General features: G+C 39.7%; 8 protein-coding genes across 17 annotated transcripts; 2 read left to right on the plus strand and 6 right to left on the minus strand.

The window, feature by feature from the left end:
• Nucleotides 1–4,058: 4,058 nt before the first annotated feature.
• On the minus strand, nt 4,059–20,476 carry RBP3 (retinol binding protein 3). The gene is made up of 4 exons (XM_014875443.2): nt 17,351–20,476; nt 10,484–10,674; nt 7,538–7,680; nt 4,059–5,719 (listed from the first exon to the last, which is right to left on the minus strand). Exons 1-4 carry the CDS (start codon nt 20,396–20,398, stop codon nt 5,391–5,393), a joined length of 3,711 nt encoding a protein of 1,236 aa, XP_014730929.2. The 5' UTR covers nt 20,399–20,476; the 3' UTR covers nt 4,059–5,390.
• Nucleotides 20,477–28,089: 7,613 nt separating this feature from the next.
• Nucleotides 28,090–32,091, minus strand: GDF2 (growth differentiation factor 2). Its single transcript, XM_014875296.2, has 2 exons — nt 30,917–32,091; nt 28,090–29,275 (listed from the first exon to the last, which is right to left on the minus strand). The coding sequence occupies exons 1-2, from the start codon at nt 31,260–31,262 to the stop codon at nt 28,329–28,331; spliced, it is 1,293 nt and encodes a 430-aa protein (XP_014730782.1). The 5' UTR covers nt 31,263–32,091; the 3' UTR covers nt 28,090–28,328.
• A 133-nt stretch (nt 32,092–32,224) lies between these two features.
• Nucleotides 32,225–47,587, minus strand: GDF10 (growth differentiation factor 10). Its single transcript, XM_014875300.2, has 3 exons — nt 47,213–47,587; nt 41,354–42,261; nt 32,225–37,125 (listed from the first exon to the last, which is right to left on the minus strand). The coding sequence occupies exons 1-3, from the start codon at nt 47,508–47,510 to the stop codon at nt 36,934–36,936; spliced, it is 1,398 nt and encodes a 465-aa protein (XP_014730786.2). The 5' UTR covers nt 47,511–47,587; the 3' UTR covers nt 32,225–36,933.
• MAPK8 (mitogen-activated protein kinase 8) lies at nt 47,379–289,587 on the plus strand. 6 transcript variants are annotated; one of them, XM_088169083.1, is made up of 15 exons: nt 47,475–47,493; nt 113,485–113,616; nt 156,824–156,986; nt 162,332–162,486; nt 269,887–270,053; nt 272,583–272,712; nt 273,952–274,010; nt 274,139–274,277; nt 278,931–279,096; nt 283,160–283,231; nt 285,363–285,545; nt 286,324–286,448; nt 287,401–287,464; nt 288,169–288,246; nt 288,654–289,587. In XM_088169083.1, exons 5-15 carry the CDS (start codon nt 269,932–269,934, stop codon nt 288,797–288,799), a joined length of 1,284 nt encoding a protein of 427 aa, XP_088025209.1. In that variant the 5' UTR covers nt 47,475–47,493; nt 113,485–113,616; nt 156,824–156,986; nt 162,332–162,486; nt 269,887–269,931; the 3' UTR covers nt 288,800–289,587. The 6 variants fall into 6 exon arrangements, with proteins under 6 accessions (XP_088025208.1, XP_088025209.1, XP_088025210.1 ...); XM_088169082.1 differs by lacking the exon at nt 156,824–156,986 and having other exon boundaries at nt 47,379–47,493; XM_088169084.1 differs by lacking the exons at nt 47,475–47,493; nt 113,485–113,616; nt 156,824–156,986; nt 162,332–162,486 and adding an exon at nt 249,986–250,094 and having other exon boundaries at nt 288,649–289,587.
• Nucleotides 170,770–225,296, minus strand: FRMPD2 (FERM and PDZ domain containing 2). The gene is made up of 43 exons (XM_014875418.2): nt 225,148–225,296; nt 224,166–224,292; nt 222,284–222,415; nt 219,868–219,952; nt 216,227–216,377; nt 214,545–214,616; nt 213,704–213,878; nt 212,800–212,950; nt 212,565–212,703; nt 211,555–211,707; nt 210,028–210,213; nt 208,978–209,134; nt 206,243–206,453; nt 205,263–205,366; nt 204,190–204,288; nt 202,991–203,098; nt 202,753–202,869; nt 202,050–202,285; nt 201,388–201,492; nt 200,357–200,450; nt 199,821–199,906; nt 199,482–199,629; nt 198,270–198,484; nt 197,316–197,414; nt 195,784–196,148; nt 193,095–193,389; nt 192,056–192,214; nt 191,233–191,407; nt 189,939–190,149; nt 188,713–188,750; nt 186,170–186,256; nt 185,699–185,763; nt 184,122–184,283; nt 183,103–183,271; nt 181,778–181,854; nt 179,648–179,733; nt 178,985–179,097; nt 176,974–177,122; nt 175,176–175,266; nt 174,324–174,658; nt 172,656–172,871; nt 172,325–172,387; nt 170,770–171,494 (listed from the first exon to the last, which is right to left on the minus strand). Exons 1-43 carry the CDS (start codon nt 225,178–225,180, stop codon nt 171,423–171,425), a joined length of 6,111 nt encoding a protein of 2,036 aa, XP_014730904.2. The 5' UTR covers nt 225,181–225,296; the 3' UTR covers nt 170,770–171,422.
• Nucleotides 289,588–297,578: 7,991 nt separating the features above from the next.
• ARHGAP22 (Rho GTPase activating protein 22) lies at nt 297,579–421,633 on the minus strand. 5 transcript variants are annotated; one of them, XM_088169077.1, is made up of 10 exons: nt 421,084–421,633; nt 406,069–406,268; nt 402,014–402,101; nt 331,574–331,702; nt 314,396–314,603; nt 310,993–311,125; nt 306,072–306,145; nt 304,988–305,109; nt 302,000–302,903; nt 297,579–298,012 (listed from the first exon to the last, which is right to left on the minus strand). In XM_088169077.1, the coding sequence occupies exons 1-10, from the start codon at nt 421,115–421,117 to the stop codon at nt 297,784–297,786; spliced, it is 2,121 nt and encodes a 706-aa protein (XP_088025203.1). In that variant the 5' UTR covers nt 421,118–421,633; the 3' UTR covers nt 297,579–297,783. The 5 variants fall into 5 exon arrangements, with proteins under 5 accessions (XP_088025203.1, XP_088025202.1, XP_088025204.1 ...); XM_088169076.1 differs by having other exon boundaries at nt 331,526–331,702; nt 421,084–421,360; XM_088169078.1 differs by lacking the exons at nt 402,014–402,101; nt 406,069–406,268; nt 421,084–421,633 and adding an exon at nt 350,108–350,350 and having other exon boundaries at nt 331,526–331,702.
• Nucleotides 421,634–431,891: 10,258 nt separating this feature from the next.
• Nucleotides 431,892–559,399, plus strand: WDFY4 (WDFY family member 4). Its single transcript, XM_088169085.1, has 62 exons — nt 431,892–431,962; nt 441,761–442,022; nt 447,165–447,279; nt 447,866–447,969; nt 449,311–449,457; nt 449,824–450,013; nt 451,130–451,319; nt 453,192–453,352; nt 454,308–454,760; nt 455,135–455,239; nt 456,090–456,280; nt 458,776–459,386; nt 463,732–463,825; nt 468,394–468,608; nt 469,487–469,587; nt 470,547–470,754; nt 471,025–471,101; nt 471,793–472,011; nt 473,006–473,190; nt 476,115–476,346; nt 478,314–478,465; nt 479,002–479,113; nt 479,226–479,416; nt 480,951–481,103; nt 481,423–481,496; nt 482,318–482,479; nt 484,608–484,699; nt 485,588–485,687; nt 486,485–486,690; nt 487,269–487,438; nt 487,795–487,920; nt 488,375–488,536; nt 488,645–488,842; nt 489,850–489,967; nt 490,534–490,691; nt 491,146–491,384; nt 493,183–493,292; nt 494,257–494,448; nt 494,998–495,137; nt 506,031–506,108; nt 507,049–507,252; nt 508,119–508,170; nt 509,048–509,214; nt 513,250–513,398; nt 514,527–514,647; nt 517,030–517,115; nt 518,497–518,559; nt 531,183–531,225; nt 531,978–532,097; nt 532,565–532,682; nt 533,359–533,468; nt 538,606–538,759; nt 540,362–540,453; nt 544,945–545,157; nt 545,678–545,825; nt 546,268–546,425; nt 548,000–548,158; nt 551,554–551,733; nt 554,792–554,974; nt 555,592–555,679; nt 557,909–558,020; nt 558,990–559,399. Exons 2-62 carry the CDS (start codon nt 441,762–441,764, stop codon nt 559,054–559,056), a joined length of 9,579 nt encoding a protein of 3,192 aa, XP_088025211.1. The 5' UTR covers nt 431,892–431,962; nt 441,761; the 3' UTR covers nt 559,057–559,399.
• LRRC18 (leucine rich repeat containing 18) lies at nt 521,224–526,709 on the minus strand. Its single transcript, XM_014875364.2, has 2 exons — nt 526,389–526,709; nt 521,224–522,132 (listed from the first exon to the last, which is right to left on the minus strand). Exon 2 carries the CDS (start codon nt 522,100–522,102, stop codon nt 521,257–521,259), a length of 846 nt encoding a protein of 281 aa, XP_014730850.1. The 5' UTR covers nt 522,103–522,132; nt 526,389–526,709; the 3' UTR covers nt 521,224–521,256.
• Nucleotides 559,400–566,107: the final 6,708 nt, after the last annotated feature.

The raw sequence follows: 566,107 nt of genomic DNA on the forward strand, positions 1-566,107 counted from the left end.
TCTCTTGCCTACTTTGTTTTGAGCTTTGCTGAGTCTCAGCAGCAGATGAATTTCTACTGCTCAGTGTGGGAGGAAACACTGTCTATTGTTACTGTAGCCCATCTAATTAGCCTTTCGTTACTTTTAAAATCCATTCAGGCGCTTGCTTTTGATGGTTTATGACACTGTGTTTGTCATTTCTCCTGCTCTTGTATAGTATTTTTTCAGGTTGTCTGATGTTTTTCTGGCCTGTCTCTGAACTTCACTTGCCTCATCAAGGGCTATTATTCCCTTTCAGACAGAAAATGAACAGAAACCACTTATTTCCCAGCTGAGGGTAAAGAACATTTCAATATGCTCTATATGTTCCACCATACTGATGATATACTCCAGTGGTTTTTGTATACTGGACAGAATTTTGAGTTACCATGACAATACCTAGCCTGATAGTGCAGGTATCAGCAAGTAAACACATCTGAACAATAAAAGAGAGACTGACAGTCTTAGGCTGTCAGCTGGAACTAACATAACACACTCACTGTCACCTCTTGGGAAATTTCTGTAAATCAGGAGATTGTATTCTTCCCAATATATTGCTGTTGAACATTAATACATGGCTGTTTCTTATTAATAGAAACATTTTTCTTATTGCAGGCCAACCATTGGTTGTGCACCCCAGCCCTATTTTTGAAACCGAAAGTGATAAAACTTGTTACATTATGCCTTTGAGTTGAGGAGACAGTTCTGGTTGGATTGTAACACAGCTTTTCAAAGTCAGTGATGGAAGCTCTTCCACTTGAATCATTAATAACCGAAATGAACAACGACTTTAAAACATGGAGCACAGGGAGCAGCCTTGCATTGGGTAGGGGATGGTGTGGTTTCCTTGCAATCTTTCCATCTCTATTTTGTGTCCAATAACATTTACTGTATAAGGAATATATTTATGGCAAAGTTTAATGGGCCAAATTTCACTCCACCTGGGTGCCAGCCAGTTTACTGTGAAGTCAGTGTCCATAAAGTGTAATGAAGGACTCTGTGGTGTAACTGCATTCATATGTGGTCAGGGTTATATTTCCCATTAGTAGTTTAGGCCAGATTGTGATCTCATTTATTCCAGTGCAAATCCAGAATAATTCCATGTTGCTACTCCTGATTTATATTAATTACTTTAAGATCAGCCTGGCCCAGTATAAATAAGACTAAAGATTTTTTGGTACCATTACTGCAAAACATACTCTTCTGTACTTACTGAAAGATGCCATGTTTTCTTAACAGTTTTATGATTAGAAACCTAGCTTCAGATTTCTTCTGGAAAAAGACAGGACTAGCTGTATAATGCTCCTCAGTATTATTTTGGCACATCACTTTAACATTACCCTGCTCCAAATGCCTATTTTTCCAGTGCATTACACCTGGTGTATAATTTAGATCCGAATGAAATAGTACCAAATCTTACTGGTTACATGGTTTCACTGATTTTGTGTTGGACAAAGTGTAGAAAATCAACCACTGAAAAACAGATGCTAAGTCTCAAAACTCTTCAAATGGTGTGTTAGACCTACAGCCTGAGAGTTCTCACCAGTAATTAAACTTCTTCACTTTGCTTAAGGTATGAGGCCTCAGCAGGCAGCAAGCTTACAGGGAGAGATAGCTTCCCTTTATGTCATGGAGTTGTTTCCTTTGGGAAAAAAGAAGAGCTAAGAACTCTTACCCAGTTTCCTTGTGGGCATATCTCAGCCACAGTGATTTATATACTGTGATGCCAAGCAGTGTAGGAATGCTTTCTGTGCACAGAGAGAGAGAGTTATGAGGAGAAGCAGTTAGGAAAAGTGGCAGAGCTGATTCAAAATGCAAAAATGAGGAGAGGTTTTAATAAGCTTTATTTCTGGTACTTTCCTCACGTCCTTCAGCCTGGGGGCAGTGCGCCGTGGTCCTGGTCTGTGAAACTTGAGGATTTCCCTCTTGCACCATGGAAATCACACTGCAGCAGTGTGTGCAATGCTGTCCGTGTTATTTTGTAGGTGGCCATCAGCATAAAAATTGTGCTAACAAATTGCTTCTTATTCTGAGGTAAAAGGGTTTGTGAACTAAGACTTATTTAGACACACAGCAAACCATATAGCCAAAAGTATGACATCTTGTTGCCTGTTGCATCTGTGCTGGTATCAGTGCAAAACCACACAGATCAACAGCACCAGAATTTGATTCCCTGTGTGTAAAACCAGCTCTTGTGTAAAGCTCCTTGTGCAGGCACAGTGAAGGTCTTTTATATATCTCAGATTTAACTGAGTGTCTCATCTAAACTGGGTTACATAAACCAGGGGGCTTATCCAAAATTTTTGCAGATTTTATTTCTTTAAATGAAAATACTCATATTAAAGCTGAGTGAACCAAATATTGAACAGGCAGAAGGAAGCCTAACGAGAGAAAGAAAAACAAACTTCCTATAATTGAGTCATGCTGGAAGCTTATTTCCCCTTATGTCTAGAAGTCTGAAAATTTAAATTGGTGCAGATGAAATCCTGCTGGAAGGAAAGTATTCCACTAGAACTGGGGGTTCATGAAGGAATGAAGGACTGCATTCTGTCCCTGTGAAATACTGTGATTTTACAGCAGAGAGATCTGTCTTTTCTACAAGTAGAAATGCTAGAGAAGGGAGGAAAATAATTTTGTTTTTAAAACAAGAGGAGACAATTTGCAGTGAGCCGACTGGTTCTTTTCCTGTCTTTGTTAGCAACTAACTGTTCATTTTGATCAAACAACTGTTTCTCATGATGTGTTTCTGGATCAGTGAAAACAGGACACAAGACAGTGCTGTCAAGCTTAGCTGTGCAGGCTGTGTTTCTGCAATGGATAATGAGTTTACCGATAGGAAACGCCGGATTACAATATTTGTTCACTCACTGATCATTGATCTCTGAATATTTTCTGATGAAGATGTTTTTCCATCCAAATGACACTCAGATGTGCTTTTGAGAAATACATATTTCCTTGTTTTTTATGAGGTAATTTTTTACTGATCAAGGCAGTTGTGCACTTCTTTGAATCTGCAGGGCACAGTTTGCAAATCACTGGACTAAGGCAGCACAAAAGAAATAAAAGGTGGCTGTCATTTCTTGGTTAGAGTTCTATGAATGCTGGAAGGAGAAAGATGATACTGCTAGGTAGTCTGATACAATAACTCCTTTCTTCCTGCCTTTAAAAGGAACATGATTAGGATTAAAATTCAGGAAGTTATTCTAGGTGGGAGGATAAGAAAATGGTGCTATAAACTGTAGAATTTCCGTGTCAGCTCTGGAACCAGATGAGGAAAGGGAGGCAGTTTCATCATCTTTCCTGTTGTGTTCTGGAAGGGCACTTCTCAAATTGCTTGTCCCTCCCTAAAAACTTTCTAACTTTCTCATTTAAACCACAAACCATGGACTTTCCATAACTAATCTGCATTTGTGCTTTTGTGATTTTCAGACCTTTCAATGCTGTGTAATTTTCTACACAATTACTGACTGTAGTTCTGTGAGGTCTAAACTCATTGAGATGAGCATAACTTTGACATTAGCAGTTTGTGAAGACAGGAAAAATTGCTTTTAACACACTGGCCTTTGTTAAGCCTGGCAGTTTCAATATGAATTAGCCAGTACTATGAAATAGAAAATAATATTTTGTCAAGTAATAAAATTTCTCAAGGTTGCACAATAGTTTTCCACTGAAATTGATCACTTTAGTGAATTAACAGCATTATTGATTTAAAATGCATTCACCAGCAATTGCATCCTCACTGTTTTTCCAACTGAATTCCAACTTCTAGAGATATTTATTATACATATGTATTTCCCATATTATTCTGGGAATAATTTATTTGCTATTTGTGCCCTTATGGTATAGCTTTTTATCCTTGAATGGATGGCTAAAGTTTCTAAATATTTGGCTTAACAATTAATATTGTTTGCACATGACAGCACAACTGATTGTTTTTAGGAAAACAAAGCAGTTTATCTGGATCACTGAGATATTGAAGAGGCTTAAAAGACATTAGAAGAAATACATTAGTGTTGTTTACTCATTCATTGATGACTCAATTTTTTTTCCAAGTTAAGAATATTTAATATTCTTCATATGTATATCACTTTACATGAAATTCTGTATGGGTTTTAATTCATTAAAGTAATTTCCACAACACTGAGAAGTGTAACAACAAACTAGTGCATAAAAATCAGAACATGAAAAGGTCTCAAAAGAGTTCAGGTTAGCAATCACACTGAATGTAGTTGATAAGACAAATAATAAAAAAGATGGAAAATCTATTTAGTTCATAAAATTTTCTTCCTGTAAAAACTGGAAGTGTTTAACACAATTTATAAAAAAAAAAAAAAAAAAAGCAGGAACTTACAAATGAGCAAATGAACACCAACATGTAACTGCTAGACTCTAACTGAATTTTGGGGGACCATTTCCCTAATTTAATTACCTTACAGCTGGCCTTTTGTAGAGATGAGAAAATCTGAGCTCTAGATTAAAGTTACACATATTTCTAAATAATTACAAAGATATATGTTTAATAATTGTAGGAAAGACAAGGAATGTTGTGCATTAAGCTCATGTCAATATCTCTGTGAGTTATCCTGGAATACACTATCACTTCATATGTAGCTTAATAGCGGGGTGCAAAGGATATTTTTCAGCTTTCTTTTTTTTTTCTCCTGTCTTTGGGGCAGGACAGCAATCTAATTTTAGCCTTAAATAAAAACATATGATTCTTTTCCTTGAACCAGTTGATCTGGGCACGGGGTAAAAGAGTCAATGTTCTGCCTTTGTCTTGCTCATCCTCCCCTCTGACAGACACTGAGAGAAGCAGGCATGTTCCTTTCAAATACCAGGAGTCTCAGCAACCCTGACATGGTTATTTTTGATATGTCTAAATGGTGATTTGGAGAAGAGACTTAATTTAGCTCCTTGCAGTTTGGAAAACAGACTCTTCCAACTACTGTTAACTTTTAAAGATGTATAAATAGGAATGTACACAATTTCCAAAGAAGAGCCTTTTCTGTCTTTAAAGTTGTTCACATACTTTCAATACCAACAACTGGGATTTTCTGTGGGATGAAAGGAAATCTGTGATTGGTAGCTACACTTTAAAAAATTGATACACTGAACGTTTGTGTTTGATTACAGGAGAGGAATCAAGGAACCCCAGTGAATTATTGAAGTATTTCAACCGTGCACAGAAAGAACTGGGTTCCACAGGATGGGGAAAAATGCCAGGATGTTGGAAAGGAGTCACTTTGAGCTATGTACAGGGAGCCAATCACTGACCATAGAGATTGAAATGCAGCTCCCACTTCTTTCTAGGGTTTACATATGGGTTGCTATCTTTCTTTTCATAAGAACTAGGGATGGGTTCCTCCACTGGGTTATCTAGAGCTGTGTAGGTGAGCGTTGAGCATCTCCTTTGCTTTGATGAGTGCTGTTTCAGCTGGTGTTTCTATGTGAGGAGGGACTCCTTTCCCTTCCCAAGAGGTGCTGTCTGCAGAGATGACTGATCTGGAGGTGGGGATGATGATGTAGAAGTTGGTTTCATCTACCTGATAGGGCTGTGGGGAATGGCAGCCACCACTGGTCTGATCCCCAATGATGAGAGCTCTGCCCAGTCTCTTCATTATGTATACAAACTCTTCAGCAGCCCCAGCTGTCACAGCACTGGTAAGGATTACCAGCCCCTTCTGAGTGCCATACCTCTCCCCTGTAAGGTAGGAAAAAACCCATCAGAAATGAATCCATTTTCAGAGATTTATTTGTATAATAAAGCAAAGAGAAGGCAAGATAGAGGCTTTGCTCCCTACCTGCTGTTAACAACCCAAGAAGTCTGGAAATTTACTTTGTGCCTATGATAGTATTAAAGTACTTTTAACACTAGCCCAGACTATATGCTGTAAAAAAACGCTGTCTCCCTGTGTGGTGCTCTTGTGCCATCAGTTTCTGGCTATGAGCTCCATAAGGAGAGAAGCCAGCTCATGATTACTACTGTGAGCTCTTCTGTGGCTTTGACTTTTACAGAAGCTCCAGATCTCATCTCAGAGTAGAGGAATAGTCAGGTGAGAAAAATGACATTTTTCACCATTGCAGCAGGAGTCGTCAAAACTCATCCAGAAGCATCTTCAGTTTCACCCTCATCCCTGCTCTAGGAACATGGCTGTCATAGAGTTTGGCCTGCAACTGTGCAGGCATTATTTTATGAAATTAAAATTACAGTGGTTTCCCACAGCTTTTTTATAGTTTGTAAATTGATGCTATACATGGCCTTTGTCCCAAACCCTTCAACAAATACCCCTTTATTATCAACATCTGAGCCAAGTATCTAATTTTCTTACATTAAACAGCTGACAGGAATAAGAAGGGCTTTGACCCTTATTTTCAGTATATCTGAACGTGCTAGATACTTTTGGAGAGTTTAGTTTCTTTGAAAAAGTCACCAGCAGGTAATAACTAGGACTTGATAACTTGAAAACTAAACTGCTCTAAAAATGTCAATCTATAAGTAGGTAATAATATGACATACAATTCTCATGCTAAATTCTAAGAGAGGGGCCCAACAGCATGGTAATTAATTTTCACACCATCTTTGGTCTTCTCATTTCACTATAAACATAATAACCATTAGAAGACTCTTTTTACGGTAGATTCATATAATACAGGACCAGATCGAGCTCCTTTGAAGTTAATATGAGTCTGCCTGTTCTCTTTGATGGGAACTGGAATGTGTCCATAGAAATCATATCCCTAATCACGACCCACCTCTGACTGCCTGGGAAAATAGATGGACCCAGCAGACTGGGACAAAGTTTAACCATTTCAGCCTGATCCAGGCCAACACCATTAACTGTTTTGCTACTATCTCAGCTTAAGACAGGAAAATAATTAAACCCCATGTTTAAGGCTTCTTAGCACTCTGACTGCAGTTTATGAACACTGAAGAGCTCTGTTTCTGCATGTTGCAGCATCCTTTCAACTTCCACAGACTGGGGCAGGGTATGTGTGGGGAGTGTGTGACGTGTTGCCAAATGCTTCAAACTCACCTAGATGCACAAAATTTAGTGTTTTTCTTTCTCTTCTCTGGACAAACTGGGGCGTTTTCATCTACTGATGCAGAGGATTACACAGGTAGGTAGTAGGGAACAATGTATAAAACTATGGGAGTGTTGGAAGAGATGTTACTAGAGGTCTAGGCAACACTGGATTAGTTTTTAATTTTGGCAACTTTTAAAAGCAACAAGTTACAGCTGCTATACATAGTATTTGAATATTTGGCTAAACTTCTGGGGACCAATTTACAGACCTCTGTGCCTAGCATACCCCATTTCTGTGATAAACTGTTATTTGTAGGTGGCATTGAGTGACATGGCTGAAATGCATTTTTTTGTTTCTACGTTCTCTACACAGCTTGAGCTGATCATGGCAGGTGCTTTCACCAAATGAGTTACAGGATTTAATTACTCACTTTAAAATGACAAGGAGAGATATCTGAAATGAAAAGCTACTCTGAAAAGAAATTGTCGTTTACCTTTGAGCTGTGGCTGTGTCCATATCTCCTTTACTGAGTCACTGGGTCTGTCATAAACTTTGTCCAAGAGAACTGGGTGTCCTTCATCAAAGAAATATGAGCATAGGATTGCTATGGGTGTAGTGGAGCCTCCAATATTGTACCTTTTCAAAAATTTAAAATATTAAGGAAACAAGTGAAAATTTGTGTCAGACATTAAATCTCCCTTCTAAGTATTGTTCCTTAGTATCAGTCCTGAAAAGACTTATGGCTACATTTTGATGTATTTACATTCATTCTCCCCTATCAGCATTTGCACGTCTATCAGATAAACAAAGTCCTGTCTAAGAGTGTTGGACTGTTATTGCCCATAACTAACTTCAAAAGCAAACACGAAACTTAAAAGTCTATTTTTTTTCTTGATATTACCTAGAGAAAATCAGAAAGTAACCAAAGACTCTGAATCCACAGAGAAATATCAGATTCTTGTTATTCTCTGAGTAACTCATTCTATTCCTGACATAGCCAGTGAGGAGTAAATACCTAAACCCTAATACATAAAAGTAGATTCCAATTAAAGCAACATATATTTGTAGAACTGTTGTGTTCTTATTTTTTGCTACACAAAGTGAGAAGACTTAGTGGTTTAAATGAGGTAATTTTTTTGTGCTTAAAGGTCGTGTTAGTTGCTTCATTTAGCACAGTTGTAATTGAAAACTTTGGTTGCAGTTTAATTCCATAGCTGTCTCTGAAGATTAATTTTACTGAAGAGCCTGTCATTGGAGAACCCCTGCTATGAATTAACTACCAAAATATTTTTGTCTGTCTCTTTTCACTAATACTAGAGCACATAGAGCTCTAGAAATGTTTGTACTTTACTTACTCATAGTGTGGGTTCAGTTCTTTCCTGTAGTTGATTTTAGGAGTACCTAGCACAGGCATTCCAGCAGAAACCTGCTGGGAAATGATTTTATTCAGTACAATCTATAGCTAAGTTTCTTCACCTCCAGAAAAGGATCTGACAGTTCAGGAGGCCTCTGTTCTGAAGAGTGAAGCTACATCTTTATTCTTCAGGGTTTGGGAGCTGTTTGGTTGACACTGTGACTGGCTAGAAGTTAAATAACCATCTTCAGCGTGTCCCTGGTAGTGCTGTGCTGCCAGGAGGTGCTGCTGCTGCACAGCTCACAAGACAGCTCAGCCCAGCAGAGCCCAGGTTCCACAGGGGCCATCTCGGCTGGAGGTGGGGGCAGGCAGGGAAATGCTGGAATGCTCTTCCTGGGACTCCCTTGCAGGCAGTGAAACCGCAGTAACTTAGTCACTAATGATGACTGAGCAGTTGCCAGAATTTTAACTTAACTTCTGGATGCTAGTACTCCTTCTTATAGATGTCTTATGTGACCTTAGGGAGGCCTTTTAGTTTGTTAGTACCTCCTATCAATGCTGTGAGAGTTAAAAATATGAAGTTCATGAGTGGCACAGCTGTTCTATGAAGGAGAGCTATTAAGGTGAGAGACATCATGCATTATGGTTAATCCCATGCAAAATTGAAATTATCTAAATATGAAGTTCATGAGTGGCCCAGCTGTTTCAGGGAGGAAAACTGGTAAAATGAGAAACATTATTCATTACAGTTAATCCCATGCAAAATTTTAATCATCAGTCTTAAAATCATAAGATTGGCAAACAGAGAATTTCAGAAAGTTTGTTTGGGGTTCTCTTTTTTATGCCTTTAGAGAATGGCTCTTTTATGTGCAATTAAAGGACTGAAAATACATTAAATATTAAAAAAAATCCCAAAACCAAACAACACATGAAATGAGCTATAATGATACCATTTGGTACCATTTGGTACCCGAGACATGATTTCATCTTTGCTGTTTCAGTGCCCCCAGCCCTGAAATTTTTAGTTTGGGAGAAAACTGGGGCAAGAAAGAGGAAAGTCCCAATCCTATCTCAAGTCTACTGGAAGATGGTGGTGCTTTTGCTGAATTCAAGTTCAGTCATGGGTGTTTTATGTTGGTTGCTGCCTTGCCTCTCCTGTGCTCACATAGTGAGATCTGTCTCTTCTCTCATCGCTGTGCTCAACTTTTCCTCCCTATGCTGAAAATCCCACAAGAATATTAAGATTATCAAATATTAAGAGCCTCAAGATAACAATAGATGCAAGTCGTTCTGACATTAAAACCAAGTTCTTAAAAAGTCCTTCTTTTCATTTGTTTATATTTGTAATGTTCTGGGCTCACACACATTAGCTCTGGACCACAACAAAGGAATTCCTTCCGTAAATATTGTGTAGGAAATGTACATTTTTATATGAATCTGCTTTGATAGCTGGTGACAAATGGATGACATCTTATGGCTCATAGGATTTGAATCACTGTTGACACACTGGAGTGTCCAACAGAGTTCTAAGCAGAGAGCAGGCATTCAATGCTGCAGCTTGGAGCAGCAGGGTCCAGGAGAGGTACAATACCTCTAAGTACCTCTGTGCTCTGTCCACAAGGCCTGTTCTGTACAGACCTGATTGCCCAGAATAATTTAGCACTGCAGATATGGCAAATTAAATGTTGTAACACAGCCTTAAACGTGGTCTGTCTTTTTGACTGTAGAATCACTTGGCCACTACATGAAGTAAAAGATTTATATATATATATATATATGTGGCACATGGAGAGTTAGATTAGAAAGAAATTAGAAAAATAAAACACATGTAATGTCCAGAATTGCATTCTGCAAACTATTCCCTGAATTTGCCTATTTTGTTCTAAACATCTCAAGTGATGATACAATTTATCTTGAGATATACTTCCAGACTGTTACTATTTTTCTTGGCTGTTTTCCTTTTCTCATTTAATCCTAGCAATGTTAGCCTGTAAACAGGACAGCAAGCCATGTAAAGCTAATTCACTGTTACAAATAAAATGCTGTTTTGAAAGAGGTTTGGTTATTTGCCATTCAAAGGTTTACCTCATGTCTATGATTAATGCATCTGTGTGAACAATTTTCTTCCAAACATGCTCTATCATCAGGTCGGACACCTGGGTTAGAAGTTCACTGTCTCCAAACATATCAAATCTCAGATAGCCGATGTTGTTTTCAAATACATTTGTGTGGAATGAAAATTTTATCAAATCTTCAAATACTTCTGGTGGAGGGATCTGAAAGAGTATGGAAAAAGAAAACAAATCATTTGCTGTCACTGGTAGCTTGACACAAAATTATGTGGGTCATGTTTTAATCCAGGTGGGACACCTGTGTGGAATGTGACCAAGTTTGAAAAACATAATAATAAATTTTACAATACTTTTGCACACTAAACATAGGCTAGCATTGCCTGATGCATTTTTGTGCAGTGTAATGTGCATCAATAACACGCCCTATTTCCCAGAGCTCAGTTTATTTTTCAAAAATACAAGAATTTGAAGCAAAGAGGCTACAAGAACAATCCCAGCCTGCAGCATAGATCCCAGTCCAAGGCCTGCCACCCAACCCCACATGTTGCCTTTGTGAGTTGTTTCTAAACCTGGGACTATCATAATCTCTTGATTGGCCTCATTGGACAAACAGCTGCTGGCTGCAGGTGTGAGTGGCCCCAGCCCCTCTTAATGACCCAGTCCCTGTGACACTGAGGAACCTGATGTGTTGAGCATGTGCTAGGATACTCATGAAGTAGATATGCTAAATCTCTTATATGGTGGCCATGTGCCTGGAGCCTCACGTGTTAGGTTGTGATTTATTTAATTTTGCTTAGCTTATGTTATTAAACAGAAGACTTTTTTTACTAGCAACGTGTAGCCAAATAATAAAGTTATCTTAATAACTCCTGTATGCATTAAAACATAGCCAGCTCATATTGCCAAACTTCTGTTTTATATGCAGTATCTAAAAATGGAATTTTCAAATACTCCTTCAGCTTGAGATAAGAGTTTAGAATCCATACAACTTATATGACCTTCAGCCATTTGGTCTTTTCTCCTCAGGATTGTTGTGAAAATGGTATTATACTTTCTTTTTAATCAGTTCCCCTCTGCCGTAGCTCATCCCCAAACAATCCATGCTTTTACACTCAAAAGAACAAGGAGTCAGCAGTGAGCCATGTGCTAGAGGTGCTCTTCCAGTCTACAACATGCCACAGAATTGGGCAGGCACTTGGACTTTCTGCAGCTACAGAGAAGTCAAATAATCTCCTGACCTCTGTATAGTGCTCTGGCCTGGAGCTGTGGTCCTGCCACAGCAGGAAGAGTTTCTTCCAAGGTGTGTGAATGCAGCTGTGTTTGACACAGCTCGAGGTTACCTAGGGGAAAATTACCCACCATATGACGCTTCATTATTCAGTCCCTCATATATGCCAAAATTACCAAAATTGCAATCATTAATTCAAAATCCCTGTTGGCCAGTAGTTGTTGACTTGATGAAAAGAGCAAACTCTTTTTCTGCACCCTTCTTTATCACTCTGCCTTGTGAAAATAACCATTGTATCTGGACTGTGAACACATCAGTCCAGCACTGCTGAGCTTGTCATTTCCAATCTGCTTCCCAGTGACAGCAATGCTACTTGATATGCCCACTGTACTTTGATTTAAAAATCACAGTTTTGAGAAATATATCCAACATGCATTGATTGTTCTGACAGAACTTATATCTAATTCAGAAACACTGGGGGTCCCCCCAGGAGGAAAATAAAAACATCACTCATTAGTAACATCTACAAATAAAACTGATTTGTTACTCTCAGCCACTTACAAACAATATTTTAACTGAACACACAAATGTCTTATCTCTGTCTCCAGTGATAACTGCTAAATGCATACCCATAAGCATGTTAAGAATAATAACTATCTGATAAATATTTCTTGACCTGTTCTTTTACTGTGATGCTTTGCATTTTTGTTCCCTGTGGACTTCAGTTTTGATAACTCTTGAAAATCCATTATAAATTTCAAGGTAGGCAGGTTGCTCTTAAAGCCCCAGGTCTTACAAAGTGAAATAAATGTGCAAGGATCTAAATGAAAGGTCTTCATGGCTGCAGGAAAAGGTATGAAAATATATCTATTCTAAAAGTTCCAAGACTGGAAATCAGATGGAAAGCACTCAGAAAGTAATTCTGGGGTGCCAGGGAAAGTGTCTGAACCTTTCAGCAAAAGAGGTGAGGAGCCTGTGGCTGACATTAGAGAGTTAACTGCCCTGCAAAACTGCAGGTTCATGACACTGGCACATGGGCCATGTGCTGTGGGTACCTAAGCAGGTAAGTCAAGCTTCAGGAAACAACCACATGCTCTCCTTTGGAAGGCAGGGCTCTGCTGGCCAAGGACAAGCTGGGACAGGATGCAGCTGAAAGCAAGATCTGCTGCTCAGTCAGACAGTGTTTACATACAAATGACTTGTTGTTAAATATAAACCCTCAGGTGCACACTATAAGCAATGTGGCTACACCAAAAGACCTCCAAGCTAACTACACTTAAGCCAAGGAAAAATATTTTTTCATTAACTATATAGGGTCTGCAGTCCTGTTCTGCAGACTCTTTCCACAGGTGAGTGGCCTAAGTAACACACATCATGTCACACAACATAGGACCTTAGAATGCTGCCCTGGGACTTGTGCATGGAGTATGTTCCCTGATTCTGTTATTGACACAAACCCCAGCCATGGGCAAATGACTTTTCTAGATGTACCTCTCTTCCCTCTTTTCTCTCCTTTCATCTCTCCCTTAAATTGTTTTGTCTATTTAGATGGAATCTGTTTTTTCATAGCTATTTTTGTGCTGACAATTGTCTGATTTCCATTAAGGTTTACTAGTACTGTCAACTGCTGGCTGTTAAAATATTATCACCAATACCGTTGCAGTACCATTGCAAATCCTGAGATTAGTTTAAGAACCATGAGATCTTGAAGGCTGAGTGGCAAGGTTGCACTTTTCCTAGAACATTTGGCTTCCCTGTGTACTCTCATAGGCTGGAATGGAACTGTTTGTCCTAATAGGGCCCCCAGCTCAAGGACTGAGCAGGATCAGCCCTAGCCCTGACAGCTCATTCTCACTTGCTCTTAACAACACACATTTTACTGGGTGATTTCCAGGCAATCCACCCTAGTACGTCACCAGCCTTACTATTAGAAAGATGTTTTTAAGATCTAGTGTAAACAGTCAAAGTTCACTACTTTGTGCTGTTTAAGTGCATTACTTCTTGGCCTATTTACTATGGACATGGGAAGAGATTATTCTTTTCATATTTGAAACAGTCTCTTACGTATCTGAAGACTGTTTTCATGTCTCCTCTCAGTTTTCTTCTCTCTGGAATAAACAACTCAAATATTTTAAACTTTTGGAAGGCTACTTTTCAGTGTTCTCTTTACTCTTGTCTCTCTTTTCTGCTGTCTCCGTGCTTGAGCCACATCTTTCTAGAAAACCATTGCCCAAGGTTGTGCATATTATACTCTAGATGAATTTTCTTTAGAGCTAAATGTAGAAGATTTCATGTTTTCCTGATTATATTCTTCCTTATCCATTTCAGTTTGATGATGAGGAGTATTTACTGCAACAGCTTGACCCTAATGACTTGTGTTCAGCTTATGAACTCTAAAGAACTCATTTACATTTCTACAGGACTCCCCCTAAACAAGCTCCTTTCCTCCCAGAGTTGTGCAATGAACTATTATCACCCTAGAAACAAGAAAGCAAAGCTTGCAAAAGGTGAAGAGCCAATAAGAGTTAAAAATGGGACATTTTTCTCTTGCATAAACTTGCATAGTACCACTGACTTTACTGTGGTTATGTTGATATAACTCAACATCATATGGGCCTACAACAATTGTTTTTCCACCTGTTAGCAATAGATGTAGCAATTTGATTATTTATCTTGACACTTGGAGGCTGACCATTTTGATTTCACTCATTAATGAAGGGATACAAACAAACTGTACTTCTTTCTGGTGAAATATCTCTAACTATTGCCTTTACTCTCCTAAATATACACATTATTCATCAGGAAACAGAAGGACTTGAAATGCAGGAACAATCTCTCTTTATAAAGGATTAGTTTTTGCCTTTTATTCTGATCATAATTTTCAGCTGCTTATCTAAACCATCATTACAACAATTCTCTTAGGTGTAAAGACTGCATTAAAAATATTTGGTCATTAAGAAAGGGGCAAAATAATCACACAGGGAGACTCCTTGTCACTTAAAATGGACATAACACTTATGCCAAAATCAGGCAACAGTTCTTCCATAGGTAGACAGTCACAAACACAAATGTTTCAGTTCATAGAGGAAGTTTGACTGGAGAGGGAGAGAGAGACAGAAGAATAAGAATCAGAGATTATTAAACTGCAGGTTATTAAGCTTACAGAGCTCTGCCTTATAAGCAAAATGTTATTTTCTGGATCACAAAAAATATAGACAAAATTTGCCTCAAGGAAGTCTGACTTTGGAAAGTGGCATTTATGCAGCTGACAACTCTGACTAGCAGTGACCTTGCTGCTGCTTAGAGGAGACACATTAACTGCCCTGTACTATGCTTCAGCAGCTATCCTAGTGCAGCAGATGCAAAGCTCTGCACACACTTCACTTGTCCGTCTCCTATGTCCCATCCCATCCTTCCTGTAGTTATTCATCATCACTTTCAGTTAATTGTGTTGGATCTGCTTCATCATCAAGGTCATTAACAGTAAAATTCTACTGTCAAGGGAGAGGGTGGCTTGTAAGGTAGGTAGCACAAGAGACAAAGTAGCTCTTAGGTTTTTAAGGAATAAATGTGATATAGATCAAGAGAGCCACTATGTCCATGTATTGGGCTGCTGAATTTTTTTTTTTTTTTTTAATTTAAAAACGCAGATAGTGCCATCACATATGCTTCACTGTACTCTAAAGGTATTTACTCTCTGGGGTATACTGAAATGTTCCACAGAAAGCATCCCTCTTATGGGTACAAAAGCAAAAGAGGAGATGAAGGTACTCTTGCTGCCCAGGGTTCTGTGGAATGGGTGAATTTTCTTTTACCTCCATCTTAAGGAAAATCCTTTAATGAGTTCAGGGTCTTTGTTAACATCTTAATGCTCTCTTGTCTGTTTGACTCCTGATTTCCTCCAGCAATATGAGGGAACGCTTCTGCCTCTGGAAACCATTTTAGTCTCATGAGAGACGTGATTCTCTGCTCATCATACATTATTTCACCTTGGAGAAATCTCTCATTTGTCCTGATTTTCATCCACACTGATGTGATTTCCTTCTTATGGATGTATCTCTGACCTCTTCCAATGATTTTGCTTGACAAAGAAGTGTGGTAAAACAGGCATATAATGGCATTTCTTCACTAGGTCTATCAGGATCAAAATTTAATGTCATGTAACAAACAAGATACTTGTCTTCTATGTCCTGTTATTGATGTTTAAAGTCTGAATAAAGTAAGATCTGAACAAGTAAAAACCACCAGCAATATTCATTAACAGCCTTCAGTGAACACTGTGACTAATTTGCAAGACTTTTCTATTCTGTAGAATGGGGAGAAATTATGGTGTGTCATTAATGTTGATAATAATTGAGCACAGAACTCAGTAAAAAGCATTGAAATATCTTTAGAATTAAGTTTTCTGCACTCAATCAAGTTAGGAGGGAGAGCACTGGAATAGCACCTTTAATTAATGATTTCCATTTAATCTTAGAGGCGAGAATGGGGCCAGCATCTCTTGGTTAACAAACTTGAAAAAAAAATCCACCCCGGCAATGCTTAGACTTTGTCCTTGACCTTAGTATTTGTGGTAATACCACAAAGGTCATGGCCACTTTAAATCATGCATGCCAAAAATTTCAGAGTGTGGAAGTCCATGGATTTCCTCCCCCAGGAAACATTTAATAGTTACCTGACACTTGGTCTACTCTGGTTCATTGCAAAGGCAAATGCATTCTCTTCAAAAAGTAATTTTATGAGTCCCTGGAGAAAATACGTCTCTGATAGCCATGCTAGTGCAGTAGCCAGAAATCAGCTAACTCCATCCAAGAAATGGATCAGGTTATCCTAACCCTCTATTTAATTTGAAGATGGAATTTTAACAAGTGCTCCTGGGAGCTCCCTTCGGCACAACAATGAACAAGAAAGATTGCCAAGGCAGACCAGTGTATAAACACTCAGGCTCAGAACAAAGCACAGACTGTTATGCAAACCACACAGCAAGGGCAAAAGTAGATTATTAAAAATCAATTTCTCCCTGGGGTCACCTAACTTCCACCCAGATACTTCTTCCAAAGTATTTCTAGGTCACTGGGAAACTGTCTGATACTGAGCATGAGATACAATTAGAACAACTTTCCACTGCCACTACCAAAGGAGCTGCTGATTATTCTGGTGTAATAGATGTCAGCTGCTACAATTTTATATAGAAAAGTCCATCAAAGAGCACATGGCTGCATATTTAGTGAGTTGTATGCATTTACTCTAGTCCAACTAAACTTCCCTCGAATTACAACCTGGTTTGAAACTAGAGGGTTTCTGAATTAATTACAGCTGGAAAAGCTGCAGCATTGAAAGAAGAGGGATTACAGAAACAATGGTATATCTTCCCTTCTAACCCTGAAGCCCTGCATTTTTGCTTGTGGCATATGGCAACTGAGATTCACAGCCTGAAGGTTGTTTCCAAAATCTATGCATCCAGAAGTACCATCTAATTCCACAATCTACTACCCTAACTGTTAGAGACAGCTCAGGAAACCATTGGCTTCTCCTCTAGGTACAGGTAAATCTGGGTAGCTTTATAGTATGGGCTAGAAAAAAGATAAGGTATCTGACTTAATGCTCCCATTCCAGATGTCATCTCTATAGCTGGGTACAAGAGAACTGTACCTGTTTTGGCATGATCCCTGGGATGCTGTCCTTGGCATGTTCAGGGATGTAGAGTAATTTCAGGTGTTCATCACCAGAAAGAGCTTGTAAGACGGCAGTCACCTTCCCAGCAAGTTCTTCCTCTGTATGGATCCCTTTATAACTGTCTTTGTTGATGTTCTTTGTGAGGTTGGATGCTATAACAGTCCCAATGTCCACAAAGGCATAATTATCTCCCACAAGCTTGCCTACAGTTTGTAGTATCTGTGGCACCTGGGCACGCAGGTTGGCAATGTGCTGAGCTACAGCCATGGCTTCACTGGCCTGGATAGTGATGTGTGGCTCCACCCCAGACACACTCCATACTTTCCCAGTGATGGGACTGAGCACCACTTGGCTGGGGATGGAGGCATATAGGGAACTGTTACCAACACGATAAATGCCCACTGAGAGGGATCCACCGACTGTGGGCTCACCAATAACTGTGGCCCGGTGCAGATCCTTCATAGAGCGAGTGAAAGCTTCAGCTGCTGAGCCACTCATATGGCTTGTTAGGATGTAGATGTCCTTGAGGGAGCCGTATCTCTTGCCAGCGAGTTGGGGGAGAGTCCAAACCTCTGTGCTGCGGGAGGTACTACGATCAAAGACAGTGTAGAGGTGTTTCCGAGGCTCAGGCTCAAAGAAGTAGGAGCAAAGTATTGGGATGGCAGTGGAGTAGCCACCTGTGTTGTACCTCATGTCAATAATCATGGCATCCGTGTCCACCAGCTTGTTCCATACCATCTGCAACAGCTGTGGCCCAATGGCCTTCACTGTTTCTGCCTCAGCCATCATATCAAAGCGAAGGTAACCCAGGTTCCCTGGCAATACCTCAATTTTGAAGAGTGCCTCAATGATGTAGCTCAGCTCTTCAGGGCTGGGAATCACATTGGGAAGCTGCTCTTCTGGTGTTGGTTCCACATGGCTGTGGAAGATGTGAAGCCGATGGTCTCCAGAGGCCTCCTGCAAGTCACTGGTGAGTTGGGAAGCCAAAGTCTCAGAGTCTATAGCTGATCGATAACCTCCTTGGGCCCGTTTGGTGCGGAGCATGGCGCTGGCCTTACCAGCCACTTCTGGGATGGCATAGTGAGCCTCTAGGAGCTGCCCAGTACCCTCCAGAAGTACTCCCATGTTCTTGTGGAAGGCTAGCACTTCTTCAGCCTTCTCCAGTGCATCCTCAGCCAGCACTATGGCATCAGGAACAACTCCTCCACCCATCCAGCTTTCCCCATGGTTGTCAATGAAGGTGATAACAGGAACTGTGACAGTCAGGCCATGGGTTATTCCCGGCCCAGGCTGCAGCAGAGGGAAGGTACGGGTGTGTGAGAGGCTTCCTGCAGTGATCTCACCGATCAGCGTGGCACGGCCCAGGGACTGCATGAGGTAAGCAAACTCCTCAGCAGCTGTAGCAGTGTGGTGGCTGGTGAGCAGGTAGATGCCACGCTTAGCCCCATAGGACTGGGCCAGCAATTCTGCCTGGCTGTTGTGCTCCTGTGTATGGTTGGTACATCTGTCATAAGTTGTGAAGAGATGGACAGGACCAGCAGCAGGGTCTTGAAAATAGGAGAGTAGCACAGGCACAGCAGAGGAGGAAGGGCCTCCAGGGTTGTAACGTAGGTCCATGATCAAGTTCTCTGTATTTTGAAGGGGCTCCCACACTTTGTGTACAATGTAAGGGCCCAGCTTTACAAGCACAGAGGCATCTGCAAACTCATCAAAGCGCATGTAGCCAACATTGCCTGGCAACACTGACACCTTGAAGACAGTGTCCACCAAGGCATGCAGCAGCTGCTCATTGTCAGGTAAGTCAGCTGCCATTCCAACCGGTTTCTCAGCTGGGGGCTCAGCAGCTTCACCTGGCATCATGACTCGCACCATCAGGCGGGGGTCTTCAGATAAGGCCTGCAGCTCAGTGTTGAGTTTGGTGGCCAGGTCCTCAGATGACTGCACAGAAGAGAAGTCAGAGGTGGCAAGGTGCCGCAGTAGCGCAGGCACTCTCTCCACTAAGCTGTAATAGTCCTTTAATAGGTTTTTGAGGTGGCTGATGGTGCCGGGCACTGCTCTGCGCACTGCCAAGATGTCCAAGGATTTCTGCAAGGCTTGTTCTGCCTCAGTAGCCACACACGGTGTCACCCCACTCACCTCCCAGCTCTGTCCACCCCCACTCAAGGGGCTCACAGATCGTGACACAGGAACCATCATATAGAAATTGGAAGGACCGATACGCAGCTTCTGGATGTCCAGTGAGCCCCCAGCTGTCTTCTCTCCAACAGTGATAGCTCTGTTCATGTGCTTGAGGATGTAAGCCACATCTTCAGCCACTCCTGTGGTGTGATGGCTGATCAGAACAATGACATCCTTATCTTTGCTGTACCTCTCTCCCAACACCTTTGGCAGTGTCCATATCTCTGTGGTGGTGTTGGAGGGCCGATTGTATACAGTCTCAACATGGAGCCTCTTGTCTTGTTCATGCAAGTATGAGATGATGAAGGGGAGGCCAGAAATCTGTCCCCCAGTGCTGTGACGAAGATCTATCACCAGGGCAGATGTCTCTATCAGTGTCTTCCAGACCTTGTCCACCAGAAAAGCTCCAACTTTCTGCACAACATCCTCTCCTATGATATAATCAATCCTCAGGTAGCCAACATTGCCCTCCAGCTTGTCATACATGATCACATGCTCAATAAGACTCAGGAGTTGCTCGCGAGTAGGGGAACTCTCCGCCTCTTGTTTGGGAGCTGCATGTGGTAATGGCTCATAGGAAATCACCAGTCTTGGGTCATTCAGAGCACCCTGCACTCCAGCTGTCAAGACACTGGCCAGCATTTTTGGATCTGAGATGTCCAGGATCTCTCCACTCTTGATTGCTTGTTCAATGGCTTCTTGCATTCCCACTAGGTTTTCAGGATAGCAGTAATTCTCCAGAAGAACTTTAGCCATGTCCAGCACTAAAGTAGGCTGAAAGATTTCCTCAGCAGGTATGCTGCACATGATCAGTGCAGAAAACAGCAAGAAATGTGTCCTGATCATTTTGTATTTGTATGGAAAAGAAGTCAGAAGCTCTTATTGATCAGGATGAACATAGCTCCCCAATGACTCTGAATCGCACTGAAATCCCTGTGTTGAATCCAGGTGCACTGAACAGATCTTTTATCTGCACTAAACCTTTAATCTCATTAAAATGGAGTGCATCATCCAAAGTGCACCAATAGATGAAGCTCAGCTCCTTACTACTTCACAGGCCTCTTATGAAACAGTAATAAACTTCAATCATCAAGGAACATCTTTCTAGCAGTTAATTGTTTCCAAAAGGTAGTGCCTTGCCAAAAGGTAGTGCAAACTGGTCGTGGATTATTCTGAAAGTGGATTGCTTAAATGCAATACTGATTTTAACCACAGTTAGAATAGCAATCTTCCTGCATTTTAGCATTATTTATGAGGAGCTTATACCAGGAGATTCTTCAGTGACTAAATTGTATCAATATTTAATAATCTTTCAAAAGTTGTTGACAATACATTGTCTTTGGTGTTTTTTAGTTTGAGCTGCAAAGGACTGTTCTTACATTCTATGACTAAGGGCTCCAAACAAGGAACTCCAGACATTTAGCACAGCTCATAAAATCCAAGGTAATGACAGCCTTTTAATTTCTGTGCTGAGAATTGCCAGCATTTTAAACAGGACTTTGAAACACATTTGCCTCAACATAATACAGCTAAATCTGAGATGACTTTAATCTTCACAATTTGCACTCAATTAGGATTTACTTGTAATACCGTTGGGTAACATATGGTCATGTCTGATGACAGCTCCTAGCCAATAGACTTTAGGCTCAACATACCAAAATAGAATGTGAGGGGGTTGTTTTCTTCTGCTCACAATGTATTTGAGACCCTATTGTATTAAGAGTTTGAAAGAGGATCAGAATATGCAGGATGCAGACTGTACCCACTCTGAGCTCCACTATGACATGCCAAAGAACAGATTCCCAGCTTCAAATTTGAAATTAATTCCTTCCCCAGCCACTCTGTTTGCTGGAGGTAGCTACAAAAATAGACTCTGAAATCTGGGAAGAGCACGTTTTTGTACTCCTGTCAAAATGTTGCTCCATATGAATGCATGTGGAGGGAAGAGTCTAAAGCCTGTGTGGACACACTCTGTTGGGTGTTGTGTGAGTGTCCTGAATGAAGCCTGCCACTCATGACTTTCAACTTACTGTGCAAAGGGTGTTACAGATGTGATGTACAAGGTGGTAACAGTCACCTCATCTCACTCGGAATGTAACAGACATAGATGAATTGCCAGGAAGACAATAGTCAGAAAGGAGACCAGAACAGACAGAAACTGAGTATTTTTAATCAAAGTATGCCAGGTATCAGCTGTGCCTTCCGTACCTAAATGAGGTCTACCTATCACTGCTAAACTCTTTACATGACAATTTCTTCCATAGCGTTTAAGGAAGTATTTCCACAGATGAACAATATTCTTCTCCAGTGAGGCCTTATCTAGAGGTTAAAAATCACAAAATGGCACTTTGCTGCCTGCTATTGTTGTATAATAATAAGATTACAAAAAAACCTTTTCTGTATTTTCCTGACGATTATTTTTGCCTTTTATCAGAGTCTACAAAGGTTTTCATATCAGAAGTGCTGGAAACTGTAGCTGAGCTTCTTATGAAGCAAAGATACTGAAAAATATGTACGGGACTGTGACTAGATAAGGCAAAACCTTTTATTTATTTCTTGAGTTATGCACATTCATTCTCATGTACTTTATTGCTGCCACATAAAAACAAAACCTGCTTTACAATGTAAATGCAAAATAATGATTTTTTTCCAACACGCACAATTTAAATTGCTAGGACAGTGGAAAAAACTATTTTTCCTCATTGGATCTGTTCAGTAATCTATTTCTGTTGAAATTCAATATGAATGTTCAGTATGGATTTCTGAATTCAATATAACATGTAACATTCACTACTACTTTGATAATTCTTTATAGATGATGTTAGAAGGTAAGAATCTTTTCTGTGTGGTGTGAACTTCTTAAGATTTGGAGAATAACTATTTGCTTACTCATTTTGAGGCACATATAGCTTAAATTTTTATCAAATATGTTGTATAATGCAAGTCTGTTCACTGAACTCTGAATAACCAGATCCAAAATGTAACTCTACCATCTATTCTAATTTATAATACAACTCAAGCCAAATTCTTATTTTGATTTTAGTTTTGAGCAGAACTAAATAGCTAAGGCCTAGTTTTAGCTTTTATAACTCATAAAACTTTATGATCCTTTAAAATCTGTCCACAAGTATTTCATTTTCTGACTTCCTGTGGGTATGAACTTCCCACATACTCTGAAAAGAGGCATTTTTTTATCTGTCCCAGACTAGTCTGCATTCAGAGCCTGCCTTACTCAGATCACATACTAAAAAATCTTCCATAGGCACAAGATTAAATGTTTTGCTGTATATTATTTGCTTTCTACATTGTGCTCCGATGTTCCCCAGTTGTCCTGTGCAGCTGATCCCACCACTCCCTCATCAGACTCCCATGTAGATCTTGGTCGCTGACAAGCCGCAGTAGCGGGAGGCTCATCTGAAGGTGGCAGCAAGAGCGCCTTTTTCACTGGCACAGATGCCAACAGGATACAGGGGAAAGTTGGAATAAATTAATTTTGGTTTCAGTAAAGCCTTCTCATGCAGCCATATTTTAAATTATATGTATGAATTAGAATTAATTTAAAGGTGATATCTGGCTTCCAAATACTGAGAGGCAGAGTTTATTAGCTCAACCGAAGGACTATGCTAATGAAATATTTAATGCTTCCAGGATTTCAATAAGTATTTCTAGACAAACCTTCACTGCCTTTTATAGATGTACAAGTCTGGGTCAGTACTACTTCATGGCTGTCTGTGACAGGCTTGACTGGATTGCATAGGTTAAGACTGTCTATTCTGTTCTGTTCTTGTACTGTTTGGTACAAAGGAAACCTTGTTCCTGAGCAGGCTTTCTAGGCCCCTGAGAAATAAAAAGAATTAATAATATCACTCTTTGATTCCTTTCTAATTCCCATGCCAAAAGAAGTAACGTTAGATTTTTGTCCCAAGGTTTTTCAGTTCTTATGCTGTACAAACCGGTATAGATTAAAATTAAAGTTGGAAGTTTTCTTTCACATTATTTTAATATTGAAATCTTTCCATTTAATGAAAATAGAAATAGTATTCTGAGTTGCTTAATGATTACATTTATAATAAGAAAAACTTAAATCCAAAATGGGTTAGATTTTGGTTTTCTGTTAATATTCCCTTCCCTTTTTACACTGATCAAGAAAAACAAAAAAAAAGAATGAGAAGATGATTTATATTTTTAAGTAAGATTGAGTGAGGGTAGAAAAAGTGTATTCCCATTTTGAAATCTGTCTAATTTCAGCCAAGAGCAGGTGGAGAATCATCACAGTGTATGGAGCAGAGCCGTGATAAACTCACATTGACCAGCTCTGCTGAACAGATGAACTACTGTATTCTAGGTAAGCAGAAGATTCAGGAGGTCATCAAGAAAATGCATTTCAAATATGCAGCCTGACCTAGTTCAGAAACATACTTTTGAACGTGCATTCCTTGAAGAACTGGTGTATTATGTGTTTGCATTATATTATCTGTATTGTCTACATCCTAAATTTTGGATAGATTTACGTGTTTGTTCAGCATGGTACACCAAGCAGAGTCAGCCAATCATAAATACTGAATATGAAATACTCTGTCAGGCCCTGCTATCCCGGGGTTACATTTGAAACAGTGCGAGGTCCAGTCACCCACAGCAGGCTGTGTTTAGTGCCCATCACAGGTGGCTGCCACCAAACCGACCCGATTGCTGCCGGCGCTTCTGCTGAGAGCCCAATGCCTCAGTGACTGCCATTGCTGCCCGCCATGCTGACGTATGTATGGCCCCTTTAGCTGTGCTGCTGTAAAGGACAGGGCTTCTCCGTGGCTGCTGGATCACAGGCTCTGGTGGCCAGCCCAGCAGGAAGGGCCAGGCTGCCGGGGTGCTGCTCCTCCTCTCCTTTGGTGCGCTGGGCCAGTTCAAAGCTTTTGTGAGGGCAAATGGCCAAACCTGTGTGCCAGGCTCCGGCCAAACCAAACACCTCAGCAAGGGATGAACTCAGCAGTCCCCTTGCCAGGGCTACCCTGAAGCCATTCTCCCGTCAGGCTGAATTATGACTGATGGTCCAGCAGAAGCTTTAAGGAAGATGACATAGAAGAATCAGGTTAGAAGGACAGTATGTTTGTGAGGGTGCCAGGAGGCAGAAGCCAGGGAAGACAAGGCAGTGTCCTATGAGCTGTTCAGAGCAGCCAGAGAGGGTGTGGAGCAGTCCCACAGAGCAAAGACAGGGTCTGACCTTGCAGACATTGCTCACTTACTACGTTGGCTTTGCCAGCTTGATGTGTGTTTCTGCCTATACCTTGCAACTCTTTGTAACAAACCAATTCGGTGCTGCCTGTGAGGAATTACAGCAAGGTGCTGGTTTTTCCTGGAGATCACAGCGTGTGGCCATGTGGATCTCCATGGAGCATGGCCACACACCTGTGTGCATTACCTGTGTGATAAGGGCCAGGCTCTGAGGAGGCTGAAATCAGCTGTGCTGGGAGCAGTGTTACGTGTGTAGGGCACAGCTGTGTCTGAAATGACGGGTTTCCTTGAGAGCCAGTCTAAAACCTTTTATTCCGAACATCAGGAAATGTTAATTTAGCTTAACGTTTCTATATTGACAGGATCTTTACAGGATAAAGGCATCTGAGCAGATACTAGCCAAACACCTCCAGATTCCCATAAAGCTATTGCCTCTTCACCTGTAGCACAGAATAGTGAAAATAGAGACGTTTTTATCTTTCGTGACTGCTGGTTCTCCTCTGTGTTGGGACATGGCATGGAGGAGTGGGTGAGATCAGAGGCCATTGTGTCTGCTGTGTACACAGACAAGATGGGAAGCTATGTAAAAATAGCACCAGCTGTATCTTCTGACCAGCTTCCACCAGCTTCCCAAGTTTATCTATTCAGACTGAAGTGATATAGGTTAGCCTTAAAATTGGCTGTGGAGTCAGCTGGCGAGTCTGATGCTACAGGACTGTTGCACAGTTAGGCAGGCCTGAGGAGGAGGATATACATATGCATTGTGTTTATGTTAAACAAATAAGTTTTAATTTTACTGTGCATCTGCTGAACACTGCACAAGCCCCAACCTGCTCCTCAGTAACAGCAAGCTGCTGATCAACATTCACAATCCAGTGATCAGAGAAGGATTTCTCAGTGTCCAGCTTGAAACAAGGGCAAGATGCTTACCTGTTCTTCTTCACAGCCTGTGGACTCTAGAACCATCATGACCACTTGGCTGACTTGTTGCATCCCAAAGCATTTGAAACCTGAACGATCTCAAACAATTATTTAAAATTAAATGTGCAAAAGTACATAAATCAAGTTGCTAAATATAAAGCCAAACATCGATTTGAAATGCACTTCAGCCATGCTGAAGGTAGCAGCAGCTGTAGTCACTACTGGGTTCTCATTTCTTCTTGACCCTGTTCATTACCCTGTGGAAAGATTCATGTTTCATTTTACTACCATGCCAACCAAACGTTAAGCTAATAGGCATATGATTGCTAAAGCTGGCTGGAAGTTCAATTGATTTTTTCCATTAAAATATAAAAGCAACTTCTAGTCCAGTTTTGTGATGGGATCTGTAGGTCTTCTCTAGAATTATGATAGCATAGCTAGGAGATAAGGTTTTGAGCCAAAATGGTTTGGGGTATTTATTTTTGCTATCCAAATAAGGGAAATAAAAATCAATGTTTGACTTCAGAATGTAACACCCCCCACCTCTTCCCCCCCTCTGATTCTTAGGAGAATTTCTCTCTGTGTAGGTTTTTTCCCTTCCCCATTTTTTCATTTAATTATGGACAAAGTTCTGTATTCAGTGGAATGAAAATGTAACTAGGACCTTGTGTTTAGATGACTGGAGGGCACTTAGCTACAATTACATTGACACGAGGGTGAATAAGTCTCCTAATGTGATCACACCTAGTGCATGTTTGGTTCTCTCTGTCATTTAAAAGAAGTTTTGCAAAATGACAGGAGCTTAGGAGAAAGGAACAAAATAGGGAGAGAATACAGGGGGCTCTGGCAGGCAGAAGACATAACGATGACTGTAAGATGACAGAAGCCAGTGGTAAAATGATCACTGCTGTGGGAAGCTTAAGAGGTTAATGGCATGCAGCTAGGGATGTATAGAGTTTGCATGGACCCCGATCTCAGATCTCATACAACTGCAGACCAGTTCTAAAGAAAAAGACTATAAATCAGTTCAGGAATTCTAGTGAATCGTGCTTTGTGCTCATGGTTTGTGATCTAACCAGCAGTTTGTGATGGAATTATAACTGCCCTACTCACACTCACCTGCTATTTGCTCTGTATTAGGTTAACAATAGTAAATAAACTGTGTATTGGATTTCAAGTTGACCTGTTCATGCCAAATGAATTCGTCTTGCCCACAGGCTGTCCTAATTCAAAACATATGTATCGATTTAAATTCTGTTGCTTCCATAAATTAGGCTACTGTTTAGATTTTTGCCTCATCAATATTCTTCACCTTTATGAACCGATGCATAGTTTGTTAAGGATTTGGTTCAAAAGGGTTCTCAGGTGGATGTGTGTAAGGTGGTGAAGGAGTGGAAGTGAGGTGCACTATGGTGATGTACCAATGTATGACAATTTGTCCTTTTACAGGCACAACCTCCGTTTGCATCAAAGGAAGTTTACTTTAATTGCAGGAAGGATGGGGTTCTTGTTTAGTGAAAATACAACTGAAGTCAGCAGAATGATAGTATGATAGTATATTTCTCATACAGCAATGTAATAGGACACAGATAGAAGTTTTCCATTTTCCCCAGATTTCTAAGGGGTGAAAGAACTTTGTATATAAAATAAAATTTCTCCTAAGAAGAAATTTTTTAAAAATCAGAACCTCATGCCAGACTCTGAACAACAAATTTAGTCCTCTAAATAATCAGCTTGAGATTTTCAAAAGTGCTGAGCTCTGCCAACCCCCACTGCTCTTAGGATACAGCTTCTAAGGCTGGACATCATTTGCCTGCTTGTTCTTGCAAAGAAATACTAAGAATATGCAGTAGGTCAAAGTGGCTCCTTATCTTTGTGCAGCGATAAGGGCTGCTGCTCCTCCTAGGAAACAGTGTCTTGGAAGCGGAAGGCTGCACTTCTTATCGTTCAAGTATGTGCCATAAAGGGGTAAAAATAGGGACATTGAGGATAAGAAAGCTGAAACTAAGGCACCTGCTACCCACAGAAGGAAACTTGGGAATGAAATAAGTGAGAGTCTCTTCTGTTTTGAATACTGCAAATCTTCACTTACAGGAACAAATAATTTGCCTCTAAAAGCCTCTGAGATTACTGATATGAGAAAAGGCTTCCTGGATTTGGATTCCTGACTTTATCATGCAGACAACATTCCACTTACTGAGTTTTACCAAAGCTGAAAATGTCAGAGTTGACTGAGAGAATTAGATTTCAAGAGCTGTTAAACATTTGCAGGACATCCTAAACCCCATTGAAAATCCTCTAGTTTGTGACCTAAATACAGTTGATTAAACAGAAAGTTTGAAAATAAGGCATTGACATCGTATCACTGTCACCACATAATGCATAATTCATTCAATCTCACAATATTTTAATCCAGTATTCACTTTGCCATGATATATAATGCAGGTTATTTACAATGGTTGCCATTTTTAAATGCCAATTTTCCCTTAAAACAAACAGCAACAACAACCAGCCCCATACCGTGCTCCAAACCTTGTTTTTAATGGTCTTCATTTGCATCACTATCGTACAGATTTACACAGGACAGAAAAGGGAGATGTTCCTATTCTTAGAGATGCTGCCTTGTATACTACCTGCAGCCACATTCTGCCACTTTCATCCCTTCATAGTTATATATCAAAGTGGGCACACCAGCATCATCCTTATAAAGAATGGAGATTGAATCCAGTTTGGTTGGAACACAACAGGCCTTGGAGGCTTTTTTGGGATTTTGGAGATGTACCAGAGTTTGGACAATAGCATGTTTAGTTGGGGTGACGTTATCTGTCAGAGGGAAGAAGCAACCTCCTTTACACTCAAAAGCTTCATAATCTTTTGGTGCAATGATCCAGGAATCCCAGCCAATCTCTTCAAAGTTCACATGGAGGGAAGTTCTCCTGCAGTGGTTGGCTCCAACGCTTCGCTTGCTTCTGGAGGAATGTAAGTGGGATCCAGGGATGGCCTTTTGCTCTCCCTGCTGTTCCTCTTCAGATGAAGTGTTGTTCTTGTTCTTCCCTAGTTTCTTGAGCACACTTTCTTGTTCATGAACAATCATCTCACGGAGCTCCACTTTGGTCTCTTTTGTCCCATTGCTGCGGTCGTTTGAGAACACTATTAACAGGGGCAGATTTTTAGTGTCAGGAGTAACACTGACATCCAGCTTCCCACAAGTAAAACCACTCGGAGCTTTAGTCTCTATAACAACCTCCAGCTTATTTTTAGTCTCCAGTTTGCCTGCCCTGACCCATCTTTTCACAGCGCTGGACACTTCGAACATCTTCCAACCACATTCCTGGATATTGTGGGAGACAAGGGAAGATTTGGTACTTTCTGGGTTTTCCCAGTGGCCATCATCTAGAACATCATAAATTACCATGTTGCCTTCCAGCCTAGAGAGAGACCCAACTTCCCTGTGACAGGAGATATAAATTCTCAGTTCAGCTCTGGTGATTTCCTCATATTGTGGAATAGAGATGTTAAAGAACAAAATATGTTTCTGAAATGGATTTTCTTCTGGTGAATCTAAAGAAACAACATCTGCAATAGGAAATTAAAACATGTGGTTACAGCGCTTCTGACTGTCCAAGTAACTTGATTTTAAAAGACTTGGGATATATTTTGGGGATAAAATAAGAGCATGGTAACACAGCATTAAAAAAAAAATTCTGTCTTCTGGCCAAATTTCAAGGGTAGAGAGTAAAAAGAGGAAATGGAAGTCCCTGGTGCTGGTAGTATTTTACTCTGATTGCATAGCCAGGTGAGTGTGTGGAGGGAAGCATAAAGAGGCTGCCTAAACAAACTATGGATGATGCTGGGAAGTGTTAAGTACATAAAAAAGGCGTGTGCAGTTTTCTTTAGCAATCTACTAAAGATTTTTTTGCACAAAGAGTTTGTAAGAAAACCCAGTGATTTCCTACTCTTATGAACTGCTCTAATATACATATTCAAATGTCTATAAGAACTGGCTGTGCTGAGGCTTTTGTTGCTGTCTTCAGATAAGTTTGAAAGCAGCTTAGACTGGGAGTTTGGGGAAATAGAAATTTTTGAAAGTCCTGAATTGAAGCTCCAGTGTTTATTTGAACTGGGACTTGGTGATAAACAGCCTTTCATGCCCAGGTACCAGACTGTTCCAGGTTGGGCTCTCTGAGTTTGTGTGGATTTGTTCATGTTTGTTGTCTGCAGCTCTATGTGCAATACCAGCAACTCCACCTTGGGAGGGGCAGATATTTGGCTGGAAGATCAGATTGGTTGTGTTTAAAAGTCATGCCTGATGTCTATTTAATGCTCAGTGTAAACTAACTGCTTAATCATGACTGGGTTTTAGGGCAATTTTAATTGGCTATTGTTGCCATTTCTTCAGATCATTTTACCCTCAAAAGTAGTCAGAGGGGAGAGGGAGATATGGAAACTATAATCCAGGTCCTATTGTTGAGATTTCTTTCTATTTCAGGACTAGGGACACTAATTTGGGAATTTGGACTTCTCTGTAGTGCTGTTATCTGTGCATGTCTATTTCTCATACAAACAGAAACTTCATTTCTCCCCATTTCCTTTTTATAACAAGGATTGCACTTACTTCTTTGTACTGCCTGATGGATCTTTTAAAAGTCTATTTAGTGTTACATAGAGAGGGATCACATCTTGAGTTTTTCCTGTTGATATAAGCATGACTAATCATTTCCATACAACCATATCTTTGTCTAACTCAGAATTTTGGAGGAGCAGTGCTGTTCCTTGCTTGGATCCAGCAACAAATTTCTCAGTTGGTTGCTGTAGTTTTTAAACATGTACAGAGCCTAACTTAAAGAAAAACTCTCTAGCATCAGTCTCAATTATAAGTGATCAGAAGTTTGCATGCTAAAACCTCAGTTCCAAATATCTAGGATTGAGAAACATGCTTCATATAAACCTTGCTATTTGGTGCACCATCTTAGTTCAAGCATTTGAGAAGAGAATATTATACAGTGTACCAAAGAAGAAAACTAAAGGTAACGGCATTTTTTAAAGATTGAAAGAAACTATAAAGCAAGAATACAGTCCAAAATTTTAATGTTTCATTTCTAAAGAATCTGTGGAAGTTAGGAACTCAGTTTCTTCTGAATTTCAAAAGAATCAGGCTATTTACTATTCATGTTCTTTTTTAAAAATTGTAGTCCACATATTGAGGACTTTTCCTACCTTCAGTACTGAAGCTCCTTACAATATTTGATGCAGGGATGGAGGACTTGTCTGCAGCATATCTGTTGTATAAATCAATCATGAACTGTGGTGGTTCTTCTTTGGTCTTCACTTGTGAAGGGACTCTTGACAAGTTCAAACTCCTTAGTAAATCCATCTTCATATTCTCCAAGAAAGATTTAAAGTTGAAATGGGTCTCATCTTCTACTTCCCCAGGATCATGAAAGTGTGCATCAGACTTTCCCATAGCTGATAGCCTGTCCCAGTCTTGCAAAGGCTTGCCTCTTGTCAAACAAGCAATGATGTTGAAAACAGACAGTGCAGCTAATACTCCAAAACAATGCATTTCTTCTAGATTTACTTTCTGGTGGAGAGACAAGAGGACAAGGCTATTTTAGCTGATTGCCAGTCCTGTTTCAATACAGACAGAGGAAAGAAGATGTAAGGCAAACAACTGGAATGCCCTTTGCAAATCACTTTCTTGTGTTCTTTTTGCAGTCTGCTTCAAACCCCAGCCTCTTGTCAGTTGTCAAGCAGATTGGTCGTACACTTGTCCTTATCAGAGTCATTGATGCCATGCTTCAGCTTCTGTTATCTAGCAAAGCTCTTAGTTAATGAAGATTCTGTAAACATCTGACAAACACATGTGGCTGGTGGGAAGGACATTGTATATTGTAAAGAATCCACATTTCACTTTAGGGTCATCTTTGCTTAATTACATTCTTCTATCATTTCCTTGCCAACACAGAGAGAAGCTTTCTTAGGGACGCAGAAGTTTACATTGTTTTCAGCAAGACTAGAAAATACGGATCTAGAACAAAATCACTCTACTAGCTATTAGCAATAACATCTCACAAATCTTTTATACAATCCCTTCACATACAATCAGAAAATGCCCATTAATTTGATGGAGACCTGTGATTCTGCAAGACATGATCTCATGACATTGCAAACAACCTTAAAACTTCTTTCCGTTTATCAGCCAAGGGCTATTGTTTGTACACAGTGAAATATCTGTTTTGTGTCAAGTTTGCTTCATGTTGTTTGCAGGCTTGTCCATTTACAGTTTGATTCCTTTGGTGTATGGGAATTTAGGCTTGTTTTTATAGTATCTTATGTAATATATTTCATAGATTTATGATGGTCAATCCAGTCCAAGAACAACCAGTCATTTTTTCAGCAACCTCAAAATGAAGACAGAACTAGGCCTTCCAAGGCCACATGGAAAGTAAAAAGTCCTTTTGAAGATACAGAAGATTATCTCTGAAGATATTGTGTGCATGAGAAGAACAAGTCAAGGCAAATGAATTTCTCATGATGCAGAAAAAAAACTAGGTTTATTTATCTTAATGAATGTATTATGATTTAATCTAACGATACATAATTACTTTTTATGTACTATTAATGCTTTATTTTTTTCTAAGAACAACTCATTTCATACTGTAGATGTGCCAAAAAAAATGAAGAGTATTATGAGCTTTTACATTAACAAAAATCTCATTGCAGACATGTGGTCAAGATTTTGCCTTTTTTGGCCATTCCTCTTGTTTTTTAGCAGTGGATACACAGCACTTAAAGTGATCCGAGACTTCTGCAATGCTTGCTTATTGTCTGTTCAAGTGATAACTTGGATCTAAGATCCTGGTTAATTATGTTCCTATGACATGAAGGCAAAAAGGATTATTTGGCATTGATGCTGGTCTCCTGCATAGCAAGACTTATATTTACTCGGGGCCTTTGTGTTTCCTACCTACATGCAGAGTCCAATTCCTTGTGTTTGGCTAAACATAACTTTCAAGTGCCAACAGACTTTATCTGAATGTGTCAAAGAATCAAAAATTTCTTCAATTTTTGTAGCTAAAAGTTTATCACCTACAGCTAAAAAACCCTTCATGCCACATTCATTATTTCATTGTGACTGACTTTACCTTCTAGACAGGAATTCCTGTAACTTTCTGGCTACAGCACTCATATTTTCTCCCTGTCAAAGTGCTTGCACAGTGTAATGAAGTTACTTTTCAGTTTTCTTTCTGATAAAGAGATCGTTCTTTTTAGTAAAAAAAGGCATTTTGTCTCCCTGTTTTGGTCTCTCTTTTTTGTGTCTCTTTCAGAATTTGAATGTCTTCTTGAAAAGGTGAATCCTAGGGCTATACGTAGTTTTCTAGTGGCCGTCCACCAGTGCCACATACAGAAATAAAACATCCTTTCTTTATGTGGTTCACTGCTCCAATGTGTATCTTTCCAAGGCTTTCACTGGCTGCCATTACACAGCATCGTGCTGGATGCTTAAACTGCATCACAAATCCATGACAGCAACAAAATTTTTTAAGAGTTATGACTTTAAAGCATGCAGTCTTGGACTCAGTAGGAGCAGCTTCCCTTCCTTGTGCCTAGGTACCTGAAGTTCTGTAGCTACTTTAAAATTAATTTTAATTACATAAAGTGCAGCTAGATCAAGCTATCTATATAAATACCTCTCTCCTCCTGCAAATGCTGTGTGGGTTGCTATATACAGACTCTAAGTTCATACATAAAGTTGTCAAATACTGTCAGGCCAAGTGTCAGCTGTGCAGAAACTTTACAATGAACAGTTTAACTCTGTGGAAATTCCTTTTGAAAACTGTTCTTTGAGGTTTGGCAGTGAGACAGATTTTAATTAATGTAATATACAAACACATTAATATTGTCCAGTGGTTTATTTTAATTATTCAGCCTTGTGCAAGTGAACTAAATACTCCACAAAAACCTAGGTACATTGTAGCTGTTGCTGTTACCTCTGGCAATTAAGCAGGGGCCTGAAAGAATAAAATTGCAATTTTTTTGGAAAAAAAGGGTTTCAACACTTTGCTGGCTAGTATCAGCTGTTTTCATGTTATATCTTTCTTAACTCATACCATTTTCTTTTAGGATCAGTTCGTGAAATTACCTTGACCTGTGTTTATCACTAGTAACTTTCTCTAGAAACTCAAGCATTGAGCAGAATGGTTTATAGGATGTTCAAAGAAATAAAAAGATCTGTTGGAACCAAGACAGTGAGGGTATCAGTGTCCTCTGGCAACAGCTGTCTGCACTTGTGCCATTTCAAATGCAAAGTTTCTCTTTCTGGAGGAAGATTAGACATCCAAATTCCTAAGATACAGAAAGGAGTAATTTAAACTACTAAAAGTGGTTGAAAGCCTTTTTTGGGTTGGAGAATTGACCAGTACAGCTAAACTCCAAATGAAATATGATTTACTAATAAGAGATGTGTATTACTTGTGTAGCAAGGGTATGTTTTGAGAGCAATCACACTTAGAGGTATAATGTATATATAGTTTTGCCAACAGAACTTTAAACATAGTCTTAACTTCTTAGAGTTTTGTAGGTGTCCTTAGCAGTGGTATTTTTCCTTATGTCCTATAGACCTTAGATCACAGTGTGGTATTTCTTGCCACAATAGCTTGCATCAGCACATCTTGGAAAGAATTTTTTTATCTGAGGACTAATTCAAGAGAGAGCAAATATTCCTTAAGGAAAACAAAATGCTATAGAGGAGAATTTAAGAATATGAAGTTAATATGTCAGGCTGTTCAGATCTAGAGATAAATGGGAGGAAGAGTAGACCTACATAAAAAGGTAGATTTTCATAAAGAGCAGAAATAACATGGATTTAAGATACTTTGAAAAATGTTATGGTTATGATAGTTCTGTAGGAATGATGACTGACAACTTTAATTTTTTTTATTATACATTAGCATTACTCTGTCAATTGTAGCTGAGTTTCTCGTGATTTATAAAAAACACAAAATTGTAAATTTTTTAAGAGAGATCTCTTAAAGCAACACTATACAAAGGTTTTTCCTAATAGTTCTAGTGTAAACTATAGCAGTAATTTACAAAGTACAAAAATACTTTGGGAGAAGAACTGCAAACTTGATCAGCGATCTTTTTTCAGGCATAACTGGCAGTCACTACAGGGCACCATAGAACTATTTACTTCTTAGTCAGAGCTTTCTAGGAGCAATTAGCAAGAACTGCTGTGAGAGTAACATTGCAAAGCCTCCTAAGCATGCTGAATCTTGCTTTCATGTACTTTAGCAGGAAGTACCACATTTACACACCTCTGTTGTCTGAGAATCTGCACCACCTGAACATAGAAAATTGGTGGCAGAAGATACCTAGAACCTTACTAGGCTAGGAGCCTTACAGTTCTTTGTTCATCAGAGGAAGTGACTGTAGTATTCTTCCCTTAAACAAAGCAACTCTTAATAGGAGAAGGTAGTGCCTAAGGTTAGACTGTTTTTTGAGGAAGAAGCATTCCATATCTTTTAATCTGTGCTACCTTACAGACTTCAGATGTTTCTCCCACTCTTGGTCTCTTTATGCTATTGTACAGCAGGGGGGTGAAAATGAAGTATGTGGCAAGTGTGTCCCAGAACATGGGGACACTAAGAGGATTGACAGACACCATGATGGGAACATCAGCTCTTAAAAGAGTGCTGCAGTTAAAAGGCTACCATAAATGTAACAGGGGATTGTGTAGGAGTTAGAGGGATGCTGAGACTTTATTTCTATAAAGAATTCCAATGGAACCATTGCCAAATGCTTCCCATTTTGATGTTCATTGTTTGAAAAGAAAGTTAATGAAAGTTCTGGAAAGAGTTCAGAAGGGAGCTGTGAGAAATTGTTTTAAGGCTTAGAATAAGAAATCAAGCTATTTAAATCTTAGCCAAAATGTAACTTGACCCTACTCTCTATACTAAAAATACACAGTGAAAGTATTTTGGATAATAGATAAAAGGGATCTAATGAAATAGGTTACAGTAAGAGCCATTGAATTGAAGCTAAAGCTCATCAAATTCAGTCTAGGATTAAGCCACTGCATATGAACAGAGAGCAGTAACTTTTGGAACAACTACTTGTAGTCCAGTAGAGATATTCTATCACATGAAATCTTTAAAGACAAATTTATGCATGTTTTTCAAAGATATTCCCAAGCTTAAAACAGAAGTTTCATAATGCATGGTACAGAAACTGCTGAGCAAAGTTCTTTGATCTGTGCTATGCAGGAGGTCGGTCTGGATGATCATAGTATTTCCTTCTGTCTTTAATCTATTGAAGCCCATTATGACAAGCTTAACGTGTATTTACAAGTTTCCATCTAATTAACAGAATGTAGGAAAGTGCATTTATAGAAAGACAATCAATTATTTTTAGATACTACTGTACCTTTAATTTATTAGCTTTTGTTAAAAGCGTGTAACAATCTAGAGGATATAAAGCATAATTTACAAAAATATAAATCTTGGTTATTTTATTTTTAGTATTTCAACATATTACTATATTGTATGTGTTACTCAGAGAATATGTTTAACAACCTGAAATTATCCAGCAAACCAAAAATGTGGGATATTACATGTCTTTTGTAGAAGAAATTATATATTAAGGAAGGGTAACCAAAAATGACTATATTAACATGTTGTTTATATGGAAACTTATGCAATGAACTATACTTGCATCCTGAAGAAAATATACATTTTAAGCCCTTTATTACAGCATTTTTCAGTATAAATATACATATTAAGAGTATGAGTGTTTTAGGCAAAAAATTTTGATTTGTGTACAAAAGTGATATTCTAAAATAAGCCTGCCTTTGCAAGTTCACTTCCCATCTTCTTGGTTAACTGAAGAGATAAAATAGTCAGAAAATAACATATAAAAACATATTTTAGTCCTTTGATTATGGAAAACACTTAAATTTTTCGCTACACAGCAGGTGTCTTGGCTAGGTGGGTTAGGAAGGTATCTGTAGCAGTACTGAATTCCTGGAAGATGAATATGAAAGGCAAATGATGACAGTGTGACCTATCCTTTGAGGAGAGCACATGCGTTGTTTTAGTTCTCTCTGCATGCTTTCTGTAGAGGAATTGGAGACTTGCATTGGTTCATTAACACAAGTGGATCCATTTCTCCTTTACAACTTCCCAGAGCAGTCAGGCAGGATTTGTGGGCCTCGTTTAAGGTGTGTTTGTACAAACTTATCGGCAGGCACAAGTTTCAACTGACATATTGGGATATACCTTTAAAACAACATTTTTGTTCTCATCTAAGAACAGGACACTGAGTGAGCTCATTTTGTCAGGAACACAGCAGGGTTCTGGGATGCCAGGAATGATTCCTACTGCTTTTACGATGCTCTGAATTGTAGCATGATTTGATGGCCGGACAATCTAGAACAGAGAAGGAAACAGTTACAGCTTCATTTATGAGCAGTCACTTTCCTAGGTGGACTTGGAAAATAACAACAATTATGCAGTTTTTTGTTTCTCAATAAAGCAAATACATCACTATTTGGGTCACAGAGCCGTGCAGCACAGCCACACTTCCCTCACACCTCCAGCTTTCCTGAGCTAGATGTATCTAACAGATATTTTGTGCTCCTTAGGCTACCTTCATAAATACCAGAGGAGGGCACTGGTGGCACAGCCAGCAGTCAGAGGCCTGAAGAAAAATGTCCCCGAATGTACCTGCTACATGCTGGAGGCAGACAGGCAGGAGAAGCCTAAGCTGGGGCATAGTTCTCAGTTGCTAGATGCTGTATTTTGTTTTCTTAACCTTGTCTAACTTAGAAAATTTGCTTCTGTAAGTATTTTCAAAATAACTATCCCTGTGTTCCGTTAGAATTTTTCCTCATGTATGCTAACCTGGAATTAGTTACTTTTTCCTGGAGTAATTACTCTTTTAAAAGAGCAGAGTAGATCAGAAGTAGCATCCACAGGAGAGAGTTATTATAGAATAGTCAAACACCCTGAGAGAGCCTTTCTGATCATAACTGCATGACAAATAGTTCATATCTGTGATCTTTGCTTCCCTCTGCCTTCATCTCCAGGCTTTTTTGGCTTTTTTCTTTCCATGGGCTGGCCTCAAACAGGGAGAAGGAAAAAAAGGCTGGAAGGCTGGAAAAGGTATGAAGTGAGGTTCACAGCAGCTTTACATCTATAACATGTTCAGGGTACTGAGCCACAAAAACCATGGTTTTCCATTTCAACATGAAAAGTTATGCAGTCCATGGATATAACAAAGGAACTGTTTTTAGTATAATTCAGTTTTGAAACATTTGCATTAAGTGTAACATACCAGCAAATCAGATTCAAACCTTAACTGCCATTAAGGCTTTCAGATCTTCTTTAACTAAGCCATTATAAGGAGTAACTGTGAAATCTGCCCTTGACTCTTTAAGACAGCATCCCTATAGCCAAATCTCAACAAGTGACCAATCCTGCACAGTGCCTTTCTGTAATTAGCATTTGTTAGCATACTTAGCAACAGCTTGCTCTCTCTTGCCCACCTTCATCTTTAGATTTAAAAATTGTTCACAGACAAGCAGCAGTGAGGTGGTCTCAGCTGCTGTGTGAAGTAGTAATCAGCTTCTACCCATGCTGGTCATGTCAGCATATGTGGACAGCAAGAGACAGGAATTTTTGTATTGTTTAAGCAACTGCAGAGTATATAAATTCAAAGAATTAGAGCTTCTGGAATTAAGTTCTTAATTTAGCCTTTATGAAAAACCTCCTGAACTGATCCTAGCACCTGTGCTATTTCATGCTGTTATTTGAAACAGTCACAGATCACAATGTGCTACTGAAACAGCATTTATTGCCTCTATCATTGCCCTCAAGGCCAGTTACTGACTTACAGGATTCTTGGCTATGAACTGCAGAAGATCCTACAAGGATCTTCTCCCAAAAGGCATGTGAATAAAGTCTATTGGGACTGACCAGCTGCCTCCCAAGACAACACTAATTATGTTTCTAATGCCTGAAAATAGACATGCTATGCACAAGAGTGCTTAGAAAGGAAAATGCTTTTGATAGACTGGTACTCTGTATGGAATCTGGCTGCCTGAACCCTATATCCACAGCAGAGCCAGACAGCACACCCATCCCATGTCCAGCCAGGCTCTGAATTTTTCCAGCCCTTCTGGAAACCTGGCATCAGTGTTCAATGATCATGGGCTGGGCTTCACATTTGACTTTGTCTCAATGTGCCAAAGTAGAAAGCTTGAAATAATTAGCTGAATGCCCAGTAATAATGGCACTGAGGAAGTGCTAATGTATTAAATGTTGGCTGCTAAATTATATACAGCACACCAGGTTCTATGACATGCAGGACTGGAATTTATTTGGCAAATGCAGCAGTGCAGCCAGCCATACATATAATCTAGTCTTCCTCCTCAGAGTTCAGGGAAAAAGAAATTCAGCAGGAAGGTAAGTGAATTTACTATGGGAAGATTTGTATCTAAACTGTTGAGTATCTATCTAAATCAAGACTTGTAGTTATTAAAGTGGATGTGCAGAAGGATGTACTGATACTTAAGAAAAAAACCAAAAAACCTGCAATGTGATGATAATCAACATGCCAGGTATGTAACTCTACCTCCACACTTGGAAATAAGGTGTCTGTTGTCCATCTTAGGTTGACTGTGTAGACCAAGTCTTTATGAATATCTTTAATCTGGCCTTTGATACTTTCCTGACTTAGAGCATATGTGAAGGAAAGAATTTCTTCCTAAGTAATATTTAGCAGTTCTTATGCTCTGAACTGAATCTTCATTCATGCTGGTGTCCTCTCTCTCCTCCTTTTGAAACCATCACTAAAAAAAGTTACACTTTTGAATCTGCTTCTCTTTTTCCCTCTTAAAAAGACAAAGCTAACAAGTAGTAGACCTCTTCCACAGCAAACCAAATCAATGAATGTGTATCAAACCCAGAATTCCCAAATCTATGTATCGGTGATTTAGTTTCTCTGGGTTTTTTTGTTTTGTTTTGTTTAATCAGTTGGGTTTTTGTTTCCCTTATTTCGGTTTTTGAGCATCAAGATGCAAGTCAAAGGGAATCCTTATTATATATCAAGTATTTTCTTATATTTCTAGATAAGATATTAAGTAAGTGAGCAATATAAGCTTATGTAACTATCCAAGCTAGAAATGGATTCTCTCTCTTCTGGCCCTACCAGCTTTTGTGTAATGCTGTTTTGCTCACAACAAGTCAGATGTGTTAAATGCATCTTTTTTAAAGGGTGGGGTTGTTGTTTGGTTGGAGATTTCTTTTTTTTCTAGGTTTATGTTGTTGTGTGGGAATGGTGCATTAGACTGTGAGTCTATGGTAAAGGACCATATTCCCAGACTATCTTTTGTTTTGGACAAGTTAAATGGTGATTATGTTGCACGATCAATTTATATTAAAACAACAAAGTGAAGTTGTTGAAGTGCAAGATTTAATTTTTGCCAGACCATGTATCAGTTTATGTACACCTGGTTCAGCATTGGCAGCTACACAAGAACGTGGGGTCTGATCTGTACAGCCTACCATGAAGTCTGGATTTCCACTGTTCCTGGACTTAAAAATAGCCTACATATCTACTCTTCCTGAAATTATACTACTTGTTTCAACACAAACATACATCAGTCTTCCTGGATATAAAGTAGGGCAGATTCCTGCTTCAGAGCCTTGAAATTCTGTGCTGTTAAGCACTATGCTTTATTTATGTGCCAAATGACCACATACAAAAATGTCAGTCGAACAAATAATCAGGCCATTTGTAGGCAGAATTGCAAAATAATTACAGTTTCTAAATATGCAGGTTATGCAGTGCTTCAGATCCTCCCCTCTGCCATTACTTGAAAGCCTTTTAAAATTCTAAAAATTCTTGTCCAACACAGGATTACCAACCTTTCTAGTTCTTGCCATAGAGCAGAGTGGGAGTGAGAGAAATGTTTGTCTCTCCACTGACAAATTTCACACTGCTTCTATAGGAGGAATTCAGTGTACTTACTTTAGGGTGCTAGAGCCAGTTTTGTGGCATTTCTAGAGATATAAGGTAAATCAACTTTTTTGTTCCAGCAGAATTATCTAACATATTTAGAATTTAGATACACAAATATCATCTTAATCAGTATTACTCTTTTCAATAGTGACAAGCAGTTTCCTGAAGTTAAAAATACCTCAGTGTAACTACTCTTCATTTTTTCTTCTAAGGTATTACAAGTGGAATCCAGAAATATGGTGATAGAGTAGCTTGTTTTAATACTAGCATATAATACTTCATACTTCTGTCACTACAATAGAGTATTTGGATGATTTAGTATGTATAACCATATTTTCATAAGCCACAAAAGTCTTTATGTATGGTTTCAAGAGATAAGATGAGAAATTGTAAGATAAACCTGAGATATTTTTTCCTATTCTTCAGATTGCATTTGAAGAAAACTGGGAATCCTTTTGCACTCTGATGACTAAGTTGATGGAAACAATATTGTTTAAATTATTTAGGTCAAGGCAAAAAAAACACAATGAAAAAGGCAAAAACCTAAAGGGAATTCTAACTAAAGAAGTCGTTGGATAAGCAGAACAGTAGGCCTACTGTTTGCAAGCTGACAAGAATAAAAAGGCATACTACCTTGGGCATTGGAAATTCACATGCACCTGCACAGTAGTAGGCATCAAATGATTTGGGAGATATGATCCATTCATTCCAGCCAATATCAGCAAAGTCAACTTTCATGTATCTTCTTGAACAAATCCTTGGCTCATTCCATTGTTTTCGTCTTGCTTTCTTCATTGTTTTCTCATCAAAATTTAGCACCTGAGACTTTTTAAGTGTTTCTGTATTTTCCTGCCCTTTTCTCCTTCGATCTTTGCGTGAAGCTTTTGGTTTCAAGGATCTGTAGGCATTCTCCCATATGTCATGTTTGTTGTATTTATTGTTGTTATAATCTACTTCTGGCAACTCGTTGTTCTGAATGGAGCTAGCAACGTAAGTATCCCTCCTAACTCGAGTATCAGTAGAAGCATTAGGGGATAGATTTGGGTCCCCATCATTGGAAGGGAATGGATCATAACGTTGTAGGGTGCCTGCCACACTGTTAGGTTCAGAGATTGCAAGATCATTGGCATAAACCAGTATATAAGGGAAATGGCTGGCAACCTGTTCGGGGAAGCCCTGGTGTTTCTCCCCAGAATCAAGCTCAGCACAGAGAATGAGCTCTCCAGCTCGTTTTGACTCTTTTACAATGTGTGAAATGTCCTTTGCATGCCAAGCCCCTCGCCTTTGAAGAAGCACAGTGAAGTTCCCTTTCACTAGACCATAGGCAGAATTCTGGTGAATGCTTTGGAAAACTAGGTTGAGCCGTAGGACTGGAGGCAGGTGGAGAAGGCGGCAGGACGAGTTCTTAGAGCGTTTACAAAACACTTCCCGGTGCCGAGGGCGTTTGTCAGCGTAGAAGTGAAAAGTGGCAGCAAGGATCATTTCTGAATCTTGCATGGATGTCAGATTGAAACAGTACAAGGGTTTCTGGGCCAAGAATTCTGCAAGAGAACAAGGAAAACACGGATATATATCTGAAACCAAAAATGGTAGTCAAATCTTATTTCCATTTAAGTAAATTAACAAATTTTACTTTTCACTTACATCAAGTCATTTAGTATAGTAAGCTTGTCACTTCAGCTTAAAACTATGGTGAATAAGAGGAGGAAAAAGCCTTAACTATTTAATAGCAATATTACAGTACCATTGAGAGTGTGCAACATACTGGGCATCTTTTGTATACATGAGGGGTAAAATTCTTTCCAGAGATTTTTAGTTCCAGACTGCCTTTCATTCTAGGCAGGCAAGAAAAGCAATCCTTTATTGTATTTCATTTGTAACAATCAGGAGCAGAGAAGTTGTCAAATTTACCTGTGGCAGAACTCAAAGAAACACCTTGCTGAAACCAATACTAGCAGAAACCAGGTTTACAGTTAATATTCAAGATTGTCTAATCTAAAGCTGACTGCAGATTCCTGAAAGATGTCTGGGTGGTAACTTATGTGGGCAACAGCTCATCATCTGCGAGTAGTGCACACGAGACATTTCACAAGGGGGCTGACAGTAAGCAGTGTAACACATTTTGGGGATCATTACTCTGAGCAATCCTCCTTTCCAGTACACATCATGTAGGAGCTTTGTTTAAAGCACTGTAAAAACACACTTGGTTTCCACGGCTTGTGTTTAGATCTGTATGAAGTTAGTGACAAATGCTATTGAACAGGAGCTGACTCTTAAAATTCAAACTCCTTTTCAAACAGCTTCTTTTTAGCTAGTTGAACAGTTTGTGCTCAGCTTACATCTTCACCCTCCCTTTGAGGAAGATGAGCAATTTTACACTGCTTACACCAAGTTTATTTAAACAGTAGAAACCTCTCTTAGTGTGTTAAAATGTAATCCCATCCCAGCATAAAAAGACAATGCCTTAATAGTCTATCATTGTGAAAAGTTGCCTTTGTTTTTTTACTAGCTCAACAGTATATGGAAAGTGGTGGCAGAACCAAGAAGTGATTCCTGTTCTCCCAAGCTCCCACCGCTACTTAGAATGCATCAAAAGATTACAGTTGGTAAGTTTGCATCTTTAATTAACCCTAGGTGGACCAACCCTCTAGCAGCCCTGACACACCTGAAAATTCTCTGGCAGGAGGAGGTAAAAAACCACCCCAAACCAAACAAAACCCAAGAAATGCAACAGCCAGGCTTCTCAGAAACACTTAGGTGTGTTTTTCAGTACACTACAGATGACGAGCCACAGAAATTTTTGCACCAAGAGAAAGGCAGTACCGTTAACTGCCACGTGTTGGAACATTCCTCCTTTAAAGCACAGCTTCATTTGAAAGAGAGCTACACCTTACTAAATCGGTGGTTGCTATCTCCCGGTTAATGCATGGATAGAACCATGATTTGGACTAAAACAACAGCAGGTTAACATGATCATTAATCACACAGGCAGTCTCAGAGTACAAACGTTCAAGTATGCCCTTTCCATCTGCACCATCTGTATTTTGCTCCTGATACAGTGAAGTGGAACAACTTGCACTGATGTGATAAGAACCTGTTTCTGTCAGTTCAGGACAGGATTCTTATTAGTAAATTTTAATCAACAGTAGTCATATATATAGGCGCTCATATTATGAAAAAACTTAAGGGTTTAGATGTTATTCAAGTCTTTGAAGCACAGAAATTTCACAAGGCTACTTAGATGATTTCTCAGGCCAAGGAAGAGTAATTATAATACGTCCTTTAGAACACCAGGCTTTATTATTGCATGGTCATTTCAGAAAGCATATGTTTCTAAAAAGAAGTCTATCTACTGGTTCTCTCCACCCGAGCTGTGTACAGTTCAATTTTTAAATATTTCTTTTAGTAATAGAATGCTTCAAGCACCATCAGCTCTGTAGTTACTGCTTTGAGTACAAACATTGTTGGAATAAAGGTTTCAGAAGGGAAGGCAGCTTGTAATGATAGATCAGGGTAAGGAAGGCTGAATTAATCTAAAATAATTCTGCACTCTAGAATGAAACACACCCTCCAAAAGTAAAAATTCTTTGTAAAGCAGAGTAAGAATCTATAAATCTGCACCTATTGAAAAACCAGAAGCCAAGAAGCCAAGAAGCACAGTCTTCTTAGGAATTTAGAAGATGTTGGGTTTTGGATGGAGCATAGCTGTATTTCCATATTGCATAAGTTCACTCAGGCATTTACCAACTTGTCAGTCTTGATTTGGTTTTCTTGCACATATGCATTATGATACAGTCTTAATTAAATATCTTCTATTTTCTACTATTCATTAAGGTCTTTGCTTTGTTTAGCACAGAGGATGCATCATGTTCAGGGAATGAGTCTGAGCTGCAGGAGTCAATTTATGGGGAAGTTTCATGGTTAGGCAGCAAATTGCTACCATAAAGATTAAATCCCCTCAATCTGAGCAATTCAGGTGAAGTTGGACAATAACTTAATATTTCACATTTGAACGCAAACTAATTATGACTTGGCTAACTTCAGCCAGTTGGTGCTGTTTTCTAAAGCTACAACGTTCCCTGAAAACTGGAAAGAATCTAAAGAAATAAGAAACCTGAGAAATTAGTTCTTAGACCATGTCTCAGCTCCATAGGAAAAAAAAAAGAATCCCTGTGAACACATGTAGAGGTGAGCTGAGAGGAGGGGATCAGATGTTTGTGAAGTACTCTTTCTGAAGGGGCAAGTATGCTAGAGGAACAAAAAAGAAGTTGTATTTGGGCTACATGTAAACAGCACATGCATTTGTATTTCAAGTGCCTCACACTGAATATGGAAAAATATTAGACATTCCATAGCTCAGACAACACCACCTATACCCTCTAGGGAGCAGGTAGGCTGGCAATACAATTGGGTGGTTGAGGAGAACTCCATAACACATATGACAAAGGACGAATGTCTGGACCAACATTTTGTATCTCCAGAGCCCTCATCTTGACAACTGCAAGTAACCCTGATGCTTGAGTGTCACCTCACAAACAGCTTCAAACAGCACTGCAGGAACAGACTGTTACAGTTTTTCTGAAAGGTATGTGATAAAAGAAGTAAGTCCATTGCTTGGGATTATGAAAATTATTGTGTGTAGTCTGTTTTGCTTATTGCAATAGGACTGCAATTATTATCCGTGTTTTATAAAGAATTGATGTTCCGCACATCTTGTTAGAAAAACACGCCAATTTCCTCTTTCAGAAGGAAACTAGAATTTCTCAGAACAGATAAATGTGGTGGAAGATATGGTTCTTCTCTCCTCCCTCATCTTGCATCATTCTATGGTACATTTTATGGTGTTTATCACTAACTTGATGAAAACAGTTCAAAGCAACAGTGAAGAGGAGCTTCTGCTTTCATGCCACGTTATTTGGTAAAGATGGGATCCAGTAGAGGAAGTATATAGATAGGACACAGGAGACAGGAGTTCTGGACATAGACATACCTTATTTCCACTGCAGGGAAAGCCAAGACCTCTCTGCCTTGGTTGCATGATCAGAGAAACGAGTGAAATAATATTGATTTGAATTTGACGAGCACAATCTACCCTTGGGTAGAAAATGCTACTACTTTATTACAGAATTATAACTTAGACTACTTTGATGCAAGTAGTGTGTGCATCCGACTATTTGAAAAATTAAGAAAAAGAATGTAGTGTAATTCTTGCCTTATCCCCAAATCCCTGTAGTCCAGGGCCTTTTTTGGGTGACAGCCAGTATTAGCTGCTCAGTTCACAGAAAAATAAAGCGTTAACAGGAGGTCATGAAAAACCCTGCACAGTGGAAGTTCCTTCTTAACCCCTATTATAGCAACCGCTAGCAAACGATCTAGAGCATGACAATTCATTTTTCTCCCAAATGTCTGCAATTGCTTTACATCGTAACTCCTAGATTTTTAAACATTTTCATTAGCCACCTACTTTTCCATGGAGTTTGCCCCTCCTTGAATATGATTACTTTCTAGTATTACAATTGACATAGGATAGAAATTAAGTTGGGGTGCACAAGAGAATATGAATTATTGTGCAATATTACAGTAAGCATTCTCTAAAACACTGTATGCTGCATTGTACTGTATACATGAGACTTAAATGGAGGAGAAATAGATTAATGCAAAATTTGCTTTTGTGAGTTTCAATGCATTAGATTTGTCTAAATAGAATAATGAATATTTCTGACACGATAGTAACAACTAGATTCTGGAAGCTGATACAGTTCTTATTTTAAGAACTAAGATCTTAGTTACAGTCTGTAAGTGTTAACCAAAGAAGGAAGGTGTTTTCCAGAAAAGAGAGTTTGCGTTTCCTTGGCAAAAGATAACGAATGTATGGATTATTAACTAGGCAAACCTCCTTTTTATTATTTGACGTAATATTGGGATAATGAAAGTGTAGTTTTGACACAATACCTATATTTCTCCACCTTCATAATCAAGCCAAGTAAAACTGGGGAGAGGGAGGTCAGGTATGTGTCTTCTCAGGTTTAGGCAGTGCAAGGAATTTAAGACACCGAGCAGTTTTAGGCGGTCCTGTAGGCGGCACTCTTCCTAGCAGGAACTTCAGAGGCTGCGGGAACAGCCGAGGAGAGGACCAGTGTCTGGAGCACTCGCTGCTAGGCTTATGCTCCAAGTATTTCTAAAAAGATCTTTTGGCCCAGTGCGATGTGCGCTAGGAACGGCGCTTCTTTTGCCTCTGGTCTGCATTCACAGCAACGGAGACTTTCCCAAGGGAGATACTCTCCGGGAAGGGAAGGGAGCCAGGGAAGGTGGGAAGCCGTCCGCAAAGCGAGGGGCGACACCCTGTTCCTGTAGGTAGCAGGGGACCCCCCAGCATTCACCCAGAGTGACACCCCGCCCAGTCAATGACCACCTCGACGCAAACCCGTCACTTTAAAGCGAAAGAGGAGCGAGGGGGCTCCAGCGGTGCCCTCCGCGCCCGGCCCGTCTTACCCGGCCTGGCTTTGAAGCTGCGGACCGTGTTGCCGTCGCCGGGCCGGCTCCCTTCCCGGTTGTACTTCTCGTAGAGCTTAAGCATGTGGACAGCTACCATGTCCTGAGCGATGCCGCCCAGCCCAGGGGGCGGCGAAGAGCCGCCGCGGGGGTCGCGGCCGGGGGCGGACGAGTCCGGCTCGGCCGGCGGCTGGACGGGGCAGGCGGGCGCGCTGCCGGCGCCCTCCCCCGCGGGCGAGCGGCAGCCCCCATGGCCCAGGGCCCACAGCAGGAGGCAGCAGGTCAGGCGGGCGGCCATCGGGGGATGCTGCGGGCGGGCGGCCGGGCGCGGAGCGGCGGCGGCTGGGTCGCTGCCTGCGTCTGGGTCTCCCGGTTGGCCCTGCCGCACCGGGGCGAGGGGGCGGCGGGGCCAGGGAGGAGGAGGGAGGGTGGGGGCGGCCCCCCCCCCGCCGCTGATGCCGCCTCCGCCGGGCCAATCCCCGGGCCCGGGGGCGAGGAGCTGCGGGCCGGGGGCGGCGGAGCGGGGGCAGCTCCAGGGGTCCGGGTGCGGGGGGACTGCGGGAGGGAACGCTGCGTTTCTCCAGCGTGGGGCTTCCCCGCTCCTTAAAGCGTAACGGGAAAAGGGTCTAAATTCATCAGCGCCCAGCTGCTGATGAGAGACACATGTCACCGCCGCCGCTGCGGCATCCAGCGCTGCGGCAGGACGGCACCTTGGCTGCCTGCGCAAGCCGGGAGGCAGGGGGCTTGAAAATAATTCCTGAAAGATAGAAGCAATAGATACCAAGCAGGGCGGGCAGGAGGTGAGGGGACGGAAGGGTGAGTGGATGGCAGGGACAGCATGACAAGGGAAGGGTGCGCATGTACGTGCCGAAAGTGGAAGAGTCTTTGCTGTTTGGTCTTTGCTGTCTTGTAAAGGCAACGCTGTGAATAATGTTTATTTCAAGGACCCCGGAGAAAAGAGAAGTCCCCGTGGCTCCGTACTCTAGAAGAACCAGAGTGAGCTAGCCAGGAGTGCAACAAGGGTCACTGATAATTCCAAGCAGATACTTAAATGGTCGGGGTTAAAGGGGCTGTGCATTGGTACACTTTCGTCATTGGGCTATTTCTATGTGTGATTTGGAGGAGGAGAATAGTGGTGTGAATTTCTGAAGGATTTACATGGCTTAGGTCGGAGGGGGTTGATTTGAAAGTGAATGGTGCATGTTGCACTTATTCATCATGTGACACAGGTAGTTCTGAATCATAGTCATCCAGCGGGTATAAATGCTGGTGTAATGAATAGCAGTTTTAAAGACAACCTATAAGGAGAGAGGTATATATTAAGGGAATTTAAAAATTCTGCCTCCTTTTTTAAAAGCTTTTTCTCTGGTAGCCAAGGCAGTTACTTTTCTTGGAGAGTATACAATACAATAATTGAAAAATTGTTGGAAAAAGCTACTGTTGCTGTGTATAACACAACTCTTTTGTGCTTTTTTTTTAACCTTGGAGTGTCAAGTCTGAGCAGATACTATTGAAAGCATCTGAACCACAAGTTTGTCGTTTTTGGATCATGGCAAAGAAAGGTTTGATTCATTTTTAAAACTAGCACCAGGCCTCATTGCTCTGTGCCCTTTGAATGTGCGAACAAACAATTTGCAAATACAAATTTGCCCAAATGTACATTGCTAAAGTATCAAACCTCCTATTAATTAATCTTTGCTTATAAGTAAGCCAAACTACCCTTTGATGCTTTTTTTTTTTTTCTCCATGGTAGCATGCTCATGACCTCCACTGGGGGTGTGAGCGAACCTTTTGTTGTTTGTGGTTTTTGTCTGTACTGTTTCTATACAATCAAGGTCCTGTGAAAAGGAGGAAGAGGCAGCAGGAGGTAGAAACAAGCTGGGCTATTTTGGACCAATGTCCCATTAAAATGTTCTCCCTCTCCTTAACTCACTCCAAACTTCTATTCAGGCATACACTTTGTATCAGTCTTTAACCTGCACTAAAACCTGTAGGACACTGATACTTTGACATTGTTGGGAAAGAATTGAAGAATCAACCAGGGATGTCTAATATTTCTTGCCTTATTTTATTGCAGAACAGCAGGAATTCAAAGTCTTTAAAGCTGTGGTACTTTGACTCTTTTATGCAGCTGAGATGATGAAATAAAAATGTGTTTGGTAAAGGAATTCAAATTAGCACTGGGTCACATAATTCCCCTGTTCTGAATATGGCCAATCAATGGCATCTCTAAGGCATCTAGAGGCAAGAGCTATGCAATTTCTGCTCATGCAGAATAATATTCCTAGCGTGGAAATTTCTGCTAATTAAAGCTCTTGCCAAGTAGAGTCTTTTTTCTTTTTGTCTTCTTTTTTTTTTTTTTTTTTTTTTCTTTTTTTTTTTCCTTTTCTTTTCTTCTTCCCTTCTTCTTCTTAAATAGCTTAAGTCAAAGCTTTGCAAGCCAGGACTTGAAGAAAGTCTCCTTATAGTTAGAACAATGCATTCAAGATTTTAAACTGCAGAGTTAAGTTTCCTACTGAAATCATTGTGATCTAAATAGTGTTACATACTCTTAATAACAGTTTATATGTGAAAAAGAAACAAAATAATGTTTTCTTATGGAATTAGTGTGACTTGTGTTTTGTTGTAGGAAATATACGAAAGGGGATATAGTGCACCAGGAGTTGTATCTATTCTTTTTGTTCTATGATAAGATATATTATTAACTCCCTTTTGGATTATATTTATGTATATTAAAATAATTTTGCCTGGCTCTTTTATTTTTAATAATAAAGTCAGTAGCAGGGATAATAAAGCTTAAAACTCCAGGGAAGTTAATGAAACATAAATTATTATTAAATTTGGGCTTCAGTCCAAATTTTTGGTTACTACTTATTGTAGGGCAGCTCATTCATTTTTCACTCAGAAAAATACCTCACTATGTGTAATGCTACACAATTAGCTAAGACCATTCCTTAACTATATAACTTATTAATTAGAAGTTAACTGAGTGAAATGCAGTGGTCTGCAGGTTCTCATAGAATTTGGTGGCAGAACTCTACAAAGCCTTTTCACATTCTTTCCAAAATCACATGGTCTGACAAGGATTCTATATGGTCAATGATGTATGATCAGTAAAATAAACTTTTGTGTTCAGTTCAGTTTTCCTAAACAATAGTGAAATTATTTTAATACCCCAGAAAGAACAAAGACATAATGGTTATTAGTTACTAGAGGAAGCAGAACGCTCAGAGCTGATCCAGAGCTCTGGAAGGCTCTTAATGTTGAGAGGAGAGTTTGGTATATCAGGTGGGGAAAGCTTTTCCTCTTAAGGACCATCACTAATTCTTTCAGTTCATCCCATCAGCTCAAGAACAACCTCTCCCCTTGGATTTCCATTCTGAATCCATGATCTCATGTTCCAGTCTGTCACAAAAATAAACTTTCCCCCTGACAGGCTCCCCATCCTTCATCCTTAGTGACAAAAGTTTATATTTTCTATCTTACGAAGAAGCAAAAATTGCCTCTATTCACATCCTACCCCACTATCAATGATCATCATTACAGAAACTAAGGAATTAGGATGCACAGATGAAATGTAATTTGTCCCACTCTACTGCAGATGTCCAAAATTGTTCATATACTCTGTGGTCTAGTCGTGTCTGTGGCTTTTCATTGGCTACAAGAAATCTCTATCAACTGGCTAGATGTGCAGAAGAGGAACTTTGCTCCCTGAAGGTGGTTGTGTGAAGTGGAGAGCACTTTCCTGTTCCAGTTTCATTGGCAATGGTAGCATTATTCAGCCTCATGATTAGCATTTTGCAAGTCTGGGGTTAGTTTCACTTTCTCTTTACACAATTGGCATGTACCAAGCATTGGCATATTAATCACTTATCCCCATCAGTAATGAAAATGTATCTTTAGTTTTTCTGGGTTTTTTTTCTCCCTGACAGTTCAGGATTTTTTTCTTCCATATTGGAAGACTTTCAGAACATGTTTTTTTGTCAGGTCTCAAGGTCTCATGGGACAAAGATGCGTGTTTCTATCTTGAGGTCCACCATTTATCAGACAAGCATTTCCCATTTGGTTGCTACCCAGAAGTCACAAGCTCCTGTGGGAGGATTTTCTCCATGCATATGTTACCAAATGCAAAGATACCAGCTGGTATTTGCAGAAGTAGTAATTCTGTGTTGTTACTAGTACTGACCTGAGACAACGACCATGTTTTGGGGTGGGTTTTTTTTGTTTGTTTGGTTTGGTTTGGTTTGGTTTTTTTATTATTTTTTTTTTACAGCAGGCAGTTTCAACTTTTCAATGGCCCATGTACCACCATGTAGAGTCATTTAGGAAGAAATTTTTTTTTCCTATTAAGGGAAGAAACTTTTCCAGTGGAAATTCTAGTGGCAACTCATATCTGTTAAAAGCTGGTTCATCCAGGTTGGTTATTCTGCCTTCAAGTTCACCTGAACTGCAGTAGCCGTTGTTACTGTTTGAGATCTCCTCTTACTGTGAGAGGGTGCATCACAAGTGCCTGGCCACTGTGCTGCCTGGGATACCTTTCTTCCATGGGAGAGGGAAGCTACAGACCGTGCAGGAGAATGAGAGCAGAAGGTATTCAGACCATTCAGATTGTGTCTGAAGCAAAAGTAGACAACTTCAGGGAGGAAAAGGGGTGGTGGTTGTGGTGTTTAAATCCATTTTCGTGTTCAAAACCAATTTTAAGGAAATAATTCAAGCAGCTCTAGGCACTAGTCCTTAAGTTCCAGCCTGCAAACTGTAAGGCTTTGAATTCGCAGTCCTTTTAGCTAGTTTGTTTCCTAGGCAGCAAAGACTGTCACTGAAGTCAGTGTTCAATACACAATTCTGCTGATGCACTCTGGCAGGATCCATATCTGATGAGCCACTCTTATCACTGGTGCTTGTCAAGAGAACAAGCGGGAATGGGCTGTGGAATAGACAGACTTGGTGAGGCTGCAGCGTACCCCTGCAGCAGTGTATCCCCTGGCCAGCTGTGATCTGCATCTGCAGACTCCTATTTCCAAGTGGAATTTGAAGGCCGTGGAATGAGGGTGGGGGAAAGGCAGCAGCAGCTGGCAACCATTGATGACCACAGCTGGTTTTGCAAAGATCTTCCTGCAGACTGAGTTGGGATGTTTCCGGGATTTTCTGGGTCCGAGTACCGCCGCAGACGAGAGGAGGATGTGCTGTGCCGATGGCACGGGCGGTGCTCGGGCTGAGCCGGGTGCCGGGGCGGTGTCACGGACACGGTGACCAGCAGGGGACAGGCGTGTCCCGAAGGCGGTGCCGGCCCCTGGGACACTGCCCTGCCCTTGGGACCGTGGGACCAGTGCCGTGCTCCCAACCAGCTCTGCGGGGAGGCTTCCATGTCTCCAGCCTGAACAGTCACAAAACCTTCTCAGCCTTATGATAGCCTTGGCTGAGCTGCTGCCAGCGTGCGCTTATGGGAGAACCTGGCCCAGTGAGTTCTTGGTGCTCACAAGTCTCCCTGAGCTAAACCAGCTTATTAAGGATCCATGCTTTCTTAATTGAAAGTAATGAGAACTCACAAGAATTATATTTTCATTAACGATTCAGGTTTACATGTTATTTTTATGTCAAATTCGTTGCGTTTGGTTGCCCTGCAGCTTTAAATTCGGCTTCTTTTTTCTTTGAACCGCAGTATGGTTTCTTTGCAAGAATAAGTGATTTACATGCTCTTCCCATAAGGAGCAACATTGCAATAATAAAGAAAAGCAACTATGAGTGTAGTAAAGCCTGACTCAGATCAGTGGTGTCCCTTACACAGATGTAACTGAATATTGGTTTAGGTTTGCAAAGTATGAAGTACTGTGGGACAGAAGATGCTGCATATATTTATGTGCAGCTGATCCTGCCCAGAGGTAGTGTGAAGAATTAAATTATCTCCTGGAGAGCCCTAGTTCCTAAAAATTCTGTAGTTTTATTAATGGCAAGGATTCTACTAATAAAAAGGAATTTAATACTAAAAATGACAGGTACGTTATGACACTTCCCCCTTGTATAAACATATCAAGCATCTGTATTTGACCCAGATACTCTAAATCTATATTGAATTTTAAACTCTTCCCAGTCTATACGAGATGCCAAAACATTTTCTTGCCTAGTTCTACTTGTCTACAAGATCTTTATTCCACCATCAGACACATAAGAATGTGTGTTCTTGCTATTGCAGTTGGGTAGATCCATGCTGTGATTTCTCTCTCAACCCTCCAAATACTGTGAGATACATACTTTTGAGTATATTCTTTCCCTGGGCAGATGTTTGGAATGTGAAGATGTCTTCTTCAGGGCAGATGACTGGTAATTGAAAGGTTTTGACAGGTTTCCAAGTGTGTGGGTTTAAAAAAAAAAGAAACAACCAAAAAACTTCTGCAGGAAATACATAGTTCCAGGCAAAAGAGTAAATGCTGCACATGTTATTTTGACCATGATTCCAACAGTCCCCTTAGATTTTTTTTTTTTGTATATCAGGCTGTTTTTACAAGAGTACAAGGATACTTTTGTGGTTTTGCTCTGAGTGGCCATGATAGTTTGAATTAAGACAAGATCTGAGGTTAAAGGTAGTATTTTGTATTAGATAACTAGCATAGGCAGGCTGAAAGGTGTTTTTTTAAAAATAAATGTCACCCATTTTTATGGGTCTAATGAGAGCTATTTTCTCTGTCTGCCTTGCTTCTGAATCCATGAAGCCTCTTCACTTGTTTCCCTTGTAAGCAGTTACCTTCTTCTTCAGGTAATTCAACGACGCAGAAGAATTTATTTCTCCAGATATACACCTTTTTTTTCATATTTGCTTGATCTACCTGTCTCTCATTTTTTATATTCAGCATTTTTGAGGGGAGAGACCAACACCTCTCACCTTTTTCTGAGAAAACCCTTGCAGCCTCCAGAAGAAATGTTCATGTGTGAATGAGTTCAGAACACTACTTCTTGAGGATTGCACCATTAGCTGTCTCATTTGAAAGAGTTATTTAGGTTATCATCCCATATTATATTCAATATGCTTAAAAAACCCAACAACCAACACAGAAAGTATGCCAGAACCTAAAGTGGTGTTTTTATTCTGATTTCCATAGACAGAATTCTTGATGGTAAACAGAATTCACACATTGTGTGAAACTGACTCCACAGATCACTGCTGTGTAGTTTGGGTCCATGTGGGTATTTTGTTTGTTGTAAAAGAACACTAAGGAGATGTTTTCTGTTTTTCTGTTATACTAAGTTGTGGACCAAAATTTAATGTCACTATATTAACTTTGGAGTTGCATCCAAGATGAATTTGGCCCTGTCAGTTGTTAAATTCTTGCTATGATTGATCTCAGCTTGCTTAGAAAGGGAGCATGCCAGACTAGCAACCACAGAAATCATCAGTTGAAACTCCACCAAAATTCTTATTCCCCGTAAATTGAAAAATTAAGCTTTGAAATAAGATGCTTTGTTCATCAGTCTCACACTAACTTTTCATTAACATTATATAACTCTCATAAGTATTAGGAAGATGACAATTAGAACAGCTTGAAGTATCTGGGTGGAGAAAAATAGGAATATCATTCTAAGTAAGTTATTTTACTAGTTCTTGGCATTTTGTGGCATCTAATCTATGATATTGTCAATTGTAAATTTTATTGCCCTTCACCCCATTGATCATAGATGTATATAGATATAAAATAAAATAAGGACTGTTCTTGGCAGATTTCTTACATGAATCTTAAACTATCCTAGAATCAGAGGATGTTTTGGGTTGAACACACCTTTAAGACACTATTTGTATGAACGAAATAATAAGAACTCTTTCCCAGCTCTTCCTCCCAAATTCTATACAGAGGAATTTTTTTCCACAGAAAGAAGAAATATGAGAAATTCCATGAGACTCACTTGGAATTGATTTATAGCAAATTTATGAAAAGAGCTTGTAGATAAATATTGTAGCAGAAGAATCATGATGCTAACACTAGATTTTTCTTTCAGTACTGAAAGGTATAATTGTGTATGACTTCAATAAATTTCGACTCTGAAAAGTTACTCTTCTAATGTAACTTTTTAGATTATCAAGACAGCAGTGGGAAAAAAGGAACAGATACTTCAAAATCTGCCATCAATAATTAGTGGATGAGTCAGTATTGAATTAAAAGGACAGTGAGCTAATGGCATGCTAATTCATTTATTCATCCATATTGGCATTGTACATTCATGCTTCTTTACATGCTAATGATTTCCAAATCAAATATCTATTTCCACTTTGTATACCAGCAGCAGTAAATTTCTGTAAGCTAACAGTACTGCATTCCTGGTGGGGATGGGAAGGGCATACTTAACTCATGCTAATATGATATTAGTCATATCAATATGATTTTCAGATAGGCATAACCTCTCAATTCCTAACAAGTATAGGCATATAACCCATGATATATTTTTCATTTTTTAAATCTCTAATGTCCAAAAATCAGAAACGCAAGGAACAAGTTGTTTTACTTGAAATGGCTACTTTTTAGGAGGGGAAGCTAGAATGAAAATACCTCATGCATTAAAAGTGTTGAGCATTTTTTGGTGGTTTTTTAGTCCTGTATTCCAAATTTTATTACATTCACAAGAATATAATGCCTGTGAAATTTCATAAATACAGTGTTTGCAGGAGCAGCATGAAGTATCTGTGTCAAATCTGCTGATTTCCTGTCACTGAGAAGATTTAAGGAGCCTTTTGCCTGAACACCCTGAAGCACTTGAAGAGATGTGTGCTCTTAGAAGCTGGAGCTTTTCATGGACATGAAAGATAAACTTCTGTGATGAAGGGTGAGGTAGAATTGAGCCTTCTGTGGGACAGGAGCATGGAATTGATGACCTGGTGTTCTGCCCAGCCCTATTTCTTCTGTATCGTTTGAAAATGGAAAAAAATTACTCTTATCCAGCTTTGGATTTATACAGTGGAAGGGTGATACATACCAGTCTGGGTAGTGAACCTTGACAAAGCTGTTTGCAAAGAAGTGAATTTGCAAAGTAAATTCCCATTTCAGCATTTCTTACTGTAATAAGATAGCAGCAGTACCAAGTATAGACACTTCATGTGTGGTGTGATTGTGCCCAACACAATCGCATTAAGTACTTTGGAGATTCTAGACTTTCAGTAAGATTTGTATCTCCTGCTGCAGAGTTATCACTGTGTTACTTTAAGAAAGATGTCAGCAGCTCTGCTGATCAAATAAAATGTTAAATCTGATTTCAGATCTTCATCTGGCTTGATCTTTCATCATGAGCTTCTTCAGAAGGATTCTGAAGAACAAATTACTTGCATGAAAAGAAGGGATCTCAAAACTACTAAATTTATTAACAGTTCTAAAGTAAATTAAATACCTTGTTTAAAATATTATATAAGTAATTTTCTGATTGTGAGTGACAGTTTTATGGACCCTTTCCTCACACTTTCCCATCAGACAGGTATCAGATTTGCCTGGTTAGTTCAGAATCAGTTCCATAAAGTATTAGCTGCAGTTGTTCAGCAGCACATCACCTTCAGAGGATTTCAGGAGATGGAGGTTCCTTCAGTGCCATTTCCAACAGTAGAAAGGACTCTCTGCTTAACAAAGAGCTACTGAAGCCCTCATCAGCTTTTGCTAGATGCATTTTCAAGGGGTGGCACAATTTCTTTTATGAAAAGATCACATTTAGTGACTTGTTTTTTCTCTTAGTTTGTTTTATATAGAAATTGAAAACAAATAAGAAAGTTCCATACCCAGAAAAATAATTTAATTTCTTTATTAATATTTTTTTTAAATATTTTAAAGGCAAATGGAAGATGTACCTGAACTCTGTTGCTCAGTATACCCTTGTATGGCATTCTGGTCCTAAGGTGATACAGCACAACCTGCATAGGTTAGAAGATATATTCTAGACCTTTATTATGAGCATCTTAGTGTCTCCCAGAGCCCCCCTAGAGAAACAGACATTAGCTAATAAAGTATCAAGATGGGCAAAGGCAGCAATAGGCTTCCAGCTTCACCAAGGTCTAACCTCTGTGGTTCTGCTCAGCGAGACAGATGTGAAGCAATGAAGCAATGTATTCTGGAATTGGAAAGGGGGCAGCAGGTAGTAAATTTGGTAGTCAAAGCTCTAAGCTCCTACTTTGTGTTTTTGGTGGGTCAGGCTCCTTCCATAGGAGCTGAAAGCAGCCATGGTGCCACAATGTCCCAGAGCTGGGAGTCAGAGACCTAGTAAAGTGGCTCAGCAGGGTTGCTCTGGAGCAGAGGCAGCTTCCAGCAGCCTGTCTTTAGTGAGGAGTGTCAAGTTTTTATGAGCATTGTTACATTTTTATAGTTTAATGGGTTTTACTATTAAAGTATAACAAAGCACGTTAAAAATGTGCCATGGCTCATTTCCACAATCAGTAGCAAGTCCTTGCTATCTGCAGCATGGGCCCCTAGGAAATATTAAATAGCAAAGACTATCTTAATACATCTTTCTTATCCACTTTAATCATCTCGGCCTCTTTCTAGTTAAACACAGTCTTGATTTGAGACATGTTTTATTCAGCTTCAAAGCTCCCAGCACAGTGGCTGGGCTGGAATTGGCACTTATGGGTTGACTTCTCCAGGAAAAGAAGATGGTAATTTGTATAAATACTCCAGATGAGGAATCATTAGAAAATGTGCTTTGAATGACACTGTCATAGAAACTAAGGGGACCTGGATTAAATAGTAGGGTGAAGAATTTCAGTAAAGAAGCAGTAAAGAAGACAGTAAAAAAGCAACTATGACTAGTTGCTGACACTGAAAGTTTGACAGAATGGAGAATGGTGTATTAGGTTTAAAAGGCAGGGCTGGCATATTCAGTTATAAGAACACGAAGGTAGATCCAGGCTGCATCCAAAGGAAGTTTAGTGTGGCAGCAGAATTTGCTCTGTCTGCAGGCCATGAGATCTGCAAAACACTAAATCACCAGCTACTGTTAGATTGAGATGGGCAGTACTCCCAAGGATGGCAGTGCTGCAGGACACTGCACTATCCACAGCTGGCAGGAACTTCAACAATGAAACTAGACAGGGGAATAAGTACTTCAAGGACCATGGGAAATACGATCAAGAATATGGAAAGCAGTTCCTTAGGGTAGATGAGGGGCGGCACTGACATTTTCATGTTTGTGGATGTAAGATAAAGTGCTCTGTAAGGATGTTTGCTTGAATCTCTTTCTGCATGAAAAAAGCTCATAAGTATGGTAATTCAGTTAAAAATCTCATGTGGGAATTGAAAATGCCTTTTATTTCTATTAAACTGAAATCTGTAAGGCAACTTAAATTTAGTGGAACATCTATGTGCTTGTATTGTTTTCCAAAAAGGTATTTAGATAACTTAAGATGCAGATGCTCCTGTACCTAAAGGCATTTTATGGAAGAAAGTGGTATCTATATTAGGAATTTTAGGAAATCTTACTAGGTAGCAATCAAAATTGTTTCTTGCCTAAATATGATATAATTGGGTTCCTTGTGAGCTTTAGGATCAAATACCTTTGGAAAAGGAAAGTATTTTATTTTTATTTACTGCCTTCACCTAATTTGCTCATATGTTTTATAAGTTCTTGAAAGCTACTGCAGGGTTATGGCAGCATGACCCAGACCTGGAATAAATCCTCTGATGATGATGCATTCAGGAGGGATGTATTTACCACAAGGCATTCCAATGCTTATCAGTGGTTTCTTGTCCCCAAAGATGTTTTGTTACTACATTCATCTTCGTGCTAACAGTCTGCATTTAATATCACTCATACTCATGATTCAGAGAACACAAGTTTATCATGGGACTTTTTATCTTGCCAGAGAAACTCCACTCATTCTTTTCTCCTCTGTCCCAGAGAAGAAATAAGGATTCTAGAAAACTATTCTGAAGGGAACTGGTAAGTTTAGTGATTCTGCCTCATTACCCAAAGTTGCAGGAACTCTTAGAGCAGAAAAGAGTTATAATAAATATCACTGAAAATATATTGCAGATGACTGTTAAATAATCTCTGCTTTATTGCAGTGAAAAGTCGTTCAACAGTACAATGAGTGTAGAAAATTCTTCTAGTGACAGGACATGTGGCCTTTTTAAGGTCCTAGAATGGTAGTGGACCTTTCATGAGAAGGCACTTCATCACAAGTGACAAGGATGCCAGCTGGAAGATTTTAACAGATTCTACCCTAGGAAGAAAGGAGAAGGACCAATTATGCACCAGGTTTCTCAAAGGAAAGTGTCCCTGCTTGATGGGGAGAAGGAGAAAGCAGCCTGTTCTTTTATTTCAGAGCAAAGAGGAATAGGAGCTGCGATAAGGGGAGGTAGGAAGAAGTGAGGTAGAGAATGCCACGGGATTGAATGATGAAAGGGATGATACAATAAGATATTGGTGCAATTCAGGGAGAGAAGCTGCTCAGAATGCATATATTAATTTCATTTGTCCATGAAGGTTGGGAAAGTGTTTGTTTATGATGTCAGAAGTGAAGTGGAAGAAATGTTATGGTACTGGTGTTACAGACCTATTGGAACTGGTCACCTTAGTTGAGAGTGAATAGCTTGGAAGGACTGTTGGCTAACAGTAGCATTTTTATTGAACTTCCAACGTTCCTTCAGAAGATTTCAAAGTCCCATTAAAATACCTGAATTGTCTGAGTGAAGAGATTTGAAGTTCCACTGAGATCTAGTTCTCCACATTTCGTTCCAACTTTGATACCATTTATTCTCTCTAACTTTTTCCCCATATATTGTTTTCAACTTTTCTATCAGAATCTGTGTGGAGGCTTCAGTTAGATCTGGGTAAAGTTTTTTGTTGAGATGAATTAATCTAATGCTTCTGCTTATTTTTAGAATGAAAAGTATTTATCTTTTCCTTTCCTATAACTGGTATATAATTTTCCATGAAGGATAATTTACTGTTATGCCAATTAAATTAGTGCAGTTTACTTCGTATGCTTAACAACAAAGGACTGATGTGAGTAAGCATTCATTCCTCTTATTGTTACACTGTGCATGTCAAGGAATTATTTTAGTAAGACTGATTTCTGTGGAATCTGGTTGTGACTGCTGGTGACCCCCACAGATTAAAGCTACAGTTAACTGGAAGGATGAGGCATCTAGCTTCTACATGTCCAGCATTATGTGAGATGGATTCACAGATAACTAAGTTCGATGACTGAAACTGGATGCTGTGAATATCCTTAAGGATGGGAAAATACAGCTGCCTAAACTTAAATAGTTTAGTGCTAGTGACCATTCCACCTCGCTATTCACTGGCTGCATGGCAGCACTGAAGGTGAAATTGAAGCTGAATGTGAAGAAACTGTCATGCTAATAATGTCAGTACCACCAATGTGTCAGGTGTTGCCATCTTCCCATGACATGTAATGCATAACGTGATGGATGTGTTACATCCATCAGCTGCCTGCAGTCCACAATCCCATGCCAGGCAGCTTTCACATCCATAGATCTTACAGCCCCTGCACTCCATTAACACACCAACACTGAATTGCTGTGTTAGCACACAGTTACACAGAATTACTGAGGGTATTTCACTCGCTTGTAAAGCAAAACAGTGAATTATTTTCATCGACTATTTCTACTCCCCAGATAGGAAGTACTCTTTGTGCTGTCTGCATATATACAAAGTGATTCCCCATCTTTTCTGCATCAAAAACTAATTTAGGACAGAGAACATTCTTGTACACATACACAAACATACTTTCATACCTGTATCGCGTATTTTGCATAGCAGTGTTTGTTAAAAAAAAAAGTCTCTGTATGTCTTTCTTTTCATATTCACTTTAAAATGAAATGGAAAAAGCTGCCTTCGCAAGGAATTTTTATTGGCGAAGCATATCATTTATTTTGGCTCCATAAATCAACGTGTAGTCATGTTGCAAAATATGGGTAGCCCATTTAGAAATATTCCATCAGGAGGTATAGAGGTACAGTGTATTATACCTGCTGTTTCAAATAAATAGCATTCTCAATTCCTGTTCATCTGTATATAATATATTTTATTGCAATGTGGTGCTTTCCATCAAGTTAGTTAATTTTGTTTCTGCAATTCAAGATGTAATTGATCACTACAGTACTTGCCCTTGGGACAAAGTATCTTTTTATCCAGTGTGTTGTTTCAACTTTTTACCATTCTTCTAAAAATATACTATATGAAATATTGTACCCTGTGCAATATATTTTATAGATTTTTCTAAATTATTTTTTCTATCTTCAGCATATGTATGTAGTCCGTAATGTATACGACACATGTCCTTCTGTTCTCTACCTACACTTTCTCTGCAGAAAGATGCATTTCAACATAATTTGCATGAACTTTGTGGACTATTTCAGTTAGCTTAGATCATAAGGCACATTGCTTAATTTTGTGTTTAGTGTCTTGTTTTTCATAGAGCAACTCAAATAGAGAATAATGCAAAGCTGGGTTTTTTAATTTCAATAAATTATTTTATTTATAACATTTTTCTATTTGACTTTTTTTTTATACTATTGTAAATATTTTATACATTTGCAAATTTATATTGAGAACTCAGTACTTGACATTAGAGGGTATGCCTATAAAACACCAGGTGATATGCTGGGAAGATCTGAATGAGAGCAACTTATGTGGTTAGCTATGTTCTATGGACTTAAAATTCTACCTCTATCCATCTAAAATAGATTTTATAAGGAACTCCATTGAAATTTTATACAGGCATGAAAAAATAGAACAATGATGGGTTTTGTTACTTTTGAATTCTTATTTGGCCAACTGGTTGAAGTAAAATAATTGGAAAAAATATACTAATATGTGTTAAAATTTCCATGCACAATGCATTAAAATTTGGAGATAATCCAAATTTGTATTGCTGTACCAAACTAAAGACAAGGGCTTTCTCTTTATAGAGAAAATTTAAAAATATTTTAGTATTAAGATCATAAATTACTTCAGAAGTATGAGTTACCTAATCTTTCTAATGCGCTTATGTATCACTATTACAGCCAACAGGTAATGTTGGAAATTCCAGAAATTTTGTTTAGGTATTAAAATTTAGATTTCATTAAGGCATAACCCACGTGTTTTTGTGTTTGTCTTTTGTTAGGTTTTTTTCAGTTGAGCCATTGAAAAGAATATTCGTAAATCAAGAAGCTAGTGGCAAATAGTTGCATTGTGTGCAATCAGCTTCGAATTTTAAATGGATACCATTTATGATTTTTATATTTCTAGTGCCTGAAATCTGTGTTTTTAAGCAACTGGGACATAATTAGTGCAGTATGAATTGCAATTACACATCTTCAGTAAAAAGTGAAATCTATTGTTAATAGTAACGAAGACAACATTATATTACATTCTGAACAATTATATATCCAGTATACTTTCAAGGCTAAAGAAAAATGCCTATATAGTAGAAAAACTTGTATGCTTTAATAGTAGTATATGAGCAGGAAGAGTTTCTAAAAAATGTTCCAGAATAAACATAAGTGATTTCCCTTTTGAAAAACCCTTGCAGAATAACCTGAATGTTTCTTTAAATGTTACTGGTGCAGCTTAGCCAGTAACACTTTCTCCATTGAACAGCGTACTTAGCACTGGAAGTTTCTTGCCAGTGTAACTTTGCTGTCTGGCTATAAATTGTCCTGTGCTTTAATATGTGTGCATTGCATACATCCACATTTTTTTCTCTGAGGCTGATGAGTGGAAGAATCTGGAAAAGACTTGTTATCAGGTGACTACAAGTGAGTACTCAGAGCACTAAGCTCTAGGTCTGGCATAGTAAAACCAATGTTGATTTGTTATGTTCCTCTCTTAATAGTACTGAACTCTCAAACTAGCCCATGGAAGTGTATTCATTAAAGAGATATCATGGCACTTACCCAATACTTTAAGACTCTTTAGGATTATTTTAGTTTATTCTCAACAAATGCTGGGTTGGACCGTGTGCTTGCAGTCCTTGACAGCATTGGAGGTCATCACTCAGCTGTGTGTATGTGATGAGCTGGGGACTGTATTTGTGTGTTCTTACCTTGGCCTTTGATTTTGCTTTTGTAGGCAAGATTCATGGGCTACTCTGCTCTTACCTATTGTGGTTTCCTGTCTTTTCACTATGTTTGCAAGGCGAAACTGTAGTGGTCTCCTTGGATCTTTTCCTGATTTTTCTGGCTGTGACTGGAGAACTGAGGACTCCTTTTTTTTTTTTTTTGTCCATTTCTCATCAGGTGGTTCACAGTGTGCATCCTTACTTGTTAATTGATGTCACCATTTACCAGCAGCACATATATAATTTTCATTTTTCAAGCAAAATATGTTGTCAGCAAGAATTAAAGAATTTAAGATTTGGTAAATAATACTTAATTTTGTAACAGAATATTTCAGGAATATATCTTGATGTTAGGTGTCCTCTATTACTTCATAAAAATTCATTATTTTTTGAATATGCCATCATATAGTTAGGCTATTGCTTTTCACATACTTATTTGAGTCATTATTGTTTTTCTTTGCTTCTAAAACCAGACATTCTCTGTCTTTCATGTGCTACAGGAATCACCTGTTTATAATATGAAAGGTAGAAATCTACTTTTATGCTTATGTTCTTGACAGTTGTGTGTTGTTTTCACCATTAAACATTGCACATTGTAAGCATGTTTTGCACATTAACAATGAAGGTAGAAGTAATATGTCTTGGAAATTGTTTAATTATTTGGGGGAAAAGAGAGGAATAGATATTGTGGGCATGTAACTGAAGAATACCAAATGCAGAAGGAACTTGCATTTTCAGTTCTGGTGTTGATACTGATATTTCTCTTTGGAAAGAGAAGAGATGTAAGCTAGTGAAAACTGGAAATGGCTGGAGAATGAGTATGAAATCACAATAAAGGATTACTCAAGGTGCCTGAGAGACTGCAAAGGGAAGTCTGGAAAGATCAGGTGCTGGATAATTTGCATACATTTGCTATGCAGTCTTCCTAGAGCAGGTGCACTTTAAGCATTGAATTAGAAAACTATAGACGTGATTTTTGATTATCTCAGCATATATTTTTATACAGGCTAGAATTCAGGATGAGCAGGCAAACTGAATTGTAGTATTTTCACATATCTGCTCTTTGACTTGCTACTTTAATAATACTTCTGAAATTATTTTTCTGCATGTATCAAGGGCACATATCCATTCACATTTTGAACTTGGGGTATACACAGACTGGACAAATGGGCACATCGAAGGAAGGATATGCACATAGGCCCAGATGTACTCAAACTCAGGAGGGCATAGGGCTGTGCATACACGTGCACATCAGAAGCAAATTCACATACTCAAAATGGGAGCCACATGACCATGAACAGCATTGCATGAATACACACATAGATACCTACACACCACGGTTCCCTTCACAGCTGTATAGAATGACAGAAAGGCCTGGAGCTGTGCAAACACCATTAAAAGGCATCCACACAGCCATGACTGTCTCAGGCTGGAAAAAAGGGAATACTGAAAAATACTGTCTGGGAGAACAAAACAGGAGAGTCAACCCATCAAATGTCTGGAACTAAAATAATGCCAGAGAGTATACCCCAGCCAAAATCACTGCCAGCAACTAAGTTAGTCACACAGCAAGAGCAGTCATCCACACATACATATGCTGCAAGAAAAATATCCACCACCTGCCAGCTGGCTACTAACAACCATGACGTGTGTGTGTGTGTGGCCAGTGTGTTGGCACCAGTGTTGGAAGAGGAAGAGGGGTGGAAAGAAAGGAAACAGCAATAGGAAATCAGAAACAACAGAGGTAAAATGGAATCAGTGCTCCCAGTCAAAACATTTGTTTAATAGAAACAGAAGTCTGGAATGTGTACAATTTATGTTTTACACAGTGAAAGGTCCTGGTCAAGTGTGAAACTTCAACCTTCTGGAGTAGCAGGAGGTCCTATATGTGTGAGGCCCATTGCTTCACTTAGCACACATCTGATGTCTTGAAAATGCCAAACTATGAAACAGGTGGCTAATTGGCTTCCATCCTTTCAGTTTCTACAATAGGAAGAAATTTGGTCAAGTGGTGAGAAGAGGATGCTCAGTCAGCCCTCCTGGATGGTGTTCTAGACTTTCTCTGAATTGTTGTGTGATCGCAGATGACTCATTCATGGTTTTTGTGTATAAGTCTGCTATGTATAAAATAGGGATAATAAAGCCTATTTACCTTTTAGGGGTTCAGGAAGATCAGAAGAATGGATGTAAAACTCCTTAAGATTCAAGAAAGTAGAGGAAAAGAGACTAGCAAATGAAATTCCTGAAATCTGTCTGTGAGTTAGACACAGTGCTGCAAAGCAAATTTGAGTGAAAACAGTATTTCTTAGGAGTCAAATTCCATTTTCATGCTGGTTCTGTATCTTGTGTGCTTAGTTACTAAAATTTTCAGTACAATACTTTTTTCCCCCAGTTTCACACTATTCCTGTATGACATCTCCACTCCTAAACTTTACTTTGAAAAAAAACGAATTTCATCTTTTTAGTTTTGATGTTTTCATACTTGATCTGAATAGCTTGTAGTTGTTTTTGCTTTATCATTCTTACCTTCGCCTTCTTAACACCCTTCTTTAAAAGTAAATCCTCAAGGAAGATAATTTAGTTAACTGTTCATGTATTCCTCCCTCGGGGATTAGCTGTAACTGGAAACTCATTTAATCATATATTCTTATTTAGGATAGTATAGGTTTTTGTGTTAGCTTGATTTAATGCTGTGTTTCCTTCACTCTCAGCTCATAAGGAACTGTTACAAACCAACCACAGTGGGATTCCTTTTAGCCATGCCATGCTGCATGTCTTGGCTTCTCCTGTGTCATGAGATATAGCTTTAAGTTTGTCAAGTCACTTATCCACTCAGACACCATCTCAGACAAGTGTGGTTTTGGCCGGGAAGTCAATTCAAGATCTAAGAACACTGATAAATTTCTCTTGAAATAAATAAATTTTGTTTCCAAGACATTCCTGTATTTTTAACAGAATAAATTTCACCAAAAAGTTACAAACCAGCAGTATACTAGTTTTTTACCGTGGGAATTCACCTCATGGGCTAAATTTAGAGCTGCTTAGTATTTTTCCATGAAGTATTTTGTCATCCATCAGTGTCATTCCAGAAAGCGAATATATGCAGGTTGTTGTTTTGATAATATGCATTTAAGAACATAAAGAGGATGAAGCACTTTAGTGGTAATAAATGTTGTTTGGCAAAACAGAATTTTGGATTGAAATGTATTTTTTCTTGAATTGTTTTTCATCAAATGATATTTCATCATAATCCACTTGGAAACTACATGGGAATGATTCTTCTGAGGAGATGCTTTTCTGGCTGAATGAAGGCAGGTGTGCATCTGCTTTGCCCATTTTTTGAGCCCACCAAACAGGAGAAGTCCAATTCAGAAGCCATATGCTGGTGCTGAAAAGCAAGATATATTAGCTCAGGCTCAATGCCATGTTCATATGGTTACATGGCTTTTGGAGAGCTGGCTGCTGTCTGGGTTGTGTGAAGTATGGTAGAGTAAAAATCCCAACTGCCTGCATTTATTTGTCTGGACATACCCAACATCTGGATAGAGATGTTGGGTATATAAGCAAGCTGTAATTCACTGCTTAGTAAACTTGCTTCGTCATTCTTCAGCTTCACTTTTTACTCGTGTATTAGCAGGTTATCTTCAACTTTACAGTGTTTCTCTCATGCCTGTTATTAATGTACCCTGAAAATTTTATTTAGAAATAAAAATGGTAGAGCTGCTCAAGGTTCCTTCATTAAATTAATGTAATAAAAACTGACTTTACATCCAGTTGAGAATATTCAGGAAAAAAATGCGGGTTTGATTAGAAAAGAATTTAAGTGAAGAGTCATAAACCAAAAATTGTAACAAACCTCAAAATAATTCAGGAGGAATGTCTCTTTTCTGGAAAACTTTGATGTCCAGTTTAATTTTGTAGGTGTTTATATATTTATAAATATATGTATTTTTCTAATTGGATTTTCGGCAAAGTAAGCAAAATACCCAAAGGGGAAAAAATCCTTTAAATTGTTGCTGGTCAAAACCTGATCACTAAAAAAATTACATGAAACAGAAAATGCCTGGAGAAGTTGCAGATTACTATGAACTTTTAATTTTTTCCTTTCAATCAATTTATAATACTTGAATCCATTTAGGGAGAATGTGTTAAGCTGAGATAAAGTTGAAGACTGTAAATTGTTTTAAGTCAAGAGTCTCCACATGACTTTTAAGGTGTTTGAGCCTGAAGAAAATACTGGTTAACACTTTGATCTAGGTATACTTTATCAATTGTTGGCTTTTGTTCTAAGGTTAGAAACTTCTCAGTATATTCGTCAATTTTCCAAGCAAGCTAAGCAGGATGATCTGGGAACTTTATCATCCTGTTTAACACTCTGTTATGCTGATCCCACTGTCATGGTTTGTCCCAATGAAGTCAAAATATTTTCTTGTGGATAAAGGGGCCACCAAAAAGAACTATTTTCAGGAGGAGATTTCAGACTGCCTTTGAACACAAAATTCTTTCCTGAAGTTAAAGTCCAAGTGAAAGGAAAGTGGTGCTGGAAATGCAGTGTATAGGAACGAGGCTGTGTCACTAGTGACTAGTGGAGGCTGTAGCACATTACCAGACAAAACTGTGCTGCCGAGGAGCTAAAGGTAAGGCTTGAAGCTTATTTCCCAGAGGCTCCAGGTCCCTGAAGCTTGCCAGATGGGGAAGGCAATGCCAATCAGTCATCAAAGCTGCTTCCTGTAGAAAATACCGGAAATACTTGTGGAGTGCTGAGTGGAACTGGCAGACAGCAGGAGAGTTGCCAGTTCCACTTTGGAAGCAAATGCCTTGGGCTCAGTTCTGCTTCTGACTCTCCGACAAGGTTCCTTCCCAGCTGGAGACATTGCCCATCAATCATCTTGGCCTGAGTGTACATGATGACATTTTAAAAGGCTGGTTCAGTGCCTCATATCTTTCAGAGTGAGCATGGGGAGTTGGCTGGCAAGATGGGAGCTGGAAACGGAAATACAGTCAGTACCTAGAACAGGAGAGTCCCTGGGGCCCTTACACACTGCTACAGTACAAATAATAGCTGTCTTAATAGCAGCAGTACGTGTGTGGGAATTTCAACTGAGTTTGCAACAGTTCATCTTGAACCTCCTTCCCACTTCTTGGGATGATTGTGCTAAAGGCAGAATACTGATCTGGTAGCACATGGTGACAGAATGCTGACTTTCTTCTCTAAAAGAAGTCAGATCAGTTCTGCTTCATTCGAGTCCAAATATGACTTGCAGGCTGTTGAAACCATGATGATGGTGAATTTGGAAGGCAGAAAGGGCTAAGCATCCTCCTTGAAGTTTCACAGAGCTGTAGAAAGTTACCAGCTCGAGTCATTAATTCTATGATGTTACAGAATTACGGCTTTTCCTGTTCATAGTACAGATTCAGATGACTACTTGGTGATGGTTATGGTGGAAAGCCAGCAGTTTAGGATGAAATAGTCATTCCTTGGTAGCAAAAGCTGGTTTGTTGGCTCTGAACAGAATCCTAACTCCAAAAGTGTTCATGCTTATAAAGCATTGAGACAAGTGTATCATTTGTCTCTGCAAGGTAGTTTCAGTTGAGCATGTTTATTCCATGCTCTCCTTAAAACACAGACAATGTCTTCATGTTGGTGTCAGTAGTGTCTCTAAGACATGAGCAATTGAAGTTTGGATGATAAAGTCTGGCAAGACAGTACATAACATTCTAAGTCATGGCAGAAAGCCTGCCCTGAGGTTCTTATTTCAGTCCATTCTACCAACAAATCTAAGCTCTGGGAAACAGGTGTATATTCAGTGTGCAATTCCAGTTTCCTATGTCCTTTCCCAGAAGTGAATGCGAGATACAGAGCATTATTATTGTCTTGGTGAATTCAGCAGCTGAGGCACTGAGTCTGTGCAGGCTGGTAAGCAAACTAAAGCTGAAGTGATTATTTCTATTCCTTGAACTAATTGGAAAAATTGAAAGCATTCAGCTTAATTGACAACAGATTATTCTTCTTCACACCTTGGAAAAACACGTCATATGAAGACAGGAGTGAATGCAGTTTCAGGAGAAGGGCTGGTCAGTCACTTCCTTGTTCATGGTTTGCTGCATCCAGTCCAGATAAGGATGTAAGACAAGACTATATTGGTTTAAGTTATGTCATATACTCAGTGTGTAACTTTAGGGATGTAATTTAACTTCTTCATCCTTCTGTTCTCCAGGTGCTGAATCTTTTCTCACTGAGATTCCAAACTCTGGAGAGGGGCAATAGTTTCTATTTAATACCAAATATGCCATGAGTTTCTGGGTGCCAGAGTAGTAAAATTCTAATCTGTTCTTCTGAACAGCTTGTAGATGGACGATATTGTTTCATTTTATGCTCTAACCTAAGTAATCACTTTCTCTCTGCAGGCACTTTATTCTTTAATTGGTTATAGAGAGCCTGAGAATATGAGTCAACTAATTTAATCTGAATTTTGGCTTTGTTCTTACACATTCTGAAAAGTCAGTTGGACTCTGTATTCTACTCAGTGTTGCAAAGACTTGCAACTCTACCTATGTTCATTTTTGCTCACATGATCATTTCACTTATCAGTAACCACCCACCTCTGAATTTTCAAGGTGAATGATTGAATTGAATCTTGCTATAATATTTCCAGCACTGGACCACCCACTAATCCTGGATCCTTAAAAAAAACCAGACAAAACATCTAACTTTGTTCACCCTCAACTTTGCTGGTATTATTTTGCAAGCATAATCTTGTTTAATACCTGATAATTAATGGTAATAGCCTTTTGAATTTCTGCAGCTGTCAAAACCACACATCTCTAACAAAAGCATAAAGGATATTAGGTAGCCAGGCAGTAGGCTACATTATTCCTCCAGTTTGTCACAGCTAAGAAAAATATCTCCATGATGTAATTCACATAACTTTGGTTCTTGTTACTGATGAAATTCATGTGGGGTAGTTATTTTTTTTTAATTATCTCGGTCCTTTAAGTGTCTAACAAAGGCATCAAGGCAGACAGCTTCATAAAGGAAAAGGACACTTCTCTGCTTTATGCCATTTCTTTTAAAGAGGGTCCAAGGAGGGCATAGGAAACTATACAGCAGTCTCCACCAGAAACATGACACATAGACTTTAGTTTACTGTCCTGCTTGTCACATGCCATTACTCAGAATGTGGGATATTATAAAGATCTTGGAAACAAATTTCAAACCCTACAGCTATTGTACCATTTTAAATCTCTGCCCCCACAGCTGGACCCCAGATCATAATAGAACAAAAGACCTTTCCACATATTCATTATGTGTCTGCAACACAACTATGGTCGTGTTAATGAATTTGGAAGTGGCATTGTCGATGCTTTGTGCATTGGTGTGGGGATTCAGAGGCTTGGCATGGATGTTAGTCTCAGTTCTGTGGCTGGTGTATGGTATAACTTTAGCTGTTATTTGGCCTCCAGATGCTGGGGTTTGGCAGAGGATAGCATACCAAGAAAGCATGGATAAAGTCAGGATCTTTAAGATTTTAGACTGTCTGTCAAACATAATTCTATGATTCTGGAAAATAGAGGAATAATTTAAAAAATCTTATCTTAACAGCAAAGCAGTGATGACTCACCTATCATGAGACAAATTTGTGCCAGCCCAGGAAAACACAAGTTGCAGGAAAAACAGGTCTGTCCTTGTCCATGTTGACAGTTAGATCCATTTATATGCATTGTGTATGGACATGAAGCATGTTTAAAACAAATCTAATTGGAACTAGGCTTATTAGTGTTAGTGAAGCCTAAACTAAAGGAAAGTTAAAGTGGTTCAACATGGGATGTTAAACATGATTCTGTATCAAGTGTTTTCTAAGTACCTTGGCTGATTACTGTATATGGATGTGTTTCCTTCCCATGATAAAAGTTTATTAAAACTGGATTTTTCGTGAACAATTTTAAAGATAGAGAGACCACATTATGGCAAACCAAGTAGGCACCAAAAAGACTGAGCACCATTGTGTTTCTTAATTCAGTGTTCTAAGACATATAAAAGAAAGAGATTTTCTGTGACCAAAACCCACAGACCATCTCTGAAGGTGGTTCTGTTTTGTTTGCTTCCAGAAGAGTGGAGGTGGCACATGGTACTGTGTTGTGTAGCTCCTTGCTCTTGGATCAGGATTGGATGTTACAGGCAAAGGAATACTGAATTGGGGTTTCAATAACAGTGTTAAGCTGTGTGGCTCTTAATTTAGCCCTGACTTAACTTAGGCATCCATTTTCCTTTTTGCTGGGACATTTCTTGTATATGTTGCTTCATCCAGTTCAAAAGACTTTATGGACTGTGAAAGAGGCTGGATTGCCAGGCTTCCTTTAGAGAGGTAAACACATTTATCAGCAGTTCTGTTTGTAGATGAGACTTGATGAACTAAACTCCAGAAAATTTTCCACCTATTTCTAGTGCAATTCCAGCTAAGATATATGGTAGTGCCAGTTGTATCCATAGTTTAGATTTGATACTTCCTAGACAATTTTTAATTGCTCAGAACTGGAATGCCTACATTTTTTGGCATTCACACAAAGTAGTCATAGGAACACCATAGGAAGTTTTGATTGTTCCTGTGTCAAAGCATTTACTGATTCATCAGTCCAGAATTTAATCTGTCCAAGTAAGACGATTTCATGAATAGTCTTACTCTGAACCAAATAAATAGATAAATAAATCCGAACCAAAGAAACAAATAAATTTATGATGTCCTAATTTCCGTTTTTACTTAAGAGTGGTTGCCATTTTCAGACTCAGACAAAGAGTGATATCCCTTTACAGACCAGACATTAATTAATGCTTTCTGGTGTTGGTATGTGACATAAATTCTAACGTTTTGGGGCAAATATTACCAAAAAGTTATTAATGTATTGTTATCTGAGGATCTCAAAGCTTCTCACAAGTATTAACTGGGATTAACTTATCCTACTCCAGCTTGTGACATCAGGTATGAATGATAACTAAAGCAAATAAAGTATTATGAAATTGTATAAAGGAAGGCACAAATAATAAAAATTATCTCTGAGCTGTGACAAAAATGTATCTTATGAAAGATCTAGTAGAAAGTTGTCCTCGTTTCATATCTTGGTTTATGTCTAGCTACGCAGAGCCTTTAAAGGATATAAGTTAATTATCACAAAAATAACTTTACACAGAAAATCACTGCAGCAACCCCTTAATTCCTGGCACAGCACAGAATGACCATCAGATGGGAGTTCCCACTGGAACAAAATGTGTGAAGGCCACCCACAAGAGAGTGAAAGGCTAAAGTCTGACTCTCCCTACTGAAGTCTTGCATGTCAGTTTTGTAACTATGACTGAAACTCACAGGTTGGTATTGTCAGCTCTTTCAGGGACTACCCATGTTTTAGTGGCTTCAGAGTCTGACAGTGTTTCAACTGAATAGCAAGCAGATTAGTGCTTTGAAAAAAAACTTGCTTCAGATTCATCTCTCTACTCATATGTGAAGATACAATCCTGCTTTTAAAAAATGGATGTTCTTTTGAATTTTCTTGAAATGAAGTTTCAATTTTTCAGAATACAATTTATTTAAACTTTAGAGTATCCCTTAATTTTATTTTTAAACTGAAAAAGCAATTATCATCTCTCAAATCTAACTACAAAATCTTGATTTGGATTAAATTGACACTGTTGGGGTTGAAGTGGTGCTTTCTTCCAACTTTACTGATGAAAATGTTGGTTTGTAATTAACCTGAGTCTAATTTGTTGATATTTTAGAAGTGCCACCACCACCTAAATATTAGTACAGCCTTCATTCTCATCTCCTACCTTCTCCAGTGCACAGTAGCACATATTTTTCTATTTCAAATTAAAAAGTCTCTGATGTTCATCAGGTTTCACAATAGCCTTCAATTAGAAAAATGTGTTTTCCAGGAGCATAGAGAAAGCATGAAGCATGGAACATGAAAGCTTATTTGAAATGTCAAATTTCAAGTTCTGTGATTAAGAAATTGATTTTGAATCATTAAACTTTCGGGAAGTTTCCTATTTTGCATGGATGCTGGAAGTGCTTGCTCTAGTACCATACTAGAGCCTGTGTGTGCTGCAGCGAATTGGCGGCACATTATGAGGATTACATTTATGAAAAATTATTTTCCTCTAGTAGAAACTTTCTTAGGAAGTGATGTCCATTGCTGCCAATGCAAACATTCACCTAGTGTTTATGCCAGTGATAATTTTTTTTTCCCAGAAAAAACAAGACACGGAAACACATGTAAGGAGTGTGGTGTGTGGTGAAAATATGGACATGTATGCAAGCTCCAGTAACACTAGGAATTGGAAAAACTTGAAACTGGAAAAACTTGAAAAATTTCTTATCAAGGAGTGATATATGGTGAATTCTATTACATTGCAGCAATTTTAGAGAAATCTTCTTTAACAACAAAAACTGTTAAATTCATTACAGGAAACAGCCTTACCCCTCTTGAGTACCAACCGGCTAAAGAAGCAAACTAGAAGGCTGAGAGGCCTAAAAAACAAAGGAATTAACCCACTGTCATAAAGGAGACAGTTGCAGAGCTGATAATCATAATCCAGGGCACTGCATGGATCTCACTGAATTCAATGCATTTTTGCCATCAGATGATGAAGTGGTGAGAATTATCTGAGTCCTCTCCCTCCCTGTTGAGTGCCATACTCACAGTCACATACTTTTCTGACAAATTCCTAGCAATGGTTAATTCCTGTGAGTGACAATAGATAAATCTACCTTCTAGGAGAGTGGAGGCTTAGGGTACCAACAAAATGTTACAAACCCTCTCAGTGTAGACTGCTCTTTAGCCAGCTTGTCCCTGACTGGTATACATTGCTATAACTACTGAGAAAATGGTGATACGGACTTCTGAAAGAAACACTTTCCCACAAATACTTTAATGAAAAGTTAATTTATTTTTCACCGAAGCATACAGCTGCAAACGTTTTGATTTTAAAAGATGGTATTTTATGAAAGGTGTCATTAATCTACTGAATTCTGAATAAAGAAGCATCAGTTTCCAAATGTTTTAGTATCATCAATATTGACTTCCTACATGGTGATGCTGATAGGCCTGTCCAAGGGTGAGGCAGCTGGCTGCCCTGTTGTCCCTGTTTGTGTTTTTCTGAATGCATCTCTCAGTTGTTAGTTCATATTTTATCCCTTTCCAAGTTGAATCTTTTAGAAATTTTTCCTTTTTGCACATGAACTACTTCACGCTGAATACTAGCCAGCACTTTGTGTAGAATTCAATTTATGTAGTTCAATACCTGTCATTCTTCCCTCAGGAGCTGTATTAGTGAAGAAACTGGCAAAGCAGTGTCTGTAAAACAGCTTGTTTAGTAATAGGAACAATTCATTAGAGGGAAAGGATTTTAAAACTTCAAGCAGTTGGCACTCAAATTGCTGTACTTGCCTTTGTGCTGACACTTGTGCTTATGTGGCTGCAAAGGGAACTTAATCAAGGAACTGGATGAAAACTTCCCTTTGTAGAAGGAGCAGGTTGGTTTTTCAGTTGGATTCGTTCCCTGACCCAAATTATTGTACAACCACAGAAGCATCCATCTTAGTGGCAGCCCACACTTGGAGCAATTTAATTTGGTAATTTCACCTCAGTTTAAGTGGTTAGTGAACATTAGGAACAGCATTTTTCAGGTTAGCATTTCTGTACATTTGTATTTCTGGAAGATGTTGTTTCTTATTCTGTGTGAAGTTTGTGTGTCCATTCACGTGTGCCAGTGAAGAGTTTCTTGTCTTTGTTCAGCGTTCTGCTCTGGAGATCAATTAAGCCTGAGTACTTGTAATGGATTTTATGCACTGGGCAAGTGGTCATGTTTGAAATAGTTTTTAAAGTGTAAATTACTGAGGTAAATTCAGGACCTGGATAAGTAAACTGTGAACTGCTGATGGTTATGTAATTGCATCCTGCTGAACTTAAGCATCACTGCCAATCCAGCAGGCAAGGGAAGAAAACAGGTTTTGAGCAGAGGTGTTTTGAACACCTCTCTCCAGAGACCTATCAGGAGCATCTTCCCGTAGGCTGAAGTTTCTGTGTGTAAGTCATTAATAAGACAGAACTCTAGCAAGAGTGTAGATTCAGTCAAAATAAAAATCTCAGAATGTCTAGATATTGGTATTTCAGCTTGCACTTATACACTTAAATGGCAGGACATGGAGTTTCTATTCAGAATTGAACAGGGGTCTATTCCCACTTAGACTGTTAGAAAAAACTTTGCCCCTAGGTGCTTCCTAACTCAAGAGTGCTTTGACTTGTGAATAAATAGTATTATATAAAAGATCACTTCTTTTCATTGAATTGTAAATAGTTGGCGTTGCAGTGAAAAACTGCAAAGGCCCATGTTGCTGACATAGTATCACCATTTTTTTGCACTAGAGTTAGACAAAAATATTAGCTAGAAGAATGGCTTCACCAACCCAAATTCACCTGTACAATGCTTGATTAGGCTGCATTAGGTAGCCCTGCTGTGCAGACATGAGTGCAATGTACCTGCTCCTTTAGTGTTCACATGCATTAAAAACAATTCTTCCAAGGCAATTGTCATACAGCAAAATCCTACTAATATCAAGTTGGGATCTTTTTTGACCACATGCTTTATTTATACCAGCAATATGGTGCTGTGATGTTTTTTGGTGTGTTAAAGTCAAAATCAAGTTTGGGGCAAAAGAGAATACATAATGTATTGTTAGACAGTCTATGTCTTAACAGTCTGTACACCAGCTACATTAACATAATAAACTCTGCATGAAAATTGATACAGAAAAATAATATATATGAAAATGTATTGTTGAGTTTTTCCATAGAAGAAATAGACCTTCAAAAGTCATTCTCAACTGACAAGCATCAGTTCCTCTGATAAATGTTTCCCATTTCTGTCTATCTGTACACTTATCTCCTATAACTAAGATTCCTCCTTGTTCATACCCTACATTTTCAAGAGAGGAAAATACCAAGCACAGGCTGCAAACGTGGACACAAAATTCAAGACTTAAATTGAAATAATTTTTTTTTTCAAAATTTCATTGTCTGGGATATAGAGTCTAAGGCTTTCCATTATATCAGTTATTTTGGAACCTGTAGGACTATTTAATTTGAATTGTATTCAGATAAAGACCAATTAATTTAGTTCAGTAGATTTGTACTGAATAAGTGGGATTCAACCTCTGGATACTATAAAGGTCCAGGCTTTTGCAAAAAGTCACAAAATTCAGACTTGGTCACACGATCAGAATTACCCAGAGTTTGCATGTGTTGAAAATATAAGAAGATCTGATCATGTTTCTATTTGAGCTTAAACACACAGTCAGTTTCTCTACATGTTTTCTATTATAATTTCCATTTATTTCCTTAATAGAAAATAAAAGCATGACTCCCTTCTATCCTTAATTCCAGCTTGTCTCATCTCTAAAAATTGTAGAATCAAAAGATGTAAGCATTTGTGAAAACTAAAAGCCACTGGGAAAACATGTCTTTTCTATTGCCCATCACATTTTGTTAAAAATCTGAATTTTTGGATGAAAACATTTCTGGCTATAGCCGTACAATGACAGGCCACCAATATTTATTTAGAAGTGACATCAAAAAGACAAGGAAAATCAAATGTCACAGTGTATTTGTCACAGATAGCTTGAAACTGAAGTGAAATTTATTATTTTTCTCTTTCTCTGAAATGAATGCCTCTGAGGGCAAATAATAAAAAGACTTTTGTGAGAAAAGGAATCCAACTGCCACTAGTCAAAGTAACAAAGCCTAACAAATTAATTCGAGCTAGAGATTCAAATTTTCTCTTGTGAAATGGATTGTGCTGAGTTTTTTTCCTTTTATATCTTTTATATGCACTTACATAAATTACTGGGCTGAATAGATTTGTAGACACAAACTGGTTACAAATCACTTGATCTATGGTGATGTCTAATGGGAAGAGACATGGATTCTTAGAATAATTCTTTTGCTTAGTGTTAGTAGCATGTGAGCATGAAGGTGTTTGAAAGAATCTGAGCCTTTATGGGACAGGTTTTGAGTGATCAATTTAAGATCTTACCCAGTGGAGCAGCTCACAATTAAAGTGTTGCACTAATAGGGATGGGGACTGAGGAATTAGGACTAGCAGCATATATGGAAAATTTACAACCATTCTATGGCCCATATTGTCATTTAGCAGTTTTGAGCATGCTTCATGCTATAAAAGGGTTTTGAAAAGGGATTTGAAAATGCTACATATACTCCTCTGGAGCAAAGGAGCACATTCCTAGCTTACCTGCGTGTCACCTTTTATGCTCTGGTTTCCTGCATCCTATATATCAAGGCCATTCTTCTCTAAGGGTAATGATGGATACCCTAGGTTGTAGGTGCTCTTGAGAGGCTTACTATATTGACATGCATGCTATCAAAGTCATGCTTCATGAAACATGCTAGATGGATCTTAGATCTCATTACAAAAAATATTAATACAACTCAGTCTGCAGCCTAGAATCAAAATTCAAAATTCATTATATATTTTATTGGGTGTGATAGAGAGATTGACTTTTCATTTTCTGAGTATCTTAATAGTCATAGTGATCCATAAAAACACATTATGATTTATTTGAGCAGTATAAGACATTGCCACACATACCTGAATATGGGTCATGTTCTGATGTCCTCAGTCAGCTTTAGAAAACTTTCCTTTTAATGACTTATAGTAGAGCCCTTATGCAAATGGGGAGCAATGTGATAAAATGCTCAGGTGCCAAAAAAAGGCTCCAGGGAGGGGTCTTACCTGGTTCTGCTGAAGACACACTAGATAACCTTGAGGAAAATGTTTTTTGTCTTGTTTGAGACAAACATATATGTGTATGCAACTTATCTAGTTGGGCAAATAACTGTTATATTTCCTCAATCCTTAGGAAAAAAAAGTAGCTTGCAGTTGAGTTTCCCACTTAATGTCATATTTTAGCAGGAATATTTTCTCCATTCTGTTTCTATTATTCTTTTACTCTTATTTTTTTAAAGTCAGAAGCTAAAATACCCAAAATAATTACCTAGCAAAGAGTAGAATCAGATGCTCTACTCATGAACGGGAGGATTTTTATGATAGTAACAGACTTCTTTAGTTAGCAGATGTGGAAGCCAAAACTGAGAGCACAGAACTAAGTCACACATAAATATAAATACTTAATTTGGGTTTTGAAAGATCTTTGATCTTCTGAGGTGAAGAGTGTGACTACGAAATGGCATTTAGAAAAGTACAGTCTAGTTTGTCCAGAAATGACAGTCATCAAGTAGCAATCAGTGGTATGAATCTAGGGACTGTGTTATGCAGAGGGTCAGATGAGTTAAACAAGTGATCCTGTGTGCTTCTAAGAACCTAAGGTACATTTTTTGTGGTATTGGTGCTGTACAGATGTACAGAATAGGTAGTTTCTTCTGAAAAATGTAGTGTTTGATTAAGATATTCAAAAGTAAACAAGTAGGGAGTGATTCTTTCAATGTTTATTTTATATCATTATCAAATACACTACTTTTCTTTGAATGTTACAGTGACATGATTTATGTGATGAGATAAATGAAACTTTGTGAGTTTGAAAGGAACTTAGGAAATTTTCCACCTTAATTATATTTGCATAAGAAATGTGTTTTATCTGTATAAAATTACCAGAGCTATTACTGAGAGAATGGAGATGTCTCTTATGGAACATACCTTCAAATAGTTCCCCATAAAGCATATCCAAACTCACTGTCTCTGAGGAAAGTACTTGTGAAAGGATGCCTCTGCATATTTCTGACTTTTTATTTGCTGTGTAGATTGCACAGTATTGTGGTATAAACTCTGTCATTTCAGCTAATATGACAAAGAATTGTGCATAGTTCAAATCCTTTGTAGGCAGCAGGTTGTCTTGCATAATTCTTCTAATTGTTAAATTTCCCAAATGCCCTGACTCCAAATGCTCCTCTTTCTTTGACTGCCAGCAAATCGGGGGGCTATGTGGGGTGTGCATCCACTTTTCTGCCCAAGAGCTGAATAAGGGCTGCCCTCCTGCTTTAGTCCTGCCCTCTGGAGTGCTTCTCAGAGGTTGTGCTGGAGCTTCCAGGGTGCACCAGCCCCTCAGGATATGAGAAAGTAGTTGTGATGGGCAATACTTAGTGAAGGACTTGATCCAGAGAAGAAAATGGGCAAATGAGAACATGTCCAAAATGAGGCAACTACACTAAAGCATCTGCACCACTCTACATGTCCAAAACAAATAACTGCTATTTTGGCCTAATTACTTCTATTTGGATGTTTTTCTTCCCATAAAAGTGCAAATTCTATTTTTCTTTCACAAAGCAGCTGCTTTGGGGATTATCCTATGTTGCATAAAAAAAGCTTAGGTTTCTAAAAAAAAAAAATTAAATATTTATTTCCATTAGGAAACTTTTCTTGCAAATAAAAAATCAAATAAACAAGAAGGTATAGATGCAGTAATTAATGGTTTTATGTTAGGTAGAAAGTACAGGAGTACTACATCTGCCAAATTCTGAAATAAGCACTCTCTGACAAAATCAGTATAATTTCTTCTTTTCCAGCTGTTATAATTAAGCATTGAAAGTTACTTCTCTTGTTGTGAAACTGGATTCAGAATGGAGAAAAAGGTGAGGATTTATTATCCATGATAATAAACAAGTGACACTGGCTCCAAAAACACACAGCCAACAGTCAACAATCTGATGAGAAAATGAGATCTTAGTGAACAAATTTTTACTTAAAGAAAATCATCGTAAGTGGCTAGCAGGCAGGCTGCTTTGACAAAATAGATTTCCAGAGGAAGCATAGATGCTGCCAATAATTACTTATTACAGTCTAACTGATACAGGGCAATTGCTTCAAAAGACTTAACAAAACACCCCGATGAGCTGGCTGGTACAACCCTCGTGTTTCAGTCACTAGGCTGTCAGCTGGTGCAGAGCCTTGGAGCCATACATGCAAACAAGGCATTCATGCTGATTGTGGAAAAAATCGGCTCTATCTTAGTATATGGAAGATGAATTATGTATATATGTCCAGCTTAACATATGCACCTTCATAAACTAGATAGAAAACAGCATGACTCACAAGTATTCCATGCATTCAGTCATACTGGGGTACAGTGAAAAAAGTGATCTGAAGTGGTAAGTACCTGTGCATCTGGCCAGCAAACATCTGTATCTAATAACTCTAATCACCCTGTATGTAACTTCAATAGAGCTGCATTACCATGTGAATGAATTACCATTAAAATATGACCAGTCCATAATTCTACCATTGAAGAGGAGGGTTACCATGAAAAACCCTATTAATTCTTCATTGTTCAACAGAATATCTCAAATATAATAGCTAATATCTTCTGTTTTGTTTTCAAATGACTAGCAATCTTTCACTGCTTCCTAAGAGCATGTGTTGTTCTAGGTAAGGAAAATATTGTGTTGGGAGCCTTTGTAACCCACTAGCCTGAGACTCCATTCATGGGTAAATTGATAATAGTTTGTGGCTTTTACTAAAGTGGTGCCTGTCAAAAGGTGAGCAGGGATAAAACCTAGCTTAGTTGCTTAGTACATATGGCTTAGTACAAGGAAGCATCCTGCAGAGGAGTTATAGCTGCTTTAAAATCCCTCTGAAATATGTGTGCATTGCACTGGGTTTTGCAGACACTGAAACTCAAGCCAACTGTTTAGGAAAGCACATCTTTACAGATATGCACAACACCATCAGTCCCCCTGAAGTCAGTGAAAGCTCAAAGCAATCATTACCATCTATGAAAATGACATCAGTAAAACTTGAAAAATAATGTGGGTAACAAGATTTGAAGTGTACAGCTCCAGCTACAACCACACATGTACAGTCAGTGAGCAGCTAGGAGCAGGAATAAGCCTCAAAAGAAAGCTGTTTAGATAAATTCACATCATGATATGGGGAGCACTTGAATCATGCTCTGTTGAAACCTGTCTCCCCTTCTGGCTTTTCTAATACTGGTCTCAGATTATTTAATGTAAACAAAATGGCAAAGGCCCATTATCAAAGGGCATGGAATGGATCATGCCCACCCTGCTTTGCTCTCTTCCACTCAAAGCAAAGCATTCTTCTTTAAAGTATCAGCTGGAAACTGTCCCCAGTTTGAAGAATTTTCATACCATGCCCAGGCCTTGCTTCAGAGAGTGTCAGTTGACATAAGCCAAAATTATGCCAGGGAATGTACTAATAAATCAGCAGTAGGAGTGGTTGTATACCAGTGTATGCTTGAGCCTAAGCACTAACCATGAATAATTTGTTAGCACAGAGATAGTTTTTTTAATGTACATGTGTTAATCAGTTACATGTGTTCTAACAATATGGTAGGAATGTCCAAAGCATCTGTCTTATTTTTTACTCCTCTCTAAAACAGTATGTTCTCCAGCTGGCCACAAACATGAAGCAATGGACTTCAGTAAGTTCATGAAGGTGATAGATTAAAATAATAAATATTTGGAAGCTTTGTCAGAACCATAGTGGAAAGTGCTAGTAAAGTCTACTGCTTTGCTAGTGTTCAGCTATTAATTTGGATTTGCAAGGAATGTTTACTAATGCAATGATTCAAAAATATCAGTATATTCCAATAGCTGGGGAAGCTCCCAATCCAACCAGAGACTGATTTCTGTGCTCAGTTCACAGGATAACCACAAGCAAGTCACTTTGCTTCTCTGCTGATAGAATTGATGATATTTGCAAACTTTAAATTTTACCAGTGAGAAGCCTGTAAAGTGCTAACCAGCATTAGCTGTCTGAATGTCTGCAGAGAGAAGCAAATGTCCTTTGCTGCTGTAGTCACTGATTTGAGTTGCAAAAGGAGCTGGCTGCTGTGATACGAGCAGTACTGAGAAAGAGTCATTGCTGCTGCAGGCATTTGTAAAACATTAAGGGACACAATTTCAATGGATTGCAGAGGGCTTTTCACCACATAACTTCCTTTGGTTGCAATGGGAACTGACTACTTTTGAAGGCTCAGTTGTGTTGGCATAGCACAATGATGAGGTTTTCATCTCACAGTCATTTGCATGACAATGATCTGTTCCTTCCATCAAGTCTTTTAAATTATGCAAAAATTGAATAATAGAGTGCAATAAAAAATAGACCCAGGGACATAATACTTACTTTTTAGTAAGCAGGCATGAAAAAAAAGGCATGTGCAGTATCTTTGCAGACAAAAATTGCTTCCCAATAGTCCGACTCTCAAGGATGGGGACCTAATGAAATGTCATGTCATGGATGATGACTCTGTAAAACTTGCTGGTACGCTATATTTGAGAATAGTGGAATTCACCCCTAACTATTAGACTGCAGAGAATCTAGAATCAGTTGTATTTTCAGATCCATTTTTTTAGGCACAAACGTACTCTGTTTCTGATGCAGGGGGAGAGGAGTAAGAACACAGTAAGGTACTGTGGAATAGCTGGCATTTCAGAAGTTCAGTGAAAGAAAAAACCCAGGAACCACACCACCATATGTGTGCTCTTCAAAATGATGTTAGGAATGAAGGTTTGCTGCAGTACTGTAATGTCACTTGGTATAACTGAGCTCAGTTTCTTTGGATTTATAAGCAGTAGGTGCATACAGCAAAATACTTTATTAAAAATAAAAATAGGGTTTTGGTGAAAATGTAGATTTTAAGCAGCTAAAATTAGGATGCTGATGGTCAGTATGCCCTTACATAGAAAACCTCTCAGGTCTGCATCACTATTCCTGAAAGAGCACTTTGGCTTGGTTGTTTAAATCTTGCTCTGGGGTTGATGGGGTTTGGCTGCTGATTCCATTTATATTCCTGGATGCGTGGTCCAGTTAGTGCACAATTGTAATCAAATTACTTCCTTTCAGTTTTAATTTGAGCCTCTGATCATGTTTCTTTTGTTTGCCATGTCTTTAGATAATAATACCATGGGAGCAGAAACTTCTGCATATTTGTGCAGTGCTCTTCGATCAGAGCTTTCTGATTGAGGAACCTGAAGCCATAGAAACAAAGATAGACTCATGTTTTTAATACAGGCAAAGTTTCACTGCTACAGACTGGTAGGCTTAATGGAGAACCCAAAGAACAGTTTTATTCAAGAAATTCCAGCTTTTGGAGGGTTACTCAATAATGATACTGAGTGACATTGTCATCAGTTGTATATTTGAGGAAGACACAAGCTGGTAATAATAGATTCCTGAGAAAAAGTTATTATGGTCTTATTTACTGCTAACCAATTATTTTGGACTCTTCTGGTGGGTTTGGTACATCTGTTTCACAGGACTGGCATATCTTCCTATCACAACATGCACTAGTTATTATCTGCATTATTAAAGCAAAAAAGAAAAAAATTACTCTTGAAAGTGATAAAGTAGGAAGCTAGACCAAATTCAAAGAAAAACGATAAAATTAACATTCATTAAGAAACGTTCAGTCTTTTTCACATCTTCAAGTTCAGACCTTATTTATGTTTTTTGGTTTGAAGCGATTTTTTGTGTTTGTTTGTTTGTTTCTGTATTTACTTTTGGTTTTGCTTTTGTGTGAATATATTACTCGTGTTACATAAGCAATCATAGAATGTTTATGTAGCTTGCTGACTGAATGTCCCATGACATCCAGTGCATGGGAATAGCCCTTACAGAGTTCATTGCAGTGATTTTTTCTTTTTTCACTGTAATTGATTCCTTACAAATTTGTAACTTCTGCCTCAAACTGAAAGTTTCTTATTTTATTTGTAGCTATGTTTCACAATAGTTTATGTTGTGGCTCAGGATAACTGCTGGCAGTCATTTTCCCACTGGTCAGTTCCATCTTTATTATTTCAATACTTTAATCAGAATTCCTTTTACTGTATATTTTAATTTGCAACCAGTTCTAATATTATCAAATAGTACCTTTTAAAAAGAATATGTAATGTATTTACTCTCAGCTAAGTGGATTTTCAGCATGACTTCATTTTGGTGTGATTTTTAACTAGAGGTGGTATATAGAATCCACTGACATTATTAGTGACCTTGACAATGAACTCAGTGGAATATATCCCTGATCTTTGGACATTGTGTGAATTTTGCTAAAGTCAGTGTTATGCTGATTTTCATCAGCTAACCTGATGGATTTTTTTTCTTTTGGTGATGTGAAGTTGCTTTGTTATCACAATCAGGCTTGTAGCATATTTTAAAGCAGACTAAGGTCTTCAGGGTGGAATCTCTGGAATATGTGATTCTGTGGGAGTACCTCATGAATCTGATTGATGTACAAAGAGAAACTCATGTTTCTGTCTAGTGTATTTGCCTTTAAGAGACTTTTGTATGGACTCAACAGCATTGTTTACCCATAGACGATGTACAGCAAGGCAGTGAGAAAACTTTCTCCCACCATGGGCACACACTGCCTCTTCAGCCAACCCTCACTTCTACCAGTGTATTTGGCTGAGAAAGAATTCTGCCTGGAGGTCAGGTAGTAAGGAAGAAAAGATCAAGTGCCAGAAACTCCATGTTTTGCTCCTGCTTCTTAGTTTTGCATCTCTCATCTGTGCCAGTACTAGTCCTCTTCTATGTGGGACTCAGTGGTAAGGAAAGCTCTCCATTCCTAGTTATCACAAACCCCAAGTGCAACATAAGTAACTACAGACCACGAGCCCCTGACCATTAGACCTGACCTATTCCTGCCTATCTAGACATTGGGAAATCCATCTACTAATTCATGTCTATCATTGCTGATCCAAGCCCTCATTTTTAATCCAAAGACTATCAAATGACTGAAATCTGCTACCTAAAGTATTAAAAAAACTTTTCCCTGGCAGCAGTAGTATTCATTTTATCTTCTCAACCTTTCAAGTCCAGTGACTGCTTCTTTAGCCTTTGCTGTTCTTAACCCTAATTTAACCTCATCCCTAATCCTTTCTGAAAGGCTTTCAGAATAGCCCTAAAGCTCGTAGTCACTTCAAGAATAAAAACAAGTAATTTGTTTCACAGCTGCCAGCATGACAGTCTTTTTTCCTTAGCAATATGAGCAAAAGTTTGTTTGTTGCTGTGGTCTGAAATTGTAAGACTAATTCTAACTGTAACCTTAGACCAATGATGATGATGATCTCTTTGATGTTTAGTGACAAATTTGTTTTTGAAAATATTTTATCCATTGTAAACATTACTGTTAAGAGCTTGAATCTACATTCATACTAAACTTAGCTTCTGTGCCAATGAATAATCATTGCTTGTCTAAAAAGACCACAGGTGGTAAGGAACAGAGCTGAGAAAAGGAGGACAGAAGAAGCAGGACTAGAAACTGTCTCCTGTCATTCCTGCTCCTAGGCACAAACACAGAGCCCATCACTGCTCATCAGAACATAACTGTGGCTCAGGCTGAACAGCGTTTGGCAGAGTAATTGCTCTCTGGACCAGAGCAAGGCTTGGTAGAAAGGTTCACTATTCTTTTGGACAGTAACTAGCTAGAGCAACTCAAGACTGTTTCAAGGAATAGGTAGCTCCTTCTCAGAGGTGCATGCTGATCCTCAGAGAAAAGCAGTTTGACACCACGTCCCTCATCCCCGGTCATGTTCAGTCTTTTACAATTGGCTATGACCAAGACTCTCCTTCTTCGTCTGAAGTATTTACCATAGCCAAAGCTGAATGTGCACTGTGGGGCAACATGGGCCAGTGATCCCCTCTCTGAGGCCAAGTGCTGTTTCTAAAAGACAAGTGGCAGCAATGGCAGTGGGCAGGCTGTCAGCCTGTGCGTGGCTGTCCTGCTGTGGTGGTGCACTCGCCAGCCAGGGCACTGAAGTGTAAGTCAGTGTTGCAAGAATGCTGAGGTTTTGAAGTGAATATTTGGAAGGGCTGTTCCAAGACAAAATTTTACTAGATATTGACATCTGGAAGTTTCCAATCCACCAGTTAAACAAGAACAAAACAAAGCAAAATCAAAAGCCAGCCACTTTAGCTTGGAGGGAAGCATTCAAAGCAGAAATTAAAGTAACCACAAGACAAAGGACTGCCAGTATTCAAAAGAGAAAAAAGGGAGAGGGAAATGAGATACTGCACTAGCAAAAGAAAGTATCCAAGTCTTGTATTGCAGAGTTATTATTACTTTTCAATTCTTCAATTTTCAGAGTAAGATGGTCAGATCTAATGACTTGCTTTACCAAAGTTGAATTATTTGGATTCTAGTACTAAAACTAGTTATAGTTAGGAACTTCTGTACTATTGTGTAGCATACACAGTAGTAGAAATTAGGAAAATGGATTTGAACAGTTAGTACATATTATTTGTGGAAAGGTGCTGCATTAGGTGCTATGGCTGCTGTTCCTTTGAACTTCCAAAGGCTGCTAAAGGAGCACATGTGCTGTAGACTTCATCTCCATCATTTTTCATGTATTTCAGAGTATGCTGGTCTGTTATTCTATCTGACCATTAAGGCAAAGTTATGTTTCAATTAAAGTCAATGAGGGATATTCTTATGAATTCAGTATGTCATGGCTCTCAACAATGAGGCAACTGAAGACTTTTCTGGAATAGTTAAGTTTGTGCTATGAAGAAGGGGGCAGTTTCACACATCTGTCTGGTTTTGATGAATTCTCAGACAGACTCCTCATTCCAGGGTATCTTTTCAGAGTATATATCCAGCTGTGAAAGATAAGATCTTTTTAAAATGAAACCATAGGAAAACAACATGCCATAAAACTTGCTGTTATGTGGAATATGTTGTTGGCTCAGTCTGGTTTTGGTCTTCTCAATTGCCAGTGGTACAGTCTGCACCTACCTCAAACCTGTCTCTCCTCATGAAAGGCCAAGGCTTTTACAGGCAGCTATATGCACAATGCTAAAGTATTCCATAACTGCAGTCTTTGCAGCTTAAGTAACTCCAGGGTACCATGAGATCCTAGTCCCAGGATTAGTGGGACAAAATAATTCAGTTAAAGTGACTCCATATAAAGCCAGAGAGATGAGTGTCAATATATTGACTGAATGGAGAAAGAGTTGCTGAATTCCAGTTAAGACAGTCTTGACTTTTAATCAAAGGACTTCCCTTGCTAGTTTTTTGGTCTGGACGTTACTTTAAGCCTAAATTCTTTACAGTGGTCAGTTCTATAGATTGTGCTACTAGTAACTGTGATAATTTTATGTTTCTTGGACCTAACAATAAAAATAGAAGTGCCAATTAAAATGAAAGGATATGAAGAAACACAAATTAATTTCATACTTTCCTCTTTTTTTTTTTTTTTTTTTTAAAAAAAGCTTTGCAAGCTTTTCCCAAAACTAGAAGGGACTTTGCTGCTTCACACTTTATTATGGTGTTAGTGCTTTAGAAAAGCTGTGCTTTTTGCATTGCAGTAGCTCTTCAAAGCTGAAAACAGAGTGGAGACAATACCCTTCTGGTTTTAGTACAAGGTACTCATAAAAGTCAGGGTTTTCTTTGAAGGAGATAATGTTATTTTTTTTCCATGGTGCTTTTAGAGCAGATAGCTGATGATTATTAATCAACACTGCTTTTTATCACTGAATTCAGTAAAGGGAAGCCAAAACCACACTCATCCCTACTCAACACCCAGTGCAGCCAGAAACGAAGGAGAAAGCACAATTATTTCTACTATAAAATGGCAGAGGCACCATAATTCAACAATGAAAACCAAAAATTAGAGCTCAGGCAAACCATAGATAGCCAGTTTGGTTTTCTGCTCAGCTTTGCGTAACTTGGGTGTAGAACTGAATGTTCTTGTGGCTTAGTTGTCTATTCAAATACTTACGTGACTCCAGTTGCCTGCATCTGATTTATGTGTTTTCAATAAAACACACTCACTATGATTTAGATATTTCTTGATTTTAGAGATGTTGTTGGGAAGCAGAAACAGACAGGAATAAATTCTTTAAAGTAGCTGAGACTTTGGCTGCCTTCCTGGGTGGTTCTGATTAGAAATGTTTGTTAAGGGATTGATTTCCTAAGGATCAGTGCTAGGATCATGCTACCTCCTGAAAATCATATTTTAAGTGCTTCAAAATAACTTTCCCACTGAACTGAAGGATAGGTACTTCTGAAAATGTAGGCCTAAGCTAAGGTAACATGGAGTTTGCAGCAGCAGTAAACAAATGAGCTTCACAGGACCCCAGATCAAACTTGCCATCTTCTTCAAGTTGTAACACAGGATAATAATTCCTGCCCATGGGAGATCTCAAAACTCTAACAGTATGTCTTTGCACCCAAATCAGAAGGTCCTAAGGAACAGAAAAATGTTATTTTTTAAGCCCATGTGTGCAGGAGCAAGAACTTTGGCTTTAAGTTTAGATATAAATTTATTAAAAGGAGTGATTGCAAATTCCAACCAAAAAGAGTTGTGAAAACCAGGGTGTTACTATGAAAAGTGAAAAAGACACTTCTGTTACCAAACCCTGATAGAGTAGCATTCACAGCATTTTGGAAAATCTAGATTCCTTACCTGGCCACATGAAGCTTCATGGAGCTGAGCAATCTATAGTATGGAAGTTACAGAGAGTTGCTGGGAAGCACCATTGTCATACATTTGCAAATATTCCAGTAAGTGGTCTCTGTTTAAAATATACCTCACTAAAGGCTAATTTCATCAGCTTTAAACAATGCAAGAAATTAGTAACTGCTTTTGAAAAATATTTCAGACCTTCTTGCTTGAGAAATAGCCAGTAATACCTGAAAGAGACCCTAGCCTGTGATAAAATCTATAGAGTAACTCTAAGTAAGCAACAAATGGCTGATTAATTAATATAAATATTTCCACTGGTTTCAGAGTCCATTTTGATGAACTGAATTGGTTTTGCTTTCCTGTATTTCAGATGGCTAAGTGATTAAATTTATGAATGCATGGGTGATATTTGTTCCATATCATTTACTTTTTGAGGGCCTGTAAAAATCCATATTTCCCCCCTGCCTTTGTGACAAGAAGTGCCAGAAGAATAGCAAGTTCTGAAATGTCATCTGGGAAATTTTAACTGTAAACAATTGTGCATATTTTCTCCCAAACTGGAACAAAGTTAATATTGCTGTTTATATTTCATTTAGAATCTGTAGCCTTTTGTTATTGTTTTGTTTTAATAAACATTTCGAGGGAGGGTCCTGTCACATTTTTTTTATTTCATTCCCCCCAGAAGGCAAAGAACTGGGAAAAAAAATAAAGAAAGAAAGAAAAGAAAAGAAAGAAAAGAAGTGAGAATTTTTGTTAAGCCAACAAAATATTTTAAAACTTGGGGCATGGTTCTTCTACCTTCATTTTGACTGCAGTGAGTATTCCTTCACAATGCTCTGCCTAAGGATATGAGCTTGACAGGAACATCACATTCTCCCAGAAATGCTGAGCCTGAAATTATGAAGCCTTGTTGATGGTATATTGTTTAGGGAGCTTTCATTTGTTAATGTGCATTAAGTTAAATTTGTTTTGATGCACTGAAATGGAATGGGTGCCTGGTAAGTCTAGACAGTGACAGTGCAAGGCTTTTACAATAAAAAAACATCATTCCTTTTTCAGTGTGTGTGAAGGGCTTCGTGTGCTGATGTAGCTAATCCATGCATTGGGTTTTCAAAGGCTGCTGGGAACCATGTGCACCCTAACATGGCACAAGAAGAATCAACAAAGTTCTGTGACTGCAGCTTTTCTGTTGTTATTTGTTTATAAAGGGAAGAGCTTTAGTTGCATCCGGACAAGGCAGGGATGAGGCTGCAAAATTCCTGGATGGTGGGGAAAAAGCACAGAAAAGTCTCCACTGTGCACATTGAGTTGTGTATTGATTGAATAGAACTGGTGGAGAAGAGTGGCAAAATTCAGGAATAGAGTGGCAGAATGAGAGGAGAAATCATATGTGCCCTGACTGGGAGTGTGCTGCTGGACACACACCAGCAGGGAATGGATGGTTGCCTGTGTGCTTCATTGCCCTTCTCCTTGCACAGATTAGCCATATACCAAGTCCAGGCTCTTTAGATGGTATCAACTAAAGGAGACTTTCTTAGTTTTGAGTTGAAGCAATCAGCTTTCATCTTCTGTTCTGACTGTCTGTGCTTCAGTGGCAAGCTGTGTATCTTTCATCACTTTATGTTATTGGTTTGGGTGAAGTAGAGATGAATCCAGACCAAAACCAAAGGGGTAAAACCTCTACAGTGAAGTTGGAATCCAGAGTCCTGGCCCAGCTGCTGCTGTAGGCTCAGCCTCAATACCAGAACTGTGGTGAGACAGATACCTGGCCAACTCCAAATCCAGGGTTGTGGTTGTTGTGATGTATACAGAAAGAGAGGGAGATAGACAAATACTTGACTTTAAGTTGGTTGAGTAGGAAAGAGTTTGGTTTTTTTTACATGACATGACTATTTATGGAAATTTAACAATGAATATGGATTGGACAGTGATGGAGAGACCTTTGACTTTACTGGTTCATCATGTCAATTAATCTTTTCTTCCTCCAAAGAGGCAAGCAAACAATCCTCTGTTTATCAGAAAGAGTGTTAAAAAGTGTAACATAAATATGTTAACATCAGAAGGCCAAAACCCAGAGCAACACAGGGCTGTATGGTTTTATTTCAGCTACCCTTTTAAAGCAATAAATTCTTCTGAACTAGCTGATCTTAGTAGTGCACTCTCTGACCAGCATAGAATCTCTTGTGCTTTCATTCCCAGCAGCTGTGGAGGACAGAACAGTTATTATTATCTAAATTTTATTACTGATGAATCTGAGGCATAAAGTGAACTTATGCATATATGTGCATGCAGGAAAGCAAGGTACTTCCTAACACTTGATTAGCCATTGTTGTTTCTAGCAGCAGGAATACTTCATGACTTCATGAGCATGATGGTGTTTGGTGAAAGGCTGGGCTTCATGATCTTGGATGTCTTTTCCAGCCTTAATAATTCTATGATTCTGTGAGTGGCAGCAGGCACACAGCTGGGAGTGCTCAGCCTGGGTGATTAACCATCACCTGTAGCAGGAAGCCAGTGCATGCAGGTAGAAAGTAGAGATGGACACGTTAGAAAATGTCAAGAGGGTACTGCACTCTGGCACTGCCCTGTCTCATTGCCAGTCATCAAACAGAGCCAGCTTACCTTGGAACTGAAATGACAAAGAAGAGAACAATAATGTGGCAGCAAAGATACACATGAGGAAGCCTGGCAGAAGAGAGCCTAGTCCTTACATTTTAACAATTTTTATGATAAAAACTTTAGGATCAAAATGTCCCTTGGACACACGTGGCATTGCCTGCTCTCATAGGGAAGCTGTTGGATTTGACCTCAAGCTGCTCCAGCCTGCCAGTGCCAGTGCTCACTTCCAAAACAGAGACAGAAATTGGAAAATGGGAGAAATACTTCATTTGAGATAGTCCTGGGGAAGGGTACTGGACTGGATGCCAGGAGATAAGGCTTCTATTCCCAGCTCCACTGTTCACCATCCTGACTTCACATGGGCTTCTTTAGTAGAAGGATTCTTGTTATGTGTCTGTGCAATTCTTAGTATTGCTGGGCTTTCATATCATTTGGCAATACCATAAACTAAAACTTTTATTTCAACCAGACACTGATTCTTCTTGGACCAATTCCCACCTCTTTTTGTCGAAGTACCTTCCAGCTAAGAAATTAGAGAATAAAACTTAAACCAAAAAGTGATGTAGCTCCAAGAACAACTTACAAGATTTCATTAAAATGTTTATGCTCTAATCAAAATTCAAGTATCAAAGCAATCTTCTTGCTATCCCATATCACCAGAGCTTATAATAATAATAATAATAGTTTAGTCATTTTAAAAAGTAGCAAAAACCTTCTGGGCTTACATATTTCAGCTCTCTGCCAGAATGGAAACTACAGAATTGTATTAAAAAAGAGCAAACAAAAAGCCCAAATTCAACCAAACAAAAAACCTCAAACAACAGAAATCAACTACAATGATATCAAAACTTTCCCTGTTTTTTTTCATCTAGAGCCATGGAAAATTTGTGGAAAATTTACAGGATCATAATCTCCTATGGTCAACAATTTTTACGTGGTCACATATTATGGGATGTTTGAAATATCTTTTATGACTAAGTAGTCTGTTATTTTCCATTTGCTGTGCTGTTTGCTCATGCCAAACTGGGAGAGGAAGGGACTGTTGTAAAGCAGTGCAGCATCTCGTTATAGACACTTTTAGTGTCTATAGTTGAGCAGGACAAGGACCTATCTAACCAAATATTTCTGCCAGTTTTTAGAATTTTTTTTCTCCATTTCTGGCTCTTATTTCTCAAATCCTTGCTCAGGATTAAGTGCTAGCCCTACATAAGGAATTGGGTTATGACACAGATGCGGGGCACAATGATTTCACCATAATACTCCTCTGCAGAAGAGCAAAAGTATGACACATGGAAACATATTTTTATTTTCATCATTATAAAAAGATGGGTAAATATTCAAGACATTCTCAGAATATGCTGAGAAACTGCAATGAAAGTAGGCTGAAGCAAAATCAGGCAAAAAAATGACAGCTTGTAATTTGGCACCATCTAAATAATCACATAATGTTTCAGTTTCATCATTCCAATTATTTTAAACAGAAAACAGTGCCTTTGAACAGGTGTGACATCTAGTTAGATACCACTGGACTAGGACCATAAATGTCAATTTTGAAAATGAGAAATAGTGAGATAATTGTCTCAGATGTGCAGGTCTGGACTTGAAAAGCAAGAGGATCTCATATGCAGTAATGTCATGTCTGACATTGATTTCCAGTAGGCAAGTCATCTAATGGACAAATTATTCATCAGTTCAGTAGGCAAATAGCCATCAAATCAGACCATTTTGCCCCTGTTCCCCTATAATAAAAGACAGAAAATAGCTACTGACAAGGATTTTCTTGTAAAACTGTCAGAAACTGACCAGCATCCCAGAGCTCTGGTTTAAATACGATCTTTACCTACTTGAAATGACACAGTGACTGTTCCAATTCATGTTAGCAGAGAAACTGAGATCAAGATCTTTTATGCTAGCATAGTCTAAGGACATGTGGATTCTATTTGCCCAGCAATTGTGAATAATAAATAAACTAAGTCACAATTTGTTGGTAGAGCATTTATGGTCAAAAAAAGAAGACAGAGATTTGCCAAAACTATTATTCTCATAGTTTAAATCCATGGATAGTTTAGTTGCTATTTTCTAGCATTTCTATGATGCTTTAGGCCAGTAATTCCCAAACTGTGGTTTGTGGATGAGTAGTGGTCCATAAAACAATAATACATGAGTCTGTAGCTGGTTTCTCTAACTACATCACCTTTGTTGTCTTTCCAATGAAAACTTGGATGAGAAGGGTGGGGCAGAGAGGAATTCTGAGTTGACAGCGACAAAAGTTTTGGAGTCCACCATACCGAAATATATAAAGTAGCCTTTTACAAGATTGTGATATATTTATTTCAAAGGTCACATGTGCTGCAGGCAGCATTCACAATTCAAGTGTACTCTTAGCTGAGCCATTTCCCAGCCTCCACAGGTCCAGACTGGGCATTGTCTGAAGTGTCACGGTGGAATGTCTCCACTGCAGAAACCACACATTCTGGAGAAATCAGGTCCAGTGTCTCTGGCACTGAATAGTGCCCACCACTGGAGAAAAAAAGGGTTGACAATTAATGTAGAAGGCTAATTGTTCAGAACTTTATGAGGTAGGAGAGAGGGAAGGAGAAAGAATCCTATTTTGGCAAGTTATCTGGCAAGAATAGCCCACAGACAATTTATGCCCCGAGGCTTGGTCTGATTAGTGCAATCGTTATCTCTAACATGGCTAAAGATGTGAATGGTCATAAAATGATCCAAGCCTTTCATTAGTACCCAGCACTAGTTATTTTCACTTTGTGACCTTCTGGGGTGGTAAGTTTTAACAGGTCAGTTTAATGCTGTTCAGAAATCTTTCTATCTCTTGCTTTTAAAATTTTCTGCCCTATAGTGTCAACAACTTCCATCATGTCTGATATAAAAGGGAGGATCAGTCTTCTGGTAAGCATTGTTTTCAAAATGTGAACCACTAATATTTATGGGAGTACAAGTGATGATTCTCAGTGTTGCTGAAGATACACAACATCTTCCTTGCATTATTTGATAACAAAGCAGTACGTGATAGTAAAGCAAGATGCCCCTTGGCTCTAACAAATTTTTTTTCATCAAGCTGTGGAACTCTTCTGCTACTTGTTTTCTAGGTACTACACATTTCAGTTTATAAGACTGACAGTTTGTTCATAGAGTACACCAGTGTATGCTTCGAAGGTGACATACTATCTTCTTAGAGACTATATTTTCCCTTACTGTTTCTATGAATCTAAAGGGGCAAAAAGAGTACTGTGATATTGGCTATTCACTGTATTGTATCTATGTGTTCATCATAGACCAGGTCTTCATTATGTCAAGAGGAGTAAAACCACAAAAAAGGATAGTGTATCTTTCTTAAAATACATTGTTTAAAATTTGAAATAATAAGGAGCAAAACATGAAATAATTTCTGAATAAGATGTAAATTTAAAGTTCAGTAGATACTGCAGAAAAAAAATTTCATGTAGAATTCCTTTTTCTGAGTACAGATAAATAATTCATATAAATTTGATTGTGTGTTATCTGATGGTCGAGAAAAGGTCCCAGATATTTTCCCTTTCTCTGTCTTGCTGCTCACATTATTAAATCACAAATAGATCATGAAAGTTTTCTCTTTTTCCACTTGTTCAGTAGAGTAATTCTTTTAGTCATCTCATTTTACATAATTTTTTTTCAGTTGCCTAATGGCATGTCAGCTGTTGCAAATGCTCTGGCTTCACTTACAAAAAGCCCTAGATATTTCCATTTTCTCTGTAGAATAACTTCATAAATAAAAGGTTGCTGAACTCTGGCTGATCTAAGAATTTGATTTAAATTCATTCCATTTAATCCCTGGTACTTTCCTACGGCATTTATTTTCAAAGGCATTTAGACATCTGTTGGTACTTTTGGTAGTTTCCAGCTGTTAGATCCATATAAGAAGGTAGAAATTACATCGTTTTGCAATTGGATTATAGATTTGTGATAACCAATTTTTGTTTAATTTATGGATGACGTTTGTGCCTTGTCAAATTTTACTTTAATCTTTTAGATATTCATAGCCAGTGCTTTTTAACCATCTCTCTTCTTTTCTTCTCTCTTTGCTTCATTCCCTCTTCCCCTTACTAAAGAACCCAGGAAGCCTTTGACTCCAACAATCATTTGAAGTGGCTTTGGCTAGAAAAAGCTCAATATATTTTCAAAGTAGTATTTGTCAAATATCTCTAAAAGATCCCTGATTTTCTACACAGTCACAAGAATTAGTATGCATTCCTCACATTATTTGGTTTAAGGAAAGATGAAGAAAAGAATGTGAAGGCAATAACCAAAAATTATGAGAGCTTGCTGCATTGTACAGAGATGTAGGGAATCACAGGGAACAAATGAGAAGGTATTGTTCAGTAATTTAGGCTCTGGTCTTGGTATAGTAACAGGCTGAAGCTTTTGAAGAGATCCTTAAAAGCATCCTCAGATGATCCAACTGCAGAGTGTTAGCTAGTCATTCAGGCTAATGGTTCAAAGAAACTCTACCCTCAGATACCTCATTTCTTTATGCACCGTTGGTTAATGAAACTTTAATCCTGTTGTCTGATTAAATTTTCTCGGCTTTGAAAAAAGTTACGTGGTTCTGATCAAATCAGGTATATGAAAATGTTTGAAAATGTAATTGAACATTGTATTAATGTATTGTCTTTTGTGTAAAAACTGTAACTTTTGGCCACAGTTTAAAATTTCCCCAGATGTATGATGTCTTTAGAACTAAAGAGATACTACTATGTAGAATCAGAGAGAAAAGGCCATGGTTTAAATCCCAAGTCCACTTTAAGTTTTCCTTTTCAACTCTGAAGCAATTGCATCCCATTTAGCTTATTAAATTAGTCTCATTTTCAATGTAGGCTTGGAATGATGAGATTTTGATTGCAAGTCCTAACACGGGGTCAGCACATCAATACCTTTTCACTGGTGCAGTCTTATGCAAGTCTTTTTCAAGGTTTGAACCTTCCATTTAATATGGTGGCAGCTGCCATGACTTGTCTAGGTTTGTTACTATCTTTGAACTTCAGAGAAAATATTACCAGGGAACTAAGCACACATCTTTTACTCCAAAGAGGATGCTGTGAACACATCTCTGAAGACTGCAAGACAGGCCATTTACCATTCCTGTGTCTCAAAGTTCTAAGCCTAGATCCTAAAATCCTCGAAAAAAGCCTAGGAAGTGTAATGAAAGATTTAACAACATTTTTAAACTTAATTTCAGAGATCCAGGTCCTCAGTAGTATTAAAATGGGCAGTTTTATTAAAAGATCTTATCATGACCTTTGTGGGACTGTAGCATGACTCTCTTGGGGGAATCTGGGTTTCTGTACTAAAAAAGACTCCACAGCTTTTATTATGTGAAGTTTTGGAGGTGTAGAATAGAAAATGAATTTTACTATGTGTATATTTGCTGAAATTTTTGTGTTGTTAACTCCTTACTTCTGCTTCATATTCATGGATTTTCTTTCTTATTCTAAAAAAGAAAAAAACCAAAAAAAAGCCCCTCTCTTGTTTAAAAACATATGTTGTTTCAAATATATTGAACTGCCTGGCTTTCAGCACTTTCAGAAGATATTATTTTCCTCCTTCTCTTTTATTGCCTGAATTCAGTCCTTGTTAATATTAAAACAAATCTCTTGGCACCAAATGCAGTCTCCCTGATCCCTGTTTTTTGTTAGCCACTGTTTGAAAAACTTGTTAGCTTAGTGTCGGGCACTCATTAAACTTTCAACTTACACAAGCTGCCTCCCAGCTCTGACAGATTGTCAGGGCTGCAGTGTGTGCATGTGTGAGCACATGTTTGTGTGTGTGTGTTTGAGTGTGTGACTTACTGACCTGTGTGCAAGGCCAATAAAACCATAAAAGAAATGCATACCCCCCTTCACACCCCAAATCCAGGGTGTAATTTCTCCCTTCCATCTGTGGTGTACAGAATCCAGCAGTGATCCCATACAGGGCTCCATTCTGCTCTCAAACAATGGGCTGCTGTTCAGTCCATATTATCATGTATTACCTTAGCTGTGGAAACTTCTCATTACTAAGTTAATAAAATATTATTCTTCCTTAGCCCAAACTTTTTCACAACATGCATAACAAAAAGATGCATGTCTTTGCATTCAGAATGATCAATATCTCTGCTAATGTATGCAGGTAGTCACATGTTCTTTATTTTATTTTGTTGTGATTTTGTTTAGATTTTGTTTAGTTGTGTTTTTTTGTTGTTGTGATTTTGTTGGGGTTTTTTTTGTTTTTTTTTAAGGAGGGCTTGGGAAGCACTGAAGATGAGGGGGATTCTGTTTTTCCAAAGGTCAGGCTTGGATATGCCAATGGTTGCCTGGCTTGCATATGTGGAAAACCAGTACAGCAGCTCTTTATTTTTTAATCTCTGTGTGACATTTTAATGTTTTACTTCAATTACGTATCCCTTCTCCTAACACTTGTGTGCTGTTCTGGAAAAAAAAAAAAGAAAGAAAAAAAAAGGAAAAAGATTAGTCCTTAGAGAGGAATAAAACAAGTAGAGACACTTCTGTGCAATGCATCAGAACAAAAGGGAGAGCTTAAAATGCTTTTTTCTATCTCAGTCCTCCATGACCATGTAACCAAACAGATTGAATTTGAGCAAAAGAAACCATCTGGAGTTTGAAATATGTATATACAAGTCCTCCATTTCAGAGTAGATCAGCAGTGATTGGCACCAGGGAGGACAGTTGGTTGGTGAGGCTGTACTGGTGTCCACCTGCAGAGGAAACAAGCTGAGACATCTAGAGCATTAGCTCAGGCTTAGAGCACTGTTCTGGTGTATCTGTAAGAATGAATCCCATGAAATTAAGGGAGCTTGTAACAGTAAAGAGAGGTTTAAATCAGACCTCTTCAATGTCTACTAACTTGCTTGTCTTCTGAATTTTTTCCCCTGGCTATTCATCTCTCAATAGCTACTTGTACTGAAAAATATCAATATTTACATTGGGATATGTTGTCCAATGGTTGATTATTTTTTGTGGTTTCTGCTTGAGCTGAGGTTCAAGGTAATGAGGGCTTTTCCCTCACTCTTACTTACTCACCTCCTACTCATGGTGAGGAGGCTTAGGTGGTTTCAGCTAAAAAAAAAACCCAAACAAAAACAAAATCCTAACCAGCTTTTGATGAATAAGTTTTAGAAGATTTTGGCAATAGCTTATGAAATGCACAGTACTTGGTCTGTTCTTTCCAGAGTAACTCTGTCTCCAAAATAATCCTAGTTCTGACCTTCCAGAGAACATTCCACACCAGTGGCAGGAAGGTGTCAGATGAACAATCTCTGCCCAGCCTGGCCAGCCAGGCTGTGAGGTCTGAGCACCAAGGGGATGTCCTTTGACTGAGAACCACCTCAATACGTACAGCAGGCTGGGCACAGATCCACAGTGGAAGTGCAGGTCTCTGGGCTGTAGACCCTAAATGGCAATCCTTGATCGTTTGTAAAGGCTGGCTCAGGGCAGGCAGTTGAACAGAATTGCCATCCTGCTGGTTTGAGTCAGGAAACGCTTTGACCCCTGTCGTTCCATCAGCCTTTTTGATTTTCAGGCCTCTTATTTTTGTGCATCACCTTCCTTTTTCCCTCCATGTGCATCTCTTATTTGGAGATGGTAATTTCAAAAGAGCTCCTGCTTTGTTGTGGTCTGTATGTGCAGAGCACAGCACAGCAGAGCCCAAGCCTACTGAGGAGTTCCAAGTAGCAGCTTCATATTTCTGAGCAGTTCCAGGCAGCTGCTTTTCCCTGTGTCTCTGTGGGCATACCACCCAGACATGGCCCTTCCTGACCCCTAGGAGGTGTGGGAATCTCTTGGTTCAGACTGACTTAACTCTACATGGTGGACATGGTTCCCATGCCCATGCATCAATATCTTTTAAAACTAACCTTGTATTTGCCAGGATTAATCCACATGTATGGTGTTTTACCTGCTTGTTGAAATTGTATACTTAAATTCTTAGGTCACCTAAATTAACCTCTGTATCAAAGGATGGCAGATCAATAACAATACCATATTTAAATGTTATTTCATTATCTTGACTAAGCAGTCATTCCAGAGAAGCATTAATTATTTGAAATGAGGCCAGATGTTACATGAATGAATTTCTCTTTCCATTTGCTGGCTTGGCTGCATATTTAGCTATCACAATCTCTAAGAGACAGGCATTGAAATAGGTCAAATCTTAAATCCCCTAGTAAAAACAGTGGATGTGCACCCTATTTAAAGTAAAGAATGCCACACTATTTTCCTGAGGCATTGTTTTTGTCATTTTGAGCTTTTTTGTTTAACTAATAGAAAACAAAGGTAATACAGCTGATCTTGCACAGCTCACTGCTGGATGCATCCTATTTTTGTGGAATTGAATAGCTTCATTTTTTTTCCCCATATATGTCAAGGTGTCTTTCTTTAACTCCCACAATCATAAGAAATTTCATCTCTAGTTATTTTAAAAAACATCATGCATTTCTAGGTGTAAAAAACTCTTGAGCTCTGATAACTCAAAGTTCAAAACCAAATTAATAAATTATTTTTTTTAACTTAATCTCAGTTTTTAAGACTCACATAATACAGTTTTAGGCCTATAAATTCCTGACTCATGATTTTAGCATGTTTGATTTGCCAGCAATAAGGTTGGCTCTGAAAATGAATTTTAGTTCTGGGAAATAATTTTGAGTCCTCAGAAACTATTGTCCCAAAATAACAGAAAACTTTCAGAGATTGGGAATAAAGCTGTTTATAAAAATATTTTGACTAAATCAACAAGTTCTGAGAAAAAAATATTTATTGGGGTACTTCTGTTTGGTTTTACTTTGCAGTACTACTCTTTTCTTGAAATTCATGATTTTCTATCTGGAACATCAATCACTTTTGGAAATACCTCTTGTGTCTTCTTTATTAATCTTCCCACTTTTGCAAGATGTTGCTTCTTCTTTCTGCCAAGCTTACTATGTGTGGAGTAAAGAGGGTGTTACCTCACCACTGGTATCCACACTGCTGCCACAGAAACTCCAGGAGAGCATTGCCATTGATATTGATGATAAATAATTGTAAATGGGTACATTTGTTGTCCTCACTATCTGCTTGCTTCATTTGTTGTGCTAGCAGAAATTATTCCATTGCTTGTCGCCAGCAGGAAGGAATTAGTTTTTATAGATCTTTTCAAGCTAGACTTTTCCAAACAGGGTAGAGAAGGGAAAATGAGGTAAGAGGGAAAAATTGGGTGGGACAGGGATTTCCTCTTTCCTGTTTTAGCTGTGACAGAACAAAGCAGAATCCCTCATCAGTGCATCTCAGGTGCAAGTGTTTGTTGTTATGGGAGTGTAGGGGGTAGCACCTGTGACCTGAGCTGACCTAATGGCAGCACACTGAGTCACGGAATGAGACACACACATCAAACATGCCACTACTGCTGGAAGCTTGTTAACGAAAGAAACAAGCCACATGTTGCTTCAGAGAAAATAAGATGGAGCCTTTTGGAAGGTGTCTTTGCCGTGATGGTTTGTACACATGCAGATTGGGACTCCTGGTTTAGTCTTATTTTTATCTGTGTTGAGGAGATTACAGATTCTTTCTAACCCAAATGGAAAATGTTCTTGGTACTCTCAGCATGGATTTTATTGCCTTTTGTCCACACTGTGCCAAATTATTGCACGGTAATAAATAAGTATAGAAAAATACCACAGACATCCCAGCCAAAGAATTTCACAACTTGGAGACTATATCAGAGTTTTTTTAGTTCTATATTGGTATGTAGGCAAGGTGGACAACTCAGTAAGGTTTCTTATCTCAAATTTTTATTTTTTGTCCCGAGAAATCCTGTAATAATGCTGGAAGGTTTACCTCTTTCAGTCTTGGGCAAATTCTGTGTTGTATCTCTGTGTTTCAGAAAGCAACATTAAGGAGAAACCATTCTTGTGTGTCTCTGGTTTTTGTGTGACCTAAGATTAATTTAAAATGGTAAATTGACATCAGTACAAAAGTTGCAACATCAGTTTACAAAAAAAAGTCCAATTTTCTCTACATGTTTCTCTTTAATGTCACCCACACTGGTTTACCATCCTTTGTCTTTCGTCTTGGAAACTGAAGAGGTAAAAGTTAACTCAGTGTGGACTCTTCCCTGATTGCAGCAATTCTGTGGGTTTGTATCATGGGATTTAGCTTGAAGTTCTTGGTTGCATCTCTTTTCCTCATTCATGCTGGTTCAATATCCTGTCCATTTAAAAATAAAAAAAATAAATAAGCAAAAACCTAAGTTTCTTTTTGTAGCATGCAAGGCAGATGTTTTCGAGATTGAGGAGGGGATTTTTAATGGAATTTGAGTGGAGTAGGTTTTGTCATCCCTCACAGTGCTTAGTAAGGACAAAAACATAACCAGAACATTACAGTGGAGAAGGACCATGCATTTTTAGTCTTGCAACTTCCAGCAGCATTCCCCCAAACACTTCCTCAGCTTGTTCCATTTCTTCATATGCTGTTGTTTTAGCTGGTCCAGCAGGGCCACCTTCTGTAAGAGAACAAGCTGTTGGCTGTGGCAAGAGGAGAATGTAAGATATTGTTCCCTTGAATAGCACAACTAATTCCCCTCTTGTAGCCAGAAAACAAGGATAGAGGGGTCCAACCTCCTTTTGAAAGATGAGAATCTCCAGATGTGCACAGGAAAAAATCCACTGAGCTCTGTCAGTTCACGGACTGTCCTTGTCCTTAAGAAGGAGATACAGGAATAGGGGATATCCCCTTGCCTTTCTCATTTACCTCTTACTCTTGCCTTCTTCATCTTTCAAGCCTTTCTCACGTATTTTCAGGTGCACCTGCAGTGTTAATCTTCAGCTTCCAAGATATGTCTCAATTGTAACTTCTGTTGCTAGCAGTCACCTGAAAAAGACAAATTTATTTTATATGAGAACTTGAAGGTGAGAAAAATGCTTCCATTTAACTTTCAAATAGCTGACATTTGTATTCTCAAAAAAACCTAAACTAAGTAAAAATATGTTAGAGTGAAATTATTCCTGTTTCCTCTCCTTCAAAGAGAGAAATGTAAATGAGAAAAACAGAAAATATTAAATTAAGAGTCATGAATACAGCTTAAGTTCAGTGGAAGAAATGCATGTTCAATTGATGTAATGTTCCATCAGTGAAAATGTTGAAGCCAAATGCCTCAACTGGCCTTTACAGCACATTCCCCTTTCCAACAGTCATTGAACTGAGGGCAGTCATGATTGCACACTGTGGGGAGAGTGGGCATCAGCCATCTGCCTCAACCTGCAAAAGTATTTTTGAACAATATTTAATTATTAGAAGAGGTTCTTCTGAGTTCATTTGATGAAATCTGATGTCCTGTCTGACCTTCTCAGAGCATAGCACTTTGGTAGCTGCACTACTGGTTTGTTTTATTAAAGAAATTGTTATTTTTGTTTCACAAATATGTTATTATGTTGACCTTTCCATCTGCCACTCATATGATCCCTCCAGTGGTCTGCATTATGAATTGCATTCATTCACTCGGCCTGTTCAGTTTGTCTGAATATAATCTAGCTGGTATTTTGAAGCACCTTGATGCAAGTTAAACCTTTACTTTGAAAGGTTTTACTTTGAAATACTGAATGTTGAAGTTGTCTTTAGCTGAAAACCTGCTGGATAGAAACAGCAGGAATGAAGAGGGATGTCACCTTGCTTCACCACTGAATTGCTGTCTTGATTACATTTCACTTGTGGATTGGGTTAAATGACACTTCCCCACTACCACTGCACAACAAAGTGATATAATTTCTATAACTCTATCATTTGAGATTAAAACGGAGGTAAAATATTTACTTTTTAGAGATTAGTGCCAAATCTATTTAGAATCTGAATTTCTAGGCTTATAATCATAGGTTAATTACCAAATTATCAGCATGACAACTGTGAGGATATACTCTCATCTCCTTTAAAGCTGCAGTGGCAAGTAAGTCAACAAAGTCTGGAAATGCTCTTGGCTGATTTTCCTACAGGGGAAGACACAGAGGAACATTCCAGCTTTTATTGCCTTTTTTTTTTTTTTTCCAAACCCCAAAAAGTACTAAATCTTCACGGGCTGCTGACTGATGGACATGTCATAAGTATGTTCTTCTGGACATCTCTGACAAGTATCACATTTTGTCTTGCCTTTTCATGTTCTTTTGAATGCCATTTTAAGGGTCCAGTATGGGGAGAACCTTCTTCTCTCCCAAACATTCATGCCATTGCTGAATAATGTTTATAGTGATTTTTGTGAGTATGGTCCTATATTCTTCTGAATCAGCTGAATGACTGATTTTCCAGCTTCCACCAAGCTTTTCAGTTGTAGGAGGAATTCTGAAAGTTTCATTGTCTGAATTTGACTGTACACCATGTCCACTACAGGTGTCTCGACGAGGGGCACTAGCTGCTTGGTTTTCTCTAAATAACTGCAGAGAGATGACCACTGTTATCATTTGTACAGTAGTAGCATTCAGTGATTCATCATGAACCACTGTGCAGTGCTCTACAGAACAAAAAGCTCTTGGATCTTAACTCCAAACTTAAAACCTTGTCTGTCTGTAATTAAGACTGTGATTGCAACTTGTGTGTACACAGATAAATTTGCTTTCAGCTAGATAGTTTATTATCTGGGTAGCTCTTAATACAGTAGCTGAAACATAGGGACAGGAAGTGACATCTCCAAGATTATTTAAAGTCCTAAAGCATGGGAAAAGCCCCCAAACTTTGGAGTTCCTCTGTAATTCTCCACCTACCAGGCTGCACACATACTGTTTGTTAATTCTACTAGGATCCAGATGGTTCAGTGGTAAACGTATAAGCCCAACTGCATCTGAATTATACTGCAGCTTTTGAGAGAGGTATTTCTTCTATATGCTATCCAATAGAAAATACTATTAAGTGCACACAATTAGCACTGGGAAGCTTGTTGATCTGCAGCAACAGGCTTCTGGCATAATAACTTCCTGATAATTTGCCCATGTCTGAAAATGGCAAGGTACACTAACATTGACCAGAGCCAAAGGGAGTGATGTATATTGTGGATGTTCTATCAGTCAATAATATCCTCACTGCTTGATGTGTTAAAAGAAGACAAAGGCTTGGCTTTCCCTGGAGTTTCTCATGTGGCAGAGGGAAATGCCTGGCAGTTTTACATGGACTTAGTTATTCAGCAGTGGAAGCTGTGATCATGAGCTTACTTCATCTGGTTTCAATCACACACTTCTCTCTCTCACTCTCTCTGCTGAATGTTCCTATGTTCATGGAATATTTTTCCAACTGTGTTCCTTTGGCATTACCTTTCCAGCCCGCAGCAGCAGGATTGCAGGAATAAAAGACGTGCCTTCATCAAAGTAGCTACTGGAATCATTAAGTTGTTATCAACATTATAGTAGCTTTTTTGCTACCCTGGCAGCAAACTTGATCTTCTTTTCTTGCAAGGAAGTGCATCTTAACCTTTCCCAGCTCTAGCCTCAGTGAAATTTAAAACTATCTGATCAGTATCTTTAGAATCTTTAGCTAGCTAATATGATTCTGTCTTGCTGATGTGAAGTTAAAGGGTGTTTGAACAAAGAATGGAGTAGTGTTCTTTCAAGAGATCACATTATAACTTTGCTTTGGGGAAGACTTTTAAAAGCAAATAACAGTTATGGTGGAAAATAGTTTCTCCTTTATCCTTCTTATAATTGTGTCACCAAGAATTTAAGCAAATCTGTTCCTCATCCCATTGAGATAAAGTCACAAGCAGATTTCAGAATCACAGCATGTGTCAGTAATCAAACAATATAGAGACCAGGGGGCTGGTTTAACTTTAGCAGTTTTGTGCTGGGATTATTAAAATGCGTGGTGATGTGTTTCATGAATGAGAATATCAAAGCTCCTTGTTTTATGTGAAGGAAGCAATGGCACATGTGAGAACACTTTAACCAAAAACTGCATTTTAAATAGAAACATTTCCAATATAAAGGCAGTTTAATCTGTATGTGTCTGCTGCGCGTCCCTTCCTGACTCCAGAAATAAATGTTCAAAGTCTGTCATTTTTAACTTAGAAGCAGAAGGGGAAGATGAGGTTGATGTCTTCTGGAAGATCCAAAGTGCAACCCATGCTTATTTCAAGGAAATAAAATAAGAACCTGAGTATGCAAGTATGTGTACATCTGTTCCATTAGGTGAGAGTAGCTTCCATTCCTTGAAGAAGTGACATTCAGGAGCTGTTGCCTGTGGACTGATCAGTGGAGAGAGCCAAAGATTTCCATCATGTTAATGGGGTTCTGCCACAAAGATGCAAGGGACTTTTATTTGAATGGGCTAATTTTCCAGGATGGGCCACTTTATTGAGGAGGCTAAGAGCCTGAGGCAACAGCAGCTAAAGAATTCCAGTGCCTATCTCAGTGGTTTTAACAAAAGCTTTCTTGCTCTGGGTGGATGGTTTAGAGCAGCTTTACAAGTATCTTTCACTACTTATGCCAGCCATGATGCAGAATATTGTATCTTTAAAGTGTAAGCACCTCAGACCACCTGCTATTTTTTTGTGATACTTGGTCAAAAGGACACATACAACTGAAAAAAAATACTTGCAAATTTGAATATTGCAAGCTAGATCACATTAATCTCCAATGAAACTGCACACTGTCAAACTAAGAATCCCCAGATAAGAAGATCCTCATGGGTATCTACCTGTTCAGATCTCATCATCAGTATTGTAAATGATATAGCTAGAGTAATTTTCTGCTGAGAGGCCAAATCATAGCTTTTGTTCCAGGCCCTTAAATATAAAGTCTCCTAATGCTAAGTTAGAAAAAAAAAAACCAAACAAAAAAATGCAGTAGAAGATAGTGGGAATAAAATGAATTGGAAACTATGATGAGAGTTGAAAGTAGTATCCAGCTGCAAGTGCATCCAAATAATGTCTGACGAAGGTGTCTTCCTGACATCAGACAACTGCTCTCTCTCACAGAGGGCAGGACCATGTGGAGATCAGTGTCAAGTGGAATAAAACAGAACACCTTTTTTTTTCCTTAAAACAGAGCTGGTAAAAGCATCATGCAGAAATTGCTTAGCACAGGCCAAAAGCTGACTTTTTTCTATGGAACAGATATGTTTGCTTACTGAGGTTTTGTTGCAAAGACCTGTACAAATACTTGCACCAGCTGGAGTGTGTTATTGCTAGAGAGTTGGTTTGTATGATTAGCATCTCTTTTGCATCTCTAGCAGTGAGCAACAGCTTTTTTACAAAGCTGCACCCTAAAAATAGTTTCTTCTTTTGGTCCTTACTGTCTTGCTTCCACACTACATGCTGTGCTAGCAAATGTCTGGGGATGTCTCAGAGTTCTTGTGTGTGAGTCAGCTGAACGTGTGCATGATTCTTTCTGCTTGAGCCTGTCAGTTTTATGTGAGCAGGCTATAATTTACAGTAAGCATGCTCTTTGGTTCCTAGCCTATAACCTGGGGGAGCCAGCTATTCTAATTAGGAAACGTGATCAGTGCAAAAGAGAAGGTTTTAGAATGGTTTATAGTTAAGATTTAAGAATCGTGGATCACGTTAAAGAGAAGAAATGAGGAATACTGTGGATTTATACAAGACATAAGATGCACAGGAATGAAGTTATGTCTGCAGTACATTCCGGTCAGCTGGACTGTGGTGCAGGTCAGAGCTCAACAGCTCGACCAGTCCACCTGTCCACAGCACTTTGATGTGGAGTGCTTATGGCTCTGTGGGTTTACCAGAGTTCCCATGGGAGCCCAGACTGTGTGTAAATACTCACCTTTGTGAAAGACAGTTTTAAGAGTCCCTTAGAAATAATACTGAGACATTGTCTGCTCTCACTATCTGAACAATAAAAACAGTAAGAACAGGTCTAGAATAGACTTACCATGCCTGTTCTGGACTGTGGAGTGATCCCATGTGGGAGTTTGCAGTGAGGCAGTGTAAACCCAAATTCTCTTTGGAGGGTCCTCTTTAAGTCAGAAAGAATAGTGTGTCTTTATGATCCTTTCTTCCTATTTTTTTCTGTCTGGAAACATTTCGCGCAGAATGTTCCTTCTGTGATGTGAGCAAAGCTGAACATGAGGAGAAGTACGGTGCTTCCTGCTCCAAACACCCTGCCAGTCTGAGCTCTAGGCTACTTAGACCAATAAAGTCAGCCACGTTGATCCTGTAGATGGGCAGTTTTCTCCTCACATTTTAAAGCTGCCTGTAATTTCTGGATCTAAACAAAAAAAGCTTTCATTTTGGTGGGAGTTTATATCACATACTGCTCAGCTATAAGAGGGTGTTTGGTCACTTGTGTATCTTTGATAGCGGTTAAGTGTCAGCAGTAATCTGTTACCGTTAAAAGGTATCATTCCTCCTTTTTATTGGGTTCACGAATATCAGCTCAAGATCATATTCACTAGGGGCTTTTTAGGCAATAAGTGAATAGAAACCTTGTAAAATGCATCTAAGATTGCAGGGTTAATTTTTAACCTGCTCTAGAATAAAGCTGTATAAAATCAATTTGGCCCAAACCTGCTTAAGTGGGTAATTAAGGTCACAATTAACCAAAATGGTTTCTGAAACCATTGCAGCTATAGATCATTACACTTCTCTTCCAGCACAATGCAAGAAGACAGGCCCCAGCCAAAGCTTTCATCTGGCTATCAATCATCATTACACTGTAAACTGCCAGGGTGAGAGAGGGCAAAGCTTTGAATTCAGAGCTGATGGAAGTTCTATGACCTGAGGGCTTTCTTAAGTTAAAGGCTAATTAACCATAAAAGAGTCAAAGGTCTGCAAGTCTAACACATTAAACGATGTGCCTGCCTCCTTAGGTTCTATTGTATCAGCAAATGTTAATTCCGTTCAGTGTGAACGCATCTAATGCAATCATTGCCTTCTCCCACTCCTCCTTCTGCCTCCTTAATTTTGTATCTTGGGATTTTCGCCATCTATGGGAAGTTAGGTGGAGTTTGGGAAATGTGCTGCTGCTGGAGAAAGTTCTGAGCAATGTAGGCTACATCTGGAAGAGGAATTCCTGACATTCTTCTCTACGAACCAGCTTGGCCAAGTTAATCACATTAGCTTCAGAGAGTATATTTAGTTATCGTAGTCCAGAATAAACAAGCTCACAGTCTAAACAAGTAGACTGTGTGAGGCAGCTGTAAAACCACATGAATCTATATAATAGATCTATGGATAGCAGTATAAAATGTAAACAGAAATACAGATAAAAACTGAAATTTAAAGGTAGCAGTAGAATAATATGGAGCAATGAAAATAGTAGTGGTTAGACAGATCTATGTTTTGGAGAGTTTGAATGTTTTCTAATTTTTTTTTTTCTTTAACTAAATCTTTTAGCCAGAGAGGGATAAAATGGTTATCACACAATACCTGCTTTTGGGGCCTCATTCAAACTGAACTCGGAATTTATCCATGAATGCTCAGGAAATGTTTAATCAGATGAAATATGGTATCAAGCAAGATATTAAAACTCGGAAGATGTGTATTTGCCATTGCTGTAATTATGTTGCCCAAGTACCCACATGCTCCCTCCCCTTCATTCTAATGCTTCACTTACATTGCAATAGTTCATGGAGCCACTCTGCAGACCAGAACTGAAATAGGGTTAAAAGTTTTCAATTTCATCCAACACATTTCTGTGATGGAATGGGTAATACTGCAGGGAAAGAAAAAGAGCAGGTGCAGGGGAGGGCAGGAACTTCTTAGGTCAGCTTTGGCACCAGAGAAGGCGTTTATCTGAGAATATCCTGAGTCTCTCATTGATTTGCCATTAGCGTTTAGCAAGTTCAAGTTCCTGAGGCTGCAGTTCCATTTTACAAATCCTTTCACAGCTGAGTGTAAGGGGTTCCTTTTCCTGTCCCTGCCAAGCCTGCCTGCATCCGTCAGCTGCTTATTCTTGCCACCTGCTAGACACCACGGCCCTTTGGTCATACCAGTGAAATTTTCTGAATAACTGTGATCTAAAGCAATATAGGAAATGACCAGTTTAAAAGAGCACAAAATGGAAAATCTACGATCTTTCCCCCAAAAATGGGATAAGAGAACCTCGTATCACTCCAGGCATATTTGCTTTGCTGGATCTTCCCTTGTGAGAGTGAGAGGGGAAAATATTTAATGAATGTTACATAAAATAGGAACTTCACAATATGCATGTAAAACGTCCTTCTACCTCCTGCTTTGATCACTTTAGGGTATTTCAGCCCATAAAACCAGTTTTGTGATTAATACAGTGAATTTAAGAGTATTCTAAACAGCTAGCTTTAGATGGGGGTGAGTGTATTATAGGTGAAGCACATAATTTTGCCAACAATGCTGACTTTTTAAATTGCAGATTATAGTGAGTATATGCATTATCATAAATTTCAGCAGTATGCAATCTGACTACTACATAACTAATGAGACTGTAGTGATGAAGGCATAATGATACAACAGGCATAATTTTCAGAGAGAAATAATATCTTTAATTAGGTTCAGGGAGCTAAGAAAATGGACAAGTTCAGAATTCCATTTTCTTTATCAAACCTGTATACCAGCCATCATGCTATGTTATGACACAACAATCTCACAAAGTGTAAAGGGTGTTAGCACATGATTTGAGGTTTTGTTAGAGAGATCCTTCCTGTGCTAGAAAAAATTTTAATGCATTAGAAGCCAAAGTTTTATGGGCTTTGGGCTCCTATAGGTAAAGTTTCTGGAGGAGACCTAAAACTATATATTGACCATTTAGTGTCAATTAAAGATGCCTTAATACCATTTCAGGAATGTTAGTGGTTAGATTTTGCTACAGTTCCACAGTGGCTTACCACACTGTAGCTTTGGTCAAAAGAATTACTCCTTTTTTTCTATCTCCCAGAGTGACTCTATTATCTACCTCTTTCTGATGGGATTGTTGATCTATTTGGTATGAAGAGTGTTCTCATACAGCATGCTTGACTTTCTCCAAAGCTTTTGACTTAGTACTGATAGGATTTGGCTGCATTTCAGGGTAGGCATTTTTGTAATGTCCCATTACCTTGTCAAGTCCAGTCCTAACTTATGATGATCAAAAGAGAACACCCAGTTGAGTTCTTGGAAGGTCCCTTCCCAGTCATTTATCTCTCCTTCCACAAGACACAGAAGGAGACCAACCAGGTCTGAAGGGTCCTTTTGGACCCGTCAGTATTGTTTGAATTAAAAGGCTGTATCAAAAGTTGTATTACCAATAAATCTCATTTCTTTGTTAAGTCATGCTAGGAAGGATCTCCAGAGACTACTTCTTGCTCCAATATAATTTCCTATTTTCTTCAGCAAACAAAATAATAAAATAGGGTTTTGAATTATTGCTTTGTAATAAAGATTAATGAAATAATAAATAATGAAGAAAGCAAGATTCCATCATGGAGTGACTGTAATCATCTGAGCATGTTGTCTTCCAACAAACAGAGTTTAAAGGCTGCTGACTAAGAAGGTAAGGTATTCCCACATGCTGTGAGACTGTGTCTTGGAAATTCAGAGAAGTGAGATGTTGTAAATAACCATCCCAGCAAGAGCTCTTAGTGCCCCCATTTCCAAGAATATGTAAGAAAGGCATTACTGGGAGACAAGCTTAGATGTGAGGTTTGAGAGTTACAATGCTCAGACATGTAAGGAAAAATGCCATTTCCTCTGCCTGTTTGTTTTCAGACGCCCTAAGTAATATGAAATATCAGATTAGATGATCTAATAGGTTCTTAAGGACTCATGTCCTGTGAAACAGCTGCTTCTTCCCATTCACCATTTATAAATGCAATATTGGATAGCTGCATTCTAACTAGCATGATGGCACTGTGACCCAGTGGGCTTCAGAATAGGCACACTGGTGTCAGCCTGAAGTAATGCAGTTGTAGCTGCAGTTTGTACAGAATTTTTGGAATACCTCAGGATAAAAGGCGCTATACAAATGTAGGTCACTGTTATTAAATGCCTTGCAAATCGTTTATAATGCCTTTAAGTATCAGAACAGCCATACCACATCAATAATCCCTGCACATGTGTTTACTTTATTTTAGAGTTTGCCACAGTTCACTATAAATGGCTTAGATATATTCAGTAATTCAGTTATAATGAAATGTACAAGCCTTCAATGAACGTATGTGTTACAACTGGCCTCTGATGTAAATGCTTTGCCAATTATATGTACATTAGTGATGACTGTAGCAGGCTTGTAAATACTCTTTGTAATTCTTTGGCCTCTATTCTCCCATCCCTTACATAAGCTTTATAGTGGTGTGTAATTCTAGATTTGCAGATTTAAGGCCAGGAGGGACCATTAGGTCATCTGGCCTTTTGGAGTAACAGGCCAGAGAACCTCATCTGATTGCCTGAGCAATGAGTCCAAGAGCCTTTTTGTTTGACTAAAGCATATCTTCCACTCTGCATGTCTGCATGAAGACCTTCAGACATTAAAACTTAATTAGTTGGCCTCAGAGCTTTACTTCAGTTATTAACCATCCTCACAGTGTTGGCTTCTTCCCTTACTGTATCCTACATTACATCTTTGAACAGAGCTGAAGATCCAGTGAGGAGAGCATCACCTTAGTTTTGAGCCTCAGCTGAGATAGTTTCAGACTCTAACCTACATGAAGTTTTAGGGGGAAAATAAGCTTGAATTAATTCTTGCTAAACCTTTTTTTCAACAGACCTCCAGATGTTCTTTCCATTTTCTTTCCCATAATGGATAAATTCTTTTCAGAGAAGCTGTGTGAGAGCCATATGCCATTTCAAATTCATTTTCAGCCTTTGAGTACATTACTGGAAGAACTCCTCTCAGAATTTTAAGGCTTGTACATCCAGAAGAGATGCCAGATTTTCCAGGCTGGGCATCTCTTTAGGTATATAGATGAAATCAATACAGATTTGAAGAATCCAATTATGCATAAAGGTTGGTAAATAGGAGATGAAGAGCTTGAAAAATCTTCTCAATTTGTGTGGATGTATCTTTTGGAAAATACAACTTTATTCTGATTTATGTGGTTCTTGGCAATTCTTTGTAGTCACTAGATACCAGACTCACTGGAAAGTTGTAAATGTCCCCCTTTCCACCCACTGCCATACAAGTTTCTCACAATCATGATGTTTATATCTTTGGACACTTCACCTGATGGCTGGTACAAATCTTTTTACTCTTCTCTGGTCTATTAAGCACTGTCAGAAAGCCTGCAGTTTTCCACCAGTATGGTTTTATCATCTGCCAAATTCACAGATGCTATCATTACATGGGGTGAAGAAGGAAGATGGGGAGTCTGGATCTAAACGTGGTTTCATGTTTTGTAAAATCTTATTTTACTCAGATTGATTTTGCAGTCTGAGGAGAAGTAAAAATACAACCTATATGTGAGGGGCAGACAGAGAAGCAAGTGACAGGTAGAAGGCATTCAGGTGGTAGATGGTTCCTCGGAGTTTTGTGCCAGAACAAGGCACAGTAATGGGGAATTGCAGTCTGATAATTTAAGCAGAAACTGGTCATGACTGAGAGCCCATAATAATTATTATGTTAATGAAAGCAAAAGGCAGGAGAGGTCTCTATTCTCTTGACAGATAGGGATATGCTAATCAGGCCTATATCTACTATTGCAATTTCTTTAGAATAAAAATGCACAATTGAGACAATGTGCATTTTTGATTGCTCTATTAGCACAAAATAAAAATGCACCTAAATTTTAGTGTTTTTATTATTACACTTAGGAACGTTTACTCACTGAAGGTAAAGTGCTTTGAGAAGGAAAACATACTTCCTCACACGGGTTGCTTCCCATATTTGGAGTATGACTGTTTAAATTGTAGCTCAGCAGAAATATTTTGATTCTGTGGGGCACCAGCAGCTCAGCAACAGTGCTGCCTTTCACATCCAGTTCTTAAGTGTAACAGATCATTTAGACCCTGGGTTGGCTAGGCTCACATAAACCAGGTTTACAAAGAGTTATAAAAGCTTGGCTTTCCTCCTTCCTTCTCCCCCACATTCCAGATTTTCCCCTTATAATTTTACCACAAGGCAATGCAGTCAAGCTTTTCTTGGATCATATGAATGTAGATCAATAAATATCAGTTGCAGAATGGGAATCTACACACAGGCATGTGCTAGAAGGATGAAATAGTTATGTTAGTTTAAAGGCACTTCAAAGTTTGTTTTGTTTTATATTTTCAGGGCACAATGCCTATGTTATATAGGTACCAAGCAGAAGTTGGAGAGGAAGAGGAAATTTCTTTCTGAAAAAGCAGCAATGCTGGAATGTGCTGTGGAGACTCAGATTGTTTTTCAGCTCTAGAGACATGTATGGTAAGCAAAATGATGTTATCTCTGTCTGGATGAGGGTACTACACATTATGGAATAACCTACACTTCAGCTGTTATCACATAGTTATTGTCTGTAGATAGATGCGAAGCATTTATGGGAACAAGATGTCTGGTTCTATGACAGCATATCAAAATCATTATGGCAATTTTTTTCTGCCAGTGCTTTGACAATGAGTCAGCCTCCACCAGAGACCTTGTCCTCCCCCCACTCATACCCCTCTTGCAAGAGATAAATAACTTTGTCAGCTCTGAAGTGAGAATCAGAGTGATATTCAACCATTTGCAGAAGAACAGTAAACGATTAAGCAGTATTTAGCAGAACCAAATGGTCCCAACATTTATGCCAGCCATTTTCATCTTCCTACAGTATCTCAAACACAGGAGCTAGGTCAGTGAGTTTTAGATCAAGACTGTGCTCCATTATAGTGTATGGAGCAACTCAGCTAAAGTCACGATTCTGTCACTTAACTGACCATCACTGTATTCCAGGATAGAATTTCTAAAGAGTTACACTTTCTCAACAAAGGATTTGGATCTTTGCATGGAAATTCCTGTGGAAGGCCAGCATAGTTACTTGTCCTTTTGATTGTGTTATGATGGAAGAATTGCTGCAATGAGACCAAAGGCAGAGGCTGCAGGGCATTGCACCTTTGCAATTAGTTAGCTCCTATGAAGTGCAAAAGGTTGGACTGGCATTGTATAGAAGTATGCTGAATCAGCAATGATGATGGCAGCCTATGAAGCTTGGTAAATAGAGAAAATCAAGCATGTGGCTTGGGATGAGCTGTTGTAGAGGCAATTGTTTCCTGTACAAAAAACTGCTAATTTCATAATGGTTTGCTTTGAAAGAAACAAGATGCAAGATTTAGCAGATAAGAATCATAACAATGAGATTTCACTTAGCTACCTCCTGCAGGCCTGTTGCAAGAGTCTAAGCAATCACCTTCTTTCTTTGTGCTGCCATGTCTTAATTTATAAGCTGAGAAGTATGAACTCCCAGGGTGTTGTTTTTAATTTTTTTAAAGTTAGAAGCAATCACTGTATTCATCTTGCCCACCTTCCTACATAAAGCAACCATAGAATTCCAGCTACAAATTATCACTCTTACAAAGTACTGTGCAATCCCTGGCCAGCTGCAGCTGCATTCATGATGAACTGCACACTGATGCAGCTTCTTTTCATTCACATGGCAAGGAGCAACACAGCATCTTGCTTGGACAGAAAAGGCTGAGTAGTTTCTTTTGGAATTCCTGATATACCTCTCCCACAAAGTATGACACACAAAAGTAATTGTATGACTTTTCATATAGAAAGCAACATCTCTTTTATCAGGAATAACTTTTTGTGAAAAGGCTCTTTTCATTAATTACCAAGCTTTAGTCATATAAAAATGTTGTCAAAATATATTTTCTCCCTTCTTTATTAGCTTCACTGTGAGTAAAATTATTTTTGCTTGAACTTAAATAATTCATATATAGTCATGTAATATCTATATTTATATGCAGACATTCATGGCTTTCTAAGTGCACAATCTTATATATCTGTAAGTCAATCAGAGATAGTGTCTCTTGGTCTGTCACAAACACACACACACACACACACACACACACACACACACACGTTGAAAACCTGAAAATTTAGCACTGCACTGTAAACTCAGTGAGACAGACCTCATCCTAATGAAGGCCGAATTGGATCTTCAGAGCCCAGTCCTGATGATTTGCATGAGGCCTTCCATGAACAGAATGTGTTTGTGTGTAAATTAATGCTTAGAGTTAGCTGTGCAACCAGACTGGATGCTTTCAATAAAGCTGCTGATTCTGTGTAATGATTCACAGTAATAGTGACCCTTGGTGCATTAATATCAAGTTCCCCACATTCTATGGCACAGTACCTTGATGAAGCAGAATTGAGAAATCTGGCTTTCAGCTCCATAGGCATATGGCAATCTGTTGTTAATAGACAAAGTCAACATCTAGATATTGCTAAATGTCATTTTGGGGTACCTTGCTTTTTTATTAAGTCCAGAAGATGCCTTTGATTTGAAAAGCTTCCAACTGAGCATGATTTACAAAACAATTTAATTTTTGTTCTTCTGATATGTGAAAACATGACAGTTTGAATAAAGGATTTCAGAAGAAAGGGGTGCTTAAATTAATTTTAAAATAATATTAGATCCAACTCCTTTTTTCCTCTTTATGTTCTGCTTATGTCACAGAGCAGGTACACAGACCTTATTAGTGTTTTCAAGTCATGTGGGGAGGATAGGTCCAGTGCAAACCCTTCTGAACCTCATTTCTGTGGTCTGTAGAGAATGTAGCAACAGTGAGGGGCTCACACCCAGCACAGAGGAGTCTGAACAACAGACATTTTTTGGAGACTGGCAAATGCCTGTCCTAGCAGCTAGTAGGCTGGTTTGCCTTGAGTTTGGTCCAAATACAGGTTGGTAGGTTGCAGCTACACCCAGTTAGAAGCATCACATTTGCTTATAAACCAAGGACCTCAAAGAATTTTCCAAATGTTAGTCAGTTAAGCATTGTACCATGTGCCATACTTACCTCTAATGTAAGTAAATATCAATGGATATATTTTAAAATTGGGCAGATTTTAATTCCCTGAAAGTACTTTGTAAACCTAGGATCAAGCACTATCAGAGCTGAGGAGAAACCTTGGGATTTGTAACAATATGCTGCAGGTATTGGCTTTACATCTTTGCCAGAATCCAATAGCAGCAATATGAGAGGCACCACATCAACCTCTGAGGCAGTCTCTGAGTAATGCCTTTGTTTTTCTCTAGCTGCATCTGCAAAAAGCATATGCTTGTTCCCTCCATGAGATAAAAATAATAGAATGGGATTATTCTATTCCTCATCTCTGTCAGGCAATATAGTACTTGGTAAAAGACATGGAAAAAATAAAAAGGACACCATGAATAAGGAAAGCATGCTCAAGTCTGACAGCACAAGTCCCAGAATGCAAGGAAATTTGTGCAAAGTGTGTCGCTTATACAAGTTAGCAACTGGGAGAGCTGCCGTAGAGATTTGCAAGGAGCAGTTCTGACTCTGGGCAAAACAGATGTAGTTGCTTTGTCTTGTTCACATCTGACTTGAGATACAGTGTGTGAATTTTGTACTGAGATATACAAAATGCTCAGGAGCTTCTACCAGCTGAGATCAATGTAAGTAACTGGGGCAAAGATAATTTGAGAGAGCACAGACAGGTCAAAGGTTGAAAACTCACATTTTTGCCCTTTGTATTCCAGTACTGTTATTACTGACAGGACAGCAGCTGCTGCATAAAATGGCAGTAGCACAGATTGGGTGTCATCCATATTTTCAGAAGACAATCTTTAGAAATGTCATTACTCTATATCAGACTTCCCAGGTATTTTGTTGCAAGAGATGTGTCTATTTATACAAGCACACGTCTGCAATTCCTGAAGATATTTTGCTCGATAAAGTCCTCATTAATTATAAATTGACCTAGTTCCAATGACAAATTTATAGCATGTAAGGCTATATTATTTAAATTAAGATCTTTAAATTGAGATAATTTAATATAGAAATTAAGATTGATAAAAAAAAACCTTGATCCACCTGATCAAAATATGCCATTTCCAACAGTTTAGTGAATCATAGGTTTGGGAATTGCTGTGGACATCACTAAGCAAAATGCCTGGCTTGTGATACACATTTAAAGCTGTTGGTTTATATTTAGTGAAATACAAAAATTTGGCAAGTGCATTTAAGTCAGGAAACATAATCCAAATGGAGGCTTGGGTATTATTTACTCAGAATTTTCAATGAATATTCTTTCAGGAGTGTGAATTTCAGAGGTAAATACACGATCCGCAATTTCAGAAACAGGGATATAGCCACATTTTCATGTTTTAATTCGCTGAGTAGTACTTTCTGAGTCAATTATGCTGCATGTATTGTCATGAAATAAAACCAACAAATTTTAAGAATGTTGAATATGAAAACTGGATATAGGTAAGCTGGGACCCAGAAACAGAGCAATGACTTAATTTGAACGGTATGTCAGTTCACTGGCTGGCATCACAACAGTTCAGTGACGACACTGTTGGAATACTGTGGCTTTCTCTTTTCATCTTTTAATATGTCTGTATTTGTATGCCAATGTCATGCTATATTACAGCAGCACTGTAGGAGTCAGTTAAAACTCAGCTCCTAGTGATAAGAAGTATTTTAGAAAAAGAAAATAATGAGAGCAGTCAATGCTCTGCAGAGCTTGCTGTCTATAACCGCAGATGTACAGCCTGTGGTAACCTCCAACACTCCACTGACATCACTGGGAGAATTAAAAATGTGTTAGTTCTCATTGCAGTCCATCTTACCTAACCTCTTATGTAAGTAAAACAGAGAGGCCATGTATTTTGCTGAGTAGAGACAGCAGGCTGAATTGGGACCCCAGAGATGGTTACATGGATCAGTTGTTCAGGATTGTACCAAGCCCTTTTCCTGCCCCATCATGATCAAGTAACTTTCTTGTGGCAACCACAGTAATTCCCTGCAGGGGGGAGGGATATTAAGAAAGTATGTTTTGAGTCTCTTAATGTAATTTAGCAGCAGGAAACTAGGAAGGAGTGCCAGAACTATGTGAATAGCCAGTTCTTTGTGCAGCACTTGCAAATGCTCCACCTAGGCCACAGCAGGGCAATTGCTGATTCGTATAAATTTATTACCAAGAAGTGTTTGTCTACAAGTACGTTCCACACCTGATTTAAGGCTTTTCATTTAAATGTGACTTATGTAATAGTAAATTTACAGTTTAAATGTGGTTAATGAAAATTAGTATTTTATTCACTGGAAACAATTTCATGCCAAGAATGTTTCTCCCCCCAAGGCCAAGTAAATCTTTCAGGTGACAGTGTTGTCAGCACCTCTTAGCACTGAATGTAGTACATAGCACTTTTTTGCACCTGAGTACTGTGGAAGAGTCCTTGTTATAGTTCTGTGGTAATCCAGCCATGAAAACATTTCACTGTAATAAATATTCACTTAGGCCAAGTCTGTAAGGATTAAAAATAACTACTTAAGCATAGTGAAGAGATGGTATCTGTATTGAAGAACTTGTGTTAAGGGAATGATCTAGACTGATGATATCCAAAAGCACAGAGACCTCTATCAGGTCATGCCTCTATTCAGTGGCTGTTTCATTCCATAGTGAGAGTAAGTCAGCCATTTAATCATGTTGTTTCTTCCCTCTATCATATTGGTTACATGAATATATTAACAATACTTAGTCACAGAAGATTAATGAAGTAGTTTAGGTTGCAGATACCACATGATGCATGGTTAAGAAAAACCCTACCACCAAAACAACAACAAACCCCCCAGTCTTCACTTGTGTACTTAAAAAATAGTTAAAAATATCAAGATAAATTTACCCATCTGCTGCCCTCCAATAAAACACATCAGGGATGAATTTGGCCCCTTTTTATTCAATTTGTCCTCAATTTGCTAAGCTCATTAATTTTCTCTTGTTTTACTCTCTGTTAACTGAGAAGCAGCAGCCTCTTTGCAATAGGCATTAGAAGCAGGAAATCTCAGGGTATGTTTCTAATTGCCAGAGTTTCTTTCCCTTTTTCTGCTGTTTCTGTTCTTAAGGAAGTACAAGGGGATTCATGATGTGCCACTAGGGAAACAGTAAAGAGTATCAAGGTCAGGGTGAAAACCACACAAGAAGCAGGAAGAGATGCTTGCAGTTAGGTTCATGACCTTTGTATTTTTTTCTCATTGTCCAGGAGAGGGAGGAAGGGGGTTAGAGAAGGAGATATAGGAAGTTAACATTAGAGCAGATGTATACATAACCCCTGTTAGAAAACATCAGAGTTAGGGAGCTCATGCTGAAGCTGCTAAAAATTGTAGGGTTCTTACTGCTGAACATCTGGGAAAAACAGATGCATGTCTGGACTTTGTTTCCCAACAGCTAAGATAGTTCCAATAGGTAGATGTCAAAGCCCAGGTTTCAGAAAGAGAACTGAACAATAGAAAATAATTGAAGTATGTTTGATTATTAAAAAAGAATCACTTAAAGCAAAACAATACACTTTACAGCTAGAAAACTGAAGTTCTTACCAAATATAGTAATTTAAGATGTTCATAAAATCTGGCCTTAATGAGTCTTGAAATCTTCATTAAGATAGAATCATAGAATTATTTAGGTTGGAAAAGACATTTGAGACATCTCTTTTCCTGTCTTTCTCTTTGTGTTCTGACTTGGATGTAGTAATATACACGTTCTCCTCCACAAATACATGAAGGGAAAACTGTGACCATGTCAGAGTGCCAATCAATTTTGTCTGTGCTTGCTGAGGTCTCAAACATTTCAGTTTAGGCACATTTCTGAAGAACATAGGATCCTTCTTTCCAGTGCCTTGGGGAACAGTTTTAATGCATCACCACAAAGTGAGATGGTAAAAAATCTGATGCAAAAATCAAGCACAGTCTTTGCCTGTTTCATTTCATATGGAACTGCATAGCATTTTTTAGTACTCTTAAGACAAGACTATAAAACTCAGTGGCTCTGAGGCAGTGGGTAATGGATCACTGCAACCAAAAGATGCCTGTAGAATGAATATAAAACTTCTGATGGTTTTTTGTGAGGTTGGAAAGAATGAGAAGTCTTTTTGAGTGGTGCACCAGAAAAGTTGCTACACTAGGTGTGTAGGTGATCTCCACCTCCATATTAAAGCTGCCCATTACATGGTCACCTAAATTATACTCTGAGCCACACTTCCAATGATAGTAAAAAATGCCAAGAAGCTACAAAGACTTCAGCCAAGTACAAAACTAACACTGTGAATTGCAGCAACTTAACTTTTCCAACCACAATCAACAGAAGAATAATGTGTAAAATGATGAGTGGAAAGAATAGCTAAAATATTGGTGTTCTGACTGAGTAGCTGTTCATCTACCAGCTTATTCTATATGCAGTTAAGACACTCCAGAACTTAGATGTCTTTTGAAACTATGTATGATATTCTCTGGTGTTTTGCACGAACAAAAGTGTTTTAAATCTGTTTATAAGACTTTTAACGTTGTAATATCCAAGACAGTGACTCTTCTGTGTGTCAGGGATCTCGCAGTAGTCATCTATTGATAGAACAAACAGAGTCCCTGGGAATTCCAGTTTATGTCTGGATGGGATGCTGTTGGCATCACTGGGGAGTCAGACAATTAGACCAGGCTTTATTTGCCTTTCTTCTATATGACATTGAAGGGATATTAGTGAAAAATCAATTCAATTTCTTGTATACCAATGATAAGGCATAATTGTCTCTACTGGATGATCAGAAGCTGTGAGAATATCACCAAACGTGCCTGCAATTAGTACTTACCAAGACTATTTGAAGTTTGGTGTGATTGGATGCTGGAAACAGGAAAAATTGTTTTATTGAACAAAGAAAGAAAATACAATGCAGAAAAAACCCAGTAAGTTTTGTTTTTGTAAGCACTCTTGAGGGTAATGATTCTGTTTGAGGTATTGCTAAGCTTCCTGGGGCGAGCTGGTGTCAGGACATCTTTTCTAAACCAAGAAGATGATGTCCAGAGGTTTCTTGTTGACATCAGAGAAGCCAGAAGTCTGGCTGATGGATTTCTAGGAGTCAACAAAACAATAATAGCTTCATCTAGACTTTGGGAGCATGAAGCCCTTCCCAAAATAGGAGTTTGCCTGTATTCTGGGCTTTACCAGATCTGAATATCAGAACACGATCTGCAAGCAGAGAGGGATGGACCAATTGTAGTATATCATCACATTATATACTCATCTAGGGAATTGCCAAGATGGAAACAATTGCTTACTCATACTTACTCTCTGAGAAATTCCTTAAGATCTACAGATACAGGTGATCCATTATTGCTTCCTTTGCAAATTTATTCTTTGTCAGTTTCAGGCTTCCAGCAATGGTCTTTGTATATGCAGCTGCCTTAGTGCTTCAATTTTCTGTACACCTTTGAATATTTAAATTTTGTTCTAGTGCAGATATAAATGAATTTATAAAATACTGTAATTCATCCCAAAATAGGAGTTTTTTTCCCTCATTAAAGGTCTGCTTCTATGCTTCTTGTTCTAAATTGTTTTCAACTTGCATTCAAATGTCCCATCAATCTTAGTATAGATTCAGAGAAAATAAGTCTGTTGAAAAATTAATAACTGTATTTTTTGGTTGAGAGTATATTATTTTTTATTGATAAAATATAAATTTCTGTAAACAAAGATAAGTTACTTATGAGCACCTGCATAAAGCTAATTAGTCTTGAACCAAAGACATAAGGATTGGGATAAACACCTGGTTGTTTCTTTTAACTGTACCCTGAAAATTATTATATTCTTATGTCTTACAGAAATCTCTGTTAACAGTAAAGGGAACATGTTCAAATACTTGGGAGCCATGTCTACATCCGGAAAACTTTCAGACATTGCCATTTTTATCAGTGGTGGCTGAGCCCAGCAAAAATAGCAGTAAAAAGAGTCCCTGAAAGCTTCATCTACTCGTAAACATTGCCAGGAAGTGTTCCTCAGCATCAGAACTGTTCTCTGTGCTAGTGGCTTTTTAGAAAAGTTCTTGGCATAGTTTCACCTCCATCAGCTGGAGTTCTCCTACAGAGTTCATGAATGGTTTAAGAGTTAGCAGTTAGCAATGAAGGGTTCCAATGTGGCCCCCCTGTAACAGGAACATGGAACAGGACTGTTGAGAGTAGCACCAAAGAACGCATTCAGGTGTGTGTTAGCCCTCTTACACCAGCCACACACCGGCTGAATCTCAGTAGCAGCAAGTTTGCCTGAAGGGCAGTTTAGGGAGATTGTGCCTACAGTTCAAGAGACCAGGCTGGCAGAGCACCAAAGACCAGGGTCTGAGTCATTGAGAGGTATCCACCAACTTTCACTAACTTGCTACCTCACCTTGCCTATAGCCTTCAGAGCCTGCAGGATAATCTTATTGTGAAGAGCACACTGCTGAGATATTTTGGATCACTTTCTTAAGGGTGAAAGTTCTTGTTTACCCACGGAACACTCACAGTTTAGGAAATTGCCAGCATTTCCTCTGCAGAGCCTTGCCAGCATCACTTAAACTGGAATAACTGCTTCTAGAGTAATAAAGCCTAATGTAGTTTCCATGGCTGATTCACTGGCAGGCATCTTGATGGAGAACTATCAGTTATGCTACTTAAAATGATGATTTTTTTTTAGTCAGTTGGAATCTCTGCATCTGGTGCAGAAGTTAATATATTATGATAAGGCCACCTAGGTGAAGCCCCTGGTTCTTGCTTGTGTTCACCCTTAGTCTGCCCGGAGCTCTGTTCCATTGCTGGTCTTTTAAGTTGCTTGGTTGAGATTTAGCACTAAATGAAAGTTCATATCATAATTTCTGGCACTGTAACAAATGAGATCCTGAGGGAGAGAAGAGACAACATGTATCTCTCTTCTCCTATACTCACAAAGCTGATGGGTACTCCCACAGTGCTTGGGAGGTGGCTGAGTTACTCTCTGCCATCAGAAGCTTTGCACTGCAGAGGTGAAAGAAATTACAAGTTCTGACTTTCAAAATGTACAGTCAGAAATGTGTGGGCACAGAATTCAGAGAAGAAAGAGGGCGATGGTCAGCTGTGAACTACTTAAAGCCAAGAAGTTGCTGCTCTGTGGGGTTCCATTGGGAAGGCAGCACTGGAAGATAAGAAAAGTGCCAAATGGAAAGGAAAAGGGACAAAAATTTCACTTTGTAGGAGTCAGAGAGCAAACAAGCTTGCCAGAGAGGATAAAACAGGGAGATGACAGGGAATGGTGACTAATGGAATAACTAGAAATGGCAATTGCATGAATGACCCATATGATAGAGACCAGCAATGACGTGCTGTGTGTTTTCAGGAGCAGCTGTCAGTAGCACCCAGTAGAAAATGAAGCTAGACGAACTGTTAGCTTCATGCTAGTGACAAGTGCTCAGACTTCAGACCGCCTGGAACTTCTCTGGCAAAGGACACTGATTGGCTCCCAGGCTGCTGCTGAGGAGGCCAAGGACTGAATGCTCCTTTCCCTCTTGGGGTGGTCTTGCTGGTCTGAGGCAGCTGCGTGTGTGGCAGAGACCCTCTCCTTGCCATGGCTTGTCTTGTACCTATTCTGCAGACAGAAGGCCTCTGTCTGCAGACTTGTTAAACTGGCATCTTCTATCAGCAGTAGAGTCATTAAAAGAAACGTGTAGGAAGGGAGAGTTTATTTTGCCGATGCTCTTTATTTTGATCATACAAAGAAAATGACAATTTTTATATAGAAGCCATTAGGGATGCAGGAGGCATCGGTTCCTAGCTCTGGGGTTCTTTCTTTTAAACAGACTGTGGCAATGCAAATACAGCCCGTCATGATATTTATATCTTTAATTCTTGCATTCACCACATTACTAACACGCTGATGGGTCCCTTGTTCTTCATTTGTCTATTTCCTTAAACTTTCTGCCCTCTTTTTTATTATTATTATTTTTTCTGTCATGTGTGCAGTTCTTGAAGGTCAATCAGACGTCACGGATAGAGCCATTCTGTTCATGAGCTTGCAAGCAACTTGTTTATGAATGAAGAAGGCTTTGTGAACTTCCAGGGACATGCTGAGCTTTTTTATAAATCTACCAGTGGGACAAGGAGCTTGGGAAAGTAAGGCCTCTTACGGATACAGAAAACAGAGGCACTCTGCCAAAAAACCTAGGCCGACATTCCAGTTTGTCAGAATCTTGTCCAAGTAACAAGTTTCTAGAAAACAGATCAGGTATCTGCATATCCAGGGCTCAAGCTGACCATATGTGAGCACAGGGCAGTATGTATGCTAGGACACTGCCATAGCAAATGCTTAAAATGTGACCATAAACGTGTCATAACATAAGCAGGTCAGGAATACCAGAGCTCCATGGAATAGAAAGCAGGATAAACACACCTTAAAGAAAAAAAACCTAACCCTTGGGAGTGTACTAGTACTTTTTTAAAGGCAGAGCATGCAACCGATTCTTAGATATTTTAGCCATCAGTAGAACAATTAGAAGCAATTGGTTTGAATATCTTGGATTCTATTTGAATCTCAGATTCTGAGGCTTCTTACATGTATAGCATTCCTACTGCATGCAGCTGGAGAAAGAGGAGAGGAACCAGTAGACTCTTTTACCTGGCCTAAGTTTGCTTTTCTTTAATTTAAAATTTAGGTGCCAACACAGTTGAAGCCAGCTGCATCCTTTTTACTGGAATTTTCATTGTTGTGCTCATCCCAGTTCCTTCAGTGAAATACTGATCTCCTTCCTGAAAGCAGTTCTAGGAGCACACATCAAAGTAAGGCAGTGGTGGGCAAGCAGAGGTCTGAGCCAAACCTCAGCATCCTTCCATGACAGTTGGCTCTGCAGCCCTTGGAGACTACATGTAGTCTTCTTCCAAATGTCTTTGGAGATTTTTTTAAACAATGATAATAAGGACAAAACCTGAACAAAACAAGCCAGTAACGCCCAAAGCTCTATCCACCAAACAGCCAGAGTAGTTTGAGAATGCTTGCTGACATGAAAGGAACAGTGATTTGTGAAAAATTTGGTTACAGATACTTCTTGCTTGTTTATCACTCCAAGAGTCAGATTTGCTCTGACTTCCCTTTCCCATATCATCATCATCATTATTATCATCATTATCACATCATCATCACTTTTCTTCTCATGGTCCTCATTTCCTTGTCCACGTGCCCTTGTCTCTTGGGGTATTTCTAGTTCTATGCATGATTTTCTTTTTTTGTTTTAGTCAGGCTATTTTCATGTGTGGATGTGGCAGTTTAGGGACATGGTTTAGAGCTGGAATTGGCAGATTTAGGTTTATGATTGGACTTGCTGATCATTAAGGTCTTTTTCAACCAAAATGATTCTGTAGTTTTATAAGTCTGTGATTCTATGTCTCATGACATCTGGGCACAATTAAGCCCTGTAGATAAAAAGGGAATGTTTCCTTTAATCTCAGATTTGATGTTTTAGCCAGTAGAATAAACCAGCAATTTTGGCCAGCTCCTGAATCCCTTGTTTGAAATATGCTCACCACAGCTCCACCTCATTATTGTGTATAGGCAAACCTTCATTTTTGCCTCCAATGACTTTGGGTTTGGCCAACTTTTAATTGGTTTAGGGAGAAAGATAAGGCTCATCTCTGACATGAGAAACTCAGTGTATTTCAAATCTATTTTCAGCAGAACCTTCTGAAAAAAGAGTAGTAAGAATATATTTAACATGCACAAAGCAGTATCTCTCACTAATTTCATTGTTGGAAACATCTAATCTTTTGCAGCACAATGTGCAAAATAAAATAATAATTCTCTGGCAGACATTTAGCATGTGAAATTTATTTTCTAATAGCCAATTTTAGCATAGTCCTGTAAGTATGAAAAAAAAAGTTAGGTATTGATATGCCTAATGGCTGTAAGACATTTGGTACTGGTCACCTTGTACAGCTTAGAGTAAAAAAACTGCTTTGAAATACTGTCTTTGTTTTGATATTTCAGAATATTTTAGAAGTGCAAATTAAATCTCCCATGCTCCAGCTGTACTCAGAGCGGGTGTAGTTTTTCCTCTAGGTATCTAGCCTGTCCTATATCCAAAATATGAAGTTCATTTCAAGATGAGCTATTTCCTCAGCTGGGATTGAAGGCCTTGCCAAAGCTGGAGATAAAAAAAACGCCAATCAAAATCAGATAAAAGTTTAGAGGGGCTGAAGAATACCTGAGCTGTACTTTTAGAAGATCTATAGCTGTTTTCTTGAGAGCAAACAACCATACGACTGAGCAACTGAATCAGGAAGGAAGTTGTGTTCTGTATAGGCAGGAGGGTGGAAGAAAGAATAGGGACTATTATATATGTATTGTCTTGAATGTACTCCTCAGAATTAACAAACCTAAAATATTCTTGTAGAGACAATAAACACTGGAGGCCATTGAGTGCTACTTTCAAGATGGAAGAAAGTCAGTTGGAAATCAACTCAGAAGATCAAATCACCATGTGAATTACTGCATGTGTTTTGACTGACAAAGGAAGACTGATGCCAAATTAGTGACCCCTGCAAACTTACCTTGGAGGGCTGGGGGAGAAAATCCTGATCTATACAGTTACTGTACCAAGTGTAAACATTCACCTGCTTTCCATAAATTAAGCCTCACTGGTACCCACTTAGCAACTCCAGCTGGCCTTAAGGTGAGACCTGAATTGTGGAGTGACAATTTTGTATTTTGTGCCTTATCTGATACCAAAGTTTCTCTTGCTGCAAAGGCCCAGCCTTATGACTCTGATACTAAGAATTCCTTCTGCTCTGAAACTTCCCATATAAGGATTTAATAAAGAAAGAGGATTTTTGTTTATGCCAAAATCTGTTCTGCTGTTTGGAAGCCATTAGAAAACGTTACGGTCACTAATTCATTCAGTATTTTTTGACAAAATATTGGCATGGTTTAGACCTTGCTGGTTTTCATAGACAAAGTCAGCACCACAGTTTGTTTTCATTCGTTACAAAGGCTTTGCAGCACATGTGATAAAACCCCTTCTTCCTCTGCTTATCTCCTATGAGCTTAAAGTACAGATGGCCAAGTTTTCTTAGACACGTGCCTAGATTCAGAAGGGGCAGGCTCTAATAATCCTAATAATCACAAAAGCCTCTCCTTCCATTTCTGTCAGTTCCCACTCAATCCTGGCTTTAAAACTCCTTGACTGGTGAGCTGCCCAGTGCACTGCAATTGTCTCCCTGCCTTGTAAGGGGCAGAAGGACGTTCAGCCCATCTTGCAGCAGCCAGAGCAGGAAGTTCTCCTGCCAGCTATAATGCAACTAAAAGCCTTCAGTATGGTAGCTAGGAGACCTGAGCTTTCCCTAGCTGTAGACATAAGGAGACCCTGGAAGTTTTAGGGCCACCCACCTAGAGCAGCTGATGACAGTAGGAGTAATAAGGCTGGAGCAGTTCCTGTTACTGCAGGGTGAGCATGGCAGGGAGGCAGTGAGCCTCTACAAAAGCCTGTATTGTACTAGCCACAATAAACACCTCTGCCTATGATTAAGGTACAGGTCACCAAGCACTCACTCAATACCCTTTGCTGTAGGTGGGAGAACAGTGGTCTAGTCCTGAGGTCAGAGTCAAGCAGGACACTTAAGTGATGCCCATCTACAGAAAATGGCAGATGTCATGCAGAATGGTGTTCTGGTGCTGAGGGGAAGAAGTGCCCTGATGGGACGTTGCAGAAGACAAAAGAGAAAAAACATGAAAGGTTTCCTAAGCCTAATATTTCTCAATTCCAGCTCGGAAACAGGTATTCTTTAAATCCACAAATAGCTTCCACACTTGAGAAATATCAAGTTTCTGTCAGAATGGTCCCACTCAATTTATGTTCCCCAACGCACAAAACAGTCTCATCTTGGCACCCCAGTCCTGTTGCTTCCCTTCTTGTTCCTTGCTTTGCTCAAAGAACTTCTCCTCATCACTATTTTCCTGCCTGATGCTCCTAGAATTCTGTCTGTCTTTAATTACTTGTTCAGAGCTCTTTCTTCATTGCCATTTCTCAATCTCCCAGGTGTTTTTTGCACTTTTTTCTGGTACTAGACTGGTAAGGAACTTGCAGAAAGCTTTTTGGAAAACATGTCCTATTTTTTCTGATTATCTCTTGTCCACAGAGATTCATGCTTTATTTGCAAGTGCTGGAAATTTAAATATATTTTTGGAAATAATTATTCTTATAAGGCAGGAATTTTTATATATACTATATAGTAGTTATTATTCCAGTTCTGGTCTGAAGTGACCCACTGGCTGTAAATTAACTAAGGCCTTGGACACAGACTGACACATGATTGATTTTTGTCCGTGATTCATTTTTATTCTGACAGACCGTTCACACAAACCAGAAAAGGAACTTCTGCAAACTCAAGCTGAGCTACCAAAAACCAGCTTGGTGTAGCTGTGAGATTTCAGACTTGTAAACTTCAAGAGGCAATGAGCAAGGAAAGGCCTGGCAAAAGTTTAGCAAAGAAGTTAGTGAAAATATATTGGACACTTCTTTGAAAGCAGGGATCAAGAGTCAACACAGTAAAAATTACATAGCAGATGATTGATCTGAAATGCTCATTGGCACAGATGTTGTGGAGACTGAAAGTTTACTAGATTTTCAGAAACAGATGAATGTGAACATCCAGGGCAAATTATGAATACTAAATTCTTGTGCTTTGTAGAATAAGCCAACTGTAATAGCAAGTTCTCTTCAATTTACAACTGCCTTTTGCTGTCAAAGAAAAGCTGGTTACTTTCTGCTCTGATCATTCTTTCTTTTTGGCATACAGTACTTCAAGCACGACCAGAAGTACTGTGATTTCCGTGGAGCCCCAGATGAGACTTTAAGACAACTGTGACTTCTTGAAGAATGAAGCTATATGATCTTATCTGGAGAGTTTCATGTCAATACCATAATTTATATTATATACAACATATTCTTTTCCCCAGGATTGGGAAATGTTCCAGTATTTTTTTATACCAAACCAGTTTTCCACAAATCTCCACCATACAAGTAGTTGTTCCTTTTACATACTGGCAATTGAAAAAACAGTTAATTTTGCTCTTTAAACAAACAAAGAAACAAAACCAAAAACAAACAAAAAACCCAAACAACAACAACAAAAAACAAACAACAACAACAAAAAAAGTATGTGTATATATATATGGTAAAATTCCAGAATAGCAATCTTATTGCAATAGGAGAATTAATCAAATGGATCATGGCATCCTGCATTTTTGAGCTCTCTACTTTCACATTATTTGCATGAATTAAAAATAATCTTTTCTTTGGATATCTAATCATATGTACAAACTGCCATAAGGATCAGTCTTGAAGAAATTGGAGGCCTGTGGGGTAGCAGAAAGCCAGGACTTATTTCTCAAATTTTTTACCTATGTAAGTCTTCTGACACGGCATACATATTGTGCTCCTTGGATGCAACAGTGACATAGATTGTCCCTTCCTCTTGTAAAAAGGTGTGATTGAGCAGCTGCTGCTGCTGCAAGAGCACTGTGACTTAGCAATGTCCTGTTGAGCTACAAATAATATACTTAAAAATAAAAATTCCCAAAAGTCTTCAAAAAAGCCATTTGGAAATGAAGACAGGTTAGTTTCCACACTGAGATTTCAATGAAAGCATACTCAATCTATTTGAATGGAATATAAAGGACTCCTGCTTTTTTATTCCATATTTCCATCTCTGTATGAGTCAGAGGCCACATTTTCCCAGGTGGAAATGGCTTTTCCATACCAGCACCATATTACTGAGGCACAGGTGGTCTAGAAGCACAGATAGTACTGTTAACTTGGCTGCAGAAACTCTGTGATATTGATGGCACAATTTATACACTATATTAAAGTTTGCAGGAGACAATACTGATCATGTCTTACTGGAGATCTGAATCAGAACAAAGGATTTGCACACAATTCCTGAGAAATTCTCAAAAGCAGAGGTATTATTTCTGTAGCAGTAATATTTTTTAGATTTAGTGAGATTTTAACATGTAGGATAAGACATGTGGATAAAACAATGCCAAAGTCTTGGAAGTAACCATTTTCTAGATCTGAAGAATATATTAGATTAGTGGTTCCTATTAAACACTTAGGCAGCCACAACTGTTATTGAGCTGCCATTAAGTTAATGGGAGCTTCACTTAGTTTGAAAGATCTTATCTTGAACTGAGAGTTTGACCTATGAAAAACTGGGCTTGGTCCTACTCTTTGGGTTAAATAAAATAATTAAATAAAATAAATAATTAAATTAAAATTATTTTCATCTATAACATGTTGGGATTGTACAGCCTCAGAGCTCTGTTGTTACATTTTTCTTGAGTTTTTGTTCTTAAATTCTTAAATCCTTAAGTCAAGAATTGCTCCAGTCATTTGGATAATGTATGACGAAAACTGTCAGGACTCAGAAGGCTATTGGCAGAAACAGATGAAGGAAACATCAAGAAATCATTCTTAATTTTCCAACACCCAAAATCAGAGTTGGATGAAAAGTTCCCTTTTTATTGCCATAAGTAGTTTCTGTAATTGGCAAAATTGCCTGTTATTGTTTGAGTGTGTTTGAATCTCCTGTGGTAGGTTTTATGTGTTTGAGAATTGGCTGGAAAGAAAAGCAGTGGTTTCCCAAGTCACTGTTCCATTCACACAGACTGGGCTGGAGGTATGAGATTAACAGGGTCTGACATGAATGGAGCTCCTTCTCTCTCAGGCCTATTGGAAAACAAAACACACACCAGCATACATTTGAGGAACTGTGAGTTGACTTTGGAGAGCACTGGTATTTTTACACGATAACAGTCTATTGGATTCCCTCATAAGTCTTTCAGTTCTTCATTACATAAGGACTTTTCCTGAACTGCAGGGCAGAGAGCAGCATGTATGTAATCGCTGTTTCACACTAATGCATCACATGTGCTTTGGATTTCAAACATCAATATTTGTAGGAACATACAGTAGGGCTCTTTCTACGAGCGGGGACTGGATTCTCACACTTACCACCCTTCATGGACTCTTCATAATTCACTGAGCATGGGCTTTGCTTTTTCTTTATTTAAATTTTGTACTTAAAAGTGCTCCTTTATATTTAAGTACCATAGAACCCTTCAGTAATAATCCCAACATGACATTTACAAGAAGAGGCTTTCTTATACCTGGAAATTTCTGTACAATCTTTATTTCTGTCCTAAGATAATTGTTTTAATTGATCTTTCCAGACAGGTTTTCATCAGATGGGAATCTGCATGAATTTCAATAGTAACATTGATTTACAGCAGCCAAAGGTCTAGTCTAATCTGATTCTTATTATACCTTAGACAGAGAAATGTGTAGCAATATTTTTAGAAATGTCCCTTTATTATCTGATTGACTTGTTTGGAATAGTTCTTGTTGACTGATTCTGTAATATTACAGAGGAAAGTAATAACCAACCACAGACTATAGGAGATCAAGGCACAGAAAGAACTCACAGGTCTTGATTGAATCCACAATTTAATGTTAAGTGTGAAGGCTCCTGGTACCTGATGGGTCAGCATAGATGTTTTAGAATGGGAATCAAAACAACCAGTGCTAGGAGCTGGAAGCCACACAGTGTAACCAAGTGGAAGTGTTAAGCACAGAGCTCTCTGAAACAGAGGCTTATATTCTAGACAGCACCCAGGTTCTTCTGTCCATCCATCATCCATCCATCATCCATCCATCCATCCATCCATCCATCCATCCATCCATCCATCCATGCCGTGAATCAGGTCCTGAATATAGGCACCTATAAGTCTTTTTGCAGAGAACTGAGCAGGGCTTATTGTCCTGCAAGCAAAGCAGGACACACCACTTACATGAGAACAGAGTAGCTGGTAATTTCCCCCAGAAAGGAGGAGAGCTGAATTCAGTGCCTCCCCACACCATGCTGAAGCCTAAGGGAGTTCAGCACATCAGTTAATAAAAAAGCAACATGCTACTGTGAGGGGAACTCACTTTTGACCCCTGAAGAAACTTTCCAATTGCATTCAGACTTCACCAAACATCTAAATGTGATCAATTAAGCTATAAAAGGACTACATTCTTCCTTTAGTAACACCATGGCAAAACTAATCATATTATTACAATTGCACAACAGATGTTGGCCTTGTATGTCTCAATTATTTCACCTGCTTGGGTTGCAGGCTCCAAAGATCTCAACAGAAGAAAGCGTCCTGTTTCTAAATATGCTGCTTGTGTTTATCCACAATTAATCTGTAAAGAAATAATAAAAACCTAGAGAATAGCATTCAGAGAGAGAATTGCACTAGTTTTCTTTTGCATGCTCACAATGAAATGCTTCTTGAGTGCTCATAACAGCAGACGGCTTCTGTTTGCTGCCTTTCGCCTGCTGAGTTAAACAGAAAGAAAAATGTTAATGGTCAGAGCTTGTCAGCAGTACATTGCCATTCACGTTTAGTCACACTTCACTATCGTTTTGTGTAGTTGTTAGGTTACAGTTATTTTTAGGGTCAAAAGGGGAGTGGATTCATCCCTGTGGAAACTTCACTAAAGTTTCAACTCATGTAAGTCCTGCAATACCCACAAAAATCAGTTCAATGACTTCTCAAAAGTTGAATCAACAGAAAATGTGAGAAATGCTTACACCTTCTGAATAATCTGCATCTAGTGCTTTCTACCCCATTGATAAATCTGTGCTTCCACTATAGCATGAGGATATGTTTTTACTTTGCCAACGTTTTCATCAAGAGGTCTCAAATTGCTGTAGCTCAGATGCTGACTAATGTGAAGGAAAAGATTACAAATGGACAGACACAAATAAGCAGACAAAGCTCAGTCACAGGGTTAAATATATCTGAGTTTAATTCCGTTCTTTCAGTGACAGTAGGTGATTCACATGGTTTTCCTGTGCCTGCATGTAAAATTAAGTGAATACAGGTTTCCTCTGTGCATCTTGTGTATTTGTACTGCAGGAACTTGGAAGCAGAAAAAACCACTTGCTATGTCTTCATAAGATGAGATGGTAGAACTGGGTGCATTTTCTGATTTTTGTTATGGAGGCTATAGTGATGATTCAGAATTAAGTGAATACCATTCTGTAAGTCTAACTCTCAATCTACACTCTTTACATGAGGGCAAAATTTGCTATCTTCTATAAATCCAGTTTTTACTGTCAGCTTTACTGAAGAACTTACCTTCTTACCTTGTTGAGTTTCAAATGTGGCATGGATGGCCTGAAGGCAGTTGAGAATTTTACCGAATTTGAAATTATTTGAACAAGCTGTTTCAAAGTTGCAATATTTGGTGAGAGAGAGAAAAGGAGATTTTATGACATCTCTTCAGTGGCATTTTCCCCCCGCCCACTTTGCCCTGGCCTACCAATCAGTCTGAGCTAAGATGTCAGAGTCCTGTGTAAAATCTGGTAAACTCTACTACATGGCCTCTAACAGCCTATTGAAACAAACACAGTCCTCAGGCTGTTGGAAAGCATGTTTGGAAAGTGATTTAGCTATGAATTTTGGTATAGCAGGCCAGTCTCCAGCATATTCCTTGGGAAAGTAACCTATTCTGATGTTTTGTTGCAGTTCAATAAGCAGCTGGTTCAGCCACAGAGATTACAGAGCACAGTCAGGGGTAGAGCAGAGTGTATACAGTGGCAGGGAGGGTGAGGATGACCTCTCTAAGGCACACGGAGGTTCAGTAAGCAAAGGGGATCTTTACTTGAATTTACTTTCCATTTATTACTGAGACAATATATATAGTGTTGTCAAATCCCCAAATCAGAAATCAAACTGCACAAAATCATAAAATTGGCTTTTCACAATAACCAAAAGAACTACAGTGCTTTTGAACACAAGTTAGGCATTTATTTTCTTTGCATCTTAGTCTTCTGAAAATAATGAGTTTTCTCCTGCAAGAGTCACAAAGGCCCCTCAGATTTGTAAGTCCTGTATTAGATATACTTTTGCTGTTCTTGTTTTAAAGCCCAGTATGAAATGCAGCAATTGATGGCATCCACCTGAAATAGCAGTCTGCTTTTGAAGGCACCTTATGATATTATGACCACTTTGAAACAAAAAAGGCTTTTAGAGGTTAAATTGCTCCTAATGGTGAGCAGGTATAGAACAGAAGAAGAAATTAGCCAGCTTTCTCTTGCCATAACTGGGAGAGGTGAGGTTTGCATGGTGTAAGAGCTTAGCTCTAGTGTGGGTTCTGTGTCTTTTATAAGGTAAGAAAGAGACATAGAACGGAATTTTAGATCCAAATATTTCTGTGCCTAAATGTGGTATGAATGCAAATCCTAAAAAGATTTTGCATTAGCCTTTGCTCTACAATGGCTCATATTAAGGGAATGATAAAATGTAGCTTTTCCTATCTCAGAGTAATCAGTGCCTTAAATCACATTTTTCCTGTATATCTGAAACAAAAGCATTTCAATATATGTGAAATAAATTTAGTATAAGCAACAGTTGCTTGCTATTGAATCCTTTCAACTTCATAAAGACATTAAGTTGTAGGGGGTAAGATATCTTAATTAATTGTCTGGTTTTGAAATTTACCCATCAAATGTGGAATCAGTGAGCTGGTCCTTCATTGAGCTGCATTAATCTTAACTATAAGCTTAACAAAAGCCCATTTAATAAAGAGTGTGTGAGAACAGAAGCAGGGTGCCTCCATCTCCAGACAACTGTATACAAAGCCTCTGCACAGCACTGGGTATAGTGAGCTGCTTGGCACTGCTGCAGGTTTACCCTGGCCATCACACTCCCTGGCCTCTATTCTGCACCTCCTGCCCATAAGCCATTTCATAAGCCTCATGAAAAGGGCTTAAGTTTTCCTGTCAGCCTAGGGGTGAGTGAGCCATTGTGGGAATGATCAGATTCCTCTCCACTCTTTCTGGGAGAGATGTGGGCCCAGTGATTAAGTACAGGGTGACTTAGACAAAAAAGGGGCATTTGATTTTTAGAAAGAAACATAGAAAGGACATTTTTCTTAAGAAAACTTCTGAGTGGAAAGAGTTGTTTTAAACTTTCTGTTTGAATCCCTGCTTGCTGCCCAAATATAGTCACAGGAATGGCAAGTAGGATAAGGGTAGCTTATTGCTTCTGTTCTTCTGTATTACTACCTAATGAAACATTCACCAAAACACCTGGGGCTGATTGGCAAATAAGAATTCCAGTTTTTGATATAGATATTTCAAATTATTTTTTTGCTATGCAAATGAAACACTCCAAAATAGTCAATCAAAAAAACTTCTTCAAGGACTTGGGACACCCAAGTTCACATCACTGATATGGTTTTCCTAGAACAGAAACTTCAGTGTCATTTTCCTTTATGCATTGACTGACCCATTACAGACTGCTGCCTGTGCTAAAGGCTGCTTTTGCAGTTTGATCAGAAATTCCATCCTGGACCTGGACTTCCTGCTTGGTGTTTCACCTCAACCGCTGCACTGTGTGAGGGTGAATCAGTAAAACCCATCACAACACTTTTAGCTTTTCTTTTAGAAAAGAAAATAAATGTATTGAGCTCAAAGTGTGACTAGTTCTTGTGCTGATTTGTGGAATGCTATCTCTTTTTCTAGTCCTTTACAGTTTGAAAAGAATGATTGGAAATCTTAAGCACCTGCCTCAGATCAAAAGACTTTAAGAAGCTCAAAATATTAATCTTATTGAAGTTAAAACAAAACACCTACAAGAGGGAGAGATTTGTGTTTAATCTGTTGATAAAAAAAGATTTTAACAGTTTCAGGAACAGAATATAATTCCTTAATGCAATAATTTGCCAAAAGTATGCTGGATTCTCTGTCACTGACAAGTATTTGAAAAGACACCCATCATAACATTAAAGTAACACTACAGATTAACCATGTACTGTGAGGTTGTTGCGGGAATAACTGTGTTGTATAAATTATCATGGTGGTCTCATATGATTTTTAAGTTTTTCTATCTTTGAAACAAAATATGCTTCATATAATGCAAGATTATATATCCTTCAGGACTCTTTCTCCATATTTACCACACATCCTGGAATTTCCCTTAGAATTGTTGTTCATGAGATTAATTATTTAAGATTATTCCTGCCTGACATTTTTTTCCTGACAATTATACATACACTGGGGGTGTCATGTGAGAGTGCAGAAGGTGCCTTGCTACAGCTCTGGGTGCAGGTGATGGCAGATCTGCTGCTGGTTTGGATGTCATTGGCCTTGAATCACTTAAGAAACAGAAAGCTTAAAGATAGAATTTCTTCCACTATTAATATAACAGGACACTTGCTAAATATGGAGCCCCAGGCAGAATTTGCATTTAATGGCTCTAAAATTCAGGTGTGCTATGAAGAGGGTTTGGTATTCATTTCCTTAGGGGTCTTACCTCTCTTTCTTTGTTATATTTTTATGTGCTCTCTGTAATCTCTGATGTTTGAATGAGGTGGGTTTGCTGAGCACCTGGAATCTGGTTTATGATTTCTGATGCCTTGTATCCTTGTTAAGTGACAATCCACGGCCTTCAGCCCTTCTGGTACCATGTAGTTCTGCCAAGCCACATTAGCTCAGCCTCACATTTCCTGGCCCGTGCCTCCCCTGGGGCACAGAGCGACCTGTTCAGCTCCCAACACTGACAGATGAAGGTAAACATTTTGGGATAAGCAAATCTAATATTCCTTATTTGCACACCTAGGAAAAAATCAAAGTCAGCCATTCATCTCTCCTGTTTGATAAACACAGAAGCTAACCAGGCTGCACTGCATGTGGTTCCCCTGGGGATTGTTTTCATAAGACTTCATGTGAGGATTTTTGTTGCTGTTTTTGAAAACATTTTGAGGTTAGATTGCAAATGTGATGTCTTCATTTACAGCCTTTCCTGAACCATAAATCAAGGCATATGTAATTAAATGAAACAGATAGTCAAAACCTTGACTAAGCTGTTTATTGAGCCTGGAAGGGAAAGAGATGCTGTGGTTTTATGAAAATCAAATATAAAGATCCACTTATAAAATGTAGCTGTCGGGATTCAGGTACGGTGGCAGTGATGCATGATAGCAGGTAGCATTGTATACTGTCTGCTGAAGAAACCCATTTGCTAAGGAAAAAAAAACTGCACTGGAGGACACTTTGCAATAAGAAATGAGAGCTGTTCAACTTGACTTGCTTAGTCCTGTGAATTTTCTTTTGGGTGGGGGGTGTTTCCATGACACAAAGCCAAAATATTTCTTGCCTCCCCCTACCTCCAGCATTTTTCTAATATTAATTATAAAAGGTGGAGATATTTTTTAGAATTGAATTATGTGTCTAATCTCCTAGACTTCTTTAAACTTTACTTTTATGAAATAAAATTATCTTTCCAGAAGAGTGTTGTTTCTAGTTGAAAAAAGTTTGCATGGGAGGAGAATAAAAATGTCAATCTTCTTGCTGTAAATTTTTTTAAATAGATGGCTGTGAAATGTTTTCACCATGCATTTATATACATGCCTAGAGATATTTATATGTTTGTTATATTTATTATACATGCCAGTATATTCATACAAGTAAATAGGGCTTCCTGAGCTCATTCTTCCTTGAAGTACTTTTTAACTTTAACCAATCCAGCTTCTTCTAGTCTACATTGTGTTCTTTGCAGGTCCTTACAGTCCTATTTTGCAAATATACCATGAGAAAATCTCTCAAAATCGTGGCAGTGCATCCCAGATGGGCATCTTTCCCTTTCCTTGCTCTGCTTCTATTCTTGGACCAAGCACACCTCATTACTGTTTGTTGGAATCTGCATGTAAGCATTAGCATTAAGTCACTACCCTGTTCTTCACCACTGCCTTCTACTTACCTGGCAAATGAAAAAGGACCATTCATAGCAGCTGATGCATTCTGGATTGCCCCTGCTGTGGACATTTCCCCATGTCTTGGCCATCTGTGCTTGTCAACTGCAAACATTTGAAAAGTCAAGGTAACACTGGTGCTCTCTTCTGCATCCAAGGAAATCCACGCTTTTGTAGCTGCTGGTGCCACTGAGCCCATCTTTTTAAAAGCTGATCAAGCCTCTCTGTGGGTATGGATCTTCAGATGTCTTTAAGGTTGTGCAGAACTTTTGAGCAGCTGCAACTTTTACTAAGGTGACCAATCCAAAATCTTATATGGATCTTATAATCCAAAATCTTATATGGGAGTTGTTTAATAGGTTAGTTGGTTCAGTTGCAAGCATTTCCACATGCAAGATAGAATTTGAAATCTCAAAGTAATGGAGCTGATCTCTCAAGACCAGCTTTTCCAGAAACCACTGCAGAGGTGTAATTGGTGTTGGGGATAGAAAGATGGGAAGCACACACACAACGATTCCTCTTTCAAAGAGATGGCAGCAACAAAAGCCAACTTTTACTCAGTGTCTCTAGGAATGCCAGCAATCAACAGTTGCTACTATCAGTGAACTCAAGGTATGTTTGGAGAGGTTATATTTTATCATCAGGTCCTTCCTCAACAGTGATGTGTAGCTGGAGGATGATGAATGGAAGTTGTCATGATAAAGATTGTAAGGGAGGGTGTGGGACAGCTGGCGACTTAACTTGGAAGTGGTAAGTGAGTTGGAATGACACACTGTTCATTAATTTTTCCACTGGTGTTCATGTTATTTCAATCTGATTCTTAAATTTGCAATGGATTATAAATCATATGTTTAAAAAGAGACAGTGCTTAAACCCTCTTCTTAATAATCAATAGGATTTTATAAACTTTATCTGATTACTAATGAAAGTTACCAGTTTTCTCCCTTCAGAATTCCAGCCTGAAAATCATGTAAGAACCATAAAGTTAAAATTTCACACACAAAATTTGTCTAATTGGTAGTAAGCAGAATTATGCACGAGTTAAAACTTGGGGGAGAGGTGTTTTCTAAGTACTGTTTAAAGATGAGATACTGTCAGAATTTTTTTTTTTTCTAAAACAGAGTGCAGCAAAAAGTTCCCTCTCAGATGGAAATTTTGCAGTGATTCTACTCTGCTTATCTGTTGGTCTGTGATTAAGTAGGATCTAGTAGGCTACATGCTGCCTAAGAGAATGCACTATTATTGTACAGAATACAGATATTATTTGGTTTGATTAAAGGTTTTTTTATTAAGTTTAATTTCTTAGAGATTCAGGCTCAGGTATGAGATAATTAGATTAACAGAACCTGTGGGTCTTTATGGGAATTATACAAGCAAATTATTTCTTAGAAATGAAGGAAGTTAAATTTCATTCCCCCAGTGATGCAATTTTAAACAGGAAGGAAATTTCATATACACATTTTTTTTCCACATACAAGTGATGAAGGCTAATATAAAATCTGAGTGCTACACAGAAGAGTGGCTTGAGGCTTTTTCTTCCAGTTCCAGAAAAGTATATTAAATTTATTTTGTGTTCACTTTTCTAAAAGAAAAGTATGCTTGCGAATCAGGAGCATTACTTGCTCAAAAGCTCAAGGCTTTGCTAGGACAAAATATAATCTCAAGCTGTGCAGGGAGAGTTGAAACACCAGGAAGCCCCCAAGCCCTGTACTTCATCAGGTACCAGATATCAGACCATGCACCTCACAGATCTCCATGTCCACGTCTGGCCAGGAGTGAGTTGTTTCTCTTTATGCATTTACAATGTGTGTAAGTGCCAGAGGCTTTAATGCTCTTGCTGTGATGACAGGTAGGCAAAAGGGCAGCATTCACTGAGGCCATGCCTTGAGGCAGCTGAAAATCCAGCTAAGACTAAAATACTTAGAACTAAGCATATGTTGATGTGTTTTGCTGAACGAAGATTGATTTAAGTAATACGTATAAATGTGCTGTGAAATTTGAGCCTCTATTCCAGGCTGAAAATGATCAAAATAGCAATAACTTTAAAAAATATACCGAAAAGATGGCTTCAAAGAGGTGTGAATGGAATTGGCTAGTGATTTTTACCTATGAACAGTGTCTTAACAATGGGGGTAGCTGCAAAGAAACTGTGTGCAGCCTGCCCAGCTTTTCTGGTTTAGCTCACAGGAGAGGAGGTGTCTGGCTGCTCACAGCCACAAGTGCATCATTATACTTCACCAGCTATTTATGTGTAGTGTCCCTGAAGCAGGTTCTTGGACTCCACTGGGCTCCTTCCAGATCTACACTAAGATAGGAATCAGGATGTACAAGCCAGTAATTAGTCATTTCAGCTTGGGTCTGTCCTTTTTGCCCTAAGAGCTAAGCCAAGAAGCCATTAGAAAAATATGTGATCAACCAAATTTGTTTCTTATTAATTTTGTGGATGTGGGGGTTTCTGTAATTTACCATTTTGTAGGTGGCAACCAGCAGGAAGCACATGGAATTCTGGCACCATGTTCACATCTAGGAAGGGAAATGCCATACATGAAGGGAGGAGGTCAGGAAGGGTGGGGAGAGAAGCAAACCACATTCTGAACATCCATTGCCCAGAGGCCATGCAGTAAAGTGATCCAAATAATATTTGTTTGTTTGAAATATCTTAATTTTGCTGCGAGTATGGAACCCTTAAGGTAATTTTGAAAAATAATACTTTCAAAAGTGAAAAATAAGATTTTTCTTTTCAGTTAAATCTAAACTGTTTGAAATGTCTTTTTCCCCCTTCTATATCTATTTCAGATTAAACATATTGCTGAATTTAATTTAAATTGCCAGTTTTGTTCTAATGAACAGAAGTCTCTTCAGATCTCAATTCTTAGTATTTAATAGAACACCTGACATAAAATTTTCATGTGATTCCAGTTCATCACAAACCAGAGCATAACATCTTTGGACCCTCCTGACCTCAAAAAGAAAGCCATTAGATGAACTTTGGATTCATGGCTTACCTCTATTTTCCACTGCAAAGCCTAAACATTTTGACTGATAGCTATTATCCTCAGCTGGCAGTAAGTATCTTACTGATCCCTTGAAGACCAATGGCAGGGCCTTTAGGTGGGCCCATGTTGTACTAATATATAGCAAGAAGCCCCAGTGCAATGTGCTTTCATCTTTTTCCTCACTCTGAAAGAGGTAACTTGCTGTGTGTTGTTGATTCAGCTGGAGCTCCTGGGTGGCCCATGTGCAGTTGGTCACAGGTAGATGTATTGCAGCAGTGCAGACAAAATCCTGGATTATTGTGGTATGACTGGTTCCAGGAAAAGAGGTATATGCTACCAGCCAGCACATGATATATAGAAGGTATTCTTGGCCATTGGTACTACTTGGATGCCCAGAAATGGTAGAGGACATGACAAAGATGCAATGTGGCAATACTTGAACAAAGGAATGTCTCTCCAGCTGTTTTCCAAGTCTTTTTCTTTTTTGTTTCTATCCTGGCTAATCCCTCTGCATTTTATCTTAGAATTGATTTTTATCCATTGATGACATGACAATTTAATAGCATCAAATGTGCTACATATAAGCATAGTATCAGGATAGATCTATTACTGTTCTTAATGCACTGCTTCCAACAATATCCACTGGCCTCTGACTTCATGAATACAATGTATCCAAACGGTGGATTAAAATCACCACCTTTCAAGGCACATTATACACTTTGCTTTTCTTGTACCTTATCTACACTAGCTTAGCAAAGAATCCCCCATCACTATTGGCCTTTCATCACAGTACTATGTATACACCTGCAGAACCTGGTCTCATTGTGTGGCAGTCTCATTGTGAAGATGTTCCATCCCTTCGAGGTGATGAGCACCTCTAGGCTGATATTTGAAAGCTACTATGTAGCATATCAGGCCCTTAGATTTTATGGGATTCACTTGTAGGGTAGAGTACTCTAGACAAAAACCCCATAAAGGGTAGGGAGTCAATATTCAACAGAAATCAATGCTTAATTACTTTGGATACTACTAGTCCAGATAGTCTAGAACAATAGAATAATGCAGCTGTCTAAGGAAATAACTGAGGTACTTCATTCTGAAAATGCTCCTTGGTACCTACCAGGACAGGAATCCCCACCTGCTCTCTCTGCCTTAGCCGGTAAAATAGCTCCCTCTACTGCAGCCACGGCAGACGTCTTGTCTGGAACAACCTCTGCTTCTTTGCCCACAGTACATCTATGAGCTATTTTCAAAGAGCAAAATAGGTGTTTTCAAGCCCACTGAGATGTTGACCTGTACAGCTGAACAGATTTTGTTTTCCACTTGCACCTTATACCAATTTTTGACAGGGATCATTCTCTTATACAAGAAAATCTCTGTATCTCAATGCCTTGATGGCAATAGTTGCCAAAAAGCAGACAAGTGTTTTCATCTACATGCTGGAGATATATCTAAACTTTGTTTTTAAATGTGGGTAAAAGTGTGTGAGATAAGGAATTTGAAATATGAAAGCTGTTCAAAATAGAAAGGAAAGAATTATGAATTAAATCTGGCCTTGCATTCTAGACAACAGAAATTAAGTTTCTGACCACTGGCTGACTGCTTCGTGTCTCTGGGATGCGTTCAGTATTCCCTTGGAAAACAGGGGTAGTTTGAGAATAATTCCTAATGATTGTGGAAGGCTCAGAAGGATTAGAGAACGTGATGTTGAAAAGCAGGCCCACAACAACCTGATCTTGCCTCAGTGTCAAAATGCTGATAACAATTAGTGACTGGTCCATTAAAAAATTCAAACCCTATTGTTGCTTTAATACAATTGGATTTTCAAGAGCATTCCCTGAAAAAATATGCACACAAGAATTTACACTTTACTTAATGAGCATGCTAATTCTCTGCAACATAAAAATACATATCAGTTTTCAAACTGTCGTTAACCTATAATGTGAATCTCCTTGGTCAAATTGGTTTTCTTCTTCCTGATCTTATATGAAATACTTCGTTGACATTACACAGGCAATGGGATCTGGAACACAAGGGTATGTATAACCCTGTGGTGGCAGATAAATGCTTTGAGATGTTTTTGTTACACAAAATGAAATAGTCTGTACTTTTTGCAGAACAAACTCAGAAAGATGATTTTTAGAGATTTTCCAAAATACTGTTATGGAGTAGACCCTGCTTTAAGCTTCCTGGCTGGGTCTCAAGCAAGCAGAGAAGGCAGATCATTCTCTTCCTGCTCCCCTACCACAGCTGTGACCAGTTCTAATGCCCAACTCAAGGCTGAGACTTGAGCAGACTGGCAGCTGACCCAGGGGAACCTTCATCTGTGGATGTGCTGGACGGTGTTGAGAGAGCAGAGCCTTTGAAAAGGAGGGATGGAAAGCATTAGATGAAATTCTGATACTTCAATTGTTTGTGGGGTGGGAGAGGTTCATGATAAAAGAGAAATAAACAAAAACCATGTGGCTGCTTTGCTATGTCTTTCAGTCAGCAGAGGTTCTGTGGGGATGCAGAACCCCATGATGCCAGCTTCTTGTCAGTTCTGGAAGGAGCTGGAAGCAGACGTGTGTCTATGACACCTTGTGTTTCCTCACTTTTTAGTCTGTCTAAGTGAAATGTCTTGCATTCTGGGCCTCATTTACGAATAGTTCCAAATCAATTTTGCAGGAAATGGCCCCTCAAATGCAGAGTGTAGAGGCAGAAAGAGTGTAAGAAGGGAATAAATACATGTTCCTCTTCCATCCTGGCAACTGGTTATTAGACATCTCTTTCCATACACAAATTCTGAGGAAGAAATTGGATGCAGCAGCATCACTCCCTGTCACTCAAGCAGGATCACTGGGCCCAGAAAAGACCCAGATTAAGGAGAATGTTGTGGGAGGGGAAAACGGAAAAGGTGGTTGCAAGCCCAGGAAATGGAAAGACCAAATGTGACTGTCAGTGCTGAGCAGGAATAGGGAGATAAGAAAAGGGCTGTTGCTAAATAAGTTTAGGATATAAAACAGACAGTGAGAGGAGAAAGTCTTTAAGTGGAAGGAAGGAAACAGAGACAAGAAATAAAAGATTCTGCATGGGAAGAGAGTGAATAGGGAGTCTGAGAGGTTGAGAGAGATTAAAAAGAGGATTCCATGTAGAAAGAGCTGTGTAAATGTACAATGCAATTCACTGATTTTTTTCTCCAGCGCAGCTGAGTTTTCATACCAGTTTCAACTAGCTGACTAAATGCAAATTATGTGCAGCTAGCACACATGATCCCCTCTAGGATCTGCCTTATCAATCAAGGAGCCTCAGTTAGGGCTGTTAGCTTAAACTGATAACTCCACAATATTGCTGCACAGACACAAGTCCGGTGTGGGGCAGCTGTGAATAAAAGTCTGAGTTAAGTGTACAGTGAAGATTTAATATGTGCATTTACAGACCATTTATTGCAATGTGACTATGCTCTCAACTGGAGCTATGGGCTCCTAATGTATTACAGATAATATTTAAATGAGAAAAAATTATGTCAGATTGATATTGTAGAGGGAGGAGGACTGAAGGGATGTTTTTGTGGTCCTTACAGTAAATAAATGGGTAATAAGCCTTGCAGTTCTTGTACTACTGGTTTTGACATGAAGAGTGGCCAGTGAAGTCTTATTTTCTGCTTCAGTGCAAGGAACAGATTTGCTGCTGGACTTGCAGAAGGTCATACACTGATGTTAGTGATTCATAGTAGCAGGACAGTGGTCTCTTGAGAGCAGAAATGAAATCTGAATTTGCTAACTGGAAATAATGATATTGTGGTGGAAGGCTCTCATCTGTTGCCAAAGACTCTTAGTGGAAACTTGTTCCAAACCATGTTTACCACAGTTGTCTCTTTTCCTTTTGCTCACCACGATCCTTTCCTGGCACATAAAGATGAGAAGAATCATGCAGTTTGCCACTTTTCTTGTCCAAACAACAAAAATTTTGGAAATTCTGACTTTACCCAGAAGAGGATTTGGAAGAAACAAATTAGCTCTGCTCACCTCAGTAGTGATAAAATGTCAGTAAAACTTTTATTTATGTGAAATGAAACTTACTGACAGTTAGACCCATATTTAAATCTCTCCAACCTCTGCTTGAGTGCATGAGAATTAGAGTGAGTCTCAGTGCTCCTGCAGAGGCTGGGAGGTTGTGGAGACATTGTGATAGACCATGAGGACAGAACACAATTAGGGACTTGGAGGGCTTCTCTTCTATGCAGCCTTTACAAGATGTTTAGCCATTTTACGAGATTTACTTAAGCAGAATCAAATCCAGGATGCAAACCCTTCAAATGTTGTGAAATGGGAACTGCTCACAATGTCCCGTTTAGTTTGTTTTGATCATTGTTGAAACCTAGCAAGAGGTTGCTTACTCTGAAGTTCAAAGTGATTCAGAACACATAAATATACTCGGTAGTTGATAAATATTCCAAATGTTAAAAAAACCCTCCTTTTGTTTCTCTGGTGCTTAATAATGCTTGCCTTGGAAGCGCCTGCAAGCCTTACTCTGACATCTTTATGACAGTCCAGTTCTTCTAAAAAAAAAAATCCCTTGCTACATCTTATCTCCTTTAGCAGTTACATGGACTTTGAGTGATTTATTTGTGTTGTGGTGTGGGTTTTGGGGCAGCAGTATTTTTTGTGTTTGATTTGTTGGGTTTTCTGGTGTCTTTTCCTCATGAAAAATGAGAGAATAAAAAAGCTGGGTATTTTGTTTACTGGAGTGAAAAAGTGAAATCTAGAAAGTCGCTAGTCAAAATTAAAAAAATAAGTTTAATTTCTTGAAATGTTTTTTCAGTGGTTTAAAAACATTGCTTCACTTTGATCTTTTAAAACGTCTGCACTTTGTACACAGAAATTAAATTTTCAGAAAAAAAATTCACATTAAGAAGAAAAACGAAATTAGAAAAGCTTAGTCACACTTGCACATATTTTGAGGTTTTCCCCCTCCAAGTGTTGCTGTGTGCCAGCAAAGTTAACTTCATTAGGGAAGTCAGAACAATGTTTAGAACATGGTACCTGTTTTGTCCTCACGATTGGAAGAGGATGCCAAGGCTCATCACAGTGTATTCTCCTCCTTCTTTGTACACTAGTGTCTCCTTTTCAGCTATGGTCCTGGAAAATCTGACTGAAGCCTGCCTAAGGAGCCCGGGAGAAGGCTGTGTGCTGTAGAGGGTGTGTTAGTCTGCAGGGTTCAGAAAATAATCAGCTCACATCCTGAAATATGAAATTTGTTATCTGTGCCTGCTGCAGCAGTGAATGCTGCCCTCTGCCCGTGCATTGCATACAATAATCTCTCTTCAGATTGATGGCACAAGAGAGTCTCTCAGCTAAGTTTCAACTGGACCAAGGCACCACTGGTGTACTGGGCAATCTTTTTCCCTGCTATGATATTCCACCACACATGTTGGAGAATGCCTAAGTGGTGAATCCTACAATTGTGTCAGATTGTGCAACAGTACCATAACAACATTCACTTCAATGACACAAAAGCTGTATTATGCTGTTTGAAAAGCTTGTTCAAATTCTAATTCATACTTTCCATGTTATTTTACTAATTTCCTTACTTTTTTTTTTTTTTTTTCTTTTTTTTTTCAAGCATCACCTAGACAGGTTGTGGAGTCTTCTTGCCTGGAGATATTCAAAAGCCATTTAGACACAATTTTGAGTAAAGTGCTCTGGGAGACCCTGCTTGAGCAGGGAGGTTGGACTAGATAAACTCCAGCAATCCTTCCCAACCTTACCCGTTTTGTGAACCTGTGAAATATAGCTACATGCATTTGTTTTTAATTTTAGTCTTTTAGAAGTAGAAAAGACTTTGAAAGTTCTTGTAATACAATATACATATATGGATTGAGATTATTTAGGAGACTAATGAAAACATTTTAACTGAGTTAAAAAGTATCCATGATACAGGAATAGATCTGGTCAGTACTTTATGACTGGCAGACTAACATCTAGTCTGTACCACCTTTCTTTGTGGCTGCATTGCAGATTAAAAGATTAAGAGGAAGATTAGGCTTGGATTTCTCAAGGGGTACACATTAATACTCTTTAGCAGCATGAAAAAGAATGGTATTTACTCTTGCTGCAATGGAAGTTAAACATAAATGGACTGTGTTGCCCTTAGAAAAGACAGACATCATGTATCACTTCAGCATTGGTTCTGATCTATTGACTCAGCTTGCTCATGGTCTGCTTTTCTCCAATGCTCAGATTTCTGAAAACAACACAAAGGAAGAGGATGAGTATTATTTTTGAATGGATTGGCCCTCCTTGTTTTTTTAAACCATTTTAGGTGTTGATCACAGTATAATGTATATATACACGGAGGCATGGGGCAAGTTAGTAAATACTATAGTGATGATAGCTCTTTTTAAAATTTTTCTAGACATCCACAGCAGGTGAGTCCTGTCACTGCCCCCACAATATCTAAAGGGAGTTGCTTCTGAAGCAGATAAAAAAGAAGTCAGAACAAAAGGATCCTGAAAGAGAAGTCAGTTCCAGTTGGATGTCTGAGTTTGTTCTTATAAAATCAAAAGTAAAGTAGAGCTGTGGAGATGTAAACTGGATTATATACAGGCTGTGTGCTGTAGTGGGGCAGCATTGGCAAACTGTTCTCTCATCCTTTCCTCTCTTATGAACTTTATCACATGTAACTGTATTGCTTGGGAAAAGAAAGTCTCTTCACATTTCTATTTCACCAGAACAAGATTCTGGATTAGGTGCTGTGTGTGGGACAGTAAAAGCAGGCTTCAGCAGTAGCATGCATCTTATGATGAAGAGCAAACTTGGCTATGGTGTCATTCATCACGATCAGTAAACAAGAAATTTGTTGTTAAGAAACTGCTTACCAGAATCTAAGCAGCCCTGTAAATTTCAAGGCAATCTTTGGCCACATCAGCTTGACTTTTTCTAGGCTTTATGGGGTTAGGCTGCAAGCATGGAAACTCATGCACTGAGTATGCAATGGGAGAACTTTCCTATTGTTCCTGGAACACAGTGGAAAAGCATGCTGAGAACTGGAAGAACAACTTAGCAATAAAAAGGTGAATATGACTAGAGCTCCCAGGGCATGAGCTCTTAGGCAAGGCAAATGAATTCCTCACCCCATCTGATCTGCAAGCAGTGGGTGTACCTCTGAATAACCAGAGTTTGGTTAAGAATTCAACAGCTGGAATCTCCCAGCTATCTGTGTTCTATCTCCAAAATGCCTATCCTCTCAAAACCTGAGAAGCAGAAATCTCCTTAGAATATTATATTAGATTAATTCCTGGAAGTAGAAGTACAGCAATTACAAAAAAAAAAAAAAAAATATTAGCACCATCTGCTGCAGTCTTCAGGTTGTTTTGAACATTTCCTATAGCATGCTGAACAAGGTCATTATGATCTTTGCTCCTGAGGTTCAGTTAGACTCCATTCCAGCATGGAAGGCTGGCTTGAAACAGATATGACATTTAGACTTGAACCTGGAGTTACATCTCAGAATGCAGAAATTGTTGGCTGCAGAAGACAGAAGGGCTAAGCAAAAAGATCCTGGTATAAGCAAGTGAAAAATCAGTATTATTGCCTAGAATTACATTTATGAGTTAGCAGGCTGGAAAAGCCTGGCATTTCTGTGGGTATGTCTAAGTGGCATGTTTGCTGCAGATAACCCAAGCTACTACTGATTTGGCCAGAAAATGCCAGACTAGTGTTTTCCTTATATAAACTGTTCCTGAGCTTTTTCCCCAAAGTATTGGACATGCTTTTCATCAGTATAGGTTGGCATGACTTCTTTTTCCATCTACTTGGAGGAGGGGGGCAGGATGGAGTCAATATTTTAGTTTCTAAAAATAAGCATCCCAGTTCCACTGCCATAAAGTTGGAAACTTTCACTCGACAATAGTATTTAGAGTTTCCATTTGCTTTGGCTTCCTCCTCTAGCTGCTGGTGTTGTGGAAGGATATTACCTATATGAACAGTAGAGGTTTATGTGAATGAAAGCTTATCATGCCAATCCATCCAGCCAGCAGAGTGTGGCACCCCAAGAAGAAGACAGTGCAGGAGTTTAAAGAACTGAGTGTGATAGAAGAAGATGCTCTTCTTAAGGCATCAAAAATTCAAGGTGGAAAATTCAAAGAGAAGCAGTTTCCCAGGGCAGCCCCTGGAGGTGCCTGCTCATTGCTTGTGCTTGCTTTTTTCAAAGGCTGCTGCCCTGGCAAGTGCATGGATTGGATGATTGGTGGCACAATGACAATTGCAGTTGTGAGCACTATCATCTGCCATCAGCTGAACAGTAATTAATAAGGTCTGCCCTGAACAATTCCACTGACATGTGCAACAAATTCTAAAGGGCAGAGACACTCGGTCTGGGGTCCCACCCATCCATTCCCCTCCTCTCCTTCATCTTCTCACCCTATTTAGAAGCAATATTTTTTCTTTTCTTTTTCTTCTTTTTCTTCCTTCCCCTCCCCCCCAGCAAAGGTTGCAGTATATAAAAAAAGACTGAAAAATATTTTTCTCTTTGGTCTATGTTTCCAACAATGTTATAGACTTCCTTGGTGTGGTATAAAGCTCCATTAGGAATTTCCAGAAAAAAGGATTTGTTTATGTTGATGCTTTGCAGCTATAAGAGTTCTGTGTGTTGCTGGAAATCACTGGTTGCTTTACTTTGTAAATGCAGCTCTCTTTGCTCAGTGACAACCTTCTTGTATTTTGTTACTTAGTTTTCAAGTCTCATTTTACTACAGTCCAGGAGATTATGTACCAGAAATAAAGGAAAATATTTATTTACTTTAATCTGAGGGATTCCTTGTACTGCTTCTGGGTCAAAATATTCAGAGAGACACATTTTATGTTTAAGTAGCAATCCATTAAATTGTCACATTTTCAAGGTAACTTCAAGGTATGACAGTGCCAGATCTATATGCAGTATAATTAATGCTCATCACACAGAGGGCTAAATGAGGTGGAGAACCCTGGAGCTTGATATGGTTATCATTTTCAGAGAGCCTAAACTGATGTTCCCTACAAATAAACATGATGTTCAAATTCTGACTTCTGCTATAGTATGTATATCTAGACTAATTTAATAACTTATTATCATCTAATGTCCCAAGCAGACAAATAATTTTATATCTCTAGATGTGAAACTCAGAACAGCATTGTGTATTTCTCTCACACCCTTCTGTGCAGCTTTTCTATACCCAATGCTAGCAACATTTGAGCCAGCTTCAGGAAGCAATAAAGCCGTGGAAAAAGGCACTTAGTTAAAATAAAGTTAAAAGTGAGTGTGAATGGAATTAAATTTACAACTGTTCTTAATCAAGCTGTAGTCATTGTTTTGCATTGCTTTTATCAGATATATCAGGTGTAATTTTTTCAGATGAGTCCCATGAAATCGCAGATGGTGGGTTATTCCACGGCTGCTTTGTAGCATTTGGAAACAGGTGCTATTGACCCACTTCTATGGAATACAAAACTGAATGAGAAGGAAGAGACTACCCCCTTCTCCCCTCAGAAAATTTAGGCAGGAATTAATTGTCCTGAACTTGGCTACTTTGAGTAAAAGTGAGAAAGTACAAAGTATCAGTGAGAAAGTGCAGAATATATTTTATATGCATGCACACATACACGTATATGTGTGTGCATTTTCTTTTTTAGCAGTAGTGACTCATGACAACTGGAAACTTGGCGCCTTCCCTTATTCCAGGTCTGGCATTGTGCCCACTCTGTACATAGAAGGACTGAAAAGCTTTTCAATTTCTCCAATCCAATTCATAATGCAGCAGTTGCACAAGTTGCCACATGTGTGCTATTAGGAAGTCTCAGTGCAAGTGGAAATAGACCTTGTCATGAAATACAGGCATTTATCATTGGTGATGCCGAGCTTCCCCACTTGGAGAATGGTTAGCTGTCTTGAAGTTAATTTACAAACTGATAAAAGCTTTGAGATGGGGCTGACTGGCTAATCCTGTTTATTCCCTCATGCCATTTGAAATTAATTGGAGGAAGATCAAAAGATGAAGGTTGTTGACTACTATAGGTAATAAAAAGGCCTCCTACTCTGAGATTTGTAAATCCCCTTTTCAATAGAATAAATGAACACCTTTTACAGCTATTTTGGATTCTCATGGTGTATGGATTCAGCATAGCTAAAACCCCACCAAAACCTGAGGTTAAATAATATATGATCAGGCACTGCTCAGAGTAGCCACTGACTGTATAAAATGTGGAAAACCCTTAGAAGTTCATTATTTATTATGATATGTAGCATAGTACAAATGGCTGGACTGGTTTTTTGTTCCTCTTTCTGATCTGGATGGTGCTGGACACTTGGAACTTCATGTGAGTCCCCTGAAGTGCTAATGGAATATAAGCAAGGTTGTAATCTCTGGCTTGAATTTAAGAGGTTTGAGACTTAACTCGTTTAACTCACCTCTGAGGATTGGATTGCCATGCGAATTGGAAATTGACAAATTGACACCTTCAAAAAAAACCAACAAAAAAAACCCCCAAAAAAACCCCAAAAAAACCAACATCGGGAAGGGTTATGCTGAGCAAAGCCACCTCATCATATGAATATTTAATTCATATGAATTAAATCTTACTGGGCTTTTTCCTACATCTCTTTTGCTTTTGGTCATTCTTTGAATCAAAGAAAGTGGAAGATAATTTATAATAAACTTAATAAGTGTTTTGAGCAAGTATATTTGATATATTTAGTATTGGATATATCTCCAGAGCAAACATACATGAAATCTGATACCATGTTTTACAGATCAATTTTAGAAGGCAGGGACTGCACAGCACCCATTACAATGAAGTCAGTTCTGATGAAGACAATTTTCATAGTGAAATCAGGTAGTTTTTTGTGATAGCAGGCAGAATAATACATACAATAGAGATTCCAGAAATCTTGTTATGTTAAAAAGCTGTAAATGCCTTATTCTATATTGCTCTGAGCAATATTCCACCTGCCTACATTGTACCCAAATGGATATAGACTCATCTTTCCAGTTGTTCTACCTGAAACACTGACTGCTCAAATGGCTTCTGTAGCTCGTCTTGGCAGCTTGGAAAAGCTTTTTCCAGAGGGTCCCTGTTTTGTTAACAGTGATTCTTTTCATGGATGTCTCTATGGTCCCTAGTTCCAGCTGGAGTCTGAAACAAAAGTTTTGAGTAATGTTCTGCAGAACAGGCTGGGGTTTTCCAGCCCAGCCAGATGCTGGAAATCTTGGAAATCTTGCTAAAGAGCTTCCACATATCTGGCAGCTCAGTTGTTGCTTGGTTGTCTACAGCTGTGGAGGACTGGCTTTGATGGCCTGGATGCCCCCTACTAGGGCTCTGTTCACACATTTAGATTTAGATGGTTTGGTTAGGATGTAGAGAGAAAGATACGACTTTTTTAGATACTTCCCCAATTTTTACTCTACCCTCTCCAGTTAAGATTAGAACTGGCAGGTTGCAGTGTGTCATGAGAGTGGAATGGCACAAAGCTTTTAAGGCCAAGGCTGAAAACGGATTGTCACTTGAAGGGGAAACTCTGGCTCTGCTTCTTCTCTTTTACCCTGCAATTGTATTTAACTTTACCAACCGTTTTTTTCTGGATAGCTTTTTCTTGTGCCAGATCTTTTATGCTGGTCAATGCACTGAGAAAATAGAACTCGTCTTCTCCATGCACTTTTACTTTTCTACGGGGAGGGCTAATGATTACTGCATTGAGAGTGTAAGAAACTGTAAGTACTTCATTTTTCCCCACTGTTCCAAACAATTGCATAAATACTACACTGGATTGTGACATTATCTTGTTACAGAAAATTCTGCTCTTATTTCTTTATTCCAACATTTTTTGCATTTCCTATCCAGAAGTATGCCTAGTGTTAGGCTGCTGCTGCCTGCAAAGTTAGGAGTTAAGTGCTGATTTGTCATGCAACACCAGGGATAAGTGAATATGCACTAGCAGCCACAGATATCAGTAGCACTAAGTTCTGTGACATGCTAGGTGTACATCTTGGAGGAAAGATTAAATAAAGACAGAAAATATCTTTCCATAACCCAGGTCTAGATGAGTACAGGGAAAATTTTTTTGTGCCAACCCTTCTTCTCTCTGTCCACTTTCATCCCACAATTTTAGTACCAAACATAACCCAAACCTTTGGAGTGTCTAAATTATTGGAATAAGATGTTCTTTCATGTTTGGTTTCCATCTGGGTCTGGAGGCAGAAATGCCAGAACACCACAAGACAAGCCTCTTGCATGCTGTTTCTGATCATGGACAGAAATCTGGCCTGCCCCCCAGAAGGCCCTAGATATGTTAGAGCATTAGCAGGCATCCTCCAGAGCTCTGGGAAATAAAGCAGTGTAAGACCATCAGCTCTCTAGACTGTATTTTCTTGGCTACTAGGTTCATGCAGACTTTCCCATGTAAATGTAGGCAGCAATTGAGGATTTTCCGAACACAGCACTCTACCAGTTTGTGGCAACTTCTGCAAGCAGATCATGAAAAGTGTTGCCCAAAATGCCCAACAAAGGTGTGTAGATCTCAGCTGTTCTCAATTGTTGTTCAGCTTATAGCTCTCCTTCTATGCTGTTGTTAAAGCCAATAAATATATTTCTATATGCAAGAGAATCCTTCCGTGAGAATAAAAACAGCATTTCTGAAAACATGTGCAAATGAGTGCAAGTTTCATGGAGTATGGAGATAGTAAGTAAGAATGTATTGTGATGTTGGTTGCATTTGTTAGCTTAAGGGCATTCTTTGGGCTTCTGTGTGCAGCAGCAAAATCCCTCAGTCTATCTTCCCTTGCCCTGACAAAGTGCCCTCATTAAGGGATTAAAGATGTTATTGCAATACTATTCATAATGTATACACTTTGCAGCCCCTCACATCTATTTTCTGCACTATTTATCCAATCATCAAGACCCTTATTCATATTTGCCTTGGAGATAACAAGACAGGATACCAAAGGATTCCTGGGCTGAGAGGAAATGGCAGAGGATTGGTGTAATGGAGCAATTAAAGACTTCAAGCTCAGACTAGAGAAATCTAAAATGCTGTGGTGTGCAGAGAATCACAGGATACACAGAACTACCCCATTTTTAGTGACACGGGCATCATCAAAACCACCTGAACATTACATTCCAATAAACATGCCTCTGCCAGATCAACCAGCTTCTGATAAGTGGCTGATGTTCTCAGCCACACATTAAGATGTTCTCAGCCACCCATGAAGAGAGATAGCAGGTTTTAGTTTCACGTGAGGAATGATGAGGAATCCAGGCTGCTTATGAGAGCAGAGAGCTTGCTCTTGGTAAGGTACTGACAGGCCACATGTGAGTCTGTCAGACTTTGCTCTCTTCTTTCTGACCTCTCAGTTGTTTGACTCTCTTGGCTCAAACAGCTCTGATGGCAAGGTAAAATACAGTGTGAAAGTGAAGTCTGTGTTCCTTTCAGTGTGTACTTTTAGATAAAATGCCTTCCCATATCACTTCTACTGCTAATAAATGGAGCTGCAGAATACTCATATGCATGATTTATTATAGAAGTGAGCTAGACAGCCTACATCCCTGGGTATTACTTATGTTTCATTTAAAAAATTCCAAGAGAAAGAGAATTATACAAAATTTCACTGCAGAACAATAAACATACTTTATAAGACAAAACTTTAAATTATTTCACATCTGTTCACCCAGAGATGTGTATGTGCTGTATAAGATGGATGAACTTAATACAAATTTTCAACTCCAAACCTCATTAATTTAAAAGTTGGAATTATGAACTCAGATTTTCTGAGTACTTTTCAGGTGTTACTTTGTTGAAGTCAGTAGATAACAATGAAGCTTCCACTGGAAATTCTGCAAGTAGTTCTGTGTGACAGCTAGATATCACTTGTGAAGCATGAGTAAAATGGAACACCAGGAAAAATGTACAAGGTGAGAGGTAAAGAATATGTGTAGTAAAAGGAGTTATAAAGTGCTGGCTATTTCTGCGGCCAATGTGACAGGGAATTTGATAATAAAAAAATAAAAGCTTCTGAGCTGCCAGGCTTAATGAATGAGAGCCATATTCAGAAGGGATGGCTGTAGCAAACTCAGACTCTTTGTGGCCTGACAGTTGGATACTTAAAACAAGTGTGAGGATATTTCAGTTGTCTAAACATTACCCAGTGTTTTGTACAGATCGTTATGGAAGAGAGTTTTAAAGAGACATTTGAAGAATTTTAGGGTCACATGCTGTGCTTCTTCGTCTGGCTAATGTCACTAGTAAATCAGTTCTAAACAAATGACTGTTTAAGTGTATATTTAAAGAAATGATGAGACATGCCAAAACAAGAGATTCAAAGTTTAGAAAGTTGGAGAGTTGTAGCTTCAATCTGCAATAGTAGTTTACCAGCCTCCAGGCTACTGAAACTTCTCCCTGGCCATCCCTCAGCTGTGCAGACTAAATTATTTTGGCAGCCAAGTGCTTTCTCCTATTACAGACCAAAAGACAATTTTACAGAAGGGCATACAATGGGTCCCCTTGGCTCTCACATGCCTTAGCAGAGTATGGCTAATCTGAGCCTGGGTGTGCTTTCTGCATGAGCACAGCTCTCACACACTGCAGTGCTGCTGGCTCTGCTCCTCTGGGGGCTATCAGCCTCTGCTCACTCCATGGCCATGGTTGCAGTTGCCTGACAGCCTTTGTCTCCATAACATAATAATGCCGTGGAGCCTTTCTGCTTGGGAAGTTTCTGTCTCTGCTTTAGAGCAGCCAGAGCACAAATCCATTTTCTGTCACTGTATCAAAAGCTGAGTTTGGTTGTGAATTTAAGGAGTATGACCCCATAGTTCTCTGACTTGGAGACATACTAGAAGCAACTGGAACTGGCTATACCCTGAAGTTGGAAAATCCCTTTTGATTTTGCTCTGAAATTCTGCTTTCTTTTAATTTCTTCCCACACTGTATCTACTTCATTTGTAGAGGACGGACTCAAATGTTCCTATTTGAATTCTGCTGAACTAAGAGAAGTTTGATAGCACAGATGAGAGCAGATCTTCAGACAGATTCCTATTTTCTCACTTGGGCTCTAGGAAGTGTTTGTCTGACACTTTTCTCACAGAAGGTGAACCCCAGAATAGTGGCCTGATGACAATTACCTAACGGCCAGGGAATGGAATAAGCTTAGTTTAGCCAGAATTGGCTATTGTAGCAAACTATAAGAGCACTGATTCTAGTTTGATTTTGATTGTCACAAAAGGACAGTGATTTAGGATTTGTACAGTTTTCAGTGTGCTAAATGGTATGGCTAGTGGCTTAAAAACATGAATTCTGGGCCTGCATTTTTTTCCTGGCTTCTCAGGTGATTGTGAGAAAGTTTTGAATTTCCATTTTTTTCCCTTTCCTCACAGCTGAAATTTCACCAAGGACCTCCTTTGTAAAATACTTGAATCTCTGTGGATGAGAAGTATAAGACACTGGTTCAAATGTGTAGTATTATAGTGATATTAATATCAAAGATGTTGACGTTTGTATAGTCCCCTGTATCTAGACTGAATATTAGGACCTGATCAAAGATGTGATTAGTTGGGTTTTCACAACCTGGCTAAGGCTTTGTCCATCACTCCCTGGCGGACCTAAGGCATCACTGGTGGCCAGGAGGTTCCCTCCTTATGTGCTGTTACCCCTCAGTGATCTGAGGAGAGACAGTGGCCAGCATGAATGGCCATGATGAGCAGCACACCCTGCTGCCTGTCACAGTCACAGGTTAATCAGGGTACAGTAATTTGTGAGAACATTAATAAATACAAATCACTCTCTAGAGGGCTGCAATACATTATTTTACCTCTCAACAATAACAGACCTTATTATCTTTCAGGGAGAAGCTCCTGTCAGGGCAATCAGGGATGGACACTTTTAATGAAGACAAATGATCTCCTTCAAAGGAGCGGTGAGCCTTGATTTGGCTTAATGGCTCACTAGTACAAAGCATGGATTTAATCAGAGCTCCAGCTTCTGTCACGCATGGGCCTTGAAGTCAGGTAATTGGAGGCAGGTGCTAAGTACAATTTAAATGAAATGCCTAGTTAATAAGGACAGTTTGAAACATGCAATTTCCCCCAAGTCCTAGTCCTCTCAGGGACATGAAGGCAGCCAGCTGTGCTTGGGAACCAAATGACTTAATTTCTCAGCATTGCCTTTCACGCTCAAAATACTGTGCTGCTACTTTTAGCTTGCCAGATGCCCCAGTTGGAGTGACCTTCTTTCAGGCAAGATGGGCAACTGAGGGGCTGTTAGAGCTCATTATGCTTTGTTTTGTGCCAAAGAGGCAGCTGAACCAAAATCTGGACAGAGAAGAGGTCCATAAGATTCTGGCTCCTAAATATCTCAGAGTCCAGTGAGGGAATAAGAAGAACCAGAGTAGTTTCCTTAAATGTGTATTGTCCCTAATGTGGATCTGAATGTGGCTTTCCAGGCTGTACTGTGCATTTTAGATGGTCACAACTGCTTTGTTGATATGGAGTTTGTACAATAGCCAATGCCTCTCATATTGGAAACTGAGGAACCTTCTGGAGAACACCAAGGCTCCTTTCCTGCATGCCAACCTGATACATTTCCTTCCAGGAACATAATCACAGTTTGTGTGTATATTCATATCTTTTTTTCCTTTTTAGTGCTATTAGGGCATGAAGGAAAGCATATCCTCTGAACTTTTGGGTGCCAGCAAGAAATTTCCTACTACTTATGGCCTATGCAGTTTCATTTGGAACCGTGTAGGAATTGTCAGCATTGCTAAGTCCTGTGCTTTAAAGAGAAGTATTTTGCCTTTTTTTTTTTTTTTCCTTTTTCCCCCTTGCATATCTTGGTCATGGAGTCGTCTGCTTATGAAGTAAAATATGCTTGTGGCTGAGGAAGAAAATCTGAACATATAACTGAACAATTGGAACACTACTGAATAAAAAATAAATGCTCGTTTTTTAATGAATCTCCAATTTTTGAAGAATGGCCTCTCTTATTATCAGGCATTTGATGTCAGCAATACTAAACCTTCTGAGATAAGAGGAATTATAGAAAGTTCAGTGAATATCACTGATACATTTTTCATGCTTTAGGTTTGCAGACATGAATCAGCACAAATCTGGGTTTTAAATCCTAATTATCAGTTACTTAAAAGTAGAGTTTAGAAGGGAGAATCATAAGAACAATATTATAGGTACTGCAGGATCTCCTTTGTCCCCTTTAGGCCTTTCTGCTATCCCTTAAGACTAACATTAAGAGTAGAGAATTCATAACAAACCCAAGATTTTACTTCTGAGGGAGAAAGTAATTAGCCACTGGGTGTGGAACTATTTTCCATTAACAATTTTTTAAACCCAGACTGGAATGCAACTAAGCCTGAAGGGACTGCATGACTGAGAGAAACCACAAATCTTCACTACAAGGAGATTTCTATGGTCAACTGCTGTGAGACTCGTTTCTTTGTCAAGGAAGTACATACAGGCAAACAAGGACCATCAATGCAACTGAGGAGTTGGGTATTTCTGTGTGTGCTGTCTTGGGATGGCATGTGCTGTTCTGCTTTGCAGTAGGGCCAGGCAGCAGGTAGGGCTGCCTCCCTACAGCAGGACTAAAGTAACCAAACCTGAGCCATAGTAGGTAGGTGCACTTATTTCTGACAGCATGATATGATAGTGATACTGGAAATTGATTTCTCTCTATTAATGATTCATTACAGCACAACCATTCAAGGTAAGTTGACCTCTAAGGAAGTTTTTTTAACGAAGAATTAAATTAATCTCTGTCTCAACTTGCTTACTGAAGTGCTTGGAAACAGGAACTGTTTCTGGGGGCCTTTACAGTTTTGTCTAGATTTCAGGAAACCAAAGAAGTTTTGGCTTTTCAGATACATTTTGAAATTCATTGTTGCTTTTTTCCCCCATTCTTTTCCCTTCATCTGTTTTTTTTTTTTAATTGGGAAAATAATGATGAGTTATAATTAAGAGATGAGAAATAGAACAATATTGAGAAGCCAAATGGATCAAGAAGAGTCAGAAGTAAAATAGGGGCCTTTTAGATTTGAAGTTAGCGTTCAGCTGATCAGAGTCCTGCTAGCCTTCTACTTTATAGCTTGAACTCCTCACAATAGCATCAAAGGTGGACATTTTCCCATCAGTTACAAAACAAATAAAAAGCAAAATATTCAGTTGGCCTTTCAGGTTCATAGCAACATTGTGGTCTTGGATCTGACTGCAGATCAGGCTGCTGCAAAAGAGCTGCCCTCTACTACTGCCATCAGCTACTGTGGAGCTGCACTGGGTACCAGAAGTAGTGGACATTCAATAGCATGGGCTGCACCAAACTGAACGAGGCTGGCTGTTGTGGGAGCAAAGGCATTGTGTCAGTTGTGATCATGTCTGCCTGTAGGGAAGGAGAAAAGAGATTTTCTGTAAATGGCAGACGTTTGTTTTTCTAATTCCAGAGTCACGTGTGTGTAAGTAGAGTTTGTCATGACAATGGATGCTGATGCGAGGGAGAAAAGAAGCAATTTGATTCTGTACTAGATGACAATTACAATGTCTACCTTGCCTTTTAAATGTTGGCTGTTTCTGTGTACATGTCAAAGCGAGATGTTTATGGCAGGAAGATAAATTACTATTCTGTCAGAAAAGAAAGCATTGGAAATACAATGATACTGATTTTAGTCATTGTCCCAGGTGAGTAAAAAGTTCCCAGAAGAGGTGCTTGTGATAACTATATAGATCACTTTAATTGATGTGGGGAAAAAAAAGTGGGGAGAAAGCCCAGGCTGGAATTGTACTTCCCCTCTCCTTCCCAGGAATAAGAACTGGGACCATGTAATTATGAAGTGGTGAGTAGTTGGTGTGTGTTCAATCTGCAGTCATGAACTTCTCAAAAGACATACACATCTCTTAGAGTCAACTCACACCTTAAATGAGGATATTCCAGTTTAGACTGAAAGCTATTTTGATAGGCCAGGAAGAGAACACTGATAGCTGCAGTGGGGAGGACACGGGACTAACTAGGGTGAGCTGCTGAGTCACAGGAATAACACATGAGACTATCTCCTGAGCTGAATCACCCTGAGACTGTTGTCAGCTTGTCAGGGCACCAACAAGTCTGCTCAAACAGTGTTTGTTCTTCTGCATGCCCTTGGCTGCTATGTACTCTGTAGGGAGCTGTGTGCAATCTATTCCCAGCTACAAAGGACAGACAGGCTCTGCTATTCTTATGGACAATGATTGCTTCAGTACAATGTCATTTGTGAGAGCTAGTGCAAAAAAAAACCAGCTGCCAAGTTTCCTCATGTGCAAGGTTGCAGAAATAAGGCACTAGGGCAGAGTTCATTGATACTGATCAGGATTCACTTTCCCAGCTCTGGGATCTGTTCACTGTAAGGCCAAGTAATTTTGTCCTAATGTGTACTTCAGTGTCTGTAAAAAGCCCATAAATAATGCTCTCAGAAGAGAAATTATTTGAAGCCCTCCGTGAAAAGTTCCATCCAAGCCCAAGCTGCCATAGTCAAGCCAGCCCCAACAATACCTCATGAAATGTGTTCCTTTCATGTTTGTTCTGGGGCCATGGGAAACAATGTCCTTTCAGGACAATAAATGTCTGCAATTCATGGTGAATTTCCTTTCCTTCTCTCATTAAAATCCATTCATTTTCAGCTCAGCCTCTTCATTCTCAAAAATACATCTTGGATATTTGTCAACTTCTATTCATCTTACTTAGTCTGTGCATCTAATCTCTTTGAGTCTGAACATTTCCTCTGATGGCAGAGCCTTGAGAGTGCTATTCTGCCAATTGTGATGCATTGAGGAGAGGCTCTTGGCAAGCTGGCTCATTCTTGGGGAACAGACATATTTGAGTAGTGAGACCTCAGGCATTTATACTGTGCAGGACACCACAATGCTCAGCACTCAGTAAAACTCAGAAGAGAACCACTGCCTAGAAAAGCAAAATGCTTACTGGCAAATGTTTTTCAAAATGGGTATGGAAAGCTGGCTTCAGTGCCCAGTTTAGTTCAGTACTCCCTGTACAGTCTCAAGCAGACCATTTCATCTGAGTATGTGGACTGGAAGGCAGTAACACAAGCTTGCTTCTTGTGCATGTTATTGTATCTGCTTCCTGCCCTGACATGTGTTTCAGGTAGAGAAGAGCAGAACTCGTGTTATTCCCTAGTAGTAAGTGAAAAAAGATTGACTCCTTTCAGATAAAACTGTTCAACAGCAGTGAAATCATAACAACTTTGGCCCACTGGTAATTCAACAGTGTTTCATCTGCTGACAAGGAAAGACTGTCCTCAGCTCCTTACCCTGTTCTCTTGAAAAGGGAAAGACTCTGTACATGATTGGCACTCAAGCAAGAGGCTTCTGCTGCCCTAACTCCAGAGATCCTTGAGAGCTTGGTGACATCTGGTGGGAACTGGAAGGATCACAAGCCTTTTGTGATGACTGCAAAATAATTTATAAAAACAAATTTTAGAAACAGTTCCCCGAAACCAGCAACAAAAAAAATTATTGATTTCATGCTCGGAATCACAAGAGTACAGAATCGAAACATGATGTTATAATGATACATCTGAACGCTGTATAGTTCAGAGATCAAAGGGTTTGAAATGCTGGTGGGACATAATAGAGTTGAAATACAAGGAATACAAGGAATTTGTCACTGGATTTTTGCAGGAATGTAAATGCCATCTTTTTTATCGCTCTGGTCATATTCTCAGTATAAAACCCATATTATGCAGGTTGCAAGTGTTCATCATGCAGCTCTAGGCCCCCATGATATAATCAGTCTCCATCATGTTTAAATTTGCAAAAAGCACATATAGTACCTTAGCCTGGAATGTGGATTTGTTCAGTGACCCACTCGTGAGCAGTTAGATATGTGTTAGAGTTAGGATGAGGTGTGGGTCTGGCAGTGGGCACAAAAATTCAGTGAAAGGAAAGGTAGTGAAGTTAAAGTTATATTCAGGGTAATTCTTGTAAGGAAAGAGGAAGGGTATTGCACAAAGTTCACATTCATTATCCCATTTGATCTGCATGAATATGTAGCTGAATAGGTTTTCCCTTTTTTTCTGCATCTTTTAAATCCCATAAACGTGTTATTGCCTTTCCTCTCATTTTTGCAAGTGCACTTTTTGGCTCTAGCTGTGTACAGCATTTCTATAGCTTCCTTCACAAGATGGAGAAAATAATAACCAGCAAGATTTTATCCCAGTGTCTTAGATATTGGAACAGTATGTCCCCTGAAAAACAGATAATTCTCTGCATTTGCCAGAGGTTTTGTGAGGTCTTTGATAAAGAAAGTCTGAATCAATAGGTTATTAATCAATGTCCTTTTCTTCTTCCTCTCTTTTTAGGATTTCTAGTGGGAAAGAATGAATTTAGGAGCGTAAAATGATGGTCAAACTTTTCAGAAGCGATTATGAAGGCTACACCATAGGTCTAGGTGCAGCTGAGAGTCCAGAAAGTGGACACACGTTGAAGGATACTGAATGGGACCTTAAAGCCACTGGTAAGTTTAAACAATTGCAGCCTATTGCTGCAGCTTATTTATCTTTTCATTCTTTGGTAAGAAAGATTTAGGTTAGAGGACAAAGCAGGGAGGATTTTCAGACTATCAAGTCCAAAGCAGATGCCCTCTTAGCTACTTAGGAGAAAATTTTTTTTATTCTAAAGATTCCATTTGTGTGCCTTGAGCTGCTTAGACCTCTGCTTCCCTTCACGTGCCAGTTCATCTCTGCAGCAATGTCATGATGTGTAGTATCACTACTGATAACCTTTTTAGCAGAACCCATTGTCCGCAGACCTTCATATATGAGACTGTTTGCCATTGTATGAGCCCTGTCCCTATTGTTTCTGACAGCATGAGGTGACCTAATTCACTCCAGTGGGTCCATCACACATATTCTCACTGGGTGATTTCCCCCTCTGACAGGCCATTGTCAGCACCCATCCTGCCAGGACTCTGCAAGCCCTTGCCTTGTGTTCATGCAAGCACAGAACTGCACACAGATGGCCCTTGCTGAAAGCTGGTCTGGCGAGTGGGTGTTTGCACAGCCATAGTGAGCACAGGACACAAACCTAAAGTTAGCTGGGTAGACCTTAGGCCTTTAACATGGTAGACTAGATGAAATCTTTGGAGTTTAGTTTGACCATTATTTAGAGTAAAACCATTATTTTAGCTTCCCTGACCAGCGCTGGAGCTGGATGCAGAGTTCTGCTGATAATGAGGAGTTCATGGCACTATTATGACACAGTGGTAAGCTGTTAAGTCCATGCTCAGAAAGCCTTGTTCAACATTATGCTATACACATTTCATCTTTTGGATCAGAAAGATTCTCCTGACCAGATAGGAATGAAGGTAAAATCCAGACTTACAAAGTCTCTACTAGCTGTGAAAGGACACTTGATTGAATATTTTTGATTGTGTACTGTAGAAAGCAGTGTCACATACATGCATCCATATGCAAACACACATTTTACTGTGTCTTGAGGATTGAACTGATGTCAGATTTTAGTGTAGATTATTCTGTGATTTATCAGAAGATGAGAACAAAGAAAAAAAGAACATTACTACAAAAAGTTAAAGAAAGGTGGAAATTCTCCAGGCTATCCCCATTTACTGCATAATTTGTTAGCAATCTATATCCATTATTAGCCTGCTCCCATGGCAGGCAAAAGTGTCCACACTAATGCAGATGCCCTTCTCAGACTTGCCAGCTTTCTCACATACCAGTACACATCATGTTTGTGTTTGTGACATGAGATGAATTTGGAGACAGTATATTCTACCTCTTCCAGAAGTTAAGACAGTAGCAATATACAGGCCTGGTGCTCTCACCTGTTATAGAAGTAACTGAGAGTTAAAAGCAGATCACTCACATCCCAATCAGTGTTCAAGGAACAGCCAGACAGGAAGAGAAGTGCTGGCATTTTGGAGGGGAACTGTGAAGGGAATTGAACATGTGTAAACCCTCTGGCTGACAGCTGTAGAGAGGACATAGCTCCTCCATGGGGATATGGACCTGGGAGTAATGGGCACATTACCCCCATCTGTGCCTTGTAATGATTTTGAGGCAAGTTGGACTGAAGCTAAACAGAGCAGCAGCTTTGGTAGCAGCTCTTCTTTCCTGCCCAGCCCAAGGCTGTAATCCATTCAGCTGGCTACAGGCCATTGATCAGTGAAGTCCTGACCACCTGGAGGTAGACTAACTGCACTTTGAGCTCCTCAGAAACTTTACAAAAAACTGGGAGTCAAGGTGCACAACCAGAAGTGAGGTGTGTAAACCTTCTGCCCTATTAATGGAACTACTAAGAGGGGAGAACTGTTGACAAAGGAAAAGGAAAATGATGTTTTATTAATTGGATACTTTTAACCTACTTACTTGTTTGTGCTCCAAGTTTAATCTGTGTTTAATCTCAGAACTCCAAGGAAGTAACTGTGTTTCATCAGATGCTTTGATAGAGCTCAAAGAAGTGTTGTGTAAATCCCAAGAGGACTCCTGGGATAATTGAACCTTTTGGGTCACTGACAAAATCTAGCAGAAGAGCATAACCCAGCAGCCACCCAGCTCTTAGCAAGGAATCTAAATGAATGTTGATGAGAGGAGGAATAGGTGGAGAAATCTCTATGTCATTGAAAATCTCAGCAGGAGATTTTCTGGCATGGAGTGCTCTGGAAGGAGATGCTCTTGCCTAGAGCAATGTTGCTCTGAAGGAGTCTTGTATTTGTATTGAGCTGAGAGGTGTGGTCATCCCAGTGTTGATGGCATTCCAGGCTTTGTCTGGATTCTGTCTATGGGAACAGTTTTATGTCTTTTGATCTAAAATTGCTGTCAAGCAAAAGAAACGATGCTGAGTCCATGCTAAGTGACTCAAGTTAGGTGATACTAGCAGAATTTCTAGATGTGAAATACCACTTTGTTCCTACTCAGTTTTCCAGTAATATCTTAGCAGAATCCTGCTCTTTCCCTTAGTGAAATTTTTCCCTCAGTGAAATTTTTCCCTCAATGATTCAGTGCTAATTTCCAAATAATAGAGATAGTATATGCTACATGTGTCCTAACTCACACACAGAGATGAAGGGGAATGTGTGGTAACTGAAAAGTGCAAGCATGAAGACTATTTCATGTCTTGTATTGTCTTTTCCTTGAGGACTCACCCAACACTTCCCAAGCATTACCTGTGACACATGCATCTTCTTTAAGACAGCAAAGTAGTAGACAAAAAAAATGAGGCATGATACTGTTAAGGAACCTGTCTTAAAATGAATCATAGATATCATGAAAAGAGGAAACCAGAGTTCTGCAGGAATATGTGTAGTGCTATTACAAGTTAAATAAACTAATTTTTTGGTTCTTATATCAAGCAAAAGTCAAAATTCCCCAAGAGTTATTCAATTGTTTCAGCTTAGGATTTTTTAAAAAGTCAGAAAGCATCGTCTGTGTTCCTGTTGAATATTCAACTACAAGTTTTGCACACTTCCAGTGGATAAAAAAGGCTGAAAGCAGCATAGGTTAAGAGTGACCAAGGTTCAGTTTCTGCTTCTGGAACAATGGTAGCCTCCTGATCAGCATGAGAATGCCACCAGGATGGCTTCTTTGATGACATGGTGCTAAACCTGCAGTAAAATCTGGAGTAGTAAAATAAAGAACTGGGAGAAGTTTGGGATTTTCTTGTAAAGACTCAGATTTGGATCTGTTGTTTCACCCAACATTTCTGAAAGTGAGCTAGCTAAGTCTCTGTCTGCTATGGGGTGTTTTGCATGTGTCACCATTTGTGGCAAGACATGCTTTCTCCTGATGTTGTAGCCCAAGCTCCTGCTTTATCAGCACTTTTACAAATACAATAACAGCAGTTTCCTTGTGCTTATGGTGGGGATTTACTTTGTGAATACTTGTGTTGCTATAGCTACATTTCCCTAATGTTCATTATTTCTCATAGTGTCCTTGTCACTTATCCAAAGGTGCTGGCATTAAGCAAGCTCACAGCATGTTGTTTCTGCCTTGGGAACTATTGGTAGGTGTACGGAATGAGCCAAGAGGTACTGCAACTGGTGCTTTGCCTGGAATAAATCTGCTTCAGCCATGAAGGGAAGTGGTAATGGAAGTAGTTAGAAGCTTTTTACAGCAGTGTGATGGGAAAGGAAAGCCTACAGTCATTGGCATGTCTTTCCAAGAGTGTTGAACAGGAAGGAGAAGAAGGGATTGTCATCTCTCATGAGAACAAATGCAGGGAGGGGAGGGAGCACAGGCAACCTCAGTTAATTGCTAGGTTGTGTAATGAGCTGGGGTGCTGGACAGCTACTGTATAGTCTCCATTGTGTCTGTCGCCTGGCTGGGGGTGTACTGCTCTCAGGCATTTTAACTGCTTTTTGGGGTTTTGTTTTTGAATGGTTTAATGAGAACGCTAAATAGCTGTATAATTCAGAACAGGATTGCAAAAAGTTCACTGTCCCTCAGGCATGAATGTGTAACTGGTGCTGTGCAGAAAAGGCAGTGAATTCTGAATAGCCACCTACTTCATATGGGAGGACACTGAACAATTATGTTTAGGTAAAAAAGCAGAGGTGATCATTGGCAGATATTTCAGACTGCATCCGAGATATCCTCCATACCCTGTGTCTTTTCTTGATTTCCCTGTTGTTTTTCTCACTCCTTGATCAGTCCTTAAGTGGTATTCAAACAGCAACCATCATTTGTCAAAAGGCACCAAAAACTCTACTTCCTAATTTCAATAGGTTGTTGGATGGAATCTTATAATCTCTCTAAACCAGTATTTGCATATTAAGGCCACTGTGATGATTAAGAAATTGGAACTAAGAAATGTCTGTTGTTTAAGGAGAGGCTGAAAGAGTTTGTGCTGTTTAGCATGGAGAAGAGAATGCTCGAGGGATCTTATCAATAGGTACAAATTCCTAAATGGGAGGGAATAAAGAGGTAAAGAAGCAGAAATAGATTCCTCTTAGTGGTATCCAAAGATTGGACAACATGCTATGGGCACAAACTAAAATCCAGGAAATTTTCTTTAAACATCACAAAAAAACCTTTTACTCTGAAGAGGTGAAGATGGTCAAATAGCAGAACAGGCTGCCTAGACATGTCAAGGAGTGTCCATCCTGGAGATACTCAAAATCCATGTGAATAGAGTCCTGAGCTCAAGGTGACACTGCAGGGAGTTGGAGGGTTTAGACTGGATGGTTCCCAGAGCTTCCTTGCAATCTCAGCTATTCTGAGTTGTGGTTCTGGGATCCAGTGCTAGTTGTTCCATGCTGTTGGGACTGGAGAAGCAGGAATGAAATATGAGGTTCTGTTATTCCTGGTGTGCACAAAGTAAGTGACCAAGACAAATCTGATTGTAGCAGTATGGCAATACATAATACTTCTTTGGTTTCACAAGCTTAATTCTAACCCTACAAAGAAACCCCCATGCAAGATTATGTGCAAACCACACTTCAGTAATACACATATATTTATAAGTGCTGTGCCCTTCCACCACACACATTACTGGACATTTAAAAGATTCAGCTAATAGTGGACTCCTAACTCTCAGTCTGCTTAGCCTGCAAGGGCAAGCTCTCTTTTCTGCATAAAGAGCTCAACCGACTTCTGTTTTTTGTGGTATTATAATAATATTTAATCAGCTTTGCAAGCAGTAGGCAGGTAATCTTCATGTTGAGTCCAGCTTTCTGATTTAATAGCTGTGAGAAATACCATTGCCCTTCACTAGTAATGGAGTGTTTTGCAGCTGGAGTTACTGTTCTTATGTAATTCCAATAATTAAACCGTTCAGATTATGCAAAGTATCATTTAAAGTACTATTTATTACTGCTCACTGTAAATGATGAGAGAATAGTGTAGATAAACTTGCATTCCTTCAGATGTTGGGAACTTGACTTATGCAGCACCAAAAAAATATCCAGTGTGGATGCAACACACCGTGCAGACCCTGCCTGTGGAAGGAGTGCCCCATTTTGCTCATTTGAACGACTGCATTATTTTTTCAAAAGAAAATAATTCCACTCAGTATTTCTGTTATCCCATAGAAAGAATGTTCCTGTGAGAGCTTCTTGCCGCACCTGTAGGTGCATAATTTCAGTCAGTAAGTGTAATCTGCCCACAAGCCCTCTGTTCCGTTTGTCTGGCTGAGTTTATTCTGCAGCTAAGAGACACGGAGCGGCTCTGTGCCAAGGGCCCGAGGGACCGGTTGCGATCAGCCCTGTCGCGATTTGCCCCTAGATGGCAGCGACTGCTGCTCTTTCTCAGCACGGGCACTCTGCAGTGCTGTATTAGTTCTGTCACAGAGGGGCCTGTTGTTAAAGGAAACATGATTATATTAGGAAAGGTTGCTACTTTTTAAAGTCAATTATTTAAACCTGACAACGCTCTTGTATACAGTAACACCCATTTTGTCATGTGTGGATATTTTTAAGTATTTTTTCCGTTGCAGATGGGGTACTAGGGTACACAGAGACATCAGCATGAAGCAGTTCTGAGTCCATGGAACTCAATGAAGATGTTTACAGAAAAATGAGGACACCCGTTTCCCCCTGCACACATGATTTCATAACCTTACAGCTATGCAGTGGCTGTCCTTGATATACTTGCTTTTAAGTTGAGATAAAATGGTATCTATAGGAAAGCTTAACAGCAGTCTCAATGCTGGTAAAACAGTTACTTCTCCAAAATAAGATTACAAGTTTGGCTGCTCTGTGGACAGAGCTACTGTCTGATCACAGAGTATGACTTACAAGGTTTTATGCTACATGAATCTGAGGACTAGCATCTGTTTACTTGTTTGGTGAGCTTTTTATGGCAGGCACTGTTTTCAATAAATGGGTCCTTTTTGTTCACATTTGCACTGCATCTTGTCCTGATTGGCAACTAGACGGTCGAGCACAAAGGGTGATCTCAATACCATTTCTGAAGTAAGAAGAGTGACCATAGGCACAGACTGAGGTTCTCTACCATAACACACCTCTTGCATATTAGGATCTGTGCAAATTCCGCTCAGTGCACATTATATGCTAAATAATGTCTCATCAGAAATCATCCAGAGCAGTATGATCCTCTTTTCTGACTGAGGAAAGATAGTTTTGTGTGTAGACAAAGAATCAGAGATTTTATCATCTGTGCTTAGTTCCCAAGTTTTCCAAAACTCTGTAACCTTGGACAAATCACCAACCACTGCCTCACTTCCCTATGAATGAAATGGGACAGTAGATTTTCCTTTGTTTTCAGTTTATCCTGACTTGTCAAGTAGTGTGATCTCTTTAAAGAATGGCTTATCTTTTGTTCCAAATGAATGCGTATCAGTGAGCCTCGATCTCCAGCGAGTTTTGCATGAACAAAGAACACAGAAGTGGGAAATGCTTATCAACTGCTGGATGTGGCCAGATTCCACTACACATCATCACAAAATCTGTCTTTAGAGGAAGTTTAAAGATAAACCCCTATGAATAAAATATTTTCCCTAGAGCTTGTACTGGTTAATAGTTAGGTATTGCAGCTGCTTTTTTATAAAAAAGAAATTGAAATTAAGCAGATTGTTTTCAGGAATCTTTTTAATATTGCTGTAAAACAGGAAAAACTTATGTCAAACAGCAAACACATCTGTCAAACAGCTGCAAAGATGATTCACAAATAATGACCTTATGAGCATTGTCTTCTAAGTCCAGAATATTTCTGTTCTAAGCCACAGAAAACACACCTTTGCATAAAGTACAGAAATATTTTCACCAGGAAGCTTATTAAATTATTGTGGTACAAAAGATGAATTGTGCATTCATTACAGGGTAATGTATTGATTGCCTTGTAGTACATGTGCAGTAATTAAAGTCAAAGGCCAAATATCAAATGAAAGGTAACAAAGTTATGAAAAAAATTGGCTGTTGACATTTGACAAAATTGTGCGGACAATCCTTTGTGTGTAATGTAAAGATAATATGTGCAGAATGTATGGAGAGTAATGCTTCAAGGAAGGACCAAATTGAATGAATTTAAGACAAAACATTGAATTCTGTAAATGTTTATATCAATATAAATCCAGGGTTACTCCTGGATTTATTTAGCATTGCTCTGGAACTTTATTAATATGTTTGACATTAGCATCTGGCTCACGTAATTAATTGCATTTCTATATTTTCCTGCCTCCAGACTGTTGGAGGGCAGGACAAAAAATGGGCCTTGGCCTTAATTATAATTGTATTACAGTGTCTTTTTCTAAAAACCATACTTTAAATTTTTACTTAATACCCCATTCTTTCTGAATTATAAACTTCTAATTCGTAATAGGTAATAAAATAAATAGGTATTTTATTTTCATGCTTTAACTGCACTTTTATACGCAATGCCTCTTAAAATTTTCTCTTTTGCAGAAACCAAAAAAATTTAAAAATATGTACAATTTAGTTAGATCGTTTTAGTTTTTTATGTTTACAATTTACTCTTACAACACACTTCTAATCACTTCCATATGCCACTTTCTAGATAAGGACTTAGAAGTACTACCATGGAAACAAATACAGTCTTACACCTTGAACAGGAGATTTCTGCTCAAATCGACCCACACAAACAGAAACACTTTTTTTACAAGAAAAATAAACTGTACAGAGAGTTTTTTAATTTAAAGATGTCATTGAGCCCCTACTGAAATCAGCAGGACAGCCCATATTTCAGACCCTAGGTAAGAATGAGAAGATAGTTAATCTTCACCCGGCTTTGTATTGCATTCCTTTTTCTGTGGATGTAGAATGAAAACACTTGATGCTAGCTACATCTGTTCATACTGCTGGAAAAAATTAATATTCCATCCAATTATTAGAACACTTCCTTCGAAGAGAGCCAGGGTTTAAAGGCATCCTATTTTTTCTGTCAATTTCTTGATTTAAGATGTCTAGTGATAGTGGTATAAACTCATGGGCTGGAGTAATGACTGGAAATGGTTCTACATTGTTCAAGCAATCAGAGGTCACCAAATTGAGTCCTTCTATGCAAAAGCATAACTGCTGGAGTGAATACTGATCTGCAGTCCAGAAGCCAATAGTGCACAACAATAGATGAGGGACAACTAATCTTCCACCAATACCCACAGAATCTTACATCTTTATAGTTGCCCTCTGGATAGTGAAGCTAATTCCAAAGGCTGCTATATTCTTGCAACAAGTCCTAAAATTAATATGTTATTACACAGAATGCAAAAATTGTCCATAGCAATTTAATACAGCAGTGTTGCAGTGCTGGCTGGCTGTTTCTTCATACTTTGCACCAAGAAATAAATTACTTACACAGGACATGTTAAGCAAGGTTTTTAAATTACTTTGAAATCAAGGTAATCTGAAAAAAGTGTAGAATATAACATTTGCCTGTGCTGGCTTGACATCTCTTTAAAGTAGTTGCTGGGAGTCCAAGTGGAATAGCAGCAGGAAGAGTCATATTGTAGGAATCATATTCAGTAGGAATCCATTGCTCGGAGGATCTGAAGGACTTCCAGCACAACTTGATAACAGAATAAATACTCATCCTGTGTGTGGAGACAGCAGTGTGAAACACCTGGTTACATTCAACATAAATTCTAGACAAAGAAGGATGGACTAGCTGAAGTTATATGTTTATATGTTACATGTTTTAACATCAGCATCTTTGTCATATGGATACAGAACTTACATATTTGAGATAATCCTTGTTCTTTTTGTTCCATCACTGGCAAATGTACGGAATGCTGTAGTTTAAGCATGTGCTCAACTCTCATTTAGGACAGTGAAGGTTATATATTTGCTTAATTTTAGTCACATGCTCAATCATTACCCTGAAGAAAAATATATCAAAGCATGTGCTAAAATATTTGCCTGTAGGAAGAACTTATTTTAGTCTTCTGCTTTTATTCTCACCAACTGTTTCCTCTAAGGTAAGTGAGCTGCATCTTGTCTTTTTCTCAATGAAAAATCTTTTCAGGAGTAGGTTTAGCTCAGGAATAGAAGGGCCTTACTTTGTGATGATAACTCAGCAATAGCAAGAATTCAACTGAAGGGTGTAATTTTGCAGGGTAGGGTTTATAGTAAATCACTGTTTCTGTGACACTCGCTTTTCTTCTTGCTTTAGAAAAAGAAAGGGAGGTGTGTGGTATCTATCCTATATTGCTTATTGCTGCTTTGCTGTTATTTCACTTATTTAGTAAGGGACAGACTTTCATATTTAAAACTAGACACCACTTGCCTAGAAGGCTGTTACTTTCCTCAGATGAGAGTACTAAAATGATATTTTAAGCTCCTGATTTATCAAAGCATGGGGAGCTGTACCACTGATTGAGGCTTTAAAAAAAAACAATAACCTAGTTGCATATTTAGAACTTACCTTAGTTTGGATCATGCCAAAACGCTGATCTCGCAAATCTCTCACTATCTGCTTGATGTTGAACTGTCAGACGAGAACAGTTTTTATTTGGTTGACATGCAAATTAGAAAGAGAGATTTAAACAGATTCAGATGGGGAAGCTGTGACAGTTATTTTCGAAATAGTATATTTGTAGTTATTATCTTTATTGTTTAAAACAATGGGAGCTGGGTTTATTCTATGTTGTTAGGGTAAATTCTTACAGGATTTATTCTGTTCTAAGGTTCCCCCATCATGTTGTTGACATCCATACGGGTTTGTAATACTTAACAATGACCTGTTTGATACTTACACATAAATCTTTTTCTATATGGCTGAGAAGAATTTCAACACACAGCAAAACTCCACTTCTTCCAGTGCCAGTGCTGCAGTGAGCAATAATAGGTCCTGTCCTGTGAACTTTTCTCATGTAACAAATAAATTTTACAAGCTGCTCAGCCATTTTGGAAGTATTGTGGTCTGGCCAAGTGGTGAATTGCAAATGACTTATAATGCGCTTTTCTTCTGTCTGGAAGAGAGAGACCAGAAAGGTTTAAAATTATCAGTCTCAGAACCGATTTTCAAGGAAAATTTCCCTTAATTCTTAAAATTGTTTGTTTACTCTACAATTCTTTAGCTTTTCATACTTGACTCCATTAAAGTTTCTTTAGGTTTCAAGAAAAGCACTCTGAAGCACAGGCCTAGGAAATTTACTTCATGTGACTCTGATGAGACACTGAAGTTACTCTGTTGCCTTGAAAGAATGTAGTTATGTCATTTGTTGGTTAGAAAGAAAAAATAAAACATGTTTAAATTAGAACATTGCAGTGCTATTTGCTAAAGCTGTTTTTGTAGCTGAACTAAGCTTTACTAATAGAAGAGTAGTAATATGACAGCCACAATAGTGAAATTGTAAATATCTGATGGCTATCAGATATAAAAAAATAACTTGTGAATAGATACTCAATATGCAAGCCAACTAAAAAATGCTTACAAGAATGAATAAAATGTTGATAAAATAAAGAGTAATTAATTGAATTTTTCTGGATCAACACTTCTTGTTGCCAGTTCACAAAGCCATGTTAAAATCTGAATGCTAAATACCTGGATTTTTACTATCAGAAGAATTTGAATATAAGAATAGATTTCTGCTGAAGTAACTGTGACTTTCTGTAGTAGTTTGCTACTAGTTGAGTACAAACATAGCAAACTTATCATGTTCACTGAAACAATCACATATGGTGGTCCATCTTGCCATTTTAATAGTCTTTTGGGAAGACTTGTATCAAATGCTTTACAATGCTTCACACTCTGAGATAAGGTGAATTTCCTAGACAAATAGAGAAATTTTTATCTTGATGGAAAAGGCACCAAGTTTAGTCAGGTACAGGTTTTTTAATTATGCTACTAAAGAATTTGTCCTGCAGAAATTTTTGCAGAGCTTTGCTTAATATCGAGGCAAGACTGATGGACTTACACCTGCCCTGTTATCCATGTTCTTCCACCTGGATTCTGTATTTGCTAAGGTTCTAAGAAATTGCTGCTAGATTTGTAGTTTTATGTGTGTCTTTTCTTGGACAAAAAAATTATCATTTGTTCTAAATTCTAGGATGAAAGCCACCTTCTTCTCCTCTTTCCATCCAACCACAATTACAGAATATGAATCCACTCTGGTGTGGATGTGATTTGATGAGAAAAGTAAGAAATTCTGCAAAACACTGAACAGTTCTGTGACTATTAGAGGTCTCATTTTTGGAAGTTCTTGTCCAAATCTATGTAATATTGGACCCATTGTTTATGCAATGAGCAAAAAAAAAAGCACCTTATTAATCCTAATTGCATGCCTGTTATTGAGATTTTTACATCCCTAAAAAATACTGGGCACATATTATGGAAGAAGCATATTGTTATGCTAATTGTATTCACTCATGTAAACTACATAATCAATTTCATCATATATGAAAATATTAAGTCAACTTACCTGCTTGTTGATAATTTCTATTTTTCTAATTATGAAGTATTCCAGAAACTGGTAATTGTGTAGCCTGAGACAGAAATTAGCCAGGTCTTTAGAGTTATAGGGAGATTCAGGCCAGTATTGATGACATTTGATTTGCCCTAGCTCCACTTCTTTTGTCATCATGGCAATCACATCTGATTCACTCTCCCAGACCATTTGCCAGAAATCGTCCATAGTGGATGGCAGAGGCCCTTGGGTTATAATATAAAAATGTTCCTCTTCTCCAACATTCATTCTAATGTAACTTGCATTAATGTAGCCATTCTTTTCTCCCAGAGGAACTCGTGTCTTATCATCTGTACAGAAACAGAAAGATGCTATTTCAGCTGTGGATCTGAAACAGAGTTCTGCCATCTCCAGCATTCAGGATATAGGAAACCTCAGTCTCTCCAGAAAAGTATACCTCTGGATTTTAGAATATATTGGACTAGTAGCACTAATATTAATCATTGCAAGTAGGAATTCCCACAGATAAATTGTATGCTTCATTGCAGCTTTATTTCTCTTGAGGTACTTGTGTAACACCGTGAAAAGCCTTCTAATTACTATAGAATTGTTTGCCAGTGTTCCAAAATGGTGTACCCAATGCTGCTTTTCATGTATTGCATAGGAATGTTGTCACTGGATATTGGTGTTATAAACCAGGAAAACCTCTAAGAATATATATACTGCATCACTGATATATAGAGATGCTACAAATTTTTTCATATGTTGTCCTGTTGTTGTAGTTTAGAAAGACATCAAGGGTCCAGAAAGTTTTCTCGTGTTTCTCTGATGACTTTGTTCACCAAATGTATTTCTGTGCATACTTACATGGAAGGATATCTCGGTATCTGTTTTTATTCTGGTTTTCTGGTGCTTTGCCAATTCTGCAGTCATCTATTGGTTTCACATGTTCTAAAGCCTAGATCAAGAAGAAATAGTCAATCCATGTTGTTCACATCCTCAACAGACAACTTTTACAGTGCCAGTGTGAACAAACTTTACTGCTGTATTTAACCCAAGACTGGCAAATAGACTTCTTACAGAAGAGAATCAGTACATCATTCTCTAAACCTCTAGGCAAGGAATTCAATTTGATTTCTATTTTCTTTGCTCTGCAAAATATTTCTGCATTTTCAAGTGATATTTCCAACCCTCATCCTCAGACCCCATCATTCCAAGTCCCTGTAATATATTGCTCTATTATAGATGTTTGGAATATTGTCTTGGCCAAATGTCAGCATTTATGATTGATAACACAATGACTAAAGCACTAACTATTGTATTAATAACAATGCAATAATGACAGTGAATATTGTAAGTGATGGAGAAAGTGATAAATATAGGGAACAGCACCAATGATATTAAGTGCAAATCATACAGGCATTAAGAACTTCACAGCAAATTTAGGGGAATTGAATGCAGTATAGTCAGAAGCAGGAATGTGCAAGTTCATTTCATTTACATTTTTGTGTTACCTCGACTTCTTTTATTCTTCTGCCTATTTGCTATGCATTGCACAATGCTCAGCTATCACGTTCTGCCACTATACATTTAAATGAACAGAAGTATGTGTGACAGTTCTTGAGCACTTTCATCTGTTACTTAGGCTTTTACTCAGATAAAATATCCACTGGCTTTGGTAAGCAGCACTTTACTTATTAGATCTTTATGTTTTCTGTGCAGATGTGTGACTCAGCTCTTAGTAAGCTATACCTACATCAGTAATGGAATGTAATGAATGGAAATTAATACATGCTCTTGAGCCTTCAGGGAATGTCAGCAAATCCTATACACTTGAGCCTGTGGGATTTGGTGCCCAGAAAGTCAGAGCTATAAAGGCAAGTGTGAGAAACTGATAACATTGTAATTACTATGGAAAAGTGACAGCCATCCATTTCACTGGTAATGAGCATGTCTTTTAAAGGAAAATCCAGTACTATGTTGAAGAATTACAAAATAATCTGTTCTTTGGGAATTTGATGATAACTGCATACTCTGTTTATGTTCTGAAACAAGAGATTTTACAAGCCTTCCTAATTCTACATTTTCTTCATGATTTATAGGCAATCAGATGTAATTATATGTTTTCATTATCTGTGGAGGTACATTACTTTTTCTTGTAATTTCACTAAGTCCCTGACCATAACAGTATCTTGTGGCAATGAGTTCCGGGGATAACTGGACTGTTCCATTGTGTGGAGCATTTTCCTTTCAAGTGTTTCTACACTAGTGAATCCTTAGCAGCATGGATTTGTTGCTTAGGTGCAGGCCCTAGGATAGTTCTTAGGCAGATGTTCAGCAGAGCTGAGGGAGCAATAAGAAGTCAGTTTAGGAAAAAGTGATTCCTAATCTATGTTATGAATGTTACATTATTTGTTTTCATTCTACATGGCAGTATCTTTAATCAGAGAACAGTGTAAGGCTGATATGCATGGAAAGAGAGAGATGCAGATACTGTACTATCACCCAAAAGCAGAGTAGAAACCCCATTTTGGCAGGAATAATTGTCAGAGAAAAAGGATTCAGTAAAGATATGCAAGCTGAACTCCCATACAGTATGCAGAAGGGTATTAAAAGTCACTTTCTTAGCTGAACTGTTGGTTCTTAAAAAGTAATCACAATTTACCATAAACTCCTTTAGCACCTCTTGATTCTCAATCCGCAGCTGAAGGCCTTGAATAAGACCTGTTATACCAGTCCTTGGATCTACTCCACTCTGTGATGGTTTCAAGTTAATTAACTGAGTCAGTTCGTCTCCAGAAGCAAAGGTTCTGTCTATGTATCAACAACAACAACAAAAAAGAAAACAAAAAACCAAAACACAACAACAAAAACCAGTAAGTTTTTAATTATTATTGTTCATAGTGCAGAATCTTGGCTTTAAAAACAAAAACTAGAGAGCTGCAGTATATATACATATTTTACTGCTTATATTGTAGAAGTGAAATGTGAGAAAATGGAAGAAAATATTTGCAACTTACTTATGTTCACAGCAGAAAGAAGAATAAGTCAACATCATGGATACAAGCAGCACCACATTTCATGTTATTTGGAACAAATCCAACTATTGCAAGTTATTTCCTCACAGAGTTTCTAAATACAGTCTGTTCTAAATAAACTGTTCTTGCAGAATTGGAGACTTTAATGCTAGTTTATACTGATATAGGAGACTCTGGCCATATCTTCACAGAGAATCATCATGTTTCCAACGCTTCCATGACAATTAGTATTGCCACACTCGACTGCTAGGAATAATCACAGCAAATTCTTCCTTCCTAAAGTAAGCAAATATATTTTTATTTTCATCTTAACTCACATTGCCCTTCAAGAACAAGATATGAACTGTCTTTCATGTACCAAAGTCAGAATTCAGTTTTACTGCTTAGCTCATCCTGAAATATATGTTCTGATCCAATACTTGACAGATTAAGAAAATGGATAAACATTGCATCTCCAGAAATATCACTACTTTATTGGAGCTTTTGTTCCCATGGTGAATAAAAACAGTAGCTTGTTATGTGAAAAATAATGGTTTGAGGCATTTAGAGGAATTACAGAATTTGGGTTTTTTAGTCATAGGCTATTGTTTGCAAAGGATAACATACCAGCTGTCTCACAGAAAAGCTGATGATATGTTCCAGGGGTTTGTTGCAGGATGAAGACAAGAAGCAATGCTCAGATTTCCTCTTGTAAGGTATCGTTGCTACTCTTAACTAATTTCTGTTACAGTAGAGTTGTACCTGCTATGTTTTTATCCGGGCTACAACTTGGCTCTGCCTTGCCTGAGCTTCTAAGACACTTTCTGTTTGCATTCCACTCTCTAACCCTCAAAGAGGCTCCTACTACCTAGTTGAGAGTGCCAGTGAAGACAGATCCCCACTCCAGACAGAGCACATTATTTCCCACACAATTCTTCCAGATCAAGGGGAATTAAAGAACCCCAAACTCTGAGCAGGTAGTAAACAATAGATTGGTTATAATTTTCTGTATTCTGGCCAGCAAGGCTTGGCAGTGTGAGGATGTTACATGTGTTTTACTTCTAATAAAAGCCATCAGCAACTCATTTCTTCCACTGGGTGAGAAGAAGCAAGGAGAGAGAGTAATCTGTACTTCACAGAATCTGGGATATACTGCAAATCATTGTCATTTGGAACAGAAGGAGCTTAATTTTCATAAAGGAACAATTAGGCAGATTCTGTAAGTACTTCTGGTGTCAGAAGGGCTTTGACAGCTGGACTGTGAAAGTGCTTCAGTACATGCTGAAGAACATAAATTCTAGAGTTTTAAATGAAATTGTCATGGGGGGTGGATTTTAGTGATTCTGGGAACAAAGCCTTGAGAGAGAATTTGACCCTTCATTCTGCATTTTTAAGTGTTCAATTAACTTTTTTTGCAAAATCATATGGGAACAGCAAGGGGGAGAGGAAAGACCTCATGATGTATTTTAGAGTTACAAAAGTTTGGATGGCCTATTTATGCATCAGTGGTTAAAATTGTGTCTTGAGTGCCCTGGTCTTTCAGACTGAAAGAGCAAATCCTTAGCTTGTATAAAAGGCACTAGTATTGTTCTCAATGTACATATATGGAGGTGCTGGACTATATTGTTGAAGAAACAAGAGAAGTTTTCTCATGATTACTTCTAGGTAGAGCAGGAATCCTGTGGGGCATAACATCATCTTCCTTGTTCCAGCTGCCTGACTCAGACTGATTTTCTCTTCTGCAGCTTTCACATCCTGCACATTTCTGTGACCTGTAAAACAGCATCAGTTGAAGTGGCAGAAGCTTTGATAATACCTTTGATAATCTGAACCATACAAAGATTTTGTATTTAATCTATTTGTGCTCACTTTTAACTTTCTTGAGCAACTATTTTCAAGAATTATTCAGAACTTTGAAGATCATAAGTTCAAGGAGTTGTAGTAGCATTTTTCTGGACAATTGTTTGCAAATATAGCTACTGAAAAATACTAATTTTGGTATGTGATTGTTGTTGATTTTTTTCAGAGGTAAGAACATACTCTGAATAAAAAGCTACTCAAAAATGACTGGAAGTGACGTTTCTCAGAGCTAGAGACCATTTTCATGTATGACATTTTCCGATTGTTAGCCCTTACACCTGGAAGCTTCAATTCGCTTGTTTCAGTAGATGTGTGGAAGCTGTTTAGCAGCTCTTCCTGCAGGTGGAGCTGCATTCCAATAGACCCGTGTTTTGTTATTTCATACCATATTAGGACAGAAATATAAGAATAATTCATCCCTGCTATTTATTTGAATAGTTTTACTTCATTTGAAAGACTTACCTGTCCAAAATATTACTGATGATATCCTTATAGTCTTGTCCAGCCAGCTGAGCTTGCAGAGGAGATTTGTCTATTTTTTCTGCATCCTGCAGGTTTCAAATAAGAAAAAGCTGTGTAAAATCAGTACACAGAAACATCAAGAATATAGTTACTTTCATCAACACTCTTTCTTTTTTCTGACAGAAATGTCCTTTGCTGTCCTTTGCTTGAGAAGGAAAGGGAAAATATAATAGTTTCCACTCTCAGAAGAAAGTGTGTATTCAGTAACTAATTGGAGTAAAAAGCCTTATCAGCAGCATTTGTAAGTTTCTGAAGTATAGAACAATACAGTCTAGACACACTTCTACATGAAAAGTTTATTATATCCTCTCTGATCAGAAAGAAAATACAGTCTCAGCAATCATGAGTCACACTCTTCCCCTCCCAATTCTTAGCAGCAGGAAGCACCAGTGTCTGAGATGGAACTGTTGGTAATAATTTCCTTTTTTTTTAATCTTATAATGCCAATGGTAGAAGCAGGGTGAAGCTGCTCTGCTGAAGAAGCACTCACAGAAGAACTGACAGAGAAGGCAGACCCTTGATGACCCTCCACATGCAATGGAATCAATAGTGTTGGTGGCTGTTTTCCATCCTAAAGAGTAATAACTAAGTCTTGCATTTAAATAATGATGCAGGATATTTGCTGTTAGTATGTGAAAGTAGCTTTTTCTCAGCTGTAGCACTTGATAAATAATTATTTAAATTCTTAGTTCAAATTGGTGTTTCTTCTTTCACTACTTAAAATTTCAGATGCACTCAGAAAATACCCTGGCATACTGTATACTTCACATACTGAATGCCCTAGAGAATCTTAATGGCATCTCTCACTTGTACTTTATTTTCTTAATTTTGTGCATGTATCCCATTAGAATAGGGATGTCTATAGCTGCTGATTTAAGCCTGAATTCATCTACCCAGTTTCTGCACCCACTGATTACATAGATCAGACACTGCTGTATTGATTTTGTTTTCTATTTGCAAAGAAAATATCTTTCACTGCTTCATTTTTACTTTCATTATTTAGTAGCTTGTAATTTTCAAAGTTTATATCTCTGGAATAGATGGCAGCTGTGCTCTATAAAGTAAAGCAGAAAGTTTCTATTCATAGGAGACAACTAAAGGCAAGCTGGAAATAATGAAGAAGAGAGAGGTTAATGGAACCAATTCAGGGAAAACACTAAACACATGCTTGAATTTAGGCATGTACTTTGCTGAACTAGATAGAATACCCACGTTGCTAAAAAATAAATGTTTCCTTTAATACCTTGCTCACTGGGGGATCTGATAGGTAACCTGTAACCTTTACTACTATCTCTTACTTCTCATTGATATTATTTGTTGAATGTACTTCTGTGTCAGATCATAGATATGACCTTATTTTGATATTACATTTCGTCAGTCTCTAAAAGTTTATTTCCAGCACCCATTCCAACAGCATGCTTAAAATTCCACAAATTCCTCTTCAAGGTTTTCTCAGCTTGTTTATGTCAAGGATTCTTACAATTTTTATTTTTCTAGCTCAATTATATTACTTGAATCAGGGTTTCGGTTTTTAATTTGTTTTATGGAGGATAAGAAAACCTAATTTCTCACATTTACTGAGGAGTTTTACAGTTTTAAATTTAGAAATAATAGATGCTCTGAAATTTAATGTGGAATGTTGCAGGACTTACTAAGATTCAAAATCATAGCTGTGTTTGAAGAAATTTAGATGCATTTGAATTACGAATGCAGTGGAGATAGCTGAATAGAAATCTTTCAATGTATATAGTTTAGAAATACTGAAAGAATGGCAAAATTAATAAATTATTCATTTCAGTATTATAAAGAACTAGAACAAGACTTGCATATGCAACCTTTCTTCCCTCCACCCTTTTAGCATATGTACTATACTTATCATATGCTCTTATCTCAGTGGAATCCTGACTCACTCAAATGTTAGCAGCCCTAGTCATGGGAGCACACTTCCCTCACATTAAACTTTTTTTCATTAAGAAGGTGTGGCTCTTGCCCACATTGCAGCAAACCCATGTTGTAAACAAACAGATGAGTACATTGCCTGCTAACTTCTGAAAACTTCTCTGATTTTACCTTGTTGCACATTTGGTTGGAGCCTTCTTCCTTGAAACTGAAAACAGGCTGAGCTTGCAGGCTTTCCTCACCACTTGCTGAATACCAAAAAACAAAACCAAAATCAAATGCATGGAAATACAGGTTCATTTATTTTCTGCTGCTTAGACCAAAGGACTTGGACCTCAGATAGAGCACTGAGTGTCTTAAACTGGCATGGAGTCACCTTCTTGTGAATGCATGGGGGGGTTCATAGAGCACAAATGCTATATGTCACCAGCAACAAAGCCAGCATAATTCAGACTGCCAGAAAATACACTAAAGGAAAGCCCTGTATCAACAGCAGCTATAAAAAACCTGAAAAAGATTAAATCTGCCCTTCTAACCCAGCTCATTCCTTCACAGTGCTAAGGGGAAACTAACATAGATTAACTTTGCTGCCAGTACTTCTATAATACCGTTGTGTTTTGCAGGAAAACAGTTTAAACTTCCCAAAAACCATGTAATTCACAGATATCATGTAAGAAGAAAATGGTAATGGCAGTGTCTTCTTGACTAAGAATACTTGAAGCAAAGCCCCCAGTTTGTAACCAGCAGGCCAGAAGGAGGAATTCTATATCCTTCCCACTTAGGTTTCTCCATTACAGGAAATGTTTCAGTATTCAAGTTGAGAACTATAAATATGTAATCTACTGGTAATTTTATATCCTTGCTTCCTCTCTCAGCTTTAATTAGTATTTAATTTTTGAGTATTCAGTAGATCAGACCATAGAGCACAAAGCTCTTCCATAGAGTTACTCATGCCTAAAAGTACTGCCCTGTGCAAGATGGGTGTGCTCTCAAATGAATAACAATAGACCTGGGAGCAGAGGCTTTTGGATTTGAGCATGAACAAGCCCAGAAGAGAGAGGATCTGTCTGCCAGACAGAACAGGACTTGTAGTGCTTTCAGGAGATAAGTAGGAGTGATGGGATGTGAAGTTTGTGGGAGAAGTATTTTAGCAACTGAGCCAAAAATGGGCTGTGATTCCATCAGTGAGTTGCATAAAATGGGGTAAAATCAGACCAACATTCATGATTTAAAAACTTAGACTGAGTTAAAGCTTCTTTGAGGGTCTTGCAGCTTTGTTCCTAGACTTAAAAATCACACTTGGGCGTTCCTTCCCTGTGGTCCTATGTCTCGAGCAGTTTAGCCAGAGCTACAAATCAGGGTGAAGAATGTGTTTGTACCTACAGCTATGAAACAGGACTAACTGTAAAACTGACTTATTTTGTTAATACCAAAGTTGAATTCAGGTAACACATAATCCCACTTCTGTCATATAGTGGGTGGATGTAGCTGCTTACCAGGCTCTGCTTTTGTGTTTGGAGTGGAAGCTGTGTTGCTCTGGTTGCCTGAGTAAGCCCAGTGCAGAGCCAGGCTTCGGCAGACAGTGAGCTGAACAGTGCCTTGAGCCTTGCGCAGCAAATCTGTGACTGTTTGGCGTGGCAGACCAGACACAAAAGTCTCATTCACCTGAAAAACACAATGATGTGTATTCACAGATTCTTGTAACACAAAGCCTTTTTAAAATCACATATCCTAGCACTGGGAAATCTTTATATAACTTTTTTGTACTTCATGTGTCATCATTTTCTCCCATTTGTGGGAGAGAATTCTCATTCTCTCCCAACTCTCTTGATCCATCATCTCTATAGACAGCAGGACACCACAAAATTATCATCTGAGATAGTAAGTGGGCTTTCCCCCATTCTTCAGTGAGAAGATGAAGGAGAAAAAAAAATCAGAAAATGAAACAATTTTGAAACTCATGGAGGAAGAAGAAAAAATAATTAGGGGTAACCAAAAGGATGATTTATATTAAAAGGTAGCAGGGTGGCTAGGATAATAAGATTTTAAATAAAGACTCAAAAGCCCTAATTCCAGTGCTTTTTGTTTGTCTTGATAATATCTAACTGGCACCATGGCAGGTTCTTCCCAGGAGCCTCCTGGTTAGCTGTGACCTGCATGCTTGGCCAGTTAACTCTGCTTTCCCTGAACTTTCTCTCTAATCCTCACCAGGCACAATTACAGTCAGGAGTAGGTGCAGTTGGCTGCTTGCTCTGTGATTGTGGGTGCACCTCTGCTGGAGTGTCCAACCACCAGCTCTGGGGAGACCCAGTCCCAGGGGAGGTGAGCTCACAGGGGCTCCAGGACAACCCTGTGAGCACCAGGAGATGAGGGACAACACCTTTAGGTGTTACTGTGCAAAGCAGCAGCACATTTCCAATCTGCACCACCTTTATATTGAACTCATTGAGCTATTGAGCTCATTATAGAGTAAGTGGAGAAGCTGTAAGCCAAAGCAATGAACATCAAACATTACCTTGAGTAAGATGTCACCAACTTGAAGTCTCCCATCTATATCTGCACTGCTGTCCGGGCTGATGGCTTTTATTAGGATAGCCCTGCCATTTTTTCCACCAACCAGTGCAAATCCTAGGCTTCCATTTTCTGCTTTTTCCAGTTCAATCTTAATAATGAAGTCCTACAATAGACAAGGATGCAGTCTAAAGTGTATTTTATTCAGGGCTGTATATTGTTTGCATTTTTATTACCAAAGATTCCTATTATTCCCACAGTCCTCACTGTCTGATGTGGAATATGGGATATATCCCACTCTTGAATAGATCCTTAGAGCTTCCAGGGATCAAGAAAATAGCTGCATGTATGTATCAGAATGAAAACAGGACATACTTGTTTTCATACTCTTTTTAATAATTGGTGCTGGGGAAAATAACCCCTTAAGAGCAAAGAAACATGTACTTCTGTAATCCTTTTATAGTATATCAAATAAATCACCTTAATTGACAAATAAGGCATTCATATCTCCAGCATGACATTGATGCAGTACATAGTTTATTCTCTTATTTTTCTATAATTTAGATCTTAATCTTGTAAGCCCAACATTCCCATCTCTTTTACTTTAGCACTTCATTTGCTTTCAAAATCAGCTGCTTTTTAGGGTCAAGTACTGTGTCAGAAATAGCAGCAAGCTCGAAATGTTTGTGACTTGCAGCATGACTAGTTCCAATGCCACAAATATCGGCCTTGGAATTTGTTTTTGCAGGTTGAACAGATGAACTATCGTGGATTAAATCATGCAGAAGAAGCAGTAATGGTGATGACATAATCAAAAGCAAGAAAATTGTTCAAATTTTTTGCCAAATTGGAGGTCTAATTTTAACAAGAGACAGCTTTTTTTTTCTTTTTAAACCACAATCAAGAGAAAACAAGTTAATCTATTCACATGAAATATCAGTTCCAATTTTGGATAATTTCAATTAACGTTACTTTTCATGTGTTTGCACCAACAGAAGTGATGTTTGCACTTGTAAGAATTTTCAAGCATTTTATGCTGAGCATAGAAATATGCCCCAACATGTTTTTCCCCCAACAACAACATTCCTGTGTATTCAGGAATTAATAATAAATAATAAACAAATTTAAAAATGCAAAATTCTTGCCAAAATCAAACTGTATTGGTCTATATCAGTGCTGCATAATCCTGCAAAGATTTGGGCTAATTTTACTCTCTTTTCAAATGTCCGTCTGACAATTGCAGAATGAGACATATTAATCTGCTTTCAAAGATTGTTGTGGAAAGTGTTTCACAATTGCACATATTTTCCCCAGAATCCCATGCTGTGACATGTCTTTGCTACTTTCTTTCTAAGCATTGAAAAACAGCAAGGGAAGAGTCTGTCCTCAGGAATTGCCCAGTGCATTCTTCTGTGTGAATGCTGAATACAATTCAACACTTACAGGACACTTTCCAAGTGTATTATATTCACATTTTCAAAGAGGGGAAGAAAATACATTAAATATCGCTATTGAAAAAGCCTCACTCCTTATAGCTTACTTCACTTGATGAACCACCTCACACCTCAGAGTGTCACTTACTTTACATTCTGGAGAATCGGGAGTGTTCTGCTGAACATCACAGCTTGTTTCCTCCAAATGTCTCTCTGTGAAAAAGCAACAACAATTTTTAGATAGTTATCCTGATAAAATATTCTGCAGTATCATACTCAAAATCTCATTCAGAGGCATAATGAAACATTTTATATGTGAAATACAAAATAAATCCTATGGATTTATGCAGCCTAAAACTCCTGAAATGTGAACCGCACTGTGACCTTTTTACCTCCCTGTGAGCAGGTTCCAAAACAAGCTTTAAGAACTGTGTGCTTCAGAGACACCAGATGGACAACAGTAATGTATAAATGTTCTCTGAAACCCTGAGGGAGGTAGGCTTTTTATGAAGAGTTAATCTTTCCCAGTTGATGACATAATCACCTATAGACTTATTTGCTTTCAAAGAGAAGGCACACGGTTTTACTAACCCTAATTGAAAAATGCAAAGTTCCTTACCATGTTGATGCAGCAGATGCTGTTCCTGGGAGTTCAGGTTTTCATTTGACAAGGAAGTATTGGCTTTCTCTGTTTCAGCCAGTGGCCCTAAAAACATACACATATGTTTGTTCTGACAGGCCTCCTGCTAAACTTCATATACTCATGGAATGTAAACTCTGGGCTTAGGATATTAAACAAAGCATCAATATCCATTATTGATACTGTATGAAGCAGTGTGAGACCACTGCATGATTAAGTTTGCCAATTTGCACAGAGATATAAACATTTCAGTTGTTAATTGCAGAGCGACTGCATCTTATCCATTGCTACTTTAAAAATTGTAACAACAATCAGAGACCAGACTGAGTCACTTTAGACATGTGGCAATGATCAGGCAGATGAAGGAACACTCCCACCTCTACCCAGACCCCCCAGTTTTGTGGTTTTGCTTTATCATATTTTGGTGATCTTAACTGTCTTCCACAAAGTACTCTTAATGTGTAAATTATAGAAAATAATGAATGTCCCGTAGTTTAAAAAGAAGTTACCTATTGCAATTTTAGTATGTGTTCTTGTAACTAAACCTATAAAAATGAAGGCTTACTTTCTTAATAACAAATTATTACAGATTTCTCTATAAATCTATCAGTGATGATAGCAAATGGAACACCAAATACAAAATTACTATAGATTTTTCGAAGTGCCTGTAAAAGGGAAGAATCATAGTACATACAGCAGTTTGGGTTGGAAAGGACCTTAAATATCATCTAGTTCCCACCTCTGCCATGAGCAGGGACACCTTTCACTGGACCAGGCTGCTCAAAGCCCCATCCAGCCTGGAGCTGAAGATTTTCAAGGATGAGATGTCCACAGCTTCTCTGGGTAGCCTGTTCCAGTGTCACACCACCCTCACAGTAAAGAATTTCTCCCTACTATCTAATCTAAACCTGACTCTTTCAGTTTGATGCCATTCCCCTTGTCCTATCACTACATGCCTTTGCCAAAAGTCCCCCTCCAGAATCCCTTTAGGTACTGGAAGGTGCTGTAAGGTCTCCCCAGAGTTCTCTTGTCCAGGCTGAACAACTCTGTCTTCACAGGAGAGGAGCTCCAGCTCTCTGACCATCTTTATGATTTTCTCTTTAAATTGCTCCAACAGGTCCAAGTGCTTCTTATGCTGGGGACTGCAGAGCTGCATGCAGCACTCAGTGGGGTCTCACAGAATAGGGGGCAGAATCCCTTCCCTCAGCCTGGTGGCCACACTGCTTTTGGTACAGCCCAGGATATAATTTCTGGGCTGTGATTGCACATTGCTCAGTCATGTTCAGCTTCTCATCAGCCAACACCCTCAAGTCCTTCTCAGGGCTGGTCTCAATCCGTTCTCTGTCCAGCCTGTGTTTATGCCTGGGATTGGTCTGATCCATGAGCAGGACCTTACACATCTTGTTTTATAGGAGAGGGAAGTAACTGTGCCAGTATAGAGTTCATAGCTCTATCAGAGGTGGATCAGGTCTGGTTAACTATTTGTACATGTCTTGAGAAGTCGTGGAATCTGCAAAGCTCACACAAGGCTGTGTAAGCCAGGTCCTACCAGGACATACATTTGCTTTAGTTCTATCACGTTAACTGAGAGCACACATAACTTAATCTGTATCTTGTAGAAAATTGTTTCAGTTGATAGAAACAAACACATGGCTACCTGTGGTAAAGTAGGAAACCTGTAACTAACTTGATTTGGAATAAGTTCTTCAGGTAGCCATATGCCAGTATTCAGATGAGTGTAGGCATGTGAATAATTGTGGTCCAGGGTTACTTTTTGAGGTCATCTTTGCATGATTTTTTAAAAAAATTGAGATATCCAGTCAGGTAAATGACACTGGTGTTAGGCCTGACTTAATGCTGCAGCCAAGTGTGCATTGGAAAGTACTACTTGCATAACTAACACCCTTTGTATGTGCTGACCTAGATGTGATACCTCTCCTTCCACCTGAGGGTGCAGATACAGCCTGTGCTTGCTGAGACTCCTTCTGCTGCTAGAGCAATTCTGGTCAAGTCTTTGTAGATGATTACTGAAGTTTTGTAGCAGTTAGAGTACCAAATATCTCTCCTGAGAGGAATGCTTTTATATTAACTAACAGATATTAGTGCTGCCTGCTGATTTTATATAGTTTATTAATAACAGTTTTAAAAGGTGGTCTAGATGATGAAGTAGTGGCTCATATTAAATAGTGGCTCAAGAAGTGCTGGAAAACTCCTTAGAGAATAGTTTCAATCAAAACAGATGTTGAAATATCACCATATAAAATTCCTATTTAATAACAAACTTACAAAATAGAAACTGAATATGTAACAAATTACCTTTATTACAGAGAACTATACATTTTATTTCTGTCTTTAAACAGCTACCAAAATTTCTTCAGACCCTTAAAATGGCCATAACAGAAATACTGAATGCCAAGATACAAATTGGTATTAACTTTTCAATGCAATGAAAGACCTTCTGCTTACTTTCAAATTCAGAAGCTAGTTTTAAACTAAAACCCAAAAATATTAGCCTTACTTACTATTTTCCTGCTCTATGGGAACCACTGGATTGCCATTTCTGGGGGCAGAAAAAGTGAAATATGTGAGCCATTAAGTGCTGCATGCTTTGTAAAGCACATATGAAAATTATTTTTAGAAATTCAGTTTTCGAAATAGTAGCTGTCCATCTACGATTTTGTTAGTGGTGCTTTTCTAAAGAGAATTGACACCAGTATATGAAAATATTTTACTATAGTGAAACATTTTATTGAAATGTGTTGGGAAAAACATAAGCCTGTTAAATCACCTGGCCCAATACAAAACTGCTTTCTGGTCCATTTCGAATTCATCTTTGGTTACTCTCTATATAAAGTGGGAATGCTCTTTTGTAAGTTCCTTTAACATAATTCTGTTTACTCCTTGGTTTGTAAATTCTGACAATCAGGACAATCTGACAATCTGCCTACTAACTTGTTGTACAGCAAGATGTATAATGAGGCAGCAGTTTCTTCTTCTGTTAGATAAGCACAAGTTAATAAAACAGTGATAAAAGTTTGAACGACAAGTTCTTAAACGAAGTTTAAGACAGCTGTGACAGCTCTGTCACATGCTTTGGTTAGGTAACTCAGTTACTCACATGCTTTGGGTTAATATTTTAGTGTTCCTCTGAGATCTTTGGAAGCTATTTCTGCATCAATCCAGGACCTGAGCTGGTGTGGTATCAGACTGTGGAACACAATGAATCTAAAGTGCAGCCATGAAATGATGTGCAAAATCCTTTACAGCCAATTATTTTTCAGGCCTGGAAATACTTTCTGGTCATGCTGCAGGTTAAATGCTGCATTTCTAGTACCTTTCTAAAATGTTTGGCTGTTGGAATTATCTCAGAATTTCTGATCAGAGGTAGTTTCTTGTAGTTGTGAATCTGAGATTGTCAGAGGAAAGTTGACACTAGTGATGGAAATACAAAGATTTTCCCTAGAGAAAAAGATATATGAAAATGGTGCTCAGCCTCACAGTTAAAGGCTTCATATTTGGTTTTAGATGATGAAATTTGAAGAGTTCTCATTTGTGTTGTATGAGTCTACTTGTACTCACTGTGTTAGTTGTAATTACTAGGAGTTAAGATATCTTAATAATGTTATTTATCAGCTTGCAACTTTCAGACCTTTTTGATAAAGAATTTTTCTGTTTTTTGTTGTCTGACTTCTTGATGTAAAATTTAGAAACTTGCTTTAGCATTAGGATCAAATATGCTCAGATTTACCTTGTGGCTTTGATTCGAACATTCTGGGTGGCAGCTTCACACACTCTCACTGCATCATCCAGGCTAATGCCCTCAGTGCACAGTCCACAGATGTAAACAATCTGATCTCGTGGCTGCAAACTGCCTTCCACACTGGCAGGAGAGCCAGGCACTATCTCTAGCACATAAATACCTTGTAACTTGCTTCCAGCTCCTCCTGTCAGCTTCAAGCCTAGAATAATGCAGAGAAAGCATCTTTTGTGGCAGAGTGTTTTGAATTTAACTGTCAGTGACTTAAAGTGGAATAAATGTGAGTCATTGAAAGATAGGCTGAAGAAATCACTGACATTATAAATAACAGTCTTTCCCCAGTAATATGGGGTGTATAAGCTGGATTGAAAGAATGAAATGCCATTAGATGTGAAAAAAATATGGAAAAACTTAAATGGTGGTGTCCATCTCTGTTTCAGTGCTGCTGTAGTGCTTTATTTCACCTGATGTTCAGTAGTCATTGCAATAGGACACTGAGCTGCATAGCAGCAGCTCCCTCATTACCAGCACACTTAAATGCCTTGCAGTCTTTAGGGTGCCATTGGGAATGGAGGCCTGTGACAGCTGAGGAGGAACCTACACAGTGCAAACAACATTCAAGGGATCTCTGAACAAACTACTTCCTACCTGGAAACAGGATGTTGTACATGAGCAAATATAGCCATACTGTTTTCTGAGTCTACAGTTTTATCTGTGTGCAGTACTCATAACATGCTACAGAAATATCAAGATACTCACATTGTGAGGATTTCTTTTATCATTTGTATTGCACAATATAGATAAAGCCTTGTGTCTGTGATGAATCAAGGATTCAAGTGGAGATTTTTTTGAATAGCACACTGTAGTTTCAACCTGTGGCTCATCCTTCTTAAACTTTACCTTTTCTTCAATCTTTTCTTTCCCTCCAAAATAGATCTTTATGTGTCTCTGCAGGTAGTAGACATTATTATCCAACTACCCAAAACTTATGTACATCAGTAACATAAAAATATGAGACTGGTAATCTGCCAGAAACTTCAGTTAATAGGGTGATAATGCAAAGATCATTTTTCCAGCTATCTTCATTAGTCTAGTAAGATATATTAGTCTTCCCTCTTAGGTGTTGCCCAAAATAAAGCTCTCATTCCTTGGTCATGGGTGATCATGAAGAGCATAAAGGTGTCAAGGTCAGGTTGGATTATACTGATCCGAGACCACATTTGCTTATGATTATCTCAGGCTGTCATTCCTGTCCAAAATAGCAAATACAGCATTTACTACTCACCTAGCTGTCCATCAGCTCCCTTTGTGAGAGTAATTTCAGGAATCTCATCTGGCCTAATTGAGGAACGTGGGTCACTGTCAGCACGACCAACCACAAGGTGCAGATCTGGAGGAGAGCTTTGCAGTAAAGTCAGGACTTCATTGCAGGGTAAAGATGTAACATCAATTCCATTCACCTAAATGACAAACCAGTAAAATCATGTCAGATCTCATTAACCATCATTTACTTCCCCCTCTACTCTGAATTTTGCATATGAACTTAAATTAGGTTTTTACTTTCTTGTAATTGCTTTGCTGTGGTATTTAATGTCAATAAGTTAAACAGCTAAGATTGTAGTAATATTTCTTTTCTGAACTTTTATTTTTCTGAATGCAGAACTTTAATAAAAGGAGCTTTTTTTTCCCATTGAAACTCAGTATCTTGTTGCAAAAAACAAGGAAGAAGGTCTTATGCAAAAAAATTGAACATGAACCAGGCTGAAAAAAGGGTTTAGTCTTACATTACAAGGGACATAATTCCTGCATCCTTCATGAGTCACCTATCCCCTTATAACATTAATTCAGTGTATGTTCATTTAATTGGGAAGGCATTTAATGTCTCACTTGTCTAAAATTGCTCCTAGATTCATATTATTTACCTGGTCATACAATCTATTCAGTCTAAAATTTATCCAACTGAGGTCAGCAGAATTAGATTTATTATATTACTCATTTACATACCAAAAAACGTGATAAACGGGTGATACAAAATGAAGAATGCCAAAGCTAAATGACATTGATCTCAAATATTTTCTCCTCTGCATAAACACAAACAATTACTGTACCATAATGATTCTGTCTCCCCTTCTCAATCTTCCATCAGAAAGGGCAGGATCATTCAAGATTTCATCAACGTACAGGCAGGTGTCCATTTTGTTAAGAACTACAGAGAATCCATAACCATTGTTCTCTGATTTCGTCAAAGTCACAAAGATCTCCATTTCCTATTAAAAGAAGCACAGGGTATGTTTAATTTAGGCTTTTCTGTTGCTTCTGTAACATCTTCCATAACTGTTATATGCAGGTAGGCATCACATCCTCAGATGGTACAAGAGTATGCAAAAGGTGTTCTGCCATGTCCCAGAATTGAGGAGGTTCATGTTGGTTGATTTATAGGGCCTAATAAAGCAGAGAATACCACCAGGACCTGGGATTAGATATTTGGAATGTGTAAAGATAGGCTTGGAGTCCTCTGAGCTGATAAGTGTAGTGATAGCAGGGTGCAAAGATTACTGTTGTTACTGCTATTGCTGTCCCACTGAGGGAAATGCCTGCAGCTAAATTTTGTCCACAGTGCTCTCAAATTAGTAGGAATTCAGAGCTCATTAGTGCGGTAAGAATGCAAGATGTTGAGCATTTGGCAGGACTGAGCCTTATATTTTGAATAGTAATTAGCACAAGGATCATACTTCCTTATCAGGACATTACAGCACTATCACTGTAACAAAGTGATTTTCTGCATGGCCTTGAAACATGGCAGAAAAAACTCAAGTAGCTGACTCCAATTAATTTTAGAAGCTACTAGAGAGCTTTTGGGCCTTTGTACACTGAGAATAATAATTCAGAACTTTGGAAAGTTGAAGAAATAGTAAGATGTCAAGAAAAAAGAAATTGCCTTAAGGCAAATGGTTAATAATTCTGGAGAGCCGGGCATAGTGGAAGGTCTGTTTTATTTGAAGATCGTGGATATTCAGGGAAGTAAAAAAAAGAAAAATAGTAAGCAGAAATAGTATAGAAAATGAGTTACAGTTAATGTTTAAGACTGTAACATTCTTTCTTTTTCCTTGTATTCTACCTGTTGGTAATTTGGTGCCCATCACATACCTGAGTGCAGTCTTGATTTTCTTCCTTCTGTTCCTCTGGTTCCTCCAAGTCTTCCCATTCATTGTCACTGTCATGAGTCTCTCTGGCAGGCAGGGATGATGATGAGGGGCCACAGACTCGTGGCTGTGGGGTCGCAGTGGTTGCAGAGACTGTCTCGGAGCTTCCTCCTCGTGGAAGGGAGGTCACAGACATTGAGCTGGCAGTGAGATACTCTTCATCAATAGGGGTTAGAGAGAGAGTTTCAGGCATACATTTTGTGTTCTTTAGGTCATCATGACTCTTATTAAATACACGGCTGGAAAATAAAAAGATTGCAGTGCTGGGGGTTTCCTCCATGTGCTTTATTAGATGGCCACTGACAAGTCTACTGCTTATGCATTACCTTGTTTTCATTTTAACTGAATTACTAGTTACAGCAATGAAATGCTGTCTGAATCCTTCAATAGTAGTATAAAAACAAATAAGTAATCAATATTTTGCAAAGCTACTTGAAAGATTAGAAAGCTTTCATTATTCACCTTTACAAAATCTTCCAGTCTTTTAATTTTTTACGGCATTAATTAGTACTTTGGTTGCTTCTTGAAAAGAATAATTGGACAAAGCCCAGACCATTAATTATTTCATCTTCCATAAACAAATTAGTTAACTTTTCTGATAAGCAGTATGGACATTAAAATACCACTGCATTTTTTATATTAGAATTTTTCTGGAAAAAGGAATGTCAGCCACATTTCTGGTTTCTACAAGTCTTTCCTTGGTAACTGAGCACAGACCAGAAACATGAAATATGAAGTGGTTCCTGTTTCTTCATGAAAAGTAGAAATCCTTACTCTTCTTTGTAAGTTTTATGCTTGCCTTGAAGCATATGAGTTGTCTGAAAAGCATCAATGGACTTATTTAATTAATTGAATTAAAATTACTATTGATTCTGTTCTATTATATTGCAGACAAAGTATTCAGCACTTTTGATGTTCAAGCCCAAACTGTAATCATACATGCTGTGTTGAATAGTTTTGGTTGTTGTTCTTCATGAACCCTAGTAGAAACTGTTCCATTGTCTCCCAAAAATTGACCATTATAGCGCATTTAAATTCTGGAAACAATTTTGTTTTTTAAAGTATGTTTTCTTCATATCAATCCTTATTGAAATATTGCTAAACCTCATTCATCTTAAAAACACCTATAGTGGCATATTCATATCTCAGTCAGCTGGGATATTTTACTCTTTGATGGAAGTGAACTGTCCATCATCTCCCAAGCAAACATACAACTACAGTGAAAAAAAATTGCATGGCCTGCATGAAATCACAGAAGATGTCTGTAAAATTCATATCAGAAAATTTATGTATATTTGCATTAAATGTTCGGAGCAATCTGGAGAAATGTCTTCATTAATCAAAAGGAAGTCCTTTATTAATGCCTATTTCCTTCTGGGGATTTTCTGTGGTTTTAGCTGGAAGGATTTAAATTGAGGTTATGTTTAAAATATTGTTTAAAATGCATGGCATCCTAAACTTCCCTGGCTGCCTTTTAAAAATGCAAAAGCTGATACTAAATGATACTGAAAATATATCAAACAGAAACATTTATTTCAGAACTTCCTTTTTGGGACGAATCCAAAACTTTTCTTGGAATTCATATTTTCCCACAATAAACTTAGCTTTGTTGAATCTGTATTATCTCTTGCAAATATGTTTGGTGCAGACATTTCTGCTGGTTTTACTCTCAGAAGTAGAGAAGCAGATAATTTAGCAGGAGCTTCATTCATGAATCGAGTGAAGTTTCTCCACTGGACAAAGAGAAGCTAAAATTGTGAGCTGCCATTATGATCCCACTTGACTTGCAGTGTCAGGTAGGGCTGTCAGTCCCCACAGACTGGACTGTCTGGGGCTATGCTTGGTGAGTGTCAAAAGTAAAAAAATTATTTCAAGTGACTGTTCAGAGAAATAGAATAAAATTACTAAAGCTCTAAATTCAAGGCCTCTAGAAGACTTTCAATTCGTCTTTGCATCAATCCTTTCTGTTCTGATAATTTATACTTCTTTGCACTGGGAAAGATGATGAAAATGTAATGGATTGTCTTCTCTGTGACAGTGTCTGATATATCCAAAAGAGTGTAAAAGGAGACTGTGTCCATTTGCACTATATTTTATTGTATAATTCCTCTGGCTCAGGGGTTCTATTGGCTTCTGAGGACCAGAAAACAGAAAATAACCTTTTTTTCTCCTTGATCACAGTTTGTCTTCTGAGGTGTTTTTATATCCTATGAAAAAATTTGAAATTAAGAGATCACACAATAAGAAAAAATTTTGGTGCCTATTTAAGTCAACTGTGAAAAAAGTGAAAGTAAAAGATCATATAATCAATAAAAAAGTATTTGTTTCCTATTTAGGTCAACAGGAAGCTTTCCACTGGTTTCAAATGGCAACAACCTTCAGCTGAACAGCATAAATTATTACAGTGATGCAGAACTCTTACAAGTATCTCGCAATGCAGACTTATGCAAAATTCTAATAAGATGAGAGTAAATAAGGAAAGCAGATTAGGCGAGTCAGAATAAGATGATAAAATAAAATCTTCAGTAATCAGGAGTGATTAGAAGCAGAGAGAGCCTTAAACCTAAGCAATTAACTTTCAAAGTTCTAGGAGCCAAAGGAAAGGCTGCAGAACAGATTTCAGTATTCCCTACCTTTTGGCCTGTCCAAATTCACATGGTGAGTAGCAGTTCTGCTTCACTTCCTCCTCTAGGGAGTGGAAGACTTCAGAACTGGAAGCTTCTTGATGAATCTTCCAAAGATGCTTATAAAAACTCTCCCTGGAAGTTGGGAGTTTCTTTATGGGTTTCTCTTGAAACTCAGCTTCCTGTTCTTCGTAAGCTGAGCTGTCATCCTCAGGAGGCTCACTGAAATCTTCTCCCACTGGAGAATCAAGGCAGTCTTCGAGGTCTGGAGAGGTGCTGCCTCCATCACTGGTGGACTGATCCATACTGGTTCCTGCCTCTGTGCTGCCTGGCATCTCTGCCACCAAGTCCTTAATTGGAGATGCTGCTGGAGTCTATAAAAAAAACAGAAAGGTTAATGTAACTCGTTTTTAATCGTACATCTTTTTTCATTCAAGAGCAGAATATTTTGAAAAAGCAATATTAACAAGCTTCTGAATGGGAAAATAACAAATGGTATCTGGAAGGAAGCAAAAAAACATAGAAGCAGGTAGTCTCTTGCCAAGTAACTCTTTTGTCCTAATGCTTATTTCTCATGTTCTATAAGAGTTCCAATCAAAACTACTACATCAGATCACTTTCACCAATGAATTATTTGCTAGAGGTTCTTTTTTAATATTTCTGTTCATATCATGCCTCAGTGGTGTGTCTATATTCTCTTCATTCCATAGAAGTAGCTTCCAGACCTGACTCCTGTGCAACTGTCCACAGAAATCAGCCAAGGGCACACTGCAGCAGAGCAGCAGGAGTCAGGTTGTTATCTGGAGATGGTTCTGACTGATTTCTGCCTGCCTGTGGGTGGCTATAAACCTTATTGGCATGGAAACCATGAGTGGGCCATTCTGAATGGAGCAAGAGTAGTGCAAATGCATATTCCTTATAAGAGTATTTGTTATGTGTCCATGAGTTGTGTTCAAGAACCAGGAGTGATAATGCTAGCACATCTAATGGCAATGATTTAGTCTCTGCAGTGTCTATGGTTTGGGGGTACTTTTTTTTTGTTTGTGTTTTGTTTTTCCCTCTGCAGATTCTGCTATCAATAAGAACCTGAATAACCAGTTGAAACCATTATTTCATTTATTTAACTTCATTAAGAGATCGTCTGGATAGGAAAAGTTCTTTATTCTCACTTTGGGGAGTTAAAATAGCTGCATTTGAGAACATCTGCAGTTTCTGGCTGTGGATCTGGTAGAGCATTTTTAGAAGTACCACTAAAAGACCTGCTTGGGTATGTGCTGTTTTTCACTCCAATGATAGTACAACAACTCAGAAGTTGTTGGACTGGGATAAATATGTTTCATGTCTGCCACATTTGTAATATTTTGGCTACTAAGAAAATACCAGTTGAACTCTGCAGGTTGAGTTGGAACCAGGAAGGGAAAGAAATGGAATAGAGGGCCTTGGAGAAAAGGGAAAGTTGCCTTGTTCAAGACTGAATAGAAAATGTAGTAGTGTCTTTCCAGGTTTATAGAAGCAAGTTTCTGTCAGAAGCTTTGCCTTACCAGAGCAATCTGCTCTATTTCTGGAAGAACACCTTTTGGTGGTCTGCAAAGTAGCAGTGTAACTTCTCGAGGAGCTCCTCTTAACAAATGCAGGACATCCTAAACAGAAAGAAGGAATATTATATTTCTGATGGAACACAGTATATGGTACATGTCATTTTACCAACTGAGATGGAAAAAAATTTTATTGTGAATGCTACATTTCTGGAATTTGTGTCTCTCAGCAGTGTCTGAAGGCCAGTATTTACCACTGCAGGATTGTCATACAAATGGACCATAGTTTATATGTGAACATGTATCTAAAGTAAAGTCAGTTCTGTTTACAAACTTCTGTTTCACCATCAGGCACAGAGGTTTAGGTTAATTAATTTTCTTTTCTTGAAAAAAACAGGATTTTCAGGCAAATTAATTGAAACCACATGTGGCAGTAACCACTTCTGGTCAATTATTTCAGCATAGCTCCCCAAACTGCCATATTCAATTAAAAAAATAAATCCACATGTAGACCATTACCATTTAATTTCTTCATTGAATATAGAATTTCTCATTCCAGGTTAAAAGCTTACACAGGACTTATCACTCTTGGTAGAAATTGGATTCTGGGGCATTATATTTAGCATGACATTACAAAGCACAAATGACCACAGGGGGAAAATTGTTCCAATCATGCATAACAGCAACAAAGATTCCAACTAATTAACAACTGGTGTGCATCTAACAAAAGAATTCATACATTAGTGGTAGAAACTTAAAAATTAAATAGCAGAAGGCATTTGCTGTCAGAATTCATTTAGAAAGGAAATTCTATGTAGGAGTTCTAGAGAAGAATCCTACGTAGAAATCAGATTAATTATATGTAAATTCTGCCTCCTTCTAGTGATAATGAAGTTTAAATCCATTGTGGTTATTAACCTGTTACCCAGATGGAGCCCCAGTAATAATTCTTCCTGCTACCTGATACAGGAGTCCTTTGAGAGGTTTCCCATTCACAGCTAAAATGACGTCTCCAACTTCAATTTCTCCATTCTCTTCAGCTGGCTGCCCTGGAAAAAGTCTTTTGATCCTGACAAAGGCTCCTCCAAGGTGTTCACAAGCATCTCCTTCCATCTGCAGAACACTAAATCCAAGGCCTCCAGAATTCTTGGTTAATTTCACTTCAAATGTGTTATCTGCTCAAATCAGAGGTTAGAAAAAAGTAGGAACCATGGCATATGTACCTCCTGAGGAGCCAGTATAAACTATGCTCTCAAAATAATTTTTCCCTCTGTGCTGCAGAGGTAGATCTACTGATACTAAAGTCAAAAGAAAGTTTAGGTGTTTCTTTATCTTATGTAAGTCTTTGAAATCTCACAGTTAGAATAGGGAGAGCTGGCATCTATTCCACCATGTGTTCACAGTCTGGTACAAGCCCATAAAAGAAAAAGCTTTTTGTACCAACATAAAGAGATTTACATGCTATCTTTTTCTGACATTCTTCTCTAAGTGTTGCAGTAAGTAAATACATTTTACTATTCTGTAGCTGCCCGGTGTTTGTTTAGGTCTTGCACTAACGAGCATAAGCTAGAATTGGAGCTACTGCTCTTTCCAGTCAAGAATGAGGGATCAGGCCTTTCCCAAACACCATGCTTTAGCTGAATTCCAGTGTAGAGGAGTAACTGCTTAATGGAAAAGTATGGTTCAGACTTAGTGTCTATTGGACCACATTCCATAAAATATACAGCATTGATTTGTTGACTAAATTCTGTGTAAGTGGTCTCTAAATCTTCTGCTTTTAAGAAGTTAGGTGGTGGCAGTCTCCAGTTCACTCCAGCTTCATCCCTGTCACAGGATCAGCAGTTGTGAGGCTCTCCCTGGGTAACAGCCTGGTCACATCCACACAGCTGCACAGACTGGGGTGTCCCCTTGCCAGCCCAGTCTCACAAAGGCTGAGAGATACAGTATTTATGCCTAGGATAAATTCAGCTATATCTAGCCTCTATAATTCTATAATATAATGAACATCAGAAATATTTTGTTCCGAATTGATTTTTGATAATGTTGAATAGTGTCATTTTATTCAGTATACAATTTTCTTTCCAACCCACAGGAATTTCATAGAATTATTTTCATTCATTCCTTTCCTGCACATCGTAGGAAGTCACCCTGAGCTCCTTCTTTATCACTTACCATCTGTCAAAAAGCAGCAGTCCTTGGTACCATCTGTGAGGGATGTTGCCACAGAAACAACTGCACATTGGTCCTCCTTTCTGTCATTAGCAGTCAGACATGGCTCTGCCAATTGGTAGTTTCCCCTTTCTAGAACCAGTTTGGCAATCTAAAACAGTGATGAACAGGTTCCAGTTACACAGGACACAGTGAGCCCTAAGTCTTTTTTACTTTTCTGTTTAGAGGAATGGGGTTGGAGCAGAGGGGGGTGGTTCTTTTGGCCAAGCTTGGTTACTGTGCTTCATACTAAGTCCAGTTTAGTCTACTGGGTATCTTATTGATCTCTGCTGTTGTACGAACCTGGCCAGACTTCTTTAGGTGTTCCACAGCCTGTTTGTGGGTGATGCCACAGAGGCTGATGCCATCTACTTCCAGCAGACGATCACCTGAGGTAAAAAAAAAAACAAACACCCAGTTGCTTTGATGTTCGAGTTCAGAGGGTGAAAACCTTGAGGCTGCCCATGTTACAATAGATCTTCGTGCTTACATGTGTCAAATTAATACTAATTAATAGGAAAGCAATACTGTTTGCTGTACAGCACTCTGTAACTAGCAGCTAAAACATTCCAGGGTATTCTGTAAGTAAATGAAGTGATAGCATCTGGTTATCACAGTAGCAATGATCACAGTCACTAGCCTGATGGCAGCTACAGAGGGTAACAACGTTGGTGTGAGGCTTCTTTTTTTGCAGTGGGATCCCTACATGTAGGGACAGGCTGAGGAATGATGGACCATATATTGCATTTCCCAGCTGTAACACCTCCAATCCCAAATGTGTTTCATTGTCCACACTAACTGAGTTCTGCAGCCCAGGATTTTATTGCCAGACATGTTACCTATCTTTATTTGTCCGTCCTTATCTGCTGGTCCCCTGGGAATAATTGACTTCACATATATCCCACCATGACGCACACTGGTGTTAATTCCTCCCTGCAAAACATGCCCACAGGTTAAAGTCTTCATATATTCTTCCTGTGGTAAAAATCAAAGCAACTTACACATGCATTGGAAAGTAATTGCTTCAGGAATTACTTTCTTCTTTAAATAATGGAAAAAAGGGAAAGAGGATATTACTCCAAAACCCCATCTAGTTGTAATATAAATCCATAGGCAGTAGTAATCTTATTTTATTTTCTCAGGAAAATGCAATGTATTTCTATGTGACTATACGAAAATATTTACTAAACATTCATAAATTTTTCCCTATGCTCACATAAAGTGGTCTTGCATCTTTCAGTTATTCTCTAGCCCAGCTTCTAAGCTGTGCAATATCCATTCTTCAATTACTAATCTTTCAAACAAGATATCAAGCATGGACCTGAACTTGGGCACTCAGAGAAATTCCAGATTAACCTAAGAATCGTGATCTATCCATCTACATCCCCTGCCAAATTCAGATGGAAAAACAGCCCTTAATTTCTTCTGCCAGCAACAAAATGGCTGTTGCTTCACATTCCATTTCAGCAAAGACTGTAAATACATCTCAGCCTGGAAGGGTAAATTCAACTTAAACAGGAAGGACAAGGACTTGTTATCCAAATGTGGCAGACAATTTTCACTGCTGCCTTCACTAGTCCTCCCTGACCAAACTCTGCTTTCAGTGGTAGATCTTGATCTCAAATTGAGTAAGGACAGAAAGTGGTTGTGGTGCCACGTTCTTTATGCCAGGACACTTCTTTCACAGATGGTGTGGGTAAGAAGCAGGGAATGAGCAGAGACAGCACTTCATGCATTCTGTGTCAATCAGTTGGACACTTAGGTTTAAAATGTGCTGTGCTAACAGCTTCTGTTATCAGCCTATCTTCTGTCTTTGTTCTCTGTCAGGTAACAATTTGATAGATAAATAAAGATTAACAGTAACACTTGCAGTCACGCTGATTCCAAAAGTCCCATCTTCTTTAACAAGCTCCACCATGTAGATTTCCTTTGAGTTAGTTTCTAATAGAGATGGTAAGTGGGAAGAATCAGCTGCCTGTCTCAAAAATAAAAACTTTAATGAGATTACAGCGTCTCGCTTTAAAAAGAAAGGGGCGGAGGAATTTAAAAATAAAGGAAGAGAGCATTTCCAGAAGATATAAAAGGTTTTATCTTGCTGTCACTGTAAACCTGGAGCAATACCATTTATATCCCTGATATTATTGTAAGCTTAGGCTAATGCTACTCAAAATGCAATCTGTCTAAATGCACAAAACCTGAGTATATATAGGGAGGATGTCTGAATGTAAGAAATTAGACACTGCATGTTCTGTGCCTGGCTTGAAAACTTAAAAGATTGCAAGAAAATAATCAAAATTTTGTTCCTCCTCTGGAAAAGGAAAGAGATTTTAAAAAATATTTTATAGAACAGTTTCCCCATTTATTCACATATTCCAGACATGTCTGTCATTTTGACATTTCTGATGTAATTTATTTCAAGGTTTTTTATCTCCTTTCCTTCACAGTTACTTTCCCTTCTAGATATATCTGGTATGTTGTTATATGTTGTGTGCTGGGTGCAACATTACTGAGCAGCATCAAAATCTCAGTTACCTCTATATCCAGGCTATCAGCTGAAGGAACTGGAATCCTAGGGCCCAATTTTGATGCTAAATTCCAAGAGAGAGTCTTCTCAAGTTCATCAGTATTTGTGTTCTGTTCTTTGGGGAGAGCTGTATGACAATCTCGAATCTTTTTTCTCCCACTGTCTGCACAAGAGAGTTCAGATCCACTAGTGCTGTTTCCTCTTGATAGATTCTTTTCTTCATTTAATCCTTCTTCATACATGTCTGCAAAACCATACCAAAATAATACCTTGTTGAATGCAAATAGCAAGTAAACTTGAAGAAAAATATTGTTTTAATCCAGCACAAGAAAACAAAGGAACTTCCTATTTCAACTGATTGTGAAATCAAAACTATAAAATGAGTTAGTCAATGTAAAATGGAGCACTGCTATTTTAAGTGTTCAGAAATGTGTTTGCTTCCTCACTGCAGAGGACTGTGACTCTCTGTCAGAGAAAGAAATGCCAACATTTCTTTATTGTTCAGTAAGGCAGCCCATAATAGATTTTTTCACACTGGTGTAGCAGAGACATCACATGTTATCTACTAGAAGTCGACTTTTTTAGAGTATGGTTGTTGTAACTGGCAGTCAGTAGCAGGAATGTAGTACTACATCCCAGTGCCTAATAAATATGAGTGTCCTGAGTTAACTGTTAGCATCCCAGAGCCAGCAGAGCCATTTGCCTTCCTACCTTTGGGTTGAGAGATGATGAGCTCCACTTCCTCGGGACAGTTCTGTATGATTTTAACTGCAGTATTAAATGAAACTCCCTCAAGACTAATATTATTCACAGAGATGAGTCGTCCTCCTTAAAAAGAAAGAAAGATAAAAGTAAGAGAAAGCATGTCTAAATAAGGAAATAAATCCAGAGTAGCTAACTTTAAACTATGCAAGTATTTTAATTCTAATTAAAAACTACAGAAAATAACCTGGTTTCATATTTCCAGCTCTGTCTGCAGGTCCCCCAGGGATAATTGAAGCGATAAAGATACCAAGGTCTAATTTTCCTACATTTTCTCCTCCAATAATTACAAAACCTGCAAAAATGAGATAGCATGAGAATGCAAACATTGTCACTATTAAAAAAGATGAATCTTAGGAGCACAAAAGGCTTTTACTCCAATGGCATAAGTTTTGTACATGATCTGAAGGATGGGGAGCTTTGATTTACAGGGCATCAAGGTCCTGACTTGGGAGAGCTTTAAACTTACAATATAAATCAAGTATGCTAATGAGTTTGGCCACTATTTGGATATAATTTACCAATAACAAAGTTTTCCTGGCTTGGTACTTTTAAAGACTCTTAACTACTTTCTTGCATGAGTCATGAACTAGGTGGATCTGCAGCATTTAACACCTGCAGGAGGGAAATAGTATAAAAGCTCATTAGATAAATTTTAACATCTTTCTACATCATGCAACCGGGAAACATGAAGTGTTTCTGAATTCAACTTGAATGTAAACTTCTAATGTAAGAGAGCTAAGAAAATTAAATCTATTGTTCAGTAGTTCAGTTTCACTATCCAACTCTGATTATTGAAATATATTCTTCTCACTGCTATAATAGTTGGGTTTGGGATTAGGATATTACATACAGATGGGCACTATTCATAAATTTTATTTTTAATTGTATAATGGTAATTTGTGAAATCTGATGGTTTGAACTCATCCACAAGTACCTGATACAATGCGATTAAGTTATTAGATAACAAAAATATTATCCAAATAACAATCCAAAAGTTGGGAAACATTAATGTTAATGTGTAAACATTTTGCACCCCCACAGGCACCATCTGTAAGGTCTAAGAGAAATAAAATCAGTACACATGTATTTCAGATACAAACTAAAACCATGTTTCTTTCATTCTACTCTTAGCACCTGATTCCTTTGGTTTCTGCAGCCTTAGTTAATCCTCTGAAAATATAATGGTCTTGATTTATGTGCTTAGTCCTTTTCAGTCCTGGAAATTCTGAGTCCTTCACAAAGATTGGTACTCTTACTCTATAAGAAGAATAAATTGACTAAAGGAGTTTACAGTCTTGCCCAGCCTGAGTCAGAAAGCATCAGTGTTAGCACCAGGATCTGATAGTCCCAGTAACAAACATAACATTTATGTTCCTTACTTACCAAATCCATTCTTAGGGTCACGTTTTAGGCTGACACAAATGATTTCTCTTTCTAGACCACTTAGTAAAACTTCCTTTTGCATGGCTGGTGATCCAGGTGCTGCAGAAACAAAACAGCTAGAATAAATGTAGATTAATGCAGGGAGACAGTGTATTCATGTATTATGCAAAACTGGAGCTTCAAAAATTAATATATATTTTATCCTTGATTTCAACATTACTGTTACTTTTAAATCAAAATAATTCTGGAAGGAAGCTCAAACAAGTGTTCAGAAGTTTTCATTCTTTCGAAAAAACTTTGTACAGAGCTGTGCAAGCTCTTCCTACACTGTCCCTTTCCAGGAGAATATATATTTTTCTGCAATGTTTTTATTAAGATTAGAATATTTAGAGTCAGGCATGTAATATAGTGCCTATTGAACCTGAGGGTGATTTGGACACCAAATTCCAGTGGGCTCCAGCCTTAGGCCCTGTGGGCCCTTTTGGCTCCAAAGGAGCAGTCCAACCACCACTGATTGCAATGGTGACTGCTTAACATTGAGCAATTGCCACAGTATGTTTAAAGTACTGTTCTAATTTTTTATATAGACTAACCAGATAAGCATAGCTTCATATTCCATAGATTAGCTCCCCATGTGCATGCAGTCTGGCTTCTGATAGTAAATGAGATACCCATTCCTTATTCCAGAAAGTGTCATGGAAGTGCAAGAGCAGGGGAAGACCTGGAGCCTATGCATTGAGTTGTAGATCTCAGTTTTGAACCAAACAATGACCTCTGAGCACAAGGATATTGCCCCATGCAAGAGTCCCTGGGTGTACTGAACTCCATCTCTGTAGAGCATTAGGCATCATTATAGAATCATTTTATCAGGAAGTCCCTTACCAATGAACCTGATGCAAAGAGGGAGCTAAGGGGAAGAAAACAGCTGGTCTTGCTAAACTCTGGATTAATTTCCAGGACTAGAAGTACAAAAGGATAGTCTTTAATCTGTAAGTAAAATATATGTTGGTTTCCTTCTATTGAAACAATAAACATGGAAGAGTACTGTTTCTCTTTATGATTATTATACTCACCACTGATTGTGTTCTGAGTTGAATGGATAGAGAGGAAGTCATAACTCCTTTGCTTTCCATTCAAATTGATGTGCATTTCTGACTGGGATAGCCCTGATACAGATCTGCATGGCAGGAAAGGAAGACTGTGTTACAATAAAAAATCAGCAATGGTATTTAGCACTCTTCATTGTGGTTAGTCTGTCAGAGCCAGGTTTATAGCCTTTCAATGAGTATTCTGATTTCTGGGACATATTTCATTTTAAGGGAGAGGTAGTTTATCCTTGCCAGCATTTGCTTCCAAATAACAGCTGTAATTAGACTGCTCACATCATGACTGATTCCTTCTGTGTTTTGCTATGAGCTGATTGCAAGTATCAGAAAAACACAGCATAGCTTCGCCATGATTTTTTTAGCCCTGCTGTCCATTTAGACAAAACCATGTCTGAAAGTTTTTTCTGGTAGTTCATATTCTCCTTGACTCTATTCTAACTCTTAGTATTCTAAAAGGCACTAGAATTCATCAAAGGCCTTGAGGCTGTGCAGCTGCAGTAACCACCTACACAGGTGAATGCACCAAGACAAAGAGGGAGATGTTCTTGCACTGTTCCCTATGATTTGCACATTTGGACATGGAGGAATCAGCTAAGTAATGATCTCTGCATTCCTGATCAAAACCAGCTTCTGCTGGTTCTTCGTTTCACATACTGTAATTTCCAGTGAAGATACACAGACATTAAAGATTTTACATTTTTTCTCCCTCATTTTTATACTTCCCCATAACCCAGTTAGTTCTTTCTTCTTGAGTCTGGTACAAATTTAAATGTCACTCTTTTTCAAGTTCTTCTTTGTTATTCTATTAACTTCCTGCCTGCATTTGCACTACTGCTGGCACCATGGAGACCCAGGCCTTTTGGTGTGACCACAATAAGAACTTAAAAAAATAAAAGTTTATGCCTGAGTCTTCTTACACACGTTCAGAGAAAAAAAAGCAAACCTACCTGCCAAGATTGCTTTTGTCTCTAGTCCTGTTGTTGGTTTCCACACTGAGGTTATCACAGGACTTGCTCATCATCCCAGCAGAAAGGTTTTCCAGGTTTGCTCCATAGAGCACATTCTCTGAGCGAGACAGTCTCTGAATGAGGGCAAGGTGTTCACGCTGAGTTGCGTATGCAGAACTTGATTTGTCTATTTCCACGAATTTACTGTCCTCTGAATGAGAAACAAGAGGGGGAAGAAGCAAAGACAAATCCACTGGTATTATTGTACCTTTTGAAGCTCAAAGGAACTTTAAATGAAATCTTTTGAACATGCCAGAAAAAAATATTGACATTACAGATATATTTGTTCTTTTATCCTTGAGGATATCTAGGCCTTGGGGTGAGTAGAAGGAGTTTTCTTTTATAAAAAGTATATGCTGCATTTAGGTTTAATTTCTGTGAATTATACTGCAAATGCACTTTCCACAAAGACAGGTGAAATGTATAACTCCGTGTAATTTAAACCTGAATATTTCTGTGAAGTGTATTTTGTAAATGATTGGTGTATGAGAAATCTGTCTTTCAGAGTCTGAATTATCCAGGTTAGTAGTTGCTCATCCTTCACATGTGTTCCATTCCAGTATATTTATATCTGAGAAGACAGGAACTCTATGAACACGTACTCTCCAAAGTCCAGAGAGATACCAAGGAACTGAGTCATTTGCACAAGCAAAGTCAAATGGGGACCATCTTGGTGGCAAAACTTGCTCTCCAATTTTCTACCTTTCTGTGAAATCTACTGTTTGCTTAATGACACCTGGGCTCTGCTATATACTAATCTGTCATCTCAAAAGAGTTCATTTTTCTGAAACAAGGTGGTGCTGAAGGAGACATTAATTTTTTTAGGTTCTCAGTGGGTGGGCTGGAGAGGGGACTTGGAGGACGGAGATTCAGCAGGCAATTGGAGACACATTGCAGAGTAAAACAAAAACTTGGCTTGATACAGGCTAACATAAACATGAGCTAAACTTCTGCTTGTACCTGACAGCTGAACTCCCGTGTGTTTTCCTAACAAATGGTAGCCTGAATACAACTTTCTAGAACACTACTCTGCAGCATTAAATCTAGGTTCCCTCTTTCCTCAGTGCCTTTGATCAGAGGCATTTATTAAGGCATCAGAAGGCTTAACTGTCCAGGGTATTAGCAAGTCTGGAGTTGCCACGGTGATTCTGAAGTAGAGGGCTGCTTCAAGTTTTGAAGTGATGGTGACTTATACATCTGAACAGTGCATCAGAAGCAGAAGTATGCAGAAAGAGCCTCATAATCTCTTACAGCCTCACTGTGGGGGCAAAGGCAGAATTTTCAAGTACTGTGTGTCACTGCCTTATTAAGCTTTTTTTCTGGCACAGCAAGCACACACTGAACCCCAGAACCTGTGGTCACGTGGCTTGTGTAAGTCTGGCTTGTTTCAGTGATTTGGTACTTGTAATCAGCAGTTGGGTTATAATTTTCTCAGTTCTCCATAATTTTATTCTGTTATATATGGAATGTAGTCATTTTTTTAAGATAAATTACCACTAGCAAATGTTACACAGGAAACTGTAAGATGCATTATTAGCACTCATTTGAATGCAATAAAGCACAGTCCCACTAAATTATATTAAAGCTGGAGATGTCAACCAACAAACATTTAGGTTCAAGATGCCCTGAACCTAAATGCCATCCTTGGGCCTTCTTCCATGGTAAAAATTTTGTGCAAGAGCTTCACCTTTCATGAAATAATTTTAGTGGTAAGGAGGAAATATATCAATCATCCTGTCACATGACATGGTAGTATTTGTTGCCAACACTTTTATGGTTTTACTATAGAAAGGAGCATCCCAGAAGATAAGGCATGACACTTGATTCTCCTGCAGTGACTCACCAGGTCGAACACTCGGGGTTGTAAATGATCATGGTTCTCTTCAAGGCAGTGGATGAGCTAGTGAAAACTCATGTTGCTCTACTGAAGTCAAGAGTGATGACAGTTATCAGCTTAGGCTCTTATTTCTTATGTGCCTCCGTTTCCCCATAACAATCCTCACCCATCTTTACAGAACGTGCTGGGAACTGTGGGTGAGATGTGCTATGTACCTGCTCTGGATGGAGCAGAACCTTGTCATAGAAACTATGGAAGACCTGAAGCCTGAGGAGGTACTATTCATACCTTCCACAGACATGGCAAAATCTAAGATAAGAACTGCTAGCAGCTATACATTTAAGTGTGTATGACTCATGTGCCTTTAGTGGTTTAGTGGTTTTGTCTTGGGACTGAGTCATTGGGTTGCATCTCTGCCTTATGCAAAATAATTAACTTCAGCTCCAGCATGTCTGGGCACTATTAAACATTTTTCAGGTTACATTTTTGGGGTAGGTTTGATATATTTCTGCCGAATTCTCAGCAGCAGAATTCTCCTGAAGGGAAGTGAAATCATACTTACTTCTTTTTAAAATCTGAGTTTAATTACATAGTTGTTATCATCAGAGAACTCCTCTTCATCCTCTGCACATGCCTACTCACATGCACGTGTCAAATTAGACTTAATCAGACAAACGAGACTCTTCTAACTTTTAGTGTAGTAGGAGGCATTGTTTTCTGACTGAAGCAGAATGAAACTGAGGTGGCAGGTTCTAATTCTCAGATTTGAAGAATGTACCTTTCCTAAAACATAACTTTGTCCTATGGTCCCAGTAACAAAAGTGCATTTATACCTCACCTGATGAAGTTTGCCGGAGTTGTCTAGAATTCATCTGTGCATTGAATTTGTGCTGGGCAGAGCAGAGGTCCAGTAGGTATTTACATGTCTTTGCTGTATCAGTAATGAAGGTGTGTTTCTTACCACTGAAGCTGCTTTCAATCATGAATTTTTTTCTCTGAAGGAGAAAAAAGAGCACAGGTTGCTTCATATATCAGTCATTACACTGAGGCACTGAAAGTTCATTTATATAATTTTGTTGGTTTGTTCAGTTGTGTTTATGGCTGACTGCATCCCTTTTGTTTGCAGTAAATGCTTGTTGTAAATTCAGCACAAAAATTAAGCCAGTGGGATCATAACTCAACTACGTCAAAAGTCAAGAACCTTTGGATATTGAATGCATTGATATCAGGTTGCTAAAACTGCAACACTTGGCCTTACAGATGTTAAAATTATTAAACAAATTTAATATGAATAGGAACATATCTTCAAGGGGGAGAAGGACCATTTTTGGAGAGCAAACAAGCTGGGAAATCTGTGATCCAGTTTGACACCTAATCTGTACAACAGTACATTGATATACCTCTAATGTCAAAATCCCATTTAGAAATGGGTCATGATCTTGTCACCAATATTAGTTTGTTATCAGATATCAATATACTAATAGATGAAGATGGGAATAATGAGATCAGGAAAGTGGAAGACATGATCCCATGACCTGATGTAGGCAGAAAAATAGAAGAAAAGGACAGTAAAGACATGAGAGGAATGAATATGGAATATGACGTAGAGAGATTTGGCATAGTCTCTGTAATAGTCAGCACCAGATTAATCAGTTTTACAGTAATTTGTCTTTGGCCTCAGCATAAATATTACAGAACTATACCTCACAAAGAACCCAGTATCTTCATAGCCACATCTAGATCCAGCTTTGATTTTAAACTCTTTTCAGAAAGGACTTGCCCATACAGAGTGACTCTAATTCTCACTCTGAATGCAATAAATTTATCAAAGTGACAGGAAGAAAGGCAGTAAAGCAGTAGAGAAGAGATTCAGTTAGTTCCAACTCACATGAGCTGAAATTCTCTCTGTTTCACGCCACTGGAATCTTAAACTGGCAATTCTTGTGTGATTTTTGTTCTCATAGACGATGATGCCTTTGGCACAGATTCCCAGGATTATGTCCCCTTCTGTCCCTTTCTTCTCATGGGACACACGATAGAATAACACTCCATATTCTGGAAGTTGCTGAGTCACCTGGTAGAGAAAAAGTGCTTTTACCATGCCTTACTCAGAAAGGTTCATGGGAAGAAAAGTTAGGTAGATGGAGGAGAAAATGCTTCTGAGTGTCTGAGGAGCCAGCGTCTGCCCCTGCCATCCAGCCATGCAGGGGATATTCTGAGGAATTTGCCCAGAGGTTCTAGGTGTTCATGCTTGTCTTCCTACCTCCTGTGCTTGGCCACAAAAGTGTTAAAATGTGACTCAGACACTTCACAGAACTATGGAATATGACTAGGATTTACTGTCTGATCTGCAGACATATGAGTTTATCCTAAAACATTTTATTTTCTTTCTGGGAAGCTACTGTTGAATCCTCAAATGACTTTTCAATTGTGAACAGAGATTTTCAGTGACCAGAATGAAACACTTTAAGAAGATCTGTTTTTTCAGAAAGTCACTATAGTACAAATGTTCAGGTCCTTAAAACTGGGGCATCTATAATCACTAGCTGAATCTGGGTTTTAATTTTTAATCTCTTTCATATTTGGAATTTACATGTTCTTGCCATGGGGTCTGTCTTTCTCACTTTCTATGCTGTGTTGGCTCCTTCTACAGACTCATTCATTGAAACAGATACTAACAAAACTGCTTTTCTTCATTGGATTTGCCACACATGATGGGACTGTCATTAAGACTAAGCTTCAATCTATTTCTTCAATTGCACTGACAGTGTTAGATGAGAAACTAATATAATTAAATAGCAACTGGACTAAAATGATGCTATAAATAACAGCGTGTGGCACTGCAGCAAAATGACTACTGGTATTTATCCATTATCTAATCCCTGATATTTTCTGCTTTGATGGAAAGCAGAGGGGTTTGGGGAGAAGGAGAAATTAGCAGGAAAAAAGTTAAATCCCATATCATCATAACACTTTAAAGCCCTAGAGAAATAGTCAAGTGAGAAAATACTTCAGATAACTCCTTCCTCACTTCCAGGGTTCACAGATACTTTTAAACAAACAAACACTACATGTTTAGAAAGTGGCTGAACAGCTGCTATAATTTCAGAAATCAAAAAAAGTGCTTATTCTCATGTTTTATAATCTTCTGGAGCCCAGACATGTTGGTTACGTGCCAAAAATTTACATCAAACCTTAGAATGCTGCAAAGACACCAAAACATGCTATAAAAACTCTCAGTGATAAGTGACAGTGTCTATAGTAGAATGAAATTCTGAGGTTTTGTTGACTATTCAAATTTTTTCACCATACCTAAAATCCATTGTATCAGGCAAGAACAAAATAGACAATGGTAAATAGAGAGGGACTTTCTACCTGAAAATTAATAAATAATGTTTGGGGTATGGCAAATTACCTTTAAAAATTCCAGTTCAGCTTCATCCTCAAATAGGGAGTGATTCATACGATGTAATTTAGCAAGCTCTCGCTGTACATATGCCAGGGTCATTTTCTCTATTCGACTTGCTGGAACATAGTCTTCAACACGAAAATAGCTCTTTCCATGCATCTGTGGGGGGAAAAATTGAAAAAACAAAGAGACGGGAGCCTTTTGTTCTTTCTTGACTTTTCTTATTCATTGCATTTCATTTTCAGGGTGACCCATATGCAGAGGCCACCCTGCTGCCATTTGCAAAGGAATGTGAGAACAGCATGTAGTGTCCTGACAGCCAAATTGCCTGTTGCTCCTGTGCTCAGGCAGCTGCTCAAAGCACACACCATTTCTTTGGGCAGAGGGGAGAAAGGGGCTGGGCCTACAGGTGTGTCCTGCACTTAGAGCTGGCAGCTACAGCTGCATCAGTACAACCTACCCATGAATCAGACCACTCAGAGTTCAATTAACAGAGCTACACTGATTTACATGGCTGAAGATATGGAAGACAACATAAATGGGTGTTTTCTATACCCTTGAAAACTGGGACAGCTAGTTCAAATATACAGAGACCTCCCTGTCTTTGCAGCTTGTGGATCTGAGCCTACACATAAAATAGCTGTGAATTCTGAAGTGTTCATTTGCTTTTCTCTTCCCTACTTACTGATCTCTTTAAGCCCCTCCACACACCCAAGCTGGGCCTGTGTTGGAAATTTTCTACAGATATTCCAGAATTTCTAGTATATATTATCAATTATGAATGATCTAGACTCTCTCATCATTCTGCCACATTTCCTGGAAAAGTCACCTGGCTCTTTACTACTCCATAACCAGGAAAATTTTGTAATTTTTAAAATTAAGACTAAAGGATTTATTTGGAGGACTTAACCGAAGTTCTCTGCTATTCACATTTCTTCTTTAAACCCTGTGACAAACAAGAGCTGCAAAAGTTGTAGAGAGAGACCTCTGGGAAATATTGTGTTATTTCTCCACACCTCAGAAGCATAATTGCCAAGCTCTGCCTGTAAAGCCAAAGCGCCGAGTTTCAGGGCAGTCTCATCACTGCAATACAATCGCTCCTCCAAAATATCCTTACGAAGCTGCAGGTAAAACTGATGCCTTGTCAAGCTGTGCCTGAAATAGAAAAGGGTTTAGGAACTCAGGAGGAGCTTTGAATGGTATGCCTAAATGCTACTGGTTTTCCTTCAGTCAGCAGAATTGTGCACTTACTGAATAACATTAAAGTGGTTGACAAAGAATTTTATCCGTAGAAAGAGTGTGAAATTAATGATGGACATTTTCTTCTTGGGTTGGTCATTCCAGCCGTCTGGGGCCACTTTGTAGAGTTTGGTCTCCTCATCCAAAAAGAAGAATTCTTTACCTGAAATGAGAATTTTGGGTTCTGTAATAAACCTGGATATACTTCAGCAGCTTAAAATTCTGCTGTCTTCATAGAGTGCATCACTAGCAATAAAAAATAAAATGGATTTGAGATGTCAGCTGAGATTTACTTCTCTGAGTCATGATTTAAATTATTGCTCCTTTATTGGAGAATTTAGTATGCAATTTTGGATTACAGGTTAGATGATGGATTAGTATGGTATCTGAGAAATCACTCAAGGATTCATGGAGCTTGCATTCTTCTCACCATTCAGGTTCTGCACTCCTTTGTAATCCTCATGCCCTACACACAAGCTGTGCTCTTTCCCAGTGCCTCAGCTGTGCCTGCCATGAGAAGGGCACTAGGGAGATGTGGGCCTGGTAGATGACACAGCTGAACCTGTACTCTCACTTATACCTAGGAAAAAACACAGGCAGCCTTTCCCTGTGCAGTGTTTCCTGGAATTTCTGCTGGAGCTGCATGGCTCAGTTTTATTTGAGTGCAAGTCTGGGACACAGCCTTTTCTGCCTGGGAATATCAGACAGTAAATGTCATATGGCTGTGCTGATACAGTCCTAGGGCACACATGCTTCACATCAGTGCAGGGCAGTTTAAACCAACATGCCTTAATTTTGCACAAGCTTTGTATCTGCTTCTACCTAGGGATCTTAAAGATCTGACTGGAATTCATGATAAAGTGACTGCAGAGGCACTGAGGGACAGAGATGTCACTGTACTTAACTGTCTCATTACCTTTCAGGTAAGCCAAGCCAAAGTAGAAATGTTCCACCAAGTTTGCATACGCCACCACAGTGTTGAAAACATCTCTTGCCTTGGTCTTGATGTCACATTGCACCTCAAGGCACTGGCCATTGAGCAGAATCACATTGAGATCCCTTTGGGACAAATAGGATTTCCCTTTTTTAGTCTAAGGACACGCAAGAAAGAATGAAGAATGAGTGCCAAGTACGAGCAGTGCAAGTTCCACAGCATTTTATTACTGAGGCCCACTAGTAGCCTGTCCCTATACAACCTGATGGAATTAGTCACAACACCATGCTATTCTCTGCCTCCCTTGTCATGAATTAGCATCACAAACATTTCTATTTTTTTAAAAAACCTAGAGAATCAAAACAAAACGGCTGAGCATACTCAAATTCTCCAGTCACCAGGGTTATTCTAGATTTGGAGATAATTCCAAATTTGCTTTGCTCTCATTTTTACTGCTATCTGCTGTCAACTTTGTACCTTATCTTAATGAAAGTATGTGCTTGCAAGCTGGAGAAGTCCTATACATTGGAACTAGATGTCATATTGCAGATTTGCTGTACTTTGTCTCAAAAGTCTAGGGCTGAAGTGAGCATTCTTAGCTGAGAAGGATAAATTAAGCTTCTTTTTTGCACCAACGGAAATAACTAAATAGCACTAAGAACTAAAGCACATCATTTCAAGTCTCAATACCTCTGCAGGAACCCTAACTTGTTTTGAGAGGAGGACATGGAAAGAATTCTGGGTTGAGACTCAGGTGCTACTTGTAAAGAGCCTGACTAAATTGTCACTGGATTAGTTTTAAATTCTTAGTGTTTATACTTACCACAATTGATCCAGGCAGCTGTAAGGTCACTGGTGGTTCACTAGACAAAATAATAAATTCTGGACCTGAAAACTGCAAGGAGACAATTTAAAAATTTAGTAAGTCTTCTTAATGGAATGAAGATTCCAAACACAAGTGTCAATGAAACCCATTTCTATTGATCTGTATGCTGGACTTAATTGACTTCAGAGTCTAATAAGGTGCAAATGCTGACTGATGACCTCTCTGTTTGGGGTCTCTCCTGTGTAGACTCTTCAGTCTAAGTAGGAGTAGGGGTAAGCTCATGCTGAAGCCTTTTCTTCTGTAAAGGCACTTAATCAAGATCCATTTCCTTTGCAAAGTGCATATTTTTATGACACTTATAGAAACTTAATTTATTCGGAGTCCTTTACTCATTTGATTCCCAAATAACTCTAAGGACAGTCACATGTAAACACATACATACACACCACTGTGACTGAATGAGCCCAGCTTCCCTCGGTACCAGACTGAAATGCAGAGCTGCTTTCTTCCCCATAATAAAGGCTGACTGATGGTGCCTATTAGCAAACGTATTCTTTTAACTTCAAATAACTTCAGCATTTTTAAGGCTTTTTTTCTTGCTGAGCATCTACCTCAACAAATTTTATATATTGGGTTTTCATCAGATACATCTATGCTTTTAGATCTCTTCAGCAGACAGAAATAATTAAATGTCTTCAAGTAATAAGATGTGAATCCTTCCAACTATTCACCATGACTTAGTAACTTGACCCATTTAGATGCTTTTAAAAAAATTTTAATATTTATTTAATAATAATAGTATGGTCCTACCAACAGACAATGCAGTTTTGTATCACATTAAAGAGGGACTAGAACTGTGTTGTAACAGTTGCTGAACTTCTTCTGTGAAAGGCCATTATTATCCCCACAAAAATAATAATAATAATAAAATTTAAAACAAAATTTATATGAGGAAAGATAATTTTCCAGATTGTCATACTGAAGCTCTTGACCAAATACTTATCACTGGTCACTGTTGAGCTTCTGAACTGGGAAGAGGTAAAAAGGCTTATCAGCCTCAAACCTGTCCCTTCTTGTTCTACAACAGAAAACTCCATATGAAGGCTCATGGTGGAGTTTTCTGTGATTCAGTTATTTCTGAATTTTTGCAATCAAACTTTTAAAGAAGCATTATCCTTTCCATTTAACAGAGTCCTACCACAACTTAGCAACTAGAAATAGTCAGTTAGGAGAATTACTGTCTGGGCACATTCACTGCCAGCCTATGCTTTCTGTCCAGACTTGCACTGTGAAAAAAAATTATAAGTCCTTTGAGCACCATTGGCTGGCAAACATTGGGGTTAAGTGTCTCTGTTAATTTTTTTGCTGTTCTGAAGCTGATGATGTTAAAGTGGTTGGTGAAAACAGTCCATATGGTGTTTGATGCTTGTAGAAATCACATATGTAGGTCAGAGAGGGTTCAGTTATGAGCTTTTGCATAGTCCTTGTGGGCAATTGCTTCACTGCCTTCAGTTCTGACAAAAGAACTGCATCATGCCTAATTTGGAGTCTGTCAATTTAGAATACTTATCTAATAAGTAGCTAATGTGCACATCACTGTTGAACAAAAATTAGATGAGAGGCTTATCTTTAGTGATATTTACATTTTGAAATCAGCTTATATGTTTTTCATCATTCACCTTTTCCTTCCTGTGGAACAAACATTTCTGTGATGCAGCAGCTGCTGAGTAGTCCTTTGTAGACACAGAGAAGGTGGAGCCCAAGCTTAGCAGGTTCTGTTGGCTGTTCTTCTGAGTTCCACCTGGAATTTCTTCTACAGCACTCACCGACCTTCAAAGGGAATGTCATAGTCATAAAAATATATAACATGCAATCAACACAACACCAATCTGGGGACAGAGAGCTTCAGGTACAGTAACTACCAGAATACTATGAAGTCCAGGGAAATGTCTGTTATAAGTTCCTTAATGTTACTTTACAGAAAAAGAGAAATAAGTTAACAGGAGTAATATTACTGGTGCCCTTTATAAATAAATCTAAACTCTGCTTTGATTCAATAGAGTCAAGTTTGTTTCTTTTTTTCATTTGGTGAGCCAGATCCAGCTGATTTCAGTTTGGTGAAGCCAACAGGCAAAGAGTGTAGCCCCATTCCCTTCTGGGAATTTTACAGGAAGCAGCAAATTCCTCATTTATTATTTTCTCAAGAAAAGCTTCAGAAAGCCTTAACATTTGTTGCTACATTATTCAGAATTTTCAAGAATTCGGAATTAAGTTATTTGAATATTAATTCATTAGGATAAATTAATGTTCTAGAGAACCGAGGGAATTTTCAGTTTAAGAAAAAGGTGTGTGAAATCTCAGATCAGAAAGTTGTCTTTATACTGAAGTTTTAATGCAGAAAGTAATGGCGTTTTCCATGTGAGCACATGTATCCTTAGAATAAACTTCAAATATACTATGTTCTCAATGAACAAATAATGTTTGCTCAGAAGGAGGGGTTTCATTGAGATGGATTTTTGTTAATTACATTTTTTCAACAAATGCTGAAGACACATAGGAGCTTTTCCATTATCACAAAGTTTCATCCTTTTCTTTTGCATGTTGCAGGGAACTATTCAAGGAATTTCTAAAAAATTTTAACAAAATAACTGGAGTAGTTTCTCATCTCTTCTGTCTAGTATCCAGTAACAGGGCACATGGGAACGGTTCAAAGCTGCAATAGGTGGGGTTCAGAGAGGATGTTAGGAACCATTTTTTTACTTAGGAAGGGGCCAAACACTGGAACAGGCTTCCTAGAGAGATGGTCACTGGTCCAAGCCTGTCAGTTTTCAAGAGGCATTTGGAGATACCCTTAATAAACATGCTTTAACTTTGGTCAGGGCTGAAGTGGTCAGTCAGTTGGACTACATGATTATTGTGAATCATCTTCTTCTCCTCTCCCTCTCCCTCTCCCTCTCCCTCTCCCTCTCCCTCTCCCTCTCCCTCTCCCTCTCCCTCTCCCTCTCCCTCTCCTTCCCTTCCCTTCCCTTCCCTTCCCTTCCCTTCCCTTCCCTTCCCTTCCCTTCCCTTCCCTTCCCTTCCCTTCCCTTCCCTTCCCTTCCCTTCCCTTCCCTTCCCTTCCCTTCCCTTCCCTTCCCTTCCCTTCCCTTCCCTTCCCTTCCCTTCCCTCTCCAACTGTTTTTTTACATTCCTCTGTCTAAAACATATCTAGTTATTTTTGTTTCTATCCATGCAGCCTCATAAAGATCAACATTTACTTAAGAAATGTGCCTCAAAATTACCTGAAGAGACCTTTGTGAGCATAAATATTTCTAGCTCAAAATCCAAGATTCTTTATTAAGAAGGCTTTATTTTCCTGTGGAAAACACTTCCCGATATTACTCCTGTTAGGTGAGGGATGCCAGATTTGACATTTGTGTCTTCTTTTGATATAGACCAGAGCCTTGCTTACAAGCTTCACTTTATGAGATGTAAATTATATTAAATGGGCTGCCTACAGAATGAGCATGATGATATTAGTAAGCTTTATAGATAGAAAACCCATCAATAACAATTTTGTGTTGGTTGTACTCCTACATGGGAAACTGGTGATTTCTAAAGTAATTTCAGCTCCACTGATGTCATGGTACTTGTACTAGGATGGTGACTGTGGTAGAAATGCAGTTGCAGATGCTTACAACCAAGAGTGGGGTTGACAGTCCTTGGAATTCTATGGGAAACAGCTTGCTGGAAATTTGGGGAACAGAGTTTGTCTTTCAGCAGAGGAGGGGAGCTTATTCTTGGCAGCATGATTTTAGATCCAGCATATTAAGATAATATCCAGGTTGTCAGTCAGAGGCATGGCAATTGCTCTGAAGTACTCAGTAAATAAATCCTCTATTACTCATATAACTGCTAGATATATAATGAATATATAGATGTCTGTGAACACACATATAAATGTATGTGTGGGCAGTTAGACAAGTAGACAGAGACTTTTTTCTTAACAAAAGCAGCCACTATCCTGCAATCTGCTTGTAGATCTCTCTTGTTGCAGTTTTACAGGTGTACTGGGACATCTCATATTGCCCAGATTATCATGGTATATTTGTCAGGAAGTTCAAACTGTTTACTTGGGACACATTTAATTGGAAGTTGATCTAAATTGAGCATTTCCTGTGGGCCTGAATTACTTGTGTCATGGTTAAAAGAAGAAACTCCTGTTTAACTGGGTCAAGAACCCAGTTTAAATGGGATGTCTGTAGGGATTACATGGTGCTTAACTATGGGATTCTGGTCTTTGTGCTGCCTAGAGGCTGACAGTACTTACATCTCTTCTTTGTTTGGAAACACCCATGGTTATAGCTGCACTGTGCTAGCACATAGTCTAGAAAACTCTTGTTTGGCAGCAGTGGTGTTACCCTGGCTTTTGAAAAGGAGTTGGTATCAGTTGTACAATTCTCAGTTTTCTTTGCCAATGTCTACAGGGCTACTGTCCATGCCATGGCTGAAACGAGGCTAATCCTCATGACAGAGCAGAGGTCTTTACTGTTTGTGTCCCTGGATTACCTGTAACTCTCCAGTAAAGTGGCAGTGCAGGGCTGGATATGACTGACACAAGTGAGGAAAATCAATCTAAGCTGTGAGGTGGAAATGCAAATGAAAATTATGCATTATATACATGGTCTGACATAATCACTCCAGAACACTTAAGGTATGACAGCACTTTAATGTGACAAGGCAAGACCACATCCAAAATATGAATGTAGACAAATAAGGACTCTGACAGAATGCCTTGATGGGGAAAGCAATGACTATTCGTACCTTTTCAACAGATTTTCCCCTTCAAAAAGTTATATAATTATTAAAGTTAGAAAATATAATCAAATCCATCCTTTCACAGTCTCTGTGGAACAGATTCCAGTTGTTTCAGTCACAGAGGGCTAGTGCTGCTTCCCTGCCTGCTGGAGACACAGCTGGGGGCAGCTGTTCTGGGAGGCCTGTGGCATCTGGCAGGACACAGTGCTACAGAGTAAATGTGGAAATCCTGAATTTGCTTGATTTGTATGGATTGTTCAGGGCCCAAGTTGTATTTCACTAGAGCTTTTGGACTGTTCCACTTGGAACCTAACCAAGCCTATGTGAGCATTATTTATTTATTCTACATAATAGAATATTATGTATTTATTAAGTTATTTATTCTATATAAATAGTATCTATTACCAAAAAGGGCTCAGATGGCAATTCAGGCATTTTCTGATACTGGCATTGCCACACTAATTGCTGGCTTCACTTGGTTGTAAAACATCTTCCCTCTTGTAAAAATCTGAATCGAGCTTACCTGTTTATGAAGAGTTTGTAGCTACTTTGTGTCCTTGACCCACTAAGTGTGGTGTCGCATGATCTGTGTGTCTCTGGAACTCTTCCTGCAATAAATAAAGGAAATTTCAAAATTCAAGTGATAGTAGCAGCACTCAGCATCAGATGTTGGGACAATTATAACAGGGAAGAAATTTAGACTGGCAACTTCCTCTCTTGTGTCCTTGCTTGGACATGATAAATGGGTATTTAATAAGGTTAATGAATACTACACCAGCAGTATTCCCAGTTCCCTAGTTACTGTTACTTCCTTTTCATAACCCTTTATATGAATGTAATTTGGAAAACAGCTGTGTAGGTACAATGGCTGTCATTTCCATCTGTATGGGGGTCATTTGTGAAACAGCTTTTTCTCTTCAGAAAATATGCCAAATTTTTGTTCTTCTATTTTCAGGCATAAAATGGGTGGAAAAAAACCATGAAACTTCTCTGGCTTAATCAGAGTAGAATATAAAACCAATGAAATGAAAATGCTTGTATCTATTCCACTGGTTACTTACTATGTTAAATATATTGTGAATGTTTTTGCATCATAAAAACATGGTAGGAGTAGTGGATGGTTTGTGGGTCCTTAGCAAATAAGGATTGCATTGTTTGTCACCTGAAATCATCTTTGTTGCTACAGAGTGGACAGGTGTGCTTTGTCCAAATACAAGAAGGTTGAAATTTAGAGGCAGAACCAGGGAGGGTTATGCACATGGCAGCTCTATGAATGTTTCAGCAGAGATATCAGCAGAGATATTTGAAATCTTTAGGAAAAGGTGAGGTTAAATTTTTCTTCACTTGGATCATTTAATTGATCTTATTTGAAGAATTTAATATCAAACTATTACATAAGTAGGATGATAGAGGTGGTAAGATAAGCTGTGTGGAAGCAATCAATCATTTAGATAAAACATTCATGCACTACACCCTGAGACTTCACTCTGAAATCCAACATGAAAACGTGACACTGAATTCTAGTGTACCAACCAACCGACTGCAATTTTAAAACCTAGAAAATCTACAGTCGCATTGCTAAAATAAGCATAAACATGTGGGGATTTTTCAAGCTGCAGATGGTAGTGACAAAATGTGAGATTTGAGATAAGCTAGTTACCAAAGTTGAGATTCAAACCTGTGTTCTGAAACAACATGCTTTTTAATGAGAAAACCTCGCAAAATTCTCTGCTTGCACTGTGGTTTTCATATAATTGTATAAATATATTTTGACAAGCACAGAAAATTCCCCTTAACCTTTCTATATCAGCTGTTACAGCAGTGGGACAACTTGACTACTTTCAGTGGCCAGACTGCCATGCTTTGATCACAAATCCAACACACACCTGACATTAAATTAACATATATTCTTCAAAAAAGTTGATGATGTAGATTTACTATATATAATGTATAGTCTTGACAGAGATATTGATCTCCTGTGATGATGGTGCTCTACTAGATGGTAATGTTTCTTCTCAGAGAAGAATGCTTTTTTAACAAACATATTCTTTCATGAAAGAATGCCTGTGACAAACAAGTTCTCACATTCTCTGTTTACTCATGTATTTTTAGAATCCTGTCTTACAAAATCCTGAGTATGAACAGCTACTAGTGTTTCAGTGGAGACAGATATGCACGAAGTCACTGGGATGAGCCTTTGCCAAGTTTATGACCAAAATGTTTTTCAAACTGCTTACAAAATAGACTTCTGCTCTGAGTTTACCTTCACTGTGTGTGACTGTGTATGTGACTGACACAAAGTGTCACTCAGGGAGCAGCTGTAGTCTCACGTTTTTATTGCTGCTGGGTTTGGTTGCAATTCTGGAGCTTCAGAAAAGCCTTGCAGGAGGAGAGCATTAACACGAGTAACCTCACTTTCCTCATCCTTGGGCTGAGGGATTAAGGCTGAGGCTATGACATGATGGTTTTTTTTCCCAGGATGTGCTTAATTTCTCTCTGAATTATGTCCTCATAGAACACTTACTCTTAGGTTTTTTTTATAGATTCAGCTGATTTCAGAGCTGACATCTTGACATTGCCCACCATATGCATCTGTGGGGAAGTCCCACCTTTTCTGTGTCAAGACCCCATGTGCTAAAACCATAATGTCAGGCTTTGTGATTTGCTGCACAGGTCTACCTGGAAAAGGGGACATGAAGCAAGGAAGAGATGATGGGGCTACATGGCAGCCAGGGAATATACAGCTTTACTGTAGGACAAGTGAAAAAGAATCTAATAAAAAAGTATCTTCCTTCTCTACAACTTTGGACAAATATACCTCCCAAGTCACAAAATCACAAGTTGTATGGGAGTATCTATCACTTGGTACATCCCACACTTCAAGGGACAAAAGAGAGGAATACATAATTCACAAACTTAATATTTTATAAAAATCTTACCTCTCCTGTGTCCTCGGTTAGACAGTATCAAAGATGTACTTTCAGAAATACTATTAGAGTCACTATAATCCACAGAGAGTTGCCTGTAATCTTCTGTTGACTGACTATAGTTCATTAATCTGGGCCCTTTGTCTGGAAACAGAAAGGAAATGTGGTGAATCATAAACTTTGATTATAAGTAATTGTATTTGCATGTTAATGTAAATAATATTTGGGTCAGCTAATTTTTATATAGTCCTCATCCTTCTGTCTTCTAACCCTGACTCCAATTCCTTAGAAACTGAGGACAGCTTGGCAGCTTTATTCTATTACTTTCATAATCTTATTCTAAGCAAAATTGGTTTTCACAGTTCTCTACTATTCCATATAAAACAAATCCAATACATTAATTCTGCTCTACATGTTTAACTGAAAGGTTGCAAAGTGCAGATAACCTGCAAAGTTCTTATTCCTTGTACTCTGAGGTCCAAAACCTGGAGCGATAACTTCTTATTTCTGTGTGCAGCGTGGACAGTGCCCAGACAGAATCCACTACCAGAGTCAGATGCAGAAATTCCATTAAGGGTTCATCCTGATTCATTAGGATGTACATATTTTTGTTGCACACTGACTTTACTATGTTTAAATTCTCTTGTGCTTTTACAGATTCTCTGAAGTATAATTTTTAATTGAAAAAATCGGAAGAAAAGGAATGCTGTCTTGTAAAGTGTGGTTCACACATTTTCAATGCAATTGACACCCTAATTCATTGAAGTCCTTTGGGAAATGTAAGTCGGGTGACCTGAATCACTGGCAAACACAGAGATCACACCAGATACATAATCCCTAGAAAGAGTGTAAGGAAACTGGCAGGAATTTGTGGCTAATCTGGGATTGAAGATGGGGCCATCCCTTTTGGCAGGAGCAGAATTTCTACCTACTTTTGCAAGTGTGAATCTACAAGCTCAGTTCTTGAGTAAGTGAACCAATGTGGATTGAGGGGTAGTTTGTCTGTATGTTTCCCAAAGAATCCCCTTTTCTTATAAGAAATAATGCCAAATAGAAATGTTCCAGATGTATTTAAGTTTATTTAAGATGTATTTAATTCTAGCTGATTTCACGAAGCATGTGTGTGATTTGCTGAATAAGAAAGGTATTGCTCATATGCCTTATGTTGAGCATACCCAAAAAAGTAATGTATAGCTTAGGCCAGCTTTCCTCTTTCCCCAAAATCAGACATCTCTGTCAAAGTGAACACTACAGAGTAGACACCAGAAAAAAGATACAGTTACAGAATTACTCTGAGGGATAATAAATCTTGTTCTTAGTCAAATGAAATTTAAAATTGGTATATACTGGTTTATTTATATAGTGAGCAGGGTTTGGCTTTGTCTTGAAATCACTCCAGCAATTCATGTGTGAATTTATAAAACATCTGAATAGAAAATTAAAATCAAAAAAGAAACCACAAATCTTTGCTTGAGTAATCAAATAGGAAAGATTAATATATATTCCTTAATTGCAGGAGGATAACCTCACAGAATCCCACCTTCAAAAATATATGGAGTGCAAAAGGTACAAAAGCAGTTTTGAAAGTAGAGGAGTTTTATATGCACAGGTTTTATGCAAAGAGTCAAATCTGTGCAAGCTGATTTTTATCATTGCTTCAATGATAAGCCCTGAGACTACTGTCCTTTGTGGAAATACAGAAAAGAAACCTCACTTACTTGCCTCTGAGTCTTTCCATTACAAAGTAATTTATATGTAAAGCAATAACTGTTCTATCCAACACTACACGTAATCACTACAGCATGAAATTAAACAATCCATCTACCTTGGGAAAAACACAGAAAAGGCTGTCTGTATCCTTATTAGAGAGTTCAGATTATCAACCTTTCTTTACCTTGGTGAAAATTCATCTGGGATGACAGTGTTGAGGTGTCCGATGCCTTTTCGTGCAGTCTTTTCCTTATCACATGGCTTCTGTTCAGCTGAGAGGCTGTGCTGTCTTCAGTGAGCACCTGCTCTGTCTAGAAGGCAGAAATATTGAAAGTCACTGTCATATGATATGTGAACTTCAGACTCTCTTAGTGAAGTGATCCTTGCCCTCTGGCTGTCAGAGGCTGCTGATTTGCTTTGTAGTAGCAACTTCATTTTCTCAGATGAACACAAAGCAGGACTGAGTATGTTGGCTCTATGCTCTTATCCTAGCTAAGTTGAAGAGGGGGCACCCTCTGTTACAGTAGCAGAGTAAGAAAGAGTGCAAGGGGAAAATTATTCTCAGAATCTAAATGAATACTGGTTGAAAACAAAAAAATTCTGGTGTATTTTCTTCCGTTATCAGTCAGCTCATCAACAAAGATGGTTTTTAATATTTGAAATTTAGAAAAAACTTATGTGCTCATTTATTAAAGACCTCATGTGGTCAGGCTTGATTGCACAGCAAATATTCAGTTCCACTTAAGGACAATGATTTAATTTCCTAACATAATGTAAATGAGATTTCTTTGAATTTCATGAAGAAAGTCTGAAACCAGAATGGCAATGGAGAAATCTTTACTGTTATGTAAAGTCCTTTACTTTGGCCAATATGAGGTCTCTGTGAAGGTTATGACTGCTTCAGTACTAACTAAAAAATTAAGATACTGTAAGTACAAAAGCTCGATCACTTCAGGAGTGTAGAAGTGGTGTGTGAAACGGCTTCATTGCTTTATTTGCTTGTACACATGCCCAAGCAATTTCCTGCCTAGAAGTTTAGAACCCAATCTCACTTCCTTAATCCATACAAACATTAATTTTGGCGATCACTCACCTGTGTCCCGTGTTGCTGTGTACCTCTCTCACCACAGAAAAGGAGATGATTGGAGTATGAGAGCAGTACTTACCTCGCTGGCACTTCCCACTGCAAACTGAACCATTTTCTTTATGTAGAATTTTGCTGGTAAGGAAGCAGATTCCTTCTGATGTGCTTCACATGCTTCCAGAATGGATTCAGGAGGAAGTCTTCTATGTGGCAGGTCTTCACACAGTGTCAGCAAGAGTGTATGTAGTTGGTCACTCAGCTGGAGGGACTGAGTCAAAATAGAGCAGCTGTTAAATGACATCTCTCAGGGGACTGAAATCCTGTATAAACTGGGACCAGGAATTTCTGTAAGCCTTTCACTCTGGGTGAGAAACATGCACTGAATTCCTTTAGACTTTGGGAAAATTCCAGACAAGCAACATAACAGCACTGAATGAACCTCTAGTGACATCCAGGATAGCTTTGGAGGGAATTGACATCCCCAAGAATGCTCGTCAGCCCAATTAGGGGCTTCTTGGTGACAGACAGTTCAGTTTGCTCAAGAGTTTTGTTAATTAGACTGTGAATCAAAGATTCATGGAAGTAAGATATGTGGTAGCATTAGCTTCAAAAAGGTGAGGAGTTATACCAGCCAAAACTGTTGTCATAGAGACCAGATACTTATGTTTTAAGGCCATTTAGCTTATACAGCTTTTTCTCTTAGAATGTGAAAGGGAGGTTAAATCTACTAGAAGCCTGTGCTATCCAAATTGAGAACAAGCAACCAAAAGTACCAATATAGAAATGAAGCAAAAAGTATGTTACAAGTCTTTGAAAGGATTCTGGGTAAGCAAGAAATTTATAATTTCAGCTAGCAGAGATACTGATAAAATTTGCATAGAAATAAGGGAAGTTATTTAGTTTTATTCTTCCACCCCATTTTTGAAAAAGCACATAAATGTGCCCAGCACCACAATCATGCCAACATGATGTTTTTGTTTGAGTTCTGACTATCTTAAAATAATGGAATCATAGATTAATTTAGGTTGAAAAAAGACCTTTAATATCATTTGAGTACTATCATAAACCTAACACTGGCCAGTCCACCACTGGATCATGTCCCTAAGTGCCAGAACTACACATCTTTTAAATACCTCCAGGGATGGATTCAACCACTTCCCTGGGTATCTTGTTCCTAATTGTCTTGGCGTAAATAATCACTCTTAAAATCAAGGTACAATTCATCTTAATAAGAACAATTCTAGTTTTTGAAGAAAGGGAAAGGGAAAGGGAAAGGGAAAGGGAAAGGGAAAGGGAAAGGGAAAGGGAAAGGGAAAGGGAAAGGGAAAGGAAAGGAAAGGAAAGGAAAGGAAAGGAAAGGAAAGGAAAGGAAAGGAAAGGAAAGGAAAGGAAAGGAAAGGAAAGGAAAGGAAAGGAAAGGAAAGGAAAGGAAAGGAAAGGAAAGGAAAGGAAAGGAAAGGAAAGGAAAGGAAAGGAAAGGAAAGGAAAGGAAAGGAAAGGAAAGGAAAGGAAAGGAAAGGAAAGGAAAGGAAAGATGAGCTCCAACTAAATTCCCTGATTTGTGTGAACTGATATTTTGGTGAAGCTTAGACCTTGACACAAGCTCTTAAATTCTTTTGTAGTGGTCCAAAACACAAAGCCCCTCTCAGTGGTACTTCAGACTATGTCTCTCATTCTTTGAACCTCCCAGAATAAAAGAAAACAAAGATTTTTGTGTTACTGGCCTGGTTTGGAGGAACCTGGTAATCTGCTGACCAATAGAGGGTCATTCCTAAGGAATACACCAGCATCTGTCAAAACAGACAAGGAAACCCTGTGTGAAATCAATACTTAGTACAAAAAAGCCTCATACTAGACACACCATCTTTTCGTGTCTTTGGTCTCAAAATGGCAGAAGTCACACAGATTATTTTTTTAAAAAAGCTGGACTAAATGTATCTAAAAGTAAAATAGTGACTCTTAGCTTATGTACTAGGTTGCATGCAGTTAGTGATGCTTTTTCCTGGTCTTAAAAAAATTGAGAGCCAGACACAGTTAAGGGATAGGAGGTTTTACCTCGGTATTTAATAAGGATCCTCTGGTGCACCACTTCACCAAGGTGGGATGCACCACAATGCATAGACTCAATAGATCGTGTATATAATTTATAGACCTTAAAAATTAGTATATCTAACAAGGATGCCCCAATGGGAGGCCTGGATGAATAGTGTGATATTCCCCCATCCAAAGAACTCCCCTCTGGATGGGCCAAATCTCTAATTTACAGGATATGTTCTAGAGAGGATGTTGGTTTCCCGAGATAGCGTCAGGTTTTTCAGCCTCCTACTATGATGCCTTCAGGATGCTTGGCCTCCTGGCTAACAGAATAGGACTACACTAAGTTATCAGACTTAAGGAATTCCAAGTGTGCATGCTAAGAATACTGAGGATACATAAAAGTTATATAAAAGGTATATCAAAGAAAAGGCAAAAAATCGTCTTGGCAGTATTAGTACTGTTTGGCTTGAAGGGCTGAGCCAGGCTGCCCTAGGTTCAAGGATGCCAAGAGAAGGGAAAGAAATTTGAATTCCTTTCTTAATTTTGAATCTCTCCCACTGCTGATTAAAATTCTCCCCTACCTGTGGGACTGCCTAGCTGTTATATGCAGGAAAATAATTACTAGAATAAGGCTGCCTCTTCCACAGCTTCATTTTTCTGCCTAGTGTCTAACTGGTCAGTTATGTGGGAATCTGAAAATACTGTGTTCTGCCTAAGGGGAGGATGTGGTCTGAGTGGTATTTAAAACTTTTAGGTGCCTGAACATTGTATCTATTGTCTTTCCAGAGAGACTCATTTGTCAAAGAGAAGAAAAATAAATTGTTAACAAAGCTGAACATATTTCTGACTTCCTGGGACTGCTTCTACCCTCTGATTGTACAGATACTGCAGTCCTGCTGCTTCTGGGATTACAATTACAATATCTGCTTGAACACCATTTCATAGAAATATTCTTCCTTTCTGTGGGCCTTTACAAATAATGCATTTCTGCAGGCCTGTGGGACTGATGTTCAAAATTGATTTTTATGTTGACATGCATGCTAATCCAATGGCAAAAGCTGCAAGATACATGTAAATCTTCCTAACTATAGCCTAATTTGATTAGTTTAATGGATGTGACAGTGGGTGCCTGGTATGTTGCATTAAAACCCACAAGCCTGTCTTCGTGAGGTGCTGTCAAGATGCACTTTGCAATATACCTCACCTTTGTTAGTCCAAAGTGCTGGTTTTTACTTGGGCGATGGAGCAATTCTGGTGGACTGAAAGGGGCGGCTTCTGTCTGAGATGCATTATTTTGGAAGAACAAATTTCCTTCAGCAGACAGTAGTACTGACCATGGGCAAATCACACAGATGGCAGGGTCTGAAAAATGTTGAAGTAGATAGTGGAGATCTTAGTGTTGAATTCACTGCTCTCAGAAAATCATATTTCTGGCTTCTCAGCTGCTTACCCAAACTCTTCACTGGAGATGTACCCAGAATGACTTGCCTGACTGGGGATCTTATTGGTCCTGACCCACAGACTGACTTTCAGACTTGCCTTGTCACTGTGGCCTTGCCTGGTGATCACTGGGCTCTCTGACCATGGTTACCTTCACCTATCATTCTCTTTTGCTCCTTCTATGTTTTCTGTAGTGTTGTATGCAAATAAAAGTCACACATGCTGGGAAGCTTGTCTGTTTTAGCAGCAGCCAGCCAGCTTGTAGTGGAGAATACCTGGCCTTCTGTAGTGCTGGCCAGCCAACAAGTGGAATTCCTGCCTAACCTGGCAATGCCCCAGCACACCAGGAATATTTTATAGCAAGTGGTGCTGACCATCATGAGATCTGTTTATTGCACAGTTTATTGCATCATGCACAGCACAGCAAATATGGTAGTATTACCCTTGAAAAGATGGTGATTCCAGAAGCAATATAGCTGTAATTAAGAGATGTGGAGTCAGATATGCCTTACTCAACTAGGAGGATGCTATGCAGAGGCAGGTAACCTTCCCTGTGCTCCAAGAAACGGGAGCACTGTGGATTCAGCTTCAGAATGACCCCAGCTTGGCACCACTTCTGACCTGTGCTCTCTAAAGACAAGTTTTAGGAGCCTTACACTTAGTCTATAGTCCATCTTGGTTGTACATCCCTACTTCTTGGTTTAGTTTTCATGTTCTGATACCCTAAATTTATCTGGTGCAGCATAGGGAACATAGGCTGATAATATCTTTTTTTTTTTTTTGGTTAAGTCAGCAATCAGAAGAGCATAGTGTCAGTTTAGTGTCTGGCACAGAGTCAATAGATGGATCTGTGCTGAACCTATCCAGGTAGGTATCTCTGTGCTTCACTCCTTTGCACATTTCTGGTGCTTGTATTTCCTGGGCTATTCTGTCCCTTTGTTACACTAGTTAATAGAGAACTGAAGGTATAGTCAACCTTCTGTAGTGTTCCAGGCCATTAAAAACTAGCTGGTAATGAATTTTCACTCCTCCAGCTATAGTAGAAGTTACACATCACTTGTTTTCAGTATTCTGTATTTTGATTCTACATGCTCATGAGGTAAGAACACGTGTCATCCATTCTCCCCTCAAAAGGAATACCCATTCACATAAACAGTTCTCAAAATGTGACAGGCTGCTCAGCTATGCTCTCTTGTTCCTCAGTTGTGCTCTCTCAAGCTGGCCTGCTTGGCAAGCAATCATCATAATGATGAGTCACATTATTACCATCAAGGATAAAAGTCTCTTACTAGCTGAATGGAGAGCCATGTGCATTTGCCTGTCCTCTATCAGACCATGAAGGACATGAGCCTAGCTGGCACTGCACTTTCTCTGGGTGCATGTAATTCAGACTTTAAGGACTATTCTGTCTGCATGTAGTTGTACTTAGATTAATTACTACCTGATGGTTAATTTGAAAAAAAAAAAAGACAAAACTGTGTGAAAACCTTCTATGTAGGCAGAGCAATCTGCATGTAATCCCAGCAGCGCTGAAAGATTTCTTACTTTTGTTAGCAATATGTTAGTGTATATATTAGCTGTATAGTGTAATATATCAGCTGTTAGTGACATTAGGTTTTTTTGTCTCTACCCCACCCCCACAAACAAACAAACTCAAAAGAATTAAAATAACTCAAGAATTAATTTCCAACAGTAAGAATTCTAGAAAAAGATACTTTTCACCTCACCTTTGTGAAGATCCTCCAGAAGATGCATTGTGGACAGGTACAGGAGTGCCCATATTTCTTCTTCCTCCAGAGGGCTTCCTTTTGCCCACAGGACCTCGGCCAATGTCACACAGGAACTGCTCATGCCTGCTGCAGTAGATACTGGGTTTTGGACACACTAAAGTAGACTAAGTTTCTCAAGAGAAGCCCTACTGATTATAGCTGTACCCTTCTCTCACAGTAAGAAATACTTTGTGAACCATCCTGCTTTTTTTTTGTACAGTATAGGTAGGTATTGTTTATCCCTGTCTTAATCTAAGTAAATAAAGGGGACTGATCTAAGTGACTTCCTGTAATATTTTTGAGCCCTTTGACTCATCATTTGAAACCAGTCTTAGGATTCTGTGGAGCAAATAGTTTTTATTCAGGAGGTCCTTCATGAATATGTGCTGTTTAGATTTTGTGGGTGAGTATTTGAATGACAGGTGATTGATTTTGCTTCTTAATTGGATGTTCCTGTCTATAAAAACATGACAGGATTTATCTAAGAAAAAAAAGAAGACAATGCAAAAGATATGCTTTCTAACATGAAAATTTTATGAACAGTGCAACAGAGCAATTAAATTTCATTCATTGCTCAGCAGATTGATCAATGACTGGTGGACTTACTGAATTCACTGATGAGAGATATTCTTGCTCACATATCTGAGACTCAGTGCTTGCAGTTTGTCCCTTCCAATATACATATAAACCCGCTTCATTTCACCAAACCAAGTTAAAATATTACTCTTCTTTTGAACTGCTGAATAGCAATTTAGTGGCTCCCAGCACACTGTCCTACCTGACAGGTACATAAGACCTGGCCTACCACAGAAGAATTTGGGTCCACGCACCCTGTTTTCTCTCAGTTGCAACACAGCATCAGATTGTTTAGACAAAGGCACGCTACAGTAAATCATCATTTCATGTCTTGCCTACTGGAAAAGTATTTTCATAATCCCAGCCAACCAGAAACTGACTTGTGACTTGAAGCATCATGGCTGCTTTTCCTTCAAATCTTTTGTCATGCTAAGTATTCTCAGAGAAGTCTTTGCTCTTCATAAATGCGTCTGATCTTTCCATCCAATGAGTTTTACTTTTCTGTAATTTATTAATTTAGTCAGAGCTGCCCTAAGTCTACAACATCAGTAAGGAAAACCGAATGTGAGCTTCAAATTTCCTACAAAATTTTTCAACAGCTTTTGCTATTACTCTCCTGTATCAGCCCCACAGGTTCATTTGATGCTGTGTAAATAGGGGAATAGTGAGAAAAGTTAGAAGTGATCCATTTACTGATTTGAGCTTTGACATTGTCTGTAGACCAGCGAGGACACTATAGCCTGGGATGCTATTGTCTCTTATAGGATTGTAAACACCACTGTAAAATGAGTTCACTCACAGCCTGAGGGAACAGATCCTGCCCCTCCCAAACTTCTTCACTCTCTGTACACAGCCTGCTTACTGCCCCCATTTGCTCTCTGCCTGCAATAGAACTCTTTGTGTCTGATTGCTTTGCCAGCTTCCCATTCATTGTGGAGTCTTCAAGGGGTCACTGCAAGAGCATTACAGTGTCCTGTAGGACCAACTTGTTGTTGATTAATAGACTGCTCAGACTTTGCTTCGTGGGGTCTTGTCCTGGCTCACTAGCTTGCAAACAAGGAATCACAACATAGGAAGAATGAGCTCTTGTTGCAGCCACTACAGGATTACAGACCAACCTAGTGACATTTTAAACGGAACCAGAGTCCTAATTTTAGTCTATGTAGCTTCAAAGGGCAGTAAAGCTTCTTACAAACCTAACCTTAATTAGAAGAGACAGACAAATCTTCTTAATCTAAGCCATCACCGTTTCTCTTAATAATAAATTACTGTGATAGCATTTCACTTAACCCTGTGGTAGTGGGACAAAGCAATCAATTCACATCCCCAGAGCAGAATCTGTGTGGCTTCTCCATACAGGTAATCCACCAGATTGCATTTAGTGATGTTTTATTTGAGACTGTGCTGGGGGAAGGAGCAATGCATCCTCTGTTTTAGATAGGAATGCTTATGCCAAGTGATCTCAGTGCTGATATTTTTCACTATTTTAAGTTACTCAGTCAGCAACTACCCAAAGTACAAGTGTTACAGCTTTATAGAACCAAAGTGAAATCAGCAGAGATCCTTAACTTTTTTTGTGAATGTTTTTTTCTAAGAGTAAAAGTAATGTCTCAGATCAATACTAAATATGAATTAAATGAATTCTGCTATCAATTATGAGTAAACTTCTTTAAAAAATATTAGATTGTATGGCCATGGTAATCAAAGTCTCTTTAGCAAATTATTGCTTTAAAGCAATGTGGAGTTAAGCAATGTGATATTTTACAAGCAAATTGGCAACTGGTTTTTAAACACATTCAGAATTCCCTGTATCTTCAGGCTGTATTTTTGATTTTCAAGACCAACATGATGTGATATTTAACAAAAAATCTAACTGGGTGAGTGTTTGGGGAACAAACTATAGCCAGGCTACACTATGTGTATTATGAGTAAAAGTGATGGAAAATACTGTTATCATTGTAGCACAGGCCATGTTCATGTCCCTCAGTTTAGTAAAACCTGTGATCCAGAACCAAACAATTCAGGCCTTCAAGAAACCTACAACTCATAAGGCAGACAAATGAGGAGGCAAGAAGGAAAAATTGACAATATTTTGACATTATTATTGCAAATTGACATTTGCAACTTTGCAAATAGAGACTTTTTTTTTCAGTAACACTACATATCAAGAAATTATGCTGGATCTGATTGAGCCTGCAGGGGAAAATTAGAGCAGCAGAATGTAATCACCCACTTTGGAGTTTGGCCAGGATATAGAGGTTAAAGTTTTTGTGACTGGAAAAAGTAGCAGAGCTTCCAGTGCCAATTCGTGTTTTGAGGTCAAAGGCTGATTTTGCTGATGTCTATGGAAGAAGATAGTACCATACAAATTAGCCTAAAATATCCTCCCTGTTCTAATCTTTGCAACACATTTATTCATTATGTGGGCTCTCTAAAGTCAACAAATTTTTCACTGCTCTTCTTGCATAGATATGAAAGGTTGCATTGGGATGAGGATAAACCATTATTTTGCCAGCAATATCCACCTCTTTATCACATTTTTTTCTGAATAATTCAATTTTATTACTTTTTTATCATATGTGTAAATTTTCATCCACTGAAAACTGGAGTCAATGAAAGAAATTGAATTTATCATGAAAGTAAATGAACTGCAGTTTTACATCTGAACTTGACACTTAGCAAGAATTGTGCATTAATAGCTTCATATACCAAGGTCATTTTATTGGATTTGAGAGTCTTATTTAGTAAAATGTAAAGGAGCAACTTTGCTTTGGTCAGTCTTCATCTTTACTTTTGCTATTTTGTTTACTGTGTAAAGAAAGCAAAAGAGCTAAAAACTATTACTTTTGTAGGAAAACAGATCTTCCCTCATCAAACACAGTCAAGTATATTAAATATCCTCAAGAGGAATGGATCAGCTAGATTTCTGCCTACATGACAGCCCTTTCCATGCCTACTTATTAGAGGGAATTTACTGGGGAGTAGGTTCAGCTGTACAATAAGTTTCATGGCATGAAAGCCAATCCGTTATCTGGATGATGGTGAAAAAATATGAAAAGAGATCATAGGGCACACCAGTGAAGAAGAGGATGAGGAAGAAGAAATCACATTTAATTTTCAAAAATACGAAGTCAAGTTTGTTTCTGGTCTACTTGTAAAGGCATGAAGAAAGAACAGATTTGTCCCATCTGGATATCCTAAAGAACAACTGGAAATGAGAACTTTGGCAGAATAGTTTGTGTATAAACACAACAGTAATTACAATAACAACAAAGGATTGACCTTGGTAGGAATCAAGCATTCTGTGAACTGGAAACGCCTCTGTCAAATCAGAAAGGCCTTTCAATTTTTATTGCCTAGAAGCTGTTCATGCAGAGGTCTTGTCTTTTGTCTGACTGAACTTCCAGTTCTGCTTCATTGCTCTGTGTGTATATATTGCAAAATACCTATCTGTAAACTTAACCAACTCCTAATTAGCTGGAAGGTGTAAATAAATGCAAATTTTGTAAACAATTCTGTCTGGGAAGGCCTACTTATAGTTGGGACATATATGTCCATCACAGCCCCTCTATTAGATTGGTTTTGACAAGAGTGAGCCAGAGAGGGGCCACTTAAGTAATTGCTCTGGAAGACCTGGGAGGTTGCTAACACTGGCCACTAACCTCACTAAAAGACTGTACTGACAGAAAAGTGAGGAGGATTTGGGGTGTAACTTCTTCCATTTGCACCCCTATATCCAGGAAAAGTTCTCTGCTCATAACAGTGCATGGAAGCTGGCATAAACCCACTACACTAAAACATGTATGGAGTTGGCTAATACTGATTTTGCTTAATTTACCCACAATGCCTGAGTATCCATCAGTCATTTTCAAGGGCAAGTTTAAAGACATGGAATTGCTTCTGCTAGTGTGGCATTGAAGGACACACTGCTAAACTGCAGGCAAGTCTATAAAAGGATGGTCTTTAGGCATCTTTCTCTAGACACAGTATTTTCTTACTCTTCTATCCCTCTCATCTGTTATACTCTAATTTCTTAGCTATGTTAGCAGTCCCTTTTAGAACTCAGGTGCTACCTGATAGTCTAAAAGCACCTTCTGTAAAAAAATGACCAAACCCAAGGGAGCTCAATTTTCAGGATAGCCAAAGGCAGAATTTCTTGTATTAGTGGCAGCAAGATTCAGAAGGGAAAAGAAAACTTTCTGAAAGAAGGGAATTAGCCACAGGACCTCAGGTGCTGGTCAGCAAGACTTCAAGCAATCTGCTCTCAAGACCAGGAAGCACGGGAACTTGAAGTGACACTTTTCTAGCATGTTGGAGGGCTAATAAACTGATTTTAACTACTGAAAAGGGGTCCACAGAAACAGATTAACAAGAGAGATTGGCAAATTCTGAAAGATCTTTTAAAATGAAAAGTAAAAAGGAAAATGTGGTCTTAGTCAGCATCCTTTTACTTGACCTGAGTGCTGGACATTGGGTTAATTGTGCATCAAGTAATGTAATTTCTGACCAGACCCAGGTGAGGACCTTGACCAAGATAAATTTAGTCTGGCTATCTTATCTCTTGTTTTTTGTGATTCTCCCCATCAAAGATTAATAACTGACAGTAACACATTGCTTTGAAGTGCCTTATGTTTAAGGGCGGGGATAAATTTGTATCTTTACATTTTTATGACACAGAAGTTCAGAAACTTCATCAAAAGGGGCTAAAAATTCATGGAGGAAGAGATGTAAATCAAAACACAAATAATACCTCAGTAAGAGAAGAAAAATCATTGTTTAGTATCAGCTATTCCAAATACACTAAGAAAAGTTCTTGCAGCCTATCTCAAGACTGGCTTCATAATAAGTCAAATTTGGAATACAAAATTAGGTGAATTAAAAATAGGATAAAAATGTCTATAGTTTTGAAATAATCTGTGGTAATTTCAAAGCAAATTTACAGAATGTATGAACTACTGAGTCTTTCTTGTAGTCATCAATAGAGAAGGAATGATGCATCAATCTCACTGCCTCTGACTCCTCTGAGTCATGATGGCAGGTACAGCATTTGGCATGAACCTCCCTTCAGTAGGAGGTATCTCCAGGGAAGTACTTAACTGATTTCCTTTATGCCCTTAAAGATCATATAGTTATAAAAATGCATGTAGACAAATTTTGAAATTTAAAATTATCCCAGTGTGCATACAGATTAAATGTTTGATATAGATAATAATGGGAAGATATGACTTGCTTTTTATAAAGACTCAGGATTATTCCGTAGCACATATGTATTAAACTGATTCTGTGTCTCCACAGACTGCTTGGGATCAGTGAAATAATTTTGCCACAAAACAGTGTCTAAACGGAAATATTCTTGAATGAACAGTTTTCACATGAGGATCACAATTCTTTGTTGATCAAGGCTTCATGTTTTGCTTCTTAAAAAAACCCCAATCACTAAAAAAAACCAAACTCAAATCCTGTAAATTCGAATACTGTACTGAGATTTTGAGAGATGTTGGTCTCCCAGATATTTAGGACTAGGCAGTTAGAAGATTCTGGAGAATCAATGAAAGCTGTGACAGACTGCAAATTTCAACTCTAAATCTTTTTTGTGTTTCATCTGATTCATAACAACCCACAAAACTGTAACATGCAAGAGGAAAGAAGATGATCACATCAGCCTGTAATCTCGAGCTTTGAATAGGGTCTGATTACATCTATTATGTTGATGATTGTTCTGATTTAATACTTCAGGTTGTATTCTGTTCTTGAAGAACAGTGTTCTTCCATAAGGAAAATCGAAGTCATAAAAATATAGGAAAAATTTACTAAGAAATGACAACTAAATGTTTTGCTTTACAGGCAATATTCATCTAGAACATGTAAAATTGAAAACCCAAGTAAATTTTTAAAATATATTTAAATATTGTTCAAATTGAAATAAGGTAATTCAATTGGTTGTTGCTATCACCAAATTGTTACTGATAATTTTAGAGGAAATATAGAAAAAACTGTATTGAAAATAAATGTAATATCTTTAGTATCTCAATCATAAATGTATGCATATTTTAGAGAAATGAAAAGGGAAAGACTTTGGGAATAGAAGGTGCCTGCCTTGTGTACTTTAGACTTTCTTAAATGTCAACATTGAACTCTGAGAGCCTCTTCTGTGTATAATACATGTTGGGCCAAATCCAGTAACCCTTTGATATATTTAAAGGGTTCTGGATACATACTATCATTCATGATTTTATGATTTTTAGATGGATACATATGCATAGCAACTGGATAAAAAAGCTGAATATTTTCTAATTCCTTACTTAAATACAACCTACTGCTTGTCCATCAAATGACAACAAATTTTAATAATTTATAATTTGAATTTATATGAAAGGTTTGAAAAGACTGAAAAGAGCACTTTTTTTAAAATTATAGTTTAAAATTAATTTACATCATAACCTCATTTATTTGCATATATTCAAAATGCAATTTTTTTACTCTCACTGTAAACTTGTTGTAATTTTGGAGAGAATGCACTATATATTCTTCATACCAGAGAGATGAATCTCATTAAGTATGAAATTGAACTGTCTGAAATGTGTGGGTTTATAATTGGAATAAACACTTAAAATGCTGATAAAAACTTCTGTTCAAATGAAGTACAGGAAGAGCCAAATCTGCAAACAATGACAAGTCAATAAGGGAGTTGCCTTGTTGCTAAAGCATAACCTTTCCTTAGAAAGATTGTGTCCCAGAAATTGTAGCTGAAGTGAAACAGCCTTTGTTATAGGGTATTTTTGCACACTCTATTGTAAATTATTTTATTTCCTTTCTAGAAGCATGTGCTTAAATCAATAGGAGAATTAACCAGAGTGTTAAAATTTATTCAGCACAGTGGATAAAATTTCACTGCTACAGAGATTTCTTTTCTAGGAAATCATAAGCTTCATATGAGGTGGGCCAGTCTCTAGACAATCTAATCTTTGAAGGAGAGAGTTGAAATCTAGCTCCTGAATAGTGTAGTTATGTGCCTCTCTATAGGAAATTTCATGAGCTGGATGGTAAGGGTGCTAAAAGTTTGACTTTATTACAAGACCTATGGACATTGTTCCTTAGAGACACAAAATGTTATTGATACCAAAAGAAAATTTAGAAAAACCCAGCATCCTACAAAATCAGACTTAAAGGGTCAAATGCCTGTTTCCTCCCTACTTCAAAAGGAACCTACCAATGAATTTCAGAGGAAAATATTACACCGTCTGCAGTCAGTTTGCAAGTAGGTATTCTTTCAATAGAAGTGCCTTAAAACACATCACTGGATAACTGCAATCAAAAGAAAGTGGTGCTATGTTCGTTCTTGCAAAGTTTATATGTCCTCTGCCCTGGCTGATGCCAAATGCCAAGGACCTCATAGAATATCTATGATAGACAGCTACTACTTCTTACGTACTGCTGCTTTGTTTATTTTCATGCATCTTTCATAAAAGCTCGTTCTACATGAGAGTAGACCAGGCTGGTAGCCCAGAACTAAATCTAATTCTTCTAATACATTATCTACATTATTCTAGCACTTCAAAGATTGAAGCTTCAAAGCTATGCTCTCTGCTGCTGCAGTGCCAGAAATAGGACAGTAGAACTCAAGCACCATGGTAATGTTTCTCTTTTATATTTATTGATTTATGTCCTTTCTAAGGCATTATGTAATTCTCTGAAATGAAGTAGCCTTGTGCCAGACATAAGAACAGGAAATGAAGGGTCATATGATATGCTGATGCTGAGGTTAATAGGTAGCACCACAACTCAGGTAAAAGGACCTGAGCAGGCTGGATACCAGCTTCTTCAGCTATCAAAGAAAAATGCAGTCCTGAATGAAAGATGAAGAGCTAAGATTTTAGCTTATGTTGTCCATCCTTCCCGAAGTCTCTCCATAGCTTCTCACAGCTAATCCTATTGTAGTCAATGCTGCTGTGGTTTGCTTATTGTTAAAGCTAGTTCTTGAGCTCTGACAGTGCCACAGTTACACCTTTGCTTGCAGAGGAGAGATGAATATCTTTCTTCTAAGCTTCTAATCTTCATTCTGATGCTGCCTGGTTCTGTTACATGAGGACTCAGTCTCTTATTTTACCACATCATTGAGGATGATGCAGTTTCCCATTAATAATACACTTTAGATGTAAATAGTAAATTATCAGTATTTGTATACCTCTGGAATCTATATCTATAAATTTCTAGATCAGTAATGATTATGAAGCCTATGCCAAAACTTCCATAAAATGAGGTTGATTGCATTTTAGAAACTGCAAACTGTAATGTAGGGACTTGCTAAAAACATTGGAAAGCAGTAGAGAAGAAATTGGGAAAGCATTTTCTTAATTGAGAGTCTTTAGTCGCAGGTTGTAATCACTGGCAATCTTTCTGCTGTTTGGAGATCAGTGCTCTTTCCAAAATAATAGTACTTAGTACAAATCCATGAAAAAATAATGTACTCAAACATGTTTACCAAAATCATGTCAACTGTGTTATGCAAATGAAGATTTATCCCTGCCATAAGAGCAGGAATACTTTAGTGCCTTCTACTTCTTTGCTTTCAATAGAAAACAAGACTATGCTGAGATCCCCTGATTTTTTAACAGTGCAATTCTGTTGTAGGTCAATGTTTCTAACTCCCAAAGAAGGCAGGAGGGACTGAGCACGGACATTCTGGGTGACAATCCAGTCAGCTCTATATTATCATTTCTCATACAAACAAGCAGCTTTCTAATCAGAATTAGCTAATGATTTAAGAGAAACGAAATGAGGTTTAATGTAAAAACCTCAAACAACAGGGTAAATATTAGATACTGCTCTAAAAAGCCAAGAAGATGAGTGATTTAATACTTATTTAATTGATAATGAGATTAAGAGAAATACGTAAGAACCTACCTGTACAAGTTGGACAGATGCCGCATCCAGAATAGTCTGTAATCTTCTATATTTTTGCCCAATAATGATTGTTTAGACCATATTAGTTGTAAATATAATATTAAACATATTCAGGTCTTAACTGGACTTCTGTTTCTTGGTTTTTTCTCTCTTTCTTACCTTCTGTCTTCTCTCTTTCTTTCCCCCTTTCTTCCTTTCTTTCTATTGCTTTGTTTGTATCTTGTAACTAAGCACTGTGTGGTCTGGCAAGTGGCTAAGCAAGTAAACAGTGAGGTTCCTTCTCTTACTTGCAAGCCAAGACTAGCAGCTCCTGGTTTGAAGTTGAGGGCAACGTCATGTCTGCTAAGGCTGTTTACACTCCTTCCTTTTTTTTTTCTTTCTTTCTTTATTTCTTTTTTATTTTTTTTTCTGGTAGTTCACTTGCCAGGTAATGAGAGTCAGCTTTTAGGAAGTGGCTCAGTATAAATCTCTGGGTCCGTCGGCTTACAAGGACTCAATTGGATTACCTGACGCACACGGGAGCATTAGATCTAAACCCCCATAGACTGATGTCACTTTCAGCCCCCGGCCAATCCAGGGAGCAACAGCACAACCAAAGCAGACACTGATAGTCTGAGGGGTGAGTGTGTCTTTTATCAGCAGCAAAATCTTTCAGACTCAATAAACAATGCAGATAAGATTTTGATGGGTCTACCTGGCAGAAAAATAAACCAACCCAAAACAGAAGGAAGGAAATTTGATAATTTTTTAATATTGTCTAATTTGAATTTTTTTGTTAATTATAGCAGGGTGCAGCTATGCTCAGAGCAGGGCAGAGAGAGCTCTTGGGATGCTGCAGGGCAACTGTGAGCTGGCTGTAAGAAAGTGAAGGGAACAAAACCTTAGTAAAACAGAAGAGAGTTCTATTGGACTTACTCAGTAAACTCTACACTCTTAATCGTTCTCCCTATATTTTGTCCCTGAACAATGGGATTTGCAAATGCATTTCCATCTACAATCCTTATGGCAATATCTCACAGATGACTGTAGTGTAGATTTCTCTGTTCATGTTAAAATGAAAATCTTAGATTTCTTTCATCGTCTAACTTCATGTAACTAGTCATTTAAGTTCAACATGGAAAAAAAAGAACAAGCCAGCCTTATATTTCCTTTTTTCTTTCTTAGTCACTGTGAATATTACCACTGCTGTCCCTAGCCCACACTCTGGATTTCACATTCAGTTTGGTCAACCCTTGCAGTGTATGAATGTTGACGTGTGCTTTTGAGGAAAATATACAAGCTATAGTCTTCTTTATTTATCTTTAAAGAAAATTTATTCAGGTTTTCATCATCCCAATGGCTGTAAATCCCTCTGCTTTGACACTTGGAAGTGCAATATTGCCTTATCCAAAATGTCACAGAAAACATATATTTTGCTGAATTCTCCCACTGGATACATCACCCATCTTTTCATATCCTTCTCTGGTCCCTTTAGTTTGTAGCAGCAAAATAAAACTATTTTTTATAAATTCTGGCTTGGTCCAAAAGTCATAAATCTAATCTGACAGGCAGTCTGACAGGACTGCAGGCAGGAATAAAACTAGATAGAAAGGTCTCACATCTGAGATGTCCCAAACAGAACATGCTGGAGTTGGCAAACCAACATTTATTGAAAAACCTTACCAACTGTGCAGAAGAAACTATTTCTGTGATCATTAGACTGATACTGCTCTTCATTTTTTGAATTTGTGGATCCAGATACCAACAGATCAGCAAAAAGGCTATTAATGAAAAAAAATAAAATCTGAGCTTTGATGCAGCTCAGGAAACATTTTGGTTATTGTCCGATACAGCCACACTAGTGGAACAAAAGCAACACAGACGTTTGTGACTGCTCCTTGCCCAGGTAACGAGTGGGGAGGAGATAGGAAGTTATTTTTAGTGGTGCATTTGTAGCTACCAGATTTTATTTTAGTAGGTGTGTGTATAATGCCATTTGCAGAGTTAACAGGGTGTGTGGCTTGTTGAATAATTTTGCTAGAAATAATGTGTTGTGTGAACATGCTCCTGTTAAAGCAGGTAGAAATGCTGATTTGATTAACTAATCAAAGTTCCTAAAGTCTTTATGTTCTATTGCTTTAAGAAGAGACTTGATGATTCTTTTCGTGAAAACTTGCGATTGCAAACCTGTGGTTAGTTCTGTTGGTGTAAGCAGCTGGTCCAGACTGGTAAAATCAAATTCTCACCCATGGTTCCTTCATTATTTTAAACAGTCATTGAAAGCTGCCATTTTAGAAAATCTCTCACAACCTACTGATTTGAACCAAAGCAGTATTTCAGACTCATAAACTCAAAATATACAGTATGAGAGCTTCAGTTGAATTCCTTCTGTTCATCTACTGAATCCTCACTGTGTACAGGTGACATGGATGTAATTGCAGCAAAGTTTATGTAACTAGATCACAATGAAAGAAGGTTAACAAGATGAAAGACTATTTATCCCAGTGAAGGAACTGCTGCATGGAGGCTTAAAATCTCCCTTATGTCCCTTCCAGCTTTCTGAGAACCGGCAATGGCTAGAATCCAATTATTCTCTGACATTAATGCCTTTTTATCCCACAGAAGCTGAAGTGTGGGAAGCTCTTAAAGTTTACATAAAGGTGAAGATTACTATTTACTTCTCAGTTGATGGTGGTACAAGCAAGCTGTCAAAATTACAACCACAGCTCAGACCTGTGGTTTCTGTTAAACAGAGAAGACTTGCATTGCTTCTGTTAAATTTTAGCTAGTTTTAGTTTGGAGTCTCATGGAGCAGATCATAGCTTGAGCTTTCAGAAAAATCAGGAAATCACCCTTTTTGTTTTGGGTCTTTTCACGTCATACCACAGGACCTAACCACTTCTGATAGTGCATTTCCATGCATCATCCCTATGTCTACTAGATGTACAAATTAAAGTTTAATTTCCATCATAGTTTCTAAGCAGATTGGAATTTGTCCAGTCATCTATATTTAGCTTAGCAAAGTAATACAGGGAGGTGAGTCAATGCTCTTGTTCTGGTCTTTGCTGTCAGGGGTATTTCATAGCAGTATCTTTGGGGGATCACATCTGATTTGTGTAGCCCTAAGCTCAGTTTAAAAAAAAACAAAACCAAAACCAAAAAAACAAGAGGCCAGTATCTGAACAGCCTGTTTCCCTTTAAGAAATAATTCCTAAGGTAATTTTAAAAATACCACTAAACTGGGAGTGGAGCTGTATTGGAGTTTGTTTCTAAGTTTGTGTTTGAAGAGTGCAGGAAGGCAGCCTAACTCTTACTGCCACTCATGACAGTAACCAGTTTTTCTTAAGAAAATAGCTAGCAAAGTCTGGCTCAAACCTCTGGGAGTTTCTAAATCTTTAGAAAGTTCTATGAATGGATGAGACCCAATTAAATACCACTTTTAATTCAGTATGTTTAATTTGCTTTTACTTCTTACACTGCTTTTGAGATGTGATGTAAAAAACATTATTGAACCAGTAGCTCCCTCTTTGTGACACCTGATTATAGCTCTGCTGACCCCAGAAATAATTCAATGGGAGGCCAGTATTCCTATGATACATCCTCTAATTCATCCATCTAGGATACAAGAGAGGCTGTGAGGTGATTACTATTTAATGCCAAATGGTCTCAGAATGTAATGGAATCACTTTCTAAATTACAAAAGTTAGTTCAAGCCATTAATCTGAGGAAAGAAAGACTGAAGCTTTAAAGGTTTCTGGGATATGGGATGGAATTCCATGTAAAAACTCAATGCATAGTTTCATGAAAATAGCCATTTTACTCAGCAAGGACATGGACGCTGGTTGTAAGAGGGGAAAAAAAAAATCATCTTTTCTCTCTTTTGGAATAGAGATTTTCTATTTGTTATGCTTTTTGTCACCACAATGAAACCTGTGTACATTAACATATACTTGTATATATCAGATTAGTACTTATAGAGTGAAAATAATTTTTCTTCACAATAGCTGCAGTGATCAAAATACATCTTCATTTCAAAATCCTAGAATGAGTGTGCATAAGTCGTCACAGGGTACTATTCCATGAGGCAGAGATGTGTGCAGGCACCAAACTAGCATAAGGAGGTACCGTTTCACCCACAGGGGATCATTTTTTATTGAAGTTGTCCTCCTTATTCTGCCTAATGTGGTTCACTGAATGCTAAGTAAAGTTTTGTGCAGTACAGACTTAACACACACTATTAAGTATCTTCAAAATGGTTTGATAAAATCATAAGATTTACTAAGTTGAAAGAGATTAAGTTGTCTGTGTTCCTCCTCTACTTACCATTTAGTTCACTGCCACTTGTTTTTCAAAACTACTTTCTGAAGTTGTCAGGTTTTGTATGGGAATCATTATATGCAGTGCTAGATTCAACTAGCATTTAGACAGGATGTAAGATAATTAGTGTTGGCCAATTTCATTTTCCAGCTCTTTTCAGAGATAATGTACAATACGTTATCTAACCTAGAATGGGTGTTTGCATTTAGGAGATAAAATTTAAAGACTTTGACAAGAATTGGTGCACTCCTCGGAAATCTTTTTTTTTTTAACCAGAAGGGCAAGGTCAGGAATGAAGAACACTGAATGCTGGTTGGAGAGACCTTTACTGAAAGTTTGCCTTCAGTATCTCCTGTATTCAGTGCCAGTCATCCATGGTGTTGTTCTGTGTAAGGTCACTAAAATTTGGTCAACTTTAGGCGGTCTCATGTAGCAGAAACCATGATGAGAGGATAGTACAGGAGCTTTTCCAATTATGATCACTTTGTAATAACAAGGAAGAAAAAGCTGATACAAAATTCTCCATGGCCTTGTTATGAATCCTGAAAATGCCCTTTGCTCTGGAATTGTTCTTAAAAAGCCAAATTCTAAGTTTTCCTTGAAAAAGGTGCAGGAGTTGATGTCAGTATGTAATTTAGAAAGGTAATGCCAGACCCCAAGTGCTTTCCTTGAATGTGCCTATGAAAAATTTCTATTGAATAGTAGTATAAATAAAGAACACACTATGCTGTGTTAATATCAGTGTGTAGAAATATGAGGTATGTGACCCCATGAACACTGTTTTCTGTCAGCTAACCTACACATTCCTCCACCAACAATTGCCAGTTGGCTGAATATGTCTAACGATTGCACATACTTTGCTGCCTATTTACTCAGTGTAACAATTCATATAAATTGGCTGTACATGGAATTATGGCAGCTCAGGAAGAACTTTTCAGGAGCAACAAAGAAGGGGTTAATAGCATTAATGACATTTGAGAGAGCAAAGTTTCTTGATTAGATGTGCAGAAATGTCTGAGCTTCAGTATCAGCCTGAGCATGGCCCCACCTTCCTGTTCCCGTCTGTAACCTGTCGCAGGGTGCCCCATGGTGGCTGCTTGTCTCCTCATACACTTGCTCAAGCCAGCAAGTGCTCCATTCAGATTGGTTACTACTAAACAAAAATATCTGCTCCAGTTCATCATTATTTTCTAACAGTCAGAATTCAAGTGTATAACTGCATTTTGCAGCTACTGGCTGCTTCTAGTTCCACTTATAAAGAGGGAATGCAGGTGGCTGCTTGGAGTTGATTTCATAGTGCTTTGCAAGTCATAATTAATTTAAAAAATATAGCTGTTACAATGTTTCTTTCCCTAGATAAGTTTCATTATTAAAAGGAAACATTTTAGCCTCAGCTGTATTCATCAGCAATTAGTGATTTTTTTTGTACACCTTTCTAGGCTGTAATATGTATACTAATTTGGATTAGCAAATTTCCATTTCACTTTCTTATATGAAATACAGCTTCTTTGCCACAACCAATGGTGAAAAAAATATTTCAGAAAGATATTATTACCAAAAATGCTTTATTTATTTCTATTTGTATTACTTCCTGAATTTTCTAAAAACTTTCATAGTCGGTATTGTCTTTCCACATAAATCTATCTTCCTCTGCAAACAATATTTATCAATCTGTTTGCACAAGAGGATAAGGATGTTGATCCTGGCTGCGGCTTCTCAAGCCCTAGCTTGGAAAAGCTGGGCCCCGTGAGTACCCACAATTCATACTGATCTCTTCTTGATGAAATGGCTCTTTCAAATACCTTCCCTTTGACCTAGAGGACAGATGAAGAAACTTGCTTGTGCTCCAGAGTCCCTTAATACTGCTCCCAGGCCCTGTAATGCCTCTCCACACTGCTCAGACTGTTCCTAGCTCTACCAGAGATGCCCACATGAAAATCACAGCAGGTAACAGCCAGTGGGCAGTGCAAGGCAGTCTCCCAGTGACATTCCTGGGAATGTCACAGCCCTCTGGAGAGCATGTCAGGTCAGCAAAGGATTGCCTCCGTGCCTGCAGAAGAGTCCTGTCCTGCTGTCACCTGTCACTTTTCCTAGCACTGCCTGTTGCTCAGGGAGCAGATGGGGCTGCCTCACCCAGCACCTCTCCTGATGTGACAAAGTCTTTCCTCCTCAGTCTGCAGAGCACTGGAGCATTTCCACACGCCTAGGGTGTCTTGTTCCTATTTTCAGCTTGTCTAAAAGTGACTATTGACATAATCAGGCATTTACTTGCAAAATAGCTATTGTGGTTTAAGCCACCTTCTGTCTGCTCACAGTCCCACTCAGTTACTATGTGTATTATGCTAATCCATTTTTCTGCAAAAATAAATCACTGTTCTTTACTATGGATGCTTTGTGAACAAAAATGACTACTTCTATTCTCTGACCTGTTATTTTCTGTTATAGAAAAATCTCATTTGTTGACATTTTAATTTTTGTACATCAAAATTTGTGTCAGACATTCAGATCTATTTCCTTTTCTCCAAAGATTTCAGTCAGAATTTTTTGCTTTGCAGCTTATAAACATCAATATGCTAAAACTTTGTTTACTACCCCGAGTACGGTAATTGACAAGTTAATGAAAATATTAAAAAAACACAAAAATACATTTCGGATGTAATTTAATGACTGCTGAATCCAAACAATTTAATGTTCATAAACCTACTTGTATACCAGTGCAGGGGATGAGGAAGTTTGCAGTATTTTGACATAATTCAGATTTTACAGACACTTTTAAAATCTAAATATTTATTAAACACTCAACAACTTTATTTATAAAATAAACAACGTTTATTTTAAAGTAGCAGTCCAAATCCAAGACTACTGCTACATAAACACTGAAACTGAGGAGGTAAGAGAATGATTTACATGTCGACAGAGGTTGATTTTCATGCTCCAGATTGTTCACTGATTTAATTTTGGATTTTCTATTACTAAATAAACCTGTTCATCAGAGTCTTCTCATATATAAAATTTCATATTTATTTTTAAAAGGAAGATTCAAGTTCTTAGGTTGGTGATTCCCAGTATTTTTCAAAGTGACCCTTACCACCTTTCAGCTTTTCTCACTGTTTACTATGCACCTTGTCAAACCCATCACCAAAAATCCTGTCACGTTTATGTCGTTCTGGGGCCTCAGCAGGGCCAGTCCTTGCTGGAAAGACCTGGCCCCTGCAGGTAGCCACACTTCTTTCTACAGTCTTCTCTCTTTATATTGCTCTCCAAAACTTTTTCCCCTTTCTGATACTGATGTTCTATGCAGAAATATGAACCTATGGTTGTCTGTATGTTCTGCCCTAATGAATCCATACTCCTGCTCTCTACTGTATCCTTCTAATCTGATGAGAAGTCCAAAGAAAAATGGTGGCTCTGTTGCAGCCTGTTTCAAAATACCTGTTTACTTTCATGACTATCAGGAATTTAGTTTTGTATTTTCTTGGATATCAGTCAGGACAATCCAGAAAACAGTTTCCACCCAGACATATGTAATAGAGGAGTGTAGCCATAATGTTTATAAGAAAATACTACTTCAGTGCTTGAAAACAATACTATAGTGATGCTCAATGATATTCTCAAAGTTTCATTTTCTTATATAGGGACTTGTTTTGAAAATTGATTATACACACAATCAAAGGAACTTTTAGTTCTTACTTGAAGAGTTACTATTTCAATGTCTTGGAAATTTTGCATAATGTACAGGAACTTTATAGCTTATCTATAATATTATCTTTATTTTTAAAGCAATATACTGGAAAACAGCAAATTTATGGTATGAAATTCTTCCTTTCAGAGTTTTCCTTCATAATACCTTTACATTGTTTCCAGCCTCTATTATTATGCTTTACAACACCACCAATCTAATCTTTTTGTATAATTTCTGCATCGTTATTTCTGTTGCTTATCAGCTTTACATTCAAGATGGCAATAGATGTTGATTGTATACAAGGTTGTAAGGACTCGTTTTAAAAAGTGACTCGGAAATACATCTCTTTCTAAAAGCATTAACTTTACAAACTATAAAATCTTAAGGAGAATTTGATTATACCTTAAAGGAAAAAACAAATGTGACAAACTTGGATCCTCAGCAAAGCACCATATTATAATTTAAAGAGACTGTTGTCCTCCACTTGCAAATCTCAGTGCAACTTTACATCAGATGGGATGATCAGGAACAATGACTCTCCCAAAAACATTTGGAGTAACATCAGTTCTGTAAGGCCATAGGACTTGTTGCAGGTAACTGAACATGATGTCACCTCACCTGTTTCTTACTGTGCAGAGAGCAGAGGTTAACACAGGAAGTCCATGTGCCAGCACAACATCTGAAGGTGCCATGACCTCAATCAGCCCCAATCAGCAGGCTGTTTTAATTACCTGGCCAAGATGAATATGACCTATCCAGATAAGTTTTGCCTGCTGTGTAATTTGGGCATTTATATTGCCCCTTGTGCCTTCTGAGCTTTGCTGTTGACATATGTAAACATGGAAGGGAATGCAATATCTGTGTGTGATCTAACACATTGCAATAAGAAAAAGCCTCGGAGCTAAAAGCTGGTTCATTTTGTTTGGGGGCTGTCCCACGGAAATGAGCAGAGGTAACGTGGGAGATGTGTCTTAGAAACAGAGCCCAGGGGTACCTAAGGAGGACTCGTGGTGGAGTCTGACCAAGAGTTTTTGTTTTGTTGCGATTTTTTTTGTGTAGATATAAAGGAGGCATCATATATCTGTCTGTGGAAATCTGTAAAAGAACCACTTTAACATAAGGAAAGAAATTGCTTAAATTAAGTGAGAATTTTAAGGGCAGCATGCAGTGGTCTCACCAAAATGGGCATATGAGTAGTATGTGGACAGAATTACGGAGGTGAAACTTTTAACACCAAGATAGTGGGGAAAAATAGGAATATTCTAAAGCACTGCCTTTAGCATGTAAAAGTCTATGCTTATTAAAGAGGGATAAGAGCTGTTATCAACAAAAATCTTGATAGATTGGCATCTTCAAAAATGTGACACAGACCACATGTTAGACAGTGATTTAAATGTGAAATGTCCATTTTCACAGTACTCTGTGCCTAACTGGCAGATTTTATGTATTTTAAAATACTGCTCATAGGGCCTTTTTCGCAATAAAAATATACAAAGGCTTGCTGCAGCTTGCTGAGTGGCCTCCTTTTGTCTCTAAGCAGGGACCTTCCTGAAAAGAAAAAGAAAAAAAAAGAAAAAAGAAAAGGGAAAAAAACCCCACAATGTTATACCAAGGAAAATACTCAAAGTCTAACAAGAGAGTACTCAAGTCAGGTGCCAGGAACCAAAGGCAATGGTAATGAAAAACTCAAAGAGCTACTAAAGATTTAGAGGAAAAACATAATCAAAACAGACACAGAAGAAGAAAACGTTCAGATGCCCAATAATGAGATAAAGCCCTGCCATGCCAGGCATGCAGCGGGAAGCTGGAGCTGCCGAGGCCGTGAGAGATGTCTGCGAGCAGCACCGATGCCAGGTGCGAGGGAAGGTGCCAGCGAACTGGCACAGAGCGCCGGGGCAAAGGCCTGAAAACAGGCAAATATTTCATGAAAGCCCCAGCAGGAAGAGAGGTCTGGCTGCCGGGCGTAATCCAGGAAAGGAACGGCTCCAGGGGAAAGCGCGCGGAGGCGGCTGAGCGATGCTGGTTCCCAGCAGGGATGCGCGGGCCGGGGCAGCCGGGGCGCCAGAGCCCCCGCACGGACACGGTGGGAGCCGGGCGGGCCGGGGCGGCGGGGATCGGGACGGCGGAGATCGGGGCAGCGGGAACCGGGGCAGGAGGAACCGCGGGGGCCGGGCCCCGGAGCGGGGCAGCGCCGAGCCGGGCGGGGCGGGCCGAGCGCAGGGGGCGGCGCAGCCGCAGCCGCAGCCGCGGCGGGCGGAGCGCGGTGCGTGTGCGCGGCCCGGGCCCGGCTCATTACTCAGCGGCCGAGGCCGGAGGCGGTGGTCGGTGAGCGGTGCCGGGGCCGCAGCCCCCGGGAGCGGCGGAGGGCGGAGGGGAGCGGGGCGGCGGCGCGGTCCCGGGCGGGCGGGAGGGAGAGCGGCGGGGCCGGGGCCAGGGCCGGGCCGGGCAGTTTTGTTTACGTTTGCACGGGCGGGGAGGGAGCGCGGCCGGCCGTGCCCTTGCCCGGGGGCGGGCGGCGGTGCGGGGCGCTCCGGCCCGGTGACCTTCCGTGCCTGCTGGGGGGTCGGGCGCGGTGCGGTGGATAATGGCGGGGACCTCTTTGTTGGTGTGGCAGGAGGGGCAGGAGGCTCGGCTCGGCGTGGGGCTCCTCCTCCTCCTCCGCCCGGCAGCGGGGGCACCCGGGCAGGCCGGGCTGGCCGCTCCGGCTGCGGGAAGGAGCGTTCCATGGCGGGGTGGTGGGAATGCAGCCCTCCCTGGAAAACTGCCGTGACCTTGCTCTTAAAAATACCTATTAAAGCGAAAAGTACTTCTCTGGGATAATGTAGCTGCTCTAGATACACGGGCTGGGGGTGACCGGCAGTGTCTTTGATTCTTTTGCCTTTTAATTCTTAAATTTCTTTCAAACGGAGTGAGCTGTCTCTTTGCAGAATTTCTTTTGCTTTTGATTTCTGTGTCGTTACATCCAGCTTTCCTTCCAAAGACTGTTTCTTTATGCCTTTCTGCCTGGAGCAGTTCCGTCAGTGAAGTTTGACCTGAGCTCCTTTAATAACCTACAAAAACAAATTCCACTTGATTATTTGTTCCATTCTCCAGCTACAATGATGTTGGCACATACGGTGTGGTTTTGAATCTCACTGTTATACAGAACATGCTTGCTGGAGGCTTTCAGGCAATTGTCAAATCCTCTACACTTTGGCCTATCTGATAATCCAGACACGAATGGTGTTGTGCTTGTTCGGGGATGGAAACTATTACTTGCCCTAGGACATGTGCATGTAGAATTGTGCAAGCTTGCTCCTTGCAGCTGGGTTTTACTTACAGGTGTGGAGACTGAACCAGTGATGGTGTTGCAGGTCATGTGAGACCTGGTCTCAGTTCTGGAGGTGCCAACAAATGCACTTCCAGGGCAGAATAGCAACTGATGTGCTTCAGTATGTGTCTGTGGATATATCTGTGTATTAGACAATTTGGAAATGGTTTAAACTGTAACATGAAATGAATCTGGGCCAAACTTATTTAAGTATGCTGTCAAAATGATTTCACTGGCTTACCTGAGTGTTCCTCGTATATAATGAAGGGAAGTTCTTGATTCTTCAAATAGTAACTAATTAAAATGTTGAATTTCAAATAGTCCCCTGCTTTGATCTCAGTCTCTGGGCACAGCCATCTTCCCTTTTTGCCCCACTTGATCCAAAGATGTGTAACCCAGGCTAGTTTGACAGTAAGATGCATAACATGGGATGATGCCAGGGCAGGGACCAGACACATTGCAGGCTGCCTGCAGGTCTTGATGGTTTTCAAGGCCAGTCTGGCAAAAGTGTGATAGGAGAAGAGAGGGAGAAGTATCTGCTGAACCAAAACTAATTCAGAGTTGCAGAGAATGTACAAAGTTGTACTCTGAAACATGGAGATTTCCACTGCAAAAGCTCCCAAGGTTTTTGGACCACTAGCTTATATAAGCATTCTGAGTAATCTTGTAGGCTACCATATACTTCATGGAGAGACTTCTAAATCAGAAAAATTAGTAAGGTGATCTAAGAGGGTTCCAGGTCCTGTAGCTTTTGGACTGTGTGTGCTAGGCAGAAATAGAGTTGCCTTTTGTGTGTGGTTTTTATATTTTTACTTTTAACCCTGCTCTTTAAGGATCAAGGCTTTTGATGGCTTATTAGGCGTGCAGGTGTAACCTTCTTTGCAAATGCTTTCGGTAGAATTGTTATGCAAACATTAAGGAATAAATGTTTCAAGGTGGTAACAACTGAATTTATTTTCTGCCCGTTACTTACCTGAAATAGCTATTTACTGTATAAATGTTTTGGTTTCTTTTACATCCTTCCTGAGCTGCCTAGAGTATTTGGATGCTTATTGTTTAAAAGATGCATGGAAAGCACACATTTAGCTCCTCATTTCTGAAGGTTAATCCAACGTTCTGGACAAATACAAATGTCCTTCTTAATAGTGTCCTGAAAAGTATGGTATGCTATTTCTTAACCTTCATTTCCCAACCTCCCAATCCCTCCCCTTGGCAGAAGAAGTGCTCTGTATGTATAGAGTTTCACTATATTTGTTATTTGCAATATATATAGTGTTTCACTTTGGAAATTAGACCAATCTTGTTTTGAGCCTTTTTTTTTTTTTTTTTTTAAAGAAAGGCTAAATGTTTATTGCTGTAAATGCTTCCTTTAAAAAACCCCTTAGTCCTTAATTCAGAATCTGCAGAAGCAGGCTTCCTTTTATGTTAAGGAAAGATCTCTTGGCATTTGAAAGCTTTTTAAAAATACAGTTGAGGTTACTTATGTTGCTTGTCTGCTGTGAAAATCACCACAGTTTTGCCATGGAGTCTGAAATATTTTTCAAGGTATTCTTGTGTGTGAAGAGATAAGGATCTTGGTATACCAAGCTTATAATTAACGGCTACACATTTCTCCTTAACTTTAAATGATTTTTTCATTTAAGTTATTAAGGACTAAATCCTGATTCTTTTTCTGTTCAAACTGATTGCCTGTAAGCTTGATACTAAAATTGTTGTTGCCCATACTGTCATTTTTATTGTTGGATAAATGCTGCTTGATATGTGAACAGATGGGATGCTTATTAATCATTCTTAGTTGAATATTGCAGACTAATGGTAAAATGAGGACTGACAGAAAAATATACTTCAGCTCAATGGTCAGTTGTGTTGCAAACAAAGCAAATATTGTATATGACCTCATTTGTATGTACACTTAAAATAAACCAAAAAAGGCAAACATTGATTCTGCAGTGCTGCTGGACAGCCTGTTTGCTGTAATTACTGATTTTTGTGTATTAAAGAAATAAAAAGACAAGCACACAACTCTGACAACTTTTCATTACTTTATCGATGCTGTACCAAGTATTTTTTGATAATAATATATATATTGAAAGTGTGCAGGAAAACTTCTTAACCCAGTATTTAGTCTTCTAACTATGAACTATGGCGAAAGTGTCACATCACTGTAGTCTAGCCGTTCAAACATTTACCTGTCCCCTTATCTGCTGTACAAAAGTTGAAATGTCTCAAGTCTGGTGTTTCAATTTTTGTGAAATAAGAATGATGAACACTGAGTATCCTGTTTCCTCTCTGGAATCTCAAAAGCCATGGGAATGCCCATGTTTATAAAATGAAACTGATTCTTCAGCTGCTGGTTGCTGGCAGAAGAGGAGCTGGGGCTGCTGCTGAGCAGGAGTCAGCACTGTGCCCCTGTAGTCCTGAAGGGTAATTACTGCCTGACCAGCAGGTACAGCAGGGAGCTGTTCCACGGTGAAAGTGCCCTGCAGAGCTGCTGGGATCACACACACCTGCAGGGCTCCAGTACCTGAGGGTGCACAAAGGACTGGTTTTGCAACCTGAATAAGAGCAGGCAGAGGGAGAACATAATTGCTACATTTAACCAGCTTTAAGCAAGGGGTTATAGAGGTGATGCAGCCACTTGCCCCTCTGATTGAGTCAACGGCTGCAAGACATGAAAATGGGAATTTCAGTAGGTCATGAGGGAATGAATGTCTTGGTGTAGCAGTTATGGATCAAGAGCCCAGAAGGGCCATGGAATCTTCATCCGTAGAGACTTTTGACTCAACAAGGTCCAGAGCAGCCTGAGGGGAATAGAGATTTGAAGTTCTGCTTGTTTTGTAGATGATCTACAGAGGTTGCTTCCAAGCCTCATTGTAATTCTACTGTTTATAGGTTTTAGAACTTCTGTTTCCAAGTAGCTTGAGGAAGCTGGCAAAACAAAGGTATTTAGTTAAACCAGGTTGCTCAAAATTATGTTAGAAGTTGAGAAGGGAAAAGTAAGGAGATGTGATAAGCATCTTAGGTTCAAGTCTGCTGGTGGAAATATAGATTTTTTTGCCCTGCATTGAACTTTGTGGCTTCTAGGCTAGCATAAAGGCCAAAAAAAAAGGGTTATGGTACCTGTCATACCTGTGATCACTGTGATGAACATCTCCAAAGAAAACAGCTGGCAGTCAGCAGCCTGGTACCCAGCTGAAGTTAGTCCAGGTCATGTTTTCTGTATTGGAGGAACAAGTTGGCAGCTGCTGCTGCAGGGCTTTGATCTGCTGGGTGGGTGATGGTTCTTTATGCTTAGCTGGAGTTTGGTTATCCCAGCAAGCAGCTTCATGGAGCAAGCCAGCTCTGAGTTCCAGCTGGTCACAATGGCAGCCCATGACTGCAGAGGGGTGGCAGGACTAATGGCAGCTGGAAGAAAGGAAAAGGGCCGTGGTAGATCCATAAATCTCTCTTTAATGCTTGTGCTGCCATGAGAAGATGTGCTGCATCTCATTTGTTTCTATAAGTTCTTACATATTTGTCTATTTAGCAAAACCAGCCAGAGGTCCTAGTGAAAGTGGGGTGAGCAGTACAGACAGTTACAGCACAGATAAGTGTTCTGTATCTTAACAAAGCAGCTGTCCTGGTATGAACCTGTAGTATTTTAATATGTGAATATAGCTGCTCATGTGTGACTCTTGAGAGAATTATGTAAGAAATCTGGTGTTAGGGATGGCACATCCTTGAGAATCCTAGATGTATTTTTTAGTAGCTTTAACACCTAAGATGATCTTGGAGTAAGTACGAGTCACAATGCTTACTTGCAGTACCATGTAAAAATACATAATTTTGAAGATGTAATCCTAATGTTAAGTTTTTTCTATGGAAACAGTAAAAGTGAGTGCCGTGGCTGACATGCCAACCAGCATAAGTCTTGGTAAATTCTGGATTGTTCACTGTGTTTTGGATGGTAGCAAACATCCTGGTCACCTTCACAGGAGGAAGAGTATTAATATGATAACGTGGAAAGGTTTATTAGTGACATGTGGGCTAGGTTCACTTGTTTCATTTCATGCCAAGACGTGAATACTCGGGAGACACACAGTAACAGGAAGGTCCTTGTGCACGGCACTGGCTCGTTTAATGAGAGCGAAGCCTTCCAGCAGTGGGTGACTTTCATTTGCGCAGTTGTAGCGGTGCAAAACTCATCCTTGTTGAACAATAGACAGGGTTTCTTTTGCTGTTTTTTTTTTTTTTTTAAAGCATTACAAGGCTCTTGTGCCACTTAAGTGTCAAGATGGTGGAAGAAAAAAGACAGTTCAGTTTATAATAAGATTATATTGGACATAAAAAGGTTTTGTTAATGCTAGCATGGCACTGTGGGAAAATCAGAAAACCTTGATGTGATGAAAGCTACTTTATTCTCCCCCTATTTTAGTTTATTTGAAATTCTTTCTTAGTTTTTTTTCAGAAAATTTCTCATCACAACTCTGTAGACGTATCCACCAGTGCTAGTGTACAGTGCACAGCAGTGCTTCTGAAGGCTAATATTCTTATTTAAATAAAGGAAGAATTTGAGATTTTCCTATTTTGGGAACTTCTGTCATATGGTAAGGAATATTTCTTTTGAATTTGGATCAGCTGGCCTAGTTGTGTGCCCTCCCAGGATCTTGCCCACCCCCAGCACTTTGATGGGGGAATGTTGGAGAGCCAGCGCTGGCACTGCCAGCTCTGCTCAGTAACAGCCAAAACTCTGCTGTGTCACCAACCCCTTTGTAGCCCCCAGTGCAAAGCACAGCACTGAGGGCTGCTGTGGGAAAACGAGCTCCAGCTCAGCCAGGCCCAGTAGAAGCTGCTAGCACAGAGATGTTCCCATCATTCTGACTGGCCCAGCTTTGGCCAGCAGCATGTCCATCCTGGCACCAGCTGACACTGGCTCTGCTGGGCATGGAGGAAGCTTCTGGCAGCTTCTCACAGAAGCCACCCCTGTAGTCCCCCTGCTACCAAGACCTGGCCATATAAACCCCATACACTGGGGCAGAGCATGAAGTCTGAAGAGAAATCGGACAACAGAACAGACTATTGCTATTGGTAATTATTGGTGTAGTTTCCTACAAATTACCCAGAAAGTAGTTGCTTTATTTTGAAATGTGCTGCCTTCCTTCCCTCCTCACTCCCAAGAAATTATTGTGCAAAAGTACTGTATTGTGTTACAAGAGGCATCTCTGAAGGAATACTTAGTGCTGAAGTTGTCATGTGTTGGAGTTTTTTGTTCCGTTCTAAAGCTCTTATTATAGAGGTATTTTATGCCAAATACTTTAGACAGGATTTCATACCACATTAATCTGCTTGTATTTCACAGATAAATGCATGAATTAACAAAAGTAGCACATTCATAATTGGATTCTAAGTTTTCGTAGCTGGGATTAAAAGTTAAAATTACTGTAGTTTTAAAGCATTCTGAAATTTTTTTCCCAGCTGTTACCCAGATCCTTCCTTCCTCTAATGTTCTATAGCTATTGTCCTCTTGATCACTGATATTTAATTACTATTTTAGGTCACTTGTTATCTTTTGTTTGCTGTCGTCCTTTAAAACAATTAACCATTTAATTTGTTTTTATTGCTGAAGCATGTCTCTTTTAGATGCCTTTTTCCCCCTGCAAGCAGAGGTTAAAGAACAAGCATTTCCTGCTACCCCGAGAGTAATCCTGGATTTTGCTTATAAACTTGTGCAGTCTCGTTGGAGCACTCTGAGTTATATTCCCTGGCTTATTTTGCTGATGGTTTGCCTCTGTTTCTTTGCCAGTGGCCATTGGATGTGCAGAGAGTTACCATATGCAGGCAGGCCTTCGTGGAATAGTGGGAATTCGTGGGCCCTTAAGTAGTCAGCTGAAACAGTATTGTGGCCAGATTAGTAATTTATTCTGGTTTATTTCATGTTATGTATGGTTAAGCTTTTTGAAGTAGGTGAGGAAGATGAATGGGCCGTGACACATGATTCTGCCAGAAGGGAGCTGCATAAAGCAATATGGAATGGCATTCCCTAGAATGCAGTAGTTTCAGTCATGGTTCAGGCATGATTATGATTAAACGTGTTTTCTGGGTCCAGCAGCAGGCACTCAGATTGCACTTCTGACAGTTAAATTGGATGCTTAAAATAGCAGCTTGTTGAACTGGTGCTTTACTGAATTTTCACTGATTTCAGATTTTAAAAGCATTATTAAAAAAAAAAAAACAAACAAACCAAAAAACCCAAATTAAATTGACAAATACTGCCCTGCAATAGACCTGAATACTTTAAGGTCTTTTAAAAATGTGTACCTTGATTTTTCTCCCCATTTACCATTCTTTTTCTATAATCTTTTATTTGAAAAAGGATTAAGGAATTAGAAGATCCTTGTCTTATCCTATTATTTCTGAAAAGGAGAGTTTTTCTAAGAATAGTCTTTTAATCTATTGTCATAACAGCTTCTTTGCCAAAATGTAGATTTACATGAGTTTTCTTTTGTTGAAGCTATTGTGGTTTATGATTTCTGTGACAGCACTGGCCTGGAAGACACAGCGGGTGACTTAGTATATTGTGATAATAGAATTCATCATGGAACCAATCTGTAGTGAGCTTCATATGACATTATACTGAAGAAACTGCAGAGGTGCTCTCCTATGAAATGTATTCCAGCAAAGTTTGCAGAGTGATATTTTTTCTGTAGATATAGCACTACTCATTCTGATAATGCTTGTCCTAGAAAAATGCTACCTAATAAATTTCTTCATGGCTAATTAAAATCGCAGTTCAGGAGTCTGTTAAAAAAAATCAAGAGGAAAGGTAGGATGAGAATCTTCAGCATTAGAAATGCCAGTTTACAGGCTGATTAGTATTGCATGCTGCAGCCTGCCTGTCTCATTTACAGCCTCTTGGCATTTGAATCTAAAACCTATTTTAAAGGAAATGGAAGATACTTTTCTTAAAGAGTTTCCACTGATGTCTAATGACTTAATAAAACAAGAATATTTAAGAATAGAGGAACTCTGCAGTGTATTCCATTACAAATACATAATTTCACTGTACAACCTCTTTTGTTAAGCTTTGTGTCACATGTAGTCTTATCACAAAATACAACTGCCTGGAAAACATGTAATACAGAATACCATATTGCAGCAGAATGGCACTGTAGTAAACTAGGTTAGAAGTGATCTGTAACTTGGTAAGAATTAGTTAAGTGCTATTGGTCACAGCTGAGGGTTTTCCAGAGAGGATGCACTGGTATTCCAGAGCAGCTGTGTTGTAGGAGTTGACTGTGAGAAATGCTGGGAAGTTGTGTGTGTTGCTATCTTACTTGCTGCTGATTTGGAATACCAGGACTGTGTCTATCACCAAAATCAACTTGAAAGCCTCAGATAAAGTTTGGGTAAATCTTCAGCTTTGCAACTCTCAGTGCAGCTTTCAGGATTTAAGTGTTTGTTGATGTCTTTCTCTAGAGATGGCTTCATGTTTAGATTATGTACCATTAAAGTGATTATATTTCAGAAAACTGGAAATCTGGATAGCATGTGGTGTGTAATAATCACAGATGATTAAAAATGTTAGGTTTCATTTCCCTGTCACAAACTGGCAGACTGTCCTGCTTGCTTAGAGGAGATGGAGTTGACTGAAGGAATGGTAGATAAGCAAGCACAATTTTTCACCTTTTCATGGAGCTGATAGCATGCATTCACTTATACATCCTTCTTTCCTTGCCTTCAGCTACTGTGAGTCTCTGTATTTTGACTTACCTTTGCATTTTTTTTGTTTTATGAATCTTAATTTTGTTTAACTTCCCATGTGATGAACTTAAAGCTGCTGGTGGCTGTAATGTGTGTTTTACCTAATTGGCTGGCAAACCCTAAACCAAAAATCTGGATAATTTCTTCTATGACCAGCTGCTTTAGTCACAGTTGTAAAAGAGAGATAAAACTGAGTAGCTCAAAGTGCCAGAAGTGAATCAGTTACCTGACTGGTTTAGGTAATATGTGTGTGTAAGATAAGCAGAAACATACAGCCCATGTGGCTTTTTTCCTATGGTTTATAGCAGTCTCTTTAATTGTCCTGTACCATTAACAAGCAATGCTTCTACTTTTCATGAATGACTATTACATGCATTTTTTTTAGTATTTTTTATAGTAGAAGGGCTGTAATTTATAGCCTAATGGCATTATGAGACATTGTCTTAGAGTGTAGAGAAATGTAGGTGCAAAAGGAAGAAGGTGGATTAAGCGAAATCCTTTCAATAGGAAGTTTACTGATAAAAAGCAAAAAAATGTCTATTTTGAAAAGATAATCACTGCAAAACTTACATTGTTTGTAAGTAATTTACTGTGGGTTCATTTGTTACTTGGTTCTTCGTTATCCTTCTTGTGCAAGGTGTGTGATGTATTTTATCTGACTACAGAATTCAGTTCTTAGATGAATTGAACTTGATATTAAGCAAAGTTAATGTTTTAGTGGTACCAGAAATGATTGTCTTATTTTGGATGTTTTGCAAGAGATATTTCACAATATGAGAATTTGCTTTAGAAATGTTCGGTAATATTGATTTTTCTATAGAGGGTACTCAGAAGCTGTGAATGCAGGTTCAGCAGTTGAAGTTGATGCTGCTGACCCTTGTTCAGCAGACAGGATGAGAATATACTGGTATGTTGTACTTGGTTTGCATAAATGCTTGCTTTGAGTTTCTGAGGGCAATCTGATGTGGAGGTGAAATGTGATGTGACTCTGCCTGTGTTCCACGGGGAGCAGTGTGTGAAATCCCTGGTGGAGCTTTGGTGGTTCTGTGCATTCCAGCTGCCCCAGCAGTGCTGGGAAATGGCTCACCTGGAGCAGTGTTTAACAACAGGAGTTGTTTCTTGTGGCTTTCTGCGTGTTTGCATGTGATCCTACACTGCCTGTTTATAGACAGTATCAGTTTTCTGCTAGTTACAGTCTTAGTTTTATTGTTGCCAGTCCCAGGTCTTTCCTTACAGTTAAACAGCCTCTGAATCTTTAGTTACTTCTGACAGCGTATCAGACCGTTCCAAAGTACTTGAGACATGGAAGTGGAAAAGCTCATGTTCCAGTTGCCTAATACAAAAATCCCTGTCTCCAGCTTCAGGTTTCCCTAATTTCAGGTTCAGCTGTTATTATTTTGGCACTGGTGACTACACCTGTGAGTGATTGCTATTTCAGACTGACTAGTATTTGAATGTAATTCGATGCAAGGAGTTACAGCACTGGTGCAAAAACATAATGTTGAAAACTAGCTCTTTGAGCTAATTTCTGATTTTCTTATTAACCTTTCATTGTGGCTTTTGAAACCATTTGGGACGAGGTTCCCAAAATAGCACAGTCTTTAGTGGAAACATTTATTTTTGATGAGATGCTACTGTATTGATCAGGTAAGTCTGACAGGAGAGGTGCTAGAGATCATGCCAGCTTCAAGTTCCTGTCTGTATGACTAACTCTGCAGATATAATCCCTGGGGCATCCCTGCTTCAGTGACACTGCAGAACATGCCTGTCCTCAGTGTCAGTGAAATTGGCTTTTTCAACAGAGGCTGAGTAACAGCATGAAAAGGGAAAACTCAAGGGGCTGCATTTGCCAGCAGCTGCTACTGGAAGCTCTGCTTGAGAAATCTGTTCCTCTTTGCTGGAGAGATTCTTGCCTGGCTGCCAGTAATAATTCCCCTCTCCTGTCCCTCCCTTCAAAGCAAACAAGGAAGCTCCCAGTGTTAGTGGTGGCTGGAGATCAGGCTGCTTACCTGTGTTCTACCCAGGTGCTGTGGCTGCTGGCACAGCCCCTTCGTGGGCTAACTGAAGTGACTGAAAGAAGCAGCAGGTCAGTTTAATTAAGATGAAAAACAAAACATGCATTTTTTTGTATGGATAAAAAAGGATAGCTCCTTTTTTGCATGTATGTGTGTTTTCTTTTAATGACTTCTAGTCTGTCTTTCAGCTGGAAGCTGGCTTTCAGTAGATATGAAATGTTATGGATTCATTTTGCACCATTCCATTATAGTTTATAAAGTACATAAATATTAGGGTGGGGAAGATGTAAAATGCAGGAAAACTTGCTAAGTGTAACTTAGATAAAAAGGAAAAAGTTGCTGGTTGTTTTTTCCATGAAGAAGTTTTCTCCTTTCCTGCCCCTGGAATTCTACTACAATAGTATAAAAAGTAAAAGTTCACCTATTTTTGTAAGAGGAAAAAATAGAGGACTGAGCATGGAGTCTGTTGAAGAATTTTTGTTAAATTGAGTAGCATTTATCAGTAGCTGTGGTGTTTCCCTAGAATATCCTCAGTTCATCCTCAGGGCACTTGGATTCTAATCTCCTGCATCATCCTCATTGTGTGTTTAACAGATGGGGTTAAAAACCACACAGATATTCCTCTACTAATTCAGACTCTGCTTTGTTGTTATGTTTGTCTTCATGTTCTCCTTGGTAAATTTTAAATACTTATTTCTGTTTTGATTCAGGATCTGGAAAAACTCTTCAGTCACTACTAATCAGGGTGAAAACTCGTAAGACCTTGTGGGTCTTGAGGCCATTTATGTTTTTTATATACTTATATCTGGAGCTGAGCATGTCAAGAAAGCTCCCTCTAGGTAAGGTAATAGGATTACTTGTCTGTTCCAAACAGAGCTGGTACTTGGGGAAAGGCATCAGTTGTGAAGATTAAAATCACATTGTCACACACTGTGAACCTGTGCTATTTAAGTGGTAGGTACCTCCTTGTTATTAAAGTGCCTCCAGGTGACTTTTGAAATACATAATTAAGTTCAGTCCATTGCAATTGCCTTCAAATAGATGATCTTTTATGGAAATTGTAATAAGGTGACGACTTGCCAAGAAAAGACTGCTGGAGTGGAGAACGGGGTGGTTGATTTCCCTGTATATCTTTCTCTTCTAGTTGGCTCCTCAAATTACAGTAACTGTCTTAATAAGGTGAGATGGCAGATATATATGAAGAAAAAGAGATATATATGAAGAAAACTGTATCTAGCTTCCTAGATGAGTGGAAATAGTCATCATGTGATCCAGCTGGATCATGCTGTTAGTCACTGTGAACCTATAAACTGCAATGTTAAATTATGGCAGAGGTTGCATTCGTATTAATGGGTTTTGTTCATTGTTTATTAATTTAGGACTCTATGTAGTTGTTCCCTGTTAAATTGTACTGAGGGCAGAGTTAGATTAGCACATAGGGCTCTAACTCTTTTCAAGAGATTTATCAATCTGGCAACAATGTTTGCCAAATCAGTGAAGTAATTCCTTGGTTTAAACAGCCCATATTACATTTTCTTGTTTCATTTACTATTGTGTACTCAGGAATATTTTTCTTTACAGCCAAATTTATTTTTCTAATCCAAACCTGTCATCTTTTTTGAAATCACCATTTTTAATGGAGAAAGCCATCTGTTTATTGTTAAATCCTCAGCAGGTTCTGGGAAATCAAGTAATTGGCTTTGAATTCTCCATATAAAAATGGCTATAAAAATTCAACAGTCCTAAAGTTTAAAAAAAATTAAATGTGCCTTAAATTTCTTGTCTTTGAGCAAACTGTAGTGACACTACCCTTTTCTGTTTGAACTTGAAAGCAGTAGGCAAGTCATAACATAGCAATCTTAATGTGTCCTTATTGTGTTCATGCAGATTTCCCCAGCCTCAGTAATTTTTTTCTTGGTGAACACTGAGATCTAGTGTTCACCTTTACTGCATCTGTAACTAGTGAAGTTTGACTTCTTGGTGGACAAAAGATACATTAAAATGTAGTTATTTTGAGAAACGTACCTGTACTTTGCTTCAGATCTGAGCTATACCAGAGTCACTCCAGTATATTTACGGTTTTGTTTAATAGTTGCAAGTAGAAAATAGCTCCTGAGCTCAGACCTGTCGACTTTCAAATAGTGCTGTGCCACTTGTGCTGTGAGTGGTGTGAGCAGGGCAGAGCTGTGTGTGTGCAGGCAGTAGCTGAGGGGAGAGGCACTGCCATGGCCAGTGCCCGTCAGCTGGAGCCCCATTAAACACGCCTCAATACAGGAATAGTGCAGGCAGCCCTGTGGAGGTTGTTCGGCTTAAAACCATCTGATCTCTGAAAGCAGAATTTGAAAGCCGTGCAAATCCTAGAGTCACCAGTGAGAATATTCCATTTTAGAATAAGCTTCATGTTTTTAGACATCTTTGGCATTTGTAATGGTTTAGTAATACATCGCTGCAGTTTTCACCCAGCTAATGTTAACTTCTTTTTCCAAATGCTCTATCTGCATTAATATTTAACTGAACTGGAAGTATTGCAAAATACAACATTCAGTTTCGAAGGCAGCACGGACAAACAAAACATTAAAACCATAATTACTTCTGAGACTAACTGAATGAGCTATGAAGTTACCTTTTGAAACAATTATTTTGTTTTCTAAATTTGAGCCTTTGAAGCAAGCATGTATGAAAACTAGGCTGTGTTTACACTATCCATTTAGCAGGTGTCCAGAAACCTTTAAACATGACAGCTGAAAATTAGACAAGCGTTCAAAAACACATGATGCATACAAATCAGCTATGTGTGAACTGTATTTTCACAAAGAAATTAAATAAAATTCATTATTGCAAGAGCTTTATATACAGTCTCCGTTTGTTTTCTGTTCAGTAGTGAACTAGCATGTTCTTGAAGGACTGTTGGATTTTTCTAGGTCAACCACAGATTCTTTCAGAACATTCATTTTCATAGTGTTGGATGCCTTCTAATGGAGTTATTGAATCATCATTGCTAGGTAGCTTATGTTGTTATATTATGTCGAATATATTACTATTTAATGTGTTAATATATGTAATTGTTTTATTTTTAAATTGCCATCTTCCATTTCTGCATCACTTTGACTGTCATGGTCTTCATCTTTTGTCAGTCCTACTTCTGAGCAGCTCCTGTAGTAATCTTTCACTGTAGAACAGTTTTTCCAGCACATGTAGATGGATCACTGTTGGTGTTTGTGTTGTACCTCAGACATGCTTGTCCCAAAGACTGTTTGCTGGCTTAGCATCCTAAGTTTCTTCCACGACTATGCCCACTTGATGCTTGCTTGTTTTGGAGAGGATTGCTTTAGAAATCATGAACATGAAAACTAAGTCTGATTTAGTGCAAAACTTGTAGTTAATGATGCTTGTTCCCATCTGTGGTTTTTCTCATTTCTTATGTTTTATTGTATTTCAGGGTACTGGGTTATGAAAATATCTTATCAGCTGTACTTCTTCCTGCAGTAGAAATAAGCTGAATATGTTTAATTTCTTACATAAAAGGATACTCTTAGAGTAAGGGATTATGTATTATAGCGTAGGATGAATCCTGGATTTTCGTGTTGTGGTGTCTAATGAAGGTATAAACCAGCATTTAAGAGCAGTCTTAGAGACTGAGCTGTACAGAGCAAATGTTTCTTCACCCTTTAAGTTGGCAGTATTCTGACCTATTCTATTTCTGTGTCTCTAGTGGCAGAATTATTGGTGAGGTTCCATTTTTTTTGTCTGAAGAGAAGAGATGCCTCTCAAATGTATGGTTTTTTGTCAGTTTTGAATGCAATCTTTGAGGCTTTCCTGTTCATTGTCAGTATCTCTAGTGATTGGAAAGTGCAGAAGAGGTTGTAAAATACTTTGTGCTCCTTTTTAAAGCGAGAGAGGCTTTCTTTCACAAGATCTGTTCCATTTCTGTTCCTCTGTATGCCTGGAATGCATGCATTCAGGTCACTGCCTAGGTGAAGTAACCTTGCACATAATTGTGTGTTGTTTTCAAAGTGGTCTCCGATTTCAAAAGCCCTGTCTTGGTCTGTATTTGATATGAAGGCTAGCAGGTGTCACAGCCAAGAAAATACTGTTTCATGGTGGTGCTATGCAGAAGGCAAATACCAGATGCCTTGGGGAAAGCACAAGGTTTTCCAATTAATTTCTAATTGTGGATATATAAACTTGCTGTGTTTAATCAGGGACCCATGAGCTGAGCGAGTTTTTAATTACCTGCTGTTTCAGCTATACTTCTTGGACTTCTAGTGCAGATGAGCCTGGACTGAATTTTGAAAGGAAAATTTGAGATTGCCCAAGTGCAGCCAGAATGACACAGTGAGGACAGGCCTGGTAGCCATCTGTCCCATGAGCTCTGCACAGCTGGGAACCTCGATGGAGCCACGCTGGTGCCAGCTCTGGTCCAGACACGTTCTGTTCGCTGCGCTTTGGAGTGTGCTCTTCAGAGTTAAAGCTTTCCTACTCTGGAAGCCCCTTTAGAGCACTGAGCAGTGGTATTGTACGTGTAAAAAACATGGAATGAAACAGGGTCTGGAATGAGCATCAAGCCATCTCTCTCTGCCTTCCAAAGAAATCAACTTATGCACTCTGCAAAGACAAGTTTAGCAAATGTATTTTTATGTTTATGTAATTTTTCATTGCAAGTTTTTGTGTTTTGTTGGTTTTGTTTTTAATCTGGCCATTTCTAAGGTTTTTAACATACCTGCAGTAGGACTTTTAAGTTGAAAGCAGTATGAACAAAGAATTAGCTCCTCGCTTTCCCATGGTACCTTTCTATCCCAAACCCATCTGTTTCTCCCATGTATTTAGGCTGTACTGGCAAAAGAATTAACATATACTGTCCATACATTGTCCTGTTTCATGATTAATAAATTGAATGTTTTCTGTAGTAGAGCCAAAATTTGGTGTTGAAATACAGCATTATGCTGTCTTCCAAAGATCTTGAACTCAGTAATTTTATGAAGAACAGTCTTGTTGAGACATGCTAAAGGTACATGCCTTTCTTTAAGCAGAAGCAAATGGCAAATGTGTGCATATTTGGGTATGAACATGCTATACATGGTTTGTTTACTGTTTGAAATATGCTTATTTTAAAGTTGTGTAAAGACTTCTGGTCAAACTTTATTCTTAGTATTGTTCACTTGTGGAAGAGAAGGTGTCAGTGAAACAATTGATAAATGTCCATACTTTTTAAGGCTAGCCATAATACTTCCATAGATAAATGCTACGTGCATTTTCATGGAGCTCTATGTTCAATGCATCCATGTTTGTTTTTACAGCTGTATCAGGCTGTACAGGACTGAGGAGTGGAAGTTGTTGACCACCTGAAGTCTCCTGAGGAACTGTTGAACTGTAGTTGCTGTTAGTGAATTCAGAATAAAGCTTACACCCAGCCTTGCAGATCCCCTAGAGAATTTCACTCTGGATATAGTGTTGCTTTCAATTCCTATATTTTTGTTGTGCTTCCTTGGGTAAATAGTACTTATGGCAATATGAAGAAGTAGTAACCACACAGGAATATCTTAGAATTCAGTTTGAAATATCCTTATCTTGACTAACTTCAGGCTACCAGTAAAAGGTTGCCATGTAGTGTAGTTTGCTTAGGCACAGTATTTTCAGGGAAAGGCCAATAGTTGATGTGTGAAAGGAAATTGAAGTTTACTGTGGGATTCTTTCTGTGCTGACAGTTGACACTCTTCCAGCAAGTTGGCAGTTAATGGGAGAAATGTATTATTAGTTTCCTCATTAATAATAGAAATCTGGAGTCTCCATCCTCCCTCTCTTTCCATATGTGTGCTTCTGCAAAATTTCTAGAAAACAGAACAAAATGTCAAATTTCAGATAGGTGAATTTATCTGATATAGTTTAATCATATTTTAATGAAGGACACGGCACACATACATTGTGTAAGAATCTTAAAAGCCTGACAGTTTCTGAATTTAGACTTGCTTTAATATTTAAAGATAGGATTTTTGGTGTTGTGAATCTTTGAAGCTAGGCTTCATAAGACTAGTCACCAGTAAATTAACAGATGTGTGTGGGGGGGGAAGGTATTTAGCCTTCTTCTATGAGCTGTGTTCAAAGAGCTGGGCAGGACCAGGCATTTGTGAGGATGCTTCGTTGAGATGAGGAAAGGGGGGTTACAACGGGTTCTGAGCTGAGTGGGGGCAAAGCACTGAGTGGAAGTAAGCTTGGTTATAAAATGAGAGCCTGACACTCTCCATGGTTGGTGGACAGTATGTGAGACACTGAGGCAAGGGGTGCAGAGGAGATGGGTGTCAGGGCTGCTTCAGTGTGAGGAAGCTGAAATTAATGGCCAGAGAAAAGGCCAGAGGGTTGGAGGCAGGGGTAAGGCGTATGTAATTTCTAAGGCCTCTTTGCTGATCTGAGTGCATTACATCCAAGTGGCTTATTTACATCCCACACTCACCACACAAAATGTGCAAGAAAAAATGGTTCTTCTGAGAGTTGGCTCCATGTCTTCTGAAGCACTGAGTAAATCTGTTTTATGCTAGGAGAGCATGAATTCAAAGTGAAGAGAGAGACTGTACCTCTTGCTGTCAGAGTACAGACTGATAATTTTTGATGAAGGCCATGTAGGGTTGCAGAAAAGGAATGATAATTTAACAGCAAGTGGAGAGACTCCTTCCTCACTTTGAGATACCTCTCCCTCCTTCATATTATTAGTAAAAATGAACATTGAGTTCTTTTATATGCTGCTGTATACTAAAATACTGTTATGAATTATAAAATGGTTAGTAAATATAAGTTTCTTTGTATATATTGGCAAGCATATTTTACAGTTTTGAACGTGTCGCAAATAACAAGACTTCAAGGCAATAAAATTTACTTACTTGGTTATAATACTATGTATGGTATATATGTAAAATCTGTAACTATAAAGGAAGTATTTTCTCAGAGAATAGTATCTCTCAGGATCCTTTACCTAAACTATGCTTGCTTTGTTTCACTCTTTGATTCTATGAAGCTTACCTAAATGAAAGAAAATGCAATTAAACACTTGGCTTTGGGTATTCAAAATACTGACTCTTAATGGAAAGGTGTTCATTCACCTGGAAGCCTTGGAAGGAGGGGAGCAGTACTTCCTGCATTTGTTTCTGAGGAATTATCCAAAGTGAAGTATTAAGCTTTCATTGTCTTGATGCTGATACCAAACTGTAGAGCTCTGTCTGCTAAGCTGTTCCAGCTAATCCTGCATTATTCAATGGCACTAGATCTTAGAACAGTTTTAGTGGATAAACTCAAGGTGCTGGGATTTTTCTCAGCTGAAGATGAACAAATGTAAGATTACATTAATTAGTGCCTTCGTTCTTTGTTTTCTGATTTTCAAAAATGTGTTTGGCTGATTTCATGCTGTCCACAACAAATTTTCTCTTTTCTAATTCACAGGGGGTTTTATCATTATATGTTGTTGGGAATTTTTATTCCAAAACTATGTGCAAGTACATCTGTGAACAGAGTGTTGAGAAAGTGGCAGAATCCAAAGACATAGTGTTAAGATGGATAGCAGAAAAAGAGCTGGGGTTGGTCATATATTGCTAAGAAATTGGGCTTTTGGTCTCCCTCCAGTAAGCTGACCTGCACTCTACCAGGATGGTCTGGATACAGATTTTTCCTTGTGTTAAGGAACACTATTGTCCAGTTATTGCTCCTGTCAACTGGGGAAGGAAGCCTTTATCAAAACTGCCAAAATACTGAGAGAAGCTGTTTTGGTATTTAGTTAACTCTTTATAAAAGAGGTTTGGGTTTTTTGACAGCATTTTGGAAAAGGGGTCTTTAAATTGGCATTTCTTTTGACATAAATGCCAGTTAAGGTAGTGCATTTTTAATTAATAAAATATCAAAAGAGTTTAAAATGTCTCCTTTAAAGAACATCAGTGTGTTTTGATTATACTTCTAGCTGTGAAATGGATGCAGGTTGGCTCGTTAAAGTTGGAATACACAGATTCTTAAAAGAGTACTACTTGTGCAATATTTGTTATTTTTTGTGGAGGCAATATTTGCACTGTCTTTATTCTCAAAGCTTGCTTAAAATTTGACAAACGTATAGTCTTGTGGCATATGGAAGGCAAGAATCTCTTTGGACTGTTGAATAATTTGGAAAAATGTTCCTCAAGTTAATAACAATGAAAGACACATGCTGTCACTCGGAAGAAACAAAGATAATTCTGGTCAAGTACTTGCAGTACTAGGCATCTCTTACAGCTACACTCAAAACTTCTGTAAAGACAAAGTTAAAAGTGCACAGTTAGCATCAAAGAAATGAGAAATACTACTGTAAAAGCCACAATACAGTTTGATTTCTTCTCCCATGGACATCTACATTGAAGTGTTGCATTTGTTTTTTTAATACAAGAGGACTTTGGTGGAATATGCATCCTTTTCTCTTACTTTTGTTCTCTGTGATTATTACCTCTCTTCACAAAAGATGAGGAAGGCCAGTTTTCCTTTTCTGGCTTCAATGGACTGTATGTGTTTCCATATCAGTATCAGGTATTCCTGGTGGTTGTGACCAAGAGTATTTTAATGATTGCAATATTTGGAAGACTAGTTCATGTTCTGTCACTCTTTTATATATGGAATTATGCAACAATTCAGGTTGAAGGGCCTCTGGAGAGTGTCTGGCCCAAGCCCTGCTCCCTTGCTGCCTGTGTGTGTATGAAGGGATGTAGGACTCTTGGAGCTCTCTGGATGATGTGGAGCTTCCTGCCTGTTGATCTTCTGTCGTTTCCATCTAAGATTTTTGCTACCATCTGTTAACTTTTGGTTTTCTATTGTTTTTATTATTATTATTTTCTATTGTTTTTGACCTAGAATCTTACCTTAGGAACACTCCTAAAAATACAGCGTTTTAAACACATGCCATCTTATTCCTGCAGACATTAAAATTAACTTACATGTGCCCTTGGGACTTACTTGGGAAGTGTCTCATGTGTCTTAAAAGGAGTTTTGCCTTATGTCAGGTTATATATAGTTGTAAAATCTTACCTTTTCAAATTTTATTTTGTCATAGGCTAGAAGCAAAGTTTGGATGAAGTGAACTAACCAAGTTGCCGTCATGAGCAGGAGCAAGCGAGACAACAATTTCTACAGCGTCGAAATTGGAGACTCAACTTTCACCGTATTGAAACGGTATCAGAATTTGAAACCAATAGGATCAGGAGCACAAGGGATAGTATGGTAAGGCTTCTTTAAAGTTTAAATATATCTTTAGTTTTCCTTAACATAGTTTTTGAGGTGTTGTGTGTTACAGAGCAGGAGTGTGAAGAATTACCTTTTACAAGTAAAACAGCAGTGGTAACTGATGACCATTTTTCCTCAGCAAGGGTGATTGCTGTTGCTTTTTGACCTGCTCAGCTTTAGAACTGATGTCCTTCTGTTCAAATTCAGCTAGTTGTGCTGACTCCTATAAATTAATGGGGGAAAAAGAAATCGGATAAAGGAACTAATCTTAATCCTAAACCACACTGCTTGCAGTTAAACAAAAGCCAGAAATACTCTGTACAATATTTGCTGCCAGTAAACATTTGCACTTCTTGAAATGGTTTGCTGGGAGTTTGTTTCACTTAGTTTTATCATCTGAGTAGTCCTTGATGCCAGTGAGTGAGCATTTGGGATGCTGGCTATCATGTGTGAGTGCCTGATGCAGTTTGGGAAAGTATGACTTGGCAGTGTCATTCTTCGAGTAAGAGCTCTGCTGTGTGGACTGTAAAGTGTCCAGTTGATTTAAGTTGTTGACCACTAGCTGCTTGTTTCCTGTGCAGTGGCATTGCCTCAAAGAGAAATGTTGGTTTAACCTTCCTGGAAGCTTTTTTGAATGTTTGAGAAAGATGTAAATATCACAGGACCTTGCAGATTTTTCAGTTTATTGTAACTCTTAAGATGTTAACCAGGTACATAAAAATACAAAACATCAAGGAAGAGAAAGTTAGGGGAAAGCATAATCTCAATTCTGTCACCTCTATACCACCTTGATCTTGTCTTGATCAGTGTAAAGAGAATGTGCGGTATAGGTGGGTTTTTAATTCACGTTTGTGTTTTAGCAAGATTAATAAAACAGTGTAATAAGTGTAAATGGAAACTTGAAGAAAGAACTCTAGAAAGAGTTGGTTTTGAAATGGTAACTTCTGGCATTAAGGTTACTGGTACTAACTAGCAGCAACAAAAAAACTGATCTGAATTTTATTTGCATGTGTGTTAATATACTGAGGATGTAGACAGTTGCTTGGCTAGTTTGTTGCCATAGAAATGCCAATAAAAGCTTTAGATGTTATTACTGTCCTTCTAATGGCTAGTCATATGTTACTACTGCCTGTTTTCTGAATTTATTGCCCTTCCTAGAGCTGAGATCCCAAAACTGACCATGTAATTACTCTAGGACTATTCTGTAATTGCTGCTAGTGGTAATTGAAACCTTTTTAGTTAAATCGCAGCTTACCCAGATGAGGACTGTGGTTTAATCTTGCCCATGTATCTCCATACAGTGGATTGGAGTTTTTGTTGTCAGTGGTGATGGTTTGTATTTGTTGTTTTTTTGGGGTTTTTTTTGGTAACTGATCCAACTTGATTTGGAGGAATATTAAGTAGATGGTCTGATACTGGAACAGGCTCTAGTCTGCTCTTACGTACAGGGAATGCAGAAGTTTAAATATTAGAACAGGAGTCCCATGTTGGCAGCCTTTCCTAAAATAATCCTTATCTTTGGGGCAGGTGGGGGAATTCCAGATATAGTGGAAAATGTACATCAAAGAAAGTTACCAGTACATGTTGTTCCCATATTTTTTCTTTGGTAGTGTCTAGAGGTTTTGTTGATGATAAACTACAAATCATTCAAGCCTACATACTAAATAGAAAATTCATTTCTTAAAGTAGTGAGTTGGATTTAATAGATGCTACTGTTTACTGGCAGTTATTCTTCATTTGATTTGAGTACCATTCTTGAGAAGAGACAAGAAAATAATACTTTTCCTGCTGAGACTTTTTTAGTAACTGATAAATATTTCCTGAGTCTGCATGGCAGTCAGCTGTTGTATGAGCTCTTACAGGAAAAACAAGCCATGCCTTCCTGTCATGGAAATGTGATATGTAGGGGAGTTGTCTCCAATAACAGTCCTCATCAGTTAAACAGCCTGTGTCACTGAATCGTATGACAATCTTGGCATTAGTCTGCAAACAAAATATTATTTTTTTATCCCCAAGTTAAAGCCAGTGACATCTAGAGGCTAAAGCTTTCTTAATATTTTTTTTCTCTTGACTTTGATGCTGTCATTGTCATCAGGATATTAAACAACTACATAAGTGAAAGCATGTGACCTTTCTATAACCTACTTTTCCTGCCTTCTCCCATTTAGTGTGAAGATTTTATGTAAAATTGATGTGCTTTTTATGTTTGAAGTGTTTTGGATCTTTTTAGATGTTCTGTTCTTGAGTGCCAGTGAGTGGCAAGAACTCAGTATCTTTGGAAACAGAAATACTGCATTATGTTGTAGACATTGTCATGTGTTAGTGCTCTGAAGCTGGGAAATATTTTTAAATTTTCGATCACTCAGCATACAAGAGAACTTTGTTATATCACATTCCTGAAGGTGAATAACACTGGAAATTTGAGGTTTTTGCAGACATCATACAAATTAGCTGAAAATGTTTGCAACTACCACAGCTTAAAAGACCTTGACACTAAAGATGTAATAATGTTATTTTTAATTACAGTGCTGCTTATGATGCCATCCTCGAGCGGAATGTTGCAATCAAGAAGTTAAGCCGACCGTTTCAGAACCAAACCCACGCTAAAAGAGCCTACAGAGAGCTTGTTCTTATGAAGTGTGTTAATCACAAAAATGTGAGTGCACTGTCCTGCTTCAGATGTTAGAGAATTAGCTGGAAGGTTATCCTTTGTAAAAGTCTGGGAAATTACTTCAGAGGAGATTTCCATTGCATGGTTGTATCTCCATGATAAGTACAGAAGAGTCTTGCAGAAGAGCTGTTATTGGCTAGTTTTAACACCTGGCCAAGTTTTAAATACCCCCTTCAAATTCAGCAAGGGAGTCCTTATTACATTGCTAAAATTTGCAAGCAGCTGTCAAATAAGAGTACCATGACTGGTCAGTGCATCCTTCTGCTAAACACTCTGGAGGAAAAATAAATAGGCTGTAATATCTTTTTTCCCATGGTGCATGAATGAGTTTAGAATCATGTGTTGAGACAGCAGTAGCTGTCCAGAGTTTACAAAGCTGTGCAGTAAACAAGCTCACAGAAATGGGGAGCAAATAGGTGATAAATTTTTTGGAGTTGAACTGCGGAAGGCTGGAAGCCATTTTCTTCCTTCAGAGTCAGATGTGAGCAGTCTTCTTTACCTTCTCTTTTTTTAATCCCCCATCAGGAAGATAAAATCTATCCTGGGTGCTAGAGAGGGAGAGTGTCATAGGAAACTTACTCTCTCTTCTAGCTTTTTGGGAAAATTTTGTCATTTTTCTCAGATAGGGATGGTTTATGTGTGAATTCTCAGAAGGATTTTCCACCTAATAGCATAATTCGTATGATGATAAACTATTGCAAGCCTGCCTGATTCTTGATGAGTAGTAGTTGGGCCTTGTTCTGTACATCCCATCCATTCTTATTGCAAAATGTCCCAAAGCATCTGTAAGATTCCGTTTTTCTGTTTGGATGAAGTTACTTCTTCATCTCTTTCAGTGGCAAAGTTGTGTCTTTTAGGGAGTCTTTGTCAAGTTTTAGATTTAATATTCCTCATGTACAAAAAAAATCTTACCAGGTCTTCAAACTGAAAGTGGGAGGAAGGGGAAGAGTGACTGAGCTCCTTAGGTTTTAAGATTTGAATATCATCATGTTAACACACAGACGAGTGTCCTTAGATTATGTGATTTGTGGAGGAAAATACTCCTTCCAAAATCATTTATATCTGTTTGCATCATGTTAGACTTGGTTGAGCTACTGAGCATCTTGAGCTTCAGTGTATACCAGGAGGTTCATATCAGAATAATAGTTACCAGTTTTGAAATGTTGACTCTGCAACTTTGCTATTGCTGTGGTACAATTACCCTTCCTCTCCCCCTCCCTGCAGATAATCGGCCTACTGAATGTGTTCACACCACAAAAATCCCTGGAAGAATTTCAAGATGTGTAAGTCAGATTTGAGCTAAAGCTGAGAATTTATTTTTAAAGTATTCATATGAGAAGGTGAGCAAGAGAAAGAATACAGTAAAATAGCAATATTATTTGATTATTCTTTTTTTTTTTTTCTTCATAAGCTACATAGTAATGGAGCTCATGGATGCAAATCTCTGCCAAGTGATTCAGATGGAGTTAGACCATGAACGAATGTCCTATCTTCTCTATCAAATGCTGTGTGGTATCAAACATCTTCATTCAGCTGGGATTATTCATAGGGTAAGTGAACTAAACTGTATAATTTACATTGTACCTGGTTTTATCTTAAGTATTTAAAAGATAAAAGAAGGTAGAAATAGGAGCATGAAGGGTGTTTCATAGCCTGTCCCATAGGCAGGGAGAGAAAGCTGAAAGGAAATCATTGCACCTTTTTCCAGGGTAATTCTGGAATGAGCCTTTTGAATGTTTAAATGACTTGATAACAATCTGCACAGAGCAAACTGAAGATCTTTGCAGTGAGTTACATTACCTCCTCTAATTCTGTAAAATGTTCTACTTTAGTAGTCACGACAGGAAAGGATATCTGGAAGCATCTCTGCCTTTATTATTTTGGTAACCAAACCCGAAATCTCATCTTTTGAAAGAACTGCCCATTTTTTTTCTGCTCCTTTACTAGCAGAGTAATGAATAACTATCTGAAATCTCCAGATAAGAAGTTGATGATAAAGACTTGTAATTGGAACTTGGGTAGCACCTGTGTGTCACAGATCATTCACTCAGATGGTTAACAGGCAAAATCGACTACAGCTTTTTAAATGGCATGTGTTTGTTGCAATCTAGTCAAGAAATTTTGAATTTAAGGTTGCCTATTCAAGTTGGGCATCTCGTACGTATGGTGGTGTATGGATTAAAGATTGCTTAATATTGTCTGGTTGTAACTTTTCATGTATAATCTTGTTGGTTTGGGAAATGGCAAGCTTGTATTTTTGTAGTACTGCATTTTTCATTGTGAATTTTTTTAAGAGTTTGAGAAGTTTTCATTTCTGAAGAAATAGAAAAGATTTAATTTACCTTGGTGATGTGGAATGGTTTCAGTCCTTACTACACAGTCTTCCTTATGGTGTGCACAGGAAAGCAGATCACAAATGACAGTTCTGTGCACTACCACAGGAACTGCTGTGTTTGGATGCTTGTCCAGGTCAGTGGTCCACCACATTGTGACTGGGGTGTTGAATGGACTGCAACCTGAATCTGCAGTCTGACACTCCTGTTCAGTGTGTCATCTTTTCCCAGGGAAACGGAAAATTCTTTTAATAGAAAATACAGCTTGAATGGGCAAATGCTGCTTCCTTTTGCTCAGCTAGTTCTAGTACTCATCAGCTGCTTCATTGCAGTGAGGAGCTCAGAGAATGAAGGAGGAACCTTCCTTCTTGTATGCAATTTCTGTGAACTGCTGTGTTGGAAGAGATGGGCAAGGGAGAGAGAAGCATTGCATGTAACCAGGCATGTACCTGATGCTGCTTGGTCTTCTTATGGGCATTTGAGATAGGTCACTTGGGCTTTTTACATTGTTCTGGGAATGCTTGGCAAAACTAGGTTGTTTCACTTACTGCTGTGGTACTATATTGCCTATGACCGAAATTGTGCAGCCCATGGTGTTCTAATGTATGTGAATATCTGTGGGTCTGAAATAATGGTTTGTATGCAGTTTCACATTTCCTGTTCAGTACTTAGGGGTGCAAGTTTAATGCTGTGGATTTTCTAGGTATTTTTAGTTTTGGAAAACAGTATATTGTTTGGACATGCTAGAGTAGGTAAAGTAAGAATGTCTCTCTGGATCTTAGCACAAGCTTAAGGGAGCTTCTAAAAGTGTGCTTGTCTCAGGGTGGTTTGTACTACTCCAAAGTGGACATTAATCCTGTAGAAGTTGTGGATAAATTTAAACATTTTTACATTTTCAGAAAAAAAGTAACTACTTAGGTAGCTGGGCAAGAGTAAAGACAGTTTTGTGGACAGAATTCCTGCCTCTGTAAATATGGGTTCAGTCTTTGAAATGCTTCCTATCATACAGGGATGAACTAAATACAATTGCTATGTAAATAGCACCATATGTATGCATAAATGCTTTTAAAGGACATGTGCAGATGCTTTTGAAGGACATTTCACTTGCATGTCTTCCTGGCAGATTTTCAGCTGACAGCCCCTTCTTAACTTTGTTAGAAGACTGAGTATATTCAGGCATAGCGTTACCTGCTGTGTGCATTGTGCCTTTTTACTTCAAGGTGCAAAGTATCAAAGTTTTGTTTGTGAAGGAAGCTGAACAAAACCTTGGAGTACAAGGAAGATATCCTGCAAAGGGCAGTGTCACACAGACAGTGTGGCTGCAGTGGTAACTCTTTGTACCACTCTCCTGGACTCTCAGCACCAGTCCTTCATGTCCAAAGCTGATTACTTTATTGAAACTTCTTCAACATAGCCTGAACTACTGTGGCTGCCCAAGGAGCCTTCTGGCTATGAAGCTAATGTTCTACTTTAGTGATCTTTTAAGCTTTTTTTGGTAGGTTCACGTGTTTTTTGACTGAGTTCTTCAGCTTCTAATATAGCTGTGGTGATCTCAGCATCTTAGTAACTTTTTCAAAGCTTTTTGAATGACTGAAATCACAAAAATCGGTATATGTGCCTAAAAGCACTGGATACTACTTGCCATAGAAGTCAGTGTTTTTTTTAATAGCAAGCTAGAGGCAAGGAACAAAGCAGAGATCAAACACAAAAAGTTTCAGTCATTTCACCTTGAAGTTGCAGGAGCAAACTTAGTTGCCATATCATTGGTTAAAGATTTGACCATAACTTTGCACTGACTTTAACAGATGTTTGCAAATCAACATTCCTATGTTCCAAACATTTTGTAGAGATGCAATTTCCAGTCAATATAGGAGCACACACTCATTTCTATTTCATAATCTGAGGATGAATGAGCAGCATTGCGGAGTTGTGCCTCACTGACTTTCTGAGGGACACAGAGAGTCTCATTAGTCTCGCATGGAGGCTCTGAAACATTGAATTCTGCCCAATTTTGAGTACTTAACAAAGGGGACTAATTACAGAAGCCTTTCACAAATCTTCTGTTAGGAAGAAAAGAGCCCACAGAAGCCATGAATTACCCTCCAGAGATGTCCCTGTCTCCTTGTCTGGCTAATGGGGAGACGGCCATGCAAGAATCTATTTCTTAAGCACTGACATTTTACATTTTCATGGTTCAGTGAGAGATTTTCTGCTATAGGTTCTAGTTATATTTATTCATCCTAATTAATTTGATCACTCCCAAAGGAACTTTTGAGTTTCTGTTTATTTAACAGAAGCTGTATTTAACAGATGCAGGTTTTGCATCTCTGTATGAATTTGAATGTAGTGTAAGTCAATTCATCATTTTGATCCTAGGCTTCATGACAGCTACATGGTGTTCAGAAATAAGGATGGACAGCATTTGGTAAGCAAAGAGAAGCTCTCTTAACATTTTGAGCTTTAATCCTGCAGCTTTAGGAAGGATGAGTGTAGTTAATACCATGAGCACGCGCCTGGCATTCTGCAGTGAACATCCTGAAAATAATAGAAGTGTACAGAAATAAAGTTGATAATAAAAAGGACTGTATCAGAATCTGAAACATGCATATTAAATGGCCAGAAGACCTTATAGAACTTAAATTAATTTGTGGTGTTTGAGAATGCACACAGCTTTAACTTAAACGAGAGTCAGTCATTTGTGTGGAAATGCATATGTGAATATGTATATATGCAAGACTTTTAACTAGTCATTAAAATTCTGTTGTTCTGGAACTCTTTTTGTTGTTTCCTCTCTATCTTTAATGCAGTTTTCTTAGCATTATGAGGAGATTGCTGAAAGCCATCCAAGTACAACTGAAAGCTACATTAGTCTTGCAGATATCCACCTTTAAGTCTCTAAGAAACAATGGCAGATAGGGCTGCTTATCAAATGCTTGCAGCTCGAGTGCTGGAGTCCTCTGTCACATCTCAGGTTTTTCTCTCATTAATCTCAGTAGAGTGTGGGCAGGAAGTATCTTAGTCTTATCTGTGTTGTCCTGTGTGCTGTGAATGATTTTATGATTGCAAAGTTACTCTGAAGTATTATGTAATACTTACTTTGTGACATTCAAGTGTGTGTAAGATCCTGCTGAGGTGATGACAGAGAAACCCTATGTAGTGTTTGTATAAATAAATGTGGCAAAGCCACTATTGTCAATAGAGTTCAAGTACAGAGAATAGTTACCATGTGTTGCTAGCCAAAATGATCTGAAGCTATGTCAGCATTTTCCACTCGAATTTAATGGTTGTCTTAATTTTTGGCAGTTTTTCAAGGGTGGCTTTTTGGGTTTGGTTGCCAAACTTAGTATAAAACCAAGTCCTAAATGTGAACATGGAGATTTCCTTTCTGTTCAGAGAAATAAATTGGTTCAAAGGAGGTAATGTAACCTCAGCTAGCAAATAAACCTTTTGCATTCATTATAATTCTAGTAATTCTTGTATCAAGATGATTATTGAATGAAGTGATTGTCATGTTACTTGTGTTCTGCGTTGTAACAATAATTATTGTTCCAGTGAGCAGTTTCTAGACCTTTCCTCAGAGCTAACACTTCTTACTAACCTCAATTTATTTCAGACATTGCTAATATCTTGTAATGCTGGTTGTATTTTCCTTCTTTAATTGCTGTATAAATCTACAAGCACAATAAAGGAATTAATTCTGTAATCTGCTGAATGCACATAAATTAATGCAAGGGGAAAAAAGCTGCAGTTATAGCAATAACCTAGTTGTGTGCGTGGGATTTAATGTTAGCAATAATATCTTTTTAAAATGTGAACCACAGAGTACTTTGCGCTTGTCTTAGCAGTCATATATGATGTTTCTTTTTAAAGGATTTAAAGCCCAGTAATATAGTAGTAAAGTCAGACTGCACTTTGAAGATTCTTGACTTTGGACTGGCCAGAACTGCAGGAACTAGTTTTATGATGACGCCTTATGTAGTGACTCGTTACTACAGAGCACCAGAGGTCATCCTAGGGATGGGATACAAAGAAAACGGTCAGCAAATAGTCTTTCTTTGGCATAGCTTTATTTTTTTTGTTTGGCACACCACATTTTACATGTTAATGTTTTTTTCAAGCTGTAGAAATTTTATAAATTAATCTTGTGACCAAAATGCAGATTCTGGATACACCAATTTGTTTATTCAATTCAACCCATTAGAAAATGTTTGCATTTAATAGAAGAAGAAATTGAGGGCCTTGTTTGTTTAAAAATTTAAATAACTTCCTTGGTAGATTACATGACATCCAGGAAAAACTGGAAATATATCTTCTTAATATGTGGTATGTACTTTGATTTACCTTCATCTGACTTTATTCCTGGTGAAGACGTAAATTGTAATTCATCAGTAAATATGTGTAACAAATTCAATGCTAAATAACTGTATTGGGTATGGCCTTCAGGAAGTAGGGAGCATAACGTGTACTGAGCAACAAACAAGCTAAGATTACCTGCTGTGGCATTGCTTTTTGTTAAAAACAGCCTCCTTTAAGCCTTTTGCACTAAGTTCTTAATGCAGCTGAAGAAAAATTCAATAACACACGTGAGACAAGTACACAGAGAGTACTGTCATGGTGCATCATAGATTCTTTGAGGTCTGTGACAAATTCCAAGGGAATTTTACTTTGTGTACCCTTCCTCTCCACCATACTCTCTCTGTGACCAGTCTCAGTATCTTCTACAGAAAAATAATAAAACATCAGTCATTTGAGGGAAATGCATCCTCAAGTACATTGCATTTCAAGGAAACAGCTGGTGGTACCCATTAGGAGAACCAAGTGATGTGTGATTCCTGGCTCTCCATTGGAGCAGCCTGCTTCTGCTGCCGTGTCACTGCTGTGCTGTCCCTGTGCTCGGGCAGCTCACTGGTCTCACTTGCAGCACCTCAGGCTGGCGCTGCCCACAGGTCACCCTGTGTGTGTCAAACTCTGCTGGCCAGGCCTCCAGGGAGGCCCTGAGCTGTCTCCTGGGGATGTGAGCTGTGGCTCCTCGTCTCCTGACACAGCTGGGGCTTGCTCTGCCTTTAGCATTCCTAATACAGTCTGCAAAGCTGCCTGGCAACTGCACACCACTGCAGCAAATGACTTCAGGCTGTGTGTGAATGGTGCTAACGATGAAAGAAGCCAGCTCAAGGGAATGAGAGTGGATATTTATTGCAAGACTCTAATTTTTATTTGTTTGGATTGTTAGTGTGCATGAGGATGTAAATTTCTTCAAATGTCCTCAATGGCTGACTGTTCTTTCTGTAATTTAGGAGCCATGGGCTGAGTAGAGCAAGTTAGTTATTTCTTTTAATTCTTGAAGTTTTCTAGATTTGCAAATTTAAGTTTGTCTTTTTTTCCCCCAAGACTCTATATTGGCTATTTAACGGACATTAAAGAAAAGTACCTAAAGCTGTAGTAGTGAGTCATGCAGCTGCCTTACAGAAGGAATTGATAAAATGAAAGTCACAAGTTTTCTGACTCAGCTTGCCCAGTTTAAATTTTTCTCTTAAATTCGAAGTAATTTTGGGTTGCAAAAGTGTGAAACATTCTTTCCACTACTGGAGTTAGATGGTGTTCTGGAGTATCCTGTCAAGCTTGTGACAATCCTGTTCCTTATGGAAGCATGAGTTATGTTGTGCCTCGTAAGTAGTAATTGACTTTCATTTGAAAAGCTGTCATGTCTTCCCAAAGACAAATACATGGTCACTGAAATGAGAATGGCACTTCTGGAGAATGTAAATGTATGGAGTGACTCCAAAGACAATTGTATTTCCATACATACTGCTCTCATTAAAAGGCAGTTTACATGAGCTGTTAAGTCTTCTCAGCCAAGGAGTTTGTGGAGCTGCCATGACAGGGAGATGGGTATCAAGGATGCACTTACAGGAGAAAACATGGGCTGTCCTGGAACCTCACCTGTTAGTATTGATGCCTATTATAGCCCATTACACCCATAGTTAAATTAACTGTGAGCTTCTTTAATGTGGAGTTAAATATTGAAAATTGACAGTAAACTAATGGTTACAGGGTTGTCTGGCAGTTTCCTGCAGTTTATGCCCTGCTGAGTTTGTGGGAGTATTGCAATATCTGTTTTGATGACTGAGATAATATACTTCAGAGTAACTTTTTTTTGGAAGATACAAAATCTTCAATTGTTTAAAACAAACAAGAAGCCCAAACAAACACATAGAGTTAAGTTCTGCATAGGATTTGTTACCAAAGGATGTTTCTAGGGTGTCACAGAAACCTACTGAAGGACACCAGAACTGTTCATGCACATGCCCCTTAACAGGTTTATGCACTGTTATGTCCATGATTATGAGGAAGGAAATGCTGAAAAAAAAGGAAAGCCCTAAACACTCTGGAACAGCTACTTTTACATTTCCTACTAGGTAGATTTGGTTTAAACTTCATTTTCACATGGCATTTTTTCTCCTAGAGTTACAAAAGTCAGTAAGCTCACTTTAAGGGCTTGTTAAGAATAAAATGGACTCCTTATGATAGCAATAGATTTTTTTAAAGTATTTTTCAAATCTATAATGAGATTTTAGTCTTCTGTAAAAGTATTCACAGTAGTGTTAGTGTAGCTTGCTACAAAAGTTTGACAGGTTTTTGTTTCATGTAATGAAAGCAGAAAATCAAAACACCACAAAACATGTCAAGTTTGGTTTTGTAGGGAGTCTAGAAGAATGGTAACTTTATCATGTTGGACACAAGCTAATTACAAGAGATTTGGATATACTTTGGGTTATGATGGCAGCAGGTTGTTTAGCAGATAAAAAAGTCAACATTTAGAATTTTATTTAAGATGTCAAATGGAAAACTTGGCTTCTTTGGGTCTCTAAGCCAAAGAATATGTATTTAAGTATTTGAAAAAAGGTTTTTAAAGGAAAAAGAGCACTAAACTAAGGTGCTGACAATGTTTTTTTAAATGAGCAAGGCCCTTAATTTTGACCTATTAATATGCACAACCAGGATTTCCTATCATATTATCTAGATACTATTTTAGAGGAACTTATAAATAAAGGAGAAGGAATATTGAAAAATAAGAAGCAATATTATTTGCTTGACATTGAGCTCCTTCAGAACATTTACATATAGTTCTTACTATATGATTGTTGTCACTTAAATACCTCTCTTATCTGCATAATTGAAATTCCAGTGTCATATTTGACAAAAGTATTTGTAAAAATAAAGTGTCATTGTTATGACTTCTAGAAAACTTTTGCATATGGAATTAAAAATACCTCATAAAGTAACTGCAAAAGAAATTGGCTTACCTGTACAAAGTAAACTTGTGCATCTTTATGTCTACTGAGTGATTTATTTTAAGGTAATGTAGAAAATGCATATTTCATTTCTAAAAAATTGCTTTTGAGTTTTTCTTTTGTATAAAATGTTATTTCAGCATAACTGGAGAAATATTTTAAAACAAATTATTTGAACTGAAAATCTAGGAGCATACTAACATTGTCATTAACTGATCCTCTAAAATTCTAAGTGATCTTTTACTGATTCTGTTTGCTTTTTATTTAAAGCGAGAGAGAGATGCATGGTAATCTGACTTGTGGGAAATACTTGATGTCAAATTGTAATTCCTATGTAGTACCTAATTAATTCTCCTAAAAAGTGTGAACTGTTTAAATAGGCAATATTTTTACAGGTCAGTTTGCTTAGATACTTTTAGAATTATTCCTACAACTACAGTGGAATTATTTTCAAGGAATCAATCTGTGTTTGGTGCTTGAGTCTGTTCTCCTGGCAGAGGTAGCTTGAAGCCTCTGGCCTTGGAGAAGTGTTTTACTCTGCTTGATTCATGTCTCTCTCTCTCTCTGCTCAGGCTCTTGCTCTAGCACTATATTACACAAAGGATGTTTTTCTGCCTTGTATTTGAGACAGTTAAAAGCTAATCCTTACACATGGTGTATGTTAAACTGTTTTCATTGATTAATACAAAGACTTGCTCTTCTTCCTGTGCTGTCTCTGCAGTTTATAGGATGCAGTCATGTTATGCTTCTTTTAATTTTAAATGACCGTTTGCTTTGCTTTTCCTTCTTTTTGTGCTACAAACATAGTGGATTTATGGTCTGTGGGGTGCATTATGGGCGAAATGGTTTGCCACAAAATCCTCTTTCCAGGAAGGGACTGTATCCTTGTGCTGCTGCAGCAGGTTGAATTAGCTAGGAAGTGATTAACCTTTTTATTGATGTTGTGTCATGAAGATGCATATTGTACAATTTTTTTTTTTATTAAATGAACATGGATTTTTCTTGTGATACACTTAAAAAAAAAAAACATTTATATTCAGGCTGCACCTAGCAGTAGGACATAGTCTCTGCTGGTCTTGTAGTTAGCATACATTCACCTTCACTCATTTTCATTGCACATGCTTTTTATAGTCACTTCATGTATTTGTGTGTGTCTAGATATTTTAATTTATTTTATTTTAATAACTATCTTTTATGTTAATATCATTGCATTTTGTTTTCAGTTGACATTTGGTCAGTTGGGTGCATCATGGGAGAAATGATCAAAGGTGGTGTTTTATTTCCTGGTACAGATCGTATCCTTACCCTTGGCCTGGGATATAGTTTTAAAAGGTCAAAAGATACTGTAGTGATACAGTTCCAGATTAAGGTGGTTCTAATTCTTAAAATACTGGTTTTAAACTGCCTTTTCAAATTGCAATTTGCAAGTCCATTATATACCATTTGGACAAACAAGACTTATTTTTTCTTTTACCTTTTTTTCCCCCTCTTCTTTTCTTTTTCCAGTGTAATAGAGTCCCTATCCATTACTTTTGAATGTTGTCACACTTAAGACAGACTTCTTTTTGTTTAGGTGGTGTTTTCTTGGTTCACATGCATTGGGTTTTACTTTGGAGTTCATTTTTATGTAGTAATTTACTAATCTTGTTTAGTACCTGAGCATGTTAGTAGTTACTATTCTTTGCATTTTATAGAAAATGTTTACAAAAATTCCTAACCATCTTCATTAGTTACACTCTGGAGATTTATTTTTTGTACGCAGAAATGATCCTACAAGCAGCTTTCAGAAATATCTGGTATTTCTGTCTTTCTATTCCATGAATGGTTTGGTGGTGTCTGTATGGCCTGTCCTTTGAACAGTATTTTAGACAAAGAGTCTGCTCCAAACAAACAAAACTGAAACCTCTAGATCATTGCTAAAATTACTGAAAGTAACTGGACTTTGATATCCTGTTTGATTTACTATTACTTACAGAGTGGGTTTTTTTAAGATGCCATCAGAAATGTTTCCTGCTATTGCTACAGGGGTAAATTGATATAGTATCATTTAGGGGTGAAAATGGGGTGGAAATTTTTGAGCCATGGTAAGGAAATCCAGAGCATCCTTACTTTCACACAGCTCTGTCATTGCATGAGCTGCACCATGCTTTGCTTTATGCATCTGGTTTGCTGGCATGACTTTTCAATTTAGACTCAGTGCCATACAACCTAAATAGTTCCTTTTGTCAAAGCCTGTACTAAAGCTCAGCAGAGCTTCAGAATCCTTTTGAAGAGATCTGCTCTTAAGTTTTAACAATGTAAGAGAGGGTCTGCTTCAACCCACTGCAGATTTAGGTAGCCTGGTATCCAGTCTTTGATGGCAGCCAAAAAGAGAAAGTTAGGGAGAATGTGAGTTAGTATATTTAAAATTTTATCTGAGCTCTCCCTCAGAATTTAACCATCTGCAACTAGGAATTCCTGAGCCAAACAAGTCCCTGACAATATTGTCACTGACCTGTGTGTGCCAAGCCTTGGTCCTTGGTGTGCCCAGTGGTGCTCAGTGTTGCCCATTCTTGGTGAGAGGTTGCCCAGGACTGGGCCAAGGTACCACGATCAGAATGAAGGACAAAGCAGCCCCTTGGGGTCATTCTCAGGAGTGCCTTGGTGATGTGTAGTAGCTTGACTGCTGTGAATGTGTGTTCAGATCAGGGAGTGAGTTTTCCAGAACCCATATAAGGACTTAAGTTAAATTTGTTGTATTTAAATATTTTGTGAGTCTTCTAATCTTGTTTCTCAGAATGATATCCTTTTCTAGCCAGTAATGATTTTGTGTGAAATACATATTGCATGACTACACTATCATAGCCTTGCTTTGTTTCACTGTTTAAGAAAGTAGTCCTAAGTCATGATGATGAACTTGATACTTTATTACAATTTCCTGTGTTTTCTCTGTTGATTATTCCATGTGGTTTTAACATAACTTTCTAGCTGAAAACCAAACACAGTGTTTTTCTTAGCTGCATAATCTTAGATATTGATCAATGGAATAAAGTTATAGAGCAGCTGGGGACACCGTGCCCTGAATTTATGAAGAAACTACAGCCTACAGTCCGAACTTACGTGGAGAACAGACCCAAATATGCTGGGTATAGTTTTGAAAAACTCTTTCCAGATGTCCTTTTCCCAGCTGACTCCGAACACAATAAACTTAAAGGTAAGGTCTGTCTTCTGTGTGTTGTATGCTTTAAAAGTTTTTAAACTATGATATATTGGACAGAAATGTAGCTTGGTTTTGTTCGCTATAAAATCATCCTGCTAAGGTTCTAAATATTTATATCATGAGAGTGGATGAATGTGCTGACATGTGCTTGCCTCCACTTTCATATCTTCATGAGACAGCTCCTATTCTTGGAGCTGTCTTTATAAAGACAAGTCAATATCTATAATCTTCTCAATAACAGATGCCAACATAGTTTAGAGAAAAGTGGGGGGAGGTTGGAATAGAAGTTGTGTAGGCTGAGCAGAACTTTGTTCTCTAGGGATGAGAATAAGGGGTTTATGCTCATAATATATAGATACCCTGTAGTTACTTCAGTGACTTACTGGTTCTGAAGGCCACCTAATCAGTGGCATCACTCAACGGTGTTTTCTAGTTTTCTGACTAAAAGCATATGACAGAAAGGGGCAGTAGGTGCTTGCCTGCTGCAATTCGAGACAAGGCTGCACTGCCACCTGAGCTGTTTCACACCAAGGGACACTGTATGCTGAAAATGGATAGTGAAACATGTTTGTCCCCGTTCTTAACTGTGTCATTCTCTTCAGGGCTTTTTGCCATCAAATGGACCATTGTCCTAAACCTCATATTATGTGAGGGTTGCATAGATGTTTAATTAGAACTTGTTTACTCTGACCCTTCTTTTTAAAAGTTTGAAACACTATGTTACGTGTTCTATATATGGCAGTAATCTGAACAGAAAATTTTACTTTTGCAGCAAGTCAAGCAAGAGATTTGTTATCAAAAATGCTGGTTATAGATGCTTCTAAAAGAATCTCTGTGGATGAAGCCCTGCAGCACCCATACATCAATGTTTGGTACGATCCTTCAGAAGCAGAAGCTGTAAGTTCTTGTTTTAGGTCTCTGCTTAGCAAGTTACTGTATAAAGCCATCTTACTGTGATGCTTGATAGAAGATTGTTGCATATTTCATTAGAAGCTTAACTGAGCTATAATTGTTTTTATTGATGTTGATAGATGTGCTTATTAGAAATAGCATCAGGAACGGGCTGAGGTACCTGTCTCTGTGTTCGTGTATCGCTGTGTTGGTGTATAATTGCATATTATCTCCTGAACATGTAGCCATGCATCTGAAATCTTTTATATGGGGTTCTGATGTATCGAGCTTCAGTTGTTTCAGTGTGATTTGACTGCCCTTGATGGGGTTCTGAGGTATTTATTCCTGGAGAAGCAAAATACTTTCATTAGTTGTAGGAATTGATACTATTCTTCAACTAGAAATAAGCGTTTCAGCAAAATCTGAATATACAAGATCTTGAGCTTTCAGTGATTAAAACTAATGAACAAAGAGATTAATATAATTTTTTTCCTTTAAAAATTAGTTTGAGGATAATTTCAGCTTATAAGAAAAGTGTTATTTTTTAAAAAAGCAAAGTTTGATGATGGCCACTAAGAATAGAAAAGGCTACTTGATGTAAATGGAGTAATTGTAATTCTGTAATTGTAATTCTGCTGCTCTGTAATAGCTATATAGAAAATGTAGTAATTAACAGTAGCTAAAAAGTAGCTGCTTGTGCTGGAAACTACTGCACTTAGGAACTCTTCTACCAGACTGATCAGTTTCTCTGTTAATTATTACAGTAATGTAAGCAAATTTGTTAAGAACTTTAAAGACTGTGGCATCATCTAAAAACTAGGCTAAGTCCAAGTATGAACGGATATATAATAATGTAAATGTTTTTAAATCAAGTTCATGTTCTGAATGCTTAATTTTAATTTATACTGGTTTTGTATCCCTTTTGATTGCTCTATGATGAGTTAGTTTTGTTTTTCAGCCTCCACCAAAGATACCAGATAAGCAGTTAGATGAGAGGGAACACACGATAGAAGAGTGGAAAGGTAAGAAAGGCATTTAAAGTATAATAAGGCTTTTGGGAGTATGCTGGGCCCCAGCGATTATTGTTATTAAAGTTCTTCTGAGCAACTTAATAGTATTTACTTCATCTGCTTGGATGTGAGGGGAACAGACCAGTGCTTCACAGCCTCTCAGTTGTTGAGACACAAACTTTTCCTGCAAGGGAGATGAACCTTTAAAGTGAACTGAAGACCTGCTCATCTCAGTCACCTTTTGCAATCCATAGGAGAGCATTTTTAGTGAGGGTAACTCTTCTGGACAAACTGCTACAATTGGAAAAGATACAGGAGCTTGAGCAATGTTATGCTGAATTAGAAAGACAGGTCTTCGTGTTCCAAGCTCTTCCTTTGAAGACTGCTGATTGAGTTTGCCTTGCCAAAGAAGCCATTGATAAATACTGAGTGGGCCTTAAGACAGCTTAGCCTCAGGTCTCCCAGCCTGAATGAAATAATCTTAGAGCAATGCCAGTGTGTTCTCAAGAGTGCCAGGTCACTGTAGCTCCAACAGAAAAGAGTGTATGTTTTTTGTTTCACTTGCCAGTTATTGTGTAGCTGACCTGTTGTTCAAAATTAATTCTGAACAGCAATAAACCTATGAAATTTAAATGGACGTTTTAATGGGAGATGTATTATTGATCTAGTCTCCGGTTGCAAATTCATTTTTTGCCTTCCCTTCTGTGCATTTTCAGAGTTGATATACAAAGAAGTCATGGACCTGGAGGAGAGAACCAAGAACGGGGTTATACGTGGCCAACCAGCACCTTTAGGTTGGTTACAATAAAAGCACAGTTCCACTGAGTTACAGGTCAGGAGGGAATAAAGCTGATCAAGACGTCCAAAAGTGACCTAACTCAAAAATATGGCTCTTCAAATGCCTTAACCTCTTGAATTGAGACACTGTATATTTGAGTGGAATATACAGGGCTGATGTCTATTTACTGACCCTGTGTAATTGATACTTCATTCATTTCAGTTCTTGACACACCATCTGTTAAGCCCCCACATTAAAGACTTGTGTGTTTTATTTATTTTGACAGTGGATTGAGACACATCTCTTACAAACTTGCCAAAAGAGGGAAAATTAACAGCCATTAGGAAGAGACATACTAATGCAAGTACTGAACTGTGCAACTGTATCTGCAACTGATTTGCTGTTTTGTTTCTCATAGCACAGGTGCAGCAATGATCAATGGCTCTCAACACCCATCTTCATCGTCATCTGTCAACGATGTGTCTTCAATGTCAACAGATCCAACATTGGCCTCTGATACAGACAGCAGTCTAGAAACCTCAGCTGGACCTCTGGGTTGCTGTAGATGACTACTTGGTCTTTTGGGGGGTGGGAGGGGGGTCCTTTTAGTCATTAATAGGGCACTTTTAAAATTTGGTGGTATTTTTGAGTGTTTTTTCAAAAATGATCATGGAATTCATCATAAAGTGCTGTAATTTCAAACTGTAAGTTGTGTTATAAGCAGCCACTTTTTTGCTGTAATTAACTGTAAAATATTAAACCTGGTAATTTTTATTGTGGTTTTAAAATCTGCATATTTGCTTTACTATTATGCTGCTGATCTTTTTTTACTGAATTTGTAAGATTTGTTTTATGAAAGCACATATTAATGTTGTGGTCATTACCATATGATGAATTATTTAAGATTTTATAGGTTTTCAATTTTTTAATTAGAATTTATTCCAGATGTTTTGTTCATGATATCCTTAAAAGTTTTATGCTTGGTCATACATCTGTGTCCAGGTGGAGGGGGAGAGAATTCAGTGCAGCCATCTGTAGTTTCAGGCATACTACTTGCTGGGTAGTGAACAAAATCCTCTTTTATTTTGGCCACTTGCCTATAATAATTCAGCAAAAGCAACAATTAATGAGTTTTTTTAGAGAAAGAGAAAAAATCCTTTGCAAAGTTACATCGTCTAAATGGGTTTATGAACTTAAGAAAGCAAAGCATATCTTCAAAGCTGCAGAAATATCCAGCCTAGCAGAGTAATGTGATGTTTTCTGCAGAGTTGTGGCATGCCAAATCTTGTGATCACCATAAAACATGAGGATACTTCATGAATAATACATTGCAATGCCAATAAACTGTTTACTTCTAGCACGTAGCCTGTTTTTGTACACACAAAATGAGCTGTATCCAGGATGTTTAGACTGACAAGAGGGAAAATGAGTATGCTGTAGCTATACTTTCATGTGAGATGTAATTTTTGGGAGTTCTGGTTCTTAGTAGTTTTGTCTGCTAAGGCAAGTGCTTTTTAAGTGCTTTCTGGGTCAAAGAGGGAATAACATGAATGCAATAGGGGCAAAACTTCAGCTACTCTTTCTCCACCAAAAGTAACTGATTGCTAAAAACCATGAAGTGGTAGGAGAACCTCAGGATTTCTGTAGCTAATGCATTAATTGAGCAATATATGCCATCCAAAGGAGGGAGAAGTAGTGCTGTATAAATTAATATTTATCTCTTTCATTTCACCATGAGATCAGTGTAGCAGAAATCTTAGCAGTGGTTCATTTTAAGTCATAAATATTCAGTAGTTTTCATCAACGAAGCTCCAGGTTTCAATACACTTTTTAAACAAAAGATATATTGAGATATATAGAACAGTTACTAAATAGTCATGTAAGATGGTGCTGCTCCTCACAGAAGTATTTAAACTGTTTACATTTTGTATTTACAGAATGATTTATGTATAACTGACTTAAGTTTATGTATGAGTTAAACAATCATTGAGAATTTATTTCTTTGGAAAATGCAGATTTTTAGTGAAGCTAGGCTGTATAATTGATTGCCTTGTGTAGATGCATATTTTGTGTAGTGAATTAGAATGTGAAGAGGAATTTAAATTAGTAAAGCTCACAAAAACGGGCAGAAAAGATACAGAAGTCTTGCCAGGCGCTGAGCATAAGCAAATAATGTAACTGCCTGCAGAGGTCATCCAGGGGTGACTGGTGGTCTTCAGTGTGGTTCCTTCTGCTTATTGGGTTAAATAAGCATCTTTTTGAAGTTTTAACTGAAAGAGGAAACTTTGTCTTTGCAGTAAGTTTCAGAAAAACAGAAGTGATAGTATGTCAATATCTAACATGTCTTTTTAAAAAAACATGCAGGGTTTCAAGGAATAGTAATGTCTCAAAGATAACTCAATTGATAAGCTGCACAGTTGTTTTCCTGGCCTGGCTAGACTGCTGGTAAGTGCTGTGTGCGTGTAATTTTGCTTTCCTCACTTGTCTCTAATATTTCAATATTGCCTTCCTAAGCCACATTTGTTAAGGCAATTATTTTTGCAGGATCCTGCCAAATTGTATATTACCTCAGAACAGGCAGGACAAGTTTGGATTCATCTAGCACTGGAATGTAGAAAATGTTGAACAGAGACCAACAGAACAGTCTATTTTGTAATCTTTTTAACAAAGTTTAAGCTGTGAATTAAGCCAGAATTTTTGGTCGAATAACAGTACTCCTTTGTTATATAGGGTCAAATAAGTGTGGTCAGCACAGTGTGGTCACTGTATAATGAAGTTAAGACTGACAGAAGTAACTTCTGATGCCTCTCAGTGCTGTTAAAAACAAATTGGTAACTATAGTTCCTATTTAAATTTATTTTAGACCTCACTGGATTGCAGTGATGACTGAAATATTTTGAAACTTAAAAATATTTTTTGCTATCACTTTCCAGTGTCCTAAATAGATAGTAACTGAACTGAGCTCATAAGTGCTAAGGAGAATTGAGCTTTTCTTCTTTCAAGGCAAGGTTAGTGAATGTGTGGAACTGCCCACTGCAGCCTGTTGCAGTGTGAGCAAGCTGTGCTTAAAGGGATTGTTTCAGTAGGGTCAGAGCTTTGCCTGAGGAAACTGAGAGTTCACTTTTGGCATCATCTTCACAGGAGTGTTGCTTTTTCTTTTTCTTTTTTTCAGTTGCTTGCATTTTAGGAAAATTAAAGCAATGGCAAATTTCAAAGACAAAATCATATTCAGTAATCAAATTATCACAACAGCATCCTAGTCTTAACTTCCCTTTTTATTTGTTGAAATACAATTTTTTTCAGATAGGTGTACACTGTCACAGATAGCAAATGGGTAACTGGAATTCACTGTCTTTGTCTGTTGTTAGATTATATGCTATCCAATATGCTGTACAATTTTAAAGTATTGTTAAGTTTTATTTTAGACTTTGATTTGGAACCTTTTTGAGACAACAGGCTTCACTAAAATGCATGCAACTTTCTAAGGCCATTCCAATCCACTGGGAGTTAATATGGACTGAATTACCATGAGCTGTCTGATCTCTTACCTCAGCTGAGGTTCAAAGTTGGGCAGTAATAGCAAGATGAATTTCTACCTTCTCTGGCCAGAGCTGTGGCATGCAGCAAGGGTAAAGCAGCTCTCTCTTTTTGTAGAAGTAAGTTGTTCAAGAATTTGAAATAGAGATGGGGAGGGAATTTTTATCCCTAGGATGTACTGGGATGCTGTGCTGGGAAGTTTGTGCAAGACTGTGGGTCAGAGCTGATATTGTTTGTGTGTGTGACAGCTGTGCTGCCCAGGCACAACTCCTGGTGGAACATGCTTGGCCCTGGGTCACTGCTCAGCTGAGCAGGCGTGGCACTTTGCCCTGCCCAAGCTTGGGCTTTTAGCTTTGAAGCTTTCACTATGTGAGATGCAGTAGCATCTTCCTAGGCAGGAATTCCAGCTGGACACAGCATCAGCACCAGTGATGTGGTGGGGGTGTCCAGTGTCCCCAGCATGAGCTGTGACCCAGGGCTGCCTGGGGTTGGTGGGGATGGATGGATGGATGGATGGATGGATGGATGGATGGATGGTTGATGGATGGTTGGTTGGTTGGTTGGATGGATGGAGCATTCAGCTCAGCAGTGCATGAAGAAAAATGGCAAAAACCTCCTACAGGATGGTCCTACCCAGCCAATAATCCGAAGTGTATGACAGTAAATGTTTCTTGGTAAAGACTGTGGGCAGAAGGGGAGAAGGTTCAACTTATACTTGGTCTTACTCTTCCAAGTTGCTAAAGGGAGTGAATTACAGTTTCTAAATCTGTTTTTATTTGCTGTTGGCAGCAGCCTGTCCATGCTGTTACATTTTATTTTCCTGTCAGTGGTTTGGTGCAGTTTAAGGAGAGCCTGTCTGTATTTTTCAATAGGATTAGAAAGAGGTTTTTATTGAAGCAGTGTGATAAGACTATACTGCCTACCCAAATTTTCAATTAATTTAATTTATTCTTAGTTAAGGGCACTGGATAAAAGTAGTATTTTAAGTGGTCTCTCTCACTCCCTTCTCTTTGTACGTCTGTGTTACAGAAATGTGTTACAAATCAGATCACATTGTGTTTCTACTTCTGCAGTTCAAAATTTAAGCTAGGTTTTCTTGAACTACCTCACACAAACTTTCTACGTTTCTTAAGTAAGCAAAGCTAACCCTTGCTATTGGAACTACACTGAATGTGAATAGAAAATACACCTTTAGAAAAACAAACCTATTGGCCAATGTTGAGACAATATCAGTATGTTTCTTATCTATTTCACGTAAGATGTTCATGTGTAATATATAGCTTGTGTACAGTAATGTACATCTAGATTATTGTGTTAGCTGTAAATTGGTGATTTTATTATTGTAGTCTGGTTTTGTAGGGTAAAAATAGCTTACTAGTAATGTCAGCTCATCCTTTACATTTTACAAAAGGAATAATTCTTGGTAAGCTTTGCATACAGATGAATTACTTTTGTAGGCCCAATATCTAGTCTATTTTTGAGAGTTCTTTAACTTTTATTACTAAAGTTGAGAAAAAAAATCCCACCCCAGTTATTGTGATCATTCCTTCTGCCCTTTTTGAAGTATAGTCTTCATTTTATTATGTCCCAAGAACTATGAAGGGGAAGACACACCATTAAAAATACTGGGGAAAGCTAATTTTTTTTTCTTCCCCACATATGATACCTTTTCCTGTTTTTCCTTTATTCCCTCCAAATAAGCTGTTGGTGGGCATTACTGAGAACATTGTGGGTTTTTTTTAACTCATTCATGCCATAGGTCATTACATGTGCACCACTGGAATGTATACATTGTTATCTAGTATGTCAGTTGGTTATAATGATATTTTAAATAAAAAAGAAAAAAAAAAGTTCGACCACCATGCATTGTTTCTTCATTGCCAGGCTGTGATGGGTTTCATATGGACTGCATAATAGGGCTGTGCTTGAAATCTTACTAGTGAGAGTCCTTCCTGAGAATTCATCTATTTTTTAATGGTAGTGTCCTGTCTTGTTGTGAGCTCACTTGTGGGCCAAGTGACATGTTTTTTCCATTCCCACGAACTTTGGATGTGCCACAGACTCTTAACAGCCACACACATTCAGTGTCTTTGCAAACCAGTGGGAATCCATTCTTGCTTCCTTGCTGCCAGCTCCAGCCACCTTAATTCCTGGAAACACAGCTGCTGAGAGCCTGTGCTGCTGAAAGAGGTAAGCCACGGGCTGCCTAGTGTATGGGATAATCTCTCAAAACTGTGAGTTGGAGAAGCCTGAAGGATCTGACTTCTGGAGAGCTGACTTGGATGCCTGGATCACTCACTGCACTGGCACTTCTCCCACAGGTGAGTCCCAACATAATGCATTTGATTGCCTTCACTTCCAGCAGGGTTTCAGTGCTTCCTTAACAACTGCAGCTGCACTTGAGCTGTGCTGGTGGTGCCTTTGTGTCCAGTTTCAAGGGAAAGGGACTGTGACTGTGACAGTGCAGCCAGCTTTGTTTATCTGGGCCAGCAGTTTGTAGAATGCTCTTCTAGGAATGTGGTGAGGCTCAGAGATGCTCTTTATGTGCATAAAGTGTCAGCATAAAGTGCTGCTAATTTCGAGTGATACGTTATTACAGAGCAAGGCCAGAGAGAGTCGTATCCTCTGTGCCCAAGATTTGTCTGGTGGCTCAGGACTGGAACACTCCATAATACTGATGGCTTCAGTGGAACTGCCTTGTGAATGTAGATGAGTCATTAAGCTATCCCTGATCATTTTCCTTTTTGTGTTAGAAATGCCACGACCTAACAAAGTTTTCTTAGTTATTCTGAAGTGTTGCTGTTTTGCTTTATTTTAAAGCATATGCTTGCTTGCTTTGGTTTTTTTTCACGGCAAAGTTTTTACTGTTTTTTTTTTTATTGTTTGTTTCTTATTTTTTGCCTGCATAATACTGGAAGGGATATTTCAGGCTGGGAAGATGGCACAGGTAAAGCTGTGGTAAAAATTTATCTATTCCAGGAACCTTCTGTCACGTTTAATTAATAATAACCAAACCTGTATCTTGTAAACACTTGCTAAGAAAGCTGACATTTAAATCAGAGACTGTAACAAGTGAAAGGTCTGCAGAATAAGGAGTAGTCTCCAGTGCTTGGTGTGGGGAAATGCATTGGTGGGGAAGAGTGTGGAAGCAGGAGTTAAAGCTAGGAGAGGATGTATCACATTCCTCAGGTGAGGGCATAATGTTCTTTGAAGCTGTGTACAAGTAGGTCTCATTTCTTGCATAATTGCCCATATCAGGAATTTAGCATTATGGTCCTGTTGCTGCACTTGAGGTTAGCATCCCACTGTGGTGTATTTTAGTGTGAACTGGGTTGTTAGCAGCTTCTTGCCAGGTTTATCTACTGCAGTGGCTCATCTTCAGAAGCAGCTGAAATTTATTCCTCGTGAACAAGAGTCAGAGATGTTGCTGGAGCACAACAGCCACTCTGGAACTGGTTTGTTTCACTCCTCATTTTGAGTGGATAGAGTTTCTTTGTATGTTAAAAAGAATTTTATCTTGGATACCAGATTATGTACTGCTATAGATGTCATGATCCTATCCTGGATCTGCAAGTTTGGGATAGGTGGGTTTGTAAACAGTTACCTATGGTTAAATACTTTGGAGAGTTACCCAGCAGTCCTGTTCACTGCTCATCTGGCATAGTTGGTGTTTAGTCTTTCAGTCAGCAGGGCTCAGTGGTTGAGTGTGTAGTGTGAACTACAGGGAGCAGTCAGCAGGGCTCAGTGGTTGAGTGTGTAGTGTGAACTACAGGGAGCAGTCTGCACTCAATACATACAGGAGATAATGCAATATAAATAGAGTAAGGAAGGTGTGGGCTGTCAGGATGGATACAATGAAAGGTATCTATGTTTTGGGTAGAAATAAAAGCATTAAAATGCCCTGCTTGCTACTAGTAGTAGGATTTAATGTTGCTTTTTATCAGTCTTGGTGTTCTACTTACAACCTGGTTCAAACCACCCTCCAGTATTAAGGTATATTTTGTGATGACTTGTCACACTATGCTCTTCCAGCTCAGTCACTGTTAATGCTTCTCTCTCACATTATGCATCTGATGCTGCTGTTTTAATCCTTAAAGCATCACTTGTGACCATTCATAATGAATCCAAGGCAGAAGTGGAAAAAAAAGGTGGGGATGATGCTCATGCCTGCAGATGGCAGGCAGCTGCTGCTGAACATGCAGGTACCTGCCTCATGCCAGGGGCAGTCAGGAATCCAGGGCAGCTGGAGAGCCTGGGAAGTGGGGAAAAGGTTTTGAAATAACTGAATGAACCTATCTACATGGCTTACTGTACCACCTTGCTTGATGTTTCTTATCCTGGAAAGATTAGGTTAAAATTCTGCTTTTTGCTCACTTTAAATGGTTAACATTTTTTAATATTTCTATAGGAAGGAGAAGTGTTACAGTGCAGTAGAAATAAATTAACAGCCAGATGTTTTAAATATTGAAATACCTGAATATCTGTGAGATGACAGGAGAAAGAGTATCTTTCGGTATTGACTATCTCCTGGTATGTAAAAAATCCATTCTAAGTTTATTTCTGGACAGTGAGTTATAGTCTTCTCTAGTACAAAATGAGGTTCAGGGCACTTTTTCAAAATATTTAAAATAAAGCAATCTTCTTCATTACAGTCTATACTTCCCCTTTAGCCAGTTCATGTTGTTGTGGCACTTTTTTGTTAAAATTCTTTCTCCTTAGGCACTCCCAAGCTACCTCAGGATGTCAAAGACAGAGTGAACAGTGCTGGGCTCTCAGGTGAAATTCAAGCTGAATCTGGTGCAACAATTTTCAGTGTGCAGGCTCTGCATGGCTCAGGGTGTTACAAATGCTATGCAGAACTTCTTGAAATCACTTGGAAGGGAAGTCAGCCCTGGCAGCAAATTACCAGAACTTACAGCTTCATTCTAATTTTCTCCTTAGCAGAAGTAAGGAACTTGGGAAGATGGGTTGTTTGCAGTATTCTTTCCGTCCCCTCATCTCCCTGTAAGAACTAACAACAAAAATATCAGCTGGTATCATGAGAAATGTTACAAGGCAGGTAAGTGTACATTGTCCAGGAAAGGTTAAGGATAGATCCCCACCCTCCCCCCTTTACCACCCTGACACCCCCCACCCCAATTGCACTAATTCCTCTTACCATAAGTTTTGCTATTAAAGCATAGATGTGTTGTGATGATAAGAATCTTCCATCTTCTACCTTAATACATGTATCAACTCAGGAGAATTTTTTTCATGCAGCTAATACTGCTCTGTTTTTGGCTCAGAAAACCCTCAGATACCTAGGGCAAAATGTGCATGTTAAAAGTTCCACACAGTTTGTGTAGCCAATCTGATTATTAATCACAGTTTAATTTAAAGCTGCATTTTTATGAAACACTAAAATCAGTGGGTGGGTAAAGGACAATTTTAGTGAATTGTGAAGATTTTGATATCTTCAGCATGTTTGCAGACCTTGTTTTCACAGTATCTTCATAAAATAATACCACTCTAGGAATGAGAAATTTGAACAAACTTTATGGAGGGATGGGGCAAAAACCACCTCATTAAATCCTTCTGCCACACCTCCTGGCTGTGGTGACAGACTGGAACTGCCACCTTCCCTGCCACAAGTGCAGGAATCCCTCAGCTCCATGACCAACTTGTCTATTGGTTCTGGGCATCCACCCCCCCTGCACGACCTTGCACTGTCCTTGAGCCAGCAAAAGGATGGTGCAGTTGAGTCCAAAGATGGCAGCAGGACACTCTGGAGAAGAGTATCTTACATTCTGTGGATACAGAGAGCACCCACTCTTTCTTGGCAATCTGAGACTTTAATCAAGCTTTATGGTCAGCAGTCTTTCCCAGCTGGCCCAAATACTATAGCACATGTAAAGACAACAGGGCAATTGTCACTGAGAGCACAATCACTATAGAATTACTCATGATACATGAGTATACCAGAACAAAATACGTGTTTTCACTCATTTTGTCAGAAACAGGATTTTCTATACTTGTTCTACTTAGGGACTTGAGCACTTTGACTCCCAACAGTTAAACATCCTAATGTTGAAAAAAATTCTTCCATTTCCTTCTGCAGGAGGTAATTTCTCTTCTCAGCATCTTCACGAGCGCGTTCAGAATTCCTCAGCTTTATCTCCAGCATCGTGTACTTCTTTCGTTCTTGGTCCAGTTCTTCTTCTAACCTGACCACTTGGTTCCTCAGGTCTGCACTTGTTTCTTCAATTCTTAAAACCAAAAAGAGAGAGGAAAAGAAAAAGGCTTTTTAAAGTGGCTGGATAAATACAGCTGATAACTATTAAAACTCTAAGAGGAAAAACTTAAATTTAACATATTCTAAGAGGAAGTTTTAAAGGAGGGAACTAAATGCCATTTCATTACTGTTGAATTTAGGGGCAGAGATTCTTTGAAAGCTAGAGCTTCTTTTATTTGCATCTTGAGAAAAATGCTCAAATCTTAGAAAACAATGCTTACTTTCCAGCACCTGACTGCCTGGCTAAGGAGATGCATTAATTCCTCAGTTAGAGTTCAAGTATATAATTCCAAAATAATCTTTTAACCTCTGTTTTCATCCTGATACTCTATTGGTCTATATGGATATCCAGTACAAAGGAACATCCTTAGGGATCAGACAGGAATGAGGTCACAGTCCTTCCTCCTCCATTTGATGGTATTTTCTGTGAAGTTTATTACTGACATTGGGGTGGGGTACAAGGTTTTATGAAACCAAACCTTTCATATGAGGAAGAATCAGAAGAACAGCTCTTAAATGTAAATTCAGGGCTTTTCACTCAGGAGGTCAAAGAACAAGGTTCATGGTTTTGTGATTTCAAAGCAGCACAGCACTTGCTGTTCTCCCCCTTGTGTTTCCCAATCACAAGACCAAGTAGTGGTGTTAATACTGAGGAAGGAATATTTTCACATAGGAATTACTGATTACTGAAATGTGAATTTAAAAATTAGGCTTTTACAATGAAAAATGCCCCTTCTCTAATTATTTTTAAAGGTTGTATTATTTTAATTTCCAACACAAAGTCACCCTCACCTCTCCTTGGTCATTCCAATATCAACTTTGAAGCTGGGGTGCGGCATCCCAGTAGAACTGTGAATGGGTTATTTTTAGTCAGGGTAACTGATTATCAAGAAGGCTATGCTACTGCCTCCATAACAAACAAAAATTTTAAAAAAAGGGCGCCTTGGGCAGTCCCAGAAGGGTCTGAATTCTACTTTATGACCAAGAGGCAGTACAATGTGTCACCTTAAACTTTTCTTTTCATGCAGCTAAAGGTGGCAGTTTGAGTATTGTCACAGTTTTCACAATGAATCAAAGTCCTGTACCAAGTTCGGAAAAAAGCAGCCCCTGTGGAGGAAGTCAGACATTTATCTCCAGCCAGCTGGAATGTGACACTTCTGATGCTGGGATGCTTCCTCATACACACACGTACCAGCTCTGAGCTGCCAATTACTTTTTCTACCACTAAGTTTAGGGGTCAACTACAGCAGCCTGGACTGAATTATACAGGGTCACAGTACTTACAGCATTTCTACATTCGTAACAGTCCTCTCCAAGTACTTACACTTTCTTAAGAGTCCCAGGTGGTAAACATGAATTACTGAACTCTACAGAGAATGTCTGATAATTGTATTAACCTTGAGGGAGAAATGCTCTGGAACAGAGTGGTTACAGGAAGGCCATAAAACTTGCCTACCTCTGACTAAGAGGGAGAAAATGGGCAGTTGATGAGAAATAACAGCTTTTCCATCAGCAAGTGTTCCTTACCTCTGCCCCAGGCAGGTACTCACTCTGCTCACTCACTACTTTGCCTTCACTTACGTACGTGCCAACAAAAAAGCTCATATTCTTTCACTAAAACATGTCCTGCTAGATACACACAGTTCTGCAAACCACAAGCATATGTACACTTTTGGGGGACTAAATTATCTCCAATAAAATAAAGCTGGTGAGGCAGCCTAAATCTTTCATGCTAAGCAGCCTCCTTTCTTTGCTAGTTAGCTCCTGTCTTTCCGTAGTAGCAGTCTGAAAAGGAACATACTTTTGCACCCGTAAATTGCTGCAGATGTAGTAAAAACATTGTAAAATTTTTGAGAGCAGAAAAACTTGGCTTGAAATTCTTAGATTTGACAGTACAGTCCTCGAGGCTGTAACCCTGAACAGCTGGAGTCATCCTGTTTAATACAAAAAGGCAGAGATTGCATTGTGCCTGGTTTTATGAAACTCTAGTTCATTAGGCATTTTACTCTCAGCTACTTTGCCCTGTGAGACCTGGCCAATTTAGAGTCCTCCCCTCTAGCCACGGTGCTCTGTCCTGCCCAGCTGCAGGGGAAAGGCAGGTGTTGGTGCTGAAGCAGCTCAACAGCTGGAATGAAGAACAGGTCTTCCTGGATGCCCCTGATGTCAGCAGCTTAAGGCTCCATTGGAACAGTTTTACTGATAAGAGGTGGAAAATCATCTCTTCCCCCAGGCAGCAGGCAAGAATGTGCAGCTACATATTTCTAGGTTCTGCAGCCTGGTATTTCTGTTTATTAACCTGTATCCCTGCAATAAGGCTTGCCAGGGCAGCTCTGCACAATTAAATGTAAGGCGCATACCCTCACCTCCCTCACTTTCTGCATCAGTAGGGCATCTAAAAAAACAAACCATGTAAGCCATGAACTTCCACCCTCATTCACAGACCCTTCCCAACATCCCATGCTAGCAACTGCTGGTGTTTCATAAGCTCTTACATCTGGAACACAACTGGGTGGGGCTTTTCTCCCACTCAGGGATGTTAGGTGGGAACTGAAACTGCTGCACAGCCTGATTCTCCTTCCAGCTCCACACACCAAGGCAGTACAGGGCGAGAGGCAGAAACACAACAGAGGCTGGCAAGCCACCATCAGAGGAAATCATAAAATAAATCAGGAAGATAGCAAGAGGAGTTCCTACCTTAACTGGCCCATGGGAAGAGATCACAGTTCAGATAAATTTTTGAGAAACTACCTTTACAAGAAAAAAGTGCCAAAAAACGCAGCCTAAAGCTGTGCTACACAATCCCAACAGTCTTATGTGCTTCTGGTACCATGTCTGGGAGACTGGCACCATTTCATACCTCCATTTCCAATCTAAGTTTTAATAATTGAAGGAGTATAACAGTAACACTTTAAGAAAAAAACACCCCAAATCCCAAGAACTAAACTCTTTGTAAGAATTGGGACTACAGCCCTTCTTCAGTGCAGAGTACTGGTGCTGCATAGCAGCATGTATTATAATATGGTGTGCAATTTTGCTCATGGCTGTATATTAAAATATATCTAATTCCTTTAAGCATCAATATTTCATGTGCCTATTTCCCTGAATGCTTTCCTAAAAGTCTTTCTACAATCACATACACTCATAAAACCTAATATACTCACACAAATGAATGACTCCCTTGTTATTAATACTTTCTACTTCTTACAGCCCCAGCCCTAGACACAGCTCTCCTAAAAACAGAAAAGAATTTTTCTGAGCTCAGATGGAAAGTACAGCAGCAGCAGTTGTGCAAGGACACATCAGCTGGCAAATGACACAGTTGACACTGCTCCTCCAAGCTAGGCTGCCCATCAGCCAAGGACCACTCTCTACATCAGAAACCAAAAGTGAGGTTTCTAGAAGTTCAATACAAAAGGGCAGCTGAAAACATTACAGCTGAGATGCAGTCCCAATCCCACCACCCCAAAAAAAAAACTGTGGAAAATAGTCAAGCACAAATTCCTCAAGAATGTTGCTGTTGGGAAAAGAACAGGAAGCCCTCAGTTTAGGCTGATCTGGTACCAATATCAGCACTTGCACAGCTCATCCTTGTTGAGGCCTGATCATCCTGGGTCCCAATTCCTCCCTACACAATGTTTGCTTTGCTATTTTCTGAGGACACTAAGGGCAGACTTTGACATTACTTGTGCAGTTCTCATTTACAGTGAAAACACAGAATATGAAGTACTGGATTCCCCTGTGTCATAGAAATTCCCCTGTGTTTTCTTTTTGATGCTCTTTTAAATCAGAGAAAAAAAAGTTGAATTCAGAGAGTAGCAAGGAAAAAGCAGAACCAAATCTGCTGTCACCCAACCCCAAACTTCAGGGCTGAGAACCTGATCGTTTTGGTAGCCCACGCCCATGTTCAGACAGGGAGAATGTTGACAGATTACTTCCTTGTGCCCCCTGCAGATGACGTTACCTTTTGATACTAGTCTCATACTCAGTCCTCTGTTTGCTCAGTTCTGTCTTTAGCTCCACCACCAAGCTCTGTAAGGCCCTGGAGCACTGGGCAGAGTCTCGGGAAGCTGCAGCTGGGTCACTCTGTTCACTGCTGCTGCTGCTGCAGGCTTCAAACCTGTCCATGCTGTTCTCCAGATCTGCTGTCTTGACCTCGCTCTGGGACAGCGAGCCCTGAGTCACCCACTCGGTTTTTAGGGAGCTTAAAGTAGAAGAGTCACTGGCCCGGCAGGCTGGGCAGCTGCTCACCGAGTCCATCACAGAGATCTCACAGGATGATGTAGACCAGGTGGTGCTGGCCATGCTGTGTGTGCTGAGGGACAGGCTGGATGAAGGGACATTGTCATAAGTGGAGAGTCTCTGGGAGGAGCACGAGTCCTTCACTCGCTCCCCAGAGGCGGTCCGGCGATGGCCCCGGAGGGAGTACAGGCCGTTCATCAGCCAGTTCCCGCTGGACGAGAGGTTGGGGATATCTAAGGACGAGCTGCCCAGCTTTGGACTCACAGACCGTGCTCCCTGCTGGCGGAAGGAATATTTCCATGGAGGCAAAGTCTGCACTCTTTTACTGGGGCTCGTGGCAGGCTGAGTCGATTTGCCACTGTGCTCTGGAGGAGTGATTTTCACTGCAGGTCCTGGAGTGGCCTCGAGAGCCACAGCGCTGGCAGAAGGCAAATCAGCAGGGCTGGCAGCGCTGTTGTGTGACCTGCTGTCCTCGCCGTCCTCCTCGGAGATCCACTCGACAGTGCTGCGCTGGCGCATGGGCCTGATCTCCAGCTGGCTCCCCGGCACCTCGGCCTGGGGAACAGCGAAGATCCGCCCCTGCTCACTTATCAGCACCGTCATCAGGTGCTGAACCAGCGAGGTGCCTGTGGATGGAACACAAAGGCAAGCAGGTGAGCAGACATGCAGGACCTCTGCACTCACCCCAGCCTCTGTGCATGACTAGGTTGCACCCAGTTTCTTGGTCTGAACAGGCCCAGAGCTACTGCTTATAGAAAAACCACAAATTTCAGCTCAGGTCTTCTGCTGCACTCAGTGTTGAGAGAAACTTGCAGGAAGTATGACATCTGCATTATACATGCACTTGCAGAGGGTGTACAGCAAGTGGAGAAAATGCTCACAATTATTTAAATCCACAGAAATGTGCTGCCTCTGTTTTCCAGGAGTGGAGCAGACCATTATGAACTAATAGAGAACACCACTTACCAAACCTAATACAAAGCACTTCCTACAAAAGAGGAAAACCTTTAGAAGGGTGAATAAGCAATTCTATTTTTAAGTATTGCCTCAAATAGAGAATAAGGCAAACATACTCAGGGTCAAGGCAAGAGCCTTATTTTATTGATGAGTTTTTGACCTAATAGCAATATGTACTGAGCTCACCTACCCACTTCTATTTTGTGTCTGTGAATACAGAAAGAGAACTACATGTCTTGAAGATAAGGGCATTCCTAACAATTTAGCTGTCAAACATTGGTTATTTCTATTTGAAACGCCTGGTTTAAATTGAAGAGAGACACAATTAGAGTGCATTTTGTTAAGATCTCATTATCAGTTTATTTCAGAGATTCAAATTACCCTGAAGCTAAAAAAAATGGAGTCTTTTCACTTCTATGTTACTTTTATCTAACCAACCTCAACTAAGTTCTCAACTAAAATAAAGCATTGCCAATCCTGTTATGAGTAAAATGATTAAGTCTAAAAATCCAGCCTACATATCCCAATTTTTCTACACTTCAGATCTGTGGCAATATAGAATTCCAGGTCAGATCACTGTATTGTTTTTATACGATGATTAGGAGAGACCCAGCACCTGCATGTGTGCACCTATACACAGTACAGGCACCTCTGCCATCGGATGGGCAGCAGAATGAAATGCCTGAGGTGATCTGAACCCAGACTTGTCCCCTGTGCCAGCTGAGCAGAGGGCACGCCGCTGGCCCGGTGGCCACTAGGGGAAGTCCCAGCATCACACACAGGCTGATTTCAGCTGTCACCACCTCCAGCACTGAATAACAAGCACTGCTCCCACACTCCCTTCTCCTCCCCGATTTTTATACCTTCCACATCTCCAGGGGAAGGAATCAAATTTACCCTTAATAATATGGTCCACATCTCTGTGGTAGGCTTCGAGTCCCTGAACTGCTGTAATACCTCAGGTCATGCACTGAAGTTGTCCTGTTGCCTTACAGTGAGTTGCCATCGTGGGGGACACATCTGCACATCACCTGTGAAGAGCTAAAGGCACTGCTGCTGCTAAGGCATGACAATAGTGGCCTTCTGTGAAGGATTTGCATCACACAAAATGCCATGTCAGCTGTTCCCGACAGCTAGAGAGCAGAACCAGAGCTAGGTTCGTGCATCCTGGGCACAGCATCTCCATCTGTGCCTAATTAATTCATCAATTCTTTTTGCAGGCTTTCCAAAATCCTACAAAACTTTATGCAAAAACCTCACTAAAACTTGCACCACAGTAGTTGTGTTTCAATGCAATCTAGGAGACGAACCATATCCCAGCCCTAATGTCAGCCTGCTTGATTCATATGGAAGCAAATAATTTTAAAGCTTCAGATTTTTTACATCCAAAATTAACTGATTTTCAACTATTTTCTTTTTGATTCTGTGAAGTTTTGATCCATACAGTCTCCTTAGAAGACAACACTTCTAAGACACTTCTACTTATAGCCACTGTGGCATAGCCATAATTACAGTCCTCTCCTCATGGCCTGGATGTTCTCTACAGGGAGCTGTGTAACTGCTGAAATGCACCAACACTAAATGATTGCAGTTTGGTACTTAAGCACAGTCATGAAAAAACAGCTGAGCTTTCATTTTAGCAGTAGGTTCAAAAGGAGTTTCAAGGGCACGGAGGCGTCTCCCCAGGAATGTATGGCTTTCAATTAAAACACAAAACACAGCTGCTGTGCCATCCCCCCAGAACAGCACCTACCTTCCATCATGGTCACTGGATCCTCCATTTTGGGCCGCAGTATGTTTGGTCCAAATACTGTAGCCAGGTTCTGGACACTCATCTTGTTAATGCTGGAGTGAGCCTGAACTTCGTCAAGGAACCTTGAAAAGCCCCCCAGAAAAATGAAAGGATGAGGGAATTCATAAGTCACTTCTCAGACTATAAGCATTCAGTTTTGTCCTGTTTTCATACAACCCTGACACCTGAAATGATTTGAGGAATTACTGTAGTTTAGATATTCAGTATAACCCCAGATCCCTCCTCGTGGGTCTCCTATGAACCAGAGAAGGCAGGATGTTTTCTGCCAGAAGTACCCACCTAGCAGGGACCCAGTCATCTACTGGATCTGAAAGGACAGATTTTTGCATTTTTACAGGAATTCTCAAATTATATGGATTGACTTTGGTGAATTTTCACTTACATAACAGCAGTAATAAGTCATCCTTGTCCGAGAACTAGCAGCCTGTGGAAAGAGCTTTGTGGCTTGGCTTGAATCTAACAAAATACAGATCACAGAATCATAGAATGGTTGGAGTTGGAAGTAGCCTTTAAAATTCAACTCTTTCCAATCCCCAGATAGAGAGGGAGCCCAAAAACTGGGAAAATCAGCAGAGATGAAAGGAGACAAGACTGTGGGGTCCCTGGTAATCCAAGAGGAAGCCACTACTAACCCCACTTCCAAACCAGAGAAAATGCCAGACTGGCTATTCTGACTGCATCTGCTACTCAGGTTCTGTCATAAACCTTCCAAGTGTGCAGTATCTGGAAGAAGTGTCTATCTTTAGTGATGTGTAGGTGATTCTGAAATAAACAATATAATGTATTAGTATCATTCATGCCTGCTGCCAAGGCTGCAGGTGGCAGCAATTTGCTTGGCTGATCCTCCTGGATAAACCAAGAGTTTCCTTCAGGCAGGCTGCATTCACCTCTATGTTTTTTAGAGGAGTTGTAACTTATACTTAAGTGGTTTTTGAATATTCATACTTTCAGAGTATATTATTTACATATAAGACAGCCTCACAAAACTTAGAGACTTTTCCAAGTGTTAATTAATTTCACTTACTTGCATATGTATTTGAGGAGGTTGTAGTTGGCTTGGGGCAAATTCTTCACCTGTTTGACCAGCTCCTGAGTACCCTGAGGGACAGGAAAAACAAGAAGCAGAGCTATTAATGTAAATGCTACAAAGCAGACGTGACTTTCCTTCAGGACTACGAAGTCCTCTTTCCACAGCCAAATGCTGAACAACAGATGATAGATAACACAGAGGCTTTAGAAGAGGTGTCATCCAGTTATGCCTTACCAAATCCAATGTCCAGAACTTAATTCAATTCTCAGTGGAAATCCTCCTGTAAACTTTAATGGTTGATATAAAAGCCTTCATTTAGTGAGGCCTGCCAGCCTTTAAACTGCCCACTGGCATTAGTATCAGTGTACCAGCAGATGTGCCTTTGCCTGTTTGAACTTGGAGGCACTGAGTGTGAAGCCTTAAGTTTTAGCTTTCATATTTTCCAGTTTCTGTATTGCATTAATATGTAACTCTGAACTTCATATAAAGTGTTAGCAAAATCTCTTCACAGTTTAGTCAGACAAAACAATCCTTTTCCAGCCCGAGAACCAAGAACACCATTGCAGCCTCAGGCCCAGAAAGTTCAAACAGCAGCAAATTGAGGAGAGCAGTCTGGGAGGATGGGACTGCAGAACCTGGAGCTGTAATTGGACAATTAACCCCAATATGTAAATGGACCAAAACTTATAAAAGTGTGGAAACTTGTGAGCAGGTGTCCATCTTGGGCAGAGCCCCAGCCAGGCTCTTGTACTGCCCAAGGTGCATCCTTTGAAGGCCTTTTAATAAATACTTACTTTATTCCTTTAACTCTGTCTAGCCTCTGTTCTAAGTCAGCCTCTCAAGACATCAAGTGCAGTATAAATACATTGCAGTAATGCTCAGTTGAGCAGAGGAAAGCTTTTTCTTAAAAAAGCTAAATGAGTCCAAGTCAACTACCTCCTTTTTAATGACATTCTTTCATTTGCAGTCATTCTGACCTGGAACATACTTCCTGACAAAATTTCTGTCTTTACATTAAAATGTAAGATGACACATCAGCTGCAGGACTGACTTAAACCCCTGAAGCTACTTAAATCATCTAATGAAAACCTCTGACTCAGGAGGCTATTGTCCTGCCACAATCCCAAATACGGTTTAATTGCTCCTGTCAATGCTGCTGTTGCCCTGGAAATTTTCTTATTTCTGGAGACAACTAAACCTTTTGTGGAAAAACAGATACCAAAGCACCTTTTAGCTGCTAACTAACGATGGAGAAATTCCAGATGAAAATGATTCAAAAAAAGGGCAGCTGAACATTCATTTCAAACTCTCCTTGAATTTTTAAGGACTGTTAGGAAGGGAATCCTGTTGGCCAAACTCCTGCATCATAGTCCTGATTTCTCCAGTCCAGACAAGTCAGAAAGATCTGTAGAGCAGTACTTATTCCTGCTTTCCTCATTATTACTTAAATATACAGGAACTTTTTTATTCTGTACATCCCAGCACAAAAAAAAAAAAGCCCTCTAATAAAAACCCAGAATTTAAAATTCTTAAAAGTGGTAACCACTTCATAATTCCTTACCTTAAACACTATGCTGGTTTAATGGTGACAGCCATTAAAAGGCCGGTCTCTTCTGAAAATTCCAATCCTCTTTTTTAAACTTCTAAACATTTTTCCATCAAGGACAGCTGCTACTGATGTGAAGGCTAAGGTCAGTTGTTCAGGTCAACCAACTTTCAAGTGACAAGTTTGAACCAGAACTAGGTGACCTCACAGACCTAATTCCCTCTTGAATTTTGCTCTGTAACCCAATTTATTTCAAATAGGGAAATCAGGATGGTATTTGGATGTATTTCAAGTGCTCTGAATTAAAATGCCATTGGTTCCACTGGATGTAAGAGAAAACTTTGGAACAGAAACATGACCTAAAGGTGAAAGATGCTACCTGAAATAAGAAAGAGTTCTAAAAATTTATAATCCATGCTTTGTCACAAGGAATCTCAGGCACAGTATTACACAGAGAGTATCTTTATATTCATCGAAGTACAAAACACCTGATAGGTAAAAAAAAGCTCTCCCTCCTACTGCAGCATTTATCAGCTCTGCCAGATTTGTCCTTACCAAGGCCTGGCCAACAGAAGGCAGAGGCTCAGCCTAGGAACACCACAGAGGAAAACACCAGCTTGAAACCCCTGTAGTAACAAACAGCACTGATCATTCCCAGTGGCTGCAGCCCAGCAAGCAACAGAAGCACTGTACTGTTATTTATCATGGGATTTTGCAGAAATAACTCTTACCTCCTTGAAAATGCTGCTTTCCAATGAATGATCTCAAACCCAAGGATTTTGCAATGTATGTAACAGATCATCACCAATTCAGAGCTTCCAGTTTGGCTGGAAAACTAGCAACACTTTAGATGTTCATAAAAAATTCAGATGCCTCTTCAAAAAACACTTGAAGCTTTGTATTCAATCCACTGGACTGCTGTGTGCATCTTTAGAGTACAGGTAGCAATAAAGGCTAAAATATCACCATATCTAGGCACCTCAGACTCAAATGAGTTTTTAGGCTTTTGAAGATCTCTCTTGCTCTAAATTTTCAAACCCTCCTCCCACTCAGGTTGGGATCAGAATCAAATCTTTTATAATGCTGTAGTCCTGCTGAAATACCTAAGGCACCACCTAAAGTCTCTGTTATGACCCCATTTGCATTCAAACACCAAAGGTCAGCTGAGGGCAGAATGAAGATGAAAAGCAATTTGAATAAAAACTTAGGACAGTACTGGAGGTAGCCAGTTTAATAATCACCACAATAATTCCTATCCATGGTCACAGTGCAGCAATATGAGGTGCCAACATTTTTATCCAAAAGGCTATTTTGCTGTAAGCAATTCTGGTTTTTTGAGTGTGAGGTGAGGGTGGCCATACAAAATGAAAGTAACATTAAGAGTCCAGAAGTCCCATTCAAAACTTTCAAGTGAAAAATTAAAGGAAGATAGCACTTAAAATTAAACCAGTACAATTCCATTTTGTTTCAAAATACTGGTACATAACAAAACATTTGATTTTTAAATTCCCTGCTTACCATTACGTGTTAAAAATCATGGTTTCAATGAAACCACGTTTCTGAGCAGGGGGATTTTCCATGTGGGAGGCGAGTCAGGCCCCACAGGCTAGGTATGACTTTGTGCTGCATTCTGCTCCACGTGCTACTGTGCACGTACAGCCTCTCCACCCCTGCTGTGTGCACTCCACCTTGCTTTCTGGAGAGGTAAACAGCCCAGGTTGAGCTTCCAGGTTTCCCTGACAAAACCAAAGTTGCTTATGTTTACAACAGCACCTTAACAAAACAAATCTGTATTTTCTAAGTGTTCATTTTGGCTGCCTAGTGCTCCCCATTGCCTTCCTAATCTGCAAAGAATTCTGCTCTACAAGTCATTTGAGTCTGACCTTGCTCACACAGATGCTGCTTCCCAAACTGCTGCAGCCTGTGCAGACAAAATCAGGCAAACAACGTAGTTAATAAGCTGAGCAGTGATGTACAATTATGTTTGCCCAATTTGGCAGTGTCTCTACTCTTGTGCAATAGTGCTTAATGGATCCAAAACTTCCCAGTCTGCACATCTTATGACCAAAATCAAACCAGCTCCACTGCCTTAGAAATGCTGCTGTTTCTTGTGAAATAACTGCTGTGGTTTCTGTAACAGAGCACCCTGCAGAGATGCCCGAGTTCACTAAGGATAAGGCAGAAAATGAGGAAATTTTGGAGGGAACAGACACACACCTCTACCTACTAAAATACAAAATTAGTGCATGGGCACTCTGGTGTGGCTGTGTCCAGAATGCAAGTACATATCCACGTGTGGTAACATGCTGTGTCATGCAAGAAATTTGCTTTCTCACAGTTGACTAGAGGTTACATTATTTGAGTGTTATTTGCCTTTTAACCATAAAAAACTTATATTGCCACATATGATGCATTTGATGCATGCAAACAAGCATCTTCCTGTGGGCATCATCAAGGGCAATCTCCACAGACCCTTCTGCCACTTGACCTGAAAGTGAACCCCAGACCCGCAGTGAGGAAGAGTCTTTACAAATCCTGCCAGAAACAAAGACAAGACCACACACAGAAAAGGGACAGAACTGTGGACCACAACTTACAAGCCCTCAGGCCTTTGCTTCTTTAGCAAAGACACAAGTAACAGCCCTTGCACTTAAACTTCTGTTCTAGAAGGTGGCACCCACATCAGACCAGATCTAACGTGCCTTTGCAATCTGCAAAGGGCTAAAGGAGCACCACAATACGGATGAAACAGATCAATCAAACATATTGTAAATTATCCTGTTCCATGACTGCCACAGACTTGGCAGTTTTTTGTCAGCCCTTTTCCTTGCCTGGAAACCAAAGAGAAGAACATAATAAGAAGGTTCTGGCAAAGTATACATAGCATTATTTCCCCCCCATTCTGGGATAATATCATAGTCTGCCTTCTCATAGTGCCTTTCCTCTAAGAAAGACAAGGATCATTGCACTGATCAATGCCTTATCCACCAAAATCTTTGGGGAGGAGAATATACTGTTCTGAAAAAATAAATGGAAAACACAAAGGGAGTGACTCCATACAACTTATTAGTGAGTAAACAGCTGGAAAAGGAACCCAGGTTTCCTCCTACCTTGCATCTCTTGCCAATTATGCTACACAAGAGCTTTGCACAGAAGAAAGAAGCACCAGGCTACAAGACTGACTTTTTTTCTTTTTTAAAGCAAGAGCCTGTGATAACAGCACCCAATTCACAGCTTCAGGAAAATTCAGGGAAAGGTTCCCAAGGACTTCACTGATTTAAATCAATTTTGAAGAGATGAGGAAAAAACCTGTACTACATAGATTCTTGGGAACATTCTCTGAGGAGGCAGATTAGAAGGATCACTGACCTCTCCCTCATCTTTTGAGAGTAGCTGTCCACAAGAAAGAAAGTCTTCGTATTTGGCAAAGGGGATGACAGGCTCTGGCAGCTCTCGAAGGTAAAGCTTCAGGAGGGACGCCACAGTGTGAACATCTGTGTTGCTGCAACAGAGAAGAGGGAAGGAAATTTAGAAACCCACACTACCTCAAAGCTTGATGCCTTTTGTTGGGGGTGCATCAAGGTCCCTCTCAGGGACAGGGACAAAGCAGGCCCATGGAAAGAAGCTCTTCTGCCAGTCATTGGTACTAGGCAGGAAGGTCTGCTTGGGAACAAGAGAAATCTCCATTCTGTCAAGACAGAAATGCATCTCGGGTAACACAGGCAGTGGAAGGGATATGCCCATGATACTGCCTAAGGCACGGTGACACTGTGGTCCCTCTGCCTGTGTGGACCAGGAATGTGGGGAATAGTGCAGGCAAGTGCACAGTGATCACACAGCATTGACAGCAGAGCTCTGCATCCCTATTCCATGGCACATAACCTCTGAGCCTCTCACTGATCCTTCCTGATACTCTCCCCAGCCAGGACACACATACAGCTGATGGGCTGGGCTCCCACGTGCCCTGGTCACTCATTCAGAAAAAATAGAGGAAGCTGTATTTCCTCCAGGTCTTCTATTGCCCTTTGGTATGGCTGTCTGGCTTGTGGTATCTGGAATTTCCTAGCCCACCTGTTATGATAGGATATCAGTTTTTATTTTCTCTCCCAATCCAGGAACTTCTTTTTTCCTCTTCTTTCTCCTTTGCTTCAAAGCTGGGGTTGAGGTGTCAGATCTCATGATGAAGATGAACCCTTTCCAGTTACCCAGCTTCTGGTGCATGGTGATATCTCTCCCTCATTCCCATTTTCCAGTCATACAACATTGTTAATCATTGCAGATGACCTCCTCAAAGGTTTTGACTGTTGGAAGTCTAAAGAGATTCTGTCACTAGCTCCTCCCTACCCATTATTGCTCTGACAGTCTAAAGAATTCTGAGAAAAATGTATCAGTGAACATTGGCAAGAGAGTTTCAAATCCTCTCTTCTCTACAAAAGCTGAATCTCTTCTACTTAGTATGTTTCTTGTTTTGGAACACACAGCTAAAACAAAACTGGAAAAGCTACAACAGGAAACTGTCAGCAGATACCACTTTTTCCTAATCCTGCTAATGCTATTCCTATTAAACAGCTCTATCATATTTGAGAAAATCACAGTTTCACACAGTGGTTTTCTTCAGTTGATTATAGTGTTTTACAAATGAGATAAGTACCCTTATTCTTTTTCATCCTTTAGTGTGGAGTTTCAGGCATGGATGGTGGATCTGACTATCACTGAGAAGCAGAGCCCAGAACAGAGCTTCTAGGCCACTGGCTGCACAAACTGTTTCACCCACATGAAATACAGCCAGACTTTCAGTGGCATGAAACAGGAGCAGACTGCTATAGGTGCTTCCAAAACAGCAACACCTGGTCTTTCATTAAAACATTAGAAAAGAAAGCCTGTAAAAATAAGTATTTTAATTATCAGTCATCATAAAGGTTTGATACACCATGGGGCAGGCAGGCTATAAGCACCTGGGATATCACTGTAGTTACAAAAGATGTCTAAAAGCACTGACTGCAGCTGGGAAATAAGAAAGGATATTCCTTTCACTGCACCTGATTTGGAAAGAAACATAAGGATTTCACATTTCTGCTGCCAAGGTATCCCAGCCATTCAGAGATAAGTTGTAGTTACACATGGAGAAAATTATGGCTGCCAGGAGGAAAAGCATTTCATCTAGCCAGAGTGGAACTGCCTCTCCCTTACTGCTGTCTGTGACTATAAATACATAAGACTTCCAATCCAAACCATTATACAATTTGCTTTAAAAATGCTGGGTAGAGGTTTGTTTTATCTACATAATAATGAAGTTAGATAAAGCTAAAGTGAAACATGAAGTTGAAACTTTCACTCCTAATTCATTCCTTCCATAGATACTCCTGTTCCAGAGTATAAGCACTGAATTAAGAAAATTCTAATTCTGAACTAGAACACCCAGACATTCAATTAAAAATGCAAAATAAAAATTCAATTTTAAAAACCCAAATCTTTTGTTTAAGAAAAGATTAACTGAGACAATTTGATGATTTCAAACTTATTTTTTTCATGAAAATATTTCTAAATGTTTGACACTTCCATTTAGGGAGCAAATAGTGTTTGTGGTTAGGAATCAAAGGAAGGAGGATGGGTGGTCTGGGAAGCTGAGGGAAGGGAAGAATTAGAAGAATGTTCCAAATAAACTCTGAAGATACACTTCCCAAGATGAGACCAAACACTGTTTCTGCCCACGCAGGAGAGAGTGCTAGCTCTTCCCACAGTGGTGGGCAGGGAAGGTTTTGGCAATGTTGAGACTGGATGCAGGTCCAGGGGAAGCAATCCCCCAAGGTTACTGTCTTGGTAATACACCAGATGCCACCAGCACCACCTTGAAAAATGGGGCTAGTGAGTTCCAGCAAGAAATAGTGCCAGGCCTCCAAGACAAGATCCCAGATCTGATCTCATTTATGGACCTGTGACAGAGATCAGACCAGATCTACACAACGCCCTTGGATCCAAATATCCCTGAAGTTCAAGGCCCCTGTTAGGGTCAAGCCCTATTTCACAAAGGGCTATTAAGCTTTGCACAATGCTGACCTTCACTCCAGGCAGGATGTACATGTGACAGAGTGGATGAAATGCCAGTTACAGGGTAAGGACAGTGTTTGGCTGGAAGGGCCTTGACAGCATCCACTTTTCTGATCATCTGACTGCCTGAGGGCCAATGTAGAGACAGCACAGCTGAGAGCTGCCCTTTCCCTTGCTGCCCTTGGATGGAGTGCTCAGAGACAGGGCTGACACTCTTCCCATGGGAACCGATGTTAAGCTGAGAATCTACAAAACAGCTGCTGGCATAACAGCCAGGTAAAATACGTCAGATGGTGGTGACTATCCTGAAACCTGGTGACAAAAGAAGAGTCAAGATATTGCTCCAGGCAGATCTGCTGGGAGAATGCAACACCTGAAAGAAGTACATCACTTAGCTCACCTCTGTCATACCCATTTCTGTGATGGGATCCCACCAACTGCTCTGTTTGCTGCACCCAAATCTAGCAATGCTTTTCATTCAATATGTGCTTAACCTGAAACACTAGAGGAGCCCCACACAGACCAATGAGCTCTGCTCCTCCACTGAGCTGAATAAAGGCCTCCACACCCACCACCATGCAGAAGAAAGCTCCATCAGTGCTTTCAACAGAGAGAATGATGGTGTGGAAGGAACATGTAAGCTAGGATTACCACTGCATGGATGTTCCTGGCAGATTTTACATATCACACATACACCAGCCTGAATTTGGTGATGCCAACTCACCTGTCAAAAAGGGGTTTCTCTCCACAATCAAAAGAATCCTGCAGATCTTTGACAAGGTTGGCTTGTCCAGGCATCCGAAAGAGCCCCTCCTCTGTAAGGCCTCGCTCCCGAATGAAATCCACGCACTGTTCCACCAGCAGTGGGGCCAGGCGCTGGCCATACTTCCTCTCGTACTGCACTGTGTCCTCCAAGCGCTGTCCAAAGATCCCTGACAGCAGAGAGCAAGAGAGACATCTGGGTGTCAGCTTAAACTCTTCCTGAGCTGGTGCTCGGGGCACACAAGGAGAGAAGTTTTCACATGGAGGGGGGCAGCCTTTGTGAAGGTCCAGTTTCTAACAGACTCTGAAGAATAAAGCTATTTTAAAAAACAAGAATTACATGGTGATTTTTTTTTTTCTGCTTAACAGTGCTTCAAACTATCCTCTGCCCTAAGCTGGTTTATATCTCATACCCATGGAAGGTGGGCTTAAGGTTATGTTTATGGTTATCCACAACTGTGCTGGGTTTAGATTAAGTAATTATACTTCCATTGCATCTTCAGTCCCAAGAAGACCAAAACAAAGGCTACATTGACCTTATGGGACACATTTCCTTCCTGCATGCACCCACTGCTTAGGCTGTCACACAGCTGCCCTCCACTAGTTTGCAGCTGGCCAGCCCAAGAAGCAGCAATCCCACTAGGAGGGAACTGCTAACACAGCAGAGTACAGCTGTCAACATTAAAATTGGATATCTCACAATATCATTGGATATTGTGAGAATCTTCCACTATTATGGGAGACTCTTTCTATTTCTTTTCCTTTAATTGAACTTGCTGAATGAAAATTAAAAAGAAAACAACAAATAAAACCCAAAACAAACAACAACACAAAAAAACCCCCAAAGAAACTCCCAAAAAAACAGTAAAATTAATACAAAATCCATTGCCCTTCCTACTAAGAAGTGTATGCTGTTATTTCTTGCATTTTGAAAATATCAGAAGCACCATATTCTGTAAAATCAGACTGGCCTAGGTTAATTCCTTAGACAGATAGACTGTAGACATATACCATAAAGTCTGAAGCACTGTCTGTTTCTTTGGGGAGTATGGAGTTCCTGGCCAGTACCAGCTGCTGAATGCCACTTCTGGCATCAGATCTTTTGGCAACACAGAAGGGGCTCAGGCTGTAAGAGCCAGAGGTCTTAGTTTCATCCCTACCACTAGAGACTGCTCCATCTGAAAGGACTGCCACTGAGCTGACTTCTGAAACTTTAATTCTAGCACCCTACAATGTTTGGTGGAGTAAGGGAAGATAGTACCCAAGTTAATCACGTTTTTGCAATAAAAATTCAGTAAGTTAGGGAATCCCAGAATCTACACCCAGAATTTCAGAATCTACTCTCAGAATTTCAGATGACACCAGACCAGAGCAGGTAGGAAATTCTATTCAGAGATTTCTCAAAGCTACAATAAGATTTCTACAGATATCAAGGATCTTTAGATCATTCATTCAGCACTCAGTTAAACCTGCAGGTCTGAAAAAAGGACCAACATGCAATATTGGAGTGACACTGTTTCATACCCAAAAGCCAGAAGCAGTGTTTAATGCTTGCACATAGGTGCTCACACCAGGCCAGGGAATTTGTTCATTTCTGAAGGCTCTACTTACCTTCCCCCATTAGTGACTACATCTTCCTATTTTTTTTCCTTTTTAGTGCTACATTCATGAGAGGCTGATAAGTTCTGGTAGGACATTCCCTAATCACTGATCACTGTTCTTTATAACCATACCTGCTTTCTATATTCAGTTCAACCCTGCTGAATCCTCAGTGAAACAAAGATATCATTGTCAGTTTCAATTCATTAAACGAAAGCTACAAGAAGAATCCTGAAGTCCAGTTTCCTTTCCCTGCCTGTTATACATCAGAAAACAGAAACTTCCCTTACACCACAGCCTACACAACTGCATTACAGTATCAAAGCCGGAGGGCCATGGAAAGTCTCAAAGGAAATTCCCTCATCCTGGCAGGAGGACATGCCCTGGAGCATGGGAGTGACTTATCTTTATCACTGTATATATTGGGTTTATTGCAGAGTAAAGGTTTTACTAGTTCTTAATTCTCATCTCTTAATTTTCACTGAGTTTAGGTGCCTTTGAAGTCAGTTTCTAGGATAGGGAATCTCTTTCTGCTTTTGCATGGATTGCTTTTTAATCCCATCATGTAATCCCTGGTGTCATGATGGGGCATATCTATTTCCTTAAAATGATACATGTTGTCCACTTTTCTAGATGCAAAACATATAAATTCACAGAGGTCAGGTAGTGGCACGTGTCAGGGCAATAGCAGCCCTCTTCTATCAAACCCCTACTTGCTGAATCTGTTTTCTAATGGGTCTGTCTAGAGAAAACTCTGGGAAAGAGGTAAATGCTCTGCATTCCCCAGGCATAAAGCACATATACAATATTCTTCTATAAATTCTTGCTCAGATGTTCTACACTTAGATCAAGGACAAGGCAGTGTCAGACACACACATAAGCAAGCACACTCAGAACAACCAGATTCATAAACTCCACTGAAGAGAATCTACTTTTCCCCAGCCTTAACTGGTCTGTGCTCAGCAGCATTTCTAATACATTTCAGGTAATATCAGTCCTTGCCTTCACAGTCAACTTGGATCACAAGAGCAGTAGCTTTCTGTATCACTTTTCTGTACTACTTTCTGTACTTTCTTTTCACTACCTGTGAGTAACTTCCAGAGACAAGTGCATTACAGTCAAACAGAGACCACCAACACAGAGATTAAGAAATATGATGCTAAGGTAACAGAGATAGAAGGGTGATCTCATTTGAGACTCAGATGGAGCAGCAGATGGACCCTTCACAAACACAGCATCACCATTGCTGTGCATGGCTCCTGCACAGCCAGATGCTGGGGATCCCATCTTTCCTCCTCACACCTTGAGGTAAGTAACATTTTTCTCCTTGTTGAAAACAAGTCTTTGGAGGAAATAAAGGCACTGAAATATTCTTATACTGCAATATTCTTAACCTCCCTCCAGACCATCTCAAATAAGTAACAAGAAAAACCAGGCATGAAACCAAACATGACTGAGGAAGATGATGAACTACCTATGACAGGACGAGTGAAAGAAGCTGGCACAGGTGTGAGTTTCTTCTTGTGTGACGGCATCTGCTGAAGGGCTGTGCTAGTGAGATCACAAAGTCTGCACAAGTCATTTTTTGGTGGGAAGAGGACTCAAGCCATTGCAGGGTGAAAGGCTTCTCACAGCCCAGCTCTCTCAGCTGCCTCTCACCCTGGTTTGGCAGCCCTGCTCTGACCCAGCTCCAGTTGCAGATCTATGCCTTTTGCTCTCCCTTGAACTTGAACCCTAATTTCCCAGGGAAGCACTAGAAAGGATCACCAAACATTGTTCAGATAAAATATTTCACTCAAGCTAAGTCTTTTGCTAACTGCAACTTTCCCTTTGTTACATTTTCCAGGTACACTGCAGCTCCATGCTTTTTCTTTCTCTCTATCCTACCTTTTTTTTTGCTGAGCCATAGACAAGGGCCACCACAGATGCTGCTCAGAAGAAAGACTGCACCCAGGCCAAGCCTTTTGGCAAGAAGAGCATTGTGGTTGTTGTTAAGAGAGAAAAAGCACAGAGTTGCAGTTAGTGGGACTGGAAAGTTTGCCTTGGAGAAATTGTTCATCTGTGCAGTGGCTGCAGAACTTGTCCATGGCTTAGAAAAGGAAAAAAGTGTTAAGGTTCATAGAAAGAGCAGGCTAAGAGCTATTTGTGGAATGAGGCTGGAAAGGGACCCTCAAAGGGAAGTCTGAGATGCTGACAGTTCTAGGCTTGCAGAAATCTTTCATCTGGGCATCTGCTGGAGGACCTTGATGAAGTTCAGGAGAATTACCACTTGGGTCCCCTCAGTCACACTGGCAACAGACTTAGCAGATGTGGCTACTTCAGTCTCCCAGTGCCACATAGGGCAAACTGAGGAACCGGTGTCCTGTGGCTGTGTGTATGTGACTCTGCATCACTCATCTCATTTCTGTCAGGTCTCAGAGTTTGTAAAAGTGATGTAGTAAAATGTCCCTGAAACTCCCTGTACATGACGACATCTCTGGTTTGGACAGGGACTGCTGCCCCTGCCTGTCCAGGAGCAGCAATGTGGAGCCAGTCACACACAGCCTCATCTGCTGGCTCCTCAAGGCACAGGCCTGTTTTTAATCACTGCACCCTGCAGCTCAGACTGAACTTGGCAGAGCTTCACTCCATTTGATGATCCCGCTGGAAGACATTAAAGTCTTTTTCTTCATTCTAAAGAAGGGAAGCCAGTGACATCCAGTCACACTCCAGACAGAGTAAAGCTGGAAATAAAGCTAAAAGTTTACTAGCAACCTAAGGGTTAACTTTTCTTGTCATACCCTTATCTATAGCTAGGCCCTTTTGTTTGGTTTCAAAGCAGAAAAAAACTCCAGCATGCCTGGAACCACATCCTTAATCTCAGAAAGATTCAAGAGATACTAAAAAAATGAGCAAGCAGAGCTACAGAATTTCTTTCCTCTACTCCAACAAGCTGCCTCTGTTCTTTAAAGATTTAGGTGACTCTTTGTGGAAAAAGCAAGCCAGGAATGATGTACTGACTAAGACACAGACAGGCTCTCTGTCCTGGCCTGAACAGCTCACCCACCAGCTCCAGGCATACAAAGCCTATACATTCAGCTATGCTGTCCAGACATGCAATGGGCAGGAAAATATATGCTCTCTGCTACATTTTTCCTCATCAGAGGCTCTGCGTTCAACCAAAATAAACTAAAGGCAGAGATAAAGTCGGTTTTTGAGTAGGTTTTCTTCATACAGAGGACTAAGTACAACGCATCTGCTGAAAGTATGAAAAGTCCAGGCTCACCTACGTCAGCTGCATGTGCAGCTTATTCCACACACGTTAGAAGATGTGTGGGCAGATAATCAGGCTTACACCTGGATGCTGCTCCACAACAGCACATACACCCGCGCACGCATGCGGTGCCTCACAGACAGGCAGTTTATGGATATAAAGATTGTGTACGTGCTCACCTGCACAGGTAAGTGCCTGCTTTTACCTTCCCACTTTCATGCTTAAATTCCCATTTATCTGTCCCTCTCACACATGAAAGCACTGAGAAAAAATCACGGGCAGACATTCAGAAATGCATATGCTTCCACAGCACAAAACACACACAAATCTTTAACTTGTTTCCCCTCCCCTAGCCCACCCAAGCACAGAGTACGTGAATTACTGCAGCAGCAACAGAAAAGAGTTTCATGGTAGGAGCCATATGTACCTAAGAAAAGATAGTCCTGAACTATCTAAACAATCCAGGCAGCAAAAGAATGCAAGAATAGGGGGTAAAAAAGAAAGCCAAAGACAATTAGAAATCAGGAAAAATTGACAAGATAACTTGCTCAGAGTCACACAGATGGGTCTGCGGTACAACTTCTGACCCCATTCTCAGAAAGAACAATGTCCATATAGTAGAAGCTGTTTGCTCTCATCCACATACATCCATTTAAATATTTTGCATATATGCAAAGAGCAACACCTCTCCCCAGAACTATCTCCACATGCTAGCTTGGTATCCAGTAGTATTTTTACTCACAGACTGTGTTGTGTCCTTCCCACTCTTCCCCCTTTGTAAAGCCAGCTCTTATTTAAGATTCTTAGCCTCTGTCTAAGGCTACACTTAAATATCTGCTTTTCCTCTAGCAGAAGAAAACCACAACAAATCTAAACTCTGGAAAATCATCTCATACCTCTCGTTCTTGTGCAGCACTCCGCTACATGACAGGCGCTGAGCTTCAAGCAGAAACCAGGCAGAGTCAGACAGCAGGAGCGGCAGAGAAAGAAAGTCCTGACTTCAGGCATCAGACACATTCTGAGTCCCAGCACTGGCAGCTTTCCATGCACCCAGCGCCACAGAGCACAGAGCAGCCCATCTGCCCTGGGAGATAATCTCGGCAGCACATCTGGTCTTAGCTCCACAACTCGGCATTAATTATGACTTGTGCAGAAAGCATTTGAAATATCCAATGGGATGCAGAGCTCCCCGGCTGGCTGGAGCAGGGAAGGGGAGAGCAGAGACAGGCAGGTAGGGTCTTGCCCACCCTCGAAGCAGCCGCCAATGTAAACAGCAGCTAAGTATGGGTCACAAGTTTTAACAAAGGCATCCCCCATCGGCTCTGTAATATATTCATGCTCTAATTGCTTGTCAGATCTATTCTAGATAGCTGGAAAAGCTGAGCAACAGTTGCTGTCTGCATGCCACACTTTGGATCCTTCCTGATACAGGCAATATTACTGTGCTGCAGGCAACCTGGTGCCCTGGTCTGGCCTCCCATCTGCTTTCAAAGCACCAGAAGCAGAAACCTAGTTTTGGAAAGGAATATTTTCCCACAGTAGCCTTAGAATGCTCTGAGAGTACCTCCACAGCTCTGGGACATGTTGGAAAGTCTAACAAAGCTCAGGAAAAGTTACACTTCTTCACCTGTGCAGGCTTTTTGATGCTTACTGCCTCTGCTGTAGCTCTTTACAGAGAAGAAGCCTGAATTAAGAGCTCAGCTGAATAACTGGTAGAGGAAGGCACGACTTCTTACATGTGAACCAATACCCAGGCACTTCACTTGCAGGAAAGTATTCACCCCCCTCTGGTTCTGCTCTCAGGGTAAGAAGCATGTCATTAACAAAAACGCTTACCATGCAATGCCCTGTGCAGTTATACAGAGGTCAGGCCTCAACCCATTCACAAAATGCACTCATGTGACTGCAGATCTGCAGCAGTCACTATGCAAAACCCCTGCACCAGGCTTCTGAGTAATGTTATCACTAACAGTTAAGTTTTCTCCCTCTGAAGGAAAAAAAAAAACAAAAAAACCAACCTGTCTGCAGCTGCTCACCTACTTTGGCTGTTAAAATATCAGTGGTCATATATATAGCACATTCACCTGAACTTAGTGGCCACTCCTTGCTTAGCTACACTGTGGCCCAGTGTGAACACACCTGTGAAAGAAGACATTGATGCAGCAGACAAGTAATGAGATTCTAGCCAGTGAGACACTGTTGTCTCACAACAAACTTTTCTATATTATCTGTTTTGACCAAAAGCTCCTGAGCAAAAGAGTGTCTCTCACCATAAGTGAAGGCAGTACCAGGATCAACACCTTCAGTTCTTGAACACGGTGTGATTCTTGGAGCTGTCACATGCAGAGCCAGCAGCTGGGACTTTGATGATCCCTTCCAAATCAAAATATTCTACGACTGGCAAGATAGTAAGGTATTCCTTAGCTATTTAAGGTATGGTACTGCACAGCTAGACACCAAAAGCCCAGGCAATACACCAGACAGTATTTAAAGCATACTAAAGATTATTTAGAAAGTGATGGAAATCCTTAAACCAAAGGTACAACTGAGGTCCTGAGTATTCTTCACCCTTTTATTATCCTCTGTTCCCTTGTGGTGAGCACAGCAGGCTGCAGGCTGGGGAGAGCCTGCCCACAATGCTAACTAGGGAACAGGACAAATCTGCTTGTAAACGGCTGAGACACCACCAGAATTTCTGGCACTACTGGAATAATACCTCAAATTGTGTCACATCTGCTAATAACATCATGGAGCCTAGGACTCAGTGATTGGGATGGGAGCACAGGAGACAGCAAATGCAGACTTTTGTTCTTCCATTCACTTCTCCATTTATGTTTTCCATCTCTCAAAACACAGGAACAAGGAGGTATCCAAAGAAACAGTAAGTCATGATGTTTAATATGGATATTGTAATACCCAAAGTATAATTTACCTGTGAAATTCACAGCCTCTCTGTGCCCAAGAACACAGCGTAACTCAAAGCATGATCAGACTTCAGCAGAACTTACAATGCTATGAGATGATGAAGCTGAGGCAAACTCTTCTCTAAAGAGCAAACAGAGCCCTGGTGAGAGAATAAAGCTGAAGCACATGCATGTTCACATAAGAGCACATGCTTGTTCACATAAGCATCAGAACTAAAGCAGAAAATGGCAGCTGCTTCAGTGCTGCTCCCTGTACAAGGGAACTCTGCAGCTACAGGTGTCCTGTGACAGCAACACTGTGCTGCACACTCCACAAGTAGCACCTGTCTTCTTATATCAAATTCTCAGTCCTTTTAAAAACATGGTGTTAAAATTCATAACAGACTGGAATATGATGAGACTGGAATAAATATATATATATATAATTTTTCTTCTGTGTTTTGAATTTGCACACGTGGATCTTGCTTTCTCTGTTAACCACATTTGTCAAAAATGAAATCCAAGGTTCACACATAATCAGTGGATTGCAGGGGCTACAGACTCCAGAAGTATACTTGATACTGGAAGAATAGCAATAGAATGCAAATAATTTTCCACATTGCATATAAAATGTCATCGAAGTTTTCACCTGGAGATCTTCCTATACACATGTGCCAAGGAGAGAATGAGTAATGGAGACTGAACTGCCTCTTTCCCTGCTGGTATGAAGTTGTTTAAGTATAGAAAAGTTCAGCAGCTCTTATTTTCTAAAAAATAATTTAGGATTATAAAATTGTTCAAACATTACACCTCCTATGAACTTGCTGCTGGGGAGCTGGAGGCATTTTCTTTCCCAGTGTCATTACAGGGAGAGAGCCCCAGCTCTCATGAGCTAGCACCACTGCAGTTATTCTGTTGCAGGAACCAGAACAGGTAGAAAGCATCCTGCCCTTCCAGCCAGTCTGGAGGCTTGTAGTGAGGTGTAAAGTTCACTACAGCTCACACAACCTCTGAAAATCTAGGTATGTTTCAGGCTTGGCATCTAACTCAGGTGAAATTCAGTCTGGTTGCAACAGACAGGAATGGTGAACCTGCATGAACTCAGAGTATTTCTCCTCATCTCTGACTGTGAGCAAACTTGTTGGCTTGCACAGGTCTAGCAAGTGCCCATGGGGTGTGTGTATTTTTAGATGCTGGCTTAGAGGATTAGCTAATATACAGTTACACTCAAACAGGTCTGAGCTCTCTCAGATCTAGGAAATTGCTCTATTTGTACAAAAAGGGCCGAGTATCAAAGTTAGAACCATAGCTGGAGTTACCTATTTTTCAAGAAGGTTGAACCTTGTACAGACTAATTTTTTAACCCAGGTAAATCTGGATGCTTGAACATCTTTTATCTGCTCAAAGCTGGCTGTGAACTGGCTAGAGGTGATCAGTCACAGAGCTGAACCCAGCAGGAAAAACTTCAGCACTAATGTCTTCTGTACAGAAATTTCCCCCTTTTCTCCCTCTCCAATCACTTTGGTCAGATCCTACTCTGAACAAAATTATGTCCCTACACCCCTCACTTGCTCTGGGGTTGGGGTCTCAACCTTTACTGATGAAATTAAATCTTTTGAGGATAAACAAGCTTCTGTTTACTGACTGATAAAACAGTTCACTCTGGGTTAAAGATTTGCAAATAGCTATGCTCACCTTTCTACCACAGTAGATTCTTCTTAACCTGTGTGAGGTGTCTTCCCATCTCTCTAAAATATTCCAGTAAAGGAACTGACTAAGCAGCACTGTAAATTTCCCAGTGATGGACTGACCAGTTCCAAACTGAGATTGTAACTGTGCTCACAGAGAAAAGGTGATAAACGGACCTAAACATCACTTAAACACAGCATTCTGAATCCACAGCCATTCCCCTGTTTTTATTGCTCTATTTCTCCCTAAACAAAGGTAAGAGCATTTAGAGAACAAAACATCAAGAGCAGCAAAAAATGCCTTTTAGCAAGCAGTGATTGGGACCAATGTCCCCTGGACAACTTCTTTATCCCCACAACCTAAGATCATATTTTACAGAATTTTTTACTTATTGACTCTTGCATGTGTCTCTCTCTGTTTGAAAGACAGGTTTCATGCAATTGTCTAAAGCTATGTCTGTAGAAAGCATTCAATCAGCAGGTCACCTCTTTCCTGTGGTGCTGCTTGTTGATCCCCACCTGCACAGAAAAGCTTTACAAAAATTCTGGGTGTTGGTGAAAAGTAGTTCTGACACAGTGCAATTGTTGCTACCAGTGTCTTGTCACTAGAGGTGGATGAGAATTCCAGCTGTGGGTTCAAATGGAAGGAGTCTGAAACCTCTAGGATGGAATAAAATTATTCACTTGGATTTCTGGCCATCCAGAAACCTGGCAGGGACTGTGATCCAGACTCACAGCCAACATTTACTACATTAGGCACTTTTATCCATTCAGAAAGCCAACAAGCTTATGTCCTGAAGCTTTTCCATATCCAAGCCTTCCCATACCCCAGAATTGATAACCTAAGCACAATCATTCATTGAGATGCAGACAGGATCAACACCGAACACATGGATGTTTATCCAAATCAAACTTCATCATAAATACCTCTGTCAGTCTCTAACTTTCAATTGTAAAACTCACTACCAGGTCAATTGTATATGGTTTTATTTTGTTACATCCTCAAACTCCATCAATGATGAAAATCTGTTGCCTAATTCCCATTTATTTATCTTTATCCTCCACTGTCCATCTAAAATCCTCATCAACTTACAGCTTTACCACCCAAGCAATAATGTCATTGTCTAAGTTCCAGCAACAGCTGAACCTGACCAGCTATGCTTGGGAAAGGGGCAGCATTTAGCTCCTATTTGTAAAATAGGTAAAACACTTCAGTAAATTTGTGAGCCTTTAAAGAGCACTTCTAGAAGTGGCAAAGAGCTGAGTGTTCCCTTCTTTAACCTGCAACTGAGAAGACACGAAAGGGAAATTGCAAGTCCACTTACACACTGATGAAGTAGAAGAAAAAAGGAGCAGCTGTGGATGGGAGAAGGGAAACATTAGAAAGAACATAGGAAAAGAGAGACAAAGCGAATTTATTCCTTCTCAACTCCTAAATGGTTAAAATTGCAACTTGCAAGGAGCCAGCCACCATTCCCTTTCATTCAGTAATCACATATTCTCATAACATTCATCAAAGGACTAATACATAGAAATTAAAATACTTGCCTGCAAGCTGAGAAACACCACAGGAACACATTTGTCCCATTAATACACTGCCAGGACGTGCAGTGATAACCACCAGTGTTTAAAAGACTGTCAGCTCTCAAACATCAAACATGAATCTAATGATTACAGGAATAGTCTCACTGAGAAACAGTGTAGGGGGTGGTACTGGTCAGACTGTGTGCTACAGGCAGTAGCCACCTACAATATAACAAATGCACAGCCACTGTCAGCTCTCCATGGCACATCATAGCTGAAGAGGAGAGCAAACACAAACCCCATCACATTTTACCTAAAGGTGAACTGCTCTTTGTAAAATGGGCATACTAAGCTAGTGACTACCTCCAGAAATCTTTCTTTGACTGCCCAGGTAGACTTAACTTCTATGAATACATCTAATTTTATTTTTAATTCATTAATTCTTTTTATTTCTGCATCTTGTCACAATGAGCTTCACAATTCGATTGTGCACTGCATGAAACAATTTTCTCTTGGTATAAACCTCGTGACCGTGCAAATGTTTAAATTTTGCTCAGTTTCCTGCACAAGGAAGAGGGCTGTTCTTGAGACTGAAAGAAGTAATTCTTGAAAATGCACAAGATCTCCTGGTTCCCTCTTCTCTCCAGGATCACATCCCATGACATTCTTCCAAACATATGCCTGCAGTCAAGGCCCATGGGTGCCATCTTTCTATGTGCCTTGCAGAACGATGCTGTCAGAGTGGTTCTTTTACAGATGGTCATTGCCACTTCAGGCAAGTCATGTGATTGCTCAATATTTCAGATCCCTCCTTAACCAAAAATGAGGACAACTGCCTTTCCCTACCTCAAGGCTGTAACATGATTACAAAATATGTTGGTCATAAAACAATATATAAGCCCCAGTTATATCTGACAGATACACATTATAAAAAAAAAATAACTTAATCGGGTCTGAGAAACAGATCTCCGATCTAATTCTCTGTTGTAAACAGTTCTGGCAGCAAGATCCACTCCCAGCTTACTTTAGTTGCTGTATCTTAGTTTCCATATCTACAGGTGTACCATTTGTGACCCTTCTGCCTGGGGGAAAGGCTAACCCAGCACCTCCTCACATCTGAGATGGCTCAGGCATCCCCTAGTCCTGGGCAGAGACGTCACCTCATGACCCCCATCATCATCTTCCTCTTCCCCTGGCTGGGCCCATCTCCCAGCATTAGACAGCAGCAAGAGCAAACACTGATAAGCTGCAGCAGGCGCCAGTTATCTCAGAGCAGAGATAAGAGCAGGTATCAGGCACAACAAACACCCAGTGCCACTCCCCACTCACCTGGGGGAGCCTGCACAAGGGGAGCCCATCCTGACACCTCCTGAAGTGGCTCCTCCTGACCCAGTCAGGAATCCTACAGAGGCTGCCACTCTGCAGGAGCCCACAAACAAGAAACGGAGCAGAAACCACCTCTGTCTTCAGACCGGGCAAATAACAGAAGCCACCTCCCTTCTCCTCTTCATTACCTCTTCAGTGGAATTTTAGCATCTTAAATTCACTGACATGGCTCTAGGTTTATGCTGCTCTTACTGGAAAACTCCCATCTTACAGGTGGAAAAATTAAAACTCAAGACTCCCAAAACTTAATGTTGTATCCTAGCTCCTAAATAGTTTGGCATCCTGGTGGATATGCATCTAATATCAATAACTGACCCTTCAAAACAGTCATATTTGCTCTCATGCAGATGTTATCTCAAAGATATTTACTCATCTAAAGCAGGATCTCTAATTAGCCCTATGCAGGGCTAGTCTTCCATTACCCATAAGGACATTGAGCCAAGAATTAAATTACACCTCAGACACTCTGTCCCATATCTTTCAGTTCTCCCCTAATATAAGACATAATTTCACAGGGCCCTGTTTCCCAAAAAACCCATTCTCTGCACTGTTTGCTGGCAGAAGAATAAGAATCCACACATCATGGTTTATCTATGTGGGAAAGATGTCTGGAACTAATGACAGTAGAACAGCTTCCTCAGTGGACCTTTCCTCAGACTCCACCAGTTTAACAGTGACTATTCCTCCTGAGTAGAAAAACTATTCATGAAGCTCTGGCAACACAATTCTTTTGTCACAGGGTAAAGTTCTTCATGTTTGCCTAAGGGAAACACATCCCTTCCAACTGCTTCACCTCCCCTCCATCACAAGTAACTGATGAAAGCTTGGGATGAAGACGAGGAGAAATTAGGATAAAGTAATGGAGAAAGAAAGGGGCTGAGACATGTATTTCTGGCAGAGAAGTGAGGAACTGCTCATGGCAAGACAGAATATATAAACAGAAGAAAACAAACACAAACATAAATCAAGATTAACACAGAATGATTCTGTCCCCGTGCTGTGCTGGTTGTGTGCAGAGCTGTGAGAGAATTATGCCACCTGGCATTCAACTCGGGCACCAAAAAGCCCAGGTTTTGTATCTCATGGCTAAAAATTCACTCCTAGACTAACTCTGTTTTACAGCTGATGTAAGACAGGAATGAGGAAGGTGCGCAAAAAGGAACTTCTCACTCTCACCCAAGACCTTTGATTTAGCACTATGGCACTGCTACAAGCACTTCACATTAATGAGCAGCCACTGAACAGCACAACTGTTCACACACAGGACACACAGGAACTCTCCAGATAAGCTTTTAGTGGTGTAAATTTGGAGCAAAATTTGTCACAGAGGTAAGAAGGATCATAGAAAACAGTTTCAATCGCCCTTTGTCAGAGCATGCTCCAAAACTCACTTTCATCAAGTCACTGTGACAAACTTCTTTCTTAAGGAAAATCAAAATGTTTGGAATATTCTCAAATCTCATTTTAAAAAATCTTCTGCTCTAAATGAGATGTACTAGACTCAAGAATTCAGGAACATAAAATTCAAGGAAACTTGTTAGAGATTATTTTCCCTATAAACAAGATAGCTCGTCTTCAAAAGACTTAGGAAGTCTACATTTTTATTTTAAGGCCACATTTGAAGCATATTTCAAAGAACACATTCCATATGGCTTTTAAACCTGTGTCTTCTATCAGTAATTTGTGATCCTCAGCAGCTTTGGGGAGTTTTTGTTTTATTTTAAGAAGCCTTTGCTGTTCACCTTTAAGCACAGTTCATATGCCCACATCAACACATAAGAAGGTACCCTCAATCTTTTTTTATTTATGTTTCTTAAATACATCAGCAAAGATTAAAGTGTGGTTAAGGCTCCCCTTTTATCTTGGCATAATTCAATTTTACACCATATCAACCTTCTCCAGGGCTGGATATTTGCATATTAATAACAAAGCCTGCTTTTTAACTCCTCCCTTTAGCTTAATATATTAAAAAGTGTTGATAGATAAGACTTGGCTCCCAAATTAGTGGTGGTAGCAAAGCAGAGTTCAAATTATTCCATTAAAACAGAGACAGCTATGTTTATTGTCCTCCCACATTTGAGTTAACCTGGAATTTCACTCAGAGAAACTGTCCTGCTCTGATTATGACGGAGAAGGTGTAGGTATGATCATTTCCCCAAATTGGCAAAAAACATTTGGGAACAACGGTTTGAATATATTTACTGTTTATACATTCTTTCTGAAGTGCAAAGAAACTGAGGATGCAGCTCCATGGTTTCTTTAAGCCAGTTTATGTGTGGGCTGCAGTCAGAATGAAGAAGCCTGCCCCTCTCCATGCCATTATGCCCAGGCTGTGCTGGAATTTCTGGTGTTGCATGGTTAGCAGGGCCAAGGAATCAATCTACCTATAAACCAACCTTCCTCCCCTTTCAATTCCTGCCAGGTCGTTTCCTCCTGCACAGCTCATCACCACCAGCAGCAGAATGAAGTATGGTGGGACACATGGCTGCTGGGGGTAGAAGACCACTCCTGACAGTAGCTGGCACTTCACCAGCTCAGAGAAGTGGCCACAACGTAAGAATCTGCTCTTGCAGCTTGGACTACAAAGCAGGCATACTCAAACTAGCTTTAGGCTAATGCAGTTGAGTATTAGGGCAGAGAGCTCAGGCTACACTGACTGCCCAGCACGTACCCACATCCTCAGCCAGTTTTTATCCACACATAGAGAAAAAGCATTAATACACAACTGCAATTCTTTCCACCTCTGCAAACACCAGTGTCTCCCTTCTACAGTGCTTAAGCTCCTCTCACCAACAGCCAAAGCAGCCTTTGCTGACTCTGATCACTGAACCAGATCAAGTCTGCAGGATGTGAAAATAGCAACAAGCAGAAGCTGCTGTATTCCCCATTGCACCGCTCTTATCTCCCCATTCTCATTATTTCATTTTATGTTTTTTGATGCCTCACAAAGCTCCAGTTCCTGGAATCAATGTATGAGTATCTGCCTCGTCAAAAGAAAAGACCAAAATATTATCTGATCACTTTGCAGACAAATTCAAAGGTAAAAAAAATGTAGCTAATTAATTAGGACTATACTAGCCCCATAAAGAAGCAAACAAACAAACAAAAGAAGGGAATCCATCACCACCTTTATGCCATTCCCATGTTTCTGTTTTTAAAATATTAGGGTTTTTAATTATTTATTCTCTTAATACCTAAAGATGTTTGTTCTGAAATTGCTTCAAGAGACTGACAAAACACAAGCAAAACATGAAGCCAAATTTGCACTGATACCAGCAGTGCTGACAATATCATGCTCCAAAGATGGCTAAGAGTGCACCATTTATCATGACTGAATGCCTCCTTTTTCCTCACAGTATTTATTGAATGTACATTGTCAAGTTATAAAATAGACACCATAAAGTCTACTACAAATGGCTACAGAAATACCAGCTCTGAGATTCTGAGACTTCTGATGGTGGACCTGCACTGACCTCAGTCTAAAGGACTCTTCACTATGGACTGGAATTCAGAAGGGGAGCAAAAGAAGCATATACTCAAGTTTGAGGAGAAATTCTGGTGGAACAGTTTTCTACTAGCAAAGTAGGTGTTTTTTGCCCACAGCACAACAGCATCACATGTAACCTCAGATCAGACACAAGCTAACTTTTGTACCTACACCTTTTCTGCTAAGTGAAAAAAGGACCTTGGAAAGAATTGCATCAGTAGAGATTGTATCTCCTCCAGACAAACCAAGTGATGCTAGCCAGAGACTCCAAAGTTCAAGAGTCACTTGAAACAAACAAACAAAAAAAACAACAAACCAAAAAAACAAACAAAAAAAACTAAACACAGGACAAAAGTGACTAACAAATACTGGGCCTTGTACATCAAGGTCACTTTTTCCCCCCTAGATCTAGGAAAACTAGTAACTTCATTTCAGCAAGAGTAATTGTATTACCTAATCCTTATCTGGCACTTTTTAATCTCTACCTCTCAAGAGAGGTTGGCAGCACTATCTGCATACCATACCACTATTTGCATGAACTCCATCAGTAGCACCCAAGTCACTTCAAAGCACAGTGTCCTGTACTAGGCCAGTAGCTGCTATCACCAACACCAAACCCAGAAGAAAACATCTGTGAGTCCTTGTTCTATGCTAAACCAGAAAAACAACTCCTCTCTAATCTACTGACTTGAGAATTCAAAGGTTGTGGTATAATATCAACAGTGAAAGTCTGGATGTTGCTTTCATTTTAACTACAGGGTTTGTCAACAGCTGTATTACCCTACAGGTGTTCACTCAGCCTGACCCTGCTCTTCCTCAGGCTGCAGCCCCAGTGAAGCCAGGGGAAGCTTTGCCTTTTCAGCTGGGCCCTACATTAACTCAATTGCAGTTTTGCTGTCTCTGGCTGTATGGATGTTCAAGATGGGCATCTGCCCTTGAAGAAAACTGAGATAACTGGACAGAATCCTCCATTCCCATAAGCTCCACAGAATATTTTGCTGTCAAGAACTGAATACTGACAAGAGTGGTGTGTTTGTTAATACCACCTATTTTTGAGACAGTTATACACTGTGGATGGGCACTCCACTTTCATTCCTGTCCATCCCCTAGCAAAAAAACCTCCCAAAAAATAAATAAAAAAATCAACCCCAACCCTTGCTTCAAAACACTTCAGACAATCAAGAGCTTATCTAGACATCTCAGTGATTTCACAGTGTTACACATATCCTAGTATCACAAGAATATGTTTTACCTTGAGGCAAATGTTTTAATTTATGTGCATGTGAGCTATTTGCAATACCTCCACCAAATGGAGCCCATATAACCCGTCGGATGGCTTTCACCCAATCTTCCATTTCATTCTGGGAATTAGCCATGAGCAGGAAAGCCTCATGATTGACAGGCATCTTTTCCCGGTCCCCTGCACCACCTGAAAGACAGAATACAAATCTCTTTTAGCATCCAGTTCAGAAGAGAGCAACCAAAGTTTAATACCACCAAAAATCTCGGTCCAAATAATCAAACTATTATTTTAATTGAGCAGTTTTACAGACAATTCCTGCTGATGTGCTGCAGCACCTACAGAGCACAGACTGATAGAATATCAAAGCAGAAGTGCAAAACATGTATTTCCAGTGTGGGAAACCTGGAGATGTATCTGCTGTCTCAGCACTAACAAAAGTGAAAGCACAAGCCATAAGACTCTCTAGGAAAAGTAAGACATTAATTCCACATACTTGTACTTTGGTATTGAGAGATTTTTACCCAAAAAGAGGGACCAAGTGAAGTGTAAGACATTTTAAAATGCTTGAGATGTTGAAGTCCACTTTCCCCAAGTCTCTGGGATATTTATAATCTCTGCAGAGAAAGAGACCCATTCTGGTTTTGGATCCAATTCAGAAGAAAGTTAAGAGCTGGGGATATGATTCTGACTCTTCCACTTGATGTAAAAACTTCAGGAGCTATTAATGCTGGTGTGCAACATCTCAGAAAAGGACTGACCAGACTATTAAATTCACTCAAGCTGTCACAAAAAATTGTCCCTTGTGGATACTCCAATACTTGAAACATTTTGGCCCTGCTTTTCCTGTTTCATTTTTAGATCAGCACTCACTCCAACAATTTACATCTTCCCCTCATCCTTTATTTTATGTTCCAGAGCTGGATACAACTGAGTGAGTGCCACATAAACACATAAAAGCTTTATTAGAACAGCCTCTGTATAAAAAGGCTACTGATCCTGTCCAATTCAGCAGCTGCATCCCCAGTGGCCTGGAGCTTCTCCCTCACCATGGAAACTGCCTTTGGCTTTGCTGTGGAGATAACATCTGAGCTGTGTGTCACTGCCATTTCCACACTTGCATGGCTTTCAGCACCTACCAGCATGCTGAAGCTGCCAGCCTGTGCTGAGCAGCTGAGATTGCCTGCCCGTGGAATTCAGAGATAAGAGCAGGATGATGGTATGCTGTGGTTTCTGCAGAGCTGATTTAGCATACACAGAACATGTGCTTCTTAAATCCTTGCTAATCTGGGGAAAGAAGCAAGCTGGGAGCTGCCTGCAAGCCAAGGAAGTACTTTTTCTTGCTATTAATTGTTTTCTTGCCTTGACACACTCACGGAACATTTACTGGTTTGCAAAGCAGAAGTGGTAAGATGAGATGTGTTGGGAAGTATTTTGTGGTTCTCCGAGAAGCAATTCACTAAACTGGGAAACTGAGGCAGTCTTTCAGTAAAGAGGAGAAACAACAGCCACCAGGGACTAGTCGTGCAGCTTAAGAAACAAAAGCAATGATGCTTTTCCCCCACATGTGACCAAATCCTCTTGGACAGTCTCCCAGTTTTTAATTTACTGAATTATTCATATTCCTTAAGGTATATAAGAGAACAGCTCTCTAGCTCAAGGCTAGGATGCAGGCATCTGAACAGATCAATGTCCCACCATATTCCACTGCAAGCATGACATACTTCATCCTTTGCATACAAAATTGTCTGTGCAGGAAACTGCAGTCTGTGAAGTTCCTGTCACTGCCTAAATATTTTTTACCAACATACTCAGCCTCGTGGTGAAAGCAGAGGTTGTGAAGTCTAATTCTTGCACCCTCACCCAGCAGATCTACTGACAATCAAATATTTCATGGGAGATATGACTGAAAGAGGCTTTCCATAGCCCTCAATACACATCAGAAATTCATTTCAGGATGTGGCATTTGGTAGATGGATGGCCTGAGCTCAAGCTAGGTCAGCATTCTTCAAAGGAAGGAAACAGCCTCAAAAAGACATTTATTTTATGGGTCCCACCACCAGCAAACAACTGAGGTTGGTCAAGGTAAAAAAAAAAATCTTGTTCTTAAGCTGAAAGAGATCACCTGAGATTTTGCCCATCCAAGCCATGAAGGGCAAGAAGAGACCAGAAGTTTGTCTTAGGAGTTTGTCTTAATCACAAACTGTAAATGCAGTGGAATTAGCTGCACTAACCATACAAAGACTGCCACTAGAAGCACAATAAGCAGAGGATGAAGATGACTCACTGGACATCTGCAAAACTGGTGTCAGCATCTTCACAAGGAGTCACTGCACCACAGGGACCTGACTACAAGTCCCCTTCCCTAAGATGTCACTTTGGACCAGCTGCTTTCTAAACCTCCACAGATAGTTTTCATGTGAGTATTTAGGGGGAAAAAAAACCCATTTATACTTCTATTTGAGTCTGCAAAAAGCAAAAACTGGATGGGAAAAAAAGATTTCTGTACACACAAGACCTGAGATTCTGCCAAAGACTACATATATTTCCTCCATGTTTGGCTTCCTACTGAACCTTGAAATAGGAGCAAGGTCATGACCCTCCAATCTGCCTGTGGGAGAGTCAGTAGTGACTAGACATTTAAGTACAAGCAAATAAAGGCCATGAAGGCCAGTTTAGAAATAAGAATGCACTTCAGAATTGCTTCTTATGTTAGCATGATGTGACTGTGCACTGGTAGAGCATTGAGACCCACCTGTAAACATTTTTTCTTTTTTAATAATATATTACTCATATTTTTTTGGAACTTAGATGGTTCCTTCCACTACATCCTTAAGGCATCAAGCAGCAAAATTAGGGGCTACTAAAAGGCAGAGTTCAGACACATCTCTCTACATTGTTGTGACATTCAACAGCTTTTTCAGTCTTGGTAGGCACAAGAATGAGAAACAGCCAAATTTAAACACCTAGCTCTTCTTAAAAAATAACAAACAGAAAACCCAACAACCTCCACAAACAAACAGCCCGAGCAAACAATGTCACACGAAACTTCTTAGAAGTCTAGAATTTTACCTGAAATTCACAGATGTTTTCTTCTATAGGCTCAGGATCCTATCATGGATTTCAGGTTTGAATTGAAAACACAACACTATCAATTCAAACACACTAGGCTTTAAGAATAGTTTTAGGAAAATAATTTCAAGGCTTCCTGCCCAGAAACACTTGAAAACGGAATTTTAGTTTCACTTCTCACAGCAGGATGAACTTCATATTCAGCTACTGAATTCACACCTCTTCTCTGCCACTAAGGGAGCTCCAGCCCTTACTGTGGTTGATGTTAAACTCCAACCCTGAAGCTCTGCTTCTGTTGTGTGAATCAAACAGGGTGTCTGGCTACTCAAGCACCATGACAGGGAAGAACACTCTGTTAATGATTTTAAACACAGACAAGGGTTTTTCATACCCTTGAACATTTTTTCTCACTCATCTTTAATCAAGCTTCTATATAAACAAGACTGGGCCTCAGAGACAAACTCTGCATAGCTCAGGATTGCCATGGGCAGACATTCCAGTCCTTTTGCTCAAAAGCTACTTTCATCTCCAGACCAGAGACAAAATAAAACTGTCTGCACACGCAAACAGAGTGCAAGTGTCTCAAAAGATGTGGCAGGAACACGGGGCTTAACTTTGGGGATGAATAGCCCATCTGCTTTAGCATTTAGCCTGTGACCAGGGGATCCTGGATTCAGTTTTCTGCTGCAGACTTCCTGTGTAAGCTGGACAAAATGCACCGGATTTCACCCTTATCCATGAAGCAAGTTGGCAGCTCTATCTGCCTCTCATCCAGGCATACAGAAACTGAACAACTTGAAGAGTGGGAAAGGCGATGGCAACCATGTCACATATACAGCGAATATAAGAGCCCAGAAGGATTTAGAGATTGTTTGGTTATTGCTCCCCATCCAAAGGGCTGCTGGTCCCAGCTGACTTGGCTGCTTTGCTGCCCCAGTCCCAGGGCACCTTTGTCCAAGTGCTTTACATACCCTGGGAGGTGTCTTTGCCTGGGGGGAGCAGTTGAGCTCCAGGCCCCCAGCTGTAGAGCACAAATGCTCTCTCCCCAGGACCAGACTAGCTCAAGCTGGCAGAACTGTTCTCCTCTGCCTCCACCCATGGTTTCTTCATTTCATACAGCCTGGGAGCCATGACCTGCTAATGGCAGCAGTCACCTCAGAGTAATGTCCACCTCCCAATCTGTAGAAATGATCCTCCTTTCAGCTTTCCCCCCATGCCCCACAAAAGGGAAGGTCAAATGCAAAAACACTGGGGCTAAATCTTGCTAAAGGTGAGATGGGGTACTGTAACAACAGCAGGAGTCACAGTCTACTCTTCAAGGCCCTGTTTACTGAAAATTCTTTTTTTGACCATTCTTACACAGGTAAGCATTCAGTGGAATGTGCAGAACATAAGGTATCATTTTGTTACATTTACTTGTCCTGCCCAGGCTACATCTCTGCCTTTATACAAGCCCTTTCCAATGAGGAAAAGCTAGAATTTTTTGTTTGCCTTGAGCCTCATTCACTCAAGCTTAACCTTCTTTGGATCACTTGTGAAGCCATGCTTTTGATCCCCTTTGTCTGTACAGAATAGAAATTCAGGGGAACAGGACTGAATTTCTGCACCCGAGATGAGACTGCCTCATTGCATGTAAAAGGAGGAACTTTTATATTCTCAAACAAAGCTGCTGTTGGGTTCTGAAGCTGGCAGCTTCTTTCTTTGCTTAAGTAACTTTTACTTCCACCTCCCTTTCACCCATTTCTTACCTCATTCTCCTTACGGATGTGCTCGTGCATTGTCCTTACATGAGCCTCCTGAGGGGTTGCACCAGGACAGAGCTGTGTTTGTGTTTGTGTACACCCTGGCACGTCTGTTTGCCCTGCTTTGGTGTGGACAGAGCTGTGGTGTTGCAGCGAGAGGGAAGCGCAGGTGGCCGAGCGCGGCTCAGGGCTGGGGAAGGGAGGCTGGGGGCAAACCAAGGTCCAGCTGCCCTCGGTGCTACGGCAAGCAGTGACAGGAAGCCTCTGGCTGCAGACAAGCAGCAGCAAAGATCTTGACAAATGGTCAAAAACTAGCTCTCGCTGCTGGAAAGAACACTTGCAATGATTCATCTTCCCTGACCGGGGCTTTACGGTTGACTTTAAGGTGAGTATCAGAATTTGGGGCTCAAAGATCTCTCTGATAATGAAAGAGGGTGAAAAATGAGGAGATGAATTCTGTCAAGAATAAGGGCAGCTCTGCTAGAGGGAATCTTTCTTTGCACAGCAGGAAAAAAAAACCAAAACAAAGAAAACCAGTCTTGATCTTTGGATCAAGAGATGAAAGAAATATCAATGAATAAGCTAAAGTTCATTAAGAATGCTTTGAATAGACACTTGAAACCTAATTCCTTTTCTTCAGTCTTCTTACCTTTGATTCCAGCTGATGTTGAATCTCTACCCTGAGCACTTTCCACCTCAACCAAAGGTTTTCAGAGCCTGAATGTTGGAGATAGACCCTGTCTGTTACAGCTGAATCCTGGGTTAACCTGCCATCAGCATCAGTTTAAACTTCTCTGCCTTTTTTTTGCCTTTTTTTTTTCTGATTTTTTTTTAATAGGGAAATTTGCTGTGAATATGAAACTCATCTTTAAATGGTCCATTTAGGCTGCCTGAGAACAGAAAAAAAACAGCAAGCAAACTCTGAAGTACTCAAGGATTGAGATAAAAACAAGGAAAATTGGGGGTTTTCCAGCATGAGTATGACTTGAGAGGAATAAACAGTACAGTAAACAGTGATGTGTGCTTGCCATGATTTTTTTGTTTGTATCTGTCCATCTATCCCCACCCACCCGTCTATGTATATATGGAATATATGAGTTGGAAGTTTATTTGGAGCTGAGTAAATGCATGATCATATTTTAAAAGACATACAAAACTAAGAAAAAATAAGGGACAAGAATTTAGTATCATGTGGAGTGCAAATGAAAGAAACAAGCTTTGAATCAAAATACATTCACTGTGTCACAATTCCAATGGACAATATAATGGCATTTTTTCCTAAAGAAGCAGGCACCTTTGTAGGTGAAAGGTGTTTCATTTCCACAGTTTGGAAGGAGCTTAGGGGGATTTTAACATTCAGTGTTCATTTGGTTGTGGCAATGAGAAAAAGGAAATCTTAAATACCTTTTATTGTAATGAGGAAGTTCAGCTCAAACTGACACAGTTCACATTTTCCTAGGGCAGGATTTACAAGTATGCACTAAAATCTCATTGACTTCTCAGTCAAATATTAAATGCCTAATTTCCTTAAGCACTTTTTATTTCAGCAAGTTCCGTGGTAATTACAAGTATAACTTGATAAAATTTTCCAAGTCAAAATCACTGCAGAGGATTTTGATGAGTCCGTAAATGTTTTTTTGGTACCATATCTTAGACCTCATGGCAGAGAATAAAGCAAAAGCAGGCAAACACTCCAAAGCCACTGACATCTATTAAGCAATCCAAAAGCCCTGTGATCTCTTCTCCCCTCCCATGCCTTCTGTGGTTTCAGAAGCCATTAAACTGCTTTAAAAATGCACCAACAAAGAGATGAGACCTCAGAACTGTGGTTTCTTATGCAAAAACATCTGACAAGATTTAACATGAACAGAGTCACTAATAAAGCTTCTCTGTACTAGTACATGGACTACAGAAAACCCTTATAAACTTAAGGCTAGTGGTCTGTGTCAGTTGTCAGGATCAAGTGTAGGATTACTAAAACTATATGAAAGAAATGAAGATTGAACTAAATCTTTGGCCTGTTATACATAAAACCTGTGTCTGGCTAGCTTGACTCTCCTGCCTGGAGATGTCTTTCTTGATAATTCATGTGACATTACTCTAGACTTTTATCTATTAATTAAAGTAAAGAACTGTTTAAGACTACCACCCACTTCAAATAAAGCAATACCTTGTAAATAAACAAAATCCATCTTCCAGGTAGGCCAAATGCTAGTAAGTGATGTCACACTCCAGGAACCACAGCAAGCAGAAAAAAAAAGATGCAAGACAAGAGGAAGGGAGAAAAATATCTTCAAGTACTCCTCAAGATAAAGTAAGTAGAATTGCACACAAGATTGACCTTGAAATTCTGCTCGTAAAACCTGCTTACATGAGTTCAGAGCTGTGTAATGTTTGATCTAATTGAGCTGATTTTTCCTTAATATGCTTTATCTGCCCTTGTCTGAACTTCTCAAAGTTTCAGTAAAAAAGGCTCAGTCATTTTTAAGTTATACTTCTGGCAATAAAAACATATTTGTGGTACTAGTACACCCATGCTCTCCCATCTCCCTGTCTTCAGTTATTTGAAAAGAGACTACTTGAGAAGAGGCAGTTTTAGAGAAGAGACTCCTACTGTGCTGCCTGGGATGTGCTGCTCACTGTGGCCATGGAGTACAGCTTAGGTCGGCTGAAGTGACTTCACAATGGAGGAAAGGTCACTTCTACTGCAGCAATCCAATATTTAGAGTTCAGATGAGCTCAGACATAACATGCAACTAAGTACATTTTTTTTTCAAGGATGCAGCATCTCCCTTGTACCAGCACAGCTGAGGCACCAATCCCTCCACCTTCTGCCCACAATTACTTTGCTCCATAAAAGGAACAGACATTAACAATGATCACACTGCCTTCCCAAATACAGAGGTTTCAGGAGCTTGTGAAATTTACAACACTGTACAGTATCCCTATAAACAAACTGTATTTTAACTGCTTTGCTATCAGCTTCTACTAGCTAGCAGCAAGGGATGAAAACTTTCCACCATGGTCACAGCTGGCTCAGGAGGTCAGCAAGGAGGGTCACAAAGAGAAGTCAATCAACAATAATTAACATGAGGACAACTACTACACCAGCAATTTCTAGGAGCTGCACAACACCATCTTTGTTGCAACTTGCATGTTTCAACCCAAGTGTAAATTCCAGAGTACCAGTATTCTAATCATGTCCAAAGATGCCTCAGGAGTTAGACTACTCTAAACCCTTCTGGCTCTTGACTCAAAAATGTTTCCTGATAGGAGGTTACTGTGGAGATTGAGCACGTTCAATTCAGAGCCTGCATCATTAGAGGCAGAGGCTTCTTATGGGGAGCTCTCACTGTGCAATGGCACATTCACTGCCTCTGACAGCAGTATCTACTGACAAAGCAGACAAATTTAGGGAATAGTATTGCCTCTGCCAATGCTAATGCTGTTTTCCTTGCCAGAGCTCCTAATGAAAAAGAATCTGAAATTGTTGAGAGCCTAGGCATAATTGTAGTTCAGCTTCTTCCATTTACGCATACTTGTGCTCCAGAACTCACAAATCTTTCCTTTAGAATCTGACTTGTCACCAGCTCTCAGGGACCTGCTCACCTCATGGTATGTGTCTTAGAATACCAAAGGACAACTTCCACCCCTCTCTACAGGTGTGCTGGGGTGGAAAGGGGGGAAAGAAGTAATTTCATCTGCTCATGGAAGAAGACCTGGTGATGGCAAGTGGGAATGATGAGGGGGAGCAAGAAAATTTTTCCCCAGCACATTCCAGAGAGTCTTGTACCAACAGCAGGCTGCTTTCCCTTACCCTCCACTCTTCCACAATTTCCAGCAGAAAATTAACCCTTACTGTCTTTCCTCAGTGTATTTCAGGTCTAGAGTTGCAATGAGCCCAGTCCTTTATGCTGATGGTGTGGAACTGCCTGGACTATGTGCCTACAGTCATTGTGCTAACCTCTGATTTGAAAGGAGAGGAAATGATTTTTTTCTCAGGCCAGCAGAAGCCACACATTCACAAGGAAGCAATTTAAGCCAACTGGTAGGAGTTCTGTGTCTGTCCCTACAAGGCACGTTGCAGAAGGCATCTAAATTAAGGCAACTTAATTTGAGGGTACAGAAAAGAAGTTACAAATGTACGTATGAAAGACTCAGAAAATAGTAGCACAGCTATGCAAAACAGGCCATATGGTTCCACGTGGTTCTCCAAAGCAGCAAGTGCTCAACACTTCTGAAGAATGTATCAAATTATATATTCCAACTGTGGTTATGTTTACATGCTATTATAAGGGAGGAAATTCCTTCCTGACCAAAGATGATGGTACTTTATGCTTTGAAAAATCTGAATGAAAATGACTGGATAATTTTTATGCATTACCATGCAACCACAAGTAATTTTCTAATTCTCATAAATTTCTTCAAATCTCTCACATCAAAAACGAAAGTCGAGGAAAATTTTATATTCTGACAAGAAATTACTTACCACGACATCAGAGTAGTGAATTCTTATCTATTTTTCTTTAATAATTTCATATTGGAGAGATAATATCCAACTTCTGCACTCTTTCTGAACTATTGTGCTAACATTTTCCAGGTCTGCTCCATGACAGGAATGAAGTGGTTCATGCCTTCTGAACACATCTCTCTACAATCACCTTCTCCCTCTACCTTGCCCATCATAATCCCATTTTTTTTCTCTTGCACATAATCCACCATGAAACCAAAGACATCCTCACTGTATTTTTAAAAGACTACGTGAGTCCCATCTTAGCCACTGCTCTGAACCTTGAGCTAAAGAGAATGTAACAGAAGCCTTCCACTGGTGAAGCTCAGGCTGCAGATGCCAGAGCTTTTAGCTGAGCCTGTAAAGACTCTGATTCTCTCTAGACTGAATACAGAGTACTGCAGAAATTCAAGCCAACCAATTACCAACATTATTATCTTCTTTAGTAAAGTAACTGAAGCTTTACAAGCACAGATTTGGCAGCAGCAAATTAATGGACTATCATTAAGGACTCAACAGTTGCAGACTTTGTCTTTACAAAAAACGAAGCTATTTGTCACATTAACACAGAAAAAGGACTGAAATGTGAAAGCATATATACTGTAAGCCTTTGGCAAAACGTTGACAAATTTGAGGAAACCCTTGCCAATACTAATGATGAGACAATGCAGATGGAAGTGCTGCTGATCCACATCCAAACTTAAGAGCTCTGGGATATTCTGATCCAAGTCTGTAGCCTTGTTACAGTTTGCACAGACTAACAGGTTTACAGCAGTCTCCTCCTGTATCTGGCCCTGCATGGAGTGTGCAATAACTCTTCTAAACATGACTGTCAAACACACGGCATTCTTCACTGTCACAACAATTCTCCTTGGGAAAAATGGGAAGTACATAGTTGTCACTCGAGCCCAGCACTGCAGCCACTCAGAACACAACTGTGGATGGCTGAAGGACTCCAAGCTGGCAATGCAAAAAGCTGGGTCTCAATTATTTGTGCTTTAGGACAACTGCTACTAGAACAACGCTTAGAGACATCAATTCTAATTCTGTCCACTCACTGGCAATGAACAAACCCCTCCCAGTCAGCAGCATTATCAGAACGCCTACAGAAGTCGCTTTGAAGCGGTTAATTATTAGCTGATATAATCTCACTTTTCAGAAACATGCTGGTTTAGATCAGATTCAAACAAGAAATGAAAAACCTGATAGGCAAACAACAACTCATCCTGAGAAATGTCTTCAGCTGGTGGCCTTGCTCCCACTGAAGTTCAACGGAATGTTGCACGGAATGTTTCTGAATGGATTTCCCAGTGGAAGTTCTGTTTTGCCACATTCACTGCCAATATTCCATACAGATGTACCCTTCCACTGCATCCCATCCTGACAATTGTGTGTCTCCATCATAGGCAGTGTCTCATCTGACAAGCTGACACAGGCACCTTGGAATTACAGAGGCAGAGAGTAAAGCTCAGGTGCATAACCTTAGAGATCACAGTTCAGGCAGACTGCTCATACAAGCATAGTTCAGGGTTTGGGACTATTCACATTTTTATCCAGCACAGCAGAATTTCCTCAATCTCTGCTGTACAAGCTTCCACTCTCACAGTGGAGAAGGTTCACCAGCATCAATCAGCCATGGAGCTGTTGCTGCCCAGCCCCTCCAAACACCAGCTTCTGAGCTGGTACCACATTCCTACCTGGACATCTCAGTACTCGTGGGCTAGGGCAAAGCCAGTGAAGTGACATCCTTCCCACAGAAATCCTTGAACTTTCACTGGTCTTCCTAGATCTGCAAGGCTCTGTAGTCTACATGTTCTGTCCTGATAGTGTTCATGCAGAACAATTAGATGGCAAAAGGGAATCCTTGTATGTGAAAACCTGGGTCAGCAGCCTCCTCTCCACTCTACCAGCACTCACAGTCTCTTAGCAAAGCACACTGACACCTACTGAGGGCCACACTATGTTTCCAAAACATCCTCTAAACAATTCTATGTTTTACGAAAGTTTGCAGGTCTGTCATGTTTCAAGCAAAGGCGACTGATCAAAGCTAGGTCGCAGTCCTAGAAAGACAGAGTCTCTTTACTAACAAGGGAAATTCTTGTAGGAGCACAGAAAGGAGACAGGCTCAGGAGACATTACAACTCACAGGGACCTGCCTCAAAAGTCCTGGAGGCTAACACAGGGTGTACAGCAACCAAATGTAATAGAGCAACTTTCTCCTGGTGCCAGAGCATATTTGCTGCATGGATGACAACACTGGGCAGCCAAACTCTGTAACTGCACCCCAGTTATCTCTAGAGCAAGAAAAACATGGCACATGCAGTTTACACATGGCCATTTTAAGACCCACATATTCTAGGGGAACCCAGCCATCAGTGCATTTTATGATGCTCAAATACAAAAGATGAAGCTCTTATCCCAAAGAAGTAAAAAGCCTTGCTTAATGCTTGTTGTGATATACTACTTGAATGGAAATGCCAGCATTGCCATTTGAACTGATTCTGCCAGTGGTATGAACAATATAAATTAAATCTAATTACACAGATTTAGGCCACAGAGAACTAGAACTTGCATGAGACCAGTAGAATATCACCCTCACTATTTAGAATGCCCTCTATAGGCAATATATTTGTGTATTTTTATGCTTATAGAAACAGAAAGCCCATTCTGAAAATGCTGACATAAGCTGGGCTGCTGCACAGATTCACTGAGCCTGGCTGGTCCACTAAAAAAAATGCAAGGAGGAAACAGGGCACAAATATCTGCTTGTAAGGTTCCTCTCTTTCCTCACCATACTCCTTTCTTGAGAGCACAGAATTGTGTGCAGCCATTGCAGGCAGAATGAATTACAATAATTTGTCTTCGTAGTGGAAGGCAGAGTAACAGCCAGAAAGCAGAATATGCTCAGCCAATGACAGGGCATGTATTAAAAAGCCTTCTAGCTTCTGTTTCAAAACAAAGAAATCTTGATAAGCCTAAAGGCAGCAGCTGCTGCCAGCAGCAAGCTGCCTTCCTTACCTTGGGGACAGCTGCTGAGCTGCTGCCTGTTAAATATTACATTAAAACAGCAGCTTTCCAGATAATGAATTATGTATCTATAGTGAAGCTGTGGCACACAGGGGGCTGGGAGGACATGGTTCAGAAATCAAAGAACCGTTTGGGCTAATGGTCTGCAAGGCTAGAAAAAGAATTACTGATGGCTTCATGATTTGTCAGAGCCCCAGTCAGGTAACAGAGGGAATGAGGGGAGGATAGCAAGTGCCCCCTACTTTTCCCTTTTACATTTTTTCAGTTAAAGGCAATCAGATTAATTTGAAAGTCCCTAAAAGGGGACACAAATCTAAAACATAGGGGAAAACAAGAGGGCTATAAGCTTTTATGGCTTGTGACTACAGCCAGTTTCAGCGCTCTAGCATTAAAGACACAGAAGGTTCCATTATATCATGTTCTTTATTTAAACGGTTCATATGGTGAAAGCAGAAACCCAAGACAGCAGTAAACTATTGTCTTCAAAGTCTGGACTCTGCCACTTACCTCAAAGTGAAAACTCAATCCATGGTTTCTGAAGCAAATCTGCAAGCACTTGTCAAACAGACACAGCTCCTCCAGGCTTCCAGAGAGGTTTTAATTCTCTTGCCTGGTTTAATTTAAGATCACCAGTTAGGTGATCTGGATAACTAATCATGAAATCACTACATGCTTGTAATGATCATAATGAAGGAGCATATTTCTAAGTGCACAGTCAAGCACCTGTAAGCCTCACATGCTCCTGCTTGCAGATACTCTAATCCAGTCTGTGGGTCTAAATATGAGGAAGGCTGATTCTCAGGAAGCCAACAGTAAGAAGAACTCTTTATATCATACTCCTTATCCTCAGATCAGCTTCATCTAGTCCAGTTCTTTCACCGTTCTGTCCAATCAAAAACATCCAACACAGCTTGGATGGCCTTTTTCAAATATGGAATAGTCACACAACAGTAACTGCAAACAAATCTAATGACAAGTATATGAAAATAAAAGTTATTTCAGTGTATGCTGTAGCTATTAACAACGAAATTAAAAGAAGTTTTAAAAAAACCCTATTTTCCATTGTTGGAATATGCTTTTCACGTAGAATTAAATATTAGTGTTTTGGGAAAAAAGGCACAGAGACTGAAACTACAAGGTTATATTGTGCATCAGTAGAGAATTGCCTTCTCTGTATTTAACAAAAAAAACCCCAAAAAAATCCTTTGAATGCCACAATGAGAAATTCCTACACACCAGTGGAGAACTGAGATACAGAGACACGCAGTGATTTCCAGTATGATACTGGCTATCAGCTAGCAGAGTCAGAATGAAAAATACAAGTACCACAGCTGGGCAACCTGGATTAATCAAACATTGATTCTCACAAAGCAAGGAATACTGTTGAGAGGGTTGGGTGTGTGGAACTGCAAGGGCAGTGCCAGCCCTAGAAAGCAGAAAGTAAAGAATGAAAGAAAAAAAGCTGAACAGTATGAAGGCTGTTCTCCCAGCACAGGATGGGAGAGAAAAGGAGGCCATTTTCTCATCAAAGCAGTGCTCTCAAAACAGGAAAGCCACATCAGAAATTAGGAGTGTACTGTGTCTCACAAAGCTGTTCCTTCACTCAGCAGCTCCAGAGGTTGCCTGGCACCTCCTGTCATTGGAGAGGTTTAACTGGTGAGCTGAAGTCACCACTCTGCCAGCAGTGTGCACATGGGTCACTGAGAGGCAGCATGGTGTTGGCCAACTCTGCTCTAGAGCACTTGGCAGCACTGGCCTCTGCTGCTGAATCCCAGAGCCCTGTGGAGACAGATTCCACAAAAGCCTAGATACTGGTTGGATAAAGCCCCAACTCCACTCAGGTTTTAATACTGATGAGAGGGATTTGCACCAGAGCCACGTGGCTTTGCAAGTCCTTTACTGAACAACAGCCATGTCTCTGTGGTGTCCTGGCAGCTCCTCTCAGATCTCCCAGCCCATGGAGTCCAGCACACTGTTTCCTGGGGGCTCAACAACTCAGAACAGGCAAGTGTACAGTCAGGATCCAGACTGTCTGTGAACTCATCCTCTACTCCCAAGCACCTTGCTTTCATCTCAGACACCATGGGGTATCACCATTGCATGCTTGCACCTTGTTGCATCCTAAACCTATGGAATGAATTTATTTGTAGGGATCTTTAAGACTGATTTTTAGTCAGGGAAACAGTCCTAGTAAATAACACACCAGTTCAAGAAGTAAGAATTATCCAGACCCTTTTCTGCCTCATCATGAGGCTTTTGTTCTACTTTCTGAACTGGAGCATCCACCAGGTAAGTGCAATAAGGAGTTGAGTAAAACACAAAGGGTTAGGTTACATTGCTTAGGCTCCAGAGTGGAAAGAAAAGCCACACACAGTTTCCAGGTCCACCTAATGATGACTCTGTCTAGCTCCTTTTTTCTCTCCTCTAACCCTGCTGTATCAAACTGGAGATGTATAGCTGGGTTAACTGCACAAAGTATTAACAGAAGAGCAAAATAACAGTGGCCCCTTTTCAACACGACTGCCATAGATGCAGAGCATCCTCATTTCCAGTCCTGTACCACATTTCCCTCAAATCAGTGTTGCATGGATTGAATTTGAATGGCTTCCATTTGCCAGGACAGCCTTTCTCAACTTTCATAATGTGTATAAAACCATCCATCCTGTGAGCACATCAGAGGAAAACAGGCACAGACAAAATGAAGCAGAGGAGGTAACAGAGCTCAGGCTCAAATCCTGCCTTCTAGCATGACCAGCCTTGGAAGTCTCCAGAGAAAGAAACTTTAAGAATACTAAAAGCAAAGCAGAAAGTCTTGTAGGTCGACATCATGCAAAAACAACCTAGCTGTCAGCTATCAAATATCCTGAGGTTGCTGGGTGTGGGCTGCTCTTCTCAGGCAGCAGCCAGCAGACCAGCAGACCCTCTCCCAGGAGTGGCAGCCACATCACTTGCCTGCTGCACATGGCATTTTCCCCAGCAGTTCCATTTGCTGAACACAAAGGGTGAGCCCACAACATTAAAGAACACTCCCCTCCTTTGAAGTTTAGATTGTTTGGCTTGCCTGGCTACAAACTAAAACTGCACCTTAATCATCCAGCTTTGAAGTCCTGTAAATCTACAGCTGCAGAAAACTAAGGACCACTTGGCAATAAAACATTCATTATTAAATTCTTTTGAATTAAAGTGAAAAAGGCTTTCCTAAAGCTGAAAGTTTCTTTTTGCCCACTAGAAATGAAGACATAAGTGAAAAATTGACAATGACTTTCCAGATCAGAGACAATTATGACTATATGACATTTTATAGCCCAGCTTTGAATAGTACTGAGCCAGTGATCAGGGAATGGACAAAGAAAACAAAAATTTATTGGAAAAAATGAGAAAATCGAAGGTTTTAACAACAGGCTGCAGAGGTTAATAAATGGTTTCATTGTTTTGATGCCTTATTTAAGGTGTGTGTGTGTGGATGTAACTGATAGGAGTTTGATGGAGGCTAAAACTGATAATAGGAAAAAGAAAGGAATTTTAGAATCCCAAATCTGTCATTGCTGCATGTTTAACAAATGGTATGAGTAGGGAAAGGCTGTATCACCAAATGAGACGTACAAAAAGTCTCCATGTGCCCAGCAGTCTGTATAGCAAAGGACATACAGCAAGAGAGAACACTGTACTTCGGCTTGGTTGTTTCATTTCAGGCAAGTCTGGAAACTCCTGCAGCCTCCACAAAAACAAATAGAGAATTAATTCAAAACACAGCGAGGCCTGGCCTGGAATACTAGTGAGGAGATAAAATGGCACATTGTGAGAATAAATCTCACTTGGAAAGAAACAGGCTCCAGCTACAACCTGGTACAAAAGAGCTAAGACACAAAATCCTGCACTTGCTGAGATTTCGGGCTATAAGACTTTGGAGAATCAGTTTCCAGTTCCCATCTCTGCTGACCACTTCTCACATTAATCTGGGCAGGTTGCCTCTCAAGGCTGAACCAGGAGCATTTACCTGGGAGTTTTGTTTCCCATTCAACCAGTATTTCTGGCCATGAACTTGTCCATAGCCCAGCTTCTGTCCCTAGACCCTCTGGACCTGTGGGAAGAGACCACAGATCATACACTCATCTCACAGCTCCTGATGGTTTGCTCCTTCCCTCTTCAGAGACACAGAGGACAGCAAGGTCAGATCCACTGGAGCCTGTGGCTACTACAGTTTTTATGCAATCACATTTTTGATGCTATGCCCAGGGCACTCTAATCATCAAACACCTTTGAACAACCACATTTACTTACTGGGATGGATGTCTTTATTCAGATGGCAGTAAAACCCTCTGCAAATTAAGTGCTTTCTGAAAGGGAGTTAAAGGGGATTGCCTTAAGTAACTGGATGGGAAGTGGCTCAAAAGCTGTCAGGAGTCCAGCCTCTTCAAAGCAAGATTAGCAGCAGACTGATCCTGAACAGCTCATGGAGAAGCTCAGCTACCTCAGCATTTCCCACTCAGACCCTGCCTTAGCACTGCCCTTCCTACACTGTCCTGGCAGCAAGAAGAGAAAGGACACACAGAGCACACAGCACCAGAAGGAATCAGGATCCCTACCCCGTCCAGGTGTTCTGGACAGTCTGATGGATTTCACAGATCAGGAAGATTTTGGCAGAAACAGGCTCCAAGAGGAAACAGCCTCAGTTCAGTTGGCTGACAATTCTGTTGGTAGTGACTCACAAAGTACAACTGGCTGCTGCTCCCTGAACATCCCTCAGTTGTCTCTTAAAGGCTCAGCCTTTCCTCTCCTGGCTGCACCATCAGCCCCTCCCTGCAGTGCAGACACAGGTGAGGCAGGCACCTTTCTAGAAACAATTGCTACTATGGCACATACTATAAGGGAGCAAAGCACTGGACAGCTGGGTGCCCGAGGAGATGAGCAAAAATCATCCTATGCCCCCTTGTAAAGTGGAATTTATATGTACACATGTACAGCAAAACTCTAAAAAATATTTTAGCACAATCAAGTTAATAATCCAGTTATAATATTTTTCCTTCCTTCTAATAAAAGCTTTACAGAGGTGATTCTATCCTTAGGAATTTCTGAATTATTGTGTAAATTTGTGTAAGGTGTACACATTTCACTCAACAAAATACCAAATAGTTTGAACCAGCACCTACAAGTCAGCTTAGCTAAATTATCACATCTCAACAGCTAGTTCTTGTGCAATCCTATTTTAAAATAGGAACCCAGAAGAAAACACAAAGGTACTACAAATTGGTTTTCTTTAACTTTTTTCCTAAAACGTTTTCCTCAACTTTGCAGCAGTGATGAAAACCTATACAATTCCCATTTGCATGTATCCCTTAGAAAAAATTAATATTCAAACAAGGAATTAGAGAAATGCACATATTAAATAAACACATATATATATATTACTTGGCATTTATGTATGTAAAATTAGCCAGGTGAGCAAGTTAGATTCCTCAGATCCCCTGGCACAAATGCATGTCCCAGACACACGAAATCACTGCCATTCTCCTTTATGCAAACCCCACAGCTGGACTGCTGGCTAAACAACAAATATCACAATGAAGACACATGCAAAGAAAGCAAATAATTTACAATGTGTGTATTGGGAGTTTACTACACTGTCAATTTCGGCAATGCTAAAGGTAGATTGCTCTCATGAAGAATTTTGTGTGTACCTAGAGAAAAATCAGTATTTCCGGAAAAAGCCCACACAGCAATTCACCAAGTGAACCTACAACAGCAAGCTAAAATCTCTATGGAGTCATGCACTCAGGTACCCCTACACAGGAAAGATGCTAAGAGGAAATATGCTCTTCCTTCACTAGGTATCATTTCAGTGTAGATTGAAAATAAAATGCTCCTTTTGTACAAAAGAGACAAAAAATAATAGACCATTACTCAGCTGCCTACCCAAACTTATCTGTAAAAACAAACACACATATTCTCTGTTGCTGTTTTGCTCTGCATCAGGGATTCCATCTCTGTGCAAAACACATGCTCTATGTTTAAAGAGTTAAACATCCTCTCGCTTAGTCGGCTTTTCTGAATGTAAAATGCAAGATAATAACATACACTGTATCTCGAACCAAAACTGCACACAGCATAACAAAACCCCCAGTGCTAGACGACAGGCAGTATGAATAGATCCATTTCCACCGCTTGTTAATTCAAAATAAATCCTTTACTGTGATTTAAAGCAAAACAGACAACACTAAACACACCAAAAATATCATGACTTACCCTTTCGGAGACACTTGCTTTTCTTAAGATATTTGGCAGTAAAAAACGGCATGGCTGCAACACTAAGGTTCCAGCCAAAGCTGACCTTTTATTATCAAGTGTAAGAGCGAAATGAACAGACCAAAGAGAGAAAGCAAATTATTGTACCAGATCTTTAAAATGCTCAGAGATGAGCAAAGGGAATTCAGAGTGGGATAAAGTATGTCAAGTTGCACGGTGGGGATTGCAGATATCTTTCTGCTCATTAGCACTGCTGTTCGAGTTATTTAAAGTGTGCTCAGGGGAAATGAGGACAATTTCCATGACAATATGTACAGTATCATATAAGGAGGAAGCATTTTTTCAGGCAGAACTTCTGCATTACTCAGCTGCTACAGCAACATATGTTGAGAAGAAAAAAAACCACAACAGGTTTGGATAACGTAAAAAAACCTGATTCTATTAACCAGTTCTTGTCTTGAGTAGAAAATGTAGCACTGTAAATCTCCTGTCATGTTACTGGGTTATGTCTTCATTCTGTCCTTGGGCACTTCTGGCTATCTCCTCATTTCCACTTAGGCACAAGAAAACTTGCTTCAGGATGTTTTGATTCCAGACAGTCATCCTACTACCCCTTGCCTCAGTTTCCCTGTTTTCAAATGGGGCAACAGTGTGACGGTGCTTTTATCTTAAAAAAAAAAAAAAAAAAAAAAATCTTTGAGGCTCTTGGGCAGTAAGTAATAAGAGAAGAACCAGGGCTTAACCCCATTGCTTTTTCCTACAGCTGTTTATTTCCCTTTAGTCTACCATGCTGCCTTTAGGTCTCCTAAAAATCTTTGGCTTTTATTCAACCAAGATGACCTGATTTTGAAATTCAGTCATAGTCCTGTTGCTTCTGCTGCCTCTCTGGAGAGTTTAAGGCAGTTTGCTACTGACTTTGTATCTTTGTGAATTGCATCTAGGTGGGATAGTACATTTAACAGCAATGACATTTATCAGTGTTTGCCCCCTCCTAGTCACCTACCTCTGATTCAGTCAACCACAGCATATTGCTTGGGCAGGCAACACCTCATTCCTTGCAATATAAAGGACAATGCCAGAAATTTGACTACACAGCCTTGGGCAGACTAATGTTTCTATGCTTTAAGTCCTTCTATGTGTCATGACCCAACTCATGATGGAACTGACCCCTTTTAAAGGTTCATGGATTTATGGAAAATGCATAAACGCAAATAATCCATACTTCCAGCAGTGTTTTAGCTCTTGACTTTTACTGATTCCAGCCTTTGGGGTACTGCCAAGTCATCAGTGCACTAAGATACAAGAAAACAGTTATTTGCCAGCAGAAGAAAACATTTGTAATCTATAACAATTTACCCACTGACTGGATTTGAAGTCAGCTTTCTAGACTGGCAAAGGAAGTGATACGAAGAAAATCAGTAGTACTCTTATAAGGGAAAAGAATATACAATGCCATAATGAAGACATAATGCTGTAATGAAGCCCTGGTAAAAACCAGGGCTACACTTCACAAGACAGAAAGCTCATAGCTGTGCCTTTTCTTGAACCATTTGTTGACATCACAGAAATAAATGTGGAGTTTTTGGGAAAGACAAGTTTTATGGTCAAGAAAAATCCATTCAGTTTGCCATCTGAAAAACTTCAACACAGTTTAGAATTCATAAATCCCATGATATTCAATAGGCTCATTGTTCTTGTATCTGTACCATCATACAAAAAAAAACCCCTGAACCAAACAACCCAACAACTGTCTGCTCTTTCATTATATAGTTTTGAAATCAGCTGACAAGCTCTCAGGCATAAATAATTCTTCCATAGCACACCTCAAGCTAAGGTCAGGTTGACCTGATATTGTAAAATCCTATTTGGTTCTTAAGCATGTATTGAGCAGAGAGGAACAGTAGAAAGGAAAGAGATGAGGAAAGAGTCCCTATGAGTCAGTGATACTGGCAGCTGCCATCTGTGAACCACTGCAGGCTGTGGGCTGGACTTGGGGAATGTACAGTATCATATAAGGAGGAAGCATTTTTTTCAGGTGGAACTTCTGTATTACCCAGCTGCTACAGCAACACATCACCCTGGAATGGGAGCCCAAGCTTGCTACTGCTCTGCCTTGGAGATGGCCCAATCTACACCATATTTAATCTGGAAATACTGCCTGATCTTGTGTCATCAAAAAAACACCTCACATGTTCTCCCAGATTTAACATAATTTATGGTCTCACAAATCTTTCCATGGATATCTGGAAATATTTGGGGGTATGGGCCCTTTCCATCACTCCTAATTCCTTCCAGCAGACCCTAAAAAAAAAGGATTTGCTCTGGAATCTGGTTATTTTGAAGGAGAAGTTCAGCAGTCAGGATAAACTCTGAGTTCATCCCTGAACCTCATGACACTTCCTCATGCTATCATTGCGGGGTATATGGGAAAAGATGTCATGCCCAAACAGCCCTCAAAACATCCAGCTTCCTCTTTGCCAGCATGCCCCACACTCAGCAACACACCAGGCTGGAGTTCCTGATGAACTAAGTCTGCCTTTTTGCACTCAGTAAATTAAAAAAAATAAGAAAAGAAAAAAAAAAATAAATACCCAGTAAAAACCAAAAAACCACAGCACAACCACAAGGGAACTCCCTTCTCTGCCAGTTTAACACAGGGTCAAATACAGACTAATGCAGTAATCCTCCCAGCTGCCTAAGATTCTGGCCCTTTAATGACCTTGCACAAAACCCTAGTGCTTTTAACTCCAGTACCCTATATTCTGCCTCATTTCCAGCTCACTCTGCCCTTGGAGCTAAAAACAGAGGTTGCCCTCCTGTTAGACTTGCAATTTCCAGGGAGGACTTTGAGCTCAGGTAAACAAACATTTGTATCTCTCATCCAGGGCAATGAAACAGAGGATCTCTCTCTATCCCTCCCCACCTCCTACCACCACAGCCTACTTAGAGAAACCCTAAGACCTTGTATCTTCATGATGAGAGAAGTGTTTATTCTTTATCCTCTAGTATTAGCAACTCTTCTATTGCGCAGGCATAGCTTTCCTTAATCAGCTCTCCAAACAGACTGAAATCAGGTAAAAATTTCCATCTTGACAAAAATCTGCAGACACACAGAACAGAATGAATTGGACCCAAACCATCAAATGTTATCATTCACCCACTGTTAAGGCTGCTTCCTTTAGTAATGCTTTTAGAAAGGGCTAGATACATCTGGGACTGCAAGAAATCTAAATTTTTCTGTTATGTATCATCATACCAAAACCACATTAACATACAATTAATGGGTTTCTCCTGTTTTATATATCCTCCTTCCTCCAGCTTCAGATCCTGTGACTTGGGAGTGCACAGAACACAAACTTTACTATTAGCAGCAGGCTAAGCAGTGTGGAGAAAAGCACCCATGACTCTTCATTACTGCCTTTTCTTTAACAAATTTCAGTATCAGGTTTCAAAACACTTTACTGAAAGTCAGTATCATCTTCCCCATCTTACAGATGGAAACTGGAGAAAGGGATGGTGACTTCTGTATAACCACCACACAATTAAAAAAGGGAACATCAGGGAGATTTTTCTGATATGTGACCAGCACATAGCTTTTTGGTTCCTCTTCTCTCTCCTGTGGCCCAAGAGGATTTTACCATCTTAGACGAACAATGACATGACTGACAACAAACATGAAAACTCCTGATTTCTATTAAAGGTCATTAGCTGTTTGCACACGTTGAAATTTTCCACTGGATTACTGCCCCGGGGGATTTCCTGCTGTTATTTCCCACCTAGGCCCAGTTAGCATGAAACTCAGAGAGAAAGGCAGCAAGACACTGCCTTATTGTTCCAGGATGTGATCACAGACTGTGTGATGAGAGTGTGTGTGGCTCTCACAGCCCCGAATGCCAGCGAGGGGTGGGCAGGAGGGCTGGAGGTGCCCCCATCACACAGTAACACCATGCTCTACAGTGGCAGCTGACAGAGAAGCAGGTGCTCCCTCCCCAGCTCCAGCTCGGCGTCCAAGGCTCTGCAGCCCAGCACGGTAAATGAGCAGGCAGGTGGCTGTCAGAGGATGGCATCGTGGTGTGCCAGGCAAAAGCTGCTGTGCTATGCAAGCCCAGACACAGAAGTGATACCAGATGACTGCAATAATACTCACCTCAGCCTGCTTTCACACCCCCAACTCATATTTTATCAGATGAAAAGAGCATGCACTCAGGGTACCAATTTAAAAAGATTTCTCCCCCCTACAAAGTGACCAGGAGAGATTTCTATCTGTTGTTGATTGGGCTGATAAAAGCAGTCTTTTTTTTCCTTTCAGCAGTTTAGAGCTAAGCCTGCCCTAGAACAAGTAGGGTCATTTTATTCTGTGACCACATACATAAATTCTATCTGCAGAACAAAGGAATCTCAGGTCAATTAAAAAGATCCTGTGGCTATAATATTCTTCTGGGAAGATGCCATCTACATATGCTTATTACAGCCACATAAATCCCACCCCCTCATTTGCCTCAAGCAAAGTAATTGTCTTTAAAAGCAAGCTAAATAATTATTTTTCCAACATACTTGTCATCATTAATTATGGCCAGAATAGCCAAGTAGGAGCTCATGCCCAGGCTTTTAAATGCTTGTAGCTAGTTAGCATGGCTGCCTGTAACTTTTCAGCTTTTTCTGCAGTGTTAACATTAACATACTATGGCTTCATTAAATCAAGGCACCCACTGATGAGATAAGTATGATTCATCTGAGAACACTGAGACCCTTCATGCTTATCTGTCCCTTAGCAAGGATGGGGTTTAATGTATGCCAATGTATAAGTATATTCGAGCACTGCTGGCTGTATTCCTAATGTCACATTCAGGCAAACACGTTCCAATGAAGAACAGATTTTTTTAAAACACAACGACTGGGAGTTGCAGGAATTAAATGGCAGAAGTCCACTGAGCTGAAGGAATTTCACAAGCCACTTTTGCAAAGCTATGTGGCATTAATCTACAAGCATGAAATACTAGCTTCTGAAAAACCAGAATGAAAACTTTGGCCTGGCTCCTGTACTTCTCCCTGAGCCAAGTCTCCCACTGAAGTTGATGGGACTTTCCCTGCATAAAGGCTACAGAGTTTGCCCTACTTTTCTCCCTTTTTTTTTTTTTTTTTCCTTCCTAACAGGAACAGGCAATGGTAGGGAAAGAGATGCTGTTTCCCTACTACATGGAGGGTAGATAGATGTGCTGGGTAGGTGTGATGTGATGAAAACCCACCTGGTTCAGAAGATTCCAGTGCAATGGGAAGGCCACAAATAGCTTCAGAAGGCATTTTTATCTTAACTGAATTTTGAATGACATGTTTCTAAAGTAACAGTGACTTTTGTTGGTCAACCAGCCTGAACACAATCTGGCTTCTGAATCATTGCCACTTCAGGCATTCATAAGTATCGGTCACCAAAATCAGGAGATGGGCTTCCAACCAATGGGAATTTTTCATTATTATCTATCTTCTGGTTTCTGAGCCTTTGCAGATCCTATTTTGTATCTTTATTTTAAATCCAGAAGCATTAAAAGACTTGTTCTTTATTGATGAAAGCTGCAAGTTTCACATAATCATAGTATTTAGAATTAGGGTTTTCAAGGGAAAACACATACACAATGAGACTGCATATGACCTCAGGTCTGTGTGCTCTTGTCAGAGCCTCGTCACGCTTTTCTTAATTCATTTTGGAAATGAAATAAATTAAATTATTCAGGTACTTAGAACAAGATGAGGGCAAATGTATCTACAGCACTTACAAAGCAGAACAAGACAAAATGGCAAATCTATAGAGGTTAGTTAAGAGATACTGATACAATAAACTGATTGGTAACACCTTTTTACTGCTTCAACTGGGCACTAAAAAAAGCAAAGCACGGCTTTTAGTGACAACAGAATAAATCACTAAATCTGTAAGTGTTGTGAGAGTGGGGAAGGAGCTTTTGCTTACAGCCTCAGCAAAGGAAATAGATGCAGTTCTGTTCCTAGCAAGAAGTTTAGCACAGACACATGTACTCTCCAGACTGAACAGAATAATGGAAATTGAGACAAAGCAGAGCTGCTGGTCAGGAGCCCCAGACAAGCCCCCAAGCAGCACAAGTCTCTTGCTGGGCTCTCCAGCACAGCACTCCCTGCACCACAGCTCTGCCCCACATGCACAGCTGAGACGAGGAAAGGCCCCAGGCACCAGTTAAGGGAAAAGGGGTTTTTTTCTCTTCAGAGTAAGCTCCGATTTTCATCCTCATTACACAATTGTCACTCCACAGTCCCTCAAGCATAGATAATGCACCACAGCAATGCCAGTCTCACCATGCAAACCTCCCCAGGCTTTTACAGGGGAAGGGGAAAGAGGAATAAAATAGTAAAATGCAAATCAGTCACATACTGAATTTCAAAGCTGCCTTTAATTACAATTTCTTCCTGTTTCCCTGGATGTTTGGAGCACTGCTCTGAGCAAGCCAAACTGATAAACAGAGTCCTGATCATCTTATTAAACTCATTCAAGCATATAACATCTGCCTTGGCAAGTCACTGGCTTTGAACAGAATCTGAATTCTATGCTACAGTCAGGCAGAAGAATCAAGGTACTATACTTCAGTATTTCTATTTTCACATCCCTCCATTGGGCAGAGACTGAGACAGAACTTCTCTTTCATGCACAAATGGCAGGAAACAGACAGCACAGGTTCCTGTAAGACTCCTAAATAAGAATGCATCTTCTTTAAGGGTTACACCACTGCTTTCCTGGGACTTGTACTGGCCAGGATCCCTTTTTTCTTGGATGACACCTCCTCAGGGCAGAAACTTGACAGTGACCTTCCTATTTTCCCTTTGCCTCTACCACAGATGACAGCAGGCAAACACCTTCTCTTCAGAGCTGGCAATTACAACAATAATTATCCTAGCTAGAAAACAGACTTATTCAATGCAGCGTATCTGCCTGTATTTCAAGGTACAGAAGGAGAAATAAATAAAGCCATGACACTGGGCCAAAATCACAGTCAGCAATAATGATGTCAGCATAGCCTGATTTATCCTCCACTGAGGGATCTTATCCCACTTCTTTCCAGCAAAACCACAGCTGAGAGCTTTGGGCTCACTGAGCCTGTTCACTGAGCTCCAGGGCTGGATTTAAACTAGGATCTTTTCCAGGGGTGCCAGAGGGGTAGGAGGCTGGAGTATCATTCCAGCACACCCTCAGCTTAGAGAAATGGAGCTGCAGAGCTGCTACCATAACACGTCCTATAGTCCATGCTGACAACAGCCTCCTGTAAAGACAGGCAATGGATAATTGACTGCACTGGCAATGTCTGCTAAGGCACAGGTATTCATCAGAGAGGGCATCTATTTTCACCCTTAACCAGTAAAGAGAGTATAATGTACATTCAGCTTCAGACTGGTACACCTAGAGTAATTTAAGTACCTTTATTCACAGATGCATCTTCACAACAGAACAGAGACAGAAGAAATGAAAGTGTATTTCAAGGAGATCAGAAGAGTTTTTTTTAATTCAGTGCAAATGGGTTTGGCCTAAATTAAAACCTCACAAGGTATTACATTCTGCAGAAAGTATTTCAGTGTCTTCACTGATAAATATGTTTCTTATCTAAAAGCTGATCTACAACAGAAGAAAAGCTCAGCAAAAGCAATCAATGCAAAAATAAACTAAAAACATTTGAAAGACAGTTTGCTGTCTTGGGATAACACAAAATGAATGTTTTGCTTTGCTGAAAAGTAATTTCAACATCTCTCTCATCTGATTTTCCCCAGGATGCCTTTCTCTAGATATCTTTTCCCAGATTTCTTACCCTGAGATCATCACTTTCACAAGAAAAAAATGTAGGCAACTAATAAAAAAAAAATTAAAGGAAAACAGAACCCTACAACAAAGCCCAAAACCCCCAAAAAACAACAACCAAAACCACAACCCTCTCCCCTAAACAAACCAAACTATGCTTTTAGTTTTCTCCAGTGGTATCCAGATTTAGCCCTAAAAGCTTCTCTTTGTTCACAAAAGGCCTTGCAGGTGAGAGTTACAGGGGCTCAGACAGCTTCTTTCCTGTGGAGTAGCACAGACAGCAGGAGACATTGGCACACTGTGCTCAAAGTGCTCTGATCCATCAACACCAGCTAAGCACTCCACACCACCAGCCTCACTGATAAGGACTGTCAGCATCTTCATCACTCTTCTACTGCACACAGCCCACACGTGTCACCTCTCAGCCTGCACTACTTTGCTTTACTATTCATCCTTATGGAGTGAAACACACTCTCCACCTTTCATACTGAATTTACAGATGTGAGGCTCAATGTACGATGCAAATTCATCACCATTCTGCTTTGAACTGCACTCCAGCTCCTTCCCTCCAAGTTTCTTTCCCCCAGTGCACAGCAGAAAAATATCCCACACACACTTGAAGCCAATGCAGTGATACACACTCGAATATCTGAAGAGCCAGTAATTGAGATGTTAACTCCAAAAGCCACCAGTGGTGATGCAAATACCCTCGTATAACAGGTTAAGATGATTTACTGCTAATCACTTGCACACAAACCCGAGGTAACACAGCTCCCCCATCACCACCTGTGCAGTGACAATCTCAATTTAAGAGCTGGGGACTACTGCTCCCTACAGCTGACAAAAATTATGTTTTTCAATCCTGATACTACTCCAAAAGACTGAGAATTAAATATTTAGACAGAGAAATGATTATTGATTAGAGGTGATAACAAGGGATAAACAGCTTATGTCAAGCATATAATGCAGCCCCAGGATGGGGAGGGAGGGGGATGAGGTCTCAGGATGGGAGAAGGATCAGAGCAGGGGTATTCAAAAGCCTCATATATTTTAGGCTCAAAAGAGTTGGATCCCATGAGTTTATCTAACAATCTGGAAAAAGAAGCAGCCTGGAACATCTTGATTCACAAGTTCTAGCCCACAGTATCAACAGCAAACAAATTGTTTTGTTCAGGATATACTATGTACTCCTCAATGCTGCTAGCTGAAACAAGTTTCAGAATGTCACACAGACTTGAGACTTTAATCAAAACAAAGAAACTGATGATCTTCCCCAGGATACCAGCATCTTGTTGGTGTTGTGGTGGAGATGGGAAGCAACACATTTCCTCATCTATTTTTTTTGTTTTGCTTTCTTCCCCATTCCTGCAATGTATGTGAAGTATGGTTCCAGAGAATGGCAGTAGGATGTCTGCATTTTAAGTTCTAGCACTCATGCCTTTGATTCATGGGTGGCTGTATTTAGGACCTCTGAGTAGACTGCTGCAACCAGTGTGAGAACCCTCTCTGAAGTCATCTTGTCTCCTTAGATCTTTTCTGGAATGCTAATAAGAGTTTCCTCATTTTGCTCTAAAGACCTTGCACACATGACAGTGGTTGCTGGGTGGACAGCAAACTGTTCTATACCTGCCACTAACTCTGCCTTAAAGGGACCAAGGGTTGACAGTACCTTTGAACATAAGGATCAAGGTTACATTATTATGAAGTATAAAATTTCCAACTACCTATAAAGCTTAGTGTTATCATTCCTTATATTTTACATGCAGACATAAAAACAAAGAGAAATAATCCATGTAATTACTGTCCTGAGCCAGACTACTTGTCCAAGCAAGAATAAGTACTATGAAGGTAACTGATCACTAATCAACAGGAAGATGGTAAATTATGGATTTCAGAAAGAGTGTTGGTCTATAAAGGGCAAAGTATTCCAGACAAAATGGGCTAGCTTGCTGCAAGGAGGCTGTAAAACAAGCAAAGTGCATCAGGGGCAATGTGCTTGGATTTTGTTTCAGTATCCATGGCTCCAGAACTTTTAGGACTGAAATTCAAGTTTGGAACGTCAAACTCAAGTCTGGAATGTCAACACTGTCAGAGGCACTCAAGATTCAGACAGGCTTCTCAAATAGGCATTATCATAGCATGCAGTGTATTCAGCTTGGAAAGAAATATGCAGTAGGCAGCAGAAGAGCAGGAAGCTGACAGAGAGGAGGCCAGTTCTGCTCTGAACAGGAACATGGCTTTGATTCCTTTGCCACAGCTTCCCATATGCAAAATGGGGAAGAGGACAACTTATTTCTGTCTCGTGTAACATGGCAGAGGCCTCACAACAATTAATGCTGGCTCTAAGCTTCAAAATCACTTAATAAGGCATGACTGAGCTAGATCAGGCACAGACACAATCACATTTCTGTCAAGTTAGGGAAAGCACACAATAGTATACATCAGCTTTATGCCAGCTGCAGGAGAAAAGATAACTAATCCAACAAAAACTGGAGTGATAGAAGCAGACCATATCTATATAAGCAGACCATATCTGAGTAAAAATAAAGCTTGCTAGTTTACAGCCTGGGGGGTGATAGCTTTTCTTTTAAAAAAATTTTTGAAACATCAAAAAGAATTTATATCAGAACAGTACTTTGGATCACATGCCTACATCTTTGGTACTAACAGCTCCAAAACCATGTTCAATTTTTGAACAGCCACAGACTGTCAGCTCTTCAGTACATGTTACATCTCTCATCAAATGCACACAGTATGAGGCTCTAGTCCCAGCTGTTCTTCAAGTTTTGTATCTAGATTTTTTGCTTGCATCTCCATTCAGAGGCTTCCAACCTTTCTCTCTCCCTAGGGAACACATCTTTTAATGTTTTATTTAGTGTTCAGATAATACCTTCATAAAGATCTGTAAATAGAAATATGTGAGAGCGTGTGAAGATAGTACAAGTGCTGCAAACTACAGTGACAGAAGTAGAACAAAGAATCTTAGGTTACAAAGACAAAAATAACCACATGAGATGAAAAATAATGTATTATATGAAAATAATACATGTGTAATGGAAAAATGAATCCTGGCAACCACCAAAGTTGACAGAGAATGGTTAATTACAAAGGAATTTGTATGTGATAAAAGCAGTAAAGAAGGCGCTGTTTGGTCTACAAAATAAGAGATCTCACATTAATCCTCTTCCAACATATTAAATGGCTCTGTGAACTTAGGATGTTGTTGTACAGTTACCTGCTGTATGCCCAGCTGAACACCTTCTCAGCCTCACACACAGGGCTCTTTCCCTGCTTCTCATTTCTAAATTAAGTAATTTTACCAAAACTGGAACAAGTCTGATTTCTGTGAAAATCAAACTTCTGTGAAAGTTTTTGTTTTCAACAAAATTACTGGGTGACCTAGCCATGCAAAAGCAAGATTAAGTAAAATGTTACTGGCTGCTCTGTTACTATACAGCCTACATACAAGCTAGTGAAAACAGTTTTTCAAGGCTATGACAACTACTTATGTGATTCAGAGCTAGTTTCACCCCTTCTCCCTGCACATATACCATGCAAGGTTTTCTTATAAATTAATATTGAGTGTGCTGAGTTGCTATTCAACCAGGCAGGCAGTTCTGTAGTTGTCACCAGTAGATATAAACCTTACTGCCCTACACTGACATTCTTTAATCCTGCCTCATGTTTCCCTGGGATTTTCTGTAAAGCTATCCGTTTATACTTGAAGACCACATCTTCTGAACTGGGATCAGAAAAGTGAGCTTCAGCATCAGTCTCTGCAATACTACCCAGAAATAAGCCAGAGAGCATGATGCAAACCTCAAACCATGGAGAATATACACAAGGAACAATTCAAGTTGACCCTCATGCTGAACAGGCAATAATTTCTGATGGAATCACCTCCCCTACAACACTCCATGGTTTCAAGACAAGAAAGTAAGTAAAAAAAAAGGTGATGCTGAACTTAGTAAAAGGGATGTGAAAACATGATAGGGCCATGCTACTAAGTAAAAAAAAAATTTCTAAAGTGGTCTGAAAGCCAACAACCTGCAGCACTAAAGGGCAAAGTGGTGGGGAGAGAGGGCTAGCTGCCCATTCATGAGCCTGCCAGGACCTTCAGTTCCTGCAAGATCTTTCCCACCAAAAGCATCTGGGGTGCCATTTTGGGCTTAAAGGGGAAAACAACAGGACAGAACAATAATGATACAACATGGAATCCATCTTTCCCCCCAGCTCCCTGTTTTCCTTCTGCCTGCAGGGAACCCTTGCAAGAAGCCACAGTCATAGTTCTTTGTCTGTCTCTCCCCTCCAGCTCGACTGGTGTCATTAGCATTGAGGCACACATACTCCTTATTTAAATTCTTATTTAAAACTGTTCATCACAACATATACATACCACTTGCCTGTTCATGACAAAAAATAATCTCAAAGGCTTAACTGCTACAATATTAACAAATCAACATGGTGCAACAAACAAAGCTGCTTTTTCTAGTAATAGCAAGATTGTCTTTTAAGTCACAGTTAAAGAGACTGACTCCATCTCATTGCTGGTTAAAGATTAAATCTACTCTGATCTCATATTTTAGCAGTCTTACTCCATCTATACACCTCACTGCTTTGGAATGAATTCTACTCTTCCAATACTCTTGTATGGTAAACATGAAGTAGATAAAATAATTGAATACTGATGTCAATAGCTTCATTGAATGAGGTTTTTTTTACTTCTCCATCCATCAAAACTTTCTTTAATAGTGTTTACCTCCAATCTTATGTGACTGCTATTATGTCTAATTTCAGTCAAATACCCTTACAATTAAATTCTTCTCATCCTTCTCACTTACATGTTTATATAGAAATAAAGATGGTTATTTTTAACTCCATATAGAAATACATTTTGGTTTTAAGAGCTGTGTTGGATGCTGTACTACACTGAGCTATGAAGGAGTGGTTCTTCTAAGGATGATAACTAATATGTTTATGGGTAAGTGGTAACTACATGTTACATACTCTGGTGGGTGATGGCCCCCAAGCCAACACTTTCACATTAGCTAATGGGGCAGAAGATAATGGGCTAACATTTCTGCCCAAATTGCACCGAAACTGAATTTGTTGTGAAGTTACAAGTAGCAAGGAGTCTCTGGATCTTCTTAGCAACTATTTAAAATGTAGGCAGATGAATGATAGCATTTGTTGAGAATACATTCTTTTATCCTAATGTCTCTTTAGTGCTCAGATACTTTTCAGATGAGCTGACAAACCACCTTGCTGCTCTATGATTCTGTGAAAAATCACCCATACAATTCACACTCAAAGACATGTGAAAATTAACATTTTAAAAGAAAGTTTTGTCTCCTCCAATTTCCTAACACAAATCTCTGAATATGCAGCAATCTACAATAATATCTCCTAATCAAACTCTGATTATAAAGTTCTTGTTGATGACATGCTAAACCTAGAGAGTATTTGGATGCACAGGGGAAATCCTAGCAATGAGATTTCACGTATCTTGGATATCTCCTTATCCCAACTCCCACACTCAAAAGAATAGCTGCATTGGAAAGAACACTGGTTACACAGGCTGAGAATTTCAAACTGATACCCAATGAAGAACAGCTTGAGCCATCATTAACCACAATTGATGCAAGCAAGTCCCAGAAGCTGCCTGAAGACAAGGCAGGAGGGTTAGCATTATAACCTGGCAGGTAAACATCTTCCAGAGACTGCAACCTGGCTTCTCTATTCAGCCCAGCTTCCTCACTTCCATTTCAGGTGTCTGAACTTCCTGAGGAATTGAAAGTGGAGTGGAAAAAGCTGAAAGAAGAAGAATGAAAAATTAACTAAGTGATCTCTATTAATAAACAGCTGAGGGGAATCAATGAGACAGACTGGGAGAGTGATACTCCCAGAAGAGTGAGAAAGGACAGGCTGGACCTCAGCATGCCAACATGTTCTGAGAAAGAAACTTGGAATTAAGTACACTTTAAAAATAAATCCCAATCATTTCTGAGTCTCTCTCATGGCTGCAGTTGTAATGCTGAATCTCTGCTCACAATGTTTCTGGCTTTCAGCCAAATATTTGAAAGTCGCTGTAATCTTTTTTTCCCCTCCTCCCTAGCCATCCATAATTTTTAAGCATTCCCACAGCTGTGAAAGAAGTGATAGCTGGGAGGGAACAGTGCTTGGGTACCCAGAGGCTGCTCTCTCACATTTGCTCACAGCTGGAATTCTTCATGGTCCTTGGCACAAACCCTTGCTACTGCCTTGGCTGCTAGGCTGCCCTTTGTATGGGTGCAGTTATCTGAACAGTTTCAGAATTATTTTTAATTGGAGAAATACTGGATTTTCCCATATGGTCACATAAAAATAGGCAGCTGTTGCCATGTGAGAAAAAAAAAAAAAGAAAGTAGCAAGCCTATCTGGAGTAGATGTTAATAATTCAAACAGATTCAAATTATAGATTCCAGATATGAAGCACAGGCTGCATCTTAAGCATCTCAGAGACATGGCACCATTTCCCTAATTCACATGCCCCTTACCTTGCAGGACTAACTCCACTGTTAAGTTCAGTTTGCAGCACCAGAGCTGCTAAGCATGAGTGAGCTCTTGGAGAGCAGGCAGGAGTCACAGGAGCCAGGAGTCAGCCTCCTGTCTGCTCACTTCTGCAGCATGGGAGTACCTCAGTCTCACAGCTTCCTGCCATTATTTAAGCATAAACAGGAAAAATACAGGACATGGAATCAGGGTCAGGCCACTTGGGATGGGTTTGGAGAGGCTGTCAGAATAAGTAGAAATGAAACAGGGAAGGCCAAGACCTATCTGGAATTCAGTCTGCCCATGGATGTTAGAGACAACAAGAAGGGCTTTTTCAAGTGCATTAACAACAAAAGGAAAATAAAGGATCATGTTACTGAAAGGAAGGGTACCCCTTCAGCAGAGCAGGGGGTGCAGAGAAAGCAGAGTTACTGAACACCTTCTTGCATCAGTCTTCACTGACAAGATCAGCCCTCAGGCATCTCTGACCCAAGAGAGGGTAAAGGAGTGTTGGAAGGAAGACTTTCCCTTGGTCCAGGTGGACTGGGTTAGAGAACACCTGAACAGATTCGACATCTACAAGTCCATGGCCCTGATGCAATGCAGCCATGAGTGGTCAGAGAGCTGGTGGGTGCCAAGGCAAGATTGCTCATGATCTTTCAAAGGCTGTGGCAATCAGGAAAGATGCCTGAGGACTGGAAGAAAGCAAGCATTATCTGGGTCTTCTGATTGCCTTTTATGACAAAACAACTACCTGGCAGGGTGAGAGAAGAGCAGTGGATATTGTTTACCTAGATTTCAGTGTGGCTTTCAACCCTGCCTCTCACAACATCCTCATTGGCAAAAATCAGGAAGCGTGGACTGGATGAGTGGTCAGGGTGGTGGATTGGGAACAAATTGAACAGCAGATCCCAAATGTAATCAGGGTCTACTTGGAAGTCTGCCATTTGTGGTGTCTCACTAGGTTCAGTAATTTCAGATCATGGGGCAAATCAACTCTTCTAGAGGCTCTTAAGCATTAAGAGGCACCCCATCATGTCATTAGAGAAATCACATACAGATAGGTGTCACACAAAGAGGCATGGGACATCTTGTAATGGGACATGCACAGACAAAGTCAAATGCAGATGTTCCTGGCATTTTCTAACACATCACCAGATACGTTCTTATTGCATGCATAAGAACTGTCAGAATGTCATTCACTTGAAAAATTTACTTTTTCATGTGCTAGGAAAAAATCTATGGAGCCTCTGGGTAGGAGCATAGCAGGGACAAGAGTAGAAGAATAAACCCTGCAGTCCTCAAACCACTTCCTGCCCACAGCTGAAGAACCACCAACAAACAGGATGGGAATGGGAATGTTCTGGCCTGTGTTGGTGTATGCTTGGCATCCTTGGATTAATATTTTTAAAACCTCAGGCTGCCCTGACAGTTTTGAAAAGCTGTAAATGCAGGATGAAATGTCCTAAATTAATATGCCTGCCTAAACTGTGAAGATTAGACTTTGAATTCTTAGTTTATGAACTTGATGCCTGAAATGCACTGAAATATGGCTGATAACACCAGCACTGCAGCAGCTGTGACAAGTCCCACAGCTAAAATTCAGGTGATACCAGAAATCCTTTGTGCCATACAGCTAAAATATAGATCTGTGGTGGAAAGAAGTGACAGCAGTGACTAAAGATGCTCACCAAGTGCTGGCTGCCAAGTGCTGGGTGCTGTCTAAGCATGCAGCTGGCAGTCTCGGCTGTCTGCAAGACAGAAGTAACAACTGGTTGAGACAAACAATGACTAAAAATAGTCTAAGGAGGGAGCAGTAGCTAATGAGGATGTGCCTGGCTTTTTCAGACCACAACAAGAGTTGGTCCATGCCCTGCAGAGTTTATCATCATAACAGACAGGCAGGGAATTGCAGGCAGACAAAGGGAGCAGTGTGTGTTCACAGCCTCACAACAGGCAGCAACAGAGCAGGAGAAGGAACTCTTACTGCTCTGTTCTGTGCCATGCCTAATCCACTGTCCACAACAGCAACCTGTCACACATAAATACACACATTCCCAGCACATCTGCTTTCTGCTTTATATTCCACTCACCTGAGCTGAGCAGTGTGTGTGCCATGAATTTGTACAGACACCTTTCATGGACTCTGCAAATTAATCACAATACTACAGGATTGGAAAGTATCTAAAAGCTATTATCAAAGGAGAAAGAAAAAACACTATATGAGACAAAATAACAGAATGAGATGTCTATTATTACAGCAGCAAGGAGAAAACAAAACAAAAGGTAGATTAAGGTTATTTCTTGACTTGGAAGTACAGATTCTTGGAGTGTTAGTGTTCAATCACTCTTGTGCTGGATTTTATGAAATAAAGGATAAACCTAGAAAATGTTATCACCAAAGACCAAGTGGAAAACAGAGATGGGGTTAAACCTGACCCTAATAGAAAATGAGCTTACAATGCAAAATTCCATTAGGAAACACTTTGAGCTTGTCAATACTCACTTTTATACAGATTTAACTAAATTGACCCAAACCCCAACACAGTTAAAATAGATGTAGCCCTTCAGCATAACTCAAGTCAGAGTACATTAAAAGTGTATCAGCATGACTTGGTTGTATAGTGAATTAACTAAAAATCAATATCCATTTAGTTAAGTGTGTTCAGTAATAGAGTGCCAACCAGACACAAGCAATGATGAATTCTAACAACTGCTGTTATTTCGTCTCTAGATTCCAAGTCCCAGCTCCAGTACTATGACTGACATGCTGTATAAATTAGTCTGCAGGTTTAATTCATAAAACCTTAGTGATACACATCTCAAGCTATGATATAATCACAATTAATGCAAGAAGCACTCGGCAACACTGATTAGGCAAGGCTTTGTTAGATTTTGACTGTCTCTAGCACCTCCATTTCCTAGTGAATCTGGGTATAATGATGGAGGAATTCAGCTCCAGAAACCTCTCTATCCCTTTGTGGGGTCTAAACAAAGACATGAGCAGAACCTTCACAGTGCAGTTTCCTCTCTGACATTTCTCATGCTCTCCCTCTTGTGGCAAACAGACTTATTTTCCCTTTCAAAAAACCAAAACCTTCAATTCATTCAATAAACAACTTTATGCATGAGCCAGCACATTGCTGAGACAAGACAGGAAAAAAACCCCAAAGGTTGTTATGAAACAAAACAGAGGCTCTCTCCTACCTTGTCTTTTCATTTCTAACAGTGGCACTTGCATCAGACAAAGTGCTGATACCAGAAATCTGAGATCCCATCATACCTCCTTCCTTTATAACTGTGGTTTTAAACCACCTCCTATGGCTGTCATATGTGGCCCATTGTGACTGTGTTGTAAACTGTACTCTCTCTCATGTCAAACTCATTCTCTTACAAGCTTTCATCTCTTTAGCAGGAGTGAGATTTGCTTTTATGGAAAAGCAGCAGCAGAGCAGTAAGGATGTTAGAAAGGGGGGGAACAGAGGGACCAAAGGCCATTCTCTGCATGCAGACACAGAGTACAAACAGCAGTCCTGATGTCACTCTGTTGCCAAGCAATTCAAAATTAGGATCAACAAAGCAAATCCAGCTTTAGTATCCATGAAGTCTCAGAGAATGGGATATTAAGAACCATGGCATGTCAACACCTGTAATAATGGTCTTTCATGACACACATTTCCAAAGAAAAATTAGTATGTCCTCTCAAAGGTTACATTATACCCACTCTGTTTCCAACCCTATTTTGTATTAGCTACATCCAATGTCAACTCCCCTCAATTAGACACATTCATTATTCAAGCTAATCCAACATGCCCTTGAGAACTGGGATGAGGAAACAAGGGTATCACTGCAGGGACAGACACATCTTCAAACAACTGCAGCTTTAAACAGTCTACAGATGGTGGAGTCGGGCCAAAGGACTGAAAATAGAATTCACCCCCCAGATCCCAGATACAAAGTGATCTTAGTGTATCACATTTTTAGACTTAAGAACAAGCAAATGACATATTACTTCAAATTACAACCATTTTATTCTACTGTCTCCAGTTTACAGGCTCCACACTATGTGTGAGCTTTTCCTCCTAACATATATAAGTTATATTATAAGAGTCAATTTCCTTAAAATGTTTTTCAAATTAATATCAAAGTGATAGCTAGCAAGCAAGCTGACATAAGTAAACTGGTGAGGAACATTAGCTGAGTACAAAATTTTGATTTAGCCATAAAGGTTTGCTGTTAGAATTAAATAAAGCAGACAAAAATTAGACCACCACAAGCATAACTACTTCGTGCTTTCCTTCTTTTACTAAATGTTTAGGCACTTCATATTAAAATTGTTACTCTAGAAGTGTCCCCATGAGATTGGAATGTCATTACAGTAGTAGATCCTATAATCTGACACAGCATGCAAGAAAGCTTCAGTACAAGCAAACAGCATGAGACCCTTATGCAAATTGAATACTTTGATGGTACTCTAAGGTCAGAAACGCCCAGGCAGTCATGACACGCATCAAGAAAGACCTAGGTACTACTTAAGGGTAAGAACTGCCCATAAGGATGTGGAAAACAAGTCGACCATCATTCTAGTAAGAGCTGTGCTGCTGCAGCTGCTGACTTCCACATTTGCATGTGTCTTGTCTAATGTACATATAAACTAAGAGGCCACCAGTCTATTAGAAATAATAATTGAAGCCTAGCAAGATTTTAAACCAGTGCAGGAGGCAACCTCAGTGGAAACAGAAATTTAACACCACAGGAACCATAATCAGCTCTTCTGTTATATAAACACCTGCTAATTTGCTACTCTGAAGTTACTAAATCTAGCCTTCAGCATAATTTTTTTTTATTCTTTGATTAGTTTAAGCAGATTGATCTAGAGCTTCTAGTCAGTTTGGATACAGAGGTGAAAAGTTCATTCCTATATACAGCACACTTCTCCTTTCCCATGTGTCTTTTCTTCAGCACTTCTTTTTTGGTCTAACCTGGGCTAGAAGCCTTAACTCCTGAGCAGAGTTTATGAAGTATTTTAGAGTTGGAAGAGAAATTCCTCCATTTTTCTCCAGCATTGAGATTTTATTAATTCACACAGTCATTTTGTATTTACTTTATAAACTGCATGTTTCCTTGGCATCTGTGCTAATAATATGGCTGTGAATAATGCCTAGGTTCTTCAAGTACTGCTATATCTACCTTCTCCAAAAGTCCTTCTGATGAAGGGTCACTGGATTTGAAGTCAACCTGGAAAGTCAATCTTTACAAATGGTGAACAGTGTGCTGGTCTGATCTACCCACAAACCCACAGCAGGAGAATGCATGGCCATGGCAAGTATTGCTAAAAGTCTGCCTGCTAGAATGGCTCCAAATGGAGCTTCAACAGTTAATGCTTCCAATAAATTCCTTTCAACCCAACTTGATAACACTATGGTAGACTTCAACTGCTTGAACTTTTTCTAGGCTATAACAAGAACCAGGGTTCCAGCCACAAAGTTTCACCTCCTCCCCACGGATTCTAAAATACAGGAAATAGAAAAATCACAGTCAAAATCAGTAGCCTCGTCCCTCAGATTATGAAGCACTACCAGTCCTGAACAATTAATCATGACAATAGCTACTTGCACGTTCACAATTTAGCCAGTCCATTAGTATAACAACACTAACATGACTTTTAGTGAGCACTCACATGGCATTTTTAAATCACCCACATGCAGTAACTGGTTAAGACGTTAGAGAAACTACAAATTGAGAGCTCTTCATACATTTTAGACACCAGGAACTGAGAATTTGTTGGTTTTGGTTCTGCCCTTCCCAAATCCAACTGGTTCAAAGTGGGTTAGTGGTGCGCAGCAGGAAGGGACACACTCAGCCCCAGCAGGACAGCATAAAGCTGCCTCCTTCAGCATATGGTGAGCAGGCTGATACACAGCACCAAGGACCACCTTACAGCACCAGTCTGACTGCTCTCAAAGTCCCCTAGAGCACTGCCAAGGGCCAAACATCATTTTAGTGCAAAACAACTTGTCCTGCCCCTTCCAGCAATCCCCATCCTGGGGGAACACTCTGGATGACAGCATTTATGTGCCCTCCCTAAACAGAGCCTCATTTGACTGAGCAGCAGTTCTAAAGGAGCATCTGGGTAATGACCTTGGCTTCCCTGGAAACAAGGCACTAAAAGCATAAAAACACCCCCAGACTAACCCTGGTCAAAGTAATCCAAACAGGCTCTCTACTTGAAAATTACTTTCAAAAAACCCCCTTTAATACAGATTTAGCACTATGGATAGTGAAGCTATTCAAGAGCAGTGTCTACTGTTTTGGAATACCTCCTGCATATTTAGCTTAGTTTGGAAAAATAGATAAATTACTTTAATCTCCACTGGGATAACTACTGTTACTTCATATCACAGAGCAATTACTATAAAGTTACTATAAAACCAAAGCAAAGGTCTTTGCATCAAAGAAAGAGCCAAGAACAGAGGCAGCTCTTGCAGTGCACACACAATAAGTAAAAATACCAACGTTATGGTGAGATCATCTACTCAGCACATCTTCAGAATTTACCAGCCCTTATATTTAGCACTGTCCATTTTTAAGGGACATGCACAAGCACTGCATATTCTTCAGCTAATGCATTTTACTTTGCATTTTCAACATGACAGGTATACCCATAAGTTATCATAGGTCTGAGAAGAATGAAAAGTTTAAGATGCATTGACCTGCTAGCCACTGATCACAGAGCTCCATCCTAATACTAAGAGCAGGACAGTAAGCTTAGCTGAAAAGAGAATAATAGGTTTTCTGATTATTATAACAACAGAACTCAGGAGGGATTATAGTTAATCACCTCACTTTCCTCTTATTTTCAAGGGAGTTCATTACATCAAGAGAAGGAAACAGAGGTGCTGCAAGCTTTGACAGAAGAGCTTGAACTTTGCATAAGGAGTAAAGTAGAAAAGTTGCACCTGATTCACTGAAGAAAGAATGCCAGGGGGAGAATAGATGCAACCAAGCAGCAAAAGACAAGTCTCCACAGATCCAAAAGCAAGGAACTGTAAGATTTGCATTCTACATTCTCAACAAACACACCATCTTCCTTACTACACTGTCCCACAGCAATGACCTTCCTCCAAATAAGGAGAGCTTCAGACACTTCACACATGCTTCTATACATCCTGTGAGCACTCAGAAATCACAGATGGAAGATTTTTCCTTTATTTTGGATAGAGAAATATTCTCTAATATTAAGCAGACACATCCACTTGTAGAAATAGAATGCTTTGAAGATGCCATCCCTGTATTGCAAGAAACAGGGAAATGCCTGTAATAGGGGAGGAAAAGCTGTGCATGTCTTATTTAGGATACAAACTGGTTCTATGCTATTCTTGACATGCTGCACAAAATGAACCTGAATATTAATATAAACCTGATAGTGATGGTGATGTGGTGTCAACAATCAGTGTAGACTAAATAGCTGTAAGTATCTCAGAGGTATTTAATAGGTATGAATATAATTAAGGGATGCAAAGGGCAAAATTATTACATAAAATTATGACTCCTCCCCATTACATTCTAAGCTGGACCTCCAATATTGTGTGTCTCAGGCTTTCCAGTTCATTTGCATGGATTCAAATTGCTGTCCAACCCTGCTCAACCTTTTCTAGGCCCACAAGCAGAAGTTGCCTGCCCTGCATTTTCTGAGGACGTCTTCCCCTGCATTTTCTGAAGCTCATTCTCTTTCAGTGATGCAAAAAAATCACAGAGATGCAAAAATGTGCTTGAATGCATTATTTACCCACTTGTGAAAGTTGGCATGGCTGCTGAATTTTGTATGGCAACCTGGACTAGCTCTGCACACATCTCACAAAACATCAAGTCCACTCATGTGACAGTAATTACAAAACTCCCAGAGTAGACCTTGATGGAGGCTTCATTTGAAAGCTATTGTCCATTCATATTGATTCCCTATAACATTTACATTTTAGAACAGAACAGATCTGCCAGACCTGAAAACCACTGGGACTATTATTCAGATTTGACTGGACACAACATCCTAACACAGGCTGAGGATGTCAGAACTGACTGATTTCCCCCCAGGAGAAACCTACCCGAGAAATCACCCTCCTCATCCCCACACACAATCACAAAAGAAGATTCTCCTTTCTATGACTATTTTTTATTCAGATTATCAGATCCTTTATCCCTGACTTTGATGACATTAATTCACATGAAGAGCACTCACTATAGAATCAGTATTGGACACTAAAGGGTGTGTCTTTTAGGAAATTACCACTAAAATATCAATGCCTCCCCTGCAGATCAGACACTGGCATGACTTCCCAACCCCTCATCAAGGCACACAGTCTCACTGGGACCCAGGCAGTAATAGCTGGGCTCTGCTGCCTTAAAGATGGCTTTCACTTAAGACTGACAAAAGATAGACCTCATCTACCATGCTATTAAATGACAGGTTTGGATGTCTATCTCCTGGGATGACATCCCAGCATTCTATGGTTTATCTGGATTGCTAACAGCAGCAGAAGTTTTGCCAAGAAGTCACATGCACAGACATTTTAGTTCCTACACACAAGTTCTTCTCAGTTTCAAACCTGGAATTAAATTGAATTTAAATTGAAAGAAGCTAAAAGGAAAGGGCCGGGACTAAAAAGGCCTCTGGATCTATTCTTTGGCTACACTGAAATGTCTTATGGAGCTCGCTCAGCAGCATTACTTTCAGAGACTGCCACCCACTCCAATGGTATCAATCAATTTCTCAGAGCCATGTTACACCTTAGCCAGAAAGCATTTTTGTGCACAGTATGAAGAAAATTAGAACCAGACAAAAGAAAACTATTTCAGGATGTCTTCAGTGCAAAATTTTCCCAGTGCTCCAGGACAAAGGGACACCAATATCCCTGGAGCATTGCTGCTATTTAAGGAGAATTGTCTCAGTATGTTTCATTTAATCAAAAAATATCCCACGTATTAACCCCATGAAAGAACAGTCTCTGCACTTTTTGATTCTTCAAGACAGCAAAGACACATATTCAAAATAGCCTACATAAGTCTTCATCCTCTCTCCTCTGGGGCTCTGCATTCCTTCCACAACTGAACAGACAGAAACAAACCTGCATTGTCACACAGCAAAGCATAAGGTTAAGACATTTATCAACATTGCATTTAAGCATGTGGGGTTTTTTTCGACAGAATACTGAATGCTCATCTATGCTGGGAGACAGAAATCCCAAGTTTTCTCCTGCAGTCTGCCAGAATTTGCTTTTCAGAGCTGTCATGCCCTCCTATCTCCCACTGCTTTCAGTGGTTGTTCTGCACTGCAATTATGAAGGTCAATCCCTCAACTCCTCAGTGTCTCAGCAATCTCATCAGTAAAATAGGAATAGATTAGACCTGTACTCCAGCTGAATTTCTCCCAAGCACTGTAGTAATGCGTTGCACCATTTATTTTCTGCCTTTATTTTGCCCTGAATCAATGGAGCACTCAGCAACTGAAGATTTACAGCTGCTGCAGGAAGTCTCTTCAAGCAGTACAGCTCTGAAAATTCAAGTAACTGTTCTAGCTGTCTGTTCCAGGATATTCACAATCAGCTCTAGGGTAATAAGCACTGTTAAAATTTGCAACAAAATAGGTCCTGCTGGGACCTGAAGCTGAACTACACTAGGTGGTGGTATTTGAGTGGTGCTCAGTGCTACTGAGGCTATTCCATGCTCAGAATTCATGATTCTCAGATCATACACTTCTTGTTTAGCTGAACTAACAGATCAATGTCTCAAACCCAGTCTTTTTTCCTTTAAGAAATAGTGCCCATTATTGGACCTGAGATACCATATTCCCTGGCTCAAATTCCAGCTGATGAAAGAGCATTCTTGGTCTCTGCCTCCGTTTTCCTTTCTATAACACACAGAAAATACATCTACAGAACTGAAGCTATTTTTACTGAACTGAACTCTAGCTAACAAAACACCAGGGCAGGTGATGTTGGTTATACTTGCACAAGTGGCCAGATGGCACCTGGGCAACAACAGGTTAACACTGTTCAGCAGAGCAGCCTCCTAGAGTAGTAGACAGCAAAGAGCACTTTTACCATCACTGCAGCTGATCTGGCTTTAACAAAGAAGAAACTTTTTTCTTATGAAAGAGGCATTTAACAACTTCACTGAGAAGCAAGGAAGAAAAAATGCAAAATCTAACAGTTCAGTAAACAGGAGCAGTACCACCGCAAAAAGGCAACAAATATTCTGAGGCACCAACCCAAAAAGAAAAGGAAAAAAAGAGAAAAATACTAAGTAAAACTAAAAAAAAAAATTATGATTCAAAAATTCTGTATACTCCTGTGCTAGGCAAGACTATTCAGAAGGATCAGTTCAGTACAACAACAGATATTTAGCTGAAATATTGACACGTCTTTTCCAGAGCTTGTTATTGCTAGCTGTTAAAGACGTGATAAAACCTAGTGTAAGGGTAGATTAACTCCCACCTGCTGCTCCAGAGCCCAGTCACTGCAGAGACATCTGGTGCTAGCCACTGCCAGACAGAATACCAGACCCTGCGTTAGACCCAGTCTAGCAACTGCTGCTTTCTCAGAAAAAGAAAACAACAGACTTGACAATTTGATATTAGGACAGCAAGAGTTCTGTCCAGGGAAACTGAACTGCTAGTGAAAACAGACCTTGACCATGTTTTGGTTTAGCTATTATCAGAAAAAGGCTACTGCTGCAGAGACTTCCTCAAGTATGAGATTACTCCTGCTTTAGGTAATTCAGAAAGGAGTGTTGAGAGTAGAGGAGAGGTGGGTAAAACAGCTTCAAAACTCACGAATTCAGAGTTCACTTTACTTTTATTGAGAAGAAACCACAAACTTCCAAAGGTTTATTTGTTTTCCTTGACTCAAAATGTTCATGGCTCAGTTACACACTAACAACCACTCACCTGCAGCATCAGAGAAACAAAAGAGAATGATTCTTCAACCCTCCCTGAACTAGCCAAGTCTGACAGTAACACCAGCTTGTGTCTCTAACAGGTTGAATTACTCAGTATGGATAAATCATTGGGAAGTTGTGAGTGAGAGGAATGATCTGATTAATTAAGACTGCCATGAATTCACGTGGGAGGCTCAGTAGTGTAGAGCTGAGAAGATACAGGATGTGGGAGACAGGAGTGGGCAATGCCAACAGACTACAAAAGCCACTGTTCTGTGAGGCAGTAAAACAAATTTTTGGGCATTTTCCATAATACCAGAAAACATCCCAGCTGTGCAGTACAAAAGGGTGCAAATTTTGTCTGCCTTATTCAGATGTACTAACATGCTATGAAAGGATAAATTTCTTTTTGTCAGATCAGGTATAGTCTGCTTCCACAGGCATAAAGTACAATCATGAAACCTTACAATGTGTTCTGCCTTATCCAATATAAACGCTGATAAATTGATCTCATGGATAAAATAATTTATACTATCAGGGATAATTTATATTATCATTTACACTATCAAGTGATCCAGCAATACACTTTGTGTATTAATAAGCAAGGAACCAGGATGTTTAAAGGAAGTAATTCACAAATCATCTCACCATCAGTGTGCTCAGGGACCCTTTCCAGCCCCCTAAACAGCCTATGAAGCCTCTCAACTGGTCTAGTCTCCATTGCTTCGAAAGATTAACTCAAGTCACACACTCCCTTGTATGTTTCTCCTATCCTGAAGTCTCTCTACCATATATATATGGAAATATTAAATCTTGAGAATCAGAAGAAAATGACAACATAATATAGAAACATACAGTAAGGACCTAAGTCATTGCCACCGTCAGCAGGTACAAAACTGCCCCAGTCTGTCTCTGGCTGAGACTGGGTAAATCCCTGACTGCAAAGCCTAAGAGCCCCTTTACATCACTGCTGTTTTCAAGCAGATTCCCCTCATTTCCTTGGAATCTCATTCTCCTTCCTATAGTGATGACTGAACTATATTTTGCCTCCCAAGGGAGAACTGGATGCCTGTCACTTGAATTGCTTACAGCCAAGCTACTCAAAGCACATGAGAATATGCCGGGGGGAACAATACTGCATATGGTTTCTCAGCATTCCTGAGAGCTACAGACAGAAAGGGATTGATGGAGTCAAAGCCCTCCCTCCCACCACCCTTGAGCCCAGCTCTGTGCTCCAGAGGGGTGTCTGACCCACTGGGCTAATCAGCAAGGCACACACATTGGCACACACAGATTTTCCCACACAGAAAGCCAAAACACTGGTTTTTCAAAGCGTTACTTCAAGAGCTAGACACAAAAGGACTACATGCTTTGGGCAATGGGAGTAAAGTCCCAGATTCCACCTTTTTAGAGGTGCTTAAGTGGTTTAAACTTCAGGAAGATGCTGCCCTCCATATGGAAAAGAAACCAGCTCTCACAGGGTATAAGGAGACAGCAGTAAAGCAGAAGGTTGATCCAAGAGTTTTCCTTTAAGGGACTGACTGCTCTCTCTCTCTCACCCTAGACACCTGCCTTTGTATCCAGAGCAGCTCTAGGCAAAGTCACCTTGGACAGCAGACTGTGGTGGGAAACAAACTGGACATACCCCAGTCCCTACTTTGCTCCTAATGGTGCCCTGGAGTGCCTTGCTGAGTGTCACTGGAGACAGTCTGGGCTCTGTGGGACAGCAGCTGCTGCAGGATAAGGAACCCTTCATCCCAAAGCAAGGGCAGTTAGTGCTGACAGCACACTTGACAAGTGTAAAGGAAAAAAAAGATCACTTCCTTGAAAGTCAGGGGACAAACAGAGCCCAATGGTTACACACAAATAATATCACTGTAAAAAGTGCAAGGACAGTACCATAAAGCTAAATAGGCAGAGTTGAGCCCAGCAGTAAGACAAAGTGTTTCCACCAATTATACAGGTGTGGTACTGCGTTTTCAGCAGGCTGCTGCACTGGATGCTAAAGGAATGGGGATTATGAGCATGAGCAGAGACAGCTTCTCAAGCATGAAACATCCTAGAATGAGAGATGTAAAACACTTCAGGGCAGAAAACAGCCCTTCTATTGTCCATTTTCACTATATTAAATAAAATTACTTCAGAAGTTGGTTTTGGTTTGTTTTGGGGGTTTTTTTTTCCAAAGAATGCAAACAATTACAACACACCCAATTTACATAACCAAAACTGCCTTCTTAAGTCTTCACTTTTGGGTTAGAAACTTTTCTAAATTAAGGATTTTAATTTCCTGCCATTATCAGAAATTCAAAAAGTTCACAAAACTTTTGCTAACAAGAATAAAGCTGTCATTCTTATTCTGCTCTCAGTGTTTAGACTGATTTTTTTTTTCTCAAAACCTTCCAATGCTTAGTCCAAATTTCCCTTGGAAAATTGCTAGAAAGCTTCCATCCCCACGGTGAACTTTACAGAGGATCACAAATGGTCGAAGATGGGGAGCAAAAATGTGATTACATTGACAACACACCATTTTGCAGCAAAGAGAGTAAAAAAAAAAACATCCTGGATTGCCTACCACTGCTTCAATGATCAGTTACTGGTATGTTAATGTATTTCTTGCTGTGTCCTGGTTTCATCTGGATGGAGTTAAATTTCTTCTTAGTAGCTGGTACAGTGCCATGTTTTTCTGGGTGTATTTTGAGAATAACATTGATAACACATTGATGTTTTGGCTCACCTAAGCAGTGTTTGTCTTAAGGGCTTTTTCAGCACCTTGTGCTCTGCAAGTGAGAAGCTGCACAGAAAGCTGGGAGGGAGCATAGCCAGGATAGGTAACCCAAACTGGCCAAAGGGATAATCCACACCATAGAACATCATGTTCAGTATACAAACAGGGGAAATTACTTCAATGGGGCCAACTGCTGCTCAGGGATGGGCTAAACATTGTTCTATGGGTGGAGAACAATTGTACTGTGCATCACTGGTTTCTCTTGAATTCTGTTCTCTCTCTCTATCATTCATTTTTATTAAAATTGTTATAAATATTACTGGTGCATTTAGCACTACAATTAGTAAGTTGTTCTATCTCAACCCATAAGGTTTACCTTTTCTGATTTTCCCATAACACATTTACTCATACAAACAACATACAATCCCTCAAATTTGTGACAATAATGTAGCTCCCATTACAACAGTATCTGAGAAAAATCACAATTCCAGGCATCACTGGATGTCTTTCACTAATTAGAAGTGAGACCTTAAAGGACTAAGAAAGTGGCTTGGGGTCACAGCAAACACTAAGGCAGAGCCATGTACTAAACTTAAGTCTCCCAAACCTGTGCTCTTATCACTGGACATTGTTAGATTCTCTTACCCTCCACGTACAAGTTTTTATCCACTCCATCCCAGTAGCAAAAACACAGGTGAAAACATCATGGCAACACAGCTCTTTTCAATCCTCATTCTGATGGCAACAGTTCACTCCATATCCCAGCAACCTCATAAAAACAGGATGCCCAGTAGAAAAGACTTTACAATCTACAGAGATAATGACTTCCTCTGCCAACTGCATTTCTGGTTTGGGAAACAAAAGGTAGTAGGGAGATAAGGCTATCCCATCATAGGCAGTGCTAACATAGTGCTTTACCCACTAAAACTAGAGAAGTGTATATGCCCCTCTGACAACAAAACATTAAACAAGATTTTGGGGGAAAAATTCATACAGGATTTTTTCCCCCATCTCAGACTCACAACAGTAGCACAGCCCAATTCATTTGGTTGGTAATAGACAACTCAGTGACTGACTGAGCCACAGCTGGTCCTGCCAAGACATGGCCAAGAGAAGCCATATCTGAAGTTACTGGGAAGCAAAGGTTGTACCTCATATGCCCTGGTACAGCCAGGGCCTCAATTACTAGCTCAGTGTCACAGGTTATTAATGAACTGGCACATACTTACACTTCCAAGCTGAAAGGTAATGATCTTTTTATAGATGTTAGAAATGAGTTAATTTAAAAGGAGAATTTCAAATAGTTCATTTCAATCATTTATCAGCTCCCCACCAGATTCACTTGCTCAGTTCATTAAACTTGACATCATGGCATAACCAAAAATCCATTTCCACTCACAGATATTCCTGCCCCTTGGAAGTCCAGAGATAACATTTTTGCTGCAAAGGCTGTAGGAGGACAGAGAGCTGCTCCAAAAGCAGTACTGAAATACATTGGCTTTGCTCTTCCAGGAACCAGTCCTCAGGTCACTTCCAGTTTTTGACAGCCTCTGCCAGAGACAGCACACTCAACTCTGTCTTCTTACTCCTAACTTTTTAAGAGAAGAATTCCTGTAAGTGCACAAGGATCATCCTATCTATGATGTCAAGCTATGGCAAATTCCATTCCATTTCTTCATGTAGCATCTACCAACTGTGGTGTAGAAAACACAGGCATGGGATCACCTACTCTGTACACACCTGCTGAAATGTTTTATGTGACATGCCCTCCTCTTGGTTAAAAAAGAGGTTTCATTACTTACTCCTTTCAGAAACACAGTGATTACACCAGAGCTGCAAAACTTACCTTTCAGGCTGCTGTTTCACTACCTACACTGATGCAACTGCTGAAATTAAAAGTCACTCGTAAAACAGCAAAAGATTTACCTGCTGAAATAGAAAAATGAAGAGCCTATCTACTACTACAAAGTATCTCAAGTGCCAGAACAGTTTCTGAACTTCTTTTCCATGTCACTTATAAAAAGGCAAAATTATAATACCACCCATTGTTCTTCTGTTCCCTTGTCATGCACCCTTTAATAGTTTAGTTATGCTTTAAAATAAAGATTTGTTGGAACACAGACTACCATCTTGTTTCAAAGTACCAATTCTCGTATCACAGGGTCAAAAAAATATTAATTCACAGAGGATTCGTATTTGCATTTAGTCATAACTTCTTCAGTGACCTAAGTATTAATAACAGAAAGGAAGAACTGACAGAAGTGCAATTCAGTTCAAACGCTTGAAGAGTCTACTTTATGGAAATGGTCTGGGCAGCAGCGAGGGGAGTGTCCCCACTATCAAGCAACATTCTTTCTTTAATGGAAGAAATTGCCAGATTACACCATGAGGCAACTTGCTGAAAGTCAAAACAAGATGCTCAAAGCTTTGAATAACATAATTCCTTAAAACATTGTTGCCTGGTTTTGTTGCTTGATTTGTACTTACTAATAATGCTAACGTTATACTTCCTGAGAATAAATGAAAAATCAACAAAATAGTGTTGTTTATTATTCCAGTAAACATTCAACAAACAGAGGGCTCACAGCACTGTGCTCACTTAAAACAGACACAAGGCACCCACTGTTGACATCTGACCAAAGCATCAAATATTAATTACAGTAAAACCACTTGATAACAACATGCACAGATATTTTCATCATGTGAAATGGAAGCATTAACTCCTTCAAGTCAGCAAGCATGCCCCAGATGTTTTGACAAGACTGTCACTCAGCTGCATCATACAATCCCCTCTAGTGACTGACGCTGCAGCAGTCAGGACTGCAGCAAGCCTGGAGGCTACATCCTGGGATGTCTTGAGAGAAGCAGCAGGTCAGACACCACCAACACACCTTCAGCAAAGTTTTGAGTTGCACAGGTATGATCCTCATTGTTTCCAGAAACACTCAGGGCTCTCTTGTTTGTGGAAGAAGAGATTAGATTTTCCAGGCTCCCCCAGAAGGCAGTGGAGGATGCAGCAGTGCTGAGGTTTGCTCAGCCAGCTGCTCCAAAAGCAGGTTGAAATACCCCCCCACAGGCCCCATCACTGCCATTTCAGTCTGAGTATTGTGCCTAGCATAAAGATTATGTTTTGTGGCATTGTTGTTCAATTGTTATTTATGAAAAATAAAGAAAGGAAAAAGAAACCCTGCCACACCAGCTTCTAAGTTGTCTGAACATCACCTCTTCTCAATTCTCACATATCAGAGTAGAGGGTTCCTCTCCACATCACCCCCTGGTTAAAACACCTGGACACCTCATCTGATTCCTTCATATGAACAGAACAAGTTCTGTATCATGCCAATCAACAACAGCTAATTATTTGCTTGTATTTGCTTTCCAGAATACTGTTACTTATCCAGATTGCAACATAAATGCTCCAGACCGAACTGAATGTGTGGGCTAGAAAACAGAATGGAAATCAAATATCCAACTTGCATTGATCTCCAATTAGACAGTTATTTTTAATAGAGCAGCAAAGACGGCAGACTACTGTGCACATCACACCTTCACCTTTTGTTTCCAATGACTCTTTAAACCTCAAAAGTACTGTCTGGCAGATCTTTCAGCACTACAAGCTGGGGGCAGAGTGGCTGGAAAGTGATCCAGGGGAAATGGACCTGGTGGTGTTGGTTGACAGCAGCTGAACATGAGCCAGCTGTGCCCAGGTGGCAGAGAAGGCCAATGGCATCCTGACTTCCACCAAGAATAGCGTGGCCAGCAGGACCAGGGAAGTGATTGTCCCCCTGTACTCAGCACTGGCAAGGCTGCAGCTCAAGTACTGTGTCTCCTTCTGGGCCACTCACTTCAAAAAGTACATTGAGGTGCTGGAGTGTGTCCAGAGAAGAGCCTGAAACTTGAGTCCTATCAAGAGCAGCAGAGGGATCTGGGTTGTTCATGCTGGGGAAAAGGAAGCTCAGGGGAGACCTTACAGCTTTCTACCTGAAAGGAGGCTGTGGCAAGGGTCAGCCTCGTCTCTCAAGGCAACCAGTGACAGGACATGAGGAAAAGTTATGTCAGGGGAGGTTCAGGGTGGATATTATTCAAAGAGTAGTTAAGCTTTGGAAGAAATTGCCCAGGGAAGTGATCAAGTCACCATGCCTGGAAGATGTCCCCAGGACCAATGAATGCAAGTTCTGCCTATCTCAGAAAGCAGACTGAAAGCCCTTATGTAGAGATGAACACCGTATTCAGGAAAAACGAGAAGAGAGGTTATAAAAACTTGGAGAAGAGAGAGTTCATCCCATTTTGTGCAGTTTAGAAAGCTTTCCTGTTACAAGTGAGTGATGTGGTAACAGAGAGAAGCAATGTCACTGCAGGGGTTCATGCTGCATTTATGAGCTCTCTCACTATGAAAGCCTGAATTCAAATCAACAAGTAACAAGGCTGTTGACAGTAAACACAACCAGAGGTTATGTAGATAGCAGATTCTACCAAATCTTCAGGTGTTAGTTCAGTTGTGTACAGATAAAACACAGGAGGCAGTTCAACCTATAAATGGCAGTTCACTGAGGGGGCACAGATTAAGGAAAGAATTGCTTTAGCTTTTCAGCTTATGTGGTTGTTATACATTGAAAAGCTCTGTGCACTTGCCCTCAACGTAGCAGTATTCCATAGTTCCCCCTGTTTTACATACAGGTAGCGATCCACTGCTTTGCTTTTCTGGTTTTGGACCCATATTTCCTGTCCTGCAAAGCTGTATCCCACTCCATCTATTAAATTATTAATAATGTGAGAAGAAATAAACCTTTTTAATTGAAACTACTATTTTCAAGTTGCAGCAATCAAGAACTGTAGAAATACAACTTTTAAATAAAAAGTATTTTTTACAAGTGTCTCAACAAAAGAATTGCAATTAGTTCTGCTTAGCAACTAGCCAACATCAAAAAACAGATGGTGAATTGGACAAGAGACCAAACATATGATCAAGCCTTTGAAATTCTATCAGTTAAATCTTTTCCTGTTCAGAGCATAAGTAATAGAGACCATAAAGGTAAATAGTATTCTTACACCAACTTACACAGCAACAGCTCTGCCGTGTTAGGTCAAAGGTTACTCCTTGCTTTCACTGACAAAACCAGTCACAGAGAAGTTTTCTAGATAAGTAATCATTGACCAGATAACTTCAGGATAATATTTCTTCCTAAAACACATCTCCCATCTTTTAAAATTTTTAGTTAATTTTTGAATTTCAGCAAAAATAATTAGTCTCCCACACGCCCCAAATATACCTTCCAAAATGCCACCCTTAGCAGCTACAGGCACATGGAAAAAGGAGAGGAAGCTCATTTGGATGCACACAGGGAATGCCAGCTGGAGAGCCATGCAGGTGGCATACTCTGCTGTACTCACTAAGAAAATACATTTGCTTTATCTTATGTTTTGAAAGAGACTCTGAATTCCTCCTTTATCTCCTTTGTTATGTCTTCAGTTTTCAAATAAAATGCAGAATGCAGAAGACTCTGAAGCCCTTTTTGCTATATTATATTTATATTATTATAACTACAGTTATAATGTAAACTGACCACCCTGTTGAAATGAGGAATGACTTCACATCCTAACTTAATATACATTGCCACCCAACAAAGGCTGTTTTTACAGTGCTTAGGTCACATCACAGAGAACTGTTTCTCACAGGAAGCAAAGTGCAACATAATGAGCACACGAGTTTATTCATACACATGCTGTGGACTTCATAACTAAATAAATACTGCATAACAAATACTGCAACTGTGCTACTGCGTGCTTCACATGACTGCACAGCCAAGCACACTGTCCCTGAGAGAGCCAAATGTATAAGATTATGGTCAAAATCTACTCAGTACTTCTAGTGAGAAATCATTCTGGACTTCTGTTAGAAAGTGTATTTATTAGCTGTGGAGGCTCAAAAAGAATCTAGAAAAAATAAGATAGAGGAAATAATTCAGCCTTTTTTTTTTTTTTTTTTAACAGGAGAATTAGTTCCTTAGCTCTGAGGTAGTAGTATGAATCCCAAGGCCACGTTTCTACAGTATTTCAGACTGGAAGATACTGAACAGATTTTATTTGCATTAAGAATTGCAGACTTCCAAAGTATGGTCTTCTCCTAAATCCTCACCCCTTTTGCTTCTACACAGGAAAAGTATTAAGGTCTTCCAACAGATTCAACTGACTTTTTCCAGACTTCCTCTTCTATTCCTTTTAGACAAAGCACAACCATTATCAAAAAACCCAGTGAGTTGTGGTATCTCAGGTAAGCCCCCATTATCCCTGTCTTACAAGCCCTATATAAAACACTGCACCTTCTTAAACACAAAACTGTAAGAGAAAGCACACCTTGGCAGCTGACACCAGACAAGACTGAAAGGGCAAATATCATCTGGCTGAGAACTAGAGTGTTCCTTTATCCTTTATACTTACACCAATTTGAAACATTTTTTTCCATAGTGAATGCAAGGTGGGTCCCCCCAGGAGACCTAAACTGAGCAGGAGCAATTGATGACCAGATTAAAGCAAGTAGAGGCAGAAGTAAAAATCCTGGGTACATTGCATCACTGGAAAGCCAACAGAAAACTTTGTAACACTAGAGTGAAAGAATTTTTTGGATCATCTTATGGGGAACAATCCTCAGTATAAAAAAATGCCAAGAAAAGAAATACAATCACACTGAAACGAGCAAGCGCAGGAAACAGAGAAGTGTAAACCATCCACCACAGCACGTGGCAAACACTCCCAACAACTTCAGGTTCCAGGCTAGTGGGAGCCAACAGTAGGAGAGATGGAAGGAGGATTTTATTTCTAGTTCCCTTCCAATTCCTACCAGCAGTCACGTCCTTCTCCCACATTCTGATTTCAGCACACAGCAATCAACTGAATCTGACAGAGAAAGTAATGGGACAATTCAATATTCCTGCCCAGGAATCTGTTACTTTCCAGCAGTAGGGTAATTCTACTACAGGGACAGAAGGGGAGATGAGTGGGGAAGGATGACAACTCAAGCTTTCCACTCTGGCCTTAAACAAATGTAAATATCCTTAAACACCCACCCCCCTAATTAAGCTTGTCTCTGCTATCTGCAGATAACTCGCTGCATTCAGAGAGACACTTCAGCCTGCAACTTCCAAGAAGTAGGAATCTAGTCATCAGTTCACCCTATCTGTGCCTGATGTGCTAAAAGGCTATCAGAAAAAACTGATATGCAAATGCAATTACACAAAACATTGTTATCAGTACCCATGTCCCCAGCCACACCCCTCCCACATCTGCCAAAAGTATTTTCACAGCAAGCAGGACTCCGTGAAGCTCATGATCAAAAGGCCAGTGCAGCCAGAGCCTAAACCGTTCCTTCAAGACAAAAAAGCAAAGCATCAGGACAAGCTAAATCAGTGGCTTCTCTACATGTCTTATAAATTTAGAGCCATCTGAAAAGCACTGGAAAATAAACTTACTGCTTTAAAGGGGCCAAGCACCAAGGAAGAAGCAAATTTCAGCAGCAATATACAAAGGCAAATTTGGTCCCCAGTTAAGAATACAAACGACAGCCTGGCACTTCGGGTTCTCCCTCAGTGACTGATCAGCAAGACAGGGCACAGACTTTTTACCTCACTGATCATATTAGTATCAACAGCAAAGTTGTATTAAACTTGACACTTGTTAAGTCTCATGCACACAATCCTTATGCAATCTTCAGCCTCCTACACAGGTTAAGACAGTCAACTGAGAGATTTATTCTGTTACACAGAAATTACTTAAAATATATTTTAAAATAAGAAAAAATAATTCTGCAGGACCTTTAATGTGCTAGCCTTGAAAAAAGTTCTCAAAACATTTGTTAGCATTACATACTCGAAAGGGTTCCACAGGCAAAGTATAACTTAACACAAGTAATGTATCTCAACTGTATCAGTCCTCACAGGATGGTGTGGCTTCATGATGCCAGGTTTACACAAATGTGCAATTCTGACACAAACATACTTTGTTCTTTCAAGCCTGAATGCAATATGCTAGCTGAAACACACATTGTTTGTAGAAGCTCTTCCCGAAGAAGACAAATACAATTTCACTCAAGTGAATGAGGTGACTGGATTCATGCCAGAACTAGGACAAATGTTTTTTGATAACACCCAATCTAAGCTTCCCCATCCTCAGCAGATTAAAACCAGAAGTATATGAAAAATCTCAGTGTTCCCAATTCGAAATTCAGGGGTATTTTGCTAATTTTTTCCCCCTTTATCCTGTCTTTAGAGGGAAATTCAGATCCATTCACCAGGTGCCACACTGACAATCTGGTCATAGTCAACTCAATAATAATTGAAAGACTAGATATATCTTTACCTGGTCTTCTCTACTCCTGACAGGGAATATTTATTCCAGTGTTTGTGCTTCTAGTATAACTGACAGTTACCGATATGACTTCAGATCAGCACACTTTTCCTGTAGCTTTTATACTGCCACCTTCAGCTTTATGAAGCTTACCTTCATTTATAAACTTTACCCTGATGCAGCTCTGATGAAGACAGCAGCCTCATACTCACCAAATTTCCACTAATGCGTTTATTTTTCCCTTGTCTCAAAACTAGAGCATGTGTGCTAAATTTCTACCATTTTCTGAATTATACTTCCAGCGTAGTGACTATTAAGGGTGTTTCCTCCAAAGTTCTGCGCAGGAAGCAATTTCCCCCCCTTTTTTCTCAAGAATCCAACTTCAGAGGATTTTGATTACTAAAAGAGAATTATTTTCAGCTGTCAAAAAGTCAAAGCAGTCAAGGGTTTATTTTACAAACTCCAAGCACGGTAACGTTCTTGAACACTGTTTTTGTATGAGACTGCTTTTTATTGAGGAAACAACACTTCTCTTTGGGCTCACACAACATCTATTCTTATAGCTCCTGAATATCAACTACAAACTTTTCATAAATCAGACAGAATGTCAGAGGCTATCCCAACACATAAACCCATGCAGGAGCCACCCTGAAAGTAACTGAAAATGCTTAGAAGAATTACAGTAGCTTTAAGTGGCTTGGAGACACTGTCTGCCTCCCAAAGCAGCTCCTCCTAGACTACAGGGAGCTCGTCCCTGCAGAAAATATCTGTCCTTCACTACACAGAACAGATGAGCAAAGATTGTCAGCTCATGCTATTCCCACGTTATGAGCCTTTCTGAAAAGAAACAACCACTCTCCCTCCCACCAAATTTTACTTCTTAGCGGAGAAAAAGAGGATTGCGTTTAAAGCATAAGATCGTATCGAGACAGTTTTTCAAGGTTCGGTTTAGTTTGCCGGGTGTTTTTAAGCCACAGAAGAAGCGGTGGCACCTCCGGAAGGACAGGACACTGAGCACTGCCCACAGAGGGACAAGGGGCCGGTCCCCACTCCCCGGTCCCGGTGCCGCAGAGCGCACCGAGCCTCCCGAGCCGCGCACCCCCGGGCGAGCGGAGCTCCCCGGCACACGCCGGGGCAATGAGTTACCTCTGCGCTCCTCACGGCAGCCTTTGCAGGAGCACAGCCCCATGGCAGGTGGCAGCGCGGCTCCGGGCCAGCCCGCTCGCTGCCAGGCGGGGCTCGCAGCATGGCTGGAGCGGGGCGGGCAGCGCTCGGCAGGGAGCGGCGGCAGCGGAGCCCGGCAGCCCCCGCCGGCACCGCCCCAGCTCCGGCCGGCCTGGGGCCACCGCGCCGCGGCTCCCTGCCCCTTAAACCGCGCTGGCTTATTAATTACCGTCGCCCCTTTGAAGGGCTGAGAGCCACCGGAGCCTGCTTTGTGCGAGAGGCTCTCAGAGGGCAACAGACACCCGACGGAAACCTCAGTGTGCATGGAAAAGATACCAGAAAAACTATTTCACCCCTTGCAAAATTCACTCAGGACAGCACAGGGTCGTATAGTATTCCCCCACAAGAGTAAACACTTCACCATATATCTGAGTGTCCACAGAGATACTGAGGGTTACAGGGACCTTGCATTCTTGCGAAGGTCAGCACTGCTCTAGCAATATTCAGAAGGCTTGTTTACACACTTTTAATTGCATTAACCTGAGTCACCGGCCACAATGACAAGATAAGCGTTTTGTTTTGGGGTAAGGAGAGAACAACATCCCTGGAACAGATGTTTGCTGGATCTCTGATCACTCTGTGCTTGTTCTCTAGACCCTGCAGCACTTCACGTAACACAGCAGGGACCCTGCTTATTGAAGCCCCACTGCCCAGGTGCAGCAATGCCCCAAGCACTGCAGCACAGTGGCAGTTTGTTTTATACACCAACTCACAGGCAAACTGGCTGCCTTTGCAAAGCCTGGATCAAGCTTCAGAGTTGGATGTCACAAGAAAGCGACTGAATGATAGTCTTTTCCAGGCTGGACACCGCAGAAGAATACACTCTTTGATAGCTGTGTGCAGTGCACAAAAATTACAATTTGGGTGGGAAGGGAAAAAGCCAGACAAATAGAGGTTTGGGGGTGGGGGGAGGTAACAAGGAGCTGCATCTTTCCGTACAGTTAAAATACCAGAAACAGCCTGAACCCAAGATCTGATGACAATCTGCAGCTCCAGCCTCCAGTATATATTTCAGCCTCTTGAGTTTGAACTAAAATTCTTCAAGGAGAGAAAATGAATAATATAAAGGGTAGATGTCTTCCAGCTCTCCCATCATTAAGAAAGAAAAAAAAAGAAAAAAATCAGACAACAATAATGTTCTACAGAGAGGTTCTTCTGCAGAGTATTCAGCTGTTAACTGCACACTTGAGCAATCTCAGAGTATGAGCATTCATTAGTTAGCACAAAAAAACCAAAACAAAACCAAATCCCACACAGGATAGAAGATGGACAGGGCAGGAAAGCTTTCCCACCACCACCAAATATCCTAGAGGAAACTGAAGATATTTCTCCAAGAACACTGAAGGAAATCCAGTATTCTGGCTTTGCTGGTGCCAACTTGTTCTTCTTGGATGGATGTGTGAGAATTCCTCTCAGTTGCTTTGTTGAGCCTCTAAACTCATCAGACAGTGCCAATAGCTGACAGCTGCTTGGAAATCCATCTCTTGTGCAAAGTGCTCCCTTGCCCTCGTAAAGCAGCAGATATTTCCTTTCTTCTTGGCTAGAGGGTGATCTGATCTCAGGGAAGAGCCTCGTAAACCACCTGCTTGAGGGGCAGGACAATCTCCTGGCAACGCTCCTCCATTTCGTTTTAAAGCAAACCCGGGCAACCCCCAGCAGGGCGAAGTTTTCCAAGGTTTGGAAAAGCCAAAGTGTTTACTAATGGCACTGTCAGAGCAGTGGTAGATAAAAGGGATGGAGAAAGCACCCTCCTCTCCAGCTGTTCCAGCCTGGCAGCCAAGTCAGCTCCATGGGGAAAGGTGCTGTATATCAGAGAGCCCCCCCAGACTACCTAGAAGTTACTGAAATTTGAGTATTTAAGAACTTTTAGAGCTATTACTTACATCACTTCACATAGACAGATAGAGGCTGATGAGGGGTTAGGCACACATGCTTGGTTCAGACAAACTGACAATTTCAACAAAGCATTTCAAGAATTTTTTTCCTTTGTTTTTTCATTTCTACTTATTTTCATAAAATGTTTGGAAAACTGACAAAAAGTTTGTCTTGCCTTTTGATTATGTGACATCACCTAAAGGAATGAAATGGTCCCAGATGAAAATAGGTGAGACTCACTTACTGCAATAACCATCACCATGTATTTAAAATAATAATCTTCAGGTGCATTCATTGCAAGAGGAAAGCAGAGCCTCTGATATCCTTCCCATGTAGACATAGCGTGACATTACCCAAAAGCATCACTGTGCAAAATGGAGCTAAAGAACGCTTAGTCCTTTCCCTCACTTTTACTCCAGATGGCAAAAATTACAGTGAAGGTCAGCAATAAAATAAGCCAATACTGACAACTTTCAGAAAGCCATCCAAGGCATCTGAAATTCTTGATTTAAAGTTTATATTCCCTCTCATTTCTTAAGAAATACAGTAGTGTATTGCCTGCCACTGAAAAGGAAAGTCAGCTGCTAAACACTGCTGTGTGAAAAATGAACTTTTATATTTCTGGACAACGCTAAATATCTGGAAGCCAGAGGTAAAGATTTCCGTTTTAGTTAAGCCAACCACTTATATTCTGGGAGAAAAAAAACAACTCTAACCAAGTAACTTTTAAAAAATTGCAGGATGGCAAAGGAATATATTATTCTAGTTCAACGATTCATTCCAGATATGACAGAGTACTACTGGCTGAAGGAATTTATTAATAATTTCTTTACTAAAAGACAAATGGTTTTTGTGATGTCAGAGTTACATCTCTAGGATTGGGCAAGCATTCATTTTGGAAGCTTTTTTAGATACAAGGCCAGGATTACATAGCTTTGGGGATTTTCCTCACCATTCCCTCCTCTCAAAAGGCACAAACTTGTCTTTAAGAACACAAAATTTTAACACCATGTTGCATCATTACTATTAAACAGATTAACTGGACTTCATAGAGAATGGACCTAAGTCAGTCAGTATGAAACATGCATTCGTGAAAAGTTCACCATTTATACTAATATCCATTCTCAAAATTCAGAAGAATGTGTTAGTATTTTCAAGCTTGGCCAATAAAAACTTGTTTTGTCTAATCTGTAAAATTATTTATACTGTGATCTTCTCCATATCAATCAAATAATCTGTAAGCCAGGGCAAACTAGAAAACTTCCTCTTCAAAAGTTAAAGCATTTGTAAAATGAAAAGTTTACTTTCTAAGTCAGATTCAGCATGGATTATTCCCAGAATTTCCAAAATACACGGTGAAGCAAGTAAAAGTAGCTTGCCTGGCCACTATGGGAACACTCTACAACTCTCCTCAGATTTCCCAATAGCCATTGGACTCAGAAGAAAGAAAAGACTATTCTGGCAATGTAATAACAGAGACCGAAGAGTACATTTCAACCAGTCTTAGTTCATATGTATCTAAATACTCTAACTCCTTTAAAGGCCTACTACATTTCTTGTAAGAGCCTGAAACTACAAAGTGAATTTTCTAGCCTAGTATTTGTTAATAAAGTGACATGCTACCTCCCCTAGGGCTTTTTTCCAGTGAGAGCAGAGTAATTTAAACCCACCCATTCAAACCTCAGTCTTCATCATCCCCTGCTTTCCAAATACACACTTCTAATATGTTTAATATAAACTGCAAAGGAAATATTTTTGAAAACTCCAGTTCTTGGGCTCCTAAGACTCTAAAAAATAACCTCCTGAGAGAAGAATTAGACCTTCATCATTTGAAGGAACCATTTATAGTTCATCTATTCTTCACAGAAGACATAAGCACAGAAAACATGAGTTCAATGTAGGTATATCACCAGACTGTATGAGAGACAGCATAAAAGTACATATTTTATATTCACAGGTTGCCTTGCCCCAAGTGATCTAAAATGCATTCCTGTTGACCAGGTTAGGCTAAGTTTACAATGGAGCACAGATCTGTTAAGAATTAAGGCTTAAAGTCTTAAAAAAGAGAAAAAAAGAAAGGATCAAAAGTCACCTGTTCTGTCAGAAATAACATTTTGAAACATCTGGCCTTGTCTTAGTAAAGAATTTCCAGTCCAGAAAGAGTCAAAAGATACTGAGTTTATAAAAAGTTCTTCTGAATTGACTACATCCATTGCCTTCTCTTCTCCCTCCAATCACTGTAATTCTAATAGAAATTCAGTCATACCATGTGACACTCCTATGACAATAATTTTCACAGGCATTTGGAAATTTTTTCATATTAATGGCCACATTTTAGGAGATTCACAGGTTTCCACCTTGTTTGTTTTTTCCTTGAAATAATGACTCCACAGTCTAAAGTTTGGGTCACAGCTAACAAAAATTAGGATGTCTACTTCCCTGTTCTAGAGCATTAGCAACACATGACATTTAAGATCTGTGCCCAAGACCTATGAAGGACACAGGAACATAAACAGGCAGCTGAAGCCGGTCTGCCCATTCAAAGTGGACCAGAATTAATTTAATCTGGAAAATACCTTCTGCTGAACCCTTCCAGAAGGCATAATTTTGAGTCTGATTCATACACAAACCACATGCTATAAAAGCAGAGCCTTTTAAGAATCTCTGTGGAGCAGAAGGATTCTCACACACTAGTGATCTTTAAAGACACTTCTCTTTGTGTCAATAAAAGTAATCTTTTTCTTCATTACACTATTAGGCCAGTACAGGTTTTCTTTTGACACATTATATAGGAATAGAATTACTAATGTAGACACAAGGCTCTTCATTTCTCAAGTTGGCAGTTGCCAGAGCGCTTATAAATCTTCATAGTAAAATACACAACTTCATAGTAAAATACACAACTCAAAATTCAGGGAAGCACCACAGTTTGCACAATTATCCCTCAATGCAAATAGAACATGGTCGGTTGTAACAGCCTTTCCCTATTGTCTTACACACTCCCTTTTAACACTCTATACTTTTGATTTCACAGCTCTTTTCTTTGTTATCTCAAATTCCTCCTGCCCCTTCCCCCAAGTTTTCATGTCTGTCTGACAGTTGGTGATTAAAAACAAATCCCAGAACTAATAACAGTGCCTTAGGAGTCCAGGATGATACATAACATCTTTGATACCACATGGAAACATGGGCATCAACATCTTAAGTGGACTTAGATGAGCAATGGGCTCTGGCTAAGATTCAAAGGCAGACTTTGAAAGAATGTCTTTACAGGCCCGTGCACCTCGTAGAACAGACACAGAAGACATGAAGTTCCATAAAGTAAACATTTTAAAAGTCTGTCAAAAGAAAAAGCTCTGTAATGACCAACAACTTGAACTTTGCCTTTCTAATGAGAGAAATCACATTAATTTCAATTACAGTGCTTGAAAAAAATTAGGAACATTAAGCTCATCAGAATGTACTGCACTATACAGAGCACAGTCCTGACCCAGCTGCCTCACTGCCTTTAGAGAACAGTACCTTAGCAGAGCCCCTGCAATGAGCACTCTAGAGGCACTGTGAAGCTGATCAGGAGCTTTAGGGAATAAAGTTGTTGCAATGCTAGTAAATTCAACATAGATGAGCCACACTGCCATAAGTGCACCCAGCACTCATGCATTCCCCACAGTGAAACTGTACCTGGATAACTAGCACAGAAAGTTAAATTCATTCCCAGTAAAAAACAAAAACAACCCACAAAAACAAACAAACAAACAAAAATACCCCCCAAAAACTCACTCAAATCAAAACAAAACCGCCTCTGCATGTTCTTAGGCTGGATGTGAGGCTTACACCATTGGCATAGCAACATCCTTGTCATATCTCCTCCTCCCTGTGAAGTTCAAAAAGCCTAGGGCAAGCAGGTTCTCACTGATAGCACCCTAATTATCCCTAAAGCATTTCAGACAAGCACAGAAGGGGTTGTGCCTGTGAACTCTCTCTCACAGGTGTTTGACAGTGTGCCAGCTGCCACTTCAAACTGGTACTAGTGCATTCATAAACACCCCAGATAGCAGTTTCTCACTTATATTCTCTTTTGGATCCTGGACCAGCACATTATCACCTGCATCTCCCTTTCCCGCCCACACTTTTTATAGGCCTTGTAAAAAGGACCTGTGTTTTAGTTTTCTTAATTTCGCTTCCCAGAATGACTTCCAGGTGGCATTTCCAAGTCAGTGTATTCTACTGAGCAGTTAAGCTACAGTGCTAACAGGTACCTCAAAAGCATGAGTGATGCTGCCTTACAGGATTGTCAGTATCAGCACAGAATCACAGAATCATTAGGGTTGGAAAAGATCTCCAAGATCAAGTCCAACCTCTGACTGAACATCACAATGCCAACTAAACCATAGCATTAAGTGCCATATCCAGTCTTGAACACTTCCAGCGACAGTGGTTTCACCACCTCCCTGGGCAGCCTGTTCCAAGGCTTGACAACACTTTCAGTGAATAAATTCTTCCTAATGTCTGTCCTGAACCTCCCCTGGCACAGCTTGAGGCCTTTTCCTCCTGTCTTTATTTCACTTCTGCTAGAATTTAGTGTGTGCTCTGACATTTCCATACATCATGTTTCTTATTTTACTTCCTCATACTAACCTAATAGATTATTTTATTAGCCTCAGGGATCCCAGACATTGCATGAATCTTGTGGAGAATTCACTCAGTTATTGCAAATGGGAACACAGCTGGTTCTGGGGCTGAACAAAACCCATAACAGCAGCAACAGAGCACAGAAGCTGTAAAACATCACTGAAGACTTGATTTCTGACAAACTAGCAAGAAATATAGAGATGGTACTACATAACTGATCATACTGACAGTTTGATAAGCCTATCTCTATGTAACTTGCATCAGAATACTTAAAAAAAAAAAAATCCCTCTACTAACCACACATGCCTTAGGACTTAATACATTACCCTCAAAGCAGAATAGTCGACAGCAGAACTCACTCTGGAAGGTCTCAGCAGGAAGTATTCAAAATCTTACCTAATTTACACTGAAAAAAAATCAACCTGAGGGGATCAAATGATGCCTTGTACATTTCCACTACAATGTGCCATCACACTACAAAGCCATATTTCTATACCCAAAGGGCAACCTATATAAAATGCTATATTTGTCTTTCAGGAATACCATGGGTTAAGGAAGACTGCTCAAAACCAGTCAGAGGTTACATTTTAATGATCTGCACTAGCAGAAAGCCCTATTCATGCAACTTCTTAAGTCTCATGCTCCTTTCACAGCAGGCCTTATGCAATTGCAATTGAAGTTTTAAAAACCATCATTCTTGTTGAAAGCCAGCACGTGCATTAAAGACAGCTAGGTGCTACTGATCAGGGATCAAATGCAGAACTTCTAGAATACAAAACCCAGGACAACAGAACACATGTATGCTATTGCAACCATTTCCAGTCCTACTTTCAAGTGCCCACGGCCCCAGAGCACTGAGGGATGGAGACATGACACCTTGAAGTAGATCAAACACTTCTAATAAAACAAAGGCAGGATCTTGTTTATTTCATGAAGCAGGATCATTACCTGCTAAATGCAAACATAAGCCTTGGGCATTGCATATGCTAGGGGGGAAAAAAAACAAAGCAAAAGGCAATTTACAGGCTGCAGGTGCCTCCTGATGCCCTTCAAGATGTTTTAAACTGATAAGGTAAGGTGAGCCAAAACATTCGTAACTATCAGAGAGCCTCATAGCCCTCAGGGGAAAAGAGGAGTCTAATAACCTTTCTGCACAAAACTGGATGCAGTCTGAAGACCTTCACCTGCAGTGAGTCATCACCTTAAGTAGGCAGAAGTGGACTGGTCAAGCTGTAGGGATACAGCATGGGACTGAGCACAACACTTTTGAAATCAGTAAGGTTGCATGAATTGAAAGTAAAGGTCAGTCCTTTGCATAAGGAAAAAAAAAAAAAAGTCCTTTTCATAAGAATTCAGTGACATGATACAGTCAAGCATTCAGGGAAAGCACAGATCAGAAAGCAGGAAAGCCTTGCTTTCAGAAGATTTGAGCTGCTAGCATTTACCTGCAAGAGGGAAATGAAGGCCTCTGTTAACTTAATCAAGTAACAGCTCTTCAACTTGATTCCATTTGTAAAACAAGCCTAGAAATACTGGCAGCTGATTGACACTTCTGTTGACACAGAAGGAAGGACACAAAGGAAGTTGTCAAGGTCTGGACAGGCCACAAAAGCTTTTTTTTTTTCAATAAAAGAATCTCAGTAGAATTAGGAAAGGAGTAATCCCAAGGAAGGCAGTTAGTACCTTTTGGAAAATGCCAATTCATTAAAATTGCAAAAATTTGAAGATACACATTTTGAAAAATTAGTTTAGCAGGCTGAGAATGGGAGGAGAGGAAAACACATGCCACAAAATAGCCCATAAGCTGTGGGTCAAGCATGTTAACCTGAAACAGTGGAGACCTACATCCAAGTGACTTCTCACACAGTCATTACTGTCTGTGTCTATAAAGATGATGTTCTACTCTTATATGACAGTTTTAAGACCAAAAGAAGAATCAAATAGGTAAACGATTTAAACTTGAATGTTTTCAAAGACTTAATTTTGGCATCTGAGACAGCAGCTACATATTGTGAATACATGGAGTGTGTTCAATATAGAATATTACGGAATCACAGAATATTCTGAGTTTGAAGGGGCCCACAAGGATCATCGAGCCCAGATTTTAAGTGAATGACCCATATGGGCATCAGCCTACAACCTTGGCATCATTAACACCACGCTCTAACCAGCTGAGCAAATGTGCAGGTATGTATTTAATACTGTATTCTGCCTACAGAGCACAGTATGGGCTTCACAGGCTGGGCAAAGATGTTGTTAGGGAACTCTGGCTTGCTGATTTGTTCTGAGGAGACATGAATGAACAAAACAGAGCAGCTAGTTTCCTCTGAGAGGACGAACTCACGCTCCAGGGATTCAAGACATGTGCCATCACGGACAGCAGCTGGGAATAACCAGCACCATCTAGTGCTCGGCAGAGACGGAGCAGGCAGAGCAGAGAGAGCAACCAGCACTTTCCAGGCACAGAAATTCAGGGAAATTCAAACTGCACTTGAGCATTAAAAGATTCCGCAGCTGGGAAAAGGCAAGCAGATGTACCCATCATCATCTCAGTGTTGAAACGTTATTACCTTAAAGCTCTCGACTCAAGATAAAAGGTAATAATACAAAACAGTTTCCAGACCATGACTGAAAAGAAAGCATAGAATTTTATCATTCCAGGAACTCCTTTGGAAAGACAATTTAGAAAAGACATTTATTGTTTCTCACCCCTCAATAAATGGAAAAGTCTATCTCGTGTTCTAAGAGACAGTTATGTTTTTTAGTGACATACAACTGCATGCTCTCAGCTATGCTTCAGACATCTAGAAGTAATAAACACAGATCTGACAGGGCCCTCCACTGGAAAACCAAGATCACCAATCTTCTTTTCCAGGTCAATGCAATGCCATGGACATGGTAACATCAGCAGCTCTCTCTTGCTAAGTGTTTCCAGAATGCACTGCTGCAAATACATTTCTACACTTTCTAGTAGGACCCAAAATAACTATTTTTTTGCTGCTGTTCCCCTAGTCAGTGTGGTGGATGCCAAAGCACAGAAATCTAAATATACCTCTCAAATATCAACATCATCACATATTCAGATATGCACAGTCAGATTTCAGCTGCAGACTTCAGGAGAAAACTTAATTACCAATGGCAAACTCAGGATCCTGCTGTTAATTAGAATTTCAATTTGCATTGAATAATAGAGAACATGGAATGATTTTCAATGTATGAATTTCTAATTTCTCCTCCAGGTATTTTAATTACACACTATCTCAACAGGAACTGAGATAAAAAGGCCACAAAAATAGCTTAATTGATGTCGATCAGCTGGGATGCAGAAGCGTACCACAAATCAGATTGCTCTGTGGGCATCATTCCACCTACTGGTACAAGACAAACAAGCTGCCACTCCGACTTCTCTGTCATTTACTGTCAACAACACAAGTGGACCCCTACAGAACAAGCAGACAGCAATTACTGTTCCTGTAAGAATTAGGACTCCTACCTTATTATTCTGCCTTTCTTGATTTTCCTTCTTGTTATATAGCACAACCAAGGCAGTGAAGTAGCTTCTACATATTCCCTGCACAAAGTTTCTGCACAAGGCATTTTATTGTGCCCTAGCCTAACTTCTGGCATAAAGCAATCACTGCTCCATCTTTGAAGGATTCAGTATTCGAAGCAAGTTGCCTATATTCAATTAAGTCTTTGTAATTAATTCAAAAAGTACACCATAGAGAACTAACTTCTAAAGTTTTGACAATAACCTAAATCAAGTATAGGCAGTGATCCTTGCTCTGGCTAAGTCTGCAAAAAGACCAAGGTAACAATTATGAAGAGGACTGAACTGCTTCACTAAAGAGACTGGCTAACTCACCTGGAGCACAAAAAACAACCTGATGGTGCAGTTTTCATCACTTCAGTTGAATTGACCTAAAGTCCAACTGGTTTGAAAACTTTTTTTCCCAGTCATAAGAGCTAAGATGAAAAATATTATTAAATATATGGAAACAAGATCAACCCCTTCAGCAGCTGTTTCCTGTAAAAAAACTCATTACAAAAGTGCTCTCTTATTCTCACTGGCAGTCTCAGCTAAGAGCTGTCACTGTTCACCTTGGCAGAAAGCATTGTGGCAAGAAACAGGAGCTAGCTGTCATCAGTGATGAGGAGACACCAAGATGTGTACCACTAGTACCTCCTAACCTCTGAACCTTTTTACCACTCCCCTCCTTGATTCTAAAAACCTTACCGTATCATGAAATTCTCTGTCTGCAGAAGAACTTGAGCACCTCGTAGTGCTGCAAAGACTGGGGAATGAAACTAGGTAGACCACTTGCCACAAGACATTAAAACATCAGTTTCCTAAAAGGTGAGACTTCAGGAGCACTTAAGCCATCAACATTCCTTAAGCCTTTCTCAAGGCCTGTGGCTTCTCACGAGCTGCATTACACCACTCCACAAGGCACTGTAACCCCAGGTCAACACCACGTTGTTCTGTTGCTCCTAGCAACAGCAGATGCTGCTTTTGTTGCCGGATTTGGACTCCTCTCCCAAGCAACATAGATCATTTCCATCCATAAATACCAGCTGCTGTGGAATTATTTCTCCAAATGGTACAACATTTGCACCTGACCTTATACTACCCTCATAACTTTACAAAAACATCCCCCACCACCTGCTAATGTGCACTGGAGTATGAGAGCAACTTGCACCCACGGCTTACCCCACCATTCCACTTTGAACTTCTAGCAATGATGAATGGATTCAAAAGGGTCCAGAAATCTACAGTTGCCTCCAAAAGGAATCTGTAGAATTTATTTCAGGAAGTCCTTCACCAGATCTAACAGTGGTTTGACTGTAGAACTGTTCTGCAGTCTCTCATGTCCCTAGTTAACCCTTCTCCCAGCTGCCCTATAGAGCTTGGAAATGAACTTGATGAAACATGAATAATACACAATGCCCATCATTAGTTCTTGTTACTCAGCAGAAAATCAATACATGCTCTGTTACAGCACAGGACATGCTGTTACTCTAGTCCCTGCACTCTGAGGGAACAGCTCCCACAGCCAAACTTAACACAGGCTGCAGCAGAGGAAAGGTGGCAAGATCTCAGCAGCAGTTTCACAACAAGGATGCTGAAAGCCTTAGCAATTAATCACAAAATAGGGCTTTGGAGATAAATGGTACCACAGACTGGAACTCTTTGGACATTTCTCAGATCTCAGCCTCTCTGACAGACAAGCTGTAATCAGCTATAGGTACATTTTAGGAATGTTACATTCCATTCTTAATTTTGTTAGTTAAAGCTCTAATGCTTACTAGCATAGTAAAACTCCAATCTATACTTACAGCTATTGAATGTACCTGTATTCACAAATTCTCCAACTTAGCTAAAACAACTCGAAATAAATCTTATCATCCGTATAGAAACTTTACAGTCTTAGCTTATAGTGGGATAAATGAAACACAATTCGGTAGAAATGTGATCATGGCCAAACATCTAACACAGGGGAAGATGGGAAGTGATGGGAAATAAAGATCTGGGTCCTGCAAGATCATTTGTGCTCCCCTTCCTATCTGGCATCTGTTTCAGAGCTGTTCACTATGTGGGTGTTCTGCAGGCTGCCAACCACGCAGAACACGGTCATTTCAGAACACATGCAAAAAAAGAAAAGGCGTTTATGCCAAAACCAGCACAGAATAAATGCACTGTGAACAAAATGGGGAATTCTCCAGGCCACATTCTCCAGTGACATCTGTGTCAATCACGTTCTGTATTGACTGCCTATTTATAGTGTTTTTCCATACTTCCATGTAGCAACTAAGTTTGCTACAAATGGGATTTAGCTCCATAAGTTAGGGAAAACATCTTCATTTTGCAGACAAGTCAGTGGTACACTAAGACTGAATCATTTTTCCAGGGAACACAGAAAGGTGCTATGTCAAAACCCCAGACTAAACACAAGTTTCCTAGGATCCACAACCATGCTAAAAAATGTCACTTTTTCCACCTTTCTGAAGAGCCCCTTTCAACTAGCCACATGGCCCCTCTTTACCAACTCACCTGAAGCAACAGCTACCTGCAGTTTAGGAAAATTATTTTGCAGGCTACAGCAACATAACCTGATAGGTTGGACAAGTAGTACAGAATTGCTATTTTGCCATCTGGAATCAGAAGAAATTCAAGCCTGCAGGAAACCAAATCAAGCCAGTCTGTGGCTCCGTTAATTACTTCAGATCACTGCCAGAACACATGGGATCATTCAGTCACAACAACACAAGTACTTTCACATTGCAGGTCCACAGTCCTTCTGCAACAATATGGAGCACAATCTTTGCAAAATGGTGCAGATATGTCACATTCAGACCAAAAATAAATGCCACTTCCTTGGAGATCCTCCATGCAGGCAATACTGTGGGCCAATGCCCTGCTGTTTGTGGGGCCCTGCCTATGAGGGCACAGTGGGGGGCACATAAGGGAGAAAAGGCATTAACAGATAGTGCACAGTGGTAAGTAAGAGGGGAAAAAATAAATCTCTCCTCCCCAAGTAGCTTCCTGCATGTCAAACAGAATTCTGTGACTAAGGTATTGCAAAACACTGCCTGATGGTATAGCTGAAAACCTTACAGCACTGTTCTTGTTCTGCATGACACTGTCTAAAGAGGGGTGTGCAAAAATGGCATTTAAAGACAGCCTAACAAAGTGGTAAGAAAAAGACCCCAAAGAGTAAAAACACACCTGACTTCACAGCAAATCTAGAATCATCAAATCAAATAGAGGGGCAAGTGTCTGTTTTTCAAAAATTTCATTAAAAAACAAGAGGCAGCCTAAAGCAATTACTTTTATCTACCCTAGTGACAGCACCAATGCTGTGGGGAGACAGAGCTAAGCAGCATGGACAGGTACCCCATGCAGGACAAGCTGGCAGTGAAGGGAAGCATGACTGAGTCACTGCACTCACATCGTTTTTAGCACAGTCTCATTTGTCTGCCTCTTCTCTTCTGTTCTCTTCAAGAACTCAGTCTTAAGGTACTGGGAGATGGATGAACTGGCTCAGTCCTTCCACAGCTCTCATTTCTCTGCTGTAACTCTGTAGCAGTGCAACAGGTTTTTTTTCCTCTGTAGATCCTGCTACCTGAAACTACCTCCAAAATACACTGCATTCAAACCCAGATCTCATCTCCCAAATATAACCAGAACTAAATCAACTGAATTTAATTGTTCCTATACTGCAACAGGGAACTTAATTCTAAATCTATCCTGGAGATACCAACTCTGACCACAGCAAGCGTTTATATGGGAGCTAAAATGACAAGTTTTACATTAATACTACAGTGACATATCATTAGATTTTCTACCTGAAAACATTTCAATCTCTCTTCCATGCTAGGTCATCTATTTTCTAAAAGGGAAGCGTTTTGAAGCTTTTTGTTTGCCCTTCCACCTGCTCCCCAAATTAGCTAGTATGCAGGAAAGAAATTGCATCCAGACACTGCATGTCCCTTTTCCATAAATTCTGTGCTATGTTTCTGTGCCTGTTTCTGTAACAACCAGAAGAATGCATCTGTTTGAGAGACCACACAACACTCCAAAGACCCTCTCCAAACAGGAGAGTCAAGGACCATGATGCATCTCAACTACTATAAAATGAAAATAAGGTACCACACAGCAGCACTTATATCCAGAACAGAGAACACCATGTAGTCAAGTCTCACTGGATAATCATGCCAGTGTATCAGAACATTCAGGAGTGATCAGTACAACTCAATTATCATTAGTGACAACTGATGGGAATGATGTGGTGTTATAGTGAAAGCACAAAAAAAAAAAAAAAAAATGCAGGCATACCTGGGGTAATTTCAAAGAGATGTTTCCCTGGTTCATCAGGATTAGGTGGCAGCTCATTCACCTGACTGCCTTGCAGTAGTATCAAACCCTGTAATGGACACAAACATTAGTGAAAAGGGAAAGCCACTAAAAGGGTAAGGAAAAGATAATAAAATATATAGTAAATTCAGGTCCTGCTCATCTACTGATCCCAACACCTTTTCACAGTTTAGAGCAAGAAAAGGTTTGAGCTGGCATGCACCTGCTTCACTGTCCTTCTCACACTGGACACTGTTGGTTAAAGGCTGTTTCCTCTGGAATAACACTGCTCTGAGCAGAAGTGATTCTCCTTGATTTCCATAACTAATTATCCCCTGCATAAGTTTCATCTCACATTGTATCTACTCTTTGTACACCCTTGAATTTCTGGTTGCAGCATGTATTTGAATAAAACGGCCAATTTTCCAGAGATCCTCAGTACACAGAGGTTCCTGGGGAGATACTGAAAGAGAGCAGCTAATTCAGGTTTGCAAGACAATGGACAACTTTTTAATCCAAAAGAATATAGCTTTTCTAGGAAAAAAAAAACTGAGCTCTTTTACTTTCCAAGTTCAGTGCTGCCATTATTCAGCTTAATTTCCACTTTGAGCCCAAGCATAATTAACACCATGTATTCCAGTTTGGGAATTCTGCATAGCTGATGACATGATATCTTCAAAGCGAACAAGATCCTTTTAATCTATGGAAAAGCTGAAAAAGACATCACAGGAAGCTCTTGTCCAGTCACATAAGTGAAACAAGCATTTAATCTCTGATATTTTAAAGGGCTTCCAGCCAACATTCTTCAGGACATATGCACAATCAGACAGACAAAATGCAGTAAGAACTGGGAGTCTCAAGAGTTAAGCCATCAAGAGGGTAATCAGCATTTCCACTTCTGCACTGAACAGCCCTGGAATGCAGATGGGGTCCAGAGCACCTTTTCTTGATGAGCAGAAAATGAAGAACATTGTTTCATTCAGGTTTTTCACACATATCTCTGGTTGATGAGAATATAGCTATGGATGTTTACTAATCTGACAACAACCAAATCCAAGACACACTGGACCATCATAACATTGGTAATCAAAACAAATTCTAGTTAAGCTATTTGTCAGTTTCCAGATCCACATATAATGGAGCAATACAAATAGTGTCTCATGAGACAGACAATCCAGAATATCAACTAACAGAAGACAACTCATCATAAGACCTGTGCAATCTTCTCTATAAAACAATGAAGCCAGATGTGTTACTTTTCATTGCCAATATTCAGTATAACTTCCATAGCTTTGATCCTCAGGAATACATCCTCCTACAAATGTTTTATCCAGCAATGTCAAGGCTCAGCTCCCATCCCCTACCTAATGTAGGGGTAAGGCTGTGGAAGGACACCACGTAGGAGGTCCTTTAGCAAAGTCCATGCTGAGTGGTTTCTCAAGAATTGTTGTAAGATTTAAAATTGAGGTAAAATAAGTCAATACCACAGGATAAGCCGTCAGCACCCTTACCTCCCAATCCTGTTGCCCTGCAATTTGTCTCTGAGGTTCAATGAAATTGGAAGATAAACTGAAGACATTCCAGAGATAAGAGGAAAGCATAGGAAAGGCAACTTGACAAAAAATGCAGATGCATCTGAAATTATTCCAATGGTATCAAAAAGTATTGCATAAAACATCATCTTTAGAGTCTAGTGGCTAGAACACATTCTAGAATATTCCGCTCTTTTCTAAAGTGCAAAATTCATGCCCACTGCAGATGCATTAAAGCCTTTTATCATGTCAAGTCAATACTGAAGGAAGGGTTAATGAATTAGAGTTGCACAGTGGCTTCTGTTCCCCTGCAAATTAGGGAAGGGTGCATGGTCTCTCCTTTCCTGGGAATAGAAAGGAGCCCAAAGCTACTTTAAAAACCCATACATATTGACAGTCAGTAGGAGCATTAAAACCTCTTTGCAGGTCAGTTCTGTCCCTATGGGGGCAAAAAAAAGAAAACTCTGCAGAAAAGCAATGGCTGCAAGTCCACTCTCTAACCTTTGGTCTCTGATGGAGTGGGCTGTGCAACTGCAACTGTCTTGTGGCACACAAAAATGCACACCTTCAGCAGTACTCAGTCCATTAAGATAACAATAATTCCTAGTCACTCCAGAAAGCCTGCATGATTCTCCTGCCATTAGATTACAGCTCCTCCTTTTCAGCAGTGTTATTAAAGGAAGAGGATCTACAGTTTCCTCTAACAATCTGAAAGGACAGGTTTTCATACAAATAGGCAATGCAACATCCATAAAGAAAAAGGTGTTGTTTCATGTTTCTCTTCTGAAACATTATGTCATAAATCTCATTTAACTTTATCAAGTAAACATATCTCTCTTCTAGAGTATGTATAAATAATCAAGTAGGTGGAAGATCAATAGGAATGTCAGTGAAACTATTGATTTAGTTTTTACACACAAGCTTAAAGGCCATACTTAATAAATAAAACAAAAATATTTAAATTAAGCATGAGTACCTTTAGGGTTGAAGGAAATTAGGGATTAATATCAATAATAATCAGTGAAAATATCTCCATGGCCTATAAAAAAGATCTCCCTACAGCAAAGGGTCTCAGTTGTCTTCCTAAGATGTATGGGCACACCTGTGTCATTGCCCCTTCATTCCAGAGAATCCCAAGCAACAGCTGTCTGTAAGTCCCAAAAGTACATCTCACCTGTGGGATACATACAGCCCTACCTCAAGTCAAATGCAAATCTAATTTGCAACTCCTACAAGAATAGTTAGGACATAGTCCTGTATCATCCCATACAAAATGGCTTCCCAAAGTGATAAATGTATGGCAACCTTGTGCCCAAAAAGGGTCAGGGTTAAAGAAACCCTTCACAATGTGCCTACCTAAGGCCATTTCTTCCTCATCCTGTCACTGAAGTGCCCAGCTCTCCCACATTCATTGCATATGAAAAAATAAGTTGCCTGGCTTGTAAGTACAAAATCCAGCTGTTGCTGGCAGCATCTTGGGTAATCAAGTTCTATCATCAAATTCAAATCTCTCTAGCTTTTACACAGTAGACTTTCCATAATTATGGACCAAATCCCTGATCAGGAGAGTGCAAGATATAAGATGCAGTCAACATCCTCATTCATCTACCATATTTATGTCAGGCCCACAGGGGAATATTAATTTCCGTTCTCACTCTACAATGAAATTTATGTGTGACAGTCAAGCAGGCAGCTGCACCAAGGAGTTTAATAATTGTCTATAATGAGCATGTGGATGGTGATGATACTACACAGGCTGACTGTCACTCTGTAATGCCTGTACTGACTCATCAGGAGCCAGCAGTACAGGGACATTGTCTGGCTCATTTAATTATGTTCCCTCTGTTCAATGACTCTGGTCAAAGGCCTTACAGTCAAAACAATGCCTGTGTGAATTATGATGCATAATCTACTACAGCAACTAGGAAAGACCTTAGCTCACATGCTGTAAGAGAATTTTACAGGCATTAGAAAAACATGAATAAAAACTTCTTCATCCCCTCTGTAAGCTTTAGCCCATAGCACAACATCCACTCCCTCCCCCTGACACTAAAACACATATTCCAGCTCATTCTCAGCATGCAACAAAACCTGCACACTCCACACACACAGGCCAGCTCCAAGCAGCTGGTTCACCTCAGGGCTAACAATGGATTAGTTGGGAGATAACGAGTCCCACTGAGCAAGCAAGGTTAATCACTCCTGCCTCAGTAATCTGCAACTCCATAGCTCTTCTTGTCAAACTCCAGTCTCATAGCTGACCGTACTAACATTTGGAGGTCAGCATGCCCTAGTGGGTAAGTAAACACCTTCTAACCTTTTCCCAAGCTCTACAGCTTGTCTGGTAGCAGAAAAGCCTCCCTGCAACATCTCCTGCCTCTGACCTTCCTTAAGTGTGGATGGTTTTGCTGAGGACAGAAAACAACTGAAACGAGCTGTCAAACAAAGCATGCTGTGATCACACAGAAGTCACAGCCATTAACTCCTACAGTCCTCCAGCCATACCTGAGGTTTGGTTTCCTCTTCATCCTTGTAATAGAAGAGCTGATCCCCACGCAGCACAAACCACCGCTGCTGCCAGTTCTTCATAATGCTCCTCTGTTTCTTTAGCCAGCCACACTTCAGCACACGCTCCTGAGGATTTGGAGAAGCTGGTCTGGAGGGAGGCCCAATCTGTTCACCCATCACCAAACTCCTTGACCGGGCTGAAAAGGCAATTCCAGAGTAAGTGAAACAAAGAAATACTAGTAAGAACACTTAGAGGCTAATTAACTGTTCCACACTTTCTCAGTTATGGACAGACATGTTTCCTTTTTGAACAGGTACTTGTTTTTCAGTGTGTACATTCAAGTTCATGACAGTCAAACACAGGACAAACATCACCTTTTTGGTACTGCTCACTCCAGAGTGTCTAAAGGGACACAATATCTCCACTGAGGCTTCACTGCTCATATTACCAATCTTTGTGGCAAATCATCACTGCCTCCCAACTCCACATGGGAGTAATGATGCTGCTCTCTCCTAACAGGCTATCTGACAATGAGGATGTTCAAACGTGTGGTGAAGGGGCAAAAAGAGAAGGAGAGAATATTAAAAAATTCTCACTCCACACACTACCAGTTTGGAATGATTAGCCAGGGAATCCAGCTGCTATAGGAGAGAAAAAAAAATTAAAACTGAGGAAGATGAAAAAAGAATTGTCAATCAAAGTAGTGACTGTGATCCACACAAAAGACAGAGATAACACAGTTATCCAGAATTATTAAAGTCATCTACCTCTTCAGGGCATTCTGACACTGAAGTAGAAAAACAAAATTAAAAAATAAAAAGAAAAAAAATAGAGGAAAAAAACAACATATAAATCTGAAGGGCTTCGGAAACAGAAAAATGAGGAAAAGTTTAAGAAGCAGAAAAACAGTCTATGACCCTTTCTTTCCTCCTCTCTTGCATTAAGAGTACTAAAGCTTGGGGCATTCAGAACTAGTCTGGAGTAGCAGACAATTATTATATATTGCAGGCAGCAAGGCAGTCCTCCAGAATGGATAGGTTAGGTGACCTCACTGGCCTTTTCCACCTCTACTTCCTTTGGATTTACAAACTATCTTATAATAATAGTTCTTTAATATTTCATGCCATTTTTCCTTCATTAGTGCTAATATGATTCTGCTGCCTCCCATTTTCTGCATTCAGCTAGCTTAAAGCACAATTTATAAGTGCCCACTTGGAACAAGGCATGAGTTTACAGGCCAGTACCAGTAAATCTGCATCACTGATGTCTCACATTAACACTGAACTGTTGAAGCTAAAATCTAGACAAGCTTCTTATCCAGGTGTCCCTGATACACTACAGTTAATTCAAACCATCACAAGAAAGGGCAAGGCAACCCTCTGCCTCTCAGAGTGCTGATTGTGTCTAATTTTGCTTACAAGTGTCTAATTTTGTCTCTTTTAGGTTCAGAGAACTAAGCATGGCCTTGATTAACCACATGATTGGTTTCTGCTCCAGGTGCCTCACCACACAGTGATGAAACTGCCAGCATTTGCCAAAGAAAGAAAAATAATGTGGATATCATGGTGTTTGGGGAATAAAAAAACTTAAGAAAAAAAATTAAAATAATCACATCTGCAATATTAAGATTGATCCTATTTCTTCACTTCCATGAAGCAAACTGCAAAATAAGGAAAGGCAGATAAGAGACCTAGGTCAGACCTTTAACAAGCCTCCTCAGTGTAATCCAGTGAGGGAAATCACATTGGTGTCCGTGATAAAATCTGCTTTGACCTGCAGCCAGGTCATCATGTTGTGCTTTATAAAGAGCTATAAACCAGCACATCGACACTAAACACTTCCATCAGCAGAGGGCAGATCTGAATGGTATCACATCCTCCCATTATCAAAAAGCCTCAGTGACACAATCTCTACTTTTATAGTTTTGTATACTTGCTCCTTCCACTCTGTCTTAAGGATCCACTCACCTCTCCTGTAACCACCCAGTGGGCACTCATTCTGACCCCAACAACCTTCCAATTTAATGGACAGAAAATGATATCACTTTGTTAAATTTCAGACTTGATGAAAGCCTGACAGACAGTACGGATTTTTTTTTCCATTTCTCTAAACTGCTAATGTAAATCCTGATGCTTTCAACAAAACTGTGAATAACAGGTTTTGTCTTGTGGCCCAATCTAGAGAAATTAGGTTTCAAATTATGACTGTTTAATGCTGTAAGAAATCAAGTTTTTATTTTGTTTTTAGTTTCACTTCAAAATTATTTTAAAAGTTGAAATGTTGTAAGAAGTGCTGCTGCAGCATCATAGTTTTTTCTGAATTACTCTTCCCTTAATGCCTAAAATACATTGCTGAATTTAATGTGAGCTAATATATAGCATTAGTACTACATTAGTAAAATTTACCAGCAAATTTTGGATTCTCCTAAGTAATCTGGCACTCCTTCCTTCTGATTATTTTTACATGCCAAAACAATAGTAAAAACAAAAAATCTTGATACCGAGTTCACTTAAAATCAGGCTTTGGTGTATCCAGGCATATTCTCTAAACTCATTCACTGTTGTCTGAGCTCTCTCAGGTATTTTCATTCGTGCAAATATCAAGAACCACTTTTCCCCATGCAGCCAACATCCTCAGGCTTTAGCATCAGCCCTTCTGGCAGCACAGCACCCTCTGGTAGATGGTTACAGAGGTACCAGAACACCCGGGCCCCTCCCCATCATCACCAGGACGTGGAGGACATTTCACACACAGGCTGTAAGAAAACTCACCTGTCACATTTAAATCTCTATTGCAGAGGCCCATAGGAATTGAGTTGAATAAAACTTCTCTGCCTCATCCCAGGCCACATTTTACAACTATGACCAAACTGTAATCTGGTTTAGACTGTCCAAATTCCAGTCCATATTCATGTTACAAATTATGTCATTAAAAAAATAAATATCCAAAAAATTTGCTTTTATCAAAGGCACTATAATCGTTCTTAGGTAACATCTTGGCTATTACAGTAACAAATTAGTCTAATGATACCAAAATCCATCTTTCAGTAAGCACCTAAGTCATCTCCACATGAAGTACCTTAGCACTCTCCAACTTAAACATGAAAATTCCATCAGCCCCCAGACTGACTTGCATGTAGTTATATACACTCCCTGCTAATTTACCTCTCCCTCTAAAAAGAAATTAGTTTTATTTAACTGAAAATCTACCATCTATATTGACACAGACCTCACAAAAGACAAACATCTAGCATTGAAATGTTACCAAATGTATTACCTTGTATGTTCCCTCAGTGTCCCTTTGATACTATTTGTACAGTTCACCTAGTAATTATTTATTTTAGTCAAGAGTTAAAGCTTTCATTATCAGTCTCTGGAGAATGCACATATTTTCCTTATTTTATTTTATGCAGCACCATGTCTCAGTCAATTGCTATGATTGTTAATTCTTCATGCTGTCTTAGCTTTCCATTTCCTTAGTTTCTGGTCGTGACTGTAATAATTAATTTCATTAGGGAGATACTTAGCAACTTCATCTGCAAGTCAACAACATGGATCAGATAGAAATTTTTAGAAAGAGGAATTACTTATGGCTATTAACAGCATTGATGCTTCTATTGCATGCTTCACAGAACACAATTATTGCATAGAGGTCAGAAGAAAACTCTTATGGATGAACACAGCCTTCCTTTAAAGCAGCAGTTATTTCAGATTACTGGGACCAAAATATCTGCTTTGATAATCTGATGCAGTACATCAAGCCTCTGATTCTTAATGGTAGAAATATATTATTTGTGCTTATCTATTTAATGGAATTATGGAATCAGCAGAACATAAGGAAGAAAACAAATCAATAAATCAGGCTCACAGCTCAGCGAATACTTTACATGCTCCCGAGTTCTGATCCAGTAATGCATTTTCAATTACACCACACAGGTTGGTTTCACTCCTCACATTGTCATGAGCTGATTATTGATTTAGTCATACACCTAAGTTCTAATCAGAAAACAGTGTAGAAAGGATTCTAGCTCTCCTAGGGAAAAGGTTCAGGATTCATCTGCACAGCCCAGCAGTTCTGAAATGCCAAGCACACACCCACACCATGGCCACTCAGGGGCAGGGAAACGAGGCAATCGCAGCACTGCAAGGGGACAACAGGCAGGGCAGACACACAGGTGGCACCGACAAGCCATTTTGGGATGGTAAATCACTATAGAAGGCAAGAATCAGAATTACAGACCTCGAAATTACTCCTGTGACTGGAAGTGACACTGGCACATCGAAGTTCTCATATCCAAATTAAGATAGGAGCAGGAATAATGGCCAAGGCAGTGAAGTTCTGCTCAACACTCACTGTGCAAATGCCTGAGACTACACGAAATAAACTCCCCTCCAAAGCCCCGTACTTGGTTGTCATGCCTCTAATAGTAAAATCAAAGATTATCCTAAGGAATGGGTGGGTGATATTGGATGGAGCCACACTGCCACTTGTTAGAGAGGGAGCAATCCCTATCCAGAGGGCCATACACCCCTACAAGAGATCCTCTGTAATATCCACATTCCTGTTTTCTCATCACATCTATTTTCTACCCTGAACATGTACATTACAGAGACATCATCTTCCCTTCCCTATCCATACCATCCCCCCTTCCTGAGTTCAATCCTGCCTGGCAATATTACACAATCTCTTCTGCTCTCCTTCTCCCGCTCCCAGCTCTGAACACCACTAGAGATTTGAGCATTCAGTAAGTACTTACTTAAACCAGACATGGAAATCAATCAAGTCAATCCAATTCAATATCAATTAAAGAGGTAATCTTTTGAAATTTCATAGGCAGTTAGCTAAAATCGATATAGTAATTATAATTGATTTTGGCCAACAAACTGTCCTACAATAAAGGCACTTTGCTCTGGTGTTCCTTCAGTCTGATGACCCAGTGACAACTACATATTATTTCTAATATAGTCTTCGTTTAAACTACTAGCCACAAAGGGAAGTGGCTTCCCATACTATAAACAGCATTCTCGGTTTATTTAATTCAAATTTGGCCTTATAAAAAGGACTCACTGGAAATGCAGGTAATATGGCTATAAAGATATACTGAATTTCCTGTCACTGCATTGTAGGCAATAAAATTCTTGGTTTAGATTTTTCTGTGTCCATCACAGAATCATATTTGTCTTTGAATTTGATTGCTAAGATACCAGAATCAGCAAGCACAAACAAAACCAAGATACTTCCGCAACACAATCTGAGAATTAGGCATCTTGAAACACAATAAAAAAATAATTAAAGGCAGAATATTTGAACTGCTTGGTGACAAGATATTTTTAGGCAACTAGAAAAATACCAGTTATAAGTAACTGGCAAAGGCTTTTAGTTCCCCAAGACAGAGCAGCAATCTCTACAGATACAAAAAGGTACTACAACAGCCACATAGCTGCTCACATTTTGTGATCTGGATGAGAATTGCCACATTCAGATGCACTACCATAAGAGCCAGCTTGTGCTCCATCACTTCTGCTCAATAAACCTGCACCTGTCTACTCAGAACATTTTATAGAGCAAAGTCATGTGCTATGTTCTACTTCCTTCCCTCGATTTGTTTCTCTTACAGCTAAAATAGAAATAAGAAAGGAAAAATAAATGGGTCTGAAAACTCATTTTTTTCCCCCAAGAAACCCCTTAAATGCATTACACTGGAAGCAGTTCTGTAGCCTTACAGTCCAACCAAAGGAAAAGCAGGGAAACTGCTTTTCATGTATTTGTTTATTAACTTGTAGGAACTTGGGAAACCAGATCAAAAGTACCAAACCAAGGTAAAAAAACCAAAACAAAACTCAAAGTCTGAAGGTATGGATCTGTTTGCACATCTATTTACTTGTTATTAAATTCCTCCAAGAAAAACTGCATTTCCAAAGACCAGTTCATAAATCTAAAATCAACCATGAACTGGTACAATTTACTGTAGTATAAACCAGTGTAATTTCACACTCAGACTAGGAATGACTGCTGTTAGAAATTGGCTACATCTACAGTCTGAAACACATTCAGCCCTTAACTGAAGAGCAGAAACTTTGGTTATAGATTATTTACATGTAGGTAAGCACATTCTGTTTAAAAACAAAAACCAAACGCAAATAAACAAAAAAACCCAAACAAACAGGCACCTAACACAGCCACAGACAGCCTTCTGACAGAAAAATACTAAAGGGAGAGATGAAGGAAGATCTGAACAGCAAGGAAATTACCAAGAAGCATATTTCAGCCATGGCCAAAGAATCTGAGCCAGCCTGAAGGACTCTTGATAAGGAAAGATGAATGCCCATAAAGGAGCCCAAATGGCTTAGGAAATTACACCTGTTCATGAAGGAGCACTCTGTCTCCAGAACACAGTCTCATCTCCTCTCAAACTCCAAAAGCTGAGAGTTCTGCTTTCAAGATTTCTCTCGTATCCCTTTTGCACTGCCAGATCAGTCAGGGCTTTTTCACTGACAAACATTCACCAAGGAGCTCTGAAGAGTAACACTAGACTGTATAAATTCCTAGTATCAGCATGTTTTAAGGGTGAACATGCTGACAGTATCTGGCAGAAAGGGAGGCAAGATTTCCTGCCAGTGCTAGGCACACCCAAACAACCCTGCTGGGATACACACCACTGCAGCTGGTGCTGAAATCTGTGTAGCCCAACTGTGCCATAAGCTCAGGCACAGCAACATGCACTGAACATTGCCTATAGCCTTTTTTAGGGCCATCAGAGCTGGCCCAGGTTTTCCATCAATCTTTAACGAGCTCACAGTGTTTCCTTTGTAGAGTACATAGAAAAACTATGACTCTTCCACCAGTACAGCCTTTAAGGAACATAGCCAGAAATAAGGCAAAGATAAGTTAGTTCTAGGAAGTTGCTTCCTGGCTGGCATGAAGAAATTAATCTTGGACTTCTTTGTGGTGTTCAAGAGCCATGACCTTTCACCACCTTACAAATGGCATAGTCAGCTTTGTATAAGGCACATTCTAAATCAGAAAAATAATTTTATACTCCAATGACCTGAGTGATGTGACCATAAAAGCCACTTTACTGACCAGAGTTACTTTCAAAAGTATGCAGGTAGTTTATCTAAACATGGCAGCTGAAGGATAAGCTGAAGAAAGAAAAGAATAAGCTTCAATCACAGTTCTCTTTTCCAATGACACAGTTCAAGGCTTCCATGGGATATACTAACCAATAGTGATGTCTTTATCACATCAGAGAACACACATACAGTAGCACAAACTGATATGAATTAATGCAAGACCTTTCCACAAGTCAAGGAAAACCCAAGTATATTTGATAAGCAGGGCAATCCACCCCACACAATACCAAAAAAACCCAACCCAAAACATATAGTCAGTGGGATAATTTAATCCTTTTCTCCTGAAGAGCAATCAGCACTCATCTTCAAACTATTGTTACAAATTGATGGCATGTTGGACTTCAGGAAAAGCGAAGGGTTTTGGCAATCCATTGCTATCATATAGGCAAAGGGGCATTGCTTTGTTGGTTGACATTTCACACTGGAGACCTTTCAGCTATTGTACAAAGTAGTCCTGAACTTAATTTGCTGTCACTAGCATCAAGAAAGCCAGCAGGTCTCAAATCTACATAATAATTATTTAAATTAGTTTAACCTTGCATTTGCAAAAGAATTTGAATAACTGCTTCAGGTTGTTGGAATGTGTGGTGATTTTGACACCTGTCAATGAACAAACCTTAAATACTGCAGGTAACCTGCCACCAGCTGTTCTCGAAACTGCCCTGCAAATCCATAAAGCCATGCCAGTCTTTTCAAACCACTAGCATTAGACTGTGGATAAGTGCCAAGATGGAAAGATAATGACTTAATTCTTTTTGCTACAACAGATTGACCTACCAATTTACAATCTAGTAAAGTGAAACAGCCCATGCCCTTTGCTATTGCAAAACCAGAGTTACAGACCATATTGATAATATAAGAACAAGTACAGAAACTGCTCCCAGCAAAAGACCATATTTTAAAGTCCCTTTATCTGAGATCTCCCATCTGGATCCACGGCAGGCTTTTCAGAGGACAGGTCAGCACTTAGGTCACAGCTATTTGATGTGTTGCTTTAAAGCACATGCACCTGTTGGACACTATGGACCACAAAGTTATCTAGCAAACCCAAGCACCAGCTCTTCACCCACTGAACCCTGGCACAATCTCTAGAAAGCTGTACTTCTTCCCTATCTGGTTGGTCAGAACTGCATACCTGACAAGAGAACTGCATATCCCACACTGCTGAAGGCATCTCTATTGCTGGCAAAACTCTTGTAATCCCATGGACAACCACACTGAGCTACAGCCCACCACTGCCAGAAGAAAAATGTCTTATTCCTTTCTTCCGACCTACTCTGCTCTTGCCATCTGCCAATACACCCAGTCTTACATTCCTACACTGACAAGACCTTTTCGTAAGAAAAGTTGCTCACTGGAACGGTATAAAGTTCTAAGATTTTTTTTTCTTCCTGGTATTTTAGTGAGTCAAATCAGGTCAGAGAAGGAAGGCCAAATGAATACCTTGAATTCCCTCTGCAATCAGCAACAGGCCCTTGTAATCCTCCCAATGGCTACGGCTATTAATTTTTAATAATCTTTCAAGTCGTAGTAGATTAATGAACAAACAAAAAAATGCTGACCACTGTAACATTTGGTTTGCAGCTGGGACTGTGGCCTAAGCTTACACCAAATACTGTGGAGTCCTGATCAAAATTGTAGCTCTACAGCACTACAGATGCAGCATAGGTCCACTGCAGTGTGAAAACTCTGGGTCCTCAGAGGCACTCCAGTCAATCATGTGCTTTTGTTAAATACTGTCTGTGCCATGCCGAGCACATGGACCACATTCTTCACAGTGGCTGCCAGCATCAATGCCTCCTAAATTGATGTTGTGAGCACCAAAGACATTTGTCCACCTGCTCCATGGGATATCACATTCCAAAATTATTCTGGACTGAAAAAATTAGAAACTCTCTCAAGGCATTTTGCCAGCAACTGGCCATAAGATTAAGTGATACCAGAACCCAGCCACTTTCAGCAATAAACTTCCCTGAATTCAGCCACAACATTGTATTTCTGTTCCTTCAGTCATCCAAAGATCAGGAGGGTATTCATTCCTACCCTACTTTTTCAGGGCATGACGTAGAACCAAGAGCTCAGTGTGGCTATTTCCACACTGTTGGACCTGTTTTTAATGTGCAAACAAATTCTGCTTCCTACTGTGTGAAATAGCTAAGTTACTTACTTCACTGCCAGGGGGACAAGAGCAGAGGAAATATAGGAATTCTTACTCCTACATTAATTCATACTCTGAATCTAAGTACTCAGATTATTGAGCCATAAGTATTTGTGACATCAAAGGTTAATAAAACAAAGGCAGCTCCTCCTAAACTGGAGGTCTGCAAAGGAGTATTAACCCTGTGCTTACAGTTCTTCCAAAGAGATCATGAGCAGCCCAACCTCTACCCATGCCACAGAATCAGTTCTCACTTCAGAAAAAACACATGTAGCTTCTTTGTATTCTTCTATTTCTTATACCACAGGTTGTTTTTTTTAACTTCAATACCAGTTCACAGGACGACGATCTCAGTGAAGCGTAACAATTCTTAACACCTGCTTTTAAGAGGAAGGATATTACAAGTAACTTTTTTCAACCATAGCAAAAACTTACTATCTCCTCACTTTAGAAGGTATCTTCATAAAGACTAATTTACAGCTCGTTGGGCACAAAGGATGCGTAGAAAAGCTCTGTGGAAGGAATACATGTTAGAAGGACTGTCAGCAGGAGCTTGCCTCCCCCATGTTAGTTTAAATACTTAAATATGTGCAGGCCTGGGCAGAGTCTAGGCACAGATCCTTTCCTCTTCCAGCTCAGCACATAGCTGACACTGCAGCCTCATGACAGTTTCCCTTTCCCACCAGTGAGCCCTTATCCTTGCATCAAACTACCCCTGCCCACACTGCAGGGAGCTGAAGAAAACAAATTAAGTTGTTTATGCTGCTGTGCTTACCATCATTTAGCATAAATGTAAGGGGAAAACCAGCAAGGAAAGAAAGTAATTCTGGTAGTAATCTTACAATGAAGAGTAATACATTTATACAGGTAGTAAAAGTGCAGGTGACTGTTCTCTCAGGAGAGGTGCTACCATTTGTAGCCTTTCCACTGTGCTATTTACAGACTGCCAGTTTCACCCTGTACTCCCTCAGTGATGTTCTATTAGCAATTAGAGAGCCTATGGCTTTGTGATTTTTTTAATATTTAATTCCCTCCCCAGCAGTCCAGCTGCCCTTAGAGCTGAATTACTGCTCTTTCTCAATGCCCCTTTCCTTCCCCAGGAGGTGAGGCTATGGTTCCTTATTTCAAATTCAGATTGCTTGCTCTTAATAAGCTGGTGCCTGCCTGCAAACTTTTCAGGGCTTTTTCTAAGGAGAATGACTGCCTGCCTGAGCCTTCAGGCAGGGACAGAAAGCTGCTATTGCCAAGAGCAGCAATTACTCCAGCACACACCATGAATCCGGTTGGAGAGGGGTATCTCCACGGAGATGAGAGGATTACACATTACACCTTTGAACAACTCATGTCCTTCTTCATGGGCCATGTCATGAAGTAAGAGTGAGAACATGAACCTGTCTCTGGAGAAATCCTACAAACATCACTTTCTTGACTCTGTCTCTGTATGCACACTGCCACTGAATCAGGACAACAGAGACAAAAATAAAATTAGAGCCCAGAGTTTATAACACAGCTCATTGCCACACACCCCTGCACCAGGGCAGCACAGTGCTAGGAGCCTGATCCTGTACCAAGGAACAAAAGTAAGTCCATGCTTCATTCAGCTCCCTAGGGCTGCACACAGTGACAAGGGACCCTTGCAGTTTACTTCTCCCCTACTTTACCCCTTAATCTGGTCCTACTTCTTTACACTGCCTTCAGTTAATCCAATACTGCACCAAGTCCAGCCCCATGCCTTCTTCCACAGCCGCTGTACTCCTGCCTTAGGATTTTAAGTTTAACTCAACAGTTTCATCTCAAGCTCCTCCAAAACAACCTGACAAAACCAAGGCTCATGCTGCAGGCAGCCCTACCACCACCTCCTCCTGCTCCCCACCATCTCAGAGATGTCTTCCTCTACCAAACTGAGCTATAAACCAAATTATACTTACCAACACCTCATCCTTGCCTTTTACCCACATACCTTTCCAGAGAAGAGCTCCCAAACTTGCCTCTCCTGCCTTAAAGAATCACTGTAAGGATGTGGGGTGGTGACCCACCCTCTTACAGGTGGGCTCCTCATTAATGGTGGCTCCTCTCTGCCAGCTGCACGAGTCACTTGGATTGCTCCCATCCCAGAGCATCCTGTGCTCCCAGCAATGTTGGTGGGCTCTGAGGGCTGGAGGAAGTGTTTGGAGGAGTTCACAGCTTCAGGGCTGTTTACCTTGGTTCCAGGAGTAGGAAACTGGGTGTTACCATTGCCTGGCAGTCTGGAGGTGCCAAGGTGCTGTGCTCCCACGTGCTCTGGGATAGCTGTGTGCAGCACCAGCCCCTCAAACCAGAGCTGAGGCTGCAGGGGCTAAGCTGGCATTTGGTGAGAGGCACTAGACACATGAGAGCTCCCCTTTTCCATCCTTCACTGGCTGGTGAAAGGGTGGCTCTTCACACAGAATCAGGGAAATGACTCTGTTCCACTACAGGCACATGAAGAATATCAGTACATTTGCTTCATCCTAACTAACCAAGATGTCTCCCATTGCTTTTTCCAGACTCTTAAGTTTTAATTAAAACAGACCAAAAAAAGGTTTTATTATTATGAGTGCAAGGAAAATTTTCAACATACTGTAACATATGTATGAGCATGTCACAAACAGAAATAATAGGTCAGAGTGTCACCCAAAAGTACAAAGTCCTAATAAGGGGAAAAGAGTTATTAGTGCCTCTAAAACTGAGACAGACTGTGCTGAAGACAGGAATACTGTAAATTATATATCATGGCAGCAGGCTATCTCTCTTTCTATAGAGGGCAATCACATCACTCATTAAAATACAAATGCATGAGCTGTAGTCAGTCTAGCTTCCATCTTGTAGCACATTTAAATGCAGCTGGGCTAGCAACCTTTTTGGGACTTTTCAAGCCAAGGATCAAATGCTTTGTTTTTTTTTTAATTTCTTAAAAGCAATGAAATAAAAATACATTCCTTGAGACTGAAGGATGTAGTCTGAAACCTGTCTTCTCTCCAATCTATACAGAAACTTCTCTTGCCTCCACTGTGCAAGGCTACATTTTTATGCCCTATCACATAAGAAGAATGTGAAAATAGATGCTTTCCATTGCAGTCACTTATTATGGGATCCTGGGCTCCGCCAATTGCTGCACATTAACCCCTATAGATGAAAAAGTAATGCAAAATCCATTCAGACCTAGCCAGAATGAATGATTTTCCAGAAGGCCCATATATGCACATTAAGAACTTCCATCTGTGAGATTTTACACCTTCCTGGATCTTATGAAAAGAACATGTACCTCTGAACACATATTTCTGAGGTTGCTGGTGGAACAGCAAGGACTGCCTTATACTTGATAGTTACTTCTGGTAAGGCAAATTATCTTTGTTCTCTACTGTCCCTTTCACAGACATTAGGAACTACACCCTGGATGTCAGGCTCAAGTCCAGACCACACATTTTCAAAAGCTTGAATGTTTTTAAACCCAGAAGTTTTTTTAAGGACAATCTTCAAATCAAACAAAAATGACAGCATCAGATGTCATTATTCAATGTTTAAAGGTACATTCTCAGCAGAAAACTGGAAATAAAAGAGAAGTTGATGAAGCATTCCTGTTTGCACAAATAGAGGGAGCCTGAAGCAAAGAGCCAGCTAGCCACACACACATAGGGGTTTGAACCTCAAGAACTCTGCAAATACATGAACATCCCTAGGTTCAGCCTCACTGCTGCCTTCTGTCACATTCAAGTAAAAACCACAGGCTGTACCCTGAGTATCCCTCCTTCTCCCTTCTCTTCAACCTGTCTGCTCCGAGAAGTCACATTGTTTCCCTTCCACAACTAAGTCCTCTATGGCAGAGCTACTCTGAAAAGTCAGCTAAACTCATGCAGCAGATCAACTGCCCCTGTTGATGCTCTCTGTATGCAGAACATTCTTGCAGCCTTCTGAATACTTTGCTTGTGCACTGTTTATCACCTGAATCTTCGTTAGCAATCCCAGCTGAGACTCCAGGGAGCATAAACTGCCGTTTCCTATTCAGCTCAGTCTTGCAAGGTGGGACACTTGCCTTCAAAGAAGCATTCAGCATCTCCAGCATGACCTGTTTACAGTTCCTGTGACCAAGAGCTATAGAAGAACTTTGCAGGATTAGGTCCTACTTGGTAAGCTTTGGAAGAGGTTACCAGTGCTTTGCCACAGAATTGCAAAAGTAAGAAAATTCCCGAAGTTTCCAAACGCAGGATCCCAGCTCTTTTTAAGAGTTCCAAATTCATTCAGAAATAAACTTACCCATGAACAGTTAATGAACCAAACAGAACAAATCCGGAGACAATGATACATACTGCTATAAACTGAAATTTAATCACAAAGGTACACTATAGTTTGTCCCCTACGTATCTAGAATGCCTGTCCCATAACTAGACTTCAATATATATTAATACACAAATTAGTCTCGTCCAGGTGATTTGAAGGAAGTAGAAGAATGGCAGGCATGACACAGCCTTCCTGTATGACCTTAGTAGCATCATCTAGCTTGTCTCATCAGAGCTATAATAGCCACCAGGAATGCTGGATAACACGTGTATTAAAAGACTCCCTTAGAAGGGAGATGGCAAAGAGGCAGCATCTACAGAAGACTTGCTAAACTTCTACAACATTGTGTAACTAAAAAATAAGTTCTTATGATTTTACTGTGTGTGCAGCAGTACATATCTGATCCTGACACCTCCAGATGGCAGGAAGCTTCTTCTCTCCAAGACGCTAACAGCTATTTAATGGGCTGTTGGTATTTTAAGGACTGTTCATCACATAATACAGCTTTCAATGTATGATGCAGTGGCATTTGGCTGAAAGTACTTGTCTTGGAGTCACAGCAGCTAGAACCAATGATGCTCTTCCTATTTGACAATACTGGGATGGCTGAAGAAAACCCTTATCTTAACATACTCTTCTGACTGTATTTGTTTTAGCTCCTAAATGACATTAATCTAATCTGTTTCCAATGGGCAGGAAGATATCCCTCTGACACTGTCATTAGTTTGTGAGTGGCAATGACGATTTCCAAATGCCATGTCAAACGAGTAGCTGTTCCTGCCCCTGAAGATCACAGAATTCATCCCCTGCTGGAGCATCTCTACCAAGTGACCTGATATCGACACAACAGCTATGCCCAGCCCCAGCTCTCAGCTTTACAAACATGGCACACTACACCTCACAGCTCCCAATGACTGCTTAAAGCATCTGTTGCAAACCCAGGGCAGGCTTTCCTGCCTTCCTTTTGTCTTGCCCACAGAACGAATATCTCCACCTCCTGCGTCCAGCCCTGCAAGGATAATGTGCTACAGCAAACTGCTTCTCCGAGCTGCTGCAGGTAAACTAGACACACCTGTCTCCAGCCGTTACAATGAATTCAGCGTTAGAAACACAACATTAGCACCAATGCAGGAGTGAAAAGGCTATGTCGAGTCCCAGGACAGAGTACAATTTTTCTTTTTTAATTTATCCCTGCTGCTCAGCCCAGACATTGCAGACCACGCCGGTGAACACCAGCACAGGTTTCCTCCCCCTAGGCTTCATTTTCCCCGAGCAGTCACTCCGCTGCCCTCCCAGGGCTGGCTTCGGCCAGCGGGGTGGGGACACTCCGCGGGCAGCGCTGCAGCCTGGCCGCCACCGCCGCGAAGTTCCCCGTGCCAGCAGCTGCTGCCCGTCCCCACCCGGCAGGAGCACGGGTCACTCACCTCTCCTGGCCTGCCTGATCTTGGGGCTCAGCATGCTCCCGGCTGGGCGCTGCCCGCAGCCTCAGCGCCCGGCCCCGGCCGCCGCCCCGCGCATCGCCGCTCCAGCCCCGGCTCGGGGCGACGCTTCACGCGGGGCTGGGTACACCCCAATGCATCATTTATCCGGCCTCCAATTAATCCCCATCCAGAGCAGGCAGCGATGTGTCGGTAATTAGTGCCGATGGATCAGCAGCGCGCAGACACGAGGGCTGGCCCGGCTGCTGCCGCTAATTGGCCACGCGGCCGTGTGATCAATGTGCCGCTCGCCCCGCGCTGCGCCTGCCTCCGCTGCCCGGCGCTCAACAGATGCTTTGGCTCCACAAGCATCAGACCGGGAGCTGAGCCTGATTCAGCGGGATTTCTTCTGCGCTGGAAGAAATAGCGATCGCGCTGGTCCCCAGGGCGGCGGCGTGCTGGGCCACCCGCTGTGCCCTGCATCCCTCCGGGGAGGCATCCCGCGGGGAGATGGGGAGCCGAGGGACAAACGACACGCTGCTCTCTGCCAGAGAGAAAAATACCTCTCGCCCGCACTGACAGACCGGCAGGATAGGCACAAATGTCTTCGTAACATTTTACATTACATTTTAGAACCCATCATATTTAATTGTACTGTTTGCTAAGCTCACCCTCACCCCTCCTAGGGAGGGAGGCAAGTCTACAGTTCTGCGATCAGTAATGAAGAGGAGGAAAGGACAAACGTTTGTTGAAATAGATAGAAACTATTAAATAGTATGTATAAAATATAAATAGATAATTGGATGATAATTGTATGTGAGTAATGGGCATATCCTGACCCTGGACTGCTTGTAGCTCCATCCACCCAGCAGGTCCTTTTGTGAGTGCTAAAAAGGGGTAAATGCTTCCCTAGCAGTGTACATGCCCTGCAGTACCACCTTGCAGGTTTGTATTGCTGAGCTGTATTGACAAAAGGCATCTGAGATTGGCAGTTTTCTCCTCTTCCAAGATCTCTCATATCTTGGATATTGAATGCTGGCTATCAAGTTATGTCTCCAATACTGGAAGAGGTTCTCTGGCTCTTTGCAGAGGTTGTACTTCTCAGTGTGCAGACTGCAGCAATGGCTAAGATGTTTTGGACCTTTAGCTGCTGGTAAAACCAGCAGCTTGTAAGTGATTGTAAATCTTTGAGATCATGGTGGCATGAACTCTAACTTACACACCTGTAAGCAAAGATAGAAGTGGGATCTGAACTACTGTCTCAGTTATGAACACACAGCCTCCTGCAGTTATCTCCCCACTGATCATCTGTTTTAGCACAATGAAGAATAGCTCACTGCTGGTCCCTTGGCCAGCAAACTTAGCAAGCATCCTGACACTGTGGATAAGTAGAAGGAGCATCAGCAGAAAGGCGTTACATTCCTGCCTTTCTGTCCAACCTGAGACCCTGGATCAAAAAGTCATTCTAACCAACCATTTAATAGAACTCTTTTTCTCTCCATATTTTTAGCAATTCCTGTCTGTTTCGGTGCTGTTTATACATATCATTTTGCAGTTTGAACAGGAAGTCAAAAGGTGTGTACAGTAAACATAACAAGGGATAAAGTTGACTGAACTTTTAACCCTATGGGAAGCACAGAACACTTCATCCTGCTAAGTCACTTCCTATGAAAACTTGATTTCCCCTCTGGAAAAAAATTAGAGAACATGACTTTTATAAATAATTATCATGTTTATGACTAAAATGAAAACATTCAAGCCAAGTTCAACACCAAATGCTAACTTCCAAGCTTTTCTTGTTAAATAAAAAATACTCAGTGCAAATAGAAATATTCAACGTAACTCTGTTTTGCTTTTACTTGAATATTTTCAGCCCTTCTTAAAGCAATTTTCAAAGCATAAATATAATTTAAATTTTTTTTTTTAAGAGTAGGAAAGTGGGGGGGGGCTGGGGTTTTTTTCCCCTTCCTTTAAGTATTGTTCTGAAGTTCAGGTCTGAAATTCTCAGACACCATTTGGGGAAAGTAAACTGCTTGTTAAAGAAAGAAAAGCAAACCAAATTCAAACAAACAAGCCAGCTGAGAGGAAAAAAAAAACCCAAAACCCAAAACACAACAAAACAATCACCCCCAGCAAATAGGGGTAAATTCCACACTAGCTGCAATACTTCGGTCTGAAAGTTTAGAGAAACAGTTCCTCAAAAAAACAATAAGTGTAGATCCAGTAGAAAGGTTGCACAAGTTTCTAGGAGGAACCAGACAGTATAGGAAAGTTTAATTCCTAAAGCTTCTGTACTGAACTGCCTTAACTAAGGAAGATAATTGGGACAAGCTATCTCAATGGTTTATATTTTACCTTAATTGTCCTGTGTGAGTTTAACAGCTCCTTTCTCTCCCAGCAGCAGAGATGTTCTCCTGTGTAAGCACACTCTACAAAGATGGGAGAAACCTGTGTTGTGATCCTGAAGTGCATTAATAGCCTTAATGGCCCTAAGACACCTCACATGGTCACCATCCACACGCTCAGCCCACAGGTCCAGGATCTCTATTTAACCCCAGTCTTGGGCTTCATATATAGCTTAAACTATCTACTAGGAATGTTTGTTGTTAGTAGGTCTGTATTAATTTGGATTTTGCCCTATAGACTGTTTTTCAGTTGGACCTTACATCTTCTCTTAATGCTGTGGCTCTACCTAATAATTGGAAGATTGTACCTGGTATTGGTGATCTTTATTGTATATAATTCTCACTCTTAGCTGTGGGGTATTTTCCTAGCTTGATCCTAGATCTGCTTTTACATCATCATAAATGTGTTTGATGTGCTTGAGTTCTGATTGAACCTAGGCATTTCTAAATCTTTCTTCCTTACTTCATTTGGGTACTATGAGGACTATAGTACCTGCCTAGTTGTGCTCTCCCTCCCTTTTCCTTAGGGAGAAAAGGGAGTTTGCTGATCATTCTATTCCAGAGCTGGGCTCTAAGGGTTGTCCCATTTAGCAGGCTTCTCAGAGTGACTTAGCAATCTGCTAAGCTGCAGGAAATAGGGCTTTTATGACTGATCTGAGTTGAGAGGGGCATTCCTGATGGCTTGGGATACCAAAGTGACAATGTGTGCCAGTTGTTACAAATCACTGCTTTCATGATTATATCTCTCTGCTTGGTCAAATCCAGAATGAAAGTCTATTGTAGAGTGCTAAGCATCTAGTAGGCTAGAAAATAGAAATCAGCTGACTAACCACATACTGGAGAAGTGCTACTATGTGATTCTTATGTGGATCTAAAAATAAATGTGGACATTAATTATCTACTGCCTTTTTGGAATGTGGAAAAACTCTTCCTTCTATCACAAGTGTTCCCCACTCATGGTTAAGCTCACCAAATGAAGGCAGGTGATGTGACCTGGGGATTAGAAAGCTTAAGGAGAGTGAAGAGATGAGGTCTCTTGTCTTAATGACAGCTGCTTTCCCATGGCTACAAGCAAGATATTAAATCCCAGGCCACGTCCATATTAATGCAGTGCTTTGAGATGTGGGATTGGCAAGTGCTATGTAGCTGCAGAGGATGATAATCAGTTCCTGCAGCAGGGACACTCACAGAAGATATGATTCATGAGTTGGCGCCAAGGCTGATGGCTGGAGGCAATGAAACGCGGCGGGCGCTTGAATCGGAAGCGTGCGTGGGCCAGTGGAGCTGCTGAGGCTCTTGTGGGAAGGATTGAATGGATCTCTTTCCCCAGGCTGCACACACAGCATGCTGTCACCTACCAATTATCACACGGTATATCCTTTCTTCCTCCTCCTCATCTTCTGCTTCCATCTGCAGGCCAAGGACTTGTTGTAACTAGCTGACTGATAACATTTTCTTTGCTCATCGGCATGATGCACCTGGACCAAAGCCCAAGATCAAATCACCCTGGACTTTGGCCCCACTGAATTTCAGATCCAGTTTTAGACTGTAACCAAAATTGCAATCTGTTCTAATATGTTATAAAATGGAGTTTATGGAAAAGGGTCCAGAGAAACTAGGAAAGACTATGGTGTGCATTTTGAGATCGAGAACTGCAGCAGCATTTCTTCTGCAAGGTAAGTTTGAATTGTTATGTATTCAGGAACTGTGGAATTCTGCTTAAGCAGTTTGTGCATAAATTAACAACTTCAAAGTATCTAATGACCAGAAGGATTTTAATTTTATATATCCCTTGCTTACAGGCTAAGTGATCACCACTTGAAACCTCTTGATGCTGATGATGCCAGTTGATTTTCCAGGTGAAAAAGGCTACTTCACTTAAGCTGCCAGAAACCAGTGATTTTACTAGCAATCTTAGGATTTATAGCAAGAAACACTCAAACCATGAAGAGGGAGGGAGTTTTCCTGTTCTTCAGAGATAGCCTCTCTAGTACCACATAAACTGATAATGCAGAATGGAGAAAGCTGTGTAGATGTTCTAGAGCAGCTCTGGAAGTAACTGGAAGCTCAAAGGTATCTTTGAGGAAAAAAAGGTAATTCAGGAAAAACTTTAATTCAAGGATTATCTAATGCCAAGGGACAAAGACTGGAACAATTTCTTTAGGTTTGGCTGAAAAGTAAGAAAACACATAAGCCTAATGACATCTTGGGCTTCCCGGGGTAATGCTTACTGCAGGAGGCAGTGAATGTGCCAAACACATCATGACTGCTAGGAAAAGACAGAACTATGATCTTACAGAATTACATTCAGGAATGAGGGCTAAGGGAGAGACTAAACAAGAGTAATTTTTAATGTTTTTCAGAGTGAAACTAGGGAATTTCTGGGTGTCTTTATTATTCTTTTACAGCCAATGTTCCTTCCCATCTAGTCATGTTCCACAAATAGGTCAGGAGTAATTAATCTTTGATTTCAGGATGTAAGAGTGACTCTCTAGAGAGCAGCTGTAGCTTGAGAGGAGCCTATAACACAGGTGCCTTGGACTTCAGTGGGACAAGAAACTACCCTGCAGAGATATTCCTGGCACACACTGATTTTTCTTCTCCTCTGCAATGGTGAACATATACCATGAGTACCTATACCCCTGCAAGATCTCGCCTACTACTATTTGAAATACCTTAAAGTAATCCAGATTTATTCAAAAGAGTGTCCTGTAAGTAAGAAAATAGGTATTTTACATTAGTGGCCTGCAGAAACACATTGGATGCTATTTTTCATAGTAGATTTAAAAAGCATGACTTGGATTTCGTTCCTGTTTTTCTTGTTTATATTTGACAATATCAGAGATGTTGGTGTGCCCTTTCTGATTTTGCTATAAACAGTGATCTCTGGCCATGTCAAGGTGCATTATTCTAATGAGAAGTAAAACCTTTGACAGAAATTTTCAACTTTTGAGAAGCTGTTAGGCAGTGGGATTGAGGAGGTGGTAAAAAAAGGATCAACAATTCTGAATGATCTGATAAAGATTTCCAAATGTATTTTGTGATGCACCTTCATATATTACAGGAAAGCAAGACTTAGATTATGAATGCAAGAACTTTCTTAAGAGCAGTAAGTGTCTTATAAATCCACATATTCAAGATTTCACAAATAGGGAGACAAAGTATATTCCTAGTTTTCACATTTGTTTTATATTTTCTGTTTTGTCTTTGTGGTATTATCCTTATTATACCAGAATCAGAAATTATATATCCCCTTTAGTACTAGAAATTCTTGCTGTTTCCATATTCCTAAACATGTCTGCAAGCAAAGTTTCCTTTGGTAATGAAGATGAACATAAGGATACTGAGACTGGATGACTCCAAGTATTGCATCACATTTGCTTTTCACAGGATAAGGAGATAAATCTAGAATGGATACTAGTTGATAATGACACTGAAACTTGTGTCTCACAGCCAGATAAAATAGAGTTAACATAATTAAGGTACACAGAAATAAATATTTCCCAAATTATATTTGGTTTGAAATATGTTTCGCATCTGAACAAAGACTACTCAGACTATTGAGGACAAGGGCACCTCTCCTATAAGGAAGAGTTGAGGGAAACAGACTCGCTTAATCTGGCCAAAAGGCTAATGGAGGAATCTAATATCAATCCACAAGTAGTTAAAGAACATTTTCAGAGTATAAAATCAAACACCTGGTAGTACAGATGCTAAAACACAGAAAGCAATGTCCTCCAAATCTGGACCTTAGAAACTCAGACTGAAGCCCAGACTGACAAACTTTTTTGACCAGGCAGATGATGATGCAGCACTGGGAGTGATACCTGCACAGCAGGGAAGATCTCAGCCTTCAGAGGTTTTTAAGATGATTAGACTAGTCTGTTTTTGGTGCTAGTTCTGTTCCAAGCAGAAGGCTGGACGAAGTAACCTCCAGAGGTCCCTTCTGCCAACATTTTTGTGAGTCTGTCTAAAAGCCTCTTTTCTGCTGCTACGTCTTTTGATCTAACAAAATGCTGCTTTTTTCCCTAGCCCTTGCCTCACTATCACCTTCAGATCATCACAGATCTAAGAGAGCTGCTGCTGCTGTCAAATCAGGGAAATCACAGCTGAAGATCTTCCCTTCATCATTGCCTCTTTTAAATGGGTGATTCTTCTTACAGAATTTCTCTGTGAAATGTATTCTTATCTTTCTGAACTTAATTTCCAGATTCCAATAAAGAAAAGCATTTAAAGGTTAAATTTATATTATGAGAGAGTGCTCACAAGCTTCACATTGAAATATATGCTTATGTGACCCACTGGATCAGAATTTATTGGAGTAGTTCACATTTTTGGATTTTGCATTATGTACCAAACATCTCAAACTTCAAAATGAAATTTCTTAACATGACCAAGTCCAAGTTAACTGTGCTGTTGTACTCACATCTCTCATTTGAGTTGTATTACTACACAGTTATACAGTCTGCTCCAATCACCTAACAAAATTTGCCAGATTAAGCTTCTTTGATATTCCTGAGACAGGTTGGATATGAAAGCCTGGAGACATGGATTTCTCACTTGTTCTTCTGTTTCTGTACACCCCCAGACCTTCCCTGTACCTTTGAGAACAGTGACAGCAATATATCCCTTGGTAAGGTGCTGCAGGACTTCATGAATCAGCTGCATAAAACTCTAACCTGGGCAATTGCTTATCCTATCCTGTCACCTATGGGCCTGAAGAAATGAGGTCCTTGGCTGGGAGAGGAGATAAAGAAATGCATTATTTAAAACTTGAATGCTATCTCTGCAGAATGAATGTTACTTTTTTTCTTGTAGTGGCAGGAATCAAAGAGCAGTGCATGCATATTTTAGACACTGGGGACTGAAACTGGCATCCTCAGGAATGTATCTCCTGCTGCTGCCTCAGGGAAAAATATAGTCATTTAGGCAGATCTGATTCAAAATGGAACTAGGGTGAAAACTGGAGGCTAGCTGAAAAATAGAGGGAGCTAAAAATTTCAAATGTGCTGTTATTTTAACACCGACCCATTTTTCTTCTGTTTCAAATCATTTTAAGCAGAGAAGAAGAAAACAATGAAATTAAAATAGAGTTGCTAATGACTTCCAGACTTGGGTTTTGGAGGGCCAGGTACTATTTGTGGCTCTGCCCCTTGCTGGGTATGTCATTTCAATTCTTAATATTACTGTTTCCAGCCTGTGAAATGGAGTCTGTAAAACTGACCTCTCTGATAAGCTTCAAGACATATAGGAGAAAATTTTCCAACCAAAAGTGTTTAATAAAAGAAATATTACTTATGTAAAAATATTATCTGAAAATATGTTCCCATGAATATTTTTGGATCGAAATGTTATGGAAAAAGTATGATATTATTTAAAGAAATATTTTCAACTTCTCTATGGATGAAGAAAATTTAGGAATCATAGCATTTTAAAGCATCATTCATTTTAGAGCAGATATTATCCTGTTAAAGGCTGTCTTAGCTTGGTAATCAGAATCTTGTTTACAAGGACATCAGTTTCCTGGAAGATGACAAATGCTTCTTCCTTTTGCCTACCCCAATATTCATGTGTGGAGTAGACTCTTTTGGACTATCCAACTGTTTATTTATACAGATGTCTTCTCAGATATGCCCTGCTGTGGAGGTTGTCCACTCATAGCTGCACTATAATGAGTCTGCATAGAGATACCACATTTAAAAAGTCAGAAATCTGTAGAACTGAAAAAACCTCATGGTTCTAAATCCTTAAAAACATTCCTAAGCTTGTGTTCTTGCAGGAAATTTCAACTTGGAAAAAATAAGGTACTGAAAACTTCTATATTACTGGATTTTCAGGGAGAACCGAACTATTCATTAAAGTTTTATGAATGGGATTTCTGTTTTGTTTAACAGCAACCAAATAACCCTCTAAAAATCACCCACTTCAACTCCCCACCAATATAATTTGTCTCAGTATATTCTTGTTTGTTATCCTTCATCGAGCCTTACTCATATTTTTGTTCAAGGTTTAAATGAAAAAATGCCTTTCCAAAACAAAACATTAGCTAGTTTTTGAAAGTATCAAACCCCAATTTTTAAACTCAATATCCCTTATGTTTTTTTTTCTTTTGCCAATGCTGCCACAATTTAAAAGTAATTTGCTTTCCCCAGAGTTCCATTCTTCATCCACAATCTTTTATCTGCTCTGCAACATGCTGACACCTTTACAAGCTGTATCCCTAAAGTGAGAAGGTCAAAGGACACCACTGTTTTCAAAGTGCCTTCTCTGCTGGGTGCCCAGCTAATACCTGTCCATTCCGGAGGCTGGTGGGAGTGTGAAAATGTAATCCTATAAATGCTCAAATAGCTGAAAGCACATGAACAGGCAGGTGAGTGGTTATATTCTGTGCTGTGACACTCTATTATCTCGGTTTTTGAGATGGTGTCAGGAAAAGAAATGGAAGCTGCAACTCTAAGATGAAAATGAACTGTGTACTTGCAGGTGTGTGAGGTTCTGGCTGCCTGATATAAGAGCAGCCCTTCTGTCGTGCTGCCACCTCGTGACGCTCAGGGAGGATGGTGCCAGCACAAAAATGCTCAGAGTTAAAACTGCCCATGATACTGCTGAGAACCACAAAGCAAGTAATGTTCTCTGGAGCCCAGACAGAGGCTAAAAGGCTGTAAGGTACAGTTTCCTATTGATGATCTAGATGGACAAAACAGACCTGTGGAAAAGCACAGCTCTGAACATCTCTGGCAGGAATTGTGTGTTGGGCAAAGGCTGTCTGTCTGAACATTTCGTCTTTATTCTCATCTCATTTGAGGGAAAAAAAAAGAAGTAAAAATAGAAAGTAAAAGTTTAGTTGAAATGAAAAATTGTAAGACATTAAATAGAAATAAAAATACCACCAGATCCTGGCCTATCTCACTAGGGGTTTAGTCATACTCTTGTCATCTGTGCATTTCAGATGTCTTTTAAGATGGATACCCCCTCTGATCTATTCTTCCACTTGTGCTGAATAAAGTACATGCCATGCCTGATTTTTTTTTTTTTCCTGGTAACTCTGTCAATGTTCTGAGCACAGGTTCTGGTACTAGTTTGTTGCTATGTATTTGCATGAAGGGGCAAACCTTGCAGGTTACATTCTGAATTCACACAGGTCCCAGACTTTGACAAGGTAGATAGGTAGATTTTTGCTTCCTTCAAGTTAGAGGCATCTGTATTGTGACTGATGTACTGAGATACAAAACTATAATTTAAATTTCACCTTATGACTGCTGTCTGTTTTTTAGACAGCTTAGCAACCCTTGTTACTGGATAAGCCTTTGTAGACCTCCATGTGAAGCCTGCCATTCACATTTTCCTGCTTACAGCAGGGCAAGTCTTGAGGGCAGTGATCCTAGAGACCCTGTGTCTGACCTGACATCCTAACGTGCAGCCTGCAGAAGGAATTTGCTGGTTTGTCAGATCTGAGCCACTGCTCTGCAGCCCTGCAATGGCACAGCAGCAAAAGGGACTTCCATGTGACACGGAGCTGCTGAGGAGCATGTTGCACTTCCCTCTTGTGGTGAGCCCCACTGCAAGGTAAAGTTCTTTTACCAGTTCCTCCTTTACTGCATGTGGTAGCTGCTGAATGCCCTTCGCTCCAAATGATCACACAGCCAATAACTAGTTCCTTGTTGCTCTAATTTTCCCCCTTAATAAAGTATTTTCTACTTGTGCAATGCTTGAGTTTAATTTCAGGACTAACGTTACCTCTCTGATGAGCAGCAGCAATTTTGTGTATCCTTATTGGCCCAGTTCCTAGCACAAAAGCAAATATTAATGTAGAATCTGGCTATAAATTCAGTAGAGATTAAGGAGATTTTTTTTCTTATTATTTACCAGCCTAGAACAGGGTCGTTTGAACACCCTAAATGCAACAGTCCCAGGGAAGCTGCTCAGCTTAAAAACAGGCTTACCCACGAATAGGGTGTGACAGCTTATTAAGCCTGGCTTATTAGGCAGTTGCGGGTACCTGAGCAGTTATGATTCTGGGAAAGCAGCTTTCCTGGACACCTGCAGAGTCTCTGGGGGCACAGCTTATTGAAGAACAAGGTCATAAGAGCTGGAGTATATCAGTAGACTTGGGAGATGCAAAAAACCAAAAAAGCCAAACCAACCAACCAAAACCAAAAACAGTTAGCAGGGGACATATCAGAGCTGGGAAAGTGTCTGCTCTCACACTTGTGTTTGAAGGATCTTGTTTAATTTGTTTAGCCTGAACGTCAGGCTCCCTATTTCCTTGAGATGACGATGAGTGTTCCTGTAGGCTGTGCAAGATACACAGCATCCTTGCAGAAAGCAAAGGGGGTGTAAAACAGGAACTAGCACCCATTTCTGAAACTTATGAAAGTGATGTTGTCTGCAGAGATTTTGGTGATCCTTCTGCAGAGAGAATAAGATTAAATCTTCCAAGAAAAGCATAAGAATAAATCTTCCAAGAAAAGCAGCTCTTGGTCAGTATGTGTTTTGTAATTACATCTTGTGCTTTTGTCTGCAGCTGTCTGTGAGTGCTATTTTCTGATGTGTGCTCTGTGTTAAAGTCTAACTTCGCTTTGTAAATATTAAAAAAAAATCCTGCAGAACTTCTGTATCATGATCATTTAATTCAATAACTTATGAGTTGATATGAAAACAGTGAATTCCTGTGTATCCTGAGGTACAGGAGGGGGGCATGCCATTGCTACGTCAATTATATTTTTTGCACCAGCCTTTCAACTTCCTCAATCTCATTAGACTAACATGGGTTCTACTGCAGAGATCATATGTTGAGTCAAGTTGCCTTAAAATTCTCCTGCACAACACTTTTCTAGTCAGTAGGTGACATTTACTCAAAATAGCAGCTTCTCAGAAAAACTTTTTTTTACACGTTTTTTTTTCTTCTGAGGAAAACATATTCTATTTATTCAGTTCTGTTTGAGTCTGATCATTTCAGATGGAAAAATGAAAATGTTTTCACTTTTGCTACATACCCATTTTTAAATAAGGCTTCTTTTTTCCTGTGTTTTTAAAAGTTGATGTTATTTTACTGACTCTGGAATAATTTTGAGATTTATTTATGCACAGAATTTTTAAGAAGTGTAGCTTAAAATTATTCAGTGTACTTCTGGAGTTACATCATCCAGTGAGTCCCCCTGACTAATTTTAACAGAGGCAAAAAATGACCAAAGGGTGAAGCTATCAAGCAGCTGATTTACATGTGCTGCATAATGCTTTGTAGGAAACTACCTCAGGATTGCACGGATTTCAAAAGTCTGAAAACCACTGTTGCAGCCCAACATGTAAGATGAAGGCCACTGGATACACTTCTGTTGGGTCCTGTTTAAACAAAAACTTTAGAAAGAATTCATTTTGATTTACAGATTTGTGTTGATGGAGGGAATTTTTTCCAAAGAAACTTTTTGAAATAGCAAAATTTAAGTGATAATTATCCTTACTGGATAAACAAATTATCCTCACTACATAACATTGCTACTGCTGAGGAAAGGTGCCAGCTGGGTCCAGGAGGCACAGAGCTGCAGAACTCCTGACCTTGCTCAGGTGGAAACACGTGGGAAGGAAACACATCACTTTCCTGAGACAAGTTAGGAGCTTGACCACAGGAGCAAGGCTGCAAACTGCCCTGTCCTTTTAAACCCACAGTCGTGGTGCCAGAGTAGTGTTGGGTGTCTGGGGCTCCCCATACAGGCTGAGAGTGCCCAGGGATGCTGGCAGGCAGAAAATGCTCTCCTTGTGGATGCACTGAATGTCTTTGCCAGCTACCTCTCATGGTTTCCTCAGCATGAGCTCCATTTAGTTTAAGCCTGTGCAGGGGCACAGCTCCATGGGTTCCCTGGCCATGCTCGGGCACGTGTTGCCTTCTTGCCCTCGGCTGCTGGTGCTGCCCAAGGGCTGGGCAGGAAGGGCCCTGGCTCGGCTGGGGCTGCCTGGCAGCACCAACAGGAGCTGTCCTTTCCTTCCTCATCCCCAGGGCTTTGAGCTCCAGAGAAGAGGTGGCCAAAGAGGTGGGATGGCCTCTGGGCACCTACTGCCCCACGCGTCCCCTGTGCCTGAGGAAGAGGAGCTGAGCTGTCAGGCTCACAATCCTGCAGCTTCTTTATAGCCTGCTGCTTCTGCTTCCTTGGGAGGATGTGCTGAAGGAGCTGAATGCCTCCTTCATTGCAAATTTCAAGGTTTGCTGAAAAAGATGAGTGAAAATGATAGTTAAGCAGATGGTTTAAATTTCTCTGTCGCCTTTCTCTGCGGTTTCTCTGTCAGCTTCTGTTCTGCCACTGAAAAGAAGGGAGGAAAATGAAACACAGCCGCTTCCTTAAAGAAATGAATAATGATTCTAAGAACATATTTTAATCAACTTTCTTTTTATCAATAAAAGATGATGGATTTTAGCAAGAAAGGCCTCTTTGCCTTTGTGGGAAAAAGCCCGCAGATAATTCAACATTTGAACACTGAAATGTTGAAAGGAACACGTGTTTAACTTGCTTTTTTCTCTAGACTGGAGGTTACAAATGTGCAGCAGAAAAATTTATTATCTCAGCAAATTCAACTGAATTTTATTTTTTACGTCTACAAGGAGACAAACCTGCTGAAGGGAGAAATACAGGCTTTTCAGCAAAGCCCCATTCCATTTGGGTTTGCATTTGGGCTGAACTGTGATCCCCTCAGGCAAAGGCAACTGCACAGCAGTAGCCAGAGGATGTGTTTGCTCTTGCTGTAGCCAGTCAGCCATTTGGTGAATGCAACTAAATCATACTGCAAGTTGTGTTTTTGGGGAAACCTGCATTTGCTGACCTCCAGCCTCAGGCTGAAGAAGTACTGTGATTCTTGGCATTCTGAACCACTAAGATACATTGGTGTGGCTGGTATTGTAGATAAAAGGCATGAATTTGTTGTTTTCCACTTGTGTGTGGAGATTGGAGTGGCAAAGGAGTTTGACAAGAAGCAACAAAAGGGACAGTATTCCATCTTATGAGACAGGTGGTCTATGGACACACACATTTAGAGAGCTAGGGAATTACAGCTTGGAAATTCTTTTTCAGGCCTGGACTTCTGACTCTCAGGTCTATTCCCAGGCTGACAAGCTGACTGCAGCTTCAGTTAGGGAGGAAGTCTCCCAAGGTGATAACATAGTGAAAACCAGAGTGGAATTAATAATAAAAACTAACACCTGGTGTCTTTCCCGTGGGATACATCCTGAGGTGCTGTCTCATGGACGTTTTTCCCAATTGTCCAATGAGCTACTGCCCTGTCCTAGCTGCACGTAACACGCTTTAAATACGAGCTGTCTGTACAATAAAGTTGGCCTTTTTTCCCTAAAGAGGTCCATGTGTGTTGCTGTCCTTTCTCTCTCTTTTTAGCGCAGTGACCGCAGTGGTCCTTGTAGTTATAGTTATCTTTGGGTGGTCCTTGGCTCAGAAAGGCAGCTGCATGTCTGGCTCAGGCAGGACACCATCTCCTGTGGGCCGTGGGTGTCCTACATCACAGTGCTGCCCCACCAGATGGCAGCTGCCAGCTGGTCTAGGTCGAGCTGGCTCCTGGGACCAGGAGATTTAGTGCCCTTTCTAGATGTCTCAAACAAAATGAAGGTTCCCTTGAGCTAGATGTCCTGACATAGATGCAAATGCATGTGGGAGATATGTCTCTTTTTTTTTCTTTTCCCTGAGACTCTAGGGAAGAGGACAAAGAAGGATTTTTCTTCCTGTTTTTGTAGGTGGAGGCACATTACAAAGGGGTTTGTAGTATAAACAACCCATATTGACAAAGGGTGTTGTGGCACTGTTTCTTACTATGTTAACTGCATGTTTGTCTTTACCCCTTGAGTTATTTTTACTACAGATAATTTGGTTACATCTGTTTTGCTCCAGTGGAGCAGAGATTAAGTGGGTGGGTGTGTTGAAACTGGACTTTCAGACGCATCAACAGTTAGTGAAGTATGAAAAAGAGAAATGGTGCTTCCTCTGCTGTGACTCTCCTCTGCTCAGGACTCAAGCAGACACACTCTGCAAATGATTGTGTGTCTGCTTGAGTCCTGACATCATCTAGTGAGGAGGTACCACTGGACTGGGAAGATCCCTGGGAAATAAACCTCTCTGACCAAAGAGCACGGTGGGGATGCTGCAAAGGACCTTCTGTGCTTTTAAAGTGGCAGTAAAACGGTAGAAGTGGAGCACATTTAGGCTTGTTTCTGCGTTAGGAAGTCTAAGACAGTGATGTTCTCTCTAGATTGGTATTAAATGTTCTCTTCAGGGTCTCTGTGCTTCTGCCATTCATCACACCAGTGTGGGTTTGGCTAGATTGCAGCTGGAAGTGGATCTGCTGGTATGTGAATGGCCTATGGCAGCAAAGTAGTAGATGTGCTGGCACAGTTTCACAGGCTGTATGAACTTGCTCAGCCTGTGCTGAGAGCTGCCAGAGGCCCCAGAGCCACAGCAGTGCAGCACAGAGCTGTGAGAGGCTCTGGGGCTCACTAAAGTGGCCAAATGAACATTCACTGGAGCTGCCCTGAGTGTGCATAGCTCAGTGTGACCTTGCATCTCCTTGGAAAACACTCCATAAATTATACTTAGTTTAGCTAATGCTTTCCAAAACCCAGTCAGTTTAGAGGTTACTGCCTGTGTAGACTGCTGCAGTCTTTTCCTTGGGATCTAAGGTATACTTCTGTTTGCAGCAAAGCTACAGTTCTGCTTAAATCCTGGTATAACGTGTAAAGGGATGAACTAAACCCATGACTTTGCTGCTGCCTGTATTCCAATACAAGACGTTCCCCATAAGGGTTGAGAACAGTCCTCTGGGATTGCTCTGTGCCAGGAACACCACTGCATCAAGAGAGCTCCCTGTGTAGTATAGGCAATTGCTATCCTGGCTTATGACTTACTGGGGGTCTTCAGCCTGGATTAGCAGCTCTTTATGCAGCAAAGTTGCAGCTTAGTTGTGATGTCTTGGGTTTTAGCTTTTATATTTTTCAGATTCTCTGCTGCTTAGTGTGTAACTCTGAAACTTCATATTAGGTGTTAGTAAGTTCTCTCAGGGTAGTTAGACAAAACAATCCCTTCCTAGCTAGAGAATCAAGGGCACCTGGTACCCAAAAAGCATGAACAATGTTGAGGGAAAGGGGGCAAGCCAGGGGGCTGAGACTTCATAGCCTGGAGCTGTGGTTGGGCAATTGACCCCAATGTGTAGATGAACCAAAACTTGTAAAAGTGTAAAAACTCATGACCAGGATCCATCTTGGATTTGCTTTGGGTGTAGCCCCAGCCAGGCTCTTGCACTGCCCAAGGTGTATCCTTTCAATAAATACCTATATTATTCCTTTTGCTCTGTCTAGTCTCTGTACCAGGTCAGCCTTTCCAGGCATCAGCTGGAAGAGAAAGTTGGTTAGTTGTCCTTCTGAATACTTTTTCAAGCATTTGAGTAAAGCAGATGTTAACAGAAAACAGGTGGCTTTAACCACCTATGGTAGAGTCCCCTCAGGTTTCAGTCACTGCAAGGTCATGATCCTGTTGGTTCTCAAGGTCATCATAAAATTGCTGGGGAGAAGCAGTTGGAAACACTTGAATTTCTTGTTAAAAATATTTAAACCTCACCTCCCCTTAAAAAACAAACCAAAACATTATAAAGCATTTCAGATGTGTTATTAGGGAGAACAAAAAAAAGCAACTAGACAACCAAGAAGTAATCTTCCTCCAAGTTCCTATCTAATCAAGGTTCATTTATGTTGCCATAGTGAGTTTATAGTGCTTGTTTCCCTCTTGATCTGAGTAGCGGCCTTGGCCATTTCAGTAAAGAGGTCAGGGACGGAATTCTCCTTGCCATTCAAATGTATTTATTTTGAGGGTGAGGCATTTGAGGAAGGACTTCTACAGTTGCTTGGCTTTGCCCATAGATTGTTGCACAGAGAGCATGAGTTTTCTGGTGCTGTATTCTTGTAGTAGTTTTGTAAACCTTAAATTTAAAACCAAAATTAAACAAATCCCACTCCCCTTCCTCCCTGTGAATACGGTACAGAGGGGGAAATACATGGTTACTCTTGATGCACGGAGAAGAATGCTGTGCCTTCCAGGTTTATGTGTTAGCTGAGCTGTTCTAAATTGCTCTGGGAGCTTGATGGCTCCTGAGCTGTGGTTCATTTGCTTTTCACTTCTGCTTTCCTCAGGAAGCATGTGCAGCAGCTAATCAGGTGATTCACAGTGGAAAGTTTAAAGAGCAGAGTGGGATTTGCTCCATACACCAGCAGGCCTGGTAGGACAGAAGCAGCAGCACTCATTTCTCTGGGTATGGTCATTGACTGCAGCAGGAGCTGACAAATCTAGGAGCCCAGGTATGGCAAGAGATTTTCTGTGAAAGCAGACACAGACTGTTAAATGAAGGAACCTGCAATATTGGTTGTAACTGCTATGTCGTGATAGGATTACTTTCAATTAGTGAAGGTTTCAGTCAAACTTCACCCTAAAATGCAGTGCAAAGACAACTTTCCTTAGGAAGTAGTGTAATTCCTATTTTTAGCATTTGCAATATTAGCTGTCATAACTGTGGTCATCAAACAGTGATCATAACTGCTAATGAAAGGAGGGGAGTATAAAGGATTATCACACTGGATTTTTGGGATCATCTGAGCTGTGTGTTTCTGGTAATCCACAGAATCCTGGGACTAAATAGTCAAGACAACTATATTACAATAAAGAATATTTAAAGCAGGTAGTCCTAGAACTAAAGGTCTGATATTTTGTCTAGTGTATCTCCTGTTATTTGAAGAGTTGGAGTAAATAAGGAGGCCAAATGTAGTCTTTATTTAGTGTTCATGTACTTTTGGAGATTAAAGATTTCCATGTACACTCAACGAACATTTTTTTAAAGAAACTTACTGTAAAAGGTGGACCAATTTTGGCCTGAATTTTGGTATGAGACTTGATTCTCTTTTGGTCTTGGTGCAAATTGGGATTTTTTACCTGAATAAGATCCTTCTATGAACTGCTAAGGGGGGTGATCACAGATAAATATAATTAAAATGTCATTAAAAATCATGTTTGTTCAACTAGTAAGCTGTTAGTAACAGTATTCTGCTGGTCCTTCTGCCAGTTTTGGTCAGGCCTTTCTTCCCTTCTGTCTTTTCAGTCTGGAAAGATGTTGCCACATTGCTGTGTGATTTCACACAAGCTTTATTTAGGAAAAAAAAGGGAAAATACATGATCAAGTTCTGTTTTCTCTCTGTAGCCTGACACTGCAGATACTATCAGATCTATTTGATTAATCTTAACTTTTATATCTTTTAAAATATTTATTATTTAACATTTACTTTTTGTGTTATTGTGATACTTATCAAAAAGTATCTTATCAAACTTAATCAAGAATCAAAAAATGATCAAAACTGAAATAAGCTATTTACTTACACTGAGGATCAGAACAAGTAGTGGAGTGTAAAAGAGACAACATATAAGACCTTTTCAAAATATCTAAGTTATCCTTAATACCAAAGATATTTGAATTCTGAAGTATGTGATTTTGTGGTTGGTCTAGAAGAGTAATTGTCCTCCAGGATGAATAGAAAATTGAAGGGATTTAAAAGTCCTAATCAAATTGTAGATGCAAGAAAAGGCTCCTAGGAGAAGTAATATTTAAAGCATATAGTGCAAGTAGAGTCAACAGACTAATACTGGAGGACAGATATTTAGTTTGATATGGCTTTTGTAGTCTAGATAGTTGGAATAAATAATGAGGAATATCATAATCTTCCTTCTGCTTTCATGTAGTTTTTGGAGATTAAAGTGTTTCACATACACTTTAAATGTCTTACATAGCCGGTTACAATTCTTCACTAATGAAGTTTGTGAGTATCTGGTTGTGAGAGTTTCTGTGGAGCTGGGATGAACTCTTCCATTACGTGGATTCGTAGAGTGAACACTGAGAGGCTATCCCTGCTTACTTTAACACCAACAAGAAAGACATTCTCAGTCAAATATAAATAGAAAGAGAAAATTGGTAAACACATTTGCAGGGCCATGCAGTGCAGCTCAGGGAGTTGACTCATCAGCCACTGACCTTCTGAGGCCACTGGAAGCACTTCATTTCACCTCTCCATGACTAAGTTTCACCATTTGTAGAATGCCTCTGTAAAGCACTTTGGGATTCTCCATGCAGAAGACCACGGTGAACGTGGGCACTGGAGTGAGTTACTTGTTAGCATTGATTTGGGCTTAGCAGAGTAGCTTCCAAAGTGAGAGATCTCCTTGAGGAAAAGAATGGCTTTGCTATTTGGGATGCAAGTTGAGCCTCACTGAAAACATAACTGAACTATGCTCATCACTAGAACAGCACCCAGGCTTTCTCAACCACACACTTACAGCTTCAGGATGACTCAAGTGGGTCAAAATCCCACACCAGAGTTAAGTATAACATATGACAAATGTAACTCCCACACAGTCATGAGGAACAGAGTCTTCCTGTTTACTCTGTGCAGTCACCACACTTCTTCTCATAGGGTTTGTTGTCTTAATAAGATCATTAAGGAAAACAACAGCAGCAAAATACAGAATTTTGTGGAGATAGGAAGTTCTAGACTGACTGTTCTTTGGGGACTGATCAAAATTACATAGGACTCCATCTCCTAGCAAAGGACAGAATATGGGCAGTGGTAAAATAAGCTAGCCTGTGCTGAAGTGTGAAGGACCAGCATTTGCATCTAAGCACAGGTGTTTGCTGGGACCATCATCTTGCTGGAGGTGGTGTGGTGCAGAGTGACAAGATAAATGCCCTGCCCTTCATCTCTACGGTACAGAGCTACTGCAGGAGTGTGGAAGTGAAACTGGTTCATCTGGCATGGAGTGGGCAGAATGCAAGCAGTGAGCTAACTGTGTAACTGAGGGATGACGAAGGAAGAGAATCCCAAATGTAGTGATTACAGAGAATCCCAATTTAGTGTTGGGTCATAATTCTAAACCAGGCTCATAATACTGTCTTTTAAATTTTATTTTAATGTATGTATGTTTTGGTAGTGCAGATCTGACTCAGATTTTTAGTTATATTTGCTTTTTTGACATTTTTATTGAAATGGTGAAATGACAATCAAAGAGACACTGTAGAGAAATAACCTATTTCCCAGAAATGAAGGTAGATTGGTATTTGTCTTTGAGAGGTAATGATTTGCTAAAGACTCTTCTGAGCTCTAAGAAACTGATATATTTGGTAAGTAAAGTGAGCTACATTCATCTTGGTGACAACTCCCATCTGCCCAGCCACATTGCCATAATTTGTTGTACTCTCAGAAGCAGTCACACAATGACCGAGACTCCAGTAAGCATCTGGGTGACTTTGATGGAAACTGGAGAAGCCTGATCTCCATTGGTGTAAGTGTTGTCATGATGTAGGCTCAGCAGAACAGGCTGAGCTCACAGAAAGCTGTGGCAAAGAAATAGGGCTGAGTGACCCCCCAGAAGACCATGGATGAAAACATGGCTGTAAAGTAGATGAGAGGACTTGGGGTTGAGATTAGGGTACCAGAAGGATTCCTCGATGTGTAGTGCCAGATGGACCCATTTTCATTTTGATGGAAATGAGAGTGCCAGAAGCACCACGTTCCCTCATTGCAACATATCCACTTCAGTTTATAGGATCAGCAAAACAAGCAGTGTTGTTGTGAAAATGCCTATGGTACAGAGCTGTACATCTGCCACAAAGAAGAGCTCAATGCTACTGCCTCTTTGGGCCAGAACAGCTCTGTGAGGAATCTCTGGCTTTGCCACACAGCTAACTGTACCAGGTGGGCTTCAGCCCCACTCTAGGTGGGGAATGTATCAGTGATGTGCAGCTAGATTTAGCATCCATACTCAATGAAATGTGCAACCTGGTTCTTGGTTAGTGCTTTTCTGTTGCAAATCTGCTGATAGTAATAGTTATAACTTGCTTTATGGTTGGGGTGACTGAGGTATAAGGGAGAGGATCTGGCTCAGTGACAAAGCTGGGGCTGGAATCCAGATTTGCTGTGTGGTTTACTGGTTTGTTCTGCCAAAGCCTAGATGAGTTGTGTAGCATATGCATATGTCTCATGGAAGAGAGCTTGTTCATGCAATTGCAGGGTAGTAAATGTTCTTGTCTAAGAGCAGGGTGCTTTGCCATTAAAATTGGAAAAGAGTCAGTAACTGAGAGGGCTTCCATATTTCCAAACTCTAACTCCAACAGCTAAAACTGTCAATGTCTAATTTCTTGGGAGAATTGACTGGTAAGAGGTATAAATAACATAGTACATTTATCTGGTCTCATCTCAGCATGGACAAAGCAGCTGAACTCATGTGGCAGCTGGAGGATTCACCTGACAGTGCAGGACAGCAAGAGCAGAGCCCTGATGATGGAGACACAGCAGAAGTGCTGGAGCAGCCTGCACACAGCAAGGACGAGCTACCCCAGAGCCATACCCTCCTGTGGGAGACCCTGGGCAAACAGTTTGTAGAATATGAACAAATGGCTCAATTTCTCATCCCAGAGGATCAACAGAGAAGGCTGCTGGAATTTCTTCCCCTCTTCTTAAAGGTTTGTTCTCTTTATTGCCTTTGGTGCAGATGCCAAGTTGAGTTTCTTTTGCCCTATCCATTCTGTGGTCACCTAAACAGCCAATGTAGTTAATGGAAGCAGGATCTTTTAGGTGATGAATTCTTTTACTCCATTGGAAGCCTGGAGAAGCAGTTTCTTGTCCTCCTTTCATCTACCTTACCTGCTAGGTTTGCATGAAAAAAGTACATGGAGGAGCACTGCTTCACTTTCCTGAGTGGCTAAATTGTATTCTTGAAATCAAGGAGAGTGACAGGCATCTTAGAAAGTGAGTACCCTGTGAAGAGGTCACTTCATGTCTGCCTCATCTATTTTATTACCTAGTGGGGGCTGAGAACAATTTCCATCTCAGAAAATGTGGTTGTGGCATGAGGCCAGTTACGGGAAATGCAGATGTACAGCCTTAAGATGAAATTTTGGGGTTAATGACAAGGCTTATGTCTAATTTTAGTGCTTGAGAGAGGAGTTGGGTGAGAGATGAGAAAAAATGGAGTGAGAAGAAGAAGGGCATATCATGGGTGAGGGACACAGATGAGAACTAGAACATTTAGTTAGCAGGCTGCCCTACAGCTGCCATCAGCCAATGATTTCTGAGATGAACATATTGAAAGGAGAAACTAGAAGAACTCTGTAATCAATGAGCCTTATGGGTCGGTTTTCTTTGCTAGAGTCCATGGAATATACAGAAAACTTCTTGAGTGGACCATACAGACACAGAATGGCAGAGTGTATGCTGGGTGAAGCAAAAAAGCTGACTTATTTTTAAATGTACTGTGGCTATGTACAAGTACAGAATTGTTTTTCTCTTGGATTACCTTGGGTATTTATGGGTATTGAATCTGCATTTTTACATTCTCACTGTGTCTTTCAGAAAGAGAATAAAAACATCTCTTTGGTGAAACCGTATGTTAATGATGGCATATTTCAGGTGTCTGTACTTGTGAGTTCTCAGTGCTATTGAGTGACAGAACTCAGATCTCTGTTCCTTACCTAGCTAAGTTGGATTTCTAAAATAGAAGTCAGTGGGTAGGTGAGGAAGAAAAAAGTTCAGGCATTGTCACTGTTTATATGGAGGCACTGTGAGGCATAAAAGGGGATACTCTGCATTTTGAACTGAGTGTGTGGGAAAATCACGGTGCTCAGGGCTGTGCCATCTTTGGTGTTCATGAGAGTAAAGCAGGAATAACTTCCAGATAGTCATAAACATTTCACTTAAGTGGATGGTGAATGAACCCTTGATGCTTGTAAGTCCTAGTGCACAGTGAAATCATTGTGGATAGTGATGTCAGTGAACAGCACTGAAAATGGTGCAAACCATTCGGTTTTGGGTAGGATCTGGAAGTGCCCATGGTGAAGAATTTTCATTGTTTGAATACAAGTTTGCCCTGGTCCAAGGCAGTGCAGACAAAATGGGTGGAAGGGTCTGAAAAGACAGCGAGTGTATAGCCTGGAGCCTCAGAAGTGGCCTTCTCATTAAACTTAAATGAGATTTTATGTTTATGGAACAAAACTTTCACTTTTCACCACTTCCTCTGAACTTCTGGATTTGTTTGCATAGAAGAGTGTCCCTCCCAAACCAAAGGCTATATTTGAACCGAGCTGTTGCTCTCTGTACGAACCTGTCACTGGAAACAAACCTCTTTGCAGATGGCACTGCATGTGCTGTGGTGGTCTTTGCTGTCTTGGGAGCTCACCACTGCCTTATCAGGTCACCAAATCACTGGCTCTGCAAAGGGGTAGCATTCTTTTCTTAGCCTCCAAAGAATGCACATCAAAATCAGATTGGAGCTGATAATCTGACAGCTTTCTGTAGAGGAGCACTTCCTTTTTCCATGGATCTGCTTTTAAAATGGCATGCTGAAAATTTCACTATTGTTTGTTTTTTTCTGAGACAGCACTGCAAGAAGTTACAACCTTTTAGTTTGGAATGAGAGCCATCTAGGTTTTTTGGGTTTGTGGTTTAGGGTTTTTTTTGTTTGTTTGTTTTTTCTCCTAGACCTGTTTTCATATCTCTTGTCTTCTTTTCCTGACATGGTTTAACCTTATTCAGCAATCAAGTACCACAGTGACTCACTTACCCACCGTGAGTGAAATTGTTGAGATGAGGTTATATATAACATCTTCAGATTTACTGATCCTTAACTAAGTATGAAAAGCAAAAATGCCTTTAATGTGGTGATAATTTTTTGGAGCGAAATTTTTAAAGAATTGAGAAAGTTGTTACTGAACAAGGGTGATAAAAGTTATACAATCTAGAAGTCAGTCTTAGGAATTAAAAATTGGACAGCAAAGCAGTATATTCTCACATGTAAAGTAAATAATAAGTAAATATAAGTAAATAAATTTTAGTACCAGTCCTTTAGGGTCAAAGTATAGCTGTTCCCAGGAGGCAAGATGACTTTTGCTGAGGGACTGGCAATGTTGTACATATGCATATCCATCTTGAATTTCTTTTCTGTAGCGCTGAACCCCACAAGCCTTAGGGTTGTAGAAACTGATTTCCTGAATTTTAGTAATGCTTGCAAAGAGGGGCTTTTAAATTCTCAAAGGAAACTTTGTTACCAAAGATATTCATAATGGAGAAGTGAATTTTTCATTAGCTTAACACTTGATTTTGTGCCCTAGGCATAAGATTCTTCTCCACTTTTCTTAGATTTGCTAGTGGAGCTTTGCACTGCTAGGTAGGCATTTAGATCTAGAAGAGTGACTAGAGCATTTTGGCTTTGCATCATTCATTTAAGAGTAGATTGTGGAGGATCTTGCCTTTCAGCTTTTAGTCATTATGTCCTTCATAACATGGCTTTTACTCCCTTGTTATACCAGCCTTCTGCTGGCTTGGGGAAATGCATCTTTGAGTTGTACAGGTTGTGAAGTTCTTACAGAAACAACCTCACTTCCCCCTGTTTAACAATGGACCCTGTGTGAGTCCTTTCCCTCCTTGGAAGATTTTTCTCTTGCTTTTGCTTTCCTGTTTTGATCGTACAGATGCTAGTGCATCTCTGCCTGTTTGTTTCAGAGTGCTTCAGCTCTCACTCAGTTGGCTGGAGAGAGGGGTCACCAAGCAGGAGGCACCTGGGCTGTGGGGGCTCCTTACTCACCGATAGTCCTTGATGTGGAAGGAAAAGGTGTGGGAGGGAAATGTCAGCCATCTGCTCGTGATTCAGGCCTGGGCTGGGAGTCATTTTAATGTGCCTTCTGTATCTTCCCTCTCAGTGCCTCAGAAAGTATCAGAACGTTCTATTACATGGCTGGCTAGCATCTCTCCGTGAACCATGGAATAGGAAGGGCAGATGGTAACAGCAGACACAGGGAACTTGTGGCAGAATCTTAAATATGTAAAACAGGCTTAAGAGGAAGAAAGAAAATTAGATTACTTTGATACCATATTGTTTGAACTTTTCCTAAAAGCAGATGTCCTACAACAGAGTCAGGTTGATATGCTTCTAGATATAGATCTTCTATAGGCTCCGACATGAATATGAAATTCATTAGATCTGTTCCTAAAGGACACTATTCTAAAGATTGGTGTCTGACCCTCAGGAGGAGCACTGACAAAATCCAATCAGAACATTAGTGGCTGCTTTGTAGGGAGATGGACTAGTAGCATTGCCATGAGCATTTGATTACTGTTCTCTGCTGTGTATGGTCTGAGCTTCTAAAACCTATCCTGCTCATTCTGTTAGCAGAAGAGTGAGTATAGCAAGGCCTTTCTGAAATATTAAGAGGATGTTGCTCTTTGAGGAAGAGGGGCAGAAACCTCTCACTGCTTTCTTCTGAAAAAGGGCATAGCTTAATGACAAACATTATTTGTATATGTGTGTATTTTTAAGTGACTATAGGTTTGTTGTCATTGTGTTTGCCCAGCTTGCTTCTGTTCTTTGCAGATCTTCCCTGCCTTCTGCATCAGTGGTGGAGGAATTGGTGGACCTTGCTTCTGTAACTGAGTGTTTCTGAAAGTAACTTATGGTCAAAATCTGAAAAAAAAAGTTTACTTTTAATATTATTGACTGATGAAAATTAATTGTAGGCACACTGTACAATTGCATTTCACTCTTGTAGCAGAGAAAGAAGAGTTGGGTGCATTTTGCTTATTGACTGCAGTAAAATGAAGTAAAAAGTAGGTGCTTGCCTGATTACTGAGAGATGACTGACACTTCGTCCACAGGCTGCCATCTGTGATGAAAGAAAAGAAATTGAAAGCAATGGTAGAGAAGGAAATAATATTTGTGGAGGATCTTCATTTAAGAAGACTTTCACTGATTTCTTGGCAGAAAGTATTATGGGATGTCTGATCCAATTTTTTTTTAGGAAGACATATGTCATTTTTCTTCCTTTAATCATTGGGGCTTACAGCGTGATTTTCAGAACTTCTAAAAGGAGGAGACTTTTGTAAAGAAGATTTTTCAAGTTTGCTGAGGACAGAGGTATCTCATACTGCTCTTTAGAGGCAAATGCTGAACTGTTGCTAATACATAAATGTGTGTATCATCAGATGTTTTATATAAAAGAATTGGTACTTGATTCTCGGAAGTTGGTTGGGTGCAATAGTATTAGTCTGCTGGAATATTTTCTTTATTGATCTTTAATTTTTTTTCCCCAAAGGAAGGGCTAAGAAACATTTAAGAGGGATTTGTTTGTCGGATTCAGGGAACCAAAAAGTCTTACTGTTGTTTATCTATCTTGTACTTAATTGCTTGTCCATTCTAGAAGAAGTGATTATAAACTTATTTATAAATTGTTTATAAACTTGTCTATAAATTTGTGTTTCTTCAGGGTGTGTCATATTTTGAAAGAGGCTAGCATAATTTTTGATACAAATAATTAGTGACACCGGGTATGACCAACATTTACATTGTTTGGATTATATTCAGTGTAGAAAATACTGTAAAAGCTCTCTAGTAGATGCATTACATAATTCAAAAGGTAGTTCCAGTTTGACTTCTTTATCTGTAGTGTCATACTCCTGCCTGTCTGGGAAATACTGCTTAATGGATTATACTGACTAGGGAGGGAATTTTGTAGAGGAATGTTAGCCTTATGCTCCTCTATTTATATTTATTAGTTTTTGTCAATCTACCAAAGACATGATGTGGCAGAGACTTAACAGTTGCACTTGGATTTCAGGCCTGGGAACAGTCTGCTGGAGCAATCGTATTCCCCAACATTCAGCTGCTAGCCAGTGAGGTTTCCAAGCTTCTGACTAAAGAAATTAAGAGGAACCTCAATGGCAAACCTGCAGGTAATGATCCCATAATATTTTCATTGGATCCAGTTATTCTGGAAATGTGTGTCTTTCAGTTGTACTCTGTGCTGGAAACAAAGGGAGAACAGGAAAATGCTGTGTAACAAACCAGATATTTTAGAGAGTGTGAGCTATTACTGATTTGAGGTGATTGCACTGAAGATTTTGCCTTGTATGCCGTTCTGGTCTTTAGTTTGGAACTTTTGTAGCTGGAAGTGTGTAATGTATGGTGCATGTAAGAGTTAGAGTAGGTTATATACTATTTTGAGGAGCTGTCTTAAATGAGAAAAAAATTACTAGTCACATATGGCTTTCCCGGTGGCTGTTGTATATTTTGTGCTGTCAGCTCAGCTGCCAGGCTGCATGAACGGAACTGGTATTCTTGGTGAAATTTCAGTTTGAAGCATGTAGTTTACATGAACTGAGCTTGATGCTGAATCAAAATGATTTTATGTTTTTCTGTTTGCTTGAGTAGACTCCTGCTACTGTAATTTTGTTAAATTTGTCAGATCTGTTAAGAAAGCATAAATGCAGTGTTTTCATCTTTCTAAGGAATTAAAGTTTAATGTTTTTGTGATAACAGAAGAAGCTCGTCTGGCTTTGGAGCAATTGCTGCAGCAGAAAGGGGAAGCAGGAGATGGCCATTTGCTCCTGAAATCAGTGTATCTGCTCTCACAGACTGACTTGGTAAGAGAAAGTACCACAAAGCATGTTTTCCTTTTTAGTTCAGGGAACCTGTGTAGGCACCACAACAGTGGAACACCTAAGTCTCAGTGTTTGCATTATCCCTAATATTTTGAGCTTCAGCATGCCCAAGGTATACAGTTAAAGGACACACCACCAGGTTTGTAGGCCAGGCTTTTCTAAAAGAGAGAAGTAAGCATTTTGTACTTTCAGATACCTTTTTAGTTTTGATTATCAGAGAGCTGTTTTTTCTAGTATTTCTCTGCTTTTCTCCCCCCATTGTGTATCTTTTTGTGTATTCTTTATCAGTCTTACATATCAAAAAGATGAACAGTAATAATGTCTGGTAATACAGTGGTTGACTTTTCAATTCTGATAGCCTCTCACGTTGGAGTGTTTCATAAACTCTGCTTGTACAGCCATCCCAAATGCAGACTGGCATCAGGAGTACAGCCTGCTGATGAGCATCTGTGTTGTGTTTATCCATGACATTTAGTTAAACAGTTTGTCTTAGTCTTTCCTGTCCAAAGACACACAAAAATAAAATCTTACTGTCAGATTATACTGGATATGTTCTGTGTCATAAGGAGCTGTAAAAAATTATATATATAACTAGTCACAACACAAAGTTTCTGATGAGAATTGTGTTTTTCACAGATTTAAGATGTTGCCATTTTTTGTAGCACACATACAAAACTTCATGTCACAAACCTCATTCTTCTGTTAGTTTGGTGCTGACTTTTGTTATGATTATGTGCCAAGCACACACACTGGGACTTCACTGGAAGTTCTACACAGCCATAGTGAAGATGGGAAGAAACTAAGTGTAGAAACTAAGTGAAGAAACTGTCATTTGCACTTACATAAAACCTGTAATTAGAAGTGTGTGCAGTTATTCAACGTGTTGAAAAAGTGAAGGCGTTATAGGTAAGCTGCTGCTATGCTGAGTCAAGTAGGGAATGGAGAATTCATGCTTTCAGCACCCAGGCCTCTCAGGCTGCAGTGTCCTGGACAGTAATGGTAAAGGGACTCTGTCTGTCCCTGGCCTTACTGTTGGTTCAGCTGCTGTGAGTTTGAAGGCTGTGTGCTTCACTCACTGCAGGTCTCCCCATGCAGGACAGAGCACTTCTGCCAAAGCTGCAGTTCAGCTGGAGCAAGAAGTCCTGGGAGCAGCTCCAGCAACACACAGTGTATTTCATTCTGCCCAGTGGATTTTACAGCTATGCTGTGTGACTGCCAGTCCTGTGTGCCCTAGAGCATCTGCCATGACAATTCTCAGTGTGTAGGAACACAAGGAAACTGTGGTCAGCTTCTGGAGGGACTGATCTTATTTTTCCTACTTAGAGGACTATGTGGAACATTATTGGATCTGGACTTCCAGCTGCTCTGATGCAGTGCCTGTACCTTTTCTTTACTATCCCTTTGAAGAAAACCAGTGATGACAGGGAGACAAGTGAGGATGATGCCCAGACTCAGGAAATGCTTGTTCAGGTGAGATGGGCATTTGGGGGTTCATTTGCCCTGGGTACTCAGATGTTCACTTAAGCTCTTAACTGCTCATTTGATTCAAACTGCCAAAAAGCCAGTAAGGTTGTACTGCAAAATGTTAAATAAACATTAGCAGCCATATAAAACATATAAACTATCTTTTATTTTTTTTACTAAAAAATCAATGTGACTTTAAGTGGGAAAAATCCATTAAGTATATCCTAGTGGTAGTTTTACTTGTTCATTTCACTGCATCCTTACTCCTAGCATTAGTATCAAATTTATAATCTCCTTCCCCAGTGGATTTTTCTTCATCTCCTGGGTATCTCTAGAGGTGTTTATTGTAGCTGATCTTTGTTTGCTTTTCAGTTAATGCTCAACATTTACAAAGAGGAACAAGGTGTAGAGGAACTTCTGGCAGCTGATAAACTTCAGTCATTAATTATAGCAACTTCTTCTCTGTGGGACCAGTGCAGCCACTCGTGGAAAGTACCTACAGGCCGTGTGCTAAGAACAATTTCAAAGTCTCAGACCAAAACCAGCATTGTGCACCTACAAGGTTTGGTTTAGTAAATTGGCTTCTCCTTTCCTCCTAGCTTCCCTGAGAATGAGTTACCAAAAAGAGTCTCCCCAGGATAGGTGGCATCATCAGTAATCTCCCTACTCTCCCAGTAGTCAGCTGCAAAGCATGGGCTCTTTACACTTAGTAGAGGGGAGCTTTATTTAGCACTGATGGCCTCTGGAAATTGAAGGGTTTTCAACATTAAAAAACCTCAAATTACAGGCAAGAGCCAATCCCACTTAATCACACTCATGCAGGCAAGAGGAAAATTTATTATGCTTTTTCTTAAGTTGTGTGACAGTCTCTGGGCCTGAGACTCATGAGCAATAAATGCAAGGCTGGGGGCACTGTCAGAGTAATGGTATCTTTATGGACAACATAATGGCTGATTAGATTCTCATTTCTTTCTAGGCTTTATTAGTTCAAGCAATTTTTTTTCTTATTAAGAAGTGCAAAGGCCACAAGTCTCAATTTCTTAGAAGTGAAAAAGTAGTTTTATAATACATAAAATGCCATCAGTATTCCATGTCATGGAGTAAATGCATATAGATATTTTAATTTTTTTTAATAAAAATTTGGCTTCTTGATTAAGATGGAAAGAACTATTTGGACATTTTGAAGCTGCCCTGGAAGGACTGGCCATGAGATTAGACAAGAAAACTAGGCTTCATTCCTCAGAGAAAAATGTGTGTACCCCATTACATATGCTTCCTTGAGCAAAGAAATAATCTGTGAACTCTGCACAGAATGTATGATTGACTTAGTATGAGACAATTAAATCTGTCAGTCTCTGCTTACCTTGTACTCAGACAGCTGGATTCAGTATATATGAATTTTGGTGAGTTGTGGGGTTGAAAACTTATACTCCTGAGATTAAATCAGTTTATGGTAGTAAAGCAAAGAAATGCATGTATATTTTAAAGCCAGCAGTGTTCTTCATATAGCTTCTGAAATCAGTATGATATTCACATATCCTCTTTTATTTTCTTTGGAGAAAAACAGTTTTCTGACTCCTATTTTACTGGGAAATAACCTCAAATTTGTTTAATGTTAGAACTTTAAACTTGTTTGATGGTCAGTTCTTAAATACCTGCTGTATTTTTTTCCCCACAGCTGGTGACTGCATTAAAATAGCTGTTCAGAATCTCTTTACACTGGCTGATTCTCTACCTGCTTGTGATGTGTGTGAAGCTGCTAGTATTGTGTTGTGCTTTGTGAAAGATTCTTATCCTGTCTCATCAGCTTTATTAACAGAGTTTGAAAGTAATGATGGCTACCAACTCCTACTAAAAATTTTACTCAGGTAAGAGAGGTTTTTAGTAGGCTTCTAGAGGATGGAAAAGCTTAATTTTCAGAATGCACAGTGGTCTCTTAAAATATGAATCATATAGGTAACTGTGTGTGGATACAAAGCATTGCTATATTAGGAAGAGAAGCAGTACATAACTTTTACTACTTAAACCGTAACAGAAGGAGAGCAGTATAGGGGAAGTTAATTTGTAGATGGGATAGGGACTTTTTGAACACAAGATAAAGGCTCTCCATCAGTTAGTATTACAGAGGATTTAAGTCACAGACATTGTTCTCAGTTAAGGTGAGCTTTTAATCCAGGAATGCAGCGAGCTAGGGAGGGACATATTATCTCCTTGCTGTGCAAAAGCAAGCAAACAAAACCCACCCAAACTTAAATCTGAAATGTTTACATTCTTCAGAACTGAGATGAGCCTAAACATATCAAGAAAAATACCCACTAGTTATCCTAATCCAAAATACAAAGCAGAATTTGTTACTTTCCTTGTCAGCTTGTGTTGTCACACCAGGCTGAGTTTCTTTAACATCATTTGAAGAGAGCATGTCCAGGTATTTTTGTTTGCATTCTGGATTTGCCTATTCTTTTACTATTTCTCCAACACCTGTGAAAACTTAAGTCCCTGAACAATGACTGGGGTGGGGAGGGTATTTTGTAATTTGGATCTAGACGATTGTAAATTGAATTACGAAGTCAAAGATATCTGTCACTATGTCTGTTCATGATTTTTGAATGGCACAAAATTATTAATTTATGACTGGAAGAAAAAAAAGTGTTTTTCTGGCAGTGTTTTCCTTTAGTTACCAGATATTGTCTAGATTTCCCTTGTAAATAAACTGTGCTGAGATGCATGTTTCTGATTAAATTCTAGCCATGTTAGGGCAGGAAACATGGAATCTTTTTCAGTAAGAGTTATGAATGTCTTCATCCTTTTCAACTGATGTAAATAGGCTGAAGAGAAAGAAATAACAGATGCTCAGAGCTTCAGATTAGTCTTCATTCCCAGCATATGTTGGCATAAAGGGATAGATGAGAGTTCTTTCCAGAATATTTTGTGTGAGCAGGTACCCTCTTCTCTGATATTTAGAACATTTTCTTCAGGTTAAAAGAATCTTGCTAATAGCATTCTTTAAAAGAGAGCATTTGCTCTTTTTTTTTTTTTTTTTTTTTTTTTCATGTTTAGGAGAAACCAGAACATTTTGTTGTTTTTTTCTGAGATTTTTCTTACCTGACAGTATCAGTCTATTTTTCTGCCATTAACCCATGCCCAGATGATGCAGGTTTCCTTAAGAATTGACCCATCTGGGAATTACAGAATAAGATGACATGATAAGCAGCTCTCTGTCCTTTGACAGACTGTTACTTCAGTCTATGAACCATGGCAAATCTGGGGTTACATTTCAAACTTTTTCCTTACTTAGGAGAGACCTGCCATCTTCATGTCTGATTCACAAAGCTCAGGCAATATATTTTTCCCTTCCTCAGGAGAGTTTTCTATTATTTATCTTACTAAGCAAGTCCCTTATCCTGCCAGCCATATGCCCACCTTTTTATATGAAGTGTTTTTTAATTATCTGAACTCTCACAAAGTTTAAATTTTTGTTCCCCAAATCAGACTTTTTTTGAGTTATCTTTTTTTAAGGACACATAACTGGACTAAGTTAAAACATTTATATTCTTTTTGTTCAGAAGACTCAGTGTCACTTCAGTTTCTTTCAGTCTGTAGGTTTTGTTTTGATTCAGTGTGCCACCATGGTGTGGATTATTCTGTGCAGCTCCTATGTGCTCCACACCTGATGATGTATCCAAAGTGTTGTTTGTATAATTAAGGTATGAATATATGACTGTCCCGAGTTTTGTTCCTAGATGTGAGGGTTTGCAGCAAAATGAAGGAGACCCCTATCTGGATGAGATCTTGGACATGATGACCTGCCTTACAACCTGTGGAAAAACTGAACTGAAAGTTTCTGGCAATATTGTGCACCCACAATTGCCGCACTTTGATTTTGAACAGACACAGTCTTCTGGTACAGTATATATACATATACATATATACATATATATATATATATATGCACATGTGACTGGGTAGGTGGGTCATAGGAAAATGAAATTCTGTTCATTTTGTGTTAGTTTTTATCTTCTTTTTTCTCTTCAGTCAGGGTCAGGATTAAAAGCACGAGAGACAGAATTTTGGGTTTGGACTCAGTTGTTTATTAAATCTTATTTATAGTACAGTAAGTGCTACAGCACTTCTAGCTAACAAGCTAAAAATGAAGAAATGACAATGTATCTCACTCGTTACAAGGTCTTTTAAAGCCAAACAGTCCAATAAAAAACTAACACACAAATTATTTATACTTTTGACCCAACGACCAAACACCCATGACCCACAGAGCAGCATTTTCTATCTAATGAAAAAGCACTACCTATACTCAAGAAGAATAGAGACAAGAAAGAAAGAAACCTCTGCCCTAAAACCTCCATCTTGTCCTGGACCTATTACTGTATTCTAAAAACCCGAAATTACAAATCCTTCACTGTGTGACATTACACACTTCTATTCAAACTACAAACCAGTGATTCTAGTTCTGTCATTCAGTTTTGGAAGCCTTCTCCAAGGCCTCAAGTCAAAAGCAGTGCTCCTCTGGAGGTGAGTGCCTGACAGCACAGAAAGTTCAAAACTCCCTGTTTCCAGGGTTCCAACAATTGTGTGTCTTAATATGGAGGAAAGGAGTATGAAGTGGCATCTTCAGATCTCTGTGTTAGTGCTGCAGGAGCCTGAATGCCACCTACATCAAACTGAAATGACCATGTCAGCTCTAGGCTCTGATCAAGCTCAAGAATATGCCTCCCAGTTACACCCCTCATGGCTATTGCTCTTATTTCCACTTCCAGATGATCTTATATTGTAGTTAGGGTGCTAGCAGACTTAAATAACACTCATGTAAAAATGTTCTCACCTGGGTTTTTCCCCCACAGGAATGACAGTGAAAAACCTCCAACCTTTTCAGGTGTTGCAATCCATTTTCCAGAGGAGTAATGATCAGCACTTGTGTGGAAGAATATTGGCAGCAATTGGCACCATATGGGCTTGGGACAGAGTGAACTTTTTTCTTCTGGAATGGACACTGCAGCCTATCAACCAATTCACTGACATAATTCATTTCAAACCACAGCCAGTCCAAGTCCAGTTCTTCAGACTGGTGGAGTCCATAGTCCTAGACCTGTCCTATGTCCCTCATGAGATTTTGAAGAAGGTTCAGTATTTGATAAAGGAAAACATAGTGCCATTCTGCACCTTAACAGCTCTCCAGTGCCTTCTCAGCATGACCCAGAAGGACCTGTTATTTAGTGATATTTTCCGTGACTCTGGGCTTTTAGGCCTACTGCTGGCACTTTTGAGGAAGGAAGCCAAGATCTTGAGGAAATCAGGTAAAACTTAATGGCACTCACAATGCCCATGAAGTAGGCTGATCAATAGGCATAAATAATCTTTCTACAGTAAATGTATGTATTTTTTTATACTGAGGAGCTAGATCTTGTCTTCAAGCCAACTGGCCTAAATTTGACGCGTAAGCTGTGTTGTCTCTGAAATCTTTGCTGTTTATTGTTCTGTTCTAGCCTAAACAGCTCTGGGCTTTTCTTTGCCAGTGTATATTGAATTATTCTGGGTGACACCCTTCAGCCCACACTTTTAAACAAGCCTTAATTTGGGGTTGTCTAGAATGCAAGTTTGAGATTGGAGCAAGAAAAATTCTTCCTTCCATTTCTTGTATACTGTAACATAACTTTAAATATACTGACAGCTGGAACTCATCTGCCTGGTCTGAAAGAAGGCCCTGAGAAGGAATTAAATGTTGTGATGCTGAAGATGGTGGCTGCCCTTACAGCAAGGTCTGTGAGGAACACGGGTAAGGAAATACATGTGACTGCATTACTTTCATGGTATTTGGTGGTAAGTGGCCATGGTCTTAAGGACCACCAACAAATTTTCTTTTGTGCTTCAGTCAAAAATGGAGGAAAAAAAGCTAGAAGTGTAGACATAACTGTGTTGTACTAGGAAGAAATGTGACAAAGGCATTCTCATCCTGCATAATGAGCTTTGTCCTAGTAATCAGCTTGTTTCATTCATCCATGTGCATGTTCCTGAAGTGTTTATACAGGATGCACAAACTTAGCTTGTGGGAAAAAAGTGTGTGTACTTGACTCTTATGTATTGTTTGTTCATCCATATTTTCTTCCATAATATCTGTTATTTGAAATCTTGATTGGATCAGGTGCATGCTGAGTAACAAATGAGTACATTTGCATTATACCTAAGTCTGTTTGTAGGGAATCTTGTGGAACATAGTACAGGAGTGAATGCTACTGAATACTGGAATCCACTCAATTCACTCTGGAATCCTAGAATTATCATGTTTGCAGCATCTTGCACAGTGTAAATATATTTTCAGAAACTGTCAAAAAGTTTTCTTCATTAAGAAAGAGACACTTAAGCTGAAACTAAGGTGTCTTTTCCTTTTCATTTATTATTGTATTGGGAAGCTGTCATCTCTGATGAAAATCATAGTCATCCAGTCATTTTATCCTTAGTTGTTCTTATGCCACTCAATTTGTCTCATCTTTAGCTTAACCAGCTGCTCTTCTTACCTGCCCTGCTGTATATGTAGAAATGTGGCACTTCACACCAGTACTGAAAATCTGCCTGTAAAAGCTACAAGCAAAGGATAGTTTAACTAACAAATGATAATTTGTCCCTAGTTGTTCTGAAGGACTATGGAATGGTGCCATATGTCAAGATATTTTTGGATGATGAGTGCTACAGAAGTGCTACTCTCAGCATCTTGGAGCAGTTATCAGTCATCAGCTGTGAAGAATATATGAGCATTATTATTGGGGCCCTCTGTTCTTCTACTCAATGGGAACTGCATCTGAAACTAGATCTTCTGAAGGTAATGAATGTGGCTCTCACTTGGGCATTGTTTTCTTGGAAACTATCCTTTTTCAAGATGGTAAGAGCAGAAGAAAGAGCCATAGGGCAACTCTAGATTGTGGTAACTTGGACACTTCGATTTTTAGCAATGCATTTGTGGTCAATACCTTCACTCAGTATCAGACTATGAAGTATTTTGAAGACTTAAATAATAATGTGAGAAGGACCAATGGAAACGCTAAAGGCACAATTGTATGAGCAGCTCTGTGTAATGTGACAGAGAAAAGGAGAAACAAATGTGAATGAAAGTGGGTCTGTGAGAGAGGATGTAAGATGTGAAGCAGTAAGATTGGAAGAGCCAGGGTAGGCATGAGATGAACAGCTTCATTCTGATAAGTTCCCACAGTTGAAACTTTTCTGTCGTTAATTTTGTCATTTCTTACAAACACAAGTACCATGTAAAAAGAGGTGAGGCAATGGAAAGGAAGAATTTTATGAATGTTTGGAGGAAGAAATTAGAACTAGTCATAGCCTCTACTGACCCCAGAGTATCTGATCACTAATGAAACAGAGGAAAGGATCACTGTGCTTCATTTTGGTTTGGGTCATAGGCATCCAGTTGAAAAGCAGCACTGTTGTAAGCACCGATTTTAAAATTTCTTTCTACCTTTTCTGTCAAGTGTGAATGGAATTCACTTTTCTGTACAATATAACAACTTCTTCAACAAGCTTCTATAATAAAATAACTATGTTCTTAAAAAAATTTAAAAGGACAAAGTTTATAGCTTTTGTTTGAAACAGTAAACTTTAACAATACCTGTGGAAAAGTTGAGTATGGTGTCCAAACTAATGTGAAAATAAATGCAACTTTAGTGTCTAATTTTGACAAATGATAACTGTATTAAAGCATAATGTAAGCAAACGAATTTATTTTCTTTATCCATTGGGACTGTGATTGTGTTACACACAAATTCAGATTGATTTGCTAATGTATATTTAGCTGTTAAAGCCTGAGCCCAAATGCAATTAGCACTGCCATATTCCAGTGTGGCTCATGGACAATTATGAGGAATAACAAATAATGGAATGTGCGAAATAAATTCTGTTAGCAGTAACTGAGTTAGGGGGTTTCCAGCAGACATCAGTTTCATAGATTCAAGACAGAGGAATACTAACTCATAGGCGATTAAATTCTAACTGAGTTAAAGCTGGAGGAAATGTGTTTACTGTTGACCTACTCTGGAATGTGTTAAAGCCATCCTGATAACTTCAACTCTAAGTTATTAAATTTGCTCCCTGTTCAGGAGTCTCTGCCTGGTTTGATACATTATCATACAAAATTGAATGACAGTAATAGTGTGTCCCCTCCTCCTTCAGTTCTGGCAACCCTTTCTCACAGTCCTAGATCCTGTTACAGGCAGATATATTTCTGTTAAAAACTGTTCCTCCTCAGGAGGCTGTGAAGTAAAGCTCTTTCATTTGGTATCTCTTGGAGAGGTCTATATGTAAAATTAACCCTTTCCACTGTGCAAAGGTACAGCATCAAATTTGAAAAGTCTCTGTACAAAATGCCTTGTGTGACATCCCAAAAACTTGAGATCAATTATATTCAAATGCAGTAGACTGTTTCCATGCAAGCTCCTTTTTCTCACCAATTTTACTTCCACAACTCATATAACTTTTCCAGATTTGTTTTAAAATGCCAAGCCCATAGCATTCAAAATTGGCAAATAGTTTAAATTGTTTTTATGTATGTGTAATATGGTCAAGTGGCATTCACTTATAACCTGCTTTAAGCCTATTGAAGTTTGATAAAATCTAATGACTTCATTGTCTTGAGGTCTTACTTTTTATGCTTTTTATGGCTTTTTTCCTCTCAAGTGTTGTGCAAACTTTAAAAACACCTCAGCTGAGAAAAGGCATTCCTGTCTTTCTTAATGAGGAGAGCCTGCTGCTTGCAATATTCTTTGTGCCATCCTGTGTCACTGTGTTTTTTGAAAAGGGCCTTCTCAGCCATATGAGAAAAAGCTTAGTGTGGGTTCTCATGTGCATTCGGGGCTGCAGGAGGAGTTGGCTGTGCCTTCCTGCCAGTTTCCACAGGAGGGTATTTACAGTTGAATCTTTACTTCCATTTATCTAGGGCAAAGGCAGGTTTCTTGAGAGAATCCAAGAAGACTGATAAAAGAATAGCCAAAGATATGAAACTACCTCTGACTAGGATATGTAAAAGAGGAAATTTGATTTCTTTGCTTCCTGCTGTGAACACTTCTGTACCTGTTAGGTTGATTGCTTTAGTGGTTCCTAAGGCTGCATTCAAGTATTGGTTGTATGATTCATTGGCTATATGGGGGAAGAGAGGAGCAGAAGTTGTGCAGTGACAACCTGTATTTTGACCACCTTCCCCTACCTCCTCAAAGGGTGAAATTTCAGTGAAAGAATTTTAAAATATTCTGAAGCTTCTTTGTTCTTTGATTTAAGTGCTTCTTTTGTTGCTTTTCTTCCCAACATTTGTAGTCACTCTTGAGGATACTGGAAAGTCCCAAGAGCCATTCAGCTTTCAGAACCTGCAGTGGATTCAATGGGCTCCTGTCCCTCCTCTCAGACATGGAAGGTGCATTGCAGGACCCTCCATCTGGGCAGTGGGCAGCAGTTGGGCAGAATTGTATATTGGAGCTGGTTTTCTACACTCTTCAGGGGATAACTGCAGCCCTGCACCTAGACCCTGTCAACAGCAACTTCTTCCAGAGGAATGGCCTCTTTGAAAAGATGGCAGAGGATCTGGGATCACTTGGATGTTTCTGGACAGAAGGGAAAAGGCAAATTCCTGTGAGCCTTGAGAAGAAAAGGACATTTGCAGAATTCTTGGATGCAGCATTCTGTTCTTCAGAACCTTTCCCAGTGTGGCTAAAAAACTGCATTTGGATTCTGAATTTTCTTGATCATATGGTTAAAGGAACCCTCCATCAGGAAAGCTATTTTAAGGAGAGGAAGCCAGAGATTGGAGAAGAATCAAGAGATGATCAGAAGGCACCCCAAGCTGAAGAAGAGCATCCTGTTGCTTTCAAAAGAAGAGGCAACAAATTACCTGCCTCTGCCTATATGCTATGGGGAAAGCCTGAAGAGAAGTAAGTTTTTATTTACTACAGAAAATAGAGTACTAAGGCTGGTATGTGCATTTTATATGGTAATAAACTGAAGTAAGTTGTGATATAACCTGCCAAGGGTAAACAAATCAGTTCAATCCCAACTCCCAGGCCTCCAGGGAATGAAATCAATCTTTTGGAAAGGTAAATGATGGAAAAATTGGGGTATAAGGATTTAGTGCAGCAGTGGGACACACAGCTCCAAGAATTGCAGAGTTTATGTTGAAGATTATGACACCTGCAAAGTGGCAGCAGGAATGGAGTCTTAGAAGGTTTCTGGGACTTGAAGCTTGTGCTTTAGTCTCTGCTGGAACCTGCCCTGATCAATTTCTACTTTTTCAATTATGTGGAAAGCTGGTTCCAGTCACTCAATACATTAAAAATAAAAGTTATGCTAAGGTATTTTAAATACTCCCTCGTGCATGTGTGTCCAAGCACATGTGCAGACACACTCTCATTTATTCATGCTGAAATAGAGAAAATTGGAAAAGAAACAGTCATGCTGCCTACATCATTGAATGAAGGTTTATGTCAAAATATATATTCTTGATAGGAAGACTATACCAGAAATCACCATAGCTGTCAGCTATGAATCAGTTCTGAATCATCTGCATTTTGTAACTCATGAGATTTTTCTGTCCATTCATTTTTCTCTAGCTTTATCTTGAATCTCAGTCCTTTTATCAAATTTATATTTCTGGTTAGAGTTGTGCTTAGAAAGGCTAAGTTGATAAGTGTGAGATTGCTTCAACCCTTACTGTAGATTATTGCAAAATCATCTTCCAAGTTAAACACCAAGACATGACATCTGCCACTTGTAGCAGCAGTCACTGCAGCCAGCAGAACTCTTTTCCCTGAGTATTGAGGCAGGCTGAATAAACATTTCTGGTTATATTTATACTGGTTTGAAGGAAGTAAAAAACATGTGGTGGATTTCTTTGCTCCCTGTCCAGCAGATTTTAAAGCAGTCATGGAGATGTTTGCTCCCTGTCACCACTCTTTAAATTGCACTGGAAGTTTCTGATTAGAAACCCAGTACTGGGGAGAGCACTTGGTAGCTCGGGAGGAATAAATGCTCTTTTCCAAGCAGATCTTCCTAGCCTGTTTTGGGAGAACACGGGTCCATGTGCAAACAGTACACAGATGGGAGTAGTTGTGAGAAGTACACTGTCTGTTGTTGAAGTCTGTGTACAAGGGAGGCCCAGGGATATTGAAGGAGGAAGAGTAGCTTGGGGCAATGCTGGGAGGGGTGTGGCTCTGTCTCTGATTGTCTTCCCAAAGTCACTAGGTCTGAAACCAGCGAGGCTTCCTATGTCCTTGTGTTGTTTTACTTGCTGAGATGTGATTCTGTACAGTAACTGAATATCACTTGTGGAGATATTAATCCTGTAAACTGGGACCCTTTCAGTTCCCAGTGTCTGATTTGGAATTGTTTGTCTTGGTTCTGGGACATGAAGGCACAAAAGGAAGCCAGATTAGCTAGGGGTGGTTGGAGACTGTCCATGACAAGTGGATGCAAACACAAGAGAAGAACATGTACGGGAAAGCTGACAATCTTCAAGCCATACAGCCTGTATCCTTTTCCACCAGTCAATTTTATGAAAATAAGAAATCCCATAGTTTCTGCAAGCCTGTTGTTCCCCTAAAGCAGCTTCCTCTAAGCTGTACTCAACACTCACACTTCCCCCTGAAAAGGTTTCAGGCAGCAGCTATGCTGCTTGAAAGGAGGAACTTGAATGCAGTCAGTGTAGGTGGCCTCTGATGCCCCATCTTGCAACATATATTTAATATTCCCAAGGAGGCAGGGAAAGGAGGACATCCTGCAGGAGCCTATGACTAATACATAGGAAATTTAACATTTTAATGCTGGATAATATTCTAGTCCCTTCCACTGTCCTGTGGTCAGTGATGCTGCAAGCTTCTGAGACACAGGGGACTTGACCCTGTCATTCCATCCCAAACCCAGCCCTCCATGTTCCTGCTCCTGCAGTAATGTTTGAAACACCTTTTGTGCAGATGGAGTCTCTGGTTTTCCTTTTGTTCCTGGTAATTAGACAAAGCTTGCTGCAAGCTGTGTTAACTGGGGCTGATCTCTGGGAGGGAAGCCCTTCTTTGTGCCCACCCAAGCAGCAGGGCTGCTGCAGCTGCTGTTACCAGACAGCTCACTGTGCTAATGGCTCTTCAGGTGCTTTGTTACATCTCATTTTGTCCCCAAAACCTCTTATTTGTCTTTTGTTTAAGTAGTCCCAGTGCAGAGGAGACTTGCAATTCCCAGTATGATACTGGAGTGGAACCATGGGGCTGGTTGGAGAGCCCTGGGGCAGGAGTGTGGGACATGGGGATTTGCAGAGGTGAGGAGCTGGAACAGGAGCACAGCTTTTGTACTGAGGCCATAAAATGAGGACCTCAGAGAAAACCACAGAGAAGTCTGGAGATAAAGCTTATATAATATTCTTTTAAACCCTTCATGAGCCTTGTTGCCTTTCTCTGCACACACTCCAGCACCGCAATGTCCTTGTAGTGAGAGGCTCAGAACTGGACACAGCACTCGAGGTGTGGCCTCACCAGTGCCAAGGACAGGAAGAATCACTCCTCTGGTCCTGCTGGCCACATTCTTGTTGATGCAGGCCAGGATGCTATTGGTCTTGTTGGCCACCTGAGCACACTCTGGCTCATGTTCACCTGCTAAGTTTGTTTCCAACCATAGTGACATACTGGACAGCCAGAGAAAGGAGCAGTCTGAGTTTTCTCAGGCTGCTCAAAGGAAAACAGAACTGATAACAGTGTCTGGCATCTGGCCGTGTGACAGGAGGGATGTGTGAAAAACATGGTGTTTTGGTGAAAGCTTGTCTACTGGGAGTGTTGTCTTCCTTGGACCAATGAATTTAATTCTATTCTCGGTTCTGTGAACTAGTGCTTATAAGGAATGTGTGTTACAATAAACTTGTCCCTTTCCTATCTTGAAAGGAGACCAATGTCGCTGTGTGTTTCACTGTCCTATTGCTAATTATATAGCAAACAGCGACAAACCATGATTTCATCCCTATTGATTTTAGTGAGCCTGGATTTTTCTCTTTTAAAATAGTGTGAGTTTTCTCTGGGAGATGGGAGGAGAGCATTTTTCCAGTGAGCTTTTTTCTTTGACGTTTAAAAACTTGCCCACATTCATGTCAAGTACAGGTGCATGTATTCACACTGAAACCACTGCTGCAACAACGCTTTATACCAGACCTGATTTTGATTTATTGCACAGAAAGTATTGCAAATGAGCAATTAATTTTAAATTAACTTTCTTGAGGGTGCAGTAAAAATTATTTGTCACTGTGTGGCAGTGTGCTACACGTTACTCCCTGTTCTGCTGTATCAGATGAGCCTTTTTGGGTGTGGCTAACAAACATGTTTAATTGCAGCCTTTTACCCTCCTTTACGACCCTCGTAACTTTTTTTTTTTTTTTAATGTTTACTCTTATACTTGTACCTTGTGTTTTATACACTCTATAAGACATATTGTGCTTTATTTTGTCAATCTAATTACAGCCATTAGATGTTGCCTTTGCTTTTCTTGTGAGATCTGCTTGGGACAGATATTTCTGACAGTGCACACATCACAACTCACGTTCAGAGGTGCACCCAGAAATGCTGTTTATAGTCTGAACACGATGAGCCTGTAGTGCCTAAATGTGAGGTTTTGCTGTTCTATGGGCTTATCTTTACATAGAGATATATCTGACCTTTAGCCTGCATCATGGCATTCTCTGTGATGTCTCTGATTCCTCAGGTCCTTTCTGTGCCTGAACATAAAAAGTTCATAAGTGGTAAAAATGAAAACTGGTGGGAAAGCAGGTATTCAATTTTAGTTTACTACTTTAGGTAAATTCTGATGTTGGAAGGGGAGGGTGGTGTACTGATTTCATCAAGAAAGACTCTATCAACTTTGCTTATTTCCATTATGCGTTAAAGTACTAAAGTTACTGTATAACCCAAGTTATAAACTCCTAGAAAATAAAAGGATAACACTGGCTGTGGACTGATGATTCCTATGGTTGTGTTTTCTATTCTGCAATTACCTTCAAAGGCAAAATTTGTTTAAAGAGGCTGCCGCACTTCTTTGAATGTGCCAGTCCTTGAAATGTCAGCTCATGAGCAGGTGATGTCCTGTCTTTGTTACTCTAAGGAGGCATCCAGCTGTTCTGGGTCATTTGTTTTGTTTGCTTAGTCTAATGCTGAGCCTGGTTGCTACTAGGAGGATTTAATGCTGTGCTCTGCTGGAACATTGTTAGAGCCTCTTTGCTGTTAATAATGATTATGATGTGTCTTTTTACTGCAGGGTGGAAATGAGAGACTGCACCATTGTACATCCAGGTGCTGTCTGTGTCATGGTGAGGTTGTTGCCAAAGCTGTACAAAGAAGGACATGCTCAGGTGAGTCTGAAAGTCTCAAAATGCCATCTAAACAATGTCTTCTACTTCTCTGTAGCTTCATTTCCAGGAATTGCTTAGCCTTTGCAAATGTGGCAGTACTAAAATTTACCTCAAACACTGTCAGGAGAAACAGCACAAATTTGACTGAGTCAACAGATGTAAGAACAACCAAGACTTTTGGCTGTCAGTTTGCCTAAGCATTTCTGTATGTGCCTGATGCAGTACATGTTTTTTTGTCACAGAATACTGATTGCAAAGACATAATGCAGAAGTGCCCTGAAAACTGTTTAAAGTATTGCCAACAGACGTAGCAACCAGAACAGTCTGACTCTTCAGATTTAATGGCCCAAAAACTTTTAATGCAGCTAGAATTTCTTTATCAAACCTTCCATAAATACACACACCACTGTGAATAGGTATTGCCCATATTGTATTGGCTGTTTGGTCTAAAATACTTGAATGCAGTCAAGGTACACATGGAGAGACTGAAATAAAACCAGGTTGTTCATCCAGAGCTCTGAAAGGGACAAGTAACTGCTGGCACATTCCAACTCTGTTTATTGGAATCAAGCCATCAGCTAGTGAAATTTTGTTAATTACAGTAATTAATTTCTGAAAGACAAGTAGAATGGTTAATTGGATGAGAGTGTCATCAAGAAATTGGAATTGGCTCTAGGACTTGAGCTCTGTAAGAGGGAGAGATCCTCAGTAGATGGCAGTGTTCTTAAAAGTATGAAGGACTAGAGCACAAATTCTAGCAATTTCAGTTATATATTTAAGTATGCTCATATTTTCTTTTTTTATCTCACTCCTTTTTTCTTAGGCAATAAAAAATTTTTACTGGTAGTGCTTTAGTATTGCTGCTGTGAATATAATTGCCTCAGGTAAAATTGGACCACTATGATGCAAGGTCCTGAGTCAAACTCTAGCTAGGAGTTAACAAATGTCTTGAAGAGTTCTCATAAAATAACTCAAAAAAGAATAAAGGAAAAATAGAATTTTCCTGGCTATTTCTATTCAAAAATCATTGAATAAGATAGAAAATTAATAGAATATTTCAGAGCTTGGGAAGCTCACTGATGCTGCCAGGTAGAGACATAAAAGGCTGGACTTTAATACCTTTCATCATAACATACACCACTGCATGAATCCTTGTGTCAAGAGATTCTACTTGGATCACAGAAGTCAGGCAAGATCTGATGCAAAAGGTTTAACCTCAGTGGCTAGTGAAGGGGAGCTACTTGGTAGAAGGAAAACTACTGAAAAAATTACTTTTTAGGTAGATATGTTCTGTCCCAAACAGGATGCTATTTTTTTTCTAGTGTCACAGTATTTAACAGCTAGATGAGATAAAATAATGGCTTTGTGGATGTACTGCAGACTTCCAAAAAAAAGTCTTAAGGGGCTTCTTGCTCTGAATTTAAGACTGAATCAAAAAGCACATTTTTTAGGAGCAAATGTGGAAAAGAAGAGACAATAACTCATCTCTTTCTGCTTGTTTTAGTGCTGTGATAGATATTTTAGGTCCGAGTGTCTGGGAGTAATCTGGAAAAATCTTAGAATCAGTTCAGGTCATGTGCAATTCTCACTGAATTGGCCATGAGAAAGCACTGCTTTTACAGAAACATTAATGGAACTCAATAAAATGAATGTACTTTTGATTCTGACCTTCAGAAATAATATCAATTTCCTTCCAATTTTGTAACTTCTCAGTGACCTTTGCCAGACCCGAGAAATGATGGGCTGAAGCAATGTTGAGCCTGTCAGTGTAGAAAACTAAGCAGCAGATGGTAAAACAGGTGATTTTGCACTTCAGCCATTTCTTATACTTTCTGGAATGACAGTTAAAAGCTGAGGAGAATAGATTTGTGGATGTGTATTCCTGCCATTGCTAGGCATGATAAAAAAATCGATTGAATGTCACAGATATAGAAACTTGCTTAGAAATTTAAAATTGACCAAGAGTTTTGAGTCAGTAAACTGTATTTAGAGGACATTGCTCATGTTCACGCCAAAGACTGGAACTAAGCCAGTTTCCATCAGACTCCAGGTTGTTTGACCACATACAAGATAGATTTTCCTGTTATGAATATGTTGTCTGTTCTGCAATGAAAGATAGCATTGCACATGTTTCAAACACGCAGCAAATTGAGGCAGACTTGCATCATTAGCTATGTGGCCCAGGATGTTCACAGCATGCTTTCTACCTTAAAAAGAAAGAAGTTTCCTCTCAGACACATCTCATCCTAGACTGGTATTTTAAGATTCCAGAGTGTCATGACAAATCTTTCCCGTTTGTAATGTCAGATACAGAGATTGTCTAGATCTGACAAGGGTGAGTAAGGGAAAGGAAAGAACTTTTGAGAAGAGAATAAAATCATGATTCAATTCTGTGTTATCATCCTGGCAGGTTTCTTCTGAATACAGACAAAAAACAATCCTCATGCAATTCATCATGTAAATTATTTATACTTTTACTAAATAATACTATTGCTTCTACAGCTGGATTTTTTCCTTTTTGTGTTCATCCATGTCTCTTGTTTGATGAGCTGCTGTCATAGTTACTGCTGTGAAAGTAAAACATTGTCCATCAAGAAAGATTGTGCACCTTTTAAAAAGACCCTTATCCCTGTTTTAAATTTAAGCTAAATGATTTGTTCTCCCTGTAGATGCTAAAAAAGTGAAAATTTTCAAGTATTTCTGCACACATAATTATTGTTATATTGTTCTTCAATCTAAGGAAATAGCATCCTTTTGAAGTGAATGCACAGTGACAAAAGTTCATCATTTCTGCTTATCTTGAATATAACATGATAATCTTTGAGATGAATAACAGTGAATTAAATTCAGCTACCAAGTTTTGAAACTATGGGCTCTTAGGAGAAAGAATCTGGGAACTACTTAAGCAGATTGGGTAAATTGCTAGGTGACATTTGCCCTTAAAACTCTAATCTGAGGCAGAGCTCAGCCACACTCTAATTGCACCTTCAATATTCTGATTCACAGTGCAAGTAATAAGTGTTAAGAAAATCAATCCATGCATACAGAAATACACAGCATGGTTTCCTGGCCACTTTTAATATTTCCACAAAAATCTCATTTTACTGGAACAAAGATCCATGAAAACAGCTCATTTTATTTCAAACAGGGCAATATTGGTATTGACAGAGCTGCTAGGATAATGAAAACAATCAATCTTTTTGTACACCATTATGCTTTTATTGAATTTATTTTGGAATAAACCAGTTGCTTCACTTAGTCAAGACCTGTGTCATTCTCTGTTTAGTGATTAGGGATTGACACATACCTTCCTGCATATAGTTACAAATGGAGTAAAATATTAATTAAAAGATTATAAAAAGTTTTAAGTGAGACTTTGAAACGCTGCAATAGTGTAGTTTAGTCTGGTGGATGCTCTCTATGTGCAATGCAATGCACAGTGAAATGTATGTCCCTGGCAATGAATAATCCTTCAGACAGAAGAAAATGTTATCCAAAGAACTCACCCTTCAGACGGGACAAATGCTAGTTGAGTTTGCAAAAACAATATGTATGTTGCAATGGATGTATTGTTTTCTAAGTGTTGCAGTTGGGGACACTTTGAAAACAAGTCGTTTGTTGACTTTGAAGTTGTCCTGTATTGGCTTTGTATGGGAGAAAAATTGAGCAAAAGAGCTCAATTCCTCTTTGCACTTAACAAGCTTATTCTGAATCCAGTTACTTCTCATTCATGTTATAAAATCAAATCCCATTGCCCTCATTTGCATGTCTGTCACCATTATTGTCCTTTTCTTTAAAAGTTTGCATACCTGTTTCCTAGAAGAGCATGTGAGAAAGCTTGAAATCTCTTGGAAATAAGGAATAATTCATCTTTGTAAGATTTGTGCTTAAATATATGATCCAGTTACTTTTACATGAAATCTAGTTAGGTCAATGGGGTACAATGCATTCCTAATTGGGAACAAATTACTCTAAAGATAACTTATGAGAATTGAGAGACTTTAAGAAGCAATAATGAAGCAAAGCTTCAATTCAGCAAAACATATAGAGAAGTGTTTAAAATTGTTTCATGACACAAATTGATACTGTTTTGTTTAAGAACAGTGTTTTTAGAATGAAGAGTAGATCATGTATGTATGTAGTAGATCATGTATGTATGTAGTATGGCTTTCCACAGGCTTAATGTTAAATATATTCTGAGTTCTTGTGTTGGTCTTGGAGCTTATGCATAATAACCTGCCCTTGGTGGTGGTCCCTTGTTTTTGAATAACAGCTGATTATTTTCTTCCTTCACTGACACAGTGACTACCATAGAGTCAAGGCAGGAAAGCTGAGCTGTGGATGGCCAGGCAGCTGCTCAGATGAATATATGCACAGTGTTTTAGTGCAGAGCTTGATAGAACAGCCATGCAGTTCTGCTTGAGCCTCTTGCCTTAGGGGCTTCTTTTCTGGACCAGATGTTTACACTCAGGGATTTGACAACTGAAAAACAAATTAAAATAGAATAAATCAGTTGCCCTATACAGTTTAGTTGCAGCTCTCTGACTTTATTTCCGTGTCCATTTCAGCTTTCCCAGGAAATGCAGTGTGCTCTGGTTGATCATATCCAGTCCTTGGTGAAGTCAGAGAAGAGTCGTCAGGTGATGTGTGAGTCTGGCCTGCTGAGCACAATCATCACCTCCTGCCAGGATGCTTTCTGCAGTGAGAGCCATCCCCTGCATCTGCCCCTCACTAGGGTGTTTGAGAAGCTTGCATCACAGGCTGTTGAGCCACATGTGTTAAGGTATAAGATTGTATCTAATGGAAGCAATTTGCTTTAGTGGTGCCATTTTTTGGCAAAGTTCATAAAATAATTAGATGCTTCATGAAGTGCTCTAATTCAGTAAGACTCAGCCTTTTCTTTCAAGTCCCAGTTAATCCTCCTTTGTCATTGATTGCAGGATATATGCTTAAATGACTCCTGAAGATGGTATGGGTTCTGCTGCTTCATCTCTGCAGGGGTTGCAAAGCCATTTAAGAATGAACTAATTAAGTCATTGCAAAACAACCAGGGTTATTCTCTCCTGGTATTTATATGGAGAAGCTAATTTCTGCAGAGTAAAAATGACTTTCTCATGTCTCAGATCCATGTCAATGACAGGTGCAAAAATAAAAAGTGTGGTCTTCTTCCTCAGTCACTGTTTCCAGTTTGAGATTGCACTTTCCTCATTAATGCTAACAGGTGCTAGACATTACAGTACCTAACCAGAGTGCAGATGAATTTAAATATTCACTGGAAGACTATATTTCTTTCACTCAAATATGGAATAGGATTTCTAAAAAAGAGCTCAATAAAAAACCACAAGCCATAGAATTTTTTTTTTCTGAAAACTTAGGGCTATTCAAAAATGTTGATGAAGAAAAGAAATATTTCAATTTTTTTCAACAGGAAAACCTTGAAAAGAAATGTAAAGCAAGCAAAATATTTGTGCTGCTACAATGGAAAATATTTCTTCTGTTCTATTTGGGATGTCTTTAAAATTTGGTGTTCGATAAAAAAAATTTTCTCAAGAACTCTAAGCTCTATTTTCATGGTTGCTGTGACTCCACAAGTCCACAAGTGTTTGGCTCGTTTTCCTTTTTTAAAATTGCTTCTTTTTTTTTTTTTTTTTTTCATGTTAGGCAATTTCTGTGGTTGGGAGGTTCTCCATTGCTACCTTCTAGGCCCAGTGTAAACAAGAACAAGGTCCTTTCACGTCAGGGGAGTGAATCAGCTAATGCAGGTGAGCACACAATGAACAGCCTGTGGCTGATACAGTGGCTGAGTTAGAGATGGCTCTGAAAAGACAGGAAACTGCTCTTGAATAGGTTGCTCCAAGACAGTCACTGTGAAGGTGGAGTATGCCTAGAAGATTTTCACTGGGTATTCCCCAGATTGGGTGGTATTTGGCCAACACTGAGAGCTGATCTAATGGCCAGAAGAGATCAAATTATAATATCTTTACTCAAGTTAGATGCTGAGTATAGACTCAGATTTTGCTGGATCAGACATGCACATGGTTTATAAAAATACAAATGTTCTATGAACCAAGGGGAGTGTCTCCTTTTTTTGCAGCATATTTTTTCCTGTAATTTATAGATAGAAATAGAATAAGGATGAGAATGAAGAGCACTGCTTTTTGTAGTCCCTAGGATATCCTAGTAATCTACCTTGTTTATGCAGGCTATTTTCCATCTGAGTTGTTTCTCTGTTCTAATGTACTTTATAGATGAGAGGCTGCAGTATAGTAGTATTTGGTGCTTAAACAAGTCTCATGCCTGAGACACCTGATACAGTATGATCTGTACTTTGGTCCTATATTCTTTTCAGTCATTCTTCAAATCCTCTCCCATATGTTGCTTATGACTATTCTGTTACAGCAGAGTTGAATGAATGGTCTTTGTGTATGAAAAATGAAACCAATGGGCTGAGGACATTTTTTAGTAGGGTGAGTTCTGGAACACTGAGGATGTGTGGGAAGAAAATATGGCTATGGCTCTCCTGACAGCCTCCCATTTTCAAGTGCCTTCAGTGCAAGATTTTTTTGTACTGCTGTAGGACTTCTGTAGGTTGCTGAGGATGTGTTATCTCAAGAGCATGGAGTGCTGTTCTGAGCAGGGGTGCATAGAAAATGAGCAATACCTGTGACTGGAAAAAGACTTGCAGACATTGATCTGGTTAGGGGCTGTGTTCTTCTTTCAGGTTCAGAAGAGAGTGTGGTGGACAGTAAATTTGATCCTCAGACTGTTGTGCCTGCCAGGACCTCTCCTTGTCTGTCTAAGGGATCTGCACTGGCACTCCAGACTGCCATGAGCCTCATCTCCATGACATCACCTCGGAACTTCCAGCTGCACAGCACTGCTTTAGCTCCATCGTTTGTGGAGTTTGACATGTCCATGGAAGGCTATGGGTATTGCTGCTGTTGCTTTTATTTTAGCTGCTCTGGGGTCTCCAAGCCCTTACTCTGAGCACAGGAACTATTCACTTCTCTCTTCATCTTAATCTATGTACCCTATGGCTGCCTTCCATGCAGCAATATTCCCAACATATTTTGTTACTGCCTTATTGCTGACAGCCCACTCTCTGCCTTGCTGCCATGATTCTGCAATGCCAGAAGTCACTGGTGACCCTCGGGGATGATTTTGTTTCTGATGACAGGTTCTTGCTTGCTTTTGTATAGGTGTTTATACCTCCCTACCCTGGCCACTGTCATGGGATCCAGTGCAGACCAATCTGTCTCAGGAGGGACTGGCATGGGTAAGCACTTTGATTCACCTACAGCTTGCTGGGAGCACTGACTTCCCAGCCCAAATGAAAGCATTCAACAGCTGTAAGAAAGGGCAGCATATAAGCTGTACATTTCAAAACATTTCTTTCTCTGTGTTCCATTCCAGCTCTGAACTGTATAACTTGCACTGCTCAGCAAAATGGGGAATTGGGTGCAGCTTCATAGTGCGATGAATTAATATTGGCAATGCAAATTTAAAGCAGGTTTCTAAGAAAACAGTCTTAACAAGTAAGAGGCAGTAGATTTTAGGGTAATCTCCTATGGATGGAATAGGAACTGTCACTTAATGGGATTCTCCTGTACAACAAAATCCTCTATTGGGTGGACTGGGAAAAGGCTGTACCTTTTTCTTCCTGAATTTTTGTGAAATTTGAGAACTTGTTTCTGGCTTGGAGATTGCTAATTCATCTGCTCCATAGCATGGAGATCTAGTGGTCATTTCTCATCAGTCAGCTTTAGGTCATTTATACGTGTGCACAGACTCATATGTGCAATCCCTGTGATATTGAATACTGGTTATGAAATCCAACAGAATAGAAATTAAACCCCATAATCTAATGTTGGTTCTTCCATGGTATGGAGGAATGAAACACAAAGCAGTTTTCTAATGGCTGAACAAGGAAAGCAATTTCCTTAATGCTTTTTTGTTCCTGTCTGCAGGGAGCAGAACGTTCCCTCCCTCAAGTGGCCTGACGCTCTCCTGCTGGTTCCTGGTTAGTAAGTTCGGTTTGGTGCACAGCAGCCACCCACTCCGCTTCCTTACCATTGTGAGACACATGTCAAGGACAGAGCAAGAATTTGTTTGCTTTTCTGTAAGCTTCTTCCCACAGGACCATTCTTTGGTCATTTCTACAGAAGAAGTGGAATTCCAGCCACTTGGTAAGGCTCTTTTCACTCAAGCTGAAGTGCTGTGTCCTCTTGTTATCTGGAATTTTTCATTAAGAAATTTCCTCTTCTTTGAAGTACCCAGGATATTGAGATTTCGCTGCAGTTTTCTTCTTGAATCTAGTTGTGATTGTAATTTTTGCCCATGTTTCATTTTTAAGTTTGCTGTAGGCATTGTGAATTACTGCAATATTCAATGGAAAAATTTTGAGTGTCACTTATATTGTGGTGTGCAGTTGTGGAGACTGGGCTTGAACAGTCTGTTCTGTGTGACACCAAGGTTTGGAGAATAGGACTGAGGATTTGGGGAGTGATCTAGCTCCCTATTGAAATAACTAATTTCCTCTCCTTGCATTCAGAATGTTTTCTATTATGCCAGTCTGTTAATATTGTTCCCTGTTGATATTTATGCCCTTTTCCTTTTTGAGTAGAGTAGGTACTTCAAATATTCAAGTAGGTACTACTTGAATATTCCAGAGGAGGTTGGAAATGGAGTGGGAATAGTAGCTGGGACGTTTTTATGCACAGCTGACATTGTGTGAGTGGTTTGATTGCTTTAGATAATGATGAAAGTTCTAGCTTGCCTTTTTTCATAAAAGCTACAAATTAATATAGAAACTTTTATCATCTCATGGATTTGCTAGGAATTTTTTCTCTGTGTCAACTAACTCTGTAAATACACTGAGGGGTTCTCTTATTGGATATGTTGGGTTTGTCCTAGTTCAGGGTAGTTTCACAGCATCAAGGCAGATGGCAGGTGTTATTTGAGAGAGTGGCACAGGGTGCTGGAGGGATCTTGAGAGCTGTGCAAATTGTAGGTCCTTATAACAGACCTTGGGCAGTGTTTTAAAGACATTAGACATAACAGCATCAAATCACATTGTCCCCACAGAGTGTCATGTTCTTTCAGTCACATTTGAAAGTTGTGTTCCAGAGGCAGGTGAAGATGATAAACTTTGTTTGCTTATCCCTGTTTTTGCTGTTACAGATATCATGGAACCTGAGGGTGAGGTCCTAAATCCCTCCCCATTTCCAAGGCAAGTCCAGTTTGGCTGTGGTAAACTTCTGATCACTGGCCAATGGCATCATCTCACAGTGACAGTTGCTAAGGAAGCAAAGAAGAACTGCATTGTGTCAGCTTATATAAATGGTCAGAAGCTTGGCTCTGCAAAGGTAAAGGCTCTGCATAGATCTTGTGCCTGACTTTTGTCTTGCCTTGTGTTTCATTTTCACCTCCCAATGCATCTATCATGACTTTCAGTATTATTCTGAGAAAACTCCAAGCATGGTGATTTACACATGTAACACCTGCCACTGTGCTGGGTGTGAGTGGAGTCAGAAATCTGTACAAAACAGGGTGTACTTGTGCTGCTTTTCAGAAGTTTGTTCTCTGCTTATACTGATGCTTTGAACTAGTTCTCCTGTCCCCCTTCAGCATGTAGGTAACCAGGGCAATTTGTGTGGTGATTCTCCTCTAGAGTCAGGGATAGCTAGGCTGCAGGTAGCTCAGTGTTATGTTGCTGAAATTCAGTTTTACCTTTAGGTCAAAATGTTATGGGTTTACTAGTGATTCAGAGGATTTATCAGTTTAAGCCCAAGATCTGCAGAAGTTGCCAGCTACAAAATGTACTTCACATGAAGGTGGGACTAGAGAGCCCTAAATCAAGGATGACTTGGATTTGAGCTAAAACCTGCAAAGGTGATGAGTTCCACAGAGAGTCTCTTTCTTTTGAAGAAAGCTCTTGAAAAGTGGAAAGGTCACAGAGAAATAAACTGCTGTGACTGGCCAGCTCTTTGCAAGAATGCAGAGGTGGGAGGAATTTCCTCAGGCATCTCATTTGATCATGTTTCAAACTGTCCTCTTTCTCTTACACCCTTTGAACAATCAGTCAGTGGTCTTTTTCCTCACTTAGCACACTAAGCTCTCCAGAACATATAGGTGTTCCTCTGGGTTAGTTGTTCAGTGTGTGAGATGATATCAATTCATAAGTTCATTGCTAATATTGGTGTACTGGTGTTTCCTCTAATTTGCAATTTCTTGTGATTTTTGTCACAGAGCAGTCAGTTCTCAGGTTGCATGAAATAATAGGCAAAAGTAATCCAAATGCACCTGAAGGGCTCATAATCTACAAGATAAATGAGAATAGCCCCTGGTTTCTATTATTAATATCATCATGCTCCTGGTTTTGCAGTTAATCTCATACTATATCAGAGATCTGATTTTTGGATTCTGAATACAGTGTAGAAATGGCAACCTGTTATTTCTATTATATCTCTGGTTGGTGTAGTGGATTTTTGGTTTTTGAGTAGAATCCTTTTATGAATTGAAACTTGTAACCTTGGTCTCTTCCTTTTTGCTCCCATATTTCAATTCAATCTCAGCACATGCAAAGCTCACTTGTGTGTTTTATTCTTCCCCTGTAAGCACAACCTGTTTAATTCCAAATATTCTCTTTCCCATACTTGAGAAAAATGATCTGTCTTATAAATGCCTTTTGGGACCAATATCCATTTCAAGAATGAAAATTTAATTTAATTTGACTTCCTTTAAATGAGACTGAAAGTCATCAATAAAACTAGGCCTAAACATTGCAACTGAAGAAAGAATTCACAGAAAGTGTGTTTAACACTCAGTGAAACAGCTCATATAGATAAAATAATACCTTAGCAAACAAAAGATCATCCCAGTGTTGGGTTCACTGACTTAATTTCAGCCTTCATCTTGATATGTACAGTGAAGAAAAGATTGTCTAAGAAGTTAGAAATGGACAAAGGTTGTTAACAATACCCAAGGCTATTTTTAGTTGGTGGAGCTGGAGTGGGGTGTGTTACTGTGTTGCATCAGGTTTAATATTTATTCACTCAAGTGTCAATTCCTGACTCTCAGTGTTGACCAGCCCTGTTTTCTAAATCTCAGTAGTCAGAGACCAGTAAATGCTTGGAGTGTCCCATCCTAACAGCAAATTGGTAAAGACAGGGCTAAGCCCCAATGTACAGCATAGTTCCTCTCTACCAAATTCCAACTACTTCCTGTTAGAGTTCTCTACACTTAAATAAAGTAATAGACTCAGTTTAGGAGGTTAAATCATTATTTTGGTACCAAAAATAAATGGCCCTGTTTCTTAAACAATGCTAGCTCCACTGAAGCTTACTGATGCAATTGGACAATCTACACTCTTCAAAAACTTCTTATTCTCCATTTATGCCAGTACAAAGTGTGAACTGTAACTTGTCTTTCTGAATGTCACAGTCAGGATTATGAAGTTAGGAAAGGAAAAATATGCCAGGAGTCAAGGCAGGGTTTTTCTTTGCCAATACTTGAAAGTCTTTTGACTGTATTATTAGAATAAAAATTAGGCTTAAACATTCAAAATTCTTCTGTTTATAGAATTTCTCAAATTCCAGTTTCTGAACAGTAGTTGATAATTGTTGTGGTAGGTGCCAGGTGGATGCCAGGTACCCACCAAGCAGCTGTATCACTCCCCTTCCCAGCTGGACAGAGGAGAGAAAATAAGATGGAAAATTACTTGTGAGTTGAGATAAGGCAGTTTCTTAATGCAAAAGTGAGTTTTCATGTGCAAAGCAAAGAGAAAAAAAAATAGGTTAATCTCTGCTTCCCATCAGTGAGTGCTGTTGAGCCACTTCCTGGGAAGCAGGGCTTAAGCACACGGAGCAGTTGCTATAGGAGGGAAGCATGGTAAATCATGAATTCCCTGCTCCATTCCTTAGCTTTTATGTCTGAGTTGGCATTAAATGGTATGGAATATCTCTGTTAATTTGGATCAGCTGGCCTAGTTGTGTGCCCTCCCTGGATCTTGCCCACCCCAGCCCTTTGATGGGGGAATGTTGGAGAGCCAGCGCTGGCACTGCCAGCTCTGCTCAGTAACAGCCAAAACTCTGCTGTGTCACCAACCCCTTTGTAGCCCCCAGTGCAAAGCACAGCACTGAGGGCTGCTGTGGGAAAATGCACAATTGTGTTGCACAGCTGACTGAGATGTCAGTGAGCAAAGAGGTGACAGGCAGTGCCTTACAGGGACAAGAGCCCAGGGCACCCTGAGTGCACTGGATCCCCTCAGTGAATTCCTCCTCTGTTGCAGATGCAGTATCTGCAGCCTTTGCCAGGTAGCTGTATTTCCATGGATCCCTCTTCCTTTATTGATGTCTATGGGTACATTGCTACTCCTCGAATTTGGAAACACAAGTCCTCCCTGACCTGGCGCCTTGGTCCTACACACTTGTTTGAAGAAGCCATTTCTGTGGAAACCATAGAAGTTATTATTAAGCTTGGCCCTCAATACTGTAGCAATTTCCAAGCAGTACAACTTCAAGGTATGTGACAATTTTCATATCCACCACTATTTATTTGTCAAGGCAGTGTTCTTTTTATTCTTATGATCTTTTATTAGTGTTCCAACTGTGTCTAGAGGTCACTCTAAAAGTCTGGAAAACTGCATTGCTGAATGTTGTACAAGGTTGTAAGATACATGAGGATCTTGTAACATACTGTGAATTGGAAAGAAGGGTAGGAATCAAGCAGCAGAGAGAGATGAAGAGTAAAGAGGGTAACGTTTCCTGAGTTGCAAGATTGTGATTTCTGTTGCACAAATATTAAAGCAGAAGCTTTAGCTGGGACGTCCTGCATTAACTGTGCTAACAGGGAGAAAGAAGGCAGAAAGAGAAATACGGAGTTAAACTGCAAATGCCTGGCGAACAGGAGACAGCACAGGGGAGAGAAGGGTAGGGGAGTAAGTTACATTCCATTTAATGAAGAGGCTTTTTAACTGAACTATGTTGTTAGCTTCAATTATTAAACAGACAGAGAAAACAGAGAGACAAAACATTTCAGTTATTGATTACTGTTTGTTCAACAAGTAGTGCATTCGCCTCTGTGCTAGAGCTTGGGATGAAATGGGATGGTCATTTCTCATTTGAAAAGAGCAAAATAATCTTTATTGGCGATGCTCCAGCCTAAAACAATGTAAAAAGACTGGCTGAGTGTACTCCTTCAGACAGAATGCTGTCAATATACACACAAAAAGCTGCAAGTCAGATGTGTGAAGGGGTTGTTGAGAGAGAAATGGTGTCAAAGTACAGCTGTGAAATAAAAACATTACCTGTAGAAGTCAAAAGGAATTGATTTTTTGAATCATTGCATCTTTATGAAGTCTGAAGGGCTTGTTTTCTGCATAATTCTTCCCAGATTTAGTACTAATCACAGATTGTGACCATCTGCCTCTAGTGATGCCCTGTTTCAGGGAAATCACAGAGCAGCATCTAAGATGTTCCCTTCTTGTTGTGAAATGATCTCTCTCTTTCCCTGCACTCTCCCTATTCCATCAAAACACCCAAAGGAACTTAGGCAAATGGAAATTTTGACTTTAAAAAAATTTTATGACAATCCCCCCAAATACTACAGGTTGTTTTTCCTTAAAATGGATTTATGACGTTGTTGCAAGCAGTAATGGGAATTCTTGGCAGTGTTGTGTCCTGTCACCCCACTATCTCATTTTTTCTTGCTAATCAGCTGCAGTTGTGCAGAGGCTTAGTCTGAAGACCAAGTCCTGCTGGAAGGGAAATGGTGACACAGTCTTGGGGCATTTTATTTATAGTTCATCTTCCTGTGGTGTGTGAACTAATTTTTTGCCTAAAAGGGCTACGTCACCAGCACTAGTAAACAGTTTTTTAAGTCAGCTGTTTTCCCAGTCTATAAAATTGTCAAAAATACAACTTGACTTTTTTTTTTAATAAAGGTACATGTAGATTTTCCAAGTGTGAGCAAGAATAGAAAATTCTTTTTAAAAATGTATATCAAAATTTCGTAATAAACTGCTGAATCTGGTACTTTTTAGAAGCTTCCCAAATGTGATTTGGAAGCTCTGAACTTTTGCCTCTGCTCTCCTACCACACAAATCTTTACTCTGGGTACCCCAATAATGTTACCAGAAACACAGAAGGCCTCTGAAATGTTTTCTATGTCCAGAAAGTTTGTTTATATTGTGAGGAAATAAAGAGAGGTTTATTCTGGACATTTATGAGCTTCATGAGATGTTTTGAGAGGATATAGAATCAAGGCAAAGCAGTGACCAGAGGACACAGCCAAGCACAACTGTTGGTGATCCAAGCTGCTGTGGACTGTGTTGCAAAGGATGAATGCTTTTTTCTGGTTATAGTTAAGACAAAGTAAAATTCTTTCCTAAACATCAGTTTCCTCCAGTTGTTTTTCACCTGCCTCTCTCCTGTCTTGCATATTGAACAAGCAAAGTTCCTTCAGACATTCAGAGTCTTTCTTGTTTTAGGTGAGGACCAGTGCAGTGATCATACTATGGCACCTCTGGTGGCAGAAGACAAGATTTCTTTTGGAATCAATGCTGTGTGCTCATCTCTCACTACAGTCCAAGATATAAAGAGCTCTTACAATGAAGTGGATGGTCGGCTGATTGCCAAAGAGGTCACAATTTCCCATTGTCTTAAACAAGTGTTCTCTGGCTTCTAATCAGTTTCCTAGAGCCGAGTTTCTGACTTTGTCTTGCCTATGGACCTTCAGTGATTTTTTTCCCCCACTTCTTTTTCCATTCCTTAACTTTGTTCTACTCATAGGTTAATTTTCACCTATGGAGAGGAATAGATTGGACAGTGTGCTCACAATGTTAAAAGCATTTTTTGAAACAGGAAGGAAGCCATAATTTTCAGGTTTTATGATAATTCTTTTCAGCCTGTGTTTTCTTAATGCCTTCATAAGGACTTTTCACATGCTATTCTATTATTCTTGCTGTTACCAGTTCTATGGATATGTGAAAATAGTGGCATTGTGGGATGTTGTTGGTGGGTGAATATTTGTCCTTACAATCAACTTTTTATGAAAAAAGATGGTTTTCATAGTCTAAAAGTAATAAAATAATCAAAAGTATTAGAGCATGCATGTGTTACTTTTAGTGTCTCTGATACTACCAAAGTTTTTCTAAAAATGCCTTTTATCTGTTTCAGATTGGGATTAATTCTCGGGACAGTTCAACTCCAATATTCCTAGCTAAGAATATTTCTGGACACCTCTCAGGTTCCTTGCGGACTATTGGGTCAGTTGCTGTGGGCCAATATGGTAAATGCACTTGTCTTAATGTTTAATATTCTTTTAAGAATGGAGATTTTTCTGTCCAATAATAGATTTAGTCTGTGTAACTTCCTGGTAAAGTAACACTGCAATTTCCTAGGGGTGAGAGTGTTCCAGTCCTCTCCAGCAGCTACCAGCCTGAACTTTGTTGGAGGCCCTGCCATTCTCCTGGGTCTCATTGCCATGGCCCGTGATGACCACACCATGTATGCAGCTGTCAAAGTCCTCAACTCCATCCTCAACAGTAGCCCCTTGAGTGGAAAACTGATGAAGCACATCCATGGATACCAGGTAGACACACTTTTGGTCATTCACTCTGGTTATAGTCTTTCCCTTGTAGATATTTATCCCCTGATCTACTGATGGGAATGAACCAAACATATCCTGGCCATAGCCACTTGTGGATGGAACTTGGTAAGTTAGGAGGGGGGTGCAGGATAGTGCTCTATATCCTGTGCTTACCGTCCCTGGGAAGCTCTGTAACAGTTTATCTGCTGAAGGAAATGTGGGGACAGATGCCTTTTGATCAGACACGATTTAATTAAATAAGCCAGTGCAGCAGATTTGTGACTGTCACTCTTCACCTTTTACCAAAACACTTGATCTTACACACAGAAGACCACTTCTCAGGCAGCTTTTCTCCCTCCCCTTGGCTCATACAGCCTGAGATTGCTCTTTACAGACCACCCAGTGTGGGGCTGACAGTGAATTCCTCTGGCTCAGTCTTCACTGTGTATGAGGAATTGTGCTGATATATAAATAAGTGCTGCCTGAATTTCATTGATTAGATCCGTCTCAAATTAATCTTTAAACCTGAAAGCCATGCAGATTGAAGATTTTGGTTGCATGTAAAGTCTATATATGTAATATTGGATGGATTGAGGCTCAAGTATGAAGTTTCAGTTTAGTGTCATTTACTTTGTGCTGTGTAGGCGAAGTAGAGAACTCTGAAGGAACAAAGACTCTTTAATATAGAAAGTTCCAAACAAGACTCTTAACATTAGATTTTCTTGAATGATTTATTATAAACTTTCCATTTTCCCAACATGCAAATTGTTCATAAATTGATCACAATTTATATGAATGTATTTATTCTATTTAGATATTGCTTGTCCAATCCTTTCTTGTAGGTCAGTGCCTGCCTTTATATTGTGTATGATCTGCTCCTTTTGATTTTTTGGTAAATAGTGTTCTCTCCATATGACTGATCACCATATTGCAATGGAGTGAAGCTTTTCTTTTAACAGCCAAGTAATAAATGTGTTTTGATATGTATTTTCAAATTGATTTCTATTCCTCCCAACTTGTTCAAAATGTAATGTCTTTCTGAACATTCTTCTCACAGTATGTGGAAACTGTTGGATAATCAAAGGTAGGCTCAGTCGAGAAACTGGCAATGTTTCACAAATGTTGTTCATTTGGGGAGGGAAAAATTAATATTTCTTAAATTAACACCATTTGTAAGCAATTAAGAATGCATCCATGAAGAATAGCATAGAACACCTACTGTGATTATTTACAGTTATATTTGTCTGTTGCTTTTTAAAAATTACATTCAACATAATATGTATTTTCTTCCTGTTCAATGACACAGACTTGGCAAGCACCTTCAAAAATTCATCCTTACACTTCCTGCATGAAATTTTATGTCTGGACTGAAATTTTCATTCTCTTCATGATGCTTATGCAAAATGCATGCATGCATGCATGACTGCTACATCTGAGTAAACTATATGTTGGTCTTGAAGTAAAGAGAAATATTATGTGTTAGTTTATAAATATAGATTTATACTTGGCAGATAGTTATTCATTCTTCCTTTTTCAGTTGCTGAGCTATCTATTGAAGAGGAAGACTCAGCTGCTAAACAACAGGATTTTGCAGTTAATATTCTCCCTAGTGGGCACAGCTGAGCTGGGCTTTGAGTCTTCTGTCATCAAGAATTATAGTGCATTCCAGTATGTTCTCTGCAACTTTGAGGTAAAACTGTTCATATTACTCTGTGGGTTTGGCTGTATTAAAGATGGCTTTATAATACAATGTTTGGTTTGTTCATAGCATCTCCTGGATCCAGGATTTGGGATGGGGTTGTGTGTTGTGCCTGTTCCCCAGGGCTAGAACTGGAGCTACAGTTCCCTGCTCCAGCAGGGACTTCCCAGTGCCTGCAGGCTGCAGTACAGAAACACTCAAAATTTATCATGTTCTCCTCCCTAAACGAGTTTTAACTGTTTCTCTGATGCAGTTACTGTTCTCGCAGCTCAGCAGAGCAGTAAAACCTCTGCTTTCCTTTGTCTTTCAGCTTTGGATGAAAGCACCAGAAAATCTTGACCTTGCTCTTCTTTCCCATCTTGTGGAGATCTTGAAGTCCTCCAGGTAAAATCACAAACCTGTGGGCCAAACTCATCTGTAACCTGAAGCTGGAGCTCTGAGGTGGATTTGAAGGGTCTAATCCCAGCTGGAATCAGTGGATTCTAGGAGTGAATCATTCCTGTATTGCTCCTTCAAGCCTGGAGTTAGTGATTTGATCAGCCCCTGAGATGACTTTGGGGCCACATTGGGAAAAGATATCTGGTTACTTGGTTCACATGGAATCACTGCTGTACAATGATAGTTTAAATATCTGCTGGGGAGGGGAAATCTGAGTGTTTGAATTGACTATGAAATAATTTTTAAAAAATATTTAATATTTAAATTTAATATTTAAAAATTATTACCAAAGTTGCTTTTAAAATCAAAACATAATCCTTTAATCAATATTCTTAATCATCTGGACTGGAATTAAATGTATCTAAAGAGACAAAGCATGGCAGAAGGGATGAGTAAAGCTAGATTCCTGCTTTTTTGGTAGCAGAAAGCTGTGTACAGAGCTGTCTGGTGCCCCTTGCTAAGTTTTACAGGAATAGCATTTTTTGCTATCAACTCACTGCTTGAAAATGCAGAAATGTTTTTTTTTGAACTTGGAATGCAGCAGTTTCTGGGGGAGAGGGCAGAGAAGAGTACACAAAAAGTAGTCTTCAGGTCTCCATCACTGACACATTTCAATTTGTCTGACAGTGTCTGAAATGTTATAAAGACAATATTAGAAGCCAAAAATGCAAAGTATCAGTGCAACTTGAGAATCCTTTTAGCTGAAACGCAGCAAATTTGGTCATTTCCAGGAGAAGCCTTTAATAGTCCCTGTGCTTTTGTTACAGAGATGCATGTCAGAATGTTGCAATTGCCTACCAGGTGCAAATGGTACCCAAGCTTGTTTTCCTTTTCAATGATCCTGAAATCAGCAGCTCCAAGATCACTGTGGCCTGCACTATTCTGTCCCATCTCTTGCAAGGATACTTTAACACAAGGGATGTTCTCAGGTAATCTTCAAGGTCTTTAGCTTTTCCTCAGATGGCAGACGAGCTGGACTTGTGTTAGACACAGCTCGACAGTAGAGCTTCCCTCGCCTTGTCTTTAGTAGAACACCAGAACTTTGGCAACTGAAGGGTCCCCTGGTGAAAAACTGATAAAAACTTTTTATTCACTCCAACCTTATATTTGTGTGAAGGTGAATTGGGTGATGACTATTATAATGGTGGCACAGACAGTTCTGTAGGTATGACTGGGATTACTCAAAGATGTATTTAATATTTGGTTTCATTAAAGCCTTGTCCCTAAAGTATCACTACAGTATGACAATTTGGCCCCAAAGAACTGTGTACCTAATCCTATTGGTTTGGCTTATATCCCAGTAACAATCCTTTTTGTTCCTGAATTTCAATCAGTTACGTTAGTCAGGATTTCATGAAGCATAGCATTTAAACCCTTGTTTGCTCTTCACAGAATGTAAGCACTGCTTCATATTATATTATCAGCCTGTAGCCTATGAACTGAGGAAGGTCCACATAGTGCTGTCTACAGACACTTAATTCCTAGGGAAATGCACTGCACAGATGGCAGCTCTGTTTCTAAAGCTCTCTTTTTAATAAAATGTAGAAACAGAGTTGCGTGTCATATCTGTGGACTCTGCCTTTTGCTCTGTTGGAGAGTATGAGCAGCTCTAATAGTTAACTGTGGAGTAAGCTAATACATGAACTTGGTGTTGGCCAGCTCTTCTGTGAACGTATGCTCCTGGATATATGTTACCTGTATGTATATTCCTACCCTGGGCTTGTAGGAATTACTTTGTTCTTTTTTTATATAGGTGGTGAGACAGGTGAGAGCAATGGATTTATTTTATCAAATCTGTCGTGTTGTAAGGAGTGTGAATGAACATTTTTTGTTAAACAATCATGATTTTCTATTCCATGATAATATGATTAGTTGTCAGGCCCATGAGTGCTGAGGGAGTGGACAGACAATCCCTGTCCTTCTGGCTCCAGGACAGCAGAGACTGTAACAAGCTCTCAGCAGAACTGAAAGGAGCTGGAGTTTCTGCTGGTCCCAAATTTGGACTTCTAGAGGGAATTGCTGTGTGGGCCATTCCTGTAGAACAACTGGTGTTCTGTCCCTTAAGAAATATCTTGTGGGGCAGGGGAGACTGTGCACTTTCACTAAATGTGTAAATATCATGTTAATCTTTCTTTCCCTAGGACCAGATAATGTGTTAAAGCAAATTACAGGTGAAAAAAGGGTGCCAGTCCACCTCACAGTGGACCTGCTAAGGTTTCTCTGTTCTCCTCTATATGCTTGGAAACCAAGTGATGATAACACTGATATTGGAATGCCACAGGCTGCTCAGAATCTTTCATATAAACTGAGTGCTTTACTCAGTATTTCTTTCCTCTTGGTGAAAGACCTTTAAAGTAGAGAAAACGTTTCCATAACAGAATGTATTTTACTTCAATTTGTAGATAGTTTCAGTCATCACAATAGAAGAAAGATATTAAGCTATTAGAGAGCATCTTAAGAAGGGTCATGACTGTGAAGAGCCTTGAGGGGAAGCCAGATGAGGAGTACATGAGTTCACTTGGTGTGTTCAGCCTGGAGGAGATGAGGGGAGACCTCACTGCAGTTACAGCTTCCTGTGAGGGGAAGAGAAAGGACAGGCACTGATCTGTGCTCTGTGGTGACAGGGACAGGACCTGAGGGAATGGCCTGAAGTTGTCAGGGGAGATTTAGGTTGGACATTAGAAAAAGGTTCTTCTCCCAGAGGGTGGTCAGGCACTGAAACAGGGTCCCCAGGGAAGTGGTGACACCAAGGCTGACAGAGATCAAGAAACATTTGGACAATAGTCTAGCACAGGTGTGACTCTTGGAGTGTCACACCTGCTGGGAGCCGGGAGTTGGACTTTGGTGATTCTTGCTGGATGCCTTCCAACACAGCACATTCTGTGGCCTTTTAATTTACTTCCTAGTTTATGAAGTTTTCATCCTGTTTCTGAAGTGACTAGAATTTCTAATGATGGTTGTTAAGTCATTGTTAACCAGTATTCAGCTTTGCATATAATCTCCAAGTAATCAAATTAATATCTTTCTGTTGACTTCAACTGCTTACTCCTCTGCAAGGATTGGATTGTTCCTTGTTTACACCTTGAAACCTTCTACTGTGGATGAAAACCAGATTTACCTGGATAGTGTGGCTGAGAGGCCCACTGAAGGTGAGGGGCTGCCTTTGGGGTATGTGTTGTAATAGGTAACTACAGTATTTCCCTCCTTCCCCAGGACCTGATGAACCCTAATTGCAGCATTAGTGCTTCTGCCTCTTATGGCAGGATGAGGCAAAATTCAAATTTCTTCATATGGAAAGGGACAGTCTGTATTGAGGTGACCCTTTTGTTCTCTCTGCTAATAAACCAGCAGTATGTTGGCTGCATTGTCCAGAGCCAACACAATGCTGGATTTCAGATATACACAGAGAGGAAGGACATTAAATTGAAATTGCCCCAAAACCAACCTGCTGGGCTGTTACAAGGAATAAAATTTCAGTGGTATTTTCTGTGAAGACTTTACTACCCTTACAGTTGTAGCAAATATAATAATGTGGAGCTCTGCACCTCTTAAAATATCGATGTATTTGTCAGGTTCACACGGAGGAACATCCAGTCATTTGGGCCTTTCACTGTGATCTTTCAGTTAAGGCTTTATTGTTATTGCACCTCTAAACAACAGATCATATTAAGGAGATCCTGGTAACTGTAGTTTGTATACAGACATCTCAACTCGGCAATACAAGCCAGATTGCCTGGTTACATTTTCCTCTTTAGTTAACCTGAGATTGCTTCCTGTGGGATATTGTTCAACATGCAGTCTGAACGAGTTTTAAGTAACTCTAAAATGAGGACTTTGGCAATGTCAGCACAGGTTGTTTCTTAAGTTAGCAGGAATCCTTATGTCTAAAATTTGATGTCTGCATCATTTTACCCTGCAAAAACCCCCTCATATAAGTACTTCTACAGGGCTAATTTGGTGCAAACAAAATTGTTCATCAAAGCAATGGAACATGTTGTGTCTCTTCATTGCTCTTTATTACTTTCTGATATCTGTAGCCTTAAACCAAACATCTGGAAAGACAATCTGTCTTCGAAACCAGCTACTGAAGATGCTGTTAGATGTAATACGCTCAGACAAACTTCACCTGTCCTCTGAGTAAGTAGAAACATTTAGGAAGTTAAGTGTCCCTGTCTTCCAGATTTTTCTTCTTCCTGATGCTTAACCAGGACTGAACACACTGATAATATTTGAATTTCAACAAATACTAAGTGAAAGCAGACTGGATTCAGAGAGTTTTTTTGTCAGTGATTTATCTGGCATTCACGTAGCTGTGTGGTCTGATCACACATCTGATATTCATTTTGGAAAAAGTCCCATGTTTTCAGGAAATATGATGAAGGGGGAACTTGGATATTGATGTTTCTTCTGCATAGCATGGGGTTGAAGAAATCCCATCTATCTCTGAAAATCAAGTTAATCTAATGTAGGATTACTTGCACCCCTCTATCATAACCATAAGAATACTGCTATAATATTTCTACCTTTCATAACTGGAAGGCAGATTTTATAGTGCTAGGAGCTGCAACAGTGCATTTTCATTAGATAGCACATCTTGAGCTTGAAAATTTAAACCAGGATTTTGAATTTCATAACTTGAAAGGTCTAGTCTGTGATGTAGTTTGCCTCAGTTATCAATACACACTCTCAGAAAAGGCTTCATATTAATGAACTGCTTTGCCTGACAGTAATACAAGGAATTTAATGACTTCATCTGTGTGGATGAGTCTATTGTTAAATCTTTGTGATTCTCTGTTGTGGTACACCTTTAATGAGATTTTTTTTCTAGAGAAACACGAGCTTCTAAATAATTTCAAGATAATTTTAAATAATATCTCCTTTCTGTCTTCCATCATGTTCCCTTCCATGTGTTTTCATTTACCTATTTGTCCTAGGGAAAAAGAAAAAACATTTTTGGCACTGGGGCCAGACTGGTTTCTGCTGTTCACACAGAGCTACCTGCACTTCAGCACAGTTGTCCTGGGAATCAAACTCCTTCTGTGCTTCCTCCACGATCGTTTGCTGCTGAACAAATTCAAGGAGGGGATAGTGGCTGGGCGTTGGCTGGAGAAAAGCTCTGCAGGGTTGAATATTCTGATGGGTATGTGTATTTGTTTAACGTTCCCAAATCACTGCCTTGATCCAGCTCAGTGGTAGAAGATCACTGTGTACATGAAAGGAGAATTCCCTCTGATCTCAGTAGACCAAGGGTTTAAATTACCTTCTAGCACAAACTTGTCCTGGTACTTCAGCATTTCTTTGCTGAAAAGTGGAAAGCCTTTGCAGGTAATTAGCAATTTTGATTAGCATCTGCAGGGAGATGGGCCTTTTCGTGTTGCAGGAAATCAGGCTACCTGATAAGCCTGTAAGGTGTTCAGATGTCAGCTTGTGCTCTGAAACCTTTTGTTTCTTAAAGATTTGTTCAGCCTGCTTTTTGATAATTAGACCTGGGGTTCTGAGAAAGGGAGGAGAAAGGAAGAGCAATAATTCAGGGAGAAAGACCTTTAAGAAAAGTGATAGTGGGAAGATTTGTTATCTATTAGTCTGGGGGTGTTTTTTAAACTGTTGATACTGTAGACTACTGAGTTACAGAGACAAATGAGGATAAAGTTGTGTCAGTAATCCTTCTGCTGATATCACATTTATTTTTAGACACTTTCCTTTTCTTTTCCTTTAAAGATAATTTAAAAAGTCATCCTCCAGTCCCTGACAATGGCTACTTCTTGATTTTTGGATTTTCTGTATTGCAAAGATGTCTGACTGATCATGTTCACGTCCCTGAGATCTACTTAGTGGTGGCAGAGCTCTTTCTGGCAACTCCACAGTCTGAACCACCTGAAGCAGTCAAGGTATGAAAAAAAAAATAGCAGACAAGCATCTGAAGCTACTATTGCATTACTATTTTGATCGTTTATGCCCTTTTCCCTGAGACGATTCTCAGGCAAGTTAACCCTACTTGGGTTTTGTGATAATAAAAACTATTCATATTTTTAAAATTAGGTTAGTTAACTTTGATTTAAGAAAATTTATGTTCCGAACAACCTTGTTCATGCAGGTATTAAATGTTACAAATTTAATAGGAGAGGAAGGAGCTGCTGGAGGTAGACACATGTTGGGTTTGTTCTGATTTACAGACAGTAGGCATTGTTCTTGATGTATCATATATAATTCCTCCAGATAATGAAATATCTTTCCTCCTGTGTAGAAAGATCTTGAGTCTATGCTGCAGTGGCTCTTGCAGAACCACCTTACAGAGAATGTCTTCAAATTTGGGTTGTGTGCAGAGGCAGCTGTGTTACTGCTGGAAATGGTTAGATTCACTGTGGACAAGGTAAGTGTTTTGTTGCAAGGCCAGTGCAGTGTGAATGGCTGAATAAAGAGCCCAGGTGTGACAGATGTTGGTGACAGCCCTTACCTGTAACCCCCTTTACCTGTAAGTCCTGCTCTGCCCCAGAGGGCAATACTGAGCATGACAGTGAGCAGGGACTTCCAAGAGGCACAACAACTACTGGTTATGTAGCACAGGATGTGATGGGCTCAGTTTAAGAGAGACCAGAGACAGATCTTGCCCACAACACTACTCCATTTTTTCATTCTTGATGATGATATGTCACCTTTCTGGTTGAGTGTATCTTCAGTCTGCAAGGTGGGGGTTGGCTACTGGTGCCTTGCCTGACTTTTGTGGCTGTGTCAGGTTTGCTTAGGAATACCTAAAGAGGAACAAAGATAATCTTTCATGAATGAGAAGACTGCTGCCTTGACCAGATGCACATTTGTCTGTTCAGCCTATTGCAGATGCAGAAGCCTCCTGGGCGATTGCCTATCCCGGGAATGTTATCGAGTTTCTGTGCTTGATCTATCACAGTTATACACAGGACCCCGTGTGGCACTGTCCTGACTTCTTGAAAACTTTGGCTATGCTTGCTTTTCATTCAGGACCACCCAAGGTATGTGTATAGGAGCCAGCATAAGCCCTTCAGACCAGATGTGGGTCACTAGGAGAAAAAAATTCAATTTACAGTAGACTGAAAATGTATTGCTGTCTGCTCTCACAGGGTGGGTCTGAAGGACTTTTGACTCCTGATGGTCCAGCCATTGCCGAAGGGAAGGGCTGTGCTGCTCCCTCCTCTCTCCCACTCCTACCACACCCTGCCAAGAAACAAGTGTGGGATTTTGTGCGAGTCCTCCTGATGGACACTCTTCTCAACATCCCAGCAAACAAGCAAGGACATCCCCTTGAGCTGCTTCTTGAGGTTTCTCTATCAGCAGGTTTTGCTGTTCTACCTTGCACTGGGGGTGGAAGGACAGGACATATCCTGCTAGCGACCTAGTAAAAAAAGTGTTAACAATGACAAAAGGAAAGGATTTCTCTAATTCCTCTGCATTAATGTGAGCTAAGAAAGTGCTGTCCCTGGAAAACAGAAAAGACATTTTTCAAGTTATGTTTAATGGTGAAGAAAGGTGTGAAAAAAACTTCTCCTTAGTAATACCTACTTGTCATTAGGGCACCCTTTGAATTTGTTGAGAACAGAAAAATTCACATGGATAATCCTGTGTACTGATTTTTGAGATAACAAAATGTCAGTTCTCAAATAAACAAAAAAAATCTGTCTCCACTTTAAGTACAGATTAATACGAGCTGGAGCAGCTGAGACTTGATAATAGATTTCAACCACCCAAAGCATTCTAGAGAAGTAGAGAACCAGAGTAGTCTGAAGAAAGGGGCAAATGAAAAATTTAGGCTTCAGCTCCAAATTGTCAATAGTCCAGGTGTCCCAGATGTGTATTCTGATGAAGACTTAGCTTAGTAATATGAATAGTAATGAACATAAGCTTGACTGCAATTGTACTGAGTTAAATCCTCTTATGGAGTAACAGCTCCCTAAAGGTTGATGTATACTATCCCAAGGTTTGGTACAGTTAAAACAGAGTTTGTATTTCTCTCTGAATCCTGAGCCTGCTAATGGAGCTCAATGGCCCTGACCCACAAGACCTTTTGGGAACCACCTGTTCCCAAAGAGCCAAATTCTGGCCCTTTGCAAAACCTCGATTCTGTTCAGTGTGCAGAGGGTGACTGCGCTGGCTATCAGCATGATGATGTAGTCCTGTGCAAGATTTCCTGGTTTACCAGCTGGGAATAAAGTTCTGCCATCTCATCTGTTGTCCAGTAGCTGTCCACATATGCACTCTTGCTGAAAGTGAAGTTGAGTCAGATTTCCTGTTTTCCTGCTGTACTAATGTGTATGCCATCACTGTATAGGCTTCTCCAAAAGATGCCACCAGTGAGCAGAAGAGACTTTTTCAGACAAAAGTTCTGCTGTCTGCTATGGATGTCTTTCAGGTTGCCAGCCAAGGCGAGGGGAAAACGAGACCAAGAGGTGAGTGGTGAGAATCAGATTGTTTAACTATTGTTTAAATATCATGCTAACTGATATTTAGGCGTAATTGTTAGAAAGGTTTGGAAACAATAGCTAGAAGGACAGTCCAGCTCAGCAGGCTCCACTGTCCATTCAATCTTGCTGTAAGCCAGTTTGCATAAGTTATTGAAATTTTGTAATTTTTCTGGAGAGCCTCTTCCTTTTTTTCTTTTTGAGAAGAGATTCTGAATATTAAAAAGAGTGTATGTAGGAAGAAACCTAGGTTTATCCTTGAATGCTTCTGGAAACAGCCCCATGAACTTAGTTTTTGCTGCTCTCCTTTGAGTTGTTAGTTAAACAGCTCTTCATTACAGCATTTTAGTGAGATGGTTCCATCCTTAAGATGGAGCTGTCATTTCCAGGCTGAGTAAGGTGTTTCTGCTATACCTAGAGTATTCTTAGACATGTCCCATCTCTGAGATATTATGGCATGAGACTGTTCTTTCTCAGCTCTGGTAATCTCACATTTCACTTTTTTTTCATTTCCTCTTGTTATGGAATAATGAACCCTTTTATATCATCTCCAGGGAGCAGTGATCCTCATGGTACTTCAGAATCAGCTGCACCCCTATCCATGATGAATATTGCTTATTTTGTTCAGAAGCTGGTTGAGAAGCTGAACAGCGGAATGTTTGCTGCTGACCCCAAGCAAATCCTGATCTTCATTGCCAAACAGATTATGTGGGTGAGTCACTATTTTTTCTCCCCAACTTCTATCAACATGCTGTAACGAGCTGGTTTTTTACACTGAGGTCATGATACTGCAATTCTGAAGAAGATGGCTGTAATCCATTTGGTGATTGTTATTATTCCTGGTTTTTTGCATGAGAACATAACAGCTGTAAATTATAATTAGAGATAGATGGTGTAGCATAAAGAAAGGATAATTAACTCTTTTGTGACACTGTCTGTTGGCTATGTACACATTGCTGAAGTGGGATAAATTAATCTCTTCCACAGTTCTGGGGACTTCAGCAGAAATACAGGAAAATAGATTTTTTATTTAACAGGTAGTTCAGGGGCATTTTGCTGAAATAAGTTTCCAACGGCTTAAATGAAGTGGGAGGAGTGGGAGGATTTTCTCCTTGGGCAGAAAGTTCTTCGAGCAAGCTAAGCACTCTGCTATTTTGTTTTCACAGGTCTTAGAAACCTCTGCTTCTCAAAAGGAAGTTTTGCTCAGTGCCCTGTACAGCTGCTTAAACAGAGCCATCCTATACTGCCTATCCAGACCACAACAATCACTGCCTGAACAGTTAAATGTCCTGAATACTCTCATCGTTCTGCAAGAGCAGTGGGACATTATTTTTGCAACTTACAACTCAAATAGTAATTTTGTCATCTGCCTGATGTACTGCCTTTGCCAACTGAACTCGGGCAGGTACAAATGTTCATCTTGTTACATTTCTTTATGTCTCTGAGCTATACCTACAGAAGTGGGTGCAGAGGGGGAGATGTCACATAATTTGGGCAAATATCCAGTCTGGGGAATCACTGGAAGCCGAGATTGAGCTGGATCCAGCATTTCCAGCAGCCTACTCAATTCAGAATAGTAACTGCAGTTAACAAGCTTGAACTGATTTCAGTGGAGCTGGCTCACAAGTCCATCAGGAAAATGAGCATCTGGAAATCTTCCTGGGATGTGGGCTAGGATAACTCCACAATCATGTAGGTAGCCATTCTCTGAGACATCTGCATGGGGTAATTTAGTGAGATGTTTAGCAGACATTTGTGTGTGAGTACATTTAAAGCATATGTAGAACTGTGAATGGATCTTTGTGTTATTGTTACTTGGGTCTGAGCTGCAACATTTCAGTTGCTCTGACATTGGGAGTTTTGTCCTTTGCCACTGTGTAGGACTACAACATCCATACCTATGTTTGCTGTTCTTACAGATGTTGATGTAACAGATGTACGCTTGCTAATGTAAGCTGGGGAGTTACCTTGGAAGCTTAGTTTTGTGAAAAAAAAGCATATATTAACAAGTGCATTTTTCGCCTTAATGTTTCTTGTTTCAATGATAATCTTCTGTACTGCTTTGATGGTCTGAATTGAATCCATTAATACAGTATCACACCAGAAATAAGCTTCACTTCCTGAGGTCTTTTCTGGATGTTCTTATTCCAGTCAGATAATAATTTCCAGGCTAAACCCAGATGGGTTTAGAGATGGGGTAAGGATTGCTTTTATGGAATAAGAGCAAAAATCTTTTTTAAAAATACTAAAGTACAGAAGAGTTTGTTATCCAAAAGCTAAACATAGCAAATCCAGGGTATCAGAACTGTGATATTTTAAAGAAAATCAGAAATAAAAATGGCAGCTTTGCATACTGATGGATTTTATTCTCCCAGATAGTAGGGCCTGTTCGGAATTGAAAGAACTTAGTGTGTTGCTAGTGGCTACATATGCTATTATTGACAGCAGTTCTGTGGCAAACTCCAGATTGTCTAGATACCTTAAGCAAACCTGTTTCTGGTTTTTTTGTTTGTTTTTTTTTTTTTTTAAGTATTACTGCTGTACAGATGTTCCTAGTGTCTTTTAGCTCCTGACTGGTAGATTGTGGCACAGCCCCCAGTCCCAAAGAAGAAGTTCTCTTGGCCATGGTGATATTCTCAATAATCACATCTGCATGCTAATAGTATCCATGGTGCTAATTTTATAGCTTTTTTGTGCTTCAGAAACGGAGTGAATCATCATTGATACAAAAAACTCAGACTAAGCAGTTCAAGTGTAGGGTACAGCAAGGCACTGCTTTCCACACAGTGGCAGATACCTCTAGAAAAGGAATTCAGAGAGACAAAGTAAGTGCAAGATGCCCGGGGGAGGTGCAAGAAGGCTGGATGCAGACTGGCTACATCAGGACACCCTGTGTTCTAATTGAGGTGAATGGTAGATACAAGTGCAGTAAAGTGCAGGGATAAGGCACATACAAGAGAGTGATCTACAGGGTCATGATGATTGCTCTGAAAACCAGACTGGCAATTAAGTTCCCACTTGCTGAAAATTCCGTGGTATTACATGACTGGTATAAGCTCTTAAACCTGAAAATACTCATCTACTAAATGAATCAAGTATGACTGGATGTGCAGAAGCACCTGTAGCTCTTTCACTGTTCTCGGTTTGTTCTAAGTGTGGTTTCCTCACCTGCCTTCCTTTTTCTTTTTTTCCCTTTGTCACAGCTGTTCAGAAGGTTTTGGGGTGGATGCAAAACCAAAGCTGGCTTCTTATCACCAAATTTTCCTTGCACCCAGTGAAGAGGAAAAGGGCAGCCTGCCTACTCCAGATGATGGTAATTTATGGCACATGCTGCCTGTGGCTTAGAGAGAAGGAAAATACCTGTCTTAAGCAGTTATCAGAGCAGCTTGTGCAAGTGCCACTCATTTCCTCTTTGGTGTACAGGCAGTGCAGGCATAGCAAAGAGAAAGAAAAGTCGTTCTAAAAAATTACTCGTGTTTGCCTCAAGCCTTTTCATTTAAAAATCACACCCAGCATCCTCAGGGGCAGTGGGTATCAGTTTGGAGATCTCTCCTCCATGTTATGGCCAGTATAATAGGCCAGATACATATACTATTTGTAGCACTCTTTCTTTTTTCAGGGCCCATACAGGGACTGTCTGTTATTTGCAGAAAGAAGTATTTGAGCATTTCAGAGAACACAGAAAAGATTTTGGGTTGGATTCACTGTGGTCAGCTGAACCCTTCAGCAGAGCAGTGTTTTGGGTTTTTTATTTTTATTTTTTAATATATATTGTCTTGGTTAAGATGCAACCAAATCAGTCTGGTTTGCAGGGAAATAGAGCAAAGCAACTCAGCACTTCCTTGTACAGTATTCTCCTGCTGTGTCAAATTGTTACACAATTTGGTTATCTTTGCCCTTCCATCTCCAGTGATGTTTTGGCAACAGGAAGGGATGCCCTTTACGTGCTTTAGCATTCTATGCATGATAATAAGATCATTAAAATTCTGATTACATGGTTTTCCAAAGTAGAAACCAGTTAAAACCGTGTGTTTCTCCTGCTTGTTTCTTTCAAGGAGTTGAAATATCATAAAAGAAATATCCTGCTGTTTTCTGTATTAGATTAACTAGTCTACCTTACAACATATGGAGACAATGGGCAAAGAGGAACAACTCCGTTGACTCCAGCAGTTACTCTGGACCAGTGCTTTTCCAAACGAGATGTTTTTGCTTTACCTGTTGCTTGACTTGAAAACATAAATGAAGAATTATTTTTTGGTGTTACTTTTGTTTCCTAGTCCACCAGGAGACTCTGAGAGCAGTAGAAATCATCTGGAAGCAGCTCATTTCTCAGAGGCGGCAGGCTCTGGAGGACATTTACAAGATGGATCTTTCTGTAAAAGGAAATGACAAAGAAAGGGACATGAAGATAACAGAGATCACTCCTTTATGGGAAGAAATAATGACAAAAGCTTGGCAGCACTTGCTAGGTCTCTGTTCTTTTATGGAACACTCACTGTAGTAAGCAAAAGCTCTGTGATAAATGAGGTGCCTGGTGGAAAGCTGCTGTTCCTTGGTTATACCTTTCCTCACCTGCTGAGAAAGCAGATTCTCAGTTTCTCTCATTTAGGGCTGTGATTGCTTTCTGTGTCATAACCCAGCCCTTCTATAATCACCTGGTGGTGTCACAGGGATCATATACTGCAAGAAAGAGAAATCTCAGATGATTGTAATCCATAGGAAGATTTAAAAGGGAGGATATATGGTTGAAAGAAGGGCATTGCATTGTGTGTAGTGCTGCAGTGATTCAAAGTTCCTGTCTGTGTAATGAAATTGATCTATGGCAGACCTCTGTGAGGCTTTTAAATAAAAGCTTGAGAAGTATGTGTTAATTCACTTCTCATTAAAATAAAAAATTATTCATCTGGAGTAACACACTGCATGTTGTTTTGTCTTGTGAAATGGGGCTAGAACGTCTCTATTTCCTGGCAGGCTCAACTTTAAGTCTTAAAAGCTTTTTCATCTGTTTTCCCTTGCAGTATCTGAAAAGAAGCTTCTCCAGAATAAAGCAGGGCCAAGCCTGTCCCGGAGCAAGCACAATTCCTGGAGTGAAAGCCTCTCTTCAGCTATTAGGTTCATACCTGGCCGAAACACAAAGGAAACGTCATGCAAATCAGAGGTGAATGTTGTTCTTTGTCCTTTCTGGGTCTATTACTGGTCTGCCTTTCATATAGCTCTGGAGAGTTTTTCTGGATTTGGGAGGCTTCTGAGTATGTCTGTTGGTTGACATTTTCATTGTAAACTAGACAGTTATTGCAATTGAGGTTTCTTTTCTAGGCTGCTAGAAATAATCACAAAGAAATAATGGCCTGAAGGACTTCTCTTGGCAGCCTGTTCATATAGTCTAATAATGCATACTTTCTGCATAGGGCCCAATTATGGCACTATGGCAGGGGAAAACCTAAGCATCCCAGATATGTTTGTGCTTCCAGCCTCTGCTTGGCATGGAGCAGGGTAAGGAGATGCCAGCTTTGCTGCTGCTGTTGCCTTGCATCACCTTTGTAAACCTTGTCCTTCAGGCACTGAATTAGTAGAAAGGCCCAGGTGTTATCATAGCACTGTCCTTACATTTTCTACTCAATATGAAGCATTAAAGGTCCAAATTTTAATTGAGCCCCTAGAGATAGGGTATATAATCTATTGGTAGATCTATATTGGTATATAATGGGTTTAGAGGGTATGCATAATTCCTACTGTCAGCAATGAAGATGTGAACTATCTTTTCCATGCCTAAGCTCCTCCTTTGCTAAAAAAGAGGGCAATTTCCATGTTTTTGCTTAGCATTGCCAAAAATAGACAGAAAAAGCACTAGATAGATGTTACTTTTGAAGTGTACTGGGTAGAGAAACTAGCTATAGGGTAGGGCAGAAATGCATCGACAGAATATTCAGAGCTTTGAACCAAGCTTGTGTTAATGTGGTGCTCAACATATTAAGGCCTCTTTTTTTCCTCCTGAGGAGACAGTGAGTCTGTTATTAGGCTCACTTTAGGGAGCCTTAACCCTCTAGCTTTATGCCTGGTGATGCCTGGTTCACCTCCAGGTATGTTGACCAGGAAGACTGTGACACCCAGCTAATGTGTCTGGTAGTACCTTACTGAGCTGCCAGGGTTTTTCCAGCCTGCCACAGAATCCTTCTCACTCCTTAAAATCACTTTGCTGCTTACAGAGTGAGAAAGCTCTTCCCAGGTACATATGTATACTATGATGTCATACTACAAGAGTGTTGACTATTTGCCCTGGGGTCTGTTTAATTATTTTTTAAAATTAATTTTGATTATTACAGCTGATTACACCTCAGTGAGCAATGTAATTGATATTTGTAAATGTATCCCAAGGAACATTTTGTACAACATGCTTTTTGCTGTTGAAGGTTAAAGACTCTGTTATTGGTTTTTCCCTAAATATGCCCACATCATTAGTTCCTCCAGTGAAAAGGTTGCCATCTGGAAAAGGCAGCACGGAGACATTATTCAGGCACAAGTGCATGAAATTGGTGTTTCTACGTCTTCTGTCTCTCTTCTGCAAGGAAGCTGCTTGTAATTAAAGGAGCTGGGTTTGGAAGAAACATTACTCACTTGGTGTTATTCCTTATCATGTCAAGTACTGACAGCTCCATAGCTCTGATAAATTGTTCTTCTCAATGAGATATGAAGCTACAGTTCCAAATGTTCTTTTCCTTTCTCCCTCCAGCATGTCTTTCAGAGTTTGATGCACTTTTTAGAGAGGTGAAATCTAAGAGGAAGAAAATGTCGGGTTGCCTCTCAACAGCCCTCTTCTGTCATACACTTACATTAAAAAAGTTACATTAAATGGTATTTGGATTTTTAATTCGTATTTTTGATGACTTTGGTAATCACTTTAAAAAGTGCTATAATGTAATTTTGTGTCATTTTCTGTCAGATGACTTCTGTGTTCCTTACTCGCCTCTGTCTCCACTTCTGCCAGTTATGGACTAATGTCCTACAGCAATAGACACCTGGTTGAAACATGGAGATTAAAGGGAAAATAACAGTATGAGCTACACAGGAAGGAACAAAGAATTTAAGTCCTATAGTAAAATTAAAAGAGTTGCTCCTTGCTAAGTAAAGTTTACTGAGAGAAGTGCAGAAATTCACCCAGGATTTCAGAGGTGTGCCCAGTAAAAAGAAGACATGAGTTGTTTACTGGGTTATTAACTTGATTCCTTTATCAACTGAAAAATAAAGAAAGGGGTTGAAGCAGTAGTAGTATTTGCTGCAGATTAAAACAAACAAAAAACAAGCAGCAAAATACTCCTCTTAAATGTTTCCCCTTGATTATTTACAAGATAGGAATAGTGCTTTTGAGAGCCAATCCTCAGTTTGGAAGAACTAGCAAAATTCAAGCTATTCACTCCAGCAAAAGCTCAGACCCCATGTTTCTGCTGTACTTTTGCTTATGTTCTCCATCATCAGCAAAGCCAATTTCCTGCTATTTGGTGGCAAGTATGAGAATTAGCCATCAAATGCAGCTGTGTTTTCTGCATATTTCTGAATACACTGTTCTGTCTCATGCTTTGCTTGTGGCTTTGTCTGGGAAGCGTGATCGTTTAGAAAAGAGAGTATAAATACATTTCTGGTAGTAGAATGGCAGTGATCTGCTCTTGAAATTGTATTTTCTTGGAAGTCTAAGTAGTCATGCAGGAGCATGAGCAGCACTGTACAAAGTTTGATTTTTTGATGTTTACAGGTGACAGACTTGGGTAAATTTGCCAGCAGGAAGGTCTGTAAGACTGAATACAGTGCCAAAGGCTTCAAATCACTGACTTTCTGTTGCAAAGTGAGCCTCTTGATCTCTTGCTATTTCTCCTCCTTTCCCCCTCCTGCTTATTTTTGCTGTCAAAATCTGGTATAGGTACTTAATTTTTAAGTTAACAGTGACTGTGACTGTTTTTGATTGTAAAAAAGCAGCAAAGGACCACTGTAGCAATTTTATTTCAGTCAGCTGGAAATCAGTCAGAACTTCTCTATGCCCTGTCCTGAGGCTCTTTAGGATGAGTGTCTGAACAAGGTTACAAGCACCATACTTCTGTTTCCTGTAAGACACACTGCCTCAGAGCTGTAGATATAGCTGTTGTTCTTTACAAGAAATGCAGAGCCTTCCCAGTTGTACACGATCGTGCCTGTCCTCTACTGTTTTTGTTGATTAATTGCATTCCTCTATGCCCAAGGCCCATATAACTTGAAATAGAAAAGGTGTTTTTAATCCTCTTTTTAATCCCATTCTTCAGAATGAAGAGGTTAAGAGACCTCTGAACTTGTAATTGTAAAGCCAGAAACATTACTTAAATCTTTTTCTTACCAATCACTCAGTTGGTCTTTTATCAGCTTTTCAAGTTAACTGAGTTAAAACAAGCAAACATTTAATGATATTTCTTTGAAAAGAGCATCATTTGTGTAACATGTTTATCTTCATAATAGAAGGATAATTAACATCACTAATTATCTAATTAAGTTCATTAACTATCCACCAACAGTGCACCGTGAAGTTGACATTATGTTCTTCTGTCAACAAATGCTTTGATTTCTTAGGAAGTAATTAAAATGTAAATTAGCATGTCATTAAATGCACAAGGGAACTTTGGAATCAAATATTCATTTCAAAACTGCTCATAGCACACAATTTTTTTTACTTCAATGAAAGCAGGCACTTTACTATTAATGATGTATATTAAACAATTTCCATTATAATATTATTGTCTTGTTTAATAACTGGCTCAAAGCTAAATTACAGCATGCTGTAGCAAGCTGAAAAAAGTTTCTTTAACTTTGAACAAAGAAATTTTCATGTCCTCTTACATGCATATCTGACACACTGCTCATTTATCATTTTCAGATTGTTTACAAGATCATAGAGAAATAATTCAACAGGTCAGTGTTAGATAAGAATTGCATGAAAACATGAAACATAGAGCTGTTTCATATTATGTGATACAAATCACTGAACTTTCTGAAACATGTGGGAATCATTTCCCCATTCATTGAAGATAAATGTTTATCTGAGAATTGGAATATAAATGTTGTATGATGAATACAAGTCTTTAGGCTGACTCATTCACAGGCCCCTCTGTCTTTCCCCTAAAAATTCATTAGAGGCTGCTACAGGAGATGGTGTGTGAGAAACAATGCGCAGTAGAAAACTTATTCTAGCAAAATTGTTTCTTTCTTGATTGATATCAATTTCATCTTAAAGCCTGAAACACAAGAGATATCATTTAGAATTTTTTTTGTGTGTAGCTCTTCAGAGGGAGTTTTCCTGTGTTTTTAAACTCAGTGGTCTTCATTGCACATTGTATGAAAATGTTGCCTATTATTTCTTCTGCATATTGTTTTAAAATATGCTTTTGCCTTTCAAGCTAGAGATTATGCCTGGGTCAGGCTTAAGCTTTGCATACAGGATTTCAGCAAGTGGAATATAATGTTTAAAGCTGTTGGTACTGAAGTGTCGTATTTCAAGAGCTGCTGGTTGCAGAGTTTTATTTGCACATAACAGACCTGATGCCAAATGAGTTGAATGGTGTTAACATGGATGAAAGAGGAGTTTCATTTGGTTGCAGAAAAACCCTAGAAATGTGTGCTAGTCACTGAAACAGATTATTCTTTTCTTTGCTGAATATGTATGATGCCTAGAAAGGCTAACCTGAAACAGAGACTGGACAGAGCAAAAGGAATAATATAGGTATTTATTGAAAGGATACACCTTGGGCAGTGCCAGAGCCTGGCTGGGGCTACACCCAAAGCAAATCCAAGATGGATCCTGGTCATGAGTTTTTGCACTTTTTTAAAAGTTTTGGTTCATCTACATATTGGGGTCAATTATCCAACCACAGCCCCAGGCTATGAAGTCCCAGCCCCCTGGCTTGCCCCCTTTCCCTCAACATTGTTCATGCTTTTTGGTACCAGGTGCCCTTGATTCTCTAGCTAGGAAGGGATTGTTTTGTCTAACTACCCTGAGAGAACTTACTAACACCTAATATGAAGTTTCAGAGTTACACACTAAGCAGCAGAGAATCTGAAAAATATAAAAGCTAAAACCCAAGACATCACATAGACAAGTATTTTTTCATATTTCTCGTTTCAAATATGTCTCTTTTCTTCCAGTTTTTTGATTCAATATTTTATTTATAATAATTAGAGAAAGAAATTGTTTGAATTCAAAAGACTGAAGTGTAAATTTAAAATGAAAAGTAAAGAACAGAAAATCAAGGGAAGTCCTAGAAATCTCTGCAAGATTGAGTTAAATGTTTCTTCTAAGTGAGGGTACAGGTTGCTAACTCTGAAGTCTGTGAGCATTCATTTCTTGTTGCTCTCATCTTTGCTATCCACATTAAAGTTTGTTTGTGTCTATCTGTGCTCTATTTACGCTTTCTGCTGCCCAGCAGCTTGAACTACATGCACTAAAAAAACCTCCATAAGTAGTCTTGTTACCTTTAAATTTAAATCGTTTTAGGAAAACTGTTATTTTTATGGGTCAGGAGAGAGATGTTTCTTATTTTCCTGTACTCTGACCTCTAAGCATATTCTGATGTTTACAGAATTCTTTCATCAGCTAAAGGACCAGAAGGGCACATTTTTCTTAAATAAAAGCCATGATTCAAATGTACTCAGAAAACGCCAGTGCACAAGGCTGTTGGACATATGCATTTATATAATAGTGTGTAATAAAGACATAAGTTACATACACCTGTAAGACTTCCACATTTTAATTAGAAATAAGAAAACAGTAAGTAAGAACAAGTGCAGGCAAGAAGAGACTCCCCTGCTATTATATTCCCCATAATGCCAAAGTCTGACCTTCACCTTTCACTTCAGAAGTAAAACCTAATGCTTCTGCTGTAACAGAATGGAAACTGATTCCTCAAGAGGTTGAATGAATTATCCTAAAGTCATAGAAGCCATTTGCAGAGATAGGATTAAAGAACAAACACGCCTTGACTCTCATTGTGTTGTTTTGCTATTAGGGGCCAAGTTCTCTGTTCTCCCAGGAAATGATGTGTTCAGCAGTGTCATCTGTGGGAGGGCTGTGTGTATGCACACACACACACAGACATGGCTGCTATAGAAGTAGACTGGCTTCTGTAGTGCCTGGGCTTAGCTGATAAATACAGTGTGGAAGTCTCAGCACATGTACACACCACACTTTAGGTTTACCCTTTGAAACCCACCCCTGTGTGTGGGTACATTTATGATGCACTGAAATATGGAGGATTTTCTCATTAGGTCTGCTATTCCCCAACCAACTGGCAGTGCCAGGAATGCATCCATGATCCTTAGGAGCAGTTGGCACACTGCATTAGCCTCCTAGCGGGCTGAGGCACGAAGCTTCCATGCAACACTGAACTGCTGGAACTCAGTCTGTTGAAAAGCTAAATGAATTTTGGCAAAGCAACAATAAAATCCACACAGCAATAACAATTTTGTGATTCAAAAGAGCCAGCAAACAACCCTCAGTGTGGAGAGTGTATGTGAAGGACTAGGATAAACTTCTCCTTAATCTGCTAAGGAAAATATTATCTGCCTTAGCTTAATGGTTGTTACCTGGGGAGTAATGGAACAATTTTTCCTCTTATGAAATGCACCTGTTTGCTGCCTAGTGCATAGTCACTTACTTGAAAAGCAATCTGGTCTCAAGATGGGTGGCTTATTGTCTGCACGGGGTAGCAGTGTCACCTGGTCACTGTGTCAGATTGAGTAGCAGGAGAAGATCTGGAGACGTTATGTGCTTTGTCTTTATCTAAAGAGAACAGGGCTGGCGTGCTGGAGACTTCACCCAGCTCTAGTAGTTTACTGTAGCACTCGGGTGCTTCTCTGTAAAGCTGCTATGGTAGCTGTAATCCTGTCCTCTGTAGCAAGCCTGATGAGGAAGGGATTGATTGATTTAGCAAGAAAGGACCAGAAGTATTGAGCTTTAATTGCACATTCTGGGCAGATGTACTGAAAAAGAAGGAGCATGAGAACTTCCATGAATACAATAAGTTAGTTTTCGTATCTCCAAAGAGTTTAGGCTCAAAACTTTACTGACAATCTGGGCTCTGTGCCTATGTAAGTTGTAGCAGTTTCATAGCAGGAATGTGCTATGAAAAAGTTATGGGCTCTAGATGATGCCTGCAAAAATAATTTGCTTTTGTAAGAAACTCTCTCCTTCCTGACTAGGTCACATCCTCATCCGCACTTGTTAGGGCATGCAGTCCAGCAGACAGAGGTGGCATATGGGACTGCTAAGAAGAGCAATGCTGCACCACAAGTGGATGCCATTTAATGCTGAGCTAATGGGAAATATATACTAAAGAAAAATGGAACAATTTGCTCTTTATAAAATGGCATTTCCTTAGTGTTCTATTTAAACTCCTTTTCTGTTTGATTCAGGATGTGAAGTTTACCACATTTTATTCTCATTCTAATGATGCTAATTTCCTATTCTCTTCTTTTGGAGTTATGATCCATAGAGATTTTAAGGATTTTTAATTGTCACTTTTGAGGTTCTAGTGCTGCGTATATGTTATCTGTGAGTTGATATCTTTAATGCTCGGTTTAAAGGCAAGGCTGCCCCCCTTCACTAGCAGACAACCTGTACATAAAAGCTGTGAAATGCATGCCTAAGCACATCCCTAAACACAGTGATTTCTTGAATCAGTGTCATCAGATCTGTTTCTGCCACACACAGACTCTTTGCTACTGTCACATATGCTATTCACATGCAGTTTCTGGCATCCCTAAGAACTCATTAACTGCTCTTCTGTTTTTCTAGCCCATGAAATACTTTCTTTTATTATTTTTTTAATCCTTTTTTTATTCTTTGAATTGTCATAATTAGATTAAAAACCTTCCTTTTAGAATTGTGAAAGCCCAACTTAGAGGAATTAAGTACATGAACTCTTCCTGGGATATGAGATCTAATATCTGGTACCTCAGCTATGTTAGAGTTCTCTCTGCCGCTGGGAACATAAGAGCAGAAGGGATTTCCAAACCGGTTCATCAAAAGGGCTCCCTCTCCCACTACTTCATGCTCTCACCATATGCACCTTCTCTGTTTCAAATTAATTCAGGTTGGGTTTGCCCCATCATATACCCCCTTTCCCTGCAACCATGTCCTAATGACAGGAGTTGTGGAGTCTCCTTCCCTGGAGCTGTTCAAGACCAGTCTGGATAGGGATCTGAGTATCCTTGTCTAGTGGAAGATGTTCCTGCCCAAGAAAGAGGGGTTGGAACTGGGTGATCTTTAAGGTCCTGTCCAACCCAAACCTTTGACTCTGTGATCTTCCAGAAGCTCACTTCTTAGTTTCTCCATCTGTAAGCTAAAGACTTTGCCTTCTTTCATAAAGATCTCTAAGATGTACTGGTGAAAAGTACTGCACGAGGGTTATAGCTGTGATGCTACATTAATGCTCTTACTATGTATGTTTATATGCTTAAAATATTTATTTTGCTCAGAAGAGCTAGAGTAGTAGACTATCACTAGTTCTAGCCCTTACCAACTGATAACTTAAAACACATGCTTCAAAACTAGTATGTGGGTATTGTCACTATCATCCATGGGATAATTCACTTGGCACAGTGAGGGATTTGAATATTTGAGTTTTCCTTGTGTCTCTCACAAGTCAAAAATTAATTTGTCTTGATGTTTATTTTCATTTAGTAAGAGTTTTGGCACATACTTTTGTGGGCATGTGTATTCTTTAACACAACACATACAAAGAAAGCCTCCAAGTGCAGAGCCCCAATGACATAATGGTTCTTTAGGAAAAAACTGTGGTATGTGTGGTGTCTGTATCAAGCAGTATTAGTATATTATGGCAAGCCTGAATATTTATGAGGTGCAGGAGTGTTCAGTGATCTATATATATTTTTTTAAAAATCAGACATAAAGCATTCCAAAGCTCAGTAGAGTTTTGTTAACTTATAAGTCATACCTCAATCTTTTTTTCTTTTCAACTATTTCTCATTACAAACAGTCTCTCAATTGCTTTACTTGAAAGAAATTATAGAAAATTCACACCCGGGGTTCTCTCAGTGCTAATCATTTTCTCTCCTATTTGAGGACTCCATGCAGCAAGAGAAGAAACAGTTTTTGAGTCTGTGATTTGTTTTGGTTTTTTAATAGGAAAATAACTTGTGGATTCTATCACCTTTTCAAGCTCTAAATATTGGCTGGGGAATATGTGGCAGCAAAATGATCTGATTCTACTTACAATGTGATTGCCTAAGGCTGCAAAGTAGAGAAATCTGTATAAAGAAGAGCATGGTTTCCTACTCAGATTTTTGGGAAAGGATTGATCCATAAGGCCCTTTAATATGCCTTTCCCAAAAATGTACATTACAGTTCTTATATTTACACCTGCTTTTCTGCATATGAAACTCAAACCTTATGTTATACATTAACAATTATCAAAACTGGCATGTTCTTGTTTAAGATAGATTTTGCTGTGGCACTGCTGTATTTAATCTACTTCATAAAGAGTTTCTCTTTTAAAGGATAAGTAATTTTTAATGGAATCTGTTTATTTGTTATAAACTTGTTTGCACTAATTATTTATTAGGCATTGCAGTATGATTGTTTTGACTGAACACTTAGTAAATAATAGCCTGGTCTATATTCTCCATGTTTACTGGTTATCTTTTTCAGGTTTTGTTTTTGTGTGTTGGTTTGGCTTGGGTGGCTTTTTTTTTTTCCTAATCATAGTCATCTCCAATTTTGTTAACTGTTCATTTCACTTCACATCTAGATGGTTTTCTTGTGAAATCAATAGGGACATGGTTGAAGTTGGCTAGCTATAGCGCATTTGGAAGCCAAAGTGCTTAGTCTTCAGTTGACCAGATGTGGCTAGCAGAAGTTTTCCTTCTGAGTACCCTTCATATGTTTCAAGGGCTAGGAGCTGGGTCAGTGAAAATCTTTGCAATGTGGACTTTGACCTTAGGGGTCTCACTGATGACGATGAGTGAAATACAAACTATGAGCAACTTTGAAACAGCTTCCAGTAGAGCACTGACTTGGCTCGAATAGCCTGTGAATATCTAAAATGGAGGAATTTATTTTCTACTCTGAGTGGTTTTGCCCCAAGTCCACACAGAGCCAGGATCTCAGATCTTCTCCTATACCACGACTGGTTTAAGAGCACAGAGATGCTGCTGCTTTCTAGGTCAGGCTTTATGGGAGTTTTATATGAATTATGGAATAGTTTTGTGAGGCCACAACTGTGATTACAGGTTTAATGATGCTTTAAACAAACAAAAATATAATGACTTTCATCAGTGTAAAACAGGAGCTTCCTGCAGGGAAACACCAATAAATGTGACTTCGCGGCAGGGTTACAGACCTGGCTGGCAGCCAGCAGTAATCTCATATCACCCAGACCTTGTATGTTAACTTAATTAGAGCCCAGTGCCAGCAGTAGCCAGGCAGTTTGCTGTGAGGGATCACTGCCAGCATGGCACAGAGTCCCTGCATTTAAAAGTTACCTATCTGATCCATGGCTTTAGGTGGTACGAGGCTGGGACTTTCACAGCAAGTTTAGCCTCGTGCTGTGACTCACAACAATCTCACATTTGTCAGGGATGTTCAGCTGGATGTGACAGCCTTTATATGGCACTGGGGGCACTCATCTCTCCTGTATAATCTCACTATAGATCCTTCCCTCAGTTGGGGTGTCTACAACAGATGATTGTCACTTATGCTATTTCCAGTACTAAGTCAGCTGCAAAAAGAGGAGCCTTAAATTGTATTTGGTGTTTTCTCTTCTCCTTCTGAGAAACTTCTGAGTAGTTCCACTAATGACCCTTGTTAAGATGATGTCTATATTTATATTCCTGGTGTAAGTGTGCATCTGCTCTCAGGTGATTGACTCATCTCTACACTGCCTGCAGAGCTATCAAACTTGCAGACACAGGCCATATTCCTTAATTATTCTTGCAAAAGAGCAACTAATGCCTGCTTCTGCCTCTTGCAGGACTTTCACCTGCAGCACCTTGGCATAATGTGTCCTGATGTTTCTTCTAGGGATTTGTGTCATGCATGGAACGGTACCGAAGAGTTGGGCAGGAGCTGTATGCTTCTCTGTACAAGGACCACGTACAGGTAAAGGACAGCAATATTGGGCAACAGCTTTCTCTTGTTGAAAGGTTACTCTTGGGCTATTCTGAGAAACTGAGCATTTTAGAAGATGAATATTTTGCCTAAAGAATTGCTGAGAGTTGATGAGTCAACACTCCTCTCCTGACATCACTGCTGAAGTGTGATACAGCATCATCACTCAGCAATCAGACTCCCCACTTTATTTTCAGGACCTTTTTTCCTTTGTTTAAATTACTTATTCCACTCTTCCAGTGGCAGAAAGGAAAGTGAGATCTTTGACCTCTTTTTTTTTTTTTTTTTCCTTAGTAGCCAGTAAAACTTTTTAAATAGATCTCAAGCTCATAGACAGTAAAACACCACAGGTATGTTTCTGTCTCAGGTTTGGCCACCAGAGACCAACAAACTTTGGCCTCTTTGAAATTCTCACCCCTTCTTTCCTTTAAATTGAAATGTTAGTGCTCCCTAACTCCTTGCACACAACACCTAAGTAGAAATAATGAAATTTATGCTTTGCTGAGAGGGAGCATGGTGCACTTACAACTGAATCATTGAGACTGTTTTCAGTGAACCCAGTTGTTGCCATTTGTCACACGCATTTGCCAGGAAAAAAATGCAGTGAATAAAAGCCTCTGTGATGTGGTTCTCCTGGCTCACTTCTTTTGAATTGGAAATTTAATAATAGCAGCCATTTCCAAGTTTGTGGCATGCTTTTATTTGTCACTGTATCATCTACTCAGACTATCACTATTTTGTCACTAGTAACATCTCCTGTGGCACACTTCCAGTGGTCAGTTGGACTTGTGTTTGTTAGGTCTGCAGCTCTCCCTCTGCTGTGGTCCCCTCTGGTGGGTTGGGTAAATCCTCTAAATCACTGGGGTGGTGCCACTGGTGCTCAGAGGAGGGAAATGTCCAAAAGCCAGCACAAAGTGGTTCTGTCCCACAGATGCAGCAGTGTGCCTACAGCAAAGCAGCCAAGGACTGGATGAGACTTGAGGAGCAGCTTTTCTGCAGAGGGGGCCCATGGAGAGATGCTTCACCATCATTAGAGCCACGATGGATTCTTGATTGTTACGAGGGGCCCTCACGAATGAGGAGGAGAATTCAGCACCTGAACACCCAATTGGCAACAATGCGAACAAAGAGTGAGGTAGAAAGTTTTATAAAACTTTTGCAGGGGATGCACAATGTCTGTAACTGTTGCTGGTGACTTTACAGAATTAGAGAAACATTCGAAAGCATAGAGTCCAAGCTGTGACAAATAAGTGCATCTCTTTCCTCTGGTTCTCATCCCCTGGCTCCTGAATATGCTGTTCCATGTATAAAGAACGCACTGAATGGATCTGGTTTTGGGGAGTAAGAAAGGCTGCAATATATTTAACAGCAACAGAATGATTTTTCCTCTTTTGTTGTATAAAATCTCCCCAGACAGGTGACAGTATAAGCTGTCCATACTTTTCTGCTAGTAGTATCTCAGTGATATAGTGCTTACCAATGTATGCAGCAGAGTCCAGTTAGAAGGCTGCACTGTCCTGTCAGTCATATGCTTACTGGTGCACCTAAAAGTGATCAATGGCCAAAAGGGGAAGTAGGGTGGTTTAAGCTAAGATTGAACTGTGAATGTGGGGTATTTACTACTGTCTGTTTCTCTAATGTCAAAATGCCAAATCCTATCAATGAAAGGCTGAAACACGTTAATACAAGGTTCTCATATCTAAGGCATTTTTTGTGCTGCTTGGATTCTGGCAGTTTTCTGTATACTGAATAGTATGATTTTTATCCTGTAACTGGCCTCATGTATGATCATCTTTGGAAAGATAATAGTTCTTTTGCTTAATTGTTGACATGTGTTCCTTTGGGTTCCTTTCCAGTGATGTTTATTTGTTCCTTTCCAATGAGTTTATTTGAATTTCTGAGGCATTTATTTGTATCATAGTTCTAAATATGTGTTTTTCTCTGTCAACCAGGTTTATCTATTTGCATGTTTCACTCTACTCACACCTAGTCTCTTTTCAGGTTCTCCTAGCAAACATAAAGGAAACAACTTCCCCTACTGAAATGAATCCAGGTAACCTTTTAGGGCTACCTTGCATCATCAAGACAGTGGATATAAACAGCCAAAGATAATTGGAATTAGGATATGGATTTCTAGGTTGCAATTTAATCCAGAAAAAAAAAAAAAAAGCCTTACTATTGGTGCTCTGGGCTAAAATGTCACTGTAACAACTGTGACAAAACTGATGCAAATTTCATAGGTGCTATATCAACTGTGTTCAGAATTTGCTGCTCTCTTCTTGCCACCTGAAAGGTTTAAAGCAAAAAAGCTATTTTGAAGTGTAAGCTTTGGGCATTTTTTGGTACCTGGAAAGCTCCCAATTGCTTAAACTTGGAAAAAGTGCTGTTGGAAATATGTAGTATTGTATATTTTTTTCTATGATAGTGCCTAGCAAACACATGAGTGGAGCTCATTGTTTTAGACTCCAAACGAGATGGAAGCACTATGTAGTTTCTGCATGAAGCAGTTACTTCAGCCTTAATAAGAAGGCTGATTGTGCCTTTTCCATCCGTATGCATTGCATGAGTCTGCAAAACTTGGGACACAGCTTGGGCAAGATAGAAGTTGGTTGTCTCTCTCTGGGTTTTCTTAAGATCATGCTCAGTCCATGTCCCTTAATGACTACCATTTAAATTTTTTCTAATTTCCTAATCTTCTGTGATTATAAGGATTTTGTTTGAATTATGACTGACAGCATGTATCTGTCTTTGGTTCCCTGAAATAAGCATCCTTCTTCAGCAGTCACAGATTTTCATTCTCTTGCCTGTTTTTTGCAGATAAATAATGCTATTTCCCAAGGTAGAATAGATTGAGTGAAAGACTAAATTGCAAATGCTTTTGGTGTCATCCGGCTGCCACTAAAACTGCAATCTCTTTTATATTGATACAGGAGAGCTGATGTTAAATGGAGCAGAGAGGGAGATGGATCAGAAGGGATTGGATTGTAACCAGCTCACATTCTTCCCAGCTCTACATGAAAGTTTCCATTCAGAAGACTTCTTGGAACTGTGTGTGGAGAGACAAATTATATTGCAGGAATTTGTAGAGCGTGAAAAGGTAGGAAAGGTGAACTAGAAAATTTTCTCTGGAGACATGGTATTTTAGAGGGTGAATTGGATATGGAGGCCTATCTGCTCCTTTCAGTTCAGGGTTCAGGTGGATTCAGATTATAGACATCATTACTCTCTGTTTCCTTAGAGCAAATACAGTTTTCCAGCCTCTGTATGAACTCCTATACAGACTTTTTTTGAAGAGCAATTAACTTTAATTCCTTGAAGTAAGAAAAAAAATTTGGGCATGGCAAGCAAGATACTCTCTTATGAGACTATTGTCTGAATTTGCCAAAGACATGGCAAATTGGGAAACTCAGAATTCCTGTGCTGCTCTACAATCTTTACTCATGCTCAGAACAGTGCCTATATTAAATTTATTTATAACCTCTGGAAGAGTATTCCAGTTTTTTATAGGTTGCCAGTTCAGTGATGTTTACATGTCTTCCTGAAGAATACCAGAAAATGTTTCCTTCCTCCTTTCATGTCGTCCTTTCTGTCTCCTCATGAGTACTGGACAGCTCCTTCCCTCTAAGGTCATGTAAACTTTCTGTGCTTTCTCTCTGATGCTTCCATCATGTGTTATCTGTTCAAAACATTTCTGTTCCTTCTCTGCTCTTGTACTGACTGGAAGCCCTTCACCAAGGTTTTTTTCCAATATAAGGAAGGGCCTTAAGGTTCAGGAACACTGTGAGAGGAGATGAGTTGTGGAGTAAATAAGGGTGACTTTAGGAAGATGGTGACTTTGATGTTGTCAATTTAATTGAAACAACTTCAATGAAGTTGACAGCAGGGCCCCATTCCCTGATCTTTTGCAGTGTGCCTGTTTTTTTCAGTGGCATCATTCCCTCAGTGGCCCAGAAGGTAGCATCCCATAGTGGAAGCCAAATACTTGTATTTAAACAAAGACATCACAGTGCTGTGATAGTTGTCCTTAGATATAGAAGTAGCTGTTTTATTAAAATATCTCAATACCATCACCAGATTTTCCCGATGCTTTGCCAGTGGCTAAGGGGTCACGCTTGTGCTCTCTAATATGACTTTCTCAGAGTTCTTGGTGCAGCCTGTTTCTGTAACAGAATTAATTTCTCTGCCCCTCCTCCTTTTGCCCCTTCCTCCCCATTCCTGTCCCCAGCAGAAAATGCGAGGCGTGATTTCCATGCGCTGATCTCATTCGGAGCCTTCAGGCTGTCTGTCTCTTCTCCGTGTAACTCTGCAGGAAGCCATCAGAAATGCCAGGCATGTTTTTTCCCAGCAGCAGTCACTGCCTCTCAGAGCTGACAGAAGCATTAACAAAAGCAGCGGGGGGTGACATTAGCTGTCCTGTGCTCACTTAGTGCGCCGCGGTCCTGCCTTGTCAGGGGCTGCCTCCTGAGCTCTTTGCACTTTAATCAGGCTGCTGGAGCCGTTTTGTTTCCTGCACTGCTCAGAAAAGTCACTGAGAGTGTGTGAGTGTGGGTGAGTTTGAGTGAATGTGTTCCCTTGTACATCTGAGTGAACAGAGCAATCAAAAGATGCAGGGCTTTGGGCAATACCTTAGAAGGTAATTATTCAATTATTTTATGTCATGTTTGCTTCATTGATTAATGATTCTAGTAGCTTGTGAACTGGGTTTTGATATGTTTTGACAGAAAATGGAAGTTTTTATTTAATTTATGATAATTTCAAGCTGCTTGGTGTTTCAATGAAAGGCTGAAGGTACAAGACTTGCAGATACAGCACTGGTGGAGATTCTGCAGTACAACTCAGTCAGATCTTTGTTACTCATCAGCAATAATATAAATCACATTCCCCAAATAAAAATAAATTTACTCAGCTCAAGGGCTCTTGTATTAAAATAATGCAGATTATTTAATAATAATATAAATTTGAAGAAATAATATAAAATTGAAGAAAGGGATTGACACTATTGACTGTTTCTGGTTGGATAGTACAGAATACTTGGACTTAGAATTTAAGGTTTGTGAAAGAAAGCTGTGTGCTCTTCTCCCTCAACAAGGTCTACTAACATTCCCTGGTTCTGCCTTAGGCAGAATAGCAACGTGTTTGTTTGTGCCAGACCATGTTAGTGATCATAAGCAGGCCTCCTTCGTGATCCCTGTGCCTCCTACACCCACACTCGTGATCTCTGGGTTTGGTGAGGTGGATTTCTCAGAAGTCTGGATTTCAGCTTTGTGTCTGTGGAGCTGATTTGTGCAACTGCCTGATGTTTCAATATTCAGTTACCTTCCTTTTGGGAAGAAGCAATCTTTTTCCTATTTAATTACTTCAGGAAACCATGTGGTTTGCTAATGTGAGCAGAATTCCCCAGTATTCTCAGTGCAAGCATACACATCTCTAACCACGTAATGGCAGGCACTCCAGTTCAGAGTTCTGTGGTTGGCATATCCCCACAGAGACAGGCATTCCTGTGGGAGAGGTGATGGAAAAATGCTACCTTCCTCTTAGTAGGGAAAGAGATTGAAGAGATTTTCATGAAAAATTACCCACAGAAATCTCCCAGGGCTGTTTTTTTCCCCTTAAGCACGGAATGAAAAAACACCCTTTTGTGCCCACTAAGTGATTTCAAAATGAAGCGCCCCATTTGTTGGTAAAATAATTGCTTTTCAGTAAAGTATTTAAGTGTGGAAACAAAATTTTATTTCTATTACTTATGAATTTAATATTTATGTTATCCTAACATCAAAGACTAAAAGCTTTAGTGAAGCAGTGTGGGTCTGTTCTAGCTGACCTTAGCTAGACCATGTGTAGTTTAGGATGGCAAGGAAGGTTGTAGATTTGACACCAGGAATAGTGAGGTTAGGAACAAAGGCAAAGAGCAAAGGAGAACAATACTTACTCTACATATTATCATATAGACTTTTCATGATCTAGTAAAATCAATGCCATTTCCGGGACAATTTTGCATGCTCCATAAAATAATACAGCTCCCTAGTTCTTATGAAGTTCAGTAGAGATAAGATCTTCGGGATCTTAAGAGAAAAATAGATTTTGTGACACCTCTCATTCTTGTCAGACTATTCTCTTAAGAACATTGCATTATATTTCGGAACCAGGAAAGTTCTCCTGTTATGTAAATACCTCTTTAATCCCTTTGTATGTAGCCCTCTGGTCCTTGCAGCTTCAGATGGATTCAGCTTGCAAAATTTTACACTCATTTCTGGTTTCTGTGCAATTCAGGATTATGCTAATTTACAGGAGGAGCTCATCAATGAGCAGTTTTCTTAATATATAAGGTAGTATTAGTTTTTTAAGATTTTGGGAGCAATATTGTTGAGGCTGAGCTAATAGGTGATTAGCTACTGCCCCCTTCCTGGGAACAAAGGAGTTACTGGTTGAAAGTTCTGGTTGAAACTGGGCACAACATGGAGTTGACCTTGATAATCCCAGTTGGCTGTATAAACCAGTGAACTCAGTTTTTGGAGCTCAGTGTATATAGACTATTTTATGAGCAGATTAAAATAAGGAACTCCGTGCTTTTAAATGTAAGGGAAGTTTTTTGCAATAAACTACTGCTTGATTTAAAATCAGAACTCTAAATTGGTTTGTTTACTTTCTGGACCATCTCTCAGCCATAGAAAATGTTCCAGGAAAAAGGTTTTCTTTTCTCTATCAAAACTAGTCAATTCCCAAGAACACTTTCTATGAGCTGGAATATATGATAAACAAAATACTTTGCAGAAGAATTCCCCATGATTTTAAATTTTATTTTAGAAATTCCTCTATTTTAAGGGCCAAGTCAGTTTACTTGGGAGTAAAAACAAGAAATTGAATTTAGGATGTCCAGGGAAAATTTTAAAAATATTCTAGAATGTTTATCTAAATCTTTAAGACAATTAGATTGATAGATTAATATATTCTGATTGGACTTCTGTCAGTCCCTTGGTGATTTTGTGACTTTGTCCCCATGAACCTGCCAATCAATATGGCAGGTTTTTTTGGTACAAACATCTGTTCTTCTGCATCACTGGCTCTGGCTCCCTGCTGCCTTTGTCTCCTGTGTTACCAGCTCCTGGCCTTATTATGCCTGCCTCCATTCTAGGTGACATTCAAGTGCTCTGTGGCAGTTGTGCAGGGTCACACAGCACTGGAAGGGGTGCTGCTGTTTGGCAAAGAGCACTTTTACATCTGCGAGTGCTTTGTGTTATCCCCTCTGCAGGAAGTCTACTGTACTCGTCACTGCTTGTCCAGGTGAGCCATTCTTTCCTTCCTTCCAGAGATCTGCTTGGTCAGCTTCAGAATTGGCACACAGATACCTTGAATTTGCACAGATTTTGTGAGGATTTCAAGCAGAATAATAGCACAGCAAGAAGTTGGCCATCCTTTCCATTTGTTAAAAAACTGTTTAACATAACTAACATAGGTGCTTGTTCACAGGCTTTGGAGGTGCCATGAGAATACCCATCTATCTACAGGAGATGGTGGACAGTCTCACACATACATAGCTGGCTTTCAGTGATGTTATAGTGTTGTTAAAGTTTCTTTCTGAGTAACTCACATCTTTTATTCATATGGAACAGTTAGTACAAGAGCCTTTAGCTTCATTGTCTCATAGGTTTTTTGTTTGTTTCTCCAAGACAGATTCGTAATTAATATTTGGCACACTGCTACCATCTCTTGACTCATGATTTATTGAACATGATCAATATTGAAAATTAGTCTGTTAGACCAAGCTCTTTGTGCATACTGTGTGCTCATGTGCAAAGCCCAGTGGGACAGTGAGTAGCTCAGCGTTTTTACTCCCTGACTGTCTGCTCTGCATCCGAATCTTATGAAGTCTAACCTCAGTCAATCTGATCAGGTGACTTAAGGATCGATTGGACTGGATCTGATAAAAGCTTAGGTTGTTTTTCTAAGGGATTTTCTGTGGGCTAGACTGTTGATTGCAATTCTAATACATACATACAACTAAAATAATAATTAATTGCTTAATTATTAATTCCAAGTAATTGCTGTTTACAGTAGCTGTGTGTCCCTATGATGCTTACCCTCGACTTGGGCTTTCAGGTTCTCCAAACAAATTTCTTCTCTTGCTGATAATCAGACTTCAATGTGTGCAAAACATTGCTGTCTGCCTATTTGCATGTACTAAAATAGCTCCAAACCTACCCTTAGCCTCCTCAGGCTCTTTATTTGGATAATTAGTATAAAATCTGCCTTTAGTATTAAGCTTTGTTTTCATTTTATGTATGCCCCAGCTGATCTTGATATCTCTTGGTATTGTTATTTTTCTTTAGGGGAGGACTTGAATGTTTAAGAGGGCTCTCCAGGTCTTTTTTGTTTCAAAGTAATTTTTTTAAATTTATTTTTCTCCTCCAGAATCAGTGATCCATTTATTTTCAACTTATGTCATAAAGATCATGCTGTGGGAGACCAGATGTGTTCCCGTTACTCGTATCATGATATCAAAGAGATTCATCTGATGCGCTTTCTCCTGCAGGTAGGAATTGACATGCTCAGTCATTTGAGGGAAAGCTGCAGCAGCAGTAATGACATGTGACTCAAAACTGCTGGCTCCGTTTTCACTAAGACTGCTGATATTTTTTTCTTGAGTATCAAAATGCTTTTGGTCCCATGATTCGTTAGCCTTTGCTAATACAAACTCTTTTCTAATACTCATCACAGTGTTTAAACACCCTGACTGGAGTGGTTGGCTTATTAATTGTTGAGTTGACAGTGTTGTTCACACAATGTTTTTGAAAATTAGACTTGAAGTTAATGTTCTGTATTTTTATGGAAGCTACCAGTAAGCAGCTGACTTGCAGTAGTATTCAGCTCCCAAAGACTTCAGTAGTCATGGCATCAGTGTACTAGGGGTTGCTAACACACTTATCCTGGGCCTCTTGGAATAACTTTCAAGTCATGCATGTGGTTCAATAAAGGAGCCATAAGCCAAAGAAGAGGATTCTGTGCCTGTAGCTGTAATACCCAGGAGCTGCTCATCACCAGGGGCCTTGGTTCCCTTTCAGTTTTGTCTCGTGTAGGTGAACCCATGAGGAGAATCACAGAAGAGTTGTAGCTAGAGCTTCTTGCAACACCAGAGCTTGTACTTGCTTTAGAGTATTTAGGTAAAGTGTAAGGAGTAATTCACAGATTTGACCAAAATATGAAGTTTTGAAGCAGCTGTAACTAGTATTAATTATTTTGAATTCATTTTTGGAACATTGAGATTCAGCTGGGAATTACAAAATCATTCAGAAAATTCAGAACCTGGAGAAAATGGGGCTGATAATTGTGGTATGTCATACAGTATAGTATTCATCCATGAGTCAGCCCTGTTTTATTTTATATTTTATTATGTATGCAAACTGGGAAATTCTGGTAGGTGACACTTGCTTCAGGATACAGTATATTGCAGTGGTTAGGTCACTCACCAAGCATGCACAGGAATGGTAAGTCATTTCTCAGTAACTGTATGAAGCTTCCTAAGATCACTGGTGATCAGCCTGAGCAGAACTGTCACCTCTTCTGTTTGGGGGATAGCATCAAAGTTGCCAGCAGAAAACTTCCAACTATTCATATATTCAGATTTGTGTATGCATGGATTTTTTTAAACACGCAAAATAGAAATTTTTGGTGTAACCCAAAGTGAAAAGTGGAGATGAATAGAAAGTCTTTGAATGGTCCTGGGGCAAAGGTGAGCTTATTGGCTTGAGGAGTTTTGTGCTTTGGGGTTTTTTTGTTGTTGTTCCATGGCCTCTTTTTGGTTGTTCCAGGGTTGTTTTGTTCAGTTAATGAACTGAAAACTCAGGTATCTGTATCAGGCTTGTGCTGGGACTCTATGTCACAAACTTCTTTGAAAAAATATTGTGGAACAAGAGGAAGGCTGGTTCCCTGTGCTTTCCCTGCAGGACAGTAGATGAGATGTTCAGGCAGTGACTGCCTCAGCTGGTCTCCTCTTGTCACACAGCCCAGCCCAGAGCAAAGCACTGGCCCAGTTCTGCAATGGCAACATTTGAGCAGACCTCATTTGGAAAGCTGAGCTTCAGAGCAAATGCTGCAAGCTGATTATTGCCATTTCTGCTCTCGTGTTACCTTTTTGCTTTATATTTTATTTGTGAATCATATATGGGCCACCTGCCATCGGAGTGTTTCTCTAGGTTTGTATTGCACCTGCCACATTTGGATTGAAACTCATGTCTGAGTTCCCAGACACTACATGTTATTTATAGTTTTACTTGAATGACTTGGGGGAAAATAAGACCTCTCACTAAGTAAATAATAGGATTATATTCAAATGCCCAGCAAAATTATGTATGGAGACATTCCAGGGAGGGGGGAAAGGGAGTGAAGTTTTCTTTTAACTTTAATTCCTCAAAGTTTTGTTGCAAAATGTCATAAACTCCCCTTCTTCCTTTGCTGCTTCTAGTCAGGAGAAATTATTTGGCAGTTCTGTTGAGCTTTGTCTTAATTTAGAAAGCAGTATGATTTCTTTCTAAAAGAAACTCTTATTTAGAATCCCCTCTTTGTGTTATCTTTATCACCTAGTTGGAAATTAATGCTACTATTGTCTTATTAATCACACTGAGATTTCACAATAAAAATGTTTCAGAAGCAGCAGGAAAAGGTGAGTGATGGAACCAATATCTGGAGTTTGGTTTTGCTTCAAAGAAATGTTTGAACTCCTAGTCACCTAGGACCATCCCTACAATTGACAAAATTTAGAATGTTAGACATATTTTGCTTTAGTTTTGCACATTTGTCAAAAAAGTTGAGGTCTTTTTTTTTAAAGCCCTGAAGAATTGGAAGGCCATGATGGACCCTTTGCAGCACTGGGCTTTGCTCTGCAGCTCCTCACACTGTGAATTATTTACCTTTCCAGGAGATCGCCTTGGAAATATTCTTCAAAAATGGTTACTCCAGATTTCTTGTCTTCCATGACAGTGACCGAAATAAGATATTTAAAAGGTAATGACTAGCTCACAATAACGTGGGAATGTTCCTGGTGATGCTCCTGCTATACCACCCTTATTTTTCCTGGTGTCAGATGTCTGTATTGTGTTGCTGCTGGAGCTTTATTTTCCTTTTTTTCCTTAAGTTTTAATGGGTTACACTTTAGCTGTGAATCTTTCCTTTTGCTGAAGTCTTTGGAGCATTATACAGCCATTGATTTATCAATGGATCTAATGTGTAGGACTTTTCTAGCAGCCAGTGGTGTGTCGTATGTCCCTGCATCCCAAGAAATTTTGACTGTAGCTGTTTTCCTTCCTCCCACTGAGATGAGAGCCACCTCCACCTCATCTCACAGTACTGGGTGAAAGAAGGTTTCTTCCTGCTTTCTTCCAACTCTCACAGTATCACTAGATTCCTTGGGAATAACATATTTTTGTCTCTCCAACCTTATCTTTCTAGAGTTAACTTTTAACAATGGCATTTTAAAAAAAAATTCTCTGTAAGTGCTTGTCTTGCTAAATGGAACTTGAATGTAAGACTATGAAGTGATTAATTTGCACTTTGTTTTCTTGCATGTTATTGTCTGCTGCAGTTCTGGCCATTATATCAGGATTGCATTCACTGGCCTTTACACAGGAAAATCCACTTCAGTACTAGTGCTTCCTGTACTAAACTCTGCAGCCTGAACTGAGCACTGGTACTGTTAATTTCTAAAGAATCATAGCAATTCCTTCTGCTCCTGAAATCTCTGAGCAATCCCTATTGCAGTATTGCATTGAAAAGTGCAGGTTTATCTGTTCTTCCTTTCCAAACAGGCTGTATAGTGTGGCTACTTAGAATCACCAGGATCTGCCCCAGAGCCAGCCCTTATCTGTGCTGTCTTTGAGTTCTGACAACTATCTCTTGGGGGAATTTTTCAAAGGCACTTCAAGACAAGGTTTTAATCCTCAACTAAAGATCACCAAAACTATATAGTTCAACGGTGTAGTTTGTCTGATATCATAAACCCATAGCAAATGTAAATATGAATGGTTGAGATGAGATTTGGTGCTCTTTCTGCCATTTTTGCTAAATAAATGTCTGAGTGGGTTCTTATTCCCTGTCTTGAATAGCACCTTAAACCAAAAGTCCATAACCCTGTATGTAAATGCAAAGTCCTGTTGGGGAAAGAAACAGCTTTTGTCCAGCCTATAGCAACTCCTTAATATTAGATGTATGCTTTTGCCTGTTGTCTTACAGCTTTGTCCTAGGTTAGAGTCTCAGGGCAGTGCTGAGGCTTCCTGAAGGAAGTTGTGAGCACATAGCAGTTATATAGATATGGATATGTATCTATAGATGTATTGTGTTCTAATAACCGTTTGCATAACTATAATGTGACCTTTCATATCTCCTGTAGATTTTGCTCTTTCCAACCTGCTTTGAAGTCGAAGGGCATAACAGAAGAATCCCTAAACATAAGGTAAAATATAAGAAACATTGGATAACTGTAGTAAGTGCAATTATATAAGTTGCACCTTAAAAAAAGCATATAGAAATGTTTGTATCCTTCCTTTTAAAGATTCAAAGGTGTTTCCAGAATTTCAAAAAGCATTGTAGCATACTTCACCACAGTATGAAGATGAGTGTCAAAAAGCTGACTGTGCACAGATGATTAATAATTATTACTTCCTTAATATCACTTTATTGGTAAACTCTACACAGATGGTTACTGTGGGAAGAGACACTGAGGTGAGGACAGAGCTAATCCATAATGCTTTTATATAATGATCTCTTCACTGCGTGCTTGGAGGGATGTTTTATCATGTTGTATTAACTGCACAGTGGAGATTCTAACTTGTCTCTCAGATTTACCATTGCAGGAAAAAAGTTTTTTTCCTAGTGGGAGGTGCTTGAAAGAATGTTTCATTCATACCATGAGTTACTGTAACTTTTCTCAATTTGGGGAACACAGACCTAAGTGCCCAATTGGTGTCCTCTGAAATGATTGCTGAGGCTGGAATTGTGTTGAGAGCTGAGGCACACATTGCCCCTGAGTTGTTGTACCCTGTGTCAGCTATACCCATTTTAATTTTCAGCCTACCTGTTGCAGATCATTACCTATCTTGTAAGTGATCATTTTCGCCCCTGAGTTCCAGTCATCATCTGGCAAAAAGTATCAGTGCAGAACCAGCCCCAGCTAGAGCCTAACCTATGCCAGAGGTGATGGCTGGCTGTGGAGCATGGTGTCTGCTCTGTGTAAACACTAACTCCTTCTAATATTTCCTTTCCCCCTGCTTGCTGGCAGCTCAAGAGGTGTCAATGTCTTGAGAGAAGATGCATTAGAGCATCAAGAAATTTGGGCATTAACTGGGCTGGTTACAGTTGCAAGAAACACTTGACTCATGGTTAATCTCAGGATTTGAGACAGGCTGCATGCCTGGGTCTAAAGTAGTCTGCCCTGAATCCCAGTAAGGCTCTGCCTTCAGCTTTTCTCCACTGCCTGAGAGAAGCCCCTATGCAACTTAATCACTCTGAGAACAATAAAGGGCCTTTGGCATACCTTTGGCTGGACCATGTTAGAGCATGAACTGAAATAGAATAAACATTTATTATAATCACTGCTGAAGTATTGAAGCCAGAAAAGTTGTGTTTAAGTGGAAAGTTGGAGGAAATTACCTCAGTAAGTGTGCTTCCCTTTACCAGTCAGAACCAACAGCCTGAGGACTTGTTGAGTTTACTTTTCCCTTGTTTGAATTGTGGAGCGGTTTCAGAGTTAGAAAATTTCAAAAGCAGCACTTGAGGCTTCTTCCCCATCTAGGGGGACAATGGCCGACTTCCACAGCTTTCCAGTTTTTTCCTGCCATACATGAGACAAAGAGGCAGGCCAGACTAAATTCTTTGACCAATTCTTTACTGTTAAATTCTTTACTGTTAATTGCACAGTTGAAGCATGGAAAGAAGAAATTACTAGTTTGATGCATCATATGACATTGAGGTAATAAAATTTCTGGAAAATCCCTTATCAGTTTTTTCACCTAGTCCTTAGGAGATACACGGGAGTTCTGACTCCCAGGCTTTACTGTAGTCATTTAAAAAATAAAGTGCTCCTGGCACTTTATTCTTCATTCAAATATACTTAAATATTTGCTGTCACCATAGGTTATTATGGCCACTGCCAGCCCTTCTCATGTCACACTTGAGTGCTTTTATAATCTGCTCATTGCTTGTCCCTTGTATATTGCTGTTTGCAGGACGTCAGCACTCTCTGCCCTAAGGATGTGATTTCAGTGAGTGAATGTGTGTGCTCAGATGCACATGTGCATATGTATATGTCAACAGAAAGCTAAAAGTGCTGTGGAGATGTCAATCCTGACTTCATCAATTCAGAAGCTGACTCTTGGATCATGGAAAACAGTGACTCTTCTCTTAATCACTTTAGTCACTGCTTAAGTGATAAGCCTGGGACCCTTGAAAAGAGAAATATTTTTCCTACCCCTTCTACATCTTCCTTGGAGAGACACTCAGAGGCTGACAGAACACTATGAGTATGGGCAGTTGTGCTGTTTGTGTTGTGCAACTTGGAGATTGCTGCACCTAGGTATAGCACTCAAAATCCCGAAGAACTTGCACAATCTGGCCCCCTGATGGCAAGCAGGATCACTGGTCATCTATCTCTAAGCACTGTGTTTGCACTGGTTAGTTACTCCTGTGCATAACACTTGTTTGCTGTCTCTGCTGAATTGGAAAAGGCTTGCAGTTCCTACACTGCCAGTGCCTGTTTGAGACTCTGAGAGCTTGGTGGCAGCCACCAGCAGCAGAAGGTTCCCAGGTCTTTGCCTTTTCCTCCAAATTCCTGAGACTAGTTCAACTGTGTCTCACCTTATGAAAATGAACAGAAATAATATTTGGGGCTTAGTGGTGGGAATGGATTTACTAGAAAATCCTATTTTTTAAAAGATCCCTTCACCGGAGGCTGCGCACACAAAAAACTCCAAAAAGCCCAAACATGGAGAACAGTTTGTAGGGACAGGCCCAGATGTAAATACATATCTGGTTTAGTTGTTCTGGTTTTCATTTTAGACACCACAGAGATCTGCTTCTAAAATGAAGCTGATCTTTAAAGAAGCAGAACTGCACGAAAATGGAGGAGGAGGGAGGTCAGCTTTTTATTTGTATTTTATTGGGCTGGACTTCCTGGAATATGGTCTGTAGAGTGTCTTGGTATATTTTCAGGATTGTCATCTTCTTCTTCTTTTATTCTCCATTCTTCTTGGTTATCCCTTGCAGTGGAATTGGGTGTAGTGAGTGAAGTGAAATTTGGCTTATCTGAGGGGCCAGGTGTCATGTCTTCTAACTTGTGCAGCTCATCCCTCTCACCCTGACACATCTGCAGGCAGGTGCTGCACAGGTCTTTCTTTTCTACTAAGTAAAGTGATTCTATGCGTTTAACGGTGTCAATTGGCTCCTCTTCCTTTGCAAATTCTGGTAAAGGGTTTCTTTTTACATTCATTCTCTCAATCTTGGGGAGCTTTTTCACACTCTTTGGGATGATGGTCAAGGAGTTGTCAAAGAGACCTAGCTCAACAAGTTCCCTCAGAGACCCGAGAGTGGTGGGAATAGTCTCAAGACAGTTCAAGCCAAGGTTGAGAGTACGCAGGTTCCTGAGCTGGGTCAGCTGTTCTGGTAGACCTTTTGTGGTCAGCTTGTTGTTGCATAAATTCAGGAAAGTAAGGTTCTGAAGTGTGCCTATTTCTGCTGGCAGCTCCTCAATCTGATTACTGTGCAGGTCCAGCCACACCAGATTCTGGAACTTCTCAATGATGTTTGGAATCTTTCTTAACATGTTTCTGCTCAGATCAATTTCCTCCACATCAGCCAGCTCCAGGAGGCACTTGGGGAAGGTGGTAATGCCCATTTTGCTTAACTCAAGACGGCGCCTTCCATTAAAAAGTACCCGGACTGCATTTTTGGCCACTTTCAAGGTGATCCTTTTCCCTTGTGGACCTTTTCCCTTGGGTGGCATCTCTCTCCTGATGGACAGACACACCAGACTCTGTGGATAAAATGTGAGAATTCTAATAAAGCCTTTGAAAGCCCCAACTGTTAATCACACAGTTATATGTTAATATAACTGCAAGACTTTTCAGAATTTTTCTTTTGAGGCCAGAATTTTTCAACTGCTAATCTGCAACTCTGAAAATTCTTCCTGAAAGTATTTTCAGTAGTGAACTTCTAATAATTTACAATATTATTTCATCGCAATGTAACATCTATATTACATTACAGTGTGAAATTACAAGTGACAGACATTTGCTGTCTTTCATTCCTAAATACCGATTTGATCTTAGGATATAATGAAACTGAATGAAATATGTTATTATCCATCAGCCAGTTGTGGATTGGAGAAAAATATACTGTGGGTCTCAACACAGTCCTTAGAGACTGCATTAAAAGAAGCTATCCAAAATTGTCTCATTCTACCCTAGTTGAGCAGATGCCATATTTACAGGCCTGGCATTTGCTAACAGGTTGGTTAAATTTCTTGTGTAATGGACTTGAGATTTGGGCTCTGGATGTTTTTGAAAGATTAAAAGTTTAAAGGAAATTATTAATCATTTTGTTTTGAGCAGGACTCGGGAACATGGTGGGCACCCAGACTTGCCAGAACTATTGGCAGTTCATACATCACCTACAGGGCAAACTGCAACAGGGATTGATGCCAGTGCTGCTTTAATGCCATGTTAAACCAGGCCTTGCTAAGTGTCTCCTCCTCTGGATACTCTAACCTTGTTATTTTGTCCATGCTGGGGGATAGAGGGTCTCCCACTGCAAAGGTGCCCTGCCCTCAGAAAAATGCATGTAGGTGTAATAGTCAGAGTTTTGACTCATACTGATGCTCAGCATGTGTTACATGGAACGAGGCCTGTAAGAGTATAGTCCACTTACTGTCAGGATAGTGAACTCTTTCTAATCAAAGGTCATCAAATACAGCTGCTAATTATAGCTAGTGGCAAAGGAAATAGGCTGATTCCCTGGAAATGGATGACAATGTCCCTCCCAGTGAGAGTTTAGAGAGGAGCACAGGTTACAGCTGAGTAATCTCAGGTCTAGGTGCTCTGGCATTTAATTTTGAAGAGTCAAATTGCAGCTTTGATGAATGATTGTTTAGGACAAAATATGGATTTGTCGACAATACATGTCCCTATTAGAAAGACTTCTCTACAAACCCTTCAGGCTTTTTGGCTACTCATTAATCATGTGTGAATACATGAAGGGGAAGCTCAAGCTACAACTAAGGCATTTCAGCTTCTTTTCAATTACATGCCATAGCCCAAAATAATGCAAAAGCATTAACCCAGCTACCACTCACTCTCCCAAGAGCTCTGTAATGAGGCAGATGCTTCATAAAATACTGGAAGCAGTGCAGTGGATTCAGTCTTGCCCTGAGGGCGTGTTCCAAAATAGGTTTTGTGTTATTTTATATGAAAATATTTAAAAACAGTTAAATGTTTCTGTGTGTCACTCCCATGTTTCTGTCTCTCATGAGTACTTACAGAACCATATTACCAAGAGGCAATGTCAATGCTATTCTAGTTATATGTTGGCTGGTAACTGAAGTAAAGTACTGTACAGTGTAAATAAGTACTCTTTCAACCTTTGTTGATGTTAGGATAAATAATTTCCCCAGGAGTGAGTAGAAAGTTCTGGAGATCAAAACAGCAGGGTTTTCTAATCACAGCTCACTCGTTTTAAGGATTTTATGCAATATTCTTGTTGGCAATTCTGTGAAGATAAAGTTGAGCAGTATGGGGAATGCCAGGGCTCTACTGCTGGTACAGGATACCCTGAGTCCTTTCTGGTGCACAGAAGTGGGGTGACTACCATGCTTCAGAAAAAGATCTATAGGGGAGCTTTCTTATGTGTTGGAAATGGAATGGAAAGGGACTTTCTGCTTCCTGTAGTTGACATGAACCAGGTGACCTTTGAGTGCGACTTTTTCTTTGTTTGAATTTTGTGTTGGATGGCTTGACCAAGAATTCAGTGCTTTTTGATAAGTGAAGCTTCTCAAACAAGCATGCCTTTAAAAATGAATGGAAGCCTCAAGGAAAAGCATGTTGTTTTTTTTCCTCATTTCAAAATCATAATTTCTTGTAAAAATCTTTTTAAAAACATGTCTAAATCTCAGAAAACATTGTATTCCATCCCGCATAAATTTTTTCTGTTACTTTTCATTTAAAATCCGAGGGGGAAACATTGAGCCAAAATGGTTTCCTTTCCTATTTCCAAGAATACCATGGAGGCAGAGTCGCGGGGTGGTGCCGCTGTGGTGGTAGCGGGGTGTCCGTGCCGGGTCGCTGTGCGCTGTGCGTGCCCGGCAGCGCTAGAGGGAGCCTGGCGTACGAGCCTTGGCAGGACGAGTGCGCCGGGTCAGCCTGCTGGGCTTCACTATTTCCCTGCCAATAACCCTTTCCAAGCTGTTACACACTTTGGACCTGCCCCTTTCAGGTTTTTAAGAAGTCCAAGCAAACAGATCAGTGTGGTTTTTCTCAAGGCAGATCTTTTTGTGTGATGCGCTGCATAATGTCCAGACTACAAAGATTTCTTCTCACGGCCTTCATTAGTCAGGTTTTTTAAAATCCAGCTGTGAACCTCTCAGATGATCAAGTCCCTAGGGAGTACTCACTCTAAGTGCTATTTAGTTTGGGTTAATACTTGGAGCCACATTTCAAACTTAGAAAAACATAATTTGCAATTCCAAAAATAGGGATTAGTACTACAGGACTGCAGAAACATTTTAGTGTGCTTGACAATTTGAAGGGGATGAATAGCTCTCCTGCCTCTGCATGCTTGTAAACTAATTATCAGTTTTACAGGGCTGTAGCTGGAGATAATGGAGCTTACTTAGCCGTGTCTCATTGTCTTTGGCTCTGTGTAAGAGGGCCCCACTTCTGTAGCCACTGATATTAAAAATTCAGGAATCACAGGAGTCCTCCTTGCTTAAATGTTAATTATGCCTGTTCAATCTTACAGTGCATGTCCTGGAACAGCAGGGAGAGAGGTACATGTCCTACCCTACCACCTAAGAAATGATGATGAGACTTTCCACCTGTTTTCTCTAAACCCCACTGCCAGGTTCACCCCCTGAGTTGTTAGCAAGCCTTTTCCTGGGTGGAGGGTGCAGTATTTCTGTGATAAGGTCTCACTAAAATGGATCTTGACTAGAAAACCCTTTCCCTTTTTATCCACATTTGTTAGAATCTTTGGCCTGGATAGGCTTTTGAAAGCCCAGAGCTTTAGGAGTGTTTAACAGTCCCAGAGTTTAGAGATTGGTCCAATACAGAAATTAATAGAAAATGTGTGTCAAGCCCATCAGGCTGTCAGTGATGCTGGGAGCTGCAGGGACGGAACTGAGCATCACTGCTAAGACTGTCAGTGTCTCTCTGAGGCAAGGAAGGATTGGGGATTATTCCTTATCTGCATTTAAGCACTTGCTGGCACAGGGGTCAGTCATGACCCATTGTATCTTAAGCCTGCCCTAAGAAGAAGATCTGATCCTAAAAGACTGCATATTTGGACCCTGGACATTTCTTTTTCCTTTCCTGGCCCAGGCAGGAGAAGAGCTGGCCTTCTGCCTGTAGCACTGCTTGGTGCTTCAGGACGTCCTTCTCCGTGGTTCTGCCTATTATTTTCTTCTAGGGTTGGTGCTTCCTAATTCACTGCAACACCCAAAGCTGCACAGAACCATCTTGAGCCCATCTTGAACTATGCTGTGAGAAATTTCCTGTCTTTGCTCTTGGAATTCTGCATGCTGCAGAGCAGGCCTGCCAAGGCTAGTTGAGCTCTGCATTCCCTGCACCTCTGGTGGCAGGAAGGCTGTGAGGTGATGTGTGCTAATTCACCCATGGAATAGGTGGTACCGTCATCTATAATGAAATACTTGCATGCAGAGCTTAAAACCAGCATTCGTACAGCAAATGATTCTGCATGAAGACAAACAGTTCCACTTCCTTGCTTACAGACCTGTTACCATTCCTTATTGTTGGATAGGATGTCTTGTGGAAGAAGTTAATTCATTGACTGTCTTAAATGCAGTCTCTTGCTAACAGGCAGGTTTAGACTAAATTCTACCATGAGTTCATAGTTTGAGAAAAGTTTCCATTCTTAATATTCTTACTTTGCCAGATGACTTCAGGGCCACCATACTATCACACAGTGCAAAGTCACTTGCAAAACCAAGGCCCACCAAGAATAAGCAAGAACAGTTTCATCTAAACAATTCTGCCAGGCTGCCCCTGTGTATGATCTTACCTGCTAAGTAGCTCCAAAGGCCGAGAGGGTGAGGTGCAGATGTCAGCAGCTGCTCGGGTTTCCTCAGTAGTGTGGGCAGAGCATTCATAGTCTGTTACTGTGCTGTTGTCCTCTGTCTGCTCTTCTTTGAATAATGAATTAGTCTTTCAGTCTGTAAATAAACCCATGAGCACGAAACACAGGACAGTTTCCTTTCCACAGTCCTGTGAATTCTGAATCGTACTTCCTCGATGGAAATGGCAGCTCTTGGAGAAGCTCGTGTGAGCGTGCCGGTGAGGAGTGGCGAAAGGTCTTCCCCAACTCCAGGGTCTTGCTCTCCAGTGCTCCTTCTGCAGATTATGAAACCTGTGTTACTAAGCAACAGGAGTGCTACACCCTTGGAGATCGTTAGCATAATGGTTGGTTCCAGAATGCAAGATTGAGCTGGAAGGAAAAGAACTGAATGGCATGCAGTGCCTGGAAATGTTATATTTCAAATTATGACGAAAGAAAAAGCATCTGCCTTAACTGTCCATTTTAGTCACCTGACTATTTCATTTTACTTGGCTGTAGCAGAGTGAGAGATACTTGTCTGTGTGTGTTAAAACGCACAACACTTGTGATACCATCCTTAGCACATGGCAAATGGGATAGATGTGGACACAGGAGGGAAGGCTCATTCATTGGTGCAGCAGAGAGGACATGAGCTGCAATTTATCTGTCTGTCACATCTATCTGCAATATCTATCAGTGACCCTTCAAAAGTGCACTTGGTATAATGGTTTCCCTCTGGAGCACATGAATTTATTGAAATTTGTCCCTATGACTGAGGTTACCAAGCTCAAGTTTTAGTAGCTGATTGCAATAATTTCAAAATAATATCCAAAATAAATCCTACTATGGCAGAGAAGAAGCTGAGTGGTTTGTTCAGGTAATATTCACAGGAAATGCAACATTGAGGCCTCTCTTGTTGATAATAGGTCCAAGATATTATTGGCATAAAGTTGATAATGTCAACGTACTTGTTTGATTGCAGGGTTGGAGATTGCATTCTGCTCACCTAAACAGATTTGGGATTTACTGGATGTGTTTTAAACTGGATTTGCTTGATGTGTTTCTTCATGACCTGAAGTATGCCTGAGTGCAGCATCTCCACAGTGGAAATGTTATCCCTTTGGTTTAAGCACTGTGAATGCACATGGTGCAAGTAGTGTTCCATAAATGAGGGAGATTCCTTTCTCCCCTCCATAGTCCCTTCAAGACACCCTGATTCAAGGAGCCCTACTTGAATATGGCATTTTTTTTTTTATTTTTAATTACATCTCAATTCTTTAGCATTCTGAAGCATGACCAGAAGGTGGACTGATACAATCAAACAAGGAAGACACTGTACCTTTAGAATAAAGTAGTCTAACCTAACACATTTCTAATTTTGAGAGAGACTTGGTTGTTTCACAAGGGAAAGCTTGTGTTTCTTTTGAAGTCTTCTTTCCTCTGTTAATAGTATGACTTGGAGCTAAGTTGAGGCTTACCACAAATAAGATTTTCCTTACAATATCTTTGGAAACGGCACAGATTCTTAAAGAAAAGTTGGTTTAGGAGAGCCTTGGCACAGTTTTTTATACTGTAGGCTGGAGAATGGAAGGGATAAAAATAAAATTAAACCAGTTTTTGTGAAATCTAAGAATCTCTTAATTTTATTGGAATTTTAGTATTAATTTTAGTGAGGGCAAAATCTTATCCTTTGAGATTATCTCATCTGCAGTGAATCTCCAAATGGGTTGAAGGCCACCTGTCTCTAGCAAATGGCAAACTGGCTATCACAAGGGTGAGATCATAGTCTGATGTTAATGGAAGAGGGATTAATAAATCACTTATGGATAGAGTAGCCAAAGGTGGGTCATCATTAGTACACATCGTGTTTACTTTCTGCCATGGCTGGTGCCCTACAAATACCTTATAAATTAAGACATAGATAGATCTGTAGGTACTTCTCTTGAGTCTATATGATTTCACTCCCTCTGGAACTTCAGTTATTTATATTTATAAAGCACTTCAGTTTATTTTACAAAGCAGCCTTTGATTATTTATTTATTTATAAACACACTTACTGCAGTTGGATAGCTGACCTTCATCTACACTGAGCTCTTGCTGTGCTATCTGGAGAGGTGTTGGCTGGAAAAATGCTAATTGATTATCAAGGAGAAGGTAGGAGTAGGCTTGAGCTGCCTGTAATGCAATTCTTGTTTCGAGAACCTGAGCCAACAGAGGAGAATGGAGAATTTCAGATCTCTGGGGAATTAGAAGGAGCATCCTCTGAGACCCAGAAGGATGGCTTTTACAGGGGAGAGACTACATTTAGCCTTGCTTATTTTCATGACATGGTGAACTTGTCAACCTCTTTGAGTTATGTAGTGGCTCCCAAAGTCAGCAGAGAGAATTATTTTGACCCTTGTATAGTCTTAGTAGCTGTTTAGGGCTTGTGAGAAGCAGATGTGTTTCACAAGGGAGTCATGGCACCCACAAATCAACATATGTATATTTGCATAACATCCACACAAGACTGGCCCACTTTAGTCCTGTGTGAAGCATTTTATAATGCTCTCCCCTGCTTTCTAACTCAGCCAGAAATCCAAAATAAACCTGGATGCTTTTAGTATGCCCCTGTGGAAAGAGAAGAACCTAACTTGATCGCTCTGTAACAAACAGCTTAATCCAACCACACTTCAAATAATGCCAGGAATCCTGATCCTGTTACATCCCTTTAAGATACCCTCCCTGAGTTCCAAATGTTTCTTGGAGGCCTTACAAAGGCCACTGGGGCAAAGCTCTGTGAAATGTTCATAGAGTGTGAGAGGACTTAATTTTAAAGGGTAAGTGTTCATCATACCTCTTTTGTACTTTGGAGTTCCCACATTCATGAGCCATGTGTTGCTCAAACTAGGGGTGCAACACACCTACTCTAGTCAATAGAATTTCTTCTGATTTACACTGTCTAAATTGTATAATCTATTCTTTTTTTTGAACAAAGACTGAAGATCATATTTTTCTGTACTGGTGAACTCTACACCTTTGTGTTTACTGGTTTCTAGAAACATAGCCTATCATTATTAGGTTTCATATGCTTAGCAGGAGACCTAAGCAAAGCTTAGGAATTGTGACCACGAGCTAGAATTCATCCTGGCTTTCATGTTTATGCATTCAAAATCCTTCTCTCAAACACACTTTTCTCTGAAGAGAGTCCTAAGCAAGGAATAAAATAATCTGTAAACTGCAGTGTTTTTCCTTTATGTATGCTATTAACTGGCCCAGGATTGAATAGGCATTAAAACAATTATTCATAAGCGTGAGAGGTGGTTGACAAGAATTTACTACTTCAAATTCAATAAAACAGTAATGATCATAGACCATGTTGATGTTTTATTTAGATCTTTGAAGCTACTTTAAGCCTTGCTTTGTGGATTTCTAGTGTGATCCAATACAGAGCACAAGAGTAAAAAATAGCAGCTAGTTATTCCTGCAGTAGTTTTATGATCTATGCTAAATTGATTTCCTTACACTTCATGGAGTGAAATGTTCTGATTCTGAGATGGTGCCTTAGGATTTGTTTTACTCTTAAATGGAAGAGCCTCTCTTACCACCAGTATTGTATTGTATCTGTAAGCCTGTTTTCTTTGGCAGATGAAAAGTTTCTTCAGTCTGTGTACTGGTTTTGGCTGGGATAGAGTAAATATTCCTCATTGTAGAAGAAAATTGCGTTTGGATTTGTGCTGGAAGAAATTTTGATAATTCAGGGATGGTTTAGTTATTGCTGAGCAGTGCTTACACAGGGTCAAGGCCTTTTATATCCTTCAGCCTTTCCCACCAGGCACATTCCAAGTGATGGTGTTTGTTTTCATAAGTCATGGTTACATGTGATGGAGCCATGGAGATGGCTCAATACCGGCCTGCCAACGGGAAGTACTGAGTGAATTTCTTGGTTTGTTTTGCTTGCCTGCATGTCCTATGCTTTATCTGTTAAACTACCTTAACCCACAAGTTTTCTCACTTTTCCTCCTGCAATTCCTTCATCCCTATGCAGGGAGAGTGCATTAGTGACTGTGTTGGGCTCAGTTACCAGCTGGGGTTAAACCATGATATCCAGTTGTCACTTGCCTCAGTTTGGTCTCTAGGTATCAACAAGAGCAAGTCCATGGTCTTCAAATACTGACATGTGTTCTGGTTCAGTGCAGTTGAAATACAATTTTCATTTCCTCAGAACCTTTGACTTTCTTATTTTCAAGTGAATTCCTCTGCTTTTAGTTGATGTAGTTTTTTTATTTAAAATTTTAATAACAAGTTGCATTTTGAGAACAAAAAATGTGGAAAATACATATTTATTGCTTTAAAAATTATTAAAATGACAATCCACTCTTTAAGAACTATGTTAGTTTCAAGTGCTTTGTGCAACAACAGTCTTTGATATGGAGACTGAGAGACTTCTGTTTTTAAGGCAGCATTTTCTGAATGCTTCAGAAAAGCGTGAGCTTTTGAGAATAAGGCTTCAGAATAGAAGCAGACAGGGGTAATGATACCTGTCATTAGCAATCTATAGCTCTGCAATGGCTTGAGACTGGGAGTACAGACTGAGCAGTGTGGCTTAACTCACAACAGCACTAACTTAATCAATTACACTGATTTTGGAATTGTTTGGTCAATGATGAAACTTCAGCCTTCTAGTGCATTGATAGCAGGGGGCACAGGGAGCAACACAGTGTTGACTTTTTCTTATTGTTCTGAAGTAGGCTGTTCCAATCAAATGTTTGTTCCATACAGGAAGCACTCAGGAGGGGAAAAGACAATGCTCCAGAAGTGGCAGGTAAGTTAAATCTTGACTGCACATGATTAAGCAAAGAATTTCACCATACAGATATGTCTGCACACAGATATGTACATAGGTACCTCGAGGCCTAAGCTGTTCTCTCACTGCTGGAGGTGAGCTTGTTGGCAAGAGGAGCACAGTATTTACATCTGGTTTTTGCAGAGGTTTTGCTCTTCCTGCTATGAAACATAGGGTGCTACTGTCTGGCAGATCTGGTGTGATTTCGTGTAGATTTTTAAATTGAGACCAAAGAGAGCCACCTAGTTGAATGCCCATGCACAGATGTTGTGCTGAGCTGGGAAACATGTTTACTTCTCTGTAGCCATGGTCTTGGTGACTCAAGACAAATGAAGAAATCCATACCTTCTTACTCGTATGTAGCACTTTGTGCAGTCCTTTCTGTATAGACAGTTGTCCAGGGTTTTCCAATATCCAGGCTGAATGCATTTGGTTCTTTTAAATCAAGAAAAAGTGCTCTGTTTTGCAAATACAGCATAAAAGCACTGTGTGATTATAGACAAATGCAAATGGCCTGTTTGAAGAAGAGACTGAACAAAGACAGGTTCTGTTGAACAGATTGTTGTATAAGAGGTATTGTGTAGATCTGAATTGCAAAGGATAATTGATTTCACTATTTAAATAATTCTTGTCCTGGTGGACCTGGGAACCACAGGCCTGTGAGGGTGCCTTTGCAGGGATTTTTAGGGACAGAGTCTGGAGATTTTAATGCTTGTTTCCTTTCCCTGCAGAAGAGGGAGATCAGCAACTTTGATTACCTCATGTACCTGAACACTCTGGCTGGCCGCAGCTACAATGATTACATGCAGTATCCTGTGTTTCCTTGGGTCCTTGCTGACTACCACTCTGAGGTCAGTGCTGGCTGCAGAATTCTGCACTTCCTGTGCACAAAGAATTGGGGAATGATGCTATTGAAGCAGAGTGATCTAGACCAAGGGTTTAGAATTTGAAGTAATTAGTTTGAACTGTACTGATTCCATATAGATTAGCTTGATCTTCAGGTCAGCATACTGAGGATCATGTTCTGTGGATGAACATGTGTTTAATACAGCCTTAGTTAAGGACATCCTGCATCAGCTCAGCAGATGGGCATGGACAGGTTTCTGTGAACACAGAGAAGGAGTTTGGGACAGAAAATCCTTGAGAGCAATTTGCAACCTGCCAGGACCTTTATTTGTGAAGTTCCAGAGGAGGGTAAACCTGTGACCTTCCTGTAAGAGTGAAATTTCCCACGCAGCCTTACCACCTCCCAGTGTCACTGGGATAGTTATGATGTCTAAGATCTTAAAATCTCCATCTCTGCTGGGTTTCTTTTCAGACTCTAAACCTCACTGATCCTCATACATTTCGAGACCTGTCAAAGCCCATGGGAGCACAGACTGTGGAGAGGAAACACAAGTTCATCCAGCGTTTCAATGAAGTGGAGAAAAGTGAGGGTGAGTGTTTTAGGAGGCTAATAGACAACAGAAGCTTGAATCCCTTCAGAACACCCAAAAACTTTGCAGAGCTGTGGCTTAAGGGAAACACCATCCCAAGGAGACCCTCTCTCATGGCTATATACAAACTGACTAACAATTCAAATAGAAATGTCTCCTACAAATACTGCCTTATGTGCCTTGTACTGCTGCATTCTGTTCTCTTCCCTTGGACAGGAAAAAAGCTACAGCAAAAAGCAATGGCCCCTGGAAAATTTTCCCCAGGAAAGCTGCACACATTGGTTTTATTTGTAAGCTAAGCTACATGTAGAAGATTGCTGCATGCAGGTTAACTGACAGCTAACTTAAGAAAAGGAAATAGAATGTTGAAGCTGTGGACCTCTGGAGATCAAGATCTTATTTGGAACTACTAGAGAAAGGGATGGTCTGGAAAGTTGAAAGATATAAAAGTTTCTTATTCAGAAAATGAAATGTGGAAGGCAAAAATGAACATAGTTCAGTAGTAACTGTGCACATTCAATGCACATATTCAGTGCAAGGTGTGCTGTAGCTCACAGGTCTTCGAATTTTCTGCTTAAAATACCTGTTCTCTATTTAGTTGTACTGTGGTAATTGGATGCTATGGGCTTGAAATGGTGGGATTTTTACTGGAATCTGATTTGTGTGCAATTTCCAGGAGACCTGTCAGCCCAGTGCCATTACTGCACTCACTACTCATCAGCAATTATAGTGGCATCTTACCTGGTCCGAATGGAGCCATTTACCCAGACCTTCTGTTCTCTGCAGGTAAGGGGGCAAGACAATTTCCCTCCTACACCTTGTTAGGAATGATGTAGTGTGTTACTGTGGCTATGTGATGAAGGGGGATTAGGTCTTCTGACATTTGATGTACTCTGTATGTGGACTTGGGGCTTACTTGGAGCAACGTTTATGCCATGAATGTTGAATTCAGTGAAAACATCTTAAGGGGACCATGATTAATGCAAGGGAGAAGGATTAATTAGCTTTGTGAGAGCTGAGGCATGTAGACAAAGAGATAATGTTTTATTGCCTGTCTGACCATAAGCTTCTGACTTTGGGGCAGATGAGACTTGGCATGATGTTCCATAAGATGGCAGGCCTTCTAAGCCCAAGAATTGTCAGGTGGCTACTGGCAAGTACTTGGAGCTTGCTGTGGTGGCATAAAGAGCATTCCTGGGCATACAGGTGAGGACATACAGGTTCTGGAAGGTGTGAAATGATCATGGGATCAACTTCCTGAAGAAGTGGGATGAGATTACATCCAGTACTCCAGAAGAAATATTTTGTGTATTATTGTTCTGAGCTTGTTACTGTTTATACAGTGCTAAGCTGGCTGTCACCATGGAATCGAATTTATGGAAATTGAACGTTTTGCTACCTTTCCCATCTGGCCAGCATACCAGGGGCACCAAATTTCCTGATTGCCCCTTTTCAGCAGGCAGTTGGTAATGCTCAAGCAAATACACTTGGGCTGTAGCAGAGAGCTGTTAGCCTCTTTTCTCTATTGTGATGTGTTATAATGTGGTCAGCCAGGAGGACTGATCCTCCAAGGTGTATTTTTTAAGGAGCATCTTGCTGAAATCTACCTATCCTTGTGGAGAAATACAGGAAGATAGCTTGGCCAGAATATTTCACAGTTGGAGACTGCTGTATGCATAGTGAGGGATGGCCATGTCTCCTGCAGCTTTCCGAGTGCTTTGCTGGTTTGGTTTGTTTTTTTTCAGTGAAGTAATACAAATAAAGTGCTGTGTTAATTAAGTAATAAGCCCTATGATACTGGCTGTTACCAGCAGTAGCTGATGGGTTAGTGAACCACCTGAGGCAATGGTTGCCATCACACTCTGTGAGCCATATGTTAGCTGCAGTCATGAATGACTGTGGAGCAGTTATTTCTTGTTGTAAACAACAAAGGCTGCTGGATCTCCCTGGCACACTTTTCATGCATAATGAGTTCACAGTCTGAGTGAATGCTTTGTGGCTGTGTTTGTGTGAGTAGCAGGTAACCAGCAGTTTTGTGAGGATATTTATCTTCAAAGGCTACTGAGATCTGAAACACACAAACATTTTTCTGGGTGTGGATCCACTAAAAGAAACTGTTGATCTCCTTCTGTTCTTATTCTTTTGCTTTTATGTTGGTGCATGTCCAGCTGAGCTCACTGCTGTCATTTCCCCCAGGTGACACAGGTCCTGTGGTAGCTTAGGAATTTCTAACTGTGAGATGCTGTTAGAAAACAGCAGATCTGAGAACTGCATGCTCAAGTCAATGTCAGATTGCAAAAAGAGAACTCCCACACCTAAGCTCTTGGAAGGGTGCTGCTGCCTTTGGGAGCTGTGAAAGCTTCTCAGCATCTTAAAAAGTGAAAAAAATCTACATTTATATCTGCAAATGGACAGTCTGAATACATGACAAGGACATGCAACAACTTGGGTGCACTCTGAAAAACTGATGTTGGCATAACACCTTGTCTCTCAAGTCGAACAGTTGATTTGCACCTGACCACAGAAGGCAAAAGTGAGGAAGTATTGTCTTCAGTAGTGGGACTGTACAGGAGAAACCTTATTTCACTTTTTAAAAAATGTCTTGAAATCTGACTCTGAATAAAACTTTGTGTATGCTGTGCCTATTGTACTGGAATGGAGGAAAACTTGGCTTGTTATCAAACAGGTATTGGTTGGTACCTCCCACTTTACCTTGGTCAAGTACCTCCTGGGATTCTTTTCAATAATTGGTCTCAGCACCACAAAAGAGCAGTAAAGGTTCCCATGTTTAGTGTCTTTGAAAGGCATTCTAGGACTTCCTGCCCTCAATATTGAGATTTGCTTTTTGTCAACTCAGCTTTTCTTTCCCCTTTTATTCTTTTCCCACTCTTACATTTCAGCTATCAAGTTGACTTTTCTTGAAGTTTCACTCTCAAAAATACTTTTAGAGAGCAAGGTCTTTACCCTTCATGGTGTTACTGACTCTCGAGCAGTCATCTGAGCACTACCAGCAGGTAACAACTTCTCAGCATCTCTGGGCATGTTGTAAGCCTTTGCACCTTCATAAGCAACTCCTAGATACACTGAGGTCTCTGGGTCTAGAGCACCACCAAGGTGATGCTTAGTGTTACAAATTTGGGAAGTTCTGATTGCTCTCTAGGGATCATTTTGCCTGCTTGCTTTGTATATACCCTGCTGGACTGTAGTTTTAAAAAGCATATTTTCCCAGTATTTTTGGTGACAGCAAGGCCTCTGCTGAAAGCAGAGAACTACTGTGTCTAGCTGTAGAAAAGTCATAAGAGTTTGCTGTCTTGCAATCTAAAAGCATAAAGCAATTCCTGATTCTTTTTCCCTTTCAGTGCAGTTTTTGCATTCATAGAGAGAGAAAACTCATTAATTCTGATATAAATATATGCAAATAAATTTATTAATATAGGAAATGGGAAAATCAGTTATTGCTTCCTTTATAAATAATACAGGCTTAAGTTTTAAAGATATTACTTTTCCCTAAAATGAATTAGACAGCCAGGGAAAAAATCACATTTTTTCGTGGTGGTAATATCTTTAACCAGATTTGTCGCGCTAACAGCATTTCCTATGTATATATTATTTTTATTTAATACAGGTAATCTTTTTATTACAAATCATATTGTTTCTCAGGAGATTACCACCAGCTCTCATAAAAGCTGCAAAAAAAGATGAAAAAGCATCAATCACCACCAGACAGAGCACACTGTGTGCAGATTAAATATACAAAGCCCTTTAATATGCTTCAATGAGATACTTGTTAGCTGTTGATTTATTTATAGTCCCCCTTCTACTCTGTTTTAATTTCAATTTGAATTTGACTCCAAGGGTCCCTGCCTAATAATGATCAAGAGCAAGATGACCTTGTGCATCAGATTAACTCCAGATAGGCTTGCTCATGTGATTAGTCACTTTTTCACTCTGTCCCTTGAATGGGTGTGGGAAGGCTTCACAATTGTCACTGGTATAATAAGGAAGAAGGACAAGAAGCTAAAGCAGAACTATGCTGTCATTTACAGATGAGGCTGGACCAGAAGCCTGACCAGAATTCCCCTTAGGGGAAGGAGGGATGGGATCTTTCCATCTGGAATATATGTTTAGTTTTGGTGTGAGTCTATCTCAAAAGACAAGCCAGGAATGGGGCTTCAGCACTTGGGGTTTACTGACTACTGTCTTCTGAGAACTTATCCATGAAGGTGTTTTCTCCCTAAGAAAAATATGGCAAAAATTACTTCTTGACTTGGAGTTGCCAGACTGAGCAGAGCAGATCAAAAGGAGTTGCAACCAAAGTGTGCAAGTACTCGGGGGAGCCAAAAAGGCAGTGGTTCAGTTGTTGTTAGCATCAGAAACCCATGTGGGAACTGCTGCTGGCCTTCATCTGATCCATGGGAGTGGGGTCCCATCCTCACTGCATGAGAGCTTAAATGTTGTTTGCCTATATAATAGATTTCAAGTCCAAACTGCAGCTGATTGTTACAGTGCAGAAATACAGCATCCTCCTCATCTGGCATATGCAGCAGTCTACAGGCAGAGAAAAAACTCAGTAAAGGTTTTGTTTTCCCAAGAGGTCAGCCATAGATAGAACCTGACAGCATCTCATATCTTGAACAGATTGACTCTTGAACCTCGTCTGTGTTTTAGTGTCTTCATTATATAATTCCACTGGCTTATTCTTTTTGTCTAGGGAAGCAGCTTTGAGGATTGAATTGTTGAGGGTGAGCAATCATTCATACATGTTCACTGTACTACAGAACTATTTAAAGGTATTCATTCTATCTCTGACAATCTCTGTTGAGCCCTGGCAGTGGGCTGTAGAGTTATGTCCCATGACATATAATCCAAATTAATTAACCACAATGAGAAATATTTATATTAGCCTGGGAGCACTGCTGCCAGCACCTGAACTAGGTATTGAGAAACAATTCAGTTCTGTCACTTTAATACAGTTAAAAAGTCAGCTTCCCTCTAAAATAGTTTGGTATTTCTGACAAACTCATTCAGACGATCTCCAAAAACTGATTTTTACTTGGTTATTTCCATTATTATAGAAATTTTGCTACATTAAATTCTTCCATACTCCATGTTGGGTTCCATATGTAAAGGTAAACCTGGATTTTCACAAATGAATACAGAATCTGAAATCCTGTTAGGAAATTCTGCAGGAAAAATGGTTTCATTTAAAAGGCATATATGCTTCATTCAGTAAGTGACTTTTAAAAAAAATTTCCTCTTGAGGCCTTCATTTGGAATGATGTCCTGGAATACTAAGGCCACTTTTGTCTAATGTTTGACTCTCATTAATTTAAAATTGTTCCGATATTCTCAAGATGTGAGGTCGTTTTTTTACCTCCATTACTTACTAGTTCAGTTCAGGTCTCAGAAATTTTTTTTTCTCCCCTCTTTATGCTGTCCTTCCTTCCCATACAGAATGACCAGTTCCTGCACACTCCTGTGCACTGGGCTTTCCTGTTTTCCTGGATCGAATTAATGTTACTTCAGTAGTAGCTTCTCCTTCTCCAAGGATTTTTTTCACAGGAGAATTGCACTTAAGATTGTTGAGAAATGTTTCAGTCACAAGTAAAGTGGTCCATTGCTTGCAAATCACTCTGGAATGAAATAAATTAATTGCTTTCAAAAGCATTAAAAATGGGCATGGGAATATTCCCTGCTTGCCTCTGTTATTGCAGGCTGTGCTAAGACTCCAAGCTTTATGGCCTCTCAACATTTATATCTAAAAATCAGGACTCATAACAAGACCACAGTAGATGGAGTTGGGACAGATCTTGAGACATCCTCTTATCATCGTGTGATAAGGGGCATTGCAAAATTGGCTGAGATGCTTTTGATTTAACAGAGTACTCACACTGAAGTGTTTTTGTCTGTCTCCATTTCACAGGGTGGGAGTTTTGATGTTGCAGACCGGATGTTTCACAGTGTCAAGAGCACATGGGAATCAGCTTCCAGGGACAACATGAGTGATGTCAGGGAGCTCATCCCTGAATTCTTTTACTTGCCAGAGTTCCTAACCAATGCAAATCACTTTGAACTTGGTAAGTTGTAGGAAGTGTTCCTTCCAGCATCCTACCAAAAGGAAAGATCCAGATCATATGTTAAATGTTGGTCTCTGGACTATGTGGATGAGTCTTTCTAATGATGAGATCAATTTTTATTCAAATAACACTACAAGAATACAAGCTTCTGAAAACTGAATTATGTAGGAAGAACTAAGTTTCTAGGCCAGGAAGAAGCAAGTAGTTCCTATTAATTTCTGGGCAAAAGAATTACACATTTAGTCACACAAAAGTGGAGTTTTATATAACCAATCTAGTTGACTGCTTTTGAAAGTTTGGCCTATATTATCACATCTGTTTAGCTAATAGAAATGTGTTATACTCTCGGAGATGTGTCAGTTGTTAAATGGTGTTGGTGAAAGGTCGTTTTGTTTTTGTTTTTTTTTATTCTGCATGATATCACAAGGTGAATAGTTTCCAAAAGTTCTGACTCTCATCTTCAAAGGTTCTGCACAACTCACATGAACTTGATATATTTTCCCTCTCCTCAAGCAGATCATAATCCCCTCTGAATTTGCACTGTCTCTAGACTTTTCTGCATCCATGATGAAGGCTCAGAGAGAATCCAGAAAAAACACAATTCAGAAATAGGCATGGCAGTTCTGGTTCACTTCACTTCACTTTACAGGACTTTCACACCATTTGCAATGCAAAGCTGCTTTCTTTAACAGACACTGGTTGGTTAACAAATAAGGCAGAGGAAAAATACCTGAAGAATCATCCTGAATTTGTGACAGCAAAGGCAACTTAACCCTTTGAAATCTAGCTATAATTGTATTTAAGGTGTCAGTGACCTGAGGCATGCTAAAAGATAATAACGTTTATATTTATATATAAAAATAAGAAAAAACATCTGTTAGAAGTTTGTTAAAAGATAACAAAGAATTAGGGTAGTTTCCTCCTGAGAGGAGGCCAAGAAACAAAACCTGGCTAAAATCAAGATACAGAGACTGACCTGAGTGGAATTGAATGGGGACGCCCAAATGGCACCAGAATCTTGCCAGTATGGAGCAAATATACAAGAAGATTTTTAAATAGGCAAAGCCAAGAACACAAATCTGTTTGCTGCTAAATTGTAGGGAAACTTGTGGACCCAGATCTGAGCCTCAACTTAGATTTGACTTAATCCAGTTGCACAACACTGTGCTCTGAATTAGGAACATATGCTCACCTTCTGAAAGGAATCAGGTTGCAAAGGACTTGAGAACAAAATCCCTCTCAGTGGCTGCTTTGGTAGGAATATTTGGCAGTTAGGCCCCCAGGATTATGTATAAAAAGAAAGTTGTGCAAACACGTTTGTCCTGTCTGTGTTTGCATTTTGTACTAAAGCAGTTTGTGCTGAGAACATGCATGTTTTTACTGCATTAGTGACACTTACTAGAAAATCTTCTCACTGCTTTATTACTGGATCAGAAATCCCAGAACACTGGTTCTTCAGTCTTCTGTGGTGCTAAATTTGATGAACCTGAAATGTGGGAAAATCACCTCAATTTCCTTTGACCACAGTGTTTTAGTGAAGTTGTTTCCTATTTTCAATGTGTCTGATTCTTGTTTTGGATTCTCCCTTTGTAATTTCTGCAGGCTGCATGCAGGATGGAACAGTGCTGGGAGATGTGCAGCTTCCTCCTTGGGCAGATGGGGACCCCCATAAATTCATTCTCCTGCACAGACAGGTCAGTGAATATAAATATTTGTAACAAAATGCTGCCTGGGTCCCACTGAAAATGAAGCTCTGAAGGCCAGAGTCACAAATGAAAATGTTGGATCCAAGTGCATGCTGCCTTTGTGAAGTTTGTGTTGGTTCTGAACTTTGCATGTCTGTTTCTCTGCCTAAAAATTCACCTTGGATCAAGGCAAACTTTCCAGACCAGATGTGGATTATATGTAGGTTTGTGGCATGAACATATCTCAGCCCACAAGTGTAAGAGAACATAATATAATACACAAGAATTTATATGCATACAGTTCCTTATTGTTGCTAACAATCTTTGTCTTTATTTAAATTATTTATTTCCATCTCTGAGTCATGCCAGAACTAAAGTTGTTGGGGTTTTTTTATTTTTGGAGGTTGGGATGGGGGAAACCTAATGTAATTCTCTGCCCTTAATGGAGTCAGCCTTGGCAATTTGAAAGCAAATAGCTCTAAGGTCCTGAGACTTACTGCAATTAGTGCTATCTATTAATAGTTAGAAAGTCTTCCATGTGATGTCATCTGCTACATAAAAGTGAATGCAGAAGCAATTCTGTATGAAGATTGTTGCACTGAACTCAGACTTTGCAGCATAGTATCTCGGTGCAGGTTTCTCTACTGCTCCTGCATTAATCAGATTTCTTTGGGTGAGCTGCATGTGTGAGTGCACACGGACTGCTGCTGTGTATAGCTGTGATGAATGGATGTGTTACCATTGGTGGGGCTAAATTAACAGCCCATGATTTTTTCCAGGCATTACATTATTCTGGTGTGTCATGTTGCTACAGTTTTTGCCTCAGTGGGTTCTCACCTCTGCTCAGCAGGTCCTGCCCTAGGGATTTCAACTTTCTCTCTCAATAATCACTTTGTAGGTGATTGTATCCAAGCCTGTGGATACAACCATCTTTTCTATTTTGGCGTCTCCAAATAAGCCTCTCCACAGCTGACCTCTCAAAATGCTGGCTTAAATCCTCTGACCTCCTTACTACCCTAACTTCTTCTCCTTCTTTTGAGCAAAACCAGGGTCATGCTCTTATTTTGTAAATGCTTTCCTTCATTGTTCTCTGAACCATTAATGGCAACCACAATGTTCCCACTAAGTTACCATTACTTTCATAGAATCATAAAATGGTTTGAGTTGGAAGGGACCTTAAAGTTCCTAGTTCCAGCCCCTCTGCCATGGGCAAGAACACTTTTCACTAGACTAGGTTGTTCAAAGCCCCATCCAAGCTGACCTTGAATATTTTCAGGAATGGGGCATCCACAATTTTCTCTGGGCAACCTGTTCTAAATTCTAAGCATCCTCACAGTGGGCAATCCCTTCCTAGTACCTGATGTAAATCTACCCTCTCCATTTAAAGCTATTCCCCATTATCCTGTCACTATATTCCCTTGAAAAAAGTTCCTCTCTGGCTTTTTTGTAGGCCTCCCCTTACTTTCTAGAAGGTTCCTTATGCTGCAAACTCTTTGGCTTGTGAGTGACTGAGTATGAGAGAGAACCAGTTCAACTCTGGTTTCATTCACACACTCAGGTTACTCCTGGGAGTGAACATGGATATGATCTGAGCCTGTGCTTGCTACTTTTTTTTGTGCAACAATCCCGCCTTTGTTTGTTTTTGTTTTTTTTATGACTGTTGATTATACAGTGAGATATTTCATCTTTTCATTTTAGAGATTAAGAGGCTCTCTTTAGTTTCTATTTTGAATTTATGGCCTGAACACTTCACTTTAAATCTGTGTCAGAACAAAAATGCTAAAAAGTATTTAAAGGAAATTAAATTTCTATCTTGCTGCTTTACCAAATTTGAAATGGATAACTCTTGTTATGGATAACCTACTAAAATTTTGTCTTCAATCATTTTGAAAATGCAGTCATCGGAGTTTTTATGCCAAAGAACTTAGAACAAAGAATGCTTAATTTCCTGTGCATATACAATAATAGGTATTACTTAGACAAACATCTCTAAAGTTGTGTAGAGAATGACTTAGAGGCTAAAAGCTCTGTTCACACTGAAAAGTGATGGAAGGGAAGAGAGATCTGAGCTTTTGTCAGTGCCCACAACCACATGATGATACAGGTACATGGAGGAAGAAGATCCTCATCTAAGTTTTGTGTGCACCTGCTGCTGGAAATACAGTCCCTTCTAAAAGGAAGAGTTGAGTCCAGTGAATGCCCTGTCTCCTACTAATGCATATTGGTTTTGGCCATTGAGGTCAAATATGTAACAGTTCCCTCATATTCCTCAGTGGCTCCATGGAAGGCATGGAGGTTTTGGGGCTGCCTGCTTTCTTTCACTGCTCTGTCTTGTGGTCTTTCTTAGGTGCTCAATCTCTGTTTGCCAGTTCCCCAAATATGGGAAAGGCAGCATCCTTCCCTACCAGCTATGTTGCAGACAAAAAGCCATGGATGTCTGAAAGATGCTGCAATTTTATACAGATGCTTTTCAAAGAAAGACATAGGGAGACATCCTGTCTATTCTATTGTGGTTTGTTTGGAAGGTAAACTACTGAGCTCCTTACTACTTGTGTAATGGTGAACACTCCAAAGCCACTTGGATACTATGGAGAAATCTGCTTTTACCTTGTGCTTTGGAGTAATGGTGCAGTTTGGAAATGAAACTACAGTAATCTCTGCTTAGCATGGGTTTGCTGTCACTGTAGAATAATCTCAGATTGTGTGAACTGGATTTGTTTGGATGAAATGAAAGAAAAGCTGCACTCCTGAAGCTGCACTCTTTTGTTCTGAAAAGTAAAGTTTTGTGCTCCAGATGCTGGTAGCATTCAGCCTGCATGAGCACTCTGGATTTAGTTGGAAATAAAGCCCCTAGAGTGCATTTAATGTGGATACAGGGTGCTCTCTACCATTTGTCTACAGAACTGCTTCCACTGGGCTGCACTATTTAATAACATTGGCACAGCTGATAAATTAATTTAAATCTCAAATAGGAATAGCTTAGCAGATGAAAGATCATGTTTATAGACTTGTCTTCTTAATAATTCGCCAGACCTGATCAGATTTCCTGTACAGTCTGCAGTATTGTCTCTTCAACCATTGCTGATACTAGGTACTACACAGGGGAGTGCAAGACATCTTAATTAACCTGCCTGGGAGACTTTGTCTAACCCAGAAATGAAGAGTCAGAGATCTTGAATCTGAAACATGAACGTTTCTGTCTGCTCTGAAATCATCCACAAGGCTGGAGGTAGTAACCACTGGTATTGTGGCCATTTTTAGGAGGCTCCACAATGAGTTTGGTGCATAAAACAGATGGAGGTTGACACTGTTCTGAGTTTTGACTATTGCTTTCAACAATATTCATATGTTAAGATTTGTTCTTGACATATAACTCTGAACAGCTTCCTGTTTCATGCTTAGTAAGTTCGGAATCTAGCCCACTAAATAAATGTATTTACTTCCTCCCTAAAGCACGAGTTCTCCCTTGCTGGCTGGGCTTGCCATAGTGCTCAGTGAAATACTGAGAGGCTGCACAGTTACTGCTCTGTTAGTTGCTTTGTTTTGCTTTGGCAGGAATGCCAGTCAAAATTTACAGTTTGTAATTCATGGACTAACTGCTTTTATTAATAAGAATGAGTTCTGAGTCTGTTCAGGGACAGATTGTACACTGTGCTTGTTCTGTGAGCTGCCCTGTGATCATTATAGCTGTGGGCAGGGTCATTTACACCAGCTGCACTGGGCAACTGTCTGCTCTGTGAAATGAGCCATTGTTCTGGATCCCATTAGTTTGTTTATTTCTGCTGTGCTTTGCGTGGGCTGGTCTGCTTGGAAGACCTTTCACTGAACATCAGGGATTACTCAGTCAAATGATTTGGAGATAGGGAAGTGCTTTTAATAATGCTTGACACTGCTGCTTGAATCATTGGGCAAGGCTGTTTGGGAACACACAAAAATTTGGTGAGGTGATGGCAGGAGCAGTAATATTTAGTGAAACCTCACAGGTAAGACTGGATAGCCTGGTGGTGGGCACAGGTTCAGCTTGAACTTGTGTCCCCGGCTTATGAACTTGCTTTCTGGGTTTTTCAAGCACAAAATTTTCCTCTGTGATTGCACTGAGCTTTCTACAGAGCCCACATTTAGGTGGATATATTACCTTGTAGCATCTCTTCCATTCTTCTCCAGTAGTAATTGCTCATTCTGGTCCTATTAATCCATGTGCCAATCACTGTGAGTTCCAAGATCTGTGGAATGCTTTAATTTTACTTTGTGGAACCCACCTGTGTTGTCTCTAAGGATATTGCTCCTATTTTAAGTCAAACATGTGGCACTCTGTCCTTCTCTTTCCTATGGGCTTAGTTTTAGTGTTTTATGAGGATGTACTGAGAATGGTGGCACTGGAGAAGCTGAAAGTGTGATGATTGACTTGCAGAGGATTTGTCTCTGGCAAGGATTGGAAAGCAGTAATGCATTTCTAATGGATACAGTCTGGTGAATTAAGTAATTTTGTTTTGGTTTCAGGCACTGGAAAGTGACTATGTCAGTGCACACCTTCATCGCTGGATAGACCTTATTTTTGGCCACAAGCAGCATGGCTCAGCTGCAGTGGAGGCAGTTAACACCTACCACCCTTACTTCTATGGAGACAAGATGGACCTCAACAACATTAAAGATCCTCTCATTAAGAGCACTATCCTGGGATTTATCAGCAACTTTGGACAGATACCAAAGCAGGTACCACTTTATCATGACAGTAGAGAACACAATCTATCTTGATCTTACAGTATTTTTTCTGTAAACCAGTAACAGAAACTTAAATCAGAAATATCTTCTGATTTAAATCTGCTGAAAGATGAGCTATAGGCTTTTCCAGATTGTGTACTATGTGAGTATGCACCTCCACTTTCTAACCATGCTTGTATGCCATACCCAGAGCATCAGCGCTGGGTTCTGCTCCTTCAGTACAGTCACACAAGTAATCACTAGTCTGGGAATGGGTAAACTCAACTAAAACTTAGCTCAAAGTCTCACCTGCACTTTTCTTTCTTGTCTGGAATTGCTGGGATTATCTTTCTGTCCCTCTCTGAGGGAGGGATGTAGTCTGATGAAAACGTAGTATGTGCAAGATTTTGATTTAATTAAGAGGGTCATGTATGGTGGTCCTGGAGTCTGTGCTTAAGGATTTAAACAGGTGTTTCTCCTGCATGGTCTTGCAAATAGAGACTTACTTTTCAATTACATTCCTTTGTTCTAGCTCTTCACGAAACCACATCCATCTAGGAATGCTCAAGGGAAAGGTTCAGCAGGAAGGGAGACTGGGCTGTTCCTTCACTCAAGTGGAATTCTTCCTCCTTTTGTGAGCAGTCTGCAGAATCTGAAGCTCTCACCAGTTACCATAAAAGGTGCTGCAGGGGCTGTGTTCCATTTTCTGAGCTAACAAGTACACAGTTCTTGGATAGGATGAATCTGGATTTTCAAGATCACACAGCTTTGTACGAGTTGGTTCAGTCAAGATCCCTTCTGCCAATTGTGATTTTTTAATCTTTGCATTAGGAGTGGGCACTGAAAACTTCTTCAAACTTCTATTGCAGAGTTTGGAACAGATTTTTTTTTTTATTAGACGTCACCCTCTCTGCATGGATTTATGTGGTCCATTGGAGAGGAGCATTTCCACTCCTGTGTGTGGAATCTCTGTTTCAGAGGGGATTTCTGTCTGTGGGCCTGGCCACAGCACTGAGCCCAGATGTGAGACTCACCAGCCTCACCACACGAGCTGTGCAAGGAGAAAAGTTAACATAAGTGTTCTGAACCCAACAGAATTAAATATTTTCTCTGTCTTGCCAGACTACCCCAAGGGAGCTATTGGGCACATTGTTCATACAGAGAAAGGCATTCTGGCTGTCGAAAAAAATAAAATTTTGATTCCTCCTCTTTGGAGCAAAACATTCTGCTGGGGATTTGAGGACTTCACCTGCTGTTTTGGCAACTATGGATCTGAGAAGGTAAATAAGAAAAAAACTAAGAATTCAAGAAATTAATTATATGTTGTGGTCTTTGACTGGTTTGGGCACCCATTTCAGAGGCTGTTTGAGAGCTGATTTCAGAGGATGCTGTACAGGACTTTCTCACAGTCAAGCTTCTTGAGGAATCCCAAGTTGGATATACAAGATAGTGTAAAATGATTTTACACTGCTCAAAAACATGGCATTTGCCTCTAAATTATCTCAGGTTTTCCACCCAGTGATTGTGTTGTCCATAGGTCATAAGGACATCACAAGGTCTCCTGGTTACTAATTAGAAATTTCATTGTGCAGAAATTTCTGCTGGAATTAAGACAGAACCATCTGTCAATTCTCCTCTGGCTCCAGCTTTGCCCAGTGCATTCATTCAAAATAATGAAGTTAATACTCTTACTTCTTTGCTGTTAAAATAAATGGTCTATATCATCACACTGCTTGTTAGGGCTCTTGACAGATCTAGCTTCCTCCTCTGCCATAAATACACTGATTTTTGGATGTATTTGGGATAATGTTAATCAAAGAATTCTGAGTTAGCTTAATTCTGAGTTACCAGAATAGCATAACATGTAATTCAGCAAGATACTGACTTGGATATTTGTGCAAGGGGCATTCATTATGTTTTTACAGACATACCCAAAGTCAATGGAAATGAAAAAGCCATGAGATATATTTTAATTTCTGCTCCCTGTTTAATAAAATCAGTGCTTAGCCGTTCACAGTGTTGCTGCAGGCATCAGTTATTCAGTTTGTCACTTCAAAACTCAGGGTGACGCTGAGCATAGTGTGTGTGATTTCACAGTCATTATGAGTAAGAGTTAGGAGTCAAACTTGAATTTTCCCTGGGTCAGCAGTGCAGGTGGACATGAGTTTATCAGAAACTTTAGTCCTTGTTGTAAGCAGGTAAAGGTTTGTTCTGTCTGTAGTAGAGGATTTGTAGCTCTGCCATCTAACTCCACGGGAATCATTGGCACCAGGGTGTTGTCCCAGTTGTTGGGGAGAGCTAATGCAGAATGTGCAGGAGGATGCTTGTGCTGTAATTGTTGCAGTGTGTAATAGACATGACACTGCTTTAAACTGATTTGGGTGCTGCCAACAGAGCACAGAATGGAATTTGTCTTTTGGCTTTTCAATTCAAATAAGGGAGGATTGCAGGGCCTGGCAGTAACTGTTAGCAGTGGCCATCACATCCTGACACTTCTTTTTAATCTACATGGAATGTTTGCCTTCTGTTATAATATGGTGGCAGAATGAGCTTTCCTGAAGTTGTGTAGGAAGTGTGGCACAAGAGGAATCAGGACCCAGATCTCCTAAGACACGAGATATTGGGCCTTGTTCAGCATTCCTGTTTGGCCCCTGTAAGATGGCACAGCTGCATGCTGCCACAGCCTGTGCATGTCTGTATGTTCACAGCTGTGCTCACACAGAGACTGAGCTTTTGTTTCTTAGATTTAAAATATGGAGGGTCAGTTTAGAAAACTTGAATCTGTCATTTGGTAATAGTAAATATATGGTATCACCAGATGAGCATTTGACTTAAGAGATGCTTTCTTGTACAGAATGTGACTACATTTGAGTGCATGGCAGACTGGGGAAAGTGCCTCTGTGCAGTGTGTCCTTCAGCAACCACCATAATCACATCTGGAACAAGCTCAGTTGTGTGTGTCTGGGAATTCTCCCTGGTCAAGGACAAAGTGAAATGTCTAAACCTGAGACAGGTAAGTCCTGTGGCTCTTAAGCTATGGAACTTAATGAGACTCAGAAGATAAGGTTTTTAACTCTCAGACGTTTGTCAGAAGAAGATCTTTGTTGAATAAGAAGGCAGGAAAAAAGCAGCAATAAGCAGTATCATGTGACAGCCTGTATCAGGGCAGGAGCTGATAATATGCCTTATACCAACAGCTCATAGCTATTAGTGCCACTTGGTGGTTTTTTTCCCTTTAGTAGCATTTTCAAAGTTCATCATGATAAAAGAAATAATGAAGATAAAGCACATTCTCCTCTCTTGAAGTGCAGCCCTTGGGTTATTTTCAAAAACAAGTATCACCTGCTTATAATTTGTTCTGGGCTGCTACAGCAATGGACAGGATATTTAAAACATCCTGCAAATTTAGCTGCTGGAGATGAAGGTTCAGCCAGGCAAAGGTCTTGATTCTTTTTTCTCAGCCTGACTTCAGAACATAAAAGGTTTAGCTGTCACTCTGTGAGCGAGGGATACATCAAGTAAGAATGCTATAGGTTTTGTCCTCATTATCCAAAGCCCTTGTTGGAATTCGTGTTGAAATTAACAGGGGAAACTGTTTTAGAGCAGCCTCTCTTTTGAGGTTTATGATGTTTAATGCTGTAGAAGACAGAAATATGAGACAAGATCTGATGACCTTTTAATCCATCCAGTTATTATTCGAAAGGAGGACATGAACATAGAAATAGAAGAACTAGCAGTAGAGAAAAGCATAAGCAATCATTTTCATCAGCATCTAAACGATACCAGCCAGGGGTCAGTCTGAGTTTCAGGCAGCCAAAGAGGCTGTCTTTTATCTGCATTATAATGTCTTTAACAATCTAAAATCAGCTTTGCTGATGTGTTCCACTGTGATTAATTTGGTATTACGCAAAATCCACAAAGTGGTATGAGATCATGCAATAACAAATTCTGTATTTTTCCCTTTACTTTGCTAGCAGAGGCTTTTATTCTTTTTATGACTATCTGGACTGGATGTAAACTTGAACTATGGTTCTAAATGTCTTCCAGTGAATTACTTTCTGCTTTCATGTAATTCACTGTTTCATGGTGGCTGCTTTTTCTGCTGAACAAAAAAATTTCCTAAGAGTGAGCTTTGCTTAAGAACAGCTTATGTGCTATAAAGTGGATGCTATTCACTTACCAGCTGTCTCACGGGACCGACACATTCTGGTTTGGAATGTAGCAAAGTACAGAAACTATATTTCTGCAGAAAAAGTAGCTTTTGCCTCTCTAGTGGGATCTGCTTCCCCAGTTTTGTGGAACACTAAAGATTGAGTGTATTGATCCATGCAATTTACTGGCAGAGGGATCTGTGCGATCCAGTCACCAGAATTTCTGGGCCAAATGAAACACTTGGCCAAGGTGTGCTCTGTGCCTCACAGACCTCTCAGGAAGGTGTGGAGCCTATCTGTAAAGTGTCTGTGTCCTTGTCAGCCAGTTAAGTTGAATGGTCAAACTTGGTTTAGGTTTTCATGGACTAAACATTCCTGCAGTGAAGCTGTCCTTCTTGTCTTTTGGTATTTGTCAAAATACTTTGGAGATAGGCCTCGAGATCTTTATGCAAATATGCTGCAGGATATTTCCCATTAAGGAAAGAGCTGTCAGTCTTTGCAGAGTGATAATGAAAATATGTAGGGAATCAAAAAACATGAGATATTTTTTCATGAGTATGCATTGAGACTGCTGGGCTGAAGCTGATATTGTAATTGTGTGCAGGTCTATCACTCTCTTCCACACTCATCTTGTATTTAAATATTCATGGGTTAAAATAAAAGACAAAATGTTTTAGTGAAACTTGTGCAGGAGCTTAGCTTGGCTTGATTTGGCAGTTGGATGCTTTCACACTGGATATGTTTTCTTTTGTGCTTTGGAGAAAGGAGAGGAAGTTTTGACCCCTTGGCCCTGCCTTGTCCCAGCCTTTTTTTGCAGCAGTCTTGCACAGTTCTCAAGTATGGGCACTTGATTATGCCCAGTCCTTTGTAAAAACAGTGTTCTACAGCCAGTCCAAAGCTACCACTGAGCCTTCTTTTCCATGCTTAGGTGAGAATGTTTCTGACTTCTGAAAACCACAGTTAGAGACCTAATTTTGTGCCAGCATTTATAGTTGACAGTCCTTGTGAATGGAGTAAGTGCCAAGCTGAAAGCCATCCCTCGCATTGTGGGTCACCTTCAGTAATACAGAGCCTGCTGCAGCTCAGCTTCTTCACCAGTGGATTAATGTTTGATTGCTGTTGTCCTGGTGACCTTGGCAGGTGGCAGGGCATGTTAGCCAGCCAAAGTTCAGTATCACAGTCACATGCTGGAAAAGAGGATGAGGTGTGTCCACAAAAGACATCTGGTACATGTGGCTCCCCTGCTTCAAGCTGAACTGAGATAGAACCTAGAAATGTGCTAATAATGTCATAGAAAGTCAGCAAGCAATATGCATTTCTTTTGAAAACCAAAGACTGAAACTGGTGGGTCTGATTTTTCACAGTACGGCAGCTAAAAAAATGAGCCCTGAAAGGCTTTTTAGGAAAGCTGTGAAGAACTTTTCCTCTGTTTCCCTACAGGTTTCACTGTCATTTACTGTGGATACATAGCAGAACTGTACACTGCTGTCATTTGAGAATGCTGCATAAAACAATTGTTTTATACTTGTATAAAATTGTATGCAGCATGTATATGTATATGTATGTATACTTCAATCCATGCCTTCTATCTGTGCTATTAAATTGCCTAAAGCACGTTTCATTTTTAAAGAAACTGTTTAAATAAGGCTAAAGTTAACTGGGCATTCCTTATGTCTCTGAACCTATAAAACAACAACAAAAAAAGAATGTTGTGTAATGATGAAAGAGAAAGGAATTCCTACATACATCTTGCTTTAAAGCAAGAATTTTCCATAAATGCTGTTTCTCTTCTTAACCAGTGTTAGAAATGTATTAGTACTTATTCAGATACACAGAAAGATAAGACTGAGAAGGTTACTGAAATACATCTTGATAAATTGTATTTCAAAAAGTTTTTTAAATATTGAGAAATTTCCAATCATAAATTTTAGTTAAAACTGCATGGACTGAAGTGAATTCTTTTCTTGCTGAGTACAAAGCACTGTCTTAGAGTCTGAAGAGTAGGCCAAGGGCCCTGAATCACTGTGTAATTTGGGCAAGTCATATAATCTCTTGGACCCTCAGTTTTCTTCAGCTGTGAATTGAGGACAAGGATGCTTCTCTGTAATATCCTTTGGTATTTCCCCCTCATTCCCTCTTCAGCTCTCCAAAGAATGACTAGGTTGTTTGTTCTTACTAAGCAAATGAGGTAGGACTGTGGTTCCCTAGTAAATCACCCACATCTGCTGTGGTTTATTGGTTGGTTTTTCCCCACCAGGCTTTGTATGGACACACTCAGGCAGTGACCTGCCTTGCTGCATCTGTAAGCTACAGCATCTTTGTGAGTGGATCCGATGACAGAACGTGCATCATCTGGGACCTGAACCAGCTGACGTTCATAAACCAGCTTCCTGCCCACGAGGAAAGCCTCCGTTCTGTTGCCATCAACAATTCAACAGTAAGATCTTCATTTATCATCTTTCTTCTGATGCATCCATGAACATTTCATGATAATGTAATGGGTGCTTTTCCCAATGTAAAAACATCCTGAGAGTCTGATACATTGATTTTTTTTCTTTCTAGAGAGATTGCTAATAGTGTTCTTAATGATGAGAGGCGAGCACTAAAAGCAACATCTTAGACTGAGTAGATAAGTAGAAGCATCTGTGGATAGATAGATAGATAGCAGGATTAAACAACTTTTAGTTTATGGAGTATGAAGTATTACCCTAGTACCTCCTGGATTTGGCTCACCCATAACCTTGTTGCCCTGTTATTTCATTCATTTCTCCTGACATTCATGCAGCAGAGCCACATCTGGGCTGCACATTCATGCAGCTGAGGCATGTTAGACTACAGTCTGCCAACTCAGCTGACAACTGCCTTACACCTTTGCAGTGATAATGTTGGCCTTTTTCCTTTCCTTTCCTTTCCTTTCCTTTCCTTTCCTTTCCTTTCCTTTCCTTTCCTTTCCTTTCCTTTCCTTTCCTTTCCTTTCCTTTCCTTTCCTTTCCTTTCCTTTCCTTTCCTTTCCTTTCCTTTCCTTTCCTTTCCTTTCCTTTCCTTTCCTTTCCTTTCCTTTCCCTCCCCCTTTTCCCTTTCCCTTCCTTTCCACTCCCAGGTGCAGGGAGAGCTCCTGATACCTGTGGGTATAAATCTGTTGAGGTCTGTGCCTGGCCAGAATTGCATGCATGTTGATAGGAAAATATTCTGTATTGGATTTTACTATAAACACTCTGGATGAGATTTTTCTTTCTCACAATCTTTTAAGTCCCAAAAATCTTGCTTTCATATTTGTTTTTTCTCTCTCTGCTAATGTACTAGAACAGGGTTTCAGCTGCTTAGACAATTAAAGGTTGAACCCAGTTCTGGATATTCTACAAAAGCAAAATTGAGTTCATAGCAGTAAGAAACCAGATAGATATTCTCTACTTAGTGTGTGCCAAACCAGTCATCTCATAACAGAGCTTTATTAACCTTGCAGTCTGATGGCTAGCCATTTGAGGGTGGGAAGTAAGTTGTCTGTTCAGTGCCAGCTCAGCCTCCAGTCCTAGCAGTCCTGGTTAATGTAAAGTGGCCAGTGGCCTCAGCAGGCCAGTTCAGAATATCTTGGTGGTCCATTATGGAGTGAGCTGAAGCAGTGCCAAGCATCCAGAAGTGAGGGGGTGGGCTGGACAGAGCTCTCTCCATTCTGTACCAGCCAGTACAGCAGCCTTTTCACTTAGTATCTGCTCTCCTGGAACTGCCCAAAAATGAGACGGTGTGTGCCAGGAACAGTCTGATGACTGATCCAAATGGCTGATCTCCACTTTATTGGAGAGCAAATGGTTAAGCTGTTTGGATAATAGTATGTCAAAAGGTTCATTTAATAGAGGAAAAGCCTTAGAAAAGTATGACTGAAGCTTCAAGGAAAAAAATAAAAGGTCCATATCTTGTGGATTAAATTTTTTTTTGTTATATTAGCAAAACAGAACACTTAATTCTGAAATGTAATTTTTGTTTAATTCTTTACATATTTACAGAAAGCTACATGAAAATAGAAACAGTGTTTCCCTTGTGCTACAGTATTTTCATTGACACAAAATTACATGATTGGTAGCAAGGTGTTTTTCCCTGAAAAATTCAGAATGGTTCAAAGCAAAGTTTTGAAGGAAAAAAAAATTCGATGAAATAAGAATTCTATACAGTTCTTCATTATGTGATTGTTGGAGTTGCTTGAGCATCTAAAATTTCTATCTATAGATCCAAACCTCATGGTATTTGTGTAGCATAGACACAAGATAAGAGCTTCCCCAAAAAGTTCATAAACTAAGGATAATTGTAAAAGCTTGCTGTAACTAATTATTTCAGTTACCTTTAAATCTCTGATCCAGACCTGCAAAGTAATGTAGTTCATTGCCAAATACCTGGACATCATGTACGCCCATGCAGATAAAGTAGCTGAAAATTAATCTCTTGAATTATTGGCAGCTCTGTTTTGAACATGCTGTCATTTTTTTATCTCCAGAATTCTGCCCAGCAGTGTGAAGAGCCCTGGCCCCAAATGAGGCAGGGGTGAAGTAAGGTGTTAGTTGACTTAAACCAGATACAAGCTGCTAATTTAAGGGCACACTGTCCTTTCTCAGAATCAGATGACTTTGCTAATGAGGTTCTATTTAGCTGATTCTTAGTGTGTATAAAGAGTAGAAAAGTTATGTAGAATTTCAATTGATAACTTGATCAAAATGCACTTTTGATTAGATCAATTACAATTGCAGCATTGGCTCTTAGTTCTGTGTATTTCCCTAAGGACGTCCTGTGTATTTGCTCCTTATGAGCAGTCTCTGGTAAGGGAGCACCTGCATGGAATGGAGGGGAGAGGTGCCACGCAAAGGATGTTTCCTGCATCACAAGGGCAGGTCACAGGATGCAGAGCTGGTCACTGGTCAAATGCAGAGCACGGTGTAGAAATGCGATGACAGTGAGCTCCCTGTGAGGGGCAGAGCAGGATTGTGAAATCACCAAAGGCTTCCTAACTAAATAGGTGAACACCATGTCCTTGTTTCAGAGAATGCTTATTTGTAAAACTTACAGGAGCACTAGTCCTGGCCCAGGACCTGTGCTAGGCACTGCTTGTGCACAGCCCCTGTACCTGACAGTACTTAGGTCAGTCTGTCAGTCTGCTTTTTTACTAAAAGCCTGGATTTTATGGAAAAGAGAAAGGGAACATGGGAACATTTCATTAAATAATTTCACTTAAAAATGTGGGGAAAAAACCCCAAAATCTTGTTTCTGCATTATCTTGCTAAATCTAAGAAAGTTGTTTCAGGTTTCTGTGATGTAAAAATGTCAGAATCTGTCATGGGGGGGGGGGAAAGAAAGTAATTTTTACTTTGTCTGGTTTATATCATCTGCCCAGAAGAAAAACATTGGTCAGAATTTAAATCAGAGCCATTCAGTAATTTCTAATCACCATTTAAAAGTTACGAGGAGGATGAGTGTAGGCCTTGGAGACATTGCCTCTTGCTGTGTTGCAGGGAGACATTCTCTCTTGTGCTGGATCCTACCTGTACCTGTGGACAGTCAATGGCCAGCTCCTGGCAAGCACCAGCACTGCCTGCAGCCCCACCTGCCACATCGTTTGCTGCTGCTTTGCTGAAGTGATGGACTGGGACACACGCAGCATCATCATCACGGGAAGCACAGATGGAGTGGTGAGGGTAGGTGGATGGGAGAGAGGAAAAGGAATCCTGATTCATTGTAGACCAGAGGTAGAGTTTTTTTATTCTAAATGGAGGGACAGAGCTACTAAAAGCCCATGCCACTTTCTTAACGGTGCAGTAGAGGGCAGAAAATTAAAATCAGAGTAAAATATTTGCTTCCTATCAACTTCTATCCTCCTGACAAGAGGACTTCTTGCCATTCAGGGAGAATTTTGAATATGTGCTGTCCGTTCTGGGGTGATTGTGAAAGCAAAAATCCTATCACTCCTCAGAAACATGTTTGAATATGGTTTCTGAGAGTTCACAGCTCAGTATACTAACTCCTACTTTCTCATGAGTAGGAATTCACTGCTGATTCTGCCTCCAGTATGATAGGTGAAGTTCCTGGGTTACTGGGATTTTCAATACCATGTCAGCCTTGCAACCCCACCAGCTCCCTGTGTACATCCCTGCAGTGTGACACCCTGCAGCACAGTGACAGAGAGGGAGAGAACTGCAAAATCCTGTTCTGCTGTTAGAAGTCCAATTCCCACCCCTGGCTGAGAAGCAGGAGCTGAATCTTTCTCTCACTGTTACAATCCATGTTTTTCCCATTTTCCCCCTGACTGGCACAGCTGTGGAAGATGAAATACAGCAACACCCCAGAGCAAGGTGCTGGACTGGGAGTGCAGAGCAGAGCCAGGGAAGAGCCGGGCAGTGCAGGTACGGCCACAGGGTGGGCTGGGAACTGCAGTGGGACCAGTTCTGCAAGCCTTGCTTGGCTGTGAGGAAGAAGAGTGAGTGTGAGCACAGTGGTGTGAAGGGGACAGGGTGTGGGCCATGCTGGTGCAGTCTGACCAGCAACAGTGGTGGGTGGCAACTGCCCCACCTTGGAGACACAGAGCACACCTGAGCCAGCCACCTCATGGGCACACCTGGATGAAGGTAAAGGCTTTTTCACAGGCTCTCCCATGGGTTCTGTCTGACTCAGAAGACCACCCTTCTGCATGAATCTGCAAAACCAATGGCTGGAAATAGTCCTGGTTCCAGAAAGTCCACTGCCTTGGCACCTCTCTGATGGCCTGTACTAAAGTGTCCTGGCATCACGTCAGAGTGGGCAGTGCCAGATCCTGCTCTGGGATGGAACAGAGAATTTTGTTGTCTTTGCCACCTTAAAAGAAGTGAGAGGTCCTTCAAACTGGTGGGAGGCCAGCAGCAGGCCCTAGTGCTTGGAGCTGTTTATTCAAGGCTGTGTGCAGCTGAAGCTGACACCATGGAGTTCTCACAGAGCTGAGGTTAATAAGATGGTGAAACTCTGGTGTTGACTGATATTAAAAACAGCTCAAGCCCACTTCTCTGTTCTAACAAATACAGGAGCTGGAATCTGTCAGAAAGCTTTAAAGGTACATCCTAAATAGCACAGATTTCTTCTTTTCCCAATGCTTCTTCCAAGAGAAAGGAATTGTGGTGTTATTATGTATAATTTACTCCACTTATTTGCCATGGTCCTCATTACAGACATTCTCTATTACTTCAATTTTAGGCACACAATTTGCATAAATATAGAGCCATAGATGTAACATCTGCCAAAAAAATAGATATTATACAGTAATTGGGCATTACCACAGAGATCTTCAGAAGTGCTGTTCATGGAACTTGGCATCAACATTACTTAGATTGCTATGTGAAAATATTTCCAATATGCCTTTATATGTTTTATGCCCTAACCAAATGTTTATTAGACCTTTTGTCATGCCTCAGAGTAGCCTAAGCTAGATGCTTCTAGGGAAGGTGTGAGAACACCTGAGATGCCATATGTGAGATAGTCTGGCTGTGGTAACTTCATATTTGTTTTTGTTCTCATCTCTAATCAAAGATTGCTTTGTCAATAAGTCAAAGCAAAAGACTTAATATTCTTTCCAAAATCACTGTGGTATTCTGTAGTCATTTTGTGGATTGTCTTTACCTATAGAAAAGTATCCTTTGATTTAAGAATTTCTGAAGTTCTTGTCTATAACTTCCCATGGCAGGTCTTTCCAGGAATAATTGCATGAGCATGTTTTTGAACAGACTGATATTTTAGCTATTTGTAAAATGTGTATCTTAAGCAGTTTTCTAAATGAGAACTTAAGAGCCATCCATGGGACCACAACAGAACAGTCTTGTTTGTGGTTTTTTTCCAAGAGGACCATAAAAGATTTGTGTGCACCCCAGGTATCTGGTGATGTGTAGAGACAACACCTGTTTGCACATGAACATAAGACTGTATGTTTTCAGATGGATATGGGATCAGCATTCTTTAATAAAGAGTTGAGAGGTGTAATCAAAGCAGGGTCATATTCCCTTCACCTATTCAGATGACTTCAGAATTATTTTAAATGACCAAATATTCCCACATCTCATTCTGTGCATTAAAGAAAATAAAATTAATACAAAACACAGTCATTAAAAAGACCAGAGTAACTGTGATTGAGTTATGTTGTTAGGCGTGCGTGTGTATGTATGTGTGTGTATGTGAAATGTCCACAGCATTTAATTATTGGTTCTGTTATGAGCAGATTTATATAAGTTGATAATACCAGGGCTTTATGTAATTTCTTTTTACTAGGCAATTATGGGCTGTATTATATCCTGGCAGCAAAGTATTGTGGGGCATCTTATTAAGCACAGAGCCAGTGAAAACTGATGAACAATTTTGCTGAACTAGGCATGCAATTTAGAAAGCAATAATACACAAATCCAATTTAGCACACAATTGATACAGCCGCACGTCAGCACATGTAACTATCATAGCCACAAATTAAATTGGGATGGGCCTATTTTGCAACAGCACGGGCCAAGATTAAATATATTTGTTCTCAACTTAACAACTTGCTGACCGTAAATAATAACAATCCCATCCATGCTGCCCCCTAGACGCTTTCTAAATATTTATTTTTAAACACCCAACAGGTAACAAGTGTGGAAAACATCTTGTTCTCTGTCGGGAACTGAATCCCAGCGTTGCCCTGACTGGCAAGGCGAGCAGGACAAGCCCGGCGGTGACGGCAGTGGCCGTGTCCAGGTGGGGCCATCGCGGGGGCTGGGGCTGGGCTCGGGCTGTTCCTTCAGTTTGGGGGTTTGAGAGCTCAGTCTGACCTCTGGTAGCCAAAAGCAGCCCCTCAAGGAGCTGGCCTGGCTGGGTGCTTTAATGAACAATGCTGGGGGAGTCCTTGGACAGGTAGGAGACAAGCCAGGAGCCATAGCAAGTTTTGGCCAGAATAGCTGTAGAACTCAGTAGCTGCCACACCATCTCTGCAACATAGAAATAACTCCTATCTTAGGAGCTGCTGGAAATACTACCTCCTTAAAATGTGAAGAGGGAGTTTTTGGCCAAAGGACAACTTAGTTCTTCAACTCCTCTCAGTTTGCACAGCCAGCAGTATTTTAGTTTACTCAAGCCCCTCCCGCAGTGATCTGGCTGTAATATTTGTTGTTATCTCCTACTCCAGGATGTTATGATGTCCTGTAAAACTGTTACTGTCTCTTTCTCCGAAAGCTTTGAAATGTTGACAGTTGATAAAATGTTCCTGCATTCTGCATGCTCAGCTTTAGAGCAGTTTGTGTGATGCTGATGTGCATTGAAAGGGATGGGGTGAGGGTTAGTTTCATTAGACTTAGTGGCACTGCATGCAGCAGAGAGTTCATTGGCTGAAGCCAGGACATCATGCTAACAAGTCTGAATTCTGAATCTAGACAGCAGATTATTTAACATCCACAGAAACTCAGAGAAGGGTAAGAGCTTCTGATCTGGTTAAGTTGTCCCCAATTGACCCATTGAACTCCAGGAAATTCTGGACCCAATTCTAAGCTCAGTCTTTGAAGTATCAAACTGAATATTCTCTAACATGGGTTTTCTATTTTAACTTTAAAGATAATGTACACCCCTAAATATTGCACCCTCCTAATTGCTGCACATACAGAAAAAGCCTTGATCATATTTTTGCCATCTTCTTAAACATGGTTTTCTTTGTCTTTTTCTTTCTTTCTCAAGAAATTCCTCCAAGATCCTAGTTGGTGATGACTGGGGAAGACTCTGCTGCTGGTCTGTGGATGGATAGGAAAAAATAGCCAAGATTTCTTGTTTTTTCAACTTTTTGGATGGAGAGAAAATTTACCCTTCAAAGCATGAGAGATTCAGAGAAACTGGAAGCCTCTGGTTGGGGGCTGAATCTTAAGGGAGTTGTTGAACTGACTCTGCAGTCAATCATAATTTAAATTAGACACTGGACCCAAAAGTTGTGAGAGAAACTGACAGATATGCACATAGACAATGAGATTTTTGTAGTATTTGTCTTGGGGAAACTTTTGTATTTAAAATGTTATTTTAGATACTGAATTTGACATAATACATTGTATTTCACAATATTATGTAGCAAATAAAATTGCCTTGATTATGCCAAAGAGCAGTGTAGCTTAATAATAATGTACTGTATTTTTAATACAATGAGATAAAAAATACTCAGGCTTCAAACAGGTGAGTATGTTCCAGTATTTTTGTTCTTCACTGACATGCAGGAATATTAGTATCTCCATTCTTTACTCTTCCTTCCTCCCTGAGTCTTCATTAAAAAATATGCATGCCTTTTGAAAACCTATTTTGTTTACAAAGTGAAGTTTGGAATTCCCAGCCTGATGCTGGTGCCTTTATCCAGCCTCACTGTGAACACATGTTATGGTGCAATGACTCCTATCTCTGACCTTTTTTTATAGTAAGGCAGGCAAAATGTATGGAATAGGTGAAGAGAAAGATCTGACCTAGCTGGTCAACATATTAATTAATTTTCTTTATTTTCTATCTTCTTTCTAGCCTTTTTCTTATACTCTCTGGAAGTTCAGTATATTAGACATACTTACTATTTACCTCCACAATCTCCCTTTATGGTAAAAGTGAGTATTTGTAGTAAATGAAGGCTGAGACTATAGTGTAATAAATTCAAGTGCCATTTCTGTCCCTAGTGGGGATAGAAAAACTGTGAAAAATCAGTCTCTTTAACATTTTAGCATAATTGAAAGGAACTAAATTGATAACTCCCTCTCCCTTCTGCTCCTCCTTGACCTGGTGGAGAGAATAAATATCTTACTTCACATACAGAAGGGCAGAGCACCTCCTGAGCACACAGACTGGGTCAGAGATGTGCCAGGAAGAACACGAAGCACACTGTGGGCACGAAGGCTGTTCTGTTCATACCACCAAACACATCCTTGAGCAGACAGTTCCCTGATTTCCAGTGCACTGGGACTGGATAGCACTGCAGGAGTGAAGCCCCATGTGTGCTGCACGTGAGGAGCTGCTGTATTCCAAAATCTTGGTGCTGGAGACTTGCTAGCATCTTTAGGAAGACTCTGGAGTAGAACACAGGTTTTTACCAGTCTTCTTTTAATTATATGATCAACTTTCTTCTTCCTATAGGACACTGCTTAGCTAATGACTCATCTTTTGAATTATGTTGCCGAGTGAGCAAATCTTTCTGTAGCAAAAAGCTCCTTCCCTTCAGAGTGCTGAGACTTGTCCCCACCACAGCCTCCCCATGGTTCAGCCTGATCTCCATGGTGAGTGAGGTAATTGCCTGTGGAAAATGCAGTAATTAGATATAAGCTCATGACGCAGGCATACAAGGAAGTCTGCGTTATGTCTACACAGATGACTTGCCTGGTCTTCCTTTCTGACCTCCAAGTGCATGAGTTGATGAGTCAAATACTAATCTTTCTGTGCTCAGGGAAACATACACTGAAAACAGGCTGAGACACACCAATATTCAAATCAAAATATAGAGCAAAGGTGAACTGTGCCTATCTTTATTTTTCCTGAGGACTAGGGAAACGTTAATTGTCAACAAAAGTATACTACTTCTTTCCTCTTCCTTCTGCACATTCCTTAGAAATAAGCTGTGATTTGGATACTTGGACAGCAAGACTTGGATTCATGTCAACTGCAAATACAGCTTTACTGAGCCATGGTAACAGCTGTGAAACAGATTAACAGATTAACAGCTGTGACAGAAGGTGCTTTCTGTGCTTTACCTGTGCTTTCATTTACCTGGTAAGCCTCTTGAATAGCTTGTAAATTGCCTCCTCCTTCAGCCTTTTCATACAGCCTGTCTTTGCCAAGAGCAGATGCTCCCTGTTCTAGAGCTGGCAGTGGCACTCACTGGGCAGCCTGGGCAGCTGCACTAATGGCTCCAATACTCTAGATATCAACCTGGCTGTGTTTGGTACAAGAGGAGGCCAGCTGTAGGCTGGCCATGCATGGATTTGACAGGCTCATCTCCTTGTGCCTAAGGTCAGTTCTCTTAAATCTTCAGCAGTTGCTTCAGCATCATCTGTTTTCAATTACAAAGAACAGGTCCAGAGTGTGCATGTGTGAATGGAAGTCAGCACGTCAAATGTTTTCCCAAGTCAAGCTTTTTCTCCTCATCTTCAAGGAGCTGTAATTTGGGAGAATATAAAAGGCAGATGAATAGAAGTGGGTTGCAATTTCATTCTGGTAAAAGTTCTCCTTAGGAATTATTTGCTGTACAACAACGCTTGGTTGAGAAAATTTTGAGTTCCTCTCTAGCTCCAGAGAATTTTTCCGAAATTACATAAATAATGGGAAGAAACACATACTGTGAGTACCAAAAGCATGACTCAGACTGCAGAGTTAAGGCACAAATGTCAGCATCCTGCAGTCATCAAGTTTTCCAGGCCTGATACAGTCAGTGGGTGTGACAGGTAGAGTGCTACCAGGTCATTTTTCTACAGGTAAGTCTTTGGGACAGGAAGTTTTTGCTCAAAATTTGTAATAAATGGTTGAAGGATCCACTGAAACCAATCCTCTTGCAATCACCTGTTTTAATATTTGTTTTAGTCTCCTGCATATCTGGTAAATTCTGAATGTCCATGAAAATGTCCAGGAAATTCCATCAGCTCTGGGTGTGGAGGTGGCTTTGACTGATACATAGCTAAGACTTGGTGCTAGGTCACATCTTGATGGTCAGGATGTAGGGGTAGCAGATCTAGAATATGCTTGAAACATGAAGTAAAGCAATTCCACAGCAAATACTTTTAGCACGACTCCATTGTTACTGTAAGTGGAACAGTGTGAACATCAACAGAATGTTATAATTACCTCAGAACCAACTTTTGCACAGGGTAAGTAGCTCAGGGTGAGAATTACCCTTAAAAGAAATCCAATCCCATTAGGATAAGAAATGCAGAAGTAAGTTTTAACTCTGTCCTATAGGGAAATGAAGAAGAGAAATGTGGAACAACCAAACCTTTATGTGACTTTAAAAACCAGTTTAATCTAATTGAATACCATAAACCCTAAAATGCCTTAATTACACTTACACTTATTTGGTTATTACAAAGGCTATCTTGCTTCCTTGTTCAGCAACAGAAGTCTTATAAGTATTGCAATGAGTATAAAGCAGAGTCTGATCTCTAGCATTCTGCAGGCTAGTTAACACTCATGAAACAGTATTTGCCTGTGCACTTCAAGGCCTTTGCACCCTCAAAAAAGAGAACTTACTTGAACCTTTTTTTGAGAAACCTATGCAAGGCAAGCTGTAATTCCCACAGGAAAATTTTCCCTATGCTTGTCACTATGTGCTACTCTTGTCAGCTCAGGGATCAGTTGTTGCATCATTGGTGTCATGTTCAGATGTGTGCATGCCAGTTATTGTCATTGAAGTCAGCCAGGCTGATGGGGGGGTGTGAGAGGGTACAGGCTGGTGTAATTCCTGTGGAGGAATGCCAACCCTCTCTATACTTTTTTTCTGACAGTTTGTCATCAGAGCTTTTCCCAAGCATCAGGAAGCTCATGAAAATTTGCCACATCAAATTTTTTAAAGGGCTCATCTGAAAGTGCTCACCCGTATTCCCTGCACTAGGGCGAAATGTCTTACAGAAATGTGGTACCCAGAACCAGGCAGCCTTCTGCAGTACATTGGAATATTAGTGACCACGAGTAATAAATATTTGCTGTAATGAGTACTGAGCAAACGTAGCCCTTTTGATGGGGACAGCAGTGCCTCTGTTCAGCAACCACTCGATGTGTTTCATATTCAGATGTTGCAACTCTATGTATGTGGAGGAGCCTGTGGTGTAGAGCAGTCTTAGGGGCAACAGCAGCATGGGAACGTTCCTTGTTTCAGGTCAGAAATTGTCTCCTTGTTCAGTTTGGACACGAGGCTCTCAGGACTTTGTTTCTCCCTTGCACATATGTTCTCTGGCCAAGAGAGATAACAAAATCTCCTGTTCCCATATCTACTCCAGTTTTGATGTGATGCTCTGCTAACCTGAGGGGAGCACATGAAGTAAGCCACAGGAGTGAATAGTGAGAGTGCTCTTTGGCCCCTCCAGTGCTCAGTTCATTCCCTACCATCTCCTGGATGTGGCATCTCCAGTGGAGAAGTGGTGGTAAGTTAAGTCTCCTTGGCCAATGCCCATGTGTTTATACTCCTTATTTTACTGACACTGCTGGACTGACCAAATCAAATGCAGTCGAGGTGCAGTCATTTAAATTCCCACCTTTGACTGACACAGTTGCAGAACACCAGACTAGTAAGCAAGCAGGAAGGGAAGGCATATCTTCGTGTGACAGTGCACGTTGTAAACAAGGAATTCCGGTAATTATGGAAATAACCAGAGCTGCTGCCAGACTATGAGATGATTTGGTTGGGAAGGTGAAATCCTGATTTGCTCCAAAGCCTTTGTCTGCCTGGCAGGCTGGCTTCAGCCAGCATTTGTTGGCTTTTGTTGTGTAAGGACACATTTGCCACCTTGTTGTACATCAGCCTGGGCTGTACATGGGGAAAGCTCTGGGCTCTCCAGAGCCTGGTTAGGAGCTGAATATATACTCCATATCTGGGCTGTATATTTACAGGCCTTTCTCTGTGCCAGTGCTGGGGCTGTGATAAGTGGGAGGAGGCCCACTAGAAATCTACTGAAGCAGGTCTAATTGAACCAAATAGACCAGCTCAGTAGAGTAGAAAATAGTCCTTATATATCTACCCGAAGAAGATAATGACCTTTTAAATAACAGAAGCAATTTTATTTCAATACCCCAATTACTCTGAACTCTCAAATGTCAAAGTGCCAAGCACTTTCAAAATAACTTAATTTAGACATTTATAGCACTTAGACACTGCTAGTTTCTTATCTAACCTAATTATGGGTTGTACAGGAAATTGCAAAGCATCCCAATTAGTGTTATTTTTTATAGTGATACATAGGAGTGGCCTTTGCCATTTGCTGTAATCATGTGCATGGTGATTTACTAATTTTGGCTTTTGTGTTAGTTCCTCTTCTATCCTCTGGTTGCTCTTTGAGAGCTAGCAAGGTGGAAGTAGAAGTGAGCACAGCTATGTTTGCCTGGGGGATTTGAAGGGCGTATTTTCCTCTGAGAGCAGAGTGCAGTTACAAAGCAGGACCACTTATGATGAAGAGGTGCCATGTAGAAAATAACAGCTGAACAGCAAAATTGTTGACCTTCCTCTGACCTGATTAGGCCATGATTATTTTCTTATGCAATGTCCACCTAGATTTAATAATGTCAGATCACATCACTGGAGAAAGAAAAACATCATCTTGTAATTAAGTACACATCTCTAAGTATCAAAGCAACCCACTGAAAGACTACAGAGAAGAAAATTTCACCGAGTATAATATGCTTTAGTGTGAGAAATGCAGAACAAATGGATTTAGCTCCTTTTAAGATGAACTGCAAGACCAAATTAATCCCTGGCCTAACTCTCTGGCTTCAGCCCCACAGGACTAGTTCAAGGGAAAGAGATGTGTAAAGCTGCTTAACTGGTTGCCTGAAAAATCCCTTCCCAGACAGTGCTGAGCAGTTTTCATTCTAGTTCCTAGGCACAGCAGGCAGAATCAAAGGTGGAGGAAATGGTGCAGCACCACTGAGCAGTATTCAGTGACTTTTATTTGCTTTCATGTTAAGGGGAGAACATCCATCCAGTTACTGTTTGAAAGTGACAGCTGTTGCACATCCCCATGTGTTTTTTTGCCCTGTATATTTTATGTGATGTCTTTGTTATGTGCTGTGCTCCTCCGCCCTCCCCAGTGTCAGGACAGAGTTTGTCTTAGCAGTCAGAGAAGTTCCTGCAGGCCTCTTCATTCCTCGGGATAATCCAAAAATATCAGTGGCTAATTTCTCAAGGAAAGATCTGGGGTTGTGGTTAGTTATGTACTGCAGTTAATTGTGCCCAAGATGATGCCAGTCTGGAACAGGAAGGCAAAAGCCCCGAAGGTGATTTTGTCTTGTCACAGCTCTATGTACAAAGCCCTAAAGCACTCTTGTGTTTCATTCACTTCCTTATTGCAAAATATTGCTACAGACAAATAGGTAAGGTTTCAACAAGGCTTAACTCAAGTCCATGAGAGAAAGCTTGTGTTTGACCAAACCAGTCCCTTTCCCCTAAGTTTTTCCCTAGCCAGGAGCACAACCCAAGTGAGATTGCCTAGGGCTCCTATTTCCCTGGTGTGAGATGCAGGGGCAGATCCTCACAGATCAGGTCACACATCCTCACAGCAGGGAAATACAGCTGCAGTTGCTGTCCCTGTTATGTAGTAAAATGAAAAGCTGAGCAGGTATCAGCAGGAGGCCTACAAAGGGCTGCCAGAACATTTCTGACCATTGTGGGGAAGACTGAAAAGCCCTTTTGTGGGGTTTGGAAACAGCCCAGCAATGCTGCTAAGGAATAAGAGAGACCCAATAAAGTGCCAAGACAGGGAGGATTCCTGAAATACCTATTGCTATGCAAGAGTCTTCCACTGACATGCAGTCATTTGATCTATCCAGTCAAGGTAGTAAAATGGAATCAAACCTGCCATGGAACAAAGCACATGGAATGAGAACATTTCCACCAGTGCAGAAAACTCAGATGACCACTTATTATGAAGTAAAGTTTAGGAATTTTATCTTTTATCCTGGCAGGTTAGACTGAAGCCAAAAACGGTCTTTGCACCTGGTTGTCACTCACCAGGGGTGTTTTGGAGAAGCCCTCTAAAAGCAAAATTTAACCTACCTATTAAACATTAAATGCAATCTTACCTGGTCTAAGTGCTTCTTTGCCAGCAGCATCTGGCCAAATCCTGGCTAAGGATACAACT

Source organism: Sturnus vulgaris, chromosome 8, assembly GCF_052056855.1.
Source record: "Sturnus vulgaris isolate bStuVul1 chromosome 8, bStuVul1.hap1, whole genome shotgun sequence".
Taxonomy (NCBI): domain Eukaryota; kingdom Metazoa; phylum Chordata; class Aves; order Passeriformes; family Sturnidae; genus Sturnus; species Sturnus vulgaris.

What these genes read in the sequence shown, in the direction of transcription:
- FRMPD2 (XM_014875418.2), bottom strand. Translation starts at nt 225,180, where the DNA reads ATGGTTCAGTTTGCAGTGGGAAGTGCCAGCGAG. An exon ending in TGGCTTGGCTTACCTGAAAG is followed by an intron (nt 212,951 to 213,703) that starts GTAATGAGACAG and finishes TTCTCATTTCAG; the next exon opens with GTAAAGAATTCTTCTTTTTG. An exon ending in TTGGCATGATCCAAACTAAG is followed by an intron (nt 171,495 to 172,324) that starts GTAAGTTCTAAA and finishes CTCCACACACAG; the next exon opens with GATGAGTATTTATTCTGTTA.
- GDF2 (XM_014875296.2), bottom strand. Translation starts at nt 31,262, where the DNA reads ATGCATTGTTTTGGAGTATTAGCTGCACTGTCTGTTTTCAACATCATT. An exon ending in AAGGAGCTTCAGTACTGAAG is followed by an intron (nt 29,276 to 30,916) that starts GTAGGAAAAGTC and finishes TTCCTATTGCAG; the next exon opens with ATGTTGTTTCTTTAGATTCA.
- WDFY4 (XM_088169085.1), top strand. Translation starts at nt 441,762, where the DNA reads ATGGACAAAGCAGCTGAACTCATGTGGCAGCTGGAGGATTCACCTGAC. An exon ending in GGCTGAGAGGCCCACTGAAG is followed by an intron (nt 484,700 to 485,587) that starts GTGAGGGGCTGC and finishes TGATATCTGTAG; the next exon opens with CCTTAAACCAAACATCTGGA. An exon ending in GGAAGAGCCGGGCAGTGCAG is followed by an intron (nt 555,680 to 557,908) that starts GTACGGCCACAG and finishes AACACCCAACAG; the next exon opens with GTAACAAGTGTGGAAAACAT.
- LRRC18 (XM_014875364.2), bottom strand. Translation starts at nt 522,102, where the DNA reads ATGCCACCCAAGGGAAAAGGTCCACAAGGGAAAAGGATCACCTTGAAA.
- MAPK8 (XM_088169082.1), top strand. Translation starts at nt 269,932, where the DNA reads ATGAGCAGGAGCAAGCGAGACAACAATTTCTACAGCGTCGAAATTGGA. An exon ending in CGAACACAATAAACTTAAAG is followed by an intron (nt 285,546 to 286,323) that starts GTAAGGTCTGTC and finishes TTACTTTTGCAG; the next exon opens with CAAGTCAAGCAAGAGATTTG. An exon ending in TGGCCAACCAGCACCTTTAG is followed by an intron (nt 288,247 to 288,653) that starts GTTGGTTACAAT and finishes CTCATAGCACAG; the next exon opens with GTGCAGCAATGATCAATGGC.
- GDF10 (XM_014875300.2), bottom strand. Translation starts at nt 47,510, where the DNA reads ATGGCCGCCCGCCTGACCTGCTGCCTCCTGCTGTGGGCCCTGGGCCAT. An exon ending in CAGCTTCAAAGCCAGGCCGG is followed by an intron (nt 42,262 to 47,212) that starts GTAAGACGGGCC and finishes GTTCTCTTGCAG; the next exon opens with AATTCTTGGCCCAGAAACCC. An exon ending in GTGAATTTCCAATGCCCAAG is followed by an intron (nt 37,126 to 41,353) that starts GTAGTATGCCTT and finishes TCTCTGTTCTAG; the next exon opens with ATTGTCCGGCCATCAAATCA.
- ARHGAP22 (XM_088169076.1), bottom strand. Translation starts at nt 421,117, where the DNA reads ATGCTGAGCCCCAAGATCAGGCAGGCCAGGAGAG. An exon ending in ATTAAAACATTTGCCTCAAG is followed by an intron (nt 314,604 to 331,525) that starts GTAAAACATATT and finishes CTCTGCTGTCAG; the next exon opens with GGATCTTTGGACAGCGCTTG. An exon ending in GAGAAACCCCTTTTTGACAG is followed by an intron (nt 311,126 to 314,395) that starts GTGAGTTGGCAT and finishes TCTCTGTTGCAG; the next exon opens with CAACACAGATGTTCACACTG.
- RBP3 (XM_014875443.2), bottom strand. Translation starts at nt 20,398, where the DNA reads ATGATCAGGACACATTTCTTGCTGTTTTCTGCACTGATCATGTGCAGC. An exon ending in CAGGGATCATGCCAAAACAG is followed by an intron (nt 10,675 to 17,350) that starts GTACAGTTCTCT and finishes ATACTCTTTCAG; the next exon opens with ATCCCTCCACCAGAAGTATT. An exon ending in GACACAGCCACAGCTCAAAG is followed by an intron (nt 5,720 to 7,537) that starts GTAAACGACAAT and finishes CCTACCTTACAG; the next exon opens with GGGAGAGGTATGGCACTCAG.